Source organism: Mustela nivalis (assembly GCF_964662115.1).
Source record: "Mustela nivalis genome assembly, chromosome: X".
Lineage (NCBI taxonomy): Eukaryota > Metazoa > Chordata > Mammalia > Carnivora > Mustelidae > Mustela > Mustela nivalis.
This window is the reverse complement of record NC_139040.1, coordinates 17,583,137-18,159,852: the sequence shown is the minus strand read 5'-3', so window position 1 is coordinate 18,159,852 and position 576,716 is coordinate 17,583,137. Positions and strand designations below refer to the sequence as shown.

The 576,716-nt window shown below is 42.6% G+C and overlaps 2 protein-coding genes, 1 long non-coding RNA gene and 1 pseudogene across 20 annotated transcripts; 1 reads left to right on the top strand and 3 right to left on the bottom strand.

Moving 5' to 3' along the window:
- Positions 1–10,919: 10,919 nt before the first annotated feature.
- On the bottom strand, positions 10,920–120,395 carry MBNL3 (muscleblind like splicing regulator 3). Of its 11 annotated transcripts, none has more exons than XM_082716986.1 (10): positions 119,840–120,167; positions 76,735–77,602; positions 41,443–41,607; positions 30,151–30,342; positions 28,625–28,861; positions 25,444–25,594; positions 23,906–23,941; positions 20,978–21,072; positions 19,966–20,039; positions 10,920–18,174 (listed from the first exon to the last, which is right to left on the bottom strand). In XM_082716986.1, exons 2-9 carry the CDS (start codon positions 76,909–76,911, stop codon positions 19,983–19,985), a joined length of 1,110 nt encoding a protein of 369 aa, XP_082573112.1. In that variant the 5' UTR covers positions 76,912–77,602; positions 119,840–120,167; the 3' UTR covers positions 10,920–18,174; positions 19,966–19,982. The 11 variants fall into 11 exon arrangements, 10 of the variants coding, with proteins under 10 accessions (XP_082573112.1, XP_082573110.1, XP_082573115.1 ...); XM_082716984.1 differs by lacking the exon at positions 119,840–120,167 and adding an exon at positions 118,860–119,051; XM_082716989.1 differs by lacking the exon at positions 19,966–20,039 and having other exon boundaries at positions 119,840–120,175.
- A 37,896-nt stretch (positions 120,396–158,291) lies between these two features.
- LOC309856055 lies at positions 158,292–244,558 on the top strand. Its single transcript, XR_014307042.1, has 3 exons — positions 158,292–158,539; positions 221,948–222,016; positions 244,205–244,558. It is a non-coding gene; the product is annotated as an uncharacterized lncRNA (long non-coding RNA).
- A 21,797-nt stretch (positions 244,559–266,355) lies between these two features.
- On the bottom strand, positions 266,356–544,698 carry HS6ST2 (heparan sulfate 6-O-sulfotransferase 2). 7 transcript variants are annotated; one of them, XM_082716727.1, is made up of 5 exons: positions 544,193–544,698; positions 542,821–543,339; positions 347,190–347,222; positions 309,988–310,074; positions 266,356–269,475 (listed from the first exon to the last, which is right to left on the bottom strand). In XM_082716727.1, the coding sequence occupies exons 1-5, from the start codon at positions 544,618–544,620 to the stop codon at positions 268,608–268,610; spliced, it is 1,935 nt and encodes a 644-aa protein (XP_082572853.1). In that variant the 5' UTR covers positions 544,621–544,698; the 3' UTR covers positions 266,356–268,607. The 7 variants fall into 7 exon arrangements, with proteins under 7 accessions (XP_082572853.1, XP_082572857.1, XP_082572856.1 ...); XM_082716731.1 differs by lacking the exon at positions 544,193–544,698 and adding an exon at positions 543,890–544,134; XM_082716730.1 differs by lacking the exon at positions 544,193–544,698 and adding an exon at positions 543,460–543,563.
- On the bottom strand, positions 412,730–412,933 carry LOC309856587 (cytochrome c oxidase subunit 7C, mitochondrial pseudogene; annotated as a pseudogene). The gene has a single exon. The product of its transcript is annotated as a cytochrome c oxidase subunit 7C, mitochondrial pseudogene (transcript).
- Positions 544,699–576,716: the final 32,018 nt, after the last annotated feature.

Sequence of the window (576,716 nt, the reverse complement as noted above, 5' to 3'; positions counted from 1 at the left end):
TACAGCCACTGTGGAAGAGACAATATGGAGTTTCCTTAAAAAATTAAAAACCATGCGGCCCTTTCTTTTAGAATGCTAATCTAGTTAGATGCCTAGTTAGATGTCTAGTGGACCTTCTAGTTAGATGTCATGTGGACCTTCCAATGACAAACTGAGGGAATTGGGGCTGAGAAAAGGAGAGGGTTACCTCTAACCTTGCAGACTGAATGCCAGTGTAAAGTTGTGTTTGAAACCAACCCATCCACTATCTTTCAGCTATGTGACCTGATACTATTATGTCCTCTAAAACCATTTTTGTTTTGAATTCTGTTATAACCAGAAGAAGTCTGACAAAGAGACACCTGTATCCTTATAATGTACCACCGTTCCTATTTGACTTCTGCTAAGGATCACTTACTGATAGTAGCTTGTGAGTTTTTATCCTCAGTGCTCTAGGTATTTTTTTCCCTCCTGTATGTATTCTGCCTTGTCTGATCTGCTTTTGAGCCACACATGAGAAGCCAATTCCCATTCTGTTTGTTGATACTTTTTATTTTTTAAAGCATTGTCCTATGAAGGTATTATTAAGGAATTATTCCAGAAAGTCCCATAAGGGGAAGGAGTAGAGGTGAAGGTTTGGGGATGGAAAAGACAGAAAAGGCAAAATGAAAAAGAGGTTTGGGAAACTCCCTGGCAGACCTAGAAGACTGAACAGAAGGCAGAGCATTCCATCAGGAGGCTGTTGCTATTTTACTGTGTGCCTTTCAGTGCTCTGAGGGAGATGACAGAACCTCAGGGGGAAATGACTGGGGAGTACAATTAGGGAGGCTGATCCCTCGGACTTGTAGCTCCTGGTCTTGCAAGTGGGATTCTCGTGTTCATACTTTGTATTGTAGGGGCAGTGTCACCTGCTTCTTCTCTCTCTTTTTTTTTTAAATTGTGGAAAAAGACACATGACATACAAGTTGTCATCATAAAAGGAATGGGTAAAGAAAAGAAAAGCATATCATTCAGTCACAAAAAAGAAGAAAATGTTGCTATTTGCTACAACATGAATGGACCCTGAGGGCACTGTGGTGAGCAAAACAAAGGCACAGTATAATACCACTCCTGCATAGAATCAAAATATATCAAGGTCACAGAAACAGAGTAAAATGTTGGTTGCCAGGGGCTGAGGCGTAGGGGAAATGGGGAGATGTTGGTCAAAGAGTACAAACTTTCAGTTACAGGATGAATGAGTTCTGGGGATGTAATGTATAGCATGGTGACTATAGTTCTCAATACTATATTGTATATATATTGAGTCATCTGCTTGAAAGTTGCTATGACAGTTGTGCTTTAATGTTCTCACGATAACAACAGTGACAACAAAATGGCAATTATGGAAGGGGAAGGACACATTAACTAATCTTACTGTGGTAAATATTTAGCAATATGTATGTGTCAAATCATCAAACTGTACACCTTAAACTTACACATGTTATATGTCAATCATGCCTCAATAAAGCTGGAAAAATTTGGCCATTTTAATCAATTTTAATTGTATAATTCGGTGGTATGAAGTACATTCACATCATGCAGCTGTCACCACCATCCATCCCCAGAGCTCTTTTCATCTTTCAAAACTGAAACTCTCTTCCAATTAAACACTAACTCCCCATTCCTCCTGTCCCCAGGTCCCAACCCCTGGAAGCCACCACCTATTTATTTTTTTTAAGATTTATTTATGTATGTGAAAGAGAGAGAGAGAGAGAGAATGAGTGGGAGGGGAAGAGGGAGAGGGAATCTCAAGCAGAATCTGCGCCAAGCATGGAGCCCAACAGGGGGCTCAATCTCATGACCATGAGATCACAATGTGCGCCAAAACCAAGAGTTGGACGCTTGACTGACTGTGGCAGCCAATTGTCCCCACCATCTACTATCTGTGTCTATGAATTTGACAACTCTAGATACCTCATATTTGTAGACTCATACAGTATTTGTCCTTTTGTGAATGACTTATTTCATTTAGCACAAGTTCATCCATGTCATTCCAGGTGTCAGAATTTCCTTCCTTTTTAAGATTGAATAATATTCCATTGTATGGGTAGACCACATTTTGTCTATCCATTTATCCATCAATGGAAACTTGGGTTGCTTGTACCTTTTGGCTGTTGTCACCCCATAAATATGGGTGTACAAATATCTGTTTGAGCCCCTGCTTTCAAGTGAGTCATCTGCTTTTAAAGAAACATTCGAGGCACCTAGGTGGTTCAGTCGGTTAGGTATCTGCCTTCAGGTCAGGTCATGACCCCAGAGTCCTGGAATCCAGTCCCATCTCGGGCTCACTGCTCAGCAGGGAGTCTGCTTCTCTGCCCCTACCCTGGCTCGTGTGCACTCGGGCACACTTTCTCTCCTTCCCATTCTCTCTCTCTCCCTCACACAATTCTCTTTCTCAAATAAATAAATAAAACCTTTAAAAAGGTAAAGGAACATGCAAGTTTGGACAATGAGCATATTGAGTAGTATGAACATAAAACCAGAATACCTCTCTTAGACTGTTCACGAATGTGTAAAACCCTCAACCTCTTTGAATGAGCATCTGGTGAGAGATAGAGGAAAGGGCTTCAAATTCTCTACAAGTCAGTCCATCAGGTGGACACTCAGAGAAAATTAAATTTAAATTAGAGAAATAATAGATCCATTTTGTGGAGTATCTTCATAGCATCTGCACTGTTTTAACCAAATTTCTATCATTGCCACAAAATGAGACTTAATCGTAACCTATTTCCTCCTCTCTTGGTTTTTAACTTCCTTTATAACAGAATCTAAGTCTGAATAATTTCTTTTTATTCTCTATAGAATTATTCAACAAAGGTTAATTGTAGGGGTGCCTGGGTGGCTCAGTGGGTTAAAGCCTCTGCCTTCGGCTCAGGTCATGATCCCAGGGTCCTGGGATCGAGCCCCGCATCGGGCTGTTCTGCTCCGCGGAGAGCCTGCTTCCTCCTCTCTCTCTCTCTGCCTGCCTCTCTGCTTACTTGTGATCTCTGTCTGTCAAATAAATAAATAAAATCTTAAAAAAAAAACAAAGGTTAATTGTATTAAACACCATTAAGAGATCCATGAAAAAGAGAGAGAGAGAGAGATCTGTGACAAATCTCAAGTCTAAAGCAGCCAGAGAGGACAAAAGGGCATTTCTACGATCTGTTCATTCAACACATACTACATTAAAAAAAATTGGCTGGGGATGCCTGGGTGGCTCAGTTGGTTGGACGACTGCCTTCGGCTCAGGTCAGATCCTGGAGTCCTGGGATCGAGTCCCGCATCGGGCTCCCAGCTCCATGGGGAGTCTGCTTCTCCCTTTGATTTCTCCTCGCTCATACTCTCTCTCACTACCTCTCTCTCAATAAATAAATAAAAATCTTTAAAAAAAATTGGCTGTATACATGTATATATAATTTACCATTTTAGCCATTTTAACAATTCAGTGAAATATATTCATAATGTTGTGCAATTGTCACCACAATCCAGCTCCAGACCTCTTTTACCATCCCAAATGGAAACTCTCTACCCATTAAACAGTAACTCCCAAATCCCCCAAGCCCCTGGCAACCTCTATGGCATTTTCTGTCTCTATGCCTTTGCCAGTTCTAACGCTGACCATAAGTGGAATCATGCAGTATATGCCCTTTTGTGCCTGGCTTCTTTCCCTCAGCATCATGTTCTCAGGGTTCATCCATGTTGTATTATGTGTCAAAATTTCAGTCCTATTAAACACTGAATATATCACATTATATATACACACACACACACACACACACACACACATATACGCATACATATATACACATATATATGAGTATATATACACATTTTATATGTTTTGTATATTATATAATTTTATAAATTATATATACATGACATGTTATTTTTCCATTCATCTGTTGATGGACACTTGGATTGTTTCCACAGTTTGGCTATTGTAAATAATGCTGCTATGAACATGGGTGTCCAAGTATCTGTTCAAGTCCCTGCTTTCAATTCTTCAGGGTCTATTCCCATTGCTGATTCATAGGATTTTTGTTTAACTTTCTGAGGAACTGGTAAACTGTTTTCCATAATGAAGGTGCCATTTTACTCACCTACAGCAATGCACAAGGGTTCTAATTTCTCCATATCATCACCAACACTAAGTACTTTCCAATTTTAAATGATACCGATCTTAATGAGTGTGAAGTGGTCACCCATTGTAGTTTTGATTTGCATTTCCCTAATGACTAACTATATTGAGCATCTTTTTGTGTGCTTACTGGCCATTTATGTATCTTCTTTGGAGAAATATCTGTTCAAGGCCATCCATCCTTTGTCCATTTTTGAATCCAGCCATTTGTTTGTTGTTGTCATCGTTGTTGAGTTGTATGATAATACTTTTTCATCACTGTGTTAGGTGCTGGAAATAAACACTTGCAGGCTAGTGGGAGAGGCGGACCATATTCTAATGCAGTGTGGTAAATCCAATGACAGTTATATAGTGAAGGTGTTATGAGAATTTCAAAGAGGGGCACACTAGTGCTAGTGGGCAGCAAACAGGGAAGTTTTCCTGAGGGATATGGTGCTTTAAGACCATCTTGGTCTCAAAGGATGCTGGGCAGGTAAAAAGAGGGAGGGTGAACATTTCAGCCAGAAAGGAAACCATGAGCAATGGCTTGCAAGCATGAAATAGCAGGGCGTGTTCTGGAAACTACAAGCATCTACCTGCAGTTGAAGAAGCAAGTCCAAGGCAGGCAGTGGCAAGAGATGAGGCTGGAGAGGTAGATGGGGACTGGATTATGCCAGATGTTAGAGGCTATTGTAAGGTGTGTTTAGGCTTTATCCTGAGACCTGTGGGGAGTGATTGAAAGGTTTTAAGGAGAGGAGTTAATATCGTCAAAATTGGATTTTAGATCAGAGCTTCCCAATCCTTTTTCTTATTCCATCAAAGTACATACAGCATGAGAATTCTTGTAGGGCATGGAGGTAAGCAGACCTGCAGCTGCATGTTGCTGGAAATGAGAGGCCCAGGATTTGCTGCCTCCGACCCAACACAGCTGGCCCGAGGGCTGATTGTGAAGCGGTTTTAGAGAGATCACTGTGACAGTCCGAAGAAGGACGCATTGCAGGAAAACACCACCGGAGGCAGGGTGTCGATTTCAACTAACCAGGTATATTGGGGAGAGAGAAGATACCTCAGTGGTGGAATTGGTAGGACTTGATAGAGAGGATGTGGGGGCAGGGAGTCAAACGGGAGATTCCCAGGTTCTTGCTTGGACAACTGGGTGGAAGAGCAGCATGTTTAGGGAGATTATGCATTTAGGGATGAGGTAAAGATTTACTTTGAGACGAGTGGCTGGAGATGCAACAGATGGTCATCATGTCCTTGTTGGCTCTATTGGCTACAGCAACGAGAACCGTGTAGACCCAGGGGTTAGTTCAGGGTGGAAATTCCTATAGCTTTGAAAGGAACCATGGGAGTGATTGTGCTAGAGAGCCACCTCCTTCGAAACGCTCCCCAGCCCCCAGCTTCAAGCAGGCAGCCTTTCATATGTACCATGTGACTGCAGCCTCTTGGACACAACTTCAGAACATTACTGGCATGAATACCCGACCCATCAATCATATTCTCTCTCATGAGAATGAGAATCAGGCACTGGGACCCGGTGACTGAGTCAACTGTGCAGAACCAAGTCTGAAGTTCCCGTAGATCAATCATTCTCACGCTGTGTCCCCAGATTATCAGAACCATTTGGGAGCTTGTTAGAAATGCAAATTTGCATACCCCATCTCATAGCTACCAAATCGGAGACTCCTGAGTGGGTCCCAGCAACCTATGTTTTACAAACCTTACAGGTGCTTCTGGTGCAGGCTATCACTGATACGGACCCTTAGGATAAGACTATGATTCTGGAAGAAGCCCTGATCGGTCACCCGAGTGTGATAAGTCAGCAGAGAAAGCTGGTTTTCAGAGAAGCAGGGGACTGGAGGAGTTGGGGGGAGAGAGAGAGAGAAAGAGAGAGTGGAAGAGAAGAGAGAGACAGGTACAGATGTATCGAGAGAGACAGAGAGAGAAGAAACAAGCTACGTGATGACTTTCCAGTTCTGTGAGGTCCTGTTGTTCTTCCTGTGATAGGAATTTGTAAAATTTCCCTGTATCATTACACAAATCCCTTTTATTTGAATGAGGGTTTTGGGGGTTTGTTTTTTGTTTTGTTTTGTTTTACAGTAAAAGTGCTCTGATTCCCTAGTTGATAATTTCTCCAAAAATCTATTAGGCATCTACTGCATGGCTACTTTTCAAGGCATCATAGAGGATACCATGATCGACGAGGCTTGGTTCTTGCCCTTGAGAAGCCCAGTTTAATGGAGGATGAATATAGACAATGTGAGAGGTGGTTACTGAGCTTTGAGTTTTCTTGATAAGCACTAAGTAAATATTATCTGCATCTCAGTGATATCTGATAAGGCCAGAGAAGACTTCAAGGAAGACTTGAGAGTTGATCTATACCTTGAATAATGAGTTTCAAAAGAGAGGGAGGAGAGGGAAGGTGTTTCGAGCAGAGAGAAATTTGCACAAAGGTATGGGAAACTGTAGTATGTATCTGGGAAACGTGAGTGGTGAGAGGGCAAATACAAATTAAAAAGAAGAGGCGTAGTTTTCCTTGCTGGAAATAAGAGAAGGGACTTCTCCTCACCCCTCCCTTTTCTGACTAAATTTCTTCCTCTGTCCTTGTCAAGTGTACATAAATCTTAGTAATGGCTAAACAAGTCTTTCCCTAGCCTCGCAATCCCCCACTTTTTCTCAGGGACCTGGGAGCCCCCTCTTTGAAATGCAAACACCAAGGGCTGTGGAACCCCAGACCTTTGTTCCTGTAGGAGGGTCACAGCTTAACTTTCCTGGACACCTTGCTTCAATTCGTAAAACTATCTCTCAGGGGTAAAGATATGACAAGTTTGTTTCTCCTATGGATCAAGTCAACACCAGTGGTCTCCCCAGTTACAGGATACAGTTAGAACCAACTACGAATGGCAAAAGGTGCTGTCAAGTCTTCTTACCCGAGGACCAGTAATTATTGACCTTGTAAACATGGATGTATTGGGTTCCATCCACTTGGCTATATAAGGGGGTGATTCCTTTCTGCCTTTGCAATTTCCTTAGTGGATTGCCCATGGTGTGCATCCCCTTTTGGCTCAACGTTCATCCAATAACAAAAGTGTTTTCTTTCACTACTACCTTTGGCTTAAGCTTTCCAGTGTCCCCATGTCCTCATGTCCCCTTGGTGGAGAGGATTTTTGGGTTGGAAGGTTTTGTTCTTCGTTTTATTTCCCCAACAGTGGTTTGGTTTGTCTGGAGTTGTACAGAGGGCAAGCCCAAGGCCTGAGCACAGAATATTGCTGTATTAAGAGTGTAGGCTTTATCCCACGAGGCAGTGAAGAGATCTGGGAGATTTATAGTCAGGGAAGAGAAATAATGAATTTCCATCTTAGAAAAATGACCCCAGTGATAATGCGGAGGGTAGATTGGGAGGGAGAAGGGTCAAGTGGCATAGCACTAACTGTGGGCAAGATAATAATTTAAAATACTATTTAAGGTTTTTCTTAGTCTGTTATTACTAAAAGATTATTCTTGGATTGAACTTTCCCTAAGCCCCATAACATTATCTGGACCTGTGTATGTCTATGTCTACCAGAAGGGCTTCTCTCCTGGATGTGGAGAGTAGAGGGCTAAAGTTGTGGTTGTAGCCGCATGTCTGCCCCTCCGCCATTCATCCCGAATGGTTCATGTGCCCCTCTGGCCCCACAATCTCATCCCAGTGACTCTGGAATCCCAAGCGTCTTCAAGATCTATAAGATCTCTGATGGTGTCCTTCAGGAGAAGGGAGTTGCTTACTACAGTTGTCTCTACCCTTGGCTAGTGCTCAGTTTATGGTGAGGTTCAGTGAGGAACCAAAGTCTCATTTATTAGCAGCCCCTACTTGGGGCCCCAAATTTTGGCCATTCAATGCCTGGATTCATGTGAATTTAGCTTTTCCTACTCTAACAACACATCAAAAGATTTCTTTAACATGGGGCTTTGTAAATAGACATTGACAAGAGCCAAAACACGTTGAATGAGTTACACATATGTTTATTAAATCGTTGACAAAGGCACATCAATAACCACTCACTACATATACATAAATATATGTGTATATATATATATATATGTATATATATATATAATTAACACAGATGTGTTTCTCTCTTAATTGCCAATTTCCCCCAAGAAACGAAATGTTCAACTCTTCAGTTCATGAAGGCTAAAGGCAACGTTTTCGTCCCAATCCCATTCTTCTCTACCCTCTCCTTAAGACCAACATTGACCCTCAATGAGTTGACCATCACCTTCTGTAGCCATAGCATTTCTAGAAGCAGGCTGACTGCAGAGACTCTCCAGATTCCTTCGGCACTCTCTCGGGTCCTGTTGGTAATGGCCGAGGTGTCTGCTTTAGCCAGTGTTGGTCACCACTGCTTTCTGCTGTGGGCACACTGTTACCCTGTGATCATTCATCCATCTCCCTCTTTGTACCTACACATACATGCAATGTGCTGAATCATTCATGGGGTAGGGGAGGCAACCTCCTTCATTCTCATCAGGAAAACCTACAGTTTTTCTTGCATGTGTTCCGCTTTGCCCCAGGTGCTCTGCCTTCCCTACGTACTACACCCCATTTCCACGCACGGCACCAAAATGCTGGCTACACTGACCAGAACTCCCTTCTCACACGGATTTCTTCTTCTGAGTTCCATTTTGGAATGCTGTCCCTTTGCGTTGGGCATCTGTTTGTGAGGACAGGAATCGGACCCACTGTTCCTCTCACAAATGTCACCCTTCCCTCCGGGTGCTCTCATTGGAGCTCTCAGCTCCTAGTTCCCACATACCATGGTCCTCCTGCCTAAGGGAAAAGCTAAGTCTGAGCACTGAAAGGAAAATCTAGACGGACTCAGTTAAATGAGCATGGCCCGTACAAGAAAGGGTAAAGAAAAACATCAGAATCTGTGTGTCCCTCTGTTGAATATCAGCCAAGTGTCAGCATTAGACTCCTCGAGAAACGGGGTCATGGATTCGGCCTATCCTGTGTCATTCTTTATCATAGACACTGACCACGGGAGCGGATTCTGGCCTGTGGAATTTTGGAATGTTTACTATCTGGTCAGTATTTTAGGTTCATTATTCTATCAGAACTTTCCTGACAACAGCCAAATTGCAAGAATCTTCCTTTTGGGCCTTCTTGAGGTGGTGAATGACTGTGCCACTAATCCACAGGACATGTGATAGTGGCTAAATGCTGTTTGTTCTGGTAAAAAACATCTATCCCTCATCTAGACATGCGACCTTCTGGTATTTGGCCACCGGAGAGTCATGCCTTTTTGTTTTGTTTTTTTTTGTTTGTTTGTTTGTTTTATTAAGTAAATGTTACACCCCATGTGGGACTCGAACTCAGGACCCCGAGATCAAGCATCATGTAGCTCTGCTGGCTGAGCCAGCCAGATGCCCTGAGTCATGACTTTTTAAATACAAATACTCCCAGGGGGCAGCCCATAAATACTGCCAGTCTAACACTGTGGTGTGACTGGTGTCCGAGATCTCAGCTCTGAGCTGCTCTCCATAGCCTGAGATGCCCAACGGGGAAGTTCTGAAGGAATGAAGTCCAGATCTGTCTGGGTGAGCAGGTCTGATAAGTTGCTATCATGGAGCTTCTAGAGAGCCAGAGACCACCATGGGGGATGAGAAAAGGAGGCCCCTAGAAGGCTGCTGAATAGAGGTTGAAAAGTGCCAAGGTCAACAGCATACAGCCAGTTTTGCCTGAGGGTCAACCTCCCTCCGGCCTGATAGAAACTCCATTTTGATGGGGTTTGGGAATGCCTCCCTGAATTCTTACCTATCACGCGCCAGTTTCCAAGAAGACATAAACTGAATTCCGAAGGGGCCAAAGACCTTTTGTTAATGTCTATATGCTGAACTGGTCTTCACTTTGGGATTATCACAGACTCACAGAAACATGGACAACACGCCCGAGGGCTCCAAGTTGGCTTATTGGGAAATGCCACCGTGGGAACCACGCTCAGAAAGAGAAAAGTGGGGCATGGGGGACAAGGGAGCGCTTAGCTCTGTAGGATTCAGCGGACACTGGACCTCCTCCTTGGCCCCCAGCACAGTTCTAGACACGTGAAGAAAGATTTGAGTATTCCAAAGACTCTTCACCTCTGTTTTCTATCAGCCTGACTACTAAATAGTGGCCAGTGTTTTTAAGTATTCAGAAATCTGACAGAATAAAGTATTACCGAGTTATATGTTGCTTTCTTAAAGAACAAAAATGATTATCTTTTCTTCCAGTGCCATTTGTTAGTGAAAAGCAATTTTAAATGAGAGAAAACATTGTGATGGAAAAATTCACGTATTTCATTGTTACAAAACCATTGATGCCCATCTTGGGGGGCGGGGAATGGAACAAACAACTCGGGTTTCATATGTTCCACTGAAGATGCAAGATAGAAACGAGTAACTGGAAAACATGAACTTAGAATAACGTATCTTAGGAAATGCCTCAGAATTTCTGAAGCACAATAGAAGCCAGCAAGCATTATCTCAAAATGTTTAGTTTTCTTTTACTAAAATACAAATGTACCTTTTTTGTGTTAGTAACTTCAATATCAGAGAAATAATACATCTAATACAATGAGTGTATTATCTATGTAATTCATAATACTTCAGGTATATTTGGAAATAAATTTCTTCTCTGTATGAAATAGAACTTGGGACCAAGTCACAAATTTAAATTTTATGCTAGAATTACTAAATATTAGGATTAATGTACTAGAACAGGAATAGCTTTTAAGTAAACTCCTAATGTATGAGTACGGATTCATAAAAAAAGACAGAACCATGAAATTTATGCATTTTATTAAAAGAACCAAAAAATAAACAACACAAGTAGCATACTAAAATGATTTGCATAATGCACACTACTAAACACAAATGAGCAGTACAGCACTATAACTTGGGGGTGGTGGATGGGAAAAAAAAATCAAAGCATCTACCCTATTGACAGCAGTTGAGGGAATGAACTATGGCATTTTGGAGGCAAAATATGTTGGGAAGAGTTTTCATCTGTAAAATATAGTGGTCATTATTTAAATCCATAATTGTTGCACATGGCTAATAATTGTCCTACCTATAGGTATTTTTAAATTGACATTCTTTTGTCCCAAATTTGTGCTCCATTTTCTACATTGTACTGGATTGTTGTTACATAAATGCACAATGTTAGCCCTTAAAAAAAAAGAATACATTGGGAAACATCTTTTATTAAAATTTAAATGATTGTAATTTGGGGGTATGATAACAAATGGTTCATTTGCTAATAACTGAAGCAGCAACAACAATAATAAAAGGAAATTTATTTTGAAAAGGGCAACCCCAGAACCCAACAATAGGATGGTCGTCTCATTCTCTCAACTGCTAGACACAAAAGACAGCAACACAGAGTAATTTGGTTTCCATCACGAACAGACAGCATCCGTATACAGAAATAAAGCTTTGCAACCATGCAGTTCTATGACAGATAAATCTGTAGGTTGTGTGTTTTGGGAGAAAAAGCATGGCCTAAAGTGGGGTTACTTTTAGGTCTTGTTACAGAGGTACTTTAAGAAAGAAATTAAAGGATTATGATGTAGAAGGTGACTAGTGAGAATTTTTGCAATAACTTCAAATAGTTGGGACTTAAAGTGGTACATTTTTTTTTCTTTTTGGTCTACTGTTATTGAGGATGGGTTCTATTTAAAGATAAAATTTCTGTGGAATCAGGCTGCTTTGGAGTATTACTGGGTAGTTCTTTCCTAGGCAAAGCCAAGTGGAGGGGCTGGAAACTGTATGGACTAGTCCAGTGAAGCCCTTTCCTGGGTTTAATAGCAGAGATCCTTTTTGGGTCTCAAGTCATCTCATCTTTTGTTATGTTTCCTCCTCTAATCTGACTCACCGAAACACAGCCCCTGTGTTTCAGCTCCAAAGAGTGTGACCCAATGGTGGTCAGCATGGATAATGTGTCATCAATTACTTGGTTCTCCTTTGTGATGCTTTTCAGTTCATACTTACTATATTATAGGTGATTCTTCACTTAAAATTGTATATTTCTCTTGGCTTTATGAAAATATATTGTTGTGGCTTATAGGTTCACAGAGGACTATCAAAACAAGAACACAGGGTAAGTAGGGAAAATATGCTGGTGGTGAGGTGGAAGTTGGGAGTCCCTAACTATAGAATGTGTGAATGCTTACAAGTGGACCAGCGCAGATGCTGGTCAGATGGTCAGACTGTTAGTTGCAGAGCTGACTCTTGAGTGATTAAGGGCTGAAGGGGGGGGAAAAAGACAGAAATTTCTAACCAACTGACCCTGAGCTATTGGACAACTGTAAGGCTTGGACTGCTTTCTGGCTTTGGCTCGTTTTCCTCTCTCTGTAAGGGAGAACCAGCAAGATGGGTAGCGATACTGATACCAGCTCCCCTGTTCCCAGGGTGGGTTCCTTCTCCAAGGAAGGAACCTATGTTCCTTCTCACTTCCTCCTGTGACCTATCCTCATACCTTTCTGACCTCATTGCCTGGAGGCAACAAAAAGTTAGATGGGGGAATGGTAGGTGATCGGGGAGCTGAAATTGACAGAAATGGTCTGATTGAAACATCCTTTTCCAACTCCTAAATATGTGAGATTTGGGCTGGTTCTCTTATGTTTAGTTAAAACAGTAGGAGGCTGTATGGCACCGTGAAGCACTTTCTAATCCGGTAAAGGCAAGTCAGAGGACAGCTTCCACTGAACAGGTATAAGGTAAGTAAAAACATTTATAAAGTTGAGCCAGGAGCATTTCTTTCTTCTTCTGTTGGAGGGAATGAAATGCCCTGAGCTGGCCATACGCAACTGTGAAATTAAGTCTTTCAATGGTTGCCAGTTGGGTTTTGGGATCTGCGTTTTAAAGAAGTAGTGATGAACATTAACACTTTTAATGGTCACTTAAGTGGATATTAACTGATGTAAGGAATACCTCTCAATAGGTACTTTTCCGTGAAACATGAAATCTAAGTTGATCAAAATGAGAGGGTAATTCAGTGCTTGCAACCATTGAAAAAAGAAAACCTTTCAGAAACCTGCCTGGGGTGTGTGTGTGTGTGTGTGTGTGTGTGTGTATGTTTACAGTGGAGATTAATCTAAAAAGTCAACAATCTTTCCTACTGGTTTTGCAAAAAACATGAGGGATCTTCGTTCTTGGTCAGTGCTGTTAGCTAGCTGAAGGTGACCCTAACCTGTTACAAGTCTTTTCTATTGGTGAACCGTAGCAAACCAGAAAGCCTCCTCAACAGCAAAGCAACATCGTGCTTTAGCTAAGTCTTCTAGCAACACCCCCTCCTTCTCAAGGCCTTAGAAATAACTATCTTACTAACTTTTTCGCTATTATCACAGATCTCTTATATTTAAAAAACAAAAGCTCCAAGCATAGCATTCATGGACTATGTACATAAGTGCAAAAAAGGTGTGTCTCACACAGTCGCACCCTAACTGAGACCATCAGTTAACTGCAGCATATGTCTCTCAAACACTGTTAAGGGGTCATTCCACAGTATTTTTACACAAGGTTTTACAAATAGGAATGAATTCATTTCAAAATACACATCCATCTTTCTCTAACCCTCATCTGGATGTGTTGGGGTGGGTATGTAATTCCAGAAAAGAGAATTTTTGTAGGGACAGCTATGCCTCCTGCATAGAATAATTTAGAGTAAGTAACGTTATGAAAAAAGGTCAGGTAATAGATTAGAAGTGCAATGATCACGTTTTGAAGTTGAAATACTGTGGAATAACCCTATCCACACAACAAATTCTATTAGCTATAAAGCCTGACTCTAGAATCCATGTGTTGTAAACTTTTTGATGAGAAAGTCAAACAAGGACACAAATTCAGCTTTTGCGTGGCAAGGTGGGATTAAAGAAAAATTCAGCCAGATCTGTTCTCTGAGTTTTGAGCTGTACCTTCTACATGCTCATACTGTCAAAAACCATGTATAGTTAACAAGTAAAATTATCACAAAAATCACGTGTCTAAAGGTAGCCATGTTGTAGTTTTGTTGCTAACGCAACAACTAAATATAATTAGTTAAAAATTATTATTTGTATATAAAGTTAAGTTTGTTCTGAACTGTAAAGAATAGTTACAGACTATAATCTACATTTTGTCATGTTTCGGTGTTAGTTTGGAAGCTATCTAGATGGGTTGAGTACATGTAGTAAATCTTACACTCCTCTCTAACTCTCCTGCAAAGTTAAATTTGTTAGTGACTTAGAGATATAAAAATGTAGTCTAATAAAAACCTTAAAAACTCAAAAGAAAAATGAAAACCTGGCACCAGTTAGTGACTTGGTGCTCAGAACCTATCTTTGCAATCATTATCTACAGTTTGAGGATGCTATCAACTAAGTTTGCAAACAAATTTGTGATACTCTTTTAGATACTATTCTTCTGGTGCCTTCGACAGGCACTGGTAAAATCAACAATGAGGTCACTATCTTCCTACATCTAGTCAACACAACTGGGAGAGAGCCTATTTTTCTACTTCTATTTCAATGTGTGTAGAAATGGAGAAAGGACAAAAAGAAAGAGGATTCCAGTTTCTAATCACACTGTGCATCACAGCCTACCCTACAGACTAAAGTAAGTTGGAACCTTAGTGAACACAGCCCCGTGGTACAGGACAACACTTAATGGCAAGATCAAAGTGCTTTCACATGTTCAAAAACGGATGGCAAAGGTTGATGGAGGAGGGAGAAGATGGCTTTTCACTTGACAATGAACTACAAATTAGACTCTAGTCTAGACAAGTGAGATGAAATGCAACAGTTGGTTAGAGATTCATGCTCCAATTGCAAAAGTAAATACTGTATTTAAATAGCAATTTTATGAATCCATTTGGTTTTAATTTCATCTTAATCCCTCTTTAAAATATACTTCTGTTCACATAGTGCCTTCAAACATTTTTTTGAACTACTAAAAACTTCTTAACAGATAACTTTTAGATTAGATTGTTTTCTCTGTATACCTGACCTGTTTTATCCAAGTTTCGGTACTCTTGCCTATTTTTGCAAAAGGCTGAGAGAAACAGACAAAAACAATAATTGTGGATAAATAAGAGGCCCTTGTACAATACAAAGCTTATAAAATGTCAACTAAGAATCACAAGTGGTTAGAATTTTATATATACAATTCATCCAGTAAATTATTGTTTAGAGTCACTGATTAGTTTTGTGACTTGACTTTTTAACTGGAAATTTATAGTCTAATGACTCTCGTTTCTTTGTTTCTTTTCTTGAATAAAGAGAATCTGCATTAAGTCATTGCACAACTAGTTTAAAGAGTGCTATCATTGCACAACTAGTTTAAAGAGTGCTATCTTACAATTACATTTTTGTCAACGTTCTTTTGCATCTGATCAAAACTTTAGAGCCTTGAATCTTCTTTCTTTAAATTCACTTACAAAGTTAACTTTTACAATGCCAACTCTTTCAAATATTGTGGCACCCCAAACTCCAACTACCTGAATATCCTTCACTGAACTCTTACTGAAAAATAAGTCATCACTGATGTCTTCCAGCGCTCACAGCATCATAAAAACCACAGTACACTACACTTCTGGTCTACGTACATCTTCGACAGAAGTTTAAAGGGTTAAATGAGACAGTACATTGTATCAAAACATCAAAACTACACAAAAGAGTTCGTTTCACACTGAAGACATCTCTATCTCCCTTAAGGAAGAAGCCCAGACTAGCTTGGGTGCTTCCTTCCTGGGTTTGCGGGATTAGCTCTGCCTTTCTGGAGAGGCACTGGCACAGGATCTATACACAAGTTATTTCACAAAGTTAAGATTTTGGGAAACAGAAATGAAGTGGTTCAAAGAATCAACAGGTCAAAGTCTGGACCCCTCTGGTTCTCTAAAGCCAGGCAATACTGTTAACAGACAACCGTGTCTTGACACAAGCAAGACCATTTAGAAATGACTGATGACCGTGATTCGGGATGGAGCATCAAGAACAACAGGTTATCAGCTACGTGCAGCTAATTTTGCTCATTTGTATTCTGAGCAGAATGGATCTGCTTTAGGATTAGAGTTTCAAATGTTCTGAAGCACCAACAGCACGAAACAGAGGAACAACCAAAAGTTGGGAGATTTTTCTGGGTCTCACTGCCACCGATTAGGTAGGTAGCCATGGGCAGGTCATGTGCCCCGGGCCCTAGTTTCATCCCTCTTGAGAAGGTTGTGCCAACTCCGTTGTTCTGTGATTCAAATGCTGTTAGCCAGCTTAAGGAATCCTAAATCCAATTTTCTGTTGGCTTGTCATTTTCACGAAGGAAAACAAACCCGCTATATGTATTAAATTTGCTGACTGTATGCTTTCTAGTGAAAGAATATGTATTTAGTAGAAAATATTAAACCTAGGTTGATGTGAAGTATCTTAGGGAACCATTTTACTTGGTCACACAATTATTTCAGGAGGATTAGTAATGTGAATTCAGCTCAACTCCATGGAGCACAGCTGGTCTGTCTCAACCAAAGGGTGCTGAGAACCTCTCTATTACAGTTTTCAAATACATATAAAAACAAACAAATCTAAATGAAGAAACAAAAAAAGGCTTGGTTACGATATGGCTCTGTTGTCAATAAAGTCTGGGAAAGGCAACTTGACACAGAGGCTGGTTCCCTCGTTGAAGTGTTCAACAGAACTGGAAATTCATGTGAACAGAAGCTAAAGTCAACTGTGGACGGCCTTTCTAGCAGTTGTGAGTAAACCAAAGACTCACTTGAAATGCCTTCCTACCCTCCTCCTCACCCCCACTGTTTCTCCAGACCTATATTCACGCTCCAGCTGTGATCAGCGGGGAAGGCTATCCATTTGGGAAGGAAAGGCCTCACTTGGAACCAATTCCCTTTCGCCCTGACTTTTGCAAGATTGCTTATTATTCAGAGTAGTCTAAAGAGAATGCAACATTTTCAGCCAGAGAATGGCACTTACATAAAAGGTCACGTTGCAATGGTTTTCCAGCACTTTCCTCTAAAATGTGAAAACTATCTCCACGCCCTCACCTTCCTGTTTAATTTATAACCTACAATCAAGCATACTTTTAAAGCTCCAAATACCAATATTCAGCTGAAATTGACAAATAGTTCAGCTTTAGATGCTTAACCTAGGAGATAGGGTCCTTGAACCACAAGTAACGTAATGGGCACTTCACATAAATGCTGGGAAATTCCTTTAAGGGGGAACTGTAATTCTGTAAGCTTTTTGAGGAGTGACATTAGGGGTTCATATTTTCAGAAGTTCCCTGTTTTTTTTTTTCCTGCAGATAATTATTTCTCTCTCCCTCCAAAAACCCTAGTCATGTGATTGTATTATGCAAGGTCAGATCGGCAGGTACAAATTATACACATGCATGTTTGTAATGAATGTCTGCCTCAAGAAGCTTACAGAAATGTTCTGAAGAGAGAGAAAGCATATTAACATTAATCTGTTATGTTTTTCAAACGCACATATTTCTGTTTCCCGTTAGTAATATTTTAGTTGAAATCAAACACCAAACACCTAGAGGAAAACACTATAGTATGTAAAAATCTAACACAACACACCACAATACAATACAATACAACAGTGAGGAAAATGGTACTGGATACCTTTGTTACATTCTAAATCAACCCAATAGACTACTGTGTAAACAAAACAGTAAGGTAACACTTCAAAACAGACAAACATTTACCCACTGTGGAGATTCACTCAGCATAATGGTTATTGGAAAATCACAAAGAATAATGCAACAGACTACAAAACTTTACGGTCACGTTCTACCTACTAATTCAAATAAGATAAATGGTAGTTACTCATTTTCTATGCTGTTTTAACATCTCCACTGACTGTTTAACGCTTTACTGGTTTTGTCAATTGAATCTGTTGGCTGGTCTATGCATTTTGTTTAATATATTGACCGCACCACACTTATTGTTGCATTGGTAGAAGAGGACCTACGAGAATATACATGGAAAGGCCATATGGAGGTTCTCATGGAGAGATCTTGATACTCCGTAACTCTGTTGTTCAGAATTTCAACTGAAATGGAAAACAAAACAAAACAAAAAGAGAGAAAGAGTGAGAAATAGTAAGGGGTTATTGAAGTAGGAGTTGGGATACTTGGTTCTTGCGCCAGTTCTGTATGTGAACTGCCAATATATCCCCCACTTCGAGTTTCATATCCTACATCTGTGAAAATGGGGCTGTTGGAAAGGGTCACAGAGAGTCATACGGCATGACCGTTCATGGCCTCACTGAGCGCTAGTGTTCAGAATCGCCCGAAGGTGACAGGCACGTGCTCAGGCATTTAAGGCGTCATCCACACAATGCCTGAATGTGTGGATGAACAGCCACACATCTCTCCACTTCCTTCAACTTCCTTCAAATGTACATTGGGAAAACACGTTTGATACTCACCATTTTGAAACATGCAAATATTAAATATACTTGAAACTTTTTTTTTTATCTGAATGGTTTGGAGCCATGCAGAAATAGCCAAGGTGTGAGATCTAGGTATATAGCATTTTACAAAACTACGTTTTTGAACTCTGGAGAAATTTTCAAGATCTGTTACACACGGAAGTGACTATGGTATGCCAAATACATCTAAAGTTTCCAATGGAATCTAGTGAAAAGGAATCACGATTCTCAAACAGGAGCTGTTGGAAAGCTCGTCATTATGTTTGACAACTTTTGTTTACTTTATTGTAGAGCAGTCCATGAGAATCAGGCAGATGTTTGCAAAACCTGTATGCTCATGTTGGATGCTGATCCCAAGTTGCCACCGTCCCAGATGACTCCTCTGAAAACAACTACGATTTATAGCTAATTCCATTATTCCATGTATTCAAAGGGATCTTTTAAAAACATTCCTTATGCTTGAAAGGACTTGTTTGTCTAATGGTCTAATGGGCGGTCAGCCATAGGCTCTGTCCAGGAGTTCATGTTCTGAGCCAGGTTCTGGGGAACTAGTTCACCAAGAGAACAGAACCATCACCTCTGTCAATTAAATGAAACACTCCAGCCCCGAGAACCCCAAACTTTCAATGACTAATATACGCAATTTAGAATCCATACACTTGCTTAATAAGTCCCTATCAGTCATTAGTTAAGATACCGAGGAGTCCTAATTGGCTTGAAAAGTCACATTTCCAAGTGAAGGACTGCTTAAATTAAGTGTGTGCTTTGCCTGGCTCTGGACCAGGTAAATGGGAGATCAAAGGGGTGGGGGGTTGGGGGGAGGGAATCCAACAACAACAACAATTTTAAAAAAAGCCACAATTTGATGAAAATAATGATTACATTACTAAATTATGTCACTCAAAATTCAAAACAGCTGGAGCAATTGTGATAGACTCACATGGAAAGCAACACAAAATGGCAGAGCATAAAAAGCACGATCTTTTACGACATCATGGGAGAAGCATATTGCTGTCTCTTAAGATACTCATTGTAGTCAGACTGTAACAAAATTACTTTGCTTCAACAACAGCAACACAACGAAGGTAGAAAAGTGTTAAGGAATTAATATTCAAAAGTGATCTGTGCCTTGGGCTGACAACTCACACTCCTTTAATAACAGGAAAACATCTCAGAATTTGTAAGCTCATTGGGAAAACAGTACTGGCTGTCATTTTTTTTCACAGAAAAAAATTGCGTATTTGTTCTCCACATTTCAATTTGGAAATTTTGGAGTGCTAAACTCAAGCTCTAAGTTATAAGCAATGCCTATTAATGAAAATATTTACCAAAGCCTTTAGCAAATGCAATTGTGTAAATAAAAGATATCATCTATAAATAATATTCATATTAATACTTAAAGAAACTTACTGTTCTACTGGTAACTTCTACATCTGTGAAACAAACATGCTGCTATTCAGTTCATCTATTGATAATGGGGGTATCTATAGTAGTAAAAAAGATTGTAGATTAAAATAGTTTCTTGAAAGAATCCCATTTATTTTGTTCACTGGACATGGCAATTAAAAAGCATAATCAATTTTGCAGAAAAATTGAAACATATTAACCATATCCACTAATAGTTAATTTTGCAAAGCGTGGATTAGAATGTGGCTTATTACCCCAGTGGATTAATGCTCTGTGTGCTGTGTGGTTATCACACTTGTAATTGAAGCAGCGGTGGAACGTGTAGTCTTAAAGCGCGGTTACCACCTTAATAAGGCAAAACGGCCCTCATGTTACATGATGATTGTTATATGTATCTCATGACAATTTGGAGACTCTCCCCCAGTTTAAAATTTGTTTTGGGACTCTGCCTGTAAATACCTAAAGCAAATGAAAATCACAACAACACAGGCACATCTAATGCCCGTGTGAGATCTCTGGTGTCATCACTGAGTGTCACCGAGCGTCAGAGTGTCAGTGGGACATCTCTGATGTCATCACGGGGTAATGGTAAGGGTATCTGAGCCCTGGAAAGAAGTGCATTATTTGGCTTTCTTTCCAGCAGGTGTGAAGGTAAAAGGCGATGATAGTACTAAGTGCAGGTTCAAACACAATAACCGAAACAATGGTAATAAAATAAAATCAATTCTTCTCTTGACCAATGAGGAAGCATTCAAGGAGTACTTCGTATATGTGTTTGAGGATTGGTGTGACAGCAGCGATCGTGAGCACAGTATAGGAAGAGCGACCTCTGGTAACTAATTCAAAATGAGAAAACTGCTGGTTCGTTGCAGGAAGATACACAAAATGTAACGACTCCTTAAGAAACACACAGGAGGACAGATCAATGTCTCTCGCCAATCCCAAAGGCATATACGGGGCCTTACCAACACACGGTCGTTGTCTAGGTCTGAACAGGTAAAAGAAATAGCCAAACCTGATTGCCTGTAGCCGCCGCAGCGAACGGAAGGTTGGTGGCAGGTGTTGTTGCCGCAGACACAGTGGTAGGAGGCGCGCCGTGCATCATGGGCACTTTCAGTAGGAAACCATGGAAGCAACACACGGGAGGGTGGAGGGTTTATGCAACCAGGACAGAAACGATGGGATGGGGCATGGTAGGTACCCCAGCAACAAGCCATGTGACATCATCGTAATGGACACACCGGGGTGCAACATGCAATCACAGTCAGTGCAAAGCAACACAGCGTGGAAGGGGGAAAAATTTAAAAAGAGAAAAGGGGAAAGCCAATTATAGTCACCATTGAGGAAAATGGAATCATTCTCAACAGCTCGTTGTTTAGCAGAATCCCATTAGATAGTTGACTTAAAAGGCCACATTGTCGGAAGGGGTTATGATGAATGCGTATGACAAAAGCTGATTTTACCAAGGCTAGCTATCAGAATACCTAGTCAGGCAGACAAGTGACTGGAAGGCACATCTGAAATGTGAGTGGGAAAGTGTGAATTGGTGCTTGGGTTCACTAACTTAGAGACTTGACTATCATCACTAGATTGGCAGTGCAAAGAGACAGTTACAGGTAGACTTACCTGATCTATACACACACACACACACACACACACACACACACACATATTCACTAACTTAGAGACTTGAGTATCATCACTAGATTGGCAGTGCAAAGAGACAGTTACAGGTAGACTTACCTGATCTACACACACACACACACACACACACAAATGGCAGTTTGACCAGTGGTATGTGGTGGGCAAGTATATGAAGAATACAGTGGGCTATGCACGCAGGTTTTTAAAGTACACCTCTGGCAAATCCCTTGGAAACCTAGGCTGTTTGTCAAACACACACATGGGGTTCTTCCTCGTAAATATCCGACAAAACCTTGTCTTCATCACAATTATTAAAGCAAGGACTGTAGGGCTAGCAGCTGTCACGTCTCTTTCAGGATTCCCCCCCCCCCACTTTTTCTAGTTTGTATCTCATTTTAAAAGGTTTTGGGATGCTTTTCTCGTTTCTAGCTCATTCTGGAAAGCAAACTAAGGAATTAACGTGTGAATGGCACGGCGCGAATGGCGAGTGTGCATATATAATAATTTATGTCTACATCTATTGAATTCAGATTTTCTGAACGTCTACAGAGAAAGCAAATGGCCTGGAGAGAGGAAAATCAATATATAACAATGTCACAGAAGCCACAAATGTACCCCAAGTGGTGATTAACAGAAATCCTGTAGTCACCCCTTAAGTGTATCTCCAGTTACCCATTACCTACGTAGAGACATCCCTTAGTGTATCACCTGCTGATTCTAAAACCACCCTCATTTTCCCTTTCGGAGCACACCAACTATACCAGAAGCAGTGCCACTAAAGCATGCAGTTTACATTCCTACACAGAGCTCTTAGGTGAAAAGATAGGGGGCAGAGTCACAAAATGTGAAGAGAAAGAAGCAGTTTACCAACTTGTAGAAGTCTGTTCTAATCATACATGCGTGTTGCTCCTGTTAGTATCAGTGGACATGGTTTACTTTCTACAGGGAACAGCCGACCGCTCCGTAATGGAGGCCCCACCTCTAAGGCCAGAGGTCAACCCTTGCCTTGGAGGTTCGTGAGTCCTACTACTGTGTGTCATTTTGATCTTTTTGTTTCAGTAAGCCTGTTTGGCCCTTTGGGGTTCTGCATCTGCTCTGGTCAAGCAACAGGACAGACGTCAGGCTGTGGCAAACTCTCAAAAAGTATGAAAAGTCTTGGATGGCTATGACATGGTGGGGTGGGGGGTGCGGTGGGACAGTTCCTCCCTGTGTCTGTGCCCATGGGCTGGAGGGACTGCGAACTCCTACAATGCAAACAAGTCTCTTTCCTCTCTTCTTCAGTGTTAGTGATGGTAAAAATGGTCTTGAGACGGCTACCAGATGTATTGGTGACTGATTAAAGGATCCGTGGGTAGATTGTTAAGAATCAAATATCCCCAAAGAGTCATTTTGAAAAGATTCTGTTGTGCCTGGGTCCCATGCACCTGGCACTTCCTCCCAGAACACCATGGAATTCATCCCAGAACACCAGAGAAGGCTCTGGCTTAGCCTAACTCATCCCTTGTCAACGTAGAGTACTGAATGATTAAGATCTTCTGGAGAACTCTGGCGGGAGTAGGAGCGGAAGAAATGTTTTGTTAGACTTTGCAAATCACATGTTGAAAGCAACAAATGTAAAGCTAAGAATGAAACTTCCCATTCTGGCTGGCTAAGGAAATGCTTCCAAATACTTCAGCTGCAGTTTTTAGGAAGAAAGGAGAGAAATAGCAGGGTCCACATTGGGCTCCAGTGGAGACCACCTAGGACTCAAGAGTGTAGCACTGTTGTCCTTCTACAGAGATGTGAGACAGACAGCACCCTATGAAATCTTCACTCTCCAGAAAATGTTCAAATGGTGCTAAACTACCAGCTTTAAAATACAAAAGTGCAGAATTCTCTTACTTTCTTCCTATTTGGGACGAAGTACCCTAACCTGCTTATAGCTTAGCGTGCAACTGGTTTTCTAGGATGTATATACATATAAATGATTCCAATGATGGTCTATCTGCATTATAATAGCGGGAGAGGGAAAGGTCCCTAGCCACAGTGTTGAAACTAGAGTGAGAAGCAAGTACCTTCTCGCAACTTTTGTGGTTAATATGCTCGGCCTTCCATAGAGCAAAGGCAGAACACAATACCATTCTAAGCTTCTTGACATTGTTTTCTCTCTTCTTTGTGCCCTGACGCTTTCCAAATGCCCCTTCCTCCCAAGCCAGTGGCCCGTGAACCACATCACCCAGTCAATCATCTCTTTCACAGTCATGACAGAAAAACACTTTTTTGGATTAAAAAAAGGTGAGAATGTTTGTACAAAACCTACCAACACTTGAAGCGGGTGCCATGCACAGTATTGGCCCTGTACACCATGCAGAAAAGCGTGAAAAGTAAAGGAGAGAGATTTCATTATTAAATCTTTACAGAGAGAAATCATTTTTAACTAGAAAGATATTCTTTGCAATATTAATTAATGAGCACATGCAAATCCAGTAAACCCCATGCTTACAATTACAGCTTAGTTTTAAGCTCCCCAACCCAGGTAATCAAAGTAATTCTTGGATTCTTAGGTATAAAAATGAACATTAATTTTTTTCCTTAAAGGAATTACCTCGCTTAAATTGCATTTAAATTACCACAGCCTCATCCACCTCACAACTGTGAACATGACTACGAACATAGGCCAAATAGGCTTTTAATCAAGAGGGGGCACTGAGCCTGACAGATTTTAATTTTGTTATTAATTGAGGGGAAAAGGATTCTTCTGGATATTTCGTTTCTAAGTCTAGATTATACCTTAGCCATATCCAGCAAAAAAAGTCTAAAAATTATAAAACTTCTGTTTTTAAAATAAATAACTACTGTGGTTAGTAACTAAAGACTGGGTTTCTATGGTTTCCTTCTAAATTAATTAGCTGATTAATTTATCAATTAACCAATGGGTGTTTTCAAGTGTAGGTATACAATGCCATGTGCTTAGCATGTTTATGCAATTAATAAGGCTTTCTAACCTAATTTGAAAGTATGTCAGCTTCATTTAATAATAGTTTCCCAACTGGGGCATTTATGATTCTTGTAAAAAAAAAAATCTACTGTACTCCCAGTGGTTAGTATTTTCAATTTATTCCTAAGAGACTATATGATCATTCTTAAGTACTGAACCACAGGAAGAACAGTATTTCCCCTTATATATGATATTTACTTGAACAAAATTTTCTGTTCAATTTGGTACAAAACTGTTATGCTATTACATACATTTGAATGTAGAAGGTAACAAAATTTCCTGCATAGTATCAGGAAAATATGGTAAACTGCTCTATTTTTTATATTAATTGATATAAGAGTTAAAGGATAAAAGTATGTGAGATATATATACACATACCCACACACACACGCTATACTGTCTTATAACTACATTATAAGTTCAAGGGTAGTTTTATTATCACTATCTTTGGCATATCAAAGATACACAGATTATGTATCGTTGCAATGCTGAAGCTGGGAAACACTTTTTTTTTTTTTTTTGAGGGATGACCAGTGTCTTTTCAAGTGATACCTAAGAGTCAAGGAATTAGTTTGAGACCGAACCAAGTGAAAACAATCATCAGAAGCAAAAACTAAGAAATGCTAAAAGGAAAAATGTTGACAGTCAATTTTTTTCTCATTTGATTTCGAACCATTACTCTTAAGGAATCACAGAAACATTTGGTGCTATAGACTGGCAGATCAAGTCTAAAAGCCTTATTTTATTTCCAACCCAAACTCCCGCAGACAGTGCTCGCTTTAAAGCTCTTTGGCAGCTGGCGTGCGCTGTACACATTCACAACATCTCTAGACTCGCGCGGCCCAGAGCCCTGTTCTCACCTGCAGGGATAAATGCCGGCTGAGGGAGCTGCAGGTTAGCCAGAGCCTGCTGGCAGTGGAAAACACTGGGGTTAAAGACCGGAGTGGCACCATTGGTCTTTTCAAGTGCCGATCTCTTTGGTATCAGTTGAAGCATACCAGGCTGGAGGGCCTGTGAGGGAGGGAGGGATTAATACATAGCACCAGAGAAGGTAAAAAATGTACTCAAAGCGAGCAAGCAGCAGTTAGATAAGGCATGGCCCGGGAACCCTTTGCCACGGTAGCCTATCCACTGAGCAACGGACTAGATGAGTACTTAGTTCCCAATGGGAAATAAACATACAGGGGAAAAACCCTGATTTTCAACTTCACTCATTTAGGCAAATAAAAAGGGGCCTCCTCATTTGAGCAAGATGTGACCTGAAGCTTAACAGCAAATAATCATTTGAAATTAACACCTTGGGGATGTTCATTCCTGAATCCATTACAATGAGATGAGCAGAAGCAACAGATAGAGCAGGAAAGGGATTTTTGCCAGCTCAAATTCCAACATGGATCTAGGAGATCAAGGGCATATAGGTGATAAAACAGATGTCGGGTGGTCAGAGTCTGATACTGTAGTTCCATAAAACAAAATCCAAATTATGAAAGAGCTTCGGGTCCAAATCCAGAACTGTGCTTGTCTCAACTAACATATAAGGGAAAAGCAAATAAATTCTTTTCTTCCCCACTACCCGCCTCACCCAGGTGACACAGTTAGCAAAATGCATGCAATTCTCATTTATAGATGCTTGCTGTTCATTTCAAGATGTATCACTGGCTTCATTAAGTCCTTATCAGGTTTAATTCTAAAATGCATTAGAATTTAAAATCCTTCTTTCATGTCTACACTTCTTTCAAAATCCCACTGTGCTTATAATACTCAGTCAAATTTGCCCCTGATCAGATTCACTGGAGAAGTTTGACATGACTTTTTACATTTTTTTTTTTTTGTCAGCAAATTACACGTGACTTAAAAATATGTCCCGGCGATAAAACTCGGGTATTCTCCAAATTCTTAAGGAGACAGGAACCCTTATGTTGAGTGACTAGCATTCTATACGCCAAAAAGGGGGCAAGCCATGACCTCCTTTTTCCTGTGGATCTCAAAGTCTAAAGCTATCTCTATTTTCCTTTGGGAACTAAATATTTACCCTTCCTCTCTTTTGCTTTTAAATGTGTGCAAACTGCTTTTGGTGAAGTCAAGCTGAGCTACGTACGTGAACATGAAGCAGGTAAAAAAAACCACAACTTTACGAAGCATTTCAGCTCTGAATCTTTAAAAATATAGAAAGCTTACATTTTTTTAATGCCTGGCTTCTTTTATTTATCTTTTAAAGTTTTTAAAATTAAATTCAATTAATTAATATATAGTGTATTACTAGTTTCAGAGGTAGAGGTCAGTGATTCCTCAGTCTTCTCTAACCCCCAGTGCTCATTATATGGTGCTCGCTCCCTCCTGCCCCTCCCCCAGCCACCCCAGCCCTCCACACGCTCCACTCCAGCAGCCCTCAGTCTGTTTCCTATGATTAAGAGTCTCTTAGGGTTTGTCTCCCTCTCTGGTTTCATCCTGTTTTATTCTTTCCTCTCCTCCCTATGATCCTCTGTCCTGTTTCCCAAATTCCACATATCAGTGCGATCACATGATAATTGTCTTTCTCTGACTTATTTTGCTTAGTATAATACCCTCTAGTTCCATCCACATCATTGCAAATGGCAAGACTGCTTTCTTTTCTTTTTTTGCTGACTAAGTAGCATTCCAGAAAGCTTATTTAACTTCAAGGAGCCTCCTTTACTTGATCTTACCTCAAACCAATTCTGGTGGCCAATCTGACCTTACTGCTAAGATTCTGCTCTGATCAGTTACTCAGAAAGGAATTTTATATTGGTATTCACGACTACTAAATGAAGGCCTATCAGGTAATAAATAGTTAACCCTCTACATGGAAATTTGGGGCTGACTTCTATGTCTTCTACCAAATACACCCAAGTCAGGAGAAATAGACACATACATAGGGAGACCCTATGACTGAGCATGAAACACGTGCTCAATGGTGTAAGCAAGAAATTCCTTGTACATCCCAGGCATATGAGAACCTTTCCTCTTGGGGGCATACTGCATTCCTCCTCTCTATTACAGACCCACACCTGCACTGAATATTCTGGAGACCTTGCTATTTTCGTAGCTTAAAATCCCTTCATTTGAAAGAATTTAAGACAAAAACCACTTGGTAAAGTTTGTTTCAAAATTCATCAACAGATTGATTTCCAGATCAAGGGAGAGAACTGGTGCTGTGTCCTTCCATCTACCCTCCCTGGGAAAAACTGAGAGATATTTGGAGTATTTGCCTTAGAAAAAAGACACGAGAGTCCCACTCCTACAGAGTAGGGACTGACTTATTTTGTGTAATGAAATCAGTGTTAAGTTCTGGTGATGGCAAGGTAGATTTTGACTCAATGTGAGGAAAACCTTCTTCACAAATAGAGATGTTTGAAAATAAATACATCTCTTTTAGGAAGAGGCAAGTTCCTGTCGTGGCCTTCAGGATCATGTGGGTGAGTATTTTCCTCCTCCCCTCTACAGCCCAGAAACATGAGATTTCATCAGGGTTTGGCCCCTTATTGGGATTATTATACCCTATAACACGAGGAAAGGCTCACATCAAAAAAGAAACTGCAAGTTGCTTATCAAAGTCACGGACAGCTATGACCAACTTAAATAACTCCAATTCCTGTTTCTCAACCCATCACACTGGAGTGTTGTGTGTTACTAGCAAAGCATCCTTACTAGCAGAGCATCCCTCATGGGGCCAAGAGGTAACTTATTGCCTTTGTAGGTTATTAGAATGAGTCAGGCTATCAAAAACCACTCAAAAATAATTTTCCGTTTAAATTATATAATTTAGCCTTCCTCTAAAGATGGGAAAAAAGCACAGTCGATGAAAAATCATTAGCAAAGCTTTGAAATGATTATTTTGAGAAAATTTCAGTGAATGAAGCAGAATAAACAGGTTCTCTCTTCTCCAGCTCATAACCCTGGCTATTCAGAGTGATATCTATTCATGACCATCCAAGATCATGGCTACAAGGGTATTTGACACGCTGGGGAACATACTATCATTACCCCGCAACGGCCCCCAACACCTGCCTCCTTCCTACTCACCATAGCAGAGGCAGCTGAGTGGTTCATCTGGTGATGAGCTGCCCTGAGTTTGGCTTGCAGGTGTGCAGGAGGATGAAAGTACCTGCACTTCTCCCGGGTGCATCGTCCCTTGATGTAATCCATGCAGATTGTCACGGTATTATCACTTGCCTCAATCATGGAAACATCCGTAGGGTGAGCATAGCGACAATCGTTCTCACCACGGGTACAATTTCCACGCTGGAATTCTCGGCAAACCTGAAATTAAAACAAAACAAAACACACATCACACTGATGCCTGGAAGGTGATTAGCTTTTACTTGCCAGCGAGTGTGAGGGCAGTAGTCTACGTGATTTTGTCTTCCATTTAGGAACGATCTACAAAGCTGAAGGATAAGGTAAAGCCATAGTCACTGTGAGGTGTAAACCTAGACATTTCTAGTCCTAGGGAAGAAAACACTCTGCTCCCTCCCAAGGAAAGTTGTCTGTTTTCCTTACGTTGAAACAGAAGTGCTTAAAAGGACTGTGGAAGACCACTTTATAATCTTCCAGTTAATTCACAGCCTGAAGTGTAATTAGCCAAATTTGCAAGAGGGGGCTGTTTTGCTCAAGTCCGAGATGAGTCTTTATCACACAAGCACGCAATCTTTCCCAGCAAAATCGTGGATCACAACTGAGCTACGTGTCCAATCAGATTGTACTACGATACAGCGCAGGCATTCAAGTTCAGCTGATGGCGTTGACTCTGTAGGAAACGGACTAGCTATTTCTTTCAATCTATGAAGAATGACAAGAGAAGACTGAAGGACTTGCGTAAATCAAAATGCGCTTTGAAGTTTCTTTTACATTGCCTTTTCGTAGGCAGAAGGTGGGCTGGGGTGGTGTCTTTCTTAAGACGGAGAAAAAGGTTTAGACACTATGATACTCGTTTCACATTCTGCATTCATAGAGAGTTAGTCTATGTTTTTTTTTATCCCCCCCCCCCGTTTGATTATTCTAGCAAGTAGAGACTCATTAAAAATACAGTTCATTGGGACGCCTGGGTGGCTCAGTTGGTTAAGCAGCTGCCTTCGGCTCAGGTCATGATCCCATCGTCCTGGGATCGAGTCCCACATCGGGCTCCTTGCTCAGCAGGGAGCCTGCTTCTCCCTCTGCCTCTGCCTGCCATTCTGTCTGCCTGTGCTCGTTCTCTCTCCCTCTCTCTCTGATAAATAAATAAAATCTTAAAAAAAAAATACAGTTCATTGCAGTCTCTAAAGCAGGAGCCTGGAGAAAAGGATCATTCCCCCCAGGCTTCCTGTTCCACAGCAAATCCGTGGCTGGGCATGCTAAAACATTGTTTGACCTGTTGTACAAGCGGATCAAGGTCCTTCACAGCAGGGGACAACTGCATAGGAGCACCTTTACCGTTTTACCGAGGCTGTATTCCCTAAGCTAGAAACCCAGGTGCACTTATTTTAGGCATTCACAACCCCGGGCTCTGAGTATGTTGTTTTGTGCATGAGGTTAGTATCTACCCCATAGGTATTTGTATATTTCTCCAATACCTCCAGTTTATCCGAACGCATCAGTTTGGGACCAGCAGCTGCGGGCAATGCGAGAGGCGGGTTTCCAGAAATCAGAATGGGGGCATTCGGTATGAGCTCAGCAGGAACCAGGCCCATCCCAGGATGGGGTAAGTAAGGATTGAAAGCCATTCCAGGATTAGCCGCAAGTGATGGATTCATAGGAAAAGAAGTCTGTATGTTTAAAAGAGAAAAAAGGTATTAGAGGTAAGTAGTTTCTTTCTGTTATTTACACAAGGACACATTCTTTCGAAAAGCCTAAGTCATACCCAAATTTACCATTGTTTCTTCTGGTTTCTTTTTCGTCTCATATAAATTCCCACATAGGAGTTGCTTTAGACCAACCAATCTCATTGAGTAACAAATTTATTGGTAAACTGGTCAAACCACACACACAATTTTAAGTCACGAATTAGCCACATTACGTCTTCTTGATGGAATGTCTTTGAAAGGTGTCTTCTCTTGTGCTTCTGCTTTTAACCTAAAAACCATGCCACCAATGATACCATACATGCAGGCAATGTGCCTTGCAGGCCGGCTTCAGGTTCTCCTCTTTCCCAGAGTAAAAACTCTGTATTTGAACCACACAAGAGTACTCTGTTTTAAGTCTCTTTTCTCTCTGATGTTCACAGTAAATTTCCCACTGAAGTCACCGCACTCTTTCTCCTGGATACTTTTTTGCTTTTTTGCATTTTATAAATGTGAGAACCATTATTACAATTCTCTTTAAAAACTACTGAATTTTTTTTTAAAAGATTTATTTATATATTTGAGAGGGAGAGAGCAACTTGAGTAGGGAAAGGGGCAGAGGGAGACGGAGAGAGAATCCTCAAGCAGACTCCCCATTGAGCACGGGCCCGCCCAGGGCTGGAACCCAGGACCCCAGGATCCTGACCCGAGCTGAAGGCAGACGCTTAACTGAGCCACCTGCGCTCTTTTTACTTTCAAATAGTCCTTATTTACTTTCAAATAGACATTTTTGGTTTTCCTACCACCACCTCTGCCCCAGAGTAACTACTCCATTTCATGAATTTGAATAGCTTAGCTTTGGCTAACAGCTACCTGTTAAGCAGCCTGCAAGCTCACACATTCAGTTTTTGTTTTGTTTTTAAGATTTTATTTATTTATTTGACAGACAGAGATCACAAGTAGGCAGAGAGGCCGGCAGAGAGAGAGAGGAGGAAGCAGGCTCCCCACTGAGCAGAGAGCCCGATGCGGGGCTTGATTCCAGGACCCTGGGATCATGACCTGAACCAAAGGCAGAGGCTTTAACCTACCGAGCCACCCAGCTGGCCCACAGATTCAGTTTTAATAAGCAACTTTCATCCTGCCTATACCTCTACTATAGTTCTTCCCATCAGGAGAGCTAACAAGAGCCCATCCATGGGGTTTTAAAGAAAAAAATTCCCAGTGGGTTGAATCTCATTTCTATTTATAGCCTGAAATGGTCTGGACACTTAAATATGTTTCAGATATTCACTCAAACCTAAATTATTTCCTAAATATTTGAAAATATCAGGTTTTCCCTCTGAGAACCAGAGGTGTGGAATTTCAGCTTCCTCTGAGTCTTAAAAAGCGAACAAGAATGGTGGACACAACTGATTCATGAATAACAAGATCATCTAGACACTTATTTACCCTCAGTGTCTCTAACAGTATTAGCTACTAGGGTAGGAATTCCCAAGAGCGAAGGCACAGTACCTAGGAATGACCAGAGCCTAAGGAAATGCCTCTTAAAAGTCAGTGATTGTCTCTAGAATGGTGGGCCCTAGTCTGCCTTAATCCTGGACTTCCTGGAAAGCTGTGGACTAGTCTATGAAACTCAGGAAATTTAAAGCCCTCGCAGAATTCACCATTGGTGCTGGGCTCTGGACTACCCACTATCTAAGAGCTTATGTTCTAGGGTAAGGATTGGTAAATCGCAGCTCCTGAGCCAAATCTGGCCTGCTTGCTTTTGTATGGCCAGATGGTGAGAATGCTTTCTACATTTTTAAGTGGTTGAAAAAAAGTAAAGAGGAATAATATTTTGTAACACATAAAAAGAATATGTATATGTATATGAAATTCATATTTCAGCATACCTAAATAAATTCCACTGTCATTAGGAGACCTGTATTAACAAAAAGTTGTAGATAAGATCCTCAACTTTGCCTCTTGTCCCATGAAGCCTAAAATATTTACAATTTTGTCGGGGTGCCTGGGTGGCTCAGAAGGTTAAGCCTCCACCTTCGGCTTGGGTCATGATCTCAGGGTCCTGGGATCGAGCCCCACATCAGGCTCTCTGCTCAGCGGGGAGCCTGTTTCCCCCTCTCTCTGCCTGTCTCTCTGCCTACTTGTGATTTCTCTCTCTGTGTCAAATAAATAAATAAAAGCTTTAAAAAAATATTTATAATTTTGTCATTTACAGAAACCATCGCTGACCCTCATTCTAGAGGATTCCAAAGAGTAAAGCATTCTGTCAGTCTCTGGAGTGAAGCACTAATTTTGTATGTGCATGTATAGAAATTTCATACTTTTGGCAAGATTCTGCAAGTTGAAACTAATACTACAGGATTCACTAAAATATTTTTTAATTGTTACTAAATTAGGATTCTTAACTATTTCTTTATACAATGATAACTACTTGGTGACTAAGAATGGGAACATAGATGGAACCTTGTAAAGGTAAAATTTTAGGAGCGTTGCTACACGTGTTGGGTCTTAAAGGATTCTGAAAAATCTCTGCATTGTAATAGAATTTAATAAAAGACTATGCTTGAAATACATTCAAGGAATGTTAACTTATTATTTAAATTGGGTTATCCCTCAATCTAGTACAAGGAAATAGAAGTGAAATGCTATGCTAAAGCAATCTTTGTGTCTGCCCAATAGCTTAGATCTGTTTGTAGCTACTTCAATAATATCCAAGGTCAATTATAATTATCGCTGGATGAATGCAAAATACTTTAACTCACTGAGGCTAATCCCGGCCTGAAGTCAATGTAACTGAGGCATTCTCTCTGTGAGCTCCTGTCTAGAGGTAGACAACCAAACATTTTCTCTTATAGGATGGCAAAAATTTGGTAATGATTTGTTGACTTGATTTTAATACCAGAAAAATAACACTCTTAACTTTGACTAGCATTCATAATGCCTAAATTTTATTGCTCATTGGCAAGCATTTATATAGTATAAAAGGAAGCCCTGTGTACTGTCACCATATGAATTTCTGTCCTTACATAATCCGCAAGCACACTGAAATGTACAATTTTCATTTCCCTCAGACTTGACTAACTTCACGTGGAGCACAACTGAATAATCTTGGTTTCAGATTTTTGCTGGGTCGCCTCTACACTCTCCGAATATTGTTCTGTGGGGACTGAGATGGCCAAAAGGCACACTGCAGGAGGCCCGTGGAACCTCCAGACTAGTTAATTGGTCCCTTAATAATAGAGACTTGACTTTGCAAACAGACGCAAGCTGATAGTGGTGTTTATGTTCTAATCACACTTGTTAATGAATAAGTCACTGTGGCCCAAGAGAGAGCTAGGAAAAAAAAATTCAAGGATCAAAAGTGAAGAGTTGCTCTCATCTAGGTCTGGCTTTTCGGATCTTAATCGCAAAAGTGTCCAAGTAAGAGGAAGCACTGCAGGTAGGCAGGCAGGCAAAGGAGTGTGAGTGTGAAAGGTGTAAAATGTAGAGTGCAAGGGAGGACACGTCGTGGTCTGGATCTCTGCCTGTGTTTGGTGGAAGAAGCTGCCAAGTCAGCCAGCACTTAGAATGGAGCGCCTAGATACAGATCTGCATAACACCACGTGCTTACTGCAGGTACGAATCTGGCGAGAGGACAAATGACCTCTTCTTTAGACGGGCAAGGCAATTTTGACTGTTCCTGAAAAGTGAACAAGGGCTGACCTAAAAATTATTTGTTGACGAACCACCGTGTAATAATAGCGACAATTGATCAGTACTCCACTAGGAAAGGAAAAGTATAAAGAGATCAAGTGTTGCCCAATTTTAACAAAGGGTATTGAAGGAAATATGGATGAGGGCGGGGCGATGACAAGAGCTGAGAAAAGCAAAGAAGGTGCAAGAAGCCTGAAGACTATAAACATTTCCATGTGAGTCCAGGATAAATGGATGCTAAGGGTTGGGATTATCAACAGTTCATCAAACTGCCACCACCACCAACACAAATTAAAGCAAAACCTTGCATGGCTAATAGAAAGAGAACTCTACAGAGGGGAAAAAAAAAAGAAGAAGAAGAAAAGGCCAAAGCTGTAAAAAAAAAAAAAATACAGAACATCAGGTAGAAATCAGAAATTAAGAGAATCACAAGAACATGAATTCACCATCTTACTATTGTTAGATCATATATTCCTAGAGGGTAGAGACTGTTTCTAGGTTATCTTTTTATCTACCTCGGACCCTCTGAAATACCTGGCATGGAGTAGATGCTCAATAAATATTTACTGAGTGGAATGAAAACCGATTCCTAAGCTGTTGATTACTTTTAGGTTTACCAGTTAGAAAAATCCAGTTCAAACGTCACCGTACAAAAGAAACACTCGGGGATCAGAAAGGGCAGCACAGAAATTGAATAAATCCATCAGTTTTGCTGAGGGAGATTTTAAGCAGAAGGCTGCCCCCAAACTGTCTTTTCACATAGATGGGAAATGCTGGGTCAAACAGGGCGAGAAGCACGGGATACTTTATACACACGTGGCTGCCCGTGCAAACAAACACAAATAGATGTGTGCGTGCATTTTGATTGATTGATTTTTGATTTATTTATTTGAGAGAGAGAGTGAGTACAAGCCGGCGGCTGGGGCGGGGGGGCGTGGAGGGGCAGAGGGAGAGGGAGAAACAGGCTCCCTGCTGAGCAGGGAGCCCAATGTGGGACTTGATCCCAGGACACCGGGATCCTAACCTGAGCAGAAGGCAGATGCTTAACCCACTTAGCTACCCAGGTGCCCGTATGTGTGCATTTTAATTTTTTTTTAAAGATTTTATTTATTTATTTGACAGAGAGAGATCACAAGTAGGCAGAGAGGCAGGCAGAGAGAGGAGGAAGCAGGCTCCCTGCTGAGCAGAGAGCCCGATGTGGGACTTGATCCCAGGACTCTGAGATCATGACCTGAGCCGAAGGCAGCGGCTTAACCCACTGAGCCACCCAGGCGCCCCATTTTAAATTTTTTAAAGGATTTTATTCATTTATTTGACAGAGAGATATCGCAAGTAGGCAGAGAAACAGTCAGAGAGAGGGGAGGAAGCAGGCTCCCCTCCGAGCAGAGAGCCTGATGTGGGGCTCAATCCCAGGACCCTGGGATCATGACCTGAGCCGAAGGCAGAGGCTCAACCCACTGAGCCACCCAGGTGCCCCCACGTGTGCATTTTTAAACTGGAGTGGCTAAATCATGAGTAGCAGAAGGTATCCAATGCAGAGTTCTGGGAAAAATGTCTTAGTGATACTACAGACCAAAAGATGCAACTTCTTACTACAAAATGTGTGGTACCAGGGGACAGCAAATTGTTAATGTGACTGACATCCACAGAATGGTTTAAGAGTAGAGACCAGCTAAAGAAGAGTTTAAAAGGTTTAGAAGATGTAGGGTGCCTGAGTGGCTCAGTCGGTTACATGTCCAACTCTTGATTTCGGCTCAGATCATGATCTCAGGGTTGTGGGATTGAGCCCTGCACCGGGCTGCACACTTAGTGGGGAGTCAGCTTGAGGTTCTCTCTCACCCTCTCCCTCTGCCCCTCTTGCCCTCCCTCGCTCTTGTGTGCTCTCTCTCTCTCTCTAATAAAGAAGTCTTTAGAAAAATATTTAGTAGATGCATAAAGTATACTAAAGCAAAATAGGACCGTTTTGGGGGAACCAGTTTAAGATCATGATCAAGAGGTCTCCTCATGGCCTTCTCTCGTGAGATGAGATGGTTTTGATAAGGAAAAAACTATCCCCAATAGGGTGAGATTGTCAGGCATTGATTTTGTTGGCCACTGCTGTTGCTTTATCTTCCGTCAGAAAAAAAGCTTTTCACAGAGCCCTCCAAACTTCCTGCCTTCAACTCACTGTGATCAACAAGCAGTTCTGGGATAGTTTGCTGTGCCTTAGACTGTGATCAAGAACAGAGACGCTAACAGGCCCACATGGTCTCATTAGCTCCAGGCTGTAGCCACTGGAGCTCAGGAGCCCCAGGAGGAGGACACGAAATGGGCGGAGAGGAGATTATGTTGCATTTATCCCATGAGAATATATGGGGGAGGCTAACGGGAGAATGCTGAGATTTGTTACTATTGGAGCAATGGGGCGTCATAAAAGATATCATGTACAAATGATCCCTGTTTAGCTGCAAAAACTGTAGCATTTCCATTTCACCTTTGAACAAACAAGGTTTCACATTGTGTGTTAACCGAGCTGGGACAAGGCCGCGAACTTACTGCTGGTGGGACTTACTCTGCTTGACTATAAAAGGAGCTTCAAGCTGTGTGACATACACAGCCTAGGGAGAGGACGGGAATAATGACTCCACTTTGCACCAGTAATTGCAATCAGGAGTGAATCTAGGATTTGTAGGGCCTCAAGTTTAGGCGGCTGGGTGCGTGAGGGGAGCCTTAAGCACCAAGAGTACACAAATGTATTTTGCAAACTTTACAAACACATTGTAAATACACCGGTGGGGCTCCTCCCAGGGCCTCGGATGGAGACCATGCAAATGAGGGGCCCTGAGCCTTCACTAACCTCCAGGTAAGCCTACCCGTGGGAACAATTTGCTGAACAAATAAATGATGTTAGGCTTCAGTTGCAGTATCTGAAAGTGAAATCTTGGCTAACCTTTTAGCAAACATGGTAAAATCCACAGGAGTTTGGGGCTAGCTGCACTCCGCACACTCCTGTGGTGTGTGATGTAGTCAACCTCGGTCTGTGTGGAACGTCACGTGATAACGACGGTCATAATTATATTAGGAGCACATTCGCCTAATAATTACATAATGCCTGTCATCACCAACTTGAATGTTCTGCAAAAATCTCTTTACAAAACATGGAGATGTAAGCATATCGAGATGAAAGAACAAAATGTTGCCATTTATCGTTTAGAGAGTAGATAAGCTGAAAATTCCTCTTGAGCACCTTCATTAAAGGGCACTGGAATTTCTGTAGTGATCATGAGACTGGTCACCTGGAATGTGGACATGGTTTCCTTTTCCACTAAGTCTACAAAATGGCTTGCCCACCTTTTGTCATGATAACTTTTATTTATTTTTTTAGAAGATTTTATTTATTTTGAGAGAGTGTGCGTGCATATGTGAAGGGGAGGGGCAGGCAGAGGGAGAGGGAGAAGCAGGCTTGATCCCAGGACCCTGAGATCATGACCTGAGCCAAAGGCAGATGCTTAACCAGCTGAGCCACCCAGGCGCCCCTTATCATAACCTTTAATAAAAGAGCCATGACAATAGGGAGATGGCAGATGCTTCAGCCAATGAAGTTAGTTTTGTGTATGAACCATATGTGAGCTCTATGTACTAGAAAACCTGTAACTCTGATGGGAATCAGCAAAATGTAGAAGGTACCACGGTTAAGGAGGGATGCTATTCTTTGTCTTTAATGACTGAAACACTGAAGTACTTAACATTTTCTAAAATGAAAAAGTAAATAAATTATTTTGCAACTCAGCTTCTATTTGCTTAACGCTGTTACAGTCCAAAGTCCTGTGGAATGATACAAAACTTTATATTCTGAGGTGCTACCTCAACCTTCATTCCTTGCTCTATTAATGTCAGATAAACATATGAGCTTGTTTATGGGAAATGTATCTGGTACAGAGAATTATAGAAATGATGTAAAACGGTGGGGAGGGTTCAGACATACACTAGATGATACTATTTGCAAGGAAGGACAGCTCTGGAGTGGAACCAGTTTTTTGATAGGCTCTGTGGTTTGAAACACTCTAACTTGGCTGCAGGACTTCAAGTCACGAAAAACAGCAGACCAGGGGACTTGGCACACCCCAAAGGCTGAACCCATGACCTCTATTATAAATCATCAGGTGAATACACTTGACTGGGTCGGTCAAGTTCACCTGCGTGTAAAGAACTGTTTCCACGTGCATCACCGCATTCAAAGAGAGAAACCAAAGGGGTTTACTAGACATGGATAGATCTAGACTATGCAAAACGTCTAAATCAGAAGTGTTTCTAATCGGCTGACAACACCATATGCACTTCACATATGCAAACATTACATCCATCCGTGAGAACCCTTCCTCCCGTAATGAAAATTTCCGGTTGTGAAACTGAAATTTAAAAGCATCAGTTTGCCTGAGAGCAATCCAGTGTGTCTGATTTCCTTCAAAATTCTTCAACAGGGCTCCTGTTTGCCTCCTAATTATGCCAGGGGGAGTTCTTATACATGACTTTTTTTTTTTCTGTGAACATGAGAAACTATCTCTTAATGGCATCGAAAAACACTGGGGAGTCACGCTCCTTGTCTCACTCGCTAAAGTTCCTTAATAAAGCTAACAAAAGCTTTCAGGGGTAGAATTTTATACCAGCAAATGTCAATTCAGACCTGTTAAATACAGTGAACAAACTTGCCTGCTACAGCAAGCATTCCCCGAAATTGACTAGGTGTGGCTTTTATTCATTGTTCAGTCACATTGAACATCCCATTTAGGTTGACATTCCCTTTATCTGGGGCTCATAATAAGCAAACCATACTCAATTTTCCGAAAGCAGATGTGCTCTCTTGGTATCCTAGAAACAGATCAAAGTATGCTTTGTGGAAAGACGTGAAGTTCAAGCCAGTGATACCAAATGGGTCTTAATGTGCAACCATCTAAATATCAGGACTGGAAATTTAAACAAAGCCTTGACTATTCTAGGGAGAAGAATCAGATTATCAGGGTGGTGGGGGCTTAAAAGGGATAGAGAGTTGTTTGGGGAGCGAAGGTACCAGAAAAGTCAAGTAAAATCATACGTTACTTCTACAGTAATATCAAGATCCATAATAAAGAACATTTCTTTCAAATCAGACTGGTAAATGTCACTTAAAATTGCTCACACTAGTGCAATTACAACACGCCTACAAAGCTTTCTAGACCACAAAATAGGATCATATCAATCATCTTGGGGTTAGTTTTTTGTATACATAATAACGGCAGAAATTAATCTTTTATCAGTTTATCACATCACAACAGCTATTGTTAAATAATCTACAAGGTAGAAAAGCAATTTCCAATTGTTCCCTGGGGTCTTCTAAGTAATGTCTTGTATCTTACGACATGCTATAAAATAAATTGTACTCCTGTGAGTCATATCAGTCATATTCTGCAGTCTGAAATTGGAAATTACCCTCATGGAAGAAAAAAAGGGAAATGTATTCTATTATAGAAAGCATGGAGAATTCAATTAGAAAGCACAAGAGGCTAGAGAACTCAACGGATCTCTTATTGGACTCTAAAAAAAGCCACTCCCTCGTCTCCAGGGTGAGCCAGCATGATCAATAATGCATGAATGGTTGAGATGGGGAATGGAAACACTCTCCTGGAGGCTGAATAGAAGATGACTAGTCTGCCTTCTGCTTTTACCCCTACTTTATCCCAGGCCTCGCTCTCTGATTCCCTGAAACCGGGTATTTGATTGATGCCCCGGTGCTATCTCTTGACTAAGAAAAAAAAAAAAAAAACCATGCTGGGCTCAGGTGTGTAATACAGTCTGGCCTCTATTCTTCGCTCCTTCTGAAATTGGGACATCCACTAGAGGCCACGAGTGGTAATGGCGGTGGGTGAAAAGCTCCCTTGCTTTATTCCCTTACTGCTCATGTCTTTCTGGACTCACCACAAACATTCATTTCTCTGTGGTTTTGTTCAGACTATTCCCAGAATCTGGAACACCTTTTTTTCCCTACCCTTTTAGAAACACGGAGGAGCGAAAACAGCTCACTGTGTGAAAGCTAACAAAAGGGTTGGAAGAAGGAGTTTAACTGTATGAAGCATTATGAAAGGTCAAAGAAGAGCTCAGAGCTCACTGATGACCTTCTGGGAACTAATTTATCAATGTCATTAATCAGCACTGAGTTCTAAGGCAAATGTTTTTGGCAAACTTCTAGTATGGGGAATGAAATCTATTCATTTTACTTAATGCTGTCTGGCCCTTCTGGAAAAAGAGGATCATGGTGCAAAATTTCAGCGACTCATCAATGCCCCGACTACCTATAAAGATGTACCAGTGAAGGGGTTGCCCTGTCCACACGGATTTCCTCGAATTCTGAGAATCGATTTTATAATAAAATAGGCTTTGTTGAGACCACATTTTCATTGTATTCATCTAAATACGACAGAGCAGAAAAGCTACATGGTCTTTAGCTTTCAGTGAGTTTACTACATAGTCACTGACCAAATGGGTAACAGATGAAGACAACATACTCCTTTCCAATTAGTATCTCAATAATGGAAGTTCTAAGACTAAATTGCAACTTTATATTGTAAGGTATCAGGACAAAATGAATTTTCAATAGGACAAAATTACTTTGTCAAGGATCCATTTCAACTCATTGATCTATAAAAATACCAGATGCTGGGCTAGAATGGCGACATCATCTTTTTAATTCCTGCAGAGGGAAACTCTGTGGCTGCGCTAAGCTAAACCACCATCAAATACCTGGCCAGGATTCCTCAAGAATGTCAGGATCATGGGAAACAGGGAAAGACCGAGAATCGGTCGCAGACCAGAAGAGAGAGGGGACACAGGAGTCAAATAAATGTCCGTGGTACCCTGGATTCGACATGGGAACAGCAAGACGACCCTAAAAAAACAGCTAATGAAGTCTGAATAAAATCTGGAGTTTAATTAATAGCAATGCGTAAAATGTCGGTTTCTTCACCTTGACTATTTGTCAAGAAATTAACAGAAGGAGAAGCTGGGCGAGGGGTAATATGGGAACTCTCTGTACTGTCTTTGCCAACTTTTCCTTCAACCTATAATTATTTCAAAATAAGAAGCCATTAAGAAGTAACAAAACCGCCATGAAAGAGCAAGGAAATTTCTTTGGCTTAATACGTGAGAATTCAACGGTTTACCTGTAATAACAATCAGACCTCCTCCTCATCTTAAAATGCCCCTGCTCCTTTATTGTTATTCTTCTAGAAACTGAATTCACGGTAAATGTAACCCAGGTGTTAAACCCAACACACCCAAAAGCCCAGCAAGGGGATTTCGGCATAGATCTATATTCTTAAAAAAAAAAAAAAAAAAGACACACATACGCAGTTTCTCAAAGACATAGCCGTGACTTACAAGTGATGACATGTGAGCATTCTGGAGCATAAACTGCATTTGCTGGGCGAACATGGCCGCGGCGGTCTTTTGTTGGATCAGATTGTTGCGTCCATTAATTTCCAGCTGAGTTTTTAAGTGTGGAGGAGGGTGAAGGTACTTGCAGTTCTCTCTGGCACAGCGACCCTGAAAATGAAGAATTAGATGAATGCGCATTGGTATTTCTCAAAATCCGGCAACAAAGTAACAAAAGTTTATGCAGTCCCAAGCATGTGTGGATTCCTGTAATAAGCACTTTGCACGCACGAATTAACAGTCTTCATAAAAACCCCCTGGGATCGATAACCTTTTAAGCTCCACCTTCCAGGTGAGGAAACTGACACTTAGAGAAACTGGCGCAGCTAGAAAGTGACAAAACTCGAACTAAAACCTGGTTGGTCTGATTCCAGAACCCATTCTCTTAGCCACTCTGCTCTGCCCTACTTTAATATGCATCAAATTATATTTAAAACATAAAATATTAGGAGGCACTTGGGTAGCACAGTCAGTTTAGGGCCAAACTTTTGGTTTCCGCTCAGGTCGTGATCTCAGGGTTGTGGGGTCGAGCCCCAGGGCGGGCTCCTCGCTCTGCAGGGAGTCTGCGTGAAACTCTTTCTCTCTCTCTCTCTCTCTGCACCCCCCACGGCCACTCTCTCTCTCTCTCTCAATAAATAAATCTTTTAAACATAAAATATTAGGAATACTATGATACTCTCATAATGTTACAGATTAAATAAAAATTTCCTGACATGTAAAATCATGTGTGTTAAATAAGATTTAGGATTTGGATCTGCATACAGAAACCATCAAGAAAATTAAGGGAAAATGTTAGATAACTATATACACATAAATATACCTGATAAATTTTAGATCCATTTTTCTGGGCAGTTTTAAAGTTCTTTTTCCTGAATCCATACAACATGGGAAACATCTTGAAATCCCCTGGCATTCTGTTCATCAGAGCATACCTCTTTATACCTGACAGTCATGTTGTTCCTTAGGTTCCAGAGGCAATGGCCCTAGATCACTTGGATAATTGAGACCAAAGTGTATTTTGGAGTCTCAGCTCTTTCAATGTTTTTTTTTTTTTTAATTGATTCTTTACGAACTTCCAGACAGGATAATATGTCAGTCCTGGGCAACCAAATATGCCTTTGGTGTTGTTTAAATGCTGACATGGCTGCTAATTATGGTGTCTACTATGTGGTACCAAAGGACATCAATGGATAGAGATCTATCACAATGTCAAATGTGACCTGTTCCATTCGTTTAACTGGCCAGCACTCTCCAAAGAGGCTACTGAACCTCTCATTCATATGACCAGGTCCCCCATAATCTTTTCCAGATAAGCGCAACTGCAAGCAATTCTTCTCTCCACCAATGCTAAAATTCTTTACACTGGAGAGAGGGGTGGAGAAAAAGAGCAGCTTTTGGGGGGAGGTACCCAGGAGTGTAATATAAGCTCCCAGGCCACCTGAATCCACAGGAGAAACGGGTTAGTTCATCAAGCGTTTCTGACACATGATAGGAACCTCCCTTACTTCAGATGGCTAAACCTTTCCACAATCACGCCTCCACACTGAGTTATCTTGTCATTAAAGCATTCCTATAATTTCACTGCGTATCAAGGTGTGGCCTTCAAAACTTTCTAGAGCTACATTGAACACAAACCCAGATGCGTGCATGATAAGAAGCTGAATATAACTTAGAGCTTGAGAAATGAAAGGAGCCATGATTTTTTGTCAGTTTCGTCCTTTCATTTCTCCCAATGACAAATTTCATTTTAACCAAGTCAAATAATTTAGAAAATCAAATCATATCTTACTTTCCACGTACCTTTACATTCCTCTGCATATCCTGGTAAAGGAAGCATTTATTGGTAGGAAGAGTTGAGAATGTTATTAACCCAATCGTTCTGATTTTGTAAAAGTAGCTTAAGAACGGCTACATCATTTCAGCACATACCAGGACTGGCAGGAAATCCTTCTATGGGCTCAAAAACACAACAGTGGAGGGTTCCCCCCCGCCCCACTAATGTGCCTCCTATGAGAAAACATAAGCTTCATTTTACGCCTACCACAACCTGCACCGAAGCGAAATCGCAAGGATTTTAGTCCCTAGATTTTCCACCCTCCACCCAGTGTGACCGAGGTTCTCTGGCTCAGAGTTAACAACCCTGCGGGGAGCGCTGATGCTTGCTGGCCAAGCATGCCAGTTTATACTTGGGGGTTCCTCTTCCTCCTCCCACGCCCTACCATTAAGATTTCCCCAAGCTTCAGTCCTAATCCTCTGCTCTCTAATCTCCCTTCCCTGGAGAAACAAAGTTCTTGTAAAGTTTCACCTATCACCGCACTGGCTCAGATCGTAAATCTCTGTCTCTACTTCTGCTCCCTCTTCGGAATTTCGGGGCTTTCCGTCACTAACTGCAGCTGCATTTGGAGGTCCTGCCCCCCAACCCCACCAGGTCTCAATAACTTACTCCTGACCTTCCTTCTCTGTGAATGATCTTTCCTCTTCCTGTGGCAAACACAACCATAGATGCTTGCACAGAACGCAGTCTGTAACCCCTTCCGAAGAAGCTTTGTAATGAGGGCTGTCTCTTAAAGTCAGGAGTTCCAAACAATGGATCAGTTTAAACAATGAAAAGAAAAGGAATACACTAGGATTTTTTTTTTACCATTGTTACGATTTCAAGTTTTAACATCATTTACATTGAGTGCTATCAGTGAGGAAGAGAGGGAGAGAATGCTGCGTATTTGGCACATCTTCTGCCAATCTACAGATAAAGGATTACTTCCTGCCTTTGTACTTTTATATTACTGTCCTTTACATATAATAACTTTTCTTAAGCTTTGTCTCAGAAAACTAATGACATTCGTACAAAGCAAAAACAGTACACAAAAAAAGAAAAGAGAATTACACTTTAATAATTACATCAAGTTGAGCTGTAAAACGGAAAGTGTGGAATAGGAGGCCCCAGAAGATTTAAACACAACTTATTTGTCTTAGTTATGAGATTTTTACTTGATTTATAAAGCATTCCCTTTTGAATGACAGAATCCATAATTTAATTCTATAACAATGCAAATGCAAAGCAATACTACCTTACCAGAGACGGCTGCTTATGCTAAAGAAAGCTTATAAAAGACAAAAAAAATCTGCATTTTCTATCCAAACAATAGATGACCAGACCAAATAATGTAATATCAGTGTTATCTGGGGAACACAATATTTCCCAAGAAAACCAAGCCTCTTAAGTTTTTTCAAGATGACTTTGGAACTCAGGCTAACATACTGATAGGCACAACACTCCGTGCTAACAAATCTCTTCTGCACAGTCCTCATTCTTCAAGAGGCCCAAACTTAATTATAGGCCAAAATACTTAAACTAGAGTTTGGAGTCGTAGGGGAATAAACTTGGTTTCTGACATTTACTAACATCTGCTTTTGGTCCTTCTTTGGTAAACAGGTAGGGATGGGTTGGGGTGGAGGCAGGGGAGGGACTGCCCAGCACAGTATCTAATCACCCATTGTTCTTGGACTTTGGAAAACTAAAGACTAGAAAGTTTCCAGCGTTTTCTTTCGACCAGCTAAGCACTTTGAATGGGTCACAAGATATCTTACCACACTGGGTCTATAACAGCCCAGAAACTATCTTGGTCTGAAAAAAAAAAAATACCCCTCAGGTTTCCCAAGCCACGTCAAAGGTGTCCCAAGTCCTCCTTCTAGAACCACAGGTTCAGAGTTGCCATGTGCCCAGTGGACCATGTCAAAAAGGACTCTACAAGTCTTTACCTTTGACAGTTGCCAACCACCAGCAGAGCTGGCTCTACCCAGAAAACAGCAGCTAAGGTTAGTCAAGACAAAGAACTCTCTATGGGGTGCCTGGGTTAGGGTGGGAGGGGGTGTGGGGGATGGGAGGGTGAGGGCACCCTCAGTTAGGCTTCCCCTGCCGACTCTTAGTTTTAGCTTTGGTCGTGGTCTCTGGCTCCTGGGCTCATGGGGTTGAGCCTCACATGGGGCTCCAAGCTCAGCAGGGAGTCTGCTTGGATTCTCTCTCTGTCTCCCTTCCCTCCCCTGCCCCATGCGCTCTCTCTAAAATAAATAAATAAATAAATCTTAAGAGAAAAAAAAAAAGATAAAGATAAAGAACTCTCTCTCTGCTTCCCCCTACATATACACGGAGAATTAAAGAAGAATGACAGAGATTAGCATGCCAGTTCATGTATGCTCGCCTGAATTTCACTTCCTTTCCATTTCCTTTGGCCTTAAAAACAAACCATTCTCATCTGGCCTTTCACTATGTTCCTGAGTTAAGAAAATAGCAAAGTGATTCAATAGGAAAGTGGTTCTTAGTCAGAATAAGAGCCACACTACACCCATGGACCTTCCACTTCCCCCTTCCCCATCTACTTGCTTTGAAATTGCACCCAAAAAGCAGCAGGGGGAGAAAATGGTCAATGAAACTTCTGAAATACATCTGCATCAAAAAGTTGATGACAGACAAAGGAAAAAGTTGCCGAGCATTTGTAAAACCTCCACAATTCAATCTCTTTCCTTTTTCCTACCTTCAGGCTTTTGACAAATGAGTACAAAGCCTTTGACGGAGAGAGAAAAGTAGCATTGTAGAGATTCAAATCCCACCTAAGTCTTGGGAGTTATGAGGGTGAGTCTGTCAGATCCAAGATTTCCCATGCACTTGGTGGTAGAAAAAGCCTGTGAAATGTACTTTTTAACGTTCCTAAGAGAAAGCTCTACCATCCATCAGAATAAGAAAAGGACCCTAGGAAGCTGAAAATTACCTTTTGTCAGTCACAGTATCTTAACAGGAACAGCTGTTTGCAGAATGACTGGCTTCTTCAAATACATGTGGAATTACAGGGAGGGGGGTGGTGGGGGGAACCCCTCCCCTCAGATTCAATGATTACTGGGTTACCTTTTCAAAGACACCTCACAGCTCTGCTAGGCGACCAAGAATGAAAGTGAAATGCTAAATATAGGCAAAGAACAGATGATTTGTTCTATGAAACAAATTATGTTATTTCCTTTTAATGATCGTGTGTTAAATGAAAAATCCTGTAGATCACAGCAGCCCACTGACACACACTTACATGCGTAGACACAGCTGCTCAGAGGAAGTAACAGTGATTCAAGAATTACAAATCACACGTCTGAGGTTGCCTGGTTCCTACCACCATCAAGACCTATTCAAAGGCTAGAACAATCTAAAGGAGCTAAAAGTGAGGGGACATCAACATCAACGTATTAGCCAGACCTCAGCACACTAATGGCTAATTTCCCACTTTCTTCCTCTTAGGGTTCTGTCTTTCTAAAAAATGGATAAAATCTGCATCCATTTCTCCTCCAACATTATAGCATCTATGAACATTGACAAATATGCATAAAGAGCATCCTTAAATCTTACATATAACTTGTAATTTAAATTTGCGATGCAGACAAGAAAGCTTTTTTTTTAAAGTCTTTAATAAACCATTTCCTGAAAATATTGAAGGCAAGATTAATGAGGCTGAACACAGACCCCCATGGAGAAGGCCAGCCAAGCACCCCCCCCCCCCCCGTCCCCTGCAGTCAGCTCAGCATCTCATTTCCTTACACTACTGAACTCTGCTTTCTTGAGGTCCCATTTACGCACACACTGGGCAATGACTTTGGCACAAACCAGACACCAAGTCTGAATTCAGATAAGAAGCTGGGAAGAGGGCAGAAGAACTTTCTTGCCTATCTGCCTCAGGAAAGCTTTCAAATGGTGACCTCCAAATAGATGAAGGGAGTAGGGCTCCGCGATGACAACTTGTTCTGAAACAGTCCACCGAGATGGCCTGATTACCAGCTTGTAACATTTAGGGCTGAACCGGACTTTAAGGAACATCCCGTGTGCCTTTATCTTCCTGAGAAAGCAAAGAGCCAAGAAATGAGAGGACTCGTCCTACTTCAGACGCAGCTCAGTTAGGGGCAGAAGCCAAGTTCCCAGGCTCGAACTCCCCAACATGGATTTTCAGTTCAAATGACTCTTCCCCTGTAAAGATCTGCCTAGACTCCCCTCCCCGCGCTGCCTCTCATTTATCTCCCCCTCTTCTGAGCCTCCACTTGCATCTTGCAGTTTTATCCCAGCACTTATCACTGTGCACATCGATAAATTGTTTGCATGCCTATCTCCCCACTAGACTTTGAGCTTATCCAAAGGCAGGACTCTATCTTCCTCATCTTTGAACCTCCAGGGATGTTTCTGTGTCTGGAGAAGAGCGGTCACTCCATAAGTTTGCTGAGTGAATGAATAAAGTTTGTGAGAATGATTTTATAGGGAGCAACACTAAGTCTGCCTTAGAAGCCTACTTGCTGGGGCGCCTGGGTGGCTCAGTGGGTGAAGCATCTGCCTTCGGCTCAGGTCATGACCCCAGCGTCCCAGGATGGGGAGAGTTTGCTTCTCCCTCTCCTTCTGTCCCTCCCCCAGCTTGTGCTCTGTCTCTCAAATAATCTTTTTTTTTTTTTTCAAGAAGCCTACTTGCTTCTCTAGCTGTTTCCTTCCATTAAGTTCTTTCTTTTTCCTCCAACAAGAAAACATAGCCAACTTATAAATAAGGCTGTTCTGATAGTCTGTCTCAAATGACTGGTTATTCTATTCAGGTCTAGAACATGGTGAATTCATACTTTTCTTTTTTTTTTTTTTTTTTGCTGTGAATATATATTCTGGGTTGTATGTGATCACGATGGCTAAAAACTCCTGGTAGTTCAGTATAACGAAGCCAGAAGCGTGAGGAATCCACGAGGCACAAAGACACAAACCCTGGTCTAATTCCAGGGGTCTACAGCCACAAGAAGCCCCCACGCCACAGGGCCCCACAGAGCCGAATAAAGGAACCTGCAGCAGATCCATGGGCAGTCGCCACCTGAGTCGCCCAAGGCGAACACTGCATTCCCAAGCCAGCTTCCAGCACGCTGCTTTCACCCCCACCTCCCCGCCACCCCCACTCTTACCCCAACCCCACATTCTGTGCACAAGCTGCAAGTCAAAATCCCTGAAACTACCTACTTAGAGGTAGAATATGTGGCTTTAAGGCAGTCACATCGGGTGGGACCTTCTTGCGGATCTCTATGGCACGCACTGGCTTCTTATAAGAAACCTGTCCCCGCTATACTTCAAGACCCGCCCCCCCCCCCGCCACAGCTCACCCCCCCATTCAACTGTATTTACATTAAACACTTGTTTTCAAATAGTCACGAGCTTAAATTTTTCCGTGAAATTTTCTGAAGAGCAAATAACACTAAAAATCAGAGGCTGGTCACAGAAAAACCATGCCTGCCTCACCCGTGGCTCAGATCTGCTTCCTGCCCCCACCTCTAAGTCCCCACTGCCCGCACCCCGCACCCTGTCTGCCTGCCCCAGTCTCATCGAATACCTTCAATCGAGCTGGAAAAATATTAACTGAGTTATCTGTTCAATAGTAAGCTGCTCAAGAACGCACCCCCTGTGTTTACAAAGCAGCTGATCAGAATCAAATGAAAACCAAAGACAAGGCAAGCATGTCCGTACCAAGTCACCAAAAGCATTCATGGAGGCTGTTTTTAAAGCAGCCTGATGGCTGCCAGCATAAAAAGTCATTAAAATACAGAAAACAGGAAAGAGAACATAATGGCATTCAATGTGTAACTCCAACAAATAAAATCCCCACAAAATCACGCGACATAGGCTCGTCAGGAAACAACATAAGAGAGATGGCTCGCTCTCAGCCCACAGTCAAATGTTGGGTTCTTAGGGTTCCTTCCCCTTCCTTTGTTAAGACACCCCACCTAGGGACCTACTGTAGTGATACAGACCCAGGACAAAGAGGGCACCGGCTGCTTGCTGCCTTTCTTCCTGGCTAGGGCTTCTGCCCTAGCGGAACCCCATCCAGGGTTGCCAGATCTATCAAGTGGGGATACAGAACCCCCAACTGAACAGGAATTGCACACAGGCGATGAACAATGTTTTAGGATAAGTACGCTCCCCACTTTCTGTATCATTCTTCTACCCTGCTGAGTTGAGCTAAATTGAGTCAAATCCTCCAAAACCCCATTTTACTCCCTTTACCTTAAGGACAAAAGGATTTCTCTCCATGGAATCCACCCAGGTTCTACTAGGCCTTCGACTGCCCCAAGCAAAGCAGAAGACGCTCCCAGACCTAGCTTACCTGACCAGCTGCAAGGAATTTAAGGAAGTTGGCTGTTGGAGAAAGCAATTTTTTAATCCATGGCTCCTCCCACCAAAAGCTTCCCACAGCTCCCTACCCGTCAGCCACTCTACTTTTCCCACCCACCGTGGCGCAATCGTCTATTCAAATGACTTCGTGCTTGCCCGGGGCTCCTCCTTGAGGTGGGGACGAAGAGGGCCATGGTCAGTGACCACCACTCCTAACTCCTGACTCTGAATTTATACACATTTTTGGAACATAGTAATTACTACAGGAAGATGAGGCTTTTGTGTTTTGAAGGTTTTATTTGGGGGTGGGAGGGGTGAGGACGGGGGAGGGGGTAAGCTTTTTTTTTTTTTTTTTTTCTTCAGCCTCGTCTGTGGAATTCTCACATTCAAGCAAAAGTCATCCATTAAAGCCGAGGAAAATGATAGCCCCACATGACAGAAAATGCATATCCCCAAAGTGGTAATTGTGAACATTTAGGAATCCATTACTAGACATGGTCCTGAATTTTTTTTTTTAAGTTAGTAGGCACGCAGCCTCCCCTCTTGCTTGCTTTTGCATTCAGTTGTTGCAACATCCCTATCATGTGGTCTCTGGAAAACTCCACTCTCGAGAGAATGACCATGAAAACAGCAAATGAGATCTTAATACGATCATGAAAACGGGTTCGATCTCTCAGACCCCAGAAACGGTTTTAGTGATGCTCTAGAGTCCTTGGACCACACTTTGCGTACTGCCGTCCCTTGTAGTACCCAACGATCCCTGGTGTAAGGAGCGTTCTCTTGTCTGTAAACTGTCTTGAGGGCAGAAGACGTGTTCTAGGCATGTTCTAGTCCCAGCGCAGAACTTAGTGCTTGGCCCAGAGCAAAGCTTGGCAAGTGATTGCTCGTCCGACTGATTTTCGACCCCCAAATTTCAGTACCTCATAAACTTCATTTCAGTTTTCCCATATTTTTCCTGTAACTTTGTTTACACGCTGTTGTGAAACAAAAATGCTTTTAATTGCACGGTGCACTCCAAAACATTCATATCTTATGAGTGCAACAGAAGTAAGAATGTAATAGATGACTTCTGCATTTTTAAATGGAGAGATTAAAAGGATAAAAGCAAATCCGTCTTAAATGTTCAAAGAAAAGATGCAGATGCCTTTGTTGGAATTATCAAAGATTCAGAACAGGCCAGTTCAGAAGGAATGAAATCACACTACACTGGGGAAGTTTACATGTCTGTAGAGAACAAAGGATGGGAACGCAAAAGTAAAGCTGGAAAAGCATTTGCCAGAGTGTGTACCATAGACCAGTGCTCCCAAGAGAGGAGCCTCAAAAGCTCAGTTTCCTGGAGGAATTCTTGTAAGAATGGCATACTACATTCCTCTTTAGAGCCTGACAGAGTGTATCAAAGGATCTCTGTCCTATATACCCCACAGTCAGGAAATCTGCTATCCCAACACAGCCGAATTGCAGAACCTCCCTCTTTTCGTCATGAAACACCTTTTACAAACAGTTTTTCTTTAGAATGTTCTTAAGGAAGAGGCCGAACGAATGCTCCCTCCTACTAAAGCTAAACCATGGTAACCGATGGGTCAAGTTAGTTTTTCCTTCATACTTTTCAGTTCTATTTCTCTTCTCCTAACTAGAAAAATACAGTGAAGTCCCAAGAACCGGGTGGTCCGTTGAAATGACATTGAACATTTTTGTCTATACCAGATGTGCCAACAGCTAACAAGATGGAGATTTTTCCCTATGATCGCTACGAAGAAAGATCTGCAGCTCATCTCCCCTGCTTTTTTCCTTTCTTTGAATGCTTCAGCCAGAGAATGTCCGGAGTAACAACTTTGGGACTTCTCTAATGGGCTTTCCCTACACTGTGACTCCTGCCCCATGAAACCATGCGCTTTAGGTGTTCATGACTTAAAACGTAAGGGTCTCAAGGGAGTTTAAACCGCACTAAAACTTGGGAAGTAAGGAGGTGGTTGGCAATCCCTCGATTCCTAAGGGTCTTAGTTTTGCACTTGACTTAAACCGTGGGGTCTCCACTTGGCAAAATTAAGTTTCCTGTCTCTGAGTAAAAAGAAGGTTTCAAAGAAATTAACTTTCAAACAGCTCGCAAACATCGACCAAGAGTATAAGGAGATAAGAGTATAAGAGTATAAGTATTTTCAAACAGCACTGATTATTGTTCAGGTTTAAACAATTTATCTTTGCAGAGCTCAGTATGCCGCTGAGAATACATTAAATCATTACATTTAATTAATTTTTTAATTCTTAATTAATTAATTAATTTAATTTAGTCATTACATCATTCCAGCCAGGGATCCTTCCTTCCACCCAGAGGTTACGCAAAGGGCAGGAATCGTTATTGATTTACCTTTTGCATTTTGAAATTAGAAGCACAAAGATGACAATCAGTCCCTCTTTTGCTAAAACCTAAGGCCTTTTTCAGATAAAGAAATTTAAAAGCATGATGTCAGAATGGCTATTTGCAGGGTCTTACTAACTTCACAAAAGTGAAATCCCCTTTCAAATTCCAAATGGAGGCCAAATGTGTCTACCTGAAATAAGCATTTTCCTCACACACCTACCCAACCACCAGACTGATACCAAATATGCTATTTCCAAACAGGAAGTCTCCGTGGTGTCTACTGTAAATGTAAACTTCGTCCCTGCCTCAAAATATTTGAATATTCGAATATTTCAAATATTTTGAGGCAGGGACGAAGTTTACATTTTGTTAACTGTAATATATTTTTATCAACAAGAGTCTTAATGCAAACTCTGTGCTAACTTGGTATTAAAACTGTAGGCATTTTACAGTATCAGACAAATCCCCAAAGAAACCTCCAAACTCCAAATGCATGGTGTATTTAAAGAAAGTGGCCTTTTTAAAGCAAGTAATTTTTTAAGAGTATCTGAAAACTAGGCCAACTTCCTGTTTTTGCTCTGCAGACATAAAAGCAAGCAATTTTATTGATACAAATGTTTCTCTTTTCAAATAAAGATCTATTCTGCGTGGCCTGAATATCTACCAAGCATTGAGCTTCATCTGAAATGTGTTTCAGAGATGTGAACAGAATTGAGAAAGTTCTCAGTAAATACAGCAACCAGTTAATATTTGATGATGATGAAACTGTTCCTAGTATTTAAAGAACCAAACAAGGCCATCCACAAACAATGTAACTAGAAATGGGGTTAGTTTAAAGAAGATAAAATGATAAGTGGAGGTTTTATGTTTTCAAATAAATCAATCCCTCAACCATAAATGTCCCATAATCCTTACAGAGGAGAAGCTGAAATAAGACCTCAGCCAAAGAATGCCTATCTCCAGATCTAAAACAGGAAAAAAAAATAAAACAAAGCAAAGTACAGCACAAATTAATTAGTTTTAAAATCTATTAATTGTACTCCCCAAGTCAGTTTAAACAGCTGGAACAAGAGTTATTGGGGAATAGTACACTTGTAAGGGTGTCATGTTCTTTAACTATGTGTACCGTCTGTATTAAGCACAACATGGTTTTTAGAATCATGCTGAGAGTCCAGCTGGTGCCTTTTAATTCCTGGAATTCTTATAAAAGAAAAGAAATCTACTCTACCTTCATTGTGCCTTCTCTGAAAATCTGAAGATCAGAATAAAATTAGAAAACTTCAGAAAATGTGGCTTTCTAAACAAACAAACAAAAAAGTTCAGTTTGTGTCTCTCTTATCAGGTAAATCAAATTCCATTCTAGAAAAAATATTTCAGAAAAAAGTGATACAGTGAAATAAAGTAGATAGCACAAAACATCAGCCTGCCAATCTTTTACACTTGTTTTTCCACTAAAGATAAGTGGCGCGTGTAATTAGCTTTATTTTGTTTTATGTTTTACATCGACTTTATATACTAGACTCGAGACCACAGGGTCAAATGATCCTTCAGATGTGAAAGGATTCTGACCATTTACGAGGGTGCTGGGGGAATAAATGTATCTCTGGTTTTAGCACATATCACTCAGCGTGTGATAATTGTTGACACACATTTGGAGACCAGGTTGAGGACCTGTAAAGTTATATTTTCCATTAATATCTTGAAAGCAGTCATAACGACAAAACCCGTTTGGGAGATTTATGGAACACAGTGCGGTCTGGTTTGCATTTTTTCCCCCCAGTGCTTGCCCCTGAGTCACAGCTGCTTGGACTGTGTATTTACCAGGTGCTGGACACCATTCAAAGCGCTTTACGTGCGTCGCCTCGTGTAATTTTCACAATAACCCTGGGTCAGTGTTTTACTGAGGACTTGAGGCACAGCAAGGTGAAGAAACACCCACCAACGGACAGACCAAATGGAGCAGAACAAGGATATGAACTGAGGGGCGCTGGGTCGGGAGCTCGCATGCTTGATCAGGACGATATCGCTTTGCAATCCTTTGGCATGTGTTAAATGGAGGAATGAGCTAGTTCAAATACTTCTGCTGCCCGGGCCACTATTTTCCCTCTAAGATTGTACCAGAGATTGCACATCGACTGGCTGTTAGGCATGCCCTGAAATGATTTAACAGATAAACGTATGGCGGTGCGATGTTCTGTTAAGCACCTAGGGAGGGATCTCGAGGGACGTGGAAATGAGTAAGAGAAGGTCACCGAACGTCCACGTGAATAATCATAGTTAACTTTATTGTGTATTTGCCCGGCACCAGGCACTGTACTGAGTGCTTTATATGCCTTATTAAGCCTTTCATCCTTACCGAAGCAGAACAATTAATACAAACACATCCTCTCTTAGCACAGCTTTTTAGTAAATGCTTGCACGGTAGAATTTTTGCCAGTTGGTTTAAGGGAGAGAAGTGTCCTTTTTTTTTTAATTTTTAATTTTTTATTTTTATAAACATATATTTTTATCCCCAGGGGTACAGGTCTGTGAATCACCAGGTTTACACACTTCACAGCACTCACCAAAGCACATACCCTCCCCAATGTCCATAATCCCACCCCCTTCTCCCAACCTCCCTCCCCCCAGCAACCCTCAGTTTGTTTTGTGAGATTAAGAGTCACTTATGGTTTGTCTCCCTCCCAATTCCATCTTGTTTCATTGATTCTTCTTCTACCCACTTAAGCCCCCATGTTGCATCACCACTTCCTCCTATCAGGGAGATCATATGATAGTTGTCTTTCTCCGCTTGACTTATTTCGCTAAGCATGATACGCTCTAGTTCCATCCATGTTGTTGCAAATGGCAAGATTTCATTTCTTTTGATGGCTGCAGCCATCAAAAGAGAGAAGTGTCCTTTTATCAGGGGTTGGCGTAAGGGAGTTTAAGCCACAATCAAGTGTGTTTAAGCAATAGTCCAGCAGAAACCCCAGGGACCCCCAACGGATGGAAGTGTGCTCAGCCGGAGAGGGTCTGGTGGGCATTTTGTGACTACCGTTACCACCTTAAGAGAAGAATCTTGGAAGAGCACACTACTGCTGTTCTGAAGTGGATTTCCTCAGACCACAAAGGTCTGAGCGTCAGAGGTTTCCCACTATCACAAAGCGGAGAAAACCTCCAAACAACGACAAAAGATCAGCCTTATGGCAAGGCGGTCCCCAAGTGTTCTTCAGGAGCATTTCATTCCACAGATGCAACACACACCACCTCAAAAAAGTCTGTCGAAAGTCTGTGCCACCGTAAAGCTCAGTTGACTTAAATGATTAGGGTGTGTCTATACGCTGACCGTGCAGAGCGGTGTGATAAAGTGTAGACCTGGGAACTAGGCTTTGACTTTTTCCACACTCCAGCTGCAGCCTTTGAACATGAATAGGTTTATTTCTTCTCTATATTGCCAATTTATTTTGGGTTAACCATATTATTCACAATACTAAATTGTGAATTTAGTGAACTAGAATACTAAAGACTTCAAACTGCACATCAATATTTAGATGCATCAGGTAAACACGTCATTAATACGAACATACCCATTCTATTCAATATAACTTAGTATTTAGACTTTTCCACAGCTTTTAGAAGACAGTGTATTACAGGTATTTGCTGATGACACTAGGGAATACTTTTAAAGACAGTATGATAGGGGGATGCCTGGGTGCCTCAGTCAGTTAAGCATCCTACTCCTGGTTTTGGCTCAGGTCATGATCTCATGTGTTGTGATCTCAGGGTCGTGTGATCGAGCCCCGAGTTGGGCTCTGCACTCAGTGGGGACTCTGCTTGGGGATTCTCTCTTGCCCCCCTCTGCCCCTTCCCCTGCTCTTGCACGCCCTTTCTCTCAAATGAATAAATCTTTTTAAAAAGACTGCATGGGGGCACCTGGGTGGCTCAGTGGGTTAAGCGTCTGCCTTCAGCTCAGGTCATGATCTCAGGGTCCTGGGATAGAGCCCTGTATCGGGCTTTCTGCTCAGCAGGGAGCCTGCTTCCTCCTCTCTCTCTGCCTGCCTCTCTGCCTACTTGTGATTTCTCTCTCTGTCAAATAAATAAATAAAATCTTTAAAAAAAATAAAAAATAAATAAAAAGACTATAATAGGGAAAATAGTAAGGATAACAAATCCACTGTTGACACGAATCAGCTGTTTGGAATCAGGTCATAGGCTATTCCTACTTTTGACTTCGAATGCATCTGTTACTAGACAAGGTAGTAATACATCTAAATGTTAAGACTAAACCAGTATTTTAGCAGAAAGAATTCTAGACCGGGATCTAAGTGCTCTGAATTCTGATTATCTTTAGATCATGGCTAAATTATTTTCCAGTTACAGTAATCAGGTTGGCTAGGAATAATTCCTGTCCCTGTATACCTCATAGGTACTTGGAGAGAATAAAGGAAGAAAATGCAATTTAGTATACCTTGGAAATAAAATCATGACAAAGTATAAAAAAAAATTATGGTTATTTTTCTTTATTAGTTGTTTACAGTAGAACTAAAATTGTTACTGTGAATTCAATATTAAATAAACTACAGATTACAAGCTATGCTTTAGCATTTCGTTCCCCCACAAAAGATGTTGCATTATCTTATGTGGAATCCTTGCTTTTGTGAGTAATAGAAATTATCATGTGCTCCGGGTCCAAATTTATATACAATGTTAAAAAGCCAAGGATACTTCTTTTTTTCAGAACTGGACATCTTTAAACAGTTGCTGTTCCCACCGCTCAGTGATAAGGCAAGTGAAAGACCGGAGGTAAAAGACAAGATCCGGGCTTTAATCTTATCCTTGTAAATAACTGAAACAAGAAAAGTTATTGCTCCCTTTTCAACTGACAATAAGTCAGGGCCTACTTGGGAGACCAGTTTATCCATTCAAAAGACCCCTTCCTACCATCACAGGCTTCTTACCTGAAGATCTCACGGAATACAAATTCACTTTAGAATCCTAATGAATAAAACATTCAGAGTCATTTCGATCAGATGGAAAATTTGGAGCATTGCACTTTTGGTTAGTACTTCTTCAGTTTTTACATTGCCACAACTGCTGCCGTATTTTATTTATAACATATATTAAGATGATCAAAAGAAATCTGGCAAGTCATTTTCTCCTGGTAAGTTAGGAGGATAAAGGGTTAAATATATAACAGACTATAAGGGAAGATGGTAACTGTGCCTAAATACTACTAATTGAGCAAAGGGTTTTGTTTTTAAAGAGCTCACCCATTTATTTGACAGAAAGAGAAAGAGCCGGAGGGAGAACACAAGCAGCAAGAGTAAAAGAAGGAGAAGCAGATTCCCTGCTGAGCAGGGAGCCCGAGGTGGGGGGGCTCCATCCCAGGACCCCAGGATCATGACCATTAGCTGAAGGAAGATGCTTAATTGACTGAGCCACCCAAGTGCCCCAATCAAAGGGGTTTTGAATGTTATTTACATAAATTGATAAATAACAAAATTGAATCTTGTTCTAAAACCCTTTATCCAGGTTTGAGCTCATTTCTCATTTTTATTATTTTTCATCTCAGTAAGTCGACCTCTTAGAAGCCAAGATTGACTCATAGAAATGGGAAATACGTGAATATGTGATAGACTGAATATGTGATAGATCTATTGCTATTGTAAAGAACTAGTGAATATATAATGTATATTACTTATAGGCATATATAGAGGCACATATGGGAGGGAGCAGATTTTGCCACCCCGAATTATGCCTCTTCGGAATACTGATTATTTTAAACTGGCTGTTTTGAAGAAAGAGCAGACACAGGTTTTCAGAGCTTCACCCTATTTGTGGGGATGTCTTGCTGGATGGACCAAGAAGAGGGAGATAACTCTAAATCTGTAGAATCTTAAGTCTGCATAAGGATCAGACTCTAGTTTATTGTGCTTTTCCTGGTCGCCTTTTGTCTTTAGCTAAATATGGTAGGTCAGGTGATGGCTGGGGCCACGTGTGGCAATGACAGTTTTCCCGGGTCTCTCCCACGTATACAGGAGGAACACACATTATTCATGTGTGTTTTATTGGTCTCCTGCTTGCTTTATGTGCCCACCTGAGCCAGAGAACCCAGAAGGGCAGAAGGGCAAACTTGCCCACCCTTACTATACATGTCCTCTTTCTCCAGATAAGCAAGTCCCCACTCGTGCTAGCAACACCTACCGTAGAGGTTTGGGGGCATGAAAAAAGTCACTAATCTTTCCAAAGGGTTACAATAGATACATTATTAAAATCATTTATTTTTCTTTTTTTGGTTTCATACACTCGGACACCAATGAGAAGGTTCTAGACACTCCACAAAAAGAGGGCTCTGTGGTCAAAGAATTTTGAGACACGTTGGGTTCGACAGAACTAAACCACTGTCTTCGGGGCGGTATGACTCGGAGCCTGATCTTTGCTAATAAGCATCGTGGTGCTCCTTGAGGGGAGAAATAGAGTAAGTTTCCCAGAGATACGGGGGGCTTCCAGAACAGACGCCGCTTTCTTTCCGCAGGATTGGAATATAAACAAATAACCCAAGTCTGAGGTCGTTGGGAAAAAAAGCGGTCAGAAAGGAAGGCAGAAGCATGAGGAGCACAACACAGAGCACTGAGAATTCTCTAAGCCAGCGGTTCTCAAACCCAGCATTCATCAGAATCACCGGGAGGGCTTCTTCCAATACCGTCAGACCCACTCCTAGAGTTGCTGACCCAGCCTGAGAATTCACATTTCTAACAAGTTCCCAGGTGAAGCCGGGGCTGCCAGTGTGCCAGCAAGAGCCTTGAGAAGTTCTGCTCTGTGGGAACATTGTCCTGACAATGGATTTAGCTATTGATTAAGCATTGTCTTATGTTACTGATAATTCAGTTTCTAAAAGGTCAGACTGAAGGGATTTGGATATGCGGAATTCCACCTGTCTGACCCCAGTAATGATGTTAACCATCATATAAACAAAAGGCCAGCCCTGGGGTGCCCGGCTGGCTCAGTTGGTGGGACATGTGACTCTTAAGTTCCAGGTTGGGACTGCAAGCCCCACGTTGGCTGTAGAGATGGCTTAAACCGCCCCTTCCTCCCCCCAAAAAAGATTTAAAAGAAGGCCAGCCCAGGTCATGGAGAAGAAGGATTGGGCTTCTTGAAATTCTATTCTATTACTCTTAGAAAACACATTCATCTTGTATTTGCAAAGCAGTGGTATTAGTTCTAAAGGTGAGTATCCTGAGAGCTGTGTATTTATTCCATGTTGCTTGAGTTTGCTCTAAAGCCTCCCCAGAGTGTTTCCCTAAATGTTTGCTATGTACCCAAGTTTAAGCCACAGAGTTGTTTTTTAGTAAATTCTTCTCAGCTCTCCAATAAATAAGCATCTTTACTTACTGCAGAAAGCACACTCATCTGGAAGCATTACCCCTTCTCCTCACCCCCCGAAAAGACATCTGGAAAAAGAAAGCTTACTACTTTTCGCGTTAAATAAGCAAACAGCCCAATGCTGACCGCAGTGTTTCAGCATGAATAACCAAAAGCTGAGGTCTTGATAGATTCCCAAAGCTCAAAGCAAGCACCAAACACAAAGTTCATCCATGGTACGTGCAGCACACAGTAAGGAAACCGTCCGTCTCAGACAACACTTCTCATCCTCTTCACGGGAAGAAAATAAACACCAGTCTAACGGCTGTCGAGTATTTGTCAATTTCCAACCGGGGCCCTCAGTTTGCAATACTGGACTGACTGCGATCCAAGGACACATGTAAATGAAAACCAGATAGCTTAATAAGCAGCAAATACTAGATTCAGAGCTGGAATTAGCCCCTTCCCTTGCCCCCTCGCTTTCTCACTAGTTATACAACTACGTCCTTCCCCCCCCCCCCCAAAGACTTGGAAAGCACTTACAAGAAAGATACGTTGCCAGCAAGATCATTATCATAAGCCTAAAGAGTAAGAGAGATACAATGTAATGGGGGAGGTGGGGCGATAGGAATAATCACATCAAAAACTTCAAAACTCTAGACTTGGGCTAATTACTTCCGTGGGGCCCTAAATGTAGCTTGGGGCTTTCTGGCAACCGCAATAAATAGGAGAATGGATTGAACTGCATTGTTCTCCCTGCCTGATAAAAGAAAATATACTGGTTAGTGAGCATCTCTTTGTAAAAAAAAAGAAAAAAAAAAAAAGAATGCTGGACACCGTGGAAGGCACAGAAGAATAGGACATAGAACCTGCCCATGAGGAGTTTGCAAATCTTATCTCTCCTGGGACTGCAGAGGCATGAGGGGCTCTAGCCTGGGACACGATGGCGGTAGAAACCACAGAAAAACCACAGGGTAAAAATCAAAGGTCACTGAGGTGCTCCGTGTAGTGGCGCCCCCTGGAGAAGGAGGAGCGGGTCTGAGAGGGAGAAGGACACTTCTCCCAGCTGGACTTCATCACAGCTCTTCATTTGGGCTTCAAGGAAAGCCAAGGAGTTTATAATGGAAAATGTGTGATGAAAAATGGCACAAATAATTCTCTCTCTGGGGGAGTCTTACTTTCCCTATAACCCCCTGGTCATTAGTGTGTTATTTTATTCATTACACCTTCATTCTGGTTTTGTTTCAAAAACATTATTATTGAGCTGAAGTACTGCAGAATGAAAAACCTTTCCCAAGAAGTGTCTCAGAATTTTCTTCCTTCTTCCCTCCCACTCCCCCTTCCTTCCTCGCTTTCATTCTTCTCTACAATCTCTGACTGGGAAGCAATGTCATTTTTTCTCATGCATTTATCTGGAAGGAGAAGAGGAAGTTAGGGGGAGCAACAGGTGAAACACAATTAAATATGTTTCATCGCTAACACTTCAAAGACGGACTAGATGTCCTGTGCCCCCAGAGTGAGACCTTAAGAACTGGGGAGAAATGAGAGAGTCTCAGTTTTGGTTTAGCCATCAGTTGCCTAATACCCTCTGCAAGTCCCAGTGACGGATATTATAGCAACAGATCAAGGATGTCAGCGGCTAAATCCTGAAAATTATTAAAGTGTCCCTCTTCGTTGAGACATTTTTCTAAAATATTCCAGGCATCTTTCCTGTGCTTGAAAGTAGAGTGAGGTGCCCAAACGTGAATTATATCTTGATTACTGAGGATTACATCCACAGCATTTTCTGTCCTGAAAAAGAGGTATCACCATGCAGAAAGAAGCACAAGATGCAGAAGGTGTAAGAGATTGAGCTTGACTACACAAACTCCAAGGTACAGCTCATAAGTCTAGAGAACCGTTTGAAAAACACATCTTGAAATCATTTTTCCCATTTCTTTTAAAAACCGATTACTTGGACTCAGTTCTAGCTATTGAGGGCTCTACTTAAGTTTATTTAAAAATGTCAGTGCATGGGCTCCCTCTCCGAGAATTTTTCTTTGCCCTTCTATGCTCAAACTCTTTGGACCTTTAAAAGATCACTGTACATTCAGAGTAAGTTATTAATTAATCTTCAAATGTATTTTTTATTGGACGAGGCAGCCACTTTTTACACAGAACCCCTTTCTGCACATTATGACCTTGAACTTGACTCAGAATGACCTTATGAGCACTAATCATGTTTCCAAGAATACTTTGATTTGCAAGCTAGCCATCTGCTGTAAAATTCTATTTCAAACATTCTAAGGCCAAAAAAAAAATAATGCTTGAATATTACTAGATTATTACAGTAATTATTTTAAAATAACATTTAACAGGGGCCACTCGGCAAAATTTTTAAAAATCCATATACAGGGTAAAAGCATTCAAAATGCAACATTTGGAGACCATCCAACAGCATGCGGCCAAGAACATTTCTAAAATGCTAAGGGATGAAATTAAATTTCCAAAAATCACCAATGTGTAAGCCATCAAATGTAGGTTAAAACGTAGTTGAGAGAGGAGAGTCAGCACATGGGTGTATACAATTTTCATCCATATTTAAGTAAAAACCGAATGGCGGGGTCAAGTACAGATGCAGAAAGAGAGCTGACAGGGCACCAGGCAGGTGAGCCCGTATTTATTCTGCCTTTGTCAAGTGATTCGACATGCTCGCGTTTCATTCAACAAATACTTTCCAAGCTTGTGATACAGGCTATTACATGTGCTAGGCACAGAAGCTACGTGGTAAACAAGATGGCATCTGATGTGAAACAGAAAAATCTGGCAGACGTTCACTTAAAATTCAATGAGATCAGATATTCAAGGGTACACAGTGGCCATGGGCTGGAGAAGAACATCAACCCCCTCTTCCTTAATTAACCATGTTGACTTCAGCAACGCCTCACGCGCAGCCCTGGCTTTCTCTTCCCCCTGCCACACCTGGCTCAGATGGTTACCATTTCGTACCTTCAATACTTCACCACTTTCTAAGAGGATCCACCCCCCCCCCCATCAAATTGCCAGTCTCTCGTGCTCTCCCAACTCCTCTCGAATAGGCTGATGATGTCCTTTCCCTACCCAAAACCGGTCAGCCTCCTCAGACCTATGAAATCAAGTTCAGACTCCTCCGTGGCTTTTAAGGCTACTCCTCAGCCAACACAGCTCTAGCTTCAGCCAGGCTGACTTCCCGCGTTACTCCCTCCCCACACATCCCACCTTTCTGTCTCTGTCTTTGCTCAGATTATGCCATCCGCCCGAAACATCTTCCTATCCTTCCTTGGAAGAATACATCAGGCAGCACCTCTCCCATGACGGCGTTTCTCAGCGCCCCAGCTGGATGTAATCCCAGCCCCTGCCTCTCCCCCTGGACTCCTAGTGGTTAGTGTGTACCTGGCTTATGGTACAGAAGAACACAGGCGGCTTCATCGGAAGGGGCCAGGCAGGGATCAAGTCTTCCATGACTGTAGCCGGCACAGTACAGAGCCCTGAGCCTAGCAAGTAATAGGTTTCCATAAATGTTTGTTGAATGACTCATTTCTTTGGGGAATTGAACGTATATAGAATTCTTAATGGATTTAACAGAACTTTCAGCATTAAACGACTCCTGACATTTATAAAATGCTTGTAGTAAACCACCACCAATAGCCCTACAAATTGAGTGGGGCTGCTTGTTCTTGTATGAAGAGAAACAGAGGTAGGAGGATTCCTGTGTCCTGCTCAAGGCCACACAAGGAGCCCTTGTTTGAGATGTTATTAAAAGGTGACGTTGTCTTTATTTATGCTACTTGCTGCTACCATGCTTTGTTTCGGATATTTCCATGGTTACATCTGTAGTTCACCCAAGAAACAGGCATTTATCAAGACAACTTCTAAGGCTTCTTTGAAAGAAAAAAAAGGATACACACACACACACACATACACACAATGGAATACTATTCAGCCACAAGAAAGAAGGAAATCCTGCCCTTGGCAACAACATGGATGGAGCTGGAGGTCCTTATGATAAGTGAAATAACAGACAGCGAAAGACAAATATTATATGATCTCACTTATACAAGGAATCTAAAAGATGGATTCACAAAAACAGAGAACCGAGTAACGGTTACCAGGGGCCGGGGGTTAGGGGGTAACCGGGAGATACTAGTCAAAGGGTACAAACTTTCAGTTATAAAACAAATAAGTTCTGGGCATGTAATGTGCCACTTGGTGACTTTAGTGAACTGATTCAGTTAGCTAAGAGAGTCAATTTTAAATATTTTCCCCACTAAGCAGTATTTATGGAAGTGACAGTGGTTAACTAACCCTCTGTTGCTAATGATATCACACTATATACCTGCAGCCAATCATCACGTGGTATGTCAATGATACCTTAATAAAGCTGGAAAAAATATAAATCCTTCCTCCATGGGAGGACTGGCAAAATAGACACAAAGTTTTAAAATGTTGCAGTTACTTGTATTTTAAGATTTCATTTGTTTCCACATAGAATGCTTTGCTAGGTAATAAAAAAGTGAAATAACCAAGAAATTGCAAAAATTCTAGAGGTCATGTTCCTACAAAAGCTGCAAAACTTTCGTTTGTTTGTTTCATGGAGTGCGTGATAAGCATGAACGTTAACAAATGTTTAAAGCAAGAACGCAGAGTTCTTGAGATATTAAACATTCTCAAAGTGTTACTTTAGTGTTACCCTTTCTCAAATACAATGAACAAAAATGTTAAGCAATGCAGCAAGGTGGCTGGTCTAAAAAGACCATCATCTTTAAAAATGGAGTCTCCAAAAAGCATTTGGAACTGAGTACGAGCTGATTGGTCCTAACTACACTGCTGTTTACACAGCGTACCTAGATGCGTATAAAAGATGGGTAAGTGTCTCAAGTCCCAGAGAGAAAGGTTTCTTGTTTGCCTTGCCGTGTGCTAAAGACAGAAATTAGAACCTTACTACTCTGTAGTTAGCTAGCAAATCATGGATGACACGTATGATCTGTCTTAGCTGAAGGAATTTAACAGTTACAGCACTGTGGAGCCGACATTTTCAAACGTATGGATGGTTTTCACCGTGTGGAAACTGCCGTCACTGTCCACCGCATACCCAAGAGAACATGGGTAGGGGCAAATTTATTTTCTACCAATCTCCGGTGGGTAAATAAAAATTTGAATTCCAGCAAAAAACATACGCCCACGTAGGACAGAAAACAAAATCCAATTTCCAGCCAACCTTTAAATGCCCGTGGCCAAGTTATGCCTGCCCAAATTGATGGATCCTATAGCCACAAAACTGATGGACCCACTGTACTTAACTAAACAGTGGATTAGATTAAGCAATATTAGACAAAGTCATTATGAACAAGATATTAAAAGAAATGATTTACTCTGACTCTGGAGATAAGATGGCCAAGTCCAAATAGTGGAGATTGTTTAGAGAATAAAAGGTAGAAGAATAAATGGAATCGTTTACTGACTTTTAAGAAAGCAATATTACGAAAAGACAGCAAAATGAGCCGATCAAACTCAAATTACATCTAGCAGTACAACTTGACCCTGTAGTTGGGAACCAAAGGCACAGAAATAAAAGCATTGTTTCAAAAACCCAAGCAGGTTGGAGAATATGGATTCTACAGCATCAACTACAGAAAAAGCAAAACAAAACAAACAAAAATGCCCCAAAACATTAATTTAAGAAACTGAAGACTGATTACAGAGAGGAGAAAATATGGAAGAAAAGGAAAAGATTACTCAGAGATAATGAGGAAAGAACGGATGCTAAGATTCCTCTGGAATATCTAACCCAAGCAGCAGATTGAGACAGGGGAAAAGAGGGTAAGCTCAGGGACGTTAAAAACAGAAAGCTAATTTCTACGGGCAAAACAGAGAAGTAGGTAAACGATGTTCTGTGAATCAAGTCAGGTTTCTCAAAAAAACTAATTGCTATTTCCAGATGCACAGAAGTACAGACACACAGAAGCATCAACATTTCACAAATACTTGAAATAGAGAAAAAGACAATATTTGTAATGACTCCAGACAGCCCCAGGACATGAAGAGAATTATTTAATGATAGGGTAGGATCAGGTATATACTCTTTAACACGTGAGTCTCTTCTGAACAAAAGAGTTGGCATATAGTAGTTCTCCAACTTCTGATTTTCAGATCTCACACACTCATCTGGGGGGTCCTGTGTCAAGGGGTCAGTCGTCACGGCACGAAATGTGGTTGAAAAATACAACCCAATGGCAAGCGTGGCTTTGAGATGGAGAGAAATGATCTTGAGCTATGCTCCCATAAAACATTTTAAATGGGTTTGGGTTAGACTCCAAGTGATTTGACGGAAGAATATTTGACTCACAATAAAGCTGAACTGTCACTGCAATTGATAGAATCAAGAGAATCAGATGCCAGAGTTTCATGCAGCCGAGATGTCCATGACCCGCAGCCGGTTATAGTCCCCCACTCTAGCTAACTAACTTAGCAACACAGGCTTCTGGGGAGAGAGAAGGACAAGGGAGTCCAGAAAGCTCGTTGTTCCGACTCTTGTCAAAGAACTAAATGTGAGCCTTAACATAAAAAGTCTTAATCTAAATGTGGGGAGCCTGGATGCCTCAATCAGTTGAGCGTCGGACTCTTGATTTGGCTCAGGTTGTCATCTCAGGGTTGTGAGATCGAGCCTCGCCTCGGTGCAGAGCCTGCTTACGATTCTCTCTCTCCTTCTGCCCCTCTCCCCAGCTCAGGCTCCCTCTCTCCCTCTCTCCCAAAAAAGTCTTACTCTAAATACAATGTCATGAAACAATAAATGAGGGAGGCATTAGGAAAGGCAACCTTGGCTTTTCCCCCACCCCGCCCGCCTTTTGAAGTTCAAAAAGTGAAAGGGAACCACAACCTCACCTCCAGTGTCATATGACACAATCTGACTAGGAAAATAATAGCCCAATTGATGCGATCGCTATTTCCTTCTTCTCCACAGGGGGAAAAACGGAAGTCTCTGGAGTCTCTGGGCCCTCTGACAACTGCTTATGGGATCTTGAGCTGGCAGCTCTCCCTTACTGGGTCTCCAGTTTCCTTATCTGGAAATGCTAACAGTCTAAACTCAGTGGTCTTCCTTCTCCAGCCCAAATTCTTGATTTTCCTCTCCATTTGAGAAGTGCTAGTCTGGGTAGGAATGCTTTCTTAAGGAGTTCACTCTCTGACTCATCCAGCTGGTTGGGTCTAGGATGAGCCACTGGACGGACATCAGCATTTTCTCATTTCCATACCCAAGGTCAAAGAAGGCAAAATGAAAAGAAACAATATCCCACTGTATTTCTGAGCATCAGAGGACAGGAAGTGCTCATGTAAGAACATAAAAGTTAACTTTTAGAAACATTTTATTTGGAAATAGCTCTATACTTGCAGAGAAATTGCAAAACTGGTACACTCAGATTCCCATGATGTCAGCAACTTCCATACCACACATAGCAGGGTTAGCAAAACCAGGAAATTAACTCTAGTATGATATTAACGAAACTAGTGACTTTTTTATTTTCACCAATTTTCCCCCAAGTGTCCTTTCTCTGTTCCGGGACACAATCCACGACCTCACATGGCATTAACTTGTCAATGTCTCCTTAGTCTTCTCCAATCTGTGACAGTTCCTTGCCTTTCATGACCTTGACACTTCGGCCAGTGGGGGCTCCTTCAGACCGGCTCCCGTGACCTCTTAGGCGCCCTCTTTTGTAAGTACTTACTTTCTGGCACCACAAGACATTACAGGCTCACTTTTACTTTCCCTGCCTCAGTCCAGCATCAGCCATTACTCCGAGGAGCCTTCGATATTTTCTGGAAGAATGATAGAGCCCCAAATCCGGGTGCTAGGTGTGTTTATTACTATTGGGGTGCCCTTGCTTGTAAGCCCTCCTAGGACAGAGCTGAGAGACATAAGCATTCACAGCTCCATGTCTATTTCTGCATCTATCCATGGACATATGAAAATGAACATACTGATGCTTCCATTCTAATCCACATCACAGGATTTGTTCTAGCCCTCCCCTTTTCCTTATTTTTAACCCTTTTCTCTGATGGTGAGGAAGCCGGCTATCTCAATCTATTCTCTATTCATCTACTTGTTCAACCCCAGAATCCATATAAAGTACTTCCATGTGCCTGTGAGTAGCTGATTTACTCACTAGAGCCCAGTACTTGTGTGCAATTCTGTTTATCCTTAATATAAGTCTATATATTGGTAATACAAATACAGCACCTCCACGTTTCTTTTGATTAATGTCGGCATGGTATATCTTCTCCTCTCCTTTTAACACTTGTAAATAAAAAAAGCAAAGAGAAGAACTGTATGCTACTATTTGTGTAAAAAAGTGAGACTATGTACATATATATTTGCATGTCTGTTCATAAAATATTCACGGGAGAGAGAAAACTCAATACATTGGTGGTGAGGTCAACAGGTTAGCTGTAGAAAAAAAAATGAGAGGGAAACCTCATTGCATACCCTTTATTGGTTTTTTAATGCAAACCTCTTATACTTAATTTTTAACTTTTTTTTAGATATTCATATATCATAAAGCTCCCCCTTGTAATGTGTACACGTCAGTGGTTTTTAGGTTATTCACAAAGTAGTGCAACAGTTACCATTGTCTACTTCCAGAACATTCTATGCATTAGCAGCCGCTTCCTACTGCTCCTTCAACCTCTTCTCTCCTTGCCACCAATGCCCCTGGCAATACTGATATGCTTTCCGTCTCCGGATTTGACCACTCTGGATACTTCATATAAATGGAATCATACAGTATGGAATCTTTCTGAACTGCCTTTTTGCCCTTAACATAATGTTTTCAAGGTCATCCATTCATTCCCTTTTATAGCTTAATACTTCATTCCCTTAGTACTGAAGTACTGAGTACTTCATTCCCTTTAGAGCTTAATACTATTCCATGGCATGTAGAAAACATTTTATCTCTTCATCAGTTGATGGCCAATTGTTCAAATTTTTGAAAGATCAAAATACATTATCCATTCAAAAATTAAATTTAAAAAAATCAAAAGGGAAAGAAAACACTTCACATTTTTCTAAAACGTCAAAAGTAAAAGAAAAAAATCATCAAGTAAATAATGTATGAAAAAGAACAATGTATAGAAGAGCTTTGCTTGGCGATTCACCAGAGAGGACTTCTAAGACTCGCTGGCTAAGATTTATTACACCAGAAAATACAGAGGAGAAGCAGCAGGGAAAAGATCTACATCAGGAGAGTCCAGTGACGCCTGGGACAGGCCTCCAGGGTCCTTCGTCATCCGGGACACGCTCTGAGTCTTTCCCATGATAGACACAGCCTCGCCTGATCTGCTCACTCCCGCTTACCTCTCCCCCTCCACCCCTCTGCTCCAGCCCTCCTGATAGCTGATGATCTCAAGATTCATCACACACACACCAGGCTCACTCCTGCTTTGGGGTCTTTGCTATGGCTGTTCTCTTTGCCTGGAATGTTCTCAGAAATCCTCATAACTCGCCCACTCACCTCCTTCATGCCTCTCCTCAAATACCACCACCTGACCACTCTACATACAACAGCAGCCCCTGGCATTCTCTGTCCTTGCCTCCTTTTTCTTCATACCGGAAGATGTCATTCACCCGCATACCGACTTCCCTTTTGTTTGCCCCTCCCCCAACTAGACGGTCAGCTTCATGGGGCAGGGACTGTTTGTAGTTCACTGCGGGATTCCTCTGCTTAGCACAACGCCTGCAACCCAACAGGTGCTCCTGAAGTACCTGTCCAGTGAACGGATGAATAAATCGCATCCATCTGTCTGTCTATCTATCTATCTATCTATCTATCTATCTATCTATCTATGGACACTGAGTGGAGGGGAAGAAGGAAGGTATTTGGAACATGTAAGATTCCTTATTCTCAGCTCCAGAATGCCAGAATGTAGAGGAAATACTCAATGAAATTCTCAACTTTTTTCTCGGGATTTGAGTATGCAAACACTATATTTAATATCATGAAACTTCTCTTATAAAGATGATTTTAATTTCCCCTGGGAGGTTAGCTCTCTCTAAAAAAATTTTTTTTATTAGAAGTAACAGTTTTGTTGAAGAACACATAAATAATGCAGAAAGAATTAGATTACAGGGTGAGAGTTCTCTGGACCGGAGTTGGGGAGAGAGGGAGGGTGAGGGGTGTGCCGCGACCGGGGCAGTGGAAACCGGTGGCTGTGTCAGCTGTCAGGGCAGCCGTGCCAGGAGGGCTCCTCAAAATGTCCTCAGGCATAAACTTGGCCACATGAGACTGTCTTGACTATTTCTATCCTTTACCCACTTTTCCGGGGAAAATATCATTTTATTTTATTTTATTTTTTTTACTGTAAAGCTCGTTGGATATTAAAGACCTTTTTAATCTGTCAAATGAGTTAAAAATTTCTCCCTAATTATTGCTTATCTTCTAGCTTTTTGGTGTTTTCTGTCTCTCAGCCATGATTTGCATTATGTATTCAGTTCTAATAATCCTTTGCTTTGATCACCTCTGCCTCTGATAATGCGCTTAGAAGGCCTTGCCCACCGCCCAGATTATAAAAGTGCTCACCTACAAATGAGGCAAGGTAGGGACAGGGAGGTTGGGTACTTATTCAAGACCACACAGCTGGCAAAACCTGGCCCATTCAGTGGTAAAGCTTATACTGGGTTGTGGTGAGGATTACAGTCAGTATGTGTGAAGTTTCTGGAATATCATAGGCATTCACTAGAAGATAAAATTTATTATTATGATTGCATAGTCCTCACAAACATAATTTCTGATGGCTGCATATTATTTGAAAAATAGAATCTTTTACACTAAGTCTGTTTCTAAAATACTATTCTTGCACGAATAGGAAAAGCTTTTGGAATTGCATGGAATGACTGAAACCTTTTTTTTTTTTTTTAAGGAAACAGTTGTCATTAAATGAAATTTTGAAAGGACATATGTATTGAAAATGTTGGTCAGGTAACAGACTTACAGATTTGGTCTTTTTAAAATCTTTGTCTCTCTATTATAGTTTTCTAGAAATGATATTTTTATTTTCTAACCAGAAAAATTGCCACAAACGCATATTTTTTAAAAGTCTCTGAATGAGAGATCGGGCAGTATCTAGATTTTGTTTTCTTTCTTTCGTTTTTTCTTTTCCTTTCCTTTTTCCTTCCCTTCCCTTTTCTTCTCTGTTCTTTTTTTTTTTTTCTTTTCTTTCTTTTCCTTTTTTTGTACCCTGGGAGGAACATGAGATTAACAGGAAGTGTAAATGGAGGGAGAGGCTGGCTGTCCAGGGTTGGGCGGGGGGGAGTGAGGGAGATAGGTCTGTGAGGACACAGGAGGTAAGGCAAGGTTTATGATACAAATGGACAGTCATATAAAGGATGGAAACACACAGAAACATTAGCGGTGATATTGGCACAGCAGGGATGATGCTTACACTTTACCTACCTTTCATTACATTTTATTCTTATCATCTTGCATATGATTTTTTTTAACTTTTTATTTTTTATAAACATATATTTTTATCCCCAGGGGTACAGGTCTGTGAATCACCAGGTTTACACCCAAAGAACATATGATTTTTTAAAAAAGATTTTATTTATTCATTTGACAGAGAGAAATCACAAGTAGATGGAGAGGCAGGCAGAGAGAGAGAGAGAGAGGGAAGCAGGCTTTCTGCCGAGCAGAGAGCCCGATGCGGGACTCGATCCCAGGACCCTGAGATCATGACCTGAGCCGAAGGCAGCGGCTTAACCCACTGAGCCACCCAGGCGCCCCTTGCATATGATTTTTAAGACTGCTTTTTATCTTTTCCTTTCTCTTCATAGAGATGGATAACTTTTACAATCGGGGGAAATATTATCTTGGAAACAAAGGCAGAACACCTGCTTCCCAATGTAAGAGGATCCCAAGGTAAGGGGGCCAGGAGCACTGATTTTATTCCACACAAGTTCCACCCCGCAGTAGCACATGATGGGGACACACACATCCCCAAACTTCTGGGGCTTCTCATCCTCCAGGGTTCTGCCATTCTGGGGGCCCATCACTCCTTCCTTCCTGTCATGCTCTTGGTCTATTTTCTCTTCCCTCCCCTTCTTGATTGACCGTAATCACTTTTAAGACAGACACTCATTTACATTTGAACAGCTTAGATATTAGGATGCCCCTTAAAATCAATGACATATTGTAGGAGATGATGAATAAATGAGGAAGATATTTATCAATTTGCACAAAAGGAAAACCGATCACTTTACAGCAGAGAAACCCAGAAGACACCATCTCAATCAAAGTGATTAAGGTTAATATAACAAGTGATAAGATACACCAACATCAGGTACTCTTAGATATCATGCACATCTTTCCTGTGCCTTTTTTTTTTTTTGCCAAAAATGCACAACCCTAATCCAATCATAAGAAAGCATTTGACAAACCCAAATTGAGAGGCGTTTTACAAAATAACTGACCGGTACACATCCAAAGTGTCAAGGTCAGGAAAGAAAAGGAAAGACTGAGGAACTGTCACATATTGGAGGGGTCTAAGGAGATAGGACAAGTAAGTACAACGTGGGATCCTGGATTGGATCCTGGAATGGAGAAAGGACATTGGGGGAAAATTGGTTAAATTCAAATAAGGTCTCTAGTTTAGTTAATAATATTGTACTAGAGTTAATTTCCTGGTTTTGATAACTGGGCTACGTAAGATAAGTCGTTGACATTACCGGAAGCTGGATGAAGGGTATGCAGGAACTCCTTGTACTATTTTTAAAGATTTTATTTTATTTTATCTTATCTTATCTTATCTTATTTTAGATTTATTTATTTTAGGGAGAGAGTGAGTGAGCGGGGGAGGGACAGAGGAAGAACGAGAGAATCTCAAGCAGACTCCCTACCCAGCATGGAGCCCAGTGGGGAACTCAATCCCAGGACCCGGATATCATGACCTGAGATGAAATCAAAAGTCAGCTGCCCAACCACTGAGCCACCCAGGTGCCCCAATCCTTGTACTATTTTTGCAACTTTTCTGTAAGCCTCAAATTTTTCCAAAATAAAATATTTAAAAAGTTAGGTTGAACTATCAATGTGTATTTGTTTTGGTTCTAATTGTAATTCCATTTTTCTTTTAAAAAAAGGTTTTGAAATGTCCAAAATGGCACTGACTTTTACCAAAGATATTTCCTTTTCAAAGTCAGTATTCCTGAAGATAGAGATCGTCAGGTAAAATATGATTTTCCTGGAATCTGAGGATGACAGGTGCTATTTATGTATCTTTATAGTGCAAGCGGACCTCTCTAATAAAGCTTAGAAATGGTTCTGAGTCTTGCATAATCCAGTGACCCTTGGGATTAGGTTGCTAGGTCTTCTGCTCCCAGCAAGTTTTCCCTTAGCAAACAGGGATGACATAAATATTCAGTCAAATTTTAAACTGGCAATGACTGTGACTAGTGAGACATAGTATAGCATATACAGGTGACTCAGGACAATCTGACCTACAAGAGTGGATTCACATCTGTGCGCTGACACGACAGGTTCCACTTGTCAAAATGTGATTACGCTTGTGATCATGTGTGATGTTTGAAGACATCACGTGGAGCTAGTTTATGTGCATTCTGGACCCAGTTTCCATCTTTTAGGAATGTAGTTGGGTTGACATGGCTGTCCTCCGACAATGTCCGCTGCCAAGACCTTTGCCAGGAAATTTTTGTTACAAAACTACTCAGCGTCGGGAGTAGAGGGGGCAGATGTAATGGACGTCGATACGCCATAATGAAATGATCGCAGCATTTACATCCTTCCTGGATAACACGTGGCTGATGTCACCCTGCTTCAAGTACGGAGGGGACAGAGCAAGACATCATGACATCGTCGAAGCAGAATATATGACAATAACAATCTTGGCTACGGAAAGGATCACAAAGATTCTAGTGTGGTATTTTTAGGGACGATCTTTTGTTAAAGGTAAGGGACGTGCCCTGAAAGTATCAGGATATGTCAGTGGCAAACTGTCATATTGAGAAATTGGCAAAGAACAGGTTAAGCAATATTTTGGAGAGGATTTTTAAATAAACATGCCAAGCAGGCTAAGCAATTGAGTAAAAAACAGCTGCTTATCAGCATGACATGAGACCCTTTTATGTAGCTGGAAATCAGTCTGCGGGCCGCACTGTCTAGAGCTCTATCTGAAGATGGTGCAGCCTTCGTCAGTGAACACTCAACATTCACTTCAGCACAATGCACGATTAGCCATCATGCTCACCCTCCTTATTTTTACAACAATTCCTCATTACAAGGTGAGTATAGAACGCTGTGTGTATTGTGCCTATTATGAAGGCAAAGAACCATCATCATCTGGTAACGTACCCTGTGCTAATGGAATCTTCAGAAAAACAAAACATGGAACACCAAAAGCAGCAGCCCAAAACTCATCAAATGATTGCTTCAATTATTTAACCACTCACGGAAATAGAAAGAGTGCACAGATGGATTTCAAAGGTGTTTCAATGATACAACCTCAAGGAGAGTAGCAAATACTGCAATAAACATTGAGGTATGTTATTTGTGTATTTTAGACAGGGTCCTCCTACAATCCACACAGGTCAATTACCCTCAACTTAGTATGGCGTTCATGCATATTGTGGATAAGGAATAATATTAAAGCAGAGAACCACAAAGCTTTTGGGCAGACATGGAACTGGGATGAATGTGCTGTCTAACTGGCAAATTAATTAATTGTTTGAAAGGCTTTGTGTACTTGAAATATTCAAGTTTTCATTAAAATTTGAAAATGTGAGGATTATATAAATTGTCTTTATCCTGTATGACTGGTCATCAAGATATCAACATAATGCAAAAATTATTTTAAAAACACTGGATGCAGTGAGTAGACAGTATATTTAAATAATTAAGTGGCTTATTAATATTCATTGCCATTATCTATGTAGTCTCTGAATTAAACATTTTACAGCCTTCAAAGTGGTAGTGCCGCATGTGTTTTGTTAACAATTCCTTTGTTTTTCTTCAAAATGTTTCCTTTATGGCACTTGAAGTACAAGAAGTGACCTAAAATATACCACTGATTGGGAGGATCGCCTATCTGCTTTCACCGGATGTCTGCAAAGAAAGAATTTACAAAGCCTGCAAGGAACTCTCCATCAAAGAGTAAACTATAGGGGCGCCTGTGTGGCTCAGTCGTTAGGCAACTGCTATTGGCTCAGGTCATGATCCCAGGGTCCAGGGATGGAGCCCCGAAGCAGCATCGGGCTCCTTGCTCAATGGGAAGACTGTTTCTCCCTCTCCCACTCCCCCTGCTTGTGTTCCTTCTCTCGCTGTTTCTTTCTCGGTCAAATAAATAAATAAAATCTTAAAAAAAAAAAACAACCAAGAGTAAACTATAAAAACAGTGACACTTAGCTTGAAGAACTAATATGAGAACACTCATGGCAACTGGATTTGGGTATGTCCATTTGGAACATAAGTTTGTAGAGTTCAGCAAAAAAACCCTAACTAAATAGAGCTGTTTTGAAGATACTCCTCCCCATGGTATCTCCATAATAATCCTGGAAAGTAGGTAGAGATAAAGGAACATAAGCCTTATCAGAAAAAGTAGCTAAGGCCAGACACAGTAGCAAGGCTGGGACTGTCCCCGAGATCTCCTGAAACAACATATGTACACTGCCTCATGCTATCCCAGACCCTTGGGATCGTTGGACTGAATGAAAGACATCTCTTATCTCTTGTTTCCCCCACCCCAACTAGCCCAGTGCCTTTTTCAGCTTCAAGGCATTGCCAGGTCATGCAGCAGGAGGTTTCCATAATACACAAAATAATTACAGATGAAACTCGAATGATAGTGAGATATAGAGAATAAGCCCTACAATCATATCTTCTGCAAATAAGGGCAATTCAGACATTCTCAATGGCAAAAACCACTGTTTTTTTTTTTTTACAATAACAAGTTTCCATTCTTAACTTGGGAGGATCCCAAATGAAAAGTCGTAACCACAAAATAAGTTAAACTAACTAGCTATGGAGAATGTCATTTGATGAAATGTTTTCTGAAGAAATGATCACATAAAGGAATCCATCTCTGTCAGCCAATGCAGCCATAAATAAAAATGTTAATGAGGTAAAATTGGTCATGATGAGGCTAAAACAATATCAAGAAATTAAACAGGTTCTTATTAGGCTTAATTCACTTTCACGTATTTTGAAAAAAAATTCTCAAATGCATCGTAGCAAATCTTATTAAACTAGGAATCAATTACCATTTTTCTTACTTCTATGCTTTAATTTATACATCTTTATCCTTAATTTAAAGATAACTATGAATAAAACATGAAAGTTAGTGCATTTTCTTGTTCTGCAATCACATATGTTCTATTCTACATAATATCTCATTTGCCCTCGTATTTTGGTTATAGTCTAGTACATAATATTTGGGTTTGATGACCTTGGCAGTGAGACTTGACTTATAAAAGTACTCAGAAATCTGAAATTAGTTAATCTATTCAGGAAGAAAATTAAGTGAACCTAGTTTGGTACCCATGTTCACGTTAAGTATTCTGGGGGCTCTTGGCTGGCTCATTCAGTAGACTGTGTGACTCTTGATCTCAGGGTTGTAAGTTCGAGCCCTGCATTGGGTGTAGAGATTACTAAAATACACTTTAAAGGCCATTCTCCTCCTGGATGGTGAGATTTTCACCTTATACTCTTTGAGTTTGACTTCACTTGTCCTCTGAAAGCTGCTTGGTCCCTGCCAAGTTTTATTTTGATAACATACTTAATAGGGCTATAATTCAGTAAATGGCTTCTTTAGGCTCTACAAGAACTATGATCACTGTATTCAACATTTAGATCCTATACAAAAAAGTAAAGTATGGCGAGGCTGCAATTTCTCATTCCTACAAAAATTCTTTCATTTTTTTTTTCCTTCAAGTCTATCTTAATCAGCAGACTTTGAGGAGATGAGATGAGCTATAGTCTGGCATAGTTCTACAAGCACAGAGTCTATATCCTGTCTTAAAACAAACAAACAGGGACGCCTGGGTGGCTCAGTTGGTTAAGCAGCTGCCTTCGGCTCAGGTCATGATCTCGGCGTCCTGGGATCGAGTCCCATATCGGGCTCCTTGCTCCGCAGGGAGCCTGCTTCTCCGTCTGACTCTGCCTTCCACTCTGTCTGCCTGTGCTCGCTCTCGCTCATTCTCTCTGACAAATAAATAAAATCTTTAAAAAACAAACAAACAAACAAACAAACAAACAAACAAAACTTACCACTTCTGTGCTATTACTAACGTCAAGGCACATCATATTTCAAAACACCCAGACATCACCAAATTTAAACGAAGCATATGTGTGTAGATGGGACTCACCTTTAAGGAATCAAAACACGCCACCACTCGACCATTTTCCACATGGCAGACTCTCGGCGGATGGGCGAACTTGCAGTCTGCATCGGCTCGAGAGCAGGTTCCTCTCTGAAATTCTCTGCAGACTTCTAAAGTCAGCCACTGGGTGTCTCGAACCAGGGTGACATTGACCGCCGTCATATTGAAAGCGAAGTTAGAATCAAGTGCACCCTCTTTAGGACAGTTTCAGTGCTGTTAAAAGGTTAAAAGTGAATTCAAGCTAGATGCGAAGCGATGAGGTTGCTTTGCTGAAATGCTTCTTTGTTAGCACTTAGGTTTTCGTCCCAGCCAAAATTTGGTCTGATCAAACCAAAAGCCAATCGCAAAATAAAAATTGTATCAGAACAGCTAAAAATTAAATGGGAGACCAACTCCTAAGAAGGCAACCAGAAAGGTTAAGATATTGAGTGTTTAATTTGTTCCTCTGCCAAAGTTACTTCCAATAATAACTGGCAGGCTTTCAAAAGAATTCTGTGCTCTTTAGCTGATGTTTTCAATTATTCTTGCAAAAAGCATACACTGCTGGTTGCCCTTCAATTTGTGGAATGGTTTCAGATCAAGGGGAGAAATGTTTTTCTCCCTATTCCTTGGATTTAATGATTAAGATTGGTAAGGATGGGACAACTGTAAAAATAAAATGTGCCGCGAAGTCAGGAGGAGGGATAATGACTAGGGAAACTGGGAATCAAAGGGAAAAGAGAATGGACAAGTTGTTGAGACTGAACTACAAGCAAACCAAGTTTGGGGGCTGGGGAGGGAGAGGGGTTTATAAGCAAACAGCTCTAGAGGGGAATCGAAGCAGCAGCGTTCAGAAAAGGCACTTTTCAGAAACCTGCAAGAAAAAAAAAAATAAAATTAGCTAATAGAATGCAATATTTCAGTTTTAAACTCCAGATTTGGAAACGAAGTACCCTATCCTGTTTAAAACAGGAAGCGTCTAGATATTGACAGTGCAAAACAATACAGCCAACCCTTGTGAATAAAAAGAGCACTTCCCAGTGTAGAGTAAAAGGAGGCAGCCACATAAATTTACTGTTGAAATACAAGCCCAGTTGGGGCACCTGGGAGGCTCAGTTGGCTAAGCGGCGGACTCTTGGTATCAGCTCAGGTGATGGTCTGAGGGTCCTGGGAGGGAGCCCCGCCTCCAGCCCTGTGTGGGTCTCTGCGCTCAGCAGTGGGGTCTGCTCAAGGGTTCTCTCTCTCCCTCTGCCCCTCCCCTTGCTTGTTGGCTCACATGTTCTCTCTCTCTCTCTAAAATAAGTAAACAAATCTTTAAAAAGAGAAAGAAATACAAGCCCAATTAAAAAGGAGAAAAGATGTTTTCATTTTGTTTGGGGACAGAAATTCATTTGGGGGTTCACCGCACAGGAAATGCCAGAGCAGGACAGAACAGCCCCTCAGTTTCTAGAGGCTAGAGAAGACCTGTCATTAACCTGGCTTCGCTATGGTCTGATCGAAGGTTTGCTGATCTGCTCTCAAAATCCAGCACAGGAATTGCTGAGAAAATGTAAGTTGCTCTTACATTTTGAAATGTAGTTGTTGAGGATCACAGCAAATGGTCAGGAGGTAACTCGCCAGACTCCGACCTCGGATGAGGTGGGGGAGAGGATGTAAAAGGGGCTTCAGATAAAGAAAAAAAAATTCTCTGAGAAGATGCTAGGGGTTTTTTTTTTTCCTAGTATTTTATTTAGGGGTGCCTGGCTGGCTCAGTGGGTTAAATATTTTATTTATTTGAGAGAGGGATAGTGAGAGAAGAGTATGAGCAGGAAGGAGAGGGAGAAACAGAATCCCTGCCTCACAGGGAGCCCGACTCGGGACTCGATCCCAGGACCCCAAGATCATGACCTGAGCTGAAGGCAGACACTTAACAGAGTGTGCCACCCAGATGCCCCTGGTTTTTTTTTTTTTTTCTGTGTATGCCCCATTAGTTCCTAGTCTCTGTAGAGAGATACCGCAACTTAACACAGGAGGAAGTTTTAGCATATACAAGTAAGCGAGACAGAAAGCAGTCTTCAGTTATACATTAAATACTAGGCAGCTTTAAGGTTTGCAGTTTAACCCAGCATCAACCGGCAATAATCTTTAGCGACTCAGCTGAGAGAATGGATAGAAGGTTAATTTATTGGCACCATGCCACAACGTGTACCGAAATAACAGGAATTTTCTAAAATAAAAGTAAGCTCTGAGTATCAGTCAAATCAACCGGTGGTCAATGTCATCAAAAAAGTAGAAGTCAAGTTCTTAGAACCATTTCTTTAAAAATTTTTTTTTGAAGATTTAGCTGTTCATTTGAGACAGAGAGAGAACACAGGGGGAGAGGCAGAGAGAAGGAGAAGCAGACTCCCCAGTGAGCTGGGAGCCTAACGTGGGGCTTGATCGCAGAACCTGGAGATCATGACCTGAGCAGAAGGCAGACAGACACCGAACCATCTGAGCCACCCAGGTGCCCCATTTCATTTAAATTTCTGAATAGGATCTTTTACAACTCTACAGAATCTGAATCTTCCATTTGTCTTTCTGCAGTCAGGATGAAACTCAATACTACCTAATATCATCGGGAAATTAAATATCTAGAAAATTCAGTCAAGCTTATCCATCCAAGGGAAAATACATATTTCTCTGAGTCATCCTTCATGGAACCCTTTCTAAAATGTATTATAGTTCGCTTTGCCTTCTTACAAAATACTGAATATCATTTGACCTCTAGTGGAAGACTTGGGGTCATAAACGTCATAGAAAAGTATTAGTTTCCCTCCTTTGGTGGTAGATTGTTAACGGCCACTTCTATTGTCACTTGTCTTCCTGGCACAGCACCTGCCCTAGGTGTCCATCTCCCTTCTGGAAAACATAAGAGCCAATCGTGAATGTTGAATAAGAGTTACTCACTGAATGATGGGCCTCAGCGGGGGGGGCAAAGTGCAAGGTTTTCTGGTTTGGGGACCTTTTGCAATATGCTCCATACAGGCTCATGTCCTAGAGGGTTAAGGTTGTTAGGCAAATGACCTCTAGGAAAATATTTACCATATAACTTTTAAATAGCCAGATGGGGAAATATAAATGAAAACCACAGTCAGATACCGCTTTGCCGGCTTTGGGGTGGCTACGGTGAGAACCAGAAAACTTGGAGAAATCGGAACCCAAGTGTCCATGGATAGATGAATGAATATGCAAGAGGTAATAATACCTGCAAAGTGAATCCATCATTAAAAGGAACAAAGTACTACTATGTGCTGCAACACTGATGAACCTTGAAAACGCTACGCTTTAGTGGAAGAAGCCAGTCACCAAGGCCACATAGTATGTGTCCATTTAGATGAAATATCCACAGAGTCAGAAAGCAAATGAGTGGTTGTGAGGACTCTGGGGAGAGGAGGACGTGAAGTAACTGCTTCATGGGTCCAGGGTCTCCTTGGGGAGTGATGAAAATATTCTGGAATTAGATAGTGGTGATAGGTGCACAATTTTTTAATACACTAAAACCCGTTCCCTAAATGGTACACTTTAAATGGGTGAATTGGATAGTATGTGAATTACATACATTAAAAAAAAGTCTAAGGAAACACTGCATCCCCCTCCCCCCAAAAAAAGCCTCACGAGTGATAGGACTGGCTACCCCAAGCTTTCTTTTTGGATTCTCCCTAGACACAAATTCTACGTAGTGTTCCTAAGTGGACTTTCAAGCGCAAATTAGTTTCCATATGGTAGTTGACTTAGTGTAGTATGGAAAATACTCTAAAAGAGAACATTCTGCACGTTTGTAAGTTTATATTTAAAGATATATTCAAATTTAGTCCTGCATCTAAATTATATAGGCTGTCTGAATACATGTGAATGAAAAACAACCAAAAAGGAATATATATGTATATAATATATATAATATATAACATATATATCATATAATATATTTTATATATATGTGTATATATATGTAAAATTTGCTAAGAACATAAACAGTGAGGGTCTGGAAAAAGATTTTTCTACAGAAACGCATCAAATATAGAAACAGGCAATACATAATAAATTTGAATTTTGAATTTTTGGAAAAGAATAATGCAAATCAGACCTGGACTCTGGCCATGTACTTTATGTAAGATGGAGCAATGGGAGAAAGAATTTTCTTTCTTTTTTTTTGAAATTGGCCTGCAACCTCTGATGGGACCCTGGCCAATTCTTCAGAAACAGTCCTAGCCAGCGCATGTCTTCCTGCAGACTTGGAACAGGTTTTGGAGCTGGTGCAGAAGCAGCGAGGCGTAGCAGCTACAGGGGGAGTAGTTTTCTCGAGGTGCTCAGCTCGTCTGGCTATGTATGCAAGACAGGGAGTGGGCCATTTTCCCTTGTATTTTTAAGAAGGTCAACTTTGTCAGGGGGACAATAGAGCTCTATCTTCACTACCTTACACTTGAGTAACAGGGATATAATTTTTCTTTTTATGATTGATCGTCCTCTAATGTAAAGCATGAAGAACTACCATTTCTTAGTATATTTGTACTTATGTGGTATTTGCTAGTTTTATTTCCTTGATCTTGGGAGCTCTAAAGAACACTCCGAAACATGGGTGATCACCCCAAAATACCAATGAAGACATGAAACCCAAAGAGGTTAAAAAGTTTCTACAGTTAGAAAGCCTTCGGTGGTAGAGCCAAGACTTGAGGCAAGATCTCCGAGTGCTTTCAAATCTCATGCTTAGATCCTGGCAGAGAAATGTCTTATCTCTTCTCTGTCTGGGAACCTTAAACATGGAAAGCCAGTCATTTTTGCACAGTACTCATGACTCCTTCTCCAAATTACATTCATGTCTGTTGTATCAACATCTTCTTCATTTCCCCGAGTTGAGCTGCACCAATGTCAAGACAGCAGCTACTATGAGCCAGATGCTGTTCTAGATATTGAACAAGATAGGGTCCCTGCTGACATAGGACTTCCTATGCTCATTTAACTAGAGAAGAAACCTAAGGCACCAGGAAGTGAAATGATTGTGAGAGTTTATGAAGGGCTGGAGGCAGACGCTAGGTCTTCCGACTGGGGCGGAGGCTAATTCACCATGAATGGGCCATCAAGCCCCATGACTTAAGAACACTCTTAAGCACACACTCAAACACTACAGCATCAACGTGCAGCCCCAGAAGGAAGACCTCAGAATTACTCACACCAGGTGGTACTGCACCCTGGATTCCTCTTGGTGAGGGAGGTACTACTGTCTCATTTTACAGATGGGGAGGAGAGAGGTAGAGGAAGATTCATTCATTTAATTTGTACAACTTTGTGTAACCTGTAGATGACCAAACCATGGTTCAAACCCAGGAGGCCTGAGTCCAGAGTCCCCTCTTAACCACATCACAATACTGTGTCTGTCTTAGGGCACATAGTGCATTCGTAAACACTCTTCTTCATTATAGACCCTTAAATTTTCTCCCTTACTAGACTGTACATTCCTTGAGGGTAGAGATCACGTCTTACTTAGTTTTGCTGGCTCAGTCTTCTCATGGGAAGTTGGAGCCATGCAGCATTCCTCAGGATTCCTATTTTGAGAAGTCAAAGGGTAAATGGGAATTTAACATTAACCCTTCTGTTTACCTTGCTGGCAAGTTTTGTCAGTTGAACTCCGTCTAGGTTGACTGAACTTTGGCCAACTCTGTCAATTTTGAATCAATTGGCCCTGTAAAGTTGAGTATTTTCTCACAATTCTGGCTTTCAAATCCCATTTGGAAAAGAAAAATGCAAACAGGACCTGGGATTCTTGATATATGGAGCATTCGGTTGTCATTAGGAATGGTCTATTCCTGCTCATTTGGTTGCAGCAAGATCTCATCCTGGGTTTAGACTAAAAATACGGGGCACCCAAAAGATTTCTGTCTATATCTTCAAAGAGTAAGTTAATCTTTGGCATGTTTTTGTCCAATAACCAGTGTGAGGAAATGGAGCTGGGAGTGGGGTTGGTGATTTCTTTTGGAGCCACGAAGAAACACTGCTTACATTTTCTTCCTGGAAAATAAGGGTTCGTTTTTGACTGTTCATTAAAGCTCATCTATAAGCATTCTTGAGAAGAGACGCCTGGGTGGCTCAGATGGTTAAACCGCTGCGTTTGGCTCAGGTCATGATCTCAGGGTCCTGGGATTGAGCCCCACATCTGGCTCTCTGCTCAGCTGGAAGCCTGCTTCCCCCCTCTCTCTGCCTGCCTCTCTGCCTGCTTGTGTGCTCACTCTCTCTTTCTCTCCCTCTCCCCCGTCCGACAAATAAATAAATAAATAAATAAAATCTTTAAAAAAAGAATTCTCGAGAAGACATAAAGTAGAAATGCTTTTACTTTGAAATTATATACACACTAGATTCACTATCAAGTGCATCCTTGGAATAAGGAGATTACGGCTTTTTGAAGGATTCATACCTTTTCTCGTGGAAGTTTCCTTGATGGTAAAACAAAAGTATAAATACTTTCTACTGATCTAATGGAAATAGTAACTTGTTCCAAAGCTGGTTGCAAGGCCATTTTTCCTACACTTTTCGTGTCCCGTCCTCAATTTTACCTTCCCTGCACAAGCCAGCACATAACACAGAAACACTGCCAACACCTCGTCCTGAAGATCACACAGTATTTGGCACCCAAAGCACTATCTGAAGTGGCATGTCTTCCAAAGCATTTATCAAGCTCCTGGATAAACAACAAAAACAATGTTTGCTTTCCTTCCATTTTAAGCTTCCCTTACATCTGTATTAGCTTGGAATTTCTCGTGACCATTTATTTTGGCTCCACGAGTATATGACACACCTGCCCCACACTGCTTGAGTTGGCAAGCTGACAAGGCTGAAAAGCTTTCAAGTTTTCGATTTTGCTTCAATTTCTCTTTCCCCCACTTGTTTTGGTTAGTGGTCTACCAATACATACTCTTCAAGGCTCAGGAGAAGTGCTCACCACCGCGGATGACTTCACAGGCATCCTATGGAAAATGGGCTTTTCTGACTGAAAAAAGGCCAGACAAATAAGGCTCTTCTGCCAATGTGCAGAACACTTCCATTAAGTTTTTTTTTTTTTTTTAAAGCTTCATTGCAGTTTTCCCCCATACTACTCCTTAGGTAATACATTCAATATACCTCTACAAAAAACAGGTAAGCCAAGTCATTCCATTTCATAAGGCAATTAAGAGACTGCCCTCAGGGGCACCTGGGTGGCTCAGTGGGTTAAAGCCTCTGCCTTCAGCTCAGGTCATGATCCCGGGGTCCTGGGATCAAGCCCCACATCGGGCTCTCTGCTCAACAGGGAGACTGTTTCCCCCATGGCCTGCCTCTCTGCCTACTTGTGATCTCTATCTGTCAAACAAATAAGCAAAATCTTATTAAAAAAAAAAAAGAGACACCCCCCCACACACTTCAGCTCGTACATAGGGTCACAGGAAAAAAAAATCCTACAGGTTCCCTGTGTCTCTTTGACCATAACTTTATCAACATATGTGACTGGCTGTTTCTGTCCAAGTTTATTTATTTTTTTTAACAAAAGGTATCGCTCTTTTCAATAGCACACAACATTATGAGAACTTGCTAATAAATGCCATTTAGACAGTTTAAACAAATCTGATTATATATATATATATATATATATATATATATATATATATATACCTTAAAACCTGGATTCTAGACACAGTTACTATTAAACAATACTGGTTCATTGCGTCCTTGTGTTCATGGGACATAAGTCCCAGTGCCATTAAAAGCTCTTCGTTCATGAAATGGATTTGAACTTGAAGTCAATGAGAATGTAACATATTTGGCAATTCGAGTCCTATAATGCTCAAGCATTTGAGAGGAGTGAAATACAAAATGAGTCATAAGACTGATGGCATTTAATACCATGCAGGGTGATTTTGCTGAAAATTCATTTGACACATACTTATTGGGCATCTAATATGACCCAGGCACTGTGGCACTGTGCTAGATAGATACAGGCTGGCCATGAAGGGGAAGAGCAAAAAATAAACAAAAACCCATATCCATTTTTTACTTTATCCATTTAACAAATATTTATCATCACTCCCTAAAATTCAAGAGAATGAGGCCTTTAAAAATGTTCATGTGTGAGAATATCAATCAATCAACAAACATTTATGGTACACCAACTGTATGCACAGACTTGTGTCCCAAGCTTCTGGGGAATCTGAAGAGGTGAAAGATACCACTTCTGCACTGAGGAAGCTTCTCGAGTTGGGGAGGCAAGAACAACATACTGAGAAAGAGAAGCCAACAATGTAGATACTTAAGAGTCAACTTCAAGTGCCTAAACAACAAATGCAGGGAGGATTCTGAAGAAGGAAGGTCACTCAGGTCTGGAGTCTGTCACCAGAACTTTCGAACAGGAACACATGGAGCAGGCCCTTAAAAAACAAATGAAGAGGGGCGCCTAGGTGGCTCAGGTCAGGATCCCAGGGTGCTGGGTTCGAGCCCCGCATCAGGCCCCCTGCTCAGCAAGGGAGCCCGCTTCTCCCTCTTCCTCTGCCTGCTAATCTGCCCACTTGTGTGCTCTCTCGCTCTATCAAATAAACAAATTAAATCTTAAAAAAATAAATGAATGAAGAAACAGAAACCGAGTGGAAGAAGGCAGGAAAAGAGAACCCTAGTTGCCACAGGACGGCGAACAGGGATGTATATTTGTTATGGAAGTAGGGGCCTCGCTCACAGATTTTAAGCTGAGTAGAAACCTCGTGGCCATGAACGTGCTGTGGTCACAATGATCTGCCGTTTTAAAATGGTTTTCTTTAAGGAGCCCACAACACACAGTCAGAGCAAAGTTTGTGTACCCGACACTCTCCAGTGTTGAACGAAACATGAAAGGGAGGCAGAGGAAGGTCGTTGCTCCCAGGCCACATGAGGCCAAGCCTGGCAGGGATTCCAGTCATACCTACATGAAAAGGAGTGAGAGAAACAACATGAAAAGTGCAGCTTTCTTGTCTGCATTTCATCAACTCCCCATTTATGGGTGACCCCAGTTCATTACAGACACAGAATTTATATTCTGATTTTCCAGATTGGATCAAATTCTTGTCAATCTTAATCTCTATGATGGAAATTCCTTTTAAAATTGTAGTTGAGAGCTCCACGAGGATTTTTTTTTTTCCTGTTACATTTTGTCACGGAACAAGCTCAGGCAGGGAGTTAAGTTTAAATAGTCACTTTTGGGGTGCCTGGGTGGCTCAGTAGGTTAAAGCCTCTGCCTTCCGCTCAGGTCATGATCCCAGGGTCCTGGAATTGAGCCCTGCATTGGGTTCTCTGCTCCACGGGGAGCCTGCTTCCTCCTCTCTCTCTCTGCCTGCTTCTCTGCCTACTTGTGATCTCTGTCTGTCAAATAAATAAATAAAATCTTTAAAAAAAATAGTCACTTTTTTGGCCCTACCAGTGTCCTGTAAATTCCTGCTACAGGACTTTAACCAGCACCCCAGTGGTCTGACTTCAAAGTACACAGTGAGTTGAATTCAATTGCATTTTTGGGGCCAATTTACTCACTGATAAGACTTGGTTGAACATTCACTGTTCATCAATACACACACACACACACACACACACACACACACACACACACACTACAAAACAATGATCAAAAGCTATCACCAAATGTTTATTTATCCACGAATACTTATAAATGGCCACGTAACTCTCTAGGCAGCCTTATGGGTCACATAAGGATGGCTGTTTGTCAGAGAAGCAAACAAGTTGCATCAAAGCGATTTAATGGTGTAAAGGAATTCATCGCTTTATCTAGGAAGCATCCCGTGAGGGCTGCCCTCCCTGAGTTCATCACTGGTATTACAGCCAATAAATCAAGGTTCTCAGTGTCAATACAAAACCTCTGCTCCTTATTAGAAGCGCTTATAAAACTAGTGAAAGGACAGGGGACAAAGCGTTGTGGCTGAAAATGTTGGGAGAGAACCAAATGCATCCTGGTTTCAAGGACCTGTAGTTTAACACATTAATGCCAAAACTTCTAGGAGACTCGAAGGGAGTTTTCTGGGAAAGGGAGTTTTCTAGGCACCTGTACCCAAGTGTTCTGAAGTGATTCCTGCTTTGTGTCTGAAGTGACTGCTGACGGAGGAATTACGTTTCTCATTCATATCCTACCTGACCGAAATATATCTCTATAAACCAATTGCCTGGAGCTGATAGGGAAGCAGGCTGCTTTAGAGTTGGGAGCACAAGACAGAATCTTATCCCAACCTTCACATGCACTTGGGAGTATCCTTCTTTAAAGGCTTCTACAATAGTAATTCCAGGGGCCCCTGGCTGGCTCAGCCAGTAGAGGGTGCAACTCTTGATCTTGTGGTTAGGAGTTCAAGTCCCACACTGGCTGTAGAGATTACTTAAAAATAAAATCTTTAACTTCTCAAACCCAACACACACAAAACAGATAATCATATCAAAAAATGGGCAGAAGAGGGACGCCTGGGTGGCTCAGTTGGTTAAGCAGCTGCCTTCGGCTCAGGTCATGATCCCAGCGTCCTGGGATCGAGTCCCACATCGGGCTCCTTGCCCCGCAGGGAGCCTGCCTCTCCCTCTGACTCTGCCTGCCACTCTGCCTGTGCTCTCTCTCTCTGACAAGTAAATAAATAAAATCTTTAAAAAAAAAAAAAAAATGGGCAGAAGATATGGACAGACACTTCTCCAATGAAGACATACACATGGCTATCAGACACATGAAAATATGTTCATCATCACTAGTCATCAGGGAGATTCAAATTAAAACCACATTGAGATACCACCTTACACCCGTTAGAATGGCCAATATTAGCAAGACAGGAAACAACGTGTGTTGGAGAGGATGTGGAGAAAGGGGAACCCTCCTACACTGTAGGTGGGAATACAAGTTGGTGCGGCCTCTTTGGAGAACTGTGTGGAGATTCCTCAAGAAATTAAAAATAGAGCTTCCCTATGACCCTGCAATTGCACTCCTGGGTATTTACCCCAAAGATACAGATGTAGTGAAAAGAAGGGCCATCTGTACCCCAATGTTTATAGCAGCAATGGCCACGGTTGCCAAACTGTGGAAAGAACCAAGATGCTCTTCAACGGACGAATGGATAAGGAAGATATGGTCCATATACACTATGGAGTATTATGCCTCCATCAGAGAGGACGAATACCCAACTTTTGTAGCAACATAGATGGGACTGGAAGAGATTATGCTGAGTGAAATAAGTCAAGCAGAGAGAGTCAAGTATCATATGGTTTCACTTATTTGTGGAGCATAACAAATAGCATGGAGGACATGGGGAGATGGAGAGGAGAAGGGAGTTGAGGGAAATTGGAAGGAGAGGTGAACCATGAGAGACTATGGACTCTGAAAAACAACCTGAGGGTTTTGAAGGGGCGGGGGGTGGGAGGTTGGGGGAGCCAGGTGGTGGGTATTATAAAGGGCACGGATTGCATGGAGCACTGGGTGTGCTGCAAAAACAATGAATACTGTTACACTGAAAAGAAATTAAAAAAAGAAAAAAAAATCTTTAAAATTAATTAATTAATTAAGAATTCCATTTTTCTCTTGGTATTTCAGAGATCTCTGTTGGATTGGGAGTCAGGGGCCTTTCTTTACAGAAAAATTTAGAGGAAAGGTAAACTAGGATGGCTTTTTAACATGTTTTCATTGCATTTTGGCTAAGTAGCCAATGCCTCTGCTAACACTAAAGAAAGATGAGGTCAACCTCAACCAGTAGAGGGGTTGTGGAGAGAAGCTTAGTTTATGCCATGAGAATGGAAAGCAACACCTTAACTCTGAAATGTAATACTCATCTTCATAAGAACAATTCCGGAAAATCTATCAATTTCAATTCCAGTCAGCTTCAAAAATGGGGAAATGCTTGTGTGCCTCCCCCTGTAAGGTGCGTGATCTAAATCCCGATTTTGGGTTTTAAAAAGGAGGGTGTGGAAAATCAAGTTCACATCAAAATGACAATGCTCCGAATAACTCTAAATGAACTCACAACAGTTAGCACAGCCAGGGGGAGGAACAAAGTAATGTATTGATTACTTCGACCTTGAACAGAGGCCCACCAGAAAGGTTCCTCTACTTGGCTTAAATGCCTGAAATTGTTAGTGTACACATGAAGAGCTCGTCATCCAATTATATCATATCTTACATCTTGGCGATCTGCGATCAGAATGAGTAGGCAAAGTTCCCAGAAGTTGAACTTCACCATCCTGATTCATTTAGTTTCTTCCCCCTGGCAACTCGTAACCATAGTGGACTTGAATTTGTGGCTACGGAGGCATTTCACACTACTGAAAACCAGAGGGATACTGTCCATAGCCTTAACTCCCTGGGGAAAGGCAGGCCCCTGCCTCTGAGAGTACGAAGACTTACTGACCCCTGTGAGTCTGTGTCTCCCGTTAATTTCAATACAACTGTGTTGCCATCCTCTTTCAGAGTCAGAGAATACCGTCTTTTTTACACACGCAATTTTGTCCCAACTGCCTCTCTACTATAGGTTGCCTAAACTGTGGACTCTGCTTTTCTACCACACTCTATCTGATCCTCTCTAATTCTGAAAATGTTCTAGCATCAGACTCTGCTTACCGGCCTCAAACTGTCTAACGCTTGAGGCCACGTCGGCTGCTGCCAAAACATACGATCTTGTCCGTTTCTCTTTTAACCGAATGTTTGGTTTGGGCTTCACTTTTCCTGTTTCTGCCTACAAGAGCCCATTTCTCCTGCTCTCCTTGTGTCAGGATAAACATACATACAAAATATTCCATAAAAATAGTCTCTGCATAAAACAAACAAACAAAAATATTCTCTGCGTCCATTTCTCATCAGTTGGGACACTGGGGCATTCTATGGAGTAAAAATTCCAAGAGTGAGTTCAGGGATCACCAAAAAGTCACCAAAAACACAATGAGGAAGACAAATTTGCTTTGCTGAGCACATTACATGATGTATTCTAAAGCAGTATCCTGGTTATTAAACAATTGATATTCCTTGATGTAAATAATCATTAACATTTATGGAGCTTCTACTCTGCACCACACACTGTCTTATTCAACCACTCTAATGCCATGTCAAAGAGACAATATGAAGGAGCAACGTTTAGGTCTAATTTCAAAACAAAATCTGTTGCAGATCTCAAGTCCCCACTTGTCACCAACTAGTGGTATTGAGTTTTTCCGTATTCAAAATTCTCAAGATATCATAATAATAGAGTCGTGGACACTAATTAAAAAACCTCCAGTTTCTCAATTTTCTTCCCAGCTTCCTGTAATTATAATGCGAAAGCTAATTACTGTCTTTCCATGGAAACCAGGGAATCCTGAATTGCTTATAATTTTTTGAATATATCTTCTCATGCATGTCTGGCAAATAAGTTAGAAAATGCTTGATATGCTGGGTTTAAAACCATGCATTCAAGGAAACATGTGGTCCGGAGATCTGGTATGCAGCTGACAGAAGGGTTTCATGCTTCCCTTCCCCAATAATAAAAGTTCTGTACCAAAAAAAAAAAAAAAAAAGTAATCCAAATCAAAACGAAAACTTTGAAGCAAGATTTAGAAATTCTGAAACAACTGTGAAGCTATCCTACTACAACAAGTTAGCGAGCACCTCCAAAAACTCCTCTCTCTGCTGCTCCTTTTTTAAGCTTTCTCTAACAAAATCTGGGGCATGCCAACCATAAAAAGAAGGAAAAATAGACAGGTTTCTTTACGTGAGGGTTTTGGGATGAGATCTGAGGAAGGGCCAGAGAAGAAAACAAGGATTTCAAAAGCGAACTCCAGGAAAATGCTGAAGTCAAACCAGCCAGGAAGTCAGCGCATTGAGGTAGGCACCAACACAGGTGGGAAGGAAGAAGATACCTATAGAGTAACCATCATTTAAAAAAAAAAAAAATCAACTCAGCTTAAATGGCCAAGCAAAAGCGGAAGAGGAGAAATGGCGCAATAGTTAAAGAGAACACTTAGGTTTGTACCAAGGTGAGCAGAATGTCCTTCAAAGTTGGTGAAAGTCTATACTGTAGTCACCATGTTGTGTTATGCAACCCTGTGAATACACCTTTCAGGGATGCGGCAGGAAACTCCAGTTAGCATTACCACGTCTATGTCACGGAGCACTAAGTGACTGCAATGGCTACATTTCGCTGCCCTGTAATTTACTATAGCAATGAAGGAGACCAAAAATGCCTTGGTTCTATTTAAAATAATAGTATAATCCCACAAAAGGTCATAAGGGTGCTCAGGATAAGAGAAACTTCTTCCATTCACAATGACATAAAATGGAGCTTAAGTTTCCGGGGTCTGAATACGGACAGCATTATCAATCATGTGTGATGCAAAACGCTGTTTCACCAAAAACATTCAGCTTCCGTGTTAGTAATCACTGAGACCACACAACTTGGGTTATCATGTTTGTCAAAAGTCTGACTGAACTCTTTTATGGACTGATAAAGACTTTAGAGAATACTAGAATTACAAGTAGCCCTGAAAGATCAATCTAGCTCATTACCTTCAGGCAAGTAAATGACCTTAACCCACTTGGGGTAAATGGCTCATATCCATTTATGGAACACATATCGATAACAGTTGTCTATAATTTCCCTTTCATAAATGTACTCCACGCACAAACATTTATTAAGGACTAACTTGGGGCCACATAACTAGATGTCAAGGGCATAAACATGAACAAGCCAATAGCCCCTTCGTGGTATATTTTCTTTTCAAAGTTTCAAACGAATTTCCCAAAGATAATTTTAGAGGATGACATAATTTAAGAAACCAGATGCTATATCGCTTTTATTTTTGAAAACCTTATGTTCAGGCCCACAGGGGTTTCTGATGAATAAGCCAAACCACAGTATCATTAGGAATCCACCCCTTCCTTGACCGTGATCCTCAAGTATCTTCCCATTGTCTCTATTATCTCTGAAGCTGCAATTCTGTGATGTGACTTTTCCATACCTCAGCTCTGCCTCTTTCTCAAGGAAGGCTTCCTTTCTCCCCCTGCACCTCCTCTTCCACACTCTCCATCACCCCGGCACGGACTATAACACGGCTTCCATCTCCACCATCCTATCCAATCCATCCTAGCTACAATGACCTCATTCAAGAACAACACGAATTTGAATTAAACATTGCTAGAACCGTCGGTATATTTACTGTTAACTCCCCTAGCACATAGTACCTGACACAACTAGGTTCTCAATAAATATGAGCTGAGTTGAATATTAACATAAATAACAAAGGGGTAAGTATGCATAACATAGGAGTTACCCGTTAAAGATCCTGAAGGGTCAGTCGTGTATAGGAAAGAGTCTGCATATACGAAAACTGAGTTGTGCTTTGTTTGCTCTACAAATATGTATTAGTTACTATGTACAAGGCATTGGACATGGTTCCTATGCTCATGGACTTGAAACGCCCAGCAGATAGAACTGCAATGCCACACACATATATTTGTTTTTAAAAGACACGTAATTGTAGGGTTGTATAGATTTCTGGACAGTGCCTCCCTTAGAAAGGGAGAAATCCCATTCTCCTAAAGCCAGCTTCTCAACTCCACTGAGGAAAAGGGACCATGGGGCTCTCTGGACAGTGCTTGAACAGAACTCTCCACCCCGAGCCCGCTGGATCATAGTCGTGCAGCTATTTCTGAGAACTGCTTCAGGGCAGGACCTAGGCTGTTGCCTGACACTTAGGGGGCTCTCAGCCCATTTGTTTTCATTGCACAGATGAGGACACTAAAGCCCAAAGACCTGCGTCTGAACCTCAGTCAAGATACTTAGCCTCAGCCTCTCAGTTTCCCTAGCGGATTAAATCATACCGTAGACATGAACTCCCCCGGTGTAAGGGAGGAAGATGATAAGCCCAGGTCGCAGTTCACGGCATAGCACTGTATTAGACGTGGCAGGTGGGTTGTGAGGAATTTGAAGACAACAAAAAAAATACACAAGTGAGCAAATTACAGTACTTATTTGATGTTTCGGGCTTGACTTTAGCCAAAGTAAACATTTAAAGAAATCCAGTGTGGGAGAGGGCAAAGGACCTAGGTGGAAAAAAAAAAAAAAAAAAAAGTAGAGATGCCCTCGGGACAGAAAACAGAGCTGATGTAACAGCACCCTTAGAGGCTAGAGTAAAACTTGCCCAGATATTAGCAACATCAGTTAATTAAATGGGAAAAAGTTCTATATAATCCAAATAAAGGTACAGTGCTTCCAGGTGGCAAAAAAACAAATAGAATAGATGATTTCCAGATCGTTAACAGTACCTTTCCCAGATCTTTAAAAAGGAAAGTTAATTTGACAATTAGTAACTAAAGTGCCACGAGAAATGGCAACCGTTCAACAACTGAGTATTTACTTATAGGAACAAAAAAGAGAAACATTGAAATGTCTCTGCTTTTTTACAAACCCAGGGAAATTATCCTACCATAGCACTGTGGTTGAGTACAGGATTTTGGAGTCAGAAGGATTTGTTCACAATCCTCTTACCTACTAGTCGGGAGACCTTGGACAAATTACCTAAACCACGTGACTTCACTTTCTTCCCCCAGAAGGTGGTGCCAATAACAGCATCTATCTCATAGGGTTGTTTTCTGGATTGAAATGTGTTAATATTTATAAAGGACTTACAACAGCGCTTGACACAAAATAAGCAGTCATTAAGTGCTTCAGAAATAAATCACCTCATGGTGTTCAATATGGGAAGAGGAATTTGACACACCTCATTCCCTTACTCTAAAATAATTATAAAAAAAATCGTTGAAACGTTTAGCAACGTATTCACTCTGAAGCCAGCAAGTTCCCTATACAAATACTTTGAAAAATGAGGAACGCTGGAGAGGAACAAGAGAAAATGAAAGCAAGAGGTTGACTTGTTTTCTGTTTCTCAAGAAGGATCTCTAGGTGAAAACTGTAGAGAGTCATAACGAGGCACAGTGGAGGGCTGGCTGAGGATTTGAGCTGGCTCACGATATGGTACAATCCTCTTCGCTGGGTCTCTATCACACGGCCAGGGAAACTGGGCTAGAAACACCCACATCACCATGTCAGGCTAAGATGCTGTGAGTCAGTAACTTTTTATCATGGTATCAGCAAGCAAGTGTGTCGTGAACTTGTGTGCTGTGTACGGAGCACTGCATTTGGTCTTCGGGCGACATGAAATGCATAAAAGACAGATTCTCTTCTCTCAAGGAGTTATTCTCTAGTTGGAGAGATAATCTCGCATCCCCAAATTCTTAGAGGTAGCAGGCAAGGAAGTTCTGAATCTCCCTTGCTCTGTAACTACAAACTCCTAGAACTCTACAATGACAAGATGAATGACTCTTAGAATACTCTCTCTTATGCAAAAGTAGTATGTCTTGTCCATCACAGTGACTGGGTCTACGCAAGTGGAGGAAAGAAAGACCCACTGTAGAGGTCTAGTTTTTCTTTAACGTGGGTCCGGAAGTGTTCTGTCTACTCGTGTCTCCCAAATTCAGAGTGCTTTATTGATAGCAGGACCAGGAAATGATGACATAAATAGGACGAGAATGAACATATACATTTTCATTATGTATAATGATCTGTACTTTTTATTGCTCTTTGAGTTGTTCAATCATGAACCCAAGCGAGATCTCAAGCAAAGATGCATTCCCCACATTTCTGCTTTAATACGAGCCTAAGTCACAGACTAACAACAGGGGCAGTGAATGAGCCAAAGGCCAATGCCCTCGTTTTTCAGACCAGACAGCAGGGCTATAAAGAAGGAATGACTCGGTCACAGTTACAAAGAGTAACACTGGCAGCTCGAGAGCTCAGTTCTAATAACCAGAGTTGAATCCTTAGTTCTATACCTTGGAGAAGCTTTAAACTCAGTCTCTCAATACTCTCCCCCTTCCTCCGTCAGTCCCTCCCTCCCTTTATTAGTGTCTGAATTATTCTTTCTCTCTCTTTCTGTACTCTCTCTTCACATTTAAACTCTTAATTTCCATGGCATGAGAAGACATATGATCACAAGACCTGAAGCCACTGTGTCTTGACTTCAAACCAAGTCTATTTATTTGACTATTATCAGCTTTCAGGAAAGCTGAAATTAATGTTGTCAAATGTTCACGAGAAATCGAGTAATGGCCCGCTTTTACAAAGCAGACTATAGGGAAGTTAATAGATAACAAAGACGGTGAGAGAAAGGTGTTAATTCTGCCGCCTGGTGGCAACTCCCAGAATTGCAAGCATAGCGGATTCCCCTGGCTTAAGGCTACATTTGCAAGCATAATTTAAGAAATATGTACCCTTATAACATCTCTCCAAATAGCTAAGACCATGCTTTTCTCATCTTGGTCGTATTTAAAATATATAGATTATTTATTAGAGCTGAATCGATTGCATATCAATCCGTAACAAAGGATAATGTTTAGAAAATGAGTGGATTTCTCATGCATAATCAATCAAATATAATCTGTATAGATAGAAAATTTAACAAAGTTTCAGCCTTCACTGTACTAAAAGAGGCTGGACTGGATGCATGAGAAGACATAGCTTTCCTTCATCAGTTTTATAAAAAGAGAAAGAACATTGTAGTCCAAAATCAGTAGATCATATAAAACAGACAGAATTACTGAAACTACTGGGAGAATTTTTTTTAAATCGTGGTAACCAGAAATCACTTTTAGTAGAAATCTTCTCAGTACCATCCATTTTTGTTTTACCAAACAGCATAAAATAACCCTAATTAATCTTTATCTCATTAGTAGAGTTATTATAGTGCCTTAAGGCCAGCATCCCCGAACATCAATTCTTATTAAGGTTAATAGAAGCTATTGGGGTTTGGCTTCAATATGAATTGACCTTGGGCTACAATACAGGCTATTTTTTTCTTATATTTTTATCCCTGGTAAATTCATATTTCATTTCTCATAACAATCGAATACAGATAAAATGTTCTTATTGATTATGGGTATCAGACAGTTGAGTTCCATTTAATTACTATTTCAGTGTATTTGAGAAACTGTGTCAGCAACTCATAGTAAATGAAACAAGATGATGCTCCAATAGAAATCCCAAATTAAATATAGCTTATACAGCTAGCTCAAATCAAGAAAGCCTGCTTCTTACACTTGCAAAGGTTGGTGAGATAAAGAATGGAGGGATTCTCCATTTTCACACTTAGTGGAAATGAGAGAACAAACCCAAGGAAAATGATAATTCCGTACCTCATTTCTTTACCAGGTTGTTCGTGTCAATAGAAAAATCAGGAAAACCATTAGTCATCAGTGGGACGGTAGTGTCTCAGCTAAAGATGAAATCAGACAAAAAAATGTCCTATTGCATTTGCGATCCAAACACACTCATTGTGCTAAGCAGAGTTAAGAAGAGCATGCTTTAAAAACCATCTGATACACCTGAAATGCCATTTTCTAAAAGTACACAGAAGCTGAAATGATAAAAGAGGATTGCCAAGCAAATGGAAAAGGAGTAATGTGGAAAAAAGGGAACCAAAACAGTTTCACGGCTGAGTACATAGTAGGTTTTCAAAAATACATGTTAGCGTAAATATCAGACTCAAATATGGAGCCTATTAAAAAGCTTCCCTCAAGTAAATTAAGCGTATATATTTGCACGTAGAAAACTCTACTTGGGGCACATTTTGTAAGCTTCTCTGTATTTTGTCAAGATGGTGGTAACTCTTTTAAATAAATTAGAATATTCGTTGTTCATTACACTGAACAGTAGGGAGCTGACCTTAACTTTTAAAGCCATGCTTCCGAAGAAAATGATGTAACTTTTCCCTTAGCACACACAAGCAACATGCCCATTCGTACAGTGTTCTTTTCCGGAGACTACTACCTCTACCACAGGGTAGCAGCGAACATTCGCAGCCACATGCCATTTGAAAATCCTTGCAGGATAAGCAAAGTGTTATTGTTATTTGAAAAATTTCCACTGGCAAACTGAACTTCAAAAAACATTTTAGAGTGTTCATCTTCACCCGCTTAGTCTACGTTGCTATTTCTAAATAATGCAGAAGTATTTTGAAGCATGTAGGATACTGATGAAAGAAAATAATTTCCCTCCAGATACAAATGCATATTTATGAAATAAAAAAAGGTGTGCATGCAAAAATTCAGTGGTGGTGCCTGTTCCTTTTAGACTCTTCTACACCAGATTCCCTTAGACTATTATTAGGTGAGAAAATAATTCTTCAATCAGATTTCATTAAAAAAAGAGAACACAGGAGATAAATATTCTATATTCTTCCCCTGCCCCCCAACTCTATGACTTTGGAAGCACTTTCACTGAAAGTAGCTACCTCTTTACAATCCTGGTTCTGATCCCAAGATATATTTGCTCAACACCATAATTTCAATGACAAGTAATTTTTATTAATACTGTTGGCCCATAAAAATATTACAAAAGTCCATAAATTCACATTGAGGTCTTATTATATTAACACCTCATTTATTGGAACAGTCAGGCAAGGAGGGGATCAATAAAAATGAGATTTCAAAAACCAGAACTTTTAAACATTAATATTTGTCTCTTTTAATCAGGCTCAGTAGATCTCTTCTGAAATGCTTTTTCTAATAATTCTGGGTCGCGGTTAGAAACACCAGTCATGTCTTGAAGGATATGTTGGGCACTTGGTTACATTTTTGTTGCTGAATCTGTGGGGCGGGGGGTTGTCCAGGAAGTGTGCAGTGGAAAGGGTGTTCTGGTCAGTGTTTATGTTCCAACCAGTAAGGCAGTATCCCGGTAAGTATCTTAATCTACCGAGGCATACTGTTGGACTATCACGCTGTTATTTTGTGCGAGGTGCTCGCTAACACATACCACATGTTCAGATCCCTTGGCATATGCACAATGTAAAGGGATATAGACAAGCTTGGGACTGAAGTTGATCAGCAAGAAGGAGATTTAAATTTTCCAGCCGGCCAAAGAGGAGAAGGCATAGTTTGGATTCCTCGGGAGAGACAGAGCCCTCCTTAAGTCTAAAATACGACCAAAAGGCATGCCAAAGATTAGGAAATGCAAGGGAACTGGTTAGTGCTGCTTCTGTTTATTTATCTTAATAAAAGCTCTGGAGAGTTAGTCACTGAACACATGTTGATTTCTGCAGATAATTACAGTAGGTTATAAAGACTGTTGGTGAATTTCTTTTTTTTTTTTTAAGATTTTATTTATTTATTTGACAGAGAGAGAGAGAGAGGTCACAAGTAGGCAGAGAGGCAGGGGGAAGCAGGCTCCCTGCTGAGCAGAGAGCCCAATGTGGGGCTCGATCCCAGGACCCTGAGATCATGACCCAAACTGAAGGCAGTGGCTTCACCCACTGAGCCACCCAGGTGCCCCTGTTGGTGAATTTCTAAACCCAACTTAACTGCTTACGTAAGCTGCACTTAGCATAGGCTTCACAGCTCCATGCCACTTTCAGCATTTTTTCTCCTGTGCTTAATCCTGAAAATGACTATATCATCACTGCCCTGGAAATAATAAATAGGAAACAATACAGAAAGATGAAAGGCCAACAGTAATCTCAGTGTTAATTCATTGTTATTCTAAATGACTTTGTATTTGTCAATTTGTCTTGGCCGTGCATAATTCTGGAGCACTGCCAAAAACAGTTATCAGCAGTAGGAGACTGAAATTCACCATTAAAGGTTGGCCCCTAGACAGCATCCTGCCAAAGATGTTACTGGTCGACTAAAGAAACAAGTACATAAATCACAAAGCTGGCATCGATGCAGTCAAGAAGTGTAAATCCAATTCTGTTGTGTGCTTTATTTCTTGTAGCTTCTAAGCTACATATCGAACTTTCGAAAAGCACTGATCCCTTAGCATGGGGTAACATGTGAGCTAAGGAGAATTTACCAAGCTGATAGGAGATGGTCGTGTAATGTATTGTCAAACTCTATGGCCATGGAGCAGGAGCAGAAAGGAATGTCAAAGTTGGCCTCTCATTTCCTAGTACACAGAATTGTGAACTTACTTGGCTCTTCATATGGAAAGACTCAAAGGACTAGAGACTTCATGTAAGAGAAACCTTCACATCTATCTCCAGTGATTTGTATGCCATTTAAAGAGGAGTATATATGATTTATGAAAAACAGAAGAGAGCGTGTAATTGCAGTCAAACTGAAAATATAATAACAGCAAATGTACACAGGGTTTACCATGTGCCTGACACGAATCTTAGCTTTTTCACATACATTAATTCATTTATTGCTCATAACAATCCTGTGAGGCCGGTACTGTTATTGTCCCATTTTCTTTTTTTAAAAGATTCTATTTATTTATTTTAGAGACAGAGAAAGCCTGAAGAAGGGGAGGAGCAGAGGGAGAAGGATAAGCAGACCCCGCGCTGAGTGCGGAGACCATTGTAGGGCTTGATCTCATGACCCTGAGATCATGACCTGAGCCGAAACCAAGAGTCAGATGATCAACTGACTGAGCCACCCAAGCACCTCTAGTGTTCCCATTTTTCAGATGAGGAAACTGGGACACAGAAAGATTAAATAACTTGGTCCAGGACCACACGGTGGCTGAGTAGTAAAGCAGAGGTCAAATTCAGAATACTTGCTGCCCATCTCCACTCTGTCCTGCCTCCCGTGGGCACAAAAGTGCATAAATATCACTTGAGAGTTATAGGTTTGTTACTAGGGATTTGGGCACATAATGAATTGAAGTAATTTTTAAAAAACTGTCAAGTTTGGGGCACCTGGCTGGTTCAGTCAGTAGATCATACAGCTCTTGATCTCGGGGTCCTGAGCTCAAGCCCCATGCTTGGTATAGAGCTTACTAAATAAATAAATCATTGTAAAGGTTATTCAAAGTTCCACGAAGATATAATTTCTGGAGGTGCCAAGCATTATCAACAACAGCTCCACTTAAGTCTTATTTACAAATGAAATCTATAATTGCATGCTATTCATAGATTTGAAGTCAAGTATGCAGACATTAGAGATTAGGAAAATGCAGATTAACTTCCCTGTCTTGTTAAAAAGGAAATGAGTATCTTCTTATCGGATGGGTTCAGATGCAGGTGACAATGTTGCAGAAGGGATGTGCATATCAGATGCGCACATGAATTAGACCCGGCACAGAATTCTGCTCAGGGTATTAGCGTCCCCATCAAACATGTCTGCTTATGTCCAAATCAACCCTTGTCACAGGATAGCAGAACTTGAGATCAGCTGTCTGCTTCACCATGAGCACCTCAGGGACATGTCTTATTCATCTTGTCACTGGCTCAATACCTGATGGGTACTAAATTCTCAACAAATACTTGTTAAACTACGGAAGTAGTAAGCACCTGCTGTATGCAAGACATTGCGCTAGCTGGTGGGAAAACAAAGATTTGGTCTCCATGCAGGGCGCCATGGCAAAGCGCCCAGTACATGGTGGGACCACTAAGGGAGGCACCACAAAGAACAGAGATGGTGAGTGAGGGTCTTCATGCAAGAAATCAGCTTCCTCCTTAAAGGTGACAGAATTAGTGGGAGTCCAAAGCTGTCTCAAGCCATTGCCTCTATTTATGTATGTATTTATTTATTTTTGCCTCTCTTGGAAAATAGATCCACAACCCCCTGAGTTTAGCTGTTACTTTACATTTGAAAGTCTTTGTAGAATAACATCTAGGCTCTTTACCTTAAGATTACAACTTATTTGAATACTTGCTTAAGGTTCTATCCTCGGCACCTTGAACCACAGATGACTCATGGACTGTGCTCAGTAAGGGTATGTTGAATGTGCAACCAATGCAGGGTGAGAAAGAAAGGAAAGGAAAAAAAGAAGGAAAGTGAAAGACAGGGACAGAAAAAAAGCAACAAGTGGGATAGGAAGGAAAGTGAAACAGAAGAGTCCTGGGAGGTCAAAGAACAGAAAAATCAAGCCAGGATTTAAGATATTCTGTGATCGCTGCATGTGTTCAGCAGAGTTTACATTAAAATCTCCTAAACGAAAGATTGCTATAAAGATATCAGGCACCGTCACTGTTGAATACTAGTATATCTCACCATAATATGACTTTTAGAAGTCTGGTTACTGTTACCGACAGTGGTGTGTGGAGCAGACTTCTCCTGCACAAGCGTGCTGTTAACTGAATGATGCTTTCTCCCCTCCACTTCTAAGAGTTTATGGTTCTCTAACTTAGCAAGTCTGCAGCTTTGGGTCATTCCAGATGTTTACTTCATTCTAGCAGCACTGTCCTTATCCAGCGCTCAGTCTAAGGTCACTAATGCATTGTAAAAGACACAGACGGCACACTCAGCTTCCCAGTGAAATCTTTTTAAAAAATATTTCTATAATAAAACCACAGAGACTTTAAGCATAGACTGTGGAGTCAGGGTTAAGTTCAAGTTTTGACACTGCTGTTTACTAGCAGAATGTCTCTGGGCATGCTACTAACTTCTCTGAGCGTCAGGTTCCCCTTCTGTAAAAAGGAGATAAATAATAACACCAATGTCACAGGGTCCCAGTGAGGATGAGATGAAAGGATGTGTGCAAAGTGCTTATCACAGTGCCTGGCATGGAGTACGAACTGTCTCCATGAGAAAAGCCTACAGGGCGCCTGGCTGGCTTAGTCAGTGGATCATGTGACTCTCGGGGGATATGAGTTAGAGCCCCACATTGGGTGTAGGGCTCACATAAATAAATAAATAAATAAATAAATAAATAAATAAACTTTTAAAAAGGAGCACAAGATTATATCATCTCTTCCTATCACTTTTTAATACTCCTTTCCTTTTTTTTTTTTTTTCTGCCCTAGTAGATTATTCTATAATGAGGTCTGCTCTGGTACTAAAAACTGGTGATGATTCACATTAAATTTAAAGATTTTATTTATTTGAGAGAGAGAGATCACAAGTAGGCAGAGAGGCAGGTGCTGGCGGGGGTGGGGGTGGGGAACAGGCTCCCCACCGAGCAGAGAGCCCGACGTGGGGTTCGATGCCAGGACCCTAGGATCATGACCTGCGCCAATGGCAGAGGTTCTAACCCACTGAACACCCAGGCGCACCTCACATTAAATTTAAATAAAAAGGTATAATTGATTGATTTTAGGCCAGATATTATATGGGACGATAGAACTGCAAAAGGTCCACGGCTGTTAGAGATTTATAAGACCATTGCAATCTACTACAGAACTCAGGTTTAAATATAAGTCAGAACTATAAAGGAATGAATGAATAAATGTCAAAACTGTTCCTGTGTGTGTTTGTGTGCATATGTGTCAGAGGGAAGGCACTGAATACTTAGGATGCCCTATAATAAACTAATAAACATGTAGCCTGTACATATGCTTTCCAAACCAAAAGAAGACATGATGTCTGATACATTTTATTGCCCAAGCAATTTTCCACGGTTATAGGTATAGCTATCACGTGGTCAAAGCCTGCTTTGGAGGGATGCCAGGGTTGATATGCTATAGGAAGTCAATTGTAAAAGTCACACACAATGGGTATACCCGATTTCTCTCCGTGTATTTTTTTGAAGATTTGCTTTTTTAAAAAAATATGAATTTGTGTAGCTTGTAGACTGGAGTCAGATAAATTGGCCCCTTTCCCCCTTTGTGCCAAGAGCTCTACATGTAGACGGCTACAGTTTTCAATTCGAATACCGAAAGAATCGAATTCTTGCCAAGAGAACACAGCTGGGCAGAAGTGGAGGCAAAGGCTTTCTCCCATCACTCACTTTTGTCTTCCTTGCTGGAAATTTTCCCCACTGTAAGCTCAACAAACAAGTCATCATTTCTTCAGTATTTATTACAATGTTAATCATACATACACACAAAGATAACATGGTACTGACTTTTGGGAAGCAGGCACTTTTCTAGATTATTTTCATTTTAATTATTTTCATATTAATTATCAATAAATTTAATTTTAACTTCAGTGTGCAAGCCTCACTGTTTAAAAAATACAATTTCGCTGTGCAAAAGGACTCTGAGAAGGTATTCTCACTGATACTAATCAAACCCAAAAAGGACCCACTTGCAAATCCAACTTTTTTACTGAATCCAATAAGTAATTGTAATAATAATAAACCAGAAAGCAGACCCTGGAGGAAGAGGTGAGATGCCTAAGAGGTGTGGTTAATTGGTAACACAGAACAAGACCTTTGAAGAGGTATCAGACTAAATTAATTAGTTAAGAGAGGCACAGATTTCACAACTTGATTACCAAGCTGTTTGATTCCCTCAACACAATAGGCAGTCCTTCCAATGACCAAGCAAGGAGTTGAAAATTGTTGATCACGGACTGAATAAGCCCATTCATGCTATCATTTTAAGCTGGATCTGCTGAATATTTTTACTTGAATGAAGTACAAAGATATCCTCACTAACTTAAATGTAAAATCATCTGGCTTGCTTCTTGATTTAGGATACTCCAGATATCTATTTTCTCCAGTGTTAAATGGTAAGGAAGACATTCAAACTAGAAATCCTAAACAGGAAAGGAAAAGCAGAGATTTCCCAGTTGTTTTAGAAATGTACTTAATGAACATTTTTTTCCCCCTGGAGAGGAGTGTCTTTTAATCTAAATTTCTGCTGATTTTGTGCCTTATCTTCTCTTGGAAGGAAGATGTGATGCAACTATTTTGATGCCGGTTGATAGAATATTCTTAAATTCTTATCAACAAGTAATGTTTGCCCAGTGACTTGAAATGTAGTATAAAAAACAAAAGTTGAAGTTATAAAATTATATCTATATTTACATACACTATCACATACACATTTGTGTCTATATACACATTTTGAGAGGGGTAGGGAATATAGCTTAAAGACAATTTAATCCTTGGGATGTGGTATTCATTTTATTTTATTTTATTTTATTTTTATAGATTTTTTTTTAAGATTTTATGTATTTATTTGACAGAGAGAGAAATCACAAGTAGGCGGAGAGTCAGGCAGAGAGAGAGAGAGAAGCAGGCTCCCGCTGAGCAAAGAGCCCGATGCGGGGCTCGATCCCAGGACACTGAGATCATGACCTGAGCCGAAGGCAGCGGCTTAACCCACTGAGCCACCCAGGCGCCCCATGTGGTATTCATTTTAAACATCAATTCCCAGGCATCCCACCTAAGAAATAATCCCCCCCTTTTTTTTCCTGGAACATGTGGCAAAATAAACACAGATTGGGGAATGCGGGTTTAGATAATTAGTACCTTTACAATAACTTCAAAGATTTAAGTTTTTCAACATGTTGCCAAATTTGCATCATTTCTCCTTTAGAATAAAAAGCATTTGCAGAACCTCAAAGCAACAACCCTCTCTCTTTGACTAGAATCAACATCAACCCAGACATTACATACAAGATTTACATTCCAGATAATTTGCACCAATAACCATCAGCTGCTGAAAAAAGAAAGAATAAGATATGTTTTGAAAGGGAAATTGGGGAGGGTGGCCACAGTAAGGAGAACTGAATCTGGACCCAAGACTTATATTTTGAATTACATGGTAAAAGAAAATTCACAAGAATCGGAAGTTGCCAGACGCAACACAGGGAAGGTGCTGCCTGTGTTGAAATTTCTAACTTTATGACGAACTGACATGGGATCCTAGTCTAAAGGGAAATCATAAAGGGAAAGCACAATCTTGGCAGTGATAGTCCAATCGTTGTTGTTCTTTACATCTTTCCCCACCTGACTGTCATTTTCCTGGAGCCCCACCTATAGAAAGAAAGATGTCAGTCACATGCGCATGAATTCAGTAGCACCGAGAGGTGACATTTAAAAACGATTTTGTCTATTATCTATTATTTTGGCTGAATTCTGCTGTCTTTGTTTTGTTTTGTTCCAACCTATCCCAGTTTTTTTTTTTTAAAGATTTTATTTATTTGACACAGAGAGAGAGAGAGATCACAAGTAGGCAGAGAGGCAGGCAGAGAGAGAGGGGGAGGCAGGCTCCCCACTGAGCAGAGAGCCCGATGTGGGGCTCGATCCCACGACCTCGGGATCATGACCTGAGCCAAAGGCAGAGGCTTAACCCACTGAGCCACCCAGGTGCCCCATCTCAGTTTTTTTTTTTTTAAGATTATATTTATTTGTCAGAGAGAGAGAGGGAGCACAGGCAGACAGAGTGGCAGGCAGAGGCAGAGGGAGAAGCAGGCTCCCTGCCGAGCAAGGAGCCCGATGTGGGACTCGATCCCAGGACACTGGGATCATGACCTGAGCCGAAGGCAGCTGCTTAACCAACTGAGCCACCCAGGCGTCCCCCCATCTCAGTTTTTTAAAATATTTTTTTAATTTTTATTTTTTATTTTATTTTATTTTGGTGACAAGCCTAATCCTATATCTTAAGGGCAAAAAGAATAAACACGAGAGTTCCTCATGGTTTGCTTAATCCAGCTGCATGAGTACTACCGGGCATATTAATCCAGGCACTGCACAAGCAGGGGGCCATGCTATACATATCTAGCCATTTACAGACACTTAATGTTCTATAGTTGATGAATGAAAGGAGGATCAAAGATCAAATTCTGCTTCACCTCCGTCTCCCTGCCAGCCAGTAAGCATGATCTAAGTCACTCCTGCCTTAACCACACAATAACTTCATAACTTACACTTTCTTTCATAGCTTTCACAACTTACACAGCACTCTTTCCTTAATCACAGAGATTCTTTCTCCCTATCCCTCCCCCCGCCCCTCCCCCACCCCAATTCCTGCCTCCTCCTCCTGGTCCTCCTTAGGCTGCCTTGGCCACTCCTGGAGGTGAGAGACGGACTCCCATGGCCGCTGGGTTACTTTCTCTGCCTTGAGCACAAGTAAGAACCAACTTTGTTCTGGGGCTTTCTACACGCTGTTTCACTCAACATAATCGTCCTGATGTCTTAACTCTTCATCCCCGGACACTTCCTATCCGGCTGCAGCACCAGCCACCAGAGAGCAAAACCAGTGTTTTTGTTCTACAGGGATGAGTGCCAGACTTCCCAGGAGACAAATGCCTTCGCTGATGGAAGAGGTGGAAGAGGCTGCCCATGGGACTCGAGTTGGTCCTGGAGTAGATGAAGAGAACAGGGACAAAGAAGAAATGATCGCGTGCTGTGGGGGGGGGGGGTGGTATTGAAAAGTGAGCAAGGAACTGAAGGTGCCATTTTTAGCCCGATAACTATTAGATGCCAAGGAGAGTCCTTGCTGGGTTAGAAGCCATGGTATTTCAGAGCTAAAGGAAATTTCGTCATAACAGAAAGAAAGCACCTAGCAGAGCATCTGGCATATAGTAATTGTTTGATAAATGTCAGCTGACTCTAAATAAACACCTATTATACGATTTTTTATTGGGTGTGAAAATGGGGGTTCAAATTTTATTCCTATATAAACTCCTACCTACGGATATTAAGATTGATTTAAAAGTCTAAGACATTCCTGGAGGTGAAGGTGGTAGTAGAAGCTGCCACTCAAGAACTCCGAGAGCCTGTGTCACCCTGTCTGGGCCTGCCGGCATGAGGACATGTCCAGGGCATGTCACCTGGTGACAGTGTCTGCCACTGTTCCCCCTGAGCAAATCAGAAAGGGACCCTTAGTGCCGCAAAAGAAATCAAGAGTCGTTACTTTGATGTTCTGCCTTCCTATTTCCTAAATATGCTTTGCTTTAGGAAGCTAAAAGCAGGCTGCCTCAGAAGTCAGGAGGCGTACTTCACGCTATTCTCTTTATAGGAACCCAAGGAGACCCAGCTGATTTTCGCTTAAAAACCAACCAACCTCTCCTTTCAGGAGGGTTGGGTTGGGGTTGAATTGTTCCCAACCAGAAGGAACAGTAGGAGCTGGGGCTCCTGTCCTGGCTCCTGTCCTCGAACTAAGACGACCAGGCTTTTGCTTTCCTTCTGCCTAATCATGGCAGGCTTCCTGCTAATGGCGGCAATGCTCCAGACCAAGGGGTTTTCCTCATGGATAAGCCAACAGCGGTATCAACATCTTCCCTTTCTTCTGGCTGATACGGTTCCACAAAAATGAGGACTATGTGATAAGGGATTATCCCAGCAAGAGACTGGCAAATCTAGGGGCGCCTGTGTGGCTCAGTCATTAAGCGTTGGCCTTCGGCTCAGCTCATGATCACAGGGCCCTGGGACTGAGCCCCACATCTGGCTTCCTGCTCAGTAGGGAGCCTGCTTCTCCCTCTTCCCCTGCCTGCCTCTCCCTACTTGTGCACTCTCTCTCTAATAAAGAAATAAAATCTTAAAAAAAAAAAAAGACTAGCAAATCTAGCATTTCTTTCTTCCTTTAGATCTTCCTTCTTCGTTCTAGAAGTCTGTTTGCCCTCACGGTCTCAATGCCTTCTGAGGGAAATTTCTGCTCACCATAAATGAAAGGAACTCGCCTGCTGAAGGTCTTGAGTCCTCTGTCTACTTCAAAGTTTTAAAGGTAATTTGGCAGACGTGTCATGTGAGGGTTCAAAATATTTCACAGATACACTGAGAAATGGGAGAATGCCGCGTGACGTGAACAAGAGCCCGGGGAAGAGCCTGGGCTTTGGTTTTTATTTATTTATCTTACTTTCATAGCGTTTTCTTATCACTAATCATTTGCCAAGTATTCCAGAACCACAAACCCAGAAGGCTAAAGTGAAAAAAAAAAAAAAAAGGAGCTGACATCCCAAACCAATGACTAATTTTGTTTGCCTGAAACACACGACCAACCCTGTGCTTACTGCGGCTGGGAATCCTGACTAAGTCATGCTCTAGATGTTCACACCTTACTACACCTACTCCAGGCTACTCTGTAAATGTTGTTTATGGAGCAATCGATGCTGTAAACCAAGTTATTCTCCAGCCTAAAAACATATATACTTGTGCTTTCTAAAGAGCTTTAATGAACAGAGTAAGAAACTGCTAAAAGCTGTCACTCCCAGGATCTGGAAATTTTCGCAGGTTCACCCAACAGCATTGTGTTGGTTTTTCTCGTCAGTACAGTAATGTATGTAACCAGGTTTTTCGGTGGGTTTCTTTTGGGGGGGGCGGGAATGACAGAGTAACACTTTATTATTGTGCTTAATTTGTTTTACATCTCATTTCATCAATTGATTGCTAATTACACAACCATTAGCTGTGTAAGTCTTTTTCCATTCTTAAGTTTGAAATAGGGTGTATCTCAAGAGGCAGAGGAGAACTCATTTACAATGACAGAATTTAGTTACCTACTCATTAGAACTGAGATTGTATTTTATTTTCAGAGGTAACTTGAGTTTAACATTTAAATGTCTATGATGAAAAGCCTAATTTCATCTCAGATTCTCAGAGTTGGGGAAGCCTTAGTAAGATACAGTGACAGGGAGGCAGCTGAGGGCCGCAGAGTAGAGCGTGGGGGCGGGGGGCGATCAGGAGGGTAAGTGGTGATGACAAGATCCTTAGGCTCCACCTGGAGACTCCAAGTGCCCCGGAAGGCAATATTTTCCTCCCCTCTAACAATTATTTAAGTCAAAGGAATATGCAGAGATTGTCCAGGCTTCTAAGGATGTTTCCAATCTCCTAAGAGACCCCACTCCGTACTTCCTGTGAGTAAATCTTTTTCTTTTCTACTACTAGGATTAATTCTCATTAGTATAAAATAGTAACGAGAAAGGCTATGTGGCTGTTGTCTTCTCTATTTGTATAATCATTTGCATCAATATCCTAGGTATATTTAACAGACGCTTGGCTTCTGCCTCCCGCCCACAATTTTCAAATTCATTTAGTGTGTGCGTTAGTTCATTGCAGAAAAAAACAACCATGCTCAGGTTTTCTTCCAAATCTATGGTAAATGTGTACATTTACATTTGTTTAAAAATCAGCTCTCTTCTTGCAAATATGTTCTCTCTGGATGGGACCATTTTTGATTTCTAAAAAGTCAAAAGCAATTTTTGAACTCTTTTAACTTACATTTAAATCATCCTAAAATAAAGTGGGCTTTTCCCTCATTTAAATTTTCTTGACAATTCTTTTCCTACTAGAAGCAACTCAGGCCCAACTATCCCAAGATTTTTGGTGTGTATGTGTATGTGTGTTTTTACCCTTAAGATATCCTTTTCTACCTTGGGTTCCCAGCTAGCACTCTTTTTTGTGTCTCATGTTTTAGGAATACCACTTGGTAAATACACAATACACAAAGTGCATCTCCTTAGGACTAAAAATCCACAGACATTAAACCTTATGGCATTCCAACGGCAATGTGTCTCATTTCGCAGTTTGCAAAACAGACACGTGACTGTCAAGGTAGTGAACGAACCTTGCTTAGTATGTCAGCACCCTACCTTCCCCTCAAATACAGACGACAAAGCATTACCGACCCAGTTTGAAATAACATCCACTAGAGCACTGACTTTTCAACTTTTTTGCCAGCAACAGTAAGAAACACATTTCACATCTTAAGTGCGTATGTGTCTAGATGTGAAAAAGTCTTACCAAAAATATCTAACCTTCCCACATGATATATTCTGATATTTTCCTACTATCTTATTCAATTTTGTTTTAAAAAAGTGCTAGTCACAACCTACTACATGGATTTCATCATGTGCTAATGAGTTGTTGCCTACCACTTAAAAACTATGACGACAGGGGTGCCTGGGTGGCTCAGTAGGTTAAGCCTCTGCCTTCGGCTCAGGTCATGATCTCAGGGTCCTGGGATCGAGCCCTGCATCGTGCTCTCTGCTCAGCAGGGAGCCTGCTTCCCCATCTCTCTCTGCCTGCCTCTTTGTCTACCTGTGATCTCTGTCTGTCAAATAAATAAATAAAATCTTAAAAAAAAAAACTATGACTACAGAATGAGTGGACTTTGCCCGTACCACGAGGTGATGTTGGCTCCCTATATATATTATATAGTAGGATAAATTTTCATTAACTTTGACCCTACTGGGAAAGGTTATGGTAGTTACCTGAGCAAGGTATATAGCAAAAATCCATTTTTGAATATATTTTTAAATAACCTATAAAGAGTCTGCTAAACAAAATAATGTAAAGATGGAATTACGTAACCTCTTGGAATGAGATACTTCTAACATTTCTTGGATCACTATTTAAATGTAGCTGTGCTAATTATAAATGAGTGTTCATTTTCAGGCCAGTAGAGTATCTGCTTAGAAAAACCTGGTTTGGGGGCACCTGGGTGGCTCAGTGGGTTAAAGCCACTGCCTTCGGCTCGGGTCATGATCTCAGGGTCCTGGGATCGAGTCCCGCATCGGGGGTCTCAGCTCAGCAGGGAGCCTGCTTCCCTCTCCCTCTCTCTCTGCCTACTTGTGATCTCTGTCTGTCAAATTAAAAAAAATCTTTAAAAAAAAGAAAAGCCTGGTTTGTTCTCAGTCCAAAACATTTTGTAGACCAGAATATTGCTTTTAACCTGAGTTCGCAAAACTTTAGCATATCTTAACATTCAAACTCAAGAATGTTCAAAAAATAAAATCACTTTTAAAAAAATATATTTTGGAGTCATCCAGTCCCTCTTTATAAATCTCTTCGAGGTCTCATCTCATAGGCACAACAGTAATGGGTATACAGTACTTTTGTAGAGTGTTTTAAATTTCAGAAATCTCTTCTATTTTGTGAGCTGGTAATGACCAGAAATCCTTGGATTACTGGATATTTAAAAAAGCATATAATGACATTTGCCAGACCCCAAAATGAAACTTAATATTTAGTTTGTTGTGCACGTGACAGATGACCGAATCCCATGAAGAAAGCCAGGGGTCTGGCCTGTAATGACGGCCTGTATTTTAGAGGTCCAGCCTACCCCCTGCATTCCCTCCCCCCCCAACAATGTGGAAGATATGAAAGAAATTAAAATTTCAAGGTAAAGGATCAAGCCATGTTCAGAAGTGGGGGTGTCACGCAACCTCCCCTGTGCGGCAGGATTTACTAAAGAACTGGGAACAGATGTTTATCTTTCGTGAACATTTAACATTTGGGCAAATTGGAAGCTTAGGAAGCGAAAGGAGTGAAGGACAGGCCAGGATTCCTGGATGCGAACCTAATCTCGGTCTCGCTCTGTTTTTGCTCTCAATCAATGCCAAACTCTTCACACCTCAGCTGCTTCACAGCAGGCAAGAATTATACTGGGGACAGAACCGCTTCCTGGGAGTGTCTCAGGTTAAACGGTTAATATTACAGCCCTCACCCTCTAAGGTACTTCCACAGAAGGCCAAGTGCTCTGTGTGCACCTTAGTTACCTTCATTATATCAGGGAATCAAAATGCAATACTGGTGTCCTGTGAAACCGACCTTGAAAGAGATCATCCCTTCCATCCCCAAGTTCTCGTCCGCCTTAGCAACGATCCGTTATTCAACCAATTAGGAAAGTCAACCATGGGATCTTGGAGGTTTTCAAGATACCTCTAACACCTGCGAGTTGAGCATTTTCCCAGTTAATTAATACTTGGGCCACTTTGGGGCCCTCCACCTTATGTGTCCCTTCTCCACTGGGTTGTCAACCAAAAGGAAATGCCCTGCCCACCCAAGTCCTGATGTGGCAACCTGGGGGCCAGGTCTTTGGTTCCTGTCCTGAAAAGCGGCTCCATTTCCCAGCCCACCGGGCCCAGCCTCCCCGGGGGCTTCTGTCCAGGAGGTTCTGGGCTCTTCAAAGGGCAGAATGTGGTTTCACTTTCTCCTCACCACCTTCTGATAAAAGAGCCCTGGTCCCTTCATGGAATTTAATGAATGGTCCTCTCCTCCTGGATTTGGACTTTTGGCCTTTCCAACCGGTCATTAACTGGCAGGAAATGCCCTCGTTGGCAATCACTATTGTGTAAATAGAGCTATAAACTCTCGAAGGCCCCGTGCAGTCCCAGCCCCTAAAGCTGCACGTGTGTGTTGGGGAGGGGAGGGAACTCTTGATTATAAAAGCACTGCCTTCCAAATTAAACTCAAACCACATGATACAGTCCATAAAATATACAAAACATGCAGTCCAGTGACAGATTTATTGTGGCTTTACGGAATAAAGCAAAAAAAGAGGGAAAAAAATCTATATGGAAAACACTGCTACTTTTGACCCCAAGGGCCCCCCAAACAGGAAGCTGAAAACAAATCAGGCAGCTGTGGTCTCGCGAAGTTATGAAGGAGACCGGGGTGCAACCAGCATTTCCTGTCATTGCTTGTCACCGTTTCAGAGTGCCTCTGTCTGAACTGTTTTCTTTGATGGCTCAAAATACGGAAATTTCTTTGGGGATAGATGGAAGGCCACGAGGAGACTTGACAGTGAAAAAATGTGATATTTACCTCCTCCCCCTCCAAATTTACTTAGTGCAGGTCACAGGACAGTCACTTGAACGTGTGCATTTTAAGGACTGTAGGAATGGACCACAACAGTAAAACAAGCCTTTGGAACCGGACATTAGCTAGCCTCATTGCTTCCTGTTCATTTAGGATCAATTTCCAGAACCACTATTTTATTAGTAAGGGAGAGGACCGCAGAGTCCAGCATCCCAGAGAAGAGGAACTCACTTCTGAGAGCCAGTCTTTCTGCCCTGGCTCTCTCTCTCCCCACCCCACGAGGATGTCGAAGTGCGCGTGGATGAGAGCTTTCCAAAGGGATCATACTTTAGATGCTTTTACTACATCACCCTCTTTGCCACACATGGAGGTGTTCTTGTCTTTTTCCAGCGGTGTGAAAAGCCAAGCCCTGTGCCACATTGTTCCAGCCTGTCAGCTTCTCAATACAAAGGAGCTCAACACAAAGGAGTTTTAGCCAGAAAGTAAAAGCATTTTGCCCTCCTATTATCACTACGCTGAGGCTCCCAATACACACAAATGGGTCCCCCAGCAAAACCAGGTTTAGCACTCTCAAGAAGTGGATTCACAGGTGTTGCCTAGGCAAAAAAGTCAGCCCCTACCCCAAACGTAAGGTCCTTCTCAAAAAGGCCCTCTCTCGGGGTGCCTGTCAATCAGAGGCCAGACCCTGGCTCTTGGGAAGCTGGCAGCATGCTTACTGATCGTGGCCTCTGTCTCCACCTGAGGCCACTGGCACGGGCATTCATGAAACAGATCGGGTTACCTGGCACCCCCCACCCCATGTTTTCTGCATTTGGAAGCCCTTAGACCTAAAATGTGACCTTATCATGTAAACAATTTGTCCACTTCACACTGCTGGATGAGCTAAGAAGGTCTTTTTCGTGCTATCCAATTACTTAGGGAAAATGCTCGCATAAATAACTTAAGAGTTTCAACTGTTCTCAAAATCCCTTCGGAAAAGAATCCGTGCCTCTTCCGTGGGACCCTCATCTATCACAGACGCAAGCACTTGGAATAATGTCCCTGTGCTGGGTAACCAGACAGCACCCGCAACTGGACCATGTCCTGAACGCCAACTTCTCGAGGACGTGGGTGACCTCCACTTCCTGTGGGTCTCGTTGAATGGGTCTCCATACATTTTTTAACAACTCAGAAAAAGTGTTATATGGTACCTACATCTAATTGCAATAAAGCAGCCACCTCGACAAGATGTGTCCACCTTGCTATCTTGGTTTGTAAAGCAAAAAATAGTAATTATACTAACGGAAATATGCCCAAGCTAATATTATACACAGTGCTTTTCTTTTGCATTGTTTTGTTTTCCCTCATGAAGGTTGAAATCTGCAAGACAAAAGGTGAAATGCAAGCTCTCTAGTTCTTTTACTTGCCTTTTTTTTTTTTTTTTTTTTTTGCTAACAGGCCACCGTCACCCCCTCCACACACACACACACACACACACACACACACACACACCCCTCTACCCCCTTGTTTGGTCTCTTCATACTGCCACATAAGGGGAGACTGCAAAGGCTGTACCTAAAGGCTGATGGTCCTCTGGGCACAAGAGATGATTGTGGGAGACCTGAAGCGGCAGCTCGTTTGTCTCTTGTACCGTGTAGACAGTGCTTTCTGGAGCCAGTAAAAAGAGGCGCTATTCATACCTGTATCTTGGTAAATAAAAACCTATGCAAATTCAACCTCCAAATGGGCAATCAGGGTTTAACTGCAAATGAGACAGCTCTCGGTGTCCTTCGGGTTTTTGCCACTGACTTCATCACTGTCTAAACCATGCATGGCACGAGGCATCGAGTCCCAGTGTTTCTCATTGTGTGCTTTTCTCTTTTCTTTTTTAACCTGGTGCAATGGTTTGGAGAACCATTTCTGCAGAACTTGTTGCTGAAGACAGATTTCCCTGGAATGGGAGGTGGGGACGGTCAATGCCACCGCAGGTGACAGAAAACACAGCAGCTCCTTGAGGACTCAGCCACTGCGTCATACTTTAGATGCTTTTATTACATCCCAAGGTAGCTCTGAACCCATCCCAGTTGCTTCTGTGGCCGCCAAAGGACACTCAACCTAGGCTTCAGCATGTCTGCTGCTGCTGTTACCGATGTGGGGGGACCCTAAAGATAGAGATAATGCTACCTGAAATCACAGGAGAGGTGTTCACCAAACCTAAGGACAAGTTAGAAAGACTGATCCACACTTCCTTCTCTTTAACAAACTTTGATGGAGACCCTACTACGTGCCAGGCACCGAGGATGTGAGGTCAGAAGACCCAGCCACCTGTCTAATGAGGGACCTGGACATTCAGGGACCCCTGCATAAGCCCAAAGAAATGTTTCTCAAACTTTCACACCAAGTGCAGGGGAAGCCAGGAGGCTCAGGGTGCAAAGAAGCCGATGAAGACAATTTGGAGGCCATCTGAATGATCCAAAGTGGAAAAGAAGGGCCAGCAAGCTGCCAGGCTCTACGATGCTCCCATGGCCTCAAGAGATCAAATAGACTGTCGGAAGTTTCTAGCGTCAACCCCCCGCATTTCTGTCCAGACTGCCTTTCTCAATCGGAGGCCCTTTCTTCCTGGGCCCTCTGACTTCACCCACGGTGCAGGCATAAAACAAACTCCTGCCTAAAATGGGAAACAAATCACTCCTACTCATAACCCAACTTAGCACTGATGGAAGTGGGTCTTGAGAGAGGACATAGTATTTAACAAGCGTGCCTAATTGATTCCTAAATCTCTAACCAGGCTCCTTTCTTCCCCTTAACGCTTTGTTCTCACGGCTGTTATCGAGTTCTGGGATGACTGTGCTTGGGTTTCTTGAAAAGCATCATGGACATACAGAGGGCGAATATATATGTGTGTCATAGATGTATGCATGTAATATATGTAATATATGCATTATGTTCACACACACACGTGCATTTAAATCAAGCTTTCTTTCATTCTTCCTTCCTCTCGAGTATCCTTTTTCCAAAAGTTAACTGCCTGGAATTGAATAGGTATTTTCCCATAATCTGCCAGGCAGAAATCAATGCATAGCTGTACAAATTGTTCTAAAGTGACAACTAATTTGGGTACACACGCACGTGTGTGCTTCTGTGGATGTGCCTAGACCACCTGGGAACACCTTTACTTCTCACCTAAAATTAAGGTTCCTCTTCCCAGACTGCCTTATGCTTCCCACCAATCTTTTGAAAACATTGTCACTCCACTTCATACGAAGTAGAAATAAATGATAGATTGATACTGTGTTTTTACTAGAATGAGCTAGAAAAAAAAAAAAAACACTTGGTAATGGAATAGATATCTTATTTATCCAAATTCTCAAAGTCGTCTTTCCGACACTGTCATTTGGCTGTCTTGAGGCAATAGAAAACCATTCAGGAAGAGGAGGGTGCCTTGGAAGCATCTGGTTTCCTTCAGATGTGAAAGCCCACATGAATACAGATCTAATTGGTTTCTTTTTGGTCATAATTTGTGTTTGTTTGTTGTTTGGCTTGTAATGAAAATTAAACTCCTTGCTCCCAAACACAGTTTATTTTCCTAGAGGAAAAAAAAAAAAAGAAAGAAAGAAAACTGCCACCTCGTTTTATCTGAGGCACAAATATCTTTCTATTTTCAAAGTGACAACCGTATCACACACCTCAGAGAGAGCCCACAAAGAAACACAACTTCTGATTTCTGTTTTCTGACATTACCTACACGGCGAACAGGGGTGGGGGGGGGAATCCATCTGTTCAGCCTATGAGGTGTGGTTTAAGGCAACACAACAGCTCGCACGGAAGAACTCTGAAGAAGGAAAGGTGACCGCAGCCTTGTGCTCTTTCAGACACTTGATAGTCTTAACATGGCAGTGACCATGATCTACCTTTAATTACATGATCAGATTACTTGTCAAACACGTATCGTAACTTACTCTTGTCTGCTTTGCCCCAGTCCCTGTTTGCCATCCTATCAGACAATGTTATTTATTTTCAAAAGAAAAATCCCACCCCCTTCCTGAATGTCTTGTGCTACTAAGTAGGAGCAACCCGCGATTTTAGGAATGAAAATCTTCGTCACTCAATGGCTTCTTGCCCCCTTCCTCTCATCCCCTCCATCCCACATCTAAAGACAGCTGGGTAGAGAGCAAAACTGAATTTCAGACTACACTGTCAGCAGCTGCACAGCAGCCAAGAGACTGTCACTGTTTCAGCACGTGCAGTGCAGTAGAGCCTCTAAAGACAAAACCTCCCCCCCCACCCCCCCCCAAGCCTTTGTGGTTACTTTTTCCTACTGTAGAGCTGGGCCAATAATCAAACACCTACTGGTCAGAAAAATGAATTACACCTCTAAGGTACTTCCACAGAAGGCCAAGTGCTCCGTGTGCACCTTAGTTACCTTCATTATATCAGGGAATCAAAATGCAATATTGAGCTTCAGCGAGAAGCAAACAGAAGGCAGACCCTCTCATCATCTACTTTACCAAATTTTTTGGTTCCTGCAAGTACACCAAAATATACTGTTGCAATTAAAAGCTGGGCACGGAATCTGCTCCTTTGTGAGTTTACAAATGATTCATTCTTTTTGATTCAGTATCTCTTAAGTATCTACTCTGTGTGAGGCTTTGCTTAGGTAAAGGGTGGGCACAAGGGAATACCAAAGATACTTAGGATACCAGCTCATAATCACAGGTTTTTATCCCCCTGAAAAAGCAGCTGTTGTCAAATGCGTGCAGTAGACAGTTGCGGGGGAGGGGGGAGGGTACTTTATAATAGTCCTGGGAATCATTATGAGTGCTTAAAGCAGCAAAGGAAATTAGAGAAATGAAGTAGCTCTCAGAAGTAGAGCAAAACATGCACTCACCATCTCTAGCCTCGCACTGTATCAATTCTCTCTCCAAATATTTTTTTTCTGGCAAACCCCTTCACTGATGTTTTCACACACGGTCTCCCATCTCATCACTGTATAAAGCTGCAGAATGCTAACTGACGAAATTTCCTCCTAATGCCTCTGATACTGGTTTAGCTGGTCTATTCTGGCCCCAAGGTTTAGTGTTTGCACTGTTGTTGTTGTTGTTGTTGTTTTAAAGGATGCATTTGGTCCAAAGTCATTCGGCAACAAGGCAGCTCATCAGGAAGCCAAGTTTGTTAAACTCGGGTCTAAGTCTCTAAGCAGGAAAAATAGGAGAAGTTGGTTGTGGTCACCCTCAACCCCCTTCCCCGGGCAGGTGGGACACAGGATGGAGCTACCTGTGGGAGCTCTCCTTTCCTACCTGGAGCAATGAATCTCCCACACACTTTTCTCAACAATGATCTGCAAACACTGATACAAAATTTATTATATAGTAAATTTCATTGTAAACAGTTCAGTTCTTCCTTTCTAGACACACTGCAGCACTTGGGCAGGAAAACTGCATTGCTCTTTAATAGGTGCAAAACAATCTCTTTCGCCCCTTCCCAGAAGCTGGCTAAATTTAATAGCGGGAAAGTCTGCCAGGCAAGTGGATTCTACTGCTTGGAGAGATGTAAAAGGTGGACAGAGGCAGAATAATACCAGCTGGCTATGGGCAAAAGCCCTTTTACACTATGTTTAGGGAAGTTTCCATAAACATCAAAGCACCTCCCAAAGGTACTGCATAATGGGGAAAAAAATTTAAAAACAACTTTAAAAAGTATTTAAACATTTGCATAGGCAAAAAGGAAAATACAAAATATGAATATAATCAGAAAATTCTGAGGTCTCTGGTAAGCCTGTAAATATGCCTTTTATCAGAGGGGGAAAAAAAAAATCCTTGGATGAATTGTATTAAGGATGCTTAGTCACCTGCATGGCTATTTCAAGAGTCTGCTTTCCAACCATTACATCAGTAATCACCCAGACTTATCGATTAAACCAGTCAACACAGTGAAAAAATAACAGTCAATTCAAAAGTAAATCTTGCAATAATTTAATTGATACTTTTTAATAGTTTTCATTGATACTTTCCTGTGGAGTTAATACCTGCATAGAGCTAGGATACCAGCTCCTAATCATAGACTTCATCCCACATGTGGGGATCCAAGCCCAATTAAGCAATTCAGGAACATCTAGGAAAAAAGAACTTCTCTAAAACACACTATCTTAATTACAGCAATGCAATAAGTTCATTCTCACTGTTGTAGCTATACATATCAATCAAAAGACAGTAGTCAGGGACGCCTTCGGCTCAGGTCATGATCCCAGCGTCCTGGGATCGAGTCCCACATCGGGCTCCTTGTTCTATAGGGAGCCTGCTTCTCCCTCTGCCACTCTGTCTGCCTGTGCTCTTTCTCTCTCTGTGTCTCTGACAAATAAATAAATAAAATCTTTAAAAAAAATTAAAAAAAAGACAGTAGTCAGAAAAGCACACAGTAGGTCCACTACAGTAATGTTAATACCGCACTAATCAATCACCTGAATGTTAAGTTTCGTTACTCCTCTTGATTTAATGGCGTTTCCTTACCATAAAAGGTGTGTGAATGCTAAAAATAAAGTCCCCCTTTTACCAGTCTCCTAAGATCTATCCTCATGCCCTTCAGATGCCGGTAGTAATGTGTCCATCCATGGCGGGAAAAGACACCGTTCTGCAAGGAAGCTGTGGCGCTGCTCACGACGGCGCATGGGGAAATTAGTCGTTAAAAAGCATTTGCTGATGATATGCCACGCAAGAAATTCCTTTAAATCACAAATATATATATATATATACATATATATGTATATATATATATGTCTGTATATATATATAATGGAAGAAGAACATGCAGGAAAAGGTAGAAAAAAGGAAAAACGGCAGAACGGGAAGAAGAAAGATCAAAGCCCTAAAATTGCAACAAAGTTGCAGGATTACTTTTCCTTCTACTTGCTACTGGAAAAACTAAAGTTTAAAAAGGCGTTTGCTTTCGGGGGCGTCCTAGGAAGGCAGCCACTCTCACAAACTCCCAACTCCTCTCCAACCTTACCTTCTGCTGCGAGCGCAAACCCAGGGGCTAAGGGGTCCTGCTATCCGCGGCAGTGGCGGGGGCAGCAGCAGCGACAGCGGCACATGCCATCTGTTAGAGGCAGAAGCAAAAGCAGCGCTGCGCGAGGTGGCCCCGGAGCCGGGAGAGCCTTTAGCAGGGGTGCGTACTGAATGCCGCCATTTTAAAGCAAGCCTCCTGAAATCATTAGATATAAGCAAATTAAAGCCCGCCCCACCTACAGAACTTCATGGCTGGGACGTGCAACCCTGCTCCGAGTCGCCGCTGTGGGGTGTAAAACGTCAAGGCGAGAGACACGCGCACGGGGACTCCCGGACGGAGGCGGCGATCCCTGCGCTCCCCCCACCCCGCTTTCCCCAGCTCCCGGGCTCCCGCGAACCTCCCTTCAGGCCCCCGAGGCCGGGAGACTTTCTTTGGCTCCCCAGCGCAGGGGGTCGGTGAGGAGGGGGTCCCAAGCCGGGGCAGGCTGGCGCGCGGGGGCACAGGGGGCGCCCGGCCCGGCCCGGCCCGGCCACCCCCCCGCCCCTCCGCCACCCGGGCTCTTGGTTCAGTCCGCGCGCGGAGCACACCTCGGAGCTCCCGGCTCCCTCACGGCGGCGGGCGTGGGGCTCCCGCCCGGGCTAGCTGGCTGCCATGGCAACCCCGGCCCCAACCCCGCCCGGCCGAGCCCGCCGCCGCCGCCGCCGCCGCCGCCGCCGCCGGTCCTCGTCCCCCCCACCCCCGCGCCCCCCTCGGTGTCCCGCGCCCCGCGCCCGGCCAGCGGGACGCGCCGCGGCGGCCGCGCCGCTGGCGGGGGGTAGGGGGCATCGGCCGCCCAAACGGCAACTCGCGCGCAACTCCGCGGGCCGGTGGACGGGCGCGCGGGCGGTGGGAGCGCGGGGCCGGCCCTCGGCAGCCCGGCCCCGCCCCGCCCGGCCAGGTAGCGCCCGCGCGCCCCGCTCCGCCGGCGCCGCCAACCTCACCTGGCTGGTCGCGCGCGGCTCCTGGCCCCCGGCTGGCCGCTGCGGACCCGGTGGCAGTCAGGCGGCGGGCGCCCCCGCTCCCGCGCCCACCGGCGCCTGTCCTCCGCCTTCTTCCCGCCGCTCCCAAAGAGCGCCAAAAGTCGCGCTCCCGCGCCGAGTGCGGGCACTTTCTTCCTGCAGGGCGCCGCTCGCTCTCCAAACGTATTCTTTGTGTGCTCCGTTCATTCGTGCGTGGTTCTCCGAGAGCGCCGCGCGGGCTTTATTCTCAGGGGGTGTGGCGCCTCGCCCCCCGAACCCCGCGGCCCAGCCCCCGCTGCAAACGCTCTTTGTCGTTTCTTTATTAAGGGAACGGAGGACAAATCATAACGCTCAGGTTTTACAAAAGCGAAAACAAACCGAGCTCGCACACATCCCCGGCGAGGGGGCAGGGAGGCGGCAAAGTTTCTGGAGCTTCAGAAACTGGAGTGCCCAGGAGAAGTGCAGTGTGCTTCACATCTGTATGCTTAGAGTCACTGCAGATACGGGCAAAGTGAGACAGGTAATTTCAAAGATGACCTTAGTCAATAAATGCGTCGGCTCACTGAAGGCCAATAAATAAATAAATAAATAATTACTCACCAGCTGCCTTCGTGGGACTTCCCTTCTACAAAAACCCCAATCCTTTATTTCCCTTTAAGAACCCCAGCCCGGGAAAGGTTGATCCGTGCCAATAGCTCCCCTTCTTCGACGGAGTTTGAAGGCTAGCGAGAGCCCTAAGGTAGGGTCCCAGGTACTTGTGAAGGGGAAATGGACAAAGCCGATGAAATTTTATATTTTGATTAAAAAACGTGCATCTGGGCAGCTAAATTACCAGTTTCGATCTAATGCAAGTGTAATAGGAACACCAGCTGTCCCTTAATTGGAGCGCCACAATAATAAACGCGTGCTTTTATTTAATTTTATGAGGACAATTGTAGTTGATAACATACGCATATGCGAGAGCCTCGGTGACGAGCTCATAGCAATTCATGGGCTGCTCTCCTGCCATGAACTGCTTCACCCCAATACAGAGATCTACGTGCGCTCCAGAAAGTGTAGAAAAACATCACAGGAGCCGTGGAAGTTGCAGTTAGGTTGAGGAGCGGAGTGAATTCTCAGGCTAATTCTATTTTTTAGTTCTGGGGACTGAACCCAGTAGAATCGCCCAGCTAACTTTAGGCAAGAAATCAATGTCTGTTTGTTAAATGCCAGATAATAGTAGGAGCGGGATCCTAATGGTTGAAAGGAGAACCCTGGCACAAACGGCCCTTTAAATAATTGAGGCACCCCTCCCCCCAAGGCATTTGGCAAGTCCTGTGAAAGTTACTGTACAATGTGCCGGGACAGTGTCTGATACTTTGGTAGTCATGGGTAGAATCCTAGCATAAGTCAAACAGAAGGCAGGAGTTTCTACTTCTTTGAAAATAACTAGTTATTTTGCAAATAGCTTGGCTGCCCTGTAGGAAGTGGCTTTGGCAGTCCAGGAACTACCATAACTAAAAGTAGGAGGTGTTGGCTACCACAGTAGTCTGGAGAGAAGGGCAAGGCTGACTTATATAATTTTATACCCAGTGATGTAACAAATGAGGAACTGTTATCACAGTGAGTCAACAAAGTAGTCTTTATACTGAACGTAACCCAGGTCAACGCCGGTGCATTTACCTCTGTCCACCACTGCAAACCACATCTCCTGTGGGGCACTCCAGGTTTCCCTGATCCCACACAAGCTGGCTCGATTGTATTGTTGCTGCACTGGTGACATAATTGTCTTATTATAAATGTGTAAGGTCATAAGTAGGTCAATTTGCTAGCTCTAGGGATAGCATAGCTTCGACCTATTCTTTTGCTGGCTGTGTCTGACCAGCACAAGTTGCAAATGAGACTTTATTATTCTCTCTGGAGAGGATAGACTGGAGAGGAAGACAGCCTTGTAAACAAATTTTAGCCCCTTAAATTGTCCTCCTTGTTCCCAGGCTGGTGCATCTCTGTAAATGAAGCTAGGCAAATTTCCATGTCACCGGGCCCCTGGGGAGTGTTCTCAAAGACAAGACAGTGGGAAATTGCTGTCGCCTCCCCTCAGCACTATAAAAGGGCTTATTTGCTCTTTAGGGTGGACTCACCTTGGGAATTACTTTCCACTTTAGTAGTTAGAGCTACCCAACATTTCTTTTCTTCCCCCTTAGGCATGATTGGGGGCAGGACCTGGGAACAATCAAGTTGTGCACTCACTGAGAACAAGATGACTTCTTAATGTATATACATTATAGTCTCTGAATTCGTTTTCTTTTTTAAAGATTTTATTTATTCGTTTGTCAGAGAGAGAGCGCGCGCCCACAGGGAGGGGGAGTGGCAGGCAGAGGAAGAAGCAGGCTCCCCGCTAAGCAGGGAGTCCAGTACAATGCAGGACTCCATCTCAGGACCCTGGGATCATGACCTGAGCTGAAGGCAGATGCTCAATGGACTGAGCCACCCACGAGCCCCTAATCTCTGAATTCTTTCCTTTGCTTCCCCGTTGCATTTTGGGCTAGTCTCGGAACCACTACTCCTGGGAGATCTTCAGTGGTAAGCACCTCCCAACACCTGGATTTAAATTTTCAGTCCTGTACCTCTGCCCCAGCCAGTCAAACAGAGGTGTGTAAAGCAAACATTTAAATACACTCAGGGAACACGCTCCTGTGCTCTCACTACGTCTTAATGCTTGAGCATCAAGTAACGGATGTTTACACAGAAAGATGTAAGGCTAAAACTCCAGAATAGGAGATAGCAGCTTCTCGAGTGACACATTCTTCCAATAAATGTCATTAACTTCGAGGCGGGAAAGAATTCTCAAATTTACATAACGGCTTAGTAACAGAAGGATTGGTATAATCCACAACATAAGGAATGTTGCTGTGTTTCCGAAGATGCTGGATCAGTGGGGTTCTTGAACTCTCAGTCTATCCTACCAAAATGGCCCTTTCAATTCTGTCAAGGCATAGAACTTATTTATTATTCCCTTTAAAAGATTGTCAGTGGAAACTATTGGACATTCGGGCAGAGTTATACTATGCCCAGAAGGTGAAGGATCTCCCTCCTCTTTTGAACCTGTAGAATTATGCTCGCCAGCTTAGTACTAATAGCAAATAGCTGAGCCCCTTTGCTGCTGCTCTGTTCTTGCAATGTCTCGACCAGCTGAAGCCTCACGCCAGCATTTGCGGTCACTCCACACAGAAACCTTTGGCCATTTAAGGGGGAAGGGTGAATAGCTACAAGACATCGATTATTCATCCATTTCTGGAGATCTTTTTCATTTGGAGTTGGGAAATCGGGGTTTGGGATTCATTCAAATGTTCCGACTTATAAACGGTGGGCAGGGTGGGTGGAAAACAGAATTGGGTTGTCAGAAAGGTTTAGACAATCCAAGAAATGTGGACGTTTTAATCAAAATGCTTCTTCTAAAATACGGCAACTTATTAAAATAAATTTAAGCCTGGATCGAGTCTTGTTTATCCCAGGAATGTACAGACGACTTCCACCAAAAGTCAATATTATGGGGCCGCCTGGGTGGCTCAGTTGGTTGAGCGTCAGCCTCTTGGTTTTGGCTCAGGTCATGACCTTGGGGTCCTGAGATCAAGATGCCGGGCTCTGCACTCAGCGGAGAGTCTGCTTGAGATTCTCTCTCCCTCCCTGCCTGTCCTTCCTGCCTCAGATAAATAAATGTATCTTTAAAAATCAATATTATGGCAAAAACTCCATGACCATCTCAGTCAATGCAAAAAAGGTATTTGATAAAAATCCAGCTTCTTTTTTATGGTCAACATCTTTTAAGTACAGCAATAGTGAACTGCCTTCTTAACGTCGTAAAGAATGTAAATTCAGGGGCGCCAGGGTGGCTCAGTGGGTTAAGCCGCTGCCTTCGGCTCAGGTCATGATCTTGCGTCCCGGGATCGAGTTCCGCATCGGGCTCTCTGCTCGGCAGGGAGCCTGCTTCCTCCTCTCTCTCTCTCTGCCTGCCTCTCTGCCTACTTGTGATCTCTCTCTGTCAAATAAATAAAATCTTTAAAAAAAAAAGAATGTAAATTCAAAAAGGAAAGAACTAATCTCCTACCAATTGGAAAAACAAAGCCAGTCCCTATAAAAACAGGACCAAAACAAAGGAGCTTTTATTCAATTATAAGTTCAGTGTTTCTGGGAAATTCTTATTTTGGTAATAAGGTATGAAAACAAATTAGACGCAAATATTGGAAAGGAAGAAATTAAAGATAGAGAACATTTTAGACAACATTAGAATATACCTAGAAAAGCCACATACTTAACTTGAAGCCTTTAGACAGGGATACAGAGTTCACAAAACACAAGATAAGTAATCTTGGAAATATCTATCAATAGGCCAACAAAAAGGAGAAGTAACACATTTATAATAAAGCAAAAACATTGAAGTATTTGGGGAAAAAGTCAGTATACATAAGGATGTGAGAAAAAGACATAATATGACATCATCATTGCAGAAATCAGGAAAAACGTGAGTAAGTAAAGTCACACTCCATTTCTGAGTGGGGGGGCAGTAGTATGAAGCTGATACTTCTTCACTGGTTGATTTATAGATGCAAACAATTCAAATGAAGACATCTCTTATTTTAAAAACATTACCGGGCGCCTGGGTGGCTCAGTGGGTTAAGCCGCTGCCTTCAGCTCAGGTCATGATCTCAGGGTCCTGGGATCGGGGAGTCCCACATCGGGTTCTCTGTTCGGCAGGGAGCCTGCTTCCTCCTCTCTCTCTGCCTGCCTCTCTTCCTGCCTCTCTGCCTAGTTGTGATCTCTCTCTGTCAAATAAATAAATAAATAAATAAATCTTTAAAAAAAAAACATTACCACATTAATTTTCAGTAACAGCTGCACATGACTATCCTAGTGAAAGCCATGTCTAGCAGAAGTATCAAAGAGTAGAATGTATTATAAATTAACACCAGTTAAATGGCAGAATTCCGACACAAATCAGAAATATCCATCAGTAAAGGCCATGGTAAGACCAGGAAAAGGCTGCAACACGCAAAAGAACTGAATGTTTGATGAACAAAGCCTAACAAAACAATGGGGGAAAGCACTGATTATTTAGTAAATTCACCTGGGGTAACTGGTGGTAAATATGGAGAGAAAATAACATAAGCCTTTATCTCTTACCATATGTAATGATTCTTTCTGCCTGAATAAAAAACTAAACATTTAAATAAAACTTTAAAAAACTAACCATAGATTAGAGTGTATAACTCAACTATAGGAATTTTTAAAAAAGATTTTATTTATTTGACAGAGAGATCACAAGCAGGCAGAGAGGCAGGCAGAGAGAGAGGGGGAAGCAGGCTCCCTGCTGAGCAGAGAGCCTGATGAGGAGCTCAATCCCAGGACTCAGACCATGACCTGAGCCGAAGGCAGAGGCTTAACCCACTGAGCCACCCAGGCGCCCCAAATATAGGAATTTTTAAAGTTTTGTAGTGATAGAAAACATTGCGAAGGGAAGACTGGTCAGAGAGCACAACATAAGACAAAAATGTAAAACTATTATCAAAACTAAGATTAAGTGGTGGAAATGCTAAGATAATGCTGGATAAATGAATAGCATCCAAACTATATACAAAGGTGCTATAATTTCAAGACCATTACCAGATCCCAATGGAACAAAGGGTCAAAGAGTATCATCTCCCTAGAAGAAATAGATGCAGTTCCAACTAGGAGGCATCATTCTGTACTTGAGGCCATGGCCAAAATAATTTTACAAAACCTGAAACTGTACAGGCTCTGGAAGAAAAGAGTCACTCAAGTAGCTGATGGCATTTTAAAATGGGTCATGAATCATAAAAATGTTCGTAGTCCTCAAACCAAGGAGCCCAATTCTGGGAAATTATCCTAACAGAATTATTCAAAAGAAGAAGAAAAAAGCAGCCTTCGTTTTAATATCAAAAAGCCTTAAAACAACCTAAATATCCAATAATAGGGGAATGATTGAGCTATTTATTATATATTAATGCAGCGAAATTATTTGAACACTGTAGAAAAACAGAAAATTGTACAGGAAATAACACTAATGAAAGGTTAGGATGCAAAATTATATTTTCCCGTTGATTGCATCCATGAGTATTCATAAGGATAATGATCTGGAGAGCCCAAAGATTTGTATCTAGGTTTTTTTTTTTTTTTTTAAGCTAATACTTGGGACATTTAAAAGATTTTCTTTTAAATTTTGGCAATCTGTCTAATAAAGCACTATTAAACTGGAGAAATAATTATTTCAGTGTGAGAATTAGACCTCTCAAATAAACTACTTCTATTTCTCTCACCTTCTGCCATTTATTTCTATCTTCCCTTGCATTTCTCAACAACTGCTCTTTTCTGGTGCATGAATATTTCTGTGGCTCTTTTCTCTCTCCCAGCTCTCTCTCTCTCTTCTCGCTCATCAGCCCCCTTACTCCACTTTTCTTCTTTTTAGCCTGAGCTCTATTTGTGCTTCTGTTCTTGGAATGGTTAAAATATCAGACAGAAATGTATTTATCTATTGAAGAAAACACTGCTTTTGTTCCTTTTAAAAGTGGATGAGCTGAATTCATTATTTTAAAAAGGCACCTGGATTGGATTGTGTTTTAATTATTTATGCATGGCCAAGGCCAAATCGAACGCTTCTGCAAGGCCCTAAACTATGTCAAGTGGAAAGCACTTATATCCTAATTCCATTAGATTTGTTACCACAGAAGGAACAACGAACATTAATGTAAAAGATACCTGTTTGCATGTATAGGAAACCCTTGCTATTCCAATTGCCACATTTTCAAATATTTGACTTTTAGTCATGCCAAAACATGCTCTAAGTTCCATGCAACACGTTGGTATAATAATTATGATCTCATTATCTTTTGCATTTATGGTATTGTGAATGTAATTTGGGTAATGAATAGGTACCCTTAATCACAGAACCAGAGAAGAAACTGAAGGGTAATGAACCGATGCTGAGAAAGGGCAAGAAACTAAAAATTGTCTACTGGTCATGTAGTGACCTTGGGCGGGTCACTTAATCTCTCCCCATTTCCTCCTATATAAAATGCAGGTAATTCTAGAATCTTCCTTGTAGTGTATATGGTAGGATTAAATATGACAAGATTTTGAAACCACTTACAGTGCCTGGCACATAGCAAGTGCCCCATTAGTGAGAGAAGGTCACTGGCTCAGAGGCAGAAATTCAGATGGCAGATTGGGAACATAGAAGAGACGGGCTTGTCTGTAGTCTTGTGGAAGGGTTAATTTGGCAAATCTTACTTTTCCTTTTAGAAAATAGGATTAGTCACCCTTCAGGTGTTCCTTATCAAACCTTCAGAGCAGCCACATGGGTGAGGCATTCCTTCCCATTTTGGGGTAGAGGGGACAAGGGCGGGTTTTCGAGGTAGTTCCTCATCACTCTTGTGCAACACAGATTGATACCCGGAAGAAGGAAAAAGGTGCTATCAGCTCAAGAGTAGCTTAGGCTCCTATTAGCAACGTCAGAGCGTCACAGCACTTCTGTGTGTGCTCTGCTAAGCGGGGGTACAGCTGCAATATCCTGGATGTGGGACGAGAGTGTGTGCCCCGCTGCTGAGTCTCTGTGAGCCGATGACTTTTCTAAAAGGAAAAGTAAGATTTGCCAAATTAACCCTTCCACAAGACTAGATGGTCTAGTCTATCTGCCGACGCTCCGTGGGAAGAGGGGACTTGAACCTGAGGTACCGAGGCGTATAGTATAGTGCTTAAGGGCACAGATCCTAGAGCTACACTGCCTGTTTTCACTTACCACGAGTGTGAAGTGTGACCTTGAGCCGGTTACTTACCCTCTCTGTGTCCCGATTTCTTCATTTGAAAAGGGACGAGGATGGTACCTACTTCACAGGGTTTGTGGTGAGAATTTAACAAGAATGCTGCCTACCAGATCGTGAGTGCAGACTGTTTTCATCACTGTCCAAATAGCCCATTTCTCAGCTGTTCTTGCGATCAGGAGAATTTTCTTCCTGGGTCCAGGGAGGACGCCTAGGAGGATCATGCGTTTCCTCTTTGAGCCATTCTTGGCAGGGGTGGGACATAAAAAAAAAACCGTACGACAGCGGCTTTGGCACCAGGGAGACTTTGCAAATGACCACAGAAACCAGAATGAAGCTCATCGTGAAAGCCTGGGTCGTGGGAGGCACTCTCTCCCTCACTGGGCTGCAGTGAGTGAAATTTTCTGCCATCATGCTTAATGTCTTCAAAAAACCCCTCTCAGAATGAACAAATTACCTAGATAGAATAACACATTAACCTGCTAGCTGAATGAACACTTTAGCACAGATTACTTTTATCAGGTTACTTAGCTTCCAGAAGCTGGCCCCAAAAAGCAGCAGATGGCATTAAGAGGGAAGGAAGAAAGAAGGGGCACCTAGGGCCAGCCTGATGGCTACTGAGGACTAACCCTAACCCTAAAACCCCCACCCCTGCTGTCCTCCCCACCCTCTCTGGCCTGTTGCATTTTCCCTTTCTTTTCACCTGTCATACATCCCATATAGCACCAGGCCAGGCACACAATCAACAGACACTTATGAAGTACCCGCTGGGCAAATAAGTGCCCAGAGTGGACAGAAGTCTCCAACTGCTTCCCAAATGTGTGGTCTTGAACACAACTAGGTATGGCTCTACAATGGCCGACCGGGAAGTGTTCTATTGACCTCCTGCATAGGGTAACATGTACTAAGGAAGTACTCAAAAAAATAAGTGGGATATAGTGATGGGCACTAGAGAACCAAAGCAGGGGTAGAAGATCCATGGCAGGATTCATTCCAAGAGCCAGCAAAAAGCTGAGTTTCAAAGCAAGAGGAAATTAAGAGAGGCAGCAGCTGTTTATCGAGTGTCTTCTGTGCACCGGGTACTTTTACTGACCTTTTCTAATTTCTTGCTCACGAAAAGGCCAAAAGGAATTATTTTTCTATGTTTTTCACAAATGAGAAAACAGATCATCAGAAAAGCTAGGCAGATTGGAGCATAGTGTAGCAGCTGAACTACCTAGGTTTGGATCTTGACTCTGCCCCTTATTAGCTGTGTGGTCTTGGGCAAGTTACTTAACCTCCCTGTTCCTGTTTCCTCTACAGTAAAAATGAGGATAATAGTGACTACTTCATGGAATTATTATAAGGCTTAAATGAGTAATTACAAAGCACTTGGAACAATGTCTGCTACATACGGAATGTTTTATGACTATTTGTGAAAGTCAATCAAATAAACTTGTCCAAGGTTATGCAGCGAGTATGAGAAAGAAGCAGAATTTGAGGCTGAAGCCAAATCCTTCAGTCCTAACACAATTCCTAACTCCTCCATGGAGGAGTCCCAATTTCCCTTCTCTGCAAGGACTCCTTGAGGTCCTCAGACCCGCAGGGAACTTTCTTTGACCACTTGCTACTTAAATTCACAGCTTCGTACCCAGTCACAGTCTGCAGGCCTAATAATTTGAATTGTTTTCCTGCACATTATTTTGTTTCCCAAACCAGTTTGGACGCCTCTTCTTAAGCATTTCACTTAACTTGTTTCCACACCCCAGAGTGCCTAGCAATTCTCTGTGTTTTGAACTGAAATCCTGCCCACAGCTCTTAAGCGGACGGTGGTCTTACAGACTTTTGAGTGGGACAAGCATACCACAGGCCGTGCGGGTTTGGGACGTGGGCCACAATTTCCACATCTGTCCATTCATAGTCACAGCTTCTGTTTCTCACTAACCAATGGCTGAAAGTCATGATATTATGGATTTTAATTCATTCTATATGGAGCTCTATCTTGTCTTTTCACTAGTTTTTTTTTTTTTTGTATGATCCTCTCATTTTAAAGCATTTGCTGAAGCATAGTTTATAAGAGATAGAATCAGAAAGATAGAGAAGCACTATGGTACCTCCAAAGTTCCCATAAAAACAAAATTTTCTATGTTGTCCCTTTCCAGGCACATGGCACTGGGTCAGAAGAAATAATAGCAATGGAAAATAACCAAATGCACAATGGTGTACTTGAGCTAAGTACAAAAGGCGATGTAGAGTTATTTTTAAGATACAATCATTTCTAAAGTGCTTTGTGAGTCTTAAATATGCTGTACAGTCATCACTTGAAGGAAAAGAAAAAATGTACCTGAGTTCTAAAAACACTTGCTGAGATAGTAAATGAATATGCTAAGTTTCCCTGATCAGAGACCTTTATTCCAATTTGATGCAAGCCATAAATGAAATGACTTGGCTGATTCTAAGTCAGTCCCCCATGAACATTTGTTTACCTCTGAAAAGCACTACACATAATTGCTGCCTCTGCTCAGGGGAGGCTCAGCTGGGATTACAAGAAGTGTTGCAAGGTTCTACTGAGGTGTGATCACCAGTTACGGCGCGAACCGGGCACTGCGCGTCCACACTCTGTCTGCCTTGGTAATTGGATCCATCGGTCTTCCTCCTTCACGCAACTCAAAGTAGCCAAAACGACAGTGGAAGTATTGAGACCCCAGGTTCACTTTGCCCCTGATTCGTAGTCTGTAATTATGTGGCAGTTACCAGGTTACTTCCAAAAGCCAAAGATTATTCATTTTCATTGTCACACAGAAGGACAAGATTGGAGATGAGTCAGGGTCTTGGACCATAGATACTGATTTCCCAGAAAATTGGAAATGGGCTAGTTTTCTTCGTCAGTTTCTTTTACCTGTTATTATTGTGAAAGCAATATAGGTTTGTTTTTTAAAAGACTTCCAGGGACACCTGGGTGGCTCAGTCAGTTAAGGGTCTGCCTTCAGTTCAGGTCATAGTCCAGGGACCTGGAATCGAGTCCCATATGGGGCTCCTTGCTCAGCAGGGAGCCTGCTTCTCCCTCTCTCTGGTGTTCCTCCTGTCTGTGTGTGTTCTCTCTCTATCTCTCTGACAAATGAATAAATAAAATCTTTAACAAAATTAAAAAAAAAGAATTCTGGAGTTATGATTGGCATACAAAGCTGTACATATTTAATTGTACACAACTTGAGGAGTTTGGGGATATGTTTGTGAAACCATCACTACCATCAAGGGCATAAACATATACATCAATTCCCAAAGTTTCCTCTTTATTATTACTGCTATTGTTGTTGCTGTTTGGTGGTAAGAACACGTAATATAAAATCTCCTGTCTTGGCAAATTTTAAGTATACCGGATTGGAGCGCTAGGCACTACGCCTATAGTGTATTTCCAAAACATATTTATCTTACAAAGCTGAAACCTTGCACACTTTAACCATCACCTCCCCATTTCCGTCTCCTTGAAAAACCACCCTTCTTCTCTTTGCTTCAGTGAGTTCGACTATTTCGATTCCTTATATAGGTGGTATCACATAGTGCTTGTCGTTCTGTGTCTGGCTTACTTTCCTTCAGCATAATGCCTCCAAGGTCATCTGTCTCATTGCAGATGGCAATATTTCCTTCCTTTTTAAAAAAAGCTGAGTAATATTCCATTGAATGTATACACCATATTTTCTTCATCCATTCATTTGTCAATGGACAAGTAAGTTGTTGTTTCCGTGTCTTGGCTTTTGTGAATACTGTTGCAATAGAACGCGTGTATCTCTTTGAGATGCTAGTTTTGTTTCCTTTGGATCTATAACCAGGCATGACATTGTTGGGTCCTGGGGTAGTCCTATTTTTAATTTTTGATGAACCTCCATACTGCTTTCTGTGATGTCTGTACTGATTGACATTCCCACCAGCAGTGTACAGGATTCCCTTTTCTCCACATCCTCGCCAACATTTGTTATCTTTTGTTGTTGTTGTTTTTAATAAGAGCACACCGTGGCAGGTGGAGATTTTGATTTTAGTATCCAGATGATGAGTGAGGTTGAGCACCTCTTCACATTTCTGTTGGAAATTTCTGTATTGTCTTCTCTAGAGAAATGTCTGTTCAGGTTTTGACCATTTTTCATTGGGTTATTTGCTGTTGAGTTGTATGAATTCTTTGTGTACTTTGGAGATTATCCTCTTATCACATATATGGTTTGCAAATGTTTTCTCCCATTCCATAGATTGTTTTTCCTTTTATTGATTAACCTTGCAGAAGCTGTTTAATGTGATACAATCCCACTTGTTTATTTTTGTTTGTTTTGTTTTGTTTTGCTTTTGGAGTTGTAGCCAAAAATCATCGCTAAGACCAATGCCAAGAAATTTTCCCCTTTTGTTTGCTTCTGTGGGGTTTATGGCTTCAGGTCTTAAGTTTAAGTCTTTAATTCATTTGCAATTGATCCTCGTGTATGGTATTAGATAAGGGTCCAATTTTATTATTTGAATGTGGATATCTAATTTTCCCAACAACATTTACTGAAGAAACTCCTTTTCCTATTGTGTGTTCTTGGTTTCTTGTTGAACATTAGTGAACCATATTTGTGGGGTTTATTTCTGGGTTTTTCTATTCTGTTCCATTGGTCTCTGTGTCTGTTTTTAATGACAGTGCCATATTGTTTTGACTATTGTAGCTTTGCAACATAATTTAAAATCAGGAACATGTGATGCCTCCAGCTTCACTCTTTGTGCTTAAGATTTCTTTGGCTACTCAGGAACTATTGTGGTTCCATGTAATTTTTTTTTCTATTTCGGTAATTATTTTTTCTATTTCTGTAAAAATTGCTGTTGGAATTTTGATAGGGATTACACTGAATCTATAGAATGTTTTGGGTAGAATGGACGTTTTAACAATACTAATTCATCCATTCTATGAGTATGGGATATATTTCCATTTATTTGTGTCTATTTTTATTTCTTTCATCAACATTTTATAATTTTAAGTGTACAGAGCTTTTACATCCTTGGTTAAATTTATTCCTAAATATTTTACTGTTTCAGTGCTTTTGCAAATGGGATTGTTTTCTTTATTTTTTAAATACCTCATTGTTAGTATATAGAAATGCAACTGATTTTGTGCATTGACTTTGTATCCTGCAATTTTATTGAATTCATTAATTAGTTCTAATAGCTTTTGGTAGAGTCTTTAGGGTTTTCTCTATATAAAATCATATCTACGAACAGAGACAGTTTTACTTTTTCCTCTCCGATTTGGATGTCTTGTATTTCTCCTCCAACCCCTAACTGGTCTGGCTAGGACTTTTTTTTAAAGATCTTATTTATTTATTTGACAAAGAGAACACAAGCGGGGGATGGTGTGTGAGAGGGAGAAACAGGCTCCCCACTGAGCAGGGATTCCTGACTCGGGGCTCCATTCCAGAAACCTGGGATCATGACCCGAGCTGAGGCAGATGCTTAGCAACAGAGCCATCCAGGCCCCCTCTGGCTAGGACTTTTGATAGTACGTTGAATGAAGTATTGAGAGTGAGCATCCGTATCTTATTCCTGATCTTAGAGGAAAAAGCTTTTACCTTTTCACTACTGAGTATAATTTTAGAGTCGAGAGTTAACTCTCATTGTTGAGAGATTTTTTTTTTTTTAACCATGAAAGGGTGCTAAATTTTGTCAAATGCTTTTTCTGCATCTCTTAAGATAGTCATATGATTTTAACCTTTATTCTGTTAATGCTGTGTGTCACATTGACTTATTTGTAGATTTGAATCATCCTTAGGATTTCAAGCATCCTAAGAATCAATCCAACTTGACCATAATATATGTCCCTTAAAAAAAATACATTGTTTAATTTTTTATTTTTAAATTATTTTTTTATTTTTAAATACATTGTTGAATTCTGTTGATGATTTTTGCATCTATGTTCATTAAGGATAATGGTCTGATATTTCACATTCTTTTTTTTTTTAGAAGATTTTCTTTATTTATTTGACACAGAGAGAGCACAAGCAGGGAGAGCAATAGAAGGAGAGGGAGAAACAGGCTTTCTTTATCTAGCTTTGGTTTTGGGGTAATGATGGCCTTGCAAAATGAGTTTAGAAGTGTGCCCTCCTCTTCAATTTTATGGAAAAGTCTGAGAAAGATTGGTATTAATTCTTCTTTAAATGTTTGGTAGTGAAGCCATCTGGTCTTGGGCTTTTCTTTGTTGGAATGTTTTGGATTACTCATTCAGTCTTTCTACTTTTTATGTTATTGATCTGTTCAGATTTTCTATTTCTTCACAATTCAGTCTTATTAGGTCGGATGTCTCTAGAAATTTATTCATTTCTTCTAGGTTATCTGCTTTGTGGGCAAATAATTTTTCATAGTAGTCTCTTATGATCCCTTGTATTTCTGTGTTTCTTCTTGCATTTATAATTTCATCCAAGTCTTCTCTCTTTTGTTCTTAGTTTAGTTAAAGATTTGACAATTTTGCTTATCTCTTGAAAAAAAAAACCCTTAGTTTCATTGATCTTTTCTATCTTTTTTTCTAATTTCTACTTCACTTATTTCTGCTCTAAAATTATTTCCTTCCTCACAGTAACTTTGAGGTTAATTTATCCTTCATTTTCTAATTCCTTAAGATATAAAGTAAGGTTGCTTACTTGAGATCTTTCTTTTTTCTTAATGTGTTTATTGCTATTAACTTCCCTTTTAGAGCTGCTTTTGCTGCATGCCATAAGTTTTAATATATTGTGTTTACATTTTCATGATATTTTTTATTTCTTCTTTGACCCTTTGGTTGTTCAAAAGTGGTTTGCTTAATTTTCACATGTTTTTGAGTATAACCATTTTTATTGGAAGAAATGAGTCTACACCATTTGAACACTTACGGGAGATCAATGTGTAACTGCTTCTTTTCTTTATTAACAAATTTAAATTTCAAATAAACTTGTTTAATGTTTATAGATTAGGGACATAATGTTATGTACCTCAACAGGTCTGTAAGGATTCAATGAGTTTACAACTTTTAGAAGTTTTAGAAATCTGTTTAAGCATGCAGGAAGCCTAATAAAAGTGTTTACCATATAATATTTAAAAATGAGAAGGAAACCTTATAAATACTACCATAATCTTTTATTTTCTACTGCTAGCATTCCCATTTAAGTGACAGTATGTAAAAAGAGACTTTTGTACAGTATTCCTCTCACTGGCCTCCTATAAAATGTAGATTGGTGACACATTCATTTCCATATGTTTTAAATAAAGATTTGTTTATTTATATTTGAGAGAGAGAGGGAGAGGGAGAGAGAGAATGTAGGGGAAGGAGGAGGGGGCAGGGGGAGAGAGAATCTTCAAGCAGACTTCCCACCAATCATGGAGCCCCATGTAGGACTTGATCCCACGACCCTGAGAAAATGACCTGAGCCAAAATCAAGAGTTTGATGCTTAAATGAGTGAACCATCCAGGTGCCGTGCATTTCCATATCTTATGCACTTTTACTTTTTAATTGTATGTTTTAATATTGTTTTACTTTCTGTATGTGACCCAAAGAAGTTAAATCCTGGCTTGAGAGTCTCTTTCATTGCCTTCCCTGTTGCTAATTTATTGCATATTCTTAAATAAATCATTCACCATCTTATTCCCTCTGATATTCATATCTTACCTCTCAAAAGGATATGATCCTATTTCACGAATATGCTTTAAATGTTCAAGGAAAGAGGTGAACTAATTATTCCTTACCCTTGCCTTTATTATGAGTAAATAATGATTAAAGCAGATCACCAGATTGGGTCTGTTATTGTTATTTTTCTTAATGTTCAAGCCTTGTGAAATAAAACTTCTGATGAAGCCTTTAAATAGGAGTCCTTTGAGGTTGGTCATGTAAGTAACTCTGGTAACATTTCCAGAAGGTGACATGGTTGGGAAATGGGGGACAAGGGAAGATTTTTTTTTCCCCATATGCAATAAAATTGGTCCTTCTCCATGTTGCCCCAACAGAGTCGATTCCTTCTTAATCCCAGATGAGGGTGACATGTGCACCAATTGATCGAAGCTCTCAGTTTGGGATGTTTAGAAATCTAATCCTTTACCCACCCACCCACCGCCCCCCTTCCCCCAGACCATCAATCCTGGTGACAGCTCACTTAGAAAGAGGCTCATGAAGACTCAAAGTCCAGGCTGTCCTGGATGACTTGGGCAGAGCAGAAGAAGCCTGAGGAAAGCTGATGGAGCGCTGAATCGTTCTCTCGGATCATTCTCTCTAGCATCCCATGTTCCACGGGAGAGTGTGATTTTTTTCTTTCTGTGGAGTTCTTTGAGTAAATGGTTCGGGTATTTTTAAGTATTTGCCGGGGCAAGGCCAACCTGTCACTGCTGTGCTGTGGTGTATAAAACAACAGTGGAAAGGGTTAGACTAGATGTCTTCCAAGAGCTCCCCAACTATAGGCTGAACCGATACTTCCCCATCCCAACTAAAACTGAATTTTGGGGGCGCCGGGTTGGCCCAGTGGGTTAAAGCTTCTGCCTTCAGCTCAGGTCATGGTCCCAGTGTCCTGGGATCGAGGCCTGCATTGGGCTCTCTGCTCCATGGGGAGCCTGCTTCTTTTCTCTCTCTGCCTGCCTCTCTGCCTATTTGTGATCTCTGTCTGTCAAATAAATAAATAAATAATCTTAAAGAAAAAACAAAACAAAACTGAATTTTGTACAGAATCAAGAATAGATCATAGAATGCTTCAGAAGAACCTAGAAAACTGTAGGTGAATGCACTAATCTCTTGTATTTCATATGCTGCCCCTTCCCAATTTCCCTGTCTTTGTCTCCTTCATCCTGCGGGTTAAGATGTGCGCTTCTGCTTCTTAAAGAAAGAAAAATTTGACATTGACAGTTCTCCATTAGTTCATGCCACTGTTTATTTTAAACAACAACCCTACTAAATAGACAAACAAAACTTCCCCAAACCTAGACTCCTTAAAGACAGCTGGTGATTGGTGCCATATTTTTTTTTTGGTAAATGCAGCATCTTTAAACAAATTTGCAATTTGCGTCCTTTCCAGATGCACAAAAAACAAAAATGGACCCCAGCCATTGGATCAGAGCCACAGAATCCCATCACTTTGAAATACCACCGATGGTTACAATTAGCATACACGAATTTTTTCTCAGCAACTTCAACCTCTTTCCCACTATGGGGGAAGACTTAGGTGGCCGGCTCTGGAGTGTGGGCCTCCTGGGTAGTATAGACTTCCCTAGATTCCCCGGTGACTGCAGCTTCTGCCAGTTGCTTGTAGATTCTGGTTGCCTTGGAGACAATTAAGTGGGAGTGTGACTGTAATCTGTTAAGACCTTTACATCTTACATAAGGCCAAAAGTAAAAGCAACTTTAAAAACAAATTATACTTAAGTGTTACATTACCAAAGTTACTTTTCTTATGTATTTCTGGACCTATGTGAAGTTAAGAGGTCCAAACACTTAGGCAGAAATAGAAAGCTCGGTGATGCTAGTGATTTTACTAAAAAGGGGTGGTGAAAGTGAGAGACCGAGAGAAGAAGGGGCAGGGAAAGAGGAAAATAGGGAAATATAGAAGGACCGTGGTTTCTTTTAATACTATTTTCTATCAAATAATTCCTTTAATGAACCTAGAAAGGCAGACGAAGGAGAAAGGTATGAGGAAAGACAATGAAATTTAACTCAGTGGTTTGTAATGATGTGTAATGAATGACTAAGGCTTAGATCGTTTTCGGATGCTCATTCTTGCCGGACAATGCATTGTAAGAAGAGGCATCAGGGTTTCTCCACAAGAGTATGGAAACCTGGCAGCCTTCTAGAAAGGCATTGACAGTTCCCCTCCTTCTCTTTGTCCCAGTCCTGCTGTGCCCTGTGCTGTGTGCAAGTGGGCTTTGTGCCCTGCCACCAAGAGTTGGCTGCATTTTAGTAGCAAAGAAGAGAGACACCACAGAACCAAGATTACTCCTTGATACTCCTGAGTATGATTTCTCCTAAATCCCATTATGTATTTTTCAGCATGGTTCTGTTACTGGATCCTTGTTTAAAAGTCCTTTTTAACACTGTGGCCACCTGGAATTAAAAGGATGTTGAATGTTACCAATGACATGAATTTCTTGATCCTGAACTGAGCCACCATCATTATTCACACAATATAACCTGTGTGCAACCAGGTCTTCAGTTTTGGAAGAGATAAGGTAACTCACCTAGCTTTCAACGTTCCTCATTCCAATCAATAGAGGTACTTGTCTTCATGAAGATGCTTCTTACATCAGTAAGACATTCAATTCATTCTTCATTTTGATCCTAAAGGAATGCTTACTAAGGGGACTGAGAAGCTAAGTGTTATTTAAGTAGGTGAGGCCTAGAGTTTTCAAAATGAGAGACTCCTGCCCAGTGGTTGAAGGCTCCATTGTGCCAAAGATGTGGTCAATGAAAGTACAGTGATACTTAAATCTTTAGGGAACAGGCTGGTCCTTTACCCTCTAATAACTCTGCCTGCCTAAGAAGCAATGAGACTATTTTGATTCTACAAAACTGTCAGCATGTACAGTATCCAAGTGGCTTTTATCTTTCAAAGGTAGCCTCTTCATTGTCAGTACATCACATTTTGGAATTCCTTCTGGAGAAATGCCTTTAAAGCCAGTATCTGAGTCACACAAGAAAAGCACACCCATTCCTTCAGATCCACACCTAGTCATTGAATGAAAACAGTGCCATGCAGTTTGGTCCATCCCCTATTGCTCATCAGACTTGGCTCTTGGAGATTATATGCCCTTTCCAAAAATTAAATACACTCTTAAAAGACCACACTTTCACACCACTGAGAGTCATAAGAATATGCTGCAAAGACAGTCCCCAAAGAGAACGGTCAAAATGTTGGAAGTCCTTGAATCTCATTGGAATAAGTGTGTGGCCCTAAGGGGACAACACTTATTTCTATGTTTAAAATATGGCATGTTATTTAAATAATAGGGAAGGGTAAGAAATCTGAGTTTCAAGTGGATATAAAATCTAGGCTTTCTCATTTCTAAGGATAAAAATGGGGATAAAAACCAGTCATTATAAAGGACTGTTGGGATAAATAAATGAGGTAGATGGATACATTTTATGTGCCCCAAAGTGGACATTCAAGAGTAAGACGTCTGGTCATGGAGACAAGTAAGCCTAAGTATTTGCATATCTACACATCACATAAAATTAATGCTATTGTATTTCTGTCTTTTATCTATAAGGCAAACATGAAGAAGAGCTAAAGAGGATGGAAATGAATGGAATGAATAGTTGAGCTCAGATGGATTAAAAGAGCAGAAAGGTGAATGCAGAATTATAAGTAAAATAAGGTGGCTTGAATTTTCCTAATGATTCACTTTTTCTTTCTTAATGCCAAATGGCGCTATTTAAAAAAGGTTAAACCCTCTGAAGACAGGACTACATTTAATACAAAGAAAGAGGCATTCTCAGTAACTGCTAATGGTGCCTAATTACTCCCAAATTGACTTAAGATTTATTCTTATTATTCTTATACTGGAATTTCAACACAAAACACATTTAATCAAAGGAAGTTAATGAACCAATTGAGAAGCTTAATTTTAGTTCACTTGAACAAAATTTTCCTAGATGAGTTTCTTTTTCAGAAATACAATACTTGATGCCACTCAAGACCCTTAAAATAAAGTTAAATATGGAATTTATCACTGACCTTTGAGTGAGTGATTAGTTTTAATGCTTCTCTTTTCCTTTCAAAATTATGTACTCAAAAGATCATGAGGTTATTTCTCTAGTTTAACTCAATACTCAGTTACTGATGGTAGGTAAAAACTCAGTTAACTGAAACTCAAACAACTAGAACTCTCACGTTATTATTATCCTCTGTTCTAGCCATTCTAAGCATCTGCCATTTTTAAAAGATCCGGACAACAACCATATAAAAGAGACCATATGTTTTAATTTTATAGATGGGGAAACTGAGGATTAGTGATGTTAAGTAACCTGTCCAAGGACATGAAGATAAACCACTTGTCCAAGGTCACAGATCCAGATCCTTTTAATACCAAAGCACATATCTGAATGATAACCTTTGAACCTTGCAAAAATCCTCAGCCAAAAGAGAAATTTACCACTGCATACATTAGGGTCTATGTCCTGAGTGGTCTATGAAAGTTGTTAGTTCCTATACATAAGAAATATTTTCAACAAGAAATGGAAAGTGGCTTCCATTTAAACTTCAGTTAACTATAGTTTCTTCTAATTCTAAAATACCAAATTAAAAGGAAAATGTCCATCAATTAGCAGAATAAAGTTATTCATATGCAATAGGTGCTCAGATCCTATGCAATGTCAGAAATTAATAAAAATATTCTCTCAAAACTTGATACTTAGGGAAAAATGTAAATGTCTTTACAGAATGAATCAAGAAGTAACATCAGCAAAAATGACAGTGTTGGGAACCTCTGAAATGGTTTTCCTAAAAGCACTGAAAAAACTAGCAAAAACTTTAAGAATTAACTTTTTCAGAACTCTGGATTCTTAAAAGCCTTGTGTTAATTCCCAGAGTTCTGTAAAAAGATATATCATGCAAATGATAACAAAAAGAGAGCCAGAATGGTTATCCTAATATCAGACAAAATGGACTTTAACACAAAAACTGTTACTGGAGAAAAAAGGAACATTTCATAATGATATATGAGGCTAATTCTTCAAAAGATTTAATAGCTTAATAAATATGTAGGCACCTAAAAACAGAGGCCTAAGATACATAAAGCATAACTGACAGAACTGAAGGGAGGAATAGTTCAATAATAGTTGGAGACTTCAATGCCCCTTTTACGATCATGGATATAACAACTAGGATAGATCAATAGAATAATAGTGGATAGATCAACAAAAAGTAGGAGAGGAACAACACTGTAAACCAAGTGGACAACTATAGAACATGCCACCCTATTACAACAGAATATACATTCTGCTCAAGAACACAGGGAACATTCTCCAGGATATACCATATGCTAGACCATAAAACAAGTCTCAAAAATTAAAAATGATTAAAATCACACAAAATACATTCTCCAATAAAAATGAATGAAAGTAGAAATCAACAATAGAACATTTGGGAAAACCACAAATATATGAAAAAAAATAATGCACACTGAATAAACAGTGAAATTAGAAATCAAAGTATTTTGAGATGAATACAAATGACAACATAATAAGCAAAAACTCATGGAATGCAGCAAAATCCAAGCCTAGAGGGAATTTTAAAGTCATAAACATCTTTATTAAGTTGCCTTGGTGGTTGAGTCGGTTGAGGAGCCAACCCTTGATTTTGTGTCAGGTCATTATCTCAGAGTCTTAAGATCGAGCCTCATATCAGGACCCATGCTTTCAGGGAGTCTGCCCCCCAACCACTTGCCCCCTCTCTCTCACACTCTAAAAAAAATAAACATTTTAAAAACAGGGAGGAACAAAAACAAATAACCTAAACTTCCAACTTAAGAAATTGTAAAAAGAGCAAACTTAAACCCAAAGCATGCAAAAGAAATGAAATTTTTAAAATTAGAACAGAACTAATGAAATGGAGAATTGAAAAATAATAGAGAAAATTAATAAAACCAAAAGTTGGTTTGTGCAATGATGGAGAAAACAGACAAACTTAGGTAGATTGCCCAAGTTAAAAGGGGAGAAGACGAAAGTCACTAAGCTCAAGATTAAAAGAGGGATATTAACTACCATTCTTAAAAAATAAAAAGGAGGGGCGTCTGGGTGGCTCAGTGGGTTAAGCCTCTGCCTTTGGCTTGGGTCATGGTCCCAGAGTCCTGAGATCCAGCCCCTTGTCGGGCTCCCTGCTTGGCAGGAGGCCTGCTTCTCCCTCTCTCACTCCCCTTGCTTGTGTTCCCTCTCTCACTGTGTCCCTCTCCGTCAAATAAATAGATAGATAAATAAATAAATAAATAGTAAAAAGGATCATACAAGGATACTATGGACAATTGTAGACCAACAAATTAAATAACAGAGATGAAATAGACAGATTTCTTAAGAACACCAACTATAGAAATGGACTCAAGATAAAATAAAAAATCTGAATTGATCTATAGCAGGTAAATAGATTGAATTGGTAATAATAATAAAAAAAAACACCACAAAGAAAAGCCCAGTCCCAAATACCTTCACTGGTATAATCTCCCAAATGTTTAAATAAGAGCTAATAACAATACTTCACAAACATTTTCAAAATATCGTAGAAGAGAATACACTTCTCAAATCATTCCACGAAACCATTGACATCAAAGCCAGGCAAAGACATCATGACAAAAGAAAACTACAGACTAATATCTTAAAAGTTTGTTTTCTTAGGACGTCTGTGTGGCTCAGTTGTTTGGGCATCTGACCTTCGATTTCAGCTCAGGTCTTGATCTCAGGGTTGTGAGTCCAAGCCCTGTGTTGGGCTCCACACTGAGTGTGGTGCTTACATTAATTAATTAATTAGTTAATTAATTAATTTTTAAAAGTTTCTTTTCAATTTGAGAAAGCAAGAGAAGGAGAAGGGTGGGAAATGGGTGGGGGGGCTCTTGGATACAATGGACGAGCACCATACCGGACCTGTCACCACCCACCCCACTCTCATGGACTTCTGTGATGCGAAATCACAATGATCTCATTCAAGTTAGATTCTGTGTATTGAACATCCAATACAAGCCAGGTCTAGAGCAGCAAGGGTGAATACAGCCATTTTTGGCCTCTGGGAACTCATAGTTCAGTGTGGGTGACAAGCCCATGAGTGGATAATTACCCAACAGTGTAATTAGAGCTCTAATAGAGGTGTGAACAAAGTGTTGTAGGTTGGGGCCAGAAAGTACAGGGACATGACTGCATTGCAGAGGGTTGGTACTTTGTCCAACAGAAAGTCCTCGAAGCTTTGTGAGCAGGGAAGTGACATGGTCAGAGGAGCTTAAGAGAAAATCTGATATCTCAGGGGCACCTGGGTGGCTCAGTGGGTTAAGCCGCTGCCTTTGGCTCATGTCATGATCTCAGAGTCCTGGGATCGAGTCCCACATCGGGCTCTCTGCTCAGCAGGGAACCTGCTTCCTTCTCTCTCTCTCTCTGCCAGCCTCTCTACCTACCTGTGATCTCTCTCTGTCAAATAAATAAATAAAATCTTTAAAAAAAAATCTGATATCTCTGTGTAGTCATGATAAGGCTGTGGGAGAAATTATAGGAAAGAAAGTAAGTAGGAGACCACTTGATTAATCCTGGCGTATTACAACAAAGATTTGAATGAAAATAGTACTGGTGTTAACTAAAATCAAAAAGGTCCATTAATTTAACAGAAGAATTGAAATCAGCGTGGCTTGGTGGCTGAATGGTCAGGAAGGACAAAGCAAAGAATGATTTTGTATCTCTATTAAAGGACAGTGTAGTCGAGCCATAAATAGAAGTGGAAAGTTTATGAGGGAAGCACATTATGAAGGAGAGAGGCTATGTTGTGTTTTTGGCATGTATGTTTTGAGCGGCAATTGAGTATCTAAGTGGAAATGTGCAGCACACAGCTGGATGCATAGGTTTGAGCATAGAAATGAAGTGGTTATGAATCTATATGTGTATAGTAACAGCGTTACGACATACATTATAATTGCATATCTCAAACTCAAGAGAAGAAGGGAGAGGGGAAAGTTGGGGAGTATAACTGTAACTTTTCCAGCAATATTTTATTTCTTAAAACAGAAGAGAGTCTAGAGCAAATATGGCCAAATGTTAACACTTGTTAAATCTAGACAGTAGATACCTAGGTGGTTATGTTCTTTTCTACTTTCTGTGTTTAAAATTTTTCATAAGCAAAATAAAATAAAACTGAAAATCCTAGTAATCAAAATGTTCAATCTCCAAATTTCAAGTACATTGACATTTTAACCCAGAAAGGTAGGCTCTAATCTAATCTGTTGCTGCCAATAAATTAACGCAAATATTGTGGCTTAAAACCATACATATCTATTCTTTTATAATTCTGGATGTCAGAAGTCTGAAATGCCTCTTGATATGCTAAAATCAATATGTCCACAGGACTGGTTCCTTCTGGAAGGTATAGGAGAGAATCCCTTTCCTGCCTTCTCTAGCTTCTGGAGGTCACCTGAATTCCTTGCCTTTTGGTCCCTTCCTTCATCTTCAAAGCCGACAGAGTAGATTTTCTCTCTCTCTCTCTCATTCTCTCTCCTCCTCTCTCTGTGTCTCCCTCTGTCGTGTAAACTTTCTTCTTATAAGGACCCCTATATTTGAGCTTACCCAGACAATTCAGAATAATTTTCCAATCTCAAGATCTTTAACTTAATCATGTCTTCAAAGTTGGTTGCCATGTGAGGCAACATATTCGTTGGTTCTAACGATTAGAATTTGGAGATATTTGGGCAAGTGGAGGGGTGCTTATTTTGTCCACTACATAACCTCTTATTTTTAAGCTTAAAATAATTATTAATGACAATACAAAGCTTTTTTAGCATAAGGGTTTTTTATAGGTTATAATATTCACTTACTATAGAATCAAAAAATGAATATAGTAACAATTTTCTGATCGACACAAGATGAGAAATAGTCTTATATCAGCTTCAAACTTAAACCTTAGATTTTAAAATTTTGGGTACACTATATCAAGACTGTTCTTTTTTTACAGCTTTATTGAGATACAATTGACATGTAACATTGTGTAAGTTTAAGGCGTACAACATATCAATTTGATACACTTAGAGATTACAATCTGATTACCCCCATAGTTGGCTAATAACCTCTATGACATCACATAATTACCACTTCTCCTTTGTGGTGAGAACATTTAAGATCTCCTCTCTTCACAACATTCAAATATATAATACAGTATTATTAACTATAAACACAATGCTATACATCAGATTCCCCAGAACATTTTTTTTTAAAGATTTTACTTATTTTGACAGAGAGAGATCACAAGTAGGCAGAGAGACAAGCAGAGAGAGAGCGGGGTGGGAGGAGGAAGCAGGCTCCTTGCCTAGCAGAGAGCCTGAGGCGGGACTCAATCCCAGGACCCTGAGATCATGACCTGAGCTGAAGGCAGAGGTTTAACCCATTGAGCCACACAGGCAGCCCTCTCCAGAACATTTTCTTTTTTTTTTTTTTATTTTTTTTTAAGATTTTATTTATTTGACAGAGAGAAATCACAAGTAGATGGAGAGGCAGGCAGAGAGAGAGAGAGAGAGGGAAGCAGGCTCCCCGTCGAGCAGAGAGCCTGATGCGGGACTCGATCCCAGGACCCTGAGATCATGACCTGAGCCGAAGGCAGCGGCTTAACCCACTGAGTCCAGAACATTTTCTAACAGCAAGTTAGAAATACTGTTTGACCAACTTATACTTATTTCCCTCATCCTCCAGCCCCTGGTAACTACTGTTCTACTCTCTCTATGAGTTTGGCTTTTGAAGATGCCACATGTGAGATTATACAGCATTTGTATTTCTTTCTTTTTTTTTAAATTTTATTTATTTATCAGAGAGAGAGAGGGGGAGAGAGTGAGCACAGGCAGACAGAATGGCAGACAGAGGCAGAGGGAGAAGCAGGCTCCCAGCTGAGCAAGGAGCCCGACGTGGGACTCGATCCCAGGACGCTAGGATCATGACCTGAGCCGAAGGCAGCTGCTTAACCTACTGAGCCACCCAGGCGTCCCAGCATTTGTATTTCTTTATGTGAGTTATTGCAGTTAGTAAAATGCCCTCCAGGTCCATCCATGTTGTCGCACATGCCAGGATTTCCTTCTTTCTCGTGACTCAATAATGTTCTGGTATGTGTATGTGTATAAATAACATTTTCTTTATCTATTCTTCCACCAATGGACCCTGAGGTTGTTTCTGTATCTTGGCTATTGTGAATAACACTCCAGTAAACATGGGTGTATAGCTATCTCTTCAATATCCTGTTTTCATTTCCTTTGGATATATACCCAGTAGTGAAATTGCTGGATGGTAGAGTAGTTCTATTTTTAATTATTTGAGGCGACCCCATACTGTTTTCTACACTGGTTGTACCATTTTACATGCCCACTAACAGTGCATGATGGTTCCCTTTCTTCACATCCTAATTGACACTTGCTATCTTTTGTCCTTTTGATGATAACCATCCTGGCAGGTGTGAAGTCATATCTCATTGTGGTTTTGATTTTCATTTCCCTAGTAGTTAGTGATGTTGAGCATCTTTTCATTTACCTGCTGGTCATTTGTATATCTTCTTTGGAAAAATGTCTATTTAGGTCCTCTGCTCATTTTTTAGTTGGTTGCTTCATGGTGGTTGGTGTTGTTGTTGTTATTGAGTTGTATGACTTCTTGATATATTTTGGATCTTAAACTCTCATACAATCTATGGTTTGCCAGTGTTTTCTCCCATTCCAGAGATTGTCCTTCTGTTGATTGTTTCCTTTGCTGTGCAGAAAGTTTTTAGTTTGGTCTGGGGTTTTCTTTCCCTGTAATGGCTTTATCTGGCTTTGGTATGAGGGTAATGGTGGCCTTGGAAAAATGAATTTGGGAGTGTTCCCTAATAAGAAATGATTAGAGTATTACCTAATTGCTGCCTTCTGTTCTAATGATGGTGCTGAAGGAAAAGAACTGATAGATAGGCACTAAGGAGAGACGGTAAGTTCTAGGAGACGTCAGATCTAGGAAATCAACTTTGTACCAAAGCAGGGACCATGCCGAATTGACTATTATTATTTTGTTCTCAACAGTAAAATATTCAAATTACTTTTTATATGTTTTAAAAAGAAAACTAATCAGAAAATGAAATAATTTATTTATTTGGAAGGGAAAAGAGCTAGTCCTCTCAGGCCAAAAGAGAAATATTTATTTGGAAAGCTATAGCTGAGTTGCTACCTATGTTCATGTGTTCTGGAGGCAAAGACAATGATAGTGATTGGTAATAATGATCATAGTAGTCATGATTATTAATGATTATTAATAATAATGATTATTTAATTATTGTCTTGGGAAACATGCTGCCAAGGGCTTTTATTTAATCTTCAACATAATCCAGTGCAGTAATTATTTAGGAAGGCCTCACTTTTACAGAGGAGGAAAGTAAATCTTAAGTAAATCAAGTGACATATCCAAGGTCACATCACTTATAAGTGGTGGAGCTGGGTCAAGAACTCAGGGAGTCCACTTGCGACAACATGGACAGACCTTGCACGTGTTATGCAAAGTGAAATAAATCAAAGAAAGACAAATACAGAAGATTTGTAGTTACCAGAGTCACGGGGTGGTGGAAGAGGGAATTGGGGCAAGGTGGTCAAAAGGCACAGACTCTGGTTATAAGACAAGTAAGTACTAGGAGGGATGCGATGCACAACCTGATGACTTTAATCACCACTACTGTATGATTGATATGCAAGTTGTTAAAAGAGCAAATCCTCTCTATATAGAGAGTGATGAGTGATGAGAACATCTTACATAAATACAAAAAAAAGAGAAAAAGAAATTTAAATATATATACACACATATATGATATATATCATATATGTGTATATATTTAATATATATCATATATGTGTGTATACATATATATAAATTTCTTTTTCTCTTTTTTTTTGTATTTATGTAAGATGATGAATGTTAACAAAACTTACTGTGGAAAACATTTAATGATGTATGTAAGGCAAAACATTACGCTGCACATGCTAAACCTATACAGTGTTGTATATTAATTCTATTTCACCCAAATTGGTAGGGGTAGGGGGTACCCAGGCAGTCGACCCTAGAGTCCTCACTGGGGATGAACTCATGAGCTGAATCTGCCATGGTACCTGCCCTCATGGGACACACACTGAGAACTATCCTGTGGAGAATATGTGCTGGGGACCTGAGACTGTAAGTCAGAAGAACCTGGCCCATCTAGGGGATTAAGAAATGCTTTGTTGCATGAAAATCTGAAGCATGAATAAATGTTAAGTAAGCCAGGGTGGTACAAGATGGGGACATGTTCAGGGAAAGCATTGCAAAAGGAAGGCTTAGCCTTTATGGAGGAAAGAGCCTGGTGGCTACTAGAGTCCATCGCAGAAACAAAAACAACAAATGGTTATTGTGGCTGCAATATTGAGAGCATAAGGGAGTATGATCTATGCTGAAATCAGGGAAGTGAGCCAAGTTCAGCTCGGGGAAGATTGTACAGGCCATTGTAAGGAATTGGGGTTTACTCTGAGGTAGTAGTTATGAACTGGGGGCAACTTTGCATTTCTTTCTGACCCAGAGGATATTGGCAATGTCTAGAGTAATTTTTGATTGTCACAACTGGGGATGGGCTACTGCTGGCATCTAATGGTAGAGGTCAGGGATGCTGCTAAACCCCCTACCATGCACAAGACAGTCCCTCTGCTGCAAAGACTTTAGGGCCTGAAATACCAACAGTGCCAGGGTGAGAATAACCGCGTTCTAAGGATAATGGGAAATTACTGAAGGGTTCCAAGTAGGTAAGTGGTCGAATCCTATGAGGATTTTAAGACTCATGTCTCATGTCTGATGTCAGGGTGGAGAATTGGTGTTGAAGAGATAGGACCGGGTAGAGGTAAACTACTTAAGAGACTCTTGTAGATGTTCAGGCAAAGGATGAGTACAGAATTGCCTATGTTTGTAGCAGTGGTAGCAGAGAAAAGTGAAAGGGTTCAACCTCTACTTAAAAAGTAGAGATTAGACAGACTTGCCAGAGGATAGAACGGAGGTGGGTTCAGAAAGAAAGAATAATCAAAAATGGTGTTCACATTTCTGGCTTTAGCTGTTGGGTGGATGGACGGAGGTAAGATTAAGTGAGAAAAAGATGAAGGAAAGCAAAATATGGAGGGAGGCATCACTTAAGTTTGCTCACAGTAGTGATGAAGTGCCTGTTTGGTATATAAATGAAGACATCAAGAAAATAGGAACAGGGGTTTGGAGCTCAAAGAAACTACGCTGAAGATAGATTCATGAATTTTCCATCTAGAATTGCAAGTGGAAAAGTATGGAATGTCTAGGGGCAAGTCTTTATCTTCTGAAATATGTATCATGAAAAGATACTCAAAGCTGTATCCTGTCCTCAATGCTGTGTTTTGGTGTCACTTACCAGAGACACTTGTTGTTGGTTGGGACACAGCCTCCCATGGCTTATATTCTGTAAGTCAACATTCATGTCACTTAAAGGAAAACCAAGCAGTTTTTGTTTTCAAAAACCACAAGGTGTCAAAGATGAATATGATTGTAGCAGTTTCCCATTTTGTGCTTGAAGACAATGATAAAGTTCTTTCACATCTCGTGTCTTCAGCTCTTCTCTCACTCTAGAGCTCAATTTGATTCCACTAGAAGCTGGAAGCAGCTAGAAGAAATGCTGGGGAGTGACGCACTATTTACCAAGGCAAAGCAGCCCTATGTTGCCCCAGATTTCACTACATTAAACAATCAGTGAACCTATCTGTCTCTCTCCACTTCCACTGCCATTATGCTAGTGCAAACTACGGCCAGTTCTCTCCGGGACTTCTGCAATGGGCTCATATTGGGACTCCCTGCTCTCAATCCATTCTTCAGACAGCTGCCAACATTGATCATTTAAAAACATAAACTAGAGCTTACTTCTTAAGTCTTTAAAACTCTCCAGAGATTTCCCATGACACTGTACAATCAAAATTCTTGCCAAGACTCGACATCATGTATAACTTGCCTGATCCACCATCATTTCAGACATTCTCCCCTTCCTCACCGCTTTCCACTCAGGCGATCCTTCTCTCTGGGCCAACTTTGCTCTTGCCTCAGGGTTTTAGCACCTGCTGTTACCCCTGCTGGGCTGGTTTTTCTCCAATATTTCTGCAGCAGTCGGCTTCCCACCCCGCAGGTCTCAGTCACTACTGCAGGAGGGCCATCTCTGACTCCACTTCGTAGCTGTGTAGCACTGGGTAAGTTGCTCGACTTTTCTAAGCCTCAGTGGTCTCATCAAGAAAATGAAGGTGGGTATTATAGAGGACACAGATTGCATGGAGCACTGGGTGTGGTGAAAAAATAATGAATACTGTTTGCTGAAAATAAATAAAAAATAAATCAATAAAATAAAAATAAAAATTAATATAGTTATTGGAAAAAAAGAAAATGAAAGTAAGGAGAGTTCTTAACAAGAAAGATGGAAATTTTAATAAATGGTTCTGAGAAAACTGGTTAGCCATTGGGAAGAAGGTAATTAGATCTGTTTTTTTGCTTTTATTTTATTTATTTTTACCATGTATAAGGATAAACTCTATATGCATCAGAGAAGAAAATGTGGGTGAATTCCTCTTTAAGCTGGGTCTAGGGGAAGGCATACAGACTAGCTTAAGATGCAAAAGCAATAAAAGAAACGATTGATAAATTTGACTATGTTAAAAAAAAATTTATGTATTAACCTACCCCCACCACAAATAAGATAAAAAAAATTGAGGGAAGCTGGGGGAGAATATTTGCAACACATATTATAAAGAAAAGGCTGGTATCCCTAAAATATAAAAGATTCTTAAAAATTGAGGGAAAAACCCACAAAATGTGATAGAAAAGTGACAAATGACACACAAGGAAGATTCCCTCCAATTTTTTAAAATGACCCTTAACCATATACAGGGATATTCAGTTTCCTTTATGATAAGAGTAATGTAAAGTAAAACTACACAGGAATACCACTCCTTATGTGCCGGAGTGGCAAAAACTACAAAGTATCTTGTGTCGTTGATTTCAGCTATTCTGATAGGTGTGAGGTGGTATCTCATTGTGGTTTTGATTTATATTCCCTGATGATGAGTGATGTTGAGAATCTTTTCAGTTGTCTGTTGGTTATCTGAATGTCTGCTTTGGAAAAACATCTGTTCATGTCTTCTGCCCATTTTTGATTGGGTTATTTGTTTTTTGGTGTTGGGTTGTACAAGTTGTTTGTATATTTTGGATGCTAACCCTTCATCAGAGATGTCATTTGCAAATATCTTCTCCCATTCAGTAGGCAATCACTTAATTTTGTAGATTGTTTCCTTCAGCGTGCAGAAGCTTTTTATTTTGATGTAGTTCCAGTAGTTTATTTTTGCTTTTGCTTCCCTTGCCTCAGGAGAAGACATACCTAGAAATATGCTGTTATGCCAATGTCAGAGAAATTATTGCCTGTGTTGTCTTCTAGGATTTTTATGGTTTCGGGTCTCCCATTTAGGCCTTTAATCCATTTTGAGTTTCTTTTTGTGTCTGGTATAAGAAAGTAGTTCAGTTTCATCCTTCTGCCTATAGCTGTCCAGTTTTCCTAACGCCATTTATTGAAGTGACTATCTCTTTCCTCCTTTGTCAAAGATTAATTGACCATAAAATTGTGGGTTTATTTCTTGGTTTTCTATTTTGCTCCATTGATCTATGTGTCTTTTTTTGTGTGTGTGCCAGTACCATACTGTTTTGATGACTACAGCTTTGTAATAGAATCCGAAGTCTGAAATTAGAAAACCTCCAGTTTTGTTTGTCTTCCTGGAGATTGCTTTGGCTATTCAGGGTTTTTGTGGTTCCATACAAATTTTAGGATAGTTTGTTCTAGTTCTGTGAATAATGCTACTGGTATTTTGATAGGGAGTGCATTAAACCGTTAGTTTTGATGAGTATGTGGAGAAAAAACAACCTTCATGTACTGTGAGTGGGAATGCAAACTGGTGCAGCCACTGTGGACAACATTATGGAGGTTCCTCAAAAACTTAAAAATAGAACTACTCTATGATGCAGCAATTGCACAACTGGGTATTTGCCCCCCAAATACAGAAATACTAATTCGAAGAGATACACGCACCCCTATGTTTATGGCAGCATTATTTACAAAAGCCAAATTGTAGAAGATAACCAAGTGTCCATCACATCAGTAGACGAATGGATAAAGAAGTGGTAGATATATATATAAAGGAATGTTACTCAGCGATAAAAAGAATGAAATCTTCCCATTTGCAACAACATGGATGGAGCTAGAGAGTGTAATGTTAAACAAAATCAGTCAGTCAGAGAAAGACAAGTACCATATGATTCCACTCATATGTGGACTTTAAGAAAACAAATGAGCAAAGGGGAAAAGAGAGAGAGACAAAGCAAGAAACATACTCTTAACTATGGAGAACAAACTGATGGTTACCAGTGGGGCAGTGGGTGGGGGGCTGGGTGGACTAGGTGATGGGGACTAAAGCGTGTGCTTACCATGATGTGCATGGAGTCATGTATTGACTTGTTGAAACACTATACTGTATGCCTGAAACTCACATAACACTGAATGTTAACTACACTTGAATGAAAATAAAAAGCTTAATAAAAAAAATGGCTTTGCTGTTGAAGCGTGAGTGAGCAGGCACTCTCATACATTACCAGTCAGAATGCAAACTGGTGCAAATCTTAGGGCAGGGAACTTGGCAGGACCTAGCAAAACTGTGTATGTATTTGCTCTTTGCCCTAATTCTACCATGAAGGTTCACCTCCACCAGTTTAAAAAAAAAAAAAAATGTCGGCACAAGGCGCGTCATCACAGCATTGATTGTAATTGCAAAATGTTGTAGTGGTTGAATAAACCATAGTCCATCCATATAATGGAGTATCGTACAGCTTTGTAGAGTCATTTTTATTTTAAAGGAAAAGCTGTCTGTGGACTGCTGTGGAGGGATTTCCATAATACAGTGTTAGGTGAAAAAACCTCTTTTAAGGTGTAAAAGAGAATGTGTGGTAGGTTTCATTTTGTTTAATAAAAAAAAGAGGAAATAAGAACACATGCCAGCATCTGCTCATTTGTGCAAAAATAAAACACAGGAAACACTTGCTAGGTACCAATGAGATCGGTTTCCTCTGGGAAACCGACAGACAGCAATGAAGTGCGTGAGACACTTCTCTGAGAATTCCTCTTTGAACATTTCTAACTCTTGGAGCCATGTTAATGCTCCACATACTCAAAAAAAGAATATTAATAAAACCAGTAAGGATTGGGGAAAACCTTAAAAGGGAAAAAAATTAAAAACAAAACAAAACAAATGAATTTTTTTAAAAAGATTTCATTTATTTACTTGAGAGAGAGATAGAGTGACAGAGAGAGAATGAGAAGGGAGAAGGTCAGAGGCAAAAGCAGACTCCCTGCTTACCAGGGACCGCGATGCAGGACACAATCCCAGGACTTAAGGATCATAACCTGAGCCAAAGGCAGTTGCTTAACCAACTGAGCCTCCCAGGTGCCCCAAACTACGTTTTATTTTTAAGTGCCCAACACAACAGCACTGAAGAGTGGAAGAAGAGAACTCATTCAAATAACTCTTTTCTTTCCCGCCTGAGATTTTATTTGTTGTTTGAGGACCACTACATGGATATGATGTACAATTAATTCAAATTTTTATGTATGTGCCCCAAATCTAAAGAGCCACGTAGCTCTTCTTTTATAAGCAGTTTCTCAGTGACTTTGCAGCTTAGAATTCGGAAGGGACATTCCCTAAGAGGATATGGTGTACAAATACCTTCAAATGTTTCATAAGCCACTATGTTGTAAGTTGCACTAATTTGTAATTTACTATCATTCATGCTATGTGCACAAATTTTCAATCTTCTCTAGCATAAAACAAATTTGTTAGGAAAACAGACTACCACAACCAAATACATCACGAAGTGCATGGAATTCTCACAGGCAAAGCCAAGGTGGCAGTGGTTTTCTTTTCTTTCTAAAGATTTTATTTATTATTTATTTGACAGACAGAGAGAGCACAAGTAGGCAGAGTGGCAGGCAGAGGGGAAGTGGGAAGCAGGATCTCCATTGAGCAGGAAGCCTGATATGGGGCTCAATCCCAGGACTCTGAGATCATGACCTGATCGGAAGGTAGGAACCGACTGAGCCACTCAGACCCCCCCGGGAGTGGTTTTCTTTAAGAAACAATTCTACTAAAAACCAACATGGAATAGAAGTCCTTTGAAGTGTTGAAGACTTAGTAAATGCACGACCATGACTCCAAATTACCGTTTCGCATGCTTTGCCTTATAGGATATCAAAACAAAACAAAACAAAACAAGAAACCCAAACAGCAAATGATTTCCCCTCTGGAAGGAAAGCATTTACACTTAACAAATGAGGTAAAGCGCATTCTCTTCTTAAAAATATTTCTGGAGCAACTAGACAGCATGCATTCATGAAGTTGCCGATCACGATTCTCCTGTGACTCATGTAGGGCTTCAGGGACCACTAAGACGCGGTACACGTCTTAATCAGACACAGCTGATTCTCTCCTGCATCATTAGAGGCTGGATTCTATGTCTTTTCAGTTCTCCGTTTTCTGCCTGTCAATGTTTCTTTCGTGGTTAGCCACGTTGGGCTGTTTGCCCTTTGCTCCCCTTTTCCCTTTCGTTTGCACTTGTTTTGCACAAGGATTTAGCCTTTCCTGCTCTTTTTGGGCTTCCTTTCTACCTTTGCAGGAGCAGGGTTCACAGACAACCTCACAGATCCCTTGGGCTCTCCCTTCACTGCCCTTTTGACTGCACTGACCTTTGTCGGGGGCATCTTGGCAATGGGGAGCATGAGAGCCAGGTGCCTGCAGGCTGCTTGGTGCAGAGAAGCTTCACGAAGTTGGACTGCAGGGCCGCTGCCCTTCTCCTGTCCTCCAAGGACTTTCCAACACAGTATTTGGGCAGTATGACCTCGGGCTCAAGGCAAGAAGAACTCTAAAAACTATTGAACTTCAGTTTGTAAACTGCTTTTTCTCAGAGGCAGGGGTTAGTTGTACTGAATTACTTTCTGTGTATTCTAGGATTCACCAGATATTCCGAGATATTGTGGATCAAGCCAGCCAGGTTCCTCATTGCCAGAAAAAGGAGTCGCAGATTTGAAAAATGGGAAAAATAGAATGAACACTGTAGCACTCGATTGGATTTGAAGGTTATCAGTGCAAACTAATGGATGTGTATAGAAACAGACATAGGTGAATAGATAGGAATACAAGTGACTATGTGTGTCTGCTTTCTGGCTTTGTTGGCAGAGGGGGCTTAGAAGCAATGATACCTACGGAACAATGGGCAACCTGGTGTTAGATCTCGGTTTCTAAACACTCCAAGGAACCGGAGCTCCTTGAAGAAATGGCTGCTTTTAAGCCTGGGACAGGAAAAGCACATAGTGAGTCTGTAATATCGTGGTGGGTCAGAAAGTAACTATTCAGAACACCAGGGGAAGAACAACACAAAAAGAAACAGAGGCCACTCATAAGGGGCTTCCTCTGACCAAATGAAGGATAGTTTGAGCATCTAAATAAATGACAGCAATATATGTTATCCCATTAAATAAAATAAGATCCCATGAGTCCATATTGATATAATAGGGAAAGAAAAAAGAAATGAAAAGAGAAGGGGAAAGTCCTTCTTGGAGTAGAAAGCCAACTAATAAAGGTACAAGCAATGATGGAGGTAGAAAAAATTATCAGCTGGCAATCGTAAGAGTAATAATATTTTCAGGCAAGAATCAAATAAATCTAGCATGTAAAATTTTGAGGATATTTACATAATTGCAAAGTACTTCCCCCACGTGACGCTGATTAATGACAATGAGGAAAAAGAGGTTTTGGTGAGAAAACCATGGTGGATATCACCTTAACCAATGACCAAAGTTAACATCACCAGTAATGAGCCTGATCAGCTTCGCGTGTCTCCTGATCTGATGCACAGACAAGAATACGGCATCACCTCAAGGTATCCCTACCCCAAAATGCATGACCAAAATAGAAGCCGGAGTCAACATCAAACAAACACATTCCTATTCACTTATCTATCTATATCCATATAAAAATCCATTACGGGGCACTGATACATCCAAATCTAAAAAGTGCTATTGAAATACAAACTTTAAATAAATGCCAGTGTCTTGGCATGCCTGGGTGACTCGGTCAGTTAAGCATCTGCCATCGGCTCAGGTCATGATCCTGGAGTCCCGGGATTGAGTCCCATGTCAGGCTCCCTGCAGGGAGTCTGCTTCTTCTTCTCCTCTGGCTACTGTTTTCTCTCTTGCTCTCTCTCAAATAAATAAATAAGACCTTTTTAAGAAATTTTTTTAATGTAATTTTTTAAAAGATTTTATTTATTTATTTGACGGAGAGAGATCACAAGTAGGCAGAGAGGCAGGCAGAGAGAGAGAGGGGAGGAAGCAGGCTCCCTGCTGAGCAGAGAGCCCGATGCGGGACTCGATCCCAGGACCCTGAGATCATGACCTGAGCCGAAGGCAGCGGCTTAACCCACTGAGCCACCCAGGCGCCCTAAGAAATTTTTTTAAAATGTCAATGTCTTGAAACATAAAGGAAGATTGTGTTTGGGGTTAAGTGGAGGTGACAATTGAAAGCACCACATGTTTCTGTATCTTATTGCTATAGAGGACATTATTGGGACAATCGGCAAAATCTGAATGAGATCCATACATGGATAAATAATACTGTGTCAACGTTAATTTACTGATTTTGATCACAGTGCTGTTATGTCAGAGAATACCTTTGCTTTTAGGAAATACACACTGAAGTATTTAGGGATAATCAAGGGCTATCAAGTCTACAACCTACTCTCAAATGATTCCCTCAAATAGTATAATAATATTCTTTATAATATTCTTTATAATATATCTTTATAATATTCTTATAAAAATAAGAAGTATCGGGACGCCTGGGTGGCTCAGTTGGTTAAGCGGCTGCCTTCGGCTCAGGTCATGATCCCAGCGTCCTGGGATCGAGTCCTACATGGAACTCCTTGCTCAGCAGGGAGTCTGCTTCTCCCTCTGCCTCTGCCTGCCTCTCTGCCTGCCTGTGCTCGCTCCCTCTCTCTCCCTTTCTCTCTCTCTCTGACAAATAAATAAATAAAATCTTTAAGAAAAAAAACAAAAAAATAAGAAGTATGTGTATATTATATGTAAACATGTAATATGATGTCTATCTATCTTATATATGAATGTTACATATTTATATGTAGGATGGTCCCTAATTTGCAGAGATTAGAACTTAGTTTCTTCACCTCTGAATTGGGATTACTTATGCATTCCCTAGAGCGTATTAACCAAACTAGTGTTTTATAGCAGTGATATGTGATCCTTTACTGTTCTCTGAAGAACTAAGGATGTAATTACTAAAATTATTTTAAAATTTTCTGAATATGTCCATAGTGTTTGTTGCTGAACAGTGTTGACCCACTTCATCTTCATAGCAGCTGTATTGAGGTAGATGCTATTACTAGCTCAGGTTCTAGGTGAGGAAGGTGGCCAGAGACAGGCACTAACTTGCCCAAAGTCATACAGCTAGTAACTGTAGATCCAGGCTTTGAGACAAGGCACGTGACTCTGGAGTTTGTGTTTATAACCATTAGGATATGTGGATTGTCACTTCTCTTGCTATTCCACTTTAATGTCAGATATCCTGACCCTTTGCTCCCCAGGCAAAGGGGAAGAGGCAATAGACTGGTAATATTCGAGGGTTTGGTGGCCCTCTGTCTATTACTTAACACAGTGTCATGTGGGGCCTTATATAATTTTTATACCCTCTCTTCCTTTTTGTATCAAAGGAGCCTTTTCTCTCTTGTGTATCATGCTTCTACTCTCCCTCATGTGAAACTATGAAGAACCCTTCTCATTTCACTTGGTTTTTTTTTTTTTCCTGACTCTTCCCCAGATCCACACTTAGTGGTCCACATGTGACAGAATAACAATTTTATACAAGAAATGGAGCATAATGTTTTCCATTTTGTTTCCAGTCCCATTTCTGAAAATGACCAGTTTTTGGTCAGTAATTTGAGAGGATGAGCTATTAGGCCTAATAGTTTTGTTGGACAAAACTGGTACTCTCAATCCTGTCTCTGGGCAAACTATTAAAATAGGACTCTGAAAGTGATTTAGGGGGGAGTCTAGAAATATTTGTTTCTCTTCAGCTTTAATTTGTGTTTACTTTGTTGGAGCTGGATTGTTATTTTAACCATTCTCTGTTTTATATTTTTTTAATGATTTATTTATTCATTTGAGAGAAAGAGAGAGAGAATGAGTAAGGGGAAGAGGAAGAGAATCCCCAAGCAGACCACTGAGTGGAAAGACCAATACGGGGTGTGAGCCCAAGACCCATGAGATCATGACCAACCAAGAGTTGGTCGCCTAACCGACTGGGCCACATGGGCTCCTCTCTCTGTTTTATATATTTAAACGTGATTAGTAAATTCTGGAAAGGTGACAATAGATACATAATAGCTACTGAAGTCTTAAAGAGATGCTGTGATAGTCACATTTATGACTTACCTAAGATTCTAAAATGTGAATTAAATTTTGGCAAATGGGCTTCCAAATGCTAGCCTTAGAAATCTACAGCTTAGCTCTACTCCTGAGGGATTGCGCCTTCAGTTCACAAATTGACAAATACTCAGGGCAATCATGGCTGCACAAAACAAATAAATCCTCCCTTCTTCTTTTAGGCCTGTCATGAAGCAGTTGTGTGTGAACTGTTTCTCTTTTAGGAAATTGAGAAGCGTGACTGTGTGTTTTCATCCTCTCTCTTAAAGAAATAACCAGCATGAGAGCAGTGGGGAAACAATTAAAAACAACAACAGTGGTAGCTCGGTGTACCGAACGAGGTTTCATTTCTTCATTTTGAATTTCTCTGTGTTTGGATTGCACGCTGTGGTCCGAATGTTTGTGTCCTCCCCAAATTCACATGTTGAAATCCTAACCCCCGATGTGACAGTATTAGAAGGTGGGAAGGCATTAGGTCAGGGACGTGGAGCCCTCCTGAATGGGATGAGTGCCCTTATAAAGGAGAGGCCAGGGAGTTCTCACACCTCTTCCACCACGTGACAGCACAGTGAAAAGATGGCCGACGGCCATGAACCAGACACCAAATCTGCTGGCACCCGGATGTGGACTACCTGCCTCCAGAACCGTGAGAAATCAATTTCTATTGTTTATAAGCCACCCGGTCTATGGAATTTAGTTATAGCAACCAGAACAGACTAAGACATTGCACCATCTGTACTGATCCCTATTCAAATTCATGACTCTTTCTTCTGGTATCTCAGACCTGCTATTGTATCCCTCTAGTGAATTTTCCATTTTGGTTATTATAGTTTGCAACTCCAGAATTTCCATTTGGTTCTTTCAAATAACTTCTATCTCTTTATATTTGTTACTTGATGAGTCATTGTCATTGTAACTTCCTTTAATTCTTTAAGCACAGTTTCCTTTCTTTGAACATATTTATAAGAACGGCTCTGCTGTCTCTTTCTGCTCAGACCAACCTCTGCGGCCCTTTGGAGTTGATTTATATGGACTGTTTTTTTTTTCTTTTTTCTCTTCTGTATTGGTCACAATTTTCTGTTTCCTTGAACATCCTGCAATTTTGGGGTTGGTAACTGAACCTTTAGGATAATATTGCAGCAACTCCGGACCCAGGAGGTTGTTTTGTTTTGTCGTGGTTACTGCTTGGTCATTTGATTTTTTGTTTAGTAACTTGACTAGATCTGCAAAGTCTATTTCCTCTACAGTGTGCAGTGTTTCTGATGACCCTACTCAGATTTTTCCCCTCCAGGTTTTTTTTTTCTTTTCTCCTTTTAGCTTGGTTACCTAGTACTCACCCTTGGTGGAGCTTAAACCACTTACAGGTCAAAGGCTCTACTTAAGTACACTTAGTAACACCTCTTTTTTTCTACCATTGGATGTGTGTGGGGGGGGTGGGGGGGTGTATGTGTGATTGGATGCTACTCTCACAGTTCACAGAGTTTACATTTTTTGGTCCATGGTCTACCAGCGACTAGTTGCTTTGAGGCCCCCTCTTTGATGGCTTCTGAGAAAGCGCAGCCTTGAGCATGCAAACTGTCTTACAGACTCTCAGGGATGACTGTGACATTATTTTTAGGCCTGGCTTTCTGGGAGTCATGCCTGGGTTAGAGCAGTCTGTGGTTCAGTGTCTGGTCAGAGGTGTGGTTAAGGCCCTCGAACCTGTGAGACTTCTGCCCTGTATTGGGGGCATCTGTGTGGGGCTGGGGGCGGCTTTCAAGTCTGCCTGTCATTCTGCTCAGACTGGTCGGCAGTGGGGGCAGCCCAGCACACATTCGCAGCCTTCCTAACCCACCAGATGTAACTGTGATGCTAGGAGGGCTTTTCTTAACTGTTTCTCCAATTTTCTCTCTTTAAACTTCTGGCTGCTCTGCTTTTTGCTTCTATCACAGAGTTAACCGGTCCCCTCTTACACACCACCAAGATCTCCATTGTTTTCGGTGGGTTCTCCATACTCCAGTCCAAGTAAAGTTAGTCCCCTGGAGCAGAGCTGTGGAGCTCTCTAGCCTCCCTACCTGCCTTTCCCCGAGGGTAGAATCTCTTTGGCTCGGCGCTGGAGCTGGAGCTGGAGCTGGAGCCAGGGACCGACTTTTCCTGGAGGGACAGCTCACCACGTGAGATTGGGACTGGGCATGGGCAGCTACAACTGATGTTCTTCCTTTGCCGCTCAGGGCTTGGAACCTTTGTCCTGTAAGTGCAGCGAGGCAGCGATGTTTCAAGCCAGTTTTCTTGGCTTGCTGTACCTGGGGTAGAGTTTCTGCTTGACAATTTGGGGCTTGGTGAGGGAAGAAGGACCCAGTCTTTTTGGCCATGCCTGCCTGGAATAGGTCTGCGTGAAGAGGCTTGCGGAGATGAGAACCACTACCATCTTGACCCTCTGAGGGTGAAACCAGAGCCTCACACTGGAAACTGGGGAGAGAAGGAACTCTTGTCTTTTGGGGTACGCATGTCCAAGTTAGAGCTTCTATAACAGAGCTGGGAAGGGTGGGCAATTCTTTAGCTGTTCTAACAGGGACATAGTCGATTTCCTTAAATGAATGCCCCTCCATTAGCTCTTCGTTCATCACTGCTCCCCTCCCTTCTGAAATGGAAACAGACAAATTCTGAATGGCTTACACAGTGAGGAGGCTGAGACCAGAACCCAAATACAGGGTTTCCCCCTCTATTCCAGGTGCTTCAAGCAAAATGGCCAGTGGTTTACATTTCTGCTTGTGTCATAATTGAGTAGATGGGATCCACAAAGGCTCAAAATCATAGCTAGGTCGAATTACCCAAGTTCAAAATTGGTTCACTAAAGCAATGTGTTGTCAAATGACCTTACTGTTTCCCTGACGTTTTTCCTTTTGATTCTTTTGTGCCTCATTGATCCTCCTCCCCCCTCCATTTTATCCATTTTAACCCTTGCATATACTATAGGCAGTCCTTGGGTAGTTGTGAAATTTCTAGAACAATTATGCTACTGAGAAGGCACACACATAGCTTTGAGTCCTTCCAGTGAGTATTGGTTTATCAATCACAAACTGATTGGTTTATCAATCACAAACAATTGAACTGGTGGGTTAGTGTGGTAAATAGAATCCAGGCTTTTACATCAAACTCAGTTTCAGAGCCTAGCTTGGTCACATTCTGGTTGGGTGTTCACAGGCGTGTTGGCCAATCTTTCTGAAGCTCAGTTTCTGCCTCTGAAAACTGGGGATAATAATGCCCTACAGAATGTTGTAAGGAATCAAAGTAGTCAGGTGTGTGTAGGGTCTGGTATGGAACAGGGACTTTATCTGTGGTGGCTCCTTTCCTTCCTCACTCTTATTGCTGTTGTTAAAGAGAAGTTGGTGATGGGGTTTCACTCACTACTTCTTTTCTGCAGACTATTGTTTAGTTTCTTGTTCTCCATGGTATGTCCTTTGGGTGTTAGGTTGTTCAACTGACACGTGTCTTTAGTACCTTACATAATGCCGTGCTAATCGCTTCTCGGCCTTTTGGCTAAGATCATGTGCATAATGCCGTGCTTTACCTAATATTAAATTCAGTACTTTGCATACTATAAAAGGAGAGAACTACCGTGGAAATGGAGTCCGGATTTCTGGTAATTTTTTCCTAGTTTCTGGTTTTGGGGTTCCTACTTTCCCCCAGCTTCTTGCCTGTTGGTATGGCTGTCCCATTAACCTTAGTTATCAGAGCATCTAGAAATAGTGAAGTCATGCATTAAATTAGTAGTTTGTAGTTCAAAGGCTAAGTGTTTTATGTAAGTATTTTAAAAGATTCATATCCTTCCAAACGTAAGCAATTCAGTAAATCTGTCCAGTCTAAGTATGTTATGATTGGGCTAGATTAACCTCTTTCCCTTCCTCTTCTGTGCAGAACTCTGGACTGCAGCCAAGGGGACCTGGTTAATGTCCATCAGGGATGAACAACGTAGTTGGTTCTAGACTGACATTTCGTTTCCTTCGGAGTTTGTTCGTGATATTGGTATGAACCTGAGACTGTTGAGAGCGAATCAAGGGTGCGTGTGTGGGTGCGTGTGTGTGTGTGTGTGTGTGTGTGTGCATATGTGTGTTTGCTTCAGGAAGAGGGGTTTGAATAAGGCCTTGAAGACTCACAGAGAAATCATGACAAGTCACCATGAATCACAATAATAATTACAAATTACATTGTGTTTATAATGCTGAGGCCGTATTCTAAGTGCTTTGTAAGTATTAATTCATTTAATACTTACAACAATCCTGTGAGGTAGTTATGAAGATTATTCCCAGATTCACAGAGGAGGATACTGAGCTCCCGAAAAGTGACTTGCCCATAGTCAAACAGAGTTGGCTTAGAAACTAAGACTCCAGACACAAAATCAATATGTCCATCACTACTCTGCCTCTTGTATGGTGGCCTGGACTAAGAAGGAGTCAGATGGCTTTTCATTATTCTTAAAGCTACAGTCTTACGTTCTTCTTTCTTCAAAAAAATTTTTAAAAAATATTTTATTTATTTATTTGACAGACAGAGATCACAAGTAGGCAGAAAGGCAGGCAGAGAGAAAGGGGGGGAAGCAGGTTCCCTGCTGAGCAGAGAGCCTGATGCGGGGTTCGATCCCAGGACCCTGGCACCATGACCTGAGCTGATGGCAGAGGCTTAACCCTCTGAGCCACCCAGGCGCCCCTCTTCAAAAATTTTTTATTGTGGTAGAATCCATAGACTGAAATTTACCATCCTAACATTTTGAGATGTACGGTTCAGTAGTATCAAGTATTGCTTTCTTTTAAATTTTTTGTTTGTTTGTTTCTCCTCCCTGCTTTCTTTAGGTACATATTGAAGGTGTATGTTCTTCACACAAGCAGCCTAAGCCACTGGCAGTCGGAGGCTGGGCTCAACGAGGCCCATCCCGGGAGGGTTCTGTGGGCGGCTGCAGCGGGAGAACACATGTGTTCGACTCCCACACTCCCACGCCTCACCCCGTCAGCCCCAGAGATGGGAGCAGAGGCCACTGTGAGGAAGACTGGTGGTGTGGTTGCCTGTGGAGAGTTCTCTGGGGAGCTTTTGAGCGAATTTTTCAGGGCAAGGGGCAGAGTTCAGGCTGATAATTTAAAAGTTTCCCAGAGGAGGGCTAAACTGACAACGATGGGAAGGGGAGAAGCAACCCCCCCCCCCCGGATCACGAGGAGGCCAGATCAGTGGGCGAGCAGCTGCCTCTCTTACAAAAACCTGTTAAGATGTCATGGGGAAAGCAATATTCGGCTGTTTACCTATTTAAATGGTGTCTGTAAGCATAGGATCCACTCCGCGTGGGTTGAATTTTCTGTTCCCGAGGCTAGTTGTTCTTCTGTTACTTCAAAAAGTATGTCTTTGCTGCAGTGTAGGTTCCCACAGAAAACAGCTAAAGAAACCGGTGACCACAGACCTCAAGAGTCCACACAAGCACATGGTGATAATTTGTTGACCATCAGTGAAAGATTTTCTTCAGCCATTTGCCCTACTGGGGGCAGGCTGGAGGGGAAGGACCCCTCGGAAGATCCATCCTAAATCCAACAACCAGTAATTGTACCAAAACAAATGCAAGGAGAGGTATTTTCTAGCCCTAATTTCAGCCTCATGAGAGAATTTCGATCCCTTGTCTCCCCACTAGGAAGTGCCTCTCCTGAAAGGATACGGTATCCTGTGCCTTTAAGAGGAAAGGAGGGGGAAAAATGTGTAATGAGATAGAGTTACATGCATAGGATGCCATTCTCAATGGTTAATTCAAGCAGGGGGCTTATCTAGCTCTTTGTCTAATCGAATGAAGGCATTTGATACCTTGTCTATATTCAAATTGATTTCCTCTTACAAAATAACCCGTGCAAATGACTGCTGAGCACGGATTGATTGATACCATACCCCAGAGGCCACTGACTGAAGATCCCAGTCATTGAGAATCTCAAAACACATTTTGGCCCTTAGGCCCTCCGTGCAATCCCAGCTGGGAGACGCGGGAACACAGAAGAACACAGAAGCACGAGAACTGACCCACTGACCCTGGGCTGATCGGGCTTTCTATTCTCTTGCTTCCATTGCCTACGTGCTTCCCTCTTGTCCTCCTCACTCTCTCTTCTTAACCTTTGCCCCACTGTCTCCATTTCTCCTCTCACTTTCTTCTTCTCCCTTTAGGTTTTCTCATTCTCACAAAAGAGTTTAATTTGCAATTTCCTCATAGGTAACAATGTTGAACATGATTTCATGGCTTATTTGCCATCCCTATATCTTGCCTGTCTTTTAATTTGGTTGGTTGTTTCCTTCTGTGGTGTTTGAGAATTCTCTCTCTCTTTCGCCCTCTCCCTCCATATCTATCCACAGACAGACAGACAGACAGATGGATATCTAGATATATAAATAGGTATCTAGATAGATATGTAGAGATATATATACTGGGTATAAGTTCCTTGGCAAATATTTGATTTAAAAATATCATTTTCTCCCATTTTTGTATTTTCACTTTTTTAACATTTTTTTTTCAAGGAACAGAAGTTTTAAATTTTGACAAAGTGAGATTTATTATCACTTTGTTATGTTATGGCTTGTGCTTTTTGGTGTCATACCTGAAACTCTGCCTCACCAAGATCCCAGTGGTTTTCTCCTATATTTCCTGATAGAAGTTCTTATAGTTTTACCTTTCACATTCTTGTTAATGACTTCGAGTTAATTTTTATGAATGGCACAAAGAATGGACAAAAGTTGATTTTTTTTTTTTTGCATGTGGATATATAACTTTTCCTGAACTATTTGTGAAATGTCTTTTTTCCTGTGTCAAAATAATTTTGCCTTTTCACCTGTGTCAAAATCAGTCTAATTTATGTGGGTAGGTTTATTTCTGGATTCTCTATTCTGTTTTATTGGTTTATTTTTCTGTCTTTATGCCAATACCACTCAACTTTCACTGCTGTAGCTTTAGACTTTAAAAACAGGTAGTGTTAGCTCTCCAACTTTGTTGTTCTTCTTCAAAGCCATGTTGGCTATACTAGATCATGTGAATTACAAAGCAGCTTCTCATACTGCAAAAAGCCTGCTGGGAGTTTGAGTGGGATCACCTGAAATCCATAGATGGTTTTAAGAAATTTGACATCTTAATAAAGTTAAATCTTCTAACTCATGAACGTATCTCCCATGTATTTAGGTATTCTAAATGTTTTATAGTTTCAGTGTTAGATTTATTCCTAAGTATTTCATATTTTGATGCTCTTGTGAGATTTGAAATTTTTGATTTCATATTATCTGTTGCTAATTTATAGAAGAATAATTGTTTTGTATGTTGATTTTCTACTTTGCAGGCTTAGTCACCTCACAGTTCTAGTAGCTTGTGTAGATGCCACATAAATGATTAGGTCATCTGCAAATAAAGACTGTTTTGCTTTTTCCTTTTCTAATCTGTGTACATTATGTGTCTTTCTTGCTTAGTGCACTGAACAGAACTCTTAGTACAATGTTGAATAGAAAAATGAGGGTATATACCCTGCTTTTGAAGTAGTCTGTTACCCTCAGTTATAATGCTAGCTATAGGTTTTTGGTATATGCTCTTTATCAAGGAGAGGAGCTTCCCTTTTTTCCCCTCAGTTTGTTCAATGTTTCTATCAAGAATGGATGTTGGCTTTGGCAAATCGTTTTACTGCATATATTAAAATGAGCATGTGGTACTCATTTTTGGTTTAAGAGGGTGAATTATAATGATTGATTTTCAAAGATAAAACCAAGCTTGCTTTTCTAAGACAAATCCCACTTGGTCACGATATGCTATCCTTTTTATATATCATTGGATTCAACCAGCTCAGAAGATTAGGAAATGGTGTTTCTATTTATGCTTATGAGAGACATCCACCTGTACTGTTCTTCTCTTACAATGCCTTTTTCTTTTACTATTAGGGTAATGCTGGTGGTGTAGAATTAGGATTTTCTCTTTTCCGTTTCCTAGAGGAGGCTAGGTATCATTGTTATTATTTCCTCCTTAACTGTTTGGTAAGATTCAGTAGTGAAGCCACCTGGGCCTGGAGTTCTCTTCATGAGAAGGTTTTTAACTACAAGTTCCATATCCTTTATAGATATAGGGCTATTACAGTAATCTGTTTAGCCTTGAAGGAGCTTTGGTAGTTGGTGTCTTCAAGGGATTTGTTTATTTCATCTCACTTGTCAAATGTATTGACATAAAGCTCTTCATGGCGTGTCCTTGTTATCTCTTTAATATCTGTAGAATCTAGAGTGATGTCATCTGTGTCACTCATGATATTAATCATTTATGTCTTCTCTTTTTTGCCTGATCAGTCTACCTAGAGATTTACCTACATTATTTCTTTTCTCAAAGAACCGCTTTTGGTTGCCTTCATTATCTTCTCCATTGTTTGTCTGTTTTCTGCTTAATTGATTGATAATCTGACCCATATTACTCCCTTTCTTCTGTTAACTTTGTTTTCATTTGCTTTGTTTTTTCTACTCTCTTAGAACCTGAGGTCATTGATTTGAAGTCTTCCTTATTTTCCAATGTAGGCATTTTGTGCAATAATTTTCGCCTGAAATCCTTCTTTAGTGACATCCCACACATTCTGACATGATGTGTGTTTATTTTCATCAATGAGATTGAATCTGTAGATGGCTTTGGGTAGGACGGCTACCAAAACAATACTAAGTCTCTCAGTCCACGGGATGTCTTTCTGTTTATTCATTTACATTTTCAAAGAGATTAAGCATTTCCAAAGAGTATTTTATGGGGGAGAATGTTTCAAATTTTTAACTTGCTTCTACACAGTGCACTGTAAAAATGCATGTAAGAAAATGTTGATATATTTTGGCAAAACCAAAATGTCCTGTGCTGCCATAACATATAGAAAGCCACTGTCAATCTTTTGGGGTAGGTACGGATCCAAAGTATTTTCTATGCATTTACACCACTAGGCATATGTTCCATTTTAAGCACTGGAGTCACTTCTCAATGCTGTGTGTATAACCTGGTCCCATTACTTAACAAAGATCCATTAGTGTATCTGCAGATCAGTAAATACACATTTACACTGTTATTGTCAACGGCTGTACTGTATTCCATTCCATTGTCTCACCATGCTTCTTTGAATCAGCCTTTATTTGGGCCACTTAACATTATTTCAATTGTTCATTTCCAAACAAATCTGCTGAAAACATTCTTAAAATAGGTTCCACTTTACCTACTAATAATAGAGAACTGGACCCCAAATGCATTTTCATCTCGGAACCACAACCAGACACATGTACATGTTATCAAATGCACCATGTAATTATGTGCCTCTTTTCTGGCATTTGGCTCTACTCTGCACAGGTTCATAGAATCTCCCCAATTAGTATGATCTGAGCATAGCACCAAGTCTATGAAAAAAGAGATTCTAATACCCTCCACTCCAGTGGAAAATAAGAATAAATACTAAGCATAGATAATCCTACTATCTTTCAGGCAATCCTGAAACATTCAGTATAAAGTAGTATTATAGAAGAATAAAAACATATGTGTCTCTTACTATTTTATTTTTAAAAAAATCTTCTCTTAGTTCTTCCATGAGTTTGATTCTATTTCAACTTATGTTTCATTATTAACATTTTCTGTGACCCCCCTTCCCATATTTTTTAAAATGGGGATTTCCAATCCAGGTTATTATCATGACATTAATGTTTCTCCAAAGCACAGAAAACACAGAGACTTACACTGGGACTACAAGGGGAATATAAGGGTAGTTTATTACTTAAAAATCAATCATTATAATTTACCAACTTAATAGAGTTAAAGAAATATTTATATGAAGTTCATTTTTTTTAAACGATTTTATTTGACACAGAGAGATCACAAGTAGGCAGAGAGGCAGGCAGAGAGAGAAGAGGAAACAGGCTCCCCACTGAGCAGAGAACAGGACTTGATCCCAGGACCCTGAGATCATGACTGGAGCCGAAGGCAGAGGCTCAACCCACTGAGCCACCCAGGTTCCCCTTTATGAAGTTCTTAATAGAGGCAGCAACATTACTTAACAAAATTCAAACCCACTCATGAGTTAAAAATAAAATAAGTAAGTAAGGAAGTAAATAAATAAATAAATAAATAAAACCAGAACTCTGCAAACTGGGAATAGAAGCAAACTTCTGGAACTTGTAGGAGACTTAGGCAAAATCTCAGCTAATATCCTGTTCAGTGGTAAAAGACTAAATGCTTCCTCCTAAGATTAGCAAGACAAGGAGCAAGACAAGGATGTCCACTCTCACCACCTCTGTTCCAGCATTGTACTTGACTGTTTTAGCAAGTACAACAAAGCAAGAAAAAACTTTAAAAACATCCCAACTGGGGTGCCTGGGTGGCTCAGTCAGTGGGGTAGCCAGCTCTTGATTTTGGCTCAGGTCATGATCTCTGGGTCTGGGGATCAAGCCCCGCATCAAGCTCCACACTCAGCAGGGAGTCTGCTTGAGGATTCTGCCCCTTCCCCCACTCTCTCTCTCTCTCTTTCTCTCTCAAATAAATGAATCTTTTTAAAAAAGCGTCTGACTGATAATAAATTAAACCATTTTTATTCATATAGAACAAAATCATTTGCATAAAAAATTCCAGCTAACCTACAGAAAAGAAATTATAAGAGCACAGCAATAAATGAGTTAGCAAAATCTCCATACAAGGTCAGTATACAAAAGTCAATTGTAATTCTGTAAACTGACAATGAAGTACTGGAAATTTTAAAATAAAATTTAAAGTATCATCAGTCATACCTTCAACAGTGGCATAAATAGGAATAAATTTAACAAAATGTGTACAAGACTATAGGTCAAAAGCAGTAAAACATTGCTAACAGAAATTTTAAAAGATCTAAATAAATGGAAAGATAGAAAGACTCACTATTGTCAAGAAGTCAGTTCTCCCCAGTTTTATCTCTAGATTTCACACAATTAAAAAAAAAAAAAGTCCTATAAGAGGTTTTTTTTTGGTACAAATTTGCAAACTGATACTAAAATTTATATAATAATCAAAGGGTCTAGAATAGCCAAAACAATGTCAATAATGAAGAAAACAATGTGAAGATTCATACTATCTGATTTCAAGACTTAGAGGAAAGAAGTAAATAAGAGAATAAATATGTAGATCACTGGGATAGAATAGGGAATCCAGAAAAGGCCTAGACTTATATAACCAATTGACTTTTCACAATGGTATCTATGGGATTCAGTGGGGACTAGATCATCTTTTCAGCCAATGGGACTGAAACAATTGGTCATCCAGATGTCAAAAAAAAAAAAAAAAGAGCAAGAGAGAGAGCACCTCAAACCTTATTTCATGCCACACATAAAAATTAACATGAACTATATCATGATTTAAATGTAAGAGCTAAGACTATAAAAACCTTATAAGAAAACATGGGAGAGATTGTGTGTGTGTGTGTGTGTGTGTGTGTGTGTGTGTGTGTGTGTGTGACTTTGAATTAGGTAAATGATTTCCTAGGCCACAAAAACCAAAACCATGAAAGACTATCCAAAGACACATTGAACTTCATCAAAATGAAAGACAGCTCTCCTGCAAAAGTCCCTGCTAAAGAAAAGGCAAGGATTAACCACAGGCGTGGAGAAAATATTTGCAAAATATATACTGTCAAGGACTTGCATCTAGAACACATATAGACCTCTCATAATCCGCAGTTGGAAGACAACCTTAGGATTTAAAAATAGGTAAACATTTTTGAATAGACACTTAACCAGAAAAGATATTCAGGGATGATCAATAAGGCCATAAAAAGATGGTGAACTTCATTAGCTGATACAGAAGTGCGAATGAAAGCCCTGGTGAGATCCCACTGCATACCTACAATGACAAAAACCTAAAACAAGACAAAAACTTGTCACTACTGTCACGGATGCACAACAGCTGGAGCTTTCTCATACATTGTTGTTGGTGGAACCGCAAAATAGTAAGCCATCGGAAAAAAAGCAATCTGGCAGTTTCTTATTAAATTAAGCATAAAGCTGGGGCGCCGGGGTGGCTCAGTCTGTTGAGTGTCTGACTCTTGGTTTCAGCTCAGGTCATGATCTCAGAGTCTTGATCTCAGGGTGGTGAGATCGAGTGCCCAATCAGGCTCTATGCTGGGGGTGGAACCTGATTAAGATTCTCTCTCTTCCTCTCCCTCTGCCCTTCCCCTGCTTGTGCGCATGCTCGCTCTCTCTCTCTCTCAACTAAATAAATAAAATGTTTCTTAAAAAGTTAAGCATGCTGTGCTTTGGTGAGTGCTGTGAAGTATGTAAACCTGGTGATTCACAGACCTGTACCCCTGGGGATAAAAATATATGTTTATAAAAAATAAAAAATTAAAAAAAAAAGATACAGGATGCTCAAGAATGGTTTAGATTTATGGGATGTTGTTTTTTGATAAATTTCTTCTTAAACCAAAAAAAAAAAAAGTTAAGCATGCAGCTGTGAAATACACACACAGACACACACACACACACATATATGTATACACACACACATCAATCCAACTCCAAGGTAATTACCCAAGAGAAATGAAAACATATTTCAAAACAAAGATCTGTGTGCAAGTGCTCCCGGCAGCTGTATTCATTAAAAAAGACAAATCTGGGACGAATCAAATGTCCATCAATTGGAAATGGGTGAACAATTTCTGGCACTGCTGTACAATGGAACACTGCTCAGCAATAAAATGAATGAACTACTAATATAACAATAGAAAAAAAATATGAAAAGATTGGTGAGTAAAAGAACTCAGAAACAAAAGACTACATGTTATGGGATTCCATTTGTATAGTATTCTAGAAAAGGCAAAACTTTGGGACAGAAAACAGATCAGTGTTTGCCAGGGGCTTAGGTAGTGAGGAGGGGCTTGATTTCAAAGGAGCACAGATGGAGTCTGGTGGAATGAAGATATTTTGTATCTTGGTTGTAGTGGTGTTTCCATGGTTGTGAATTTGGTGCTCAAAACTCACTGGTCTGGATACTTTCAAAGAATGAATTTTACTTTGTGTAAATTATTCCTCAAACAAACGGATTTAAAAAAAAAAAAAAAACAACACCTATAAAGTAGGTGGTTTGGTTTGGGATCCTGTCCTCCATTTCAGGCCTCTCCTGCCTAATGGTCCATAGTACTTGACTGTCGAGGGCTCACCTGGTGAGACTCTCATCGTCCTGGTGACCAAGCCCAAGCCTATCCTGTGGAGGGCTCTGACCAGCCTTAGTATCCAACTTAACTGCCTCATGTCTCCTTCCCACATTCTCAGCTAGCTGTTAAGGTGGAGATATTTTTTTAAATTAACATATAATGTATTATCTGTTTCAGGGGTACAGGTCTGTGAGTCATCAGTTTTACACACTTCACAGCGCTCCCCATAGCACATGCCCTCCCCAGTGCCCATCCCCCGGCCACCCCATCCTCCCACGCCCCTCCCCTCCAGCAACCCTCAGTCTGTCTCCTGAGATTAAGAGTCTCTTATGGTTTGTCTCCCTCTCTGGTTTCATCTTGTTTCATTTTTCCCTCCCTTCCCCTGTGATCCTGTCTTGTTTCTCAAATTCCTCATATCAGTGAGATCATACGATAATTGTCCTTCTCTGACTTTTTTCACTTAGCATAATACCCTCTAGTTCCATCCACATCACTGCAAATGGCAAGATTTTGGTTTTTTGATGGCTGCATAGTATTCTATTGTGTATATATATAACACATCTTCTTTATCCATTCATCTGTCGATGGACATTTGGCTCTTTCCATAGTTTGGCTCTTGTGGACATTGCTGCTATAAACAGTCGGGTGCACGTGCCCCTTCGGACCACTACATTTGTATCTTTAGGGTAAATACCCAGTAGCGTGATTGCTGGGTCGTAGGGTTGCCCTATTTTCAACTTTTTGAGGAACCTCCACGCTGTTTTCCAGAGTGGCTGCACCAGCTTGCATTCCCACCAACAGTGTAGGAGGGTTAAGGTGGAGATTTTTACCTCTATTTGTTTTTCAGGAAGGGACCCCTTAGTAGCCCCTGGTGGTAGCTGCTTTATCCACATCAAGGGAGGCCAGTGGGCCCTTCTGAAGAACACACCTTCAGAGAAGATATAAGCTCTGATATGGGCAAAGGAGTAAGTTGTGGGATGGTCTCAGGACTCCTTTGAACACATCATTCCGAAGACGAAACTCTAGGTGTATTTTCCATAAAACATGAGCAAATGGTCTCTGACTCCGGATGTGGAAGGTCCGTGTGAGGACACCCGAAACGGACTACATATGGAATGTCATTTTCAACTTGCAATAGAAACACGTCCTTGTTTTCAGTACAACGTTGCAGCCCTGCTTCTCTCTTAAATTCCTGACAGAAACTTGGAGACCCCACATTTCCTTACCCACGTTCCAAGGACATGTAGTAGCTTGGGTAGAAGCTAAAACTTCTATTTTAGGGGAGAGAACACTGGCCTCCATGTGAAAGGTTAAAGGACATCTCTAGCAAGCAACAAAACCTCCATTACAAAAATCTCACAGCCTCAGCTTTTAAGGAGACAATACAGTGTATTATAAATGACCAGCTCTAAGCTGGAAGTAGAGCCATGGGATTTCCTCATCTTGCATAACTGAAACTTGGCATCCTTCGACCAATAGCAACCCGTTTTCCCCTCCCCGGAGCCCCCGACAACCACGATTTTGCTCTCTGCTTTGAAGAGTTCGACTATTTTAGATGGCTAATAATACTGTATTGTATACTTCAAACTTTGCTAAGAGAATAACCCTTATTTCACGCATCCTCATCACCTAAAGAAATAATTAAGTAGGGTGGGAAGAAACTTCTGAAAGGGATGGAGATGTTTACTGCATAGAGTGTGGTGATGGTTCCATGGGTCTATCCTGATACCCAAACTCATCAAGGGTGTCAATTATATCTCCATAAAGTTTGTTTTTAAAAGCTCAAGCTGGAGCTTATTTATTTCAAGCAAGAGTGGACAATAAAAGGCCAGACCCTCTGATTTCATCATCATTGGATTTGACCTGTGTTTTCAGGACTGCTCTGAGAGAGAAGAGGCTATTCCTGAATAAATTACTGAATTTCCCTGGAATGCATGGAAAAATCCTAAAGGGGAATATAACTATTTTATCTAAATTAAGATTTCCAATAAGTATGATTCTGCGCTAAAAAGTCAAAGATTATTATGTTCATTAAAACAATTCCAAATATGTACATATATAATATATATAATATCTCTATAATCTAATATATGTAAATATATATGTGTGTACATACATATATATTAGATTATGATTAATCGACTAAATAGAATAACAAAATCCAGGCTACTTAACATACCTTACAAATTCCAGGAGCATTAGGCCCTGAGATGTTTAGGGAACATAATACAGAGGATACTTATGTCCCACTTTACTTGATGTTACCTCATCCTGTTTACATTATTCTTTGATGTACTCATAGGATTTATATTGCCTTCAAACATTGTTGTCAATAACATTTTCTAAAGAGAAGCCAGCGTTCTAGGAAATCACTATTGTACCTTGAATTGCAGGAATGTTTTAATCTCTTACAACTGTTTGCCTCTGATCAGAAACTCCCATATATTATGGAAGCAGACTCCGTGCAGATTCTTCTTTAAAAAAAAAAAAAAAGATTTTATTTATTTATTTGAGAGAAAGAGAGAACGAGTGGGAATTGGGGGTGGAGGGGAGGCAGAGGGAGACAGAGAAGCAGACTCCCAACTGAGCAGGGAGCCCAGCACAACTGGGGACTCCATCCCAGGACCCTGGGATCATGACCAGAGCCGGAGGCAGACACTCAACTGACTGGGCCATCCAGGCGCCCCCTGTGCAGATTCTTCTTATGCCATTGTTCAGCTTGCAGAATCTGCCAGCAATAAAAAGGAAATTCCTTTTTTAGGATGAGTGAATAAACATGCATTTTGGCTTAATTTACTCATCAGTTCTACAACTAGTCCAAACATATGCCAGTTACAATTTTCCAACCTAATCAATTTTTGTTCAATTTATAAAATTAGTGTAAATAGTTATAAACATAAAATATACCTTTGGAAATGATAAATTTAGTACTTGTCAGTTGTTTACTATGCAAAAGGCACTGTACTCTGTGCTAAGATGGGTGCTACAGAGGAGCATATGACATCATCCCTGGGATCAAAGAGTCATAGGAGAGAAAACATGTATGCAAACACATGTAATGAAAGCCCCAAATTATGGGTATGGCTCCAATGAGGTACTATCGGGATCCACAGAAGGGATTAGGAAATTCCTAATGCAGGATGTGGTGTTCATTTAGGGAATGGCAGCAGCATATTGAGGCTGACATGGAGGTCGTGTGAAGGTGAATACATGGCAGGCAGGTTAGAAATTCATATTGGTATCCAAATATGAAAAATCTGGGGGGTGCCTGGGCGGCTCAGTGGATTAAGCCTCTGCCTTCAGCTCAGGTCAGGATCTCAGGTTCCTGGGATCAAGCCCCACATCGGGCTCTCTGCTCAGCAGGGAACCTGCTTCCCCCTCTCTCTCTGCCTGCCTCTCTGCCTACTTGCTATCTCTGTCTGTCAAATAAATAAATAAAATCTTTAAAAAAAAATCTGGAATACCACAGGAAAGAATTCGGTGCTTCAAGAAATAAAATGCTTTGCAGTAGGGGACATACTCAACCCCTTTTGCTGCCATTGGCCACTCTCTTCCTTATTCACTGGAGACCTTGACTCACACAGCCTTCTTCACTGGAAACCTTGACTCACAGCCTTCTCCATTCCAAGTCCAGTCGTCACCATCATCCTTGGTGACTTCGAGTGTTCGCAATGGACAACCTTTCCACACACAGGACTCTCTAGTTCTCAATCTTCGTCCAGTCTCCACTTCGGCTACCCACTTGCATGTCAACACTTGGACTCTGTCATTTCCCGAAACTGCTTTATTTTTGAATTCTTAAATTCAGATTTCCCATTCTAACAATGGCCATTCATTTTTCCTGTTCTTTCATTATGTTGCTCTCATTAGACCTGTACTTTGGCAGCATCAAAACCTCTATCGGTCTTCTCTCATCACTTCCATTTCAGTGTAGCTTTGATCCTATTATCCTAACTTTTATATTTCTTTAGTATCCTCAATTATTTGCACTGTAATTTTTTATTCACACCTCATGGCAAAAATTGGACGTTTCGGTCAATCTATCTGCTCTCTCTACGTCTATACAAAGGTTGATGAAAAAAAAAAATCTCTCCAAAATACAGAAGAATTATATGACACTTCTCTAATTTTCAGTCTCAACTGGGGCTTCCACACTATTCAACAAGCCTGTATTTCACTGATCCACTGCTTTTCTCATTTCCATTCCAACCCTATGCTCTCATTTTCAGAATATGACCTCAACTTCTGCTTTACAATACAGAAAAACTAGAAGTCATCTCAAAGAAATTTTCTCAACATCCCTGTATGCCAACTGTAAACTCACCAGCCTCCACATCCAGTATGTAGCTGGTGTTTGAAGCCGCAGGAAAGACCGACATATTTCAGAAGATAGTGTGTCTATAGAATGATAATTTTCAATATTTAGAGTATATCTGGATCATCTAGGGTGCTGAATTGAAATGTAGATTCATGGGTGCTGTGAGTTTCTGAGACAGTAAGGGGCAATGACATTTACATTTTTACTGAGTGCTTTCGGTGGTGATGACACATGACCCCCATGTGTTCCCAGAGCCAGACTTGGAAAAATAATTATGTAGAGTAAGAATAGAAAAGGTCTAAAAGCAGAAACTTGGGTCATACCACTACCTAAAGAGGAACGCATATGGGTGATCAAGAAGGGGACGACAAAGAGAAGACCCAGAAGAACATTAAATAACAATAAAAACAATAAATTAAATAACAAGGGAGGAGAAGAGGGAATATGAAGGGGACAGATGAGATCAATAAGACCAACTATCCGAGAGATGTTAACAAATAAAACCAAATGGGTCTATTGGATTTATACTTTAAAAAGTGCCAGGGGGGTGGGGCTCTGAGTGGCTCAGATGGTTAAACATCTACCTTGAGCTCAGGTCATGATCCCAGGGTCCTGGGATGGAGACCCATGTTGGACTCTCTGCTCAGCGGGGATCCTGCTTCTCCCTCTATCCTTGCCTTTCTCCCCTGCTCATTCTCTCTCTCTCTCTCTCTCTCTCTCTCTGTCTCAAATGAATAAATCAAATATTTTTTTTTAAGTGTGAGAGATAGTTGGTAAGAAAGGTTTCACTATCAGGGAAATGGTAAACTGCACTGACTTATGGATGGAATGGGAGATAAAGTCCAAGAGACATTTCAAGAAATATAACTACAAAGGTAAAAACATTAGGGAACCAATTGGAAGAGGTGATGATATTCTAGACTGAAGACTCTTGGAGGGTAGAGGCCTCGTTTGCTTTTATCCTTAGGACCCAGCCCAGTCCCACTAAATGTTTGTTGAATGAAATAATTTCTTCAGTTGTATGTGCTTATGTGTTCCTCTCCACAATAACAGTTTGACTTAAACAGTTCTCAAGGACTCCTGGTGGCAAACTCTGAGGAAGCAATTGGTTGGTTCTCCCTAACTCCTTAAGCCTACTAGTGGTCAGGGAAGGAAGATGGAAGGTATTTTGTTTTCAACAACTGAGGGGCTAACGAGTGGAGCTCTGATGGTTTGGGGTTCTTTGTTGTTGTTGTTGTTCAATTAATAATTGAGTCAGAAAATATGTGGGAGTTGAAAGAAATGAGTCTAGAAATGTGGCTGGGTTCAGATGATACAGGGTTGTGAATTCCAGGTAAGAAATTGTTATGCCAGGCAATAAAAAGTTTTTGAGCATAGAAATGACAACATTCATAGGTATTTAAGTGGTTGTTTCTGACTTAATTATTTTAAAGCCTACCTGCCCAATAGGAAGTATACCTCTCTCTTTCAGCTCATGGTATCTCTAGCCATTTGCTGAGATGCAGTGGAATGGACTGGTTAATAATCTTGCAATGACTTTGTATAGTGACAGATGGTGATTAGATTTATGAAGGTGAGCATTTCCTAATGTATACACATATCGAGCCAATACATTGTATATATGTAACTGCTACAATATTATTTGTCAATTATAATTCAATTTAAAAAAGGAGAAGCTTGAGTTAGACTTGCTTGCAAATCTGCCTCTACCACTTACTCATGGTGCGTCTTAGCTGTGCTTGGCTCTCTCATCTGTAAAGGCAGGTTGTGAGGATTCAGGGAGCTAATGCTGGCAAAATATTTGACATAGGTTTAGCACAAAATACATGTTGGCCTTTATTACTGTTATTATGGAGAATTATAGGGAAGTCCTGCAGGTGTTCTCTCTCTCCAACCAAAAACAAAGATTTTCTTTTCTCAGAGCTTTACACACTTGGAGATGGCAATAGTCAGATCCGTTTCACGGTTACATTAAATGCCTTCTGGAAATAGGAACCCAGGCCATGTTGGACACAGACATGCACAAACTGAGAAGGTTATCATGCCATCTTGAGTAATTTTCTTGAAGGCTGAATAAGAAAAATACTCTCTTGCTGATGGTCTGTGTACTCCACAGCTTGAGATTACAAGGTAAGAATCCCTAGTGTCTTGCTTCCGTATTAGTGACAGAAAAGGAAGCTGGATCTAGCTTTGTATTTGGTAGGACTTTAGAGAATCTGCTGGTTATCCATCGCCTGTCACCAAATTTTATGTAATTTTTCAAAGGATTGAGCTATAAAATGCCTTTTGGGGGCACACAGCACTTAAAGTGAGCATCTTGTTAATGATTTGTTTAGCTGATTGCCTTTAGCTAAGATGACATTACCCATCAGGCTTTGTTTCAAGCCTTTGGACATCAAATGGGAATTTTTCAGCAATTAGAATGGTAGCACCTCTTGCTTTGGAGATCCCTGAAGCAACAAATTGATGTTTAAACTATTTATAATTCAGTAGTAGCTGGGAGGACAATTTGCTGTGCATTTCTTGTAACACAACTACATCAAGTTTTTCCTTTAGAAATTCTTCAGTTGTGCTAAGGTGACTCCAACCATTTCCATTCCTGGTGTGGGTTCTAAATCTTCAAATAGCACTTAATGATAGAATTGATGGAGGTCTTTTATTGTAAATCCATTTTCAGTACCAAAATATTAGAAACTGGATTTTATGATGTGACTCATAAAAACAAACAAAACAAAATCCCCTAACAGCAAGAGAATGGGAAAATATCAGATTCAGGTCTTTTATCTAGGATGACTTTTCTAACACATAGACCATTAGTTTCAAGAACTGAACAGAAACTAGAACATGGGAATAAGAGCAACTTTTCATTACATTTGTACTTATTAGGCCCGTTTTTCACCTTTGCTTCTCTTTTTCCCCACTCTCAAAAATTTCTTGGGTGTGAACTTAGCTAGGACAGCTCTGTAATTTACGGGACCCAGAGCAAAATGAAAATAGGAGCTCACTTGTTCAGAAACTATTAAGAATTTCAAGATGGTGGGGCACCTGGGTGGCTCAGTCGGTGAAGCGTTTGTCTTTGGCTCAGATCGTGATCTCAGGGTCCTGGGATAGAGCCCTGCATCGGGCTCGCTGCTCAGTAAGGTGTTTGCTTCTCCCTTTCATTCCCCCTTGTGCTCTCTTTCTCTCTCTCTCTCTCTCATATAAATAAATAAAATCTTAAAAAAAAAAAAAAAGAACTTCAAGATGGCAACAGGCAAGCATTAAACCAATTGCAGGGCTCTTCCAAGTGTGACGCTCCGTGTGACTGCACAAATCACACACCCATAAAGCCAATCCTATTCTTAGCTTTATAGAATCCCAGTATGGGCAACCCAGCAGGTAAAATATCACCTTTGTCTTGAGTCAGCGATCCAGTAGTCTTCAACATTTTGCAATGACCAGGACTTTTGTCACCTCTTTCATTTCCTGTCCTTTTTGTAACATCTTTCATGCTATATCTTGAATTAGAGCAATATGCTTATTTTGACATTGTAAGAATTCTCTATGCTTTACTTCCTTTCAGATTTTTGTCTTTGATCTTCGCTAAAATATCCCTTGAGTGTGCATTGAACTTGGATAATATAGCACCCACTCAGTGTTTACTCTTATTGGGACTGGTCTTCCTCTGAGTTGCAAGATTTGTGCTGACCAATTTGATATTAGAGTGTATATATGTTTTTTCTGTTTGTTTTTGCAATCAAAAAATATCCACGACTCTTCCCTTGTTTATGATTGTGGGTTTTTAAACTTGAATCTTAGAGCTATTTCTCTCACTTTTAACCTAGGAACTTCCTTTAAAAAAAAAAAAGATTTTACTTTTAAATAATCTCTACACCCAACAGGGGGCTTGAACTCACAACCCCAAGATCAAGAGTCAGACTACCGACTGAGCTATCCAGCTATCCCCAGTTAGGAACTTCCTTTTGAAACTAACCCTATCTTCATACTTAGCTTGATTTGCTCTCATTCTTACAGCTCAAAGCTTTGAGTTGATTTTCATCAATTACTCAACAGTTGGATTGAAGATCTGCTCAACTTTTCATATAACAGATTGGTTTAGCTGAATATCTTTTTAAGGTTATGTTCATTTTCTCATGAGGAGCCCTTGAAATTTGTAGGTTTGTCCACATTGTTATATTCATTTGGAGAAGATTCTGATTGCATTGTTTATCGAGAAAATAGGAGTGTTCTTCATTTCCCTATTAACGTGTTTTCCACATTGACTGTATTTTTTTAACACATGTTTGTTTTAGAACTTTATTACTTTTCTACTCCATTTTTATCTTCACCCACACTACCTTATCATGTGTCTCAAGATCCCTGAAACTTTTTAAAAAATTAAGTCTCATTTATAGAAGTGCCTAGTACAAAACTACACCACTAGAGAGTCATCTGAGAAGATTTCTTTTAAGGTATCCTTAAATTATGCAGTGATGCTCTCACGACAATCCTTTTGTGGGGACACTACTTATGAGAAGATGGGGTTTCTTGTTCTTCTTTGATATCATAGCAAAGAACCCAGACTCCACCTCTGCTTCAAGTCTGCAACCAGACCCTGTAGGTAGTTAAGAATTCATGTCTCTGAAGTGAAATCTGACTCACTAGTATTTCCGAGATGAACTCCATCACTTTCACTTTCCAGTACCACGTTTTTCCCTACCAACAGAAGAAACTCACTCTCAGTAAAGGTAGTAGAGCCTGGGCTGCTGGTCACAAGGGCGGAATACAAAGGCCAGCGGAAGTGGTGAGGTCTACAAATGAATCAGCCAGGGATCAGAGCTCCTTGTAAATGTTATGCGGCCCTAATTAATTGCTTACCAACTCTTATAGCACACTTGAGGTCATTTGGTTCCTTGCTGGCTGTCAGTTCAGCTTAGGTCTGCGAGGTTCAGCATGCTTTTGGGGAGCAAGCAGGTCCCAACACGTTCCACAGCAAGTCTGATATTCTTCTAAGGCTGAGTGTATATTTGGCAGAAGCCATGTATTTGTGTCATATAAGAGCAAAGAAGCAAGGACTCCGTGTTGTCCTTTGAAGATGATCCACCCCCCCCCCACACACACACCTTCTTGCTTTCCCCAGACTGCTAAGCTTAGGGCTTGGGGTGAACATTCAGGTGAAGATTGATTACACAGGAATTCCATCCAAAGAACTGATAGCAAGAGCAGTCACTGAAGGTCAGGGAATTTCGAATAGGTACGAAAGATTCTGGGAACTGTTGACTACTCTGATTTCAAGGCAAAGCTACCGGAAAATGTCTAATTCTTATGACACTAAGTGAGATGCGGCATGTTTGGTTCTACCTAATGCAGTTTGTGTGATAAGCTGTCTGAGAGGGCTCCCAAGCTTGGCTCAACAGCTGTTGTTGATCATCCAGTGGAGCAGAGATGTCTCCATGGTGATCTTCCTGTTTCAGCAGGAACAGGGATTCCCATAGGGTTTAATGGCCTGGCATAGTTCTAGCATTCTTAATAAATAAAATACTGTATCACATAAGGGAAAATGCAAAACCTCCTTCCAGAGAGAGGGTGACAGTAGTGATTTTTTGTTACTTTATGACAGTAGGAGGTAGATAGTGAGAAGAGATTTAAATGGGAGGTTATTAAAACACCTCTATTCTTTGAAGTGTCTCATTTTCTCCATTCTTCAATCATGTAAATGACCAATGAACAACCTTCCCGGGGGTATGCAATTGATTACACATTACAGATGATGAGAAGGATGCTACGTTGAGGGAGACAAATAGTAAAATAAGCAAATTTTATGGAGAGGCATTTTCTCATTTAACATCCTGTTAGTTTGGGAACATTTAGGGGAGGGGGAAAAATGACAACCATGTGACAATTTAGAGAACATCTGTAGCTGGGTATGGGTGAGTGTAGGCCAGGGATTCGATGATTTAAAACATAATGAGAAAGATATTAAATCTTTCTCTACCTCCCTTTCTCATCTATTCTATGGTCTATTTCCCAGATGAAGCAACCAAAGTGGTACTGCTTTTGAGAAAGAAAGAGAGAGACTCTAAAGTGAAAGGCATGGTCATTGGAAACCTCTGCAAAAGGAACTTGTCCCTCGGGGGCAGAGGGGCAACCTATTGGCACATCTCAGTGATGTGTTGTCTAATTGTTACCTTGAAGATCACAGAGGCATAGCTCTACAGAAGGGAACAGGAGACACCACACTGGAGGTTAGTAACAGGACAGGCCAAAGATGGCTGTGGAGAGCCATGGGCAGTGGGCACAGAAGGGGAAGTCCAGACTTATAGGGGGCTGACTGGATAGAAGCCCTAGAAATGCAGTAGAACCACAGTGAAATAAAAGTTACATCCGTGGCTGATAAAGAAGAAGACAGGGGTTCCTTGGAAGGGCGTTCACCCCAAGATAACAAATGAGGGCTTGATGACATCCATGGGTCATTCTGGCCGGGGCCTTTCCCACCCTGGAGCTTTTGATTTAGGGGCCAGGGATGGGAATCAACAGTCCAGATTCTTAAGGTCTTTAGGAGATCCTAATGCTATGTAATTACTAAAATGACCTGAATTCTATCTAGGATATATTATCCCACAGTTTGGAAAACAGAGTTATATAATAGATAAAGAAGTTACAGATCATTTGCATTTTATTTTTATATATTTTTAAATATTTTATTTAAATTTATTTATTTGAGAGAGAGAGAGAACAGGAGTGGGGGAAGGGTCAGAGGGAGAGAGAGAGGGGGATGAAGACTCCCCGCTGAGCAGGAAGCCTGACGTGGGGCTCGATCCCAGGAACCGAACATCATGACCTGAGCAAAAGGCAGATGCTTAACCTGACTGAACCACCCGGGTGCCCTTAGAATTCGTATTTTAAAATCTGTGATATTTTTAAATAAATAGAATCTGTGCTATTTGAACATAAAATCTCATCTCTTTTCAAGACAAAGCATAACTTTAAGACCCTAGAGTTTAACTGGTATCCACTGGGTCTACTGCTGTTTGGTGATAGGACACTTGAATATTCAGCGTTGGTTTTGCCTGATTGTTTCTTTTGGCTGCTCATGGTGGGATTGTGTGTGTGTGTGTGTGTGTGTGTGTGTGTCTGTCTGTATGTATGTATGTGTCTGTGTATGGGTTGTTTACTTAAGAGGGGAAAAGACCAGATTTGGACAGTAAATCCTCTGTCCCTTGAGTTCAGGCAGAATAGCACACATTGTATGTATTTGTACAAATGGATTAAGCATCAGATGAAAAAGTCAAAAACACTGACAGGCTCTATTGACAATATCTAAGAGGTGGATGCAGCCCAAATGCTCACCCATGTATGAATGGATAAACAAAATGTGGTCTATGCAATGGAATAGTATGTAGCCGGAAAGAGGAAGGAAATCCTGTCACATGCTATAAAATGGAGGAACTTTGAGGACCTTATGCGAAATAAAATTAGCCAGTCACAAAAAACCAAAAACTGTGAGATTCTACTTGTACAAAGTATCTAACATAGTCAAACTGAGAGAAACAGAAAGTAGAACGGTGGCTGCCAGGGGTTATGGGGAAGAGGAAAAAGGTAGTTAGTGTTTAATGGGTACACAGTTTCAGATGTGCAAAAGGAGGAATTCTAGAGATTTTTTCACAACCCTGTGAGTGTACTTAACCTTAAGGAACTGTACATTTAAAAGGTTGAAGTTGATAAATATTATGTTATGCCCCCCCCTTTTTTTAAAAAAGATTTTATCTATTTATTTGACAGACAGAGATCAGAAGTAGGCAGAGACACAGGCAGAGAGGAGGCAGAGAGGAGGAAGCAGGCCCCCTGCTGAGCAGAGAGGCCGATGTGGGGCTCAATCCCAGGACCCTGGGATCATGACTTGAGCTGAAGGCAGAGGATTAACCCACTGAGCCACCCAGGCACCCCTTATGCCCCCCTTTTAAATTAAAATTAAACAACAACAACAACAACAAAAAACGTTGGCAATCCTTCACAACCCATCAAGCCAGATTGGGATTTCTTTCCAAGCATATGATAATTTTGAACTCTGGCATACATTTGTTCTGAGATTCCAATAGCTTGTTTTAAAATAGTCTTCAGACATCCTATAAATTATTACATGTACCAACTCCCCTGTTCAGTTTTTTTCCTTGACGTCCACATTTTTTCCATGGTTCCTCTTTCCAAATATTGAATGCACAATGGATTTATTTCTTTGCTCTTCTATTCTGAATTTCATTGTGTTGTGATCCCTATGAAATAGGAAGGACCTGTGGGAAATGCAAATTTCCTGCTTTTCCCTATTTTAATCCCAGATAGGCTACTTCTTGCTTGTATGCAGCAAAATAAGACTTCTGTATTCTTGGCACTTACATCTCCTAGGTAATCATGAAGCTCTCAGCCCCTCCCTGTTTATCCCCTGCCGGTGCTTATTCAAACTCGTGTCCACTTCCATTTTCTTTGTAAGAAGTCTCTGTAATCCATCTCTTATTTAATCATGCTATTGCACTTTTCAGAACTCTCTCTCTCTCTGATGTGTTCTGTTTTTGGTTTTGTTTTTTTTTTATGAACCTGAATATCCCTGAACAATTTATTTGCTATTTCACGGGTGGGAGTGGATTCTGAAAAATTATTCTGAAACGTGTTTCTGAGTGAGAGAATATTCTTTTGCATAAGGAAATGGTGATCGTATAGTCCAGAGGTCAGTGGCCCTTTAGAATGTGAGCATCAAAAAAAGTTGTCGTTCTCCATAATAACATTTTGAATGTTGGCTATCTGTTAAATGAGAAAATGCACAATGATAAAAAACAAAACAAAACAAAACAAAACCCTACTACAAATTTGTATCAGTCACACCATCTAGATGTATTTGAAGAAAAGGAGTATACATATGCGAGAGCCGTATTGTTTATTCAATCTCCAGACAACAGTTACTGGGCAATAGAACTCTAGGCAATTTCCCTAACATCATCCCGCCCACCACCCTTCAAGAGCTCTATGATCTGCAGTTTCCAAGAGCTACTGCGTGGGCTAATTCCAGGTAGATTTCACTTGAGGAACTCCAGAGAGATTATGTAGCTGATCCTAAATTCCTCCAACCAAGGGGATCGCACAGACTTGCACTTCCCATCCCATAGGCACATGCGGCAGCACATCATAACTTCTCTGTTTCCGGCTCCCTGCCAGCCTCAGACATTCGTGTCAGCCAAAGGCAGTGACTGGTGGCAGTTCTTCATTTCTCTGGATCTGCCGCTTCTCCCCAGCTAGTCTATACAAGTCAGTTCAGGGGACGGCCCAGGTAGGGGTCCCGCCCCCCATGCTGCGGAGGTGAGCAGCAGGGAGGGCGTTACAGGGAGTTACAGAGATATGGATCTAGAGACACCAGCTCCCTATTTATTATCAGTTCACCTGTTAATCTTGGACAAATTGGTTAAGCTCCCCGAATTTCTTTTTTTTTTTTTTTAATTTTATTTGACAGAGAGAGAGAGAGAGAGAGAGAGAATGCGCGCACAAGCAGGGGAGCCACGGGCAGAAGGGGAGGGTGAAGCAGGTTCTCTGCTGAGCAGGACCTGCAACGTGGGGATCGATCCCAGGACCCCGAGATCACAACCGGAGCCTAAGGCAGACATTAAACTGACTGAACCACCCAGGAGCCCCCAGACTCCCTCAGTTTCTAGAACCTTTTTGGGCAAATGGAGGCAAAAGCAGTTGACAGGCTACTGCGGACTTAGCTAATTAAAATAATGGCTCTAGATCTATGTTTTCTAAAGGGGTCACAGCTGGGGGATGGCTGTCCTCCTCTTTAAAGTCATTAATAGAGTTATTAAAGAAATTGTGCCAGTGCCGACCCCTTGGTGGACAGCTTATACCCAGACTAGAATTCTACAAAGTGTGTAGCTTTTAACTATGCTTATATTCTTTGAGGAACTTTAGAACTCACAATGATTTTCTTTACTCAAGTATTTTGATTTAAAAAGTACTGTGTTATGGGGTGTGTGTGTGTGTGTGTGTGTGAGAGAGAGAGAGAGAGAGAGAGAGAGAGAGAAAATGTAGCAAGTAGCACCAGATCTCAAGAGTAACATTAGACAATGCTTATGGCATCATTATTTACAATAGCCAAATTATGGAAGTGGCACAAGTATCCATCAGCAGATGAATGCATAAAGAAGAGTAACACACACACACACACACACACACACACACACACACACACACACCCTCTCTCTCTGATGGAATATTATTCAGCCATTAAAAAGAATGAAATCTTGCCATTTGCAACTACATGGGATGGAACTAGACAATAAAGTTAAATAAGTCAATCAGAGAAAGACAAATGCCATGTCATTTTACTCATATGTGGAATTTAAGAAACACAACAAGTGAGCAAAGGAAAAAAAGAGAGAGAGAGATGAATCAAGAAACAGACACTTAACTGGAGAGAACAAACTGATGGTTACCAGAGCTGGAGGTGTGGGGGAAAATAGGTGAAGGGGATTAACCATCATGAGCATTAAGCAAGGTATAGAATTGTGAAGTCATTATACTGTACATCTGAAACTAATATAACACTGTATGTTAATTATACCAGAATTAAAAGAAAAAACTGAAATTTTTAAAGAAGAAAACAACAGTGGACAGAAACCAGATGATAGCTACTATTGGCTGATTTTATGATCTTAGGTAACACTCTTACCTTGTCTGAGCCTCAGTGCCTTCAGCTCTAAAACGAGGCACTGAAGTGGCCAGTCACAAAGGGCTCTTGTAGCTCTGCTGTCTCAGGTTCTGTGTGGAGGTCGGACGGCAGACAATTGAGATTAATGGCATTATTGTAGAAAACGTGTGTTTAAAATGTGGTTTATCATAAAAACTATACAATCGTATTAGGCAGTCACTCTCCAAACAAGTATTTTAGACCAAGCATCTAGAAACTAACGATTTGTGAGATCATAAATACTGGAGGGGCGCCTGGGTGGCTCAGTCTAAGTGTCAGACTGGTGGTTTCAGCTCTGATCATGATCTCAGAGTTGGGAAATCGAGCCCCATGTCAGGCTCTGTGCTGGGTGTGGAGCCTGCTTAAGATTCTCTCCCTCTCCCTCCGCTCCTCCCCCGCTCAAACTCTCTATCTCTCAAGTAAATAAATCCTTTTTAAAAAATTTGTTTAAAAAATTAATAAATACTGGAACTTTTTAAAAACCTGAGCCAAAACCCTAGCGTATAACATCATTCTCCACCTAAAGGCACTAGGGAAAGGGAGAAATGGCTGATTCTAAGGCTAGGACAGGGAAGGTACAAGATGAGCATGGGACATCTTGTCATGTCAGAAAGCGATGGGTTGCTCAAAATATAACCAGAATGGGGGCGGGGGGTGGCTGTCATAAAGACACAGGCACTAGCTTGGAGGAGCTCCCACCAGCAAAGGGACAATTTGAGCCTCAAGATATCTAAGTAATAATTATAAACCATTGTGGGGAAAGTGGAAAATTATGAGATCTTATCAATAATAAAGAACTCTGGGGACACCTGGGTGGCTCAGTTGGTTAAGCCGCTGCCTTCAGCTCAGGTCCTGAGTCCTGGTTTCGAGTCCCACATCGGGCTTCTTGCTCAGCCAGGAGCCTGCTTCTCTCTCTACCTCTACCTGCCACCTTGCCTGCTTGTGTTCTCTCTCTCTCTGACAAATAAATAAATAAATAACATTTAAAAAATAATAAAGAACTCTGGAAGAGGCAAAGCCCTTGCCTACAGTTGAATGCTGAATGCTGACTGGTAAATGTGGAGTTGAAAAGTCAGCGTGATGTAAGCATCACAATAAAGATTGGATAAAACTGAAATAATGGTTGTTAAACCTAGGTGGAAATTTTGACAAGGAGCAGGATATTTGCATGGAATTAAAGTGTCTCCCTTCAGGCTGCCTATTAGTTGTAGGGGGAGAATCATAACTAGATAGTGGAGAAACTGGACAACTATTGGGCCAGGTGATCAACTATTAACATCACTAATGATGAACAGATCATTGTGTACTTTCCATATGATGCCCTGAGAAGATCACAATGCCTATGTCGTATTCCAGCCTAAAAGGCATAGCCTGAAGATAATTGTGAGTCAGTTAAACCCCCGAAAGAGGAACACTGAATGTGTCAATGTCATAAAAAAAAATGAAGAAAGTTTGTGAATGTTCCAGATTAAAGGAGGCTAACGAAATATCCAACTAAATGCAATACCTGATCTTAAACTAAATTCTATACAGAGGAAGGGAAACATTATAAAGGATGTTGTCCAAGAACCTGGAAAAAGTTCAATGTGGATATATGGATGGTAGATTGGATAAAAATAGTTTATCTAGTATATCAATGTAAATTTATGAAGTTGATAACTCCTGATAGAAGCATACACTGAAGTATTTAGGGTTAAAGGGACATGACGTATGTAACTGACCTCCGAGTGGTTCAGGGAAAGAGGGGACAGGGTGGAGAGAGAGAAGTAAATGGTAGAGCAAATGAGGTAAAATGCTGACAAGAGGTGACATCCGGTGACGGTTGTTATACACATACGCTTTACACTATCTTTTGCAACATTTCTGGATGTTTAAAATTATTGCCAATTAATAAGGTTAAAACACTTGAAGTGGTCACAGATTTCTTGGATATAATCCCCAAAACATGGTCCATAAAAATATTGGGAAACTGGAATTCCCCAAACATAAAAACTTCTGCTTTGGAAAGACACTGTAAAGAGAATGAAAAGACAACCTGTAGATTAGGAGAAAATCTTTGTAAACCATATGCAAAAGTTAAGCAACCGCCCAGGACCCTGATGTGACTCACATCCAGAATCCAGAAATATTTGCAAGATAATAAATGTTGAAAACGTTTAAAGAGCTGAGACTCAGTCTTGTTCTCTAACACTTAAAGGAATGAAGGGAAGGCAGAGAATAGCAGAAAGTACAGAATGATAGAGATTTGGGGAGAAAAGTCTCAGAATGAAATAATGAAACCAAAACCCAGTAAAAATGGCAAAAGTGTTAGAGCAGATACTTCACCAAAGAACATATACACATAGCAAATAAGCACATGAAAAGATGACCAATCCCATTAGTGGTTAGTGAAAAGCAAATGAAAATAACAATAAGACACCATATCAAGGGGTGCCTGGGTGGCTCAGTTGGTTAAGCAACCGCCTTTGGCTTAGGTCATCATCCCAGGGTCCTGGGACTGACTTCCACGTGGGGCTCCCTGCTCTTCTGGGAGCCTGATTCTCTCTCTACCTCTGCTTGTGCTCTCTCTCTCTCTCTGTCCAAAAATTAATAAATAACTAAATCCTTTAACAAAAGACACCATATCAACTGTTGATGAGGATGTGGAAGAACTAGACCTCTTATATACACTGGCAGGAATTGAAAATGGGCCAACCACTTTGGAAAATGTCTTGACATTTATTAAAAAGTCAAACTTAAACTTATCATAGGATCCAACCACTCTACTTCTAGGTACTCCCCCAAGAGAAGTGAAAGTGTATTTGCACATAAAAACGTGTATGGGAACATTCATAGTAGCTTTATTTATAGAGCTCAAACTGGGAAACTACTCAAATGTCCACCACTGGCTTAAGGCTTAATGTGGTAACAAAACACTTGGCATTGAAAAGGAAACAAGTGGGGATATAGGCACCAAGTTAGATAATTTCACAATAATGACTTGGAGTGAAAGAAGCCAGATGAATGTGAGTTCAGACTGTATGATTCCATTTATATAAAATTCTCGAAAATGCAAACTAATCATCAGCGACAAAAAGCAGAAGAGTGATTGCTGGAGCAGGAGGAGAGGGATTGGGTGGAGGGAGGCATTAGAAAGGCACTTGGAGAAACTTTGGACAGTGGCTAATAAGGAATGTTATCCCGACCGAGTTGATGGTTTCGTAAATGTAGCCATGTGTCAAAACTCTGCGGAACACGCGTGTTAACTATGAACGACTTATTGTGTGTCAATTGTGTCTCAACAAAGCTGTCTGGAAGAGCGGCTAGCTGTGCGGCTGGTACCCAGCCTGCGTTCACCACAGGCAGGTTCTCCTCTTTCTTCCAAGAAGCCCCGCCCCCTGCTCGCCGTAGTTCGTAATGCCAAATAACATCGGTTTTCATCATAGGGTTTTTTTTTTTTTCAGAAATTTAAAGACAAAAATTTAAAAAGCACAATACACACAGAAAAGTCGAGCCTCAGTAAATTCTATACACAAAGAGGAGTGACAATTGACCATTTTGTTTTAGACTCTAAGATAGGTAGATTGATAAGAGATAGATTTCTTCTTCTTTCTTTCTTCTTCTGCAAAGCCTTTCAGATTCTGTGAGAAAATAAAACCTTTAAAACTCAATTTTGAAAAAATTTTAAAAAAAAATAGTAAAAAAAAAAAAACTCAATTTTGAAATTTGAAAATAAAGGCGGAAATGTGATCTCATAATGCAGAAAAGAGTTAAAATTACTAGATTTTTTTGTTACCTGGTACAATGCTCATCCACTTTTCAAAGGCACCAAGACACTCAGAGAATCCTTCCACCATTGTCCCCAGTGGTCTCCAACCCCATCTTTCTACCTCGTGCCTTTGTCACTGTGCAAATATCCATCTCTTTGTCTTTCTCACGCAATCCTTGTTCTAGCTTCAGCTTCTCTGTTCCCTCCTTCCTCCTTTGCCCTCCTTCTGTTAATTGGCGATCATGCAGAACGAGGTTGAGGAGAAAAAAGGTCATAAGCAAGCGTAATGCAACTTTTTCATTTAAAAACCAGATGAATAGAAAATTGTACACGTGTTCCTCTTGGAGAAGAAAAAGATAACTTTTTATTTAGGTGAACTTGACTTTTTCTTTTTCTCCTGTGGGTCAGGGGTCGGAAGAAAAAGTTCTCTGCCCCTGATTTGATTTATGGAGCCAGTGCTGGGCTCTGACAAGGATAGCAGGATGAGGAAGCAGCAGGAGTCCAGGAAAACTTCTGTTCCATTCCCTGTTGTGAAGGTTGTTTCTTTATTAAACTCCTGCCTTCAACACACTTCCTGAGCCATGGAAGAAACAAGGCCTTGGAACTGCGATGTCGTTGTTGCTAGGGAGCGCCGTCACTACTGCTCTTGGTAGGAGGGATTTGGCCCCTCTTGACTGCATAAGGCTTTGGAGATGTAGCAAGATGGAGCCTTTACGTGTCAAAAAAAAAAAAAAAAAAAAGCAAGCAAGTCTGGTGGGACTGGCCATGGGATTTCCTATCCAGCAGCATCTGGGAGAGTTGCTAACCCTCCTGTTGTTTTCCTGGTCTCTCCACCTAATCTTCTGGCTCCCCCACATCCTGTTGCTGTGTTGCCAACAATTCCACAGGCCCCGGGACACTGACATTTACTGAAACGCCATCCTCCATGGGCTTGTTTGGGCTTTGAAGGAAATGTCACGTGGAGCTTTGTAATCCAGAGATGCCTGGTGGCTGCTGAACATGTTAAAAAACAACATTCTGTATTTATGCAGCCTTTCTCTAGGTGCCTGCCCTTGCTCCCCTGACGTCTTATCCTAAAGCTGACTCACTACTCTAAAAATGTATTCTTAGATTAGCTTATGCTTGCTACCCTTAGAATTTATCCAGCGCCCATACTGCCCTTTTAACTCTGCATCATTATATGCTGTGAAAAAGAGAAAGAGCATTATTATCAATGGAAACCTAAGGCTGGAATAATCAGAGAATCTTGAGGTTATACGAGACCTTGTGATGATTGCTGGGTGATGTTTTTTGAAGAGACCCCAGAGCTACCACCACAGGGCAGCCAATGGCCGGTCTAAAATGGGATCGGGGTGACAGATGCCTTAGTGGTTTTTCCTGGCTTTTTCATCCTCAACTCTGATTTTGGGGGGGGCATCCCTTCAGTTTGTACCATGGCCTCTCCTAGCGACCACTAGGTACGGACCATGGTTCCCTCTCCAACCCATCTTCTTAGACCATGCACTGTACCCCCTACAGTCTGCGCATTCCTTGATGCCACAGAGCCCTCTGCTCCAGATTTTGTGGCTGCCTGAGTGGCAACCCACTGAGGTGTCAGGCTGGTACCACCATTTAACATGCATGCGTCCTAGACCCCACCTCCAGAGACCGTCATTTCGTAGGTCTGGGGGGAACTCAGAAATGGGCATTTTAACTCACTCTTCTGGTGATCCTGATAGAGTTACATCTCACTTTGAGGAATCCCAGGCTGCTGACACTGTGCTCCCATTTCTCTCCTCTCCCCCAGTCTTCCCTCTGTCCTCTCCTTTTCGTGTCCACTCTAGAAATAGGGGTTCCTCAAGAATATAATTTATAAACCCTGGGGTGAGCCTGGAAGTCTGCCTTTGGAGACAACCACTCAGGTAATTTCTGATACATGTTGTCTTCAGACCACACCTTTACAAAGATTGCATTAAAATGTCTTCAGCAGGGGAAGGGTGTGATTATATTTGGCTTTTGGAAAAACCACCCCGGTAAGGGTGTGGGGAGCCCAATACGGAGCTGAAGTCTGGGTTTTGTCACTTCTGGCTCCGTGCTCCCTCTCTTTCACTGTCTTTTTCCTTCCCTCCCCTTCCTAGAAGAATGAATTCCGAGAGCCTCTGCCCTCAGCCTTTCTCTTGTCTGTGGATGAAGCAGCCAACTTCAAGCCTTCAAATATTAGTGGCCTAAGGATGGTTCCAAAGTCTCCGTGGCTGTCCTTTTTGCCATACTAGAGGCCCTCATTACTGGATGCCGCACCTCAAACGCAGAACATCCCCCAATTAATTCCACATCATTCAGTTACCCCGAATCATTTTTTTATCCCTTCCTATCTCTTGTCCTTCGCATTCAAATCTTCTCCCTTCTACCTTCTCAAAATCCCTGGTTTTGCTTTCCTTTCTCTCTGGTTGCAATTTCATCGCACTACTTCATTTCTGTGTTTCAAACACTTCCATGACTGTTGATTTTCTTCATTCACTCTATTTGGTAGGTAGGCATTCAAGACCTTCCTTTATTGGGCCTCAACCTACTTTTCCAACCATGTTCTACTTCTCTGCTTTAGGACTTTTTAGTGACACCCAATGGAGTTACTCCTCCTTCTCCCACACAAACCTTGCCCCAGTCCTAGGAGATGTTGTTTTTTTTTTTAATTAAATTTATTTATTTATTTTCAGAAAAACAGTATTCATTATTTTCTCACCACACCCAGTGCTAGGAGATGCTTTTGCTTCTGCATTTCACCTGGATTATCCTTCCCTCCATTTCCAAGTCATCTTTTACAGCCAGCCATATAGACATCCAACAAAAATGTCCCCTCCCAGGGCACTCCATCCATCCCTAGTCTCTGCTATTTAACACTTTCAACTGTAAGTTGTCGATAATTTACATATGTCGCTTATACACCATGGAATACTTTGAGTTCCCTAAAGACAATACTTGTGTTTGATTTTTCTTTCCTTTTCTTTTCTTTCTATTGTGGTATAATATACATACATGAAGCTCACCGTGTTAACCATTCAGTGCAATTGCTGCCACCATCATCCATCTCCAGAACTTTTGTCAACCCAGACAGAAACTCTGTCCTCATTAAACACTAATTGCCCATTTCCTCCTCCCTCCAGCTCCTAGAAATCACCATTCTACTCTGTGTTTCCTTGGATTTGATTACTCTAAGCACTCATACAAGTGGAATTACACAATGCTTGTCTTTTAGTGTCTGGTTTATTTCACTGATAATCTCTACCAGGTTTATCCATGTTGTAGCGTGTGTCAGAATTTCATTCTTTTTAAGGCTAAATAATATCCCTCTGTGTGTATACATATATATAATATATGTGTATATATATAATATATATACATATCACATTTTGTTTATTCATTCATCTGTCAATGGGCTATGTCTGAATTTTTAACTTTTAGGCCCTTGGTACTTACACCAAGACATGTGCCCAATAGACGATGTTTGTAAATGAGATGACCAAACTTTGTTAAGTTTCTTCCTTTCTCTAGGCCTTAGTTTATCTATGAAATGAGGAGTATGGATTACAAGACCTTTAAGGGACACTCTGTCTCTAACATTTAGTGAAAATATGTTTTGACTAGGAAGGCACTGGGACTCTAATCCTTCTGCATAGTGCAATTAGAAGTTATCTTTATGCCCCGTATTTATTTAGATTAAAAATTCACTTAAGGGGGCACTTGGGTGGCTCAGTTGGTTAAGCATCTGCATTTGGCTCAGGTCATGATCTCAGGATCCTGGGATTGAGCCCCGCATCCGGCTCCCTATTTGGGGGGAGTCTGCCTCACCCTCTCCATCTGCCTCTTCCCTGGCTCATGCTCTCTCTCCTTCTCTCAAATAAATAAATAAATAAATAAATAAATAAAATCTTAAAAAAGGAAATTCATTTAAGTGGAAAATGAATTTACTGGAATGATATAAAGTAACTCATGGTATCAGTGGAGAACGAAGCTTTCAGAAAAAAAGGAACTACTAAGCAGCTTCAGGGATCAGAATCAGGAACTATTGGGTATCTTGTCAGAGTAAGCACACTGAAATAACTGAGTTTCAGCCATTTTCCTATCTTTAGGCATTTCTTCCCAAGATTAATATTCTTGGGACAGTCCAATTGGCTTAACTTGGGTTAAGTTGTCCACCTGTTGGGCAGAGTACCAGGACAGCAGGTTACAGGGGTAAAGATAATTCTCCGTAAGAAAATCTAGACCCCAGGTAGCCAAAACCCAACAACACCTTTTAATCACAGGAGCTGAAGAGCCTATTAAGGGAAAATAATTTAACCTGTGTGCACCTTCTGGGTGGCCTCAAAGACCGAATGACCCTAATTGAGGCCATATTGCAAGGAGAAATAAAAGCGATTCCCAGAAAGATCTTAGAAGGAAAAGTAAGGAATTATTAATGATGAGCAAGTCCCCCAAATGTCCCTGCTTTTAGAGAAGAAGGACAATTGAAGATATTACCCTAACAGAATCTGTGTGCCCTACACACTGCCTGGAGTGGAACTTTGCTTTGGGTAGCTTCTCTGATCGAACTTTTTTTTTTTCTTTTCAGTGTTCCAGAATTCATTGTTTATACACCACACCCAGTGCTCCATGCAACACGTGCCCTCCATAATACTCATCACCAGGCTCACCCCACCTTCCTCCTCCTCCCTCCAAAACCCTCAGATTGTTTCTCAGAGTCCACAGTCTCTCATGGTTTGTCTCCTCCTCCAACTTCCCCCAACTCACTTCTCTCCATCTCCCAATGTCCTCCATGTTATTCCTTATGCTCCACAAGTAAATGAAACCATATGATAACTGACTCTCTCTGCTTGACTAATTTCACTCAACATAATCTCCTCCAGTTCCAGCCATGTTGATACAAAAGTTGGGTATTCATCCTTTCTGATGGAGGCATAATACTCCATAGTGTATATGGACCACATCTTTATCCATTCGTCCGTTGATGGGCATCTAGGCTCTTTCCACAGTTTGGCGACAGTGGCCATTGCTGCTATGAACATTGAGGTACAGATGGCCCTTCTTTTCACGACATCTGTATCTTTGAGGTAAATACCCAGTAGTGAAATTTCAGGGTCATAGGGAAGCTCTATTTCTAATTTCTTGAGGAATCTCCACACTGTTCTCCAAAGTGGCTGCACCAACTTGCATTCCACCAACAGTGTAAGAGGGTTCTGACCGAACTTAATAATGGAGAGAATGTTCTCACATTGCAAGAGTAGTGATATGAATCTTCAATATCAGGCTGCCATATTGTATTTCAACATCACTGACATCCAGTGTAGGACATTTCCATCCCACCAATATCTGGGGGAAGGTAGTGATGAAGGTGATTACAAGAAGCAGGACCAATTTGTCATCAGCTGTCAGCACTTGTGGGGATTCTCAGAAGAATTTGAGGTATCTGCCAAAGACCAGATTGGATAGATGGTCAGTAAGTGGGATCAGCAGAACTGGCAAGATTTTTGATACTAATGATATAATCTCAGGACATTCTGGTTGGTGAAATCTGGGGGAAATAGCCGATATTTTCATGAATCTTTGGAATCTAAGAGGGTTACAGAGGCTGTTAGCAGTAAAGATGTGGGAGTGCCTGGGTGGCTCAGTCACTTAAGTGTCTGCCTTTGGCCCAGGTTGTGATTGCAGGGTACTGGGATCAAGTCCCAAATTGGGCTCCTCACTCAGTGGGGAGTCTGCTTCTCCTTCTACCTGCCACTCCTCCTGCTTGTGCTTGTTCTCTCTCTCTCTAAAATAAATAAAATAAAAACAGTAAAGAGGTAGAACAGAGAGAGGAAAGGAAATCTTTTTTAGTCCACTCTCTTTTTTTTAGGGTAATGGAACAAAAAAATAGCTGATATGTGGAGTTCACACCTTTCTCACATAGCCTGAGACAGAGTTTTCCAATTTTTCTCATTTTAGTTTCTCAGAGTTTCTCATAATTCAGATATGTCATATCCTTATCTGAGATTTTCCCTGTTTATTTGTCTATTTGATTTGTTGTTTATCTTCCCCTGCTAGAAGGTAAACTCTAGAAGAACAGGATTTTTTTTTTTAAGAACAGGAGTTTTTGTTACTATTGTTCACTCTCCAACTCTAAGGACAGTATGTGGCACATGGTAGGTACTATATAAATATATTTATAAGTATAAATGAATTTAGTACACTCTTTGGAAGTTTGAGCAAATTCAGCAAAAGTAATTCAAAATTTGATGGGTGGCCAAAATATGCCCCCCAAATCCAAAGTAGTGGGGTTTTGGGGGGCAGTGGTACAAGGAATTCTACAAGTATTATTTCATACTCATCTGACATTTATATAGGGTTTGCTTGCTTGCTTGCTTTTGTACCTCAGAAACTAACGCTTCATAAGAGTATCACACAATCTGAATTTCAGAGACAAGGTCTTCTGAAGCATTAATCACCCTAAGCCTGACAAAATTTAATTAAATTTGTGTGTCTCTTGTTTCCACAAGGGAATGTAATAGGTTTTTTAGAACATTAACAGGAATTAGCCCTGCATTAAATTTCCTTATACCTTCTACTCCATCTTGCATAGTATTATGCATAGAGAAATCAACAGTAAATAATTGTAGAATGAAGGGAGGAAGCAAGGAATTGAACCTACCCTAGCACCAGGTGAATTCATATTATTGTGCTAAAGAAATTGAAATAAAGAGATAATCATGCATCTGATCTAATAGTAGCTCCCATTTGCTCTGGTAAGTGAAGTAGAAGGTATTGAGGTTTTTGGTAATACGAGTTATGTATTCTTCAAGTTTTCCCACCCTCACTTCCTTCCTCCTCTTCTTCCTCCTTCCTACCCCCTCCCTTCCTCCATCCTTTCTGTTTATTTTTCTTTTAACTAAACAGATCTTTTAGGACTTTTTTCCCCCATGTCTATATACCTTATTTTTTTAAATTTTATTTTAATTCCAGTATAGTTAACATACAGCATTAAATAAAGTTTTAGGTGTACAATATAGGGATTCAACAATTATACATATTACTCAGTGGTCATCTAGATAAGTGTACTCTTAATTTCCTTCTTTTATTTCACCCATTCCCCTACCCAACTTCCTTCTGGTCACCATCCATTTGTTCTCTATAGTTAAGAGTCTGTTTCTTGCAGGGCATCTGGGTGGTTCATTCAGATAAATGTCTGCCTTCAGCTCAGGTCATGATCCCAGGGTCCTTAGATGGTGCCCCATGTAGGGCTTCCTGCTCAGCAGGGAGTCTGCTTCTCCTTCTCCCTCTGCTGCTCCCCCCGCTTGCGCTCTCTCATGCTCTTTTTCTTCTCAAATAAATAAATAAATAAAATCTTTTTTAAAAAGTCTCTTTCTTGGGTTTTCTCCTTTTTTTCTTTCTTTCTTTTGTTTCTTAAATTCCACAGGTTAGTGAAATCATATATTTGTCTTTTTCTGAGTTATTTTGCTTAGCATTATACTCTCTAGACCTGTCCATGTTGTTGCAAAATGGCAAGATTTCATTATTTTGTTATGGTTGAATAATACTCCATTGTATCTACATACCACATTTTCTTTATCCATTCATCTATAGATGGACACTTTGGTTGCTTCCATAATTTAGCTATTATAAATAATGCTGCAACAAACAGGGGTGCATGGATCCCTTCGAATCAGTGTTTTCATATTCTTTGGGTAAACAACCAGTAGTGCAGCTACTAGCTTGTAGGGTAGATCTATTTTTAACTTTTTTAAAAATTATTTTTATTAACACATAATATTTTATTTGCCCCAGGGGTACGGGTCTGTGAATCATCAGGCCATTTTTAACTTCTTGAAGAATCTCCATACTGTTTTCCACAGTGGTTGCATCAATTTGCATTCCCACCAATAGTCCTAGAAGACTGAAAGAACAAATATTATTAAAATGTCCATATTAGGGCGCCTGGGTGGCTCAGTGGGTTAGAGCCTCTGCCTTCGACTCAGGTCATGATCCCAGGGTCTGGGGATTGAGCCCCACATTGGGCTCTCTGTTCAGCGGGGAGTCTGCTTCCTCCTCTCTCTGACTGTCTCTCTGCCTACTTGTAATCTCTGTCTGTCAAATAAATAAATAAAATCTTTAAAAAAATGTCCATATTACCCAAAGCAATCTACATTCCAATAGAGGGTTTCTTTCTCTCCACATCTTCACTAACTCGTGTTATTTCTTTTGTTTTTGATTTTAGCCATTCTGACAAGTATGAGATGATATCTCATTGTGGTTTTGATTTGCACTCCCTTGATGATGAGTGATGTTGAGCCTATCTGAATGTCTGCTTTGGAGAAATGTCTGTTCATGTCTCCTCTCCAGTTTTAGTTGTGTTCTTTGGTTTTTTGGTGTCAGGTTGTACAAGTTATTTGTATATTTTGGATACTAAACCTTCATCAGATATGTCATTTGCAAATTTCTTCTCCCATTCAGTAGATTGGCTTCTAGTTTTGTTGATTGTTTCCTTTCCTGTGCAGAAACCTTTTATTTTGATGTAGTCCCAATAGTGTATTTTTGCCTTTGTTTTCTATGCCTCAGGAGACATATCTAGAAAAATGTTGCTGTGGCTGATGTCAGAGAAATTAATGCCTGTGCTCTCTTCTAGGATTTTTATGTTTTCAAGTATCACACTTAGGTTGTTAATTCACTTTGAATTTCTTTTTGTGTATGGTGTAATAAAGTGGTCCATTATCATTCTTTTGCATGTAGCTGTCCAGTTTTCCCAATGACATTTGTTGAAGAGACTATCTTTTTCCCATTGCATATTCTTGCTTCCTTTGTTGAAGATTAATAGACCATATAATTGTGGTTTTGTTTCTGGGCTTTCTCTCCTGTTCCAATGATTGGTGTGTGTATTTTTGTGTCAGTATCATACTGCTTTGATTACTACAGCTTTGTGGTATAACTTGAAATATGGAATTGTGTTATCTTCAGCTTTGTTTTTCTTTTTCAAGATTGTTTTGGCTATTAGGGGTCTTTTGTGGTTCCATAAAAAAATTGGGGGATTATTTATTCTAGTTCTGTGGAATATGTTGGTATTTTGATAAGGATTGCATTAAATCTGTAGATTGCTTGGTTAGTATGGACATTTTAACAATTATTTTTTCTTCCAATCCTCCGAGATTTTCTGAAGGCTGTACTGGTTTCCAGGATACTTTATTGGGAGAAAGTAGTTTGTAAACACTATTCAATATTATTCCTTTTAGAATTAAAATATCACAACTTAGCCATCAAAAAAAAAAACAACAAAATCTTGCCATTTGAAAAGATGCAAATAGAACTAGAGGGTATTATGCTAAGCAAAATAAGTCAATAAGAGAAAGACAGTTATCATATGATCTCAATGATCTGAGGAATTTGAGAAACAAGACAGAAGATTATAGGGGAAGGGAAGGAAAAATGAAACAAAATGAAACCAGAGAGGGAGACAAACCATGAGACTCTTAATCTGGGGCGCCTGGGTGCCTCAGTGGGTTAAGCCTCTGCCTTCGCCTTGGGTCATGATCCCAGGGTCCTGGATCGAGCCCCGCATCTGGCTCTCTGCTCAGCAGGGAGTCTGCTTCCCCTCACCCCCCGCCTGCCTCTCTGCCTACTTGTGATCTCTGTCTGTTAAATGAATAAATAAAATCTTTACAAAAAAAAAGAGACTCTTTTTTTTTAAAAAGATTTTATTTATTTATTTGACAGACAGAGATCACAAGTAGGCAGAGAGGCAGGCAGAGAGGAGGAAGCAAACTCCCCGCTGAGCAGAGAGCCCGATGCGGGGCTCGATCCCAAGACACTGGGACCATGACCTGAGCCGAAGGCAGAGGCTTTAACCCACTGAGCCACCCAGGCGCCCCAAAAAGAGACTCTTAATATCAGGAAACAAAATGAGAGTTGCTGGAGTGGAGGGCGGTGGGAGGGATGGGGCGCTGGGCAATGGACATTGGGGAGGAAACCTCAATGGCGTCCCCTGGGGCACTGTCATACCTATCATGAACTGGGTGTTGCCTGGCTCACCAAGCCATACAGTTGACTGCACACAGCATCACTCTGTTCTCAAATGGAAGTGGTGTAGATGTGATGGGCCTGAGTAGGCCCTTGAAGGCACAAGTAGATTGCATGAAGAAGTGGCCCAAATAAATGCCCATGAACCCCACTCCTGCTACACTACTTTTCCTCTCCCAGCCTGCACCTATAGTCTCCTGGGTAGTCCTCTACAATTAGTTGACAGAGGAAGAGAAGACTTGGGTCTGATTTACAGATGGACATCATGGGATAGATTATGGGTTATGCATGGGCATAGCTGACTTAAAGATGGAGGATGGCCTCTGGAAGCTAAGAATGACTTCTGGCCATCAGCCAGCAAGGAAATAAAGACCTAACTGCTTGTGAACACTTGGATATGAATTTCGCTAACAACTTGAATGAGTCTGGAAATGGTTTCTTCCCAGAAACTCTGGAAAGGAGCACAGATCTGCTGATGCTTTGGTTTATATCTTGTGAATCTTGGAGCAGAGAAATTAGTTCAGCCCATCTGGATTTTTGATTTATGTAAGTGTGAGATAGTAGATAAGTGTGGCTTTAAGCTACTAAGTTTGTGGCAGTGTGTTACACAGCAACAGAAATCTAACACAGTTTGGAAATCTGAAGGCTGACTCAGGATCAGTTGGGTGGAGGGTGGAGGGTGGAGGAACTGGGGAGACAGGGTTGTTATAGGCCAATTGGGTAGTATGCACAGTCCTGTGAAGGGAAAAGGACAGAAAGGTTAGGACTGAAAGCAAACCAAAGTGAGTGGATCATAGGGAGAGGCAGATGACTGAGACATGAGGTTGGGGAGAGAGGTGGACACCAAGTCGTGGAAGGTTTTGTGAGCCATGGTAAAAGGTTTGGTCTGTTTTCCAAAACAGTGGTGATTCTCAAATTTTCAGCCTCTCTGGAAAACAGAGACATATTTTAATACTCTGAAAAATTATTGAGAACCCCCACCAAAACCACCAGAGCTTTTGTTTTTATATCTATAGGTATTTATTTTATTAGAATTGAGAACTAGAAAATGTTGAAAAATATTTACTAACTGGGGTCCCCGGGTAGCTCAGCAGGTTAAGCATCTGATTTCAGCTCAGGTCATGATTTTGAGGTCCTGGGATCGAGCCCCACATTGGGGGAGTCTGCTTGTCTCTCTCCCTTTGCCCATCCCCATGCTGGTGCTCTTTCTGTCTCTCTCTTAAATAAATAAATAAATAATCTTTCTAAAATATTTACTTACTAATTCATTTCATAACAATGGTAAACCAGTATACAATCACATTTAACTTGCTATATTTTCTAAAACAATACAAAAATCGTGATAACAGTGACATTGTTTCACAGTTTTTGCACCTCTCTTTAATGTCTGGCTACGTAGGAGAGAGTTGGTTTCTTTTTTCTCCTTCTGACTTCAGTGTTTTATGCTGTGTTGTCTTGGTGGAAATATATGAAGAAAACTTGCTTCACAAAGATATCTAGTTGGAAAACAGAGACACATTTTAATAGCCACCTCAGGTCCTTGTGGATATTCTTCTTTGATATCACACCAAAATTCAGTGAGTGGCAGTTTCTAGAAAGTTAGCTGCAAGGTGAAATCTGAAACCATGTCAATGAAAATTTTATACTTATGTAAAAAATATCAGTCTACCTTGCACTTTGGGTCATTGACCCACGTGTGATTTGCAACACAGCGCCTTGGTCATTTGAAGGATATTGGTTCAGTGATTTATGCAGAACTTGCAAATGTTGATCTCATGTAATATCAGAAAATCACATTTGTTGATATGGCTACTAATCTCACTGGAAAAGTCTTATGTATTGGAAATATTTCCTGCTCACTTGGCAGATGTAAGTTTTCCAAAGTTCTAATTTCCACTTGAAAATAGGAAGTTCATCATTGGTTAAAAAAAAGAGAGAAAGAAAGAAAGACTGCCTTTTCCTTGAAGTGACAGGCACTTTTGTTTCATTTTTGAAAGAATGTCTGTAATACCCAAACCTGAATAACCATAGTGTTCTGCCAGTAGTTGTTTCAAGTCCAAATGGCATTGCATGGGCAAAAGCGGCTAGATTAGCTCACGACTCAGTTACAAAGGGGCTTTTCCTCAAGTCAACCATCATACTTGAGTATAGAACAGAAATGCATTTTGTACACTTTTCATTTTCTAACATTGAATATTAAAAAGACATGTACTCAGGGTCAATATTTAATAGAATATTTACTGATTTATCAAAGGCACTCTTAAGTGAAAAGTGTTCCATTTTTTAACCATGAGTGTGTGGTGGTAAAGAATACAATTCCTAAGTAGCACAGTTTGATGCTACTGCCTTGATTTCCACTTCTGTTGCTCTGGCACTGTCAGGGAAAATGTCAACAAGTGAAAAAGACTAATAGTGCCTTAGTATTACTATGAATATAGTTTTGACCTAGTCAGTCCCATGACAGGATCTCAGGGGATGCTCAGGCTTCCAACAACAACACTTGAAAATGCCTGTTTACAAAATAAACATTGTCTACTATGGCTTGTAAGCAAGACACAGACATCATTAGAATCAACTATGACATAGAATTGACATCATTGGACTCGCCCAAATTGACCCCCCCCACAAGACTGTACAGTAGTAGGACATATACCATAAACAGTACAATGGCATCGGGTTCTCAGAACCCTTGATTTCAACTGGATGTGTGTTTGCCCAACACCTTCTGTTATTTGTTTTTGGAAAAACAAAGGTCTAAATAAGAAATGTAAGATTGAATAGGGGTTTAAGACCAAAAAATAACCACAATGCAAGGTGAAGAAAGGCAAATTCTACTAAGAAAGGTACACAGTATTTTGTGCATTCTGAAGAAGGAGAGAGAGCAATCAAATCTAGCTAGGATTACCAGGACAGGCATCATCAAGTAGCTGTCCCTTGAGATGAGCCTCAAGATGCATAGACCGAAATGGGTGGAGGAATGGGGCATGGGGAGATTCTAAGCTAAGGAAACATTATCAGCGAGGAGGGACTGTATGGACAAGTACAGGGAGTAACAGGAGCCTGAAATAGGGAGAAAAGAAGCAGGGGACAGAAGACTTCAAAGGGAAATGAGGTCAGATCGTGGAGGCCCTTGAATTCTAGGCTAAGGCACTGGCGTTTAAGTTGGCTGTCAAAGAGACCCATCATATTTTCTTGTTGTATCTTGTTTTGTGTAGAAGGCAGCAAGAGATGTGAATTTGTACCATGAAAAGTATCTCCGGACTTGGTTCACATGCTTCATTACCAGACAAGGGCACAGTGAAAGACTTGAAGAAGTGGAGTATGGTTTTGTAACTATCAGGAAGTCAAGGGGAGGGTATAGTTATAGTTACCAGGGTTACTTATAGTTATTTGTAAACTAAGACATTAGTAGCAAGTTATTTAACAAGTAGCTCCTTCATTAAGTGAATGAATCCTGCCAATGACTGCTGCCCTGTATTCTTTGAAGACAATGTTCTGGATGGATTCTGAATTTCCTGCCTTCCCTGGAAGACTAGTGAGAGCAAAGTCTTTGAAGTAAGACCTAGATTGGAATCCCAGTTGTGTTGTTCTGTGTCGTTAGAAATCTGAGAAGCTGCTTAAAATGCTCAAGTAATAGTATTGGTTCTATGTGCTGATTGTGAAGATCAAATGTAATAACACAGGAAAACATGCTTAGAATAGTGCAAACACTCAATAAATGTCAATGATTATCATTATCATTATCCTTGGTTGAAAGTTCTAGGTTTTATCAGACTGAAAAACCTGTTGAAGTGTACTTTATTCATTGGTGAGATATTAATTGTGCACTCACCATGGGAAAAAATCACACGTGGGTGGCTAAGTGCGAGTGATAAGATGTTGTTGTCTCATAGAACTTTGTTTAAGATGAGGAAGAATGCTCCCAAGTATCTGAGCTGACTCTTCCCTCCTGTGAGCCCAGACTTCTGAGTATGGTGTACAGTTTCATGGATACCTCCATTGTTTCTCCATTGGAGAAAAGACTCAAAGTCTTTATGAAAGGCATAGTTTATATGTGTGTGTTAATGGCTTGTGATGGAAAATATATTTCTTATTGGAAAACAATGAAGAGATTTTGAAAGCTACTGGAATAAAGCACAAACTTCCTGAGAGCTTCCTGAGGACCAAAACAGTGTCTTTTTTTAGGGCTATAACCTCAGTGTCTAGACCATTTCATAGATATGTGTATGGACTTGATAAGTGTTTTTAGACTGTGAAAACAAAAGAAAACAAACAGGCATATTTTAAAAGATTATATCATAGCTACATGTCAAATCCTGAAGCAAAGGGCAGGAGTTCAATACATCTGGGTTATAAATTCTGGCCATCTTACTTCCTAGCTGATTCATTCTGGGCAAGCAATGTAACCTAGCTGAACCTCAGGGGTTTTTTTCTAAATCTGTAAATAGGAATGATACCAGTCAAAAAGTGGGCCAAAAACATGAGCAGACACTTCTCCAAAGCAGACATACGAATGGCTAACAGACACATGAAAAAGTATTCATCATCATTAACCATTAGGGAAATTAAAATCAAAACCACATTGAGATACCACCTTTTACCAGTTAGAATGGCAAAAATCAACAAGGCAAGAGACAACAAATGTAGCAGAGGTTGTGGAGAAAGGGAAGCCCTCTTATACTACTGTTGGGAATGCAAATTGGTGCAGCCACTTTGGAAAATAGTACCCTATGACCCAGCAACTGCACTACTGGGTATTTACCCCAAAGATACAGATGTAGTGAAAAGAAGGGCCATATGCACCCCAGGGTTCATAGCAGCAATGTTCACAATCACCAAACTATGGAAAGAGCCAAGATGCCCTTCAAAAGATAAATGGATAAAGAAGATCTGGTCCATATACACAATGGAATATTACTCAGCCATCCGTAAAGGATGAATACCCAACTTTTGCATCAATATGGATGGAACCAGAGGAGATTCTGCTGAGTGAAATAAGTCAGAGAAAGTCAATTATCATATGGTTTCACATATTTGTGGAACACAAAGGAATAGCATGGAAGACGTTAGGAGAAGGAAGGGAAAAATGAAGTGGAGTGGGGGAATCAGAGAGGGAGATGAACCATGAGAGACTATGGACTTCAGGAAACAAACTGAGGGTTTTGGAGGGGAAGGAGTAGAGGGATGGGTGAGCTTGGTGATGGCTATTAAGGAGGGCACATATTGCATGGAGCAATGGGTGTTATGTGCAAAACAATGAATCTTGGAACACTACATCAAAAACTAATGATGTACTATATGGTGACTAACATAACACAATAAAAAAATATTAATACCACATACCCAGTAGAGCTGTTATGAAGGCTAAATAGGATAAACCTGATTTGGCAGAGAAACTGCTAAGTGTACTGGCCCATTCTGTCACTAAGTGGATTCGTGAATACTAAGAAATCAAGAAGCAAGGCAGTTTCCTGAGGTTCATAAAATCTCTACTTCAAATCCATTTTGCTTTCCATTTGTGCATAGTTAGAGACAGGTACATTTTGGCCTGATTTCGCTGGCAAATGGTGATAATTTTCTCACTCTTCTGCAAACCCAGAGACATCTGGACTTTGCTAGAAACTTTACTGTCCCATGTTTGGCCTCACAAAATAGGCCATGTTCTCAATGTGCTGAACAGGAGCAGATGTGAAAATAGCATCTGATTCCAATTCTACAGCCCACAGTTCTTTCCAAGGGACTCTTGTTGAAGATTATATATTCTCGAGTCACAAAACTGGTACTTTGATTTATCAGGAAGGTTCTAATTAGAACTTAATATGTAAGTCTTGAATTTATAAAACTAATGATAAAATATTGTTTATAATCTCCTAGAATTGTTCCTTGCTTTGTGAATTAATTATGGACATTTCATCATGAAGGAAGCAGGAAGTACAGTAAAAAGAAATTTTGAAAACGTCAGGGAGACAGAGACATTTAATCTCGCTTTCTTAGCCCTGTTCGGTCCTGGGTCATTCCTCAAGCCTCACACCCAACACTCTTTTCCAGAGAAAGTAAATAATCAGATGAGTCAGTCTTCTTTAATTTTTGTTAATTTTAATAAAAACTATAGATTTTTAGACTCTTCTATTAATGCACAGTTCATCTGCCAAAATTTTTATTATCTTGCAATTAGATCTAAAACATTTCAGATTTTTTTTGAAGCGTTGGTTTTATTGATTTACTATCACGGTCAAGATTCTGTCTGAAAATCACTTTATAGCTTTTTGTTAGTCAGTTGGACATATGCCCGGTGCCATACGGTGCAGCCTGTACTTTGTGCACTTTTAAAGCAAAAGGAGAGCCAAGCCTTTGGGGAATTTCCTTGGCTCACTTTGCACGGGGCTGTCAAATTCTCTAACAATCAAACAATCATTCTTTCATTGATAGGGAGAGTTGTGTATAGCCCATTGATACAGAGAGTTGTGTATAGCACATTTGGGCGTGCTAGTACACGATCCCTGAGAGCTCACTCCACCTCACATGCATGGCAAAACCTGCCCACTTCTACCTGTAGGCAGTTTCTGCCAAGAAATACACTTCTGCAACTGTCAGTGAACTTAAAGTAAAGACTTTTGAAACTGAGAGAAATCTTAATCTCACATAAGCAACCTCTTGGTTTTGCGGAGGAAAAAAAAAGATGATGCTGAATTACCCAAGAACACAGAACGATCTAGAAAGAAGTAAAGCATCCTTCCAGCTCAGTTCTCATTCTTTTTTTTAAAAAATGTTTTATTTTTTGATTTTAGAGAGGAAGAGAGAGAGCACGCAAGCAGGGGAGGGAGAGGGACAAGTAGACTCTGAGCTGAGCACAGAGCCCAATGTGGGGCTGGGTCCCACTGCTCTGAGATCATGACCTGAGCCAAAATGAAGAGTCGAGCACTTAACTGGCTAAGGCACCCAGGTGCCCCAGTGCTCAGGCTTCTATATAGGCTCCATGAATGAGCCACATTATGACACAATATTCAAAGTCTGTAAAGGACAGGAGTTTTATAAACAGTAGTATTCCACAGAAATACTATCATTCCATAGAAATAAAAACTAGTAGCATTGTTATGGCATATTTGCCAAGAAGCAGCTCAAAAATGTCAATAAGGAACTTGAGGAAAGAGGGGAAATGTCTTTGGATAGTTGGGTTTGTTCTTGTTTTTTGTTTTGTTTTGTTTTGTTTTGTTTTTAAATGAGAGCTGAAGGTTTGGTTACTATTTCTCAGGCGCGGGTGAGTTTTCTGAATCATACAGCATGCTAGACTACATTCTTCTAATTGGTCATTGCACATTGACTTAGTTCTTAGTCTTACTTTCTTGATTACTAAGAAAAATGTAAACCTTGAAAGAAAGTTCAGCCAAATGATTTACAACTTCCTTGTGACTATATTTTTATTATGATAAAGCCACATTGCTGGTTATTTTCCCAGGATGAGGTTTCATGATATTTGGGCACATCAAAAATGATGCAATGATTTATATGTTGTCAGTTCAATTAAACATCATATTCTGTAGTTGATGGTATGGTAACCTGTGGGCTGATATAAAATCTTGAAAAAGTATTGAAAAAAATCTTGAAAAATTATTGCACATAGATTCTGAATGTACTATAATATTCACATGTCTGTGTGCAAATAGAATTTTCAATAACATTAAATTGACTTGTCAAAATAATTTTAATAGTACTGTAATCTAATGTAAATCTGAAATTATTTTGCATAAAATGTTAGACTTTGATCTGTATGTATACAAATGTTAGAAGAGGAGCCAAATATTAGACATGCCAATTACAAAGTTAATTTTGGTTTGGGACAGAAATTACCATTGAACCTATACATAAGGGCTAAGTTATAGTCTACACACATCAGAATGCTGGTATCTTTTTAAAAAAAAATTAAATAAGTAACCTTTTTATTTTCACTGGCATACAGAGAAAGTCTAAGTTGAAGGTGAAGGAAAAGGAAGAATATTACAGCAAATAATATGAGAACAAATAGCTAGCCATGGGGGGGCAATTAAGTTATATTCTACCTGCTGCCTCAGGGCAAATTAAATGCCACATAATTTAAAAATTTAAATTAAAAAAAAAAACACTGGAAGTACTTGAAGAATCTGTAGGTATTTTTATATATAATCTTGTAATGGACGATGCTTTTCCAAAGATGACATAAAAGGCAGAAGCTATAAAAGATTGAAAAATGTGAATACATAAAATGAAAAACATTTATATATTGTAAAAACACCATTAAAAAAAACCACCATAGTCAAGCTAAATGTCAAACTTGGGGGAAATTATCATCACATATAACAAAGGGTTGCAAAGAGATCTTAACACATAAATGACAAATGAATAAATATCCCAATAGAAAGTAGGGAAATAACATACATAGCGATTCAGAAAAGAAGATACTATTCAGTTTCATGCATGAAAAGACAATTCCGGGACGCCTGGGTAGCTCAGTTGGTTAAGCAGCTGCCTTCGGCTCAGGTCATGATCCCAGCGTCCTGGGATAGAGTCCCACATCGGGCTCCTTGCTCAGCAGGGAGCCTGCTTCTCCCTCTGCCTCTGCCTGCCATTCTGTCTGCCTGTGCCTGCTCTCTCCCTCTCTCTCTCTGATAAATAAATAAAATCTTAAAAAAAAAAAAAAAGACAATTCCACTAGTACCTCAGACCTAGGGGGAAAAGTGAGGATTTTTTTTTTTTTTTGGCTTATCAGCAACTTGAGTTTGTTTTTTTATTTTGAAACACTTGTGTCTGGAAAGGGAGGGTATTATTTGGGTTCCATTGTCATAGATGTCATCATCATCGTTTCACTTTCTATAAATAGCCAGTTAACAGACTCGCTGAGGTCTGCTGTTAGGTATCTGAAAAACTGAAGGCTGTGATTATTTTGACAAAACCCCTTCTCTAACTCCTCTGAGTCCTGTGATACTGTGTAGAGCTGAGGAGGAGATATTTCCGAAGTCTGGACCTTCAGTTGGTGTTTACTCTACATCCCCATGCAATGATGTGCTCATTGGGGAATGAGTGAGCTGGCATGATATTGGGAAATTTCCCTCCACTGGTAGCTGGACAGATTGACACTGACGGTTTTACATTGATAGTTAAACACAGTTGGGATGTGATCAGTCTTCTTACAAACCAGCAACCCCTGTGATGGGACACACACACTGCACCAAATCTGAGCCATTCTAGTCAACTTTTTTCTTTCTAATTTTTTATTGTTAGATTTTTCAAACATACAGTAAGTTTGAAAGTAAGTAAATCGCTATTTACATGGACACTCATGCATCTACCACTTCCATTCACAAATTGAGACCACCGTATTTTAAACACATTGAATGCCTGATTCTAAACACCTTTCTAGATCTAAACACATACAAATACATGGAGTCAAAGTGATCATACTTTCCATGTTGTTCTTCAATATGTTTTGGAAATTTCATTTAAAATATATTATAAATATCTTCTCAAGTTTCACTGAATATTCTTCTACAACCTCACGTCTATTGGCTCCTTAGTATCACTTGATTATAATTTATTATAATTTCCATAACCAATTCCCTATGATTGAACAGTGGTATTGTTTCCAATTTTTCAGTATATTGAAAGAAAAGATCAGTGAAATTCACGTGTCTTTTTGCCTTTGGATGAAAATCTCCTGGTATAATTCCTGGACTGGGATTTGAGTTGTCAAAGGACATATGCATTTTACATTTTGCTTAGTCTATTATTGAGGCAAAATTGATGGCAGACAGCTCTAAAGGTCTACTTGAGATTTGCTGGCATCATTTAAATGCTACCATTGAATTAGTAGTTCCTTGTAAATAAATAAAATTTATAAATACCTGAAGCACACCCCTTTTGATAACAAATAATTTTTAGCTATTTGGGGTAAAACACACTTTTAAAAAATTTATCTCATATTCCCCTGATTTCTTTTTTATTTTATTTTGTTTTATTTTTGCTTTATTTTTGAGAGAGAGTTTGTGTGTATGTGCGAGCAGGATGGGGAGGGGCATAGGGAGAGGGAGAGAGAGAGTATCTCAAGCAGGCTCCACACTGAGCACAGAGCCCAACCTTGGGCTCCATCTCATAACCCTAGATCATGACCTGAGCCAAAAATCAAAAGCTGGACGCCCAACCGACTAAGGCAGCCAGGTGCCCCTTCCGCCTGATTCCTTGCAAAATTTATACTCTATACAGTTTAGTCCATATTTTGTTATGTGAAGATTCAAGTCATGGTGAGTTTTTCTGGACTTTTGCTCCCACACTAAATGGTCCCAGACTCTCCTCTTTTCCTTCAATTATCATATAATCATGCGTGGGATACTATAACCCCTCTTTCCATCTTTCCTCTGCCCCTCTCCTTACTTCAATAGTTGAATATAATGTTTCAATAACTGAAGAAAAAACAAAAATCAAACTCAGTAAGCCATAACTTATATCCATTTCCAAGTCAATAGACTCTGACCCGAGGCCACTCTCACTCCAGTATCGCACATCATTCCTCAGTCCTTTGACACTGACTTCCTTGTTGACATCTCTGTACAGCTGGTTGAAATTGGAAAGATCTGACCTGAAGATTATCAAGGTGTTTTCACCACAATGCAATAAATTCTTATCGATATAATTATTTCGGTCAAGGCCAGGTTTACATAAAGTTTATATGATTTATCTTAACTCAACTTTGTCTCCAGGACCAGACTCTCTAACAAAAAGAGGAAACTATTATTAGAGACAGAAACGTGCACTCCTGAACAGAAGTTTTCATTAAGCACTTCCTTTCCAGTAATTGTTTTCCATTATGTGTTAAACAGCTAGCTCTACATTTTATCCTATAAAGTGGTGGTTTTATCACTGAAATTAACTTACAAACATCGTGTTCAGGGCACATTTTATGGGAGGAAAAGCAAGATGTAAGGAATTATCTGAACCAGCTGCATAACGGTTGCTTAAATTCACTCACACTCAAGCATGAGCTGGGTCTACATAATCAAAGTGAAGTGGAGAATTAAAGTAATTTGAGATAATTCAGACCAGAAAAATCTACCCCAAACCTTTCACCTAATTGCATCAATTATCTAATTGAAGTAAACCTTGGGGAATTGGGGCTTAAATTATTCTGATAATTGATTTAATTTTCACTTAGTTTTGTGTATGAAAATATACCCACATACACTCTACCTTGAAGCTTTTTATTTAGTCGCAAGCTAATGCAGCCTTCATCACTGCAACTGACATCGTTTATCACTTGTCATTTCCTCACATTGGCATATCCCCACCATCAGATTTCATTGGCATGGTCATAATACAGCTCTAGGGGGAAAGTTTCAACTTTTTACAACTTACACTGTGCAACTGGATGTTGTGTTTTTGGAAGTGAGGAATGGAAAATTCCTACATGTCTGATATGGAGTTGTTTATCAATTTTTGTTTTTTACAACATGATTTCTTACTTTTTTGGTCTGACATGTTGCTAGAAAACTTTAGTTGGAAAGAAGAGGACCAGGGGATATTTTCACTGCTCAGTTCTGCTAATTTAACATGAAAGTATTGATATACTGTGTTCATACAGAACTCAAAAGATTCCTCACAACACCAAATGTACATCTCCCCACATTGACTAAAACCTCTGAACTGGCATAAGGACCCACTAGTTAGTCCCTTAGCTCTTAAAAGCAAAACATTCTCCTTCTGTTGCCTTGCTCAATCACCAATCACTAGCAACTCTGAACACTTTAGAAGCATCAACACTTTGCCACTAATGGGTACCTAAAGACTATTCTATCCAAACCAGTATCACAAACAGAAACACCTAAGTACAGAAAACTGGAGGAGTTACTTCACTCAACAAACTTTTAGTGGGATTGAGCTGGACCCTGGAGATAAAGAAAAATATAGTTCCTGCCTTCTGAAAGTCTTCAGTGTAGTCAAGGACAGAGACAGGTAAACCAGCAAGTTTCAGTCCAAACCGTAAGTGTTCTGAGAAAAATCACAGGGTGCTACACACACACACACACACACACACACACACACACACACACACACATCGGGGAGGCCATGGGGTTGGGAAAGGCATTGCAGACCATAGAGTTGCGCTTTTGTTTTAGGGTAATAAAATACCATTCGCGGGTTATAAACAGGGAAATGAAATTATGAGATCACTCTGGCTGTGTACCAATTACCAGGACACTTCAGTGGTTCAGGTAAGAGAAAATGCAATGGAGGAGGAAGATGAGTCAAGAAGGGTATTAGAAGTCAGAATCAATAGCATTTGATGATTGACAGAGATGTGGGCCAGAGGGAGGAGGAGAGGTAGGGACCCACTGAAGACTCCTTGGTTTCTGGTTTCTGGGAGGGGCAATTGGGTGGATGGTGGCACCGTTGACAGAGCCAAGAAATACAGAAAGAGGGGATTTGAGGTTGTTTTTTAAGATTGTTCAGTAAAATGTTGCTTTTTAACAGAAAAATCTTTAATATAACCTTAGGCTCACACAAACTTTTAGATGTCAATGAAGACTCACAAGAATCAGAGATATTATCCCGTATCAAACTTAACTAATACTTCAGACAATGGCAGGTTATCTAAAGGATAGAGATACACACACCAGCAAAACATACACAAACATGAGGTTAGCAACCCTCTAGTGTAAGTGAAGAATATTTCTTTAATACAAATAACTGCTGACTCTGATTTATCCATTTCTTAAATCCAAATTTTATCACCTCAAATTTTTCTCAAATTGGGGCCCACTTCTAGTTATATCCCCAGCTACTGTTAAAATACATGAGTATTACTGATGTCATCTTTTTAAAAAAGATTTTATTTACTTGAGAAAGAGATACAGAATGAGTAGAGGGAGAGGGAGAAACAGATTCTCCATCGACAAGGAAGCCTGATGCAGGGTTCCATCCCAGGACCCTAGCTTAGGATCATGACCTGAGCCAAAGGCAGACACTTAACCAACTGAGCCACCCAGGTGCCCTGATGCCATCTTTTTATTACCACATTTAAGTAGATTTGTGGTAAAGTGGACGTTTAAACTGATTACTATAAATACTGCTTGCTAGTTATAAAGTAATTGAACATTTCTCTCTCTCACTTTTCTACAAACATTTACAAATTTGGCCTGTCATGACTTAGCCCATAAAAATTAGCTAGAAGCCCCAAGGAAATCCCACATGCAATGTTGTTAGTATTTTTGGACTTGCAGATGATCATACTGGCTAATGTTTAATAAAAGGTAGAATATGAATGTATCCTGAGAGCCCTTCATGGTTGTGGGCAATCAGTGCACCTGCAGGCCGCTGGTCAGGATACCCTGACCACTCTTTGGCAGTCTTGTTTGGTGAGAGAACATGTATGGGGTCAAGTGGAGAGCAATTGGGCATGCCAGAACAAGGCAGGCTTCAAAAATGCACAACCAACTGGAATCCTGAAATCTAAAGGTTTGGTTTTTATTTGAGAAAGCAAGAGAAGGAGAAGGGTGGGAAATGGGTGGGGAGACTCTTGCATATAGTAGACGAGCACCATACCGATCCTCTCACTACCCCCCCCCACTCTCGTGGACTTCTGTGATGCGAAATCACAATGATCCCATTCAAGTTAGCTTCTGTGTATTGAACATCCAATACAAGCCAGGCCTAGAGCAGCAAGGGTGAATACAGCCATTTTTGACCTCTGGGAACTCATAGTTCAGTGTGGGTGACAAACCCATGAGTGGATAATTACCCAACAGTGTAATTAGAGCTCTAATAGAAGTGTGAACAAAGTGTTGTAGGTTGGGGCCAGAAAATACAAGGACATGACTGCATCACAGAGGGTTGGTACTTTGTCCAATAGAAAGTCCTTGAAGCTTTGTGAGCAAGGAAGTGACATGGTGAAAGTGACATGGAAGTGACATGGTCAAAGGAGCTTAAGAGAAAATCTGATATCTCTGTGTAGTCATGAAAAGGCTATGGGAGAAATTATAGGAAATAAAGTAAGTAAGAGATCACTTGATTAATCCTGGCGTATTACAACAAAGATTTGAATGAAAATAGTACTGGTGGTAACTAAAATCAAAGATGTCCATTAATTTAACAGAAGAATTTAAATTAGCGTGGCTTGGTGGCTGAGTGGTCAGGAAGGACAAAGCAAAGAATGGTTTTATGTCTCTATTAACTGACAGTGTAGTCGAGCCATAAATAAAAATGGAAAAGTTTACAAGGGAAGCACAGTTTGAAGGAGGAAGGCTATGTTGTATTTTCAACATGTATTTTTGGGGAAGTAATTGAGAATCTAAATGGAAATGTCCAGCACATAGCTGGTTGTGTAGACTTAAATTAAGCACAGGAAGGAGGGCAGGCAGGAGGGAGAATTATATACAGTACACAACTAGGAGACAATTGAAATGGGGGAAAGGATATAGACTTTGAGGAAGTGAGTGGAACAAGAGACACATAGAAAGCCATAGGATAGAACCTTGGGAAATATTGATATTTATGGGGTAAGAGTAAGAAAAGATGGCAAAGGAGAAAGAATAGTCTTTTCAAAAAGTGGTCTTATGGACAACTGGATAACCACATACACCAGAATGAAGTTGCAACTCTACCTACCACTATCTTAAGAAATTAACTCAAAATGGATCAAAGATCTAAATGTAAGAGCTAAAACTCTAAAACTCCTAAATGAAAACATGCAGCAAATGTTCAAGACCTTGAATTGGCCATTTTTTCTTCCACATGACACCCAATGCATAAACCACAGAAGGAAAAATAGATAAATGGAATATTATCAAGATGAAAAGCTTTTGTGCTTCCAAGAACGAGCACCATCAAGACAGTGACAAGAGCACCCACAGAATGGCAGAAAATATATGCAAATCATCCCGCTGATAAGGGACTTGTATCGAGAAGATAGCCGAAGATGAAAAACATAGGCCCACTAAGCTCAGGAAAAGCCCCTCAAACATGATTATCATTAAGGACATGAACTCAAACTCACACCACACTGAGATACCAGTTCAGATACCAAAACTCAACCACAATGGGATACCAGTTCACTTCCACCAGAGTGACTAGAATCAAAAACAGACAATCGCAAGTGTTGTCAAGGATGAGAGACATCAGAACCATCATGCATTTCTGGTGGGAATGTAGAATTTTGCAACGGTTTTGGAAAACAGTTTGGCTTTTCCTCAACAAGTTAAACATAGAAGTACCATATAACCCCGCAATTCTACCTTCTGAAATACACCTCAAAAAACTGAAGCCAGGTATTCAAACAAGTGCTTGCAAAGGAATATTTATGGCAGCATTACTCAAAATTGTCAAGAAGTAGAAACAATCCAAATGTCCATCAACAGATGAATGTATAGTAGATTGAGGTATAGCTGTGCAATGGAATATTACTCAGCATTAAAAAGGAATGTACTGATTTATGATGTAATATGGAGGAATCTTAAAAACATGCAAGTGAAAATAACCAGCCACAAAAGGCAACCTATTATATGATTGCAATAATATAAAAGGTCCAGAGCAGACAAATCTAAGGAGCTCTAAAAGTAATCTAAAGCAGCTTAGTGGTTGCCTGAGTTGGGGGAGGGGCAAAGAACAGCTGCTTAATGGGATTTCCTTTGGGGGCAATGAAAATATTCTGAAAATAGATCGTTGTACTAAGTTTATGGTATATAAATTATACACCAATAAAAAAACAAATAGCATACAACCTGAATTCAGAAGAGAATCAGAGGTAATCCTAAACCTCAACCTTCACTCCTACTGTGAACACATGGGCTTACACACACACACACACACAACTATGCCCCTGTGGTTTCTGTTAGCACAAGCCAGTGAAGGGAAAGGGAGAGTCAAATGTAGGAACAGAATGGGAAATGGGAGCCTTGGGAGCAGGAATCCCACCCCAGAGGGCGATACTAGCAGAAAGTCTCCTTTGCAGAAGGTGGGCGGGAACAGGTGAGGCTGCTGGCTTAGGGAAGCAGAGGCAGGCAGACTGGTTGGCGCGGGGAGGGATGCAGCAGAGAAGAGGTGTTGACAGGAGTTACATGGCTAAGAGAATGGAGGTGACATCCAGGGGGTAGAATAAGAACCTGGGGCAGGAGGCAGCAGCGAGAAAGGCAGCACTCACTCCCAGAAGTCAGTGGAATACAAGTAGCAATCGCTGATCTGAAGCTGGAAGAACAGGGCTGGAGATTGCAGAAGCAAATAGGTGAGCCCGGAGGGAAACTGCCCCGAAAGCATTGCACCGGACCGGACCGGGGAAGGGCGACTTCTGAATTTTGCCGTGAGAATTCCCAGCAGAATTCCTAGCAGCCATCTCAAGGCTTGCTATACCTGTTTCAGAGTGTGAGAAAAAAAAATAAAGGTATGATAAAATATTTGCTCATACAAAAGTTCTGTTGCAACACAGAAAAGATTGTAAGTGTCTGAAAAACCTAGTTTAAACTAGTTCCCTCATCAGCTCCAAAAGGGGTTTGAATTGTCTTTGCCTTTGGCTATGGGCACTTCTGCTTAAAAGACATTATTTCTTTCTGCCTAGAGGTCATTTTGAGATAGCATCATCCATAAGGGAGCTACCCTCTAGATAGTTGACATTTTTGTAATTACAAACATGGGCATAAAGTAAGTCAATATATATAAATAAGGACAAAGGCACTGATTGCTTTAATGCAGTAGTATGCTTTGGGTTTTCTATCTTAATGGAAATTTGATGTTTTACACTGTTCCTGGCTCTTCCCTCTGCCTGGAATGTTCTTTCCAGATATCTGGATGGCTAATCTCCATCCTTCTTGCAGGTCTTTGTCCAAGTGTCACTTTCTCAGTAAGGTCTACCCCTATTATTCTGTTCTATAGAGCAACCCACCCAACACATCCTTGCATTACCAATCCCTTTAAACCCTGCCCAATATTTTGTTTGAATCATTTATAACCTTCTTTTTAAATTTTTATTTTATTTAAAATGAATTTATTAACATATAGTGTATTATTAGTTTTAAAGGTAGAATTTAGTGATTCATCAGTTGCATAGAACACCCAGTGCTCATTATGTCAAGTGTCCTCCTTAATGCCCATCATTTATAATCTTCTAACATCCTACATAATTTAGTTGATTTTATGTTTACTGCTCAATATATCTCGTTCCTTGATAGAAAATAAGCTCCACGGGAGCAGGGATCTCTGTCATTGTTTGCTCCCTGACGTATTTCCAGCCTCCAAAATAGAGCTTGACAGATAGCAGATTCTTGATAAATAATTGTTGATCAAATTAATGTATCACAAGTTCTATAGCTAGTTTCATATACTTTTGACAGTTATGTGATGTTTACAAGCATCACATCATTTTCTCCATCATTTGGGAGTTTGAAATGTTGAAATTCTCCCTCCCTTTTTCTTGACAGCTATCCCCACCCTACACCTGTAACTCTAAGCTCTTCATTTGAAAACAGTCAAATCTAATTATAGGTAGTGAGAGGAGAATTAAATACAGATTAAAAATGAAAAGAAAATGAACTCTCTGCTCCTGTACTAGAAAATACAGCCAAGGCTTCATAAGACCAGATCAAGAATGATAGACAGAACCATCATATATGTTTGAGGAAGGGAATAAGGTGTTAGCATTCCTATCAGATAAAGATACATTGATAGTTCAACAGGCAGGCTTCTGTGTAATTAGTGAGAAGCTACATGTAGAATCCTATGTGATTATCCTAGAGAAGTCCTCAAGGAAACAAAGTGATTGGGGCACCTGGGAGACTCAGTGGGTTAAGCCTCTGCTTTCGGCTCAGGTCATGATCCCAGGATCCTGGGATGGAGCCCGACATCAGGCTCTCTGCTCAGTGAGGAGCCGGCTTCTCCCTCTTTCTCTGCCTGCCTCTCTGCCTCTCTGTCTACTCGTGATCTCTCTCTCTGTGAAATAAATAAATAAAATCTTAAGAAAAAAAGAAAACAGTGATTAATGCAAATACCTTATTGCTGTGGTTAGCAGGATGACTTTATTCTGAATGATATAACTAACTCTTCCTGCTTTAAGAAAAAAAAATAAGCACAGAAAATAAGGGACCACACAGAAGAGGTAGACACTGAAATGTTAAAAGTGGGGAACATTTCCATTGGTTTGGGAGGACAACAGACTTGAACTTGGGAGGCGGCTTGATGTAGTGGACAGAACATGGGCCCTGGGGGTGCCAATTATATTTCCACCTTGAACACAGTCTGAGGAGGAAAATGGAAGAGTGGTTTTTAGTAACTTAAAGGAACAGAGTTCCATGGTTTATAACAATGGATATGGCCTAAGATGACTGCTTGTTTTGAAAGGGAAAAATGCTGAGGTTATGCTAGGTGAGTGCAATGTTCTACATCAACGTAGCCTATTTAGAACCAAGCTGATGGTATCCAGTGATCTTTCAGAGATCATAAACCAGTTCCATTGCTGCTTGATAGAATCAGGTGGAGATGTTCAGTGGCATCAGAAAAGGAGTATAAGAGACGTTTAGATGTTTTATCCAAGCATTAACAAGGACTTCTAAAAGCCTCTAAAACTTTTTAATAGTCCTTGCTCCCCAACTGGATGTTGCAATTAGATTCTGGGTGAATTAGGGGACATTAAATTCTTTAGCTAAAACTAATTTTTTAAAGATTTATTTATTTGACAGACAGAGATCACAAGTAGGCAGAGAAGCAGGCAGAGAGAGGAGGAAGCAGGCTCCCTGCTGAGCAGAGAGCCCAGGGTCCATCCCAGGACCCTGGAATCCCTAAGCCGAAGGCAGAGGTTTTAACCCACTGAACCACCCAGGCGCCCCACTAAAAATAATTTTATAAAAGTATTGACAGTAAAGTGTAAATCACCCTTAGATCTCTACTGCTCTTTTGCTATGTTCCTAAGCTTTGTTTTCCATGCTGATAAGAAGTAGAAAGGTATCTCTGCTTGTCTTTGACATAGACAGTGAGGCGATCAAGCTCAGTCTAAGACGTTTCCTCAATAACAGAGCTTCATAAAGAATCAGGTCTTGACTTCTAGCTAAACAACTGTGACCATATTAACAAAAATATTGAGTAAAAATCAGGATATGCTATATGACAGAGGTATTGTGAGCTACGTCTAATTGTGGGAAAACATATAAGAGAAATACCTTGTACATAGATACGTTAGAAATTGGGGACCGTGTCCATGACATACAACCACAGAGAACAGGTCTTTGAAATCCAGAGTCAGTTTTCTATGGTAGGAGACAGTAAGTGTACATGGACAGAGCCCAACTTTGGAGTCATTGAGGGCTGGGTTTGAATCACAGCACTGCCACTTCCTAGCTAAGTAATCTCTACTTCATTCACCTATCAGCAGTGACATATTGCTATATATCTTACAAGTTTGTTTTGAGGACTAAATGAATTGATATTTTTTGAGGGGCCAGGACTATAATTGGTGCTCCAGAAATATGAGTTCATTGATTGATTCAGCAAACACTGATTGGATACTTTCTCTGTGTGGCAATCATTGCACCAGGTATTGGGACTACAAAGACAAGTGAGATGGAATGCCCCTTGTTAAGGGCATCACAATTAAGACAAGGAAGCCCAGAATCAGCCAATTAAAATACAGTAGGGGAAATCTGGCAATAGTCCTAGGGGTTGAGGAAAGCTGCTTGAAGTAGATGATGAACCTTCATGGTTGATTGGGAACTCTTCCTGGTAAAGGGGAGTAGAAGGGCATTCTGCATAGTAGATGCAAAATGAGCAAAGGCTCAGAGGTGAGAAAGGTGAAAAAAACATGGTATGTGAGAGATACTATGACCATTTGAGTATTGCCAAAGCATCGTGTATGAGGGAAGGAGATCCTGAAGTCAAGAATGGAGATGAGCACAGGGAATGTATTGGAAGGCCCTCTTGTCCTCAAGACAAGAAGGGAATCCCTTCTTCCCTTCTTGAAACATCCAAAATATGTATCCACTTAAGCTATCACCAGAGAACCAGATTTCTATTCCTTTCCTGCCTATCTATATGGTACATCTGGTAAACAGAAGGGCCATTTTGAGACCCCAGCCTCCATTAACCCTTGGCAATTGGAGTGTGTGGAAGAAAAAAAAAAAAACAAATCTCTAAGACTCTTGGGTGGGGCTAGAAGACTCTGTAGCTGTGGAGTCTGGTTCTCATTGCAGTAGAGCTTAGGTGGTTGAGTGTGGGCTTCAGATTCAGGCAGACCTGAGTTTTGAATTTTCCTTATTATAAGCGTTACCTTGAGTTAGTTACTTAACCTCTGGGCCTTAGTTTCCCCAGCTGTAAAATGGGTTCAATGAAATGATGGACATAAAGCACTTAGTGCACTGCCAGGCACATACAAATGCATTACATAAATATGCTAGTGTTATCATCTGAATACCAGCCGCCAAAATTGGCATAAAAGAGCAATAAGTCTGGAATTTGGCCCCATTTTTCCCAATGATTATTTTTAACCTCCCCTTTACCACTACTGTTTTGACATCGTTCCATTTGAATCTGACTTGCCTACACTTTAGCGGGGCCCCCAAGCTCTAATATTGTCACACCTGCGACCATAACAACCAGGAACATAGCCCATTACTTAGCAGTCAAATGGGAGAAGTTAGTTTCTTCTTCCCTCTTCCCCAGGCAAATTTATGTTAAGGAAGAACATCCAGGGAATCAACAAATTAGCTCATGCTTTATCATGCAAACAATGGTCTTGTCTTACAGAAAATGTATCTTTGTAGGATATTAAAATGTACAGATAGGAGCAATCATTTAATTTGGAGGCAAATCGGAAGATTCATGTTTTTGTATGAACTTGCTTCGAGTTTTAAATTAAACTTCACAAATGGTATCAAGAAAAAAATTAGCTTTTGTAGCATATTCATCTACAATCTCTTTAAATTCAAATAAACTTAGAAAAGAATGCTGAAAACCGTGGCTTAAGAACTCATTGGCCAAAATGCTAAACTTAGCATTATCAAATGAGCCAGCAATTACAATTCTGGGTATATACCCGAGAAAAAATGAAGACATATGTCCACGCAAAAAAATTGTACACAAATGTTCATAGCACCACTATTCACAATAGCCAAAAAGTAGTAACAACCCAAACGCTCATCAACTAATGAATGAACGAAATGTGGTATATCCATACAATGGGCTATTATTCATTCATTAAAAGGAATAAAGTGCTGATACAACAGGGATGAACCTTGATTATGCTAAATGAAAGAATCTAGACACAAAAGGTCACATGTCATATGATTCCCTTTATCTGAAATGCGCAGAGTAGGTGAATCTATAGGGTCAAAAAGTAGATTAGTGTTTGCCAGGGGGTGTTGGGAGAGGAGGTAGGGAAGTTACTGCTTAATAGGGTTTTTAATTGAAATGATATAAATGTTCTATAATTAGATAGTGGTGATGAATGTACAACTCAGTGAATATACCCCAAACCCAACTGTACTCTTTGATGGCAAACTATATTGTATGTATATAGTGTGAACTGTATTCTATCTCAATAAAGCTGTGAGTAAACCCCATTGGCACATTTCATGTTTACAACTGACCGTCTTGGAATTTAGAATGTTTGTTTTGTTCCCGAACAGCTCCCTTCTCTACCACAGCTGCTAACCGTGTATGATAACATAACTAATCCAGCAGATGAAGACAGAAAGGCTGATCATTGTCATTACGTGTGTAAGCTATAAAAACAATCCCTTTGCCTTCTGCTCTAAGCACTTTCAGAATTAGTTCTTCATGATTTGTCTTTAGTTAAGTTAATTAATTTCCTGCATATTCCTGAGTGTTAGCTCACCCCAAGTGCCTTCCTGCCCAGTTTGTAATTATGCCTAGATCTGCTGCCACAGTCTACCATTACTTCAACAGCCAAGTATTAATGCCAGTTTTTTTTCCGTTTAGTAGTTGAAGAATTTCAAATTGCTACTAATTACCACTGTAACCATTCCCTAAATGGGTATAAATAAAAGGCATGCACTTTAATATTAAATGAGAAACAGGGAGACTGAGTTATCTGGCTCAGGTAAGCACTTACCATTCCCAAACTGGGGCTCAAAAAATCTTTTCTCTCCCAAAGCTAGGTTTCAGAAAGATCTACCTGATCACCATAGGCTGGAGAACGTCGGAATACAGTAAATGAAGATGGAAAGGTACATCTGTGACTCTTAGCTTTAAATGTCAAGCAATGTCATTGTCATCAAAAAATTTATTCTCCCTTTTGATGAAAAGAATACCTGTTGGTGTTATGTAGGATATGACTTAACAGTTTGCAAATCATTTATCAACTGCTAAATCATAAAAAAAAGTACATTAAGACAGGAAGGGAAAGAAGCAAAAGCTACTTTAAAAGCTAGGCTGCCAGTTTAAAGGGATCACATTTTCATACTTGTAGCTGTCCAACAGCCATGCCCTATGTTCCATGTTAGATAATTAAGAGCAAAATCCTAACTTCAGTTAAGCCCTTTTCTAAGAAAGGGGCATATTATACATTATTTCATACATTAGCCTGAACTAGAACAGCTGCCTAAAAGCTCTGTTATCTCCAGATAGAATCCACTAAGAAAGAGACTTTCTTTACGGATTCAGAGGTAAAGGCATGTTTTTAGCAGAGGGAAGAGCAGCTCACTCCTTAACTCCCTGAGTCAGGACTTGTCAGCCTACCACCATTACGCTATGACATTCACAGGCTAACATAGTCATGTGCCAAAAAGGAGAGACTTCACAGTCTGGAGCTCATACCTGAGAACACCTTCAGGATCTGGGTAGAAACTCAGATAGGTCCCAAGGATCTTAATAATGACAATTTCTTTTAGGATCTCTCAAAGTCAGGTCTTTTAAAAGATGCTTTGGGGGTGCCGGGGTGGCTCAGTGGGTTAAAGTCTCTGCTTTCATCTCAGGTCATGATCTCAGGGTCCTGGGATCGAGCCCTGCATCAGGCTCTCTGCTCAGCCGGGAGCCTGCTTCCTCCTCTCTCTCTGCCTGCCTCTCTGCCTACTATGATCTCTGTCAAATAAATAAATAGAATCTTTTTTAAAAAAATGCTTTGAACAAGGAGGTAGAAGAGGGTAAAGAAAGGGATTTTTGTAAGTAAGTAATCCTCTGGTGTGTAGAGAGCAAGGTCTTTCTTTTGTTCCCCAAAGATTTTATTTTTAAGTAATCTCTGCACCCAGCATGGGTCTTGAACTCACAACCCTGAGACCAAGAGTCATATGCTCTACTGACTCAGGTGGCCTGGTGCTCCACATTCAGGTTCTTAAAATAAGGATGAGCAGAATAAACTAGAGAGATTAATGCTTCCTTTTTGTAACTGGGTCTGTCTCTTCCACTGGACTATGGGCTCCTTGAGATCAATCTATTTCCATTTGATCAATTGCTAAGTTCCTCAGTATATACCACATCATAGGTGCTCTTTAGAATCTTCTGACCCTTAATGTGTCAGCAAAAAAGAAGCTTGAGAAGGGCTAGGAGTCCGTGTACCCGTGCTGTGAGTGCCCTTGAGTAGTTCCCTTGCATCCCAAGGGGAAGTAGGGGAGTGAGTCACACATCAGTGGTTTCCAGCCCTGACTGAACACCTAAAATCACCAGAAGAAGCTTTAAAAAATGCAAATGCCCGGGCCTCATCCCCAGAAAATCTCATTTAATTGATCTGAGGTGGAACTGGCCATAGCTGCTTGTTATTAGTCTCCTGGGTGTTTCTAGGGTGTGCCAGGGAGAATTTGATCCACTGGTGATTGTGAGTCACATATGTTAGTCTGCTACAGAGTCATCTTTTTGTTTAATATATGGCTTTCTCAGTCCTACTGCAAGAAATCCTGAATCAGTGGGTTTGGCAAGATGCTTTGGCAAAGAATCTGTGTTTGTAACAAGAACATGATTCTTATGCAGTGGGTCCAAAGACCACACCTCCAGAAATAGTACCACAGAGCCACTGAAGGACCTGGGTTAACTTTAAGAATAGAAACCAAGTAAACAGCATGGGGTCCATTCTTAAAACAAAGTGGAACTCTTTCTGTCCACCAGTCATCAAATACAAAAGTATTCATTTCTCTGGTGAGTGATGCTATAGTACCAAATTTTCACCTGCTTGAGTATTTCTTAGCTCAGGACCCATCTGAAATGCAAGCCAAAAACTACTAGTTGCTCTTTCTGCAACACCATTGGTCTTATTAAGGCAATTGTCTCAAATATTTTTGATCCAATGATATTAGAGGAAACACAGTTGTTGCCTTTGTGCCTGGCAGCCTTGCAAAAAAGTACAAGAGTACAGTATTCCCATTTTGAGAAATAGACAGTTTGAGGCAGAAACTGACCCTAAGGCAGGGCTATATTAGATTAGGAAAAATCAAAGCCTTTGATTTGATTTGTGTCAAAAGCACTTTAACATCTGTGACCTAATTTTTCCTTACTAATCCCCTTATGAAGAAAGGTGGGGCAGGTGTCATTCTCTTTCACTTTGAAGCCTCAGGTTCCAGCTTGAACAATCATTCTTTTGGGCTAAGCTTTGTCCTCTCCATGGGTCCTTTCATGTGATGATACTGTAGCAATAGGTTACATTGCATTGAATTTTCTTTCTTTTTTTTTTTTTTTAAAGATTCTCCTACTTATTTTAGAGAAAATACAAGAAGGGGTGGCAGAGGGAGAGGGAGAGAGAATCCCAAGGAGACTCCCTGCTAAGTGCAGAGCCAAATGCAGGGCTTGATCCCACAACCGTGAGACCGTGACCTGAGCCGATACCAAGAATTGGATGCCCAACTGACTGAGCCATCCAGGCGCCCTGGATTGGATATTTTTAACAGGTGGCCTCTTGTTTGCTAGAGGAGAAAACAGGCAGGGAAAGGGTGTTGAGAACCAAGTAAAAGAGGACCATTACTCAAAGGGACAAGAGCCTCAAAAGAAGTAATTATGGAAGAAGGATGTTCTAGATCAGCTTTTTTTATTTCTCAAGTCACCTGGAACAGGCTTTCGTACCCAAGGGCAGATGAGGCGATTCCGGGACTTTGCCATGTTTGTTAGAGCTATGTTCAAGGGCACATTCCTCATTTATATAAAAATATTGAGATTCGAGAGAAAATAAATTGCTTTAGAATTAAGATACTATCCACCTACTGTCTTCTCCTTTAAAAATGTTGACCTTTGGGGAATTTGAAGTTTTTTAACACTAAATTGAATTATGCCCTTAACATAGGGAAGAGGCTCTCTTATTTTCCTCTTTGGAAAAGGAAATCTGTGCTCTATAATTCCCCCCTTTTTAATTTGAAGATTTATCTTTGCTTTCCAAACTTTCTTCTTCTTATCGCTGTGATTTGTATATTCTTTGAAAGAAAAAAAAAAAAGAGGATGGTCAGGATCCAACCTTAGTAATGTGAGATGGAGTTCAGCAGAACCAAACAGAAAAATCTAGACTCTGAGTCTAGAGCTCAAGTAGTTTCTAGACTCTGGAAAAGTCTAAATGTGTGTGCCCCACTGTGGAATCTGCTTTATGGGGGATGTTTACATGGAAATATGAGTTCACATGACTAGGTCAAAGCAAGCTACTGGGCAATATGTACTCTTCACGGAGGTCAAGGTAAGGCTCAAGGGCCAAGAGTTCCATACAGTGTAACTGGGAGCTCAAGGTCAGAAAAGAAGGATCTTTCTAGATGAAAGGGTGTTCCAGGCAGGCAAATGCTTTACTGTAACCAACAGAGATAAGGTTACCAAGCTCTTCAGCAATAGGTGGGTATGCATCCACATCAGCTGCCTGTGGATATCAACAACTGGCACCTTAAACCTGAGACACAAAATGGCATAAACAACACAGAACTTGTGAGGAGGAGCTGGGACACAAGGGAAGGAAAGGAAACCCCTGATTCAAGATTCATCCAAAGGACAGCTGAAGGCCTGAGGTCTTGGTCCCAGCTCTGCCATAAGCTCACAGCATGGGACTTAGGCAATTCACTCATATTTATCAAATGAAGGGCTCAAGCTAGATCATTTCTCTTTTTAAAGAGTTATGTATTTATTAAGAGGGACAGACAGGATCTCGAGCAGACTCCCTGGTGTGTGGGGAGCCCAATTCAGGGCTCAGTCTCACAACCCTGAGATCATGACCTGAGCTGAAGCCAAGAGTCGGACGCTCAACCAACTGAGCCCCCCAGGCACCCCAAGCTAGATCAGTTTTAAACCATGATATGGCGCTAGTATATTTCAATGCTCTCTCATTTTTTTGTCACTCAGAGTATGGAAGTTGTTCATGACACTAAACGACACATGTCCCATACCAAACTGTCATCTAATGTGTGGGTGCTGGGGAAACTGCTGAAACTTATCTAGAGTGCAATTTCTCAAAATGTAATTGGCTTACAATTACAAAATGTAATTGGCTTACAAGTCTTTTTTATTTTTTTTCCTTTTATTTTTTTTATTTATTTTCAGCATAACAGTATTCATTATTTTTGCACCACACCCAGTGCTCCATGCAATCCATGCCCTCTATAATACCCGCCACCTGTTACCCCGACCTCCCACCCCCCCGCCCCTTCAAAACCCTTAGATTGTTTTTCAGAGTCCATAGTCTCTCATGGTTCACCTCCCCTTCCAATTTCCCCCAACTCCCTTCTCCTCTCTAACTTGTAAAAGGCAGATCCAGATTCAGTAGGTCTGGGGTGGAGCCTGAGATTCTGAATTTCCCACAAGCTGTCAGGTGGTGTTGATGCTGCTTGTCCATGGACCACACTATGTGTATCAAGTGCATAGAGGATCATACCAGCTCTGAAACTCTAAGATCCTTAGGTCTAATTCTTCACTATTTTGTCCCTCTCTCTCCCCACTCTACATCAGTATTGGCCCCAGATACCAGGCTTTGATGTGTCTGCTGCTGGGGCCAAGCAGATAAAATGAGGGACTAGGAGGACAATTGCCCCAGTCTGACCCCATATGGCAGTCCAGTTGATGGAGGGCTTTATATAATGTGCGCCAATAGTCCTGACTTGGTTTTATGAACCCACTAGCTCTTAAGTTTGGTAGTGTTCCTTGCTACATCAAATTGGTGGACAGTGTTGCCAGTGACATCCACTCTAGAGGAATTCATGGGGTGGGGGAAACCATTTTCATAAGAGAAGCAGGGCCTTAAAGGAAGAGAAAGAAACACTACTGGGGAGAAAGGGTGGTCAATCCATTTTGGAAATTTTTCCAAGACTTGTGGCATGAAAATATCCATCTCACTTTACCTTTATGGTTTCATAAGAAACCACATTCTGTCTTGGACAGTGAGTTCCCCTTGTTCAACACCGTATACTCAGAGCCTACCACAGCACATGGCACAGAGTGGGTATTCAGTGAGTATGTGTTGAATGTACTATAGAATGAATGAACCAAGCAGTCAGAGCTACAGTTTGCTTAAAGGAAACTTACAGGGAATTCAGCAGGAGGAGCAACAGACCAGTGAGCGGCAGACAGCAGGAAAGCACACACTGATTTGTTGTTCTGTAATCCGTAACAGGATGCACCTGACCAGACAAGGGAGCTCTAGCTGGGTCACTAGCAAAGCTGATACAAAACCCCAGCTAATTAAAAAGCCTTTGCAAGTGGAATTGTCTTCTGGAACAAGGAGTGCCTGGCCTCCTGAGGAATTTAATGTCTACATGTGTTGAGAATATACAATGGACATTCTCTGCATTATCTTATAATCCTAAGGCCAGCAAAGGAAACAAGATGTATCCAAAGTCACCCACCATTCTGCTTTTTATCATGTCAAAACAAAAAATTAATTTAATGAATGGCCAGATGGCCAAGGAATCCAGGTATGATTTTTCTATGGGTTTATTAATGAGAATAATATTTAAGATTTTCAGCCTAATTTTCTCTGGTTTCTTATTACTTGGTCCTACCTATCTCTGAATTTCTAACCAAGTATTATTAGCACCAATGTCCATGCTAGAATTTTCAGAATGAGGTACTCAGGCAATTTACACCAAGCTTTGCAAACTCTAGGGTCTTTCCATTTTGAAAGAGGAACTAATTCAACCAGTGGCATGGAAAGAAGAGAAGGAGTGAGGACGGAGTGGAAGGGGGCAGGAGGGAGTTCTCACAAATTGTACCCGTAAGTCATGTGGGTAGTGGGTAAGCCACCACACTTCTCTGCCTTGCCTGTTTACTAGGAGCCCTCTAGCCCCACAATGCAGATTTGCCATCAGGAGATGAAACCAACAAGTCACAGCCGACCCAACACAAATCCAAATATTCTATAGTTGTTTTGGGAATTAGCCTCAGAAAATCTCTCCAGTCGAAATGCTGAGAGAGAGGAGAGCTTACGGAGGGATGGATGCTTCTGTGGCCTTCTGGGTGCACTGCGTGACCTGGCCCTCAAGTCAGACACACTAAAATTCAGAAAGACCAGAGGAGCTGGCAAGTGTTTTGCGAGCTTTTCATTGAGAGATCAGTGTGCTCTCCTGTGACCAAAGACCGTACTGCAGCCCCATGGGAGAAGCCCCAGAGCTGTGGGTCTTCCTGCTAAAACCTCACCATAATTACGGGGTGTCTCTTTTGTTGTCGAGGGCAGAGGCTAAAGGGGAGGCTATTTAGAAGGGCTTCAGAGGAAAATCTAAATTCTGCTCCCAACATTACTAATCTTCCCTTTTGAAAATTAGCAACTCTTTAGTAAAACCCTTGATAGAGCTCCATTAGGGTTTATGTGTGACAAAGAGTAGCTACTAATGGCCCTTAATGATGAGTAAGTGGATTGCTCAGAATATTACTTACTTAATGAAAAGTAATGGCTGTCTCACTGCAGCGAGGAGAGAGATGCTAAGTGGCCTCTTCACATGTATATTCCTTTTAGTGCTAGCCTTTGTCAGAGCATACACACTTGAGATACTTTAAACAAAAAGGACTCATCTTCACCTGGTAACAACCACTACAGAACGCACCCAGAAATTGCTTTCAGCCCATTTTCCAAATGCTCCATGGTGCTTCCAACCAATTCTCAACCTCTTTGTGGTTCTAAAGGTTGGAGACCATTGATCTAATGGAAATGGACCAGAGAGTAAGGAAGTCTGAGATTCCCCACCCCACCCCCTGCCTCTGAATCCAATTTCTGCTAATAGCAGCATGATGCCAATGATGGCATCTGTATCCTCATCCAGAAAATGAGAGGCTTGGGCTCAAGGGCCTTAGAGCTAGTCCTTGCAAATTTGGTGTCTCATGTTCCCGAGCTTCTGTGCAGTTTGTAAATGGCAAGGTGAGATAACTGAAGCACACACTTGAAACCTGAAGGCCATTGGCTAATTGAAGGCAAAAAACACTTGAGAGGCTTGCCGGCTCCCGCACTGATTCAGCAGGCCAGTGTGAGGGAGTAGCATCCTGGCACTCTTCTTGCCAGAAAAGGATTAGCGAGCTGCTACCCCTCCATTATCTTACTGGAAGATTGATGTCTTCATAACATAGCTCTAGCCAGTTTGGTGATATATGTGCAAACACATTTATCAAAGTATAATACGAAGACGGCTGAAATGGCTTCAAAGTCCAACAATAGGGAAATTATTAAGCAAATTATAATATATCAGCTCAGTAGAAAAGTAGGCAGCCATTGAAAATGATGGACAAGAAATTGTGTAGCAACAGGAAGGAATATTTATAAAACATCAGAAACTTTCAAAGGGAGAACATGGCATTGTGGATTTGCCATGATCATCACCACAAATTATAGAAGTATATAGATAAAGTTTCAAAGGGAATGAGGGGAAATGAAAATAATTTTATTTAGTGGGTAGAGGTTGAAAACATTTTATTTTAAAATGTCCTTTACTGTGGTTATTACATTATTTTAACACTTTTTTAAAAACGAAATAATAAGTAGATCTTATCTTAAAAACAGATTGCAAACCTGAGGTTCATTTGTCAGTCAATGCTGGGCACACCAAAATATTTTTCGTAGTTGTTGTAGGGAGTCTCCAACAATTTCAAAATATCCTACTGAAGTTAACCAAAACATAGCCCAAACACTATGAATTTTCAGCTGAAAAAGTTGTATAAAACTACATTGTTGCAATAAAATGGAAAGGAGACATTTTTACTTCTCTTGAATGCTGGTGGCACTTAAGAAAAAGCAGGTTTAATTAAAGGAAGATGAGAAAGGTACACAGGTGCTTCTGTTGACATTCTGAAGGGTCTTGGGACAGTTTCAAGGATGTTAGCAGCTTGAAGCTCTGGTTCTTTGTAGAATTTCATATCATAATTTATAAATTTCTTTGATTCAAGCACATCACCATCATTACTCATGCCTTTTAGACCTGATGAGGGTCTTTTCTTCTTCTTCTTTTTTTTTTTTTTTGACACACAAAAGAGATGAGTATAGAGGGAGATGAAAGAAAGAAAGTTTCCTGAGATAAACTCAGAGTTGAGAAAGAAAGAAGCCACTAAAAGGTGGCTGAAGCAGATGCACCCAAAAATTCAAGAAAGAGACTGAAATGAAATTGCATAGGTAAAGACAAGGCAACGTTTATTTCTGGTGATCTGGCAGAACAGAATAACTATCTTGAGTGATCCCCCTGCCTTAAAAAGCATACGTACTTGTACTAAACTAAAAGTGTTCAGTTAAATATTCTAAACATCTTAAAAGCATCAAGGAGATGGAAAAAGTGTTAGTTGATACCAGCCCCAAATGTGAATGAAGGTTGGAACACAGAAGGAGTGGAGAGAGCATCCTTTGTAATTCTGAACTAAGATTATTTACTGAACTTGGAGAATCTCAATGTGACTTTTCATGGCCTCCTGAGGTGTGGGTGACAGAAGATTAAGCTCAGAGCCATCCAAGGATCCAAGGTAGGGAATCCAATACTACGTATACAATTACAATGCCCTGTAGAGTGAAAAGAACAGGACAGAACTAAAAATATATATATACAGCAAATATCTCTTGCTCACTCTATATCAGAAGAAGAAGAAAAAAATGTAGTTAATGTTAGGAGGTCTAGCGATTGTCCACGAGAGTAAGAAAATGATCGAGACATTTTTGGTGGGTTAAGCCTGCACATATCCACTTCAAAACTAACCACTAAAAGCATCAATTAGAGCCCATCACTTCTAAATTAGTAGAAGAGAAAACAGAATGATAAAATATATTAAATTCATCTAAAATAATGGAGAAAGAAAGCGCACAGGTGTATAATAAAGAAACAGAATATCTGAGACCACCAGAAAGCACAAAACAATGTGGTAAATAGAAAACCAAAAACATCATTAATTATATCAAATATAAGTGGGTTAAAAGCTCTAGCTAATAAGAAAGATATTCAGGTTAGATTAGTAAAATGATCAACTAAATGTTGTTTATATGATCCACATCAGAAAAATAGAGACAGGAAAGTTGAAAGTAAAATCTGGAAAATTCTGCCACAAACATGCTAAAACAAAGAAATATGGTGTAGCTTGCTTAATATCTGTGAAAATAGACTTTGAGACAAAGTATCTTTTTTTGTGATTTGTTGTAGTTTATTTATTTTTTATTTTTTTATTTTTTATTTTTTATAAACATATATTTTTATCCCCAGGGGTACAGGTCTGTGAATCACCAGGTTTACACACTTCACAGCACTCACCAAAGCACATACCCTCCCCAATTTCCATAATCCCACCCCCTTCTCCCAAACCCCCTCCCTCCAGCAACCCTCAAAAGACACAGGGTATCAGAATGGATAAAAAAACAAAACCCATCTATATGTTGCCTCCAAGAAACTCATTTTAAGCCCGAAGACACCTCCAGATTTAAAGTGAGGGGGTGGAAAAGAATTTACCATGCTAATGGACATAAGAAGAAAGCAGGGTTGAGACAAAGTATTTTTAAAGATGGAGAAGGTGACTTGGAAATGACAATAAGCCTAATTTACCAGAATGAAATAACAGTTGTAGATTTGGATCTCCTCATGTCTCAAAAATATACATGCCCTGTAAAAAGAAATAGAAAGAAATCCACAATAGTGTAAGATTTTTAAACATATCTCTCTCAGTAAGACATAGAACAAGCAGAACAAAAGACAAAGGAACATAAAAGATTTAAATAATATACATAACAAATCATTCCAAGAGATGGGTAGAGATTGTAATACCCCCAAAACTGCAAAATACACATTTCTCTCACGCATAAAACATTTATATAAAATTATATCTTTGACACATTTTCAATTTTCAAAACTACAATTCTCTTTATCTCATGGCAAAACAAGCTAGAAATCAATAACCAAAAGATCACTGGAAAATATATTTGTACAAGAAGAAACATGTTAAGTGGCTGAAATAGTAAGTTATAATGGAAATGAGAAATTAATTTGAACTGAAGGATAATGAAAGCCACAATGAGACTCTGCTACATATGCGTGAGGTTGGCAAGAAGGGAATAGTCTGACAATACCAAATGCTGGTGAGTCCTAGAACAGGGGGAACTCTCCTAGACTGCTGATGGAAATGTAAATCCGTACATAAGCATAAAAACAAAACAGTCACCTACTTGGACACAGTCTGGGTTCCAGTGATTCCACTCCTGGGTATACACCGCGGAGAACCTGTGGATCTTATATGTTCCAGGAGATGAGCACAGGAATGTTCTTAGCACTGTGGTCTATAATAGCTCAAAACTGGAAGTAGCCCAAATGTTGTTCATGATGATGTCGACAATGATGCTTCTGATAATAATAATGAGGATGAAGACATTGTGAAATATTTTTGAAATGGAACGTTGCAGAGCCAGGAAAGGGAACAAGGCCCCTGTACATGCAGTAACATGGATCAGTCTCACAAATAGAAAGAGGGAACCATGCCATTCATAAATGCATACTGTATCATTCCATTTACATAAAGTTTTTTTTTTTAAAGCAGGCACATTAAACTTTAGAGATGCATACCCAAGGAGTACCACTAGAAACATAAGCAAGGGAATAATTAGCACAAAGTCAGCATAGTGGCTCCCTCTGTGAAGAAGGAATGTGATTAAAGCAGAGGGAGCTTCTCAAACATCGGCACTGTTCTGGCGTTCGCTTAGGAGAACCAAATCTACAACTGTCATTTAATTCTTCTGAATTAAGCTTATTGTCATTACAAGGTGATCCTCTCTATCTTTAGAAATACTTTGTGCCTCAAAGTCTATTTTAACAGACTGTTATTATTATTAAAATAGACTCAAAGTCTATTTTAACAGACTATTTTAAGCTGGCTACAGCGTATTTCTTTGTTTTAGCACGTCCGTGGCATATCTTTCCATATCTTACTTTCAACATTACTGTCTCCATCTTTCTGATGTGGCTCCTAATAAAGAACAGTTAGTTGACTGCTTTGCTAATCTAACCTGCACATCTTTCTTATTAGCTAGAGCTTTTAGCCACTTACATTTGATATAATTAATGATCTTTTTGGATTTCATATCTACTATATTGTTTTGTGCTTTCTGATGGTCTCAACTCTTCCTTTTTTAAAAAAAAAAAATACCTGTTTTTGTGTTTCTTTCTCTATTATTTTAGACAGACTTAATATATTTTATCATTCCATTTTACCTGGGGTGAAAGTTGCATGGGTGTTCTATAGGATATTATTCTTTAAAATATGCTTGTTTCACATGAAATTCTGCAAGTGTGATATACTTCATAAAAATTAAATCTAAACAAAAATATTACTTTTTAAAAGCATCAAGAAGGGGTCAGTTCCTCTTTAAGATCCCTTTTCACTCATCCATCAAGGACTCTCTGAACAAATATGGAGTTCTGACTACATGTCAGGTGTTGTTCTAGAGAAAACACTGGAGATACAACAATAAAGAAGATGAGATCCCTGTCTGAAACCTTTGTGTTGCAAATGGAAGAAAAATCCACCTCAACCCAGCCACATAGCTGAAATGTGTAGAGACAGATTTAGTATCCAATAGGGCTTGAGGTAGCGATTCAACAATGTCACCCAGGTTCTTTCTGCCTCTCTGTTCTATCCTTTGTAGTATGCATTGTATCTTCGGATGTCCCCCTCCTGGCCATAAATGGCCTCATGACTTCACTTTCCCAGAAGAATAAATGTCCTGAGGTTTACCATAAGTGGATGGGTTATATTCCCATTTCTGAAACAATCAGAACTTCAGGAGGGGGACCAAAGTATGCTGCTGGGCTTGGTGTAGGTAACAGGGTTCAACATCTTAAGTCCAGACACATGGCTGAAAATCATATTTGTGCTATTCCCTGAACCATGACTCAGAAGCTGTTGCCAGCAGAATGGAAGTCAGAAAGGCCAATGAGGAGAGAAGCAAGAAGGTGGAGGAGTAGGAGACCCAAACTTCATCTGGTCCCAGGAATTCAGCTAGATAATTATCAAACCATTCTGAACACCTACAAACTCAGCAGGAGAACAAAGAGAATAGCAGCAATTCTCTGAACAGAAAAGTGGCCACTTTCTAGAAGTTATGACATGTGGAGAAGTGAATCCAAGGCAATACACTGAAAGATGGACCACACGGGGAAGGAGCCTCTGTCAGCTGGTTCCCAGCAAGTGATGGAGAAGCAGAGCATGAAATCAGAACTTCTAGAAGTCTGCTCCATGGAGGGACATCGCTCTAGTGCCTAAGTGGAGGGTGGAACCCTCGCTAGGACAGTGCAGTCTCAGGAACCTCAGGGTCACAGAAAGACTGGGGGTGTCTGAGTGCAGCAGAGCTTCCAGGTATTGGAGTGGAGAAGCCAGCTGCAGAGAGGGAGCCGAGGAGTGGGCTCTCAGCTCATGGATGCCATTAACCAGGATCCGAGGTACAGCCAGGCCACTGGTCATCAAGGCAAGTAGCATATCTGGGGAGAACCACCCACTTCACTCCACCAGTGCACTGCAGGAATCTGCTGGGTTTGGAGACTCCAAATGGGGCCGTGTGCCAGATAGAAACACTCAGACACAGGCTGGTGAGCATGGAGTGTGGCCGGAGACCAGGGAGATGGGAGGGATTGACTGCTTTTCTCTGAGGGTGCACTGAGGAGTGGAGCACTGAGCTTTCCACTCCTCTGGGCTGGAGATTGGGAAGATGCCATTTTCATTCCCATCCTCCAAAGCTGTACAGAAAGAATTTAGGGAACAAAAGTTCCTAAGACTGAAACTGAGCAGATTACTTAGCCTGGCCCCTGACAAGGGCAGTGCAATTCTGCCTCGGGCAAAGACATTTGAGAATCACTGCAGCAGGCACCTCCCCCAGAATAAGAGCAAGAACATCCAACCAAGACCAAGATTACCTATCAATGAGAACTGCATAACTCCAGCACTAAGGGAATACAGCACATAGAATTCATGGCTTTTTTACCACAATTCTTTAGTCTTTCAAAGTTAAATTTTTTAAATTTTCTTTTTTTCTTTATCTATTTTTTTGAGGTTTCTTCTTTCCCATTTTAACCTACATCTTATCAATACCTTTTAAAAGATCTTTTTAAATTTTCATCTTTATAGTCATATTCCTTCCCTTCATCATATTTACCCTTATTTTTGTATATACAAAAGTTTTTCTTTCTTTTAAAATTTTGGAAGGCAGTTTCTTCTAACATACCAAAATAAACCCAAAATCAAGTGAGTGGCTGTGTTTTATTCACCAGCCTGATCATATTTTTTTTCCTTTCTTTTCCCCCTAATTTCAGGTCTCTTCTGATTTGTTTACTGTATATTTTTCTGGGGTCATTGTTACCCTTTCAGCATTTTGTTCTCTCATTCATCTATTCTTTTCTGGAAACAATGACAAAGTGGAAAAACTTGCCTCAAAAAAAAAAAAAAAAAGAACAAAAGGCAGTACCAACAGCTAGGGAACTAGTCAATACAGACATTAGTAAGTTGTCAGAACTAGAGTTCAGAATGACAATTATAAAATACTAGCTGAGCTTAAAAAAAGCACAGATGATACTAGAGAATCCCTTTCTGGAGAAATAAAAGAACTAAAATCTAACCAAGTTGAAATTTGAAAAGCTATTAATGAGGTGCAATAAAAAATGGAGGCTGTTACTGCTAGGATAAATGAGGCAGAAGAGAGAATTAGTGACATAGAAGAGCAAATGATGGAGAATAAAGAAGCTGAGAAAAACAGAAATAAACTATTACTGGACCACGAGAGGAAAATTAGAGAGATAAGAGATGCCATAAGATGAAACGATATTAGAATAATTGGGATCCCAGAAGAAGAAGAAAGGGTGGGGGGTGGGGGCAGAAGGTATATTGCACCAAATTATAGTAGAGAACTTCCATAATTTGAGGAAGGAAACAGGCATCAAAATCCAGGTGGCACAGAGAATCCTCCTCAAAATCAATAAAAATAGGTCAACACCCCATCATCTAATAGTAAAACTTACCAGTCTCAGAGACAGAGAAAATCCTGAAAGCAGCTCAGGACAAGAGGTCTATAACCTACAATGGTAGAAATATTAGATTGGCAGCAGACCTATCCACAGAGGCCTGGCAGGCCAGAAAGGACTGGCGTGATATATTCAGAGCACTACATGAGAAAAATATGTAGCCAAGAATACTACATCCAGTTAGGCTGTCATTGAAAATAGAAGGAGAAATAAAAACCTTCCAAGACAAACAAAAACTAAAATAATTTGCAAACACCAAAACCAGCCCTACAGTAAATATTAAAAGGGATCCTCTAAGCAAGAGAGCCTAAAACAACATAGACCAGAAAGGAACAGTGTCAATATACAGTAACATTCACCTTACAGACAATACAATGGCACTAAATTCCTATCTTTCAATTATTTCCCTGAATGTAAATGGGCTAAATGTCCCAGTCAAAAGATACAGAGTATCAGAATGGATTAAAAAAAAAAAACAAGACCCATCAATATACTGTCTGCAAGAGACTCATTTTAGAACCCAAGACACCTCCAGATTTAAAGTGAGGTGGTGGAAAACCATTCATCATTCTAATGGACATCAAAAGAAAGCTGAGGTGGCAATCCTTATATCAGACAAATTGGATTTTAAACCAAAGACTATAATAAGATATGAGGAAAGACACTATATCACACTTAAAGTGTCTGTCCAACAAGAAGATCTAACAATTTTAAATATCTATGCCCCTAACAAGGGAGCAGCCAATTATATAAACCAATTAATAACAAAATCAAAGAAACACATTGACAGTAATACAATAATAGTAGGGGGCTTTAACACCCCCCTCACTGCAATGGAGAGATCATCTGAACAGAAGATCAACAAGGAAATAAAGGCCTTAAATGACACACTGGACCAGATGGACATCACAGATATATTCAGAACATTCCACCCCAAAGCAATAGAATACACATTCTTCTCTAGTGGACATGGAACATTCTCCAGAATACATCACATCCCGGGTCACAAATCAGGTCTCAACCCATACCAAAAGATTTGGATCACTACCTGCAGATTTTCAGACCACAGTGGTTTGAAACTGGAACTCAATCACAAGAGGAAATTTGGAAAGAACTCAAATACATGGAAGCTAAAGAGCATCCTACTAAAGAATGAATGGGTCAACCAGGAAATTAAAGAAGAATTTTTAAAATTCATGGAAACAAATGAAAATGAAAACACAACTGTTCAAAATCTTTGGGATATAGCAAAGGTGGTCCTGAGAGGAAAGTATATAGCAATACAAGCCTTTCTCAAAAAAACAAGAAAGGTATCAAATACACAACCTAACCCTACACCTAAAGGACTTGGAGAAAGAACAGCAAATAAAACCTAAACCCATAAAGATCAGAGCAGAAATCAATGAAATGGAAACCAAAAGAACAGTAGAGCTGATCAACAAAACTAGGAGGTGGTTCTTTGAAAGAATTAATAAGATTGATAAACCATTGGCCAGGCTTATCAAAAAGAAAAGAGAAAGGACTCAAGTTAATAAAATCATGAAAGTAAGAGGAGAGATCACAACCAACACCAAAGAAATACAAACAATTTTAAGAACATATTATGAGCAACTATACACCAGAAAATTTGACAATCTGGAAGAAATGGATGCATTCCTAGAGATGTATAAATGATCAAAACTGAACCAGGAAGAAATAGAAAACCTGAACATACCCATAACCATAAGGAAATTGAAGCAGTAATAAAAAAATCTCCCAGAAAATAAGAGCCCAGGGCCAGATGGCTTCCCAGGGAAATTCTACCAAACATTTAAAGAAGCATTAATACCTATTCTCCTGAAACTGTTTAAAAAAAAAATAAAGGGAAGGAAAACTTCCAAACTCATTTTATGAGGCCAACATTACCTTGATGCCAAAACCAGACAAAGACCCCATCAAGAAGGAGAATTACAGACCAATATCCCTGATGAACATGAATGTAAAAATTCTCACCAAAATACTAGCCAATAGGATCCAACAGTATATTAAAAGGCTTATTCACTACAACCAAATGGGATTTATCCCTGGACTGCAAGTTTGGTTTAACATCCACAAATCAATCAATGTGATACAATATATTAATAAATGAAAGAATAAGAACCATCTGATACTCTCAATAGATGAAAAAAAGCATTTGACAAAGTACAGCATCCTTTCTTGATCAAAACTCTTCACAGTGTAGGCATAGAGGGTACACACCTCAATATCATAAAAGACATCTATGAAAAACTCACAGCAAATGTCCTTCTCAATGGGGAAAAACAGAACTTTTCCCTTAAGGTCAGGAACAGAACAGGGCTGTCCACTATCACTACTGCTATTCAACATAGTACTAGAAGTCCTAGCCTCAGCAATCAGACAACAAAAGGAAATAAAAGGCATCTGAATTGACAAATAAGTCAAATTCTTACTCTTTTGAAGATGATATGATACTTTATGTGGAAAACGTAAAAAACTCCACTCCAAAACTGCTAGAACTCACACAGGAATTCAGTAAAGTGTCAGGATATAAAATCAATGCACAGAAATCAGTTGTATTTCTATACACCAACAACAAGAAAGAAGAAAGAGAAATTAAGGGGTCAAACCCATTTACACTTGCACCCAAAACCAGAAGATACCTACAAATAAATCTAACCAAAGAGGCAAAAAATCTGTACTCAGAAAAGTATAAAGTACTCATGAAAGAAATTGAGGAAAACACAAAGATATGGGAAAACTTCCATGCTCATGGATTGGAAGAACAAATATTGTGAAAATGTCTATGCTATCCAGAGCAGGCTACACATTTAATGAAATCCCTATCAAAATACCACAAACTTTTTTCAAAGAAATGGAACAAATAATCCAAAACTTTGAATCGAACCAGAAAAGACCCTGAATAGCCAGAGGAATGTTGAAAAAGAAAACCAAAGCTGGTAGCATCACAATTACAGACTTCAAGCTCTATTACAAAGCTGTCATCATCAAGATAGTATGGTACTGGCACAAAAGCAGACACACAGATCAAAGGAACAGAACAGAGAACCCAGAAATGGACCCTCAACTTTATGGTCAACTAATCTTCAACAAAGCAGGAAGGAATGTCCAATAGAAAATAGACAGTCTCTTCAACAAATGGTGTTGGGAAAATTGGACAGCCACATGCAGAAGAACAAAACTGGACCATTTCCTTATACCACACACAAAAATAGACTCAAAATGGATGAAAGATCACAATATGAGACATGAATCCACCAAAATCCTTGAGGAGAATACAGGCAGCAACCTCTGACTTCAGCCACAGCAACTTCTTCCTAGAAACATTGCCAAAGGCAAGAGAAGCAAGGGCAAAAATGAACTATTGGGACTTCATCAAGATCAAAAGCTTTTGCACAGCAAAGGAAACAGTAAACAAAACCAAAAGACAACTGACAGAATGGAAGAAGATATTTGCAAATGATATATCAGCTAAGGGGTTAATATCTAAAATCTATAAAGAGCTTATCAAACCCAACACCCAAAGAACAAATAATCCAATCAAGAAATGGGCAGAGGACATGAACAGACATTTCTGCAAAGACATCCAGATGGCCAACAGACACATGAAAAAATGTTCAACATCACTCGGCATCAGCGAAATACAAATCAAAACCATAGTGAGATACCACCTCAGACCAACCAGAATGGCTAAAATTAACATGTCAGGAAACGACAGGTGTTGGCAAGGATGCAGAAAAAGGGGAACCCTTCTACACTGTTGGTGGGAATGCAAGTTAGTGCAGCCACTCTTGAAAACAGTGTGGAGGTTGCTCAAAAATTTGAAAATAGAGTTACCCTATGACCCAGCAATCACACTATTGGGTATTTACCCCAAGGATACAAATATGGTAATCCTAAGGGGCACCTGTACCCCAATGTTTATAGCAGCAATGTCCACAATAGCCAAACTATGGAAAGAGTGTAGATGTCCATCAACAGATGAATGGATAAAGATGTCACACACACACACACACACACACACACACACACACACACAAATGGAGTATTATGCAGCCATAAAAAGCCCCCAAACCTTGCCATTTGCAATGACATGGATGGAACTAGAGGGTATTATGCTAAGCAAAATATGTCAGTCAGAGAAAGACAAATATCAGGATGCCTGTGGCTCAGTGGGCTAAGCCTCTGCCTTTGGCTCAGTTTATGATCTCAGGGTCCTGAGATCAAGCCCCGCATTGGGCTCTCTGCTCAGCGGGGAGTCTGCTTCCCCCCCCCACCTCTCTCTTTGCCTGTCTCTTTGCCTACTTGTGATCTCTCTGTGTCAAATAAATAAAATCTTTAAAAGAAAAGAAAGAAAGCCAAATATCATATGATCTCAATGATATGAGGAATTTGAGAAATAAGACAGTTCCTAGGGGAAGGGAGAGAAAAATGAAACAAAATGAAACCAGAGAGGGAGAGAAACCCTAAGAGATTCTAAAACTCAGGAAACAAAGTGAGGGTCGCTGGAGGGGAGGGAGGTGGGAGGGATGGGGTGACTGGGCTATGGACATTGGGGAGGGTATGTGCTATGGTGTGTGCTGTGAATTGTGTAAGACTGCTGAATCATATACCTGTACCCTTGAAACAAATAATACAGTATATGTTAGAAAGAAGGAAAGAAAGAAAGAAAGAGGAAAAGAAAGGAAAGGAAAGGAGAGGAGGCCACTGAAATCACTCTTCACAGTGCCTTGACCATAGAGCACACATTCTTGGGAGGGGTGGGGAATCAGAGAAGTAAGTACACAAATAAACAAGATGGAAAGAGTGATAAATGCTATGACAAGAATAGAATAGAATGTGGTCTCCAAGAAAACAGAGATTTGTATCTGCTTTGCTCATTGCACTACCCCAGCCACCCAGTCTGGGGCCTTGCACACATCAGCCCAAAGTAAAAATTGGTCAAGTTGAATTGAACTGAATCATAAGCAGGGTCCAATGATAATCATTGCTCCGTATTACACCCTTGCTCCTCCCAGCTCTCCGCTCTCTTTGGGTTCCTTGCTGTTCTTCCCAGTGGATCCCTTCCCCTTTCCCCCTGCATGTCCAGGTCCTAAACATCTTTCCACACTTAGCTGAAATTCCATCTTCTTCAGGAGTCCTCCGTGACACACCTGCTGCTCTTACCCGTCCCCTGACCAACCCCGATTCCAGCATGGCTGGTATCAGTGATGTGCATTTTAGCCCTAGGTTTTCTCATGCTTGGTTATTTGCCAAATGTTCTTTCATAACATTGGCTGAAATGATTTCATCTTTACATGTTTTTAAATCCCAAGCAGGGAAAGATTTACCTGTAGATAGGCATGGGTTTTTGTTGGTTTGTTTCCCCTTGCTTAGCCATTTACTCGTTGTATATGGACTTAGGTAAATGGTTCGCTTCTCTGAGAGTCAGTTTTCTCATCTGCAACTCAGGGGTAGTGCCTCCCTCGGGAGGCTGCTCTGAACACCCAGGTTATGTGTGCTGCTACCGCGTGGTAGGTCCTTGATAAACAGGAGGAAGGAGGAGGAGGTGGGGGAAGGAGGAAAGCTGCAGGCTTGCCCCCTCTTGCTGGTTTGTCACACTGGTGTGGAGAGCCAGCGCTAGCCCACTTTGCCTTCAGGGTTAGCAGGACGGAACTCGCGGAGGCATGCCCAGCTTAGTAACCCCACTGCTGGAATAAAAACGCCTGGAAAGAAGGGAATAGCAGGGGCGGAGGGTGCCCGGACATGCCATCAGTTACAGCCACAGCCATGGAGCACAAGCACCTAGCATCAGCGTGAACTGCTGAGGAGGTGCTCCGTAATTTTTGAACTGACTCTAACGATGGTCTGCCTGCCTGGGTGTGGCCTGAGCTGCCACCCCGGGGGGCAGAGGTGCTGCTGTTATGCTAATTTTTGTGCATCCCATGGGTCAGGAAAGAACAGATACTTCAGCTGCCTTGGGAAGAATGGCAGTGATTAAGTCTGTCACGCGTGAGGTGGTATTAACAAAACAAATGAGGACCCTGTCTCTGGATCAAATCACTCTGGTGTTTTGGGGGAGGGGGTGGAAAAAGCCCTGCCTAAGTAATTTCTGTTTACTGGTTTTGAGCTTATAGCCCATAACTGCTCAATTAGATGATTCGTGAGCACGGGGTCCCCAAATGTAAAGAGCGAAATGGACAGGCTTTCCTCTAATTCCAGCCTCTCCACCAGCAGGCTTGTTGGGCTTAGAGTACACCTGCTGCCTTCTCAGCTATAAACTTTCCAAGCCCTCAGTCAAGTCCACCCCATCCCACTCTGCTTCCCGCCCCAGACGATGTCTGGGGCTAGGGGAGGTCACTGCAGAGCAATCAGGTGGAGTGAGCTCATGCCCGAGGTCCTGACCTGCATCTACCCAGGCTGGGAGAGCTTTCCCGAACATGTTTCAGGTATGGTCATCCTAGTACTTAAGAGCATAGATTGTGAAATGAGATTGACCCGATTTTATGTTTTCCCATTTAGGAGTTATATGGCTTTCAGCAAACACTTAACTTCTATGGTAGAAAAAAAATGGACCTACCTTATTATAAAGGAGTTATGAGAACCAAATAAGGGAACACATGCCTGGTGTCTTGGCATGGGTGCTTGGTACCAATTAAGTATCAATAAATGTTAGTTTCTATTATAATTATTGGCAGGGGCAGTGATGACATGGGAAGCAATGGTTTTGACCCAAGAGCTGGAGAGATTGATGTTATCATCCAAGTAGGTCTGTGGCTCCTCCATCAGGCTAGCTTTCAAGGAGAACTGGCTAGCTTCATGGACCACAAGTGTGCCAGGACACCTGCAATTTAAAAGAGCAAATTTTACTGCAAAGCCTTAGTTGTCAGCATGGGAGAAGTAGACTTGGTTCCTGCCAGCCCCAGGAGGTTAGCTGAACCACAAGGCTCTGACCAGTTATAGGCGGATCAGCACCCAGTATAGTTCAAGACTGGCACGGGTCAGCATCCTGGTCTGACGGCTCAGTGGTGACTTTCAGGGAGATTACTCACAAGTGAAGTAGGCCTCTGACCCCAGCCCTCCCCTGCTCCCCTGTTAATCAGTTTGTTAGTGGGTCCTGCAAGAAACAGATACCAAGATGAGATTCAATGTGTCAGGATTGCGTTAGAGGAAACACCTGTAAGAGAAAATGGGGGAGTGGGGGGTGGGCGAAGGGAGCTGGAGAGGCTGGGGGCAGCTTCAGGTGGCAACGTGAACCTGAGCCCACTGAGCGAAGGAAGGAGGACAGAGGGTCCCAGAGCACTGCCGCCGGAGCCCTGGGCCAATTCCATTCTCTGTGGCTGGAGGTCAGCGATGCGCATGATCATGGCTGCCACAGTCAATGACAGGAGTAATATGTCAAAGGGAAAATGATCAGATTTGCAGTTGACACAGGTGCAGTGCTCGGAATATGAGTGTAGGAATGCACTCATTTCTTGGGCTGCCTCTCTCTCTCTTCTTTCTCGTCATGACCATTTGTGGTTGTATGATCAGAATATTCTGACAAGTTATAAGAAACTACATTGTGGAGGAATACGCAATAACATCAAGGTGTATTTTTCATTTAAGAAAAACAGGTTACTAAATCTGCATTTATAACACGAGTTCCGTTTTGTTCAAAGAACATACATGCTTCGGAAAAAATATAAAAAGAGATAAGCATAAGAATATTAACAGTGGGGGCGCCTGGGTGGCTCAGTGGGTTAAGCCTCTGCCTTCGGCTCTGGTCATAGTCTCAGGGTCCTGGGATCGAGCCCCGCATCGGGCTCTCTGCTCAGCAGGGAGCCTGCTTCCTCCTCTCTCTCTCTCTCTGCCTGCCTCTCTGCCTAGTTGTGATCTCTATCTATAAAAAAAAAAAGAATATTAACAGTGGTCATATTTATATATATGCATATATATATGTGTGTGTGTATGTGTGTGTGTGTATATATATATATTTTTTTAACTTCTTTTTTTGTCTCTGTGCTTCCTGTTTTTCCACAGTGCTCCGGGACACAACTTTCACTGGCTTGGCCTCTTCATAAAGCATGAAACAACAAAGTGGTTTCTCTCACTATCTGTCACCATTTTCAACGACATTCTTGGTTTTTGGACTCCTTACCTGCTGGGACCACTGAGGACCCCTGTCACCTAGTCTCGGTCCCAGTGCCCTCCTAGCATCCAAACCTCTCATCTGACTTAACTCGAAGCTACTGTGGGATTATTCCCCATTGGAATGATTAGCAGGAATAATATTATTAATGTTTGCCCCCACTTCCTCTGTTTCCTAGAAATAATGGCTAATGTGTATCAAGTGCTTATTGTATGCCAGGTACTCTAAGAAATATTTTAAATGGATTGACTGAATTCATTTTCTTGATAACACTATGAGGTCGGCACTATTATTATACATAGTTTGCAGAGGAGGGCATGAAGCAACAGAGGTGAGTCAGGTGGACTAACATACGCGGTCAGTGAGGCTATTTGCCTACCTTTGCTGACGTTTCTTGGTCCTGCCTCCAAAAGGCTAAGCCCTGTCACTGGCCCACCTGCAAGTGTGAAAGATGTATACATACAATTTTTCTCCAGGTAGGGCACCACCTAAAGCATCCAGCTGGGACTTGGGACAACTCATTAAATCCTCTGCATCTCAGTTTCCCCACCTGCAAAGAGGACTCATATACCTTTAAAGAGTTCTTAAGATGATTGATTAGAATAAGGTATGGGAGATACCTGAGGCTGGTGTCCGGTAGAGGGAGAGCAATCGCAGAGTGAGGTAAGGAAGCAGGAATATTCAGGTTCAGTTAATGGAAAAGAGGGGATTCTAATATGAGCACTTTGAAACATTCATTTTCAGAACCTGAAAAAAAAAAGAAAGATTGTGTTCAGAGTGAGTTTGCAGAGTGGTGGCCCCCTGAGTTCAGGCCTTTGAGAATTTAGTGGAGGAACCATAGGACTAACCCTTTGACAGGAAAGGTAGGGTCACTCTGGTCAGCCCAGAGTGCAAAGGAGCTTCGACAAAGGGTGGGGGGAACTAGGAGACAGGGCCTAGGAAAACGCTGTGGAAGGAGTTACATTTACACTAACCGAGAAAGGAGGTTAGGGTATGTCATGTGGAGGGAACGGCATGCACAATGGCCCAGAGGCAAAAAGACCATCATTGTCATTGTCATCATCACACCTAACTTTTGAGGGTCTGCTGGGTTGGAAGCATACAGTAGTTGCTTTCTATGTGTTATTTGAAATCCGCACACAAGCACATAAAGGAGACATCATTATGCACATTTTCAAGATGAGCAAACGGAGCTTTTAGAGGTTCAACAGTTGGGCGAGGGGTCAAGTTGAACCTGGAGAGCCCAGGCATGCTGACTCCGAAGCCCAGGCTCATTCTGCTACCCCAAGGCTCTCCTTTGAGACCCCAAAAAGCCAAGTCCAAGTTTGGGGAACCATGGACTTTTCAGTGTGGCAGAGACGTGTCAGGGGAGTCAGAGCAACAAGGCTGGAGGAAGAAGCAGGACCCAAGTTCCACCAGGCTCTGAAGGCCCACCTCAGACATTCCCTAGGAGTGGGGGAAACTCCATGGGGATTCAATGGGGGAAGGGAGGATCTCCAAAGTACTTATGGTGTTGGGGGTGGGCAACGAGATCCATTCTGTGGTATAGAAAGGTCGCTTTGGCAGAATTGGGGACATCGAATGAGAAGATGGATTTTGGAGGTAGGGATGCCCTGGACAAAGCTATTGCAGCAGCTCATTGTTGAAGTCTGAGAAAGGGGGGGTATGGGCACTGATGTACCTGCTGCTTTGCTGAATGAGTTCACTAGAAAAGTTTCAGAAGTCTAAGTCACTTGTCCCCAGAATCTTCCCCAAGTCTCTCCTGCTTCCCTTCTCCTTTCTTCTATTTTTTGTCCCCATTCCTCAGGGTGATTCTAGATCCCAAACAGGAGGCTGTCTAGGAAGCAGGTCATAAAGGAAGAGAAAGCTATTACTCATTCATGTTGGGAGGCTGGCCCCTACAATGCTGTGGCAGGAAGGAAGAAATCTGTTTACAAGACAGTGGGGATGGGAGAGTGGTGGCCACCAGCAGCAACTCTGCTGGTGCCGCCCATGAGGCCATGAGGCCTGTCTAGCTGGGGGATGGGGAGCACCTCTTGGCCCTCCTGGCTCTCCTACTCAGATGCTTGCCCAGTGAGGAGGAAGCCATGGGTAACACAGGGATCCAGTTCACTGTAACAGGAAGGATGTACGTTTTGGGTGGTTACCTGCCAGCCCTTTGATTCCACATTAGCTACTTGAATGCACCAAAGGGCACAGATATGATGAGAAGGGAAAGCTCACTCACATGAATGTTAATAACTCCGGTCGTTTCCTTGTTTCCGGGCCTGGACTTGCACCCTCGCATGCAAGAAGCGCCATGTTGGCATGACTGCTTGGGTTCAAACGCCATGGCAGCACTTAACAAGCTGTGTGACCCCAGAGTTGGTTATCTTGCATCTGAGTTTCCCCACCTGTAAAGTGGGGATCATGATCACAGGGTTGTGATAAAGATGAAACAACTGAATATCCATAAAGGACTTAAGATAGTGCTTGGTTATCTTTACTTGGTCAGTGAGGCGCAGGGACCAGATGTTCTCAAGTGTTTCTAGAGCCACCTTCCCTCTAACCTGAGCCTCTCTCCCTGACCATGGCTAGGTCCTCACCATGATGCCACCCAAACCCTCTTAACGTAACTGAAGGGAGAAGGCCTTCCTTCCTTTCAGTCTATCCCCACCCGCCCATCGGTTAGTTTGTTCTCAACTCCTATGCAGAACTTCCTCCACCTACCCCTACCCTAAAATTTTCTTATAATTATTCACTCTAATCATTTGTGGTATGCATTCTGACATATCTATAATTTTGTCACGAATACAATTCTTGCCTTCTCCACTCCACTGTTAGGTCTCTGAGGGCAGAACGGTTTTCTATTTCTTAGATCCCCACAGTAAGCCCATGAAAAGAACCCAATGTCAGAAGAGGAAAGCTGCTCTCAGAACCATTCTCAATTTCAGTCAACTCTGTGTGTTGGCAGAGCTGGCGGTGGTCTACATGGAGGAACCAGCCATGACCAAGAAGTCTTCCTTGCACAAAGTATTTCCCTCACCAGGGCCAGGCACTCACCATCAGTGATCCGTGTCTGTGTCTTAGGCTTTCCCCTTTCCATAATCCTTCAAAACATATAAATACTCATGGGATCATGGGATCCTTATAGATGGGAAGGGCAGCAGGATTCAGGATGGGAGTACAAGGAATGGTGATGGAAAAACACGTGAAACTGGGAAGTCAAGTGCCCCTGTTTCAATTCCTGGCTCTCCTTGTAATTCTCATGGAGAACTCTGGTGAACCACAACTTCTCTGTGTTCTTGTCTATACACAGAAATACTGTAATATATAGTTTTCAACAACCCTTTGGGCTTTAACCTTCTATAATTCTACAGAATCAAGTAGTGAAAATTCAGGTACACATTCAGGCAACCATGCAAATATTTCTTGCGTGAAACCCATTGCTCATGCAAGGATATTGTTGACTGGAGAAACCAGCTTGGAAAGCCACTGTGACGGCATTTATCAAAAACTTTAAAGAGGTTCACATTTTTTGATCCAGTCATTTCATTTATGTGAAATCATTCCAAGTACAGCAAAGCCTTATGAACAAACTTTAAATGTGGTGATACTTAGAATAATAAAAACAGAAACAGCTTAAATGCTGCATCATATGGAAAAGGCTAAGTAAACTATACATTCCATTCATTTGGGTTGATTGATTGATTGGGTGACCAAGTAGCCTTTAAAAAAGAATGTGGCAGGGACAGTTTTTATGCTCTAGACATAAAAATTTTTAAGGTACTCCAAAATTGCAGGTAGCATATTCTCACAACTATGTAAAATAAACAAATCATTAAAAGTGATGAACAAAAGAAATACCAAAAAGGAATATATAAAAAGACGATGGGATTCAGGTATGAATTTTCCCCCTAATTTTCTAATATTAGCATATAGTTTTTCTTAATAATAGAAATAACAGCATTTATTTAAAATACTCTATTTAGGGGTGCCTGGGTGGCTCAGTGGATTAAGCTTCTGCCTTCGGCTCAGGTCATGATCTCAGGGTCCTAGGATCGAGCCCCGCATTGGGCTCCCTGCTCAGTGAGGAGCCTGCTTCCCCCGCCCCAGCCTGCCTCTCTGCCTGCTTGTGATTTCTCTCTCTGTCAAATAAATAAATAAAATCTTTAAAAAAAATAAATAAAATACTCTATTTAACAGAATTTAGTATGCCATAAATTGCAATGTGGTGCTATTTAACAGAATTTAGTATGCCATAAATTGCAATGTGGTGCTTATTTCATGGACAATAAAATATCACAAAAGTTATCTAAGATCCTTCGACTACCCATCTATAGTCCTACTAAAGAACAGCCAACTCTGTGACTCCTTACCTGTGTGGCTTTGGGAAAGCCACTTAACTTCTCTGAACTTCCATTTACTCCAAGTATAAAAAAGGGACTAATTGCATACAAGAGCTTAGTGCAAACCCCGGTTCATTGTAAACATTCAATAAAAGTTAGATATTATTGGTTGTAATGGTATTATTATGCTCTTTCCTCTAATTCTGATAGAGAGCAAAAATGACTAGAGAAAGCTTCAAGGAAGAGGTTTTTATGGGGCTTGGAGGGTGGGGGGGAGGCTTGGGGTTTTTTTGTGCGGTTTTTTGGTTTGTTTTGTCTGTCAGAATACGAAGATGGATTGAAGGTATGCATGCATCCCCAAAATTACTTCTCTAAGTTTTACACTTTATTTGCATTAATGAAAACCTAATCATAATACAAAGGAGGGGGAAATCGGAACAGCAAAGGCCAGGGAACAGGCTCCTATTGTATCTTTACATTAAAAAATGTATTGTACATGCTGAGAAAAAGCATTGGGTTTATGTAACTGAGGATTAGTCATTTAAATTCTGAGTGCCAAGCCCCACTGTAGGATCAGAAGGGGCTTTCTCAATCATTTCCCCCTCCTCAGCGTTATTTCCAGGAGCTAACAGCTGCAGTCCTTGGCACAAGTAGATTGTAACAAAACTGCCTGTGTGATCACTTAGGAAGTAGATTTATTTCTTAATACCTTTCTCCTGCCCACAAAAGATTTGAAACAGCTACATTTAAAGATAAAATGGGGAGAGCCAAAGCAAGGAACAATAAGATCCTGCTAGCACCAGATGTATAGGAAAATAGTATATATTGTATGAAAGGAAGAGGAAATAGGGTGGTTCTTTGATCATGTGGGAAGGTAGTTGAAAACATGACCCTAAAGTAAAAGGAAACTTTAATGCGGGCGCACGTGTGCACACACACACACACACACATACACACTTACAATCATAGCAGGCGATGTGGGCTCCCTAAATCTCCAAGTGCATAAAACTGATAGTAATCTGAATTGATACTCAACAATAAAAACAGTCTCCTAGGACTTGCATCTTAAAGTGTTTAAAGAGGGGCTCCTGGGTGGCTCAGTCAGTTGGTTAAGTGCCTGTCTTTGGCTCAGGTCATGATCCCAGGGTCCTGGGATGGAGCCCTGCATGGGACTCTGCTTCTCCCTCTCCCTCTGATCCTGGGCACGCTCTCTCTCTCAAGTAAAGAAATAAAATATATTTTTTTAAGATTTTATTTATTTATTTGACAGACGGAGATCACAAGTAGGCAGAGAAACAGGCAGAGAAAGAGGAGGAAGCGGAGAGCCTGATGCAGGGCTCGATCCCAGGACCCCGGGATCATGGCCTGAGCTGAAGACAGAGGCTTCAACCCACAGAGCCACCCAGAAGCCCCTAAATAAAATATTTTTTTAACCCACTGAGCCACCCAGGCGCCCCTAATTTTTTTAAAAATAAAATATTTAAGGAATCATCTTGATTCCTTGAAGAGCTACTATACCACATGGGGAAATTCTAGGAAGCCAGAGCTCCTGTAGGGCAGCAAAAGGACAAGTGCCTCATACCTTTTATGAAATGGTACAGGATCAACATAGACATGAAAGATAAAATAAACCTAATTTTCCTCGCAGGATAACATTTAAAAAAAAATAGTTCAGTAATAAAAAGAAAGGTAAGAACAGCACAGGATGACATCTAACAATCAACGCTACATTATAAAGAAGAAAACGCTGCTGACCCGATGTCATTTTTGTTGGTAACAGATGACAAACCTAATGGATTTAGGGTAGCAAACAACATAATATATTCTGACCTTAGAAAGGCTTTTGATTCTGCTCCTGGCCATGACCTGCTCATTAACTAGCTTGAAAACTATCGTTCAGACCATATACAATTGGCACTGGCGGAAGATATCGACAGACTAGTTTTGATAGTTCAAGAAGAACAAGAGGGGTGAAGCACACCGCATTGGGTTTCTCAAGGAGATGACCTAAGGCTGACACTACTTAATATTTTCATCAATACTTCAGTGGGTAGAAGACAAAATATGCTTGCTAATGACAGGAAAATACAGTAATGAAGAGTTTTAACCCAGAGTTAAGAAGTTACATGATAGATGATGGATGGGAAGCTATTTTCCATCTCCACCTCCAAGAGCCACAGAAAACAGATCTAGAAAAGTGTATGAAAGATGGGTAGAGAAAGAGGAAATAATAGTTCGTTGACAAATGCTACATTTGAGGATAAGACAAAAAGGAGGTCACAGAGAATTAAGGTGGGAGTCCAAATAAATGAAGAGGCTCCCAGAGAAGGAGTTATTTATAGATACACAGTACAGGGAAGCTAGTGGAAAAGGCTGAAAAGTCATTTACAAATATAACTGCAGGTCAGAATCTGATGGTGATATGTGACTAGCAATCTAGATGCCTGTTGGAAAAAAGTACACCAGACCACAAATAGCTCAACATGCCTTAGGAGTGTGTTTAAGGCAACCACTCAGCAAAGACGGTGAAATAATCCGCTCGACTGGATATCATTCATCACGGCAATTTTTCCTCTGAGGGTAAATAGTTAAGGAGCGGAATGTAGATAGAGCCTTGATGGATGCGAGAGCATATAGGATACTCCGAAATCAAGAACATTAAACAAAATGCAGTCTAAGAAGGTAAATGTTTTTAACAAACCAAATCCACGATAGAAGGCCCCAGGTGGTTGCGAAGGAAGAGGGTGGAAATTCTATGGGTCCAGGAATGGATTACATCATTATCAGTCCCTGGGAAGAAGGGAGAGTGAGAGGTAGAGTTGGCTGGAGTAAGAACTCCCCCAAAGCCCTGAAAAGCAAATTGGAATGCTTTGGACAAAAAAAAGAAAAAAAAAATTCCCTTTACAAAAGTCCCAATCTAAGCAGATCACGAAAGTCTAATGACAAGGAGTAAAAAGCGCATGATTGTGTTTAAATGTGATTTGGAAAGCCCTAAAATAAAAAAGGATACAAAAGGTAAAGAGGGAAACATTCTTCAATTAGTTAAGGCAACAAAGGAGGCTGAAGGAAAGAAAGCCCCCAGCCCCTCACATCATCCATTTGAGAGCTCCTGCCTCATGACAACCGGGGGAAACTCGTGAGCAAAGCGAATTCCGGGGGCCCTGCAAAGAACAAAATTAAGGGGTATTAAGAGCACGCAGTCTTTAATTCCCGTCTCATGTCGGTCTTAGCTTTTTGATTTGTTACTGAGGATTATTGGGGCACCTGCGAAGCTTTGAGAAGAGAAATTATAACTTTTCTAATCCGAGAAATATCTTTTAAAATAAACTTATTTTTCAATTTCATAATACGTTAATACCTGCTCATTATTAAAAATACAGAGAGGGCTACAGAAAGCAAAATCTGGTAGTGTTCCTTCACTTCGCCAACCCCAATCCCCTCCACAGAGCTAGAGCTAATTAGTATGTCAGGTTGGGAATACGTCCCTCCAGGTCTTTTTCTGTATATTTGCACGCATGTGAGCATGCACACCCCCACACGCCCACACACTCCTTAAATACACAGACTAGAGACTGGCTCAGGGCAGAACATGGAGTTCGGCCTCATTCCTGGTAGTGGAAAGGTAGTTTCTTATACCCCACAGTGTTGATAGGCCAGCTTACTGAAACATCGCCTTCACTGATAATTAGATTGTTTTCCATCTTTTCTAGCATAAACAGCCCTGTGACGGTGTCTCTATAGACACAAATTTGAACACTTACGGAGTATTTCTACAGAAGAGAAGGCAATATCCTAAAAGCGTAATTTTGGGGGATACACTTTCGAAGTTTTGATAGATGCTGCCACATTGCTATCCAGAATTGCTGTCACAGTTTCCTCTCTTTAGAGTATCTGAGAGTATGTCTTTCCCTACACCATCAAAGACCCCAGATGCTATCTCCTCCGCTCCCCATTTCAGAGGCCAAAAAAAAAAAAAAAAAAAGAAAGAAAGAAAAGCTATGTTTTGTTTTGATTTGCATTTCCCCATTATCATCATCTAGGGACTACTGCCCATTACCCAGTGAGAATGAGCCCCTTTTCATATGCTAATTAGCCATTTATATTTCTTCTGTAAATTGCTTATTCAAAGACTTATTCATTTAGCTATTGGTTTATCTTTTCCTTATTGGTTTACACGAGCTCTTTGTACATTATGGATATTAACCCTTTGTCATAGACAGTATAGCTGTTTTCTTCTAAACTGTCGCTGGTCTTTTTTTTGGTAACAACTTAAAACTAACTTTATCATAGGGGTTTTTGAATGAAGATTACCAATACTTTTAAAAAATGATACAATTAAGTTAAGTCTTATTTTTTATCTTTATTTTTTTTTAAAGATTTATTTATTTTGAGAGAGAGAGAGAGAGAAAGAGAGAGCACATGAGCAGGAGTAGGGGCAGAGGGAGAGGGAAAACCCCGAAGCAGGCCGTCCTATCAAGCGTCGAGCTGAACACTGGGCTTGATCCCAGGACCCTGAGATCATGACCTGAGACAAAATCAAGAATTGGACTGAGCTGGCAAGGCACACTTAAGTTTTATTTTTTTCATCCAATAAAATGTACCCCATTTTACAATCTGTTGTATTCATGCAGTTAATCTTTCTGACAAGTCTATCATTAAAGTCCAGTAAGGCTTTACCTGACCCTGTTTTTTTTTTTTAAGATTTTATTTATTTATTTGACAGACAGATCACAAGTAGGCAGAAAGGCAGGCAGAGAGAGAGGGGGAAGCAGGCTCCCTGCTGAGCAGAGAGCCCGATGTGGGACTCGATCTCAGGACCCTGGGATCATGATCTGAGCTGAAGGGAGAGGCTTTAACCCACTGAGCCACCCAGGCACCCCTACCCGACCCTTTTCTAAAGCACTTAAAGCTAGTTTGCAATTACTTAGAAATCCTAGGCCCTCCAGGCCACTCTTAGGAATCAAGCCGTTAACAGCACTAGGAACCCCTCTACTTTCCTTAAGCCACATATAGACAAGGCAACACTTCGTTGAATTGAGACTCCTAAGCCAACGTGGACTGCTAAATTAACCTCATAATTCAGATCTCAGAAAAAAAGCGCACGGTTAGGGGGCTACAAACTCTTATGTCCCATTCGACCCCACAGTCCATCAACACGTCTAGTGGCAACAGAATCTGTTCTATAAAGAGTGTCAATTTGTGCCCCAGTGTATTAGTTTGCTATAGAACTAGCAAAGCCAAGAGCTCGTGATTAGCTGACAGATTTACAGACTGCATACCCGCTACCCATCACGAAGATTTGAGAGACAAGTATGGCAGTAAACAGGGTTTCTTCGTTCTCAAACACAGAAGATAATATTTGGGAAAACATCAAATTCCCTGGCTCCCTTCCACATTTGCTCTCTTCCCAATGCTTGGGCCCCACGTGAAAAAACAAGAAAACTGGACGTCTGTAAGGCCTTGATTCTCTCCTCCGGGCTCGCTCCCGCCCCCGGTGCACACCATGCGCAGTCACTACACCATCTTGTGGCCATGCCTGTAAAGTGCACGTTCCCGCTGGGAGGCACCTTGCCAACATCCTCTCTGTGGCCTTGCAAAAAGATCCTTCACCATCCTCCTGTCTTCTTGTTTTCTTCCTTCCAGCCCCGAAATTGGAAAGGAAAGGCCAGGCAAGCAGGCTTTACCCTCTGTGTCTCCTTCTCTCTCCACCTGCGTGCTTTGCGTGCGTGCCTGCGTGTGTGCGTGGTGTGCGTGCTTGCGTGCGTGTGTGTCTGTGTATATGCGCGCATGCCCACACGTCCTGCAAAGACCTCCTCCATGCCCCAACTAGCTCCCAGTGTCCTATCAGAAACCCTGGAAGTCAGATAAAAGGACTTCCAGAAAAAATTCTTCCCTAAGTTGCTGTTTCCTTCAATCACAGCTATCACCTACTCCAAATAGCAAGTCGGTGTTTGAGTTTTGAGCAATTTCCCTGTAATACTAAGTCCCTGAGGAACTATTGAAAGGTACAGGCGGCCAGATACACTTTGCTTCATCAGTGAAACCACTCAAGGAAGGGCCTCGTTAAAAACAGCAGCAAGAAATCAATTAAAATCAGCTTAGACACTGCGAAAGGAAATGACTTCGTCAGGTTAGTAAAATGACATCTCTCCGAGGGAAGTGACATTGTGACATATTTAAAGGAGTACCGATGTTTGGATCAAAGTCCACGGGGGCTGAGTCAGTCAAAAGGGTAACTCTGACACGCACCAGCAGGGTTGACAGAGACAGGCTATGGTTTTCTGCGCTGAGGGAGTCAGGAGCATTTGATAGCCTATAGGATGCAAAGACTGAGGGTGAAATCAAGGCTACTGTGTTGGCTTTATAATGAGTCCACTTGACTACATTTTCCAGTATTCCCTTACTCACATATTTTGGGTAGAGTGGTTCATGAGAGATTGGCGTGGGAGATCCGGAGGGCAGAAAGGAAGCAGAAACCATGACGTGGTTCACGTGTCTTGTTTCTTATTTCCTGGCTCCCCTCGTTGGTGTGAGGGTATGGCTGGGCCTGCAATGGCTTCATGTTCCTTATGTCCTTCTTCAGCTTCTTCAAGTTCTGGACCAGATATGTGTATGTTTAGCTCTGTGACAAAGTGTCTTGGCCTCTACAGGACACTTGTGACATCAAGGTCAAGGTGACAGGTACTGATATGGGTTTCAGTTCATCCTCATGGGGTCTACAGGGTTCTTGTCCACACCCCTTTCAAATTCATCCCTTCCCAGCTGCTCCCCTGGTGGACTTCATGGTTTAGCATCAGGCACAAAGACAGCTACCTTCCAGAAACAGCTTAACCAGCACTCGTAATTGTGTAATGTCAGATCCTTGAAACAAATCTCCTTGTGGATAGATAATATGTCCTTATAGGTCTGCTTCTCTGATTAAACCCTTGACTGATACAGCCACAAACAGAAGGGCCACACCAAGGAAAACCTATGACACCACAAACTGCTCTTGGACTTTAGTGAGGTTTTTCCAAAAATATAATTCAATGAAGAAAATCCCAATAAATTTCCTCACAGGAAAAATTTAATCCAAACGTGCAGGTCTTGAGTGTCCATCATGAGCAAGTCTAGAACAGAAGAGAGAGAATGTCTTAAAGCCTGCTTTTCCCTAAAGAATATATTAAAGTTCAGTAAGGGAGATAAAGTTCAATTAAAAATAAAATTCAAGACAATCTGTGATAAGCTCTGCAAGAGAGGTTCAAAGTGTTATCAGAGTATCTTCCCCAACAGGGGTCCAATATCAAACTTTGTACAGAAATGACCACAAGCATCCTAGTTTATCACCTCTGTGGTTATGTCTACTGCTTTCAAGTTTTTCAAAGTGTGTATAAATCAGATAAAACAACACCTTAACTAGTCACACACAAGGCTATTTATTGTTGGAACAGTGCTCTAAGAAGGGTTGCCAGGTTGGGAGGCTACCCAAGGCGAGGGGCCAGTCCACTCTGTCACGTGCATTGGGGCCTGGTAAGTGGGCTGAGTCAAGGCCCTCCCAGCTATAAGCGTGTGTCCTCTAATCCCAAAGGCTACACTGATGTGAGACCCCTGCTGGTCCAGGGCTACCTGTAGAGGAAAATCCAAGATAGAGAGCGTTGGGTGATTCTTTCCATGACAAGTGGCCCTTTGTGACAAAAGCCTTTGCAGTAGAACTCATTTCAATATCATCAGTCAGTCATTCATTCAACAAATATTTATTGAATAACTCATGTGCGCTTCCTCTCTCTCCACACCCTGCCACTTCTGACCCTTCACAGGGAAATGTCACCTCTCTGAGTAACCCTTGTTGTTGATCCTAAATACTTCCTGTTCATCACTTTCCTCTATACGTTTCCTTCATGGCACTCAGCGCAGTTTGGCCTTCTCATGTGACTGGTAAGATACTCCGATTCATATTAGTTTCCAGTAAGTAGACCTGAAGTTCCACAAAAGCAGCTCTCCTATCTCTTTTATTCCTATCTGCTATCCACCATGAGCACAGACAGACCCTGACAGTTAGTAGGTTGGGTACTTGGTAAATATTTGCCAAACAAATGACAACCAAGATGCTGAAATAAAGATGAGAGGCAGAGGCCACATCCTCGCTTTCCTGGAGCTCACAGTAAGCCGGTGAGGTAAACAGGCAACCCAAGAAAGGGGCTATGGCAATGACCTCAGGCAGCCTAACTCACCACCTCCCGAAGATACACCTCCCCGCTATATCAAGTTTTGGGAAATGCATATAAAATCAAAGAAGACAAGATCGTAAGCAATCACCTGGAGGGCTATTTACTGTTCTGGGCTGAGCACTGGGTTGGGGGTGGACACAGGGGCTGAGGTAAGCACTGAAGAGAGGTAACTAAATCTAGTTAAGAGAGGGCCAGGGAAGACTCATTGGAAGTGGTGACATTGAGTCAGAGTCTGAAGGAAGAACAGAGCTTCCATTGGCTAAGAGGAGCACTTATGGGCATGTGTTGTTGTGTGGCAAGCACACAGTGCTAACAGAGAAGGTAAGAGTGAGGGGGATAAGCAGCAGAAGCATTTAAGGCAAAGGGGAGAGCATGTGCAAATGCCCAGGGGTGAAAGGAGAGCCATGGGGAGGACTCAGATCACTCCTGCTGGCTGGTGCAGGGGGTGTGCTGAAAGATGCCCCAGGCATATCGACATAAAAGGTCATGAATGCCAGACACAAGACTTTGGAATGACACTTGAAGACCTTTACTGAGTGCACTTTATTTACAAAGATACCTTTCGTTGGTTACATACCAGAGGTTACAATGAAATGCATGAAAGCATGCTAACATGTAGTGCTACTAGTGAAGCTAGCTATAGCTTTCAGATATAAAACTGGAACATATGGACTGACAATGGAATAGATTTGTAGAAATCATGATCGTTCCGGAAAATGCAGAGCATTTGGCTGATATGTGGTTTTTCTGTCCAGTATTCAACACACAAGGAATTCTGAGTACCAAGCAGCGTATGTCACGTGTTTGCTACATAGTGATTCCTAGCATTGTTGAGAATAAATAGACATTGTTCTTATCTATTAAAGCAAAGGACATCTGCCAACTTTAGACAGATATTACTATGTCCAGTGAAATGCCCCGTATGTGTCTAATCCAGCACTGGACCCCATGAGGAGAGAGTAGAAGAACAGTGTAAAGCAAAAAAATTTTAAAAATCTAGTTTCTGTAAGAATGGAAATATTTCCTTTTAGGATCGTGAGTCCAATTGCTGAGTAACTTATCAGAATACAGTGGATGGTCTTAATCTCACAAAACAAACTGAGGGTTGCTGGGGGAGGGGGGTAGGGAGAGGGTGGTGGGGTTATGGACATTGGGGAGGGTATGTGCTATGGTGAGTGCTATGAAGTGTGTAAGCCTGATGATTCACAGACCTATACCTCTGGGGTAAATAATACATTGTATGTTAATAAAAATAATTAATAATTAAAAAGGCTATAAAATTGATGGTGATAATGACTGTACAACTCTGAAACTACATTAAAAAACATGTGGGACACATGGCTGGCTCAGTTGGTAGAGCATGTGACTCTTGATCTCAGGGTTGTGAATTCAAGCCCCACATTGGACATGGAGCCTACTTTTAAAAAAATTGCGTAAATAGGTAAATTACGTGGTATGTGAATTATAGCTCAATAAAGCTGTATTTTAAAAGACTGGAAAAAAATACAGTGGATGGGACAGGGGAAGAATGTAAAACAGTACCAAGAAAAACGGTGCCCATGTTTCATAAAAATTTAAAAAGTAATAATCAGTTGCTTCAGTGCCAGAAATGTTTACCTGTATTAATCCAAACAAAGCACAAAGCACCAGAACTCTGTTGTAAAATGCTTGGCGTGTTTTAACTCATTGAATCATTAGCACAAATCTATGGAGTAAGTACCATTATAATTGCAATTTTAGAAATGGGGAGAGCTAGGCTCGGAAAGATGAAGGCATTGACCCTAGGTCACATGGCTAATAAAGGGTTAAGCCAGGATCATGAACCCAGAGAGTTTGATTATTATAGTAGGAACCCCAGAAAAGATTCTGCTTTAGGTTGAAGGCCAATTGGCAATAGAACAGAGCACAATAGAAAAGGAAAGGGGGTGTTCTCAAAGTTTCTTATGAAAACATTAGGGTCTTGCTGGCTACATCAGACCCAGACAGACCTGAGATGAAATCTCAGCTCTGCCACAAATTACCTGTGTGACTTTTCGGAAGATACTTGCTGTCTCTGGGCCTCGAGGTAAACCTGTAAAATTGGAGAACGAAGAGTGGAAGTGTGATTTGGGTTTGCCCTGGTGGTGTTAGAGCTGGAACAAGTTTTTAAAAATGCTTTCAAAGGGTGCCTGGGTGCCTCAGTGGGTTAAAGCCTCTGCCTTTGACTCAGGTCATGACCCCAGGGTCCTGGGATGGAGCCCCACACAGGGCTCTCTGCTCAGCAGGGAGCCTGCTTCCCCCCCTCTCTCTCTGCCTGCCTCTCTGCCCACTTGTGATCTCTGTCTGTCAAATAAATAAAATCTTTTAAAAATGCTTTTAGATGGGGCATCTGGGTGGCTCAGTGGGTTAAGCCTCTGCTTTTGGCTCGGGTCATGATCCCAGGGTCCTGGGATCGAGCTCCACATCGGGCTTTCTGCTCAGCGGGGAGCCTGCTTCCTCCTCTCTCTCTCTGTCTGCCTCTCTGCCTGCTTGTGGTCTCTCTCTCTCTCTCTGTCAAATAAATAAATAAAATCTTTAAAAAAAATGCTTTCAGATGATTTCAAAAGATGTTATGCTCTTCCACATGCATCTTACCCACTGAGTATGGAAACCACACATTCTCTTTAATTTATACTAGTATGTGTAGATGCTGTACGGTGATTGTCTTTGATAAGAAAGGCAGTCTATGAAATAGAGAGGGACCAATGCAGACAGGAAGCCAAAACCATTTTGTTGGACATTGAAAATATTTTCTAATGCCCCAGAATGGAACTGGGAATTATGCCTGTGGAAATCAAAGCACAGAGCTCATGGTCAAAAGACCTGAGACCAAGGGCCAAGTTTGGCTGCTTTCATTTGTGAGATCTAGAAGAATATTTATGGATCTAGTAATACTGAGTTCAAGGGTGAGGAGATCTCAGGCTACCTCTCCAGGGGCAAAGGTTCCAGGCTGTGGACTGGGTGTCTGTGGGTCCAGGGACAAGTGCTGAGCAGACTGCAGTCTGAAGAACCCAAAGGAAGCCAGTTGCTTTATGAGTATTGCTAACAGGAAAAGAAACAGTGGTTAATTAAGTTTCAGAGAAGCCAGAAATGGCTTCCTAGCTTGTCTGTATCAGGAGCTCAAGGTCCTTGATCCCCAGCTACTGGTCTGGAGGAAGCTTCGGCTAGGGGAATTGTGTGGCCAGGAAGCGACTTCTCTGAACCTCAGTTTGCTTCTCTGTATAACGGGAAACTAATAAAACGCACTTGTCTGTGTTTTTGGAAAAATGAGATGAAGCCTCTTTGATGGACGATGTCTGGGGATTGCTTCAGACTATTCCAGCTTGTAGGGCAAGTGAGTGAGGGCATGGATGAAGCGCGATTGATCAGGAGTTGATGACTGCTGTAGCTGAGTGAGAGGGAAATGGGGCGTCGTGATGCTGTGCTCTCTATTTTTGTAGAGGTTTGGATCTTCCCATAATAAAAGGTTTTAAATAATGAATAAAGCAGAGAGATTGAGCCCTGGAGTTCCAACAAGGTTTGATTTGGGCTCCTGCTTCTAAGTATTGAGCATGTGAATTAAGCTCTCCTGAGCCTCAGCCTACTCCTCCATAAAATGTGGGAAGTAATTATTCCTGCCTCACAGGGAAGCAATGAAGATTAAGCGTGGTTGAGCATGTAAATGGCTTAGTACAGCATCTGAGATAGAATGCAGTTCTGAAGGCATTAGCTACTAGTTCTGTCATTGTTGTTGTTTTTGGTGTTACTGTTATTTTACTCTATGAAGGACCAAGAGGAGCTGTAGGCATGAAGTAGGTGTTTAATAAATGCTGTGGCTCCTCATGGTTATCCTCAACCTCACTAGGAGTTGAACTCTTCCCACCTGGTCGGAATACGCCAATAAGCTGCATTCCTGGTCTGGTGAAGAGATCGGCAGATGTGGGCTTTGAGGTCTCTGGGCTGAATAAGAACTGTTTTCCCTTAGTGGAGTGGAGCTGGTATATAAAAGTTAAGAAATTTTCACCCAAGAGCAGGACCAGCTAAGTAGCCTCAAGTTGAGCTGTCAGATCCTGCCTCTGCAGAGCCTCCGGGAGCAGGAGGCAGTGGGAGGTTAAAGACAGCTGGAGACAGGCAGCTCTACCAGGGGTTTCATTCATTCAGGGGCTTAGAGCAGGCTCTCGGTCCTGGGAAAAGGACTCAGTTGTGAATAATCTTCTTTTCTTAAATTTTTAAAAGTCATCTCTATGCCCAACGTGGGGCTCGATCTCACGACCCCGAGATCAAGTCACATGCTCCCCCCGACTGAGCCAGCCAGGTGCCCTGGAAATCATTCTCTTGATAACGGCCTTCTCTGACCTCCCTTCCTGGTTTCCTGCTACACTGGGCCTAACTCACAGTGAAGTGCTCAGTGGAGGTTAGTCAGCTGAACGGGCTCTAGGACAGGAATCAAGTTGCCGGAAACTGGACATTGGGTCAGCAAAGCTGAAGCTAGTTAAACAAATGCCTCCAGACTCAGGATGGGCTTACTTCCAGAGCCTAGGGCCGGCCTGGCCACAACGTGGGGCACGGTGGCCCAAAGTAGGGCAATCAAGTAGGCAATGAGAGAGCAGAGCTTCCAGCGTGACCCAAATGACCCATTTGCCTTTATGCCTCACAGAGGCTCCACTGGTTTGAACTGGTGACTATCTGGGGTCGGCTTCCTCTGTTCTGTACAGACACATTCAGGGTGGAAACTCTCACCTGCTCAACTTGCTTGCTCTAATTGGTTGCTTTTGACCCTAGGCTTATTAGAGTTCATTAAAACTCTATTAAGATGGCAATTGGCCGACTTAAGATTTTATATATAGCTTTTTTAGAGTGAATGATACTTCAAAAACTCCTATTCAAATTCATTTTGGAAGGCTCCTGCCTGAGACAAGGAGTAGAGAACTAAAGGACGTTAGCCTGAAGCAAAGGTTCAAATTCAAGTAAGGTGGCATTCAACCCCTGAGCCTTGTGAATCTCGCTCGGAAGAGTGGAGGTCAGATTATGGAGAGCTTTGTGCATTTAGCCAAGGAGTGTGGACTCGATCGGCAGATAGTGGAGAGTTGCCCGTGCTTTCTGAGAAGGGCAGTACAGTGATTTAGGACAGTAGGTCCCCCATTTACTTAACCGTGTTCGAATCCCATTTGAATCATCTTCGAATCTCACCAAAAGGCAGAATCCCTTGCTTTATACCCTGAGATTCTGATTCAGAAACTTGGCAGTGGGGCCAGGAAATCTGCATCTTTAAGAAAACACATCACAAACACCTTGTGAGACTACAAGTCCATGGATGGCATTTTGAGATGCAGTGGCATTTTGAGAGCGTGGCGTTCAAGAAAGAGGCTCAGGACAGAACAGTATGGACACCTGACCTTGAGTGGGACTGGTGGAAATCAAAACAATGATCTCCTGCCAAGTTCCTGGGGGTTTGAGGGAAAGTGTGTTTTCAACTACAAGTGGGCTCTGGGGAGCCTTGGGAAACCCCTGATGCCTGTTAGAGGTCAAGATCACTCTTGATCCATCCTATTCATTTTGACTAGTCAGTGCTGAAGCTCTTTTCTTAAACTTCCTTCCTACCTGTTCTGCCTCTTTGATCAAATGCACGGAGTCTTTAACCATATAATTCCAAGGACCTTAATGGGTACTTGATCCTGCTCGAACTGTTTTCAGGGGCAGAAGGCCTTTCTGGGGCCTTTGGGGGGGGGGTAAAAAAGGACGCTCTTGTGTTAGAATTAAGCCACAAAAAGGTTGGTTAGGGTTGGCTCCAGCTGGCTGGTTGGGCCCCATCAAGTTATGGCATAGCCCTCTCTTTGAAGACTTGACCGCTCCTCTCTTGAGTCACGTGAAATCCAGGAGAGCATTTTCAAGTCACAAAGACTGTTAAAGTTTTCTTAGGTCCAGTTAAAGCATCATTAAATCCTACCCAGATTAGTGAAGTCACAAGATTTCACCAGGCATAATGAAAATAGAATTTATAAAACTTAATGAGAATTGATGAGGATTATTGAACCTTGTCCTGCCCTTAAGGCAACAAGATCAAAATTTAGAAATTCAAATGGGAAGAGAAGCAAAATATTCTTTTGTTTTTCTTTTTTTAAAGCCAGGCGAGCTACCTGAAGTTGCAAGACTTGCGTGGGTCCTTCGTGACTGCTAATCTTCTAGACTAGTATGAGCGAACTTTTAATGTGCTCCTCACCCTCCTCCTCCTCCTCCCAGGTGGCATACATGCATTTTAATAAGAGTCTTCTAAACAGGCTGCTTCCGCCCAGTGTAGCAACTTGGAGTGTGGGAATTCCAGGTGCCAGCCCAGACCCGTGAGACAGGCAGCTAGACTTTTGGGGCCCTCTCATGTGTCATGCAAACAGGCCCACGCACCGGCAATGTGGCGTGGGACAGGTGGGAGGAAGAAGAAGGGGGCTGGTGAGTGAGTCATCCTTGCTGAAGTGCAATAAAGTAGGTCTCAAATCAGCCAGGGACGTCAGATAATGCATTTTCGTTGCTGGAGAGAGTTATCAGTGACTCACTTGGCATTTTGTGGATTAGATCTTTCAGAATACTTCTGTCAGTGGCTGCATTCAAAATTCAAAAGCAAACCTCAGGATAGGTCTTAATATATTTCATGATGTGACAATTGTTATATGTATAGATATATATAATCGTTTCAGGAAAGTTTTGAAAAATGAGTCACAATGAGACATCACACCACTTCTTGCTTAGTTTCTTGTCAATATTTTTAATTCTTGATCTCAGAATCAGTGTTGAGCTATTAAAGACATGTGCATTCTCAGACACCTAGCTCTTTATCCTAATGGCAATGACCGTGATCACGATAATACTATCCAACACATGTAAGTCTTATTCTGTGTAAGTCTTATTCTGTGTCAAGTTCTTTACAGGTATGACTTCATTGAATGCTGACAACGGCCCTCTGAAGGGGGAGCTGTTATTTCCTTCACTTACGGGGTGGGGGACGGGAACTGAGGCACAGAGAGGTTTGTGACTTCCCCCAAGGTCACAAAGCTGGTAAGTGGTGGGGCTGGGATACAGACCCAGCCAGTGTGAAGCCAGGTTGGGGGCCTCGGGTTAACCATCCACTCTATACTAGTTGTGGGGGGCAAACCGTGATACACTGCTGAGCTTTCCCCCAAAAAGGGAAATTGAATAATGGAACGACATAGTTTCGTTTTTGTTATCAATATTATGTGTATGTTGGAGACACACACACACACACACACACACACACACACAGGTGGGGAGACAGGGGGAGATGAGATTTGAATGGGAGTAAGACAAGGAGGTCTGGAAGAAATCACATGATTACACCCGTTACTTGGAGGGAGGGAGATTTGTGTAGGTAATTTCACTTTTTCCTTCACATACCTCTATTGTTTTAGATGGAACACACACAGAGAGGAACTAATTAAGCTTTTCACTTAATGTCACTCTCTGACACAGCCCTTGCTTTAGATTCCCATAATCCTGAGAGAAAAGATCAGGGTCTTCGCTGCTCTCACCCTTAAAGCCGTGACTTTCATGTAGTAAATATTCAGTAAATGCTGTTTGTGGTGTTTTATTATTGGGCAGCGTGTCATTCGTATCACACCCCTCTGTCCTCTCCGACTCTGGGCTCATTATAAAATCTGCCAGGACTTCACTATTTAGGACACTTGGACTGGTCTGTGGCTCAGGGTTGCACGATTTTTTCTCTCAAGGGCAAGGAAAGAAGTATTTCAGGCTCTTAAGGTCATAAGATCGGTGTCGCAATTTCTGCCTCCATCGTGTGACAGCAGCCGGAGGAAATATGTAAAGAAACGGGCATGACTGAGTTCCAATAAAATTTGATTTACGAAAGCAGGTGGAGGGCGGCCTTTGGCCCCAGGTTCGGAGTGTTCGGATTCTGGCTCTAGCTGGTCAGAACAGGGTCACTGACCCCGAGAAACAGTTGATTTACTTTGTTCTCAGGATAGTTTTCTCCTGCAGTTCGGAGGGCTTTGCACATATGCAAAGGTCTGATGAATGGATTAGAAATCTATTTTGGAATTTTTCAGGTGTCGATGTAATTGTTTTGATGTTTGAAACTGTCAGGTTGCCTCGTCCTTGCCATGTGCGAGATTAGGATGGCCTTATTCCACAATCCCATGGGGTTCCCCTTGGAGCCGGCATCCACTGTGTCTTGTTATAATTTGTACAAAACTTTGTTTGCTTAGTTGAATCCTAGCGAGGATGAGAGAGAAGGAAGTCTTCCTTAGGCAGGATGGGAGAGCTGTGGGTCCCGCACACCTCCCCCCCGCCCCCGGACTACTCTGTTGCTTTTGTGTTTCCCAGGAGTAGGGAGACGAGGCTTCCTCGGACCCTCCACTCCCTGAATGAGTGCCCCCAAAGATCGCTCCATTCTACCTTGGTTGTAACTCCTACTGAGAATCCTAAGTCCTTAGGAGCTGGGCCAACTCGTCTTTTCTTCATCATGGCTCGTCTCTGGGCAACCAGAGACCATTTCCTAAGAGTCCATTTCCTAAGAAGCCAATAGTGATCTGGGGCTCCTATCCTTTCCCTCCTTCTGTGTGAGTGCCCTTGGAGAGCAGGTTGCCCAGAGAGGAGCCAAAAGGGAAACAACTTTTATTTCCTAACTATTTCACGTTCTTAGTCTGTTCACAGTTCCTCCCAAGTAACTTATAAAATCAAGACCATTGGCCACCCAATTCTTGCTCAATAAATGGTTGATGGGCAACATTTTCTAAGTATGAATAGTCTGCAAAGTAATAATGAAACCCTCCAGATTGGTGGCTTTTTTCCCTCTTATCCATGCAACCAGTATCTAAATTCCTTTTGGTAAAGGGCAAAGGCAAATCCCCCCAACGATAGTCCTAACCATAAGTTTGTTTGGCAAACTGGGTACCTCACACAGAACTGGATCATGGCATGTTTGACTTTAAGAGCCAATATTTAAATTCTTACCTTTAATCTCTATCCTGTGGACAGAGGGGATAGAGAAGAAACAAAGAGCCCCAATTTTCCTTCCCGCATGCTTTTAGGCAAGCGAGTATCTATTTCAATAACAGTTAAATTAAAACTCACACACATTTCATTTGCATAGAGTAATGGACTGAATGTTCAGGTTCCCCACCCCCCCACATCCATATGTTGAAACCTTAACCCCAATGTGACGGCGTCTAAAGGTAGGGCCTTTGGGAGGTAATTAGGTCAGGAGAGTAGAGCCCTCAGGGATTGGCTCAGTGTCCTTATAAGAAGAGCAATCCTGTCTCTCCTTGACAATCTTGTCTTACCCAAAAGGGGAGACAGTGTGCGCCCCTGGAAGGAAGCCCCCAAAGCGAAGGCTGTTTCAACGCGGTGGATTAGATCGGATCATCTACTTCCACACCTGGTGGCCAGGAGTTCAAAATGAAACTCCTTGGGAGAAGAGAATTCTCTCTGCGGTATCATGATACCTAGCGGCTGCAACACTTGAAATCACGAAATGACTCCGAGTCCGTAATTTAAACTTTATTTCATATCTATTGTTAAATTACACAAAATCAGTGAATGGTTTGTAAAGCTACACCATTGGACGGATGTTTACAGTTGAAATCACGGGATTTATAGGATGATGACCAAAACATGTATTTATAACATCCCTTATATACAATAATCAGTATAGACAGAGAAAATGCACATAATCTCTGCCAGCCATGCACACCACAATAACACAAAAGGGTTTTTTTTGTTTTTTTGTTTTTTTGTTTTTTTCTGTAACAGGCTTTTCCACTGGCTTGGGCTCCATCCTGCTTTCTAAAGGTACTTATCTGTTTTAAGAGCAAATGTTGTCAATTAAAACTAAACAAAACTGAAATACCACAGTGATCTACAGGATCTTTATTTTAAAAACACAATGTACACAAAATAGTTTCACTCTAAAACACGTTGACTTCAAGGTGTGTTTGAGTTTTTAAGAAAAATTCCTTTCAGGTCTTCAGTTCTCAGATTTCCCAGGACTGCAACACTGTCAGACAAAACAAACTTCAGATATAGTGATACAAGCTCAGCGTCAAGAAAACTTATTTTTAAACCCAAATACTCAGCTTCTCGTCCGGCTTGTGGCCGTAAGTATTACGGATGAGACTAGATCATGCAAATAAGCAGCGGATTGTACAAGATGTGACTTTATCGTCACACTCTTAAGCGTGTAGCTCCTGAAAACATCAATGCTATTTCCAGTTGTCTTGTTTGATCGACAGCCAGGGGGTTAGTGTAGGTCCCTACAAAGTAGAGCAAAACCCGTAAAATGGACACTGCCCAGAATCACGGTGCTTGCTAGCACAGTGGATGACTTGCTTCTTCTCGTCCTGCTCAATTCATAACTGATCACCTACAAGTATTGTGCAGAGACTTAATATGAAATCACTTTCCTCAATGCATATGCCCCTGAGACACCCTCACCACAGAACACTCTTTCTCTTTGTTCTTTCTTTAAAAAAAAAAAAACCGGGTGGAGGGTTAACCCAGAGTATTGAGATACAGCTTTTGGTGTTACTAAATCACTGGCTATCTTAATGCTTATTCTACTGTTTCCCCCCCCCCCATCTTGTAATTGTCTATGGTCTGTCAACACAAAAAGAACAAATGGGCTAAAAGCTGCCAGCCCAACAGGAAATGGCACAATAAGAAGGTACAAAAAGTCAATAACAATTCATTCACATTCAAGTTCAATTCTATCTGATCAAGAATAACTTCAGCAATATTTTTAGACACGTTATCCTGCTCAAGAGTTTCTTGATAAGGACCTCACTACACAAACATTGATAAGACAATTCTATAGAAAGAAAGTCCTGACTTGAATCCAGGATTCTGTATCACAAGAAACTCAGCAACACACCATTTAGATGATGAAGAAAGATTCTATAAATGGGTTATTTTGGAATGAGCACAACTCCGAGAAGCCTTCAAATGAATGAGAAGCAGCGCCAAAAAGATTCCAGAATTGTTGAAATTACAGTGCCCAGAAAAGTGTTTTTGTTTACTATGAGATACACCCTGTTTAAAACCTTTAAATGGTAGAAGGTAGAAAAAGTTGAAAATTCTAAACATCTCTTAAATAACAAGATACGAATCCTGTTTACTTGAAAAGCCAATATTTCTTACATAAAATTGCCCATATTTGGGAGAGAAAAATCTTCATTTCTATAGTTTGGTAAGATTTACCATCAGTTCTTATGCCATTTAGATAGATTCCTGGTTAAAATCAGAAGAAAATAAAAGGTTTTGTGGTTAATTTTAGTTTTTTTTTTTTAGTGTCTATATTCGTGCTTACCCCTGGGAACAAATGTTTGCTTCCAAGAGCAAGTTTGAACAGTGTACCATGAATAATTTGAGTCTGTTTCTTAGCCAGAAGTCGAATGGCCACATTTTATGTTTTCATTTTGTCTCTATAGCTAATTTAAGCATTTCTTAAAATATTGAAACAGTAATTTCTGGCGAGTCTGGTTTGGCTTTTGGATTTTATAAATACTCCAACAAACCAAAAAGAGACAATTTAATTACATACTGAAAGTTGTTTTACCCACGCACAGTATAACATTTAATTGAAAGGCAACTGTAAAGGCAACATCTTAACTTTCCCTCTTTTTTTTTTTAACCCTCCAAACTTAAGGAAGCAAGATGTGTTTGGAAACTCTCATGTTTTAAGATTTGCCATATCTCTACTGGCGCTTTGGGGCAAGTGCGCAAAGGCCTCTGGGAGCCACTTAACGCCATTTCTCTACGCTGCCTATGTAGTCATTGGTGCCATTGCTGGCGCTGCCATCGCTCTGCTCTTGACCTGGGTTCTGCTTTCGGCTTTCACGGTTCTCCTTCTGGCTCGAATTCTGGGTCAGATTCTGAATCAGATTCTGAGTCACGTTCTGGTTGGCATTCAGATTTAGGTTCTGACTCGGATTCTGACTCGGATTCTGGCTCTGGCCCTGGCTCTGGAAGTGCGTCTGAAGGAACCTCCCCTTCAGAAATTTGCGTTGTTCCTGACGCTTCTGCCTAGCTTCCTGATGTTCCTTCTGCCTCATAAACTGATACCTTTGCAAAAAGAGGTCTTTTGCATAGCTGTACAATTCCATATCCAGAAAATTCAGTCCCTCGATCCGCTTTTGGATTTCCTCATTGATCTCTACACTAGAGGCCCTAGTGGTATTATATTGGGTAAATGGCGAAATAAAGTTCATGTTGAAGGTTTTCTCAAACAGGTACTGGGTCTTCCGCTGAAACTCCGTGAGGCCGAAGAATGCCATGTGCTTCAGATTCGATTTGGCACTTTCCAGGAGGACCTTGTTTCTTTGCTTTTCAGGCATGACGGAGAGGTTGTAGCAGCCGACCAGGGTCAGGTCAGAGAGCATGCGCACCTGGCGGTTGTTGGCTAGGTTATAGGGACAGTCCATGAACTCTTTTAGAGGGCAGCCAGACCAGTCATCACCTGTATAGCAGCTGGGCAGCTCTTCAGAGGTTGGGGGCCTTCCATCACAGACGTGCAGAGATGCTTTCCATGTTGCCCCTCTCTGGACGTGCCTCCACTCACTCAAGTACCGGGACACTGGGTCTCGGAGGATGGTGATGTAGTGGAAGTTCCTATGGGCAAAGCACAAAGACCAGCACTCAGTGCCGTGGGTGACATAAGTGGAGTCAGCAAGGTGCATGGCATCTGCGATGTTCTCTGATCAGTAAGGAGGGCAAAAGGGGAATGATAGTGATCTGGCAGCGTCTGTCCTGTGAAGTGTGCTGTAGACCACTGTCTGAGTCCCACGAGCCCATCCAGGTAGCTCACTCTTTCCCCCAATTTGCTGGTACTGTAGCTCATGAGTGTGGTTAGTTGCCGACTGAAATAGACATGGGAGCTGCCAATGGCACATATACAAGCAAGCACCTCGGTTTCAGCCTTTGCTAGCGTGATAATATTCCCAGCCCAGCCAAATTAACTCTATCAGCTCCAAAATGCCCCTTTTCTTTATGTACTGAAAGCATACTTGGGTGTCAGCAAGTGTGAAGCCTCTGTCATATGGCTATCTCCATTTTAAAGCTACAAACTGAAATATTTGTTTATTCACATAGAGGACTAGCCAACACTGAACCCATACAAGCATGCACCCCAGCCCAGAAATGTCAAAGCCTAAGATGTGATCAGACATACTCAAGGGGAGAAACGACCCTGGGGTTGCGCTTTTAATTAAGAAATGATTCACCCCACGCCGCTGAGACTCAGGGGATGAAAGCTGAAGTCAAAGAAAGGCATGTTGTAGAAGGAAAACAACAATAAACACTGACTATTAGCATTTCGTTTTTTAGAGAAAACCTGGGGAATGGCTGGCGGCTTTTGTGAAATCTATTCATTCCAATCTGAGAGAGTGGAAGGTTCCGTACACCTGCCAAAGGGAACCAACTCAATCATAGACAGGCTGGGTCTGTTGGCTGATGTCCTCCGCAGAAAGGTTTCTCCCGAGTCTCGGCCTTCGAGCAACTTGGACCCTTGGGGTCTATCCTGGGCATGGTGCTTCTTCTGCTGGGCACGATCTTCCTTCTGTGACCGGAAAATTCTAAACATCCTTCAAGTTACAATCTCTCCTCTGAGCAAACTTAAGCCCACCGCCAGTTGCCGGCCCTCACCTCTTCCTCGGTGGTCCTGTAACACGTCTGCACTTAGTCTTTGTGAAAAATTTTGATACTGAATTGTGACTATTTGTTTGTATTTCTGCTTAAACGATGTCTTCCAGGACAGGGACTCTGTGCTATTCTTCTAGAACTTCTGGAGAAGAGGAGGGAGAGAGTGAGGACCGGGAAGGCCATGCCTCATCCTACAAAAATTGGAGAATCTCCTAAGTGCCTTGCAAATATCACAAAAAAATTTTTTTAAATGACTGTATATACTTTTTTTCAGACTAAACAAACATGGGGCACAGGAGGAGCCTCTGGGAGTGAGGATGGATGCCTATCTCACTGCTTTACCTACAGCCCGATCTTGCGGGCGCCACAAAAACTCAGGTCTGCAAACACCCACAGCTAAATGGCCCCATGGCCATTACCGACAAAGGTGACTGCTATTCCCGGGAGCTTCCTCCTTCCGCCCCTTGCTGTGATACTCATTCCCTCCTTCATTCAATACATATTTATCAAGCCTTTATGCTAGGCCGGAGGCGATAGCTTAGTGGCAATTAGTCTGATTATTTGGAAAAAAGAAAAGAAATTTATGAAGTCCAGTGACACATTTGGATTAACCTTTCAACCAGCTTTAGTAGGCATGCATTATAATGGGGGCTGTTGGGTAGTTTAAACCCCCATAATAAAGTCACCTTCATGCTTAGCTGACAGTCCCTCTGGCCCTGCCTCGTTGGACTGGGTTAAGACTACAGCGACATCTTCTGGTAAACCCTAGAGTGCAGACTTGTGCCCGTCCGAGGCTCTCCCTCCCAAACAGGCTCTGTTGTCTTTGGGAACAGATAGATCCCAGTCACCAGGGTAAACGTCACGACCAACATTTTGGAAGCACCAGCCTCACGTAGAAAGAGAGAGGAGGTACGCCAGAGAGGCAGAGACAGACGCCCAGAGTCTCTCACATGGTGGATGTGTGATTCCTTCCCCCTGAAGTTCTCCTTGTGCCCACATGAGATGACGGCCGTTCAACGTGGGCAGCCTCCGTCTCAACATGGCAGGGGTGGTCAAGGCCACGGAGAATGAGAGGAGCCCACAGCCTGCCTGCCCTAGTGACAGCAGCTGTCCTCCCCCACCACCCCACCCCGATGATAACAGATTCAGGGATTGCCACAGCCCACGTATTCCAGGAAAGCCAGGCCTGGTCTCCCGGGCTGCCTCAGTGGGAAACAGTCCATGCTGCTGCAAACAGATCAGCCCTGGGGATGAACAGGCAGCTGTGCTTAGAGGTCGGTGTGTCCGGGAGTGTCTGGTGCTCCCGCAAACCATAGTGTGCTGGAGGTGGGAAAGCAGGTGTGGGTAACACCTGGGAGGTTTGGTTGGGCAAAAGATCCAGGAGGCCCATTATGCCGAGGAGAGAGTTGTTAGGGAGATGTCAGAGACGCAGTCTCTCCGGCCAGGCCACCTGAGGATGTGACAGCGCAGCCCAAAGGGAACGCGATGTGGGGGCGGGGGGCACTGAAACACGGGTGGCGCTCTTCCCGTGGCCAGTTCAGGGCAAGCACCTCACGTGTGCCTGGCACCGGGTGCCAACAGCACCAAGACATGGCATTTCGATAGAATGTGTTCTTTTTTAAAAAATAATTATTTATTTGACACACAGAGAGAGCACACAAGCAGGAGCAGAGGGAGAGGGAGACGCAGGCTCCTCGCTGAGCAGAGAGCCCGATGCGGGGCTCCATCCCAGGACCCTGAGATCATGACCGGAGCCGAAGGCAGAGGCTTAACCCACTGAGCCACCCAGGCGCCCCCAACAGGATGTGTTCTTCATGGTTGGAGCGAGCACGAGGTGTGATGAAAGCATCTCACTAGCCGAACAATACAGGCAAAAGCTTCTGCCACTTTATTTTGAAAACAAGTGAGAATGAGAGGAGGCAAGGAGAGAGGAATGGAGTATGAGGCAGAAAGGTGAGCGTGAGCAAAGTCACAGGACACAAACTAGCCTGTTGTGTGTGGACAAAGTGCACTGAATACCTCTTACTTGGGAGCGGGGGTACCTAGGGGGCTGAGGTGGTTAAGCGTCTGCCTTTGTTCGACTCAGGTCAGGATTTCAGGGTCCTGGGATTGAGTCCGGCATCGGGCTCTCTGCTCAGTAGGGAACCTGCTTCCCTCTCTTTTTCCATGCCAGTCCCCTTGCTTGTGCTCTCTCTTGCTTTCTGACAAATACATAAGTAGATAAATAGAAATAAGTAAAATCCTTAAAAAAGGAAAAAGAAAAAAAACAAAAACCTCTAACTGGGAACGAAGGGCAGTGGCCGAGGTTGCAGCTGGAGGGGTAGCCAGAGCCCTGGGTGTGGAAGGCCTCGGACACCCCCCCTCCCAAGAAAGGACTTAGACATCTGTAGCTGAGAGGGAGGCCTCCAAAGGGGTTTAAGCAGGGGAGTGATCTGATGAAATCAATGTTTTAGCAAGCTTATAGGGAATGGGGTGTGGAGGTGGAATTAGGGAAATTCGCCTAGTTTACTGCAGAAAACAAGGCAAAACAAGGAGGGCTGGACACAATTTTAGGAGGTGGCGTTAACTGAACTTGGTGTCAAAATGAACGCAGGGGAGAGGACGGAGGGTTAGGGATGGCTCTAGTTTCTGGCAGAAGGGCCTCAGGTGCGCTGGGACAACCAAAAGAGAGTTGAATGGCCAGATAGAGCACTCAGGGGGTGATCTGGCCTTAAGATAAAGATGTGGCATTAACAGCATAAAGCAGTCATTTCAAACCATGACAGCGTACTTGCAGATCGAATTTTAATTCTGCACACATGGCTTCGGCGCTTTGAAGACTGACTTTAAGTACCCTGAGGTAGCCCGAGGATTCTCTTCTTAATGCTAAATATGGTTTTCTACTATTCTGGACACAGCTTCAAGTTCCCTCACTGCCCTCTCGCTTCCCCTGAATATATTCCACTTTACTGGAATGTGTCCTCCAGGCACAGTCTGACAAGTGACAAGCAGGGACAGTCTGTCACCTCCCTCAGCCCCAACACCATTTCTCCTAGTGTGGCCTAGTATAGCACATCGACCTTTTTGGCAAATAGGCCACACCGCTGACGCATAGTCAACTAAAGTCTTTCTTTCTTTTACACGTAAGCCACTTTGAAACCCAATCTACTTTATCCTGGACCTGGAGGTAGTTTACTTGTGGCCCTGTTGAATTTCTCCTTGTTAGAGTAAGTCTGAGCCTGTTAAAACACATCTGGATTCTGATTATATCCCCTAATATCTTCGCCACATCTCCTTATTCCTTTCGGCAATGCCTGTATCCACGCACTGATCAAAACAGAACAAGATGCAGACGAGAACTGCCGAAAGTCTCCCTTCAGGTGGACATCACTCCAAAGGGTGCCGCTGAATGGACTGATCTAATTTTAAATGAGTGAGCTATTTAAAATAGCTCAGCCCCAGGAAAATCATCATCAGCCTGTTTCGGTTAGTGGTAATGGGGCAGATATGTCTTACGACAAAATGGGTCACTTAATTAAGATGAACAGGTGTCACATCTTTAAATTGGAGTCATGACTCCCTACCAGGTACCTAGGTGAGTTTTATGACCATCGTCCAGTGTGCCTGTATGCCCCTGGTCCCTTACAGCAGAACTATATAAAAGTTAGAGTCCAGGCCAGCTTTTTCCTGTCATTGCTAAGTAATTATAGAAACAACAATAGCAACCAACAAAGAGTTGTCCAAGCTTGAAACCTGGGGGCCACCTCCTCCATCTTGCTCACCACCACTATGTGAACTTTCCCCAAGACCTTTGCTGATTCTAGATCCTAGGAGCACTCAGGTCCATTCTTCCTATCGCTGCCTGGGGCCAGGCCCTTATAATTTCTCTACCAGGTCACTGCTGTGGGGTCCTGGCCCGTCTCCAAGCCTCTGGTCTCATGCCTAGCTCACCCCAGGCCCATATGACACACATCTGACCTGTCATTCCTTAGTTAAGACCTCTTAATCCTTATCAACTAGAACATGAAGTCCAAGCTCCTTCACACGCTAGACACAGCCTCATGGGACCTGGTAACCACCACCTTTCTTTCCCTCATCTCTTTCAAGCTCCTTCTACACAAGCCTTCCTCAACCACAAGGGATTTTGCATCTCTCTTTCTGCTCCCCTGGCCCTAGCTCATGTGACAATCTCTGAAGACGTTCTATTTGTCATGGGGCGGGGGTGAGGGGGAGTGCAAACTGCTTCCAGTGGATGGGGTCTAGCAGAGCTGCGGCACAGCCTAGCGTGCAAAGAATTATCCAACTCGAAATGTCAATAGTTGAAAAGCCCTGCTCTCTTCTGTATGCTCCAGGTATAGAGAAGTAACTTTGTTTTCCAGATCCGTTCCAGGCAATGATGCTACAGGCCCCTTTCCTTTGGATGTGGAATGCCCACTCTTTTGAATGGCTTGCGTATTTTCTAGGTTGCTTGGAAAGCTTCAAAACTCCGCTCTAAGATTGTTTCCTCCGTGAAACCTTCCCTGACCTTCCTAGGCAGAGTGAACAGCCCTGGTGTTCCTCTGTTCCAGCCATACTGGAACTGTAGCATTTACTGCTACGTGCCGTGACTGTCTAGTGATCCGTCTGCGTCCCACATTGGACTCTGAGCTCCGGGAGGGCAGGGACCGAGTATCATTGATCAGCGTAAGCTGATCCTCTGGGCCTGGCACAATGCTTGACAGAAAATTAGTGTTTAATAAAGGACTGTTGAATGAATATCTGCAGCAGGAGCCGCAGAGCTTAGGATAAGCTAATAGGAAAGGCATCTTTTTCATTGATAAGGAAAAGCCACTAGATGTCACTGTTAAATAACAGATACACCACATTACCCCTGTGATGGAACATTTTAAGGACATCTAGTGATACGGAGCAGTTACCCCTGACTTTCTGTGCAGTAGCCCCACGAGAAGGAAGGCTGGAAAATGTAAGGATATTAGATGTAAGTACATGGATAAACACGAGTACCATATTTTCATTTTTAACAGTTTATCCTGCGGCAAGGACCTGAGTTCTAAGTCACAGCTTCCTAGGCTCATGGGAGTAAGAAGAAGCCTTTGAGATGGCACAGCATCATGGTCAGACACACATCCCTAACAGCCCTTGGAAATGGATCTAACTGCAGGGCGCATTCCTGGGCTGAAGGCGGACACTTATGCAGACCCTGCTTTGTGTCCGTTTGCATAATAAAGCAGGCCTGAAAGAACCCTCATGAAGAGGAAATGTTGCCTGCCGAGAGAGGGCACAGCCCGGGGCTGGGGGCACTGAGGCCTGGTGCTTCTATATGAACTCCCACCTCGACCGTGGAACTGATATTATTATTGTTCTCATCATGAGGATGAAGAAACCGAGAGAGAGATGATTCGGCCCAGTGTCACATGGTGAGTTAGGTAGGGGTACTGAGACTGAACCCATTTCTTTCTAGAACCTGTGCTCTTCCCATCCTCGTACTGGGGCCCAAACCCAGGACTTCCACTTCTGGGAACAAACTAACATCCAGGTTCCAGAACCAGCAGCATCAGCGCCCACTTAGGAACTTGTTGGAAAGGTACGTTCTGGGGTCCACTCAGTGAACAGAAACCCAGGGGCTGGAACCCGACCATCTCTATCTTAGGAAGCTCTCCAGGAAATTCTGGGGCAGTCTTGAGCACCGCTGTCCCAGAGCAAACCCAAGCTCCCTGCTGCACGCCACAGACAAGCCTAAGGACGCCCATTTCTGTCCAGGAAAAGCCCAGGGCACTTTGCCTGAGCAAAGCTAGGAGGACCGTGCAGTAAACATTTACTTCCCTTTTAGGCCCCTGGCTCCCAAATAAGGTTTTTCCTGCACTACTCAAAGGAAAAAAAAAATATCAAAGCCATCTCTCTTATGGAAGAAAGCCAACAAAACCGTACGAGTGAAGGTCACAGGAGAGATCAATAAAAAGTTAATTTAAGAAAGGAAACAAATTCTTAGCCCAAATCAATGACTGAACATTTTATGATACCTGTAGCTTAATTTTGTATTTTTTTTTTTTTTAAAGTTCAGCCTTCATATACCTTGTTCTTGGAGGAATGGTGAGTGGCCAAAAAATACGAACCACGTTTGGGGGTCCTAAGTGAACTCCGCAAGCAGGGTAATAAGGGACAGTGAGTCACTCATGCCAAAGGTCTGATCGCCTTCCCTGGTTAATGATGCCTAAACCAGGAGCACGGATCCTGCCATCAAAAGCGGCTCCATCGTGCTCAGATCAAACAACATGAATACGTGAGCATCGACTAAATGAAAGCAGAGTTAACTGAATCAAAGGCAAATACGCCTCTAATGGGGTTGGATCCCTCAAGCCCCGGAGTTGCCATTTTAACTGCTTTTCTCAGGTGACTCCAACGCTTGCTGACAGTCCCCACCGAGGGGCCCCATCAACGTGGTGATCTGCAGTGGCAGCAGCCTCGTAAGGAAATGTGAGATTTCAAGAGGGGACGACTTGGAAGTAGCGGGAACGCTCGCTTACATGTATTGTAGCTGGTACGTTTCTCAAGATCCCCTTGAAGCTCAGCGAGGCGAGGGAGCCTTTACGTTTGTGCAAAGTGAGTTATTAAAGCAGTGGTACCCGGGATTTTATCTGATTGTCCTCCTAGCCTTACGTAGACCCAAGTGATCTGGACACCGAACGTCTCCCTTTGCTCTTCAAGTTGACGCTACGGGCTTGTGACAAGGCCGGGCTCTTCTGGGCAACCCATGAGAGGTAGGGGCCAGGCCATCCCTCGGGAGCCCGCTGATGGATAAGGCCACCAGGACTCGGACTGCTTCTTTGAATGGACCGATTAGGGTCCTTGACAGGGTGGATGCATTCCAGGAAAAGCAACTTGGAAGAAACTGAAGATCTCACCCGCCACCGTGCACAGACCTTCCTCCCCCAAAGGAGCGGTTCTATGTATATAAAGTAATACCTTCATTAACACCTTAATTGATGGAGCTTTTTCCTTTGGCTAACTGAAGTTGCTTCACGCATCTTCCTTGTGTTTATTTTAAAAAAAAATCTCTTTTTTTCTGCTCTCTGGATCTCCCTCTGCTCCCCAGTTCTCCCACCTTCCAGAAAGGTCAGCCTGGTGAGGGGAGCTGGCCTGGCTGGCTGAATAGGACCTTCTTCCTGTGTGGCCCCAAGCTAGGGCTGGGCCTGCAGCTATGAGAGAGAGAGAGAGGGAGAGAGAGTGTGTGTGTGTGTGTGTTCTGAGGGCACACTAGACTGATGGACTTTTGTTAAGGAGAAGGATGTTTTTCTAAGCCATTCTCCGCTTTCTTTCACAAAACAGCAAAATGATGTTTCCTCCTTTGTCGAAAAGGAAGAAAAGAAAATTTCTGATGCTTATAAAGTCAAACCCAACATGAAATTCTTCACACAATCAGCCCTAGCAATATTTACTTCTTCTTCTTTTTTTTTTTTTTTTAAGAAATCTAGGGCTCCTCCTTCCCGAAGCCCAGTGGGCTCCCAAGTACATAAATCTAAGGACTCTGCAAACAGTGAGAAAACGGAGTTCTTTAACAAGATGTGAAATTCCAGGCTTTATGACCCATAGTCACCAGCCTTCACCCAGGGTCCACTCAAATGCTTGGTGGCATGAAAATTTCTGCAGCTTACACTGCCCCCTGACATTTTTTGCACTCTGAAATTATTCTGTGAGTCTTGGCTCATTAATACTCAGTGTGTTTTTGAGGTGTAAAGAAGTTTCAGAGAAAAACCCCTTCAGTGTGTAGATGAGGGAGTGCGGCCCCATGAAGGCATATGGTCTGCCCATGTCATGGGAAGACCCGTTCTGCCACGGGCTATACAAACTCTACCATCGGGCCTTCCCTCCCTGCCTGGTACTTCTCAGCTTCCAGAGTGTTCCTATGGGGCATCCTTCTGTCAACGTTCATCTCCTGAGGTTTCTGCCTGGGGCGGGCTTTGAGAAGGACTGGTTCTCTTCTTTCCTTCAGCAGGGTGGGTGGAGGTGAGCAGTGGTGAGGCTTAGCCCGTAGAAGACGAAAGGAGGTCAGGGAAATGTCTAGATGTGCCATTGAGAAAAACATGCTTACTGTTTTGGTCTTCAGGTGAGCATCCTTTGAATCCTTTGCCCTGGAACTCTTGTTCGGGCCCTGCCTTTTACTGGAAAGCACATCCATTATGAAACACTGCAAGTTCAAGGTTTCAACCAGGAAGTCATAAAAATGCTACCTTCATGAAATTCAGCACAAAGTTAGGGACATGGTGTCCTTTTAGCCCTGAAGGCGAGAAGCTTGGCCTTGCACTGCAAGACATGTATCTACTCAATCCACAGTCAGTGAACCATCCCTCGGTGATCTAGAAGTTGCCGTACTTAAAGCTGTGGACAGAGTTGTGAGGAGCCCATATCTATACCGGCCTCTACTCTCAAAGGGCTTAAACTTTAGTTGGGGAGACAGAAGCACAGTTCAGTAGGGGCTGGGGTAAAGGCAGAACATAGCGAAGGGCTACTTGTGTCATACAGAGTCTAAATGCACAATGAATCAGAGAGAGGAGTTTATTGTGTTCTAGAGTCATCAAGGAAGGCTTCGTGGAGGAGGAGGAGGAAAAAGCTGACCAAGCCCTAAGGGGATAGAAAGGATTTAAGCAGGTGAGTAGTGTGGAGGGTTGCTGGTATTCTGACTTGAGCAAACAGCACAGCAGGGGTGCAGACAACATGCCGGGCACTGTGCCGGCTAATTTCTCACAGAACCCTACCGCATAGGTGCCAGTGCCTATGTAATGTATGTAATGATGAGGAGGGTCCATTCTTGAGCTGGACCATCCAAGATAGCCACCAGCCCCACGTGGCTCTTGAACCTCTGGAAATGTGGCTAATCCAAAAGATGCCGTGCCTTGAATGTTTTCCGGCAGACTAAGATTTCCAAGACTGAGGGGGAAGAAAGACTATCCCCTTAACCAATTAGGATTTATACAGCTTACGTGGTCGAGATGATGCCATTTTTGATACATGGGGTTTGATACATTATTAAGTTTAATTCTACTGTATCTTTTCACTTTCAATGGGGCTAGTAGGAGGTTTTTTTTTTTTTTTTTTTTTTTTTTTTTGGTGGGCCGTAGGAGGTTTTTAAATGACGAACGGGCCTTGCATTGTATTTCCATGGGACAGTGCTACTCTAACTTCACAGCCAAACTGCCAGGGTTCAAACTCCAGCTCAGGCAGTTACTATCTGTGTGGACCTGCGCAAATGACTTAACTTCTCTGTGCCTCAATTTTTCTCATGTATGGCCTGGGGGGAACCATAGGGTCTCAATGAAGATAAAAATTACGCACACACACATACACGTACATATATAAAGTGGTCAGAACCGTGCCAGAACATAACATTCTGCAGATCTTAATTAATATGATTATTGTTGTTGCTGTCATACAGTTAAAGGTATTCAGCTAAAGGGTGTTAATTGAACCTTCCTAAAATCACTCAGCTAGTTAGTGACCGTCTGTCAGGTCTGTGTGATTCCTGAGCCCAGACTCTTGCCCGCTGCCCTGGTCAATGCCCTGTTTGGTGTCTGAGTCTCCCGCTTGTGGGCTCTCACTGGGCTGTGTGGGCTCTCGCTGGGCTGTATGGGCTCCCGTGGGCCCCAGGCACTGAGCTCAACCCCCTGAGCCACCAGCCAAGGGCACCACAGGCCTGGCCAGAGCAGAATTTCAAACCAGAAGGTAGTAGGGGGGCGCCTGGGTGGCTCAGTCAGTTAAGCATCTGCCCTCGGCTCAGGTCATGGTCCCAGGGTCCTGGGATCGAGCCCGTGCCAGGCTCCCTCCTTGGTGGGGAGTCCGCTTCTCCCTCTCCTACTCCCCCTGGTTGTGCGCTGGCGCTCGCTCCCCTTTTTTTGTCAAATAAATAAATAAATAAAAATTCTTCAAAAAAACATAATTGATAAACCAGGAGGTAGCCAAATATGCCAGGATATGAAGGGCGGTGCGGATCTCGTGGGTTCTGTAGGCCTGCTACTGAGCCCTAGAGATGGAAATGGCCACATACATAAGACGCGGGGGCTGGGGCGGGGAGTCCAGCTGGTGACCGTTCTGGCCCCAAATTCCCACTGTGCAGACGAGGAAACCAGATAGCCAGCTCCCCTGCCCACCCCAGATTGTGAGAAATCCGGAGACACATGGAAACATTTCTTTAGGGACCTCCACGAAGACAAGGAATCAAGTAACAGGGCTTTTTCCCGTGGTAGACAGTCAATAAATATCACTGAAGGGAATTGTGAGCAGACGGTAACCGGCTGTCCTCACTCACCTGGGCCTGCTGGGCACGGGCTGTCTGGGAGGCAGGCCCCTCCAGCCTGCTTTGGAGAAATCATTAGAGGAAATGAGTCAAGATAAATGCCTGCTCTCAGTGTTGTGCGATTTTCCAGAACAGCGCGGAGGGAAAGTTTCCCCCTAAATGAAAGCTGCCCTTCTCAAGCCTCGGGTTGATTTTAATGAGCTCTAATATTGTTTTAAGGCACTGAGAGAGATGAAGTGTAAACCCTGGCTTTTGGTGGGGGGAAAGCAGATCTCGTTAACCATTAGCTGGAAAGAATTGGAGCCATTCAGAATTTCACCGGCTGGCAGGGTCGTGCCTCCTTCCCCCAGGAAAGGTTTTGCTGCAGGTATTAGAGCTGCAAAAGGCATGATTATTGGATAACATGGCCTGTATGTGTGTGGAAATAAGCGTTCTAGATGGTACCAGGCAGAGCCTTGTTTCTTTATAGTGATCACACTGGGAATAGAAAAATAACTCACTAATCCTCCCCACCAACCCCTTTACCTCCTGAAGAATCTGGTGTCACATTGAAGTGAGTATGGGAAGGGGCAGCGAAGCCACAAAGATCCTGCCTGAGCAGAAGGAGTTCTTTTGAAGGTTAAGTTGGTGCTAAGAGTTTACCAAGAGTCCTCTAAGTTCTGGGTGTCACTGGGTCTGTTTTTCATGGTGTCAACAAGAGACTTTGGACAGCTACATTTCTCCTTTTGGGCAAAAGGGGAATTTGGAATTGCTGGTGTGGTGGTTATTTTTGTGCCTGTCCACATGCGACAGAGTGGAAAAACATGGTACACGAAACCAGACAAGTATGTATGTTGTCAAATCTATGTCACTGTTCCAGTTTGGCTGGTGAAAGCAGAAATATTCCACCATTTTTGACGGAGCAGAAGCTGTTTTTTAAAAATGGCGCTTCACAAGCACCATCTTGGGTAAAATGGGGCCCAGATATCTCTGAGAAGGAAAAGAACCATCTCTGAGTCACAGTGGGGAGCAGGTCACTGAGTAGGGAGCCATGTCCTGTGTGTGTAAACCAGCCCACCTGCTGGAAGGCAAGGACCCTGTAGAACTGATAGGGGCCACACACAGATGAAGGCAATAGACCCATCTCTGGCACAGAGTAGTCCAATGGCTTTACCAAGGAGAACACCCAAGCCCAGAGAGAAGTATGGGTTTGTCTGGGGTGCCCTGGCCAGTCTGTGGCAGAGCCGTGATCCAAAACCAAGTCTCTGACTCCTTCCCCAGGTTTCAAAATATCATGCTCAAGGTGACTGATAAATAAGGATCAGCTTCAGGAAAAGATAGCCCCTGGGGGTGATGCTCACTGATGTTCCGCTACAGATCCAAAATCCATAAAGGAGGACTAAAAATCAAGGGAGATATTTGGCTTGGATTTTCCAACTTAAGGCAATCCCTTGGGGGTGGCCCTACCCTCGGACTCTTCCATCAGTCATTCACTCTGAAGACATGTCACTGGGGAGTCAGATTCACTAACGTGCTACACGGGTCACCTCCACCGCCTTCCCCTTGGCTTGGTTTTTCTCCCTGGAAATGAGGTTAATTCTCTGAGATAGTGACCCACGGTTAAGTTGGATTTAAGGCCATAGAGGATTATTCTAAATGACATCCCCCTTCCCACAGTGACTTTTCAGAAAGGTCATCTGAAGAAAAGCACTGGTATCCCTGGGAGAAGGAGGGAGGCGTGGGGGGTGGCTAATAACAACCGGAAGTTTCATGGGACGGGCAAATGGCTCACAGTCCTTACAATTTTAGTTCCTCACACAATCCTTCTAAGTATACAGGATAAAAAAAAAAAATAGAACTGCTATTTTTACAGGGGAAGAACCTGAACTTCAATCACGGGAAATGACTTGCTCAAGGATACGCACTTCATTGACAGTGGGTCTATGACTAGAACCCGGGTCTCTGAACTCCTGATTTGATCTTTTCATGATTCTCTGCTGCCTGTTGGGCCCCTAAAGGATATTGGAACAGCCCATTTCTCTTGTTTTGTCTTCCTAACCAGGCTGTACATTCCCTGAAGGTCAGTACTGCCTGGCAATTGCCTCTTGTCTCTCTCGGCACTGGGCCCAGTTCCTTATGGGGCTACAGACTGGGAGGTCAGCAGATGGAAGGTCTACCGTGAAGCTTTGGAATTGGCCGGGATGCTCCTTTTTGCCCTGTCCTACGGGCCTCCGGGTTGGCCTTCCCTGCTCGGGAGTGACTGTTGCCCCTGTGAAGCCATGCGACTGGCCACTGGGGGTCAGGGAAAGTCCCAACCAGGATGCCTGATCCTTTCTGATCAAAGAAAACACAGGAATTGAAAAGGAGGCCATAGGGTGACAGTTTTGATCAAACTCCTTTTCCTTTTCAGAATCATAAATCAGTCAGGAACACACAAGTTAAAACAAGATCTGATCTTCCTAAAACTGCTTTTGAAATCCTGTTGTTCCCCTAACATAGCTCTTTCCATTCTGCATTTCACATGTCATGGTGTTACTAGGAACGGGTGCGGGAGAACACATCGACCTTCACCTTGTGCGTGGTGGGAAGAATACGTTGACAGGTGAAATATGGGCGGGTATCTTTCAGAGAGGCCAATGTGGCTGCATTTCAGTGGAAGAGCACCCCGCGGGTGACAAGTATTTTTCAGCTCGTTCTCAAGGATTAAAGAGCTATTATTCTAAGTCTTTTTGGAGGCATAACACCCTCTGTCTTCCTCTAAAAAGTTCTCCGTGGCAAAGATTCTTTTAACAAAGCCCATTTTCTCCATCTCTTGTAAGAGCTTGCCAACGAATGTGCCAGTCCATTTCATAGATGCAGCTATTACTGCCCAGAGGGGGGAAGGTCCCGCAGCTAGTAGGTGATCGAGTTACCTATGTCTGAAACTCGCGTCTAGACATCCAGACTCGTTTTGCTACCCCACGCCACTTTGCTCATTCATTCGAGAATGAAAGGAAAAAGTCACACACAGCAGCACAGGGCTCCCTGCAACGCCCTGCGGGGGATGCAACAGGACCAGCCATGTGGGGTGGCAAGGTTTTCAGGGGTGCTGCGGAGCACAAGCCCCTCCCTCTCACCGTTGGCCAGGAAACCACCAAGTGAAGTTTCCTCCTTTGGCTTAAGGATCTGCCCTCTTTGTGTGTGGCAGGAGCAGTGGGGAGGGGGGACAGGGTTCTAAGTCGTTAAGACTTAGCAGTCCTTTAGAAGGGGGAAGCTTTAATAACCAGCTTCTGCCTTGGGGAGGTGGCAGAGTATATGCAGAGACAGGCACGCTGGGTTCTGAGGAAGGATAAGGAGGCTGAGAACAAAAACGGAGGACACCAATGGCAAATTTGGCTGCTTTATAATTTTGCTGGGGCTGAGGACCTGTCAGGAGTCTCTGGTTTAAAAGTCAATGTGAAGCAAAAATAGAAAGGGTAAAAGCACATGGCTTTGCAGAGAAAATCAGCAGGCTGAGTTTTAGGTGAATAAGCCATGATTTGTGGCTCAGGTACTGGTCCAGTCATGTCCTCCATCCTGGCACTGCCCTGGCACATGCGGACTCCACACTCCGCGCACCAAACTCGTCCTCCCTGTGCCTCATGCCTTTGCTCCTGCTGCCCCACCAGGCACAGCATTCCCTGGTCCTCACTACTCAGCTCTCCAAATGGGGCTGCAGGGCTGTCTTCTTTTTTTTTTTTTTTTTAAAGATTTTTATTTATTTATTTGACAGAGAGAAATCACAAGTAGGCAGAGAGGCAGGCAGAGAGAGAGAGGAGGAAGCAGGCTCCCTGCTGAGCAGAGTGCCCGATGCGGGACTCGATCCCAGGACCCTGAGATCATGACCTGAGCCGAAGGCAGCGGCTTAACCACTGAGCCACCCAGGCGCTCCAGGGCTGTCTTCTTGAAGCTTCCTTCCTCCCGATGTCCTCAGCTGAGGCAGCCATGCCTTCCTCTGAACCTCCAAAGAGAGTTATCTGGACTCTCAGGGCATCCCGATCATCTGACATCAGAATGTAAGATATTCGTGTCTGATGGTTCTCTTCCCTGCAAGGCTGTGGGTGCCTCAAGAAGAGGGCAGGACCAAGCCTTCTTTGTACCTCTTCTCTTCCCCTGGACCAGCTTAGTTGGCCCACAGTCTCCAGAAACAGCCAGCTGTTGATAAATGCTTTGTAGTTAAGAGCTCTGTCTCTGGAGCCTGAGAGTTCTGGAAGCCAGCCCCAGCTTCCGTAACCTTGTGCAAATTACTTAAGCTCTCTAAATCTTGGTTTCCTTATCTGCAAACACCCACTTCCCAGTGGTGTGATTTTTGAACGAGATGACCCTTGCAGAGAGAGGGCTTAGCACCGTGCAGGATGCCTGGGTCTGCATCCCACGAATAGTGCCTGTTAATGTTATTTTCTCTTACCGAAATGTACAAGCCTCTCAGGCTCCCTTGATCAATATAGAGCCGTTTTCCCAGAAGTGAAGGGAATCGCGATGGGGGGGGGTTGTTAAATGTCCTGACTCGCACTATATTTACAGGGACATCTACCTCCATCACCATGCGGGGGAAGACAGTCCCTGGTTTCAACTGGAATCCAGTATTTCCGTGGCCCGCACGCTGAATGCCGCTGAAGCCTCCGTTCCCTGAGCAGTGGTTTGTGGAGATGGAATAGTGGCAGTTTTTCATTTTCTGGAGTCCACTCACCCTTCCAAGAATCTCAATGCCTCATTGATTCATAATACAGTGCATAAAGATTTCATTTTTCCTGCCCACAGTGATACATTAGGGAGGCAATGTGTTTTGCCACTGAAAAGTTTGCTTAGTAGAAAAATTTGGAGTTTTGACATTCAGGAAATTACAGTCATCTGTAAAACACGATTGATATGCCCAGGCTAACATTTTCATTGCACTTGCAGAGCCAGAATAACTATGGTAAAATATGTGTTGCCCCACACACATTTTGAGATCTTTTATGGAAACATTTATTAGGACCGAGAACCCCTCCCTGGGCTCCAGGACTGTCATGGCTGTGTGATCCCCAAGGGTACCGCCATTGACCAAACCAAGACCCTGGTTCTCAGACAAAGCAATGGCCGAACACTTCAGACCCGGTCTCGGGTTGGAGGCTGGAGCTATAGTTTTGTGTGTCACCATGTTAGGCATGAGAAAAAAACAAGAAAAATGAGTTTGAAAATTCCACCTCATTTGTGGCATTGTGAGGCAGCTGTGAAACTCACGGGCATATAATAGGTAGAGCTAGAAGCTGAAGGCTTACAATAGAGAAATCAGTGTTCTCTATCTGCTTACATTTTAAATGTGCTTTGTCTCTTTTTTATGCTCTTTGTTTCTTCCTTGGTACACTTTTCAAAATTCAGTGGCCTGGAAGACCAAGTCTCCGGAGCTATCCACCTGTTAAAAATTGATTGCATTTATCATTCTGAAATCAAATGTTGAAATCCATTGAGCTGAGGAGCACAGATGATCTTCATGACCGTACTGGGGGGAACTGGTGTTAGAAATGGCTTAGACTAGTTCCCTACCCAACGTTGGGTCAGCTTCTTTAGGGGTTGAGAAAAACATTCTGCACAAAACAGCTAAGTCTGACTCAGGGATCAAGCACCCATAATGAGAAAATTACAGCAAGGGCACACTGCCCCTTTACCATGTGGCAGGCAGGAGTCTCGGTGATTAACCTGGGGTACTTTATGAGGCAGCTGATGGTATTATCTTCCTCTTTTTATGGATGAAGACACTGAGGTACAGAAAAGTTGGACAACTCTCCCAGAGTCACACAGCTCTTAAGAGGTAGAGCTGGGATTCAAACCTCCAACACAGTGACTTCATTCATTTCCTAACAGTGGTTGAACAGACATGAGAGGGGCAAGGCTAATGTCAAGGGTTGGGGGAGAGTAAGAGAAGGGTGCCTAAGACACAGTTTGGCAGCGAGCATGTCTGCCTCGGAGCATTTGGGTCTTCCAGCAGGGGAGTCTGAAGGAAAAGTGACTATTCCGGGCAGCTCACTGAGGGAGACTGAGAAATAGAGCAAAGAGAACGCATCAGAAAAACAGAATGAGGGCGCCTGGGTGGCTCAGTGGGTTGGGCCGCTGCCTTCGGCTCAGGTCATGATCTCAGGGTCCTGGGATCGAGTCCCGCATCGGGCTCTCTGCTCAGCAGGGAGCCTGCTTCCCTCTCTCTCTCTCTGCCTGCCTCTCCATCTACTTGTGATTTCTCTCTGTCAAATAAATAAATAAAATCTTTAAAAAAAAAAAGAAAAACAGAATGAGGGGAAGTAGAAGTAGGGAGAGGTGAAGATGGACGGAAACAATGGGGTGTCAAGGGGTCAGTAAGGACAAGACAGGATGAAGGGAGAGTGGGAAAAGGAGCAGGGAGGACACCATAGAATAAAAAGGAAAAGGTGACATCAGGGGTGTCCGGGAGGATTGGGATGTCCAAGGTGATGTCTGGTCTCCCACAGCTGTCCTTGACCACTCGGGCACCACCAAAAGACTCTTACATTGCATGGGGAGCCATCCAGATGGCCTCACTCTTTCCCTTCTCTGAGCCCCAAGTACAATTAGAGTCTGTACGTGACTCTTTTCCTTAAATTTTTACACATGTGGGTGTTTTGTTAGTTTGTTCTTGGTCTGGAACTAGGCTGTATGCTCTTAGGAGTGGGGGCTGACACAGTGTGATTTCTATCCCCAAATCTCTCTCAACCGTTATGGGAAATCCTCTCTGCATTAAGGTTACTGACATATTAAGCCTCTTACAGCCACTAGTTTATATTTATTAGGCTGTGTTTTATTAGAAAGTAAATTAACATCCTTACAGGTATGGGATACACAGGGCCATTTTCCATGGGAGGAAGGGCACCATTTGGAGATAGCAGATGCTGGGGGTGGGGAACCCAAAGGACACCCAGGGAAGGAGGGAATAAGTGCCCCAACATTTCACTCACTTAACGATGCCCCCAGAGTCTTCCTATTGTATAAACCAAGAGATCTCAGATATGTTCTTGTCCTTATTTAAGCATTCGTCTCTATTTATATGATACACTTGCACTCACATTTAAGAAATAGTGCTTAAATACTCCTGGGCATGAGTAAGAAAGCCCTGTGGAAGTCATTTCAAATCCTTTGTGGAAGTAGGTGGGATATTAAAAAAAAAAAAAAAAGTGGTGCAAACATAGAAAGCCTCCCCCCCTTTGTTTATCTTCAGGATGTCTTACAAATCTGATTTAGAGGGCTCTATGACTCTGTGACTCATACATTTGGCTTGCAGCAGGTTCTGAAAGCCAGAATCCATGAAAGGACCTCACATATTATGAGAAAATGGGAGGGGCCCTCTCCCCCAGAGGGTTCCCGTGCTCACCACCAGGTTTGCCTGCCTGCTGATCCCTCCAGAAACATGGAGGATGCTGCCAGCGCTATTCCAGTGCCTGCTTCCTGCAGAGTGAGGCACGTGACTGTCACCCCCAAGGGGCCATTTTCAGATAAGACTCACAATCGCTATGGGTTGTCCAGAGGGGGAAAGATTTGGAAGATGGGCAGGAGACAGGCATTCATAATGCCCTGATCCAGCCTGTTCTTTCTATCCCATCCCCCAACACAGAGTCTCTAGCTACATAGATTCAATCCCTCCCTTACGCACTTAGCAATTTCCTTCATTCCCATCCTGAGACCATTTCTTTCACATCTCCCCTTATTGTTCTGTTTCCTCCACCTCCAGGGTGATCGATGACCCAATAGGCATTTACATTTACAAAGCAATTGCATTTACATAAGATAACTCTTATCTACAGCCCAAAGAGGCACAAGTAAAATACATATATAATAGAGAGAACGCCTATTCATCACCCACATTTACAGTGCCTTGGAACAGGAAAGACTGTTCTAGTAACTGGTGTATGAGGAGAGAGAGAGCCCTGTAAAATTTATCACTAATCAATGACTTCCAACTAATGCGCTCCACGCCTCAAGGTGAAAATATACCACAAGTATGGGGGAAGCATATTTACTCCTTAAAGTCTGCTGAATTTCATTTGAGCTTTCATTGATTTCATTTAATACAGGATTATATAATCAGGAAGTCCGTAGCAACTGAAAATACCAAGTCTAGTCTTCACCCATCAGGGTATTTTGGTAATATCTACTAATGGCAGGAGACTCTCATTTAATTGAATTGGAAATGCAACATATATTAGCTTACAGAAACTTAATCAGTGTGATCAAATTAAAACAGGCCACTCAGACATACCATCCTGATTAAGGCACTTGCAAACACTCCACAATTATCAGAGATTTGTGGTGTTAATGATTTAAACTCCAGTTATTTTTTCCTCTGGGGATTCAGTCTTGGAACTTTTTTTTTTTTTAACTAGACAATTAGAAAACTCCATCCTTTATTTTGAAAAATGTTACAATAGCATTATTAACATTAATTATCAAAGAACGCAGAATAGTAAATAGCATGTGTTGGGATTTTTTTTTCCTCTTAACATTCATTGCCTTCTCTTTGGGATGAGGACCATTAATCTCCAAGCTTTAGCTCTTACAAGTGGTAATAAAGTTTGGCAATGGTGAAGTGACCATTTTTAAATGTATTAGGGGAAAACTCTACTTTTCTGCTTTGTGCAAAGCAGCCCTGTGTTTCCCTGAAGGGGGTTTGCTTATGGCCTTACTCAAAAACCAGTTGGATTGAACTGGCCTGTTGTCCTGGGTAGAAGACTACAGAATTAGGCCATTTCTTTTAAATGTGTTCTTAATAGACCATTATAAACACTAGCTTGGGCGATGAGAATTACTCCCCACCCCCACCCCCTCAAACTCATCTTCCCAGCCCACCACCCTTAAAAGGTGTTGCCGTAGTAAATTACCTGGGAAGGATGTCGTGTTTCTAGCTCCATTATTTGTGTGGAGAGTGGTGATGGGGCACTGCCCAGCCACTTGCTTTCTACTTTAGTCAGCAAAACCAGTCCCTTCATTGAACGGCACAGAAAACAGAGCTTCAGAGGGTGACTTTCTCAAGGTGGCAGAGTTAGGATCAGATCTGAGGCTAGACCCCCAGTCATTTGACTCTCTGGGTTTTACTCCCCACTGCTGCTTTTCAAGTCCGGCTCAGTCTCGATGAGGACAAATTCCAAGTGACTGATCTCTGCCTTCAAAAGATGGTATACTATTGACTTAGAGACTCAGCTAACGAAGTTAAGGGCTCCCGTGGGGTGAGAGGGAGAGGAAGATGAAGAGGAGAAGGGGGGTTGTGTGCTGAGGGGGGGTGGGGGGGGTGTAACTTTCCATCGGCCTGGCAGCAGTCTGCTATGACAAGATGGTTAGAAACAAGATGGTTCTGATAATCACCAAAAGCACCATCAGGCACAATTTCCCAGAAACTAGGTTTGGAAAGGCAGAGACAAGCAGTAGGTTGAAATAAAGAGGCTTGTGGGATTAAGAGCCTTCTGGAAATGCTCCCTGTACCTGTCTGTAATATAGGCGGGGAGGGGGGTGCAGTGATGGTTTGTAATGAGCCTCATGTTCTGCTCAATACGAAAATCCCCAACACAGTGCTCTTTGTTTAAAATAAGCCCAGTGATCTTTAAGGCTCAGGGAGAAGAATTTCTTATTTTTTATCTGTTCATTTAAAAGTTGGGCTAAGTCATTTTAAGGTCTTCACAAGACTAGGGGGTCTTTCCTGAGGTATGCTGAAGGCACATTATTCTGCTTACTATAAACACTTTACAGAAGTGTCTCATATCGGTGTATATGCTGAGAGCTCATGATGTACTCTGGTACGCTCTGTGGAAGATAAAAGAATGGCACCCACTTTTCCTTAAAGAGTATAGCGCAAGTTAGCTGAAGAGATGAGCCAAGGAGGAAAGTTAACAATAAGAACGAGAGCTGCAGTTTCCAGAACTTTCTTTTTCATTGCTCGGCAGCTACAGTACTCCAGCCATGTCTTCAGTAGCCCCTTCCTGGAAGAGCACTCCACTTTGTTCCCTGGATTCTAGTTTTCTGTATACAGGAGTATCATCTCTACTAGAAATAAGATGCTTAAGAGCAGTGATAGAATTTGTGCCTGTTTCTTTCTCCTCTTCCTCCTCCTCTCATGGGTACCTTGGCTCCCACCCCACCCTAGCATCTGGAACTGCGCTCATCACATACTAAATGCACAACATTTGCTGACTGACTTAATGAACACATTATCAGTACCTGGTTAAATGCTAAATGGGTACTGTCCAAGAAAAAGCCGGGCGGGTGGGGGGGCCTGGGTGGCTCAGTCAGTTGAGCATCTGACCCTTGATTTTTGACTTGGGTCATGATGTCAGGGTCCTGGGATCAAGCCCTGTGTTGGGAGCGTACTTAAGGAGTCTCCCTCTCTGTCTGTCCCTCCCCTCTCAAATAAATAAATAAATCTTATGCAAAAAAAAAAAAAAAGAAAAGGGAGGATGCTTTCAGGCTGCATCAGGAGAAACAAAAAGGAAAGAATGTCATATTAATGGTGTTTTGTGATATGAGGAGTGACAATAATGCCATCGAATGAGCTTAAATATGGATCAGAATATTTGCTTAAGTTACCTCACCCATCTCTAGCCTAGAGGGAGCTCCAATTATTATCCCCATTCTGCAGATGGGGGAACTGAGGCTTGAAAAAATTTACTTGTCCAAGGCGTGAGAGCTTGGATATAAACCCAAATTGATCTAACTCGAAAGACTGAGTTCTTTCCAATAAGCTAGGCTTGGGACAGGTGTAGTTCAAGGGTGGAGGTCACTGCAGATGGGCACAATAGTATAAACTAGAGGACATTTGGCAGATAAAGAGATGAGTATAATCAAGGGGAGAGGATTGTTGGGGCTAATGGTGACACAATACATTTGGTGATAGATAGGGTTGAGTTAGTGAACATAAGACAACAGAAAGGGAGTTGAAAAATCATAACAAAATTGGGTATAGCCTGACTATTCTGTATTGCTAATTGGCATTCCAATATTCCTAATATATAGCTAATGGTCTTTTCTTTTTCAACAGTTTTCATTACAGCCTAGCAGAGAGGTCAAGTTAAGGAAGTGGAGTGGAAATAGTGTGTATTCATTCAGTCTTTAGAGCAGAAACCAGTTGGGGAGCATCATGAAAAACCTGGGCACTATTTTTCATTATTTCTTCCCTGAGTATTTCAGGATGGGCCTGGGTTTAGCCTATAGAGTCATGTCGGTCTGGTACCTTTCATTGCTCAGAGCAACATAGCCACACGAGGGAAAATATTTCTATTTTTCTTGACTTCTTCTTCGCCCCCATCCCCTTCCCCTTCCTTCTCCTCCTCCTTTTATTTTTTAAGACCATACAGAATTGGGAAAGGGGGCTGCCAGACTGCCCAACAGTTAAAGCTGCTTTGCCTGTCCTTGGAGAGCGAGACCACACTTGCTAAAGGCTGCTGTCCCCCGCTACGTGCGCCCTGAGTATTCTCAGCTGGGTCTGTGTCAGTTATCAAACTCATGCTGAGCATTAGGGCTTTGAAAAATGCACTCTAGCCAGACCTCAATATATATAATGGAAAAAAATGGAGTCACTCAGAAGGACATGGAGAGGAGGCCTGGAGTCCTGTGATTTGCCACTTCTGACTTCCCATCACCCTTACTTTTGGCAGGCTCCGAGGTCCTGCTTCAGAACCTAGATGGAAAAACCACTGATCTACACAAAGGACAGGCGTGGTGGGTCCACTGCAGTGGTTTTGGGACTCCCGGGTAGCTTCCTTAGACCTCTTTCAGTCTTTTCCCCCATCTGTTAGAAGCCAGTACAGGAATGGAGAATGGGGCCGTGCAGACAGACTCTCCTGCAGGAAGCATTTGCAGGGTGAGGAGTTGGGAAGGGAAACAGCTTTTTACCCTTGTAGGCACTGCAGGCATTTGGAAATAAATGGTACCGTGGACTTCCCTATCACAAGAAAGAAGAAAAAAATAAACAGTCATCCCCCATACTATGCATTTCTTCCTTGCCAGCAGGTGGGCGATAGAGACCCAGACACTCAGGTAAAGAAACCCACAGTCTCCAAACTGAACCTGTTTACGGGGACAAAGCTGGTTATGTCTAACTGGTCTCCAAAACAAGAATGCTCAAGGAGACTGGAGAAATGAACACCAGGGGCAAGCGATGCCGATTTGGCATAAAGATGGGCGACTTTCTCAGGGAAAGACACAAATGCGTCGACTTCCCCTTTGTGGACTCACACTTTCTCCTCCAATTCCTGAAAACTACCAGAAAGTGTATGTGTGCCTAGTTATTTTTTGCAAGGTCTGCAGAGATAAACTACTGCTTGTTTTCATACCTTCCTGGCAATGCTGGGAGAGAGGACAGGCATGATCTGCCCTTCACAGAAGGGGGAGTGGCCCGGGGAGAGACATGCACGTGGGGTCCCACAGGCATGATGAAGGGAAATGGAGGTAAACATGGAGAGGCTGGACAGAGCATCCCATGAAAGCCCGGGAAGAACACATCTCCTCCCCAACAGTGATGAGAAAGAGAGCTTGTCTCTGCCAAGGAACCTGGCCAGCCCTCTGAGGGGAACCTGCCAATTTGGGTGTGGTCCGTGGCACCTAAGCAGGTGATCAGTTCCTGAACCAAGGTCATGGGGAAGTTTCCAGATTCAATGAGAAAATGCCTGCCTTTAAAGCACTTCAAATAGGGCCTGATACATGGGAAGTACCCAGTAAATGGTCCTGCTTGTTTTTCCATTCCTGGCCCTTATATTTGGCTGTGTTTACTTACTACTTTGGTTGGGAAAGCATTCTGTAAGTTCTGTACCTGCATGTAAAATATGTTTTGCTGTTTCTATCTTTCTTTTCTTTATTTTTTTTTATCAGTACCAAAAATTATTTGACTTTAACTTCTGAGTAGCCTGCTCTTGAGCTCTATGAAGGAGAGAAAATAATTTAGGATTTAGAGAAAAATGGGCCCTGGGTTCAATCATGGCTCCGCTACTTACTATCTCCGTAGTTTTGGGCAAAATACGTCATTTCTTTCAGCCTTAGTTTTGCCATCTGTAAGCTGTAGATATTATTTGTGCCTCATAGGGTTGTTGGTAGAATTACATGAGATAATGTATGAGAACGCTCTTAGTGCACTACGAAATGCTATACAAGTAATGATTTTTTTTTTTTTTATGAGACATTTTGGCTTATTCAGACTGGCTTTCCTCCTCCCTCATATGCATCCCAGTTCAGTCTGAGCTTTTGCAGACAGTCATGGCCAAACATTTTTCAGGTCTGGCAGACCACACAAGACTAGCCAATCAATCACTTTGATTAAATTATCTGTTCAATTCAAATAGCCAGTTTTCTCAATTGTTCCGATCTCCTGTCACATTCAACCCCATTCAAGTGACCCACACAGTGGCTTGGGACATGACACACACACATATCCTCTGAGCCACGTGATGTTCCTCTCTTGGACCATCTTCTCCACCCACAATCCTTCCAGGGATCGAAGGCACTGCACAGTGAGAATTAGTGCTTCGAATGCATGTGACATCTTGGTCATCCATTACAAATGCTACTTTAAGCACTGACAGATGGTGGTCTGGATCTTCCAGCATCACCAGAATTTTTCAGACAAAATTTACCGTTCCATTATCAGTGAGCTGAATTCTGGCTGCCTCATTTTTTCATTTAATCTTTAGTAAGCAACCATCCTGAAAACCCAAGGCATGTTGTGTAATGAAGTAATGGCCATTGATCACTGACATAGTTTTATGTCTGCCCTCCCTGTTCATGATACATACAGCGCACAGAGTAATGGAAAGCTCAGTACCCCATTTTGGAGGTGGAGTCCTAGTCAAAATCATCCTTATCTTCAAGTTGGAATACTGAGGAACTAAGATTTCACCACATTTCATAGCTCCTGCAGAATCTCTACAGGCTCAATACCCTTCCCTCTGACTAAGGCCTCCATCAGCAGGATCAATCTCCCTATCTTTGTGAACCGAGGTCTCCTGCAGTCTCTAAGTACACAGGGCATCTCCAGAAAGGAAAGACAAGCACAGACATAGTCAGAGTCTTGGCCTCATCACCTATAAACAATGTGACCTGGAACAATCCAATGTCATCTCAGATTCCTCGTCGGTCAGTAAAAGGAGTTAATAATAACTTTTTTTACAGACCTACTGTAATGATTAAACAAGATAATATTCTGTAAAGAACCTTGCATAGAACCTGAAACATAGAGAGCACTCAATAAATTACAGCTAATAAAAATTATTATAAGCTTGTAATTTGTGAAGAATGGTTCTAATTCCTTTACATTGGTTACCTTGTTAAATATGTTAAGTCTTTTCTCAAATGTCTCCTTCCAGTGAGGTCTTCCCTAACCACTTTATTTAAATTTACACATTTACTGCCTGTACCACTTCCTATACCCCTGACATGTCCCTGTCCCCACTTATGACTTATTCCCTTTTAAAATACTGTATATTTTATTTGTTTGTTTAAAGATTTAATTTATTTATTTGGGAGAGAGAGAGAGAGAGAACATAAGCAGGCAAAGAGGCATGCAGAGGGACAGGGAGAAGTAGACTCTCTGCTCAGGACCCTAGGATCATGACCTGAGCTGAAGGCAGATGCTTAACCAACTGGGCCACCCGGGTCCCCCTATTTGTTTAGTGACAGTATTTCTCCACTAGAAGGGCCATAAAGGCAGGGACTGCTCTCTCTTTTGTTATTTTCTGTATCCTCAGAGCCTATAATAGTACCCGGTACCTAGTAAGCACTCAACAAAATGTTTGAATGAATGGAGAATTTCATCCTCGAGAAAATTCTATGAAGCATTCTCTTTTTATAAGTGAAAAAACTGATACACAGAGAGATTAACTTCCCCGTGGAAGTGTTGGGATTTTATTTTATTTTTTAAAGATTTTATTTATGAAGTGTTGGGATTTTAAAGGAGCAACTGGGCTCTAGAATGTGTCATCTTAATCATTACACTATACTGTTGTTTTTCAAGAACTCATGAAAGGAGAGAAGGGCAGAGAAAAAGAGAGAGAGAGAGAGAGAGAGAGAGAGAGAGAGATATGAAGAGAGCACAAATAAGAGAATGAGAATAATGGGAAGAGTGTATGAGATTCTATGAACTTTAGGCTTTATTTTTCATTGTGTTTCTTGCTTTTTGTTCTGCATCTCCATGAATAGGATCTACTCTCTTTCTGATGCAATTTCTGTGCAGTAGTTTGGGAAACTAGCTTTAGTCAGGTGATAAAGGCATCCATCATTTGTCCCCAAAATAGCATCTTTAGGGAATACTATCATTGTTCAACTATCTCTCCATTTGTTAAATGTGTCTTTTTACACATTTTTGATAAATTGGTGGAAATTCTTTGCACAACAAAAGAACCCAAACCTAGTCAACATTGTACTAGAGGTTCTAGCCAGTGCAATAAGGCCAGAAAAAAAGGCATCCATTTTGGAAAAAAAGAATCAAACTTTTTATTTATAGATGCCATAATTGTCTATGTATGAAATTCAAAGGAATCTACAAAAAGCTCCTTGAACTAATAAGTGAGTTTAGCAAGTTCACAGGACATAAGATTAATATACAAAAATCAATTGTACTTGTATATATGAAAAATGAGCAATTAGAAATCCAAAAAATACTTATCATAACATCAAAAGTATGAAATATTTAGGGATACATACAACAAAACATACGAAAGACATGTACATTGAAAACTAAAAAGCACTGCTGAGTGAAATAAAAGAAGATCCAAATAAATGGAGAAATAGCGGTAAGATGTCAGTTCTTCCCCAATTACTTTAATTGAGGTATAACTGACATACAACATTATGTTAGTTTCAGACCTACACCACAATGATTTGATATTCATATACACTACAAAATGTTCACCACAATAAATCTAGTTCCCCCATTACCATGTTATTACTACGCAATAAAATGTTATTACTATAGTCACCATACTGTACAGTACATACCCATGTCTCATTTATTTTGTGATTGGAAGTTTGTACCTCTTGAATCCCTTCTCCCATTTTACATACCTCCAAAACCACCTTTGCTCTAGCAATCACCAACATGTTCTCTGCATCGATGAGTTTTAGTTTGTTTTGTTTGTTCATTTGTTCTGTTTTTTAGATTCCACATATAAGTAAAATCATGTGGTATTGGTCTTTCTCTGACTTATTTCACTTAGCACCATACCCTCAAGCTCCATCCATGTTGTTGCAAACAGCAAGATTTCATTCTTTTTGATGCCTTTATAGTATTCCATTATACAGACATATGTAACACGTCTTTTTTATACCTTCATCCATCAATGGACACTTTGTTTCCATATTGTGGCTATTGTGAATAATGCTGCAATGAACATAGGGGTGCATGTGTAAATAAATAAATAAATAAAAATATATATATATATATTTTTTTTTTTTTGGAGAGCATAATCTCTTTTATTTTTATTTTTTTTAAATTTCTTTTCAGTGTAACAGTATTCATTGTTTTTGCACCACACCCAGTGCTCCATGCAATAAGAGCCCTCCTTAATACTCACCACCTGACTCCCCCAACCTCCCACCCCCCCACCCCTTCAAAACCCTCTGGTTGTTTTTCAGAGTCCATAGTCTCTCATGGTTCACCTCCCCTTCCAAGCTTCCCACAACTCCCTTCTCCTCTCCATCTCCCCATGTTCTCCATGTTATTTGTTATGCTCTGCAAATAAGTGAAACCATATGATAATTGACTCTCTCTGCTTGACTTATTTCACTCAGCATAATCTCTTCCAGTCCTGTCCATGTTGCTACAAAAGTTGGGTATTCATCCTTTCTGATGGAGGCATAATACTCCATAGTGTATATGGACCACATCTTCCTTATCCATTCGTCCATTGAAGGACATCTTGGTTCTTTCCACAGTTTGGCAACCGCGGCATATTTCTTTTTAAATTAGTGCTTTTATTTTCTTCAGACAGGGATGCAGAAGTGGAATTGCTGGATCATATGATAGTTCCATGTTTAGTTTTTCAATGAACCTCCATACTGTTTTTCACAGTGGCCGCACCACTTTATATTCCCACCAACAGTGCACAAGAGTTCCCTTTCCTCTACATTCTTGCCAACACTTGTTATTTCTTATCTTTTTTATAATAGCCATTCTGACAAGTTGTGCAATGATATCTCCTGGTGGTTTTAATTTGCATTTCCCTAATGATTAGTGATGCTGAACATCTTTTCATGTGCCTGGTGGCAACTGAATATCTTCTGTGGGAAAATGTCTATTCAGTTCTTCTGCCCATTTTTTAATTGGATTTTTTTTTTGTAGTTGGTTTGTATGAAGTCTTTGTATATTTTGAATATTAACCCCTCATCAGATGTCTGACTTGCAATTATCTTCTCCGTTAAGTAGGCTGCTTTTTCATTTTGTTGATGGCTTCCTTCACTATGCAGAAACTTTTCAGTTTGATGTAGTCCCATTTGTTTATTTTTGCATTTGTTTCCATTGCCTTTGGAGTCACATCCAAAAAAAATACCCCTGAAAGCAATGTCAAGAAGATCATTGCCTATGTTTCCTTCTAGGAGTTTTGTGGTTTCTAGTCCCATATTCAAGTCTTTAATCCATTATGAATTATTTTCTGTGTGTGGTGTTAAGTTAATGGTACAGTTTCATCATTTTGCATGTAATTGTCCAGTTCTCCCAGCACCATCTATAGAAGAGAATATCTTTTTCCCATTGTACATTCTTGCCTTTTTTGTTGTAAATTAATTGACAATATATGCATGGGTATATACCTGGGCTCTCTATTCTGTTCTATTGATCTAGGTGCTGTTTTTATGCCAGTATCATACTGTTTTGATTACTATAGCTCTGTAATATAGTTTGAGATCGGGGGGATATGATGCCTTCAGCCTTATTATTCTTTCTCAAGATTGTTTTGGCTATTGGGGATCTTTTATGGTTTCATATAAATTTAAGGATTGCTTATTCTATGTCTGTGAAAAATGTCATTGAGATTTTCATAGGCATTGCATTGAATCTACACATTGCTTTGGGTAATATGGACGCTTTAACAATATTAATTCTTCTGATCACTTAACATGGAATGTATTTCCATTTATCTGTGTCTTCTTCAAATTCATTGATCAGATTTCAGGGTACAGGTCTTTCACTTCTTTGGTTAAATTTATTTTTAGGTATTTTATTCTTTTTGATGTGATTGTAAATGAGATTGTTTTCTTAATTTCCCTTTTAATAGTTTATTGTTAGTTTATAAAAATGCAAATGTTACCAAGTTCATTTATTATTTCTAACAGTTTCTTGGTGGAGATTTTAGAGTTTTCCATATATAATTTTATGTTATCCCCCAACAGTGACAGTTTTACTTATTCCTATCCAATTTGGAAGCCTTGCCCCAGCCAAGATTTCCAAGAATAGAAGATTTCCAAGAATAAAAAAATTTTCTGTTTTCTCTTTTGACTTCTTTGTTGATCCACTGGTTATTCAGAATGTTTCATGGGCGCCTGGGTGGCTCAGTGGGTTAAAGCCACTGCCTTTGGCTCAGGTCATGATCTTAGGGTCCTGGGATCAAGCCCCACATCAGGCTCTCTGCTCAGTGAGGAGTCTGCTTCCCTTCCTCTCTCTCTGCCTGCCTCTCTGCCTATTTGTGATCTCTGTCTGTCAAATAAATAAATAAAATCTTTTAAAAAAAAGAAGAATGTGTATTCTGCTGCATTTGGATGATATGTCATATATATATAAACTTTATATATAGTATATATTATATAAACTTTATATATATATAAACTTCATCTGATCTAATGTATTCTATGTATCCTTTAAGGTTGAAGTTTCTTTACTGATTTTCTGTCTGGATGATCTATCCAATAATACAATTAGGGCATTAAATTCCCCTATTATTGTATTGCTGTTGATTTCTCCCTTTAGGTCTGTTAATATTTGTTTTATATATTTAGAGGCTCCCAAGTTGTGTGCATGAATATTTACAACTGTTATATCTTCTTGCTGGATTGACCTCTTTATCATTATACCATGCTCATCTTTGTCTTTTATTACATTTTTTGTTTTAAAATCTATTTTTGTCTGATAGGAGAACAGCTACTCAGTTTTCTTTCCATTTGCATGAAACATTGTTCTCCACCTCTTCACTTTCAGTCTGTGTGACCTTCTATCTGAGGTAGGCAGCATGTAGATGGGTGTTGTTTTTTAATTCATTCAGCTACTCTATGTCTTTTGATTACATTTACATTAAAATTAATTCTATATAGGTATGTGCTCACTACCATACCTGCTCACTACCATACTTGTTAATTAATTGCTTACTGGAGGTTTTGTAGTTCCTCTCTGTTCCTTTCTTCTCTTGCTCTCCTTCCTTATAGTGCATGGCTTTCTTTAGTGTTATGTTTAGATTTCATTCTCATTATTTCTTGTGTATCTACTATAGGTTTTTGCTTTGTCATTATCATGAAGTTTATGTATATCAGCCTATCTATGTATCAACATAGACTAATGGTAAGTTAAGTATGAACACATTCTAAGACTACATTTTTACTCTCCACATACACATGTGATATAATAATGTCACATTTTACATCTTTTATTTTGTGTATCCCTTAATTAATTGTTGTAGTTTAGTTATTTTTACTAGTTTCACTAGTTTTGTCTTTTAACCTTCATCTAGCTCTATAAGTGATTAGTCTACTACCTTTAATACATACTTAGCTTTGCCAGTTAGATTTTTATTTTTGTATGTTTTCTTGTTACTAACTAATGCTTTTCAACTTAAAGAAATCTTTTTACATTTCTTATAAGGCTGGTTTACTGGTGGTGAACTCTTTTAGTTTTTCTTGTCTGGAAAACTTTCTTTCACCTTCAATTGTGAATCATAAGTAGAAAATTCTTGTTTGGAAGTTTTTGCTTTCAACCCTTTGAATATATCATGTCACTCATTTCTGACCTGCAGAGTTTCTGCTGAAAAACATCATCTGACAGTCTTAAGTTCCACCCCACTCCACTGACCACCAGAGCCAGGTGTTCAAAGGGTATTTCCGTGTACATAATGGCTTCTTTTTATCTTGCTGCTTTTAAGACTCTCTCTTGAGGTTTAACTTCTGACATTTTAATTTTTAATGTGTCTTGGTGTCGCTGTCTTGGGCTTTGTCTTATTTGGAGCTTTTTGGGCTTCTTGGAGCTGGATATCTGTTTCTTTCCCTAAGTTAGGGAAGTTTTCAGCCATTATTTCTTCAAATAAGTTTTCTCTCTCTCTCTCTCTTTCTCTCTCTTCCTTCTGGGACTCCTATTATATAAGTATTGTTCTACTTGATGTTGTCCCATAGGTCTCTTAAACTACTTCATTTTTTAAGAATTCTTTTTTTCTTAAAAAAAAAAAAAGAATTCTTTTTTTCTTTTTGTTGCTCCACTTGAGTGACCTCTAATCCCCTGTATTCCAGGCCCCTAATCCCTTCTTCTGTTTCATTTAGTCTGTTGTTGAATCTCTATAGTGTACTTTTCAGTTTAGTTATTTTATTTTTTAGCTGCATGACTTCTGTTTAGTGCTTTCTTATATTTTTCTGTCACTTTGTTGACATTCTCTCTGTGCTGATTCATTCTTCTCCTGAGATCAATGAACATCTTTACAATTGTTTCTTTCAACTCTTTATTGAGTAAATTATCTCCCTTTCACTAAGTTCTCCCCACCAGGGTTTTATCTTCTTTCATTTGAAACACACCCCTTTGTTTCCTCATTTTGTTGGACTCTCCATATTTGTCCTATGTTAGGCAAAACACCAATCTCTCCCAGTCTTGAAGGAGCGGTCATAGGAAAACAAGGAGTGTGTCTCAGTTTCTTGTCTGCAGTCCCCTGGAGGCAGTAGCCTGCCAAGAACTGTCTCTTCAATTGTTTCAGTTCTGTGGGGTCTAGAAACATAAGTTCCACCCCACTCCACTGACCACCAGAGCCAGGTGTTCAAAGGGTATTTCCTATATAGATTGTATCCATCTACTGGGTTTGGCTGGGTCACAGGGGAGCACGCAGCTGTGGTGAGCCCACCCAACAGGTTTGATGGGGCAGAGTCATGGGGAACAATAGTCCAGGGCATGGAGCACTAACCAGGCAGAAGGAGAGTGCAGATATGGCATCTTCAAGTGACTCCATCCCCAGAGAGAGTTCCAACACATCCCTGTGCCTTCAGCAGACACTTTAAAATTAGCCAGTGAATCACCTTCACACATGATCTAGGCATTTTTCAATCTGCTGCTTTTGCCATGAGTCTCAGGGCAAGTGAGTCTGTACCTGAACCTGTTAAGAGCAGTCTCAGTTTCTTGGAGACTTGTCTCACTGGTGCAGGTCCCAAGGGTTAGGGTTACCAGATGTGGGGCTTGAACCCCTCACCCCTCGGGGATATACCTTATGTTTGTGAGATCGCACCTACCCGTGGGTTGTCATGCCAGGGGTGGGGTTTTTGGCAAGACCATGTTTCTGGCTCACCTACTCATCTCAATCTGGTCTTTTTACCCTTTGCTGTGAAGGAGCTATTCAGCGTGTTTTCAGGTCTTTTTCAAAGAATTTTTCTATCTGCAGCTGTAGATTTGGTATGTTCATGGGAGCAGGTGAGTTCATGTTTTTCCTATACTTCCATCTTAATCCACCCTCTCCTAAGACTTGATATATAAATTCAACACAATCTTTTCCAAAATCCCAGCAGGGCTTTTTTCTTTTCCTATAAACGTATAGGCTGATTCTAAAATTCGCATGAAAATGCAAAGGACTTAGAATATCCCAAAGAACTTTGAAAAGAAGAATGAAGTTGAGGGACTCATACCATCTGATTTCAAGACTTATTATAAAGCCAGAGTAGTTAAGACAATGTGGAATTGGCATAAGGGTAAACATATCAATTAATCGAGACTCTAAAAATAGACCCATATATATATGTAGCCCCAAATACACACACACACACACATACACAAAATATATATATATATGTATATATATATATATACCCATATATATAGGTAGCCATATATATGTGGAAATATATAATTTATATATAAAATATATATATAGAAATATAAATATATATGGAAAATATATTCTTCTAGTGAAATGGTACTGGAATGACTGGATATCCATGTGTAAAACAAAACAAAACTTTGATCTCAACCTTGCACCATATACAAAATTTAACTCAAATTGAATAACTGCCCTAAATGTAATGCCTAAAACTATATAAAACATCTAGAAGAAAACACAGGTAAAAACCTTTACAACTTTGGGTTAGGCAAAGATTTTTTAGATACCATACCAAAAGCATAATCCAGAAAAGAAAAAAATGATAACTTGCATTTCATCAAATTAAAAAGTTCTACTCTACATTCTAGATTTTTAGTCACTGATGGGTTCATAATACTTATTTAAATAGCACATCAATTTTGCCCCATGTTCTCGTACTTTCTTAGTACTGAAAACCACAATGGGCCATGTTTAATAAGCTGGTTTTCTGAAAAACACAGATTTGGCCTGGAGGCATTAGAAGATGCTATTTATTTAGCCTCTGTAATCCCCTCAGCTCAGAAAGAGCTGGTATGAGACCTAAGAATATTGGGGTGAAAGGTCAGATGTAGCATTGACAGGTGGGTGGATGGACAGATAGATGGGAGGTGGAAGAGAAGGAGGGCAGAAGAAAAAAGAGACAGAGACAGAGATTTATTACTTGGAGGAAAATAGGGGAGTCCTGTTTCACATCACTCTTCCTTGTTTGCCTGGGCTTTCTTGAGTGGGAGAGCAGGAGTGGAATTCTAGCCAATCCCTGGAAACTGGACATAACTCAGCTGTGCCAGAACAATGCAAAGGAGAGTTCTCAATCTTGTATATTTCAGAGGAAAAAGAAGTTATCAAGGACCTGTGTTCTAGGGAGCAACATGTTTGCTCCATGATTTTGTATGGCAGGCGAGAGGGAGAAAGATGGCTCCTGCTTTCCAAAGCTCCATTAACAGAATCACTCTTCCTAATGAAGCTGTAGAGCCATGACCAGCAGGGACAGTCAGATATTTGGGGGGCATCTATTATGTTAGTAAGTGTACTCTTCATCCTAACCATCACAGAGATACATGTGGACCTGTTAGAAAATGTTTCCATGGTTGAACTATTTCTTCCTGGATCTGCTAATAATATCTTGTCTAACCTAATCTTCAGGAATTACTTATGTGTTGCCGATGGTTCTGAGGCTTCTGCTTTCCCATCTCCAGAGCTGGCAAAGAAGATAACCAGGCAAGCTGCACCACCCAGAGCTCTCATTTGGTCAGAACTATACTGGCCAGGTCACAACATTCCCAGCTGCAATAGGTTGGCAGCTGAAACCAGCATAATCACTAGGTGACATTATTAAGTACTTGTCCTGTGCCAGGTACTGGGAGACCTTACCTTAGATTATGGCATTTCATCATCACAATGGCCCAATGAGGTTGGTACAAAGTTAATTGGCGGTGGAGCCAGGATTCAAATCCAGGTCTCTCTGATTCCAAAGCTGATGTCCTTTAGAATACACACAAGGCTACATGATTCATTTATTTCAAGCAATCTTTGAACAGCTCTGTGATGCAGCCATTAGCTCTAGGTTAAACCTCAAAGTATGCCCAGCCTGTGTGTTATTTACCCCTTATTATTGGAAATCTTTTTTAAATGTCTTAGGCTACTTTCCTGCCTTGTTAATGAATGCACTTTCTGGAACAGATCTGACTTTTTTTTTTTTATTATGACCAAAAGTCTCACACTATCCCGGAAGGGGAATATTAGAGGAAAAGGCAATTAGGCTACAAATGATTCTCAGGCACACTTAGAGCCATTTTTAGGAATACATTCTGACATCAGTTTCTGTTTTTGTCATTTGCTTTTCCCTACAAAGGAGCAGTTGCAAAGAGAGACAGAGACAGAGAGAGCAGTCAGTTCAGTGCTTTGCTTTGTCACAAGCCTTTGTGATATTAGACATAGCCTTACAGCTAAACTAAGGCACTACTGCCATCATCAGCATGTAAAACAGTATACTAAGACTATCTGACAAGTTGAATACTTGGCTACCTGATTGTTATGTCCATATAGCACACAAACATTTTGAAGTGAACACACACACACACACACACACTTCCATATCAGAGGCAAAACTGGAGGCTTTAGCAATAGTCAGACTACTGTCTTGAAAGAAATGCATGGCTCTCAATTAGAGGAAAGGACATAATCATGAGATCATGGCGTGCAGGGTTCAACCCCAGGAATGCACGTGTAAACAGCTCAATTTGCACCATATGCTGAGTCCATAAAGTCCATTTCCTTCCGTCCAGAAAGGAAGCAAGACTTCCCTTCTTATTAAAGCAGGAAATGTTTTCATTTGGCTCCTGCCAACCAAAACCAAGAGAGTGTTGGTGTGTTTAGTTTATTTATGAAGCTATGTGCTCCTAACTGAATAGATAAATAGGTCTGCTCATTATGAGACAACTTGGGCCAAGACAGGTTGGAGTCCATCTTCCTGTAGCATCTGCTACTAGGGTCAGCTCCAGGCAGATGTGTGAAGTGAACAAGGTTGACTTGGTCCTCATATTCCCCATCTGCAGTCCTTTTTATCCATTTTAGCATCCCTGGCTTAATTCATTTAAGGCAACATTTATGGTACTTAATTCAATATTTATGGCATCATTTACCAGACACTGTGCTTGGGTTCTCTGCCCTGGTCCTGTAATATTCATGGTCTTCACTAGTATCTGAAAATGGAACTTGGCTCTTGTCATTCCATAGCCTGAGCCTATGTGGAAAACATTTCAGACTGAAGGGGTGATTAATTTCCATAGTTGTCTGCAACTGCTTACAATCTAATTTTTAAACTGATGCCTCTGAATGTCACAGACACACATACACACACACACCCTCAACCTTGGATGGCTGATTTGAGGGAGATCTATGAGTTCTCTCTATTGCTTCCTTAATGAAAAGGTGTTAAAGACTTAAGATCACTCAACAAGAATGTTGAAAATGGGTGACTGCCCAAACACAACAAGAATGATGTTAATTTAGAGCAAAAGGAAAGTGTTTAAAAAGTGCACACTACTTCCTTTCACCATCACTATTGCTATATTTTTTTAAAATGAAATGATTCTAATTTCCCCCCAAAGTCTCCATTTTCACAGCGGCTGACAGAACCTACCCAACACGGGTATCATAGTATATGGAGGGCAGAGCGCTTAGCTGGACATCCTGAGATCAGGTTCTGAGGCTCCTTTGGTGTGATTAGCTGAAGTACCTTGCTATCTGGGAGAAGAAATGTAGCATTTTGTAGTAAAAAGAGCAGGGGACAAATATTAGACTGGGATTTAGGCTGGCCTCTGCTACTAACTGATGCATGTATTTGGGAAAGTGACTGACCCTTCTTGAGTCCTAGTGTCCTTATCTGTTCAGCAACAGAGTTCGTTTCCTGTAAAGTGTGTTCTGATACAACATGAAAATTCACAATGGCTCCTTGTCACTGCCATGTATGCTCAGCCTTGACAGTTTATGTGCTGGCTAGGAATAACCCAATGGGTAGGTAAATGGATTGATTCCGGTGTGATGTGTTCAAAGGAATAACAGATCTGTATTACCAAAGGGAATCAAATGTGTGGTTAAATGTAGTGACCCAGCCTGGCTAGTCATTGGTCAACCTCTGCAAAACCTATGCTTCCAGTTATCAGAGTTATGGGGCTGCACTGAGGTTTTCTTTCTGCCTTGTCAATTTGGCTCACTGTTGGCATAGAGGAAAGTGCATGTATCCCCCTGAAAGTCATTGCCAGGGCGGTCTGGCTCTGCTGCTCAGATCTGTCCCATTCCATCTGTTCCTGCCTGAAACAGAGGGCTGGCTACCCAGCTTCAGATGCAGGCAATGAAACAGAGGGGGCAGAAGTGACACAACTTTCAAGCTGTTGGTTTCTTTTTTTTTTTTTTTTTAAAGATTTTATTTATTCGACAGAGAGAGATCACAAGTAGGCAGAGAGGCAGGCAGAGAGAGAGGAGGAAGCAGGCTCCCCACCGAGCAGAGAGCCCGATGCGGGGCTCGATCCCAGGACCCTAGGATCATGACCTGAGCCGAAAGCAGAGGCTTTAATCCACTGAGCCACCCAGGCGCCCCAAGCTGTTGGTTTCTTAAGCTACTCTGCATGCTTTCACTATATCTCAGTTGGCCTCTGATGCACTGAAGTCCCCCCAAAAGTGCAGAATTGGCCATTTGGTTTTAGTTTTTACCTAATTTGCAGCCCCAAAATGTTCTTTTCAACAGTTTGGGGGATTCTGCCCACCTTCGTGATTACCACACATTTTCCTTCTCTGACCTCACCTTGCTACCTGAGAGGAAAGTGGGCAAATGAAAGGGTTCAGGGGTCACTTCTCAGAAGCCTTCACGGATATCTCCACATAGCGTCTTCCCCACTGCAACCGTGGCACTGGTTAGGGGTGACAATTTGGGCTCCAACAGTAGCAGCCTGGGACTGCTTCACTGTAAATACCATCTTGTCATCCTGTCCCCTCTCCTCTCCACACAGAGACTGTGAGCTCCTTGAAGGCACATATTATACCTTGTATTTGTCTATGAGACCCCAGCGTTTGGCACAATGGCAAAAATAAACCTTCAATATATTTCAGTTGTCTTAAAGTAATTAAACTTAAAAAAGCTATTTACCGAAATTATCCATCTGGAGACCCCCCCCCATGGAGGCACATACTATCCTCTCCAATTTCCTCATGTATAAAACAGAAATAAGAGTGCCTATTTCAAAAGCTTTGGTGGTTGAGGATTAAGGAGACAAAACTGTCAGGTGCTCGGTAGAGGTTGGTTCAGAACGCTCACTCAACACATATTAGTTACGTTTTCCCGAAGCCACAATGTGTTATCAGAGGCAGCTTGAATTCTGAATTTTTTGTTTCTTCAAAAAACAAGAGACATCATTTTTTTTTTTTTTTTTTCAGAGAAGAAAGGGCCGTGCCTTCTACCTCCCAGCCTGTTTCTGGCCTCAAAATAAAAACTATTCCACATCACACTCATTAGGTCAAATAACATGAGAAAACCCCAGCAGAACGGCAACTCGGATGCTGCGCGTTGAGACAGTGCATCATGGGAAAAGCTCCAGGGTGCAGAAATCTACCTCCCCACACCGCACACCACCCCAACTCCCAAACCAAGGAAGTATGTAGAAAATAACTACGCTCTCCAAATTACAACACGTGTGCCTAACAGCAATACACTGGTGTGGAAAGGGTGGAAAGGGCCCCCAAACCGTCTCACTATATGGAGACTGCTCTCTACTGCTCCTGTTAACACAGACAGCCAGAGATGCGAGAAAATGTGCAGAGAAATCATTTTTAAAACCTCCCAAAAGCTAATGGCACCTAAGTCAGATCAAGGGACCTGGCACATGAGTTCACAAAGAGTATATTGGAGAACTTCTTAGTTTTCATTAATAATCAACAACAAAAAAAATGAAGAATTACAAGGAACTCCCTCAATCCATGAGTCACGTACAGGGCCAATAAAAGGCACCCAGCTCCGAATGCGCGAGCGATGTGTCCAAATACAGCAAACGTGGTAGAAGATCACATTTATCCACGTAAGAAGGTGTTTATGTGGGCCTCCTACTGTTCACAACCTGGATATTCATTCTCTGTCATCTGAACCCAAATTTGGCCAATGCTCCCTTTGCAGCTCACACTGAGATTCTTTACTCAAAAGGTAAGAGACTCAGTGCAGCAAAGTCAAAAGACACCAAACAATGCCCCTTTCAAAGTGTAATAGCAATCAGGTACATCCTGCGCAATACATCAGGGTCTAATACATGGAGACTGTGCCCTGTAGTTGTCAGGGTGACAGGGGAAAACCAGGGCCCCAGATGTGGCCCGCCATTTCTGCGAGCATGGTGGTGAGAGTGACTCTCCAGTGCCTTATCTGCTCACTGAGCGCACATGCTGATGTTGAATTGGGACTAATTTGGAAATGTTCATCTGCTTGGGACTGTGGTGCATCAATCCCCTTCCTTCATCACTTATAGAGTATTTTTGACTGTGGTGTGTGGTGATAAATCACGGAAATGAGTTATAAGTGCTTGGAGATTCAGTCTTACGTCTTCACCACTGCTTTCTATATTCTCCAATATAGACCGCATTTGACTTGATAGGCAAACCTGAAATGGTATTCAGGAGGAGAAGAAAGGGGGGGGGGAAGGCAGCCAATGGCTCTTTCACTTTGGGAATTGAATATAAGATCATATTCCAAATGCAGCTCTTATGGTCTGACACTGAATACATAAAATATATGACCATTACAAATTCACCTTCCATTGCAAAGCCATGCTCTTGTAGTGATATATCTTGTTGCTAGATTAGAGCTTTTAGCATGATGAAGGCATCTTTCATCTTCTCCAAGATGCAGGCTGGGTCCTCCTTCTGGACTGTATTTTTGCCTGTCATAGTGCCCTATGCCACTGAGAGACGTAGCCTACAGAGAACCCAAGTCATTCACCAGAGGGCTGCAGCCACTTCGGAGGGGAAGCCCCTAATCGGAGGTATGTCACCTGCAGAGGACCACATTGTTACAGCATGCTCTGCTGAATCCAGTTGGCTGGATCAGCCGAGGCTGTTTTCTGGAATTAACCCAAAGAGGTCAATCTAACATCACAGATACTCAGCCAGTACAACTTTTGGCAATACCACAAAGACAGTTGCATGTAGGACATGGTACATGCTGGTTACTGGGAAAGGAATATATATATCACGTAAATCAGCGATATGGTTACAATGGAAATGTACTTAAATCAGGACATTCGTGGAATGGTTTCCCAGACTTTTCCAACTCAATCCTAAACCTTATGGGTATGGGTCAAAGAGTTTCATGGGTTTTGCAACTCATACAATGACGAATCAGTGCTGCAGCTTCTTTCTTTCACTTTTGAAACACATAGTCCGAATCTTGCATTGCTTTAACTCCTTGCCCTTCACACTCAGCCCGACTTTCCTATCCCTCTCCTCCTGCATCTTTAGTCCTTCGTATACCCGAAATTCTTGACACATGCCTTACTCATTTACATTCCCCAGTGACTAGCCCCGTGTGAGGCACACAGACGGCATTCCACAAATCTTTGTTGAATGAGCATGAATGAAAGACAAAATGAGGACAGCACAAGGCTTGGTGATATGCTATGCACAGGGACACTTTTCACTTACTTCCCACTCTTAGATGCATTCCGGGCCTTTGTGGATGATGGAGAGTTGGCGCCTGGATTAGTGTTTGGAGAACCCCGTCTATCCTTACTACACCCACAGAAGGAATAGAAAAAAATATATACAACAATGACCACAGAGACAAAAAGCAATTAGTCATTTCATTTAAATACTTTCCAGCTCAGTCTCTCTCTCTCTCTCTCTCTCTCTCTCTCTCTCTGTGTGTGTGTGTGTGTGTGTGTGTGTGTCTCTCTCTCTTTTTCTCCTGTCAAAATACAGCATGATCTTATCCAGTGGTGAGCCCTCCAAAGGTAACGAGAGTGAGAACCACTGGTCAAGTTTGAAGAAATCTATCCTTTTGGCATTCAGAGCTTGAGCTGGTGGAGTCCATTAATGATAGTACCATAGTCCAGACCCCAAGGGAGGCTCCAGTAAAAAAAAGAAAGAAAGAAAGAAAGAAACAAAGAAAGAAAGAAAGAAAGAAAGAAAGAAATTGTAAAAATAACCAGTCTTTAACATAAATTCCTTTCTTTTCAGTCTCTAGAGTGTCTGCATTACAAGTTCAGTTCTGAAGCTGCTGACTTTTAGTGAAGTATGTGGATGTCAAATGACTTCTAAAAGTCTTTGGGAGATACTATCAGATGAATTAATAATTTTTCCTCATAATGTTAACACGGGAAGGCCGTGAATTCAGATATTCTTTCAAGAAAAGCACCACCTGCTTCATGAGTAATTGAATTTAAATCTCCACCTTTAATAACTCCACAGCTTATGTCAAACCTTGGAAACAATTACGAAATAAATCACTAGGAAGGTCTGCTTAATCTCATCAGGTTAATAAACGCAGACAAATTAATCACTTGAAGGTAAACAAAAAGGAATAATTGATTGGAGTCTTCTTGATTACTTTATTCTATTTTCTTTATCAAACTATTTTTACCATTATCTTCAATTCAGCTGCTTTGCCTGGAAATTATTACTTTACTTCATCTTCAGATTTCCATGGAAACCAATTCAAAGCCTTTCTCTCCACTTGATGATGTGTGGAATTATTTATGCTTTATCCTGATTTCATCAGAAAGATTTTTTTTTGTTACTCAGATCTACGTCAGCATAACCTTTTATGAAAAGTGAAGGTAAAAAAGAAAAATGCATATCTTGGCTTTCGGTGAAGATAATGGAGCCTTCCAAAGGCATAGAATATTGTCTCAGAGAATGTCAAAGAGCTTTCCAGATACTTACCAATCTTTTAAGTGCCTCAGAAATAAGTACCTGCAAGTCACTGTATTTATATGTGGGGTTAAAGATGGGCTGCCCTGCACTCATCAGCTTTAAATGTCGATATGGATAGAACTGGAACAAAAGAGAATCATAAGTTCTGGAGGATCACCAAGGTAACACAGAAGGGTGTGGGCACAGATGAGGGCTAATCAGACAGATAGCAAAAGCCCCAACAGTTCTTGGGAGTAGGAGACACCAAAGTGAGCTCCTTCCGCCGGAGGGGGCAGAACTTCTAGAAAGAGGGAGCACGCATTCTGTCCCCAGAGGAAATACCAGAAGATTGCCAAATAAGACTGCTGGGATTCCTGCACAGTGCAGGGACCATTTCCTTGTGCTGCTCACGGATTCACAAGACTGGGGTTACGTTCTGAGTGGGGTCTGCAGACTCCATTATGCACTGGCCTATCTCGTATGACTTTCTAGCAAAGAACTCCTTAGCCGCACCTGGGACCATACCTGCTGCTTTCCTCATGCAGAGCCGAGCTCAGAAACTAAGAGATCATACCAAGCAATGAGGCAAGAGACTAACTTGGAAGAATTCAAAACCGTCTCCTCCAACATGTCAGGGCAGTCCCACGTGAAGGAGGCAATATGCTATGAATTGCCAAATCCAAGCCGGGCTCAATTTCCTCACTTGCACATCCTGGTCACTGGCCGCCAAGCCTTCCTCGGCCTTGCCCCTCAATCAGACACAAGGGAGTGGGAAACTTCAGTGGAAGCACTGTGGAACAACAGCTCTTTTGATCTTGCAAGCTATAGCAGCAGGGTGGGGGTGGGCTCCGACTAGGTGGTCATTCAAGTTCAGGCATCCACATCCTTTTCAATGCAAGAACACGCGTTCTCACTGCTAAATTCCCATGCCTGTGCCTTGGACACAAGAGTCCTTTATCATCTGCATGACAAGTGACCCCGTCTAAGCTCCATGCAGGGCGCGGCAGGACATCAGGGAAAGCTGGCAGCCGTCAGTGGCAGCTTTCTTATTGTTAACTGCTGCTCTAGACAGGAGTGGTCTGGGAGCAGTAGTCCTTTAAAAGATAGGAATAAGGACCCCTCTGACCTACTGCCAAGTCCTGTACATCCAGATCTGAAGGGAATAGAAACAAAAACTTTCTCAGAGGAAAATCACATACAGAAGGTATGGTACCATGACTGAGACTGAAAGTAATCAAAGAACCCAAAACGTCTCTTCTGGGCAAACAGCTGATGCATTGGTAGTGGTGAAGTATATCCGAAAGTGGGGCAGGGACCAGGCACAGTTTTTGGCAGACCCGGATTCCAGGAGGCTCGTTTTGTAGATATACTAAGGATTGTTGTCTAGAAAGGCTTGGGGACACTGAGGGAAAAGACTCATTGGTCTGCCCCAAAGTTCCAGGCTCAGTAGCTAAGTCTGAACAAGACGCTCTAATTCTGAAACCTTGAGACAGCAGGACCCTGCGTGTTCCAGAAGTGCCCCATGAGCCAGAAAGAGAAAATCCTGCTGCCACAGACTGTCTGGGAGCCTCAGAGATCTGGAAAAACACAGGTCAAGGACCTGAAGATTCAGATGCTGTCAAGAACGCTGGCCACAGGAGCATCCAGGGATCTCAGGGACTTAGAGGAATCAGCCCTACCTGCTTAGGGTTATATAGATGATAATTTGGGACATGAAATAGGAGGGGAGCTGTGTTGACTCTGAGCTAGTTGCCAACTCATATATCTGAAACAGACTTACTCCTGTTGTCATTCTTTTGTCTCTTTACTTTCATCTCCTCTTTGGGTTGAGATCTTATGGGCTGTGGCCTGAAATCCCTGAAACTATGAATCCGCGCTTCCTCCACTCAGCCTCACAGCCAGCCTCATGAAAGGTCTATGGAGACTACTCCAGGTGAGCTCTTGATAGGAAAAGTTAATGAGTGCTAGTGCTCCTTCTGTCTGTCTGCCTGTCTGCCTGTCTCCATCTATCAAGTAAGCCATTTTTCCACAGGCTCCACAAATAATGTCTCCAACACTAGAAACTTGGGGGAAAATGTGCAGTATTATGCACATTGTATTCAGGTGGGAAAATTCTGACTAACCCAACTCTCCAGCATTTTCGAAGTGTTTTTGATTGAATAATTTGATGCTGAAATGGCATCCAGTGTACTTAACCCAAAATGGCAATCAGATCCACTCCAATCTGGATTTTTCTCTTAGATCAGAGAGGTACTTGAGGGAGAAGAACCTAGCAGTTTCAAACACACTCAGCTCACTTTCTTGATGGGTGGTATACAGAAACTTCTGCATTTCCTATAGTACTTCGTGGGCTCTTTATGGAATTAATTCATCTCGGACCCATGAAAACTAGTCGCACTGCGTTAACTGTAACAGCAATGAAATTTAAAAAATTAATTGTCAGTGTTTCAGGGAATTGAATTCCAGGAGAGTCGGGCTGTCATAAAGGCTACGTATCTTTTGTTTGGCACTGAGCATATAGTGCGTGTAGTGTTGTTTATATTCTATTGTTGATCTGCCTAGCTCTTAAGAAAGCACTCAGAAAATACCTGTCAAACAAACAAACGGAAAGAGCTGCCTCTGGGCTCAGTAGAGAGAGTGCCGTGATCGATTATCAATGCCTGGCACTGGTGAGAGAGAGGAGGTGGTGACATACGTGTCACACATTTTCCATTCCTAGATTAGAATGGCCTGGGCAGACTGTACTCTGGTTAGATTCCAGTCTAGTTAGAATTGGCCTGTTGGTTGATCATCACGTGGACCCTAAGGACAGGTGGAGCTTGGAAAGGGTTCTCCAGCAAGCTTGCTTGAGTAGCTGGCTAGGACCTGTGAATAATAATAACCCTACTGCACTTGTATAGCTCTTCATCTTTTCCAGTGTGTGTTCTCCTAAGAGGTAACTGACATGTAACCCAAGCTGTCATTAAGAGGTTACTTCAGATCTATCCAGGGAAATGGTAGCTAACTGCTCCCTTGAGATGACTCTGGGCTCCTTGAAGCTCACAGGATGAGGAAATGCACTTAAAAAGTATAGATTCTACCAGCGCTAGAAGCTCGTCTGATCTGCTTCTCCAGCAAGCGCTTGAGCTCCCTGTATAACATATCCTCCAAGTGGTCGTCTTTTGAAGGGCTTTGAAATGATGATCGCTTCTTCATCATGCTTGCTTCCCCATGCAAACTGGCTTTCCTATTTTCTAAGAGGCTCACATTTCTGAAGTATTTTTGTCCTTGTTCTGTTACTGAGCAAGACATCGCTTAAAATATTGATTTCCTTTAATTAGAGCTGATGAGGCTTCTATATTTCATTTTCCTATCTTGCTGGGTTATGTCCTGAATGCTTTTCTTTCTCTGCTCCAAAATTTTTTGTTTTCTTCCACCAAAACTGTCTCAATTCCTGTCCATACCCCTTGAAGTGTCCCATTCTTATTATCTATATTTCTGTGAATCACCGAGCAGAGAAAGTTCAATTCGCCAACCTGTGTTTTCAGTTAGCTTCCTTCCCTAGCATTTCTTTGCTTAACTGCAGATAATGACAGGCTTTCAGGGACGAGAACAGCTCATCTTTATTGCTAGGAAGTATGGTGTTAACTGTGATCTCTCCGGAGCAACCTCATCTTTTCAAAGCATGTATTCAAATATCTCAAGTTCTAATCTTGGCTGCCAGCAAGGCATAGAACTTCTTGCTGCCTTAAGATTCTTAACTACAGAGCAGAGGGAATTAAAGTGATCAGGTAAACCATTCACACATACGCTCACAATTACTTTGTAATTGCAGAGCTCTTGGAAGAGATAGCCGGGATGCTCACATTATCCTGCCCCCCCCCCATTAACTTTTCACTCTCACAACTCCCCACAGGGGCATCGGGGACTGGAGCAATAGACTCATTGATTATTTTTGCTGTTTTGCTCTCTTCACCTCTTAGCACAGCTCTTCCTGTCCAGGTCACCACCCTGAATGCCTAGCTGGGATCAAGAAAGAACATGAATCACTTCCTAAATTATATTATTTTCTCATTTAAACTGGCCATTCACTTGTATCTTTCCCAAGAGCTTGGACCTGGGTTACAGATGATTGGAGTGTCTTACAGCTGTTGCATTTACACCTAGCTCCAGTACTGCAAGATTTGGGGTGATGGAGCCCTGAAATATGATGGCAGCCTTGACCGGAATGGCAGTCGGGGGTGGGGGGGGGCGGCGGAAAGAAGGAGACCAGGCAGGGCAGCAAAAGAAATGACAGAACCTGGCAACTGACTACATCTGAAGAATGAGATTGAAATCTACAGGAAAGCTGCTTGAGAGGGTCTGGAAGCTGAATGGCTAGGAAAACAAAGTTGCCAGTGAAAAAGACAGACTGGCTGGGAGGGAATCTGGATGAGACAAGTTGATGGATTCAGTTTGGAGCATCCTGAGTTAGGGTGTTGATGGAGAGTGTCCAGCAGGGGATTAGAGAGATGACACCTTAGCTTAAGGAGAAAGAAAGGGTCAGATGTATAGTCATTACTCCCAAGTGGAAGTCAAAGCTATGAGGACAGGCAACAAGGCCTGATGGGACAGCACCGCATTGTGATTAATAAGCAGATGTTTTGAGGGAGGTGTTGGGGAGCAGCCTATGCCATCATCAGCTTATGTCCACCCCAGTTTATGGGGATTTACAAGTGTGTTACAAAGTCTTGTATCCCGGGGGTCCAAACAGAAGACCCTGAGTCATTTGACTTAATTATGTAGAGTTCAATGTTAAGCTTAACATGGGAAAATGCAGACCCTGTCCTTTGTGTGGGCCAGTGACTTTCCTTACCCCATGACCATAGCTTGCTTCTCCCCAGCCTCTTAGCCCAGCCAGAAGGCTTACAGAAGATGAGGTGAGCTAGGCGCCGAGAGGTGAGGTGGGTGACAATCACAGTCAACCCATTCCCATAACAAAAAGAGCTCATGAAGTTCATTCCGTGCTGCTGGCAATGAACAAAACTGAGCTTGAAACCTTGGTTTCTGGGGGCCTGGGAGGTTCAGTCGGTTAAGCGCCTGTCTTTAGCTCAGGTCATGATCCCAGGGTCCTAGGATTCAGGCCGGTGTCAGGCTCCCTGCTCAGTGGGGAGTCTCTGCTTCTTTTTCTGCCTCTGCCACTCCCCCTACTCATGCATGCTCTCCCTCAACTCCATAAATAAATAAATTCTCAAAAAAAAGGAGAGAAAACTTGGTTTCACTTGCAGCTCCTATCTTTTCCTTGTGGCTCCATTTACTGAGGACTAAGCGAACATCCGAGACTGTACCTCCTCCGATAACGCTACAATCTGCTCCTATTTTTTTTTTTTTGCCACGACTCCCTTTGCTGTGCTGTCTCTGCACTGTGCCTCACTAACTGGCACCCTCCCCTGCCCTCTCTTAGAATCCTGGGTGGTACATGATGTCCCAGCTGGGAACATCACCACAGCTGGAGGTAGGAGGGGCGTGTCTGGGAGCAAATCAAGGGCTTTGCCCTTGAGGAACCAAAGTATCCCAGGCTTCCTAAGCTGAGTTCATGAGGGCAATATTTAGGAAGTATGACCATTAACCTTCCCAAACTGAGGTAAGCTCTCGCCTTTAGCTCTGGGTCTGTAATCCACCCACCGGGTCACTTTAACTTCTCTGGATCTCAGTTCCCTTCTCTGCCAGGCTCACTTCTGCAGGCTATCCCATGGTTCTGAAAATTATAAAACACTGCACAATGTATTTACTCCAAACCCATTTACTGTGTGTGTGTGTTTTCTGTGCACCCTTCACCGTGCTGGGCCTTGGGGATACAATGATCCCTGTGACAAGGTCCCTGCCCTCAAGGGGTCCAAAGGCTAGTGGAGAAGGTGAGCAATTAACAGGGACATGAGATAATGTACCCAATGGGCTAAAGCAAGGGTGAAGAAGTGCTAGGGAAATAAATCAGGGAGGAAAACTGCTTATGTGTGGGTGAATCAGGGAAGGTAAAGAGAAAGCTGAATTACTACTAGGAAAATTATGATTTTCAGTGTGTGTTTAAAATGTATACATCAGAAAATAAAGCCTGGGTTACGAGAACGTTCACAAAATAGAGGGAAATCTGTGTATCCTTACTTAGAAACACCTCCCAACAGCGGCCCGCAGCCTTAATCACAGCAGAATCACCTGGAGAACTTGTAAAATGTCGAAGGCTGGGCCCCAGTCGCAGGGTCTAGATCCAGCGGGTCTAGGCCAGAGCTGAAGAACTTACACCTCTCACAAGTTTCCAGGTGACGGGGAGGCTGCCGGGCTGCAGAGCACACTTTTGGAACCACTGCCTCACAAGAAGCACGAGACAGCCACACTTAGTCACCGCTAAGAGAGAGATAAGAGACAGCAATATCCATTGTCCCTGCTTTCCAGGCAACACAATTAGAATCTGCTTGAATGAAGGGCTCCCCAGTCTACTGCTCCTGAGCCAGGAAAGCAGAGGAATGCAAAAGGGCCGCAGATGTCCCTCTCTGGAGAAACTCTCCCTTCCTGAGGAAGTGGCAATTCCTCCACAGAGAGGAGCTCGATAGGGTGGGATAAAAATTGGCTCTGACAGCATTAATTGAGCTTGAATTTAATAGAATTGAGTTCTCTTTACTGAAGATGATCTGGCATAATTAGAAATTCACAACTGGAGCCTACTTGGTGAACATTATACATTAGGGAGTCCCCAGAGTAGGCCAGAAAAGTCTCAGTGAACTTTTTAGGAGACGCCAAAGAGGCCAACTGCTGTGGCGGGAATTCATACACAGAGGGAAGAAAAAAAAAAAAAGGAACGTTGGTGAGCTCGTTTATTTGATAGTGAGATTCTGTCTTTCTACTGCAGAATGATATGAACCTAGGGTGTTGGTGAGGGGAAGGCCGATCATTTATCCATTTCCTTTTCTCTCATGAATAATCACTTAGTTTTCACTTCTTGATAAGTCTGCTCTTACTGATTATCAAGAATGTCCATTCTGCCTGCACAGTATGTGTTAAATTCTTTGAGGAAACAAGCAGATTATATTCATATCTGTTCATGAAGTTTCTTGTAACATCTGTCATGTAGAAGGTGATCAATACAGAGAGGCACCTGGGTGGCTCAGTCGGTTAAACATCCGACTCTTGATTTCGGCTCAGGTTATGATCTCAAGGTTGTGAGATTGAGCCCCGTGTCGGGCTTTGTGCTAAGTGTGGAGTCTGCTAGGGATTCTCCCTCTCTCTCTCCTTCTCTTTCTGATACTTCCCTGACACCTACTCACACACACACTTTCTCTATCTCAAAAAATATTTTTTTTAATATAATTTTTTATTTTTTTATAAACATATATTTTTATCCCCAGGGGTACAGGTGAACTTTTCTTAAAAATATATTTTTTGAACCTGGTGATTCAAAAAATATTTTTTTTAAGAAAAGTTCATCAATATCCATTGACCAACCACCATCTTGATAAATCTGACTTTTTTTTTTTTTACAAGATTTTATTTATTTATTTGACAGAGAGACAAAGATCACAAGTAGGCAGAGTCAGGCAGAGAGAGGGGGGGAAGCAGGCTCCCTGTTGAGCAGAGAGCCCAATGCGGGGCTTGATCCCAGGACCCTGGGATCATGACCTGAGCCGAAGGGAGAGGCTTAACCCACTGAGCCACCTAGGTGCCCCAATAAATCTGACTTCTAATATATGTTTGTTGAACTCAACTGACTGACTAACAGATATTAGGTTACAAGTGAACTAACAGTCACATGGCTTTGGATTTTTTGTTCAAATTTTTGTATGCCTAGAAACATGGCAGTCACTCGCAGTGCCATTTCTAAGCTCCAGGGCCCACAGGTAACGAAACTCCAGTAGGGTAAAAGCAGTGGGCATCAGCAAATTTGGAGAATATTGCCAAACTCATGGAGGGTAACTCTGAAGTCGTGCAAAGAGCATAGGAGCTAGAATCAGGCAGAGTCAGGTCATCTTCTGTCTCTGTAATTGCTGGAGTAACTGGGACAAATTGGGTCACTGAGCCAGGGACAGTCCTGCCCAACCAAGGCCTCAGATCTGAACACCAGGACTTTGGGATACCAATTCTCTAGCTACATGCTGGTGTCCAAAAGCAGGAGCATTCACAAATATTCTTGTTGCTGAACTTGGCATTTTCAGTGCTTTCTATGGGAGTGAATATATTCAAGATTGAAAAGGGTAGCTGTCTCCTTAGTAGTCAGAAGGACCACGGCAGCAATGGTGCTGATCACGCTTTCTGGGACACTAGAGGAAGAAAGTTCTCTCAGCTGTGCTCCAGTGTGTCTCTTAATAGTCCAGAGCCTATAAACTGAAGGTTCTATTGCTTTTCTGTTTTATTTAGTGAGACAGTTAAAAACTTGAAACTATTTTCATTTTTAAACTGCTCAAATATCACTCACTCAGGTATCTGTTTCAGTGCATGCTAGTTCTAAGGACGGTCTCCTTTGAAAACATTATCCATTCTATGATGTGTAAAGACCATTAAGTTTCTTGCTTTTATTTTAAAAAAAGATTTTATTTATTTATTTGTTTGTTTGTTTGACAAAGAGACTGAGAGCACAAGTAGGCACAGTGGCAGGCAGAGAGAGAAACAGGCTCTCTGCCTAGCAAGGAGCCTGCTGTGAGACTCAATCCCAGGACCCTGGGATCATGACCTGAGCTGAAGGCAGACACTTAACCCACTGAGCCACCCAGGCATTCTTTTCTGGATAAAGCCCAACAGTCAGCTTCTTTCTGTTGTGTTAAGATTTGGAAAACCGAACATGGTTTTACCGGGTATGTTTGTGGACAATTATAATTCTGATAATTCAGAGAAACAAAATATATCTTATCTGTATGCCACCCAGAAATCACTGTTAAAAGCTAGGCCTTGTATCATTTATACCCATAGATTTCTCTCAATGAATAGGGGTTTTTAGTAACTGTCCCGTCTAACCCAAGACATATAGCAGAGGCTCTTTATGAATGTACTGCACCCAGTCAAGGGAAAGGCTCATAGAAATAAGGAGTTAGAAGAGCACCTCGGGATAGCAAAGAAAGGTCCTGAGAAAGGAAGGGAGGTCTCCAAGGGATGTACCAAGGCTGGAACATGAAGTTAATGAGAGAACTTGGCTAGCACCTAGCAAACAGGGCCAGGGACCCCACAGAGTCCAGAACAAAACAGAAAGGCTTGGGGCCAAAGATGAAATAACACGAATGAGTTGTGGCTCTATCTGCTAAAATAAATAGTACAAGAAGGGTAGACAGCCTTTTTGTGGGGGGGGGGGGATAGGAAAGAGATGACAGGTTTGTTTTGTGTTCTGTTGAGTTTTGTGTGCTGTTGAGACCCCCGAGACTATGACTTTGGTTGACAGTTGGATATAGGAATGCCGAGCTTAGCTGGATATAGACATCTCGCTGAAGAATGATCTCCAGAGATCTGGGAATCTTCAGAATATTAGTGGTGGCTGAAAACCACCATTAGGAGAAGAGATTACACAGGGAGAGTGTGTAGAATGAGAGGAGCAGAGCCTGGGAAGAATATTAAGGAAAAGCTAAAGTGGAGAAAGTGAGCTCATACAAGCCAGAGAAGAAACAGGATCTAGGGCCATGAGCTTTACAATTGCTGATTATAAGACATTTGTGTGTCTTAAGTTTCCAGCTGCTTCCTGTTGCTTTCTTTTAGTGGACTTTTCTGAGGAGTTGTGTTATTTCAACAGTCATGCCATTCTTTATAATGCCAAGAGTATTTGATAGAGAATAAACCTTCTTTATCACATGCAACCTGTTTTCTTCAGTTCCTGGAAAAGATGATCTGTGGTATGCTGAAGGAAGCATCTTGTACCAAACAAATCCGTAATTAGAGGCTTTGGACACTTCCCCCCCCCCCAGTTCGGCCTTGTTTATTGCAACAAAGATCAACAAAATAAGAAATCTTTTTAGTGCCTGAACTAGATAAAGCAACTCTACTCAAGTTTATGCAAATACAGCTCCCAAAGAAACCATTCTTTGTAATCTCCCAAAGAAACAATTAGTCTGCTTTTCATTATTGTTCCTGTTGTTTGTTCCCTCTATTATGTACAAAATCAAAAATGGGACTTAACTGTTCCCTTAGCTTCAAAACTTCAAGAACATCATGGCTCTGTAATCACCAGAATTTGGGTCATCCATATGCCAAACCCACTTACTTTGCACTTGGTGAAGCTGACATTTCCCGAGTCATGCTACTAGCTCTGCCACCTTTTTGTCAGATAGGCTCTGTGCCTTGAATTAACCAACCTCTGCTTCTCCCTGGCCACCAAACTACCAACTTAACATTTGACAAATTCTTCAAACCTGTATGGACTGGGTGTCCATACGCTGTTCTACGGCAAACACTGAAACCACAATGCGAGGCCTCATTGTCTGGGAGGACTTCTTGGCTTAGGGGAAATGGAGAAATGGGGGAGGGCTACCAGGAAGAGGGCAGGTTCTTCCTGTAGAATCTGATCCCAGCCTCGGTGAAAGCCTCAATGAAGGAAAGAATAAAATCCTTGTGGAAAATGTCCTCATCGGTAGCTGGGAGAAGAGGCTGTGGGAAGACCCTTCCCTCTTCCTTATGTCCCTCAACTTTGTGAGAAAATGGCCCCCTTCACCCTGTCATTTACACTGTCTATGAAGGGATGCCATGAATGTTAAACCATATGAAACCATTTCCAGATCCCTCTCAGTGGGGGATGTATGGGTTAAAACATCCCACTGATGAAGTGGAAAGAATGAGTCTTGGTGAGATAGATAACTTAAGCTGGGAAGGGCTAGAATCTTCACTAGGGCTCAAGAATGTGAGCTAATCATCATGCCCATGGGAAGAAGACCACTGCTTCAGACTGCATCTGGAAAGGGAGGGTCCTAGAAGTGGCACAGAAGATTCCAACCAGGGAAAGCAGAGTTGACTCTTAAAGGGAAACAAGACAGCATTTACCCGACAGAAACATAGCATTTAGAGGAAAGGCACCCAGCTAGCTGCCTAAAAGGGATATGAGCATATCATTTGTGGGTTAGGAACAAAAGAAATGGGCTTTTTGAAAAACTGTTCAATATTTCCCCTGGGATTCTTTGAATTATGGATTTTGTGACCCCATCTACTCTATGCTAATTATGTTTTCCTTCTTTTGTTTTCTGTGTGGTTTATGAAATTTACCTTTAATATTCTTAGCTTGTCTAGGGCTCAAGGGAGGGCAGTATAGCATTACAGTTCCAGAAACTCAAGAGGGAGATGAAACCCTGGAGGGAAGGTATGACCCTCTCTCTCTGAAAAAGTTCTGTCATTGTTATTTTCTTTGAATTTCTCTTAAGAGGTTTGGCTCTACTCATCTCTTGGCAGTCCTGGGTGGGAGTTTTCTTTAAAGTAAAGGGACGTGCCCTTTACTGCCTGCCTGTCAAGATGTCGAAACTCAGCCAGGCACTGTCAAAGCACAGTGTCCAGCTGCCCATGGCTCTAGAGAAAGGCCATCCATAACCTGTGCCCTACTGTGGACTGCGAAAGCTGGCTGCTTGCAGGTCTGGGCCCTGACCCACCCAGTTTTGGTTTCTGGACACAAGACAGAATCTTTGTTTCCTGAAAAACGCCTCTTCTGGAACAGGCTGTCCCCTTCAAAAAATGAGGAGACAGGGCAGAGTTGCGTTTTCATTCTGTCAAGTGATGGCCATAAGCTGAAAGTCAAGTAAGGCACCAACTAAAACCATCCTAGCATTGGTTATTCCCACAGGTCAGCAGTCCCCATGCTGGAAGGTTCTGGTTTAAGTGGAAATTTCCCTCTTGAACTTTTATACAACTGGCTCCAGAGATAAGAAAACAAAAACCAACAACAGGAAGGTCCATGCTGCTTTTGCAGCCCTCCTTTTCTGATACAGAAATGATGATTACAGATCTATATAGGGGGAAAGCATCCAATCCAGTGAGAAAAGGGAGGCTGTGGCTAACAAACAGAATTTATTCCAGGGAGCTCAAAGTCAGAGCTAGGAGCATGGGCCACAGAGAATGCCGGCTGGTGTTCCGCCATCACAGATGAGGCCACAGCAGTATTTCTTATAATTGATGACCCACCACTACCCCAAATTCAAGGTAGCTTGGCCTAAAGGACACCTGTAATAGGAGCCTGGGGGGAAACCAGGATCAATAAAAAAATGCTTCAAAAAGAGAGACTTATTCTCAAAATCTTAGACAGCAGGGTTCCTGAAATTGAGAGTTAGAGTTAGCTTTGAGTTTCCTAGCAACCAAGGTCAGAAGGGAAACATGCTGGGTAATAGCCTTCTCAATGTGTGATAAAAAGGAAGGGTATCATTTCGTCAGGAGAGTCAAACTTACTCCTGGTGCTGAGTCTAACAGAGATTTTCCTGGAAATCCAGAAGTGTTTTCCACAGGACAGTGTCTTATACAGACTTTTTAAAAAATCAAGTTGGATAGAGGATATTTTCCATACTGTCAGGTTCACCCATGTTTAGCAGCTGAGGATACCATATTAGAAGTGAAGCCAGTGGCAGCAACCTGAAGGTAGCTAAGTTAGGTGCAGCCTTCCTGGTGATCTAAGCTGCTAGAGAAAAGGGTAGAAAACCCAGAGACACGCATTTGGATGTGGGCCTTCAACCAATGGGTCCCCAGACCACCCATTCACTAGATGGCAGGAAGGACAGCTCCCATTGAGTTGTCTTGTGTGAGTGGCCATGGGGCTTTCCATGCCTTTCCTTCCCTAGCGTGGTTCATCTGTCTGGATCTTGCCCCCACATCAGCAGTTGTATCTGCTGTTGACGTTCTTTTGGGAGCTAGGGAGACTTGGTCAAAGGCTGCAGAGAAGCACTTCTCCTGATTTCCCTTGGGCCTCTTTCTAATTGTTTGTTCAGGATTCCTGGGGCGTTGCTCTCTTGTCAAACTCTATCACTTGTTATCACCATCTTCTTCTTGTGTTGGCAATTTTCTTTCTACGCCTCCTGTCAGTGCTTCAGGGCAGGGCACTGGCTCATCACCTGAACTACATATCCCAAGATTTGATGCTTTTGCAGGCTTGGAGACCACTTTTTGTTTCCTTCTTGCCCATAGATTACCAAGGAACAGAGGAAGGAACAGACAACTTTCCCCAGCAGCATATTCACTTGTAATCAAAAAGGACATTTTTTTTAAAAAGGCACTGGGGTGAACAAGAAGGCTCCCTCTTCTAAGACCTTAACCAATTAAAACCCATATTAATTAATTCTTTAGTTCTTTAATTGTTCCTGGATTAAACGTACTGGGGTGATTTTTTATTCCAGCCCAGGCTGTCACAAGCTCAATAATTCACTTAGGGAATTTGGACAGCACATATTTGGCCCTGGTTGTCTATGGAGTCAAAAGGAATAATCATTATCAAGTAAGAGGTATCATTTAGATTTTCATAAAATTACACTCATGAGAGATGGCAGTTCCATCCGGACTGTTGGAAGGAGAATCAGGATCAGAGTTACTTGGCAAATGAGAAGTCAGTGTAGGCAGTGTGACAAAGTCTTTAAAGTTAGGGTCTATATCATAATCAGTGCATGCTGGTCCTCTTAAAGTTGTTACCTGAAAAGGCTGGATACAGATTCCAAGGGTGCTGCTGGCATTCACATTTCCAGAGTTCTCCCCTGGGAACTCTGTCCACGGACAGTTAGGAAACACGTGAGAAGCACTGTCACACCTCACTTTTAGCCCCAACTACAGGGCCCGGCTTGACCATGCAATTAGGACCGCATAATTACCTTCTGATGACATTTGACAGATTCCAAAAACCAAATGCACCTTCAGAGAACAAAGATGTCTCCCTACTGAGCAAAGTCAAGAGAACATGCTACAGGTGTCAGACGTAGTGACCGACGCTACAATGTGGAGAGCTCGACTATGTTGAAGAAGTGAGCACCATTTTCCCATATATTCGTTCTGCTATGTTTGCTTAAAAACAAATCTGTTTCTTTCCTGTATTTGCTACAGCACTCTGGTGTCATTCTCCTTTTGATTAGAAATGATGCAGAAGGAAATAGATTCATATGTCAGTGCCTTCAAAGGTCCATTAAACATAATGTTATTTAAAAGCACATTAACTATCCTAACCGGTGTCAGACAACAGCCAGGGCAGTGTGGGAGTTTGAAGACGAATGCAGAGTTTTAGGATGCCAAATGAGAATGTAAATCACTAGTCTCACTAATTAAAACTTTGGCCCTTTGATTGCTCCTGGATTAAGTTCACCAGGGTGATTTTTCATCCTGGCCTGGGTTGACACAAGCCCAATAATTCACTCCGACATTCTGACATCACTGGTTTGGCTCTGCTTGTCTATGGAGTCAGGAGAAGCATCTCATTAGAGAGTGAGAGGTATTAACTAGGCTTTTGTGAATAGTGGCCGTGAATGATGGGAGCCCCGGATCTCATCCAGCTTGGTGAGAGGAGCACCACATGGAGAGTTGGAGAATTGGGGTTCTTGTCTCAAGCCATCACACTGGCCGTCCCCTCCACTAATTCGTATGCCTCGTTTCCTGGAAATGAAATGTGGAATAAAAACAAGGCCGTCCTTCTACTTGACTTCATGGAATAAGGATGGTGAGAAATGTGAAATGACAGATTATAAGAATTCAATTATTTTATAATTAATCTGTAATGATGACTCTGATCTTCTACTCATCAGAGCAGCCTAGGCCTTAACATCCAAGTTCACAGCTCTAATCTACTAGGGTTTCAGCAATGAGATGCTGACCACCTGCTCAGGACAAAGCTCTAAGGGATACAAAACATGTGTCACGTGTTCCCTACTCTCCAAAAAATTACTGAGCTTTAATACTGAACTCCATGACACTCGAATGAGTCCTCTTCCCTCTCCCCGGCAGCTCAGTCATGGCACATTTGGGAGCAACAAAGGACTCCTAAGTTCACAAAAATCTGGCTTTCTGCGTCCCTTATGTATCAATACAAGTGATCTGTTTGTACCACCATATTCAAGGTTCTCCCTTCTCTTCCAGTCTTGGGTTCCTTGCCCTGTCACTCGGACGCTCTCCCTCCACCTGCCCTTTCTCCTGGCAGGTCACCTGGAATAGGAGTTGAGGACAGGTTTCTTGGGGGAACTTGGCACTAGGGGAGGGTAGCAGAGGTCTGTGTGAGCCCTTGCACTTACTTCTTTCTCCTGAGAAGAAGCAGGATAATGGAAAGCGAGAGCCAGGGAGCCAGGGTTCATTTGGATGTGGAAGTTCTGCTGTGTTTGTTAAAGCAAGCCTCATGGCCTTCTAGTGTTGTTTGGTTTCACGAAGGCCTTTGCTGAATAAACAATCGTAGCTAGAGGCAACATGAACGTTCCTGGCCCACGAAGGACACTCTTCTGTTGGGGGAGGCGGGAATCGATGCGGTGTGATGGCTCAGGGATCAATACTTCTCTGAATGAATTTCATCCTAAGTGACACTCCTTTGGGATAAGGAACAGCCGACTGGAAATCATTCAAGGTTATCCACTGAACAATGCTATCTAAAGTATTCAGGGGAGACATTTGGAATTCAAACTGGTGGTCACACAAAGCACCCAAACGGAAGACACCTGCTGGCCTTCTCGATGACCCTCGTACAAGTCTTCGGTCTAGCCACTAGACCATCAGCCGATGGCTCTGTTTGGATTTCAGACAAGCCTCCTGAAACACAAAAGCAAGTGGGCTCTGATGACTTTAGCGGAGCCTAAGAAACAAGGGCTGGGGAGAGGGAGACCTTTCTCCCTGACTGCACAGGAGCCTGAAGCAAGAGAGCCATAGAAACCCGTACAAAGCGAGCAGAGCTCCAAAATAAAGTAAGGTCATAATTGTATGAAACTACGGATTAGAACTCTAAGAAGCTAACAGGGAAGTGCTCAGGTACGATATCCATTAAAGAAATCTTGTTTCAAGAGGCAGTGGAGGAAAAGCGAAGCTGAAAAGGCCTCTGACTCTCTTACCTGGGAAAAGGCATCATTTTCTCTTAGATCTAAGCTGCCCCGAACACAGGTGCTTAAGAAAGCAGCAGAAAGCAGAAAACTGCCTTCACTGTGCAGGCTTCAATGACAGCTAGTCAATGCAAAATATGTCCTTAAACTGCATGAGAAATGATGCGTAGGTCGAATGTCCCAGTGTGAAAAATGTGCCTTCCTGACCTTCCCGTGCTGATCCTTTCATTTTTCTCCTGAGCCTCTGTTCCAAGCCACGATCAGCGCCCTTCCATCCTCAGCGATGAGATCCAGAACAAAGCTCTAGGTGAGTATTTAAATTCTGGCCTGAAGGACATTTTTCCATTTTTCCAAAATGTGCTTGGAAAGCCTGGCTCTGTATAGTGTTTTGGGAAAAGAAACCACGATGATTAGATGAGGGGTTAGCCAGAAATTGGTACAAGCAAATAACGGCCCATCCCCACAACCTACCTAATAGCAAAGCTGTTGTTATAGAGGTATTAGAAACCACAGCTTTTTTTTTTTAGACTCAAATTGCTGACTTAACCCTTCAGGCTTGAGCTACAGCTAATCGATACAAAATGTGTCCTCAAACAGCTGCAGACCCCAAATTGTTCGCTGCTGGTTATATGAAGCAGGTCATGACAAAGGGCAAATGAAAAAAATGTTCTGTTAATCTCATTTGGAATTATCAGGAAACTTGATATTACATTTTAGAAAATTTAAACATCTGATGTATCTCCACAGCCTACAATTTCTCGTTTGATTGTAAGCCTAAGATTCCATTTTTCTAATTTGATTCTACAATATGGCGATTAAGAGTGCAAGTCATTGGGGCGCCTGGGTGGCTCAGCGGGTTAAAGCCTCTGCCTTCGGCTCGGATCGTGATCCCAGGGTCCTGGGATCGAGCCCCACATTGGGCTTTCTGCTCCGCAGGGAGTCTGCTTCCTCCTCTCTCTCTCTGCCTGCCTCTCTGCCTTCTTGTGATTTCTGTCAAGTAAATAAATAAAATCTTAAAAAAAAAGTGCAAGTCATTGAATTAAGTGGTACTGAACGAGAATATCCCAGTGTCTTAACTCCCCTCTGTTTAAGACCTAGGGACCAGAAGAAGTTGTTTAACCCTTTCAGACCATGAAGCTACTTCCATTTAAAGTAGGAGGTGGGGGTGCCTGACTGGCTCAGTCCATTAAGTAGCTGCCTCTGGATTTCAGCTCAGGTCATGATCTCAGGCTCCTGGGATAGAGACCCAAGTCAGGCTCCAGACTCAGTGGGGGAATATTCTTGAGGATTCTCTCCCTTTCCCTCTGCCCCTCGTCCAGCTCTCTCTCTCTCTAAAATAAGTAAGTCTTAAAAAAAAAAAAAAAAGCAGGAGGTGAATCTTTTCACATAAAGGGCCAGACAATAAGCATTTTTGATTCACAGACTCTGCCGCTGCAGCCCCCAAACCAGCCACAAACAACACGTAAATAAATGCGTGGCCGTGTTCCAATGAAACTTTCTTTACAGGCGTTGAAATCTGAATTTCACATAATTCTGAAGCTTCACAAAATATTGTTTGTAATTTTTTTCAGCCATTTGAAACAAAAACCATTCTTAGCTCACAGGCCACGCAAAAACATGCAATGGACTGGATTTGTCCCAGGGGCTGTAATTTGCTGACTCTGATGTAAAACCCTAAATCAGCATGTTCCCGAAGAAATGGAAAGAGTCTTCAGTTTCCCAAGACACTTACTTCCAAGCTGCAAGCGCTTGATTCAGGTGCTTTATTGTTCAGATATCAGCCGTTTACCCAAGTGAATGCATGAGTTGGGGAAAAAGAGACACAACGTTTTATAGTTTCAATCTCCAACAAAGGTTTCTCCTCTGCCTCTTCCTCTCTCCCTTTCCCACTCTCTCACCTTTACCTTCTCTATGTCTTTTTTCCCCAAAGTCATATTTATTTACTTATTTATTTGAGAGACAGAGTGTGTGAGCACGCACACAGGGGGAGAAGGCAGAGGGAGAGGAAAAGAGAGAATCGTCAAGAAGGTTCCGCACTGAGTGTGGAGCCTGACGTGAGGCTCAATCACGTGACCCCGAGATCATGGCCTGAGCGCCCCCAGGCACCGCTGTATTTCTTTCTTCCATTTTGTTCCGTGACCACGGTTTCTTCTCAAGGTGTTCTGGGAGTTTAAGAGAAGAATCTGGAAATCTTTTAGCAGCATTTATTCCTGACCTAGAATCTTCTATGGCCTTGTTTCCTAGGATGACTCACTGTACCTTCAGTCCATTCTAATCCTGAGGTAATTTGGTCTCACATACAGACTATTTTAATTTTTATTTACAGATTCTGTTGGAAATGACAAGATTAATGAAAACTTTCGCCAGTCTTCTTTTTTTGCTTTAAGCAATTTAAACTCCTCTTCAGAAAAAGGATCCCAGTCTACAACACACTATCATTTTAAACACTACCAGCAAAGCCATTGATAACACCAGCAACTATACTCCAGAGGTCATGGCGAAAGGCACTGTGCACATTGTAAAACGCTCTGCCAGTGTTACCTCTATTTGGTGGTATAGTTATGCCAAGCGTCAAATGAGTCTTTATGTCAACTTGTCCAAGTGAATTTTTGGGAAAGAACCAGTGTTAGTAATTACGGGGCTACTGGAGCTGGTCCCCAGGGGTGGAAGAAGGCCTGCTGTCATCTAACAAAGCGAACCCCTGGGTTATGGACCCAACTGCAGCTCTGTTTCTGCTGAGGAGTAGCTGAGGAGAAAGTGGAAGTCACCTGACTTCCAAGTCCTCATTTTGTAAAATGGCAGGTTTTGGAGGGACCCTTAATGACCCTTCCCTGTTATGACTTCCTAGTGTTTTGAGCTGGGAATGATGACAAAGGAGAAAAGGGAGGCTTCCTACCTCCTGAAGTCAGAAGAACGATCCGAGAAAACACCTGAGGCTGCTCCTGTCTGGTTGTCTCTGGGCCCCAACAGAGTAGACTGTCATTGCAATTTTCCTGCACAGCTTCACGGGACATCACTGCCTCATTTCTTCCAGTCTTTCCAAAACGAAATCTAGACCGTACTTATAATTTATGATAACTTATTCCATGGCTGGAAGGTTAAGCACAGTGCAGTCCCAGACAAGAAAACGTCAATAAGCCCTAAGGTTGTTTTACAGAAAGACGTATCTCTATGGGCTGTAGTATTGGAATGCCTTTGGCCTAGAATAAAACCCTTCAGGACAAAAACGACTTCCAACAAATCATTCGAACAGCAACAGTCTCGGAGGATTCTCTCTCTAACTGTTCTTCATCTTGAACTGCAGGCATTTTCTCTCCTCGGTTTCATTAAAAGTAAACCTCTTCCCCTTCACTAAACGAATCTTAATAAGTTGCATGTTTTTTTAACAGTTCACTCTCCCTGGGTGTCTTGTCTCAGTCTGACAAGGCAGAACATGAGTGGTCCATATGTGAGGGGAGAGGGGGCAGGAGGCCCGCAGGCATGGCTCTCCGACTCGTGGGCGGCCCCAAGGCACCCGCTAAAACCTCTGGGAGGTCAAACAACAGGAAGAGCATCTGTTTCCAGGTTTGTTACTCGGGCTGGGGGAGGCAGGGGGAAAAGCTGGATGTTTATAGAACAATTTATGGTTACAATTTCAGGGGTTGATTACTTGATTTCTTAATCCAGCTCCTCATCACGGATCAAACACGGGTTCCAATAATGAAGTAATTTTAGGCATGATTACAAACAGTCTCCTACTGAGGGCTTTTTGCCTTGGAACAAGGAGCTCCTGTCCCACGCTCAGGGTCACAGGCAGTGAGGAGGATAAGCGATGGGATGGCAGCTCTTCTGCCCAGGCGTATGTTGCCCGTGGACTAGAACAATGCTTACAGTTGTCTCGGCGTGGTCGGCGTGCTGGTGGTGCGAGAGCGCCCTGAGCCTTCCCCTCCCACCTTCCGTGCGGGCGCCATTTTGAGCTTTGGCCACAACAGCCATTTCAGCCCTCCCTGCTTGCTCACATTGGATGGCTTCTGACTGCCTACCAACTCAGGTCTGCACCACGGCCTGGCATCCAAGACCCTTCACGACAAAACCCTAGCCCCACAGATTTTCTACAGGGCACCGCACTGCCCTTCCTAGACCCCTGCGTGCTTGTCCTTGCTTCCGGGCCTTTACAAAGGCTCCCTCTGCCTGGGCTGCGCTTCTTCAGCTTCTCCTCCTGGCAAACTCCTGCTTCTCTTTGAAAACCCACAGTTGTTGCCTTTTGTGTCTTGCCGGCCGCTCTCCAGCCCCAGGCAAAATCAATCTTTTCCTCTTGGCTCCACTTTGTTCAGATCTGATTTATCACATTGAATCATAAGATCTGTCCACATGTTTATCTTTATTTCCACCATTTGTGGACTGTGGGCACTTTGGGGGTATGTGGACTGTGTTTCATCTCTGCATTTCCCCCGTCTTTGTCCCATCCAGGCCGATGGGCACTCAGCGAATGTTTATTGACCGCATCTGGATGGCATACAGCTATTTAGTATGCATTTTTTATTTGCTTTTTTAAGAAAGATTTTATTTATTTATTTGAGAGAGAGAGAAGGAGCAGGAGAGGGGCGGAGGGAGAAGTGGGCTCCCTGATAACAGGGAGGGAGCCGGATTGGGGCTCCATCCCAGGATCTTGAGATCACAACCTGAGCAGAAGGCAGACACTTAATGACCGAGCCACCCAGACGCCCCTAGTATGCATTTGATTTACAGCAGAAGGAGTGCACTGAAAAATCCTCTTTTGTAGGGGTGTGAAGTCACCTCAAAAGGAGGTAGAGTAACTACCTATTCTTGGCTACATGAGGGATCCTGTTTTTCCTCCCCTTAGAGGCAAAAAGCCTTCCCAGCCACTGACCTGGAGCGCTCTGTCAGCCCATGCTGTAGGAGCAACCACACGCAATTCTCAGACAGCAAAGGAAAAGCAGGCTCTAGGAACAAAGGGTTTTGGGGAAGGCCAACCCTCTTTAGCTAGTGTTCAGGGAAGGATCTCACAGGTCAAAGAAAAGCCATTCCCATGCTCGTTTTGAACTTCAATACTGCTGCTAAATAAAGGAGGGAAGATAAAGGAAATGAAGGTTGAAACCAGTTTAAATTATGGGGAGAATATATTTAAATGTATTTTTTTTTTACCACCAGCTGAAGGTTAACTGTATGAATACTCCTCAAGTCATTAAGATTTTGCTTAACCCCAAGGATAGCTTATGAATCTAAATAACACTTCCAGTTGTCTCTAAAGGGGGAATTTCCAGGAGCGCCTGGTTGGCTCAATCAGTTAAGCATCTGAGTCTTGATTTCAGTTCAGGTCACAATCTCAGGGGCTTGGGATGGAACGCATGTCATTTGGACTCTGTGCTCAGTAGAGTCTGCTCGAGATTCCCCCTCTCTCCCTCTCTCTCTCTCTGACCCTACCCTCCAATATATACATATATATGTATGTATGTACATACGTGTGTGTGTGTGTGTGTGTGTGTGATTTTCAAAGGGAAGTGAGTTAGTTAATGCACAAGCAGAGACTGAATTTTCTTATCTCCCTGAGAGAGCTAGGATGATCTCAGCCACCATGTTTCCTGAAACAAACTGCGGCAGCCGTCACAACATTCAGCAATTGAATGTGTTTTCGTCAAACCAGTTGTTTAAAAATAAGCCTTGTGCCCTCATTCCACCAATGCTGGCTGAAAACCTACTGGGTGCCAGGTACGATGCCTGATGCTGGAGACATCAAGGTGAATGAGACAACAGCAGGGAACTCAAGAAGCACAAAGTCTAATAAGGGGCGCAGATGGTTAGAAAACAACCTGCCTCCTCTTCCGGCACCAGACGCAGCTGTTCTCTGCAAGATCAGCAGTGGCTGCCTGCTGGCTAAGTCCAGTGACCTCTTTTTAAGAATCAGACTTCTTGGCAATCTTAGTCCTGTGACATTTGAGGAAAGACCTGATTTAATTTAAGGAATGAGCCCTGCCAATATCTAGGGGAAGAGCTTTCCGGGCCAAGGGAGAGGAGCAAAGGCCCTGAGGTAGCAGCCGGTCTGGTATATGTGAAGGAAACCAAGGAGACCAGTGTGAATAGAGAGGAATGGGCACAGAGCAGAGTAATAAATATAAGGTCTGACAGGGAACAAGGGCCAGACTGGGCAAGGCCTTGCAGGCCTTGGGAAGGCCTCCATCTTGGATGGGTATCGCAGTAGGGTTTTGAACAGAGGAGTGACAAGATGTGAATTAACATTTTAAAAGGACCATCAGCTTGGTTGTTGAGAAGAGAACAGCCTGCCCTGAACTGGTGGTGGAACCAGGGGAACCAGCCCAGGAGACTTTTACAGCAGCCCCATGTTAAGAAATGTCAATGGCTTGGACAGGGACAGTGGAGGTGGTCAGATCGCAGCTGTATCATGAAAGCAGAGTAGACGGAGTTTGTTAATGGATTAGATGTGGGCTGGGCGAGAAAAAGAAATGTGAATGATACCAAAGAATTTGACCAGAGCAACTGGAAGGACAGAGGTGCTATTTACTGAGATGGGAAAGATTGAGAGATGCACATTTTTTTGGGGGGGGAAAGCAGAAGTTTGCTTTGGGGCAGATGAAGTATCAGATCCTGATTAAGCTTCCCAGTGGAGGTGTGGAGGAGGATGTTGGTTGTATGAGTGAGGCTGAAGATGCACAAGGGAGCCAAGGCTGTCCCCAGCCTCTCAGCATCCCGGCTAAGCAGGTTCCACATGGCCCAACTGACACCATCACCCAGATGGTATAAGTGCAAACTGGTTTGCAGCTGGCCTGGCCTCTTCACCATCGTCCTCACCCATCATGCTCATCGCGGCCTTTGTTGTTAGGACTCTCTTGACCTGTGAAAGCCATGGTTCTCGTCATAGCAAAAGAGGGTCAAGGAAATCCTATAGTGCTGAGTATGATATAGGTTTCGTTTTTCTCTTTCCATCTTTCACTGCTGAAACACATTTTTGATAGAGTTGCTTTTCTTCTAATCTTTGCTAGAATTGGAATTTGAAGATCGGCATACAAATTGGCGTCCTAGATGCCACAGAAGCTTCTCAAGACATCGACATTGAATCCGATTCATGTGGAAGGGAACCTATTGTCAGGCCATGCACACTCAAGCTAAATTCTTGGGCTCTTATTTTAGGGGGAGAGGGTAAATTGTAAGCAAAGTAAAAAAAATTGCTGTGTTTTGTTTTTTGCAGAAACTAATGAAAGTAGGGGGAAAAAAAAAAAATACCAGATACTAAAACCTGCCCGAAGCCTCACCTTTTTTTTAGCTGCAATCAGTTTGTCTACTAGGTACATTGTTAGCTCCTTACTAAAGTCATTCGCCAACTGGAAGCCTGACAAGTACTAATTATTCTCATCACTTCCCTAACCCTGCAAGTAAAATTTCAAAAGTTTAAAAGCGGTACAATTTCAAAGCCTGGGGAACATACTATGCTCAAAATTATCTGTTGAGCTTTAGAAACACAGACAGGTAGGTATCCAGCCAGAAAGCTGGGCAAGCAAATGTAAGGTGGGTTACTTGGGTTTCCTCACCCTAAAGCCACTCACTTTCCACCCTTCCCTCTGACAGAATTGTTCGATGGGAAAGCTGAGGCAATGTCACAATGTGCAAAGCCTGATATCCAAGGCCCTCCTTCCATTTGGACATTAGGGGTCATTTACAGAGCCTCAAAAACTATGCTTGTGAGCCTACAGTGGAAAGGGATGACCAAGCCAGTCAGAAAATGACTCTGTGGTGGGCCCCAGAAATCAAGGCCTACACCATGCAAGGGAAAGCTGCCAATACCTCAGATGGCCATGGCAATAGCTAAAGCTACGGGATGACTTTGTGGCACTGGCCGGTGCCCATCATGATTCACAGTTCACTGGCCCACCATAATTTTTGGTCTGCTCCTATTCTTGAGCTTGACAGGCAGCTGGCCTGTCTGTCTGTCTGTACACCTGCCTCTGTGTATTTGCTGCTTACTCACCTGCTGGCCCTTTCATTTCCCTAGTACCCCCAGGGGAGAACTAGAGAGTTGGTAAATACTCCAGAATAATCTCCTACCACACCCCCTTATTTGACAGCTGAAGAAACTAAGGCCCAGAGAGAACTGACTTAACTGGGGTCTCACAGTGAATGTAACAGCACAGTCAAACTGTGATCCTCCCTTGGCTAAGTTTTCAGCTCTCAATCTCCATCCATCTCTGGCTCAGCCTCTTGCTACTTCATTGGTCTTTCTCTAGCTCTACATTTCTGCTCCTTTCTCAGTCTGTCTCTCACATGTACACACAAGTTTGGGGGAAATTATCCTTAGTTTGCATGTGTCCTGTTTTTTTTTTTTTAAAGATCTATTTATTTATTTCAGAGGAGGGGGATGGTGAGAAGCTGAAGGAGAGGGATAGAGAAACTCAAGCAGACTCCATGCTGAGTGCAGAGCCCAACATGGGGCTCAACCTCACAACACAGGAGATCGTGAACTCAGTGAAACCAGGAGTTGGACGGTCAACCGACTGCACCACTTAGGCACCCTGACATGTGTCCTACTTCTGTGCCATTTTCTCACAACTGATCACATCCTTGTAACATAAAGACTTTGCTTCTCTTACTTTGCTTTATCGCCTCAGCTCCAAACTTTGGTAGTATCTCCTTGTTTTGTTAATATCTCCTTTTGCTAAAAGGTCAAACTCAGCACCTTAAATTATTCTACAGATGCTGTTTTCACCTGTGGGATTATTACAACTAGCAAATATCTCAAGGGGTATTTCTTAAATTAATTTTTATGATACCTCTTCTACCACCAAGTTGACCCTGACCTTAGAGTATTTGAAATACAGCACATATTTCCCCATGGCAAACTGAGAATCCACTTTTAATTTGACCCATACCTTCTGATGTAACTTGTTGATAGTTTAAAAAAAAAAGAAAGAAAGAAAGAAAGAAAAAGAAGAACAAAGAAATAAAGAAAATTTCTTGCGTTCTCGTCTCCAATTTAAAAAAAATAACCCTATAATCTATTGCATATTATATACAAAATAGTTTTCAACTTGAAAAGTCACAAAAAGAGAGAGAATTCTCTCCAGAGGCCTTACAAATCTTGTAGAATGTGACATGATACTTTCTGTTTTCTTTGAATTTATATGAGAAGGGAAATGAGCATTTCAGGTGTGATGGATATTCTTTCCAGTTTGTTGTCTGTTTCAGATTATAAGCTCCCAGAAGACAGGGCTATCTTAATCCCCTACTCAAGCCTATTTACCGTCTTATGTAAACAGGCAATGAATCTGTGCTTTTGGCTGCAGTTGCTGCTAGAAATGGAGCTGGTTTTGCAAAAAGAAACAAAGGAAATGAAAAGCAAAGCTGGCTCCTCACCACAGGTCATTCCACATTCAAGGAGAAACTCTAGAATATTCCCTCTAAAACCAACTTATTCTGAAGCTAGGTTGCACCACTGGATCTGCCTTCGAAAAAATGGCAAATAGATTTAATACGGACACATGGGAATGATGCCAAGGCTGCAAAGAGATTTACTGGCAGCAAAGAAAATGAGCATCCCTGCTCCATCACTTGCTATAGCGACTCAGAGACTGGTTCCCCCACAAAGACCTGACCCAACAACCTCAATCTAGGGCAGAGTCTCTGAGGAACTAACGACAGACCTTTGGACTTGCATGCCTCGGACTCAATCATGTTTATTTGTCTCCCCAGTTCAACCGTGAGTGCAAATGAGGCAGGATCTCTCTCTGACTCACCTCTGTACCCCCAGGGCCTGGCACAATGTCTGGCAGGGCAGTTGCTCAAGTAAACACCCAACGAGTAGATTAATGCTTCTCAAAGCAGGGGACTAAAATCACACTAAAGATGTGATTAAATGGCAATCACTGACTTCCTCCCATCTTATGAAACCGACTTAGCTAGCTCTCCTTTAGTGGGGACACACTGTTGCTTATAAACATTGTCTCTTTTCCCACACTCAAACCAACTCTATGTCATCCAAATGGTGTAATTAGCATTCTACAGATTTATTTGATCCAAAATGGCATAAATGAAATGTCATTTTAAATGAAAGGACTGAATTATAAGTTGTCATCATCAAATTTCACGTATTACAGACATATTACATAGTTTGGGACATCTCTAAATGTTTATTTTATGCCCCACTCCTAATCCTATGGTAATTTTTGCCAACATAATAAAGTACATTTGCTAGTGATGACAAGGATTGGCCAGATTTAAAGAGAGTCAGGGAAATAGTGCTGTTGGTAGTTACAGACGCATAAATGTTCATTGAAGGACAATACCCATTGTCCTAATCCTTCTGCTGCATTCAAAAACCACAAAAGGGCTCATGACTACTCAGCATAGTATATACATTTCATTGGCACTTAGAAATATTACATTAATTACAGTATAACTCTCATTTGGGGCCCAAATCATTACCAGTCAATTTGATCTTCTACTCTATTTATGAGACCTGGTTCCATATCATTTTTGATGATTCTGAAAACCACATACCCCACAAAGGACAAATTTTGTCCCCACTGAGTTTATTCCAAAGGCTACGTGTTCTCCTTCTAACACTGCTTTTTTCCTTCAAAACACCGATCACAATCTGGACATTCTTTTCTGACTTCCTTGTTTGGAATGGTCTATAGCTACCACTAGACTGTAAGTTCCCAAATCCTTAGCGCTAGGAATAGTGTTGGGTTATGGTAGAGGCTCAATAAATAATACATCTCAAATGACAACGAAATGTCTGAATGGATTAGTCAATTAATAGTAAACTTCAACCACAGTACAAAATAATCACCCAAGTTGAAGGTTCCCTCCTGGTGTCCCCAAATCTATTGAAGGCCATCACCTGTTTCCTCTGGTCTTGATATGATTCAGTGCCAACCAACCAATGATTGCACATTATGAAAAACCATGAACAAGAGTACTCATTGCCAAGATGGGAAACACCTCCTCCATGAGAAGAGGAAATCAGAGTTCTCGTGCTTTAGATTGTTGTAGGATGGAAGGTTGGAATGGGGACTGTCCCTTAGTTATTCTGACTTCATTGCATTCAGATTAGTAATGGAATGCTCAGGTACACACATTAAACTGTAGTTCATGTGGACTGAATTTCAAATCAGCCTCAGGAGTATTATTTTATTTATAAATATTTTACTAGCATTGTGAAAGAGACACTGAAGGTGCTCACATAAAAAGGAATCAATGAAGCTTGAGGAACTTTTCTGGTGGATGGTTTAATACTAGATTTTATGATCACTAAGTGTGAAACCACATGGCTCTTCACTGGGGTAGCACTGTGACCTTTGCGGAGGGTCTTCACTGTACAGCTCCCATCAACCCATCCTATTTCATTTTCTCACAGTTATCAGTAATTACTTTTTGGAGCTCTCTTGGTTTATTTCACTCTTACGAATTTCAGAAAATCCTCTGTGTTTCCTGTGGAACCAGAAAGTAACTCTCATTAATTAGTCAAGAAAGGCTATTTGTGCAAAAGAGTATCACGGTGACCCCTTTCCTCTGCATGGATTCAGAAAGGAGGCGATCATGGGAAATGTGTGCGTGAGTCAGAAGACGGCTCCGGCCTAAGGCAAAGAGTGTCCATTTCTTCCCTGTAGCTTGTATTTCTTTTCATGCAAACAAGCTGCAGTGGGCTTAAGAAACTATTTTGCCTCATGCATCATCTGTGACGTTGTCAGGTCAATTCATATGAAAAAAAAAATGGTGGAAAGACTACGTACAGGTTCTTCATAAAGTCTTCTGTGCATTTCCATTTAATACAGAAACAATCAGTAAAGGCCATTTAAAGGCCCATTTATGCCACTTTGGGATGACTCTGACATTCCATGGCTGCCCATGATCAGCCTCCTTTTAGGGCTCCTGACAAATGAGCAAGAGTTCCCAGAGAAGAGAAGGTAAACTGTGCCCCGTGGCGAGCAGAAATCAAGTCGGAAATTGTGGAAGCCATGAGAAGAAAGACCAATGTGCTGCCAAAATGCCATTTACACACGGTCTCTAGCATACCTACCACCCAAAGTATGAAAGTTTGAAAAGTTTTCAAACCACATAAGGCCTTGATGAAGGCTCTTATAATTTCAGTGTCTGGCTGATGAGGCAATTCTGAGTGTCTAAAAAAATCAATGGAGCAAATTGGACGATAAGCCAATGAAAGGGAAGGGACATAGTGACACAGTGACAGTCATTTTTTTTTCCTAGTGCAATTTTAGGATTTCGAAGAGGGGCCATTTGCCAAGTAGGAAATATTTTAACTCTGGAAGGGGAAAGAAATAATCTAGTAATTTCTAACTTGTGAAATAGTGTTCTCCATTTTATGTGCACATAAGATCTCCAGTGAAATGTAGCTATATTACAAATGCCCCAGAGAAGACATTGAGACCAAACGCATGGAAGATATTGCAGACAGAAAAAAAAAAAAATCTAGAATAGTGAAATAGAAAGATAAGGCAGAGGCAACAAATATACCTGGGAAAAGGATTTAAGGAACTGAGAACCTAAAATCAAAGACTTTTGCATCTTTCAATGGAGAATGAGCTCCAGCTGTAATAAAAAATGGGTATTAAAGCAATGGTGTATACGTTTGACTGTGGATCCCCAGCCTAGAGCCACAGTCTTCCCTTCAGCATTTGTTTCCAGTGAATCTTGAGTCTTGGGCTCCATTTGCAATCCAGCCACTCTCTCCTCGATGGCACCTTCTTCTATCAGTGACCCCAAACCCCCCAGATCAAAACGTGCTTTACCTATTGCTAAGGGATTTCGCTCACCTTCATTGATATATTTCTTTGAGAATAATGAATTACAAGTGCTGTGAACAGAAGTAGCACCAAAGATTAAACAGCAGAAGGGAACAAAAAAGTAAGCAACCAAGAGCAGTTAGTATAGGCAACCGCCAGTCAAGGGGCCCAACAGGAGGCCGTTGACCTGGGCTCTTGTGTTGAGTCTGCCACTCACCGCGTGTACTTAGGTGAGTCCTGGTCTTGGTGGGCATCTGTTTCCTCACCTGCACAACATTACGGCCTTTTAAATTGGAGCCCTACGGGAACTCCCTCCTCACCTTTTCCCATAAGCCTCTTTTCCTCTTCTGTGTCCAAATCCTGTGACCAGAAATTATGCAGGCACTTCCTGGAGTTTCTAAGCCCTCTTGGATCCTCTTCTCCTTCACACTCCCTTGCCACAAAAATAACAGCCAGCTTTTCTCTGGGGTTTTAAGAGACAGCACTCCCCGAATCGTGCTGTGTTCAGAACATGGTGGAGTGTTGGAATCAGAAGTGGAAGAGTGCCAACAGAGATGAGACTTCCAAGAGCCCTTGTAATGGTGGTGACTTCCTATCGGGTCTGCCTTCTCTGCAGCCACGCTTCCTGCTTCCCCATTTTCTCCCAAAAAGTCCAGGGCAGAAGATGCAGGAAGGTGTGGGGAAGTCAGGGAAGGCAAACCTCTCAACTTGTCCCTCAGTTCCTCACTGAGCTTCACCGAGGTGCCGGCAAAGATGGCCCAGTGATGGCTGGAAACATCCGAAGTGGCGCTCTAAGGGTTAACGTGCTTTTCCTGGCACCTGACTCAACTAGAGGGCAACACCCCTCATGTCATTTTGAAGACAATTTAACATGCCTTCCTTCATTTTAGTGGTATTTGGTTCTTTTTGAAACTTTCCTGTGAGCAAGCTGAAAAGACAGTGAACTTTCAGATATTCACATTTAAGAAGCTGACGGTTGCATCTGTGGTGTTAAATTGCTGCCCTAGCTGGCAGAGGTTAGAACAAGAAGCAATGTTTTAACTTCTTGTGACATTTACAAGAATTGTAAAGCTGCCTTTTGCCGGAAAACTTATGCTTAATCTAAGCAATTCTGATTATACTAGAAAATGTTCCTACACATCCACTTTACAAAATCACACAGACTGTTGGAAAGAAATTTTGGCCCGTGTCTCTGAAAACAACTAATTGTACCACTTTAGAGCTAGCACGAACCTTAGGGACCACAGACTTTGAACAGCGGTTTTAGAAGTGAAAAAACAGACTCAGAGAGGAAGTCATCTGTCTCAGCTCATATAGACCATTTGTAGTGGTGAAGACTGGCACTTGGGTCTTCCTACTCCCAGTCCAGGGCTCTTCCCTCTGCAGAAGTGGACAAAAGCCAAATGCCACCATAATTACTAACTTTCAATGCTCGTGTTTTTCTTTTGAAGGGTAGTTTGTCTGAGTAACAAAAAATGCCTTGAGTGATCAAGTGAAATATCATTAAGGGAGTAATAAGCCCATTGACCTTCTAGGACAGGGGAGGGAGGAACCTGTCAAATTCTAATGCTGACAAGGACAAGAAAAGTCTAATAAGAGGGTATATTGGGTACTATTTCAGAACTAGCTAGGGGAAGGTGGTCCCAAGGATAGAGTACCCAGAAAGAGCAAAATCAGAATTAGTATCAAATCTACTATGAAATAGAGGAAACCAAAGGGCCCAGACAAAGTAATAGTGAGGTCTGTACAAAATGGACATAGGCAAAGAGCAAAATTCAGCCAGATCACTCCTTACCCATCCCATCATCATCCATCCACTTTGCTTTAGTTTCTTCATGGCACTTATCTCTCTCTGAGATTAGCATATTCATTTACTTGTATACTTGTTTATTTTCAGTTTCCCTCCAACATACGTCGTATACCCCTTAAGAAACACAAGAACAGTAAGGCACCTGGGTAGCTTAGTCAGTTAAGTGTCCAACTCTTGATCTAAGCTCAGGTGCTTGATTTTGGGATCATGAGTTCAAGCCCCACATTGCGCTCCATGCCCAGCATGGAGCCTACTTTAAAAAAAAAAGAAAGAAAGAAAGAAAGAAAGAAAAACAAGGATAGGGACTGTGTCTGTCTTATTGTCCCCAGTGCCTAGAATAGTGCTTAAACATGAAGTACTCAGCAGATGCATACTGAATGAATAAATATGATCAAGGCAAAAGAAGTCAGACTATGGTTGATACAAATGACAAGAACAAAGACATCCAAGACTATAAATTCAAGTGTGGTTTTATTATTCTTACTTTTAATCACAAGGGAAGTATACCAATGTTTCTAACTACTTTAGAGCAAAAATAAAAAAATAACACCAGGCAATATATGCAGCATTATTATAAGAGTTTCCAAAGGCAAGAGGTGCTGATGTAATTCCCATAGCAAGAACTCTGGGGGCATCAGAGTAGGTTTTCAGGATTACAGATGCCACAAGGATCTTGGGAATTAAGAATGATCATGAAGCAGACATTAAAATTGACAACTGGGACTAAGAACGCTTGGATTTAAGACTTGCAAACAAAAGGAAAAGGTCAAGCTAAATTTCAGAAAAGGAGACTGGGGTACACCATGAAGGCCAAGATCTCACCCGCTGACAGAGCCCATTACAATTTGGATGCTAAGATGGCCTCTGAAGACTCCATGGGGTGGTAACTCAACTAGAAGGATGTCAGTAATTTTAGGAATGGGGTCATCCTTCTTCAAAAGGAATACTGTTCCCTGTGCTGAAGCTACAAGCTGGCTCAGTAGTTGCTGTGAGAACAGCTCATTTACGAAGAATTCTACAAAGAATTACAAAGAATACGATAAGAATTAACCAGAATTTGTCTATCCCTTTTGCTCTACATAAATTTTAAAGTTCAACACAATCATTCTTACTCTGGCCTGAAACACTGAAAGCTAGGTAGAAATGTAAAACCCCAAAGTAATTCAGTATTTACCAAATTTAAAGGAAGTAATCAATTCCTAATTCGAATTTATGCATGTTCTTTCCCCACTTTAGCATTGTCTTATTTCCCTTAAGTTCCTCTTTGTTCATTAAGATTGTCCGCAAGGTTATAGTCATCGAACAGTCTGTCACATGCTGCAGATAGTTCTAGACCAAATTCAACTCTCAGTGTACTTGCATATATCTAAAGAAAAATGTATTATGCAGTTAAGACAGATGCTTTATATGTTCTATATTCACAGTCCCATTGGTCCACAGACAGCATGGCCTCTACCACGTATTCAATAAATACTTTCAGAATGAATCAAAGAAAAAAAAATATCTACCTTCTGATAGAATTATGTTCACCCATTCAAAAATTTTGGGCCCATCTGACCCAGCGTGTGTGTACCTATCTAGGCATGCACGTGCTCTCCAAATTCCCACATGCTCATCCTTCGGGTTGAATACATTATCCTTCCTCCTGGCGTGCGTGTCTGTGTAACAATACCCTGAAGCAAGATTAACCATAAAAATCATCTCTAGAAAGATATTTTTAATTAACATTTCCCTCAAACATGCCAGCCTTCCAGCACCTAAAAATTGAACTCAATCTTCATTAGGGAAGCTGTTCCCTTATCCCTAGAAAACATTTACTTTTAAAGTTTGAGCTGCAGTTTACATCTCCAAGTTCATTGTAACAGAAAGACACAGTTACCTTGTCTCGCTTTCCTTGGAAAATGCATTGTGAACCACTTTCTTAACCTAGACTCCTTTCACATCTGCTGGAACTAATGTGCAGGCCTTCTTCTGTGTTTTCGACTCTTCCTGCTTCTTGAAGCTAGATTCCCCCATCCGTACTCCTGAGTCAGGATGACAAAAGCCAGACTACACTTGCCTCCTAGGATATCCTGCCCTGGAGATGCTCAGCAGGCAATTGGAAATTGGAGTTAGCCTGGAGCTCCGGAACGAGTTAAGGATTGGAGAGGTCAATTTGGGAATCATTAGTGTAGAGGTGAAAGGTGAAGCCATGTGGGGAGATGAAGTTACCCAGAATGAGAACAGAGCAAGAGAAGAGAAGCAGATCAATGACAGGACCTTGGAAATGGCTCCATTTAAACACATGAGTGGGGAGGGAGAGGCTGTGTGAGTGTGTGTGTTTGTGTGTGTGTGCACGCGCTTCTAAAAGAAATCCCAACAAAGGAAACTTAAGAAGCATTGAGAAGAAGAGAGGTGAACCAAGATAAATGATGAATGCTTTCGGGCTAGAGAAGATGTGCAAAAACACCAGAAACTTCAAAGAGTTCAAGAAGACTGAGGCCACAGAAGAAGCCAGAAGATTTGGAAACATGGTGGTCAAAAATGACTGTTAGGAAAGCAGACTTCCAATGTCGTTCTTGTGGACTTCGTGTGCCCACTTGCGGATGTGGTTAAGTGTATATGTGTGTACCCCAAAGACTGTACTGTGTCTGCAAGACAACGGTGGTAATAACCACTACCACGTACTGATGGCTTATAACCTGCCAAGAACAGTGCCAGGTGCTTGATAGGCCTGATCTCAACTTAATTTTTGCAACAAAGCTATAAAGTGATTACATTTTACATGTACAGAATCTGACGGGCCACGGAAGTTAAATAAGTTATGCACGGTCACACTTGTGAGAAAGTGGCAGCATCAGGACTTGACCGGGGGACAGACTGACTTTAAAGGCACTGGAGTGACGCTTCCTCATGCTGACGTGAGCTGGGTCCTCTGTGCACGAGGAGGAAAGAGCGGACAGTGGTTGACGGTCTCCCATTGCCAGGTGCTTTGACGTCCCTTCATACATATACAGTCAACACGATGGCTATGTTTAGGGTAACCTTACGGAGGCATATTTTTAAAAAATCTGATCCAGCTTTTTAGAAAAGAAGCTGAAGCCATAGGATTCTAAAGCATCCTGTTATCGTTTAAATGTATTTGCTATAATAGCTCCCAATGGTTCAAACGTTGAAAAAAAAAGTGGGGGGCATCATTGATTCGATGGTTGTTCCTGACGTCGAAATGATTGACAGTCCAACTCCTTTGAAAAGTGAAGGAATTTGACAGGTGATCTAAAGGTCTCCTCCAGCCTCGAGGTTTTGTGATTCTCATGGGTGTGTCTCACGCCAATAATTTTAAAGATATGGAGTATGGAGTGTGGAATGGAATGTCAAATGCAGCAGCAGAACTGGTTGGTATGTCAGCACCCTTTTCTTCCTTAAATGCATAGAGGCCAACAGTTAAAATCTTATAAAAATCATCTTTGGTTGTTCGAACTGTTGATTGCTAATTTAAACAGACACTTGGAAACTCCACCACAGAATGATACACTGAAAATCCAGCCAAATCATTTGCTTACAAGCAACTGCAGACCTTATAATATGGCTGGCTGTAGGAAAAAGAGAGAGAGAGAGTGACACTCTGGCAATTAATGTTTTTGCTGTCTATAGAAAAACAAATGAGGTTCTGGTGTGAAACAATTAGTATCACTGTTAATTGTGCATGTGTGTAGCAATAATACAAGACATTTGGGATGGCTTCCACTGATTGTTCCCTTCTTTCCCTGGATTACAGAATCCATTCAGACAACTAAATAATAGCAAGCATTTATGCAAATTGTTAATTATGAGGCAGAGATCATCATAATCTTGTATATTTCTCAAACTGCATGTGCAGTGGGGATTACCAAATGAATCGTTACTTTATTATTTTACTAGTGGCTGAAAAATATCCTAGCCTTGCAAATGGTTTTCATGTATCATTCAGCCCACCAGCATTAAAAATGGCCCCAGTGACATTTACCAAAGCTGTTTCTTCTCCATCTCCCCATCTATACCTTTCTTCCTTTCTCATAAACAAAGAGTAGGCATCAATTGCTCTGACAATGACTTCTAGTCAAACTCATCAGAGCCATAATCAAAACAGAGCACATCAAGATTCACTCTGTGATACAGCAAAACCAGTAGAGATACGTGCTTCTATCATGCAGTAAATTTTAAAGAAAAATGACAACAAAATTCTCAACATTTCCCCCATTAAAGCAATTCCTGGGATAATAGACTGTATGTTATTGGCCATTATCTCACTGATCATCTACTCTCTGACTTTACAGATAAGGAAATCAGGGCTCAAAGCAGAGATGGGGCTTAAGCAGTCACCCCACTATAATCTTTAAATGCCCTCCCATACTCATATTGTATGACTAGGGGTCTATGTGGGTCAATACCATTTATCCCAAGGAACTGCAATCTGACCACAGAATTAAAGACTGAATTTACTATTCTCAGCTGTTGAATCCACCAAGGCCCTAATGAGAATATGGAAGCTCAGCTCCTGAAAGCCAAACTGGGCATTTAAGAAGTGGTGCATCAATTCTATCTGAATGAGAATCAGCCCCTTGTGGAGGAATCCCAAGGCTACCACTTTTGCTCCCTAACCCTTTAGGCCAGGGAGTATTAGGATGGGAATTCAGTGGACTGGAAGAGAAAGTAAAGACAATGGTAAATATTTCTGGTGCCAACAAACCTGTAATAGTCCAAATATAGCACTGGTGAGCATCATGATCTTAGAAACCTGCATGCCAAGCAACTAGTGCACACATTGACAAACTAGCTAATGATTCTCACTACCCTCTTTAGCCCTGGTTGCGATATGAGGGTACTGCAAAGGTGCTGTTCTGGAGTGTTCTTGAACATTTGTGTTCTGCATCCCTGCAGTTAAGAACTTTGCTGTGTTTGGTTAGAATTTGCTCTGCTGCAGAGTTCTTGTCATAAAGGCCCCTCACCTCTAGGGTTACTCTACATTGCAAGGCTCCATATTTACACACTTTTAAAGCCCTGATGTTTTCAAATAATTGATTTTTCCCTCGATGAAATGCTGACCTAGTTGTTTCCTAAACCACCAACCAGCCTAGTGACAGGCAGGCATGCCTGAAACACAGAGAAAAACACTTTGTCGATGGTGGCGTGTTCTTCGCAAAAACTACCATGTCATCTTATTTCAGCACAGAGAAAAAGGAGCTAATGACCCACTGCCCGACTGTCTGGGGTGCTGGCCCTAAGCATCCATCCCACTTCTGCACTGGGTCAGCTTTACAGACCTGAAACTACATGCCTGGCTTGTTTCAGCTGATTTAAACTTAAAAAAAAAAAAAAAAAAAAAAAAAAAAAGCCCGGGAAAGAATTTGTCCAAGCCAAAACCAAACTATTCATTGTACTGAAATCAAACCAATAATTGATTCTAAAGTCTGTTTGTTCTAGCTTACTGGGGTTCAGTTAAACTAAAAGTACATTTTCACTTACCTTGCTGCATCTAGAATCTGAAAAATCCTCCACCTGTTAAAGGAACAGTAAAACCAGGTGCTAGCAAGAACTTGGTCAGAGAGGAGTTAAAATAATAAACATTTTCCATTTTGCTTTGCTAGTGTGTTATTTTTCCAGTTTCCCAAACCACAAGGAAACATCTCATGGATGACTCCTCCACTTTGTTCCCTATGTGCTCCTCCCCAGGAGTGGGGGATTAGGAATCAGGGGACTCAGATCGGCAAGACAATGCGAGAGCCAGACCTCTGGCAGGCTATTGGCAGAAGATGATCTGTCACTCGGTCATGCTCGTTCCTTACCCTTTCCCTCAACTGATGGCGATCTAAGTGAAACACAAAGGTCAATAAACCAAAAACCAAACAGAACCAAATGCTATGGCATCACTAACATGGAAACACCTGATGAAAATGACCTAGGAGGAATTTCTGATATTTTTTTGATATCATCAGTCATATATGAAACACAGATAGCCGAAGGAAAAGAATGATTAGACTTTGCTGACGCTCTTCGAAAAGATGAAAACTCAAAGTCTACACACAGTGATACATAAATCATCCCTCCAGTCCCTTTCCCCAAATGCAAGTCATCCACCAAAGTAAGCAATGTTTCTCCATGCAAAAAAAAAAAAAAAAAAAAAAAATAGTCTTAGCTGTTTTCTTAATATACATCTTAAGAGTTACAAAATGCTAATTCTATTACATGAATTTCTGATATTAGCAGGGAATGAGAATGTGTGCATGGGTCAATTGTTAATTTAAGGGTTCAAGTGGACTCAAATTAGCTTTTCATTGTATATTAAGCCAGGACGAGGAGTATCACAATGTAATAACACATTTGTGCCCAAAGCAAGTTATATAGCCTGTACATTTTCATGGGACAAGCGCTTCTTCACATTGGGTATGTCTGAAGCCTCTAGAAGTAAGCTAAGAAAGACTTTTAATTGCTTGGCCAGCAGCAGAGCTTTTGCCTCATTATTTGAGAAGTAGTGTAAGACTCTTAACATCAGTTCCTGGATAAGGCCCTCTTCCCTGGTTCGGTGAGTTGTTAAGACTATGGGAAAAACTAATGTTATGAGAAACAAGTGATGTAGTTGGTGAGCTTGACAAAAGCTCTGGTAGACAAGACACACCCATTAGCTGACTTACCATCCAGGGCCCGATGTGCTCTTCTTCCATTCCAGCCACAAGAAAGAAGTAATCTAGAATGTTCTGAGCTACCCCATGACCTAGTTTCCCTACACAGTGAAGAAAGGCTAAGACCTCTTTCACTGCACTCAGCCTCATGAACATAAAGTAACACAACTTTGGGTGAAAAATTAAAAAAAAAAATGACAAAAAACACAAACAAACAAACCATTAAGGTGTATGTTGATTCTCAGTACTAGGAAATTCCAAAGTCAAATAGGTAGCACATTCCAGAACCATAATTTTCATTCTACTGCACTAATAGAAATCCTCAAATAATAGAAGTATGCACATAATTGATTTATATGGGAACTGGACCACATTTAACTCGATCAGGGCAACTATTATCTCTTGAGATTTTAAAAAAAATTCTATGTAAATTTCTCAACTGCCTATGAAAGTTTGCCTGATGATTGCACTGAGAAGACTTTTGGAAGTTCACTGCCTTACCTGAGAATCCAGGTTGCCAGAAGTGGAATATTCAAGGGTGATCCAAAAAGACGTTACAGGTGCATCAACCAGAAGGGTGGGCAGTCATCAGAAGTGAATCAAAGGTCATGGGGAGAAAAGGTGAAGAAAAAAAAAAAGGAAAAGCATATTGATTAGAAAAAAATGAATTAACTTTATGAACCCATTTTAAACTCACACATACACTCTTTGGGAATGTTCTTGAAGGGAATCTTTTGTTTATTTTTTTAAAGATTTTATTTATTTATTTGACACAGAGAGAGAGAGAGAGAGACAGTGTGTGCACAAGCAAGCAGAGCAGCAGGCAGAGGGAGAGGGAGAAGCAGGCTCCCCACTGAGCAAGGAGCCCTATGCGGGACTTAATCCCAGGATCCTGGGATCATGACCTGAGCCGAAGGCAGCCGTTTAACTGTCTGAGTCACCCAGGCGTTTGAAGGGAATCTTTTGAAAGGGCTCTTAAAAAAAAAGATTGATTGGGGCGCCTGGGTGGCTCAGTGGGTTAAGCCGCTGCCTTTGGCTCAAGTCATGATCTCAGGATCCTGGGATCGAGTCCCGCATCGGGCTCTCTGCTCAGCAGGGAGCCTGCTTCCCTCTCTCTCTCTCTTTGCCTGCCTCTCCATCTACTTGTGATTTCTCTCTGTCAAATAAATAAATAAAATCTTTAAAAAAAAAGATTGATTGATGGATTGATTTTAGAGAGAGAGAGGGAGAGGGAGAGAGAGAGCAGACAGTGTGAGTGGGAGGAGGGGCAAAGGGAGGGAAAGAGGAAATCTCAAGCCCACTCTGCTAAGCATAGAGCCCAAGGCCCCAAGGCTCGATCCCAGGACCCTGAGATCAGGACTGGAGCTGAAATCCAGTCAGATGCTTAACTGACTGAGCCACCAAGGTGCCCCTAAAAGGGCTCTTTAAATAAAAAGAAGAGGTAATTGCATAACATGACAGAGATGCTAGATATCTCTACAATGGCAATCATATTACAGTATACATGGCTGTATTAAATGAACACAGTACATCTCAAATATTGTATGTCAAATACATTTACTAAACAAATCACAAACAAGTTTGGTGTTTCCCATGTGTCAGACATTATTATAGGGGTTGAGGATGCAGCAGCAGTGACTAGAACAGACACAAATCCCTGCCTTCAGGAAATTTATAATCTCATGGAAGATTTTTTTAAAGCCATCTTTGTGGACAAAAGTTCCACAGAAATGTACTGTATGTTATTAGCCTTAGAAAAATTTCTCCCCCATTTTATGTCTTTATTTATGTACAAAGAACATATCCAATGGCATCAGATTCAACAACTGAATTAGAAAGAATTCTCTTTTTGATTGGAGGGGCTGCCATTATTTGCATTAGCAAATTTGCCTTGTGGAAGTCCACCCCCCAACATAAGGCTGAAAGACTTCTTTACAGCTGGGCCATTTGTTGTCCTTAGAACTCCCCATGCTTGCATTTGGCAATGCTGTAAAAACACGAAGAGTTTTTCTCACTGTATGCTGTGGTGTTCTATGACAGCTAGCCTGGGTGGCACTCTGAGATCGGGCTCATCACCCCTCGGCATGTCATGTCCTAGGAAAGCAGTTGGTGGACAAAAGGAGTTCTCATGACCATGACCCAGATAGAGTCTTCACTGGATAGACAAGAAGCAACAAAGAGTAACCACCTCGGGGCTGGGGTTTGAGAAGATGTGACTAAATATTCCTCAAGTGACAGCTACGGCCTAAATGTCAAATTAACAAGGAAAGGAAAAGACGAAAATGAAGGGGATACATATAATCATTGGAAAAATGGGAACTGGGGGAGACGTGGGGCCATGGAAATCCACATGGTGATTCACGCTAACTGGAAACCTCCAATGGTAACACCAGCCCCCTGGGCTTTATATTCTCAGGGTAGATGCCCAGGGCTTCAGAAACTTAAAAAAAAAAAATTAATAAAGCTATCTATTCACTTTGATATTAAGGATCCAAATGAAGATGTAGAAAACTTTCGAAAGCTGTAAAAATCTGAGATCCCTGGCCTGAACATCAGGATACCTGGTTTCTAAATCCTAGTTTTACCAAACACTCCTTTGATCATGGGCAAAAGTCTCTTCTGCAATTCTCTAATAGTTTCACCATTTATTTTGGTGCCAAATCTGTTAAGAATACAGCAATCTCTAGTCCTTTTCTTGCTGCAACATGCTATTAGGAGTTAAGAGAGAGCCCAACATTCTAAGAGCCCAGCGCCCAGCATTCTGAGCCGATGCATAAATGGGAATATGGCCGAAACAGTAATAGCCCTGTTGAAATGCAGCTGATCATCATTCTGTCCAGGGAAACAGCTTTGTTTATGTGAAATATACAATGGCCACTTCTTTAGGATAGAAAAGTTACACAAGGAAACTTAATTGAAAATCTAATTGATGCACAACTGACCCCCCCCATTTCTCTTTTTGCTTATGCAGCTTCTTCATCTGCCAGGATCCTGGGCTGTTGGTGATTGCTGTCAATCTCAGCAGAAAGATCCACACACTCCCAGATAAAGGCTACACAGATGCTCCGATTTTGCAAAGGGTAGTTTGGAGGGAAAAAAAAAAAAAACATACCGACATTGTTTTGGTCTGATTGCAAATCTGTGGTGGATAATACACTCTGTAGGAACCAATTACCTATCCCTGTGGCAGAGCTGCCAAGCAAATGGTCCATTCACCCACTCTAGTTTCTAACACTGGATTGGTTTTCTCACCCTCTTGACAGCCCCCATACCATGAGTTGCTGGGCCCCTGATTTCCCACCTTTTGCCCCAATTAGGATGCCTCCCCCAATCCTGGGTGTGATCTGGGTTTGCTTTGCTCAGTTACCCTCCACCTCCGTGCAGACCTTGGGCTACATCCTCATTTGGTCTTTGAAGGTCAAATACAGTATATCCTAGTGAAAAAAAAGCTTACTCTGCAAGCTATATTGGGTTCCCTAAATGGGAAAGGGGCCCATGGCCAAAAGGCCCCAGGCAAAGGATTCCTGTTCAAACTGGTAAGGGGGTGAGGGTAGAAATGGAGAAGACGGGGAAAGGCTCCAGTGCTTCTTAAGGCCCTAGGCAAAAAAGCTACTTGTCTTCGTTCCTTGAGTTAAAATGCTTGGCCTCAACTTTTGCTTACACACAAGCCTGAGACATGGTGAGGGACCACAGAATAAGTGCACAGACTGGGTTTGAGTCTGGTTGCATGACCCTGCCAAGGTGCATTAAGCTCCCAGCCTTGACTCCCACACCTGCAAAATGGGGACAAGTATTGTGCCCACACCAGTGATGACATTCAACATACTGAACAACCAGTATGGCAAGGGGCTGGTCCAACAGAGCAGAAAACACCTGAAAATAACCTGTATAGAAAGACCAATGTAAGGATTAGAAGACATCAGGCATGGAATTCAGTAGAGCAGAGCAGGGGGTCCATAGACAGGACTCAAGAACTCTGATGCATGATTATTTTCCTCTGGGGAAGAGACAAGCCAGAAAATGGTCCAGAAGCATAGGAATTTATGGCAGACCAGTGTCAGGAATCCCAACCCCTGTCACTACGCCGTGTTGTTACATCTTGTTATTCTGGGAACAGAACCGGCTTTTCAAACCAAGTGTCCAATGACACCTACAGGTAAAAGGCCAGGTTTCCTGGGTCTGTCTTGACTGCTCCTTCTACAGAGTCCTCTTCCCCCAAGATACTAAACCTGGCTTCCAGGACCATTTTCCTGGCCTACTTTCTCTTCCAGTTGACAAGGATTTCAATCTTATCCTTGGCCTTTGGGCAACAGTATTGACTACAGAGTCTTCCAGAACCACAGAAATGACCTTTTAATGATTCAGTCTCCAGTCCTAGAACATTTAGAAATGACCCATTTTTAAAAAGAGGTGTTTATTTATTTTAGAGAGAGAAAAAAGAGAGCATAAGCAGGAGGGGCCAAGGAAGAAGGACAGAGAACCCCAAACAGAACTCCACACTGAGCACGTTTCGGGGCTCAATCCCACGACCTTGAGATCACAACCTGGGCTGAAACCAAGAGTTGGATGCTCAACCGACTGCGCCATCCTAGGCGCCCCGAGAGGACACATTTTTGATAAGGATTGGTCCCTTCCATTTATACCACCTCAATGCAATACATACAACATGCAATATATGACACATGTATATGTCATATATATATTATATACATATATAATATATATGATAGAGCTATTCTAGCTCTATCAAAAACACTTTGGTTAATAGCCACTGGTCTCTTATTCCCTGCAGTCACTGTGGGTGGGGAAAGGTACTGGCAGCACAAGGTAAGAGAAAGAGGCATGGACTAAAAGTCAAAAAACTGTCCCCATGACAACTCTGTTGTGTGATCCTTGGCAAGGTCCTCCTCCCACAGGAAAGATGGCTCTCCGTTTCCTCGTCTACACAGTAAAAGTGCTGGACTAAGTGCTTTCCCAAAGGCCCCTGTTCATTATAACACTTTAAGACTTTATAAGGAATTTGACTCAGTCGGGAACATTCCAATGAAGTATAGCCTGGGTTCTTACAGAGGCCTAGAGAGAAACACTCTTGAGTGGTTCTTAGAAACTCTGGGACCAAAGGCAGACTGGACTAGTTTGTCTTCAGGGGCCCCTTCTTCTCATCAGATCACCAGACCACCCACTGGCTCCTCAGAAAACTGCACAAGGGCACGCCAGAGTGATTCTGGCCAGTGCCCAGCGCACAAGACAGGAATCACCTACCTCACTTGGGTGTAATAAGCCAATTTTTGGAGGGCGGGCGCTAAAGATGGCTTAAATGTGATAACTAAGGCTATATTTGGACTGGGCAGTAAACCTAAAAAAAAGTAGCTAACATGGGCATCTGAGCCCTTTGGGCTGGCCAATCCTTTGGGTCCCATCTCTACTGAGAGCATGGATTACTTTCTATCCCATGGTTAGATTTAGATCACAAGTAGCCAATAAATAAATGACAGTGGAAATTCTTCCTGTGATCATCTACCCCAGACTTTGAGCCACTGAAGGATGGCTTTGGGTAATCTTGTTGGGACCACTGGTGTCTCAGGGGCAGGGACTTGCCACAGATCACAGAACACATGGGTGGCAGAGCCAAGAGCGGGCCCAAGCCTCTGGGTCCGTCCTCTGGGAGCGCATTCCCCACCCCCAGGTCCACTGAGCACCACCACCTGGGGACAGCCGGCAAGCAGGCATCCACACTACACTCCAGACCCAAGCACACAACCATGAACCCCCTCGAGGATGTTAAATTCTTCTTTTTCAGTGGCTGTTAAATTGTAAACACATTTTCCTAAACTGCTCTCTCGTGTTCTGTTTTCTGCCTAGAGGCACTTTTATCGCATCACGTGGTGATAATCAGTGATTCTTACATTCTTTTCATTTGAGAAATAATGCCTAATACCTGGGTCTTGCATTGCCAAAAATACCAATCACATTTGGGAAACAAAGTGGATCTGATGAGGAAGATTGTTAAAACAGGCTTTTCAAAATAGTGTTTTCTCTGCTGTTGGCCAGCCAGTCCGTCCTAAGATAGGATGTTTTCTCCTTTGTTCCTTGTCTACAGCTCCTTACAGAACAGGCCCCCTCACCCCACCCCAACCTCCGCCCGCCAGTATGTAGTAAAAATTCTCCTATTTTGGCATCATAAGAGTGCCCTCTAGTGCTGATCTAATTAAGAATCTGGAGACCCAGGGATTCCTGTTTGGGTGGGAGATGGGTTTAACTATTCATCTGTCCTTGGCTATGTCACAATATATTCTTTCTGAAGGAATCTCTAAAGCACCTACTTGACAATTTAGTCTTGCAAAAAGCAGGGAAAGGAATGTTTTGCCACTGAACAAACTAAACAAAATATCTGTCCCACCCCCCCCAAAAATGGAAGGCCATCAAAGAAAATCTGGCTTGTTCTCCGTCCTGAAAAGCATTCATACTCATGATGTCTGAATTATAAAATAAGGTGCACAAAGCCTGACTCCATCAATTGAAAGTTGACAGCAATTTTTCAATGTGTTTTAGAATTCTCCGGGTGATGCAAACACCTGCATTTGTATGGAAGTTTCCAGCAATGCATTTCCTCAATTTGATCACATATATACTTTGTCTTTGAAGGAAAGACAGACCGTTAAGAATCTCTTAGAGATTTTGGTATTTAATAAGGGCCTGAAAAGGTTTCATTTCGAATAGAAATATAAATGTACGTATGTGCGTGTTGCTCATTTTGTCTCATTTTGTTTCCATATTTCAGATTTCTAGAAGGTCTACAGTGAAAGCTAGTGCAGCGCTGGTTCAAATCGGCAGGGAAGATTTCCACTCTACCTTTTACATTCAGCTCCATAAGGGGCTACTATTCTACTGAACCCCACGTATTTTATGCTGACACACACAAAGGATGGCAAGCTGCCAACGCAAGATACAACTGCTTTGTTCGTATTGTAGCATGTTTAAAATACACACCATGAAAAAGTCCCTAAGGAGTAATGATTTAACAAGTGCAAAACTAAGGATCGAGATCATTCTCGGGAAATACTCAACTGAGTCACTAATGGGATCAGAATGTAGAGAGACAGGTGGGACGGTATAGTCTGGATCATTCTGGACCAACATGTCACCTACTCTCAGCAAGGAGCTTCCATCCATGCTGAGTCCAAGTATGGCAGGAGCTGATGGATTTGGCCTGAACCTTTCCTTTAGGCAGACCCAAAGGAAGAGTGAAGTGGCAGGTCAGTGGAGGAGTGATGTTCTTAGGGGAGGGGCGCACAGGCTCTTGAGTCAATAGAATTTTCTATGAAGCCCAGCTTCTCCACTTTCCTTGGGGTGTCTCTAACCTGTTTCATTTTGCTCAACAAAACTGTGATCTCCAGTAACACCTCACAGAGGATACAAACCAGGCGCTCAATCAAACCTGCTGAATGGAATATAACTAACAATTTTGGTGAAAAATGTTCCTCATTATCCAGATATTCCCAAAGACTTAAGTGTCTGGGGTCTAGCAATTGAAACATCTGTATAATGGACTTCATTGTTAAAAATCAGTGCTAAGTAAGCAGAATAAATCAAAGACAAACACCATAGGATTTTACTCATAGGTAGAATTTAAGAAGCGAAACAAAAGAGGGAGAAAAAAAGAGAGCAAGCAAGGAACAGACTTTCCTTTTAAAGGTTTTATTTATTTATTTTACGGAGATTGAGAGCACAAGGAGGGGGAGTGGCAGGAAAGGGAGAGGGAGAAGCAGGCTCTCCGGTGAGCAGGGAGCTCGACGTGGGGTTCGATCCCAGGACCCTGGGATTATGACCTGGGCTGAAAGCAGAGGCTTAACTGACTGAGCCACCCAGGTGCTTTTAACTCTAGAGAACACACTGTGGGTTACCAGACAGGAGGGCGGTGGGGGGTGGGGGGAAGACAGGGTGGGGTTGAAGGAGAGCATGTGTCCTGATGAGCACAGGATGTTGGATGGAAATGCTAGATCACTATACTGCATACCCCAAACTAACATAACACTGTATGTTAACTGGAGTGAAAATTTAAAAATTAGGGGCGCCTGGGTGGCTCAGCAGGTAAAGCCTCTGCCTTCAGCTCAAGTCATGATCTCAGGGTCCTGGGATCAAGCACCGCATGGGGCTCTCTGCTCAGCTGGGAGCCTGCTTCCTCTTCCCTCTACCTGCCTCTGCCTACTTGTGACCTCTCTCTCTCTATCTCTCTCTGTCAAATAAACAAATAAAAATCTTTACCAAAAAAAATTTAAAAATTAAAAAAAAAAAAAACTAACAAGTAAGCCCAGCTTTACCTATTAATGGATATGCTGCTTTTGGAAACATTGTGACCCACTCAACATTTTCGTGGGCTGTGGACATCTTTCAAGGTGAAGGTGGCGAGCCACCATTAGGGCAAATCCTTTATCTTCAAGAGGACACAGATCCCCTTTTATTACATGATTCTTAGTTTCATGTCTTCCCGAATGTGTCGAAACCGGGTACCAAAAAAGACCCTGTGGGCTTCTGCTCCAAAGAATATAGAATATAGACAAGATAGCCAAACCGTCGGGAGGAGTACATGGAATATCTTTTCTAGAATCATTGGAAATGATCCCTAAGCAGCACATCGTAACAATCATACACTGTTAGCTTGCACTTAACGAGAGCTTTCTATATGCCAGACACCATGCACTTGACAGGAATGATCTCATCTCATCCCGAACGAAAGTCTATTCTCATTGCTACCATCATGGAGCCTCTGAGGGGGCTTGCCCAGGTCTTAACTCAAATCCAGAGCTGTAGGATGCCAGCACCCAAGCTCATCAGCCCCTAAAATGTCCTGTGCCTGTGAGGCAGGCATCCTTCTTCTCACCTTACAGATCAATCAGGTACAGCCCAGAGAATACTCAGTCGGCCCTGATTCTACATGTGATGCCTTCCCCAGTGCACTGAGGAAGGGTGACGGTGCAGAAAGAAGCTCTCTGGGCCAAGAACACCTGTCCCACAAGCCGGGTGGCCCTCCAGTTCCTGCACCAGCCTTGCAGCTCCCAGAAGGGATTCCTTGCTCGCCTCTTTTTAAGGTTCTCATGGGACCGTTTTTCATTTTGAATTCCAGGATAAACTTGCAGGCTGTGAGTGCCAAGCACTTGAATACATGAGGAAGAGAGGTCATAGCTCATTTGAAGATGAAACCCCGTGGTAAGTCTTCACCACAGCTGTGCTGTGCCCCTGGGACATAAATTGGGTGGCAGTGGGTGGGCCAGGTTGGCAGGCATATCGGTCCTTTCACTCCAGAACGGAAGTGAGGGCTGTTTCTTGCTCTTACACCTGTATTTTTTTAATCTATGAGAAAACATGGTTAAATTTGATGTAGACGGAATCTTGAAGGTCCAAGATGACCAACGAGGGAGAGGAGGAAGCCAGGAAGAGGCTACGGTGAGTGCCTCATTCCAAGAAGGTCTGTGTAATTTATGGTGGTAAGAGGAGAGTTGTTGCCTTGGGAAATAATTGTATTTGCTAAATAATGGAGCCGGTCCTCAGACATGGTGAGCCAGGCGTTCACAATTTGACCTCCATGTAGCTGAGAAACCTGTCAAAGCTGGAAGGTACTCTTAGAGAATATAAACCCAACCTCTGCATTTTATAGGTCCTGAGAGAAAGGACATATCCAAGGTCACATGGCTCCTACTGCCATAGTGCTGCTGCTAACAGCACTTAGAGACAGGAAGCCACTTGCCAAAGATCCTGCAGCTTTTTGGATAAGTTGGTTGATCTGACCCCAAAGCCTATGTTCTTTTCACCCTCTAACTATGTATTGGTTCCCTCTTGCTCTGTGGCCATCTGCCAAATAGAAAGGAGTTCCCTCCAACTGCCAAATGATGTGGTCACTTTTTTTTTTGCAAGTAAGTGAGCTCCCAACCGCAAACCCACGTCCAACAAAACTTTGTCCAGTCCTGGTTCTTGGCTTCCTGAGAGCACCTTTGGCCTGTCCTTGGCCTTGGGACCCAAGGCACACACGAATAACCTATCAATTTCCTCATAACCACTGGCAGTTTTGTAATCCCTGTGCATGTGCGCACGCACACGTGCATGTGCGCACACACACGAACTGATGGGCTCACTTCTAGGAGAGGAGTCTCCCTGCCTGGGATCTGAGGAGCCATGGACCATGGCTCCAAGCTGTCAGCTAAGTGGCGATGATGCTGTGGGAGTTTCTGGGTGTCTAAGGGCATGGGAAACAGTGAAGTCTAAGTGTAGCACCAGGCACTGTCCATCTCCACACACAACTCTCCTCAGCCCCACTGTGGAAGTGCTGTAGCAGCAAATTGGTGTCACTTCCTTCAAGAAAGCTGACAGGCACTGCAGTAGTAGGGATAGTCCCCAAGAGTAGAAGGAAGAATCAGGAAGAACTTATTTGAAGCTGGGCTTGCCGAATTTTTAATTGTCCAAATAGCACTTCATTAGGTTGCTTGTTCATTCCTCCTGATCAAAATGGGGGTGGGGCAGTGGGTGGTGTCTCTCCTAGAGGCAGCAGGGAAACCACGAGGTCGTTGGGTTCCTGTAAACTGAATCCCGGTTTCTCAGGGACATACATTCTGATCAGTCTCTAACTCCCAACAGTTGGCAGTTGCCCTTCACACTCTGGTTTTAAGCTACTCTGCCCTCAGCCCCTCATCAGGTAGGTAATGATCTAGAAACCCCCATGAGTTGATGCTGTAAGGGAAGCCCAATGTAAAGGAATCTTTCTCGGGAGAAACCCTCTGAATATATCAGGAAAGTTATTTTAGGTCTTGGATGGAGATCTCTCCCCCAAACAAGAACACATCTGTCTTGGATTCACATTTATTCTTCACTCCTCCAACATATATCTAAATTTTTAACAGCTTGGCTGAAATGCAATTCACAAACCACACAACCCACTTCAAGTGGACAAATCAGTGGCCGCTAGCGTATTCACAGATGTGTGCAGTCATCACCACAATTTTAGAACATTTTCATCTCTTCGAAAAGAAAGCCAGCAGCATGCTGTGACTCTCACCACCATACCCCCCTATCCCTTTTAGGCCTTGACCACCACTGATCTACTTTGTCTCTACGGATTTTCCTATTTGGGAACTTTCAAGTAAATGAAATCATATAATACATTGTCTCATGCGCCTGGTTTCTTTGACTTTAGCAGAACATTCTCAAGGATCATCCTTGTTACAACATGGATCAGTACTGCATTCCTCTTCATAGACAATAGCACCCCACTGCATAGATATCCAAACTTTCAAAAAAAAATGCATCAAAACAATTTCATCCCTACACGCTAGACAAGTCTACAGCGTCTGTCCTGGGCAGCGTCTGTCCTGGGCATCAGCTGTGTTGGATCTCTTATCAGTCTTGTGGGGGTACATGGAGATGAATGAGAAGCTGTGACGGACGTATCCAATCATTCGATCGACAAACATCTACTGAATGTCTCTGGCATGCCAAGAATATGTTAAAGCACTCAAAAGCCCAGGATGAGCAGGACATAGCCACTGCCTTCCAAGAGCCAACAGGGGAGGCAGCTGTGTGGAAGGCCACACTTCATACACAGTAGCTCCACAGGACCTACAAGGTCTGCTAAGCCCATTTTCCACTCAGGACAAGTTCATGGCTAAAGATTGGGTTCCTGATTCCACAGACATTCAGGAATGAAACCAGCCCAAGAAAGGACAGCAATCAGGTATCCAGGTGGTTTTTTGTTTGTTTGTTTGTTTGTTTTGTATTGTTGTTATTGGCATGAAATTCACATAACACGAAATTAACCACTTGAAAGTCCACAGGTCAGTAGCATTTGGTGCATTCACAAGTTGTGTCACCACCACTTCTATCTAGTTGCAAAACACTTTCATCACCTTTAAAGGAAATCCGTACCCTTTAAGTGGTCACTCCTTTCGCACTGCCCTCAGCTCTGGCAAACACCAATCTGCTTTTTGTCTCTCTGGATTCACCGATTTGAATAGTTCTTAGGAGTGGAATCATACGATACATGGCCTCTTCAGTCTGGCTTCTTTCACTTAGCATAAAGTTTTTGAGGTTCATATTTATCATAGCATTGGTTCGACACTTTAAACCTTTTTATGGCTGAACAATAGCCCATTGTACAAATACATCACATTTTGTTTATCCATTCATCCACTGATGAGTGTTTGTGTTGACTCTACTTTTTCATTATCATGATTAATGTTGCCGTGAACATTCATTTACAAGTGTTTGTGTGGACATGTGTTTTCATTTCTCTTAGGTATATACCTAAGAGTGGAATTGCTGGATCATATAGTAATTCTATGTTTAACTTTCTGAGGAACTGCCAAACCATTTTCCACAGCAGCTGCAACGTTTTACATTCCTACCAGCAAGTTGTAAGGGTTCCAATTTCTCTCAGAGATTCAGTTTTATTTCTTACTCCAGAGAAGAGTTCCATTAAATTGGAGACACCCAATTAGCCCAAATGATTGACCCTAGCGCTAGGCATTTGGGCTGGGCTTCTTAATTAATGCTTAAGCTGGTGGAAGCAACAAAGCAAATGAGACCAGAGAGAAGAGGCCGCTCTCCCTTCCCCCTCCAGCTTCGGGAGGACCTCTGTGCTTGGTCACAGCCTAAAGGGAAAGTGGGCAGGTTGGAGAGATCGCTGTGGAACCGTCATCTGACCCACAGCAGTGGGATTCATAGCATCTTGCCCAGAAGAGAAGAGGGAGGAGAACATTCTTAGCTATAAGCCAAACCCAGCAAAACTCAGGAGATGATTTTTATGAAAGAAACGACATGAAATCAATAATGATTCTGGCAGTGAGGGAAAGAACAGCACGGCATTCTCTATTAGACAAGAAATTGGAAGAAGTGTCAATGCGTTGTGAGGGCACTTAGATCCTGTGATATTTGGCGCCGGCTCCTGTCCCCTGGAATAAAGATCTGACACAAACCTAGGAAATAAATAATGATGATGAATGTCCAGCTCTAAAGATGACAACATATAAGTATATCACTGAAACTTGCCCTTAGGGCTTGTCACCCCCCCCCACCCCCCAGTGATCAGACAGCTCAGCAAACAGTGAATCTACTCCTCTTCCAGCCTGTGTCACTCCCTTGGCAGGTCAGCTCCATGCTGAGGTGGCATTAAATCTCCCAAGCCATATGATGTCATTTTTCTGAGCTGAGACTGTACATATCAAGATGACATGCTACTGTGTGGGAAGAACTGAGGCATGATCTCAGATCCCCCTCCTCAAAGTTTGGAGGTTCACAATATCAGAGAAGAGGAAGCCCAGGGAAACGATCTCAATGACCCCAATCACCTCTCAAATCCTTGGGTCTTCAGTATCCTAAGATTGGGGTGGGTGGGTTTCAAACACTTTTAGAAACAGAATCCTCTTTTCAAACAAAAGCCTCCCAAACCTCTATCATATAAAACAGATAAAAACCAAGTTGCTCTGTTTGAAGAGGGGATGAGGTGAAGGCAGAGGGGGAAGAGCAGAACCGCTATGTATCGTTGCACAGGATGAGCACTGTATAACTCCAAGGGATACCATTCATGTGGAGCAACAGTTCTCAAAGTGTGGCATGAGGACACTGGCTATCTTCAAGACCCATCCCTGAGGATCCTTGAGGTCCTCCCTTTTCCAAGCAGATGTTCGTGTGAGGCTAGATCTTCTTCACATACTTCAACGAGAATAATATATTAAAACAGCTCGAAAGCAGACACTGATATGAGAATCCATCTGTCTTCTATGAAGCCAGATATCAAAGAGATTTACAAAATAGAAAATATTACTAATAATTTTTTTTTGCTTTGGAGATCAGTGATGTTTCATAAAAATATGTTCCTCGTATTACTATGTAGTAGGTGACTTCTCGTGATTTTAAATAAGTTAGTACCTGGTTTTGACATTTTCTCCATTTTAAATTCAAACATAGTAAATAGCAACAGCTAGATCCCACATAAATCAAAGCTCTTCGGGGTCCCCAGTGATTTTTAAGAACATCAAGGAGTCCCAATACCGCAAAGTGTGGGAACCACTGACCTCGAATACATGAATGCGAGGCCTGCAAAGCCCCAAGGCCCCAGGGCGGTGTTGAAGGGTCTGCATGGTGCCTGCTCCCCCCTCCCACATCCTCCCCCACCCCTGCCACCTGAGGCAGCTCTCTGAATACCTCCTCGGATACCTCCTCCAAACCCCACAGGTGCAACTGATCAGCCCAGCCCCCTCAGCTGAGAGACCAGGGAACTAGGGAAAGCAGGGCGAGGTCCATCAAGGCCAGCCGAGGTGACAGCTGGGGTGACAGCTGGGTCTTCGGCCCCCACAGCTCAGGGTTCAGATTCTCTTCCCTGACGCTGGGCTGCCACTAACCTAATGACAAGCAGACAGCACTTGCTAAGCTCTCCGTGCTGCCACTTTATATAAAAAAAAATCCAGGCCAAGCCATTCCGGGCCTCGCTTCCAGGTTGCGAGCATGGTTGGCCTGTCAGGCTCTGGGTGTGCTAAAGGAACCGAGAGAAAAGTAGGCAATGGGTGGCCCTCCCTCTTGCCCCATCTTCATTTTAGAAGCAACCCAGCCCTGGCCTCCTCGGTACAAAGAATTCGAGCTGGCCCCAATGTCCTCGGCACGTCTTGAGAAGCAGCATGCAAACCACCAGAGAGGGGATGTTTGAAAACATGCAAACAAACAGGCAATCAATGAGGTTAATCAGGTTCCTGGACAGTTCGAGAAAGACCCACATGGCAACAACCCAGACATTCAGAACAGCGGTCTCTGTGGTTTGCCACATGGGCACTACACAGACCGTGACTCAGGCCCCTCGCCCTCCTGCCTGAGACACACCTTTTGTTCTTTGAAAAGACCAAAGGAGAGGTACAAAAGCAGAACTTCCTGCCCCAAGAGAGATCCTGCTTGAGTCAGTCAGGGATGGATCGAGAGGGCGCCCTGCTGACGGGGAGCCAGTGAGGACCATAATCTCTCACGAAGCAGATGGGGAAACTGAGAGGCAGAGAGGGAAAGAGCTTTACCTAGAACACAAAGAGTTCAAGAAACAGATGGGATGAGAATCCAGATGTCCTAAACCTTGGTCCAGTGCTTTTCCCACAATTCCAGGCTATGCTCAATTGAAGGGGAAGATTATTATGCGGGGGGTGAGGAGAGTGTTGAAGAATATTTAGAAATAGTCCAGCCATTTTTATTTGATTCATGTTTTTCATTTCACATTCTATCCCTCTTCTTCCAACTTGATCACTGGATCCAAGCTTCTCACTGTATTTATAGATGAGGACCCTGAGGGTCAGAGTGGATTAGCATTTGATTCTGCCCTGGGTCAGACTTAGGATCCGTATCTCTGTGCTTTCTAGCCTGTGTTTCTTCCCACTATGTTTTGACCCCTAAGTCCTGTCCTAAGAGAAATATATGATCTTAGATTGTATTTCATTATTATTCCTCCTACGGAGAGGCAGACTTTGTTGGAAGCCAACACACTCCCTGACTGTATAGCGCCAGTGCCCTGGGAGGCACTCTGCTTATTTCCAATCTAAGCTCATATTTCAGGGCTGTCCTGGAAATACTGATAAAGCCAGCTCTGCTAATCTAGACAAATGACAGCAAAACTGAAGGGTAGTGTTGCAATGAAATAAATTATTCGCATAGGTGGGACTTCTCTTTTAATTTTACTATTTTAAGATACAAATTGTTTTCTGGCCTTTATGTATAATTAAATATAGATGTTCTCAGAGCTTAATGTCAGTTTAGATTTCAGCCCTTGGAAAGTAATTTGTTTGCATGTTCAATGAACAAACCATTTCTTATGGGTTTCAAAGACCCGGGCTCATGCATCATGAATCAAGGTTGCCTTTATCAAAGCTATAAAGGTCAGGCAAAGTGGGCTTGCAACTCCAGCTTAGCCACTCTTTCAAAGAGAAAAATCAGGCTTTTGGTTCTCTGTCTTAGATACACAAATGTCTTCATTTCTTTAGGCGCACCAATGATTCACCTATGCCCTCTCCACACACAAAAGACAAAATAGCCAGGGAAGTAGTGTTCATTATGCCACTGTGGACTAGGCCATTGGGAGGAGTCTGAACAATTCCCTTTTCTTTCTGGGCTTCGGTTTCCTCTTATGTATCAGGATATTTCTTTTCCTGTCAGCTCTAGACATTGACAGGCAATACCTAGAGATGATTTTAAAGGACACTGATTTGACCTAGAAAGCAATTTACAAAGCTTGAGGTCCTTTAGGTTAAGAAGTCGGCAGGGAAATTAGACCCATGGGTCTTTAGGCAATCTTCTACCTCTGGCTTTCCTCTCTCTATCCTCTCCCTTTCTTCTCATCCAGAGAGATGACAGCCCTTCCAGCCCCTTTCTCAATTGGTACAAGATTCTTCCCACTCCCTTAGACACCCCTGTGGTTCCAGAAATCTATTCTCCCCATGTATTTGCCAGTCTCTTGGTGTTCCTCTAGTAATCTGCACATACAGTACGGCTCGTGATGAGAACCCTGCTCATTGACAGCACATGACCAAGATCTTTTATTCATTGGAAGTAAGAGCAGGTTGTTAAATAGGCTATGTGGGAGGATGCTAGTGCCCCGATCCCTGTATGTAAACCAATCCGCCCATACTTTCTGATAGGGTAGAACTCTAGAGTAAGTAGGTGCCATTGCTCTTCCCTGCCAATGCTACCAAAGGAGAATTCTCGAAGTTATCCTATTAATACTTACTAAAGAGTTCTCTGTTTTGTCTTTCTTGGCTCTAATCCAAGGTATTAACATCAACAGATACTCTGTTTTTGAAACTGTGTTGAAATTCCCTGTTCGATTTGCCTGAATCCCCATAACTATATGCGCGTACCCCACACTAACATTCCAATGTGGGGATTCTGAACTGGAAAACACGATGAATGAGAAATGTTCAGGTTCAAAGCTCTGCTCATCATCATAGTTGGATCTCCCTACCTTTATCTGAACTCTTAAACTAGTGCTTCGTCTTATAATTAATTGCTGGACACAGCTGTCTCCTCATCTCAGCTGTAAGGTCCTTGAAAACAAATGGTTTCTTATTCATCCTGTATCCCTTAAATTGCTCTAATTATAAAAGATCCCCAAACAAACAAACAAAACTCTAGTTAGATATGAATTCTCGAAAGATTAAGATAATGGGACTCAGAGCAGGAAAAGAATTTTGCTTCTAAAGGTTCCATATTAGAAAACCTAGATAAGATTTAACAGAGTATGGAGACTTCCAGAAGAGGGTCAGCAGTGGCTCTGGAATCGAGGTGACAGACTCAAGCCAATACTACGTGCTTTATGATATATTTTTCATTTAGTTCTAACAACAATGCCTTAAGATAAAGTATTACTATTTCCACTTTACCGATAAGGCACAGGGAGCTTAAACTGTTTACCCAAGTTCAGATCTTGTGAACGGCATAGCTGAGTGGAGATTTGAACCCAGTCATTTGTTTCTAGAACCAAAGACCTTTACCTATGCTATATGGCAGTATGTGAAAAAGGCAAAGCCTAGGAATCTTGAAGCCTGGGTTCTAGTCCCCACCTTAATACTGACCCTTTAACTTTGCCAACTGACTAGATACACAGGCAGCAGAGAGATGGTGGTGATGAGAGTCCAAGACGACACGGAAGTTTCTATCTTGAAAGAAAGTGGCACTCTATTAACAAAAAGAAAGCACATGATGCTTGGTTTGAGATTGGTGGGTGGTATTGGAAGGTTGACAATGCATATACTTATAGGAATGTCCCTGCAGCCTTTGAACTAGAACTTGGGAGAAGGGTCTGGGCTGGAGGTGCTGAGGCTTTCCTCATAGCAGCAATGGTCAAGGCGAACTCCAAATGAATAATAGACAGAAAGGCAGAGGGCAGAGAACTGAGCCTCTGAGGAATCCCAGTTAGATGTATGGACAAGGGAAACCTTCAAACAAACCAACAAAAACAGAGAAAATAATACAATGTCTATCAAGCCAAGAGGAGACAAGATTTAAAAATGGGAGGAGGAGTGAGGTGACTAGAGATGGTGAAAAGTAGCTGAAAGACAAGTCACTCCCTCTTTTGAACCCTCAGGCTCTTCCCCCCTCTCTGAAGACATCTCTTTCCCCTTGGGAAGGGCTCCCAAGGTGAGGGGGAGGCTTCATTTTCCCCCGATACCCTGCGTGTAAGAGACACTCATTGTTCTTCCACTGGACTGAGTCACACTGCTATGACTCGTTTAAGGGACCACAGTCCTACAGACTGTCTGTCTCTCCACAGGCCAAGGCTGACTGAAAAGCATAGCAATGGGAGCAAAGGGAGCTACAAACCAAAGCACAATTTTTCTGAAGGAATATGCCACTTTGGCCCTTTCAGCCAAACCCGGAGACCATCGTTAGCTGTGTCTTCCATAAACGAGAACAGAAAGAATAATGACACAAAGATCTGGAAAGACACAGGCGGTAGTAGAGAGCAGCTCTCCGGGGTGACCTCTTTTCCAGAGAGATCGTTGGTGGGAAGACGTCAAGGGGTGAGGGAAATGGGGAGAGGCCTGACAAAATAGGAGAAAAACAAAAAGTAACTAAAACAAAAGGCAATTTCATTATCATTTTAACTTGGGAAACCAAATTGTGTTGTTTTCTTGCTTTTTTTCAAACACGCTTGAAAGATGTAAGTAGAAGAGCAAACAATAATGAGATCTTGTCAGTGTCTTGAATCACTTGTCGACTGAGCCACACCTCATACACGGCTGTCATTTGGTGCTTTGGTTTTTCAAGAAGGAAGTCTGGATGTGCCCAGAATGGTCATTGTCACACTGAAGGGGGATGACGTCAGGGCAGTAAGAGTAAGGCAGACTAAGCGGTGGGCTCCATAAACAAGACACCTGTTCAAGAGCCTTTGGGGCAAGAGGCCAAAGCAGACGTCAAGAACATGTAAAGACTCCAGGAAATTCCAAAGGAAAGGGTAAGATATCAAGTGGCAGAATCCAGTCTGCAACAAGGAATTCAAGCAGTTAATCCTGTCTTCAGAGTCGGGCAGTTTGAAAAGGTCCGAGCACACCAGCAATCTGGAATAAAAGTATGTGAAGGGAGTTCTGGACACAGTCACCAGAGCTTAAAGAGGAAGCCTCCTCCCACGGTTTCATCCTCTGTTGCTGCATCCTATGGAGGTCCAAATGGAATTGGGGTATGGCTTGGGCCTGAGGTCACAGCAGAGAAGGAGCAGTTGGAGCTGGACAGTGAGGGTCCCTTGGCTCTTCCTGACAACTCAGGATTGAACACTACTTGCCATCTTCCTAAAAAGAAGACTTTGAAGCACTTCAACTGTGTTCCAAGCAACCACACACCACATTAGAAATCACATCTGGTCTCAGTCTCCCTTGTCTGAAATGGGTAAGGGAGCAGGAGTCAGAAGAGGTCATTGAAGGCGTCTGACTCCACGTTTGATCTACTGAATCCAAGGAAAGGCGAATAACCCCATTAATACCAGGTCTGATACTTAAAATCTCCTAAGTGAGCTTGATACATGGCATCAGAATTCACCATGAGAATGAAAACACATCCAGGTGGTTTCTCCTGGTTTATTTGCACAACCTTTCCTATGTTTTAGGTTAAACACTCTTTGAGTAATATCTACTCTAGTTTGCTTAGCCTAGAAATTAATTAGTTATTAAGGGTATGTGCAATACTCTTAAATAAAGTAGTGTTCCCAATGATATGCTGTAGACTTCAGGGTCCCCCGAGGACAGATTCAAGCAGCATTCATGGAAAGTCACCTCCCATCTGATAGCACTAATGGTGTCGCGTGCTCTTGTGCATACACATTGCCCAGCCCAGCACCAGCCACAAAGTATGCCCACCATTGATATTGTTGAGTGACAGAATGAATCAATGACTATACAAATGAATGAATGACCAAGCAAACCTAACCCAAGATGGCAGAGTGGTATCGGGTGATGGATCTGAGTGTCCTAGATAAATACAAGATTCCTCCTTCCCCTTCTTGAAAGTAAAAGCAGAAGACACTTTGTGAAAGAAACAAGAAAGGACCCCTATGTCCAGATTGGTAGGGTGCAAGGAACAGAGAGAGTTGAGTTTAAGAATATGAGAAGGAGACAAGACTCTTGAAATACAGTTTGGACCAAAGGATGACACATCTAAACCCACAGAATGAACATCTGAGTTGGAAGGCACCACAGAGCTCATCTGACTTGACTCTCACATTTTCCAGATGGAAACACCGAGGCCCAGAATGGAGATGCCACTTGGCAAAGGTCAAGTAGCTGGATTCTGGGTAGCCAAGGAAAAGAATCAGACTGAGGATAAGCTGGGCTCCAGGAAGTTGGACAAACAGAGGAACAGAGTGGAAAAAAAAAAAAAGGCTCCAGACCTCATCTCTCTATCCATGCCTGGGCCTGCGAGGCCCTTCTCAGCAAGTCACTTGCTGTGTTGACAACTTGTTGAGCAAGGTTTGATCTACTGAATCCAAGGAATTGGGGCTCAGGGGCCTTGAGACAAGATCCAGCAGCTGGAGCTAGCAAACATGTTCCAAGCTCTCTGTGTCCCCATTTTGCAACAGGAGCCCTCCTTGTGGCCACTGGCCCCTTCCACATTCGGCAACACAGTGGGCAAGATGGTGGGCAGGAACTCGGGCACGGGCTCAGCCCTCAGAGCCCACCTTCCATTGTTCATCCCACCTAAACACCACTTTGAGGAACTTTCTAATTAAATCAACCCATCGTTTCTCTGAATCATTTGGGCAAATCCCTGAGGTCAGTTCTGGGAAAAGAGTCAAATTGGAGGAAGGGACAAGCACAGCTGTTTGGGCATTTCTCTGGCGAGAACATGCCCCATCCCCCGAGGGGACAGTGAAGGCCCCGGACTAGGCCAGGGCAGTGCCAGTTGCGGCAGCCAGTGGATTAAGCTCAGGAGGGTGGCCGGCCCCCCCTGCTGAGTCCCGAGATGGCACTACTGGAAAGAGGCCCCGCTGCACCAGCCAGGATGCCAGCTGGGTCAGGGCAGGACCTCAGCATTGGCTCCCATGGCCGGTGCCCATCCTGTTCTCAAACCACTGAGAGAGTTCTGTTCGGACCCAAGCCGGCAGTCTCAGTGACTTAGATCCCTTGGAACTCTCACTGAGGAGTTGGTCTATACTGGCTCTTCCGGTTTGTTTTTCCCTCCTCATGAGTTTCTCTTGCCTCCCCTGCTAGAGGAATGACTCCCACTGTGTCTGGTTCACCCTGCCTGAGAGCCCCTGGGAGGGAACGGGACCACCTGTATACATGGGATAATCTAAAATGGACCAACTGTCGGCATGCCCTCCCAAGGTCAAAGAAAGCTGTCTTCCTGCCTGTTGCTTTCTCGTGACCTTGACAAATCCAGACGGGTCCGTGACCAGACCTGGCCGCGCAAGCATACAAATGATTGCCCAGGGTGGGCTGCTGGGCTGCGAGGAGAGAATGGGGCCGGCCTGCTGACGGCAATAAGGGGACCTCTGCATGTGGAGCTCAACGGTTAATCTACTGTATCCTGTCTCTTAGGAAACGAAACAAAATGCGGTTACTGCTCTGACATTGAAGCCATGATGCAAAAATGATTTTGTAGAGCAAATAACTATCTTATACTGGCTATTTTATGCCTTATTGAACAACCAGCAGTTTATGAAAACAACGTTTCATAAATATGGTCGCATGTTCCTGAGTGGAGATGCGTCAAGGGCAAGTCACTGGTGTCCCCTACCTCTCTGAGTCCATGTCACCTTCGCCCTACTCCGGGCGGGAGGGTAGCACGGAGCCCACACCCAGGCGCATCTTCCTGAGGTGGCACGGGGAAGGGTTTGAGTTCTAGCTCTACCAGGGCAGACCTTTGTACGGAGCGACACACTGGATCCTGTGGAGGGATGGGACCAGCCTCCCCTGGAGAGACAGGACACCTGGCTTTCTGTTTGGTCTTTGCTACTGACCTGCGATGCAAGTCACTTCATCACGGGGAGTCAGTGTGACTTGGGACACTCCTCCGGAAAATGTGGATAATTGCACTTGCCCTTCCCACCCTTCCCCCTCAACCCCGGCAGCGCCGTGGTGGGGAGATAAAATGGTAACTGTGAAAGCTTCCTAGACCGGAAGTCACTTAGAAGCACAGAAAGAATGGAGGCGATGGGGTTTCCTCAAGCACAGTGTTTAAGGCGAGGCTGTCTGACAGGTGTATCGGGAGGTCCCCAAGGGGATTTTGGGGTCATCGGTGGGGTTGACACTGGGTGGCCTCCAAGGTCCTTTGAAGTTCTCATGAGAAGCTTGCACATTCCCCAAGATTCTGGTGTTTTTTGCTTTTTTTTTTTTTTAATTTCTACCAGGTTTTTTTTTTTTGAATTATAAAAATAATACACACACTTTGTGGAAAACTTGGGTCATATAGGAAAGAGTAAAAAAGAAACAAAATCACCAGTAATCCTCTGTCTTACAGATGATTGCTATTTGTGTGGTATATTTACATCCAATCATTTTTCTGTGCACTTTTTTTTTATTCAAAATTTAGATATTTTACAAAATGAGGCTAGGATTAGTTTTGTGTCTTGAGAGGATTTTTTTAAAAATAGGATACTTAATAAGCACTGCCCTATAACCTAAAGTCCTTAAATATTCCCCAAGAACAGGGTTTATTATAAATAGCTAAGCAATATTCTAGTCGATGATTTAATTAACAAACACTTTAGACATCCCAAGTCCTGTAGTTTTTTCTATTAGAAGTAATGCTTCAAAATAGATCCTGATACATAAATATTTGTATCTGATTGTTATTTTGGTGTAATTCCTAGTCTCAAAGCTCTAGAGCCAAGGTGTATAAATAATGCTCTTGATCACACTGCCAGCATGTTCTCCAGAAAGGCTGTGAGTAATCCTGACTTCACCCAGCAGTGTATGGAGACATACATTCTACTGCATCCTCCTTGACCCTGGCAGGTTTCATTTTAACATTTCTCATCCAATCTTACATAAAAATAATTTCCATCGTTAGATTTAGTTTACAGTTCATTGCTTACTAGGCGAAGTTGATTTTTTGCCTTTTGTTTATTAGCTATTATTTGTACATAATCCATTGTGAATTGTCTTTTGTATTAGCCCCATTTAGAACCTACAATTCACACTGCTCTGCAGATGTAATCATTACTGAGTCATCGGTACCAAAGGAGAACAGGGGTGTTTTGAATGAGCCCAACCCCATCAGAAGCTCCTAGAGCTTCTCTGCCTGCAAACCCCTTACAATGGGGGGGGGGTGGTGCTGGATAAGGGGGAGGTGTACTGAAATCCATCAGTGATTTGTGTTTCCCTGCATTTGTTTCTCCTGCTCTGCTTCTTGCATGAGAGCTAATGAGCAGCAAAACTGACAAAAGACTAGGAAAAAAGAGAAGAAGAAAGGGCATGGTTAATCCCTTAACTAGGATTGAGGAATGGAAGGTATTTGCCTTTAGAAAGGGGGAAAAAAATACAAGACTTTTTCTAAGTCATGCAGTTCCCAGTATGCACCACTTGATGGCAATCCTCCATTGGTTAGGGAAAAAGGTAAGTGTTCCCAAGGGAAACTGAGGAAGCCACTGTTGCAAGTGAGAGACAGGCACATTGAGGTGGCTAACAGTTAAATACATGTGGCCTTTAGACACCACTAGGGTGCAAGGGGATGAAAAGCAAAAATTCTGTATTATACACAATGTGATTTTGTGGACATTGGCTAAGGAGGGTCAGAAAGGGGAGGCAATGCATTTTTCTTCCTACTTTGCTTCTTCCTTCTTTTCCTTTGCTCTATCTTAAGTATTGTTTGCTTTACTTCCTTGTGCCTGAAAAGGCAAAATTATCTGCTTTGGGCTTGTAAATATCAGTAAGTACTGCATGCTTGTCTGGGGCTGTAGGGGGGAGATGCCGCACAACAGGGGCTCAGGCTGGGCTGGTAAGGGTGTTGACCAGAGCAGGGACCCAAAATCTCCTGGAACAAAGAATGGAAAGTAAATTCACAAAACCCTTTAAGGCTTGTTCCAACCCCAAAGACAGCCTAGTAGAGGAGAAATAGCCCAGGTATGGAAGCAGGCAGCTTCTGGTTCATTTCAGCTTGGATGCTTAGAGGTGTGTGATTTTTTTTTTTAATATTTTATTTATTCATTTGACAGAGAGAGAGTGAGAGAGCATGCACAGGCAGGGGGAGTGGCACGCAGAGGGAGAGGGAGAAACAGGGTTCTCCACAGAGAGCTTGACGCAGGGCTCGACCTCAGGACCCTGGGATCATGACCCAAGCTGAAGGTGGATGCCCAACCGACTGAGCCACCCACGCATCCTTAGGTGAGTGATCTTGCGCAAGTGACCTCATCTTTCTGAGTCTCCCTGTCTTTCTCTATGAAATGGAAGATAACAGTACCTGGCTCACAGCATAAAAGAAAGACTACTGCAGTTATGATGATGATAATGATGATGATGATGATGATGATGATGTCCCAGTTCCAGCCAGGATGCAAAAGGCAAAATATATAACAGTTGTTGACAGCCTCAGATTTGGGTCCAACAGTCCTAGATCCTAACATGGGTCCACAACTTATTAGCTGTGAGTTATGACTCACACATCTAGTGCTGGGATGGAATAGTGCAGGAGCTAGTACAGGATCCAATCCTGAGACGGGATCTATTTAACCCCGTGCCATTAGCTACAATGGGCTTTGCTTTGTCTTGCTTTGCTTTGCTTTGTTTTCAAAGGTTCAAGGTTGAGATATAAGTTTGCCCATGGATGCAGCTGTTTCTCTTGAAGTCAGTAGAATGGCTAAAGACCAAATCTGAAGGGGAAACTTTGAAGCCAAACTCCCTTGGAAACTGAGACCCAGACATAGGCAATGGTTTGCCCCAAGTCACAGAGAGTCAGTTGCATTGTAGGAAATGGGCTCCAGGCTCCAAGACTATCAAGAGGGGCTCTTCTCAAGGCAGGCCACCCTATGGCTCGTCCAGAGCCCATTACACAAAGGCCAAACAATGATTCTCCCAAATCTGGCTGAGCCACTGTTGCATATCCTCATGTAGTTTCAGAGTCACCAGCCATAATTTGCTGCCACGGCCGGTGCAAACATGGGTTTAGTCTGTGCTTCTGTTCATTCAGGGCTTGACTGCCACCAGTTTAAGGAATCAATTACATGGTTAATCCAAACGTCACACATGGACACCATGCTTTCCATGGCACTAAATAATCTTCCAAATTGAACGAAGACTGGGTCAATATTTAAAGTCACACACATTTATTACCTTCCTCAACCCCTAAAAGATTCAGGGGTTCAAGGCGAGCCCTCTGGAGTCCAGGCTAGACACATGGAAGCTTTTCAGGTAAATGCCACCAGATGTACGGCAATGCCCGTCTGAGGGGAGAGACCCAGGTTTAGGTAGAAGCTGGGGAAGAGCTGGCTTCACAGCAGTCCTTACAGTAAGACCTTGGAGATACTAGTGTCACAAGGAGGCCAGGCTCCGGGGCAGTGTAATTCCAGGGTCTATTTTGTATCCCACACTACCCTTGGGAAAAAAATGACACGCTGAAGCATGACTGAATGGAAGAGACTAGAATGGTGAGGAGTGAGATGTGTCACGCTAAGGTGTGGCTAAAGAATGAGGACAATTTCTTAGCAATGAGCAGGAAGACAATGGTGACTGATAATCAGTGTAACCATCATTTATTGTCCACTTATATACAAGGTATAGTGTGAAATGCTCACATGACCTCACCCTGTGGCTGTGACAGAGGACAAAGGAAGTGGGACCTGCCAACAGATTTTAACCTGACTTGCTCAAGCCACTTGGTCAGGAAGTGGTAAAGACAGAATTCAAACCGAGGCCATTTGGCACCAAAGCTTGGGCCCTGCCCACAGCACTCACTACAGCATTAGTTTTAATAAAAATCATCAAGGCTTCCACCTATTAGATGCTTTTGATATATAAGCACCAAGGGTTTTTCCTACACATTTTCCTTGCCTAATGTCATGGGGCCCTTCCAATGGCCATGTGAAACTTGTAGCACAAATAGAAGAAGCAACCAAGGCTCAGAGATGGCAAGCCATTCACTCAAGTGCACCCAACTAAGAAGCTGCAGAGCCCGATTCCAGAGCTGAGCTTTCCCCTCTCCTTTGCTCAAGAGGAAACACTGGGGGTAATGAAGCACAGAACCCCAGATTGGAAGGACTGAGGTATGATGGGGGGAGAAGATTCATCCATTCTCATGGTGCCCCAGGGCAGTGAATGTCACTCCTCCCATCTGGTTCCCATGGCTTGGGCCAAACAGTCTCCAATAATTGCTAAGCAGATGTTTTCAGTATCAGCTGGGTGTCTGGCTTCCCAGGCTACGGTGCTTTGGTTCAGACTTCCTGAGTGAATCTATCAGCTCAACCAATCAAATAACCTAACTGTCCAACACTTGGTGGGCTGGATTGTTTTCTCACTCCATTGACCTGTTGGACTTCACAGAATACACTGATGGCTGCCTCAGGGTTATGTAAACACCGCCCCCACTCCTGCCCTGACCAAGAGCTCTCTCTGTAAGACCCAAACCTCAAAATCCTCAAAGTCAAAGATCTGCTTCTACAATGTGCCCACCACACATTCAGATCAAAGAAATGAGTGAATGGAGGGCAGGCAACAAAGAGAAACTCACCCCAGTTTAAAATCACTTAAAACTGGCCATGAAAGGTCTTTGGCCATGTTATTCTGAACGTAGTTTGGAAATAGTTTTCAAGTACACATGATATTCTATAATCTGTGAGGTTGAACCAGATGCTCTGATGGACCCATGGAGCCAAAGACAAACTCATTAGTGCCCAGTGGCCTTCCCCAGCACGACAAGAAGAGAATTGCCTCGGCCAGACACCTTGATGTTGACTCAGACAAAACTGCAACTGAAGCAAAGCTCCAGGTAAGAGCAGACTTAACATCTCTCTCAAACTCTGTAGTGTCTCAAAGCTTCACAGAGTTGAGGGAAATCCTGAGAGTCCTAGTTTAAAGGATGACCTCTTTTTAGAACCCTCTAGAAAGTAACTGAGAATAAGGAGGGAACACATTATCACCTTCTACTTAGGCGGATGGTTCCCAAATCTGCCCGCACATTAGAATCATCTGGAGAGTTTTTCAAGAACTGACGCCCAGGCCTGACCCACAAGATTCCAAGGTCACTGGCCTGTGGAGGGCCCGAGCACGATTTTTTCCTATTAACTCTGGTGTGAGTTTTTAATATTTCTCAATAGAAATATTAGAATATTCTTTTTTTAAAAAAAGATTTTATTTATTTATTTGACAGACAGACAGCACAAGTAGGCAGAGAGGCAGGCAGAGAGAGGAATGGAAGCAGGCTCCCTGCTGAGCAGAGAGCCGGATGCGGGGCTCGATCCCAGGACCCTGAGATCATGACCCGAGCTGAAGGCAGAGGCTTAGCCCACTGAGCCCCCCAGGCGCCCCTAGAATATTCTTAATAGAATCTTAGCTTAACTTTTTTTTTTTTTATAAAAGGCCTTGAATGTGCAGTTAAGTTTTAAGGATGACAGACACAGATGAGTAAGAATTTGAAAGCAAGCTACTTGTCCCGTGACCTATCATTAGCTGTCCCTCCTTCTAGAGCCTTGGCTATAGTGCAAAAAGGAGATGCTTTGCCCATTTCCCTGAAGCAAATGAGTCTACGCCAAAACCACTGCCTCCAGTGACCCAGTGTCCTGCAGGTACAAGGCTTTTAAGAATAGGAATACCATTAAATACAAACGTTTAGAGCTCACTAGAATGTCAGAGAACCCACACCTCATTCAGGTAAAAGACAGAATATATTCTGACCTAAAGCTCTGGCATCCTCATAACCAAGCCATCCCCTCTGCCTTAGAAATGCCCCTCCCTGCTGGAACGTTTTGTGAAGGATGACAGAATTCAGCCACATGAACTGCCCCCATCCCATTTCCTGAAATCTACAATCACGGGCACTCAAAAGAAACATGCCGTAAGACTGCACTGGGCACCCCCAGCAGGCATACCGCCAAGGAGAAAGCTGATCAGGAGGTGAGCTAGGAGCGTCCCAGAAATATCACGGCCAGCAAGAAACGAGGAGCTCATTGCATTTCCTATTTCTCCCCCCTGGAGTGGCCGGTTTTCCAATGCACTGGGGAGGAAACAAGAGTCCACTTTTGTAACCACGGGCAGCTAAGTCCTTGGTCATTCAGGAAACACTGATGGTCTCCTTTGGGCCAGAGAGTGCGCTATGCAGGGGAGCCATGCGGAGGACACTGGCCCATCTGCAGGAGGCTCACAGTCCAGCGAGGGAGACAGCTTTGCAAACCATGACACACCATGGACTAAGAGCTAAGATGACAAGAGGTTGTGCGGCTCTGTCTCGGAAATCAGGAAAGGCTTCCTAGAGGAGGTGATGCCAAAACTGAGTGGTCCCCTTCCTCCCACTAGGGAGGTTTGAAGACAAAACCTGTGCCAAAGGAGGGCTTAAATCAATAATAAGATTTTGTCCACTTACCTCTCCTCTGTAACTGAGGAAGTTCACTGATGCTCTACTTAGAAGGCAGAGCAAAGAGGCAGCCATGTCCCTGGTAGGGAACTGTGTCTAGAAAGAACCAAGGTGGTCTACCTGGGGGAGGGGAATGGCATGAAGGCCTGCCCCTCTTCTCCACACCGCTCCCTCCTGACGGTGATTCCGTCACTGGCCTGCTCCTCCGGGAGAAGGATCCCAGGCTTCTGTTCCCGTCTGAGAGGGCCTGCAGCACCGGCACGAGAGAGCCCCCGACCTCTCCTCAAATGGGAGGCTGACGCTCTCCCGCCATGACCACCAGGCTCGGGAAAGAGCAGGCCTGCCAGGTTTGGAAAACAAAGCCGCATGAAAGGCCTGCTCTTCGTGACCAGGGTCCTACAGTATTCTCTGCCGTTTAAAACAAATCTGGGGAGAAAAGGTTGACATGTTTCCAAATAAAGCTGCGGCTTCTCTGCCACCATGCACGGGCCGGTCAGCACGCCCATGAGTCAGACAGCAAATATTTCCTTTCTTCCCCCACACGGCAGAGGCATTATGGGGATGACCCGGCGACATGGTTAAGCTGCAGTTCCAACCTGCCAATCAGAAAAGAAAAAAAAAAAACCGACTCCAAATCCCCTCGCCATGACTGTCTCCATCTTTTCTTTGGAAGGACCCTTTGATTTCTTTCTTCCTTTTCAACTTCTTTGGCTTTTCAAGCCAACCCTGAACACGTCAGTGATACTCAGGAGTTCATTAGGAGCTTGCCTCTTGTTAAACCTCCCTCAGAAAAGGAGCGCCAGCCATATGACCAAAGGACAGCTTCTCGGCTTTAACTCATCTCTCCCACAAAGCTGCTGTCCTTGGCTGCCCCCACGGTCACCATCACATAAGCAACATGGCTCCCTACCACCCTCTGGCGCCCAAGGAGGGGCTGTCCACGACTACACGCCCTTAACTACCCACTAAGGCAGACCAGAGTGGGGGGCTGGGTTCCCACGGATCAGGTTAGTGGGGACGAAGCTTCATCAAACATTCGTTCAGACAAACCAGCAGCCCTGCATTCAGGCCATTCCCCGGGAAACCACCATCCACCAGAGGCCTCTCATCCCTCACTCCAGGCTCCCTAAATACACCAAACGTGTGCGTGCCTTTCCTGACACACTTCTCTTGGCTTGGAATAGCTTTCCCGTCTGACCCAGCTCAAATATCACCTCCTCTGAGCGGCCTTTCCTGATCCTCTCTCCTCCTGACCACAAGTAATGCTTCCTTCCTTGGGGTTCCCATGGCACCCTTTGTTTCTGCCGCCGTCGTGGGGCTTACCACACTGGAGCCAGCTGGTGACCTGCTCGTCACTCCTGAGAGACTGTGAGCTTCTTGAGGACAGGGCCTAAGCTGTTAGTGGGCCACCTCACTCTGGGCTCAGCCCATAAAAAGTTTCAGAACTTGAGTCAAAAGCGGGGAGGGGGTAGAGGCAGCCTTCAGCAATGAAGTCATAAAATTTGTAAAAGCGTGTGCCTCTAAATATGAAATGCGGACCCACAGACACGCCTGATCTTGGGGCTTGGGGACATAATGTGTTCTGGCCATGTGAGACCATTAGCTAGACAGGCGACCCGGGCGTAGGCATAGAAGGAACAATTTCCTTGACCCAGCCCACCAGATATTCTACCAAGAAGCTCCCGCATGCCATGGTTCAGGTGGACAGACAGGCAGACAGCTGGCGCGGGGACAGTTTGGAACTGGGCGATTCTCCCATCGTCACAGCAGTCGGGTGGGCGGAGTGCCGCGAGTTACAGTTGCTTGGCTGTAAATAAAATATTTTAATTTGCAATGACTCTATCGGGAGCAGCTGACAGACGTCTCAAGAAAAGTGGCGGGGTTAAGGGGGAATGTCTCCACTAATCAGAAGGGGGCCTAGAAAGGCACTAATGAAGTTTTAGCACGCAGCCCTGACCACGAGCGAGGCATGTTGGGATCCTGCTCAGTGGGTTTCAGAAACAAAGCAAATTAACCAGGGCAGAGCCTTAGGAGGCCACACTGCCCAGCTCCTGTCTTGAAGTTTCCGGTGAAACACCAGGGGCCAACAACCTCTTCCCTGCCAGCTGCCCACCCCAGTCTGTAGGGACCGGGCCTTATGACCAGACCGGACAAGTATCCCACCTCTGGGCCTGTGTTCTTGTAACACCCTCTCCCATTCCAGGGCCTCGAACAGGCCCGTGAACCTGGTAGGTTCTCAAGAGATGTTGACTGACTTGGATTTTTGGAGGAGGTGTTTTGTTCCTTAGAAAGAAAGACGCCACTCACCAAAAAGAGCCAAAGAAAGCCTGCGAGCCACCTTGCCTGGTGGGTATCAAGCCAACCGGAAACAGGGTAAGCAGTAAGCTAGTAAACCAAAAGCCACAGAATCTATTTTTAGAACTATAACACTCTGTGGGCTGCTCAGTGGTACTGCAAGCTTTGTTTTTATCTACCGACATCTGTTTGGGGTTTCTTTGGCTCCCCTACTTGATTTCTGTGGTGTGAGGGGCCGAGGGTCAGAGAACTGGGTAGGATAACTTGAATGTGTAGGCACAGTTCCCCAAGCAGGCATACCACTGCTTGCAGAAGGAAAAGGGAACTCTCAAAATGCTGTGATTTAATAAGAACCTGAGAAAACTCTCCTGTCCCCAAATTCCTAACCGCCCCCCAACCATCCCCAACTTGCATCTGGAACCTAAAATTATATCATTAATGCATCAAGCCCTTGCTTTAGGTTTTCATCCATGTGTGTGGAGGCTTCATACAGATTTCTTGAATTTTTATTCAGTGACGACAGAGAGTATATAATAAGCCACAAACATCAGGTTGTGCAAACTTTTGCTACTCTGCTCCCAGAGGGTGCGGCAACCCGCTCCCAGCAGGCTGTGGAAGAGACAGTGGGTCAGCCAGGAGGTGACACGGACACGGACACTGATCAGAAAGTGGAAAGGAGACCAAATTGCAGGTAAATGGGTCCTCGCAGGACAAGGCTGACGGAGCATTCACAGGCCAAGGACTTGCTTTGGAAATGCTCTGCATAGTAATGTCCACAACACCCCACCCTCCCTCTCTCCCGCCCTTTCTCTCTCTCTCTCTCTCTCTTTCTCTTTCCTTCCTTCCCTCTTTCTTTCCTTCTGTCTTCTTTCTTTCATTCGTTTGTTCTTTTTTTTTCCTCCTCTACATGGTTTCTTTCTTTTTTTAATGAACATATAATGTATTATTGGTTTCAGGGGTACAAGTCTGTGAATCATGAGTCTTCCACACTTCACGACACTCCCCATAGCACATGCCCTCCCCAGTGCCCATCACCCGGCCACCCCATCCTCCCACGCCCCTCCCCTCCAGCAACTCTCACTTTGTTTCTTAAATCACAGTCTCCTCACCCACAGCTCAGCCCACCATGGCTCCTAGGGACCTGAGTGCAAAGCCCAGACTGGGGTCATCACACGTTCCGAATGCGAAGAATACAATATACAGCCTGACCGGGCAAGGGAGAAAGGAGGGCCAAGCCCCCCTCCCCTGGGGCTGCCCAAGGAGCCTTCCCTCCCTCTTGTGGGCCTGGAAAAGGAAGGATAGAAACTGTGCTCCTGTGGGATACACCACCTTGGAATATCATTATCTCTCCGTCCTGTCTCTTCTAGGATTGTTCTAAGAGCAAGATTCTGTTCCTGAGCTATTGTTCATTTATTACTCAGCAAGAAGTAAACATCCCTCCCACAGCGGCATGTCTCCAGAGTAACTTCTGGGCCCGAATGCTAGCAGAAGCGCCCCCTCCCTCCACCCCAAGCGACAGTTTGGGTGATGGCGACCTCCCTCCCCGAGGCACCTCTCCCGCGCCAGGCCCCAGCTCAGCGTTTGAAGGAGCTCCTTTAATCTCATGGCAACTCTACTGAGGGTCGCCATTTTACAAGTGAAGAAGCGAAGGCTTCATGGGGCCGAGCAACTGGCCCAGATGACACGGTTAGGAAATTCTGGAGCTGGGATCCAAACCCAAGCCTGTCTGAAAGCAGAGCCGGTGTTCTTCCACATGACACCGGATGGAGCGTCTGGCATCCTCTTTCTAGCACTTCCCCCGCTAACCCCCCAGTGGCAGAGCTGCTAAAGAACAGACACCAGATTCAGCCACTCGTTCCACTGGGAATCACGCTGCCTGGCTTCGAAGGATCCTCTTACAGAGATGCCGGTCAGAGATGAGATGGGGCGCTGTGTTAGCGGCAGAGCCACTGACTCCCTGATCCCGAGTCCCCTCAAAAAAAGTCCAGGCAGCTCAACATTGTGCTTTCATGGCTGCGGTTTCCGCTGAGGGAATAACGTGAAAGCAATGTCTCTACCCAGCTCTCTGCCCCTCGCTGACAGTCTCCCCAGTCCCTGGGAACTGGCAGGATGCAGAGGGGAGATGTGAGGAAGAGGGCTATACCTCAGACATTACATGGATACGTGTTCTCTCTTCTCAGCACTCATGCCCAGAGGAGAAAAGGAAAGACAGTAACAGGAAGGACGAAAGCTTCTGGAACACGGGTCCAGGCTTTCAGAGCTCTATCTGAGGGGCAGGCCCAAGGTAGAAAAGATGGGCTATACCTTTGTGAGGACAGCTTTCCTTGGCGGAAAGAAAGCAGCCACAGGAGAAAAGCTCTGGCTAACTGAGCACAAAATGGCCGCCCTTCTTGGACTACACGCTGTCTCTGTGGCGTATGCTTCCAGCCACCACCCGTCCTTGTCACAGGGCCGCAGGGCCGCAGCCTTTGGAGGTGCACACTAAGCTTTTTCTAAAGCCAGTCCGTATCAGAAGCCAAGGGGTGTAATTCAGTTTTCCCCTAAGGAGAAACTTCTGGATGGAAAAGTACTATGGTTTTAGTTGTATACAAATAAAGAGAATGCAAGCCAAGAGGTCAGTGAGCATGGTTCGGACCCAGGAAACAGAGCGTCACGAAGCATGTTTTGAACCTGAGAGCCGAGCAGGACTACTGTGAGGTGCGTGAGGTGCTCACTTTAGGGGCACAGTTGCAGGGGGCATCAAAACAGTCAGTGACCAGGATACTTTTCAAAATGAACATCTGTATTTCACAGTGGTTTCCGATTTACAGAAAAAATTGTGATAAGAGTACAGAAAGTGCCTATACATTGCATGCCCAGTTTCCCCATTATTAACATCTTAGATCAGTAAGGTACCTCTCTCACAGTCCATGAGCTATTACTGATCTGCCATTATTAACTGAAGCCTATTCATTCAGATTTCCCTTAGTGTTGCCTTTTTTCTATTCCAGAATCCCACGTTACACTGAGTTGTCAGTCTCCTTAGGCTACTCTTGGCTGTGACAGTTTCTCAAACTTTCCTCATGACCTTGACCATTTTGAAGGATTCTGGCCAGGCAGTTTGGGAGGATACTCCTCTATTTGACTTTTCCTGATGTTTTACTCGTGCTTAGACTGGGCTCTGGATTAATGGGAGGAAGACCACAGAGGTCAAATGCCATTCTTATCATATCATAGCAGGAGGATGTGCTATCAATGTGATTTATGACTACTGGATTTGGTCTTGATCACCTGGCCGAGGTAGTGTTTGCTAAGTTCCTCTGTGGTAAGGTTGTTCTTCTTTCCCTTTCTACACTGTACTCTTTTGGAGGAACTCACTCTTCACTCCTACCTAAGGAGCTCAGAGTTAGGCTCCATCTCCTGAAGGGCAGGGAATCGACACAAATTATTTGGAATTTTCCGGCATACAGATTTGTCTCTTCTTATTCATTCTTAATCACTTATTTATATCAATCAGGACTCAGATAATTATATTACACTTTGGGTTATACTCTAATACTATTTTATTTATTTTGTTTCTCAAATTTTCCTGGTTTGGGCCATTTGTAGCTCTTTCAGCTCTCTCCTATTCCATACCCCTGTCAAGAGTTCTTCTGCTTTTTGTTTTGTTTGGTTGGTTTTTAGCACTTCTTTACTTTCTGGCACTAGAAGATGCTCCAGATTCCTCTTGGATATTTTCTGCCCCAGATCAAGAATCAGCCATTTCTCCAAAGAACCCTGGTTGCTTTTGCCGGGGAACAGTATTGGCAACTAAGATATGGGTGCTGGTCAGATCACTAATGTTTAATGCAATATTTTTTTAAAAAATCAAATCAGCAAACTCTGGCGTGCAGGCTGTCTGCCTGTTTTTGTAAGGAAAGGTTAACTGGGGATGGCATGAAGGTGGAGCGAATAAGGCAAGGATGGGCAAACTAAGGTTGGGGATCGTCTTTATTTAAAAACCTGACATTTTGCTCATCGTGGACGTCTCTGCATGAATTCATGTCCTTAAAATAGTCTTCATTTGGATTCCTGAGATTTTTGGCAACCCCTTCAGTTTTGTGCCCAAGGAGTGGCCTCACTCACCTCACCTTAGTCTGGGCCCTGCTAGTAAGCAATCAGGCTTAAGGTCAGTGACCCAGCTGAACTTGTGACTGCTTCTTGAGAAAGGGTACAGATGAAGGCCTACGTCTGGCTGGCCATCAGAATCTCCCATGGAGCTGTGTGTTTCCCGACCCCAGTTTATCCCTCCTCAATCATACTTTCTGGGTGAGGGTTTAGGAACCTGTGATTTTCACAAGCAGTCGCTGACAATCTTTCAGCCATCTAACACGGGTCTGTGGGTGGGAAGGTGTGGGATAGAAGCATACTCGAAAATTCCCTTGTTCACCTTTGTGTGTAAAGAGGACGCTTGTTTTATTATTTCACATAATTTCGATGGAGTGGTGAGGAAGTGTACGGGTGCCTCCCCTGGGGATCTTGGTTTTTAAAGTGCTTGTCAGATATGGATCCTGAGCGCGTATATCTGGACATCCCGGAAGTTCCATTTTTGGTTTCCGGAAGCTGGACTGAGTCTGGGGCCTGATCGTGTTTGTCTTCCTTTCTCATCTACTTACCTCATTGAGGGGAATGGTTGTTCCCTTTGGACTTTCTCTTCAGCAGCCCACAAATATGCACTTAACTCTCTTGCTGACTCATGTGTCCCTTGAGCACTCACTCTGCCCTCTCTCCCACTCCTTTTTGCCCCCCACTTCTTGCTTCAGTCTGTGGCCCCTGCCCCTGTTTCTCCCGTTGCTCTTGCAGGCACTCTCTTCTCGAGGTCGCTCACCCTGCCGGGTGTGTTCCTGTCTGGGCTTCCTCTGCCCTTCTAGTGCTCTTTCTCTGCCTCTCCCACGCGCCCCTGCCAGCTAGCTTCCAGCTCTTGCTGTCTTGCTCCCACGCATGACTGTGATGTCACTTTCTTCCTCGCTTTCTTGTGCTGTCCTCTTCCTCCCCTCCCCTCCTTGGGGCTCTCTCTCTCCTACACTCTTGCTCTCCCATTCCCTTTTGCTTGTGTACCTGTGTGTCTCTTTTCAGAGGCAAAGAACCATTTCCCCAAACACACAGGGGGCCCCAGAGCAGAAGGATTAGAGCAGCTCCACGGGGAAAACAAGAAAGGTGGTTGTTTTTGTTTTGTTTTTTTTTCATCCACAACAGGAAGAATGCCACTGGGTCCCAGGCTGTTAATAGTGATCTCAGAAAAATCTTAAAACCCTTTGGGGCAAAAGGTGCTGTTAAGGATGTTAGATGTGCAAGCTAGCATTGTCTGTGATAGACAAAGCAGGCAGCCTCATTAGAAGCAATCAAAATTACCAAAGGGGAAAACCTCTTCACCAGGAGTGTCTCCTGGGAAGCCCTAACAGCTGGGGCTCTGTGAGACTAATTGTCCAACTCACCCTTAGGAGCAGGAAGCTCAGGCTGAGGGCGGAAGATGTTTAACTCACCTCAAATGTGTGAGCAGCCAGAGAACTTCCAGCAGAGAGGAGAGCCCTAAGAAGAGTTGCTGGGGGATTTGAGAAACAAACCTCAAGGATCAAGTCACTGGATAAGCCTTTGACTTCTGGTACCAAAACAGCTTGGGAGGCTCACTTAATTACCTCTGGAAACTTAGAGGCCACTCTCTGCCAGGAAGCAGAGACGCATGGTTTGTGGCACTTGGGCAGATGCTGAGAGGGGGGTGGGTGTGGAGAGACGGTGCAATGGGGTGGGGACATCCCTGGACAGCAAAATGGGGAAGAAGGGGGGGAAGCAGCAGGTGGTGACTGGCCTACCAGGGATATGTGCACAGGTGTGTGCTGGGGGCAGGTGTGGGTGTCTTCACTTTCCTTTCTCCCCACCATAAATGAAAAGTTAGGTAATGACTCAGTTTTAGAAAGGGGAGATTTCGGGATGCTCCAGTGTTTTTACGATACTTCTTAAAGTCTTTTTGAGACAAACACATGCCAGGGGCCAAAATAATACTTGGGCTATTCAGAAACTTTCCCCTTTGTTTGGAATATTTGCCTTTTAAGAGAGATTTGGCCTGTTTGCTTGTGGCTCATTTATAGGAATCTAGCTAACTGTAGCAACATAAAAAAAAAAAATCATTCAATTTCCAAAATGCAGTCTGATTTATACTAAATTCTTTCCTCCAGGACCAGAAACGACTGATTCAGTGGAAGCCACTGAAATCTCCTGCCCTGTGAACAGGAAGCAAAACTCACTCTTAGCCAAATGAACAGGAGAAAACAAAATACCCTTGAGCATGAAACCTTCGGAAATTTCTATTTATTAAAATCCAGCGATGGGTCTTCAAGAATACACTTCAAATTTAATCTGTGGATGCAGTTAAAACTAACAGTGTTAAAACTAGTCCTATAACTTGATATTGTCAATCAAAAATAATGGCCACTTACTTAAAACTGTCTCAGTAAAGTAAGAACTAGGTATGCATAAACAGAAATGAGTATGAAGCACTACTTCGGGGTTACTCCTTCTCAGTGTAGCTTTCCTGATACGACTTGAGTGAATAATTGGGTTATTCCGGTCCCTCCTTCCTCCATAGGACTCCTGAGATCGGTGTTTCTCTAAGATTGGTTCAAAGACCAATCACATCGGAACCACCTGAGCTGCTTGTTTGAGAGGTGTTTCTCTGGTTCCGCCATCATTCTGATTCTGGAGGAGCGGGGCCCAGGAATGTGAATTTTGAACAGCTAAACGGGTGATTCAATGCAAGTTGAAGTGTGAGGATCACTGATTTAGACCAAGACCTGACAGAGAAGCACATTCAAATTACAGACATCTCTTAGGTATCTACTTCTAGAATTAATATGAGAGATTGCCAAGACGTGTTCATCTACCCTATAGCCTTTATCTGGTCTTATAAGCAATGGCAAAGTTGCTCAAGACAGGGACATGGTCTCTTAGAAAAGATACAAGTGTCCTTCCACAGACGAATGGAAACACCGGATTACTAGTCTAAGCCATAAAAAATAAGGAAGTCCTGCCATTTGCAAGCACATGGATGGACCTTGAGGGCATTAAGCTGAGTGAAATAAGTCACAGGGAAAGACAAGTACTGTAGGATCTCACATGTAGAATCTTTAAAAAACAAAAAACTCACAGAAATGGAGATCAGATCTTTGACTGCCAGAGGTGAGGGCTGGGGGGTGGGGGGAAGGTGGTGAAGGTGGCCCCAAAGTACAGACTTCCAGTTAGAAGATGAGTGAGTTCTGGGGACATAATGTACAGGATGGTGGCTATAGTTCACCATACTCTATTGTAGCCTTGACAGTTGTTAAAAGAGTAGATCTTAAAATTTCTCCTCACAAGAAGAAAGCTCATAATCATACAAGTGACAGATGTTAACTTATTATATATATACATATATATATGTATACATATATATATGTAGGTTTAGCAGGAAATATACAAACATATATACATATATGTATATATATATACACACACACATACATATATATAGTGAAATGATCACTATATATAAATAATATATAAATAAATACATGTATATATAAAATTATCTTATGTATACCTTGACTTTATATGATATCCTACATCGATTTATCTCCAATTAAACTGGAGAAAAAATTTAAAAGTATAGCAACCAAAGAGACCCACGTAGAAGTTCTGAACCCCACACAAGGAGAAAACCCACCTCAACAGTGACTGACAAAAGCTTTCTAAGGAAAGAGCTCTCTCCTTCGGCTCTCACGGCCCCACAAGGCCAAGAGGCCAACAACATATAGGGCCTTCACATATACTCTCCCTCTCCAAGAGCCTTTCTGCCAATGTGCCTTCCTAAATGTCTGCCCTTCTTCCCACTTCTTGCCTGAGTACTGAGCCAGCTAGGGTCTCCTCCTTAGTCCTTGGTCCCTGACTCGCCAGCGCTGTCCCCTCCTCACACAGCGTGGCACAGGGGAGCCCCAGTAGTGTCCCACAGCAAGGAAGCAGCCAGCCAAACTTCACCTGAATGCTGACAACCTAGGCCTCTCCAGCTGCAGAAACAACCAGAAACTTCAAAGCATTGCGTTTTCCCTGAGGGTTATCTGGAAAGTTAACTCCCAAGACTAAAGTTCCGCTCTTGGAATGTGGCAGGACGGAAGGTAAATGCAAAGAGGCTGACCTGCTAACCCTCTTCCTGGGCTTTTCCCGTACTTTGTTTACGGGGTTTAGAAAGTCCAGCCCTCCCTTCGCTCGGAGTTTCGAGCCCCTTTTCTCTTGGAGTCACCACACAAAGAAAATAATGTGAAGTATGATGGACAAGCATCAGAGGGGCAATTTCTATGCTGGCCAAAGTGGGAACGGAGTTCTTCCCAGTTTTGACGCTGTTCTCTGAGAAGTCAGTCCTATAATATTCAGAGCATATTTCTCTTTTTTGGGAATGCATTTCTGATGGCCTTTTGGCAATTTCTTTTGGCAGCTCTCACTCTCCAGAATTCACCTTCCTGAACTCCTCAGATTCCTGGAATGGCTTATGATCTGAAAGAAACACACTGAAAAGCAAAAACTTTGGCTGGCAGGGGTGGGTTGGGGAGTGGGGCGTGATTGCTTAATGGGTATGGGGCTTCCTTTTGGGGTGATACAAAAGCTTTGAACTAGACAGTGCTGATAATTTCGCAAAATTGTGAGCGTACTTAATGCTACTGGATAGTACAATTTAAAATGGTGAATTCTATGTTATGTGGATTTCACCGCAATAAAAATAGCAAATGATCTGGTGAAGGAGCCGCTCGTTCTGAGTCCTGAGGAGCAAAGAAACAGAACCAACACAATGCAAAATCTTCAACAGCAAAAACAGCTAAGATCCCACTGTCCGTTGATAACAACTCCTCTTTATGGATTACTACGGGCCGGGGACAAGGCTAAGTTAGCCGCCATATTTTACAGGGTCTTCACACACCAGTCCTCTGAGGTTGTTCCTGTGAGAAAACTGAAGCTCACAGAAGTGAAATGATAAGCTCAATGTCACACGGCTAGTGAGGAAAGACTTGGTACCAACTCACGACTATCTGCTGCCACAGGGCACACTTTTCAAGGGGGCATGTGACCCGAGGGTTTGCGCACAGAAGGAAAAGTGTTCTCTCTTTCCATAAAAACTGTTTGTTTTTTTTTTTTAACTGAAGCATAACTGACACAAAACGTTACACTAGTTTCAGGTGTACAACATAATGATTGGGCAAGTCTATACATTCTGCTGTGCTCACAAGTGTAGATGCCATCTGTCGCCACACAACGCCATTACAGTGCCATTGACTATAGTCCCTATAAAGCTCAGGTTCTTTAGAAGAAAACCGAGGAGTGTAGGGTGAGTGCCTTGAAATGGTGCACACCACACAAGGCAGTGTGTTGGGGTGGGGTGGAGGGAGAAGAAAGGAGAATATGTACTCTAAGTGAAGAAGTTTTAGAAAAGGAAGTGTGAGTGTGTGTGTGTGTGTGTGTGTGTGTGCATGTGCGTGTGTGTGGAGAGAGAGAGCAAGAGCATGAGTATGAGAGAGAATGACATCTGTTGGATTCAGAGCAGGACAGGGTTGGTAAATGGCCACCTTCCTGCTCTGCTCTCAACACACACAACTCACTCACTCTTGAAGCCTGGACATTCCTCAGTTCTAAGTGTCTGTGTGAGGGAAAAGGCAACCTGAGGCCCAACAGGGCCAAAGGCACTGGCTTTTTAACAAAATGTTCCACGTGTAACTAATAGAAATAAAATAACAAAACTCTGATAGCTCACAAGATGTGCAATTATTCCATTTGGGGTGACGTGCTTGGTATTCAATTCCCCTTAACTAATAAACAGATATAAAATAAAATAAAATAAAATAAAATAAAATAAAGACACTGTCCCCTGGAATAAGATCAGGGAAGAGGGGAACTGCACTAGAAAGCTAGAAAGCTTGGAATCTTCCATCTTCTACAAGAAATAAAAGGGGGAAAAAAACCTCTGCCTCTGCGTTGGAGTTGGGAAGCCTGCAGAGCCCAGGCTAACTAACCCCAGAAAGTTTGGGAAAGAGGCAGGAAAAGAAGAAAAATGACCCTTTACCTGTCTGAGTACAATTCACTAAATTAAAGCCCTCCCCAGAGAAAATACATCTGTTCTCCCTGGTGTGACCCAGTCTGCAAACTTCCAGAGTGAAAAGAACTTGTGCCTCTTTGGCACTGAAAGGACCCCAGGAAGTCAGCGGCCGGAAGTCAATAGGCCCCCTGGGAGGTGGGGGGGGACAGGCTGCCAGTGGGATCCCACTGAGAGAGAAGCCCCAGCAGCCGGGCCCTGGCAGGGGGCGAGTCCACACCAAAGCATTCTGGAAAGCCAAACCTAGAAGTGGGCCTCAAGTTCTCTGACCCTGAAAGTGTGGCCCTGCCATTTCTCAGGCCAATCACCTCCCCACCAGCGGCCTCTCTACCTCCCCACGGGCAGAGGCAGAAAATGAAGTGCCTGCTCGGGCTCACGCTGCTGCTTTACAAAGGGAGTGTTTCGGTAATTGGTCCGCGCGCGGAGACTCATTGCATCTTCTGAGCGGTTGGGGCCCGGATGGCAATCCTGGAGCACAATGGCTGCCGTCGCCACCTTTGGAGACGGTACATTCACAGCCGCTTCCTGCAGAATGGCAGGGAAGCCAGAAAAGGCCAGGCGATGCGCACCCGGGACTTAATGAGGGGCGCTTCTGAGTCTTCCGCAAAAAATCCATTAAAGACACCACTGCTTTTCTTGCCTTTGAGTCCACACGGTAATTCTACCTCACCTTAATTTCCCGGGACCGTACAATGGGGTTCATTATCCATACATCATGGGGCTATCAGGGAGCACTGAAGAGACGAGGGAAGGCGAAGTGCTTAACACGGTGGCTGGCACGTGGGAGCCCTCCAGGACCACGAACGATTATTGACATAAAACGATAATTTTCTATCCATTACCATTCGGCATTTTAAACAAGTTTGCCTCTTCTGAAGAACAGGCATCGCGCTGTTTCTCAGAACAGCCCTACAGAATCTATCCAGGAACTTAATAGACAGTTTTATTGACAGACCCCTCGGGTCCCTTTGAGAAGTAAGTGGGGAATAAATAGTGCCACATCTGAACTACTTCTCTACCACAGCTCGAGGCTTCTCACCTAAAAGGGACGGGGGCACATGTCCCAAGAAGGGCAACAGTGTTCCTGAGGATCCAGAGGGAAGCACCATGGTAGTCATGGAGGGGGGCCAGAATGGTGGAGGACACAAAGGACCCAGCACTGGGCCTGTGGACATACTGGTCTATACTGGCATCACGTCAGCTCCTGGTGGCTCTTTCCAGAAGACTGTCATAAAACAGCATTTCCCCTTTGGGACCCTGTTGCGAACATAACCCAGGAAGTAAAGAGATAAGTTCTGATTCTTAACCTTTTCAGAAAGGGCAGGGCACTGGGAGTCATCGTGTTAAGAGCCTCAAGACGGACTGACTGGGTTTGAGTCTGACCTCTGTCACTCACGCTCATGGAACCCCAAGCTGGTGTCTCAACCACTCTGAGCCTCCTTTTCCTCCATCCAGAGGTGGATGACAACAACAATACTGTCCTCTTGAGGCTGTTGGGAAGACTTGGTGAGAATTCTGCAAAGCAACTCTAGTTACTGGGTCTACAGACATTAGCTCGAGGCTTGGACACGTGGACCGTTCAGAAAGCAGAAAGAACCCTGGACTCAGCTGTGTGTTCAAATCTTGACAAGTGGAGGGTGGGGCCAAGGGTCGGAGACGAGAACACATGACTAATTCCTCATTTGTAACGTGGTAAAAGCATAGCTTCTATTTCCCGTGATAAATCGAATGAGCTAATGCACGTCGAAGCATGTGGTGAAAGGCAAGCATTCTGGGAAAATGTAAGTGATATTCTCACTGGGCATTGCCAGAGAGAGGGAAACATATTTAGCTCATCAATACTTGGGTTTTAATCCTTTTGGGAGACTCTTCTGCTCCCACACTGGGCTGCAGAGAAGTGGCATCCAGTCCGACCCTAGATGTGCTTTCTGCCAGGAGCTGTGCTCCGCTCTCCAATCTTTCCGGATTTCCTGTACAGATGCTTTTAGAGGAGCCCGCCACGTTGAAAGGCTCTTGCCACCAAGCCATCAGTTCGGGAGTCGGCTCGCAGCTGGGACACATCTAATCTCACTTGCCGTGAACCATGCCTGGGCCACGACAGTGTGACGGAGGGTTGGGAGCGGACTGTCACAGCTAATGTCTCAGCCCACGAGATGTGGAAGCTGCCCGTGTCACCCCCTGTCCTCTCGTCAGATGAAGCAGTATAGGGAGTTGTCATTCATCAGCAAGTAGTGTGCTGGTGTGGAACGTGAGTTGGGCAGGAACCCATGTCACTCGTCACCAAAACAGATTTAATAGGGGAAACATACTTCTGAATACATCCTTGCTTCTTACCTCCTCACAGCCTCTGTGACACAATTCTTTAGCACTGTCACCTGACTCGCTGGACTGCCAGCATTTCAACATGAGGAAAGACTAGATTTTCTCCCCCAAAACAGATAGCACAATTCTATTTGTGGTAGAATCCCCTGAATTCAGAGCTAAAAAAGACCTAGAGATCTTCCAACCTAGTTTGCACCTTTTATAAAAAGAACTGTGGCCACAAGTGGGCAAGTGACACACCCAAGGTCACACAGCCTGTCGACGGCAGAGCTGGGGTTTAAACCCAAGAAACAGTCACCATTTTGGAAAAGGACATGATTCAGGAAACCAGGAATTAAAGGCACTTGAAGGACTATGGAGGTTCTCATAGACACGCACTCTCTGTTGGCTATTCTAGACGATTGCTAATCTCTCCTCACGGACCACAGTCCGAGAGTGGCCAATGGGACATTTGCATTCCCACCCTCAGACACCAGATTCCTGTTCTAGGAAGTGTTAGATCTGGAGGCACAAGTTGCCCATAAGACCTGAAGCAGCCAACTGAAAAGCAGAAAACTCAACTGACCTCCTGTTTCATGTGTCCTGAAGGAAAACATCCCTCCTTATTTAAATCACCTAGTGAATTCTGCAGGTGCAGAAATCCTCCCCCTCCACCCCCATACCACCACCAAGTCAAGCTATCTCCCCAACCCACCAATATGGGCTTTTTCCTTCCTTCAAAACCAGAGGAGCCATTTCAGGAAATGTCCTCCGCCTGTGATTTTTAAAAACAACAGTAATTGTTGAGGTGCTTTGAAGTGGCCTTGCTGGCAGTTCTACTTCTTGTGGGCATTTCCTCCCGATCTTACTGCAGAAGAAACAAGCCAGAGAAGACCCCAACATCTTCCAGTCTTATTCTGCCAGTCCTGACTGGCTCCCTCCTTGAAGAGGAAAGAGGTTTCCGGTCTGGTCTCTTTTGGTTCAGGATTCTCTCACTTCAAGAGCTTCAGCAGATGTGTTCTTGAGAGGTACTGAGTGCTAAGCACTGTTGTGGCTGCCCCAGCCGGGCGGAATGGCCACGACAGCTCCTCTCTCTTAAAGGAGTGTGCAGGCTGGGGAGGGACGGATGCATACTTCTTACTAGCACCTTCTACACAGCACAACGTCTTCTGTGGGAGGTACAAATGGGAGAGATATTAAAGGAACCATGATTCCAGTTGGGGGGAAATCGGAAACACCTTAAGGGCAATAGAGTGCCTTCACTAAGCTTCAAAGGGGGACTCAGTTTCCTTGGAGATGTCCTTGTGTTCATAGAGGGACGATCTTCCTGTAGTACTAGTTACCATTTATTAAGAAGCAAACCACATCCTAGATTTTAAAATAATGCTAGCTAACGTTTCCTGGGTGCTGCGGGCTCCACATTAAGCACATTAAACACATTGTTTCACACGGTCTCACGTCACTGCAGAGCAACATCATGTCAATACGCAAGCACTGTTATTCTCTTGGTGAAGTTGAGGACACTAAAGGCCCCATGATGTCCAGCAGGTAAGTGGCGCAGCTGGGAGTTACCCTGACTCTAGTGCTAAGCAGTTTCCCGACAGCCTGCTCTGCACCCTCTTTGAGTTGCTTAGAATCTCTTGGTAAAAGCACAGCCTGAGCCCCAGGTTGGACCCAGGAACCAGGATTCTTGTAGGTCAAGCCCAGGAGTCTGAATTTTAAACCCGCCTCCCCAGGTGAAGCAGAGGCGACTGAAGTTTGAAAACCACCACAACAGAGCATCTGTTAGTACCAAGAGAGCTGGGATAGAAGAGCCAAGCACGCCTACGGCAGTCACTACTTTGGCTAAAGGAGTTGTTTCCTCATTAATTTACTGAGTCCTTTAGATTTCGCCCTGATCCGCTTGATGGCACATCGAAGAAAGGCAGCACAGAGAGGCCCACCATCTGGAACTTAAGGGGGAAACAGGAGTGATAAATGGACGGCAGCCACGAGAAAGGAAAGCAGATCAGGTTGCACACCCAGTGGCTTCGGAGGGCAGTGTCAGGAAGTGGAATGCGGGGGCCTCAGCAGTCTTATCCGGGCCCTGCCATGAAGCAGTCCATCTGACCCGGAGCAAAAGGCAGCATTTCTAGGGCTCACTCCCCTCCAGGAAAAGAACATTACGAGGCATATATAACCCAAGAAACTGGAGCGGGAAGTAATCGGATAATGGTGACATGGACAAGGTACCAATAAACACTGCAGGGATGACAGCCGAGGACTCGAGGCCAATCGCCAAGGGACCTTGTCTGATTCAGGTGGACTGGGGTCAGGCCCTAGACCTTGCGTTTCTCCTGCAGTCTCACGAGATGCTCATGTGGTTATACGGACCACACTTTGAGTAGAAGAGTCTGGCCCAGTCTAGGATGAATACATAGACCTTAAGGGCTATAAGGAACTCCTATTTGTCCATATTGGCTGGAAAACACGCAGTTCTGAGCCAGAGAACATTCTGTGGTGATGTGGTTCCTGTGGCCATATCACCAATTTTCCCATAAATTTCATGCCAGGAAACACACTTGATTCTAACATGATACCACATGTTGTGAAGTCTCTTTCATACCTTAGAAGATAACTTTGATGGGCACTTGTCATGTTCTACTGACTCACTGAAGTACCCTCACATGGATTAACATATTTCATTCTCTCACGACACTACGCAGAAGATAACTGTTCATTATCATTTTATAACCGGCGACAGTGAGGCTCTGAGAAGTTAAGTAACTTGCCCGCTGTCACACAACTGGAAAATGACAGAGCCGGGACAGAAACTCAAATCTGTGTGACCTCAACAGCCTAATTACCAAGGCCATCTATTGTAGGCAATGCAAGAGCAGCAGGTTGGAGGCAGGCAGAAAAGGCCTGGGGACACTGTCTCCCTCAAAGAGCACCAATGGAGCTAACTGCTCCAACACACTTCAAGATGGCGGAGAACTTGGGTCCTCAAGGAGTGGTGCTGCCCCTGTGGGAGCACCTGCTGCTCCTCCCACCTGCCCTCTGGTGAGCCTCCGTACCAGGCACGCTGCTCTGTGCTGTTTAGCATAGGTAATCTCATTTAATCCTCACTGTGTCCTTTGTTGTCACACTTTTCAAATGATGAAATGGAATCACAAACAGGTTAAGGGACTTGCCCAAGATGACACGCCTAATAAACAGTCGAGCTTGAATTCAAAAGTACTCCTGCCTAAACACAAAGCCTTTGTATAAATCCATGATGTGGTGGGGTTTCCACTTAAATGAGTAGACCCAGCCAGACTATCCTGGAGAAGAACTGTCTTCCTCTTTATCCAGAAGGCTTTGGTCATGACCCAAGGCATCTGCGCCTACAATGGGCTCTGCTGGGTCGACCCTCAAGGTGAGCATGGGCTACCTGGTAAAAGAGATGTCAAATGCTTTATCACACCCGCCATACCTGTGGAACTTCAACTCTAGTTTGAGGACAAAGAATTTTAAAAAATATGAATAACATGTATTGGTCAGTGCTATAAGGAAAATAGAAACAAATAAAATCCTTACTATCCCAATCCTCACGAGCATCCTGGGAACCAAGTGTGACTAACTAGCCCCATTTGACAAATGAAGAAAATGAGGACCAGGACATTCATTAGTGCAACAACTGAGCTACACATACCCAGGACTCTCTCACCAAAGCTGAAACTTCCTTCAAGGAAGCTGACGGATCATCCAGAACAAGGCACAGCACTTCAGCTTCCTTATCATGTTCAAGCTTCCATTTCTCTCACTTTCATTAGGTTTGTCCACTGGAATGATTCTGGTTTTTGTGGACTATTATTCTAGAACAATCTAAGTTTTCTTTCTCAGGAGAAACATATGCACACATAAATCCAAGCCATGGGCTTCTTCTAAGCGCTCCTTAATATTTTACTTTTCATCAAAATTCTAGGCATAAGCAACATTCAAATTTGGTCCTTTTATGTGATGTGATTAAAAGTCCTGAATAGTGTCTGTATGAATCATCAAGCCTTGTGAAAGCTTTTCTATAATAGCATTCCCCCTTTGAATAATGTGCTGATCCATTGATTAAATCAGTTCCAAAGGTTGAATCAGTGAGGTAAAATTGGCAGGCAGGAAGGTATTACCAGACACTAATTCTCCTTCCTCAGGGTAAGCTCTATAAATGCGTAGCAATCGAATAGCTTTGCAATCTTCAGGGAAGTCTATGGTACTGAAATGAAACCCATCAGGCAAAGAATACCTTTTCCCCACCACGAATTACCCTGTGCTTTATGAGCAACAGGTAAACAAGTAACTTCTGAAAGCAGAAAGACAATAATATTTTCCATTCGGCCAAGGTTTTATTTCACAAAGGCCTGCAGCTTTAGTATTTTAGAAGAACGGTTAATTTGTCCTCATTCTTCTTAAACCTGGAGGCATTGAATGTGTGGGCTTCAGGAGGGGAGAAGTCAGAACACATCATTGAAATAGACCAGCTTCCACACCGTAACGGGAGAGTGGCTCAGGGGGAAGAGTGTGCTTATTAATTGCATTCTGGAGACATCTACTGCAACTTTTCCAGCCGCTGACTTCTTCTGCCAGATGCTTAGAGCTCTCGAATGCTCTAATTTCAAACTGCGAAAGCTATTCTTTAGTGATGGCGCAAGAGACGAATACCATCCACTCCTGAAAAGCTTCAGGCTTGGTAGAGCAAGACATAAAGCAGGAGGTAGGGACACCCTGAAAACTTCACAGAAACCAAATGTACTCTGGGTGCCTTGAATGAAGGTGAGTGCAAGGAGAGGTGATCAACAGCTAAGCGGATCAAAATTGGCAATGGCTCTGAGCAGCTGACCTTCCTAAGTCTCAGTGTCCTGGGACTTGGACAGCCAGTCCTATCTTCTGCACTATGTTCCAAGACTCACTTCTCCCACTGCTCTTCTATGACTGGTGTAGCTCATGTATGTTATGTTTTCTTGATCTTCCCCCAAGGCTTGTCAATGTCATTGCCTTGATGTTGGTGTGGTAGTAAGTGTTTTACATTTCTTATTTCATTGAATCCCCACAAAATCCTTGGCAGACAGGAAAAATCATTACCAAGCAATGGTAGTTATCACTCCCTGAGAGTCAGGATTCTGGCAAGCACTTGACACACATTGCCTCATTTCCTTCTTAGCACGACTCTGTTATTAACCCCATTTTGCAGATGAGGAACCTGATGATCGAAGACTGCCTAACCACCACCCCCACAAGGTCACTGCTAATAGAAGTAATAGAATCAGAACCGAAACCTAGGTCATTCGGATTCCAATACCCACACCTTTCCTGCTACTGGATTTTAAACTTTTTGAGGGCAACAATGGTATTCAGTTCATCTCTTCATCACTCACAGCACGTAACATGCTCTGACACATAATAGAGAATCAATAACTATTTGGATTGCCTCTCTGAGTTTATGCCAATACCACCTCTCTAGCTCACGCCAACACTATTGCTCTAGTTCACTCTTAGCTCTGTAAAGGTAATCCATAAACGTACACAAACAGCCCACACCATTGCCTCTTCTTGGCTCCAAATCACAATGCCACTAAACTGGGAGAGCTCTCGCAAGTGATGTTCAATTCTCCTAAGCTAACTGTCTTCCTCCAAGTGGTGACAGTCATTCTGACTCTGCTTGCAGGCAAAGGAATGGACTGGTAATTCTTTCACATCCTTGAGTCTGCCATTTTGTAATTCCCCTTAGTTGCATTTGAGAAATACTCATACACTGCGGGTACGTATGTAAATTGGTAGAGGTTTTCTGAAAGGCAGTCTGGCTAATAAGCCAGACAAAAGCCCTAACAGTGGGTATGCCTTTTGACATGATGTTCAAACTGTTGATGATAAGTGAAATGTGTGATAATGTCCTAAATGACCAACAAGAAGAAAATAGTAAGTTGTGGTAGAACTAGGATAAGGCCATTAAAAATATCATTTACATAGAATACTTAATGATTGGTAAGTGGTCACGGTGTGATGTTTAGTGTATAAGATGATCCTGGAGTTCAGAAACTAGGAAAGGAGATAGATATTAAACTGACAACTATACACCTAATAATTATGAAGAAAATGAGGACCATCGGTATGCATAGCACCTGGCATATTGTAGGTGTTCAGGAAATATTTGTTGAGTGAAGTAAAGAATGAATGAACAAACGCAAGTAAACCCGGAGTGTAGGGCAGTAAGTTAAAAATGGAGCTGTCTGGAGCGTGAGACTGCAGGGGACTGTTGTTTTCTTTGTAATCTCTGGGCTTTTAAAATTGTTTTCTCATGTATTACTTTTAATATCTGAAAAAAATACCTGCCTGAAGAGATAGATATGATCTATAAAGGAGGAGGAGGAGCCAAAGCTGTTAGTGTGAAGGGAAAATGGGAGCGAGAAATAGAAGATCCGTCTGCAGAACCTGGGGGTGTTTTCCAGATCAGAAGTTTTTTCCATACAATGACAAGAACCAGCTGTTGAAACTCCTTCTTTGTACTCTGCATATAACTTTAGAAAGAAAGACAAGTTTTAATTCTTCAGTGAGTCCCAAAAGAAAAAAAAAAGGGGGGGGAAGCAGATCACAAAAATGGGCTTCTTGTCCTTCATTCAATGAAGGATCAGATCTTAAGGTCTAAGTCCTTTGCTGGGACTCAGGCCCCATGGAACCCTGTTCACACTGGAAGCCTTTGGCATGTAAAACTGGCAAAAGCCTTGGGGAAAATACTGTCACCAAATCATCTTTGAAGTAGCTTTTACAATGAGACTTCAGGATATTTTATTTGCCTAAAAATAAAGTGTGGGATGGGTTCACCACATGTAATTCATGAGAGCCTTTGGCATATATTTGACATCTTCATTTTGATCTCCTCTTTGATGTGACGTATAAATTGATTTTCTTTTCCACTCTCATTGTTCTTGGATTTGTACAACAGAACCCTTTATTTTCAGAAAAGCGATTAGCATGAAATGTGACTTATGGTGTCCTAAACTATGTGTTCTATAAATGGTAAATGGTTGCAATTACTATAAGATGAAAGCCATATATTGGATACATTCTTGTAATTATTATAAAGAAATGGCATGGTCATGGTCTCAAATCAAATTAAAGAGGCATAAAATTCAATTTCATTTTCTCAAGATCTGTGTAAAAGTTGAGCACATACAAAATGTGGTTCCAAATGTAACACACTGGCACAGAAGCGGTCTCTGCACAGACGTCATGAAATGGCATATTTCTGGACTTTAACATGCTATCTTGAGGCCCAGTGTGTGTTCTCTTTTGACCACAACACTCTGAATCAGAAAAGTGCTATAATCTGGTTCAGCAGATCCCCGATCTCTCTTTTTCATTTCCTCTATAAGGAAATACAACACCACCAGCTCAGAAAGATGCAAGAAGGAAAATATAGCACTGGCAGGGCCATTTCCGATGCAAAGAAATAACAGTTTAAGCCTTTCACACTTGTATCCCATAGGTATATTTATGCCATACATTTATAATTCAAAAGTCAACATTAATCTAAACCACTAGGATAGCTATACTAAAAAAGAAAGGCAATAACAAGGACTGGCAAAAATGTAGAGCAACTGGAGCCTTTGAGCATTGCTGGTGGGAATGTGAAATGTTTTCCATGTGCATGCACTACGGAAAACAGTCTGACAGTTCCTCAAAAAGTTAGACATAAATCATCCTATGACCCAGCAACTCCATCCCTAGCTATACATACACCCAAGAGAAATGAAAGCACATGTCCAAAGACCTGAGCGTGAATGTTCACAGCAACACTATTCATAATGGCCGAAAAGGGGAGACAACTCAAATATCCCTCGGTGGATGAATGAATGAAGAAAATGTGGTATATTCATACAGTGGAATATTATTACAGTCATAAAAAGAAATAAAGGGCCGATACATGCTGTAACATGGATGAACCTTGAAAACATTTAGCTAAATGAAAAAAAGCGAGACACAAAAGACCACATATTGTATGATTCTTGGTTATGTGCAATGTTCAATACAGGCAAATTCGTAGAGACAGGAAGCAGATTAGTGGCTGCCAGAGCCTGGGGAGGAAGAAATGGGGAATGCCTGCCAATGGGTACGGCGTTTCTTCTTGGCGTATAAAAATGTTCCGAAATTGGTGGTGATGGTGGCACAACTCTGTGAATACACTAAAAGCCACTCAATTATACCTTTCAAAGTGTGAATTCTCTGTCATGTGACACACATCTCAATAAAGCTGTTATTTTTTAAAACTCGATATTAAACAGCCAAGCTGGAAATAAAGATGATTATTCAAATAACATCCATGTCAAAAGTTGAAAATTCATTAATTCAACAGCACATTATTCAAAGGGGGAAAACGTTGATGGTCTCATGTATGCCAGACACTGTTGCTGGTGCTGGGAATACAGAAATGAGCATAGCAAAATGGCTGCCTTGACTCAGGGGGCATTCTAAGGACCCAGCTTTACACATTCTGGTAGATGGGTGTGACTTCAGGTTTGGAGGAACTCCCAAGGAGAAGGTGTTGGGGGTTGGGAGAAGCGTTCCTGGGCCCCCTTGCTCACTGACAAAACAGTGCTATTTTCTCTCTTCCATTCTCCACCCCATACATTTATTTTTAGCACCAAGAGCAAACAGTCCTGCTTCAAGAAAAATAGCTCCTACAGACAGTGGCTCAAACCTGCTGTGAAGCCAAATTCCAAGGACACCTTATCTGTTTGGGGGAAGCCATAGAATGAGTCACTAAAGGCATGGACAATTGAACTTGAGGTCAGTTTCAAGCACCTTCAATGAACTGATCAGCGTGAGCCATAGCTATAGGAATCATTACAACTCATTTTACTTAAACTTGGGTTACAGAACTCTCTAGAAGTGTTCCTGTGTAAAATGAGTTTCTCCCACAAAGGATAATTTTCTTCATGGCCCATTTCTGCACCATGGACTACACAGGGAATAGTCCTGCAAGGCCCTACCTTCAGAGTCAGGGGCATCCTGTCCATCCAGTCTCTTAATATACCACTTCTCTGGTCTAAGCACGCAGGGCATCCAGCCATTCCCTATAGACACAATGTTAGTTCTCTTCTGTGACTCAAAATGCCCAGAGCTTTCGCCCCATATTACTTCTCAAGGCCTAGGAGACCTCTGACCTCCCGCAGGAAACTTTTCCACCAATCTCCATCCCATCCTAGCCTTGGTCTGTGCCATGCGGGACTTCTTAATGATCCCAGCTCTGCAGTGGGCTCCCTGACGGCAAGGATCACCTGCTTGGCACTTTTTCTCCACCTCCTTTAGCACAGCAAAAGGCATGAAACAGATTCAGGGCCCACATACTTTCCCTCAAACACATGAAAGGGCCACTGGGGATTTCCTTTCCTAAGTGAAATTACTGGAAAGATTTCCTTATGGAATACAATCAAAGAGAGTGGGGTATAGTATCTTCTTCTTTCCTAAGTCAACAGAGCTGGAATAACACGAGGCTTTCAATGACACGCCATCTGCTGAGGTCACATCATTCCATTACTATTTTTTTTTTTTTAAGAGAGGGAGAGAAGGTGGGAGGGGCAGAGGGAGAAGGAAAAAGACAGAATCTTAAGCAGGTTCCACGGCCAACGGAGGGCTCAGTCTCACAACCCTGAGATCATGACCTGAGCCAAAATCAAGAGTTGGATGCTTAACACGCTGAGCCACTCACATCATCCCATTATGTAAATGAAAGGCCGACCGAGTTCAGATTCGTGGTACCAAACCACAAGGCTTCACTCTGTTCTCATGCCATTTTCTATTTTCACTTTTCCATTTTAATAACTTAGAGGTTAGTTGTAATAGAAATCATCTCGATCATGTTTTGGCTAACAAAGCAAGTGGATTTTTCTCTGTCAGCTAACACAGGCTTCAGTGACAGCAGCCATAGCATGGGGCTCTCTCATTTTCACTTGTCACAGGTCCTAAAAGAAAAAGTCCTGGGATTTTTTTGCTGCCCTACACTTTCATAAACTCACATGTAGCTGAGAATTACATATAGATGGGCTACCATACTCACCCCTGAGTCATTAAAATGTAAAGGCACCCATGATGTGTCTTCTGAATGCCCTACATGCCATATAATCGTTCATCTCATCAACCTGAACATTACACACTTTTGACAAAAACAAGATAGGAAAGACAAGTTTTATTCAGGAGCACTTTACAGTGGTATGATCACAATGATGTGATCAATGGATCTCAACACAAATAATGTGTGTTCATATTGTTGGAGGGAAGACAGAGCAGGTCAAACTGCTGGAGAAAATTCTAGAAAAGGAAATAGGTGCAGCATAGCTGGAAAGAGAATTGTTGGAAGACACACTGCTGAACAGAGAACTGTCTGAAGACTATGGATTTTTGCCCCAGGAGCTAATCTAAAAGATCTAGTGAAGTCTATGAATGTGAAGAACAAGACAATTAGTTTCGAAGACAAATCTGCAGCATCTACATCTCCTGAGCTCTAGCATTCAGGCACAGGAGGGCAAGAAAAACAAAATCTGGAGAGCCCAGCCTGTGATGTCAGTGATCTGATGCCTGGTGCTCACGCAACTAAGAGACACCACTGCCACCTTCAGAGTCCCTGCTGTCTGGCTCCACTTGCTTTGCCCTGTAAGAGTAGGGATGATGCTGGTTAGAGGCCTGCTCCCACCTGTCCTCCTCCATCCCATCCTACAAACTTCAGCCAGAGTCATGTGCCTCCCATCACTCTGCTGCCCAGAAACCCAGTGGTTCTCACCCACCAGCCTATCTTTTACACTAACCAACCCACTTCATCAGCTCATGTCCCATGATCCGTGTACTTCCCCATCCTACCCAGTGTACTCACCAGGCCCTCCCACAAACCCACCAAGTGTGATTGCTCCATGGACAACTTGGGCCATTTTCTCCATCTGAAATGACCTCTCTGTTTAGTGAAATCCCACCCAGCTTTTCCTTGGGTCCAGCTGAAGTCTCTGACCAATCCAGCCCCTTCTCTCCAGCGAATTCCTGCCTCTTCTTTTACTTCCTCCTTTGACAGTGACACACAACTTTGCATGACAAACCACATAGGGCCGGAGGTCTTCAAAGGGAGGGGGAAATGTAGCAATGGTAACTCCTAGAGACATGTTTAGTTGTCGTAACTGGAGAGGGCTGCTGTTGGCCTCTAGTGGGGTGAGGCCAGGAATGAAGCTGAACATCCCACAACATGGACATCCTATAAGGTCTACAGGACATCCTCCCGTTAAGTTATCCCACCCAAAAAGAATGTCAAGTGCGCCAAGGATGGAAAACCCCAATTTACCCACATGGAAGTGTTGTCTACTCACTTGGATGGGAAGCTCTCTGAGCAACAATATTATCATTCAGCATCTAGCACAAAGCTGAGTCCCTGTGATAACACTCTTGGATAAATGCATGTTGATTATATGTCACCATCTATCTCGTTGAGTAGAGAGAAGAAAATTTCATCCAAAATGATGGGTTTGGTTTTATCATACCTTTTTGTGTAATGGAGTTTAAAAATCACTTTTAAAGAAGGTCATTCTAGACTAATGTTTAGTGTCCTTTTTTCTTCAGCCTTTTCTGAGATAGATGGCTCTAAGTAAGGAAATGGGGACAGCAGAAGTCATGGGGCTTGTCTAAAATTGTCAATTATGATACACTACAGAAAACAGAAGTCTCAGTCTCTCATTTTCTACTCAGTTGTGGCTGAGCAGATTGTAGACAATTCACCCATTTGACAGACATGTAGTCAACTCTTATTGTATACAACAAGCACTGGGCTAGGCTCGATTCTCAAGTCTTGGTGATGCATTCACTGCTAGAAGCCATGTCATTGTCATGGCTTACATTTTCCCATGGAAGCAATACTATAATCTTTACTGGAGGTTCAGCATTAAGTACACCATACATAGGCCTATGCATGTAACATAAAGGCGATCATAACCAAGTCATAAGTTAGTCTCTATAACAAATTCACATAGAACATTGTTCTCCAAGTTCTTTAAATAAACAATGGCCTCTGGATACAGTGATGTATATATCCAACATACAAAATACAACTCCACTGAATTTATAAAGTCAACTCAAACATAATACAGTAGCTATAAAAATGGATATCAAGGGGCACCTGAATGGTTCAGTTGGTTAAGCATCTGCCCTCAGCTCAGGTCATGATCCCGGGGTCCTGGGATCAAGCCCCATGATCCCTGCTCAGTGGGGAGTCTGCTTCTCTCTCTCTCTCTCTCTCTCATTTACTCTTTCTCAAATAAATAAATAAAACCTTTTTAAAAAACGGGTATCAAATCCTGGGTTGAGCAATAAATGTGTTAACCTTCTACGAACTTGGAATGACTTAGGGAGTGGTATGCAAAGCTGAATTTAAAGTCCTTGATCTTTTTGAAAAGTCATCTTAAGAAAGCTGGTGTTGACCTTTTCTTGTTCTCCAGAACCTTCCTGACACTTGACAGCTACCAGCATATTTCACACTTCTAGAAAAACATATATATACATATATATATATATATATATATATATATATATATATACATACACACACACACACACACACACATATAATCTTCCACATATGGAAGATAAGGTTGATAAAGTGGGTTGGCTTATGTGAGGGCCAGGACGATAGGTAGGAACCACTTAATCTTCTGGGCAGCAGAGTGACAGGAGGCCTCTGCCTCTCATTTGCAGAACAGGTTGGAGGCAGGAGGGCCAGAAGCCGAGCTGTAACCCCCTTCATCCCCACTTTTACGAAGAGAGGGGGTAAAATCAACATATAAAGGAGTGATCATCAGCACCACTTTTCTTTCCAGAACCTGCGTCAAAAACACTTTTCAAAAAAAATCATAGAAATAAGGGTACAAGAGTATCCTAGAGCCAAAAGATGAATACAGAGAGAATTGCTGTGTGGGTGGAGAACTCAGCAGCTGCCACGTGGCCCAGCAGCCGGGGCTGAGGTACAGGAGCACAGAAGTGCCTGCAGAGAAAGGGAGGGAGAGGAAGAACCTGCTGGAGCTCAGGTCAGGATCAGCACTGTGGGGAGCTGGGCAGTGGCTGCGATTCTGCAGCAGTTCAATCCATTTTGAAAACAAGAGACTCTGTCCTTTGAAACCTGCTTCACACCTCATTGATGATACTTTACATCCTTTCCCCAAACCCATGAGGACCATCTAGTAAATGAAGCTGCTCTAAAGTAGATTAAATGTGCAGGCTACATCCTCGTACTTAAACCCCATCTAATCTAAGAATTAGTGAAAACTCATAATTTTCACTAGATATAAATATCGCATTACGATTGTTTCAAGGAAAATGCCCGAAAGAGTATGGTGGAACTGTCAGATACTGATATCTTAGAGGATAGTTTTTAATTGGATCAAAACCTCTATAGTCTTTTAAAAAGCTCATTAAGATCTGAGCCACAAAATAAACTTGAAAGGAAAGAAGGCAAAGCTTCTTTTAATTAATGGAGGTAAATGCAATATTTGCAGAAGTCGATTTGGAGAAGATTCATTTGGGATTGTTCCACAAGCTCTCTGATCATCTACATTGGTCCCCACCCCCAGCCCCCACCACATCCAGCACACATGATGATGACAATAACTGTAAATTCTTAAGCCTTTACATTGTACCTGGTCTGCACTGAGTGCTTTACATGGATAAATTCCTTTATTCCATCCAATAGCCCTATAAACTAGGTACTCTATCTCCAGTCTACAGGTGAGGGTGGGAACTGAGCCTCAGAGAGGTGGTGGGTAGCTCAAAGTCACACCGCTAACAAGTGGCAGAGTCACAGTGCCAACCCAGGCAGTCTGACTACAGAGCCCATTGCTGTAGTTCTTCTCCCCATTGGCCACCCGCTTGCATTTATATCCCTTCCCCCAGATGGCCCTTCCATATTTGTTAGCTGTAGCTCTTATAGGAGCCAGTGTAGCTACCCATATAGGGAACGCATTACAAACCACTACATAAGTGCACAGGTCAGCTGCCTGAAGTACATACAGAGCCCATCTCTGATTTGCACTGGGGCCAAGTTTTACCAATCTGTTCCAGCCTCCGCACGACCAGCCCTTCTCCCAACAAAAGCTCTTGTGCCTGGCTGCCTTCTCTCCCACTGCTCTGAAAATGGGGCCTCTTTTCACCCCTTGAGAAGCGTGACCATCAACCATTGGGAGAAGCGCTCCCTCTTTGGTTTGCTGAGAAGCGTGACCTTTTCATAGTCCAAATAGCTGGGCTCAAACTCTCCTTTAACACAAAATGGTCCTCCTGTTTCCCTTCATCTTGGCTGAAAACAATGTCTCTGATGTCAGGCCATAATAGCTACCATTTATAGAGTGCTTACCACATGCCAGGCACTCGGCATCCAGCCTATCACTGAAACCTTATGACCCATTCCACCAGGTAAGCACACGTCTTATTCCTATTGTGCAAGTGAGAAAATGGAGACTTGGCTAGAGTAAGTGATTTGCCCACAGTAGCACAGCAAGGATGTGCTGCAGACAGGATTAGGGTCTGAAGCTGTAAAACCAACTTTGACAGGTCATTCCACTCAGCTGAACCTTCATGTCCTCATCTGCAACATGAAGCAAATAAGAGTTCCTATCTGACGGAGTCATTGTAAGGACGCAGTAAGACTGTGCGGCAAAGACTCAGCACCATGCCTACACAAAGGAAGCTCCCCATGATGGGTATTTCCCTTTCTTCGTTGAGGAGTTGTCTTCATGGGGCAGGCCGTTACTCCCAGGCCTCCAAGCCCAAGACAACTGGAGGGAGATCCAGGCTAAGTAGCTGCAGGTAGGCCTTGAAAATCTCTCTCGGGAGCACGGGCTCAGGTGGCTCTGGGTTTCATTTCTGCACTAAGGCATTATTAGGCACTTTATACCTACACTCAAGCCCATGACTGCACTGTCTAGGGGAGGCAACACACAGTGGGACACATCATGTAGCTGAACTCATTAGTAAGGACACTGTTTTAAGATGTGCTCTAGACCAGACTTTGTTATAAGGTCTCTCACATAAGCTGTTTTTCCAAAAGTGAGAAAGAATGGGACTGTTTTCCTGTTGGGTTAGTAAGGAGAGCCCTAGCTCCCTTCAAGAGACAAGGATGGTGTTAAAATGAAAAGATATAGAAACTAATCCAATCCGTTTGAAATATGCCAAGCCACAAAGCAATGGAATGATTTCCTTTGTTCAAAATGTAACGTTCAAAATGTATACAGACATTAGAAGTTAAAAAAGAGAGGTGACCAATTTTCCCTTGGAGAGAGTCAGAGAATGCTTCATAGAAGACAGCTGAGTCTTCAGTGATGAGTTGAAGGCAGGTAGAGGTGGTGCGGGGGGAGAAGAAGGGCTTTTCAGGCAAAAGAAAAGCAGAAAAAAACACAAAGGTGTGTGATGACAGCTGTGAGAGTTAAAGGGGAGGGTTGGCTGGACAGGTAAGCAAAGGTCGGATGAAGAAGAGCCTTACAAGTCATGCCAAGGAACAGAACGTACCAACTGTGGTTTCAAAGGCGTTCTGCAGATGGTTGATGGCACGCCCTACGCTGAAAAATGTGAGTGTGGGGAGGAAGGGTGATTCCATGATGAAATCCATTTGGGATGCTGAGTCTACAAAGCTAAACAGGGTTTTAACTGGATGACTTCTCGGGACATCCAATATGAACCTCCAAGAGGAGAAGAGCATAGTACATAGGCTTTCCCAAAGCTACTTGACCACAGTCCTATTTTTCACAGAGCATCCCGTAAAACCAGGGTGCAATGAAATGTACTTTGGGAAATGTGGGTTCAACAGTTTAAAAGGGGCCTTGAAAGATCTATCAGCAGCATGAAAACAGACTTGTACAGTAAAGTGGAATCGGAGAGACATTATGAAGCTCTTGAAATACTCTAAGACATGCTCAAGTAGTCACTGGCATGGAGAGAGGAGAGGTCATCTTTGAAAACTATTCATCAAGTGGAATCCATAGAATTTGAAGGATTGATTTAGACAAGTGGGTGAAGGGAAGGGTGTGCCCGAGTTCCCAGCTTGGTAGAGCATATGGAAGGCAATATCACTATTAAACCATGGTGAAGGGTATAGAGAGAAGTGCAGGATTGGGGTGGAGTGGTGGTTGGTGCTGGTTTCCATTTTGGAGTGCGTGGAGTTTGAGAAACGTATGGGATATCTGAAATTTAACAGGTAGTTGGATGGATGGGTCTGAAGCTCAAGAGAAAGGTCACGGCTGCAGAGGTAGATTTGGGAGTTGTCATTATATAGATGGTACATCAATGGGAATGAATGAGATTGCCCAACTGAAGAGAGAGAGTGGCCAGCCTTCGTACTACATGCTATGGACACAGGCTGGATATAGGCTAATCACGGCTGCGTTTGACAATCTGGTCATCAGTGACCTAGGGGAAGATAGTTCCACTGGAAATATTGGAAAAGAAGCCAGTTATCAGGAAACAAATGAAGAATGGAAGGTGAGACTCTGGAAAGGGCAAATCTAGGAAATGTTCATTAAAAATAATCTGAAGAAACAGAATGTATTTATGTTAAAAAGAAGACATGGGAGAGGAGGGTCATGACAGATGATGTTAAAGAGCAAAGAGAGTTATTCTGTATTTCCCAGGAAGGGACGAACTTAAATTACATGTTAGACTGACCTGGGTCCTTGTCCAGTCTGTATGACCTTGGCCAAGTCATGTCAACGATCTGAGCCTTGGTTTCTGAATCCACAAAGCAATAAGCATAGGTCTCTCATGGGGTACTATGAGGATTAAATTAGTGACTAAAGTAGCATATGGGTGAATGTATGGATACCACTGTTTGGCATGTGGTAAGTGCCCCCAAAGGGTTCCATCTCACTTTCTAAGTCACAGAAATGTGAAATAATGCCAGTAGTGCTTTGCAAACTCACAGTCGTGACAAAGACATCTATGGTGGGCGGGGAGCGTGCCTATAAATCTCTTTTGGAATTTTCACTTTGTCAGGACCCCGAGATGCATCCGGAGACGCATTCCCCTTCGTCTCCTCCCTCACTGCCCCCGACCAGGCCCTGAGGTCCCTGGCAGAGCACAATCCCTCCACAATAGGCTTCTTTCACCTCGGTGCACACCTGGGCCTCCCCAGGGGCTTCCCAGGGAGACTCCGAGCCAGGGAATTTCGGTCTGGAATTGCCACTCCAGGAACGCCCCCCTCAGGCCCCACGAGCTCTGCCTTCAGAAATCCTCTCCGGGAAGGCTGGCCAGGGAGAGCAGAAGAAGGCCTGCATTGTCTCAGAGCGTCCCGGGAATGAAGCCTTGAATGGAAGGAAGATGAGGGCTTCTTTCCTTGGGGCCTCCTAAAAATCCTTCCACACTGGGAAGTTACAAAGGCAAACAATCTCTCTTAAGGTGTGCAGAAGGCAAGGTTACCAAAGATGGGCTTTGGCAAAGCTGGAAATACCAGCCGGAAAGAGAGGCACGAAATGGAAGCCATCCAAACCACTGGTTGAAGGTTCCGAAGGGATTTGGCTTGCGTATTCTGAGGATCGAGGCCACCAGACATACTTCTCACTCCTGTCACAATGAAGAATGGGACTCTCCCCCAAAGGTCAAAAGGGTGAGTGAAGCAGAGCAGGAAAATTCCCCCAAATTCAATGAGACCCTCTAAGTCAGAGATTCCCCACATGGGCTGCTCCTTGGAATCACCTGGGGAGCTTTGAAAATTATAAATGCCCAGACCCCCACCCTCGACCAAATGAATCTGAATCTTACGAGATGGGGCATGAGTCTGAGCACTTTTGGAAAAGCTCCCCGGGAGATGCCAATGTGCAATATAGAGTGGGGAGCCCTGTCCCTATCTATGTGTGACACCCAAGCATGGAGTCTAGGACACAGTGCGTGTGGGAGAACCAAGAGGACCCTTTCTCCACTCCCGCAGCAGGCACCAAGCACACCACTGAATGAAACCACATTTGCTCAGGCTGGCATCACACCAAGAAACAATCCCACAAAATCCGGCCATTTGCAACATGGTTAGACCTTGAGGGCATTCGGCTCACAGAGATAAGTCAGACAGAGAAAGACAAACACTGTCCGGTCTCACTAATGTGTGGCATCAGAAAAAGTGAAACTCACAGAGAAACAGAGATAGGAAGGATGGTTGCCAGGTGCTAGGAGAGTGGGAAATGGCAAGATCCTGGTCGAAGGCTACCAACTTCCAGTTACAGGATGAACGAGTTCTGGGGCCATAATGTACACAGAACAAGGTGGCTATGGTTTGCTATACTGTATTGTATCCTGGAAAGTTGCTAAGAGTAGATCTTAAATGTTCTCAACACACACACACACACACACACACACACACACACACACAAACACACTTTAACTATGCAAGGTGACAGATGCGTTAACTAACCTTATCACACTAATCATTTCACTGTGTATGTGTATTAAATCATCAGGTTAAACAGCTTAAACTCACGCAATGTTATATGTCAATTACATCTCAATAAAGCTGGGGAGTGGACAGAGAAACAGCCACAAAGATCATAAAACAAGGTCCTAAAGAAATGACCACATGGCGTTTGAGATGTTGACATAACAGACTCAGCCACCCACCAGGCATCAGACACTCCCCTTGGGGAGGCTCTGCGGTTTCTGTCCTTTCCTCCCCCAGTCCACCTCCTCCCTGGCTCCGTTCAGAAAAGGGAACATCTTAGCCTTTCAATGTCTGATATAAACCTCTTTCAGTTATGCTTTTCAATTTTAAGCTGCATTTGAGTCTTTTCACCTTAATTGAGGCAGAAGAAAATGATTAAATGTTGTATCAAAAGCAAGCATTCCCGTGCGGCTCTCAACATCACACCCAGAGAGCCCCTGCACCGCGACTCCATCGTACAAGACTTCAGGATGATGCTGAGGCCCATGTGTGGCCCTCGGAAGTGTTCAGAAGACAGAAGTATAGAGAACTGAAGCATGAAATTGCTTCGAAATGATGAAGCAAAGAAGTGTTTTTCTTCCCAATCAAATCTTCTCTGAAAATCCTGACAGCAGGTTTACTCAACGCCCTTGAGATCCACTCCGTAGCATTGTTTTTCATACCTTGGTCTCCTGTTCAGCACATCACCCTCTAATGCCAGCCATTTACCTTTAAATCACTTACAAAGAGCCACATTAACAGGGCCCGACACTTGGAGGATGGCTTCGGAAGTGAGCACGGAATTGAAATGAAGGGGTAGAGACAGCTCTGCCAGCTCTGAACCACTCACTCACTGTCCAATTGGCAATGCCAAGTTGGAGGGACTGTTCTGGGCAGCCCAGCCCCAGTGATGGGGGGAAGGTTGGCTTGAACCCCTCCCAGAGGTAGAACCATTCAAAAAGAGACAGGGAGAGCGAAGAGTTTGTTTTCATACTCGTGGTCACTGTGGGACTGTAATGTTATCTGGGTCATCGATGCTCCAGAGAGGGGGCACCAGAGACTTCTGGTTAGCACAGGAGAAAAGTCAGTGAACTGGGAGCCAGGAGACCTGGGTTCCATTCCTGGAACTGCACCCAGATGTCTAGAAATACAGATCAGTGATTATGCCCAAGGTCTATGGCAAGACTTCTGAGCTGTGTGACCAGAGGCAAGTCACCGAACCTCTCTGGGCCTCAGTCAGTTCCTCATCTGTAAGATGGAATGACAATGGTTTCTACTTTTCGGCGTCATTCTGAGGATTCAGTGAGTTAATACAAACCCTTAGAACAGTGACCAGCATATGGGCATCACTCTGTAAAGTTTAACTCTCGGTACTGGTTTTAGCTGCAAAACGAAAGCCGTCCTCAATGATTCTTAAGTCAAAGACTGTGCTTTGTTTATGTCATGTAGAACCTCTGTCAGATGTCGAAGTGGAAACAGCAGCAGGAGTTGAGAATGTCCTGGGCCAGTCTGCTTGCTTTTCCAGCAAAATCCTGGATTTGTGGCATAACTGGGGAATGAGTCACTGTGGTTAACCAAGTTTTCCAGATTACAAAGGTTTAGGACTTCAGACTTTCTCAGGAGTCACCAGCTGTCCCCCATCCACCCCGGCTAGCTGATTCTCCGCCCTGCAGCCCCGCCTTCCTCACAGCTGCGCCTTAATCTTTATCATTCTCTTCTTCACTCTCTTGGCTTCCTGCCTGTCTTTCCCGCTGATACTTTTCTTACTCCCTTTGCCTTCCCTTTTTGGAGTCACATATTGCCTCTACCCGGACCCTCTCCCGAGCCTGGTTCGTCCCTACGAGGCGCTCATCACCAGAGCGCTCATCACCACTGAAATGACGCTCTCGGAAGTATTTCTGAGAATTCTGAGATTTTCTGAGAAATTCTGAGAATTTCTGAATGGATGATATTTACTCATCTGTTTGTTCATTCATACATTCATTCATTCAATCCATCCTGTCAATCATCCAAGGCATTCTTTTCTTTTTGGTCATAAAACTAATTATAGGGCACCCTGCATAATCTCTGGAGTCAATATTTGGCTCTTTTTCATGCTGTTAGCAGAATCATTCTTTGCAGCCACAAATGAATTAAGAAAGTAGACACAGATCTCTAAAAATACCACCACTTTGGGTACCCAAGGGCTTTGAACGAGTGGCTGAGAATAAACTTCATAATGTATAATTGATTTTTTTTTTAATTTGGTTGAATATTTTTTTTAAAACCCTCTTCAAAGCAGATCTTATGCTAAGATACATTTAAGTGCAAAGACAGCGGAATGGTGACTATCACTTGTCATTATCTAAGCATTTTTGGTAATCTATTCAGGGAACCACATTAGGGAAATGGAGGGTTTTTGTTGTTGTTGTTGTTGTTGTTTTAAGGATTCATATAGTAAGTTTATTTATAAACATATCGGGTATATTGAATTCCAGAGTTAGATGCAGGGGCACCTGGGTGGCTCAGTGAGTTAAAGCCTCTGCCTTTGGCTCAGGTCATGATCCCAGGGTCCTGGGATCGAGCCCCGCATCTGGTTTTCTGTTCAGCAGGGAGCCTGCTTCCCTTCCTCTCTCTCTCTCTCTCTGCCTACCTCTCTGCCTATTTGTGATCTCTGTCAAACAAATAAAAAATTTTTAAAAAGAGTTAGATCCATTTTTAAAATGTTCCTTTTCACATCTGTTTTATGGATTAATTAAAACATCCTTCTTTTTTTAAGCTGTTGGTGTCTTATTATTAAAAAAGGTGCAGCGAATCCAAATCCAAAGTACATAGTCACCATAATTAGTAACCACCACTTGTTTTCCAGTGAAAATGGCCTGTTCTTCCCTGGGCCCTCCTCATAGTGGCTCCTACAGGGCACAAAGGTTGTGAACCTTGGGATGCTCTGTCCCAGCATGGCGCTAACTGGAAGTTCTGTGAAGGGCTGGAAGGCGCAGAGACCCAAGATGGAAGAAAGCAGGAAAAATGTTCTAAGTAGACCATGGTCTCTTATGACAAAAGCTTTTGTTTCCACCATCATTTTAAATACTTCATACCACCGTCAGTCTTTATTGAATAAATATTTTAGTTGAATTAAGGGCATATTGGCTTTCCAGCATGGGCCTTTAGCAACTTATTCATAATTTCAACTGTAATATAATCTTCCTAGAAATATGTGTTCATTGATAAGATTTTAACAAAAGGTACTTATATTCATCAACGATGGTTAGGAATCACTATCTAATTTATAAGAATATTTTCTCTTACAGGTGTCCAAATACTATTTCCTCCCTTTGGACTGCTTGCCTTTCAAGTCAGAAACCAGAAGTAGCTTGGGGATCGAACAGCAAGAAAAGTCTTTCTTTTCCTTTCTTTAAGTACACAGGAAAAGGAGCTAGTGAGTGGAGTGCACAGTTCGATTCTCAAGTTTGTCATGCTAAACCAGGGTTAAAAATTCTACCCCCCCTTTCTTATGAAAGTTATAATTTCCTGTATGAATCATTTAAAAAAGTTCTGTAGAAGCTTTCATTAATAAAATCTCTGCACTCTTGTGGAAGAAAAATCTCCAGGTTACTTAGATCTTACAAGGAAGTGACCTGATCTGGGCTTGGCAAGGCCCCAGGAAAACAGGAGAATGGGAATAATTGGGTGCCAATTGTGACAGGAGAGTGCCTACCCAAGTGGGAGCAGTGGTTCTATGTAGACACCACTTGAATCTCAAAGTCTTTGTCTCCCCTCTTCCACCACGGCATCCATTCTCTTCCAGAGTGTTTTTTTGTTCTGGATAATAGAACTAAAGCTGGGGGAGAAGCAAGCTGGACCATGAAGAACCAGGAGATCCTACAATCTAGCAATGGGGTCAGGAATCTGAACTGGGACTCCCAAGCTTCTGAATGGGGAGGGCACACAAAAACCATTGGAGAGAAACTTTTGTTGGTAACAGCTTTATGGAGATATGATACCACCTATATACCACACCATGCACCCATTCAAAGTGAACAAACCAATGTTTTTAGTGTATTCACACAGTTGCACAACTATAGCCACAGTCAATTTTGGAACATTTTCAACACCCCAAAAGGAAACTACATCTTCTCTAGCTGATCAACCAATCTCCCTCCTTCCCCTATCATCCGGTAACTGCTGATTGGCTTCCTATGTGCATGAATTTGCCTATTCTAGACATTTCATATAAATGACATCATAGAATATGTGGGCTTTTGTGTCTGCCTTGTTTCTGGTATCATGTCTTCTAGGTTCATCCATGCTGTAGCATGGACCAGTCCTTCATTCTTTTTCTTACCGATGAAATCATACACCATTGTGTGGAGGTGTGTACCTCGGTTGTTTATCCGCTCGTCAGCTGAAGAACTTTTGGGTTGTTTCCACCTTTGGGCTGATATTTGTTTTCATGGTATAGATACTGACTTCTCAAACAGGACCCAAAATCATGTCTACAACAACTCCAAGAGAATCCCTGTAAATCTCCAACTTAACTCTCTCCACATGCCCTATGCTAGATGTTGGTCTTCCAGGCAAGAATTGCACATGACTGAGTATTCAGAGAGAGTTTGAGATTGAAATTGTGTGTGTATGTGTATGTGTGTGTGTGAGAGAGAGAGAGAAAGAGAGAGAGAGAGAAAGAGAGATGAGAGAGAGAGATGGGGGAGAGAGAGTTTCCTTTGATAACAGCCCCATCTTCTTTCTTTATCTCGGCAGGTCTGCTAGGGAATTGATCAGAAGTTTCTGTTTAGTAGGAAAAGGCTTTAACCTAAATATTTACATAGGGACATTTGGCTTGACTTCTATCTTGGTCCTCTTAGATTTTTTGACATATCGTACCCCAAAATATGGAATATAGATGTTAAATCACACACCTTTAGAGTCAGTGTGAAAACGTTTGATGTTTGACAATTCAACTTTTCTCAGAGCAAGTCAGTCTGTTGCCAACAGTATGCCAAGGAAGGGACCTGAGAGAAAGCTAGCAAAAAGCAATCTAAATCCGACTTTGTTCACGTTAACTTATTCCTTTTGGAATTTCAACTACTTAATTATAATCCTGGAATTGTGTTTGATTCATTTTTGACAAGACCATATGTGCCTGTGTTGCCAGATTCTAGTAAAATAGATATTCCGTGCCATGTTTCAACACTGTGCCATTTGTAAAATTAGCAATTTCAAGGAAGCAAAAGGCTACTTGCCATTTTGCTGGATCAGCACCTCATTTGATCTGCTTGCATATGCTGTGAGTAGAAGTAAAGAACGCACGATTTTGTCTCTAGATAAATAAATCTGAATGCAAAATAGATGCAAAGCTGTGTCTTGAGAGACAGAGTTCATTTACATCTCAAACTAGCTCTCAGATCAGAAACGTGGCGCTTGGGCTTCCTTCTGCTCTGGAAATGTGCTTTAAAGACAAGGAAGCTTGCCCACCAAGGGAGGAAGGCAGCACCCACTGCCTCTCATTAAAAAGACAATGTCAGGGAGGACTGGGTAGCTCAATGGGTTAGGCATCCGCCTTCAGCTCAGGCCATAATCTTAAGGTCCTGGAATAGAGCCCCACATAGACTCTTTGCTCAGTGGGGAGCCTGCTTCTCCCTGTCTCCGTTTGCCTGTAGCTTCCCCTGCTAGTGTGCTGCGCTCTCTCTCTCTCTCTCTCTCTCTCTCTCTCTGTGTGTCAAATAAATTTAAAAAAAATTTTTTTAAATAAAGATCAATGTCAGGGCATCTGGGTGGCTCAGTGCGATAAGCCTCTAACTCCTGATTTAGGCTTAGGTCATGATCTCAAGCCCCACATCGGGATCCATGCTCAGTGCAGAGTCTGCTGGAGATTCTCTCTCTTTCCCTCCGCCCCTTCCCCCATCTCTCTCTCTCTCTCAAATAAATAAATAACATCTTTAAAGGACAATGTCAGTTTTGTGACTATCCTTTCTTAAGCTTCTCATAATCCCCTATATTATGTGGAGCTTTAGGCTTTTGAAATACTTTGACACATATCTCCCCATTTAATCTTTACAATGATCCAGTAATGGGAACATAATGGGAAAGGATAATGATGTTCAGCGTATAGATCCAAACGCTGCAGTTATGGGACTTGCCCACAGTCCCACACACCTCAGAGATGGTGAAGCTGACCTTGCTGTCCCCTCTTCTGACACTTCGCCCATGATCCCTTCCACTGCCTCCGAAAGAAGTCTCAGTTGGCTATACCCTAAAACCCGGTAGGTGATGGACTTCAGAGAGGACAAAGGGAAAGGAAGCGACACTGGAAGAAATGGAAATCTGTCTTCAGCTCCCCCCCCCCTCGCTGGGACCATCCTGTCCTTCTATGCCACTGAGGCTGGGAGGAAGGGGATGCCGATGATGCCTCTCTGTGGGTGTGTCAAAGCCATCTCTTCTATTCTTCTTTCCTCTCTTTACTGCACCACTGGGGACTGAAGCAGTGTGGACAGATTGAAAACTTTCCTGTGAAGGAGACCCATGTATTCCCATTGCCAGAGCTGCTTAGGCAGACCCAGCTGGCTGCAGAGAAGACACAGTAGACATGTGCCAAGCCCTGCCCTGGGAGAGCTTGTGATCCGTTGTCAAATTTACGAGTGCCTCCCTCTTCTTGTTGAACTTCCAAATAGTACAGAGCAAGGGCCTGGAAGTCAAGAGAGATGTGGAACTGAGTCTCAGCTCTGGGACTTCCTAGCCATGCAACCTCCATCAACTTAATGTCGAAGTTTCGATTTTCTCATCCAGAAGATGGGGATAATATCTCCCACCTCACACGATCCTTGTCAGAATGACGCGAGAGAAGGTAAGTAAAAGCCATTAGTGTGGTGCCGGGAATGTGGCACTTACTAACCCTTGGCAGATATTATTTTAAATAAACTTGCAATGCTCAATACTTCTTCGGCATGTTCCAGGGAAGGGTGGGGTGGGGTGGACAGACTTGGGTCAAGTGTGAGGTCCAGTACTGAGAATCCTCTCCAAGTTTCCCGTCTGCTAGGCAGATCCTGCCTGCCAACAGACCTGCAAATCACATCTAATTTGTTTCTGTTCTCCTTATGAAAGCTCGTTAACAATAAATATTTCCCATCCCACCTACTGAATTCCTCCTGCCACCTGGATACCATTTTCCCATTTTTAATGCCTGCTCTCCTTAATGGCACCATGGCTTGGCCTAGGGTTTGCTTGAAGTACCCACCATATGTTTTCAGTAAAAGGGGAACGACAATGTGTCCCGATTGTGTTGAAAGTGGCAATCGCACATGGATTGGTAAGTTTCATGGGGAGTACCCTCTGCAGAACTTCCGTTTGTACTTCCGGTGCCCATCGCATAAAATGCAATGCTGAAGTTGGAACAGCAGTGCGGCTTTGAAATAAACAAAGGTCAATTCATGAAATAAGCCTTCCCTGAGACATCTTCTTCTGAGGCATCCAGCCAGATGGTCACGATTAAAGTCAATAGGCTTCCCATGACAAGCAGAGCACTGGACTCTGGCAACTGCCTGCAACCATTTGCTCCACGGATGGCAAGAAGGCTACAGATACCGGCCTGGCCCACAAAGCCAAGGCAACAGACTTATTCAGGTCCCGGCAAGGGAAAAGAGATGCAAGGACTCCTTGGAGTCAATTACATCCCATGTTTTCCGTGGGGGGGTGAAGCTCTGGCAAGCCTTCTTATTTCTTTGGCAGGCTACATTAAGGAACTGAGAGTTTCCCATAAACCCAAACTGCTAAAATCACAAAAAGGAGAGGAAACCAGGGCAGAGGTGGGAATGGGGTGGGTTTGTAGCTAAAGTGCATTATGTTCTTTGAGCCAGAAGACTTTAGGATGCCCTGAGTAGCCCACCTGCCTGTCCTTAAGGAGTGGATTCTGGGAAGGTAAATGCATCCTGACTGAAAGAGGATATAGGGCTGAATTCAAAAGAATAAAAGCAACCCCAGTTCCCAAAAGTCTGTGGTCCACCGATGCTACAAAGACACAAAAAGTCAATCTGTCTTGTCCTCCCTCCTTGATTGCCATGGGTACTGCGGGGATGCAGAGGACTATGCAATCGATGGAAAAAAGTAAGTTAAAAGTAAGCAAAGTCCCACGGATGGAAGTCGTAATACCAAGCTCCCCACCCCACCCTTCCGCTTTTTCCAAGTCAGAGGAAAACCGAAGCCTTCAGACTGCCTAACTGCGGACTGATTACCTTACCACCCTGTGGAAGGTGCTTGCCAAGAACACCAGCACCATTAGAATTCTGGGCTCCTTCCCCTGTCTGCAACTTGACAAGGAGAATGGAATTCCATCTAATAGCTTAACTGTGTAAAAAAGTACAGCCGTCATTCGTGAGACTCGAGTGAAAAATAGGCGTCTCTTCTTTTTCTCCAGTACGGCAGGGGAGTATGTTCACGTGTGTGTGCACAGGACCACACATGTGCATGAGTTAAGAGAGGGTGGGGGATGGAACAAAAGAGGCAAGCCCTCATTCATTCCTCCAAAAGGCTGATCCCAGGGGGTTGGGAAAAGCAGACACTAGAAGCCCTATTCACTAAGGGAGGGCTGCTTTCCCTGCAGTTCATCCCCAAGGCTGGATGCTCCCGGGAAGGCACTTTAGTGACCTGAGATTCTCATCCACCACCCATTCTCCTGACCAGGAAACTGAGGTCTGGACAGAAACGGGGACCTGCTAGGGGGACTCAGCAGCAGAGTCAACAGGGACCTGTGCCTTCCTCTTTGCAAGTAACTGTTCCCCATTGCCAGGCTGCCTCTCTGTAGTTTGTGATTTTTAGCATTTTGCTTTCCTTTATGTTTTTGAAGATGCAGTTGTTTGTGTGTTACTGATTCAGGCTTTGCCTCACACTGATGTATTCTGGTATTGTCCAATCCATGCTACTTTATAAAAGGATCCCCTGAAGCATGTCAAAACATATAGTTAGTTATTTTAAAGGGAAAAATGGTTCAGTAAATCTCTACAGAATACATCATGTGAGTTAGCATAATAAAAAATTGATTGTGTTAAAATAAAATCGTTTTTGAAGACAAGCATTTGGCCGGAGGCTGAATGTCAAGTCCAAGGTGGACAGGCCTCCAGATCTGCTAACAGGGCTGCCACTGTCCAGTCACTGCTCTGAGCACCCTCACCCCCAAAGCACTCAGGGAACAGAGCTACAGACCTTCATGCTGGCACTTTTCCAAGGACTTTGTAATTCCTGGCTTACTTCTGTTATCCCCCAGCTGACCATGACCTCCTCAAGGATGAGAATTCCTTCGTCTTTAAGCCCCCAACACTCTAGCAAGGGACCTGACTCGGGAAGCATTCAGTAAATGTTGGTTAAATACATTATTAGAGCAGGGGCACAGGGTTGGCTCATTCGGTTAGGTGTCTGCCTTCAGCTCAGATCATGATCTTGGGGTCCTGGGATCAAGCCCAACATCAGGCTCCCTGCTCAGGTGGGGAGTCGCCTTTCCCTCTCCCTCTGCCTCTCCCTGCCCACCACCTCCCGCCACTGGCTCATGCTCCTTCACTCTCTTTCTCTCCCTCTCTCTAATGACTAAATAAAATCTATAAATAAATAAATAAATACATACATACATAAATAAATGCTATTGCTCAACTTCTCTTGTGAAGACCTTAAAGGTTACGCTGATCTCCTTACCTGCCAGCAAAGGTTGAAATGAAAGGCGTAATAGAGATGAACGTAAGATGGGGCTTGAGAGAGAACCTATTCTCAAGAATCCAGAAGATGCCAGAATGGTATTCCAGAACGTCTCACTGCTACCATCCCCTATGCCTGCCTCAACCTCCATGTCCCCAGCCTGCCTTGTGGTGCAGAAGAATTCCACCCCACCAGGGTCTGTGATCACAGGCTCCAGAGGAACTACACAGCCGGCCCCATCACCAGAAACATCCCAATGCCACAGACGGAAGAGCCACAAGAACTTGGTTGCTTTCTGAATACTGTTCCTCCCTCCTGTGTCTGGTGTTTCGAAGGACAAACCCACAGAGAAGTGAACTCACGGGGAAAAAACCCACCCTGTGGTTACCAACATTCTCCCATTTTCCCGCTCTGCCCCATTTGCAATGTACTCATTCTACCTCCCTTCCCCTGTGCTGGATTCATCTGCTATTCTGATTAGTTTCACTGCCTTGAAAATTGAGTATTGATTATGAGATAAAGTATCGAAAGAAATAGTAACATTTTTGAGTCGAAAAAGGGGCTCCTCTACCCTACGACCCAGCGATTGCACTACTGGGTATATATCCTAAAGATACAAATGTGGTTTTCCGAAGGGGCACGTGCACCCAAATGTTTATGGCAGCAAAGTCCACAATAGCCAAACTATGGAAAGAACCTAGATATTCATCAACAGATGAATGGATAAAGAAGAAGTGATACACACACACACACACACACACACACACACACACTGGAATACTATGCAGCCATCAAAAGAAATGAAATCTTGCCATTTGCGACGACGTGGATAGAACTAGAGGGTATTATGCTTAGCGAAATAAGCCAATCGGAGAAAGACAGCTATCATATGATCTCCCTGATATGAGGAAGTGGAGATGCAATGTGGGGGGTTTGGGGGGCAGGAAAAGAAAAAATGAAAGAAGATGGGATTGGGAGGGAGACAAACCATAAAAGACTCAATCTCAAAAAAGAGACTAAGGGTTGCTGGGGGGGAGGAGGGACAGGTTGGGATATGGACATTGGGGAGGGTATGTGCTATGATGAGTGCTGTAAAATGTGTAAACCTGGTGATTCACAGACCTGTACCCCTGGGGATAAAAATACGTTATATGTTGATTTAAAAAATAAATAAATAAAATGCAAAAGTAAAAAAAAGAAAGAAAAGAAAAAAGGGCTCATTGGAACTGTCCTCAGATGTATTGCACAGTTAACTTCCAACAGCCCAAAGCCCCAGGTAAGCAGGATTTTGGTGCCAAATGGCTGCTGTTTCCTTCCTCTCTTTGCCCAACATGGGAAGAGAGCTCAAGGCGGCCTTCTCTTCGGGCCCTCGTGGGCTGCAGACCTCCCCTCTCTCAGAGAACTTCTGCTGCCCACACCCAAGGGCACAGCATTTGGTAAGCTCTCAGCATGGTAGTTGGAAGGAAAACATTCGGTATGTGAACCCTCAAAGGATCGAAACAAAGGATGGTTCAGGGAAGCCCTATGGAACCACCCTGGCAAGGGAGGAATCCGACTCTTTTTTTAATCAATACCTAAGGGATCCAATTAAACATGTGTCTTTTGTTTTTATTAATAACAAAAATGGTACATACATCAGAGAAATACGGGATGAGATGTTTTTCCTCTCTAGGGTAAATATTAATGCTAAGCTGAAAGGTAGATGGCGGAGCTTTTAGAGAGGCTTAAACGGTTTATAGATTTTAATTGCAACCTATTCCGAACGAATACAATTAAACATTGTTTGTAATACAAAACACCTGCATAACACGTAATTAGAGAAATCTCTTTAATGGGGGCATGTGTGGAAGGCTGGAGACGATGATGAATAAAGCCATATGTGGTACCAGAAAACGATTGTGATGCTGCACGGCTAACGGAAAACTCGCTGAATGAGCAGACAAACCAAACCTCAGACACGTGGAAAGAATGACAGTCATTTATGTCATCTGCCTACTGCTTCTGTCTAAAGACCAGGAGGCACAATGATGGCAACATAGCTCACTAAGTTGGTGTCACACTACTCCTAGCTGTCTTCGATCTGAAGGGCAAAGCAGAAGCATCTTGTCTCTGTCCTCACACTTTGTGCTTCTGCAGTAAAGCTTCCTGCCTTCTCATTAGTTGCACAGATGAGGGGGACCCTGGGAAATAGTAACACCTCCCTGGGAAAAGAAACCTTCCTTCCGACATAAACTTTGCGAGTTGAAAAGCAGAGCAGACAAGCTGTTCCCTCTCTGAGAAGACTTGTTACTGAATTACTATCTCCAAGGACAGAGATAAGATGTGAAAAGTCACTCTGGGGGTTTCTGGGGGGCTCAGTCAGTTAAGTGTCTGCCTTCAGCTCAGGATATGATCCTGGGGTCCTGGGATCGAGTCCCACATCAGGCTCTCTGCTCAGCGGGACTCTCTGCTTCTCCCTCTCCCTCTGCCCTCTGCCTGAAGCTCTACCAGCTTGCACGTTCTCTGTCTCTCTCTCTGTCAAATAAATAAATAAAATCTTTAAAAAAGAAAGAAAAAGAAAAAGAAAAGTCACTCTGATGTTCCCAGGCCTAGGACACAGTGGATCACCAGGAAGACACCTTCAACTTGGCGCCCAGTGTTCTGCACACAAAAACACTAGACTGAGACATTCTGATGTCTCCAGGCCTAAGGAAGAGGGGCTCTGATCTACCAAGCAATGACAATGGCCAGAAGTAAACAGGACCAGATCAGGGAAGGGAGACGGGGGCTGGCACACTCTCCTTTCCATCTAGTCAATGCACCCAAGTTTGGGATCTCCCTAGAGGATACAGCCTTACTAATTAACCCCACCCCCATTCAGTCCTTCACCAGAACGTGGTCGAGTGGCCCTGCACACTGGAGCTGCATGGGAAGGAAGCCAGGTGAAAGGGACGTTCAGAGGGAGGCAGGCTGCCGCCCTGCCCACTTACAGTCTCTCCATTTCCTCCGAGGCCCAAGTCTCTCTCTACTTGATTAGTGAAGCCATCAGCTTCTCCCTTAAGTCTTGCCTTCTCTGACCCCTACAAGCTAGAGCTTCCTTTTTGGTTTTCCTGGTCTCCCAGGAAATTGTTCCCTTTCACCTGCACTCTTGGTTTCCTGCTCTAGCTCCGGGTCTCCAGTCCAGCCGGGTCTGCAAGACACTTACTGCCCAATGGAGAGCCCTCCAAACAAATCTCCCCACAGAAGTTTCCAAACGTGGTGCAAAGAATGGGGAAAGAAGTCAGGCAGCTTTGACTTAGAATTTCAATAATTCCTTAGAATTATCAGTTGGTGTCCTGGACAAGTGAATCACTGAGCCTCAGTTTCCCCATCTGTAACATGTGCCTAAAAAGAGGAGTGTACCTCACAGAACTACCAGTGGCATTAAATGAGGTCCCATTAGTAAACACTTCAACAATGCCTGACACAACACAAGCACCTGGAAAACAGGAGCTTTTCTTCATCAGCAGGCATGACTCTTAACACAGGCTCCCTTCCGAGAAGAGAAAACCTCCGAGCACAAGGCTCTTGCTGGCCAACTGTATAACTGCCACAGCAGAATGCAAAACTCCAGGCCATTATTTTTAATTCTTAAATCAAAACTATATTGAGAATTTATACATGAAAATCAATGGCAAACTCAAGTAATTGGCTTTATTTACACCTTTGATCCTCTGCCTGTTATAAAAGTGTGAGTTCGGTGAACAAACATGGTTAAAGGACTAGTGACAGTCGGTTTTCTTACTCGGCCTTCTTCCCTGAGCTCAGGAGGCTCAACAGTTCTGTGGGCGTTGCCAACATTCTGGCCCAGCCACAGACTCACAATGGCCCGGGGTCAACTGTGTCCACTCCCACCACCCATTGCTCAGAACTCTGTACTGAGCAGGTGCAGATCCCTGAAAACCGACCACCACCTGGTCCAAAGGAAACACATGCCCTGGAGGCTGGAAGCCCAAGAGCTTTTCTTGGCCTCATCCTGGGGGAAGAGGTCAAAGCCCCTGAGTCATTATACTTCATGGTGTTGACATCTCTAGCTGTGCCCACTGCTGTTCTCCTGCCTAAACCATTCACAAGACAGAGTCATCAGCTCTGCTGTTCAAACGGAGTGGTAGTTTGGGCATTCAAGTTGATTAATTTATTGTTTTCAAAACTTTGTATTTGCATATAGTTGACACACAACGTTATGTTAGTTTCAGGTGTACAACATAGTGATTGAATATCTCTATGTATTATGCTGTGCTCACCACAAGGGTAGCTACCGTGTATCCCCACACAAATCTGTTACAACACCATTGACTATATTCCCTATGCTGTGCTTTTTATCCCTGAGACTTACTCATTCTATAACTGGAAGCCTATAACTCCCACTTTCCTTCACCCATTTTGCCCATCCTCCCTTCCCTCTGACAACCATCAGTCTTCTCTCTGTACTGTGTTATTATTTGTTTATTAATTTGTTTTGTTCTTTGGTTACACACATGAATGAAATCATATAGTATTTGTCTGTCTCTGAATGATTTATTTCACTTAGCATTATATCTTCTAGGTCCAACCATGTTGTTGCAAATCGCAAGATTTCATTCTTTTTATGGCTGAGTGATATTCCATTACACACACACGCACACATCACATTTTCCTTATTCATTTATCTCTTATTGGACGTTTAGATCATTTCTATATCTTGGCTATCATAACTAATGCCACAATAAATATAGGGGTACATGTATCTTTTCAAGTTAGCATTTTGTTTTCTTTCAGTAAATACCCAATAGTGAAATTACTGGGTCTTATGGTATTTGTTTCTTTTATTTTTAAAGGATGAGTATTTTTAAAAAGATTTTACTTATTTATTTGACAGACAGAGATCACAAGTAGGCAGAGAAGCAGGCAGAGAGAGAGGAGGAAGCAGGCTCCCTGCTTAGCAGAGAGCCTGATGCGGGGCTCGATCCCAGGACCCTGGGATCATGACCTGAGCCGAAGGCAGAAGCTTTAACCCACTGAGCCACCCAGGTGCCCCTATTTCTTTTTTTAATAGCTTTTTTTTCCAAGAGAGATAGAGAGAGAGAGAGAATGCACATGAGTAGGCAGGGTGGGGTAGGAGGGGCAGAAGAAGAGGAAGAGAGAGAATCTAAAGCAGGCTCCATGCTCGGTGTGGAGCCCAATGTGGGGCTTGAACTCATGACCCTGAGATCACGACTTTAACCAAAATCAAGAGTCAGACACTCAACCGACTGAGCCACCCAGGCACCCCCGCTGTTTCTAATTTTTGGAGGAATTGCTGTACTGTTGTCCACAATGGCCAATCTAAAATTTGATTCCCCCATAAAGCAGCTTGTTGAGTAGTCAGATTTCCACTCCGTACCCAAGCCTCATCAAAGTGGAAGTCCACCAGTAGAGTGTATAAAGAGGAAGCACTGGTGTGTACATAGCTAGTGACGGTGACAGATGTTGACTGTGCCTCCCTGGAGACAGCAGAAGGGGAAGGAGGGCTAGAGGGCAAAGGGGGCCAGGCCCAGTTCTATATGGAAGATTCTGGTATAAATCCTCAGACTGTAAGGTAAGACTACTCAATGGATTCTGTATCTAACAAACTTGAAAGTCAGTTCCATATACATGTGGCCACCTTTCAGCTTGGCCTGTTGGCTAAACACAGAATCATGGGGTACACCAGGAGAACATCAAATGTTAAAAAATACATCTCCCCTCTCACCAGTCCTATAAGTATAAAAGCAAGAGGTGGGGAGGAGTAGGAGGTTCTGAGATCCTTTCAGAAAGATCTAGTCCAATACCTCTTCTCATTGCTTCGTTGCCTTCCTCCTTCTCCTTGGGGCAGGCCATTATCTCACCCCCACCCCCACCCTCAACACACCTGCAGCTTCACAGCCTAGGATCCCTCCCTGACAGAGACACTCAGATTGGTATGCCTGCACGGCTCAGTGAAACACGTATCTTTCCCCCTAGGAGACTAAACTTCCAGATCTTGCCCTCACCTTTCCCCAGCCCCGTGCCTACCTCACCCCTACTGGAAAAGAATTTCATTAAGGCCACGGGCCAGGCTGAGGATAGACCCAGGGAAAGGCAGAGGAAATGCCCTAAACTGGCAACATTTCTATCCCCACCCCCACAATTCAAAACTGGGCATTATGTTTATGTGTCTCTATAACTGCACATTTTGTAAAGCATATGAAATTTAATATCTTACAGGTATTCAAATCTAGTTCCAATACACAAACACCCATTAAAGGCCATCCTGGTCGAACAGGCTGAAAGGACTAGGGCTTGTTCATTATACAGTATTTTGCCTTCAAACAGGATATTATATCTACATCAGCAGAGCGATATTAATATGAATATCATCTCTGTAGATCTCCAAGGCTCCTTCCACCCTGGATATTCTAAGATTTTCCATTTCTCTATAGAAATTGCCCTTTTTTGGGGAGATTAGGGTGTTAAGGTGATATTTGCTGAGATGAGACTTTGCCACATTCAGAACCAATGCCTCGGAATTACAGTACATCTAATAAGAGCAATTTAATCCATTTTACAAAGAGAAACTAATCACCCATTCTTGCCTCCTTGCCAAGAAGGTTCTGATGGAAGAAAGAAAAACAATAGAACATGTAAATGCATTTAACCAATGGTACCACTACTTTTAAATCCTTCCTGATCCCTCAAAGACACAAAGTGAACCCTTAGTTTAAAATGCCGCAGCAGCCTCATCTCATTTGTCCTGTGGGGAACCTATTTAATTTCCTCCCTTGTAAATTACTCTGCACACACAAACACACACAGAGTTTGGGGATGTAAGCGGTGAGAATCAGCACATTATACCCAAATTATCCATACCTCTGATGATCCAGACAGGCAGCTAAATGTTTTAGAGCAGAGACTGGCAAGTAGTAAATATCAGAACTTTCAAGGCTATATGATCACTGTTGCAAGTACTGAACTCTTCTTTTGTAGAGCGAAAGAGCCTTAGACAACATGGCGCTGAACACGCATGGTTGGGTTCCAGTAACAGTTGATTGATGGACCCAGAAATATGAATTTCATATCATTTCCCCATGCCACCAACAATACTCTTCATTTCTTTCAACCATTTAAAAATGTGAAAATCATTGTTAGCTCACAGGCAGGCTGGATTTGGTTGCTGCCCCCTGTCCTAGAGGAACAGTATGTCCTAGCATCCTGTACTATTCCTAATTGAGCAAGTCAAGGAAATAACTATCATTATGATGACAGCTGAGTCCAAGGATTATGCACTACTCTTTAAATAGAGTCTGTTACTAAATCCTCACAACTAACCTATGTTGTTTGGACTGCTCATGTCCCCATGTGTAAAACAGGGAAACAGACCCAAGATGGGCAAAATGACTTCCCCCAAGGCTGCACAGCTACTAAGAAGCAGAGTATGGACGGGAACCACATCTGACTGACCGCAAGGCCCACGCTGCTGACTACCACTTCCTGTTCTCTAGAACGGAACTGCCAGCTTCAAACGAGTTCGACTACCCCAGGAGTATGAACTCCTGTCCCAGGAAGAAGTAAATACAATGGTCCCAAATGCAAATACTATCAAGAACATGAACTGGTGGGCCTGAGGAAGCCATGATTCAGTTAAAGTCTAAGGAGTTGAAATTTGCTTTTCTGTGAGTTTTCAAGCAAGCACTTAAAATGTTTGGTTCTTGGGGCGCCTGGGGGGCTCTGTTGGTAAAGGGTCCAACTTTTCATTTCGGCTCAGGTCATGATCTCAGGGTCATGAAATCAAGCCCCAAGCTGGCCTCTGTGCTCGGTGTGGAGACGGCTTGAGATGCTCCCTCTCTCCTTCTCTCTCTGCTCCGCCTCACTCCGTCTCTTCCTCTCTTAAAAAAAAAAAATTAAAAGCAAATAAAAAATAAAGTGCTTGACTCTTTTCATAGCTGACTGAGATAAAATAATCAAGGCAGGCTAAAGAGAAAAGGATGGCTCATGCTTCCAGATACTCATGTATCTCTTTACTCAATTTTGGTAGCTCTTTATCAAGCTCACGTCAGAGCAGGTAAAACTGTGGAATGTGGCAAAATTGAAAATGTTAACACCCTAAAAGACACAAAATGATTCAAGAAACAGCCAATAGATCCTTTGCTGTGAGAAGCAAGCACACTGGGAATAGAAAAGTCATGAAGCACGATTTTGACTGAAATCCAGGCAGAACCCAAAGAACACTAAGAAAGTGACTCAAGACACAGGGTTCCAAGCATCAGAGCAAAACAGCACTAGCACTAAAAGGCTCACAGGAAGGTAATGTCGTGGCAGAGACTGCCTTTGCTTGCACTCCAAGAAGGCTGGAAGAAACTCAGCGTAGTGTATGGCCATTTGTTCCCAGAGGGAAGGTTCCTGAATCCTCTTATGCAAGCATACTTGAGACCCCTAACCTATAAGACACTTGAAGCTTGGCTGGCTTGGTGCATTCACTTTTAGTATGGAAGCATCCCTACAGCCCTTCTGGAAATCTTACCCTTATGACAGAGAATGGCTTTGCCTAAATCCTTGACTCAGGAGATCAGGCAAGTGAATTAAAATCACTATGTGAATAAGACACAGGATGAACAAAAATAAAAGAAATACACAAAATGGGAGATGTTCCATTCAAACCCCCAACTAATCTCCAAAAACCTCTTTCACAGGTCACACATTTCCAAATGTCACACTCCGCACTTAAATAAACATGCCTTTCTTCCAGACAGGGGGAGAAAGTGTCCAGTTTGTTTTGATATTTTAAAACATTCTGGTGATAGAAGTGATACCTGTAATGGAAAATTATGGGGCAAAGGAGATTCTTATCTTGCAACTCTACAGCTGTTCATGTCCAGATCCCACATGACTGGGAGGGCGTTACTCAGTCGCTCCACTTCCCAGAACTCAGAACTCCATTTTCTCCAAAATCCCAGCACTAGGAAAGCCTACATTGTCAAAGACACTGAAGCAAGAAAGCCTTCTGGAAGCAACTGATACTTTACAGCTCAAGACTCCAAGATCCATAGTTGCTTTAGGGGTCAAGGGCCAACTTCTATCCCTGAGAATAAGGAAGCTGACAATATAGTATTAATTTAAATCTGGCTGCCCAGGGGAAAAGTCCTCAAAATACAAACTTGAGGAAATGAAAGCTAAAGAGCTAAGAGATGTTAAATGACTAACCCCAATCCCATATGAAGGGAGCTGGCCCGGCCACAGTCCTCAGATCAGTGTGCTGGCCCAGAGACTACCCTGTAGTGACTGTGCTGGGGCGAGGGTAGAGGATGAAAATCACACCACAAGACAAGAACCACCCCTCCAGACAAGACTGAATTGGTGGCAGCAGTCCCTACTCAGGGATTTCACAAATGTGGAAAGTGGGGTCTCTCACGCATCCCATGCAGGAAATGGAAGGTGGGAACCCAGGCATCTGATTTTAAACAAACTCTGTAAGTGATTCTCATTCACATGGCTCAGGGACCACACCGTAAGGAACACTCTTCAGCCTCCTCATTCAAAAATCTCTGACACTGGATCCCAGGAATCTGCAGATATTTGTTCAACACTTACATTCAGCCCTCAATATAGGGCAGGCACTGTGGTTGGCATCAGGGAGCCAACAGTATCCTGCTTCCTGCCTTGCTGAGCTCACCCGTGACCTGCATGAGGGCGGCCATCTTAAGTATATCTCTAATTCCCCATTTTGACTAAGGGTCTGAGGAACAAAAACCTCCCACAACTGGCTAAATAATGGAGTTTCTTCTTACAATTTCCCTTCTTTCCTGTACATGTTCTCATTGCTTGGATTACTATTCTAAGAAAGGTCTCGTCCAAGCAACAGTCTCAACTTTATGATCCTATCACATGCCCCATAAACCACCTCGATGCTTCATTTCCATTATACGAGCTTCTCTGGGACAGAAATACATATTATAACAAGCAACACAAAACAAACCAACAATGCCTTCCTGACCTGCATGAAAAAATAATACCTTATCAGCTTTAATCCAACTGTGTTATTCTTTGTAAAAAGTAAATGACTGTATGAGATTGTCTGAAACACAGATAGAGCTTTAGTTAAGCTTCTGCCTCCAAGAGACCAAGCAGCCTGAATCATAAGCTGGAACTAAGGAAAGGGATATTTGTTCCCCAACTTGCAACCCCCTTTTATGATTGCAGTTGCAATTTTGGTGCCAAGAGACACTAGACAACATTTGTGAAAATGTTGTCCATGGATCACCCACATAAAAACCACTCTGGGAAGCTTGTTAAATGTGAAAGTTCCCAGGCTTTACTTAAGCATTCTGTAATAGATTAACTGCATTAGTATCCACAGTTAATGGCCTCTTTATAGCCTTGCCCTTTGCCCTGTAACTCTGTAGACCCCTCCCACTCTGAATGTGAACTATGCCGTATGACTTGCTTTGGCCAATGGGATGTTAGCAAATGCGAAGCCAACAGAGGCTTGAAAAGCTTATATGCATTTTCACTAGCTATCTTATATAATTGATTTGCTTGCTTAAACCTGTGCCACATCATAAGAACAAGCCTGGGTTAATGTTCTCAAGGATGAGATGCCCCATAGGGTAGATACAAGTCATCCCAGATGAGGCCATTTGAGAAAAGCCAACACCTAGCTGACCCAACAGCTGACTTGCAGCTGTGATCAGCCAAGCCTGGCTCAGATTAACCAGACCATCCTGCCAACTTTCTCACCAGCAGTGCCCAAGGGTTCCAATCTCTCCACATCCTCACCTAACACTTGTTATTTTCAAGATTTTTTGGTTCGTTTTTTGGTTTTGGTTTTGGTTTGGGTTTGGTTTTGGTTTTGGTTTTGCCATCCTTATGGGTGTGAAGTGTGGTTTTGATGGGCATTTCCCTAATAATTAATGATGTTGAGCATCTTTTCACATGTTCACTGGTCATCTGTATATCTTTTCAAGGAGAAGGATGTATGTGGGCCTTTTACCCATTTTTTAAAAAGATTTTATTTATTTATTTGATAGAAAAAGATCACAAGTAGGCAGAGAGGCAGGCAGAGAGAGGGGGGAAGCAGGCTCCCTGCTGAGCAGAGAGCCTGATGTGGAGCTCGATCCCAGGACCCTGGGATCATGACCTGAGCCAAAGGCAGAGGCTTTAACCAACACTGAACCACCCAGGTGCCCCTCTTTTACCCAGTTTTTTAGAAAGATTATATTTATTTATTTGACAGAAAAAGATCACAAGTAGGCAAAGAGGCAAGCAGAGAGAGAGAGAGAGAGAGAGAAGCATGCTCCCTGCGGAGCAGAGAGCCTGATGCAGGACTCGATCCTGGGACCCTGAGATCATGACCTGAGCCAAAGGCAGTGGTTTAACCCACTGAGCCACCCAGGAACCCTTGCCCATTTTTAATCATGTTGTTTTTTGTTTCCATAGGACTTTATATGGAACAAATGGAGCAAGGTTTCTTAGACAAAAAGAGATTCTAAATTAAAAAGGTAACTAATCATGAATGCCTCACACATTTTTTTCTGTTGAAAAAAAAAAGCCCAACTTTCTCAGCACTCTGCGCATTCTTTCCTCCTAACTCCATTTCAGAGGAAGGGCTCAAGTCCACAGCTAAAGTTCTCTCTGCATACTGCCTTCCATTCTTTCCTGCTTCCTCCAAAATCTTTATCAGTTATCCTCTGCTCTCTCCCCATTTATTAGCTACCTCCTTAGTGACTCGTTCCTCCCAAAATATGTGCTCAAATTTCTTCATCCTACTGAAAATTTCCTAGATTCTGCCATCACTCTACACACTCAGTGTTTCCAGGTAACCACTTCAATTCAGTTTTCAAACTGCTGCCACATGATTTCTGCCCCTAATAGTCTACTTGACCTGCTTCATTTTCCTCAATAACCTCTTCAATCGCTAAATGGAAGGCACATTTTTCAGTCTATCTGACCTGGCCATTCCGGAGCACCTGACAATGCCAACCACCTCTTCCTTATTGAAATTCTCTTCCCCCATGATTGTGATGACCTCTCTCACTCACTCCTGGTCCTCTTCAACTGCTTCCACTGGGTTCTGCTTATTTGCTGTATTTCTTCTGCCCAGAGTACATGTGTAGATATTCCCCCAAGGCTCTGTCTTTGTTCTCCCTCAAGCTTCAGACCCACATATCTACCTGCTTCCTGGACATGGACTGGGAAGACTCTGAGAAAACCAAACTGTAAAAAAAACTGAACTCACTTCCTTCTCTAAATCCATGCCTCTGCCTAGGCTTCCTATCTCACTGAAGAACAGCGATGAGATCCACCATATCATACCAGATGGAAAACCATGGCTTCATGGTTGACTCTCCTTCACCCTTGCACCTGACCACATCCGACTGGTCATATGTCCTGGCAAGCCAGCCTCTCTCTCACACATGCCTCCTCCTCTCCATTACAATGGCCCTAGTTCAAGCCCCCCCCCCCACCTTTTACCTATTGCAACAGTTTCACAACGGATTATTTTTAGTCTCTGATCTCTCCTCCCTTTAAGCAATCGTCTATATTATCACCAGCAAAAGCAGTAAATAAATGAATAAGCGAATAAATAAGCTACAATGGAAAACGTGTTTCCTCCATATTCAAAAACCTTTGAAGCTCCCATTTTCCATAGTGTCCAACTGGTATGCAAGTCCGAAGGTTGATGTGGTATGCGGAAAGAGCCTGGGCATCAGGGTCGGAGAGTGATCTCAGTGTGAATCAGGATTCTGCCACTTGCTAAGTGTGATAACTGATCGGTTTACTCTGCTTCTCTGTACCTGCTTCCTTGGGCTGATTGCAAGAACCAAATGAATTCCCATATACATCTTCAGTACCCAGTACCTTCAAAGAGCCCAGTATACAGTAAGCGCACATAAATATCACCTTTCTTCCCCTTTCCTACCGAGTACATTCCCAATCTCCATTACCCCCTAGGAACTCTCCCCAAACCATGCTCCAGACACACACAACATTCATCCTTTCCCCAATCACGACAAATACTTTCTTTCCTCTGCTTCTGCTATGTATTACCCTAGACTGGAACAACTTCCGTCATTCCATTCAGCCTGATTTCAAAACCCGTATCAAATGTCACTGCCCTCTTGAAGCCTTTCCAACACCCTTGATTCTTCCTGTATACTTCATTTGGAGCCGTTCCTGTTGCTTGTTTTGCCTTATGGCTCCTTAGATCTGTTCACCTGCCATAACTGTTCCCTTGACTATGAACGTCTTAAGTGCACAGACTCTTTCTTAAACATATTTCTATTATTTATTTTTTAGAAGATTTATTTATTCATTTGAAAGAGAGTGTGTGGGGAGGGAGAGGCAGAGGGAAAGGGAGAAGAAGAGAATCTAAAGTAGATTCCCTGCTGAGCAACAAGCCCTAGGCAGGGCTCGATCCCATGATCCTGAGATCATGACCTGAGCCAAAACCAAGGGTCGGACGCTTAACCGACTGAGCTATCCAGGTGCCCCTTAAACACATTTTAATACCTAGCACCTAACATTCAAAAACACTTAGAACAAACTGTTATTTTCAAGTTGGAACACAGTGAAGAGAAATTACGTATGAGGACAGTCAGAACCCGAAGAACAAATATTAAAGCATATTTTAGAATCTAATGAAATACGTGTTTTCATATTGAGTAACTAAGTAATAAAATAATCATAACAGCCACTTGTATAGTTCTGTTGTAAACACCACTCAAAGTATTGTACACGCATTAGCTCACCTATTCTTCACAGCAGACCTGGAAGTGGGGTAAAATTATCATTTCGGTTCCACAAAAGAGGAAACTGAGGCTCAGATATATTAATTAACTTGCCTGAGGTAACACAGCCTATAAAAAGTAGAGCTGAGATTCCAAGCCAGGAGTCTGGTCCTAGAATTCGTGCTCTTAAATGGCCACAATGCTCCAAAACATCACATTGCAATCCACGTTGAAGCTTGCTAAGATGGCAGAACACATGGATCTTAACCTTGGCCCTATTAGTTATGTGTCTTTGGGTAAATCCCTTTTCCTCTCTGAGCCACAATTTCCCCATATGTCAAATGAGAAGATCATATCCAATAAGCTGCTTGGTCCCCCTCAGCGTCAACATTCTAGGATACTCTGAACGGCATGCACGTACTTCCCAGTTCGTCGCAGGCACGCTGGCACCTTCTAGAAGTGTGCTCTACATAGTAATTTAAATAACCCTCTTGCCAGCTTCCTTTTTTCTTGTCAGAGACTTATCAAAGTTGTTCTTCGCACAATTGTTACCTCTCGTATGAGTGGGGGCTCAATTACAGAGGTTTAACTCTATTTCTGATCACAGTGCTCCCTGTTATGCTGCCCATAAATAATATTAAACTAGTGCCCAAGATTCAAAGGTTAGTGACTGCTTTGAATTCTTTGAGTGAGTGCCCTAACAGGAAAAGAGGGTGTCACTGCTGTCATTAGTACTTGGGTATAAAATTAGTTATTTGAACCAAATGAGTAGGGAGTCCTTGTCAGCACTGTTTTCCACCTCAAAGGAAATCAGCAAAGCCTATTAGTTACTGGGAAAATAGTCTGTGGTTTGTGCAAGTCTTCACCAGACAGCAGTTTTCTTAAAATATTTGCTGCCTTATAATTAGCTTATGTATCTGATTAATTTTGGAGGAAAAATACTTCAACTTGGAGACCAACTATTAAGCCACTGTAGTTGAGAAAACCCAACTCCAAGGCCAGTAACCTTGGTGTTCATTGCCAACAAAGAGTCATGAAGCTTCCAGGCCCTGGGAAGTCCCGCCACCAGCTGGGTTCTATATCTTAATACAAAGAGGCCCATCAGGCTGGGAGGCAGGCAGCAGAAGCAGCTTGGACTCGGGGCTTTAATCGGTGGTGATCAGAGAACAAAATGAAAAGTAAAACAAGATCACAGCAGGCCAAATTAGGGGAACAGTGGAGACCACAAAGTTAAAACTTGGAACGTGTAATCAAGGTGATTAAAAACTCAAGCCACTCCACCTTGTTACTCCCTAGCCCGCCAGCTTGCTGTGCCTGCTCCACAATCACAGTCAATCGTTCTGATAGCTCAGAATGCTTCATTCTAGAAACTCATCTATAGTCCCACTTGTCTTCGGGCAGTGGAACAGGATTTGTGTCTCCGTCCGCCCTTCCGTCAGTAAGGCTGACATGCCACACAGGGACCTAGATCTGAGTCATGCCAGTGTGCAAATGGGTGTGCGTGCATTCTGCTTGCTCACCGGCAAGTAAGGGGCAGAGGAGATATTGTTGAGTGACCAGGACACGAAATACCACACAGAGGCACAGAATGTGCAAAGTCACCTTCCCCAGACTTGGAGGTCGCTTACAACAACTCTGAACAGCCTAGTCAGCCTACTGGAGGAAGAATGAGCTTGGGATCAGTGCAACAGCCTTTCAGGGAGCCCTGATTAAAAGCAAAGAGCCTCAGGGCACCTAGTTGGCTCAGCTGGTTGATTTCAGCTCAAGTTGTAATCTCAGGATAGTGGGATCAAGCCCTGTTTTGGGCTCCACATTGGGTGTGGAACCTGCTTGGGATTCTCTCTCTCTCTCTCTCTGCCCCTCCCCGTGCTCACTCTCTCTCAAAAAAAAAAAAAAAGCAAAGAGCCTATGTTTTTCCAAGCCATCCATCTTGAAAAACTCTGGTAAGTTCTCTTTTGACGATGTGGGTTCTCTCTGTTCATCCACTCAGGATATACGGAGTCCATACCACGGGTCTCAGACCTTTAGCACAGTTACTCATGCAAACTCTACACAGAGTCGGCAGTCTGCCAATCAACTCAATTCAACAAATACCAGTCAAATCAGCGAGGTGTGAGGCCCTGTGCTGGCAGACGGGCAAATGACTAAAACGGTAGGTGCAGTCAAAAGTGGTTAAATGCAAAGACCCAGGAGCCACGGTGCTTGAATTCAAATCAGATCCCTGCTGTTGCTTACTAGCTTTGTAACCCTGGGCAAGTTACCTCAGTCTTCGTTCCTCCCTCTGTCAAATGGGAATGCAAAGCCTCCCTCCCTCCCACATCTGTGGTGAGAAGGCAAGGAGTTTGCTTCTGTTCAGGTATATAAAGCACTGTCCGCCTGGCACAGAGCAAGGGCCAGCAGCCATCTTTATGTCATGGACCTTTTTTAAAAATTTAAAATTTTATTGTTGAGTGACCAGGACACGAAATTTTTTAATTTAAATTTTATTTTATTCAGTGTTCCAAGATTCATGGTTTATATACCATACCCAGTGTGCCAGGGACTTCTTTAAGGAGCTGATGAAACCTGGCCCAGCGTCCCAGAATACATACATATACCCACGCATCTAATTTTAAGGGCCTTATGGATTTCCCTTCCAGGTCCCACAGGCTTAGGTGAAGGACGTGTGATTTCATGGGAGAAACCCCACAAAAGCTAGTGACACCTACCCCTGGTTTTAAGCATTGTATTGGGATTGCAAACCTCTTTGGCTTTCTCCAGAGACAAAGCAGTGTAGGGGTTCAGAACAGGGACTGGCGAAGAGGGGACCTTTGGGCTCCAAGCCTGACTCTGACACTCACAAGTTGTGTGACTCGAGGCAGGTGACTTACGTTTCCTGAGCCCCCGTTTCCTCCTCTGCAAAACAGAAGATCACGAGTATCTCTACCCCCAGGGGATTGCTAGGAGAGACACTACAGGGGGGACGTTGGCACGTGCCTGGGAAACAGTCCATAACTGTCACTAGGACTGACACTATCTCTTAGGGATAGGCAACAACTCCCACCAAAACAAAGAATGGTGGTCAGGAATGGTTCTGCACTTGGATTCAAAAAAGCACCGGAGTATCTTTTCTTTTGAAAACGACAAGCTGAAGTTTCTCACTTACAACTACATCTCTATTCATCTCTAGTGGGAAAGTGGGCCAAACTCGGTCAGGGCTCACCATGGAAGAGGTTGGTGTCCGGTGACCTTCTCAATAAATCAAAGACAGTCTATTTTCTGTATCCATAGAGCTAATGCAACATGCCAAGAGAAATAGGTAGGTGTGACCAATTGGAAGTTTCTTTCCATAACACCAGGCTGCTGAATGTCTCACCACATCCTTTGTCCTCCGAATCAGCAGTGAAAAGCACTGTCAGCCAGCCCCCAGCACGTTCAGCAGAGACGTTGCTTAATTAAATATGCTACTGAATGGGCTATAGAATTCTATTGCTTATTCTGACAGGTGAAAGACAGAAGGGAAAATTTCCTAGGTTTTTATTTAAGATGTATATTCAATATATCTTCCGCAAAGAGTGTCCCAGGCTGCATTAATTTTTATGCTTTTTTTTTTTTCTAAACCCAACTTTACACAAAATGAGCTGGTTGATGAAAACAAGCCTAAGTCAGTAATTGTCCCTACACTGAGAACCAACGCACAAAGTGGGGGTTAGGCCAGGAGGAACGATTTGGACAATGATGCAAAGAGGTGTTGGGAAGCTGCTTCTCTTTCCACCGCTCTCGGTGGTAATGCCTTTTGGACTAGGAGCAGGGAAGTGTGCTTCACCACCAACTGGGAGCACGGCGTCTGGAGCCAGGACTGAGTTCTAAACATGCCGGATTTCAAGGCTCACCGAGTATTAGTAAATGATGACCTGCTTCATCTGGAATTCACCCAGCTTTGAAAAAACAATGCTGGAGCCGAGACAGAAAACACGAAACGATACAGCCATCTTGCTGCACAAGCTTGCTCAAACACTGAGCTAGGAGCTCACCAGGGCCAGCTGAGGCTTACCCCCCAAGAGTAGGCACCAACTGTATGTGATGTGCCCAAAACGCAATGCTCAGAGGACACAGGACTGGCCCCGCACCCCCTGGCAGCTGACCTTTCTGGAACAAGTGTCAAAAAAAAGACGAGATCCCAAAAGCATTCTCTGTCAGACCAGTTCGAGAACTGGGAAAAAATCCTCCCTCCATTTTCCCACCTGGGGACAGAATCACAGTTGACATGTTCCAGGTCACCTGCCTTTCCAGAGCCAAGCACTTGACCTGACAAGAGAACTTACAAAGGAGCCCTCTCCAGCGCCTTCTCGAGAACCCTTCCTCTCTTCTTTGGTTTAAACTGCTGAATATGTGATAACACAGTCCTTACGGCTGGGATGGCAACAAAACACGCTGATGGGGCCACCCAGCAGCTTAGCAACTGTTTTAATGTCTTTAGGCTTTTTTTTTTTTTTTTGAGAAGTAGAGAAAAGGAAAAAAAGCTTTGTCAAAGTGAATGTCACGCCATCATATTTCTTTCTACTTCAGGGAAGCAGGGGCGAGGAGGGGGCTTGGTGAAATGGTCATTGTGAGCTGTGAAGACTTTCATTCTGTGGTAATGTAGGGGACAAGGCTCTAAGGCAACGGGGGGGGGGGGTGGCTCTTCCCTTCTCTTAGAAGGCATCGTGCACACTAGCTGTCTTAGAAGGCACCTTGAGCCCCCCCAGTCTGCGATCGATTGAAAGTAGGCAGGCTCTATCTCCTTGGGCTAGGCATTCAGGAAATCATCTGAGGGAGTCCCAAGGTCCCATTTCCTTGTTATTATCTTTGTAGAAAACAGCCAGATGATGGGGTGCTTGGCTGGCTCAGTCGGTTGGGCATCTGCCTTCGGCATGGGTCATGAACTCAGGGTCTTGGGATCGAGTCCCACATTGGGCTCCCTGCTTGGCAGGAGTCTGCTTCTGCCTCTCCTCCCCACTCATGCTCTATCTCACTATGTCTGTCTGTTTCTTTCTCTCAAATAAATAAATAAAATCTTAAAAAAGAAAACAGGTATATGAAAGATTTCAACAGACAGGGCCCAAGCTCAGGTGACCACCACTTCCTTCAAAGCCAAGAAAGTTGAGCACTGCCATGGGGCCACACGCCAGGGCACTCGGTGTCACTGCAAATGGGGAAAAATAGCATCTATTAAGGTTTGATTGTGAAATTCAGATCTCCTCCTTGTCAAAGTGACTTGACCAATAATTCTTGTCACTTCCCATCCCAAAACCCTCACTAATAAAGATATATACAATTCCTTTTAAATAAAGGACCATTTCTTACTTGTAATGAGCGCAAGTCCACTCATCATCAGGGAAATGCAAATCAAATCTACAATGAGATATCACCTCACACCTCTCAGAACGGCTAAATTAGACATATAGACAGATAGATGTGATGGAATATTCTTCGGCCCTCAAAAAGAATGAAATCTTGCCATTTGCAGCAAAATGGATAGAACTACAGAGTATAATACTGAGCGAAATACGTCAGAGAAAGACAAATACCATATGATCTCACTCCTAGATGGAATTCAAGAAACAAAACAAACGAGCAAAGAAAAAAAAGGAGACAAAGCAAGAAACAGACTCTTAAGTATAGAGAACCAACTGATGGATACCAGAGAGGAGGTCATTTGGGGAATGGGCAAAATAGGGGATGGGGATTAAGGAGGGCACTTATTATGATGAAAATAAAATGATTTTAAAAATAAGTGGAAGTCAAAAGTAGTTTTTCCTGACTCTAATGAATTCAAAGCTCCTGCTTCTCATTCCCATTCTTTGGAGGCAAGAGGAGAGATCTGAGTGGCTCCCTACCCAGACCCTCCAATCCCCCAGGTGCTCAGTTGTCAGAGTCCAACAGTGGGGCTGGGAGAAGGCAAAATGAAGAGGCTAAAAGAGTCATGTTCTAAGGAATATCAGAGCTCAAAGTTAAAAAGCACATGCTATGTGCCCAATGATCTTCTAGCACTTGACAATACAACACACTTAATCTTCATAAGAACCCGAGGAGATGCATACTATTATCAGGCATTTTACAGATGAGGGTGAACTGAGCCAGAAAAAGTTTAAGTGACTTGCCCAAAGTCACAAAGTTAATAAGTGATAAAGATCAAAATACCAAGAGTTCATCCCCAGAGTCTACATCCTTATGCCATGGTGTCTCAGAAGAGCTGGCTCTGTCCAGTAGGGCAAAGTGACATCTGCCTCCCTTCTGCACACTGGTCCAGAGTTACTTCTATCTCTACCCTTGCCTGTGGTCTTAGAGAGGACCAGGTACAAGCACCCCTCATGCTCTAGGTAGAAGCAAGGGATCCTGGCAGCTCCCCAAGATCTGCCTGGGCTCCCGATATGTGCTGTATCACTTTCAAATATATCCCGATTATTACCCCAATACTTCACCTGAACTGTCCTAATGAAATATGAGTGGATATTAACTAAGCTGTAAAATCCATAAAACTGCTGCTTTACAAGAGACATTTACTTATGAATCAGCAGTTGGGTTAATTCATTATTTAGTAGGCTTGTTATTTATAGCATATTACAGCTTGGTAAATTATTTATATGTGCTTGTTTCTGTGCATGATTTTCCCTTAAGAGAGGGAAAATGTTTATCAACCACACACAGGGAGGCTGTTTCAGTCAGAGGCCTGTTGTTAAAATAGGTTGGACCAGTTTCTCTGTCTTACTTCCCACTCCAGTCCAGGGGCTGACAGAACTGTAACCAAATCAGTCAATCAGTCAGCTATTGTGGGGAAGCAACCGTTACCGGAGGATGGCATTCCCCAATGGATATAGGTTATCAAATAAAGGCTCTGTCGTTACTACCAGGATAAAGTCAAAGTTTCAAAGCTGCAAGACCTCTAAAAGCCTCTAATATACCAAGGCATCTCTTAAATTTCCAAGTAGAGGGCATGTAATGAATTATTTGATGACAGAATACTTTTTATGCATAAAAAGAATGGGGATAGAATGTATTTTACAAACATTCCCTTAAGGGGTGCCTGGAGGGCTTAGTTAAGCATCTGCTTCATGGTTTCGGTTCAGGTCATAATCTCAGGGTCGTGGGATTGAGCCCTGCATCAAGCTCCACGCTCAGTGGGGAGTCTGCTTGAGATTCTGTCTCCCTTTCCCTCTCCTTGTCCCTCCCCAACTTGCTCTCGCATGTGCTCTCTAAAATAAATAAATAAATCTTTAAAAAGAAGGAAGGAAGGATGGAAGGAAGGAAGGAAAATTCCCCTAAGAGGTATTCCTCATCCTTAAAGAGAACTTCCACTTGGTAAACAGGAGGGGCTGAACTCCACCATCTTATCCTTCTGTGAGACCAAAAAGGAAAGAGTCCATGCAGACCAATGTACTGACATAACACATAAGCAATCCAATCCAGTTACACCTGAGATCTGCACCACAACATTCAACACACTCTTGGATTGCTTTTGTTTGCTAATTGCTATGTGTCTTCCTTCTGTTCTCTAAAATGACAATGCTTAAGTGCGCCTGGGTGGCTCATTTGATTAAGCCTCTGCCTTCGGCTCAGGTCATGATCTCAGTGTCCTGGGATCTAGCCCCGCATCAGACTCTCTGCTCAGCAGGGAGTCTATTTCTCCCTCTCGCTCTGTGCTCTCCCTCCCTCTTTCTCTCTCAAATAAATAAAATCTTTTCAAAAAATAAAAAATAAAATAAAACGACAATGCTTCAATAGGCAACAACTGCTTCCACCTCTTCTGGTCCCCTCCTCATACTGCATGTCGACCCCGGCCAACAGGAGAATAAGCAGCAAACATTAAGTAGCAGTAAGCAGCAATCAACTACTTCTGGCCTCAGCTGTCTGAGCTGATATTTCTTCCAGGGAAAGCAGAAAAGCAGCAGTATATCACGGGGTAAAGTCCATAAAGTTAAATGGTGACAGAGGTCAGAAGAAAAAGAGAATTAAAGGTGGTAGGACCTTTCGGGCCAAGCTTTGAGGGCCTCGCCAGCCCGCTCTATGAGCGGTTTGTCCAGTAAGGAAGCCAGCTGGCACACCGGCCAGAAACCACTCTCTCATCATCTGAGTTGGGTTTTTTTGTTGTTGTTAACTCTAAGTTTTTTGTTTTTTGTTTTTGTTTTACTCTATGATTTGTTCTCCAACTGGAACCACATGCAGAGTAAAATTTTCATTGAAAAAGTCAATGCTTTTCTTCTGAACGTGAATTTTAAAGATTTGCTACATTCATAAGCCCAATTTTATTCCATTCAGCAGGGTCAACTTTTTTCCCATTTGAAGGACACCCTGATTTTATCAAAATTCATAAGACTATAGTGTCCACTTGCCAGAAACTCATTTGATCGTGGTCGTTGCTGAAGTCCTTCTCTCAATTCCGGTATACCTATCACCTATGATAAAGTTTTTCAATTGTTAAAGAACCACAGACAGCTAAAATAATTACTCAGAGTAATTGAAGTACACTTCTTAATCTGAATATGTTGCTTTCTATTGAGACCTTTGGAAAACATTATCATAGCTCTCTGGGTGGAAAGAACCAAGATGAAGGCCCCAGCTCCACCATGTCTAAAACTGTGTAACTCAGAACAAGTCCTTCTTCTCTGGGCCTCTTTCCTCTTTCCGTCAGATCAGAGCATTGACCTAAAAGGTGATCCCAATATTCTAGGATGACCTTGAAGTATTGAGAAAGAAAGAAGTAAGCCAACTAATAGGACATTGGCTTATGAAAACCTGTGTTTAATGGCACCAGTCAACAACAGAGACATCATACAAACCGGGCCCATTAGGATCTCTTCTGAAGAGACACTGCAAGGAATCTTTGGCCTAGAGCTCATCCACCGTATGTCAAGGTGGGGGCCTCCCATCACACAAAGCACACATATCACTGCCCCCCAGCAGTCTTAGGAACATAACTGCTAATGGTTAAGGTGAACGCTCTGGGCTCAGATCGATTTAGATTCAAAATTTTGCTCTGCCAACTTTCTAGACATGTGACTTGGACAAGCCCGTCAATCTCTCTAGAGATTCAGGCTTCTCCTTTTTAAGATTCAATGACATAATACATAGGAAGCACTCAGTAGAGGAACTGACCCTTAAATACTCAAAACTTAGTTGATCTTCTTCTTTTTTTTAATATTTTATTTATTTATTTGACAGACAGAGATCACAAGCAAGCAGAGAGGTAGGCAGAGAGAGAGAGGGGGAAGCAGGCTCCCCGCTGAGCAGAGAGCCTGATGCAGGGCTCCATCCTAGAACCCTGGGATCATGACCTGAGCCAAAGGCAGGGGCTTTAACCCACTGCATTACCCAGGTGTCCCTTAGTTGCTCTTCTTATTCTCACCATGTTATTAACTGAAGCATCTTAGACATCTCCCCATACAGCCAAGTTAATCTACTCCCTGTCTTTCCAATGCTTCCAGTACTTAACCAACCCTACACCATTGCTTGAGGTGTACCCAGAGCCTGAACTCTTTGTCTTCCATGTCTTCCATGAAATATCCCTGACCACTTCAACTAGCAAGGATTGTTTTTTTCCTCTAAACACACAGTCCTCTACTACTAAATCACCTGCTTGAGAACTAATCACAAAACTGTCTTGTGGTCAGACACATAATTAACAGGCAAAAATGGCTCCAGTTTTCACACATGACTCTTACGATGGCAGAGGCTGACTGTTGTCCTCTGGCTCACCTTTCAGTGTCAAGCATAGAGCATGGAGTCCAATAAATACATTGGGCTTTTTTATTTGCCTATGGAGAAACCCAGCTCCATCTTTACAGGAAAGTTTCCACTAGAAGTTTCTTAGGGCCTGTGCTGTCCAATATGGTAGCCAGTCACCACATACGGATGTCTACTGGGCACTTGAAATGTAACCAGTCCAGAACATGTGCTAAAAGTATAAACTGCACATATGATTTCCAAGACTTAATACAAAAATGAAAAGAATGTAAGATATCTCTTATCTTACTTATATGTTGAAATGATAATATTTTGGATGTATTAAGTTAAATAAAATAGAGTATTAAAGTCAATTCCACATGTCTCTCTTTTCACATGTTTCTTTTTAAATTTTTAAAAAATCTTAGACACATGATATACAATAAAAAATTTTGTGTAGGGACGCCTGGGTGGCTTAGTTGGTTGAGCAGCTGCCTTCGGCTCAGGTCATGATCCCAGCCTCCTGGGATCGAGTCCCGCATCGGGCTCCTTGCTCGGCAGGGAGCCTGCTTCTCCCTCTGCCTCTGCCTGCCATTCTGTCTGCCTGTGCTTGCTCTCTCCCCCCATCTCTCTCTGATAAATAAATAAAATCTTTAAAAAAAAAATTTTGTGTATATATGTATGTGTGTGTGTGTGTGTGTGTGTGTATTCAAATAAACTCGTCACCCAGGAGAAGCTCAAGTCACCTGCTCTAGTGACCAAGCCAGCCAGGCACCCCCCTTTTAACATTTTTTAATGCAACTAATAGAAAATTTAAAGTTATATATGTGGCACATGTTATATTTCGATCGTATAGCATGGCTAAGGCCTTTTGAAAATATAAAGCAAGTGAACACACAGATAATTAAATGCACTAATTATTTTACCACTGTTCTTTTCAGAGAACATGTATAACAACCTGCTAGTGTTTGAATTTCATGTCTATTCTGATCTAGCGCCATAGGTGTGAACTGTTCTGGGGTCCTTGGAGAATGGGAGCTCCCAATGCGTGTGTCAGATGGGGATCTGTCTGCAGGGTACGCAGTAAAGGGCTGCATTATGGTCAGACCATCTCTTTCCTGCTTGAAATGTTTTTGTTATTAATTAAGAAGCTTAAAAGCTCCCTGGTGAAATACTAAAATAAAATATGGTCAAGTGGTTTACACATGCAAGTGGAGAGGATGGCAAAGGAAAACCTGAGTGATCAGTGTTGGATAATGACATTGATTTTAAGGCAGTAGCTGGGGAACTAAGGAGCTTCCATGGGTCAGCAATCACTCAGGAGCTCTTGGTACATTCAGGAAGACCATTTGTACCTTCGTGCCCACCGAGGCTACACAAGCAGCCTTCTGAATCAGAACCTCGTCTTCAGCAGAGAAATATTGAAGCCTGCTAATTGAATGCTGTGTGCCTGCAACTTCTCCAGGTGCTAGAAGGCTATAAATGACATCAGATAGAGCTCTGACACCCAATGGTCATATGCTCCTGGACTTCTTATGGTCTGCAGTGTCAGAGAAGGCTACGCGGGGGAATCGAAGCTGGAGCGGACCCTGAAGGGGCAGAACACATAAGACAAGAGACCGTTCGTTATGGCACAAGGTGTTACAGCGAAGGACAAGAAGGTTGAGAGGGAGAAGGAATACAGAATAATGTGTATCTTGGGACATATCATTGGTGGGAAGAGAGGAAGTGGCAAAAAAGAAATGTAGCTGCGAGACTTTGGATGGGTTTCAATGTTCTTATCAGCCAAAGGGGATGATATCCATACTATCCGATCGTGAATCTTAAATGAGTTACTGCACATGATAGTTCCCAGCATCGTACTTGGTCCATTGGAGACACTCCATCATTGTTCCCTCCTTCTCTCATCTTTCACGTTGGGCTTAGATCTCTTGGTTTCTGACACAGACACCTGGATTTAGACCTGCCACCACTGTTGAGCCCCCCAAATTTAGCCTAGGAAGTTCCTAACCTTGAGACTGATCTCTCTCTTTTGCTACTAGAGAGGATTTCAGGTGCTTGTTAACCCCTGACGAGCCAATCCACCTCTGTAAAAACAAAGGTAGCTGAATGAAGCTCCCACAGAAAAAGAAGAGCCATAATTTTCATTACAACCAACAGCAAAATGACCAATTAGTCTCAGCAAGTGAGTATTCTCTCTCTGAACACACATTTGAAGCTGGACTGACCCACACAAAGATACCATTTCCTCAGCCAATCCGACTCCTCCTAGGAGACTCCATTTTAAATTTATTTCCTAGGGATTTCAGTCCAAAGTGCAATGGCAAAGCATTGCAAGATTTGCAAAGCAAGCACTTCACACGCCCTCTGTTTTAAGGAAACAGACAGCCAGGAGGATGGGGGGGGATTGTTTCTTTTAAAGTCAGCATCACTCCTGCTTTATTTCTGTAACACACCTTCTTCATCACCCCTACCTGCTACCTCACATGATTCAGAACAGATGGCAGTGGTGCTGTTCATTCCCTGGGGGGTGGGGGAGTGGGGGACTGGGTAGGGGATCTGTTATGTACAGTCCCAAAGTGATGCTGGACAAGCGAGGCATAGAATAAGTGAAACTCACAGAATAAGCTAAACCATGGGCCTGCCAACGGGAGGAGACAGAAGTTTGGGTGGCGCTAAGGACATGACGATCTTCCCTCACAGATCACCTATCGAGTCACTTCAGATGAGAGGAGAAACTCTCTGAAATCTCTCAAAAATGAGGGACTTTGGGGCATCTGGGTGGCTCAGTCGGTTAAGCATCTGCCTTTGGCTCAGGTCATGATCTCAGGGTCCTGGGATCGAGACCTGCATCGGGCTCCCTGAGCAGGGAGCCTGCTTGTTCCTTTCCCTCTGCCCTTCCCCCGGCTTGTGCTGGTGCCCTCGGTCTATCTCTCTTTCTCTTTCACATATAAATAAAATCCTTTTTTTTTTTTTAAATAAGGGACTATTAGAAACCATGATGACCTCAGAGAGGAGGTATAGATACTACCTGGGGCAGGAGGGGCCCTTCCAGGGTAGATGGAAATATCACATGTCTAAATCTAAAAACTTGATCTGGGTAGTATTTACACAAATGGATACATGTAATAAGTCAGTGAAGCTTTGCGCACTTTCCTGGATGACAGTAATATCTTGTTTAAAAAGGATTTTTTTTTTTAATTATTAAAGGAGCCCATGGACGGGCCTAAAGGGAGACTCAGGCCTGGCTGCTGCCAGCCATGCCCACTGGCACAGAGCTATCAGAAAGCAATTCGCCACGATGTATCAGGAGTCTCAAAATAGATTCTGATCCTCTGATGCAGTAATCCGGTTTCCGGGTGTCTCTCCTAAGGAAATAAACTGAAACATGAGAGAAACTATGTGCAGGCTGATGGTCAGACTGATAAATGAATAGAAGATGTACTTGCTTGTGAGACACTAGACCTTGTCTGTGGATATCAGGTTTAAGAAGCAGGATATAACACCTCATTTGTACATGATAACTGGTCCTGACCAAAGAAACACAGGGAACAAAAAAGAGGGGAAAAACACCCCACAATTACAGCAACATCTAGGTCATGATCACGGACGGAATGGCAGATGGTGTCTTTTACGAGCCTCTGTCCTAAGGTTGTCTTGGAATCGTTTGTATCTGTGCACAACATGCCTAGTGTCTGTGTTTTCTATGAAATGTAACAATACTATTTTCCCCCAGAACACAAGGGATGGGGAACCTAAGGTTCTCAAGATGGCTCCGCTCTTCCCAAGGGCACCAGCCAGAGAGATGAACTTTAGCTTAACAAAATTATGCTTCCCAAGGTAATACCACACCCTACCTGGACCTTCTTATGTTAGTACCATGGTTTTCCATATTTTCCAGAGCACTTTTACATAAAAACATCAAAATCTGAGGCAGAGACAATGTAAAAATGAAGATGTGTAGAGAAGTTTCTGGATCTTCCAGATCACACAGGCCTGGTGAGGCTGGATAGGAGACCAGAGGCCCAGTGACTCCAAGCAGTAATGAGCACAAAGGTAAAGCCTCCGCTGACCAACTGTGTCCTTCAGATCCATGCATTTCCTACAAAATTCTGATCTGGTCTTGATTTATTCTGGTTGGTGAGTGATCCAGAGGCAAGCAAATTGAAACTCACATTTTTATTCCATTGCCTATAATAAAAGCAAGCATCTTCAGGTGTTTCTCATCATTCTCTGATACTTCTTGCATTTCAAACCAAGATTTTGAAATTCCTGTCACTTCTCCAAACTTCTCGAGATTTTTCTCCTTTCTACCTGCATGAAGTTTGAGGACGATTTCACTTTTCCCCTCTAGGTTTTCCATTAGCTAAGGCCATTAGAGAGAGCCTGAACCCTGTCTTTATGAGGCCTCCTTCAAAGTGGGCTGTCACTGGGGTTGATGGTCCGGTTACAAGATTGAAGACTTGGACTCTGTAAAAAACCCTGCTCTTGAAAAAAATCATTAGTCTCTTCAACAAATGGTGTTGGGAAAACTGAACAGCAGCATGCAAAAGAAAGAAACCGAACCACTTTCTTACACTGTACACAAATATAAATTCAAAATGGATTAAAGACCTAAATATGAGACCTGAAACCATAAAAATCCTAGAACACAGGCAGCAACGTCTTTGACATCGGCCATAGCAACTTTTTTTCCCCTACGTACGTCTCCTGAGACAAGGGAAACAAAAGCAAAAATAAACTACGGGGACTACATCAAAATAAAAAGCTTCTGCACAGCAAAGGAAAAAAAAAATCAATAGAACTAAAAGGCAACCTACAGAATGGAGGAGGATATTTACAAATGATGTGTCTCATAAAGGGCTAGTATCCAAAATATATAAAGAACTGATACAACTCAACACCCAAAAAACAAATAAACCAATTAAAAATGGGCAGAAGACATGAACAGACATCTCTCCAAAGATGACATCCAGATGGCCAACAGACACATGAAAAGATGTTCACCATCATTTACCATTAGGGAAATCCAAGTCAAAACCACAAGACATATCACCTCACTCCAGTCAGAATAGCTAAAATCAAAAACACAAAAAACAAGTGTTGGTGAGGATGTGGGGAAATATGAACCCTCTTCTACCATTGGTGGGAATGCAAACTGGTGCAGTCACTGTGGAAAACAGTATGGAGGATCCTCAAAAAGTTAAAAATAGAGCTACCCTCTGACCCAGCAATTGTCCTACTGGGTATTTACCCAAAGAATATAAAAACACTAATTCAAAGGGATACATGCACCCCAATATTCATAACAGCATTCCTTACAAGAGCCAAAGTAGGCAATCAGCCCAAATGTCCATCAACTGATGAATGGTATATATGAGACACACACACACACACACACACACACACACACACACACACATACACACACAGAAATATTATTCAGTCATAAAAAGAAAGAAATTTTGCCATTTTCAATGAAATGGATGGAGCTAGAGAGTGTAATGTTAAGCAAAATAAGTAATCAGAAAACACGAAAACCATGATTTCACTCATATGCAGAATTTAAGAAACAAAACAAGCAAAGAGAAGAAAAGAGAGACAAATCAAGAAACAGACTCTTAACTCCAGAGAACAAACTACTGGTTACCAGAGGGGAGGTGGGTGGGAGACAGGAAAAAGGGGGATGGGGGTGAAGGAGGGGACTTGCTGTGATGAGCACCAGGCATGCATGGAAGTTTTGAATCACTATATTATACACCTGAAACTGATAGAACGCTGTATGTTAACTAACTGAAATTAAAATTGTTTTTAAAAAGTCACTAGTGAGATCCCCGGGCCCAAGGTTTTACACCCAATGCAGACATTTCCGGGGCATTTTACCTCCAGTGAATACATAAATCCCATGAATCCACTTACACTTTTTTAAGTATGGGGAATTTGACACACAGGAATGGTTATGTGTGCAGAAGACAATCAGTAGAAGGTGGGGGGGAGAGGAGGTTACTACTGGGGGTTATATGGTTTTATTTTAAAGATTTTGAAGAATAAGTGTAGAGAAACTTCTGGGGGTTTTCTTTTTTTTTTTTTTTTTTAAGAAGATTTTATTTGTTTATTTGACAGAGAGATCACAAGTAGGCAGAGAGGCAGGCAGAGAGAGAGGGGGACGCAGGCTCCCCGCTGAGCAGAGAGCCCGATGCGGGGCTCGATCCCAGGACCCTGAGATCATGACCTGAGCGGAAGGCAGAGGCTTAACCCACTGAGTCACCCAGGCACCCCAGAATTTTCATTTTTCCAGAACTTTTCTTCCTTTTACGTCTCTGAAACTTCACTATAAACCCGGTAACCAATCTGTAATTTCAGTACACCAGATTAAGGACAAAATCATAAACATGAGATATTTCCAGAATCTGACAATAAGCGGCCAAGAGACTACTCAGAGATATGGTGATGTTATTATATAGAGAGCCAGACAAAATGCCACCACTTGACTCAGTTGAAAGCAAGACACTTTGCTGAACTGGACAGCAGTCTCTTCCTCTGTAAAAAGGAAGGGTTCCAACAAAAGAACCTTTCAGCTTCCAGATTCTCTGGTACAAAATGGGAAACAATAGGGGATTCAGGAGGAAAGGCTCTATTGGGGAAGGCACCCCCCTTAGTGGCTCCCCCTTAGTGAGGTCCAGCCACTGAGACAGGCCTTGTCCAGCCACATTCTGGACCCTGCTCCTTGGTTCTCAGAACCAAGAGGCTTCAGAAATGGTTCCCATCTACTAAAATGTCTCCCAACAGCTGTACTTGAGGGCTGGGAGGAACGCACACGTTCTGTTCCAGGAGCAAACAAAGGGGTCAAGCCCGTCTCAGGCAGAAGCCACCCAAGGCAACAATGCTTCTCTTCACATGAGCTTTCCCACCTGTCAACAGATGCTTAAAGCAACAGGATGAATACGGAACAGCTGAGTTGGACACCAAAGTAGAGCGAGGCAGCTGTTCCTTGCCTTTAAGTATAAAAAGCATGGCAGTAATGTGGAAAAGGGTCTGGTGACGTATAAATCTGATCGCTGTGCATATTCTCTTCTCGCCACACATTTCAGGACTAGAGTTATTTAACTGAAGAAACCGTAGACCCACCAAAAGCTTTATGTATGGCGAGGCCGAGGAAGACAAAATTATAGGAGACAAGGGATACTGATGTGTTACCATGGGAAGGGGAGGGAGAGCCGAGGAATCACGACCCTTCAGAATCAAACTTCAGTGGGAAGACTGGATTTGATCACATTGTTCAGGAGAAGCTCATCTTCCCCCCCAAACTTAAGTACGAATCAGCTGAAGATCACTTACTTGAGTGTTTAAATAACAGCTAATACAATTCTTACTTAAATTTAGAAAATGGATTTTAAGCTCCTACATGTAAATTTGGGATGCATTATGACTATGAAGGGGATCTGAATACGCCACCCCAAAAAGCGCCACTTTGATATAGAAGGATTATATTGAGCTGAAGACACAGGAGACACGGAAGGAGCTCTCCACCGTCCCCCTTTCTGCCTAAAAGCAGGGCATCGATTCCCTGTCGCGAAAGGGTTCTCTCTCCATGCTCCTGTACCAGGAAGAGGAGGCAAGTATTATCACTGGAGACAAAGTCAGCTCTGAGGTGGGTCTGTACCACAAACCTAATCGAAATAAACTTACCGTCCTTAAGTTTGCCCCATATATTTACCTTCCCATAATTTAACCCCCCCTAGATGTCCAAACCTCTTTTCCTTTGTCTTGCCAATTCTCCACAAGTATATCACCCTGTGCTGAAATGGCACATAAGCGCCTGGGTTTAACCACCTCTTTGGGTCTTTATTTCTTTTCTACAAAGGCCCCCTAGGCCCCCTTATTTTTTAAAAAATAAAATAGTAACATCAAATAAAATCTGTATGCCTCTGCTCCTGTTTGTCTGTCTTCTGGTTAGTCTAATTTGCAGGTCCCAGGAACAGAACCTCAGAGGGTAAAGAAAAAGCTGTTTCGTCCCCTATACTTACAAAGATAATTTTTATTTTACATTCTAAAACTTCCAAAAGCTCTAAATCTAAACCATGCTAGACATCAATTCTGAGAAAAAGTTATTAAGATTTTGTTATTTATCACTGACTTCTACTCTTTCCAATATTTATGTCTTGTGCTTTGTATCCACCATTATGTTTGACAATTTTATTAAAAGCTAAAATATTAATGAAAAGGCTGAGCATTGACATTTAATCCAAAGTACACGGGGCCATACAGTTTATGTTAAATGTTCATTTAGTGTAAAAATAATTTTCATCCCTTATATTTTATCATCGATATTTTTTTTAATATAATTTTTTATTTTTTATAAACATATATTTTTATCCCCAGGGGTACAGGTCTGTGAATCACCAGGTTTACACACTTCACAGCACTCACCAAAGCACATACCCTCCCCAATGTCCATAATCCCACCCCCTTCTCCCAAACCCCCTCCCCCAGCAACCCTCAGTTTGTTTTGTGAGATTAAGAGTCACTTATGGTTTGTCTCCCTCCCAATCCCATCTTGTTTCATTTATTCTTCTCGTACCCACTTAAGCCCCCATGTTGCATCACCACTTCCTCATATCAGGGAGATCATATGATAGTTGTCTTTCTCTGCTTGACTTATTTCGCTAAGCATATCATCGATATTTTAAATTCTGTGAGCTAAAAAAGTTGATACTAATTCACACTTATTTATTTGCCCTTTAAATAGGTTTTTCATTATAAAATGGTGAAGTATACATGTGATCACTATGAAAAATAAAAGAAAATGTAGAAAAAAGACCAGCCACAATTCACCACCAAATCATATCCATGGCTAGCCTCCTGGGAAATATCTTTTCATTCTATATCTCGACGCTTGTTCAGGTTTGTTGGTGCTGTTTTGTTAACAGCTTTATCGAGATATAACTTGCATTAACATACAACTTGCCCATTTAAAATGTACCATTCCGAAGACACAGAGATAAAAGGGACAGCACAGGGCATATAGTCAGCGGCACTGTGATAGTGACACATGGTGACAAAAGGCGGCTACACTCGTGAGCACAGCATAACGTGTAGACTCATCGAATCCCTACGCTGTACGCCTGAAACTAATGCATCATCTGAACTTACGGTGAAATAAATAAACAAATCACTCTCAAAATAAAATAAAATGTATCATTCAGTGTTCTTCAGTATATTCGTGGATATGTGCAACCCTCGCCACAGACAGCCGATATTAAAGCATTCACATGGTGCCCAAAAGAAACCCTGCACCCCCTACCCATCGTCCATCCTACCCAGCTTAACCCACCTCGTCTCTGTAGATTTGCCTATTGTTGTATTGGTTTCAGTTTCTAACAATACTATATATTTGTATGGGTTTTTTTTTCAGCTCACATTCTAACGCGCATTTCCTAATTACTAAGTTTTCGTTTACAAAACAATGATTGCATAATAGTTCGACAAGTAGATTTATGGTAATATATTCAACGAGTTGTTATTGGAAATTCAGATACTTTCCACTTCTCTTTGTTCTGATCAGTTTAAGCTACCCTGTCCCTGCACAAAAACAATTGGTTGGGGATTTATTCTGGTGAATTCCAGTCCCCACCTGCTACTCGAGGGCAATGCCAGCCTTTCCGCCAGCCTCTATTTCTCCCTCTCTGTCAGGCTTTATGGCTCAGCTAGAATTCTGCCCACGGAACCCGTGGCATGAGTGGCTAACCTTGTCAAGGGGAAACTAGGGCTCAAAAGTGCCCCATGTGACAAGCTGTCAGATGCTGGAGGCCTGGTGTCCTGTTATCGTCCCAATCTGATCACTATCGCAGTCGGAATACCAGTCCTCGGTTCCGCTCTGCAATCTGATACCGTCAGGCTGCAGCCAGAAGCACACGGCAATCAGGAAACCTGAAGAATCTAGTCCCCACTCAGGAAGGAAGCAGGCAAGAGGCTTCCAGAAGCATTCGCAGGAGAGCAAGCTGCACATTCTGCTCTTGCTGAATATGAAAACTGATGGAACAAAAAACCAGTGAATCTGGGGGGGGGGGCTGAGCTTTCGGGTCATCCTCTGTAGTAATCCAAAACCCATAATGACTGCCATTAAAGATATCTCAATACCAACTGCAGGAAACACTCACCGAGCAGGGACATGTTTTTATAAGCACTATCTCATTTAATCCTCACAACACAAACTCGAAGTTACACATTTCTATTATCTACCCCCATCGGGCAGATAAAGAACTTGAGGTTCCCCTGCTCAGTAATTGGCCCAGGTCACACAGCCTACTGTGTTCCCCTCCCCTACCATCGCCCAAAAAGGGCAGAAACAGAATTCCAATCCACGCCTTCCCCATTCCGAAGTTCAAGTCCTCTGATTCATTTAAATGCCACCTAGTTGCTATGAAAGAGAAGGGAAAGGCACGATCACCTATTTACTAGAACGCCTCTTATGTCCCAAGACCCAGGCACTCTACTTCCCTTACACAGGGCTGCCCCGCACGTCTGTGACTGAAAGCTCTCTCCATTTTACACTTCAACAAACCAAGACTATGAGAGGTTAACAAATTTGTCTCAGACCTCGTAGCTACCTGTGATGGGACTTGCTGAAGTCCAACTAACAAATTTTACTGCAAAACCCCAGCTTCAAGAAAAATGCCTTCATTGATAAAGTCGGGGCCCATGGTAACGACATGATTGGCAGACCCAAGTCTCAGGAAATGGCTCTTTGGCCACACAGAAGGAAAGCGGGTTAAACGTGGCTCAGGGGGCAATCCGTTTTGAGTACTTGGTTTCCAAATGTAAGATAAACTCAATGGAAATGATACAGTTTTCCTCAGATTGGAGAATTGCTCATCACGCGTAAATGTGCACTTTGTCAAAGCTTTGTAGTTCACCTTTACGCTTAACAGACCTCTCTGGAAGCAGAAAAATATGACAATTATGCAAATAGCAGTGTTGAGCCAATTACGTGGAAAAGTGGGTGTACTTAAAAGGAAAAAAAAAAGGTCTGGCAAAACGGGAGCGTCTCTTCTTAACAATGGAGAGTTTAAATTCAAAGACATTTTTGGCAAACAGGAGGGCATAGGTGGCTCTCTCTCTCTAGGTGTGATTAGCACCAGAGGGCTCCTCATCCTTTGTTTTCCGCTTTTAATAACCCAAGTGCTTTCTAATGGTATTTTAAGTGAGTTGCTAAAATGTTCAGGATTCATTTCCCCGTGTTGAGTTCCCCAGAGATGATTTTCAGCGGGCAAATAAAAATAAGCATTTAAAAGATTTCTTTGCTCATCAAATGGTGGAGAAATCCATCCCTTTTAGCCTGCTCCATGCTTGAAAAGGTTAGTGTGGCCTTTGGAAAATACCAGGTTGTGCATTCCGTACACTGTTAATGATTCCCGGGATGCACTGACACTTGCAAGTACATCTTAACCTTTTTAAAATGGGGCCTCCATTGTCTTACCTTAATAAGCAGTTTGTTCACCTTATGTCTTACAAAGGCCACTGCAGTGGAAAATACATATGAGATGTAAAGCTACAGAGACCAAGCGGTACAACAGAAAAAGGGTGGAGCGCGGCTTGCATCACATCCAACCTGCAGAGGGCGCCCGCCCTGCCTCCGAACACAGCCAGGGAAGGACAGCGCCTGGTTCCTTCCACACCCAAGGAGGACTCCTTCGCTCCCTAGCTCCCTAGATGTAGCGGTGTGCATTTCATTCTGGTACATCCATGTGTCCCCCGGTAGCCGCCCAGCTCCAGACTCACCAAATGGCCCCTGTGGTTTAGAGAACCAGACTGAGAAGACACCTGCTATATTCATTTGACTCTCCCGCTTTGACGCCTCCTACAGTCTAGCAGCAAGGGCCCTGACCTGCCCCTGTCTTTCCAGTTCTAGATCTCATGAAGCCCTATAGGTTCTTCAACACAGCTCCAGGATCGCCTGTGTCAGGTGAGCTGGCCCTGCCCTCCGCACTCTCATGGCACTTTATTTCTTCCAGCAGCTTGGAAAGTGTGCTGGACATCAACCATCGGCGAACCTTGCGCTAGGCTCTGTGGTGACAGATTCCCACAGTCCCTGTCCTCAGTGAGCTCAAGACCAGGTTGGCTGCCCTTCTATGGAGTTTTTGTGACATTAAAACAGTGAATGTAGAGCTCGCTCTCTCTCTCTCTCTCTCTCTCTCCCCGCCCCCCCTTTTTTTTCTGTATAAATTGCAATGTGTCCCTGGCCATGGCTGACTCTCCAGGGTCCTAGACTGAGTACTTTGGAGGTGGCTGGAAGAAGGGGCATGTGTCCATGAGGGGAGAGACAGAAAGAGAATTTATGAAGACCATTTTGGGGGAAAAGGCCATTTTGGAACTTCTGTGGTCTCTCCACCTCCCGGGCAGAGAACTTTTCCTTTCCAGCCTCCCTCACCTCAATACGGCTTTGACATAGTTTACAGTAAGTGGCCACTGGTGGGTCAGTCTTGCCCAGTGGCCTCTGAGAAGCTTCAATGCCGCACCTGAATTATTTTTCCCCCGCATCCCCTCTAATAGCTAGCCCATCCGGTGGCACATTCCACACCCTCCCTATTACTTGCCGGAGAAACAAATAAATAAAGGCAAGTGAGTGTTGGTTAGTGGCAAGTCTTGATTATTAGACTGAGGAACATGAACTTGGTCATGCATCATTTTTTTCATGAGATAAGTCAGAAGAAACAAAGCCTCTACAAAGAAATGTATATTCATTTGTGTTTCCTATGGAATTAAAAATTCCAGCTCTTGCCATCTAAAACGAGATATTAAAAACTCTATTGGACAATCTGTTTGTGGGAAATGAGGAGCCATTTAGGATTCATCAGAGCAAAGAGGTTTACTTGAGCCTTGAGGTGGAGAGAAATGGTATTATAAATCCATTTTAAAAAGAAAAGCCAAAAACGCCTAGAAAGCATTTTGCAGTACAAGAGAAAAGCAATTTGCTTGTTACTGCTTCAATTTCTTAAATCATCTGGCTTCATAGATCAACACTAACTCTCTTTAAATCTACCAAATGAAATTCCATCCAATGACTCATTACCCAGGGTGAGCTGCAAATTGTGATTTGTGATTCCAGTAGTTCCTCCCGGAAATGCGGGGAAAAGGGCTGTCCAGGAAAACAGCAAAGCCCTGCATGTGTGTAAATAGATGCCGTTCACACTCCTTCCCGATCCTGCTCCATTACATCCAGAATTGGGAGGATGAATCCAAAATGGCCTCCAGCCTTCTTAGATAGGTGTTTCTAACTGAATATTGACTCCTGGCCAGTGTGACCACAGAATGCAGGCAAGTTAGCAGACTACAGAAAGTCTGGCTTCACTATCATTGAGTTCCAGGAAGTAGCCTTGAATCCCTCACTCAAATGGGGACTCTTTACTGCAGTTTTATCTGGAACAGTCTTTGTTGGTCCCCTCATTCACGCTTTTTTCGTGCATCCAGGCAAACCATCCTTTGCAGGGTAGACTTGGGGCAAAGAAAACCCCAAAACTCAGATATAATCTCTCATTCAAACTGGTCTACACTATTCTAGAACTGTGACTGCAGGTGCCCAATGGGAGAGTACAGAGTTCCTGGCTTGACCCCATTGCCCAGAATCATCCTCTCATCTCCAGAATGGCTGGCCTTACTCAGTGTGGTATCTGATCCAGTCCTATGCGGTATGGATTTATTGTTTAAATAATGGCTTTGCTGCCAACTATTAACATGAGTATACAAACAGACATGGTATCCATGTTTTTTCTCCTCACCAAAAAAACCATGGCACTGGCACACTTAAGAGTCATCAAGGGGTGATCTGGTCCAGTGCAGCAAATTTTGCCCTAATTATGCTTTCGTGGCTGTATTCTTCCACACTTACACAAAAGCATCATTTTAATTATCACAAGTTCTTTCACCATCTTACTCTTCTGTGAACACCCATCCCACTTCGCCAGATTCTGGAAAGCCTACAGCAAAGCTTCACAACACACTTTTCCTCTCTCCCCGGATACAATCTGTGTCTCCCCTTCCCTCCCCCCGCCCTTCCCTGCCAGGCAGAGTCATCAGTGCTGTTTTCGAAAATGTCACTCATCCAATGAGATTCGGGGAACTATCCCCTGGTTTCCCCGTATCCAAAAGCATGAAGGTCATTAGCGACGCTCTGGGTTTTGCCAGATGGTGATTGCAAACAAGGGAGCTATGAGATCCCCAAGTGATAGGCCTGGATTAAAGGAGTAGTCGAAGGGGGCTTTGGCTCCTAGGACGTGGAATTAGAAATCAGAATATAGGAACTGAAATTAGGCTCCACTTGGCAACCCTGAACTTACTGTCTTATCATTTTAACTTGGATTTTACTTTTTCCCCACTAAGAAACGGCTTACAGAAATTCCCAAATCACATATATTCCTTTCAAAAGAATGCAAAAAGATTTGTTTGTTTCTGAGTCAAAACTAAATGTGAAAAAAGTGATCCTGGATTTCTAAACCATTAGCTGAAAAATGGAACGCTTCACGAATTTGCGTGTCATCCTTGCACAGGGGCCATGCTAATCTTCTCTGTATCATTCTAATTTTAGTATATGTGCTGCCGAAGCGAGCACCCATTAGCTGAAAAATGTAGTTGTAGGTGATAAGTTAAGGGTAAAGAGCATCCAACCTCTTACCAACATTAACTGTTGTCTACAGTAAGGAAGAGTTGTTCGAAAAAATAATGTTCTGGAACCAGAATAGGAGGAGACAAAATAGAACCCTCAGAAGTGTTATAACCACCTTAGATGAGAGCTTCTGTAGGGTTAATGAGAGCTGTGAACGGGACCTGGTCCCTTTGCTCCTGACCATGAAACATGTCTTAGTTCTTCATTTTGTTTTGTTTTTTAAGTTTTTTCTAAGTCATCTCTATACCCAACATGGGGCTCGAACTCACAGCCCCGAGATCAAGAGTTGCATGCTCTTCTGACTGAGCCCGCCAGGCGCCCTAAGTGTCTCTTAGTTCTTATCCACCTTAATACCCACAAAAATCCAACTGCTTTAATAGTTGGATTGAGTCAGGCGAGGGAGGACTCAGAATATTGAGATAAATAATGCAGGTTCCCAAAAGTCCGGAAGTTTTGAAAACTTCCTTCCTTCCTCCTCTATCTTCTCCTCCTCCTTTTCTTGGTTGGTGTCTCTCTCTTTCCCTTTCTCTCTCAAAAAAAAAAAAAAAAAAAAGTACCCCACCATTTTTTATTCATATTATTGGAATTTTTAACGTGTATACATTGCAAGGGCACTGGGAGGATTAAATGGGGGGGGGGCTTGTGAAATCTCAGCTTAAGTCTCCTGTTCTCCTTCCCTTGCCTTTCCCCCACTCCCTACACCCCCATCCCCCGCCCCCGTCCTGTCTGCCTAGTTTCTATAGCCATTGTGCCCTTATCCGGCCACGACTAGGAACTGAAGCCAATTCTAATATATACACGCAGGCACCAACATGCATAAATATCTGGACTTAGTCTTCCATCTAGCTGGATGCCCTCTGTTCTTAATAATAAAACGGTTATGTTGAACATTTTCTATTTCACCCTCATACAGAATGCAAACCATGTTTGTTTTTTATGAACTTCACAGGGATGGTTCATAAAAATCCCAAAGCAATTTTAAAAATGCAGCGGGTCAGTAGAAAGCGATAGGCTTACAGAGCTTAATTTTTTTTTTTTGAAGTGCAAGAAAGTTGCTCTTAGGTTCTAGTTATAAACGATGTGAAAGCCCTAACAGGGGAAATAAAATCACATGATCTCACACACTCACCAGATTGCATACTTGGAAAGAAATTCAGTCCCTAAGTTATATTTACAAAAAATAATGAGCCAGTCCTCTTACGGAGAGCCATAGTAGAAACTTGTGATTTACCAGCTCTTGGAGAGTTCCAAAGAAGCCTATTAGATTTATTGCTCATTTCTCCAAAGGTCTCCAGTGAGACTACTCTTCTTATCTGGAGTTGTTTGGTTTCTTTTTCCCCCAGATCAAGGAAGTATCTATAATCAGCATAAATATTGGTTGGTGGTGCCATCCTTGGGCCTTAACCTGCAAATACTTCTCCGGCATCCCCCTAACATCTTTTGCATATTCTTAATGGTTATTGAACTGGGCAATGGAGGAACCTCTGATCTTTCTGTAGGCAACCACAGGCAGGATACTGATTATGGAGTTCAAGGGCATGGAGGCACTGCTGGCCATGAAGTTCATTATCTGGACTGGCCTAGGAGCCTTCTTGTTGGCAATGAAGCTCTCCATAAAACTAAGAGCAAACTGAAGTTAATTCCACGAGTGGGTATTTACCCAAAGAAAATGTTAACTCAAAAAGTATCTGTGTCCCTATGTTTATGGCAGCATTATTTACCGTAGCCAAGATACGGCGGCAAACTCGGTGCCCGTCAACAGGTGAATGGATGGAGGAGTTGTAAGATGTATGTCTAATTATATATAATTATGTATAATGGAATATTGTATGTGTCTATAAAGGAATACCACAGCCATCAAGAAGAATGAGATCTTGCCATTTGTGACAATGTGGCTGGAACTAGAGAGCATTATGCTAAGTAAATTAAGTCAGACAGAGAAAGACAGTGAAATATAGGATTTCACTTCTACGTGGAATCGAAAAAACAAACAAACAAACAAACAAATAAAACTGTAGAAACACACCCATAAATACAAAGAAACTGATGGTTGCCAGAGGGTTGGGAAAAATGGGTAAAAGGGATTTCTTGTTTTTTAAAGAGCAAACTGAAGGGACACTGGCTGCCCCATGTACATGATTCTCGGAAGCAGGCTTGTGTTTAACTTGATATCCAAACAGCCAGCTGAAAAGCGAAAGAGGCAAGCAATCCCGTGTCAGGTTTTATTAAGACCAAAAAAAAAAAAAAAAAAGCTTTATTGATTTTCTTTCCCCCCCCACAAAGCACAGGTTTTTTGTTTTAATTTTTTAAATGACATCAGCTTGTTCTTACCATCTATAGGCCTACCATAATGGTTCCACCTTTTGTCGAGTATTTTCATAGACACAGATGGTGAAACCACTGGCCACACTCACCCCTGGGTCGGACACCAGCTAGGAAGACCTGCGACCGAACACACACAATCAAAGGTTGGGAAAACTCAACCCAATGCACTTAGAGGTTTTGTTTATATTCAGGGGCAAACCCAGAAACACTGGATAAATCTGGTCACGCCATCAACCCGTTTTGGATGAACACATGCTCTCAACCCATAGCTTGCCAGCAGCCAGACACGGCCTTCTCGGGCATTCCATGCAGAGCCAGAGCCAACAGCCCAGGCTGGCCGACGCTCTCCAAGGAGATCCCCTGTGGGGACCACAGAGGCTCAGCGGGGGGTTTTGTCGCAATTATACGCAGCCTAACTTCAGCACGTTCATTTTTCACACTCGTGGTTTTATTTATTTACTTGCCACGTTCTGCAGATTGGTCCCTAATCACCAAACAGCTTGCAAGCAAGTACCTTTAAATATGTTAAGTCTAACTCCTGCTGGCTCCAATGCACTGCGCAGCTGCGGTGACTTTTCATGACCAGCTCTAATTAAATGTTTTGCCAAACTATCAGGAATGAATATATATATATATATATATATATACATATATATATGTATATATATATATTCATATTCTTCTTTTTTCCTTTTTATTCCCAGCGACCCCCAAGAGAGCAGGGTAGAGAGGAAAGAGCCCTTCGAGGCTGGCCTGCCCTGTGTCCCCTCTCCCCACGTGCTGGGGCCGATGCCTCTGCCAAGGAAGACGCAGACAGCTCTGAACACGCTCACTGGTAATCAGTGCATCCCACGGGGACAGCCACCGCAGGATTCAGATCCTGGTGACTCTATTCCCAAGGGTCCTTTCGCACCCGGGCTGATTAGATCTGCCCTGTCCTTACCCGCCATTCATTATAGATTTGGCAGCACAGGGAGCTCTCCGGCCCTGTCACAGGTGTGTGGATCTGCAGCTAATGATTTAAGAGCAATGCACTTACAAGGAAAGAACACAGAGAAACCATTCTGTTTCTCGAAGGAGCAGAGTCACCTCACGCCGGTGCAAGGATCCTCTGCCTTACCCTGCCAGCAGTGTGTGTACACACGGCGCCACGTGGGCTTCTTGGCTCAATCCAGTTCAGGCAGACCCTAACGGCGGTGGCCGTTTTTGACATCTGTAGACGGGTGTGTGGGGGGGGAAGATATCCACCTCCTACCTGGCTCACAGTGCCTTCCTCATTTAATAGAGGACGAGTGAGCATTGTCTACCACAAGGACTTCCTCACCATGATTATACCCATTAAAAGTCCTGCAGGTTACCTGAAGTGATGTTGACCCCTGCATCCCTAGAACTTTCCAATGAAAAATGCTAAAAATTCCTTTAAAAATGAAGAGTTGATAGTATAATAAATACATCACTTATGCATTTTCATGGCTGAACATTCTTACTAAACACTGTACCCCTCACATGGGTTTCAGTGTTTGCCCTTCAGTGTTTTGCAAAGCGACGAGACTAATAAAGGTAAAATGAAGCTTTTATTTTTTTCCTGAAAGGAAGCTTACTCATCCACATACATGGGCACAACTGCCCCAATTTGGGCATCAATGGGATGCATTTTTTTTTTAATCTAAAGCAGTGGGTATAAACAGACCCATAAGCCAAACCTACAACAGGTCGAAGAATGTGCTGGCAAATCCTTCTCAAGAATCAGTAGTATGAAGTGGCCGTCACGAAGGTGAATTGAGTAGGCATTAATAGAAATATATTGTCTAGAACAATGGGGTGGCGGTGGTATTCTAACTTGGGCTGGTCAAAACACCCATGGAATGCTACCTTCAGTTCTAGATGCCATGACCTTACAAGGGACACTGAAAACTGGACCAAACAAGCAACATGGAGAAGTGCCTGGAAGCCGCAGGTAAATGACAGGAGTTTGGACAGGTTCTTTTTTTAAGGAAAGTCACCTTGAGGAAGGCATACAAACTTCTTATATTCAAAGCCTACAGCACGGAAGAGGCGGGCGGACTTCTTTTCAGTTGCTTCCGGAGGCAGAAACAAAACCAATAAAATGAATTGGGGGAGAGTTACACAGAGATAAACTACTCCTCAATGTGAGGAAGATCTGCTTCCCAAGCCCCATGGAACAGGCTCAGGAAATTGTACATTTGCCATCACTGAGAAGTTTAAAGGAGATTGTTCAATCACTGTTTATCAGGGTCCCTGTGGAGCGTTCACATAATCTTCTAGAGAGGGGTTTTTCACCTTTTGGGGATGGGGGTTGTGTCCTCGACTCCTCCCAGAAAATAATGAAAGCTCTGACTTCTCTCTGCAGAGAAAGGTATAAGCAGACACCTAGCTTTTTCAGGGACCCCATGGACTAACCAGCTTAAAAACCCCTGCACTAGGGGGCTGAAAAACGGGCTCCAAGGCCTCTTCCAACCTGAACCTTCCACGATCCTTCTGGACTCCGGGTCTTGATCTCCAGGTACAATCATGACACTTCTCTTCTAACAGAGTAAGCAAATGTTGAACCCAAGGACTGGATCTAAATTTTACGAAGGGTCTGCCTTCTTCAACCAATTAGTCCCTTTCTCTTCCTCTCTCATTTGTCTTAGCTCCACTAATGCCTTGACCTTCCTCTCCACTTCCAGATGGGGTACCCAGCCAGGGTAGCTGTCCCCAGGGTGGGAGTGGGGGAACCGATTCCTCAACCAACCACTCTTTACTCACTCCTCTGGCCCCTCTCTTTACCATACAGACCCCAAAAGTGAAATCAACACCCACCTGCCTAATGCAGATCAAACACACACCTGCCCTTGACTGTACTGGTAGAAGTACAGAAAGATTTTCACAGGATGAGTCTCAATCCCTGATTAATCTAATTCAAGGGATAAAAATTATGTATGTGAATAAACTTCAAGGATATTCTTTCAATTAAAGTCAACTTAGTTCAATTCGATAAGCATTTAATGGGCATCTACTACTTGCTGAGCACTGTCTGAATGCTGAGAATACAAAGGAAATAAGTTATAGTCTTTGCATGTAAATGAACGATGGAAATAGAACATTCTGGGTGCTATAAATAGTCTCTCTGGGGTTTAAACCCAGTTCCTGAGGGGAAAACAAATATAAATTACACAGATATATATATATATATATACACATTATTATTATACATATTATACACAGATATATATACACACATATATGTGTGTAGATATATATGTGTATATATATCTGTGTAATTTATATTTGTGTGTAATTTATATAAGTGTGTATACACATATATATGTGTATAGATATACACACACACATATATTCTATATATAGAATTATATATATTATATATCTATCTTCATATATGTCTATATAGACAAAATACAATTACACATAAAATTGTACATATTATAATTCTATACATAATATATAGAATTCTATACATAATATATAGAATTATAATATACACAATTTTATGTGTGTGTAATTGTACTTTATCTATATAGACATTTATGAAGATAGATATAAATACAGACATAGATTTATACAGATTGACTTCAAGGATGAGTTCAATTACTGAGGAATCTAAACCTGAGGATAAAAATATATAAAGAAATCTCAGGGACATTCTCCCAATTAAAAGTCATTTTAGAGGCACCCGGCTGGCTCAGTCGGTAGAGCATGTGATTCTTAACCTCAGGTTCTCGAGTTCAAGTCCCATGTTGGGTGTGGAGCCTAGTTAAAATTTAAAAATTTTTAAAAAGTCAGTTTAATTTAAATCAAAAATTATATATGTGTGTATATAAAACAGGCAGCTGATAGTTCAAACTACATATATGAAGCAGATAGCTAGCCATAAGCCAAGAAAAGAACAACAAAACTTAGCATCAGGTTCATCGCAAAGAAACTGAGATAGAAGCCCCCCAACCAAATTCCACATCTAGAAAAAGCTCTAGCAAAGGTCTCCACACTGACTGAATGGCATACAGAAGGTATACAAAAATCCTGTTGAATGACTGTGACTAATGGAACAACTCTTAAGATCTAGAGGAAGGAGGCAATCCTTTAAAATCCCTTGAATATGGAGCACTGGGTGTGGTGCATAAACAACGAATCCTGGAACACTGAAAAGAAATTTTAAAAATTTTAAAAATGCCTTGGATATCAGAAGTTACTATACAACCCTAGATTAAGAGGTTATTAAGTCTGCATAGAAAGAATCCAGAAACATCCAGTCCGGCAACTTCACTGAGCTTCTTAAAATATTCCTTCCAGCTTTAAGTCTGTGATTTTATATATAGTATTATGCTTATTTAGTAGTTGAAAACTCTTCATAGTTCCTTCTTTGAGCCCACATTCGGATACCAGAAATCTCATATTAAAGATGTTATTCATAAAAAGTTTATTTTCCTAGCCCCCACGGATTAAAAGTCACAAAATGAAGAGTCCTGTACAAAATCTATGCTCCAGACCAGGCTTTGGCAAGCTTTTCCTGTAAAGGTCCACATAGTAAACATCTTTAGGCTTTGTGGGTACTCAGCACAGCCTTTATTTCAAAAAAGCAGCAGAGGACACATAGAAACATAGGTGTGACTTCTGTTCTAATAATCCTTTGTATAAGGACACTGAAATTCAAAATTCATGTAGCTTTTACATGATCAGAAATCTTCTTTCAACTTTTTTCAGCCAAATAAAATTGTAAAAGCCATTCTTGGCTCATGTGTCATAGAATGGAAACAGGATGGCTGACCTCTATTCTATGACTTAGGAACCAAAACTGCACATTTGGCCCTTGGAAGCAAAACATTTCCATTATCTGTTCATTTCACTCAAGGGGAAGAGCTCATTCTCTAGGGATACCCAATAAATAAGATATCAAAACTGCCTTAGTAGGATTCTTACACCAAGCTCATCTCACATCATTTGTTCGTGGGCTATAACATAATTGAAAGCTGAAATGAGAGTCTGATGATCTTGATTAGCAGTGGAGACAATTTGGTCATTAAACCAGCAACTGGAGCATTGCTCAGCCTGATCCAGAAATCGGGACGAGGCAAGAAAGTTTTCCTTAAAACAGATCACAACAGAGACAGCAGGTCCTGGCCACCATTTCCAGTGATCCTCCATCTCCATCTAAGAATAGTGCTGGGAGGGAATGCATTTTGTCTTTTGCTGAGTAAACATTAAGTCATCCTATTTCCCGCCCCCCCCACTGCCCCTCCACCTGGTTCTCCAGGCTCTGTGGAGGTCAACACTTCTTCTGCTGATGTGGCATTTGGAGATTCCATTTGCCAAGCAGTAGTGCTTAGCTAAACTCTCTCTTGCTGATCTGACTGAACGGCGGTGGCTACAAATGCCATTCTAGATCACACCAGGTCTCTGTAAGGAAATCTGAGTACCAAAAAAGCAAAAAAAAAGAAAAGAAAAGGAAGGACGAAAGAAAGAAAGAAAGAAAGAAAGAAAGAAAGAAAGAAAGAAAGAAAGAAAGAAAAGAAAAGAAAGAAGGAGGGAGGGAAAAAAAAAAAGAGAAGGAGACTAAGCACAGTATTTCCTAATGATCACCAGCCCACCTGCCACAGAAGTCCGTGTCAGTTCAGGACACCAACCTGATTAGGTAACAGGGAAAGTTTCTGAATGTGGTAATGACTGTCCATCAGAAGCAAGAGAGGCCCATGGGTGAAGCCAGAAGTACTAAAGATGTGCTGGCAGACGGTGTCTCAATCTGGCCAGGACAAACAGATCTCAACACATGGTAGCAATGGAATTTCTAACTGTCTGAAATTAAAGAGTTATAAATGTAGGGTCCTTGACTTGGGTCAACAGAACTACCTTCACGAGCACAGCGAAGGAATTTAGAAGCAATGTGGGGACCTGTGGATTAGAGGAGTCGCCAGTGTGGCCAGGCCATCAGTAGAACACACAGGGTCTTGGGACTGCATTGGTAAATCAAAATAGAGTATAAAGAGGAAGAAGACAATCAGTACAAGTGAGACCATCTCTGAATTTTGTTAAGAGCAATGCAGAAGAACCCGAGCTTATTTCCATCAGAAGGACCAAAAGGGAGAGAAAAAATCGAAAACATGCTATTGGAGGGAAGGTCTGTGCCACTCCTCATGCTCCCCCTTTCTGGGATTCAGGCGAACCAAACACATTCTGCCCCGCAAGGAAAGGAACACCCTTCTCCTGTTATCTGGAAGGCATCCTTTCATTCTTCTTTCTTCTTCTCTACTTCTTTAGAAGGGACGTCAGTGGAAAAGGACTCAAACCAGACGAGAGAGAGTGGGAGTTGGGTGTCACACACAGCTCTGACAGGCTGGCATTCTGCAGAATAAGAAGCCTTCTTTTGTGCAATTCCGAGAAGCCCTGCTAACACTGATGGATGGGAACAATAGGGAAGAAAGTTTCAACTCAGTATATGGAATGGGTTCTTGAGGCCTCTGTCTCTGAGAGCATCATGCGTAGGCAAGGATGACAATTTGGTTGTAGAAGGAGCTGGGGCATCAGATGGGGGTGGGTGAGTGGAATAGATGACTTTTAAGAGCTCTTCCAGCTCCAAGATTCTAGCAACAATGTAAAGAGAATGCTGTCAATGCTGTGCTCCCCCCAGAGGAGACCAAAAATGCAGTACGCTAAGCCATTCATGCTGAAGATAACCAGTACCATGTTTCACGTGGGGTCGCAAAGATCACCCGTCCCCACTGCACCTTTGGAAGAATTAGGGTCTGTCCAGTAATCGAAACACAAAGCACCAATGAACAGGGCCTCCGGTTGGCCTCCCTCGGCCCTGCCTCTATACCTAAAGATGTGGTCCTCCAGGGTAGCTGGGATGGCAGCAAGCCAATCGTAGAACACTGTTTGGCACCAGCACATGCCCAACACTTACGCAAATGAAAACAATGGGAAAATCATTTTCCGGATCCTTTCTGCTCAAAGGAATAGCAACCTTTAGAATTCCTGGCTTTCTTCCACAGGGCAGTGTCTTCCTCTTCCCAGGCACTTGGCCTAGGTGGCACTCACCATACATTGATCTGGCTGTCACAGGACCATTTTCATAGATGTGTGCCATAAACCCTTGGGATTGCAAATGGGAGGTCTCTTCGCTCCCAAAACATAAGTAAGAGGCCCACAATGTACAACTTCTAATGACTCAAAGGGGACTATCAGGAAAATTCTATGCAGATCCCAAGAGCATCCTGCCTGAAACCCATAACTGAAAGGCAACTGCATTCTAGTAGGAAACCCAAAAGTGGTGGGAACACAGAGGTGTCCAACCCTGGAGACAGCACCATCCTTAAACAACAACATTCCCACAGATACAAGGGTCAGTCACAAGCAAGTAGACAGACAGGCCAACTGTGATTAGAAAGCTGTGTACAGACTCCTCTCTTCTTTTGAAAGAACACCAATGAATGTAGCTGAATTTCACATACTTAAATGTGCCCAGGATCCTTTATAGCCTATCTTACAAAGAGAAATCTCGACGTCCTTGAGCTAGTCAGGCAAAGCAAAAAAAAAAAAAAAAAAAAAAAAAAAAAAAAAAAAAAACGCACATGGGCAGGGGGAATCTTAGGAACCAGATAAAATTCAGATGCATGGGTTTAAAGAGATCTACTTTTTCCTTCTTCATTAAAGGCTGAAAAACCTCAGCAAGGTATTGAGACAAAAAGCAAAGATAAAAATCTCTTTTTGGTGTCCGCTTTTCTCTCTGTTATAATTTGTAATAAACCCCTTCTGATGATTTTTGATTGCAAAAATAATTTGTGCTTTTATTCCTTCAGGCAACACAGCATATTAACTCTCCAGTCCTCCCGCCGACAATGCAAAGACACAGTCAAAAACCTGGATGCCAGGAGCAGAAGGCATTCCAGCTACACATAGTATACCACACGGCTTCCAAGGAGCCAGACAAAGAACCGTATATGGAAAAAATCAAGTGGGGATCTTGCCAGCCAAACCCAACTGTCTTTTCAAATCCAAATCATTACAATCATAGGAACGCACGTGAGATCACAAGGGTGATGCTAACAGTATCAGACAATCATTCCTACCTATGGGAACTGTGCTGTACTGCAAATATTAACACTGAAAAGACAATACTTTTCAGCATTCGCCCTCAGCAGAACCCAAGTATTCAATAAAGTAATATCTGGAAAAGGCAGAGATGTTTCAATGGGGCACACTGACTTTATAAATCACTCCCTAGGTGACACCATGAATGTCGGCAGATCAGCTTGATCTAATACACAAATAATAAGGTTTGATATCATTGTGTGTATTGTATCTACCTCCTGTCATGCAAACACACTTTATTAGGTATTAAATGAACTTTGTCTACAACTACCTAGCATGGGGTGCCAGGGTGGCTCACTTGGTGAAGCGTCTGCCTTCAGCCCAGGTCATGATCTCCGGGTTCTGGATCGAGCCCCGCATTGGGCTCCCAGCTCAGCAGGGAGTCGGCTTCTCTCCTTCCCTCTGCTGCTCCGCCTCCTTGTGTTCTCTCTCTTTCTCTCAAATAAGAAAATAAAATCTTAAAAAAAAACTACCTATCACAAATCAGAAAACGTTTACAGTGATATCCAGAAATTAGAAAATAGTGCTACTGAACCAGGTAAACATTATAAGGTTATGAACCATGTGTCTTCCCATTAGCAGAGACATATGGAACAGTGAGGTACTTTAGAAATCATGCGGTTCAACGTTCCTATTTTGCAGGAAAAGATCTCAAAGTCCAGGGAAGTGATTTGACTTGACCAAGGTCACACGTCATGCCGGTGGAAAAACAAGTTAGAAGCCAGGTCAACCGACTCCTAGCAGCAAGCTCTCTCCATACACACACAATGACTCCTCCCTCTCTACACCGAAAAGGGGCAATTTTTGGCATCCTAGAAACCAAATGTCACATTTAAGTGACATTTTGTGTTGGGGAAAAGGATTGTGTGCAGTTTTTTTTTTTTTTAAGATTTATTTATTTATTTGACAGACAGAGATCACAAGTAGGCAGAGAGGCAGGCAGAGAGAGAGGAGGAAGCAGGCTCCCTGCTGAGCAGAGAGCCCGATGTGGGGCTCGATCCCAGGACCCTGGGATCATGACCTGAGCCAAAAGCAGAGGCTTTAACCCACTGAGCCACCCAGGCACCCCTTGTGTGCAGTTTTTATAATATTCTCTACAAATACTATTATAAAAATATTTTGCCAGATAGACCTTCATCTTCTTTGAGTCCCTTTTCTTTTGTTTTCTTTTTTTTTATTTTAATTTTAATTTTTTATTATTTATTTATTTATTTGACAGACAGAGACCACAAGCAGGCAGAGAAGCAGGCAGAGAGAGAGGAGGAAGCAGGCTGCCCGCCGAGCAGACATGGGGCTCGATCCCAGGACCCCGGGATCATGACCTGAGCCAAAGGCAGAGGCTTTAATCCACTGAGCCACCCAGGTGCCCCTTTGAGTCCCTTTTCTAACCTATGTATCATTCTGTAAAACAAATACCATGCTCCAGGGAGCCAACTTTCCCCACTCTCAATTCTCATTGAAGTTTTCCTCTGGCTCTGAACTCTTCCCTGGCCAACATATTTTTACATTCTCTCTTTCCCTAAGAAGCCAAGAATCGGGAACAATGATGGCAGACCAACGACCTGACATGCCAGTTCTGGGCAAGCAATCTGAGTTCCAGTTTGCGTGGCTTCTAGTGACCTCAATTTCTACATCTCTAAAAGGAGGGGAGCACCTATCAATCAGTTACTCACTGTTCTGGGACCTCCTATTCCTAATTTTGTTTACATGCATCACTGCCAAGTGGGGAGAGAGAAAGGGGGGGGGTGGTTGTGTTAAAGGGAAAACACCTCTAAGAGCTCAGGTAAGAAATCTACACATAGAAATGTATGGATGTAATTTACTTGAAATATAAAGGCTGAAGTCCGGATAAGAAACAGCTATGTGTCTACATCGGCATACACTTGCATGTGGTAGCCACCAGTGTGGACTACAGCCTGATGTATTCTCTCCCAAAACTAAGAAGAAGGAGCCTGGTTTTCCGTGCATAGGTGCTTCTCAGGCACTGCATGTTGTAAATCAGGGCGGTTTGGGTTTTTTGTTTTGGGGGTTTTTTTTTTTTCTGCTTTCTTAAATCCTGTGCAAAGAATCACTATTCTGTTGCTTGCCTAATGCTCTCTGCCATCTCTTGTCCTCCTCAAACTCCACACTAGGAAGTCAATATTTGGTAAAATTAAGAGCCGTTAATCTATGTAGAGATTAATAGAAGATCTATAAAATCTGTGTTAAAAATATAATATCGTTTGGGGATGCCTGGGTGGCTCAGTCCGTTAAGCAGCTGCCTTCGGCTCAGGTCATGATCTCAGGGTCCTGGGATCAAGTCCCACATTGGGCTCCTTGCTCCGCAGGGAGCCTGCTTCTCCCTCTGCCTCTACCTGCCACTCTGCCTGCCTGTTCTCTCTCTCTCTCTCTCTCTCTGATAAATAAATAAATAAATAAATAATCTTAAAAAAATATATAGTATCATTTAAAAAAGAAGGAAAGAAAGAAAAAAAGAAAGAAATCACATCACTGACCCCTAGAGAGCATTTCTGCATAGCTGTCAGTGAGGGATGGGGTAAAAAGAGGCAGAAGAAAAAAATACTTTCTTAGCAATTATTGGTGTTGGTAATCACCCATTGATCATGTAGAGGTAAGGATAATGAGGATGGGGAAGAGAATATCCCTGGTGGTTTTAAAACCCGAAGTGATCGAGTAGCCAAAAGACACTGGTTATTGGCTATCTGTGATAGAGTAAACTTCTCTTAGTGTCACCGTATCACTAGATGACGATCTAGTCCAGTCCCTAAACTTGAGAGGCATGTTTTTCCATGAGCCGATCTGCAGCAGAAACACGAGGCCTTCCCTCAGCATCTCGCAGGCCTTTCTATTATGTCGTGTTTATCAGCGAATCTACTTCCAGGCAGCATTAGACATACCGAGATTTCATATTCATCAGTTAACAAAAGAGTTTGGCAACTTGGCAAAAGAAACCTAGACTCCGTTAACAAGCAATACGAAAATGCAGCTAAGACAATAATAAAAGACTCTCCCAGACATGAGGGAAATTCTGTATTTCATAGCTTGTGTAAAGGTACTCCTATGCTGCAAAGAAAGAATATATTAGTAAACCATATCCAATGTGTACAATTCACTGATGTTCCTAGGATCACTGCACATATCAAGCAGCTAAGGTTGTTTCCAAATGACACTAAGAAACACATTTCAAATCACGGGGGTGGGGAAGAGAGAGACAAAATTTTGTTCTAAATCCAGAGACTTCAAAATCGACTTGAGAAATAAATACCCCTTCTTTCTACAGAGACACACCTTGCAAGGTGGCCTTTAAAAAAGTAATGGCTCAGGCACATTAAGCGTCTGTCTTTGTTTCAGGTCATGATCTCAGGGTCCTGGAATCGAGCCCCAGGTGGGGGAAAAAAAAAATCTCTGCTCAGAGGGAGTTGCTTCTCCTTCTCCCTCTGCCTGCTGCTCCCCCTGCTTGTGCTCTCTCTCTCAAATAAATAAAGAAAATCTTTAAAACAATTAAAATAAAATAAGTAAATGTTAGAAAGATCAAGATTTCTGGCCTTAGAAAGGCACATATGTGAGTTTGGTTCAAGCCACTAAGCCATGCCCAGGAAGGATCTAACACATAGTCAGGATGTCACCGACACCATCGCCCTCCTACTGGAGGCTGCTAATGTGGGCCAAGGAAACAATATCCATAATAAGAGACAATTAAACATCACTTCATAAATTGTCTGGTTTCCCCAATCTATATCATGCATTTTCAGCAAGGACAATATCGCCCACAAGGGGAAGAAAACTGGTTCCTAGAGAGGATGAAAGACGATCTTAGCTGTTACAGTAATGTGCAGCATTCACAGTCTGCTCCTACCCACCCCCACCCCCATCCCCATCCCCTCCCCTTAGCCAATCTCATTCCTTAGTATTTCGTTTCTATTGTTAGGGATCAGTTAAATGGAATTTAACTTCCTCCTCACTGGAATGATCACAAAAAAAAAAAAAAAAAAAGGTTGAGAAACCTTTCTTGCATTGTTGAAAAGATACACTCTTAGACACTGTCCTAATTCCCTAGACTGGCACCCCACCCGAACTGGAGTGGTAAGCAGCAAGGGGTAGGAGTAACCCCATGGGCCTTATGAGCACTATGTATGATAACGTGTGGTGTATAAACATGGGCCATTTTCTGTTTTTAATATAACAGTAAATTCCATTTGTTAGCATCTACCTTGATAAATTTTTGTCTGTCCCTCTTCCCAGCTTTTGATTGCCCTATTTTTAATACACTTCAGAAAGACAACATTAATACACTACTTTCCTTTTCAGTCAGGATTTAGGATAAGTAGTACTATATCCAAGCATTCTCAAGGCAGAAGCAGATTAAATAGGAAGTTTCATTCTTGCCTATTTGCACTGTGATCCAGCCATAGAAATTCATCAAGTTTCTAAGGGTGACCTCCTAGACTGAAATCCATCCAGCTATCTGTAATGAATCTGTACGCGTCAGAGTCCGCTCCTTTTTTTGTCATCAACTAATGAGCCTGGGGACCTATCCCAGTATAGGATTCAGATTATGACCCTGTAGTTACCTAGGGCCATTCTATAAAAATGGATAAATGGAGGCCACTGCCAGTTTAGTCCCGCAAGTGTCAGGATTCTGATTAAAGTGGGAGAGGGGCCCCGGATGGGAGGCCCACACACAGCTGATAGCCCCAGGCTCCGCCGCCTGGCCAGGGTCTTCCCTGCCATCCTGCAGACACTACGTAAATTCAACTCAAGATTTATTTAGTCTTTCATTTAGAGCCAGCCTCTGATCATCTGTAGTCCTGGGGGACAGCATGAGCACAGATAATTGAAATCCACAATCTCCCAACACACCATAAGCAGGAATGCCAGCCCCCTCCTCCTTTAACTACTTCACTTGCAAGAGCTGTAAAATAGAAATTCAGGCTGTCTCCATCCACCTGTCCCCTCCAGTCCTACACAGACATTGTATCTGGAGCTTACAAAGGTGAAAGGTAGGCATGCAGGCAGCAGGAAGCCAAAGGAGGCAGATTATTCCCCCATAAAAACAATCAGACTTTGAGTAAGAGTGGACCTTCCATTACCCAGAAACACCAAGTCTTCTATGAAACACCACCTCTTCTAAAATGTTATAACATGACTGTGAGTGAATTGTCTCCTGAGGGTGAAAGCACTGTGAGCCTTGAGCTGGGACTCTGGGAGGCATGACCCTGGAGCCCAAGAACCACTTAGGGGCTTAAGTGCATCCAAAGCACAAACAAGCCCCACAAACCACATTACCGTCCTCCCAGCTTGGAAAGGGGACCAGCAGCCTGGATTAACAGCATTCTGGAATCTGTGCCATTCTCACAGCTTTCTTTCCATCGCTAGTCACAACACTACTCTTCACTGAGATTCTTTTTTTCTTTTTTTTAAAGATTGCCATCTTCACGGTCTTACAACATCCATCTTTTTATAGATGGATATCTTGTTTGAGGAGGCTCAGACTTAATTACTTCTCATCTGTCTGAAAGCATTTGGGTGCTAACCTATTCACGTCAGTGAGAGGGAAAGAGCAAAAAAGTAGCGGCAGCGGCTCAGGGCTGTGCAAAAAGAAAACAGTGCTTCTAGCCCACTCTCTGTCTCTGACAAGCGGATTTTCGACAAAGTGCCTGCATTTCAGCATCTTCACCTATGAAACTGATGTAATAATCTGAGCCCTGCTAGGCAGAGTAAGGCGTAATAGGTGTAAAAGCATTTTAAAGAGCATAAACAGGAACACTGAGGTGGCTCAGTCAGTTGAGCTTCTGACTCTTGGTTTCGGCTCAGGTCATGATTTCAGATTTGTGGGATCAAGCCCCTCATAGGGCTTCGTGTTCAGCTCAGAGTCTGCCTGTCCCTCTCCCTCTGCCCCTCCTCCCACTCTGTCTCAAATAAATAAACTCTTTAAAAAAAATAAAGAGCATAAGCCATTATATGTGTGTGATGTGTTTCGAGACCCATGACTCTACAAGTTTGGGTCCCCCCCACCAAAATTCATATGTCGAAACCTAACCCCCGATGTGATGGTATTTGGAGATGGGGTCTTTGATGTGATTAAGTCATGAAAGTGGAGCTTTCGTGGAATGGTGTTAGTGCCCTTATGAAAGGGACCCTATAGAGCTCTCTCTCCTCTCTTGCCATGTGAGGAGATGGCGAGCAGATGGCCATCTAAGGAAGTAGGTTTTCATCAGACTCTGAATCTGCCAGGACCTTAACCTTGGACTTTTCAGCCTCCAGAACCGTGAGGAACAAATGTTTGTTGATTGTAAGCCACCCAATCTGCAGTGTTTTGCCTTCCTAGCTGCCTGAATAGACTAAAACAAAGACATGGTAAATTTGTTGTCCCTTCCAATCTATGATGATAAGACCATAATAAAAATAATTTTAATGGGCACAGGGAAACCTCCACTTTTAAAAACTGCAGAAAGACTTTCTTTTACAGTACAAAGACTCTCTAAAAATATCCACCTAGAAGTGCTCATTATGGAAAAAAAAATAACATAGCTTTGTCATCCTTTTATAAATCTTTACCATTTATTTCGGACTCAGCTGACAAAAATGAATAGCTAGAATTGTTATGATTTGTTCTAAGAGAGATGAACAGATTTTCAAATCCATCAACCTCACCTATGATCTCCTTCCTTCCTGGCAACTAAGAAGGAAACTGCTCATTCCCTCTGGACTTTTGATAATTTCCAAAATGCTAGAGTAAACACCCCTCTTTACATCTCCCATGGTTTGTTCAAGAAATAGAATGTCTACTGTACTTTGTCCTCTCAGTCAAATGTACTTGAACTGAGCCTTTCAGTGCCCATATGAAAGCGCCTGGGTGTTGCTGTCGGATCAGCATCCAACCCATGATTTTGGCTCAGGTCATGTTCTCAGAGTTGTGAGATTGAGTCCTGCATTGGGGTCCCTGCTCAGCACATAGTCTGCTTGGGATTCTCTCTTCCTCACTGTGTGCCCCTCCTCCCACTTGCTCTGTCTCTCTCAAAATAAATAAATAAAATATTTTTTAAAAATGCCCATGTAGGAAAAGGGGCAGTTGAAGACGGCACATTAGAAGACTGGACTCGCCTTTTCCCCACGGACGTGCCAAATCTACAGCTAATTATAGAACAATTCGCTCTGAAAAAGACCAGAAAATTAGCTGAACAGCCCCTCCACAACAAAGGAGAAATAGCTAGATAGCTAGATAGCTGAGATACACAGTCTCACCAAAACCCCATCCCCAATTGAGTGACCCATAAGCAGCAAGAATCTCACAAATCTAGAGCATATCCCTGACACATAAAGGATTCAAGCCACTCACCAGGAAACCCAAACTTTGGGACCTACACTGGAGGAAAAGACCCCCAAACCTGGCTTTGAAAACAAAGGCTTACATCCAAGAGACTCAAAGACCCATAGGAAACTAAGATTCCACTCTGAAAGGAATCACACATAGATTCACTCTCCACAAAAGCAGCAGGTTGAAAAGTACATAGACCATATGTGAAGGCCATTTATTGGCTAGTCATAAAGCTTCTGCTAGAGGGGCAAGAGTCTGTTGGAACTCTTTCCTGGGATGGAGGCACCATTTTCCCACTCTTCTACCTTGCCATCACCAGCACTGGAGAGGGCCATCTTGTACTGTACCTTGATAGAGTCATATGCTCTGCCCTGGCACTCACTCAGGGACCTACGTCCTAAATTCAGCCAGCAGGTTTGCCCTGGCCCAATGCTTCCCTGTGGTCGCAACAAAGCCAGTGGATGTACATGGTCCACACAAAGGATAGCCCTTGAATCTCCAGTTCTAGTGGCCAGGGTTGCTTGTAGTTCTGTGTCCCACAAGACTAAAACAACTGAAGAGAATTCTTGGGAGGTTACCATGCCCAGAGGGCCCTGTACAGACAGCAGACTGAAACACACACTTAGTCTTCCTACAACCACTCCTTCAAGACAAGATTAAGCTGTTTCACTTCTTTTCTCATAGAAAGAGAGAGTGAAGCAAAATGTGGAAACAGAGGAATATGTTCAAAATAAAAGAACAAGGTAAAACCCCAGGGGGAAAAAGTTAATGAAATGAAGAAAAGTAAAAGAGTTCAAAATAATGGTCATGAAGATGCTCACAGGGAAGAATGGATGTACATAGAAAGAACATCAACAAAGAGATAGAAAATATAAGAAAACAGAAGCCACAGAGCTGAAAAACACAACAACTGAACTGAAAAATGCACTAGAGTGGTTCAATAACAGAACATATGAAGCAGAAGAATAGATTACTGGCCTGGAGGACAAGGGAGTGGAACTAACCCACACAGAGCATCAAAAGGAAAAAAGAATTCTAATACATGAAACTAGCTTAAGAGAGCCATAGGATAACAGCAAGTGGAAAGACAGTTGCTTAATAAGGATGCCAGGAGAAGACTGATAGAGAATGGATAAGTATATTATATGTTTATGAAAAATAAAAAATAAAAAATAAAAAAAAATTAAAAAAAAAAGCTTATATGAACACATCATGGCTGAAACTTCCCTGACCTGGGTAAGGAAAGAGTCATCCAGATCCAAAAAAGCAAGAAAGTTCCAAATAAGATGAACCCAAAAGATCCTCAGCAAGACAAATTATAATTAACATGTCACAAGTTGAAGATAAAAAGAGAATCTTAAAAGCAGCAAGAGAAAAACTTAAGCTCAAGGGAACCCCCAAAGATTATGAGCAGATTTTTCAGCAGAAACCATGCAAGCCAGAAGAAAGTGGCATGATATATTCAAAGTGCTGAAAGCAAAAGTTCCAACGAAAAATACTCTACCTGGCAACATTATCATTCAGATTTGAAGGAGAAAAAAAGAGTTTTTCAAAGAAGCAAAAACTAAAGGAGTTCACCAGAACTAAATGGCCTGTATGAGAAATATTACAGGGACTCCTTTAAGTTCAAGAGAAAGGGCACTTATTAGTAATAAGGAAACATGAAACTAAAATAGTTCATTGGTAAAGGTAAACAGATAGCAAAGGTAGTGGGCTAATCATTTGTAAAATATAGCATGAAGATTAATAAACAAAAGTAGTAAAAATATTATGACAAAATTAGTTAAGGGATACATAAAATAAAAAAATATAAAACACAATAACAAAAGTATAGAACTTGTGAAGGAGTAGGAATGCTGTCTTACAATGCATTCAAAAGTAACGTGCTATCAACTTAAAAAAGAATGAGATATATATAGGCTGATATATTAAACCTCATGGTAACCACAAAGCAAAAACCTATAACAGAGACACACGAAAAATAATGACAATGAATCTAAACATAACACTAAAAAAAGGTATCAAACCACAACAGAAAAGAGCAAGAGAAACAAGAAACAGAGAGGAGCCACAAAACAGCAAGAAAACAATTAACAAAATGGCAATGAGCAGGTACCTATCTACAATTACTTTAAATGTAAATGAACTAAATCCTCCAATCAAAAGACATAAAGTGGCTGAATGGATTAAAAAACAAGATTCATCTATATGTTGCCTACAAGACAATCACTTCAGATAGAAGGACACAGAGACTGAAAGTGGAGGGATAGAAAAAGATGTCTTGCAAATGGAAACTAAAAGAAAGCTTGGATAACAATACTTATATCAGACAAAATGGAATTTAAAACAAAGACTACTACAAGACAAAGATGGGAAAGGCATAATGGTATAGGGGTCAATCCAGAAAGAAGATATAAGAGTTGTAAATATTGATGCACCCAATACAGGAGCACCTAAATTATATAAAGCAAATATTAACAGACTTGAAGGGAGAAATCAACAGCAATATAATAATAGTAGGGAACTTTAACATCCTATGTGCATCAATGGATAGACCACCCAGACAGAAAGTCAATAAAAAAACATCAGCCTTAAAGGACACATAGGACACATTGGACCAGATGGACTTCATAGATATATGCAGAATATCCCTTCCAAATGCAGCAGAATGCCCATTCTTCTTAAGTGCACATGGAATGTTCTCCAAAAAGATCATATGTTAGGGCATAAAACAAGTGTCGAGACATTTAAGAATATTGAAATCATATCAAGCAGCTTTTCAGAGAACAATAGTATGAAACTGGAAACCAATCACTAAAAGAAAACTGGGGTAAAAAAATCACAAATATGTGGAGATTAAACAACATGCTATTAAATACCCAATGGATCAACATAAAAATAAGAGCATAAATCAAAAAATACCTTAAGACAAATGAAAACGAGGGGCACCTGGGTGCCTTAGTCGGTTAAGCATCTAACTCCTGATTTCGGCTCAGGTCATGATCTCAGGGTTGTGAGATCAATCCCCACATCAAGCTCTGCATTCAGTGGGGAGTCTGAAATTCTCCCTCTCCCTCTGCCCCTACCCTCTTTCATGCACTCTCTCTCTCTCAAATAAATATATTAATTAATTTAAAAAAAAGACAGGGACATCTGGATGGGCTCAGTAGGTTGAGTGCCTGACTCTTGGTTTCACCTCAGGTTATGATCTCAGGGTCCTGGGATTAAGCCCCACAACAGGGTCTGTACTGTACAAGGAGTTGGCATAAGGATTCTCTCTCTCTCTTCCCTCTGCTCCTCCCCCTGCTCGCACTCCCTTTTTCAAATAAATAAGTAAATCTTTTTTTTTTTAAAGAAGACAATTGGAATAGAAAATACAACATACCAAAATCTATGGGATACAGCAAGAGAAATTCTAAGACTGAAGTTTATGGCATTATAAGCCTATCTCAAGAAACAAGAAAAATCTCAAATAAACAACCTACCTTTATATCTAAAGGAACTAGGGAAAAAAAAGAACAAACACCCCAGCCATGGCAATGAGACAAAAAAGAAGAAGAAGAAGAAGAAGAAATAAAAGACATCGAAATTTGTGACAAAGAAGTAACACTTGCTACTTGCAGGTGACATGATACTATACATAGAATACCTTAAAGATCATCCAAAAAAACTACCAGAACTGATAAACAAATTCAGCAAAGTCACAGGATAGAAAATCATTCTACAGAAATCTGTTGCATTTCTATATACCAATAATGAAGCATCAGAAAGAGAAATTAAGAAAACAGTCCCATTTACAATTGCACCAAAAATAATAAGACACCTAGGAATAAGCCTAACCAAAGAGGTAAAAGACATATATTCTGAAAACTATAAAACATCGATGAAAGAAATGGAAAGACAGTCCATGCTCATCGTTGGAAGAACAAATATTGTTGAAGGGTCTTTACAACCCAAAGCAATCTCCAGATTTAATGCAATTCTTGTCAAAACACCAACAGCATTTTTCATAGAACAAAAGTCATAAAATGTATATGAAACCACAAAATAGCCAAAGCAAGTAAGAAAAAGAAAAGGAAAGCTGGAGATATCACAATTCCAGACTTCAAGTTATATTACAAAGCTGAAGTGATCAAAACAGTATGGTATTAACCCAAATACAGACACACAGATCGATGGAACAGAAGAGAAACCCAGAAATAAACCAACAATTATACGGCTAATTAATCTTCAATTAAGCAGGAAAGAATATCCAATGGGAAAAAGTCTCTTCAACAGTGTTGGGAAAAACTGGACAGCCACATGCAAAAGAATAAAACTGAATCACTTTCTCTTTACCATACACAAAAATAAATTCAGAACAGATTAAATGTGAGACCTGAAACCATAAAAAATCCTAGAAGAGACCACAGGCAGTAATTTCTCTGATGTTGGACATTACAACATTTTTCTACTTATGTCTCCTGAGGGAAGAGTAATAAAAGTAAAAATAAAGTATTGGGACTATGCCAAAATAAAAAACTTTTGCACAGTGAAGGAAACAATCAACAAATCTACAAAAACAGCCCACTGAATAGGAGAAGATATTTGCAAAGGACCTATTTGATAGAGTTAGTATCCAAAACATATAAAGAATTAATATAACATAACACCCAAAAAAAATCCAATTAAAAAATTAGCAGAAGACCCAGACATTGCTCCAAGGAAGACATCCAGATGGCCAACAGACACATGAAAAGATGCTCAACATCACTTATCATTAAGGAAATGTAAATCAAAACCATAATAAGATATCATCTCACACCTGTCAAAATGGCTATTATCAAAAAGACAAGAAACAGCAAATGTTGGTGAGGATGCGGAGGACAAGGGAACCCTCGTGCACTGTTGGTGGGACTGTTAATTGGTACAGTCACTATGGAAAACAGAATGGACATTCCTTAAAAAAACAAAACAACAACAACAAAAAAAACTAGGAATAGAACCACTGTGTGATCCAGTAATTCCACTTCTGGGTTTTTATCCAAAAGAACCAAAACCACTTATTTGTCAAGTATGTCCATCCCTATGTTCATGGAAGCAATAACAGGCAAGATGGAAACAACCAAAGTTTCCATCAATAAATGAATAAATAAAAAAGATGTGGTATATACATATACCTAGACACACACACACACACACACACACACACACCACACACACACACACACACACACACACACACACACAAAATGGAATAATACTCAGGCACAAAAGTAAATGAATTCTTGCCATTTGCAACAACATGAATGGACCCTAAAAGTATGATGCTAAGTGAAGTAAGTCAGACAGAGAAAGACTAAAAACAGTATGATTTCACTTACACGTGGAATCTGAAAAACCAAACAAATGAACAACTAAACAAAACTCACAGATGCAGAGAACAGATTGGTGGTTGGCAGAAGGGAAGGGGGTTGAGGAATGGGGGAAGAAGGGGTCAAGACATACAAACTTTCATTCATTAAATAAATAAATCATGGGGATATAAGGTACAAGAACATCATATTACGCATTACATAACTTTGTACTAGGGCCCTCCAGGCCTCACCATGATTATAAGAACTGCCACTGATCGAGGTTCTACAATGTCCGATATGTCAAGCATCACACTGGTGCTTCAGAGTTGGGGTGCCTTTCATTCCCACAACAAACCTTTCAAAGTAGGCATTATGCCTACTTTAGGATGATGACACTGAGACTCAGAGAAATTAAACGACTTAGTATTTCATTTCCCTAATTGCTTAAGGATTCCAGACGGTAAGTGTCATGAGAAGCCATGTCTGTTTTGTTCACCAGCATATCTGCGGTGCCTAATACAGTACCTGGAAAATAGTAGGCATTCCATAAAGATCTGCTTACTCACTGATGCCATGAAGTGGCACATGAACAAATGGCTTTATCAACCCACAAAATCCAACAGGGTTCAGGGATTGGAGAAGAGATAATGTACTGAGGTATAATGACTGAGTTTTTAAAATAATAAAGATGATAAGCCAATTACTATCTAGAAATTTGTGAAGTTGTTGGACTGGCTTCAACTCTTCTCCCAGGCGCTGCAGAGCAACATGGCCCAAATCTTGAGACCCACATCCACTGCCAAATAGAACTCTTTTAAAACAGCATAGAGTGACTTCGACTGTTCTTTGCCTATAAAGAGAAGCATATTCTGAAAGAAAGCATTTCCTTCCCATTCCAGGTAAGTGTATATGGTACCCTGATTTGGTCAGTGCTCTCCTTATCGCTAATTATAATGCTCACAGCATTCTGGAAACAACCATCAAAGACAGGCCATTATTAGAGTTCTTGGGTAAATTCAGCCTTGACATGTGTGGAAATTCTGGATCAAAAATAGAACTTTCACCTCCTTAGACCAACCCCATCTAATAATTAAACCTGAATCAGTACCCCTTCCTAGAAGAATGTAATCAGTTGTCTTCCATAGGTAATATGTTGCTATTGTTCATACAGTAGGATCTTAAAAGTGATACTTACATAACATGTGAATGATCACTGGGCTGAAAACACTGTACACATCACATGGGATTAAATTTATCACATTTCCTTAAGGTTTTTAAAAATTAATCATATTTTTTGAAAAGTTATATTTTTTCCCAATAAAGACCAAATCCAATGCTACTGCCAACAAAGAGGTTTCCTGAGAGGTAATTACTATTAGTAAACTAATATTACTCCAGGAAAGTAGCCACAATCCTGCTGGTAGCCAGACAAGAAGATGGAATGACATTAAACAAACCTATTGTGGGAAACTCATTATAAAAGAAAAACGATATCCCCAAAATAAACACTCAAGCTGCGTCAAATCAGATACCAAATTATTTGGAAATAAAATTATCTTTGAGAGGATATTTACTATAAGCAGTCAAGGTTTAAACAAATAAAATTATAGGAGAAAAAAGGCCCAATTTTCTCCTGAGGATTTATCATGGTTAAACAGGCAATCTCCTGCAGCTCGAGAAGGCTAGGCGATAACTCCAGGAGTTGCTCTCAGGACAGAAGACTAAAGGTTATAAGCACAAGAAGGTTATACTGTGTATTGAAAGAAAATCTAAGGTAGTACTTGAAAGGCTAAATAAAAGCTGATTGTGAGCTGGGTACTCAAGGTAGAAATAAAACAGCCCCTGCCTTTGGGCCAAACAAAATCCATCACAGAAAAAAAAAATGATCTAGGCCATATTTGCCTACTGGGTATTTCTACCCCAAAATGTGAAAACTTCACACTCAAGTCCCAGATGGAGAAGTGATTTGGTGGAGACCACACCCAGCCAGTAAGTAAGGTGAAGACAGGGACTTTGGACTCTTCTGTTCACTCGAAAGAAGACTGACACAGGGTGTGCTCCAAAAATAATCTGTTCAAGGAGGAAGGAGAGAGAAGGAAGAAGGAAGAATCAATTCAGTAGAATTCAGAAAGTATGATATAAGCTGTCCTGCTCAGAATTACAGGAGCATACCTGGCATGGCACCTGGTTCCAGAAGTTTGCAGTCTATTTGGGGGTAAATAAGATGTACACAAGAAAGGTGGGACCAAACTACAAATGTTCCATGATGTTCCATGCTGAAAGCCAAAGGTATTGGTATGGATGTCAACCCTGCCAACAGGCTGATGAACTCCTACGGTCTGTGAATTCTTGAGTGCAAAACAAGAACCTCTAGGAGCCAATGAAGACACTAATCTGACTGGAGTTCCAAGCACATTGACTACCTAACACAACAAACCTCTTCACGGTTTCCCAACTGCATCCAGCTGGCATTATTTCCTGCGGTCCTCCCAAAGCACTAGGTGGTAGGCAGGGAGTGGGAGGCTGATCTCCTCTGAAAAGAAAAGAGAAGACACATTCTCAGAAATGAGAATTCATTGGACCCAGCGCTGTACGGGCTGGCACCCTTCCAGGTCCGGGAAGTTGGCGGGGTCTTAATGTGGACATTTGTTGCCTAGGTAGGACGAGAAGATGCAAGGCGGCCACAGAAGAGTTAAGAAAAATTGTTGGGTGGTGCATCAGAATCAAAGCCCAGCTGAGAAATGTGGAGATGATGGAGAGAAGGCAAGCACTTCCTCTAGTGCACAAGCTGAGCCCTGCTCCCCCTTGTTCCATAACAACCATTTGGACAGAAGCCACTACACCAGCTCCCCACTGGGGATGGCTGGCGCTGCCCCTAGGACACGTGGTGCCTTTATGTAGAAAACCGAAAGTGCCCTCTCCAGGCACACCTTCCTCCAGGATGATATGGCCCCCTTCCAGAGCACAGGGCTTGATGTGTGAAGCACAGACTGCAGTTCAGCTCCGATGTCTTTCCTCAACAAGGCGCTTTATACAAGACCCAGCTGCACACCCCAAGATGCCGATCCTAGAAATCGCCCATTCTGTCTCTGACCTGCCGTACTAGAAGGCACTTCCTTGTACAGAGTCTAAATCCACCTCCCACTGGGATGTGTTAGGTGGGAAATATCAAAGTCCCTTTCCCACAGACGGCCCTTCAGACACAGGGGCTTTTGGGCCCCTCTTCAATCAAGCCATGGCAGGGAGCAATCTCCTCGGCAAGAAACCCAAAGGGCCCCAAAGCCACAGCATAACCACAAGTGTCGCCGAAAGCAGGCTTACAGAGAAGCTATCATAAAGGGACTGGAAATACCAGGAAGAACTCTCTACAGACAAGGATCATGACAAATTTTTCAACACTCTAAACGAAGCAGTCAAAACATGAGACGTGGGGGAAAGGAGAAGTTGCCGAATATGCAAATACATGCACTTGAAAGAGCCCCAGAGTCTGAACAACAAGGAAAGGGGAGGAACAGAAAGCAAGGCTGAGAGGGAAGAAGGTGAGAGTGTAGTAAAATGATAAATCATTCCAGAGATGGGGGCTTAAGGGTGGGGACTAGAACTGCTTAGGAAAGGAAGGTAAGAAAAGGCAGGTGGGGAGGAAGAGTACAGGGGAAAGGAAGGGAAGGGAGTGGAGGAGAGAAATAGCTTACACCCAGATGCATGTCTGGTTGTCTGTGTTGGGCGCTGGAGTTCACCAATGAACGTGACTTCAGGGAAATCAAAGCCAACACCTTCTTATTAATTCTGCCTTTATCATATTCATTGAAACAGTAGCTCTGTCTAAGGGAGGGATCTGTGTATGTGTGGGAGGGGGTGGGTGGTTTGTTGATTTTTTTTCCCCCTAAGGGAAGTCCACATAGAATGTGGTCTGCAAAATCTGGCCTGAACGATGTTCTTGGGCATGGGTGTATCTGAGAGCATATGAAAGGCATATTGTCAGTCTGCAGTTGACTTGGTTTAGAGTGCTTCAGCTGGGCTTTTCCCAAGTCTACTGCATTTGGATTTTCTTCTGCTATTTCGTGTTCATAATATGCCGTTTAATTTGCCACAGCACATTTGACCAGATGGCCCCCTTTCATTTCCACTACCTCTGCCGAATCTGCCCAGAGTATTTGTACATCTTTCTCCTGCCAATCATCACAGAATAAATCTTTTCCCCTAAAGCAGCTTTTTCTTCTACTGACTCTGTTCCACAGAAGGCTGAATAATCCTGATGGCTCACTGTTCATCTAAATGGGGAGTAGGTTTCTGAGGGCCAAGGGAGAAAAGGAGCAGCTTCCAACAAGCAACGGTGCCCAGTGACAGAATTCATTTCTGCAACAGACTGTTTGGGTTTTCATTTCTATTTTATTTATTACGAAATAGGATATAGGTAGATAAAATAAAAATAAGTCACCCATAAGCCCATGATCCTAACATAACAACCATTTTCATTTCCCTGAGCTCCCTTGCTAGAGGTCCACATGAATATACTTAAACATGGTCAAAATACTATAGTCCAGGGTGCCTGGGTGGCTCAGTGGGTTAAGCCTCTGCCTTTAGCCCAGGTCATGATCTCAGGGTCCTGGGATCGAGTCCCGCATTGGCAGGGAGCCTGCTTCCTTGTCTCTCTCTCTGCCTACTTTTGATCTCTCTCTGTCAAATAAATAAATAAAATCTTTAAAAAGATAAATTTAAAAAGTAATAATAAAAAAGAAAGAAATATTATAGTCCAGATACAAAGGCACATCTTACTGGTTTCCATTTGTCATTAATAAAGATGTCCCAAGTTGTTACACAGTGGTCATAATGATTATTTTCACAGATGTATAATATTCCAAGGAGTATGTGCAGCCCCCTAAATGACTGGGTATTTTCTACTACTTCCCTTTGTTTCCTTATTAGGGCTGACACTATAAATATAAATAGTCACATATTCAATATACAAACTTTTCCCCCCACTTTAAAGATATGGTGGTAGAAGGAGGTAAATTTCATCAAATTTCCTTTCCAAATCAGAGTAATTTTAGCTGCCATTAGCAACATATGAAAAACCAGGTGTACCACCTCTCCCCAACGCACGGAAATATCATTTTTCTTAAATTTTGGTAATTCTAAGTTATGGGGTGCTGTCTCATCATCATCTACATTGTACCTCTTCAAAAGGCCCCATTTCCACTGCTCCCTATAGTTCATTCACTAACTGTATCATCTGATCTGTGAATTATCTGTCCAAATTCTTGTCCATTAACTTACCTGGGTGTCTTAAGACCAATATTCCCCAAATCTGTTTTCCTTTGTATTCTAAGTAATTTTTTTTATTGTTCACAAGTCATTTTTTTAAGTTTATCTATTTTAGTAATCTCTACTCAAAACATGAGGCTCGAACTCATGTCCCCAAGATCAACAGTCACATGTTCTACCGACTGAGCCAGCCAGGCACCTCCATAAGTCTTTGATTCTTAAGCAGCCAACATCTATATATTTTTTTGCTTCATGATTTCTTTAGTTCAGAACTTGCCACATAACAGATGGTTTCTCAAATGAATTTTCCACTGTTTTTTTTCTGTGATTTGATTTTTAAAATAAGTTTATTCTTTAATAATTGAATCATATGCCATTTGAAATCGATTTTCATATAATATATCAGGTTAGGGGCTTATGTATATTTATTTTGTAGCCAGTTTTCCCCAAGCCATCAGTTAAATAACGCTTCCATTCCTTATTTTTTGGTGATGTCCAGTTCATCACACACTCAGTTCTTATATATGAATGTAAATAGAACACACAAACATCTATTTTCATTTTTCGATATTTTTTCAGCTTTACCGAGGTCAAACTGACAAATAAAACTGTAAGATATTTAAAGTGTACATCATGATCTGGTATACATATATGATGTGAAACTATCCCTCCCATCTAGTTAGTTAATACATCCATCATCTCACGGATTTCTCTCTCTCATTTTTTTGGGAGGGGGGACGAGAATATTTAAACTCTATTCACATAGCAAATTTCAATTTTACAATACAGTGTTCTCTCTTTTCATATCCATACGCCGTTTTTTCCTGTTCCATTAGCCACACTATTTGGGGACCAGGGTCATGCTGTTTTAATGACTATTGTCCTTTATTGCGTATTTATCAGTTTTCTTCCTTTGTATGGTTAATTACAAAGGTACTGGCAGCGTTTTCTCACAAATCTGGATACAACGGGAGCAGGCACTGTCTAAGAAATGGCCACAGAACAACGAGATAAGGACACTGGCTTCAGAATCAAATCCCCGCTCTGCCATTTACTAGCTCTGTGACCTTGAGAAAACTATTTAGCCTCCTTGATCCATAGCCTCTTTGTACCTCATATCCACATCATTCAATACTGTAGCTACTGGCCACATTGTCTATTTACATCTTAACTTATCACAATCAAAGCTGATGAATTAAATCATCTGCTCCTTGGTTGCACTAGAAACATTTCAAGGGCTCAATATTCACATGGGCTGTTGGAGTTAAATGGTGCTGGTATTATAGGACATTTCCATCATCTTGGAGATTTCTACTGGACAGACACACATGAGGTTGATGTGATGACTACAGAAGATCCTTCATGGAAAGCACTTAGTACACAACCCCGTGCACAGTAAACGCTTGACAGTAACTATAGCTGTAGCAGTAACAGTGCGAGATACAACTGGTTTCAAATAAATATTAAAGTACGTACTACCTAGTAAAATGGAAAGGGTTGTCATCAAGTTATATTCGTCCCTGAAAGCAAGAGACCACTTATAAATCGGTGGTTGAGGAAGCAGAAGAAATTGATCGGTCTCTTCAAGGTGGACAGACATGGTCTCAGGCCTGAATTACAATTCCAAAGGCACTCGGATTCTTCAGGATTGAGATTTGGCACCTCAGCGAAACTATCTCTACCAGAAAAGAGACAATACATGTGGAAATATTTCAATGCTGCTCTCTCTGGAGCATTCGAGAGTCTAGAGTTTGGTGTCCTGAGTGGAATCCCCCCACTAAAGTGTATATCTTAAGGGTCCGAGCAATCAGTGCCAGTTGTCAGTATCATTAATAGGTGGATGAAATGGCACTTGATAAGTTACAGCTCAGTGTCTGAAATACATTTGGTTAAAATCATTCCTCCAAAATCTGATAGGCTCTCAGGGAATCTGACATGCCTTAAGTTATCAGCAGTGTAAAGATGTCCACCTTGCCAACAGATGTGTTTAAGCCCTGGCCACTATCTTCTCTTGCCACCCAACACCCGTCTAGTGGTCACGCCTCACTGCGGTTGGTTGGTACATGGTAAAGATGTGTGCACATGCCAGTATTATTCTTAGCACAAATTCTGTAACTCCTGAGTGGAAGTGGGAGAGACCCTCGAACAACCCACATCAGCCACCCTTTATCAGTGTGGAGAACTGAGAGTTGGTCATAGTCTGACACAAGGAATCAGTTTAATTCCAGGACATACTTACTTTATAACTGGAAGTTTCTGCCTCTTAATTCCCTTCGCCTCTTTCACCCATCCCCTTGGGCAACCATTCTTTTGAAGAGTCCATTTATTTTTTGTGGTGGTTTTTTTTTTTTTAATGTACTGCACAGGGACTATAGTCAATAATATTGTAGACTTGTATGGTGACAGACGGAGACCCCATTGTGTCACATACAGGACTGTCAAAGGACTGTGTCGGTACACCTGAAACTAATATAACACTGACGTCAACTGTACGTTGATAATGAAAAATTAAAACAAAGAGAAAATAAATCCGTTCCAAATCCCATAGAGATAAGGTCCTTGTACCCGATTGTAAAAGTCAGCCTTTCAACTAAATTTCCATTTGCTTCAACCACTTTCTATGAATAGACTATCTTCTATGAGCTTTCTTAAATCTTAGGATATTAAAGCTGGTGAGAGATCCAGTGGGGACTGAGACGACTTGTCTTACAGTTCAGGACATCAAGTAGGAAGAGTGAAGAAGTGACTTACCCAAGGTCATAGCTAATTAAGGGCGGAGTTACTAGCACCCGGGTGCACTCTTTCCCAGAGGAGTGCTCCTGAAACAAACCAGGTGCTTCAGGACTATTTTACATACATACTAACAAGTCTTGTCATTTTAAGAAAATCCCTCAATATGATCATACAAACTGTCGGGTTTTTTTTCATAAAGTTGAAGTTTGCCACTCAAAACGTTCACTGAGAAGCTACTCAAGACTGAATGTTGGTGTCTTCCCACCCCGCCCCCTCACCCCTCACCCCCTCCCCCTGCCTCCCACACCTGCCAAATTCTGATGCTGATATCCTAATCCCCCAAATGATGGTATTTGGCAGTAGAGGTTTTGATAGGTAATTTGGTTATGAATGAGATTAGCATCCAGATAAGAGGGACCCCAGAGAGCTCCCACACCCCTTAGGCCAGGTGGAGACACCTTGAGAAGACAGCTGGCCAGGAACCGGGAAACAAGTCCTTACCATGCACCTGATGTACCTTGGTTTCACAATCCCCAGTTTTCAGGACCTGTGAGAAATAAATATCTATTGTTTATCAGCGTCCTCCCCCATTCCGGATCTATGGAGTTCTGTTATAGCAGGTCTGAAGGGACTCAGGCAGAGGCTGACTCCCTGTCCTTTTGGGATACTAAGAAATGACCCAGACTGTTGTGTTTCTGAAAGTGGGGGAAAAAAATAAATCAATGTGAGATCGTTCCAGAATTATATTACACAAAGAAGCTTTACAACAAGATATTTTAAACAATAAAAAAAAAAGATGGCCATGAAACAATCAATAAAATGCTCTCTTCCTGGGCAGGCTGATCAAAGCCCTGCAGAGTCCTCAGAAGCAGAGGCGATGCCCTGCTGAGTCCCACGGCTGAGTCATGTGAACATCAAGCCATCTTCCAACTCCGCTCATCAACTCCGGCAATCACCAAACTGCATTAGGGCCAATTAAACGTTTCGGAGATTTAAAAAAAAATTAGAAAGAAAGGGGGAAAGATTTGGCAGCAGCAAGCACCGAGACACGTAACCCGGAAATTTGGCGATTGGTACACGGCGACAAGTCTCAATAAGATACCAATTATTCTGCTTTGCTGTCTTGCCCCTATTGCAAAACCTCAGGATCAGGGTGGGTATGCTCCAGATCTCGCCTTCTGCTGTGTTGGTGACACCTCTCCCCATTCATCCTCTCACATTTCTCCCAGGGAAGCCAGGAGACCGTTACTCTGGGAATGACAATGAGAGGTTTTGGGTCCTCGTTCATGCATCCAAATATGACGTGATTCCAGACTTTTCGTTCCTGACAATGTCCCCTTCCCATCAGACCTCTGGTGATGGGAAGATATCCAAATACTTTAGAAATGGAAGCCTCTGTGGGAAACTTCATGTTTGCTTCATGCTTCTACCTGAAACATCTACTCACACTTACACAAACTACAGGCTCGGCATCCACGTAATTTCAAGATGCATCTGCTGAACGCACAGGAAAGTGAGGGGGTGAATGTATATATGGCTTTCATCACCTGAGCAGCCATCAGTGAAACAAACATATGAACCGGTTAAGAACTGAGGTAGCCATGTACTTAATGATCAAGGACAAGAATTTGGTTCAGGACTCGAAGCAAACAGACCTAGATGTGGGATGAGTCTGTGAGCAGCCTCCAGGGCAGTCTCCTTGCAAGACAAATCCATGGTGACTAACGTCACATAAGAAAAAAAGAAATAAAAATTTTTAAAACAGATGAATCCAAAGATTCACTGTCCTAACAGTAGACAAAGTGCCCCCCCTCAAGGGATGAGACGTTGTCTTTATGCCTCTGACCACTTTCTAAGGCTTCCTCCGACTCCCGAACGGTAGTCCTGCACCACAAGTTTCCCCTTCAGCAGCCAGAGGCTTTGTGTAGGGCTCTCTGCCAGGTTTATCGATAACACTGAAGCTACAGAGCTGCCCTAGATCCAAGAGGGCACTGGCCCAGCATTCTTGCCCCGGCCTTGGGGATTCTCTGCGTGTACTTTGAGACAAACAATTGATCCATGAAACCTGGCAAGAAGAATTTCTCCTAGAGCTGCCCTGGCAAAAAGGAAGGATTTGAAGCAATAAACAGAACCATCAGTGCAAATGTATTTCAATTTTGAAACACTCTCCTTAGAGCACAAGGGAAGCCAAAGCGACGAGTCGTGGTAAAACCCTCCACACCAACAGCCCAGGATGCAGGACTCAGCGGTGCTGATGGTAACTCGCTCAAGGCCCAGACTTTCTCCCTAATGCTACCACCAAAAGGACAACGCTCCCTTCAAGAGTCCCCAGAACCCCACCTGTGCTGCCACCCCCTCCAACCGGTTATGTGTGAATGGAAAACCCAAATCCCAGCCCGGTCTTCAGCCAGCACAATATCCGGGCCAAGGTAACTGCCAAAGGCCTCCCTGGACTCCACAAACCCGCCCCTTCCAGCCAGGAAACGCGTGGCAGAAAGTGGACAGCAGACAGTCTCGGGGATGCTCTTTGTCTGGGCCTCTGCCACCTCAGAGAGGGCAGGGATGCAAAATAGGGGTCCCAAGGTCCAAGGTAATGAGATCCACTTCCTAGAGACAAGAAGGCTGTTGTTACTTCTATCAAGAAGCCTGGCTCACTGGCAGAGCGATGAAACTGCTAGGGGTGCCAAAGCCTGGGACAGGGAACAGGTAGCTGGGGTAGGAGAAATATGGTCCCTGCTGGTGGCACACATTGTCAACTCGTCCACAATAGCAGAACCACCGAGGCGCTAACCTGTTCTTGGGAGAAGCAGAAAGCGGGGGAGAAGTTACATTAATTTTTAAACAGGGTTACTTTCATGCTCCCTTCAGTCCAAGGTTTAATGTCAGCATTTAAAAGGTTTGGGGACTGTGAGTTCCGCTCTAGAGATGGTGCCCTGGTATCTTCCTGCCCAGCCCTGCTGGAGAGGCCATGAGCAGTCTCGAAGTCCCCCATCTGCAAAGGCTAGCAGGCTGGCGTGAGAAAGAAGTCAGGAACCAGCCAGCTGTTTTTCCTTTCTCCTTCTCCATCTGTGTCAGCAGCACCCAAGATGCCCGAGCATTTTGTTATGAGCTAGGGAACTGGTTAGCTTGCAATTAGCACAGACCTTTCTGGAAAGCTCCTCCTGGGGGGCACTTGATGAATGGCAGAGGAGACCTCACATAAATTCATTTTCATTAGCTGATAAAAACAAAGGTGTAACCCATCTATAGAAAGACACACTTCAGGCTCAAGTCCATAGTCCAAAGCTTGGAGAAGTGGATGTTTTATTTTTTAAAAAAACCAGAAGACTTTTAAGATCACAAAACTTTTTTTGTGGGGGAGTGGCAGGAGCGAGGAGATACTTGCTTTTACACAAACTTTCTGTTCTCTGTTAGCCCACAGAAGTGCTGCCTGGCGCGGGGCGGGGGGGTGTCCCCAAAAGGATGTGAAGTGAAAATCCAAAGGTAGAGTCATTAAAAGAAAAAAAAAAAAAAAACTCAACTTCTTTGGAAAAGATGCTTGAACTGAAAGTTTTGCCAGTTGGCCATTTCAATGCAGGGGACTGGAAAACAAGCACAGGCCTACAAGGAGGGCCTCCAGTCCTGAGAAAATCCTGAAATACCTCTTCTCCAACATGCAGGTCTATAATCACGTCTGTGACAAATACGGGCTTGCTTAGGTAATCCCCTGAGCCCCACTCCCCTGCCCCTTTGTGGTGAAAATATCGAGGGACAAAGGGGACTGGAGGATGGGTAATTTATGTGAGAATGGAAGGCCTAATCCCCTGCCACCTTAGGCAAACTTCATTAACGGGTCCCCATTTACTGAAGAGCTGAGATTCATCCAGGGTTCTGCAGGCGTCAGGTGCTAAATGAATTGGACTCGGGTGGGATCTGGATCTCCGGACATCCCCCTCTCCCTTTAATAGTTCTTTGAATGGTAGAGCTTTAAATGAGGCTATTTGCGACCTAGAGACAGAATAACAACTCCTTTTCAAGTAAGCCGCATCGCATCTCAGGGGCAGGGGTGTTTACACTGAGGCTTGCCTTCCCTTGCAAGTTTTTGTGTTTTTTGAGACTTGATTGCTTGTGGTCCCAGGGAAGAAAAACCGGCCATGGGGTAGAGAGGTTCTGGGAAGAATGTGTGAGTGGGGAAAAGAATTAGAGGATGGCAGGGGCACCTACCCCTTTAAGGTGGGAGGGAGGTGAGAGACAGCTTGAGAGGGCAGAGGAGTCAGTGGCTGCTAAGCCCTCCTCCGCCCCCCACTTCCAGCCTGATAGCGCCTTCATTTTAACCCTTGGTTTCCCTTGGCTAAAGGGAAAATCACACTCTGGGCTGGCTTCCCTGTTCCAATCCAGACAATACCTCGCGGTGGAAAATCCAGAGGGGGAAACATTTGTCGGAGTGATCTCCTCCAGATCCAAGGTGGGAATCTGGGCAAGCAAATAGGATATTTCCCCCCACATCAAGGACAGGAATTAAAAAAAAAAAATTAGCCTGTTTTACTGGCTGCCACTCAAAGACCTGGAAACATTTACTAGCAAATGTAATTACTTTGCATTTTAGGAGCTAGAGCTAGCAAAGCTAAAAAAAAAATTAATTTTTTAAGTCACGCAACCAAGATACAAGCAGCCTGTCTTCCACACACATTCGTCAGGGGCTTTTAGGAAGACCGCCACATCAGGACAGTCCACTGAGGCCATTTTACCCCCAGACAGTATTTATTAAATACCCCCCGCCCTTTGCTAAACACTTACACATCCCTTAACAAATAGCCCAATGAGGAAAGTGGGCATTAAACCCTCCATTTTATAGGTGGAGAACTATGAAGCTCTAAATGTGGCAATTCAGTACCTGCTGGCACTCACTGTTTCTAAAATATCTACCCATATATGCTCTCTTTTAATCCTCACAGCGCCTTTTCAAATGATGTACCTCAGGTATGGGTGAGATTCATAATGTATGAAAGAAGGAGAATAAGCTCAGAAACTGTAGTGTGATAACTGAAGACCACACACCCAATCCGTAGCAGGCCCGGGGCTGGAATTCGGTCCTGGGACTCTAACCCCTCAGATCAGGCAGCTTGCTATCCGAATCTTTCCCTCCCTGGCCATCTGGCTCAACCAGGGCTCCCTAAAAGGATTGGCTCGACATAATAATTGTTGTTCATGCAACAAAGCCACACTCCCCAGACGCTGTGCCAGATACTGTGAGGGAGTCAGGTCTGAACTGCATACCTGCTCTTCTCAAGTATTTGCCAGTCTAATGGCAACAGTGTTCTAGAACTCACTGACCTCCACAATAAGCCGTACCCCGGAAAGAGGGTCAGAGAGGCACTGACTAAGCCACCAATTCCGGATGTGGAGGGAGGGAAGTCTGGGAAGGCTTCTTGGAGGAAGTGGTCTGGAAATCAAGTAGGAGATGGAATTAAAGACAGTCCAAGACATGGGAGTAAGAATATCTGAAAGAAGATTGCGGGGTAGCAGGGGGAGAGCCATTTGGGAGTAGGATATAAAACCCTTTCTAGCAAGATGTATTCCTCTAAGTAATAAGCAGTTGTAAACCTACTGCAGCTACTAAGGCTATAGCAAGTGGTCCGGCTCATAGTCAATGTGAACTTTAAAATTGAAGAGACATTCTGTACCACACAAAGAATGTATTTGCTTTTTTTGAATACGCGAAGACAGTGAATTACAGCAAATGCCAATGAAATGCTCCTAAATGATGCTAGAAAGCCAAATAGAATCTCAAAGATGGCACAAAATATTAATTTAAAGAAAATAAGATCATTTGGAATATAAATCAAGGATAATCAACCCATCACATTGTCAAAATCTGAAACATTTTCAATAAGGTACCACATCTGAGGCCCCACGTACAATCAGACAATTTTCTTGGATAATACAACTTTAATACAGAGCATCACAAAATGCTTCCCTGGCACCCTGAACCAGTCCCAATCCTGAAATAAAAACAAGAAAAGCAGTAATGATGCCTGGGAAAGCAATATTTGAAAACCCCATTGCCAAGATGAAGAATGTCATAAAAAGAAATTAAATAAACTTTACCAAAGCCAGCAATGCCCCAGTGGCTTCAAGCTCCCCAAACAGATTGCTTGACAGAAAAAACAACACAAATCATGAAAATTACTAATTATACGCATTTAAGGAATGAACATCTATGTTTAATTAGCAAATTGGAATGGAAAACCCAGTTTCAAGGGCCTTCAGCCTCCTCTTGCTAAGCAGGAGACCAGTGAGTTCTTTGGTCCTGGTTTAAAACACATGCAAAGCAAGCAAGCTAGCAGTGCAAAGGCTAACCCCTCGAGGAATGCCTCCTAGTAACTAGAGAGTCCTGCTAAGGCAAGCCCAGGTTTGCAATGCCCCTCTCCCACTGCGTATCAGCTCCACCCCATGAAGAAATCCTGCCCATCTGAAAGAAGAATGTCTGTTTCAAAGAGCAACACATTTTCAGAATATGGTATGTATAGCAACTATGGCTATCTCTCAACTCCTGGAAACATACTATTTGCATCTTATTTGAAGTTCTAGCACTTTCTGGTAAGTAGGACAGGAAATTGACACCCTCCCAGGACCTGATTGAAAACCTATACTATTCAACCACAAAGAGGTGGTTAAAACAAAGGGAGCACAGGATTTCCCTCCAGGAGGCTTAACTAGAGCTGTCATGGTTGGAATCAGAGGGATTCGAATTTTCGGGCTAGAAGGAACCTGAGCAATCGGCTTTTGAGTTCAGTTCAATCTTCAATTCAAATTTTTTCTTAACCAGCTGAACACCTCGGAGGAAGCCTCTGCTTGGGGCACTGGAAATACAAATTGAAGATCCAACGCATTGTGGCGATCGTGCAGCAATATACACAAATACGAATCATTATCATGTACACCCGGAACTAACGTATGTTATGTGTCAATTATGCCACAATTAAAAAGAGAAAAGATAGAAGAAAGACTCTATGCTGTGGAAGCACACGCTGACAGGGAAACAGTCAACAAAGAAGCAAAAGGACCTACAGGGCCATGAGACTCTTTTTCCATGGTTTGGAAGCTGAGTACCTACAATGTTCATGACTGTCTCTTGGCACACCTCCACTCCCCACTCTTGCCCATAAGAACACAGCACTCCAAGATGTACACTGACCTAGACTTCAGGGGCCACTTTAGTCCAGCCCTGTAGCTAAACACAGGAGCCCTTCTTCAGAAAGAGTGCCAAGTGGTTAGTGGCCAGCTTCTGCTGGAACACTCCAGGTGTGAGCCAAAACTTCCCCAGGATTTGCCACTACATCACAGATATTAACAAAATGTTTATTCACAGATGTATTTCTTTCTCTCGGGCACACCTTCACGCCTGCATCCTTCCACCTCCCTCTACCCCAAAATTAAATGTGGTACCTAAGTATAGAGAGAAGACGCTCATTTGAGAAGACACATTGTAAATTTAGTAGAAATTCAGTTCCATCAACTTTTCGCACGTCCCAATCCACAGCAGGGTGGGGAGTGGTTTTCAGTGGGGAGGGTTTCTGTTCTGAGTCAAAGGAAAGGGCATGAAGACCACCAAGTCCTGAGGGTACCAAAAGCAGACTCAGTAGGGGAGAAAGGAAGAGATGGGAGTAATCAGTGATGGATATGGTCAGAGGCTGAGGTCTTCGGAGTAGAACCACTTTCACGAAGTATAAGATGAAACGTTCCTGGGGCACCTGGGTGGCTCAGTGGGTTAAAGCCTCTGCCTTCGGCTCAGGTCATGACCCAGGGTCCTGGGATCGAGCCCCACGTCAGGCTCTCTGCTCAGCAGGGAGCCTGCTTCCCTTCCTCTCTCTCTGCCTGCCTCTCTGCCTACTTATGATCTCTCTCTGTCAAATAAATAAGTAAAATCTTTTTAAAAAAAAGATGAAACGTTCTTAAGGCATGGCGACTAATGGTCACCACTACTGGACTGTATACTTGAAAGTTCCTTAGAGAGTAGATGCTCAACATTCTCACTACCCCTCCAAAAGTAACTGTGAGATGACGGTTGTGTTGGTTTACCTTACCGTGGTCCTCATTTCACAATATATACTTGTATCAAATCATCACGTTGTACACCTTCAGCTTACACAACATTCTATGTCAATTATATCTCAGGAAAGCTGGGAAAAAATAAAAATAAGAAATGAGAAAGAACATGGGGCACATGGGTCGCTCAGTTGGTTAAGCATCCGCCATCAGCTCAGGTCATGATCCCAGGGTCCTGGGATCAAGCCTTATGTCAGGCTCCTTGCTCAGCATGGAGCCTGCTTCTCCCTCTCCCTCTCCCTCTCCCTCTGCCTGCAGCTCTGCCTACTTGTGCTCTCTCATTCTGACAAACAAATAAAAATCTTTTAAAATAATTTTTTAAAAAGGAAGTAAGATAAAATATGTGACTGTGCTAGTGGGCGCATGAGTGGAGGCGCATGGAGCAGAAATGCATATCATCAAAGCTAGAAGAGTGGAGAAACAGTGACACTTTAGAGGTCATCAGTGTGCAAATAAGGAGATGATGGGTGGGAAAAAAGACTATGATCAGCAACACAAAGGTTTTGAATTTCTTCCCCACTAACCTAAGGAGTTCAGATGCATACGCAACAATAATCCCTCCTACCCCATGCACCTGTTAAAGACATTACTTTTGGCCTAGAGAGTAATAATGGCAGCTAGTACTCAGAGAATGCTTACTGTGTGCCCGGCCCTGGGTTGTGTGCTTTACAGAGATTATTTCATTTAATCCTCTAAACAACCTTATGGTCAGTACTATCAATATTACTATCATTATCCTCATGTCACAGGAAGAAGATACTGAGTCTTGGGGCAGGGCGGAGGACAAGTACCATGGCCAAAGTCATACAACTCTTTAAATGGGAGAATTACATTTGGATCCTTGCAGTCTGACTCTGAGGGCCATAGAGCCAAACTTTCGGCTTCATGAAAAAAATAAGGAAATAGGAAAACGGGAGAATGCTGGTTTCAATGTAGGCATTCACAGCCATTATCAAGACCAGAGCTGTCTCCAGGTTGAACCATCAGAATGGCTTGGTGTGCTTAGAGTACCCAAGCTCATACACATGTAATGTATTTATGACTTCTGATTTCTTAATTCTGTATTTCCTGGTCACTAATCATCAAATATTGATCAGGCTCATTTTGTGGTTACAGAGGTGGAAGTGCAGATAGCCTGGGTAAGTAGTGATGATCCCCGCGCCCCCACACCAGGCTGCTGGGGGAGGCTGGCACACACACAGCTCTAAAACCAATCATAAGAGCAAGGGAGGGAAGCTGAAGGTCACTGGCTTTCAAAGCCGGGGAAATCAGTGAGTACTTCTGCCTGGGCTTTGGCCAGCAGTCATCAGGAAAGTTATCTAAAGGGTCTAGTGCATTTATTTTTACCTAATTATAGCTATCAACCGGCATTTTCAAAGAGCTTCAATTATGCAGTCAGCAGCCGGGGAACTCACAGCATCTGATACAAATAAATTGCATACATTACTATGGACCCTACTTAGTCAAGGCTTCAGTAATAGGGAAATTCCAGAACCATTTTCAGGCGTGCATATTCCTGTTGGAGCAGTAGTTCTTAACCACCTTTAGTTCACAGGTGCAAGGACAATGTGATGAAAATTTCTTTGCTCAGAAAACACACATTAGTATATACTTGAATGATTTTATATATAATCTTGGGCAGGGGGAGTGTAAAAACTACTTGAAGCACATTCAAAGACCCCTGCTTTGAATGTTACCAATGCCAGGCTGAAGCTGGTGAGTAGGGCAGGAACCTTATAACCTGCTGCATTCCCTCACCTGATTTTTTACACAATGTTGTCAAGTGGAAGAACAAAATGTGTTGTCAATACAACGATACAGTCCTTAAAAGTAAAAGAATATTTCGTCACATAGTAGCACTTCAGCAATATTTTTGTTATTGGAAGGGGAGGTGAACCATGAGAGACTATGGTCTCTGAAAAACAACCTGAGGGGTTTGAAGGGGCGGGGATGGGAGGTTGGGGGAGCCAGGTGGTGGGTATTAGGGAGGGCACGGATTGCATGGAGCACTTGGTGTGGTGCAAAAACAAGGAATACTGTTATGCTGAAAATAAAAATTTCAAAAAATTTTTAAAAATTTTAAAAATGCCCCATCAGGGGATAATATTCTTGACCTCCCTTACAGTTCTGAGAGTGGACATTCTTGTTAATCAAAATGTGGTCTGTGAACCAGCACTGATATCCCCGGAAAACCTGGTAGACATACAGAATCCCAGGTCTCATCCCAGAAGTCCTGGAGCAGAGTCCGTATTTTCTAAGATTCTCAGGTGATGTACATACATACATACATACATGGTGATATATTATATATATATATATCTGATAGATATATATACATATATATACATATATCATACAGGTGATATACATACATACATACGTACATGGTGATATATGATATATATAGGTGATACACACACACACACACATGCACGCACACACAACATCTAATAGGCAATTGCATACACGGCAGAGACATCAGGGCGTAAAGACACAGTGAGGTGTGGTAGAATGAGGACCTGGACTCTGAGGTCAAGCTCTCGTGATCTTGGCCACATCCAACTTCTCTGGGGATTCTTCCTTAACTCTATCCATATATCAAAGGGGTTTTGCGCCTGACTGATAGTAAACACTTGACAAAGAGTACGTCATGTTCTTACAGTTAAGATTCTGATTACGTCTTCACAAATGTCCTAGTTCAGTGTTTACTAAACTAAAAAACCCCACTGCCATAAACAGATGGAAATGAGCGGGAGCAGTGTGCAACTGATTTAAATGGGATGGGTAGACTAGATTGCTCCCCCCCGCTGTTGCATGCAAAATTAGGGATCCAAAGCTCTACTGACCATCTCTCTGACGGGTGCCTCTGGGCATAGTGGGGAGGACTCAAGCACCGCCCAGACTATAAGATCAAATGCCAGGCAGACAGCATTGTCTGTAAAACCCAAAGGAGTTCTTCCCAGTCTGGGAGACCCCCAGGGGCTGGGTGGCAGTGGGGAAAGAGGAGGGGGTATTGCACCCATTTGGTCTGACTGAAGCCAAGGAAGACAAGAACGGAAAAAGAATGAAGATGGCTTTCAGGCCTACTAACTGCCACCAGAGGGTGTCCATTTACTACAGGCATCCGGGTTGCTGTGTTTCCTAACTACAGAGCCCTGAGACTAATTTCCAAATGGTAAAGGACCAGGGCAGGGCCAGAATGCAGGCCTTTTGACTCCAAATCCGGTGCTCTTTCTATGTCATTGCTTAAGTTTCATCCAGAACTCACCAAGGACCTGGGTTCTCCATGTAACATGCTGGGGCTTCGCCTAACAAGGGGCTGTTGAAATTCACCTGTGGACCCCCAGCAGGCCAACACTTGGGTGTTTCTGAGGGAATCACAGATGATGCTTGTGAAGTACATTTTGAGGCTACAGCGTCACAACACAGTCCCAATCACTTCCACAGTACAAGAGAAAAAACAACCTATTTTTGTAATGGAAAGGATGACTGGGAAAGCCTCATACCTCATCTTCAAAGATGGTACAGTTTTCAAAGGGATAATAGAAGAGGCTGAAGGGCAAGAAGTGCAGTTTCGTGTCAGAAGCAAACTAAGGGAATGTATATTTTTAAATTTCACTTCAAGTGTAGCCAACTTTATTTTACCTATAAAATCAGAACACCTCTTCCTTCTTCTTGTCATTCAGTTCAAATTACATCACTGATCCCTTGGGTTTCACTACTCCAATAAACTAGGAAATTACAATTTTCCTCCTCCAATCCATTACCTTTTACTGTCACTTAAATTTAGCACAGAGCGCATGCCACCAAGAAGAAGGTAGCAATTGCATTATTTCATTTTCAAGTGTTCTCATTAATCTGACCATATAGAGAGAAGAAATTCTTATTTTATTAAATACGATGGCCCCTCATTTTTCTAGCCTCATTGGAAAGAACACTGTTCCATTGTGATAATTCAATGAACAAAAATGATTTTGAAATTCTAAGTGCTTCCATGCAAATCATTCTAAAATGCTATACACTCCTCTCACTTCTTTAATGTCTAATGTATATAATGATATATATGTGTGTGTGTGTGTGTGTATATAAAGTACAATAATCACAATTTAGCTTTTTCATTCATGTATGGGTGTATGTAACGTGTATACACACACACTTTATTTAGCAGTTTATAGGTGGCAGGCATTTGATGAGGGCTTTATACATATTTTGTCTCAGGGTCTTTAGGAATATCTATTACTACACTAGGTTATACTAAGGTGATGCTCGGTGATACTGACACGGAAAGAACTCTCTGGAAGCTGGCCATACTTGCTAGATTCACCTGTCTCCTCCTTCTGTTATCCACTGTCACTTCTGCCTCCCGAAGCTGGACTGTGCTTTCCAATCTGTTGCTCTACGTTTTATCAATGGACTGAGAGTAATTCTGCCTGCCTACAGTGTATGGGGCATGAGCTTGATGGGACCTATATACACAACTCGGTGTCTCTTTTGCTTCTATATTCTCATGCTGCCACCTGACAGATCCCAACTATAAATCACTGGAGGAATAACAAACATTAAGAATGGAAAGACTGATTTCCTTGAAGGATAAGGGTAATGCTAAATTCAATGTTTGCTCATATTAGGAACTCAATGAATATTTCATGGTAAGAAATTGGAGGAAGTCATAATATAAACAGAGGGGTGCTACATCATAAACAACTAGAGAGTCAATGTACCACGTGACAAAGCCAGACAAACCATGTAACCAAATCCAAAGGAAGTGCTGGGGAGTCAAGTTTCAGAAGGGTTTCTGCAGGATGTGGTCCATCGAAAAAGAGAACATCGAAGAGCTGAGTCTTGAGCTTTGAAGGAGTTATTTAAAGGCAGAAATGAGCAAGGGCTAACCAGAAGACAATAAGGAACTCAACCACTTAACACAGAAGGAAACGACATGACAAAACTATAAAATGAAACTCAAACAGAACACAGAACATTTTAGAGATTAAGACATATCTGTTGTTTAGAACACCCAGGTTCTTCCTGGGCCAGGAGTAATCTAAAAAAAGTATTGGGGGGAAGGGTACAGAGAGGGTCAGATGACACAGAAATTACTTGGAATAACAGGAAATTCCTAGCTTTTTTAACAACTCAGATGCAGATATGAGGGCAAAAGCACAGAGTGTGGCATCTTAAAGGCCCAGGTCCTAACTCAGCCGGTTACCAGCTGTATGGCTTTTAAGTAGATAATTAAACCTTTCTCTTTCTTAAAAAAAAAAAAAAAAGATTTTATTTATTCATTTGACAGAGAGCGTGCATGAGCAGGAGCAAGGGGGAGGGGCAGAAGGAGAGGGAAAGAAGCAGACTTAACTGAGCAGGGACTATGACTCGGGGCTCCATCCCAGGACCCTGAGATCATGACCCAAGCTGAAGGCAGACACTTAACCAACAGAGCCATCCAAGCACCCAGCATAATTAAACCTTTCTGTGTTTGAGTTTCCTCATCTATAAAATGGTAAGAGTAATAGTGCAATGGGAGGACTCCGTGAAAGAGAATACATAAAGTCCTTAGCATAGTGCCAGGCGCTTAATAAACACTGGATGAATGGCAACTCTTATTTCCAGAGATCACTGATATGACCTGGGTCTCTAAGCATGCAGAAAGAATAAAGGAGGGGTGCCTGGGTGGCTCAGTCAGTTAAGCCTCTACCTTTGGCTTACACCGGAGTCCTGGGATCGAGCCCCACATCAGGCTCTCTGCTCACTGAGGAGTCTGCTTCTCCCTCTGTGCTCTCCCTCTCTCTCTCTTTCTCTTTCTCTCTCTCTCAAATAAATAAAACCTTCAAAAGAAGAGACAAAGGAAGGAAATAAGGGTAAATGAGTAAGGGAAGACAGTCCCGGGAGTAGGGAACATAGAAGGAAATGGGAATGTGAGGGCTCGTCAACCAGGCTGATGTTCACCATCTCCCTCTACGGTCTTTCAGTTCTCACTATTCTGGAAAAAAAATGGTTTGTGGACATTGAACAATAGGCAGTACAGGACTCCAATCCTTGAGAGAAAGGGGACAAATAAGGCAAACATGACAACTGCCCCAGCTGACAGCCTGGAGAGGGTTCCAAAGCTGCAGCGCAAGGAAGGGGAACACAAACAGAGCCCAGGGGTCTCTCTGTGGTGAGGACACAGAGATCAGAGTATCAGGAGGCCAAAGCAGTTAAAACTTGTGGGGAAAAACACACCAGAGAGGCGAGAGCTGCACAGGAGAGAGCTCTAAAGATCTTTAGAAGGTTCTCTTCATGTCTTTAGTGGAGTATTGATCTGCTCACATATGAAAAAGAAATTACCCTAGATGAAGGAAAGAATTACTCAAAAAAGAAAAGAAAGAAAGAAAATAATAAAGTAGGAAGTAGGGAGCATGGATGGTACAGTTGGTTAAGCATTCAATTCTTGGTTTCAGCTCAGGTGGTGATCTCAGGGTTGTGAGATTGAGCCCCATGTCAGGCTCTGCACTCAGTGCAGAGTCTGCTTGAGATTTTGCCTCTTCTGCCTCTGCCCTTCCCACTCATGCACACATGCTCTCTCTCTCTCTCTCTCTCTCTCTCTCAAATAAGTAAATAAAGATTCAAAAAAAAAAAAAGAAAAGAAAAGAAAAGTAGGAAGAAAACCCCCCAGAAGCTCACAAAGGGAAAGCAGCAGAGTGGAAAGACGTTGTAATACATGGGGCATTAATTAGCACCTTCATAATTGTATGGCCTCAGTAGTGGGATAAAATTAGCCCTAGGCTAAAGGCTGAAGTTTTACTACCCTAACAAAGATAAAGCAAGGTTCAAAATGATTCAATTGATTGAGTTAGCTGCATCCCAGTTCAAAGTTCAACAGTATTTAAAGGAACAGAATAAGGATGCCTGGGTGGTTCAGTTAATTAGCCATCCGCCTTCAGCTCAGGTCATGATCCCGGAGTCCTGAGATCGAGCCCCACATTGGGCATTGGGTTTTCTTTTTCTTTTTTTTTTTTTTTAAAGATTTTATTTATTTATTTGTCAGAGAGAGAGAGCGCGAGCGAAAGCGAGCACAGGCAGACAGAGTGGAAGGCAGAGTCAGAGGGAGAATCAGGCTCCCTGCGGAGCAAGGAGCCCAATGTGGGACTCGATCCCAGGATGCTGGGATCATGACCTGAGCCGAAGGCAGCTGCTTAACCAACTGAGCCACCCAGGCGTCCCCACATTGGGTTTTCTGCTCAGTAAGGAATCTGCTTCTCCCTCTGACCCTCCTGCTTCTCATGTTCTCTCTCTCCCACTCTCAAATAAATAAATAAATAAATAAATAAATAAATGAAATCTTTTAAAAGGTGGACAGAATAAATCTAGCACCTAACAATATAAAATTTATAATATCAAATATCCAATTAAAAATTGTCAGATTTGTAAAGAACCAGTAAGATGTTACTCTTAAAAGAAAAAAAAAACCAGAAACAGATTCAGAGATTACACAAATCATATAATTAGCATATAAGGATATTAAAAGAGCCATTATAAATATAGTTCATTTGATAAGAAAACAGGAGAAAAGAATGAGTATGTTAAATATAAACATGGAGGATTTAAGAAAGACCCAAATTAAATATCTGGAGTTGAAAAGTATAATATGTAAAATGAAAACTACATGGGTTGGGATTACTCATGTACTGGACATTGCACAAGAAAAGATAGTGAATTTGAAGACAGCAAAAGAAACCACCCACAATGAAACAAACAAAGAAGAAATTGTGGTGTGAAGAGAACAATGCATCAGTTAGCTGTGGGAAAATACAAGGGGGGCATCTAAGGACACACCAGAAGATTTGAAGAAACGAGGACCAAAGTTTTGAAATTTTTATGAAAACAATAAATGTATAAATCTAAAAATTTCAATGACCCCTAGGTAGAAAAAAAGAAGAAAATCACACCATGTCAAATCATAAGAAAATTAGAAAAAGTTTGTTGAAAACAACAATAAGAATGACAGCAGACTTCCCATCAGGAGCTATGCAAACAAAAGAAACAAACAACAACAGCAATAACAATGAAGTGACATCTTTGAAGTACTGAAAAGAAAAGCTAACATCTTGTAATTCCAATCCTGGGAGGAAAAAGTCTTTCAAAAACGAACTCAAAATTTTTAGTATATGTGCTGCTGAAGCAAGCACTCAAAATTTTTATATGAGTTAAAATTAAGAAATAACCCTAGAAAATTAAAAAATTCATTGCTGTAAGTCAAGCTATTTTCAGATCAGTTATTAGTGCAGAAAAATATTGTTGATTACCCTCAGCTTGACTGTAATCTCTTGAGAGACCTTGAGCCAGAGGAGCCAGCTAAGTCATGCCTAAATTTCTAACTTACATAAACTGAGATAAATATTTGTTGGTTTAGTTACAACATGTGTAGTTAATTCTGTTATGAAGCAACACAAAACAGAGTAATAAATTTATAACATAGTTATAAATTATACAATCTAGTGTAATCACTAAGGAAAAACACAAAATAAAGAGTATTACCAATGAGCATCTAATAAGAATAAAATGGAGTCTTAAAAATAATCAATCACTCCAAAGGATGGCAGAAAAAAGTTGAAAAGAACCAAACGTGTATTGAGCATCAACCATAGTAAAGAAAAGGGGTCAAATGCTGAGCATAAGAGTCCCTTCCTGACCTTAAGAAATTTTACTTCTCTGTTCAGGACAGGAACACAGGAAAGCCCAGAGAAGAAAAGAGTCCTAGGTATGGTACTCAAACACCCTATGCTTTGATGGTGTAAAGGCAGAACAATCTCTCAGGGATGGGGGAAACCAGGGGAAGACATGGGAGATGGCCCTAGAAGATGGAGAACTTTTTAACAAATGGAAATATGGAAGAGAGACAAAATATCTCAAGCAGAGAGTACAAAGAATCAAAGGCTCAGTTTAGAAAGCTGGAAGGACATGTTGAGGCAGAGAGTCAGGGGAGGAAAGGCCAAAAAGTTTACAGGAGCCCTGGAATACTGTTCTGTAACATTGCTCTAAGGAAGAGAAGGTTGTATAAAGGAGTATGGGGCTATGAGACCAAATCCTGCAGAAGCAGCAAGGAAAGCAAAGACTAAAAAAGAGACACTGAAATTGACCAAGTCACAGGCAAAACCTACTTCAGGGATGGTATTTATTTTCACACTTCCCTACAACCAGATCAGGGGCAGGCATCACTAATTAATAACAGTGAGAGTGTACATAGCCTTAGATTCCTTCCCAACGCAGTGCTTCAGGAAATTAATACCAAAACATCAAAATTGGCACAGGAGATGAAATTTATTAGTCACCTTTGGCCTAATAATTTAAGAAGTCTGGTCCATAGGGAATGGAAAATCTAAAGTGCTAATTTTGCCATCCAACATGGAGGCTTATTATTTATACATATACAGCATGTGGGCAGACTTCCTCTAACTGGAAAGTTTGCAGTCTTTCCAAAATCATGAATCCCTCAGAGGGAGAAAATGGAGCAGGCTTTAAGAAAGAAGGCTGCAAGTTCCAAAATAGCAGGACTTCCTAAATCCACCCTGATGATCCATGGGGAAAAACAAACAAACAAAAAACAAAAAACAAACTAACTTCCTCCACCTGATAAAGAGCAAGCACCTAAGAAAAAACTTCAGCAAACTTCATACTTAATGATGAAAGACTGAATGCTTTCTCCATAAGATCAGGACAAGACAAGAATGTCTATTCTATCCACTTTTATTCAACATTTTACTGGAAGTTTTAGGCAGAGCAACTAGGCAAAGCAGTGAAATAAAGTACATCCTGATTTGAAGGGAAGAAGTTAAACTATCTCTATTTGCAGATAACATAATCTTGTACCTAGAAAATCCTATGGAATACACTAAAAATCTAGTAGGATAAACAAAATAAGTTAGGGTAGGTTGCAGGATGCAAGATCAATATACAAAAATAAATCATGTTTCTCTACAGTGGCAATGAACACACTGAGAATGAAATTAAGTAAACCATTCCTTTTAGAATAGCATCACTAAAAATAAAGCACATAGGAGTAAATTTAATAAAAGAAGTACAAACTATATACTCTGAAAATTAAAATACATGGTAGAAAGAAATTCTGAGGACCAAAATAAATGAGAAGGCATCCCATGTTCATGAATCAGGAGACTTGATATAGTTAGGATGACAATACTCTCCAAACTGATCAACAGATTCAATGCAGTATCTATTAAAATCCTAGATTTCTCTGCATAGACAAGCTGATCCTAAAATTCACACAGAAAGAGAAGAGACTCAGAATTTCCAAAACATTCATGAAAAAGAAGAACAAATTTGGAGGACTTACATTTCCCTGTTTCAAAACATAAACCCAAATAGTGTGATATTGGTGATAATGGACATATAAGGGAACCTGAGTGGCAGAGTCGGTTAAGCACCCAACTTTTGGTTTCAGCTCAAGTCATCTAAGGGTCATGAGATCATGCTCTGTGTCAGGTTCTGTGCTCAGCACGGAGTCTGCTTGGGATTTTCTCTCCCTCTCACCCCGCCCCTCCCACTCATTCTTTCTCTCTCTTTCAAAATAAATCAATCTTAAAAAAAGGAGTGGACATATAGATAAATGGAGGAGAACTGAGAGTTCAGAAATAAACTCTCATATTTATTATCAATTGATTTTTTAAAAGATTTTATTTATTTATTTGACAGAGAGAGATCACAAGTAGGCAGAAAGACAGACAGAGAGATAGGAAAGCAGGCTCCCAGCTGAGCAGAGAACACGATTCAGGGCTCAATTCCAAGACCCTGAGCCGAAAGCAGAGGCTTTAACCACTGAGCCACCCAGGCACCCCTATCAATTGATTTTTTAAAGGATTTTATTTATTTTAGAGAAACAGAGACAGAGAGAGCACACAAGCAGGGATTTGCACCTGTATCATCTATTACGGGTGCGTTTTCCCATATGGAAATGGAATCCCACTTTATATATCCTTTTGTGATTTTCTTCTCTCAGCCAATATTGTGTAAGTCAGCCTCATGGATTCTAAAGCTGGCTCATTTCACTCCTGTCTAGCACGCCATTGGATGAATATACCACAAGTTGTTCATGGTCCTGTTGATAAACATTGCCAGTTTTTGCTATTACAAATGATGCTGCTATGAATTGTCTCATTGTACATCTCATGATGCACTATCTTAAGATCTTTAGTTAGAAGCACCATTGCTGGGACACTGGGGGTTGCATAATTTGAATTTTATTAGATAATGTCAAAACAGTTCCCACCCCACTTCTACTGCCTTATACTCCCACAGAACCAAGTAAGACCATTCTCACAGTAGTGAGGCTGGGGGTATAAGACATTTTTATTTTTGCTGATTTTTTTTATGGTGAAATGGTATCTCAGTGGGGATTCTTTAAATTTAAATTCGATTAGCCAACTTACAGTACATCATTAGTTTCAGTATTCAATACTTTATGAGGTTCATATAATGCCCAGTGCTCAGTGTGGTTTTAATTTGTATTTCTGATTACTAATGAGGGTGAACAATATTTTTGTTTATTGGCCATTTTATTTTGCTCCCCCCCATGCTGCTCTCTATGTATTCTGGATATTCATCACTGTGTGAAGTTTTTGCATATATCTTCTTCCAATTCGTGACTTGTATTATTATCCTTATTGGATCTGTTGATGAACAAAGTTACTTCCCTTCGGTGAAGCTGAATATAAAACCTTTCCTTTATGCCCTGAAACTAATACTACACTCTATGTGAACTAACTTGAATTTAAATAAAATCTTGGAAGGAAAAAAAAAAAAAAACCTTTCTTCTACAGTTGGCACTTTCTAAATGGCTTGTTGAATAAGTAGTTTTCTGCCTTGAGGTCATGGAGACACTCTCCTATAGGATCTTCAAAGGACTTTTCAGATTTGCTTTGCACCTCTAGGTTTTTCATAAATTTAGAAGTGATTTTCTTGTTTGTATGATAAGGTAGTAATCTGGGAAACTTTTTTTTTCCCATATGGATATCCAGTGATCCTACTACCTTTACTGAAAAGTCTATCCATTCACCACTGATGCACCATGACCTCTCTGGAGAATGTCAAAAATCCATGTATTCCTGTATATACTTCTCAAATTCTGTTTTCTTGGCTATTTCCTCTCTTCTGTAAATTTAAAACGCAGTTTAACAAGTCCCACAAAAATAAGTGGGATTTTGCTTGCAAGAGAAGTACCAACTTTATAATATCAAGTTCTCTAATCCACGTATGTAGCTTTTTCCACATGCATAGGTCATCTTAATGTTTCTCCATAAAATCTTACAAACTTCAGCGAGGTCTTGCATAGCTTTTGTTACTCTTCCTAAGCATTTAATGTTTTCTGATGCCATGCCAAATGGCATCTTTTTCAAACTTTATCATTTATATGTAGAAATGGAATTGATTTTGTGCTAACTTTATATTCAACAACTTTGCTTAACTTTTATGAATTCAAAACATTCATTTGAAGATTCTTGTGGATTTTCTATCTGTACAATCATACTTGTGCAAAATGGCAGGGTTTTTTCTTCTTTATTGTTTTTTTTTTCTTTTTTGTGCTTTACTATGCTGTCTGGCAGTTCCAGGGAATTATTAAAGAAAAATTGAATGTAGACAGCCTTGTTTTGTCACTTCCTCAAATCTCCTGTAATAACTCCAAGTTTAGCAGCCAAACCAAGGCAAAATTCTGGGGCAATAGGCAGAGCTGTGACATACCCATTGCTGTTCTTCCCTACATGCTGAGTCTTCCACTGTACCCATAATGTGACCCTTAACTCTCCACCACCTACCTCTGCAACAGTGAAATATTCTAGATAAGGAATTCCATAAGTTTCTGTAACTGGATCCCAATAAACATAGTTGAGGTGGACGAGGTAATGTCAGGTAAAGACTTAGAACGTGGTTATTGGGCTGCCACCACCAAAGCCAGCTCACCTCGATTCCACATCTCCTCTGCTGGAAGTCACTAGACTGAGGCTGCTGCAGGGTGGTGTTGGGACCTGCCAACACTAGCCTTCCCAGGAAATAGTTCTGGGTCACCTCAATAGCCATATACAAAAGAATGAACTTGGACTCCTACCTCACACCATATACAAAAATTAACTCAAAATGGATCAAAGACATAAATGGAAGAGTGAAAAAAATAAAACCCTTAGAAGAAAACATGGCTGTAAATCTTTGTAGTCTTGGGTAGGCAATGGCTTCTTGGATATGACACCAAAACCATAAACAACAAAAGGATAAAAATAGGGACGCCTGGGTGGCTCAGTGGGTTAAGCTGCTGCCTTCGGCTCAGGTCATGATCCCAGGGTCCTGGGTTAAAGTCCCGCATCAGGCTCCTTTCTCAGCAGGGAGCCTGCTTCTCCCTCTGTCTCTGCCTGCTTGTGTGCTTTCTCTTTCTCTCTTTCTGACAAATAAATAAATAAAATCTTTAAAAAAAAAAAAAAGGAAAAAAATAGACAAACCATACATCATCAAAAGTGAGCATTTTTGCACTTCAAAGAATGCCATCAAGAAAGTGAAAAGACAGATCATAGAATGGAAAAAACGTTTTGCAAATTCTACAACTGATAAAAGACTCGTATCTAGAATTTATAAAGAACTATTACAACTCACTACTATAAAGTCAAATAATCCAATTAAAAACAAAGATTCTGAATAGATACTTCTCTAAGGAAAATATAAAATGGCCAATAAGCAGACAAAAAGATGATCAATATAATTAGTCATCAGGAAATGCAAGCCCAAATCACTGTGGCATACCACTTCATACCCACTAGAATAGCTATGATGAAAAAGACCAATGATAACAAGTTTTGGCAAGGATGTTGAGAACCTGGAACCCTGAGCCATTGCTGGTGGAAACATAAAATTGTGTAGTCACTTTGGAAAACAGCCTGGCAATTCTGCCAATGATTAAACACAGGGTTACCATATGACCCAGCAATTCCATTTCAAAGTACATACCCAAGAGAAATGAAGGCATGTGTCCACACAGAGTTGTACACAAATGTTCATAGCACAATTTTTTTCACAGCAGTCAAAAAGCTGAAACAATCCAAATGTCTATTGACTGATGAAGAGATTAAATAATATGTGTGTATCCATACAATGGATTATTATTTAGCAATAAAATGAAATAAGGTACTGATTGATGCTACAACAGAGATGAACCAAGAAACTCATCACAAAGGACAACATATTGTATTATTCCATTTATGTGAAATGTGCATAATATGCAGGCTTGTCAAATCACTGTCCCAAACACCTGAAACTAATGAAATATTGTGTATCAACTATATTTCATTTTAAAAAAAATTCTAAAACTCACCATGGTTTTGGATGCACAACTTTGTGAATACATCCAAAACTATCGAATTGTACCCTTTCAATGGGTGAGTTATATGGTATGTAAATTATGTATCCAAAAAAATGAGTTTTTTTTAAAGGAGAATTTAGGAGAGGTCTTGAGAGGCCTATCAAAGTAGCTGAGTTATACATGCGTCTGTTGGTTCCCCTGCTTTCCTAAATCAGAAATCATGGAAGTGGCTCCAAGCTAGGCACACAAAAGAACCGCACGGGAATCCCAGGTTTGGGGTTAGGCCCTTGCAAAGCCGGCAGTGGGCAGACCCCCAACCAGCACGGAGCCAGTCACCAAGCTGCCTTTTCCGATTAGAGACTAGGAGTCGCCATGAGGTGTTAAAGCCAAGTCAACATATAAATGTGATTTTCTGCTTGAGCAAATCCTGCTCTAATTAAGTAAAATACTTTTAAACGATTATCAAAACCAGGCTACTACAGAGTGGTCTCAAAACATAGAAACGCCAGGATTTTGATGCCTAAGGGTTTTCCAAAGTAAGTTGTACAGGGTCTTGTTTCCTGAATCCAGGCAGAGAGATTTTTCAACTGTCTCCTGGGCACTGATCCGATTTATCTCATGGCCCAGTGGCCACACACTGGTGTATTTCCCATAGCTAAAGTGGAATTAGCAATGCAAGACTGTAGAGTAAGGCCAGATGCAAAGAGATAAGCAAACACAGTGACTTCATTAAGAATCATTGATTTGAACTTTTTAAAAAACACAACTGAACTTAAGGTAATTTTTTTTCCTAACCACATTTATGAAAAAAGAATGCTTTCCTGAGGCTGAGGAAGGTCTGGGGAAGGAGTGCTCATTGCGAAGTCATTCCTCAAGCCATAACAAATTGAGATCTGTGGTTTAATATAGAACCCAGATGGTCAGTTTTATAATGATTTGAAGTGTACAGTGTATTCCCTTTTTTTCTGGGGCATTGTATTTCACTCAGCAATAGTTCATATCCTGGTTTCCCACCAGGCACTTTTCAAAGTCACTTTCAAAGGCAAAAATGTACATTACTTCATCTTGTGGTTTCGTCCCGGTCTACGGAGTATTGCAGGAGGAGCAACAATTCCTTGTGACCACCCCTGGCTTGGAGTAAGATCCCTAGGGAGGTAGTATTTCATGCAGCCTAACTTCACCACCACCAAGAATGGTCATCCCTTGAATAGCTAGAAAGCTGGTAGTAAATGAGGAAAAAGGGAATCGCCACCCATCCCGGCCAAACACCATTCTTAAGGGGATAGAAGATGATGATGTGATCATGAGTTCCCAATATATTCACATTCACTTTGTCCTCCTGGGATCCTGAAATCCTTTAAATTTGGACCGATGCCTTATAATAGAACATTCCTCTCTTCTCTTGCGATAACAGATTGCTATGAATCTTGACTGTCACCAGCACATCTCAGAACTTCAGGCAGAAATAAGCAACAGATCCAAACAAATCTAAGGATCCCATTTTAGTAAAACACTCTCTGCTGTGTTGCTGGGGCCACTGATCTCAGGAAGAATTCTTGTTCATCAGTTTTGTGTGGCCAACAATATCAAAGAACGTGACCTTGAAAAGTATCACCATGAAAAAAAGGGAAGGGAACTAAGAAGCCAAGGTTTGGGCTCCATTATCTTGTCTCCTTCGGCAATGTGCACAGCAACTTACGGCACTCTTTCAAGGACACACATTCCTCTGAATCGCTATCAAGGAACGCCCTGAGGATCTATACTGCAGGGAATTTGGATTTTGTGAATGCCTTCGTAAGCCCTGCGGATGAAAGTACAATCAGGTTAGAAAGGAGAAGGATAGACATGTTCTGCGTAGCCCACATAAAGAGGAAAAGTACAACTTGTAGAGTCCAAGGCCAGTCGGTTCCAGAGCAGGAAGGAAAATCCTGGACGTGGCGTTGCTTTGTTCCGGGGCCGAGCCCACACAGGGATGGTTTTAGGTTTCCAGCAGCAGTGGTTCCTTGCCTTTGATCCATGTGCCTCTAAATACAAGCCTCTGATGGACACAGGGGAGAAAAAGACTTCTAGGAATCCTGTAGCATGATGTGTATGAAAAGTCTTGGAGGAGAAATATTTGCTAGTATTTTCCCAGGAACCTGGTCCTACAGGCACTTAAAGAGGCCACTCTTAACTAATTTCCTTCCTACTGCTCCTGAACTCCTATTGGAGGCCAATGATCCATCCTGCTCTCACCAAAAATCCAGCAGGTCAACAGACAAGTTTTAGGAGGTTTCATTTCATGAACTTCTAGTGCACACTCTTGAGTGAGACATACCAGCAAAGTAACACCTATCCAGTGGGCCTGTCAAACAATGACCCTCAGAAAGGGCTTACACAAAGAGCTCATCAACATTCCTTGGAGTGAATCAACCTCAGAACCTTTGCAGCTGTGACTGGATCCGCCCAAACTATGTTCAGCTTGTCCATGGCTAGTTCCTTCCCATTATTCTCCGGAATTTCAGCTCAAATGTAACCTCTGGAGGACAGCCTTTCCTGAGCATCCCTCTTAAGGGGTCCTGTCCTCCTCCTGCTACCAAACCGGCTTTCACACTCTCCTGTAGTTAGATCCACAGGCTATAAATGAGACAGAGCCTGGCTTCTGCCCCTCACTAGCGTGACTGTGGCCAAGTCACTAAATTCTGTCTCCTGACCTTCCTCTGGGTGATATCCACTGCAAAGTCACCATGAAATGTAAAGGCGGACAAACTCTAGATTAAGAATCCGGGGATGGGTGTGTTGTCTGCATGGCACAGTCAGTTAAGTGGCTGACTCTTGATACCGGCTCAGGTCATTATCTCAGGGTCCTGGGATCGAGCCCCTGCTAGAGGTTCTTTCTCTCCCGTCTGCTTGTGCCCTCTTTCTCTCTCTCAAAAAAACAGAATCAGGGGGTCTCCACTTCAGTGTTGATTCTGCAACTCACCCAGTGCGTGACCTGGGACAAGTCACTTCCCCTCATGGAGTCTCTGTTTCCTCATGGGTTCATTGAGGGGACAGGACTCAATGAAGTCTATGGACCTCCCCACCCCTGCTCTGAGAGTGGCTGCTTCTCCATCTAGATAGCCTATGTTTGCACACCCCTGTCCCCATGTTCGGCCCAGGTTAGGCTTCTGGGTGGTGCTTGAGCTTATCCCCTCTTTCTCCCAGACCACTCAATGCAACTCGGTAAAATGTGCAGTCTAATAAATGCAGACTGTGGCACCACACTCTGCAAGGTGCTGGAAAGGAGTTTATTGTCCAACCCACAAAGGGGTCAGGGACACCTGTGGTTTCTGGCTCAGAAGAAGACCCTCTAAAATTGTGCTAACATTTCTCTTGGAACCTTCTCGCCAAATCTAAATGATCATCTTTGTGCTCCTTCATTTGGTGAAAACTGTCCCTTCCCTTGACCCACTATGGAAACTCCTAACCCATGGCTTTTCCTCCGGCCTCTGTGGCTGCAAGTCCCCACCAACCCCTGGGACATCCTCCAGTACAGGGACAGTCCTCTGTACTTTGTCAATGTATGAGTCCCAACCCCATGCCAAACCCTGCATGAGGATCTAAAGATACGGCAGTTGAAACCACCACAGGAGTCCCTGCTTTGGGGACTGAGGAACACATTAGGCATAAACAGCCTGTTCCACCAAGTCAAGCATGATTACACGCCATCCTGGCAAATGTTGGTTGATTAACCGTCTCCTCTTTCTGCCTCTACCTCTCCCTCGGGTTCTGTACTATTTGCTCTGAGATGCTGTCTTTTTACCACCCTCTTATGTATTTTTTTAACGACTTTATTTATTTATTGGGCAGAGAAAGTGAGAGAGTACAAGCAGGGGGAGCAGCACAGGGAGAGGGAGAAGCAGTCTCCCCACTGAACAGGGAGCCTGATATGGAGTTCAATCCTGGGACCCTGAGATCATGACCTGAGCCGAAGGCAGACGCTTAACCAACTGAGCCACCCAGGCACCCCTACCCACCCTTTTAAACTTTGGCTTAAGTTGTCATGGAATTGTCTCTATTGAATTCAATACAACTCACTAACTAACCATCTTCTCTGAGATAGAATGTGAATTTTGGGCTTCAATAGTAAAAACAAGCCTTGAAGTTGACCCCCATTCTGCTCTCCCAAAGGGAGAAAATGATGATTAAGTTGCCATCACATTGCTAACATTACTTCCCTGACAGTGCGCTTTCTGGGTGATCTCATCACTTTAACAACTACATACGAATGCTTCAGTTGACCAGGGAATTCCGGAATCCACTGACAATTACCACCCTGATAAACCTACTCAAGCGAGGCAAAGCTGGGCCCTCATCTGACAAGCACCATATCATGTAATACCCTTCTGGGTCTCAAGACAGTCTCTGTGCAGAACGGAGGGAAATCGCACTCCGTAAAATTGCAGCCGAACCACGAAATGTTATTGAGGATGGCTAATGTTTGCAGAGTGGTTTACTTAAGATCAGGTACCTAGCTTTTTCCCCCCATTAAGCGAAGTGAAATTAACATCATAGGTTTCTCCAAATGGAAACTCTCTGCTCAGCCACAAAAGGGAAACACAGGAGTGGGATTTTCCAGGCAGCCAACTCACCAAATCTGGCCCTGGCCCGGGGCCAGCACTGAGAAGAAGGTTCAGTTTCTTGGAGGGACCGAATCGTTGTCTTCTGCACCTCAACAGATATCCCAAGGCCCAGCAGAGTTGGGCCTGTGCTCCCAGATAGCCAACCTGACACCAAATCACTCACAGAAGGGACAGAACAAGTGGGTGGAGGTTTTCTTCCTTCCCATCACATTTTTATTAAAGTGTTAACATTTATAAACATTGCTATGCCAGCTTAAAAAAATGATCAACTTCCAAAAAATAATGTCTCATCCAATTTTTCCAAAAGAAGATATACTTGAAAAGGGAAAATTTCAGCAGGCCAAGAAGCAGCCAAGTGCAATGAGTCTTTGAGGTTCTTCCGGAACCAGACTGAACTGGAGACAGATTACCCAAAGCTACAGCTAATCCTCACATTAGCAGCTGGACCGTTGTCAGCCTTGCCCTTTGGGGCCAGCCCCAGCTCCTCCCTGGCTGGGCGCTCCCGCTGGTAATACAGAAAGCACTGCCATTGGCCATGAGCCCGCTGGTAACCCTCGGCTATCTCTGTTACCGTAAACACCAAGGCTCGGTATAAGGCAGTCCTCAGGGCTCGGGCTATGGCAACAACTTGGTGAAATTGCCTGAACTAACTATACGACCTTCTCTCTGGATTAGGTCAGTTTTCAAACTTTGTAGGAGCAGAAATCTGTCACATGAAACGGTATCTGTGAGCCAACAGAGGACCCGGGCAAAGGAACAATGTCTTTCCAGTGGTGTACACTTCCACTGTTTAGCAGAAACCATTACATCTTCTTAATTTTAAGCTACCTTGTATTTGAATCATAGTTCACATTTAAAATAGGACAGGTCGTAGAAGAGTGGCATTCATTCTTTTAATATTCCTGAAGTGCCGACAGTAAATTGATGTTGACTACAACTAATGGCACCTTAGCATCAAACACTGCAATGAAGCTTTGGAGATCCCCCAACCTTCATATGTCTTCTCCAAATAATTGGAATCAAAAGGGAACATGGTATGAAAACTACTGGACCAGAATGTTTCTAAGGGGCATGGGAAATCTGACATTCTGAGGTTTGAATACCATATGTAACTATGAGAAATTGTGGCAAGGTCCAAGCATATCCAGTGAATTACTGTGTTGGAAGAGGTTTCCTTTGTGTCTAAAAAGACTGGTGGTTCTGAAGGCCATTCTCAAGGAGGGGGCTCCCAAAAGTTCAAAGTCACCTCCACATGGTTGGAAATGTTGGGTCCTCCCAAGGTGACTTCTCCAAAGGCACACACCTCTTATTTTGAGGCCTCATTGATAAAATGGAGCCACAAGTCCCTATGGGAGAGAATATTTCTTTGCACATTAAGGTAAGAAAAGTTTTGGCAGAGTCCTGGACCTGCCTGGCCATGGGCAAATGGGGAAGGCCTTCACTCTGTGTAAAGCTCTTTTACATCTGCCTCAACGCAAACCCAAGAGGTAGAGAAGGCAGGCACTGTCCTTTCCCCATCTTAGAAGCAAACTGAAGATCGAACAGGTGAACTAAATTGCCCAAAGCAGCATCGCTAGCAAATGGCACAGTTAGGTTTTGAACTGCTTCATCAGGACAAGTCTGCATCATTTGCTATCATACCTGTCTGCTTGCATACCCTAACAGCATGTAGTCCCAGAGCAACCCCAGCTCTGCCTGGAATCAGGTTCTTTCCAACAGAGGGGCTTCAGGTGGTAGTAATTTACATCGCACTCTCTCTGCCAATAGCAGAGGGCTTCATCTCTTAAGTCTGTATCTCCCTTTTGAAATCACTGTGAGCTCTGAAGATTGTCCAGACGGTCCATCCTGGAAGAGCCAGATGACAGACACATCGACAGCCTCAGCAGCTCAACTCAGCCAAGGCACATGATGGCACGGAGTCTAAGAGGCTAGGACACGTGGTACTGAGAGCCAGTGATTTTTTTGTTTTTAAACAGGCCACAAGCAGCCATGATTTTCCAGATGGGAGATATTTCCCTCCACGTCCGGAAGAAAGCCTTCTGAAGTACAGTTCAGTTGAAGCCCATCTGCCATCTCCTTGGAATCTGGTCAGGTAAGACCTGGTCTCTCTCACTGGATGGTTTTCAGGGAAGGCCCACTAGCTGTCCTGTTTACTCTGAAAAGCCCCCCACCCCCTCTTGCTGACAGCCCGCCATACTCTCACATTAAGTTTCATGGTCCTTCTTTTGGACTCACAGGACAAGATGCCTAAGTGTGGCTAACTAGTCCTATCACACCTTCAGATTGACCCTAAGTCCATGCGGTGCCTTTATGCAGCTGGTCCTTAACTTTTATGATGACAGAAGGGAATGGAAGTCAGGAACTGTCTAGAAAAGGATCTAATGAAGGGATAATTCATACGGGATAGCGGACCACATTGGGTGATACTTTACAAAATTCCCTTTCAAATTATGTATTCTTTAAGGGATCCTGGAAATAACTTGCTTTTCCCGGCTTGGCAGTAGCAGCTGCCTTCTAAATGTGTAGAACAGGGAGGGGATGACTGGACAAACCCCCAGCGTTCACAGCTTGCAAACTGGACCCCTGCAGGACCTAGGAAAGTCACTATGGAAAGTCACTATGGAAAGGCAGGCCAATCTTTTCATGCCAGTGGCTAAAATATTCACTTCACCCTCCAGGCATGACCATAGTTAATGTCATAATTGAGGAGAAAAGGCGAGATGTGGTTTTCCAATTTCCTACACTAAGGTTGTACAAACTCTCCATTCTAAAGGTGTCAACTTACATGATCAACTTTTCCAAAGAGGGACTTCTAAGAACCCAGAGTTCTAAGAGCCTAAGCCACACCCTCTGAAGTTTTGCCTGAAATACAATCCAGGTTTCAGGTTAGTTATTTCTTAAGCCCTATAGGAGCTGAAAAACTGGAGAAAATGTGAAATGACTGAAAAGTGGGATTTTGTGAGGTTTCCCCCTCCCATCATCCTCTCCCCTGCCCTCCCATAATGCACAGGAAGGCATAGTTTTTACAACTTTGATCTTCCATTAACAAATTCCTTCAAGTCAAAGGCACTTCACTTCCCCCTCGCTCTTGAGTTTTCAACAGTCATTTGAAATCTAAGCAGAACCGGACGTTCAGGCTGTTGTCCCTGATGGTGTGATGGCCCCGCTGCCTTCCCGGAGGCACTTCACGTGCAAATTTCTGTCCTCAGAAGCATTTCGTCTCACTGAACAAAACAGAAGCTGCCTGAACACATTTGAAAACCTGATTGACCCTCTAAGATCTCCTCGGATTGATCTTCTCAGCACTTCTCCCTAGAGAAAGCCAGTTATGAGCATTAGTCAGCATACAGAAAACCCTGGAAAGAGGAACAAAGAACAACCCCAGTGATGAGATGCTCAGTTAAAGGGGGAAGAAAACATGTTCTACCAAGTGTCAACATGGCTCCACGTTCTCCCCTGAATACAGCCAAGCTCCAAAGGTTGGGGGAGGCGCGGGGCCACAGCTCTGGATGAAGACTGAAAAGTGGCATGGAGCTAAGAATTCCTGAGATAGATCCCCACCCCTACCCCTCCTTCCATCCTCCCAAAACATAAAATGTCTTCCCCATCTCCCTTCTCTCTCCACCTCCTAACGACTGGCCATCCCAGATATAGTAGGTCTCAGCAAGCACAAGTGGGCTTCTTTGTCAATCCAAAACTGAATGCCTAATCCTGGAAGTGTGACACTGTGCAGTAGCCACAGTCACCCTAGGTGCTGTGACAGGACATATGCCGCCCCCCCTGCCCACCTCACCCCAGGAAGTCTTTAGTATCAGCAAGGCTTACACGTCACTGAGAACGTGCACATACTTACCATCTACCAATCCCTGGCTGAAAGCAAGCCAAGAGAAATTGGAGAGAAAAAGAAAATGGCAAGAAATACCTAAAAATCTTTTAGGTATGGGATTTGTAACAAATTGCTATCTGATGCACAATAAAATCCTCAGTAACTCAAATGAAAAAAAAAAAAAACTTGAGCAGGTTATTTTGGACTGACTGGGCACAGAACAATAAATATTTTGACCAGAAAACATTGAAGTGTCTCATTGCCAGAGAATCTGAAACAATGGATATCAAGTTATGGGGGTTTTACCATAAATGACATGAAGAAGCTTATCTGACTGTCTGGTCCAGGAGCCAACAGTCTTAGCATGTCGTGTTCCTGACCAGGTAGCTAACTGACCAGATGAACAAATGCATGGACGGATGGATTGATGGATGGTTGGTTGGTTGGATGGATGGATGGTTAGATGGATGCAAGTAAAGAACAGTATCTGTAGGCAGCCCTATCTGTATGACTTGGCCCCTAAGACTGGTCAACCACCACTCTAAGCCCTTGGCTCCTCAAGCCTCACATTGTTTTGCCCTTGCCTCTGTTCCTACTTAATATAAAGACAAATCTAGCAACACATGGGATTGTTACTGTATCCTACATAGAAGGCTACAAGGATGAGCACCATCAGAAATGTATTTGAGAAACATCATCCTGGTTATGGTGTGCATAGAGAATGGAGTGGAGGGGACTGAGTTGGGGAAATTAGATGAAAGCTATTGCCATAGTCCCCACAAAACAAACAAACAAAAAAAAACAAATAAAAAAAAAAAACGAGGAAGGTTTCACTAAAGTGGTGGCAGCAGGAAGAGAGATGAGTGTTCAGAGTTGGAACAGAAGGGATAGAGTCAACAAGGCTTGGTGATGGACTAAATTTTGGAGATGAGGCAGAGACCAGGGTCTAAATCCTTGTTACCTGAGGTGTAGTATTCAGGCCAATAGCATCAGCATCACCTGGGAGCTTATTAAAAACGCAGAATCTTAGGCCCACCCAAAACCTACTGAATTAGAATATGCATTTTAACAAGACCCCTAGGTGATTTGTGCACAGTCAAGTTTGAGAATGCTTTGGAGAACATTCAGGTTCCTTGGAAAGCTGGCAATGGTACCACCCGGTTAAAGACAAAACTGTGTTTAGCATTTGGAAGATTGGAGTCATGATGCTTGAACATTATTTTGCTTATTCAGCAAACATGGACTGACTGCTATGGACAATGGCTCTGGGAAGACAGACATGAAACAAAGTTCTTGGCCTTAAAGAATTCACATCAGGTGGAACAAAATTTTTAAATGGCAATTGTATTGTATCATGATAAATACCATGTTTGAGGTATTCCCAGGCTACAAGTTTGGTATACTATTCAAAAGATGGTTCAGCTACCTACATTCCTCCTGGGCTCAAGAGCTAGCCAGGACCCCACCTGAGCGGGCTCAGGTTGAATGGGAAGGACCTCCCTTCAAGTTACTAAGCCAGTGAGAAGCCCACATCATCCTTCCGCCAGACATGTCAATTACATAGGGCCCTAGGGCTTCTTTCCTTCAAATCACATGCTTGGAGGTAGGAGGCAGGAGAATATTTTATGGAATGAATAATTTGGCTCAGAGGCTGAAGAGCAATCATCTCCATCAGCTGCCTTACAGGTCAAATCTCTGAAAAGAGTAAAGTCAGAAAGCTGTAGACTTAAGCAGCAGCAGCAGCATTTTAACAATTAAACACTCTTTCAGAAACTCACTAAGTGGATTTGGAGAGTATCACTTTGGCTCAGCTAAAAAGGATTTTCTCCTTTCACCTGTTCTCATAAATTCTGATTGCCTTCATTTATCACACCCCTCCAAATTCAACTCATTACCAAGAAGTGAGAAAAAGCCATTCAAGGCACTAGGCCATGGACCTTATCTAAATCAGATGAACATTTCAATGTCTCCCTTTTATTGGCAGAATAATACTTTCCTCTTCGTTTTAACACCATCTTTTCCATCTGTTTACTGATGTCAATAACTCCTGGTATTTGGTCTACATATTTTGCTCCCCCACGGATTCATTTCTTGACAATATATTGATACTTAAAAACTACAGACTACTTGAGAACAAGGTATTTCTCAATAGAACTCAAAGTGGGTTTTTTAAAAGATTTTATTTATTTCTTTGAGAGAGAGCATGAGCGAGGAGAAGGTCAGAGGGAGAAGCAGACTCCCCATGGAGCTGGGAGCCCGGTGCAGGACTCAATCCCCAGACTCCAGGATCATGACCTGAGTCAAAGGCAGTCGTCCAACCAACTGAGCCACCCAGGCATCCCTCAAAGTGGTTTTAAGGCATTATCTATTAGTCCCGTATCTCTCTCTCTCTTTTTTAAGATTTTATTTTTCAGTAATCTCTGCACCCAGTGTGGGGCTCAAACTCACAACCCCGAGATCAAGAGTCACATGCTCTACTGACTGAGCCAACCAGGGGTCCCCCAGTCCTGCATCTTCATGAGTTCAGTGATGGTGTTCACTTCCACTTCGCCATTAAGGAGACTGAAGCAGAAAACACTTTAGGGGTTTTGTCCAGAGTCAATGTGCTGAACTGGGAACGGAACCTGGGAACGTTTGCTCCCAGGTCTAGTTGCCATCCACTGAAGGTCCTCCCACTATGCAAAAGAATTCATAATTAGATTACTCGGATGTGCAATAGGGAAACAATTCTCTAGGCATCAGGAAATATCTGTAGTGCTCCCTAGAACTTTTGCAGTGCCTGCATTTCTGCAAAAAAAAAAAAAAAATAGTAATTTTCCCCTCCAGCATCCAACACTAGTTTGAGTACCTTGCAAAGACAACGAGACTTCTTACAGTAACTCTTCCCCCGTTAAAATTCATCACTGGGTAAAGCCTTGTTCTTCAGCTGTCCCACATCATCAGGGGCAAGCTGAAATACCTAAAATCCTTCAGATATGGCACATTAGCTCAACCTCATCTCTTCCCAATATACCCAGCTCAAGCTGGAAACCAAGATATTTATGGGACATGATGAATGCAAAATTCAAATAATACCCACGTTTGGGGACCATTAAAACATGTCAAGCTAAAGCAAAGAGCAACAACAGCTATAAAATTGTCGAAGTTGATACATTTTATGTTTTACATAAACATGTTTGAAAGAGTGGATGAATCAAGAGATACCCTCAGATGTGCTCCTATAAGACTGGGGGGCAATCTGGGCAGAATCAATCCTTGGTTAGACTGAGATTTCGAACACAGTCATATGGACACCAATAACTTAACAATATTCTTTGCTATTAGGGGAAAATGGGTTAAAAGAGTTACTTTTAAGTCAAGCGACACATTCTGATATTAACAACACTCTCTCACTCCCCACCAGCCACACCTTTCAGTCACACATTCTTTCTTTGTTCTCCCTCCCGGATATTCCTGAAACCATTCACCTTTCCACGTGCCCCTAGCGCAGCCATCACCCCATCTGCCCTAGACTTCCACAGCTTCTAACTGGGTTCCCTGCCATTTTCTCAGCCCTCTCCTGTCCTCTGTCCACACAGGAGTCCAGGCGACGAGTTAAGACACAAATCAGATCACATTACTCCTCCATTTGACTCCCCGTGCTCTCTGATGGCATTCAGGATAAAGTCCCAAATATGCTCCATGCCCTACAAGGCTTCCATGAGCCCTGGCTTCTCTAATTCCGAGGTCACCATTTTCATCCCGGCCCCTAAGTGCAAGCCCTACATGTTCTTGGAGCTGCGCTTTTCACTGTGCTGCGTTGTTGGGTTTTCCCCTGTGCCCTGCCTGGCTGTGGAGCCTTGGGGACACAGCAGCCTGGATGTCACCTCCTCTTCATCCTCATGGCCACTTGTGCTCAGCTTAATCACAGTGCCCCTCACCCTATTTGTCTACTGGTCACCCTTCACTTGTCTAAGCAGACACCATCGGCTCTGTTGTCCCAACACCTGACCCAGCGCCTGGCACACAGGAGGCATTCGCTACATACAGAATGCACTAGTTAATGAGAAGGAGTCCATCCTAGTCAAAAGGGGCAGTGTTACCAGTCCTACATCTTAGTGCAAGACAGTTTTTCATTTCTGTTCCTGCTGAACTTGTGACAGCAGGCAGAAATGTCCAGATCCCACAACGACCCAACTCTCCCGAAACCAAACACCTCCATAGAGAAAGGAAAAGGAGAGATGGACACAACCAAAATAAGATAAAGGTGGGGGCCTATTGAATTAAAAATACTTGGACTTCAAGAGTCTGACCCCTGGAAATAAAGAAAACGGAGTCACTACAACACTCGATGTACAGAGAAGTTGACTTAGTAATAGGGGATTACCGCACTCAAATTAGGTATGTGCAACCCACAGCCTCGATGCCTTCAATAGCCCACCAGGCCATTGGAGCAAACAGAAACAGGTGAACTGTGCCTACTTATAGTTCTGGGCGGGTACACATTTCTCTCTATTCCTCCAAGTAATAACATATGTTATTTTAGATAACATTGATAGATAATAATAGTAGATAATAATAGATAATAGATATGCTATTTTAATGTATCCATAAAATACACTAAAATAACTGTTAGAAGGCACTGACAGGTAGACAGAAAGACATATCATGTACTCATGCACACATCAGTCGGGAGAAAGCGTAAGTGGCTATGTTCACTTTGGAGAAAATAGACCTTGGGACAAAGAAAATAACCCAAACTGAAGGGAGGACATTACATAATGATAAAAGAGTCAGTTGACCCAGAACACGTAGCAATCCCAAATCTGTCTGTAACAAACAACAGAGCTGCAAAATATAGAAAGCCAAAACTGATGGAAGTGAAAGGAGAAAACAGACAAATCTATAATTATGGTTAGGGATTCTAACACCTCTCTCAACAACTGAAAGAACCATTATACAGAAAATCAACAAGGATATACAAAATCTCCATGATACCTTCAACCACAAAGACCTAATCAACATTGACCCAACAGCAGGACTTAATGAACTCCACCCAACAACAGTAGAATTCTTCCCAAGTGCACTTCAAAATTATTTATGGTTAAGAACAATAATGTACTGCCAGCTTTGTAAAATACAGACGTAAATTTTATAACAATAATAGCACAAAAAGAGAGAAGAAGGAATAGATTGAGGGAAATATGTCTAGAAACATTTCTAACTATAATGTATTACAAATATCAAGTAGATTCTGAAAAGTTATAATGTACAGATTAAGCCCTAGAGCATATGCTAAAAAAAATTACAACAAATTACAGTGCAAAATCATTAAAGGAATTAAAATGTTATATTAGAAAACAGTAACCTAATACATCAGAAAGCAGTAAAGGAGGAAAAGAGAAATAGCAAAAAAAAAAAAAAAAAAGATATGAGATACGCAAAATTAAAAATAAAATGACAGGGGCACCTGAGTGGTTCAGTCAGTTAAGTGTCTGCCTTTGGGTCAGGTCATAATCTCAGGGTTCTGGGGATCAAGCCCCACATCAAGCTCCCTGTTCAGTGGAGAGCCTGCTCCTCCCTCTCCCTCGGTCTCCTGGCCCTTACTCTCTCTCTAGCTCAAATAAGTAAATAAAATATTTTTAAAAAATAAATAAAAATAGAATGAGAGACTTGGAATGAGCTATCAATAATATTAATGAACAGAACAATCCAATCAAAAGGCACAGACATGGGGGCCTGGCTGGCACAGCTGGTAGGGAATCCAACTCTTGATCTTGGGGTCATGAGTTTGAGCCCCACATAGGGTATAGAGATTGCTTAAAAAAAAAAAAAAAGCATAGATCATCAGATGGATTTAAAAAAACAAGATCCAAAAATATGTTGTCCACAGGAAACATGCATTGCATTCAAAGAAATAATCTGAACAAAAAAGGAGAAAAAGACATATATTATAGAAACAGGAACAATAAGAAATATGGAATGACTATATTAATATTACAGAAAACCAACTTTAATAAATGTTACTAGAGATAAAGAAGAAATTTTTATAATGATAAAAGGAGCAACACATCAGGAGAACATAACAATCATAAATATACATGCAGTTAATAACAGAACCCAAAAAAACATGAAGCAAAAACAGAATTAGAAAGAGAAATAGAAAATTCAATAATAATAGCTGGAGACTTCAATGCCCCAATTTCTTTATTTTATTTATTTACTTGAGAGAGAGCATGAGAGAAGAGAGGTCAGTGGGAGAAGCAGACTCCCTGCCAAGCAGGGAGCCCGATGTGGGACTCAATCCCAGGACTCCAGGATCATGACCCGAGCCGAAGGCAGTTGCCCAACCAACTGAGTCACCCAGGCACCCCAATGCCCCAATTTCAATAATGACTAGAACAAGTAGAAAAACAGCAACAAGGACACAGAAGTCTTGAGCAGTACAATAAACCAAGACTTAGCAGTCATCAATAGAACAGTCCACCACCAACAGAACATAGTCTTCTCAAATGTCCACAGAGCAATCTCTAGTACAGACCATATGGTAGGCCATAAAACTCTTCTTGGTATATTTTAAAAGACTGAACTGCATAGCGTATGTTCTCTGACCACAGTGGAATGAAATTATAAATAATTTAAAGAGGATATCTAGGAAATCCATAAATATGTGGGAATCAAACAATGCACTCTTTTTTTTCTTTTCTTTTCTTTTTAAAGATTTTATTTATTTATCCGACAGACAGAGACCACACGTAGGCAGAGAGGCAGGCAGAGAGAGAGAGAGAGAGGAGGAAGCAGGCTCCCCGCTGAGCAGAGAGCCCGATGTAGGGCTCGATCCCAGGACCCTGGGATCATGACCTGAGCCGAAGGGAGAGGCTTAACCCACTGAGCCACCCAGGTGCCCCAATGCACTCTTTTTTTAAAAGATTTTATTTATTTATTTGACAGACAGATCATAAGTACGCAGAGAGGCAGGCAGAGAGAGAGGAGGAAGCAGGCTCCCTGCTGAGCAGAGAGCCTGATGTGGGGCTTGACCCCAGGACCCTGAGTTCACGACCTGAGCCAAAGGCAGAGGCTTTAACCCACTGAGCCACCCAGGCACCCCTCAAACAATGCACTCTTAAAGAAACAATTGTCCAAAGAAGAAAGCACAAGAGAAATTAGGAAACCTTTCAGATAGATAGATTAAAACAAGACAAAACATACCAAACTTACAGGATGCAACCAAAGCCACTCTTAGAGAATATTTTATAGCTGTAAATGTAAAAAAAGAGAGAGAGACTGAAAGGTCTCAATCAATAACTTAATTTTCCACCACAAGACACTGGAAAAGAAAAAGTATACTAAACCAAAAGCAAGCAGAAGAAAAGAAATATTATAGATTGCAGTGGGAATTGAGAGTTAAAAAGAATGGAGAAAATCAATGAAGCCAAAAGTTGGTTCTTTGAAAAGATCAACAAAATTGACAAATCATAACCTAGATTGACCAAGAATAAAAGAGTCAATTACTAAAATCAAGAATGAAAGAAAGGACATTAAAACCATCTTTTAAAACCATAATGAAGAGTGTCTGGCTGGTTCAGTCGGTGGAGGGTGTGACTCTTGATCTCGGGGTTGTAAAGTTCAAATCCCATGTTGGATGTAGAGATTAGTTAAAAATAAAATCTTTTTTTAAATGACTATATAGGTGAATAAAATGTAATTAAGAATATAAAAAATAAATCCATAAACTGATGGTCAATTGATTTTCAACAAAAGTACCAAGGCAATTCAATAAAGAAAAAAGTCTTTTCAACTAATGATGTTGGGACAACTGATATCCACCTGGAGAAGAATGAAGTTGGGTCCCCATCTTAAAATATGGATTAAAAAATAATTCAAAATAGTTCATGGACTTTAAGAGATAAAACTATAAAACTCCTAGACAAATATTGGGGTAAATCTTCGAGGTCTCAGGTCAGGCAAAGCCTTCATAAGAAACAAAACAAAGAACAGTTAAATTGGGTTTCATGAAAATTTAAAGCTTTCATGGGGCACCTGGGTGGCTCAGTGGGTTAAGGCCTCTGCTTTCGGCTCGGGTCATGATCCCGGGGTCCTGGGATCGAGCCCCGCATCGGGCTCTCTGCTGGGCAGGGAGCCTGCTTCCTCCTCACTCTCTGCCTGCCTCTCTGCATACTTGTGATCTCTGTCTGTCAAATGAATAAATAAAATCTTTAAAAAAAAAAATTTAAAACTTTCATGCTTCAATGAACATGAAGAGATGACTCCCTGAGTGAGAGGAAAATACTTGCAATACATATATATGATAGGAAACTTGAATCTAGACTCTATAAAGAACACCTAACTCAATACTATAGAGAGAAAAAAAAACAAAATTAATAATGGCAAAGTATCTGAATAGACATTTCTCCAAAAAAGACATTCAAATGGGCAATACACACATGAAAACATGCATAACATCATAACCTTTGAGGAATATGCAAATCAAAACCACAATAAGGTGCCATATCACACCCATAAGACGGCTGGGGAGGGAAGAATGGACAGTGACTGCTAATGGGTGGAATTTACCGGCGGCAACGATCTCACAACTTTCTGAATATATTAAAAACCACTGGACTGTGTGCTTTACAAGTGTGAATATTTCGATGCCTGAACTGTATCTAAGTAAGAAAATAGCTTTAAAATGTTATCATAGACTTAAAGGTAAAAAATTAAAACTATAAAATCTTTAGAAAAAACACAGGAGAAAATCTTCAAGATCTAGGGCTAGGCAAATTTGACACCAAATCATGATCCATAAAAGGAAAAATTGACAGATTGGACCTCATCAAAATTAGAAATTTTGCTGTGCCTGGGCTTCTGGGTGGCTCAGCCTGTTACTCAGCCAACTCTTGATTTTAGCTCAGGTCGTGATCTCACGGTCATGAGATCAAGCTCCCTCCCCCACTGGGGTCCACACTGGGTGTGGAGCCTGCTTAAGATTCTCTCTCTCTCTCTCTCTCCCTCCCTTTGTTCCTCCCCTCCCTACTGACATGCGCACTCTGTCTCTTAAAAAAAAAAAGAAGAAAATTTTGCTCTATCTCATGCCACGTGAAGAAGACGAAAGGCAGACAATGGACATAGAGAAAATATCTTCAAACAATGCATCTGACAAAAGACCAATATACAGAATATATAAATAACACTCAAAACTCAATAGTTAAAGAAAAAAAAATCCCATCAGAAAACATGCAAATAGCGTGAACAGGCATTCCATCAAAGAGGATGCCCAGATAGCTTGTCAGCCTGTGAAAGGATGTTGAACATCATCAGCCACCAGGGAAAGGTAAATTAAAACCACAATGAGATATTACTACACACCTATCAGAATGGCTAAAATAAAAAATAGTGACAACACCAAACGCTGGCAAGGATAGGGAAAAATGGGATCAACCATGCAAGGCTGCTGGGAATGTGAAACCATATATAGTCCTTCCATAAAAACAGTTTGGCAGTTTCTCATAAAACTAAACACATAATTATCAAAGGACCCTGGAACTGCATTCTTGAGCTTTTATCCTAGAGAAATGAATACGGATCATTCCACAAAAGCCTATACACGAACGTTTATAGCAGCTTTATTTGTGATAGCCAAAAATTAGAATCAGCCCAGATGTCCTTCAACAGGTGGGAGTTAAACAAACTGGTCTTCGTACTTGCCATGGAAGATTCTTCAGCAATAAAAAAAGAACGAACTGTTGACACAGGCAACAGCTTGGATGAATCTTGAGTGAATTATGCTGAATGATTAGAGGCACCCCAAACCAGCTCTCATCCCTAATCCAGCAGAACCATGGTGTCCCAGAATTCCAAGTTGACAGCCACCAGTGGCCCCTAGACCTACGGGGTTACTATTAAAGCTGGCAATGTGCACGGCACCACTGCGTCCTTCTAGGGCCCTGAAGCCGATGTGGGTGCAACTGATTGTTCCCAAAGCTATATCTGGGAAGGGGAGGTCTAAATCATTAAGAGGCAACCTGCCATTTAATTATGGCAATAATTTATCTTTATCCCCCCAATAGTATGTCTCTTCCTCAGACCCAACTGGAGCTTCCAATGTTTCAGTTGGAACTTCTACCATTTCGTGAACATTTCTACCTGCTTGAAATTGTGGGAGAACATTCATCTTCTTCCTTCTAGGTTTCTTGTGCTAAGAGATTCAGAGACCAACAGCCAAATAATAGAGCTGTGCATACCTCGGGCTTTGTGGCACTCAGATCTCGCCTTCTTAGCAAGCTCACTACATATAAGAGCTCCTCTCTGTTAACCAGAAAGAGCTGCATCCCAGAGTCAGACCCCAGCAAACCAGAAGAGCTGGATTTTCGTGGTCCCTGGCCTGCCTGCTGCTGTCATGGAAACCTGACCTCTGTGACATTCTCTAGAGAAGATATTCCCGGCCAAAGTTCACAACCTGAGACCCCACACCCTGTCCCTAGATGCTGGGACCTATGAACTGCCTACAATGAATAGTGGTTACATCACCATGCTTGAAAAGCAAAACAAAAAATGGCATTCAACGGGGAGCATCACAGTCATGCTCATTCTAATCCAACCATATTTTTTAAAAGGGGAGAGACTGTCGAAGTTACTGCTCGCTTTCATGCATGCAAATCCCATATGCAGCCTTTCACTTAGCTTTTAGCTGAACTCTGGAAAATCACGAACCACTTTCCTACAGTCCTGTGACACAGGACTCCCTCCTTGAGCTGAGCTGAGCTCATTTGGCTTCACTGAACAGTCTAGCTAAGTCACATACATACCTTTAGCCCCCGCACCCCCAGCCACCCCATGTCAAAAGTATACCCCCTCTCATAGAGGAGAAACTGCTGCAAACCCAAGTGTGATTTCAATCTCATCCTAATGGATCTCGTGACATCCAGGTCTCTAAGGCCCTCGGTAATAATTTTTCAAGGCCATCTGGAATAAATAGAAATCTCACTCAAACCTGCATGTATGCAAATTTCTGCACTTTAAATGGATTCTGTCCTTAAGTGCATAAACCAAAAAGCATGGAAGCAATTGGATTAGAAAAGCAAGGTTTTTTTTTAACCCCCCTCTAATTGGCATTAAGTCACCAAACATTGTCAAACACATATCACTTGCTTAATTACTTTGTGTGCACATGTGTATGTCTTTATAACTTCATAAACATATAAATGAGAGGGAGATATGCAGATTTAATGTACACCCATATGGTGATAAATACAAAAGCTGCCAGAAGATTGTAAAAAGCTATACTAACACTAAAATGGTATCTTTTTTATCCTTTGCTTTGCTTCCAAGTCACAAAGAACAAACTAAGAGGGGTAGATGCTAAGCATGGATCCTTACCTAAAAGGAGAAATATGCACAGGCCATTTTGTTCAGTAACAAAATATTTTTAAAAATACCTTGCTTCAGATCCATAGTCAACATCTTCAAGTAATTGTCTTTTGTTAATCTTACGGTGTGTTTATGTGTAACATTGTTTCTATGTGTCCATTAAAATTTGTGTTGAAGTGACTTTTCCTAAATAGCCTACTACTGTACTGTTCACCCCAGTGTGTTTCATTTCAACATGAGTTGGAGTTGACCTATTCTGCTCCTACAAGATTCTGTACCACCCTCAGCAAAACCAATCATGAAAATAATAATTAGTCCTGCCTCTAGCGTATCTACGAAGTAGGCTCCATTTTCTAACCTTAGGTATTGTCATGCCAGTTAATCTTCTACTTAGCAAAATCTTAACAGTGAGGTATCTGCAGAGATGGCCACCATTCCAAGGTCACACTGATCTCTGGTTATTGTGGGTGCCTTTTTCCCATGTTTCCAATGCCTCCAACCCAATTTCTTGGCCACCCACATATGTATGCCAGGCTGGAAGGCCTACACTAACTTACATGTTTTCTTTTCCAAAGCCACCTTTTCCGAAAGAGAGAGAAGGGTGACTCCTCTCTTCAAGATGAGCCCCAGGGATGAGAACAGGCTTCAGGATTCATCACTTGGTTTTGGAGAAAGTGTCTTTATTTGACTAGCTCCTCCTGTTTCAGGACTGTATGAACTGATCTAGCCAAACTCATTCACACTACCCTCCAAAGGCTGTGTCTATACAGACCAAATGCAGGTAAAACAAACAAACAAACAAAAACAAAAACAAAAAATGCTTGTTTATAGAAACAGGCTGCGGTCAGAGCAGTGCAACTGACATTGCTAATGAACCAACTGCCAACATTCCAGAAGGACAAAGATGCTTTGGCCTCTTACAAATCTTATAGAGTGCGCACACTGTATTTTAAGTCCACATGGGGCATAAATTAAAATACAGTTAAGGTCCTCATTTTCCTTATCTGAAAAAAAAATTTTTTTCCACTAATGTAACTCCTTTCTTTTTAAATTTCCTCTTAAACAACATTCTTCTGTGTAAATCTGTGTCGATTTTTCATTTGCATTTGCAATATCTTGGACATCTACCTTTTTTTAAATTGTTGGATATCTGAATCCTTATTTAAGAAGGGGCAAAAGAGAGCTGCAGAATTCACCCTTACAGAGTAATTTTTACTGAGCTTTTTAAAGATGCTTAAAAAAAATCAGTTAACAGGTCTCCATTTTACTTAGCTCATATAGTAGACACAGCCAAAAACCAAGTACAGACTTTTGGAGATTTGTCTGCAAATTTAGTGAACATTAAAATGTATCAGATAGGCCACATGGCCCACCTGATTTTAGCTGCCAGCTCCAATATTGGCTAGCTGGGTAGTTTTGGGTCCAATTCTGTTATTTTCATCTTTAAATGGGTTTTTAAAACATCTACCTTACAGGATTGTTTTGAGGATTAAATGAGAAAAATCCATGCTCTGCCCCTGGCATAGGGCCTGGCTTAATAAGTACCCCAAAACCTTAACAGGTCTTCAGGGTAAGTCAGGCCAAGTTACCTGAGTCAAACCATCACTTTCCAGCACTTCTCTTGGCCAAAGTATTGGAGTTCTACACTCTTGCATGTGAATTAGGAAACCTGATGTGGTTGGTGAAGGACTGGCAATACTTCCACATATATCAGACTACTAATGTTGCTTCTCATGCACTCAGATAGAGTCTGATCCCTTGTTTCTGCCTGACTGGTTACAACATACAGTGACTAAGCACTGCCTGGGCAGATAATATGGTCTGTAAGATATTTACTCACTGAAGTTTTTCCAGACTAACTTTACAGCTTAGTATATGGTCTATTTTTACAAGCGTTCCATATGTGCTTGAGAAGAAAGTACATTCTTCTAATTGGGTGCAGGTCCACTGCACTGAGCTTGTTAACCAAATCTTCTGTATGCTTACCCATTTTTGTGTTTGTTTCATCTGTCAATTTCTGAAAGAGGTTAGCAGATTTTACAATGTCTCCTTATAGCCCCATCAGTTTTTGCTTTATATATTTTAAAACAATGGTATTAGGTGCATATGAGTTTAGAACTATCTGAAAAGTGGAACTTTTTGCCATTATTCAGTGATCCTGTTGACCCCAGTAAAAGTTTTGCTTCAGTCTATTTGTCTGATATCTGTTTAACTACTTCAGCTTCTTTCTGGTTAGTATTTGCATAGTATATCCATTCCAGTCCTACCTGTATTCTTATGTTTTACCTTTGTCTCTTATACACAGCACAGAGGTCAATTTTGTATTCTCCTCCAGTGTGATAATCTGTGTCGTTCAACTGGTGAGTTTAGTCAGGTTCTATTTATTGTAACAACAGAGAAGCTGGCTGCCAGGATCAAAGGACTTTTTTAAAGTATCTCTGAGTTTCCTGGCTGTAACCTGTTCACCCTAGTCAATTTCTAAATACTCTTTGCTTGCAGTCATTCTCCTGTGAGAAGTTAGCACAAGCTCAATGATTTCCATCAGTGAACTGGAGCTGGTACTATACTGAAGACTTGTCTTTATTAGTACAGTTATGGGAGAAAGTCAATTAATGCAAGGAATGGTGCACACAGGTCTAATCCATTTGATGTAAATCAATGCATTACACATTTCAATTGCTCTGTATTCCTTCAGAAAAGTGCATGGAAGTGATTCATCAGAACTAAACTCTTCACAAGAAACAGACCAATTCTCTAAGGCTCACTAGGGTATCTCTGCTAGTAAAATATAAAAAGCAATCAAACTGAATAAGAAGTCCTTTTTGCAGACATTTACATTGGGGAAGAACATGTTTCTTGACAATTCAGAGCAAATGAAGTGCAAATTATTCTCTTATAATATATCCCAGAATTGAAGCTGAAATTGTGACTAAAAAAGAATCCACAGTTTAATCAGAAAAATATATTTATTGGTAATTCCCATGAGCTGCTATTTGATACATTTATATCATAGGATAACAAGTTCATAACTATTGCTAAGTTATAAATATGGAGTTTATGCAGAATTTGCATGTATTGAATTTTATTTTGAATTTGCAAGTGTGCCTATATTTGAATATTTATAATATTCCAGAAAAAGCACAGTGGAATGTGCAAGACAGATTTATTTAGTGTAATGCTCTGAAATATGTCAAAGTCTTCAACACTGTTCTTAGAGGCAAAATGGCAGAAATAACAAATGGGATGCAATAAGACCAACAGAATAATCTGTGAAGTCCAATACCAAGTAAAACTAGAACAGCTCTTTTGCCAATAAATATTTCACTAAAGTTAGACAAATATTTCTGTAAGCTTACAATGGTATTGTATTAGAAGCTATAAACCATTAGTTGGATTCATCATTATGCTCTAAGGGAAAAGAGAACATTCCCACCCATACTTTTTTCTTTCCCCTAAACTCATTGACTAGAGATCTTATTTGTCATGGAATGCCGATATTAGCTTTTCCACGGTGAAGCACGTTCCTTACACAGTCAAAATAACGAGTACCAAGAATAGAAGTTCCAACAGAGTTTCAAGAATCAGATTATTCACCTCACTGTATCTAGTAGCCCCTCAGATACCCAGAGCAGTTGAGGAATGAAGTGTTCTAAGCAACTTAATGCATAATTTATAAATTTAATTCATAACTCTATGAATTAATTTATAAGCATCATGTAATTCGTAGTTAATGGGGAGCGATGCTGTCATGAAGGAAAACTGCTCTGGGAGGAGGCTGTGCCAGCTGAGTGCACTCCCTTTCTTTCCAGAATGAGGGCAACACGAGCACCAACTGACCTAAGCTCTCAGTTGTGGCTGTTTAGAAATGGCCGTAAGTCTTGACTCTTCTAGCCAGACCATTAGCTCTGGTGTCCGCTCAAAGTCCAGGCTGTCTTGGGGGGGTTCTGGCCGAGCCGAGCAAGTCTTATTATTTCCAACTGCCTGCCATTATTAATTTCCTGTTCCACTGAACTTTTAAACAGAGAAGAAACAATAGCAATAGACTCAAACATCTCCATAATGTACGAGTATAAGCATTCCATGGTTTCTTTGGCATAGGAGAACAGTCACTCATCAAAAAAACCAACAGCCGATTCCTGACGTGTCATCTCCTCCCTTCAGTCTGAGAGTTTATTTAAGAACTCCCCCAGATACCGGGGCGCATGGGTAGCTCTGCCAGTTATGCGTCTGCCTTGGGCTCAGGTCATGATCTCTGGGTCCTGGGATGGAGCCCCACAGCTGGCTCCCTGCTCAGCAGAGAGTCTGCTTGTCCTACCCTTCCCTCTCTGCCTCTTTCCCTCTCTCCTCTCCCAGTGCTCTCTCTGTCTCTCAAATAAATAAATTAAACTTAAAAAGAAAAAGAACTCCCCAGATATCAAGAAGCTAATGAGATAGTCAGCCATGGTCTTCAGGAACCAAAAAGTTGACATGAGTATAATTTATCACAGCCATGATAAAACATCATTTTAAAAACTGTTAATGTTCACTTTGATTATAAAAGTAGTGCATACTCATAAACGAAATGCAAAACCTTCAGAGAAGCCGAATAAGACTCAGTCGGGGCGTCTGGGTGGCTCAGTTGGTTAAATGTCTGCCTTCGGCTCAGGTCATAATCCTAGGGTCCTGAGATCGAGTCCCTCAACAGGCTCCTTGCTCATCGGGGAGCCTGCTTCTCCCTCTCCCTCTGCCTGCCTGCTGCTCTCCCTGCTTGTGTGCTCGCTCATGTGCTCTCTCTGTCAAACAAACGAATAAAATCTTTTTAAAAAGAATAAGAATAAATCACGAATTGATTTACTAATATCCTGGTATTTTTCTTTCATTCCTTGTATTTTTTTAATAAGATTTCATTTATTTATTTGACAGAGAGAGGTCACAAGTAGGCAGACAGGCAGGCAGAGAGAGAAGGGGAAGCAGGCTCCCCGCTGAGCAGAGAGCCCGATGCAGGGCTCGATCCCAGGACCCTGGGATCAGGACCTGAGCCGAAGGCAAAGGTTTTAACCCACTGAGCCACCCAGGCGCCCCTCATTCCTTGTACTTTACGCTTAGATTTGGAAGGCTGGGAAGATTGTGTGTGTGTGTGTGTGTGTGTGTGTCTGCCTCTCCCCAAGCCCTCTCTCTAACATAGCTATAGTTATACTGGGTCTATAACTGTCTCTTTTCCCCTTAGCTTTAAATCGCTAACAATTTTCCATACCCTCTGAAAATATATTTAAATGATTTTCTAATAATCCTTCAAGTGGATGTACTGAGATTCTTCTCCATGTGGATGTCCAGATTTTTCCAATTTCATGCACTTACAAAGAACTCCAGCCAGCCTCCCAGTGTACCTTTATATCACCCTGTACTCCCCGCCCCCTGCAATGGCATTTCTCACAATTTTAAGTCGCTAATTGTTGGCTTCATTTCTATCTTCTGCACTCCGTGAGGGCAGGAACACACAACAGGGCCCCCAGCACATAGCCCAGTGATAGCGGACACTCAGTAAATATTTGTTGAATTAAAAAGTGAAAAAAATGAATAAGTGAGTGAATGAAAAACATGTATATGACTATGATTTTCAGTAACATCCTGGAAAAGAAATTATGGGTCAAAGAAAGAAATATTTTTAATGATCTCCATTTATGTTACCTAATTTATTTCCAGAAGAATTGTTCAAATTTACAAGGCCACTAACAATGTATGAGAATTATGGAATTGATAGTGGTGGTGATATATGTTGAGGTGGTTTTTTTTTTTATTTTGTTTGTTTGTTTTTAAATCAGGGCTAATTAGAGAGGCAAAAGGTTTTCCCACACTTAATGACTTAAAGTTGCATAACTTCACTCCCAGTGGGACTACACAGTTATTCCACGTCTGTAAACTAGTTGTGGGTCCCCTGTTATAACTTGTCTTTTCCTATCCTTTGCTTTTCTAATCAATTTGTAGGAGTCCCTTATACAGAAAAGATGTCACTTTTTTGTCTGTTTCATTTGTTGTGCCTATTGTCATCAATTTGACAATATGCCGTTTCATTTTGGCTACTTTTTGACAGATGAACAGTTCTCGTTTTTATGCAGTCATAACTGTCTATCTTTTCCTCTCTTCAAACATCCTTCTCCTTGGCTATCATTTAAATAATAATGCCGATTGTGAAAGCAGAGTAACTGAGTTCAACAGACTCCCACTTACACAACTAAATCCTAGTCAGCCCCAGATGGATTTCCCTTCCCAGGATCCCTGGCCACGACACATCCAGGCAACACAGACCAGTCACAACTCTTTAGCATAGTGCCCACCCCGCCCAAACTAGATCCCCTTCGGGACCACTCTGATCTGATCACTGGTACCACCTCCACTCCAGCCTAGAAGTCAGGGAGGCGCGTTCAGCTGGACTCCAGCCCTCAATTCCTTTTGTATTTCTTACATGCCTTTCATCCAAGTGCTTCTCCGACCCACCGGGGTTCAACCTCATTGCCATCCCAGGACCTTGACCATGAGGCCTCACCCCACCTACCTCCCAACCATGACCTTCTCAGTTCTGGCCAGTCCTGTCTAGGTGAGGCCACTGAACTGCATGATGCCAGGAGAACGCCATGCCTGCCCACAATGCCTCTTCTCTTCTAAATACAAACCACCTATTCCCAGATGTCTTCCTGAATACATCTCTCCTTTTTCTGTCCTGTTCCTCATTCCTTAGGAAGGAATAGGCCTGAGATGGCTTCCTGGTTAAATCTCCTCTTCTACAGAGGAGGATGGACCTGGCCCAAATCACAAGCCTCATCCCCACTCTGACCCACAGTTCTGCACTTTGCCCTCTAAACTTCACGGACTTGAGGATGAAGATGGTGACCCTGCCTTTTCCGGCTTTGTATAGGCTCTAATCCCCCCTAACTGCTAGCACTGTGCAGAGCTCACGATTCTTCAGAGTTTGCCGATTAGACATGAACTTCCACATAAACAGATGGACTTTTCTCTCTGTTTCACTATATTCCTGCAAAGGTGTGACATTCTAACAACATCCTTGATATTCAGATCCTTTCCAAACAAAAGACATCTCCTTTGTTAAATGTCTAAAATACCAAATTACTTTGTTCTGTGCTAAGCTCTTGGAGAGAAAGAATGACGCACCTTCCCTGGAAGATAATGGGCAGTCTCACAAAATTTTGTTTAATGAATAACGACGGAAAAGGTGACTAATCTTCAATGTCACTTCATACCACCGAACTTGACGACAAATATCTATAAAAGACAAGCTGACATTCTTCTAGCCGCATAACACCACGGCTCTAAAATTACTATTGAGAAGTGCTAATTCTGAGGAGCCTTTTACACAACTCAGAGAACCGAGAGGTTTTTTTTTAAAAATTAATTTTATTTATTTATTTGAGAGAGTGAGAGAGCATAGGGGCACAGGGAGAGAGCACGGGGGTGAGGGGACAGAGGGAGAAGGACTCTGAGATCATGACCTGAACCAAAGGCAGACACTTAACCCACTGAGCCACCCAGGCGGCCACCTGAGAACTGAGCATTCTGTCAGGATTCCAACATGTCTGCCATCCACGTGGCCATGCTAACGAATCCTGCTCAAGTTCCACAGATGTGACAGCGAGTGTCTCCCCGTCTCCTGAGAAACAGGTGGGAGAGTAGAGCAGCTTCTCTCAAAGGCAGCTGAAGAAACGCAGGCTGGGCTGAGAAGCCACCCCTGTGAGAGCCTGGTGGCCCACAGCCGGGCCTGTCAGCCCGCCTCATCGCCGAAGCCCAGCTGGGAAGGAAGGGAAGCGGGGCACCTGAGCTGTGAGTGGGCAGAGGCACCGTGGGCTTTCCTGCGAAGGTGGAGCGCATTCAAAATAGCCCCCTTTTAAAAAGGAAGGGAAAGAGAAAGAAGCTTTTCCCCATTGAACAGCCTTTTAGTCCTTTCCTGTCAGTGATAGCCTACTGGATTTCAGATGACAATTAATTACTCTTCCGTATGGCTGCTGGAATATTCAGAGACATGGAAAGTCTAGGATGCAACAGGAATATCGTGCCCAGAGCCTCTGACCTGTAGAGCCACGGAACCCGGCCCGTGCCACCTGTGTGTGCCAGCCGGCACGGTACCTGGCAAAGAAAAATGAGGCCCATGCACGTTCTCTGTGCCCAATTCAGAATTCCTCCCACAGACCGAGTGGTGCTCCAGAGTTGGCTACAAACAGAGTGAATTTGGCCTGAGAAAAGCCTGCAGAATTCGGGAGTTTTAACAGCTGGTAAGCAAGAATGTTTTGATACATTTTCAAAAAATGGTCTTAGAAGTTCTAGAATGAGCAGGACCCTTCTCTGACCCCAAACAACATATTGGCAGACAGATGCATGAAATGCAATTTCTAGTTTCTTTTTCTTTTTCTTTTTTTTAAGAAATACTCTCAATAAACAACTTGAACCTTTTGCCAGCCCAGCATTCTCTGTCTTTGTCCTCACCAGGCAACGCACTCACAGTCATTTCTATTCAGCAGTTACGTATTGCCCGAGCTGGCGGCCATCAGCAGAGGCAGGCAAGCATGGCCAAAGGAGCACTGGGAGCAGGATTCAGGGTCTTGGCTTGCAGCCACAATGGCCTAGATGGCTGTGAGTCAGAATGTGGCCCTTGTTGCCGCGGGGCTCTCCTACTGTGGCTTATACACCAGGCCCCCAAGCCTGCTCCCATCCTGTGGGGCTTCATGGGGATTTCCAACATGGCAGCCAGAGGCCCTTCTGCCACCCCAGCCACGAGACCCCATGCCCCCGCCCCCCCCACCGCCGCCCCGGGGAGCAGAGGGCCTCAGGGAGCTGGAAATCCCTTCTCCCCAGGGGTGTGGCAACCCCGGTCTGATCCCGCGTCCAAACCCACATGGATAGCGTTACTGAAACAGGGGACGGTGTGGATGGTACCACTATCCATCAACCCACGTTTACCCAGGGTTCCCTCTGTGAGCGTTACTAACATGAACGGCCTCTCTATGCTTGGGGCCAGGACCCCCTGCACTGAGGCGCAGTGAACGGACCAGAAAGAACTGGAGCAAGATTCCTGCAGGGCCCCTCCAGAGCTCGACGACCTTGAGAAAGGCTGGCGGCCCCTTTGGCCTTCACTCTCATCTGATAAGTGGGGATACTTTTGCCCACTCCGCCCTCTCCCCAAAGATATTGCAAGTTTATGGCGAAATACCAGAGATAAAGGGATGTGAAAGCTCATCAGACACTGGAACGCATGCTCCATGTATTCAAGGCCTGGACAGGCTCTGGTCCAAGGTCACACAGCTGGTTCATGGACAGCCTGGCGCCGAGGCCCAGGTGTCAGGACTCTCAGGCCAAACAGGCAGAGCCCTCTGTTCCCCTCGGTTCAGTGGAGCACAGAGACCACCAGCTGGCCCGGAAGGCCGCTCCACAAGGGAACCCCGCATGGCTAACTTTCATCTCCCGGGGTGGGCTCCTCACCCCCATGCGGCCCTGCTGCCCCCGTGTCTCATTTTTCACCACACACACTCACACACATGCACATTCTAACTCACACACACTTCACGCATACCTTCCCTCTTCTAGATTATCAGGACTCACTGAACTTGTCCTGAAGGCGGAAAAGTATCAACGCCCTGGAAAATTCTGGAACCCTCAAGCTACCACTATTCTTCAAGAGGAAGGTTTCTGGAGGTTGGGTGGAACTTAATGAAATAAAATAATGCCTTTAGGGTGACAATGTGTTTCTCTAGCAAATTTTATTTCATTTGTGTAAATGGTGTAAGATCCGGTAACTCCGACTCTAAAAAGTGCTTCTTCCTTGATTAGACTAGATGGCACTGTAGTATCACCCTTTTTCGACCAAGTAAAATCTCATTTCATGTCAGATCATGTTGCTTCGAGTTGGGACCATCCAAGAGGGTGAACTGTCCCCTTGAGGGTCCTGGTTATCTTATGGAAAATTTATGAGGGAATCTGCCAGAGGATAGGGGCCACCAAATACATAATCGGGACCCCATTTATAAGGTGTGTCTAGAGACTGCGTCACACTCAGACCTACATGTCCAGAAGGATTTTCAAAGGTACACATGTCCTGTGGAACTCAACACCTACAAGCCCCAACGGCAAATGGAGATTATTTTCAATGCTGCCAACTTGTTTGGGATCTTTTTAAACACCAGTATCTTATGGTGACAATGACTTACACAATTCTCACAATGGACTGAGGCGACCCTTCCTGGAGCCAAGGTTCTTTTAGGATGAGGAGAAAAAAAAATCCCTTAGGGCTGTAAAGGCAGTGAATATTCAACAGATTCTGCCAGAATCCCAGCATTCAAGAAAGGCCACCGTAAACTGAGGGAAAGGAATGGGAGCATGGGTGACCAAGAGAGTCAAAGGGCTCCATTTGCCTCCCTCTAGAAGGAAGAAACTGCAAAGCCTTTTGTATTCCAGGAATCCCTGTCCCCCTTGCAAGGCACTTCCTTGTCCAAGGCACAGGGAGGAGCTGCTAGCAATGAGGGGTAAGAGTTAGAAGCCTGTCCAGGTAGGCAGCTGCTGTCAACAGCGGCCTGGAGGGCGCCTGTGGTCGCCTGATAGAGAGGCAGAGAGCACAGCCCTGTCCTTGCCTGCCTAAAGACACTTCCAGAGGCTCCAGGGCAATCAGACTCATCCAGTCCATTCCCTGGACTCCCTGCCCCAGCCCTGATTTGTTTCAGGGACAGTGGCATATTGGGAGCCCCGGCCAGAGCAACTCCAGCCCATCAGGCCCTTCTCCCCTTCCCCCTTTTATGGCACTCCATGACCTCCAGCAACCGGGCATTGAGGCTGCATGAAGGAAAATGCTCTACCTTCAAAAGCAACTGACTACAGCCTCTTCATAAATCACCATTTTCCGCATCAGCCCCGGGTCCTCGGCGCGGGGGCTGCCGGGCCCCCACGCTGGGTCTCAGGGTTTGTACATCTGGAGGTTTCTCAAGAGCGAACCACACACAGGGTCAGGGCACCGTCCCAGCCCGCCCTTCTGTACGCACGGTGCCCCCCCCCCCGCCCCGCGCACTCGCAAAGAGTGCAGCCGGTAGTGGGGAGCGTTAAGCTGGATCCCATCAGCTCTCTCTGGGTGTCCCCAAACAGCCGCAGACGGACACCCACTCGCCCAGGGAGAGCAGAGGCAGAGGACAAGAAGGAGGAGAGTGGCAAAAGTCAAGCAAAGAGAGAAAAATCCGGAAGGGTAAAAGAGAGCGAGAAGCAAAGGGAGAAGAGAGGGAGAAGGCAAGAGCGAGCCGCCAGGGACCGACAGGTAACTGGAGCAAGAGAGAGAGAGAAAAGCAGGAGAATGCGGGAGCGGGAAAAGGAAGAAAGGGCAGAAAGGAGGCTTTGGAACCGGGGTGCAGAGAAAAAAAGAGAGAAGACAGGAAGGACTCAGGGACTTCACACACAGAGACCGGTTCTTTCCGGCGCTCCAGTGCGGAGTCCGCGTGCGGTACCCTGTCCCGGCGGCGGCCGTGGCGGGGGGCGCTCGATCGGGGCCTCCCAGCCACTCCCCCCCACCCACCCACCGCACGCTCTCCCAGCCACCAAGCAGGCCAACCAGCTGACAGACTAGCCGTCCCGGGCCGCAGCGGACAGGCTTCCTGCGGCTGCCACGGCGCCGTGAGCGTGTGCGCCAAGGAGTCTGGCGCCCGCCCAGTGCCGGCGCACCCGCAGGGCCCCCCAACCCCCCCCGAGGTGCGCACTGGGGCGCCGCCAGCGACCAGCCGCGCCTCCCCGCCCTCCGCCCGCCCGGGCCCAGGTCCGCTCCCGCGCTCCAGGGCCCGGCTCGGCTACGGGCGCGGCGCACTCACCTGGACGGTCGCAGTCTGGCGTCGCGCTTGCCGTCCACCACGGCGGGCACGCAGCTGGTGAGCTCGGTCCAGTCGGCGTGCAGCCCGCAGCTCCAGCCCGTGGAGAACCTGGAGAAGAGCCAGGTCTCCCGCTTACCCGGCCGGTGGCAAGTGCATTTCTTCTGACCCACGCGGCACTCGCACGGCTGCTCCAGCTGGATATTGCGCACCAGGTGGCGGCCGAAAGTGGTGCCTCCGGTCTTCTGAATGTGCAGGAACACGATCAGGTCATCGCCCTTGATGTCGAAGTCTACCTTGCGCAGGAGGTCGCCGCGGCTGAAATTGTAACGGGGCACGAACCTGGCGGAGCTCTCATCCTCCGAGCGGTACGGGTCCGGCATCGGGGAGCTGAATGCCTGCAGGCGGAGGAGCTGGCATTCTGTGCCGGGGCACACGTACTGGAGGACGATCACGGCAAATAGGAAGAGCATCACCAAAGCCAGCAGCAGCTTGTTGGATTTCTCATCCATGTTCCCGACGCTGGGGGAAACCCAAGATCGTTACGTCAAGCCCGCAGCTCAGCCCGCGCTCGCCGTGCGCCCGCACCGCCCCCTCCCCCTGGCGCCGCCGTTGCGCCCCCTTTCCCCCTCCCCTCCACACCGAGTACTCCACCGCGGCGGCGGCGGCGGCAGCGGCGGCGGCGCCCTTCCCCGCTTCCTTCCTTCCCGGCAGGCTCAGCGCTGTGGCTCCTGCCGCACACCCCCCTCCCCCCTGACTCCTTCCCGCCGGCCGCCTGCCCTCTCCCCGCGCCGGAGCTAGCCGGAGCCGCGTCGCGGGGGTCTAGTCCCCACGGGACGCCGCCTGGCCCGGTCGCCCCACTCCCCAACTCACACCCCCGGTCCGAGCCCCCGCGCGTCCCGCTCCACTCTCCGTGGTTCCCAGCCCCATCCCGCTTCGCCCACCGGACTCTCGCCGGCGCGAGTGCCCAGTCCCCTGGGCGCGCACGCCGCTGCCTCCCTGCCTGCCCGACTAGCGGGCTCCCTCCCCGTGCGCCCCGAAGCCCCGCTCTCGCCCGCGCCGGGTTGCCCACCTTGGAGGCCGCCTCGAGCGAGCTCCGAGCCGGGCGTTCGGAGCTCCCCCGGGGCGGACGAGTCCGCCGGCAGCCCGACTAGCGAGCGGAGACGCTGCGCTGCCGTTGCCCGCGGAACAGCGGGGAGGGAGCCGCAGTGTGGCCGAAGGCGCGCCGCGCCCCTCCGGAGCCCCCGAGCCTGGCCGCCGCCGGCCAGCGGGAACTTTGCGCCCTTCCCTTCCCCTCGCGGCTGCCTTCCCTCCCCGCACGGCTCCTGCGCGCCCCGGCCCGGGAGCGCGAGTCCCGCTTTCGCCTAAAACGTACCTGGCTAGGGGGCCGAAAATCTTGGAGAAGATCGCACCGAGCACGTGCTTCAGCGAGTGGCCCAGGGCGGCCAGGCCCCGAGTGAGCAGGGCCCGGCAGAGGGAGCCCAGGTCCCAGCGTCTCCTGAGGTCGTGCATCCGCCTGCGGCGGCCTCGGGGCAGCAGCGCGAAGAGAGGGGTGCGCGCGGCTCCCGCCAGGGAGGAAGACGCCTTTAGGGGCTCGTCCAGGAACGGCTGGGAGTTGAAGCCGCGAGACACACCCCTAGGAGGGCCCGCGCGGACTGAGGCGGCGACTGATCCGGGCCGGCTCGCTGCCAATTCGGCCTCTACTCTGGAATGCCGGCGGGGACAGGTGGTGCGGGCGGGCGCTCCTCGCTCCGGTTGCAGCGGCGGCCCGAGCGCCCGGGCTGCACACGCAGGCAGTGCCATTCCCCCCTTCAGGCAACTCAGGGTACTAAGGATCGGCAGCGAGCTTGAATTTATGTAATAATGCCTCACGCCTAAGAGCTCGAGCCACTTCACAAGCAGAGGACCTAGGTTTTCTCCTGTCTTGGGGAACGGAGGTCACTCCAGTGAGCGCATCACTCCACTTTGGCTGGTAATTTCAACCTCCCCTAAAATAGCAAAGGCGCAAATTGGACCTTTTCCCTCTCTCTTTGCCAATTTCCATTCTCCAGCGGAAGCGGGGGCATTTTCTGAAAAGGTAAGTCAGCATGAAGGAAAAGCATGAGAAAAAAAAAAAAAAAACGTTACAGAATGGGAATCTGAGCTTTTTCAGAGCAGAGACTCACCCTCACTCCTCTCTTCTGGCTGAATCCCTGGCATCCAGCCCTGTGCCTATAGGAAGGCTTCACTCCAATACGGTTTAGTGAAGGAGAGATCCATGACTAAATACTACATCAGAGTGGAGCCATCGAATCCAAGATGATAGGGTAAATGAGGAAACCGAGGCCCAGAGAGGGAAAGACGTTTGCCCCAGGTCACACAGCAGAGCCCCTAAGTTTGGACCCAGATCAGGTACCATCCAACCCATTCCCTGACACGGACACCATCTCCTCTAATAAGCAGGTACAGACCATCCTCAAGCCCTGAGGTTAAAAGGCTCTTTTTGGCTGCAGGAACCACAGGTGGAAGGATGAACAAGGAAAGAGGGGCTGTCCCTTCAGGACAAGGTCCCCTAACGCGCACGCAGACTGTTCCTATCTGATAGATCAGGTGGGGCTTGCTGTCTGCAAAGGGAACATGGGGAGGGGGGACAGCAACGTTCCAGAGCAGCGCTGGCTGTGGGCGCTGAGGGAAGGGAGGAGAGTGAGACAAGTAGGGGGCTGGGGGCAAGTCCCTCAGGGACAGGATCTCCCAGGATCTCCCTCAGAACATTTGGTCCGTCTTGTGCAGTGAAGCAGCAAGTATTGGTCTGAAAATCTATCATATCTGTGCTGGGCAGCCCTCAGATAATTATTAGCCCCCCCTGAGCCTCAGGGTCCCCTTCTGTAAAATAAGACTCACTCCTCCTTTCTCACCCTCTGGGTCACTGGGAGGATGATCCTTGGGCCATTTTGCCCACGGTGTTTACCTGCTGCCCTGAGCTCGGATGTGCCCACTGTGTCAGTCACAGGCCACGTAAGGAAGGGGTCCTTCTCAGGCAACCTCACAGCTGTGCCCCCTGCCCTTAGCTCGCTCCGTGCTTCTCCAGTTTCCGCTGGACTTCCGTGTGCCCCCAAACCTACCGGGGACAGTGGGGGACCTTTGGCTGGCTCCAGGCAGGAAAGGTTTGGGAGAATCCTTCATTTCGGGCATTCCACCTGTCCCAGGGCTCCAGGGGGGACATCCTAACTGATGAACTTGTGTAAAAAGAGTCAGGCACAGCAGCTTAGAAGGTAGACATCTTGGCTTCCATAAGAGCTCCCCAACTCCCCTTGCCCTCAGGTTTGTAGGACCTGCCTGCTCCCTCCCTCTTCAGCATGGGTAAGGGTGTGAGCTAGAGGAGGGAGAAACCCTGGGGGTGGCCCCCAGCTCAGCTTGCTGGCTGTCCCCACCTTTTCTTCTGGGCTACCCACAGCAGTCAGCCTCTTTGGACCAGTAGGTGGCTCTCCTCCCGGTGCCATATAATGAACCCCCTGCCCTCACACTCTTAAATAATGGCATTCTGGGGGGTCTCTGGGAAAACAGTTCTGGAATAGGTGGGTCACACGTTCTTGCCCCCAACAACTACTTGGAGTTTCTGGGATTGGAACCTGGGCCAGTGCTTCGGGTAGAAATGCAGGGAGGAAAGGCAACCAGTACAGGGGAAAATCGGGGTTCACTCTTTCAGGTCATGAAAAGGAACATACATACACAGCACTCTGACTTCTCCGGGAAAGAAGCGAATTGGTGGCTGCAGAGCACCGGGAGGGTCAGGGTGGTGTCGGAAAGCCCAGTTTCTTGGAGATCCAGTAATGAATCCACACAAGAGCTTGCTGGAAGATATTCGCTTTTACAAGCTTTTCCTCCACCCACCTCATGCCGTAAGAAAAAGAAATGAATCTCAGGGCTCCTGGAAGTGGAAGGAAATGTCTTTGAGGGGAGCCGGGGACCCCACAAGTCTCTGAGGACACTTCCTGGGGTGCAGAGCCTCCCTGCTAAGAAGAGGGAATTTTTCCTGTGTGTGTCCCGGGAGCCCTGTTCTGCTGAGGCCAGGCCTGGGCCTTGGCAGGAAGTTCCAAGGCCTCTTGCAGTCCTGGGCCAGGCCCACCTCCCAGAAGCCGGTTCTTCTCAGGAACTGAATAACAAAGATCCACTTTAGAATCAGCCCTATTTTGGAGCTCAGGGCAGGGGCACAGAGTAGGGGAGGGCGGGCAAAGAGGGGAAGAACTGGCTGGGTTGTCAGGTCCTAGGTTTGGCTTCCCTGAATTTCTTAAACAAGCTGAATTTCTACGTGGGTGCCTGTATTTGGGATTCAGTACTTGGAAGATGAGGAGCACTCCGCAAGCTGATTCGGGCTTCTGAGTATCTCCACGGTGTGCTTTGCCTTCCATTATTTTTCCAGAACTGTACTTCCATGGTTTCCAGGAAAGGTGGAGGATTCTGGGAGCACAAAGGTCAGCCTGGCTTGCATACTGAGCAGTGCACTTCCAGACATCTGTTTGGTTGCTGGAGTTGGGGTGGGCAGCAGGGAGAGCTGGCGGATGGGCCCGGGGCAGGGGGGGGGGGATGGGGTGGTCTAGAGACCAGGGTTCTTGTCTCCGCTCCGCCACTCACTTACGGCTGGCTCCTGGACTCAGCTCTCTGTTTGTAAGAAGGCGAAGTTGATGTTGTGATTCAAAGGGCACTTTTCTGCTCTGGACTTTTAAGTCACGTGATTTCTGGTCTTCCTCAAGGGCCAAAGTGCTGCCAAATCCTGAAGGCCTCCTCCGCGGGGGAGGGGTGGGAGGTAGGGGGTGAGGGGGAGGGGGACCAGAGGCCTAGTCCCTGATTCCTTCCATCTAGTTGTGAGGGCCCACCCGGCAATCAGCAGCTGGACTTGTTCTGTGTTACTCGGGTGACAGCGGGGTCCCCTGTTCAAATTAGAACAAAACAGCGAAAATTTCCTGTGGAAGAAAGTGCTGGCAGTCTTTACAGAGAGCATAAAACACTAAGGAAATGTGCATTCTCTCTTATCCTGAGCATTCCCTTCCGCCCTGTCTTTCCAGCTGTCTCTCATTTTTTTTTTTCAAAAACGTTCATACTCTCAATAATAGGCGATTTTTGTCACAAAGATTGAAGGCATGCAAACTATCAAGTCAGTTCATTTCTGTTTTTATGCGTCTCTCCGCACTGAGTGAACAACAGTACTTAATGAACACGGTGTCCTGAAATTTAAGCTCTGATATTATAAACAGGTTGGGTGTGTTGGATACATTACTGTCAACAGCCAGCCTATCCGCCCCCCACACCAACAAAGCACTGAGTTTTCTTTGTTTTGCTTTACAGAACACGGGGCTCAGGGAATGCAAAGAGGAGGAGAATGCCGGGTGCTGTGTACACATTTGGGGTGTTACGTGAATGCGGACTAGAGAGGCGAGATCAGCACCAGATGAGGGGCACAGGACATGCTGAACATGCAAACCAGTGACCGCCCGTCCCCCGAGGACGGAGCTCCACTATTTCGCTGACGGTGGAATTTCCACTTCTTGCGGAGTGGAAGAGTCCGTTGATGCAGAGCCTTGAAAGCTGGGGAAGCCAAGGTATAGCAACAACAGACAGCAGGCTCCGCTCAGCTCCCGTGACAGCCACTTTACTTCTTCGGTGCCTCGGTTTACATTCTTATAAGCCAGCCTGACCTGGTACTGTCAAGAAGCTGGTTTAGGGGTATAGTAAAGAGGAATGCAATCTCAAGTGAGCTTTTCATTAATAAGGAGAGAGCCGAGATTTGGAGAGGACGTCGCCCTGGGATTTAATCAGGTCCTCAGTTTTGTCATCCATGAAAATGGGCCCAGTGACAGGCACCTCACTGGGTTGTCGTCCACTGAGAGCGCTTAGTTTGGTTTCTGGAAAAGCAGATCTTCGGTAAATGTTCATTTCCTCTCCCTTTTAACTCTGAGTATCTTTGGTTCCAGCTCTTTGTTATATTTTCCGCAACAGTAACACACACAGTTTGTTTGTTTGTTTGTTTGTTTTTTAAGATTTTATTTATTCATTTGAGATACAGAGAGCCAGCATGAGCTGGGGGAGGGGAGCAGAGGGAGAGGCAGAAGCAGACTCCCCACTGAGCAGGGAGCCACTGCTTGATCCCAAAACCCCCGGCATCATGACCTGAACCAGAGGCAGATGCTTAATCGACTGAGACACCCAGGCGTCCCCAGCCTACACAAATTTAATGACAGGCCCTGGGTGGCAGGCGATAGGCCTAATTAGTGACCCAGGCTGGCTTTGCTGCCCCAACCCATATCTTTATACATTCCTTTATCTTCCCCTACCTCTCTGTACCTCTCCAGTGTTCTCCCAGCCTATATCCCATGGAGGAGGAAAGCCTCTGATTCATTTAATCACACCGAGGAGTGGGACATGTACATGTGACCGCTCCCAGGAGATACTCGCGAGGGAAGAGAAAGATAGCAAAGCTCGGCCCTAATGAATGATCCCTCCAATGAGATACTATGAACTACCTACTGTGGGATGTTATGTACAGTTGTTGGCCTTTGAACTATAAAAAGTTTAGAGGCACTGACCTCACACAAAGTCAAGTGTCCACATATAGCCTTTAACTCCCCCAGCACTTAACTACTGGAAGCCTACTGTCGACCAGAAGCTTCACCAATAACATAAACAGTTGGTCAATGCATATTTTGTATGTCATACCTATTTTTCTTAAAGATTTTATTTCTTTTAAGTCATGTCTACACCCAACGTGGGGCTCAAACTCACAACTCCGAGATAAAGAGTTGCGCGTTCCACCCACTGAGTCTGCCAGATGCCCCTGTCATATGTATTATACTGTGTTCATACAACAAATTAAGCTAGAGAAAAGAAAATGCTATGGGGAAAGCCACACGGAAGAGAAAATATATTTACCCTACTGCACTGTAAACAATGTGCATATTGGTGGACTAGCTCAAACCCAAGTTGTTCCAAGGCCAAATGTATAACAGAGTACAGAGGAGAGGCTTGGGATGCTGAGAGGGAGAGCAGAAGAGGGTTTTAAAGGAGTGGAAAACTGAGCGGAGAGGTGAATGGAGAACCAGCACTACTCTACAATACTGACACTAATTTTTAGTTCCTTTCCCTTCCAAACTTCACGATCGATCTGGCCAGAGCAGTTCGATTTGACCAGCCAATCAAACCACAGCAGTCACATTGAAAAATAAGGTCAGTTTCATGTGCACCCTGCAGGAGCCAGAGCTAGGCGAGCCCATCCATCCGTGGAGCCCTGGGCCGGCAGCATGAACTCACAGTGGCAGACTAGAAAGAGCACCAAGCCGAATGCCAAGAAAGCAACACTAGAATGTCAGCTCTGCCTCTGGCTCACTGTGTGACCCTGGGACAGTTGCTTGCCATCTCTGGGATTTAGTTGCTGACCTTGGTAAAATGAGGGGCTGCATTGGATGACCCTGAAGGCCCGCCCATCCCAGCAGGACCTTTCTGTGATCTAAGCTGTGCTGACTAATGAGAAGGGCTGGGGAGGGACACGGCTCTCGGCTCTCGGCTCTCCAGCCTTTGTGTCTGTGAAAATGCACTACCGAAGATGGTCTTCCAGCTGGAAGCTGAGTCGAAAAGGCCAAAGGACTTAAATGAGGAGCAAATTTCCTTAGATCATATGGGTGAGACAGTAATGTGCAAATAAGCCTTCTGGGCTTCTCCTGACTTGGATGATAAAGATGGGGGCACAGTGTCAAAACTGACTTCCAGCTGACCCAAAAGCCCTAGGTAGGTTTTAATAATGATAATAAAAAAGGCAAGAAGAGTCTTGCCTAGGCATCAGTCTCACACTTGCTTCTGTACTCTGAGATCTTGGCAAGTGAAGAACACATTCATTGCTGATCTCCCCACTGATCTCCATGAGAGCTCTAGTTCTGAATAATAATAAAATAAAGAGCCAAAAATTATATCTCAGATCAACATGAAGGATTTGAAGAAAGCTAGCCTCGAGGCCAAAGTTGCTCCCAGGAAAAGGATTTCTTTGTCATTCAAACAGCCATGGCAGGGACCAACCCAGGAAAAGAGAAAATTAGTTTAGCGAAATCATACATGTCACAGACTAAATGAAAATTAATTTTTCATAAGACAGAGCGAGACTAGAGGCTACTAAAGCCCTTAAACTGGGTTTGATATCAAAACCTGTAGAAGGATTTACTTTATATGCACATATTTTCAAAATCCATATTTTACCAAATAGCATTAAAATGCAGACAGCTACAACATTAGAGTAGCATGGGGGTTGGGGGTTAAACTTGGTAAAATACACTTTGCACCCTCATCTCCACTGAAAAAAGTCACCTTTATGGCTATGATCTTACAGAAGATTTACCTGAAGCAGAAGGCAATATTCAAATTCCCAATGAAAAGAGAGAGAATGTGGTTGGTAGGGCCGAATGAAGCATCAGAAATGCAACGGGATAGTTGAGGGGAAGGCAACATGTTCTCCAGGATGCCAACTCCTATGCTGTGCCCAGTGATCACGGATGGCTAGCTGTGGTGAGGTCTCCTGTAGGTTGACCCCAGAATGCTCAGCAAACAATGCCAAGGACAGCCCCCATACCGAACACCCCCATGCCAGGCACTTGACTAAACACTCTCCATGCCCTCTCTCAATTAACAGTCCCAGCAACCCAATGCTGTAGTTACTTCTGTTCCACTTATTTTACAGATCAGTAAACCGGGGTTCAGAGTTACAGCCACACAGTTAGGAAGTAGTAGAGCTAGGACTCGAACCCAAATCTGCCTAACCACACAGTCTGTCCCAGAATAAGTATGGAGACTTAGATAATCCTCATCTTAGGCGGGAGATCTGGGCCGAGAGACACTGTGTAGTGTTGCGCATGCGTGCCTGTGTGCACTTGCACACACGTGCTATAAGAGCTCCGAAGGAGCTAGAGGGCAGGGGCCCCCGGAGCCTGGATGTTAGTGAAAAGGGAGGCAGAGATGGAGACACAGCCGGCTGGGCGACTCCGCACATCCACAACCTGGGATTTCACCTGTACCTCATCGGATGCTGTTATTTTTTGGGAAATGTCATAAGCCACTTTGTCTACTCTACTAAGCAGTAACTTTCTGGAAGGCTGGAACCTTGGCTTCTTTTTCTAAAATTCCCCATAGTGCCCAATAACAATAATATTTGGGTCTAAGTCTTCTCAGCTTACCAAATACTTTTACAGACACTCACTGGACCTTCTCAGCAACTCGGTGAGGCAGCTGTTACTGCCCTCACTTTAAACATAAGGAGACGGAGTCTCTGAGGGCCAAAGGAACTTGGCTAAGGGAACACAGCTTGCGTGGAGTGGCCTCTGCTGATCACTCCCTTCATCCCCCCCAAGCACATATGCTAACATGAGGTAATGGCAAGGTACCTCATGAAGGATCTGGCGCAGAGTAGGTGCTCGAGAGCTATTAGTTTTCCCTTTACCCAACAATGTAGGACCAAAAAAAAAAAAAAATGTTGGTTTCTGCCCACTAATGATATGTTACCAGGTACCCCAATATCTCCAAGAGACACTGGTCCATGTTCTCAGAGAACTTGCCCTCAGTGCAGAGAAATCCAGCTAACGTGCATGAACCCAAGGACAGTGAGTGACCAGCCGGTCTGTGGCACTGCACCGAGCGCAGCCTGAACTGGTCCGAGAAGCAAATACTGCAGGGGTTAGAAAAGTCAACCAGTCCCCTCTTCCCCCCTTTTTGTCTTAGTCCCAGAAAGAAGAACTTAGGCTGACAGAAACTGTTTGCATCGCTTTTCCCTGTGCTCAGGGCATCTAGTCCCCTCCGTGTCGATGAAGTTGTATAAAAAGTGTCCTCGCTCTCCCCAACTACAAATCCCACCCTCGGTCTGTGGCGCCAAGAGCATGACATTGTGGGGTCTTTCATCAAGAGAGCAGTGTGTGGCCTCACAAGCACAGTACAGCCTGTGTCCACATCCACAACCCCGTTGGAGAACAAATAGTTGATTTTTTAGACCCAGTCAGTAAGCTGCTTTTTGCAGGGAGAAGAGAGCAGGAGGGAGACAGTTTAAGTAAAATAAAAGACACTCTGCATTTCACCCTACATGTTTCCCTAATTCCAAGATCTTGCCAGCGGTTTGGTAACAAGTCGAAGCAGAAACTGACATTTGGTGTTCCAGAGTCTTCTGGAAGACAGCCAGATAATGAATTACCAAATGAACGGTTTCTGGACCTCTGATCAAGGGCAAATCTTAGGCCAGCTGAGAAGCCAGGATACTGTGGCAAACTCACAACAACGACTACCACTGGACGACCCAAGTTGGGGGACACAGGACAAGACCATTTTCCTTGTTGGCAGCTCTCTGGAAATACGGCTAGACGTGATTTCTCGTCCACTTAGATGCTCACACCATGACATCCTCGACAGAGGCATTTCATGTTGCTGATCAACTGAACAATGTTTTATCCAACATGAAATTCGTCAAAAACTGGATAGCGGATAGAGCCAGATTTGTTCAAACAATCACGCACCCCCCATACCTCCCCAACAGATCTGAAATGAGAAGGCAGGCATCCCTCTTAGGAATGCTTATGGACCATTCTTCGTGTAAAACAATGTAAGAACTCCCCCCCCCCCCCAAAGCCAAAGGAACAGGAAGACTCTGAGCAGGTCTTTTTCCTGCCTTTCCCTTCTCCAAAGTCCGCGGCGAAGGCTCCTGGTCAGTGCTGCCAGCGGCTACTTATCTCCGTAACCTGAGTGCCTTTGCTGACCAGGCCATAGGTCGGGTGTCAGGCCCCCTCTCTCCAGTATTTAGTGCATTCCCAGTCAAGTCCAGGCTCGAGTTAGCGGCCTCCATTGTAAGTCTTTTGCAGTTGGATGGATGGCTTGGCCCCCATGTCTTGAGGATTGGAATCTCCTGTGTGGGGATTGAATTCCGCTCACCATGTCTACAGTGCTGGCACCAAGGTTATTAATATAGTCTATACCGGGAGATCATATTGACAGCAAGCTAGAATCCACACACTGAAGTCTGTGGCTTGAAGTGAGGCTGAGCCAAGCCCCTGGGAGGAGACTGAGTCACCCTAAGCAGACAGCCACCCCTGAGGAACTTTGAGAGGTGTCCAAGCCAACTCCGTCTGGGACACAGTGTCTTCCTTTCTCTGTCGACTCCGCTCTCCCAGACTCCCCACCCATGCCTGCAGCACCTATGGGGGAAGAATGTAACCTGACGAGTACTGGTTTCCACCAAGGTGTGAGGGGCTCAGAGGACTCCCCTCCCCAAAGCTTAACCTCAGATGAATGAATGAATCATAATACAGTGACTTCTACCAGCCTAATAATCAATCCGACCATTGGAGGAGCAGGTAACGGTCTGGAAAAGAGCATGTTCCCTGGGGTCAGACCAAGATTTGGATCTCTATTCTGCCATTTCCTGGCTCTGTGACCTTAGGCAAGTACTTAGCCATCCAGAGCCTGTTTCGTCCTCTCTACGATGAGGGTGATGCTGATTAACTATCTCAGAGAACGTGTGTGAGAAATAAAAGAGATAATGTATGTCAAGCACCTTTTACAGGACCTGGCGGAGAAAAGATATCTAAGAGATGGCTGGGTCCTTCTTAGTGTTCTTCAGATCCTGGGGAGAATGTCTCTGTGCACTCCAGACAAGAATTACTCTGCTCAAACAAGTCATTGGACCTATACATACGTTTTACTATTTCTTCTATCTTCATGTTTTTAATTACCCAAATAATTGATGACTGAAAATTCTGTAAAAGTTGTTTGAACATCATAAACAACACAGAAAATCTCTTGACCTCCGTACAATCCCATTCTCTTCCCCTGGGGATGATTACTGTTTTTAGCTTGTTTTGCAGGTTGGGGGTTTTTTTTTATAAGCAAGTTCACATATGAGTATGCATATAAAAATACACAGTGTTGGGGCACCTGGGTGGCTCAGTTGGTTAGACGTCTTCCCTCAGCTCGTGTCATGAGCCCTGGGTCCTGGGATTGAACCCCAAGAGCCCCAAGTCCGGCTCCCTGCTCAGCAGGGAGTCTGCTTCTCCCTCTCACTATGCTCCCTCTGCTCATGTGCGCACCCTCTCTCTCTCAAATAAATAAATAAAATCTTTAAAACACACACACATTATGCTTTGTGTGGGTTTAAAAAAACAAAATGCACATTTTAATATTTTATTGGAGTGCATATGGAAATAAGCGTATGGAAAAGTGAACACAGGATAAGTGTACAGTACAATGAATTTTCACATACTGAACACACATGTAACCAGCACTTGTGTCAAGAAATACTACCATTGGGGCGCCTGGGTGGCTCAGTGGGTTAAAGCCTCTGCCTTCAGCTCAGGTCATGATCCCAGGGTCCTGGGATGGAGCCCCGCATCAGGCTCTCTGCTCAGCAGGGAGCCTGCTTCCCTTCCTCTCTCTCTGCCTGCTTCTCTGCCTACTTGTGATCTCTGTCCATCGAATAAATAAATAAAACCTTAAAAAAAAAAAAGAAAAGAAATACTACCATTACCCCCCAGAACCCCTCTTCTACCCCTTCCCCATCACCTCCAACGGTGGCCACTATTCTGACTTACATCAGCACAAATTAGTTGTGTCTGCTTTTGTAGTTCATGTAAATCGAATCGCAGTGTATTTGTTTCATATTGCCATGTAAAAAATTACCACGAACTCCCTGTGGATTTAAAGAACACAAATCTATCCTCTCACAGTTTCTGTAGATCTGAAGTCCAGGCACAGTGTGAATGGCTGAACTCTCTTCTCAGAGCCTTTAAGGCCTCAAATCTGGGAATCAGCTAGGCTTGGGGTCTCATCGGGACTCAAGCTCCTCTTCCCAGCTCACTGATTGTTGACAGAATCCATTGCCTTGTAGCTGTGGGATGGAGGCCCCTGCTTTCTTGCTGGCTGGTTGACCAGGAGTCATTCTCAGCGAACAGAGTCCCCTTGCATTCCTTGTCATGAGGCCTCCTCTGCCTAAAAGCCAGCAACAGAGAACTTCTCTTCTGTCAGTCTCCCTTGTGCTTCTAGTCTCTGACTTCCTCTTCCGCAGGCAGCCAAAGAACATGCTCTCCTTTCAAAAAACCCAGCGAATGAGGTCCAGCCCACCTACATGATCTTTCTATCTTAAGGGTCACTGATGTGGGAGTTCAGTGAAATCTGAAAAATTTCTTTACCATATTACCTAGATTTCTGTTTGACTGAATGACTAGGAAAGGTATGTATACCAGGCAGCTGGAAACTTGGAGGGTGATTTTGGAAGTTGGTCTACCACATGCAGTATTTACTCTTTTTTTTTTTTAAGATTTTATTTATTTGTCAGAGAGAGAGAGAGACAGAGACAGAGAGAGAGAGAGAGAGACAGAGACAGAGAGAGAGAGAGAGAATACAAGCAGGGGGAACGGCAGGCAGAGGGAGAAACAGGCTTCTCACTGAGCAATAAGCCCAAAGCAGGACTCGATCCCAGGACCCTGGGATCATGACCTGAGCTGAAGGCAGATGCTCAACCGACTGAGCCATTCAGGCGCTCCAGTGTTTACTCTTTTATGTCTGGCTTCTTTCACTCAACATTATGTTCGTGAGATTCAACCGTATAGTGAGGGACATGTCTTTGGGTGAACATATGTAAGTATAAGAAATGAACATTTCTTTGCTATAAGGGGCTAAGCTTTTGGAGTTCCTTCATCACAAAATAACCCAGCCTGTCCTGACTGACACAGAAATTTGGAAGTGGAGTTGCTATGATCAAGGGCAACGAATTAGCTGCCGTATTGTCCTCCACTGGGGCAATCTCATGAAAACTGTAGGAGCGTAACTTGCGGGGCACAGCCTTACCAAGAAAGACATATTATAAATTTGTATATATATATAATTTTGGCAAACCTGGGAATTATTTTGTACAGCTACAAAATATGGATTTTACCCCTGCCTAAGGATCTAGGAGAACATGCCTAATCTCCCTGCCTGCTTGAACTGCTAACATTACCACCAAGTATTGTGGCTATCTCTTTGTGAGCTCTATTTTCTCATGGAACTTATCATTCCCAAATATTCCATGTTTTTATGCATTTATGATGGTTATTGTTTGCTTCCTATGTGCACCCACTAGGACATAAGCTTCTGCATGGCAAGTATCACTGTTCATGCATCGATATATTCCCAAAGTCCTAGAAGAGTGTCTGCCACATAGCAGGTGTTTCAAAATATTTACCAAATGGACAAATAAATGCTAACCCAAGATATAAACTTTAGTTATTATTATTAATTATAATACATTATTTTTACAGTTATAGTGATATTTTCTAAATCAAACAATAAGACACAGCAAAAAAAAGTGTTTTCTGAAGTTAATTGTGGGAAAAGGTTTAATTATGCATTTATACCTGTTCAAACTCCCCTACCTCATTTTTTATTTTACTTTACATGGTTGTATCACACTTTTTTTAGAACACCCTAAATTCTTTTCTGGGTTTACCTATAAAATTGAGAATTGAGAAAATTCTCAAAAAATTGAGAGAAATGAGAAAAAAATGCTCTTTTCCTAGAGCACTATAAATCCATATCAAAACAATATGCATTTGCTCCTGCAAATTCTGTTCTAAAATATCTTCCCTTCTCACCACAACTAATGAATATGCTGCTTGGCCTTCAAGACTGGAGTCAGTTGGGGTCACAAGCAGAGTTGTCAGAGAACTTTCTGCCACAGCAGAAATATTCTATATCTGTGTTCTCTGATGCCACAGACATTAGCTACCTGGGGCTACTGAGCACTTAAGGTGTGGCTAGTGGGACTGAGGAATTATCTTTTAATCCAACTTAATTACAAGTCATTGTTATTCAATTTAATCTTAACTCAAATTTAAATGGCCACATGTGGCTGGTGGCTACCATGTTGGACAGCAAAGCTTGAGAGGAAAGAGGTGGAGGAATGGAATTTATTTTTGATCCTTTGATTATGACAGCTGGAGGGATCCTGAGACTCACAGTGGGAGAAGAAGGTGCCAGGTCTTGTCTCTTTCTTCACAGCCCCCTGTCCCCAAGTGATGAAGAAGGAACAGTGCACTCTTACCCTCTCTCTTCAGGTAGAGGAGCTTGGACTAGGGGACAGAAGGACTCTCGCTCTTACAGTCATCAGACTTCACCTTGACTTGTTCTTCCATGTGGTCTTTGGCTTAGGCCGTGTCTCCACGGGCCCACTGACTCAAGCTGGAACTCTGAATGTGAATGGGAACTCTGGAGATGCGAACTGCGCATCTCACACTCGGGTTCCCAGCTCCCACTGTGCTTTGCAGTGCCCACCCCTGGGGCAAGTGCAGAGAGGCCCTCAATCAACCTGCTGGAGGATTGGACATTTCAGAGGAGGTGGTAATGACTGAAGCAGGTAATGGATCACAAGGAAGTAAAGTCTAGATAGGTTATCCAATAAAGAAAATAACCAGACCCAGGGTTTCAAAGGAGCAAAGAAAAAGAATATTACCTACTTCGAGTTACTTCTTGGAGCAGAGAATATTTGGCTCAGCACAGGAGAGCTCTACTGTGCTGTTATGAAATTAATTTGAAGTTGAGAAACGGTAATATATTACAGCTATCAGTCTCTCTGGACGGTTTTACAATCAACATGTAGGATATGAAAAAAGAAAGATGCCAATAACATATTAATGTGGTATTCGGTGTTCAATCTTCTTTATGCAGCAGAATATTACAGCTGAGCAAAAAATGATCAAAAAGTTCGTTCTCTTTTATACAAAGAAACAGAAGAAGATAACCTGAACTTTAAATTATCCCATTTGTCACTTTCCATTGATTGAGTCTTGCTCATTAAGATAAATTCCAAGCCAGACTATCATTTTTATCTTTTGAGCTCTCTACAATGTATGCATCCCAGCTGCCTTGATTTCTTTCTTTCCTTCATTTTTTTCCTTTCACTTTTTTTTTTTTTTTTTTTTTTTTTTTGGTATCTTGGCAGCTGTCAAGGAGGAATGAGACACTCTATCCCATGATGTTTCCCTTCCTGTTTCAGTTCCTCTGGAAATATATGTACCTGTCATGTAACACCTGATGTCCACCTGTAGATATACCCAAGCCAAGTCAGACATCCCCCCGCTTCTCCCTTTCACATGCCATGTTGGTACAAGAAGGGGGGGGGGCACCTGGCTGGGTCAGTTGGTAGAGCATACAACTCTCTTGATTTCGGGGTCATGAGTTCAAGGCCCACAAGGGGTGTAGAGATTACTAGAAAAAAATTAATATTTTTTTTAAATCATAAAATGTGCCTTAAAAAAAAAAGGAGGGTGTATGGCTTCTCTAAGAGAACCTAAGTTCTGCTCTACCATAAACCGGGTTGGATCTTGGGGAAGTCATTGACGCTGATTCTCAGCTTCACAGGGAGATTCTCTCCCTGTTGAAAGGGAGATACTAACGAAGAGAACAGGACGGCTAAGGGAGCTTGCTTTTTATCTTTTGGCTGGTTCTCACTATCTTCTGCCTTAGTTTCCCTTCTCTCTCAGCATGCCCTGGTTTTTCTCGGTAAGTTATTTCAGCCCTCTTCAAGAGCAAATGCTGAAATGACATGGAGACACCTCGTAACTGGCAGCTAGCAGGTGCTCAATAAACAGGAGCACATACCTCCCCTCTGTTCTCAGCAAAGCAGCTAGAGCTGGAAGTCAAACAGCAGTCCCTGTCCCTTCCCCTGCCCTTCACTGCCAGGGACAAAGGGAAAGGATAGCAGGAAGCACTCATGATTCCAACATGTTTACAACGCTTACCCAGATCCAAACAAACCCTGTGAAAAGTGGAAAATCAGAAGTTGACGTTCAGTTACCTCATACCAATCCCCATCCCCTGTGGATCTACACTTCCTACCTCATGGGCTCAGTGCCCTCCTAAAACCTCCTTCATTCACACTGCAGTGTGGGTGAGTGGTAATCCCCCTAGCTCCGTGTACACTTGCACATGGGTCAGAACCTTCAGTTAAAACAGTGTTCTGAGTCTAAAATCTTGGGCATCGAGCAGTGGGAGAATATCCTCCATTTCAAAGGAATGTTCAAAGGAACTCTTTTCTGGAGCTCTGGAAATAAAGCATGTAATCACATGCCCATGGGGGAGAGCCAACCCCACAATGCATTCTTGAAAGCCGAGCGCAGCCAGCTATATTCCCAATGGAGATTGCCCAAGTATTACCCACAGGAAAGCAATCCTCCTCGGTCCCTGTCGTTCTGAACAAGAGGGGGCAGCAGAGAGCAGTCTGCTGGAACCCAGAGCAGCATCAGCCACATTTTGGGATAAAATGTGGCAGTCAGAAGGGAGGTTTTTGAAAAGGCAGGTTGGAAATGAGAGCAAGGGTAATGCCAAGAGAACAGAACTGGGGGAATAGGTCTAGGCTTGAACAGACACTTTTGGCCCTGGGGGGCAAAGAACGATGAAGAGGTCTGGATCTCCAGATAAAGTCTCTAGGCAGGAAGCAAAGGATTCTTCAAGAGACAAGGGCAGCCCTCCCCGACCCTGGGTGGGTTATGAAAGAGCCCAGGTTTGAAAAGCCAATGAGACCCCAAGGACTTCTCTGGAGAAAAGTAAACACACACATTTTGCAGTCAAATCCAAGGGGTCTTCAGCTCTCAACCCAAGCCCATGCTCTGTCTCTCTGTCTCTCAAATAAATAAATAAAGGTCCTTTTAAAAGAAACCTGTGGTTAAACCACTTGCCAGCTTCACAGAACCAGTCTGTTACAGAGCTGGGGTGGGCAACCAGCACGCTGTGAGCCTCAAGTCTGCATAGTCAACACTGTCTATGCCAATGATCAAACCCAGCCCAGGCTTCAGAGCGTTGAGGACAACACTGAAATACTGTTCTACAATGTTCTAGGAACATTGTTTAGAAAGTCAGTTTCAAGTCTTTGCTTTTCTTCCCTTTTTTTTTTTTAAAGTAGGTTCCATTCCAAGCATGGAGCCCAACATGGGGTCCAAACTCATGACCCTGAGATCAAGACCTGAGCTGAGATCAAGAGTTGGATGTCTAACTGACTGAGCAACCCAGACACCCCAAGACTTTGCTTTTCTAATGGTTAGTGAATGCTCCCAGTCACTGGGAGCCTTACCCAGTATTTGGTTAGAGAGGTAACACGCCCACCGGGGATGAGAGAGACCTATGGGGCTTGCTTTTTCGATACCCTTAGTTCATGTGTTGCTTCTTTAAACGCATGAGCCCCAGCTAACTGTCCAGGTCTGTGAGTGCAAAAAATGTCTGCACCAGAAATCCATATAACTTGTTGAATTTTGTAGAGACGAGCTGCTTTCTTCCCTTGTATGATGTTCTCTTAGATTTTCAGTTGATAAAATATATCTGTTAAAAGACAGGATGTGTTTTAGAGATAAAAAAAAACGCCCCCCCTTCCCATAGGGTGGGCAACTTCTTTCCCACTTAACAATAGACATTTGGATCTAGTAGATCACGTGAAAACGTAACAATGAAATATGGATCAAATATACCTACTGTAGTAGTTGGCCTGTTTAAAACAAATAAATTTCCTTAAATAATCATTTAAAAAGATCATGTTTGTTAGCTTACTTTTTGAACAACCCCGCAGAACACAAAGAGATGTGATCACAAATAGCAGGCATCTTACAGGATCATGAAGTCAGACCCTGCATCATATAAATAACAGGTTCCATGGGTTAATTTAATTTGTATTTACACAAAAAATTCCGCTACCTTCCCTATTGTTCAGTCTGCTGTCATCTGAGATATATGGGCTTTTCACCAGCTTTGTAAATAAGTTGGATCAAAGCATCCTACAATAAAATGGAAAATAATTAAACATGATGTGTTTCTCAACTTCTCTGCAATGGCACGGCATTATGGCTGATACCCATGAAATATTCAGTGTGCTGGGGTCTGGTCTACTTCCCAGATTAAAGCACATTTGTAAAAGACTTTTATTTATTTCTTACAGCTACCTTGAATAATGTGAGGGCCCAGTCACCCACTGATATTTTATCTCTAACATATATTTTCCCCAGAGAGGGTATAGTTCAGTGGTAGAGCGTTTGGCTGCATATACTTTCCCTAGCCAAAAAAGAGAGAGAGAGAGAGAAAGAGATTCTAGTTGACTCAATTCCCCTGTATGCCTCCAAAGAATATGGCGGTCTTCCAATGACACTCTCTGTTCTGCCACACGATAAGGACAGCCCTACTCGCCCTTCCGGGGAGTTGCTTCCTGCAAAGCAGCACAGTCCTGAGGAAGAGGCGGGAGAGGAGGAAGGGAAGTGGGAAGGGGAAGAGAAGAGGGGGAAGAGGAGAGAAGGAAGAAGTGGAGGAGGAAGACAGAAGAATTGAGAGCAGCCCTGATACTGAACTTTGCAAGAACTGAGTTGAAATGCGGAAGCAAAGAGTAATTAATTATCCTAGTGATTTAGTTTTCAGCCAGGAGATACTGAGTCACCTTAAAGGGGCAGTGTTTCCTAATTGCCTCCATCCATGGACGTGAGGGTTCTTGAGCAGGTTGAGATCAGCCACAGAGAAAGAAAGAAAGTTACATGTCTGCACAGATGAATTAAATGAAATCACAATTCTGTTAGAAGGTGCCAATCCTCACAAAATTTCCAAGTGACATCAAAATGCTTGCAGGTCCTTTGGGAAATTTCTCTTCATCTATAGCTGACTCCACGGAATAGTGGTTTCACAATGCATTACTGGCTATAACATAAAAGGAATGGTGCCATGGTCAAATAGAGGTACAAAAATCTGAGTTAAATAAAAGAAATAGGTACTTGCAATTGCAGGATTTCTTTAAAAAAATGTTTTTAAAGCTTCTTAAAATCTTTAGTGCTGATGGGCATTGCACATTATAAAGCGTTTCCCAAACATGTCAGGGAGTGTGTTATTCACAAAAAGCCTATTGAGGAGCTTACTTACTTATTTTTTTTTTAAAGTAATCTCTACACCCAATATAGGGCTCGAACCCATGACCCCGAGATCAAAAGTAGCATGCTCTTCTGACTGAGCCTGCCAGGCATTGCAATGTCTTTTAATCTTTCACTGATCTAGTGTTCCCTAAAAGAGTTTGGGAAGTATGTCTCAATAATTTTAGGTGCTTTTCATGGTACCTGGGCCAAGGATACAAAAGAGAAAAGATAAGCGGTCCCTAGAGGTTAGGCAGATGAATCACAAAGACAAACTTACCCTCCTTCTTAGTTTGCCTTGGCTCGCCCTGGGCTGGTTGTGGGCATGATAAGAACTACTTGTTGGTTTCTCTTGAGGGTAGTGGACAAACCTCTGGGCTCTGCCTAAGTACAGCTTCTTTCCAAGTTTTCTCTATAGGTCTAGCTATGAACAGGGACTATGCTGGTCTAGTCCAACTTCTGGACCAAATTCAGGGGGCAAACAGTTGGGGTCTTCCAGTGGGGTCCACGAGGGGACCCCAGCCATGTACATCATGTCCAAAGACTGCTGCCTGAATTTGTCATAGTTGCTAGGCATTGGACCAAGAAGCAGTGACCAAAAGGATGGGGGCAGGGGAGAGAAACAGAGCCAGTGAAAATGGTAAAGGATTTGTCCGTTCTGCAGTTAAGAGTCATGATTGCTGGGGCACCTGGGTGGCTCGTCGGTTAAGCATCTGCCTTCAGCTCAGGTCATGATCTCAGGGTCCTGGGATCAAGCCCTGTATCGAGTTCTTTGCTCATTGGGGAGTCTGCTTCTCACTCTGTGCGCTTGCACACACACACACACACACACACACTCTCTCTCTCTCACTCTCTCTCAAATAAATTAAATCTTTTTAAAAAAGAGTCATGGTTGTTGGAATTTTTATTTTTATTTTTTTACCAAAAAGATGATGCTAAGGTTCAAGAATTTCAACAGGGATCTCAACGTTGGCTGAGAGATCAAAAACAGAAGAATCCTGCCATTTCATGTTTCTCTGACCTTACCTTACCCATGGATTATCTGGAAAGTGACATTTACTCCAAAGCCATTTTATTGTGCCTTTTCATGAATGTGGAATGTCCTGCTTTCCTGGAAGAGCTAAGTTGCTGTCAAAACTCCAGAGGACAGGAAGTTTGGTAACGGAGTGTTAGGTTAGTGAAATGTAATCTTTCTGCCCTACTTATGGAGCTCTCTGCTGTTTTCCCATGTAATCGTCTTTGACATTTAATTGAAAGAACCATTTTTTTTTTTTTTTTTTTTTTTTTTACTAAGCAACTCATTTGAGCCTTTGGTGGTCACTTAAGACCCACTTCACTGCCATCCGCCACTCATCCAAAGCCAAGATTATGTAGTGACTGCATGGTTCAGTTCTGTTTGCTGTAGCCATCTATCGATCTTGTGATTCTTGGAGAAGTGGCATCTTATTCATATTTTCAAGTCCTAGGTTATAATGGAGGCTCCTTGGCTTCCATGCTTTCAGAGCTGGGAAATCAATTATGACTTCAGTAGCACTGACAATGTACTGTGTTTGTGAAAAGAAAATTGAAAAGTTATTACCTGGTAGATGAGAAATGATTTTGACATTTAAAAACAGAAAATGCTTCTCCATACCTCTTCTAAATGGTGTCTAATGTTGACACTAGCATTTATGTAATTCATCCAGTTGTGGGAGCCATCGTGTACTAATTCTTAATAGCAGTAAAATCTATTATAATGGAGAAAAATACGCTTTCAAAAGCTTTTATTCCAGATTTCTTCTTCTAGGCCCAGCATATCAACTCTGTAATCATTACCTTATTTCGCTCTAGTTCTACTGCAAGAAACCTTGAGGAAGAAGTAATGGGGCACCTAGAACTCAAGCTGAAATGGACAGGGCAAAAGACATCTCAGTCCAAAGGTTTTGCATTCATTCAGGAAAGGCTTAAAAGGGCAAGATTAAAAATGGAAAGGTTTCAGGGCTTTGGTTTGGTTTTGCTTTTATTTTTGTTTTAGTTTTGGTAATAAGGTCCAAACCTTGCCTTAATTTTCCAAGGGCAATTTTTTGATAAGGAGAGAAACAAAATGTAAAGTTTATGTTTCGGGCAATCTTAACAGAAAATTATAATCTGCCTTGCTGTGATGAGGACAGAGGAAAATGTTATTCTACCTCTGTTTCCCTATGGTGGTTAGCTTCAGAAGCCTGGAGACAAAGGGCTTCGAAAACGTCTATGGAGGGATGGGAGTGAGTGCATGTTGAGAAGCCATCTCTCTATGGAAAAGACCTGGGTAGCAGAACCACATCCCCATTAGGTTGGTCAGAAGATAGAGTGGAGAGCTCAACACCTGTGCCTACACCAGCTCTGAGAACTCTGTGGGGGTGTTGCTAAGATGTTCTCTCACCCTGAGTCTCCTTGCCGAGTTGAAAACAGGGCAATGAACATTTCAGGTGATAGGAATCATCCGTGCAAAAGAGAGGAACTGTGGAAGAGTGTGTTCTGGAAATACTAAGAAATGGTCAGTGAGACAGAGTATGGGACCCAGAGGGTCCCTTAGGTAGTCCTGGACCATATTTTACTTTACATTATTACTTTTTAAAGATTTTATTTATTTACTTATTTATTTGGAGAAAGAAAGAGAGAGAGAGAGACCAGGGGGAGGGGCAGAGGGAAAGGGAGAGAATCTCAAGCAGATTCCTGGCCGGGGAATGGATGGAGCCAGACTCAGGGCTTGATTGCACAACCCTGAGATCCTGACCTCAGTCAAAATCAAGAGTTGGATGCTTAACTGATTTAGGCATTCAGGCACCCCCATCTGGGACCATATCTTAAAGAGCTTCCCATGCCACACTGAGTTTGGACCTAATTTTGGAGAAAGAAAAATCCCAGAGCAGTGAGAATAGTCCTAAATGAGGAAAGATTGGCAAGGTGTCTTTCTTCTTCTTCCTTCCCTGGGGATTCCAATTCATCAGTATGGACTTAGCTCAAGCACCACCACCACCACCACACAATCTCTGTGAAACCGTTTGTCCAATCCCACCATTCTACGCGCACACACACACACACAGGTGAGCACGCCTGCACATGCACCACCATCACCACCAGTAGACTGCTCCAGCTACTACTTCATTTCGCCTTGTAACTTTCATCATCCTGATACCTGACACGATCTAGTGAATAAATTCGTATACATGTCTGCTTCCTCAACTAGAACATGCCATCTGCTCAGTGTGTTTTATTCATCTCTATACATCGAGTGGCACTTAGTAGGATTCCATATAGGTTTTTTTTGAATGGAAGAAATTGCCATTCTTTTTTCTGCTGACAGTTCTGCAGGTTTGGAGTTTGATTCTGCTCCTGTAAAGAGGGTATGGTGTTAAGATTTTCCTCCTTAACACACTGGGAGGGCATTACACACACTACTTACAACCACTGATTTCCATTCAATTGTGATTTGTGCAAACCCCACTCAGGGGGAGTAACATTTGCTATTTGTTTACAGTACATTATAGAGAGTGCTTTGGTATTCAAAATCCACTGAACTTTTGACTCATTTACTTCTAAAAGAGAAGCCAGGAGATATTTTTTTCCTCTTTAAGTAACGGGCATGGCAAGCCAACAAAAATACATTAAAAGACATGTGCATTCAATTTTCATTTGTCTTAGATCAAAATTAGATGTTTCTCCTCCATTATCTCATAAACATGCGTGATTTATGAAAGAAACCAAAGCAAGTGTCATTAAAACTGATTACCGTAAGCGAAGAGGGATGCGCATGTAGGATGCGCTCGTGATTATGATGTTAGGAGAAGTAATCTAATGATCAGTGGAATAACGTCATTTGCGGTGCTGCTAAAAGGCTAACAGCAGAAACCCTTGGTGAAATCGCACCTGCTGATCCAAAATGGGCCCTAATCATGACCAAGAGGACGTTCGTCTTTGACTCAGCCCACCGATGTAGCCCCCACCGCCACCCCCTGGGGTAGGGGACAGCATCCTTGGGGCCGCCCTAGCCACTGAGAGACCACATTGTCTCAGACCTCAGTGACACCTGAGCCCTCCTGTCTTCTGTAGAACGCAGGAGAAAGAAGGGAGCACACAACAAGAAGGAGAAGGAATGTTCTCTCATGGAGGGGCAGCCCCAGCTGGGGTCCCCTGCTCGCTCACCCCTGATCACCCCATCCAACCTGCTCAGGGGCCAGCCACCTCAGGGATGCACGTCCTTCTAACAGGGCAGCACAGTCTCAAGGCTCCAGCAAATCCCCACTTCTCAGAGCTTCTCAACCTCAAAAAGTCTTCTAACCAGCCCTGTCCTTGCTCTGTCCTTCCATTCCCCACCAAACCAATGGGCAACATGCCCTCTCTTGGCTCCCTCTCACTGTCCCCTGACTCCTTACTCCTGAGCCTGGGTCTGATCCCTGCCATGGCCTGAGCTCAAATCCTCCCACTGGCCAGCTCCTGGCGAATGCTCCAATGACCTAAGTGGCCATCTTGGAACTGAATGCCGCTGCCTCTTCTCGGTTCTCCCACACAGCTGGAGAAGCACGTGCTGACTTGGTGAAATTCTCTACCCACTTAGTATCTGTAGGATTGACGACTGCTGGTCTCTGCTTATCCTCCAACCAACCCCTTCTCCATCTCACACTGCCTGCATGTGGCATCTTCAAGACTGTTCTCACCTCTCCTCTCCTTCCCCTCAGAGATGTCTGCTTTCCCTGTGACTGAGGTGACCGCCCCTCTGGGGCTGACTCTCACATCTGGGACTCCAGCCCACCGTGCTGCCCCTTGCCCCCAGCTCCCGTCTGACTGCTGACAGCTTGCTTAAGTAGCCTGAGGCCTACTTTCCCCATCTGCAGAAGCAAAGATAATAACTCATCCTTGCCTCATGAGCTCACTGGCAGAATTACAAGAATTCGTGAAAATCACCTGGCCCATAATAAATATTCCTTCAGTTTCAGCTGTTATTAACATATTTGGTGCATGTTTATTGAATGAAGGAATAAACTATGGGGATGCTTCAGGCACCGCAGAAGGAAGGTGGGAAGTGGACATGAGGTTGGAAACCTTCGAGCCCCCTCGCATCCTACAATACTGAGTGTGGGACGCTCTTCCAGGCAAGCCAATGCGACCCGATGAAGATGACTAACCTTTGCAACATATTGCTTTAAAAAATATTTTCTGTTACAGAAAGCATACAAGGAACAGTTGTGTTTCAGCTCAAGCTGTTTATCCACCATAGCTTAGTGTATACAAGCCCCATTGTGCGGTTGTTCCAGTTTTTGCTGATTACTTAAATGGAATACAGTTACCGTCGGTGAAAATTGCGCAAACAGAATGTGCTATCAAAGAAAAAAAAAGCATCATTCGATTTTCCCAAAATCAAAGCATCCTTTCCTCCCCACCCTAGCAGTCATCTCCCTAAAGGATTTTCCCCTCAGTGTGGGAGGAATCAGTACTTTGATGAACAGTATCTCTTGCTTCATTGACTGCTCTGGTTAGTTCTTACCAGAGCCTACCTCTTAAACAACCTTTTTTATTTGGCAGTGAATTTACACCTATGGGGAAGTTAGAGAGTTCCCATATACCTGTCATCCAGTTGCCCCTAATATCAGCATCTTACATAACAAAGGTAATTTGTCAAAACTAGGAAGTTAATATTGGTAAATTATGATTCATTAAACCACGGACTTTATTCAGATTTCCCTAGTTTTCCTGCTAATGTCTTTTTTCCCACTCCAGAATCTAAGCCAGGACATCACATTGCATTTAGTCATCATGTCATTTTAATAAATATTCCACTGATATTGAATAATGCCAAATAATTACTGTCAGAAGGTTCTCTGCCCCACTGCAGCATATAAAACCTGTGAAGTTCAAAGTGAGGTGGGGAAAGCTGGCCAAAATAGATGTTAGGCCAGTCAGCCAAATAAGCAAAATTAGTTACAAAAGTTTGTTCCATGTGGTGTCATAGCAAAATGCTAAAACACTTTGTTCCTCCCCCCCACCCAGAATGTTCTCTCGTTTTGTCTCTCCTGCGAGCCTACACTTCTGGTGGCCCCTCTATTTTCGTGGGTTGAATTTTGCAGCTACCCCGTTTTTCATCCAATCGGAAGGCACAAAGAGTCGTGTTCATCTTCACTGAAAACAACCATACGACTTTGAGAGAGTCCATTAAAACTTTCTTGGACTCTCTTTCCCCATCTACACAATTTGGACTTGTCTGTGGCTGCCCTGTGCTAGCCAGCTGCCCGGTTGCATCAGAATCACCTAGGAAGGGGCACCTGGGTGGCTCAGTGGGTTAAGCCTCTGCCTTTGGCTCAGGTCATGACCTCAGGATCCTGGGATCCAGCCCTGCATCAGGCTCTTTGCTCAGCAGGGAGCCTGCTTCCCCCTCTCTCTCTCTGCCTGCCTCTCTGCCTACTTGTGATCTCTCTCTCTCTCTTTGTCAAATAAATAAATAAAATCTTAAAAAAACAAAAAAGAATCACCTAGGAAGCTGGTTGCTATGCTGATTTGCCTGTCCTACCCCACTTAACGAATATCTGGGCAGCTGTGCTTGGGGATCTGTGTTTTTGCACACACATGCGCACACACGTTCACCCCCCCAGTGAAGACAACAGGGTCTGGGACACCCTGGGTTAAACTAGCCACATACTGCCTTAGGTTCAGAGGCAAAAGTGCCCTGGGGAGGTGCCCTCTACCAGGAGACCGAGAAAAGGTATTAGCCTAGTTGTGGAAGTAGATCTGGTGCTTCCTGGGCCCCCCAAGACTATCTTATTAAGAGACAACACCCCACATCCTAGCTTCTGTTGCATTCTGCCCTGGCATGCAGTGGGAAGATGGACAGGTAACCCTCCGTAGTCCAACCACCGGCTCCCTGTACATTCTCTTTAAAGCAAATTAGGGGAAAGTAGTTAAAGAAAATAAGTAATATAGATGAAAGTTTTGCAAAGACATTAGAATTTTGGTAAATGACAACTTATCTCTGTTATTTTTGAAATTTCTGTATTGACTACTTTTCATCCCCCACCTGGGAGCACAGAAAAATGAAAACGAATTATTTCACAAAATACAGTAACTTAATCTGCTTACTTTACCTGCATTCTGCCTTTTAAGAAATCCTCTCAGGGGGGCGCCTGGGTGGCTCAGTGGGTTAAGCCGCTGCCTTTGACTCAGGTCATGATCTCAGGGTCCTGGGATCGAGCCCCGCATCGGGCTCTCTGCTCAGCAGAAAGCCTGTTTCTCCCTCTCTCTCTCTCTCTGCCTGCCTCTCTGCCTACTTGTGATCTCTGTCTGTCAAATAAATAAATAAAATCTTAAAAAAAAAAAAAAAGAAATCCTCTCAGGGGTGCCCCGGTGGCTCAGCCAGTGAAGCATCTACCTTCGGCTTGATGGGGAGTCTGCTTCTTCCTCTCCATCTGCCTGTTGCTTCCCCTGCTTGTTCGTTCTCTCTCTCTCTCTCTCTAGTTCTGTAAAATAAATAAATAAAATAATTACCCCCAAAAAACCCCTCTTAAACATATACCAACAGCCAAAACATAATAAGAAAAGATTAGTAAGTTGATTTTATCTGTGGCTGTAGCAACTTTCTCCATTTAATTCAGAGGGCCTCAGAGCTGAAATAAGCTTAGAGATCATATAATCAAAACAGATGATGGGGTGCCTGGGTGGCTCAGTCATTAAGCCTCTGTCTTTGGCTCAGGTCTTGGTCTCAGGGTCCTGGGACTGAGCCCTGCGTCAGGCTCTCTGCTCAGCAGGGAGTCTGCTTCTCCCTCTACCTCGGCCTCTTCCCCCAACCCCATCCCAACTTGTGCTCACTCACTCTCTCTCTCTGTGTCATACAAATAGATAAAATCCTTAAAAATAAATAAGTAAGGTAATAATCAGAAATTTGGAAAAAGGGAATGCCTGGGTAGCTCACTTGATTAAGCGTCCAACTCTTAATTTGAGCCCAGGTCGTGATCTCCAGGTGGTGGGAATGAGCCCAGATTTGGGCTCCAAACTCAGCAGAGTCTGAGATTTTCTCCCTCTCCCTCTGTCCCTTTCCACACTCACATGCCCCCGCACTCTCTTTCTCTAAATTAAATAAAATCTTTCTAAAAACAGAGAAACTTGGAAAGAGGTTTATTTGAAAAAGTATTTACGCCAATAGTACTTTAAAATTTTTGGAAACTAAACATTCAAAATTAGATAATGAGTTAAATAAATGATGGTTCTCTATATGCCATCGTGTCACGCAAGCATTAAAAATGGTGTTTTAATGACACGGGAAAATATTTATAATATTGTAAGTGGAAAAAAAAAGCCTGGTCAAAATATTGTGTGTGCATTATTATTCCAATTTTGTTTGAAGAAAAATATGTGCCTATGTAAAGTAACATTAAGACGGAAAGGAAATACATCAAAATATTTTAAAATGTCTTAAAAATGAAAAAAAAAAGCATTCAAATGGTTTTCTCTGCATGGTGAAATTAGAGTTCATTCTTTATTATCTTCTTTGTGCCTTTCTGAATTTCGAATTCACTTCAGAGGGAAATGAACCACTTTTATAATCAGAAAGAATACAGTGCTATTTTTAAAAAGAAATGAAAAAGTCAGATTATAAAAATAAGTACATAACACAGAGAATGTTATGATATGTTGAGTGAAAACACAGAAAAGTTGCCTACACAGTAGACTTCATGAAAATACACACATAAATAATTATAACTCTGCAAAGGAAGGGCTAGAATGAAAATACAGCAAAATATTTAAAGTGCTTGGGTTCAGAAGGCAAAAATAAAGTGGAATTTGTCTACCTTTTTTTTTTTTTAAAGAAATCCCCTTAACTAACAGGGTATTAAAAATTATGTTCAAAAACTCCTCTATCTCCTGCCCCACCCCAATAAATACCATGACAACCCAGAGCGCTGTGTGGGTAAGAGCATGCAAGATCTATAAACACGTGTTCACTCCAATCTTGGCTCTGAAATTTACTAGCTGTGTGTCCTTAGGTAATCAGCTTAACTTCTCTGAGAAATAACACAACACCTAGTTCTATAGATTACCATGATCAGGGAGGGAGATGACAGATGCTCATTGCCTGTCATGTAACCTGTTGAAGGGACTAAAAGGGTTTTCTGGCCATTAGGGTAGGGAACATGATGTGTTTGGAGCTTTCACTACATTACCAGCAGCTGCACTCTTGGTCTTGCTTCACAAGGCCTCAGAAAAGGGAGGGTAGGTCGGCAGGCCTTCTGAGCCCTGTGTGTAGCATGAGGAAAATGTGCAACAGTGTGAACAGGTGAACTTGGGGGAAAATATATTCTTCCAGTCCTGCTAATGATCTAACGCACACTGGATGTCACTATAGGTGATTGATTTCCTGCCAGGGAAATTTCCACGTTGGTCAGTGTGCTCAACCTCTGGTTATTAGACTCAAAGTTGCATGTGTTAGGGGGACCTAGGTGCCTCAGTCAGTTAAGTATCTGCCTTCGGCTCAGGTCATGATCCCTGATACAGAGATGGAGTCCTACATTTTGTTCCCTGCTCAGTGGGGAGCCTGCTTCTCCCTCTCCCTCTGCCTGCTACTCTCCCTGCTTGCACGCTCTCTCTCTCTCTCTCAAATAAATAAATAAAATCTTAAAAAATAAAAAAAAAAAAGTGTTTGACTATCTGTTTTATCAATGTCTTCCCCTCATTTGTATAAGCACACCTTTAAAGAATAATGATGGGTGCTCCCACAGGTCATGGAGAGGAACACACAGAGACAGGCACAGGAATACACTGCAGTACCTCCCGGTTGGCCTTTCCTGTTATCTGATGACCCATAATTAAATTCAGTCTTTTGGGTCAGATTCAAACTCTCGTAAAATGGAGTATTTCCCCATATTCAAGCCCGTGTCGATGCCATTAATTTGTTAGGGACTTCCTCTAATCAGATACCTAGGAACAAGATCTACAGTAGATTTTGAAGATAAAAGGTAATTTCAAAATCAGGGACACTTAACTGAGGGTAGCCTAAGTGCACAGTCCAAGGTGGGGAGGCAAGGGTCTCAAGGATACTCACCACCCGGAAGAGGCTTCCTGAGACTCTCTGGGGGAGAGGGCGCACACTATGGGGACAGGGTACTGTCAGCGGTGAGGGCGAGCATAGCTGGGGAGGAGTGGCTCCCACGCCATGGACAACCCACTCATTGGCACAGAGAGGGTAACAATGGGGATATTTATCAATCCGGTTCCAGTTGCCATGGGAGACTGGGAGGTGAGGTTCGTTGCCCTCTGCACGCTGAGGAGCCCCTCCCGCAGGACAGGAGATGCTGCAGCTGGGGCCCCTCTTTACTGGACGCAAGAACACAGCTGCTCACGCCCACAGCCTGAGATTCTCATGAAATCTCAGGGAGAGCCCCATGATGCCCCACTGCCTACCTCCACCCCAGGGGGGCAACTTCAGGCAGAACAGACAGTCACAGTCTTGCTCTCCCTTCCCTCTGCGGGGTGGGATTTTAATGACAAAAGTGATAAGGCTATTTGACGAATGTTTGAATCACGGTAAGCTGCACAGAGGACATGCAATTTCAGTTCATTGGAAATGTTATACAAGTAGTGGGGAATGTACTAATCTTTTTGAGGGACAATGCCACAGATAATTGTCACTGACCTGCCTCTCCAGATTCTGCCCTAAGACTTTGTAAGACCAGATAGAGTGGCATAACAAGAAATAGTCCCAACTCAAGGGGCCAACATTCCACTATAAGCTTGACACGGTGTTGACTGTGTGCCAGTGTTGCTTCGTGGTCCCTGTTCCCATGACTTCCAGACTGATCTGCTGCACCATGTGGATCTGCCATTCCCCCAGCAGGTGCAGAAGACGCTCCTACCACCACCACAACCTCCCAGTATGCCTTCACGAAGTGGCCACTTCTCATAGGGAAGCATTAGATTACCTACTAACTTTTTTACTCTAACAAAAAAGAAAACTTCATCTCTGTCCTGGAGACCCCACAGCTTGCCGCAGAATCTCTGTCCCTGATGCGTCCGTTTATATAACTGGGAGCTCTGTCCTGGAACATTGGGTGATGTACTTGGCTGAGCCACAAGTCTCGTAGATCATGCTTGTATTCATTGTAGATTTTTCTATAAGCAGGAGCTTCATGACAATAACAGAAATCACTGAAAAGACATGAGCATTTTATAAAACACACACACACACACACACATACACACACACAAAAGAAGCAACAAATACGCTTCACAAGCTCAGAAACAAGGCGGGCTCAGGAGAACGTGGTGGTAGGCCTTCTCAATCATGTTCTCACTAATAATATGAGATTTAGCAGGCTATACCACTTGGGCCTGTGGTCTAGTTCCAAATTCCAAAATTAATATGACAAAGGCTGAGAAAGGTTCAGCCAAGGTAAGTGACAAAGAGAAAACCAAATAGCTGTGGCCAGGAACTCAGTGATACAGAAAACTGAAGAGAAGAGTTCAGAGAAGAGGTGTCTTCTGGAGACACCGATCAGCCTGAGACAACTGCCTTCCACCCTGTAGGAGCCAAACAGAGTACAGACACACTTTGACGTGTCCCCCATATGTAATATTCTTTGCAAAAGCACAAGCGCACATATTAAAAGCAATGAAAACAATCCCATGTCCAAGCCAAGGCCAAATCCAAAGGCTCAGCTCCCAAAAGACTGTTATCACAAGGCCTCTTTGAGTTAAGTTCTTCTAGGTGAAGTTCATGGCTTCTGCACAATTGCTGTGATTCTTTGAAATTCAAAAACCTATGGACTGGGGGCACCTGCCTAGCTGATTCGGTAGAGTGTATGACTCTTGATCTTGGGGTTGAGTTCAAGCCCCAAGTTGGGCATAGAGATGATTAAAAAAAAAACTTAGGGGACACCTGGGTGGCTCAGATGGTTAAGCATTTGCCTTCGGCTCAGGTCACAATCCTGGGGTCCTGAGATCGAGCTCCGCACTGGGTACCCTACCCAGCAGTGAGCTTGATTTTCCCTCTCCTTCTGCCCCTCTTCTTGCTCATGCTGGCTCACTCTCTCTGTCCCTCTCTCAAATAAATAAATAAAATCTTTACAAAAAACCCTACAGACTAAAGGTTAATCTTAAACATCACAAATGCAAAATATTACATACCACCTGAAGGGTCAAGGAAGAACAATGATGTAGAAGTTGGAAGTGACATTTCCCATTTCCTCCAGTAGAAACATTCTTCCCCTTGGGTTCTGCAATCCGAAGATATTTGAGGAAAGGACTCAACTGGAATCAGTGGAGGCTCAGTTCTCACCTCTCACCCCAGGTTCCCATACCCATCTGATGATACCAGAGTGGTGTTTACAGCAGGCCTTCTGGAGTTCTCTAAGGACTGTTGTATCTAACCAGTGGTGTGGATTGAGAAAATCAGTGTATCTTGTGAGCATGAGGCCGCTGCAGTTCTTTGGTCAAGTTGATAAGAAGTAGTACAGGTCTTATCAACATTGCAAGTTGATAAGAAGTAAATATGAATGTGAAGGAACAGGCAAGAGAAGCTCAGAAATCCAACCCAAATACAAAGTATTAGCTGGCCTGGCTGGCCACACTGTGATATTGGAGTAAGCACAATGGACACAGGGGGCAAACCCACCTTCAGAGGCATCTAGAGAAGAACATTCCATTTGCCATTATATGTCATATACATGTCTACACATTACATTCAGGAAAAGTCATTAAATGACCCTCAAGTCAGCCACCCTACAACCCACTAAGGGCTGCAATGATGTCTGAATTAGTCATTAGCCAATAAATGCATGAGTACAACAAATCCTGTCCCACAGGTACCCATCAAATTACCCCCAAGTGATCCCCATCAGCTGAGTTAGGGCTTGAGGTAAATTTGAAGTAATTCATGAGTAGATAACAGCGTAGGGAGGGTGCCTGGATGGCTCAGTCAGTTAATCGTCTGCCTTCAGCTCAGATCAAGACCCCAGGGTCTTGGGATCGAGCCCTGCATTGGGCTCCCTGCTCGGGGGAGAGCCTGCTTCTCCCTCTCCTGCCTGCCTCTTTGCCTACTTGTGCTCTCTCTCTCTCTGTCAAATAAATAAATAAAATCTTTTTAAAAAGAGAGAGAAAAAAAGATTGCAGGGAAAAAAAACCAAATTACACATCAGAATCATGGGGAATCCTGCCTGAACGTCTTTCCTTTTAACCATTGACACAAGCACCCTGAAATTGGCCCAAGAATGTCGAGATATCCAGGTGTCCCCCACTGGCAGCCCTACAGCATGGGCAGTGTGATAAACAAGAAAATTGGCCTCCTTCAAGATGGAATAACAAAGTAAACAGAGGACCAACACACACCACCCTAACAGTCACATGGTCCACTTTAGATGCACCACCTGTGCTTGTATTGAAGAGGCAAAGAGAACCCTCTGTGGCTTCTAGTTGACCTCCCCCATTATGATGGCCTTTGTTGCATTGCTTCGGAAGCCAGGGCGAATTTTGACAAATGCTTAATATACACTCACTTTTTTGTTTCTATTATGCTTTAGATTATATCAATGAACTATGGATTATAATAAATACAGAAAATAGCTGGAGGAACTGCAAACTTCCTCCAGGTAAGTGATTCTAAATGTGCTGAAGATCTTATATTCCTTGACAGCGAGGTGTGAAAAGAACTGCAGAAAAATCTATAGGTACTCACAATTGCATGTGTTGTACAGAATTCCAGAAAAAGTGCTCAAGATTTGGAAACAGTATACTCAATTTCTATATCCCTCAATACCAAATATTCTAAGATGAGTGTGTAATATCTTCTTCCTTGAAAAAAAAAGGAATAAAAGAAAGAAGGAAAAACAAAATTTAAGAAGTACACAAAAGATAAAAGTGGAAATTTTTTATCCTCTTTAAATAAACCTCATTGCAGTTCATGTACATGTGTCCAAATTCTGTGCATGGATTAAATACCGTATGCCAACTTCCCAAATTTTATATTTCATGCTCTACAAACTCTCAATGCAGAGAATATGAAGAACT

What these genes read in the sequence shown, in the direction of transcription:
- MBNL3 (XM_082716986.1), bottom strand. Translation starts at nt 76,911, where the DNA reads ATGACGGCGGTCAATGTCACCCTGGTTCGAGACACCCAGTGGCTGACT. An exon ending in TGCGTTCGGATAAACTGGAG is followed by an intron (nt 28,862 to 30,150) that starts GTATTGGAGAAA and finishes TTTTAATTTCAG; the next exon opens with GTTTGCCGAGAATTCCAGCG. An exon ending in ACTCAGCTGCCTCTGCTATG is followed by an intron (nt 25,595 to 28,624) that starts GTGAGTAGGAAG and finishes CCTCCCTCACAG; the next exon opens with GCCCTCCAGCCTGGTATGCT.
- HS6ST2 (XM_082716727.1), bottom strand. Translation starts at nt 544,620, where the DNA reads ATGGCACTGCCTGCGTGTGCAGCCCGGGCGCTCGGGCCGCCGCTGCAA. An exon ending in ATTTTCGGCCCCCTAGCCAG is followed by an intron (nt 543,340 to 544,192) that starts GTACGTTTTAGG and finishes GGTTTCCCCCAG; the next exon opens with CGTCGGGAACATGGATGAGA. An exon ending in CAGATTCTAGATGCAGCAAG is followed by an intron (nt 310,075 to 347,189) that starts GTAAGTGAAAAT and finishes CTGTGGGTGTAG; the next exon opens with TAAGGATAGACGGGGTTCTC.